The sequence below is a fragment of the Mastigoproctus giganteus genome, chromosome 6, assembly GCF_048544385.1.
Source record: "Mastigoproctus giganteus isolate SK-2022 chromosome 6, ASM4854438v1, whole genome shotgun sequence".
Lineage (NCBI taxonomy): Eukaryota > Metazoa > Arthropoda > Arachnida > Uropygi > Thelyphonidae > Mastigoproctus > Mastigoproctus giganteus.
The window spans coordinates 125,265,783-125,842,498 of NC_143580.1; the positions used below are offsets into that span (position 1 = coordinate 125,265,783).

Consider the following 576,716-nt stretch of genomic DNA (forward strand, 5'->3'; position numbering starts at 1 on the left):
TTCATCACGGAAGTCATGTTTAACTGATTCCGAGAACAGTGGCCATTTTATATGCTTATAAATCTTCTCAAGTCTTGAGGAGGTAACCTCCGATTTTGTAAATTTCTGGTTAGTTTAAATGAAATTGCACCATGGTCACTACATGTTAGATCCTCAATCACAGTCCAGTTTGATATTTGTTAGTGAAGTTTGCAGTTGTGAGAGTCAGGTCGATGTTAGACTCACTACTTATTGTGAAGAAGGTATTGGGCTGATTGGATTTATTTAGGATGTGCAGGTTATGTGCCAGTATGAAGTTCTCCAGTTGTCGTCCTCTGTGGTCAGTGGAGCTACAATGATTGGTGATGGGCATAGTTTTTCAATGACAGTATCTAGATAGTTCAGGGAAATTTGGATATCTTCAGATGGAGGACAGTAGAGTGATACCAAATAGAAAGTATGAGAAAGTGACGAGATTTGTATGCATGTAGCATTTGGTCTACACAGGGAAGGAATAGCTGTTATATCAAGTGAGGTATTAAACGCTACTATTGCAGATTTTGGATGTTCTGCATCAACATGTATGATCCGGACAGAGATTGGGAAACCCATTAATTTTGAGTTGTGTCCATGGAGACTTCTGGATAAATAGAGTTCTTGTAAGCAGAGCAAATCATAGGAATTCTCAGTAATAGCAACTCGGACTTCATCTGTGACATTCCTGGAGCGATGAGCATTCATTTGCAGTCTGGTAATTTATAACGTACGCAGAAGGCATCTGGTGTCCAAAAGCCATCACTGTTACTGGTAGAAGAATCCTCGACTCTCTGCAAAGGAACATCCTGCTCGCCACTACCCGTGCCTGCTGATCCGTCAGTACCCATGCTCTGCAAATCCTGGCAAGCGCCTGGCAATGCATTTGCCACTGGACCTGGAGGTGGTCCGCTGTGGACTATTCTTCTACCTCTCCAAAGCAAGTTCCAAGACCATCCTCGACTTCACAACAGACCCCGCAAAAGACAGAACAGCAGAAAAGAAGCGTCTCCTTACACATCTGCAGCAGGCGTGGCAAGCGAGATGGACTACTTCCAACAAAGGTGAAATCACTAGAAAGTCCTTCCCTTACATTAACAGGGTGTTCCTCAGGCCTCCCTCCTGGTTTTCACCTGCCCTTTATACTATACATCTGTTAACTGGCCATGGATCATTAAAAGGCAAACTGACGGCCCTGGGAATCATCGACGATCCCACTTGCACCTGTGGTAGGACTGAGAGTTGGTCGCACCTTATGTACGACTGCCCCCTGTATGAGGATCTCCGCTGCACCTTCATCACTTCCTTGACCTACATGCCCAAAGACCAAGAAACACACCTGCTTGATAGTAGGGAGGAATATACAGTTTTTACGCATTTCGCACAAGAGTTCTTTAGTCGAAGGAAATCCTTATCTGCAGTACCTGTAGCGGCACCACAACGGTCCCAAGAAAGACAACAGGCGGTTCGAGACCATGATGGACTTTCATCCAGACTAGACAGTCATGAACTTGACCGTCACACCATCAAACGGACAACTATCCGACGATGGGAGTTTAAAAGCTACCATTGGATCGACTTAACCACCTGGATTGGACACCACCCGGACTTGACAGAGGCGCTAAATGGCGATCCTATCTGTGCTCGCTTGCTCAGTTACTTTCGACCCCATTCTTACCCCTTTCTTCGCCTTCGCCTGATGGACCTGAGTGTCCTTTGACTGGTTGGGGATGCCTTCGCCTATATCTCCTTATCCTTACTTTCATTCCCCCTCTTCTACCGTACACCCTGTACTACCTCACTCTATTTAATTGCTTTTATTATTATTATTATTATTTATTTATTTTCTTATTTATTTTTTTCCCTTTTACTATTATTTTTTTATTTTTTTATTTATTTATTATTTTTTTAAAACTTGTTCTCCTCTCAGGAAGCTGAGGCGACCCTGACGGAGACTAGCCAGAGAATTGTGCGGGCAACGTGGGGTTCCACCAGGGGCCCTGCGCCAAATGCCAGGGCACACAACAGAACCCAACACAATACTGTACTGCACATTCAACACACAACACTTTTCTGGCATTCACAGTAGTACTGTATTTCTTTACAGTGTATATATGGCGCAGATGTGGGAAACCACAGGTGGCGTCTCACCCTAACGCTATGTGTGTATGTGGTACACATACACACGCACACACACACACAAGCAACAAATCCTTCATAAATAGGCATCTAAATCTAAACAATTTATCAAGGTTTAAGTGGTAATCCACTATACGTCAAACCGAATCTAGTTATTTTGCACAAAGTATCAGTTATAAACTAAAGGAGTTTACTGTGCTTTAGACATTTTTAAATTTAAAGTCATGGAATTTCACCGGTCGTTATATGAAACTACTTGTATTATTTTTAAGGAATTTCTTTGGTAGATTCCAATTTTTCTCAAGTGACGAAATAAACAGAATATTTCCTATTTGAAAAATTCTAACAGATTGAGATGAAGCAATGGAATGTTTCCTTTTTTTTTTTTTTTTTTATAATTTCGACGCTGAAGCTAAAAAAAAAACAAATTTGCTTTAGGCGCATAAGCAAGTCAGGTTGTATTGCGCAATATTAGCATTAGCAGTGGTAAATAATGCAAGAAAGAAAGCGTACACAGCATCAACCAATAAATAAAAAAAATATATATATATGACACCTGCCATTTCACCTATTCATTCCCTCTAAAGTTTGTCTTAGTTCTTCCTTGAATTTACTAGAACTAGACAAATGATAAATGCATTTATTTATCAACTTCCACTATATCAACAGATGGAAGTTTATTCCAGCAGTCAACCACCCTTTTATATTATGTTTATATACTGTATATTAGGTCTGTAAACTGCGTGTGTTTTGTGGTAGATTTTCCTGTTTTCTGGGCGGGAAAACCATGCTGCTCTCACCGGAGACCAACTAACTCAGCCATATTGTGAAAAAGACCCATAAAATTCCCCACGCCATACACGAAATTCACACTCAGGGCTTTTCCACTCGGGATTGGCTGAACGACGATTCTACTAACTATACTACCGCGAGGTTTAATTTAATTTTTTTTATGCGAGGGCATAAAAAACTAAAATTAAATTAAATTAAAGAAAATAAATACAGTATATAAAAATAAGTTATAAAGGTAACAGTATCAAATGGTTGATTCTTGCTTTTCAACTACCTATTAACTAATCTCTTTACGAAATTTAGAAAAATTCTTATTTGTTTAAATACACAAGATTCTAAACATTAACCAAGAGAATAATATAACTTAACTAGCATATCATGCATGGTAAAAATTATTGTCTACACCAGTGGTCTCCGACCATTTAGCATAACAGAGCCACATTGAAAAGCCAAATATATTAGAGGGCCACATATTACAATTATGAATGTTTAGAAATCAATATGGATTAATTTTAGTGAGCGGATTATTTTTTAATGTTATTAAAAGTAAAAATACAAGCAATAGAAAGATACAGACCTCAAGGAGATATTTGAGATTGAATCTTCTTGGCAAGCTTAACAATATCTACTTCCATATTAGTTACAGAAAGTCGCAAAATCTGAAATCTGATGCTCATCGGTATTGATCTAAGCTTGGATGTCACTAATTTCATTTTTGAAAATGTTTGCCCACAGATGTGTGTTGCTAAAAATTGAGAACATACCAGCAGCAATTTTTTTTTTTAAATTTACATATTCAGTAGGTAGACTTGCATAAAAAAGAAGTAATCGGGAAGACTTGCGTTCTAAAAAGAAATTTCCTTTAAACATCCTTTTCAACGTACCGTTCGCTTGAAAGTCAATTATTTCCACCTGATAAATTCCAGAAATTTCTTCTAGTGATACGTTGAAGGGTTTTGGTACAAATGGATTTCTGTTTGGTGGTTATGAAAATCCTTTACAAATTCCCTTCGCAAATTCCTTTGCGAATTCCTCCTGTAAAAGGTCGAAGGTTTCATTGCTTTTTTTTATTGAAGTTAATGAGACATTTTCTCCAGCTGATATTAATTCATTACAAGAGGAGAAATGCTGAAATGTTTAATAAAACTTTTCAGCTTAGCTTCAAACGCTTTTACATCATTATACATATCTGATATTAATTTTCCTTTCCCTTGCAATATCATATTCAAAGTATCCGAATGGTCTGTAATGTCTACCAAGAAAGCTAAACAAAAAATCCAAAAAATCCAATGATCTGAAAATACTTCTTGGCACTTTCCCTTTTCAGTTAGAAATATGTCAATTTCATGACGAAGTGCAAAATACCGTTTGAGGACTTTCCCACTTCTAAGCCACCTCAGAATGGTACAATGAATCGCCGGATTCTGCATCTAATTCAGGCAAAAAACTTAGAAACTGACGGAAAATCAAGCCATGATTCTTGATAAAATTTATAGCTAGTATGATAGATACTCAATTTATAGATAGTAGATAGATACTCATGACATCATCAAATTTAATAACATTTTACTGTTATTAAATTTGATGCTTGCTAGTGAATAATGCTGTGAAGCTTCAAAGAAACTGTTCCATTATTTTTAAATACATTGTGTGTAATTTTTTCAACTAATCCAGCATTATTTTCCATCATATTTCTTTCTCCATCGGTTGTTACACTTATCAGTTTATTCCAACTCAAGTTAAGGGGTTTTTCATCTTCACATACTTCTAGAAATAGATTTTCCGATGTTGTAGTAGCTTCCACAATTCGTAGTGCACAAAACTTTACCATAATCTTAAAGTTGTTATCAATACCTCTAATAAAAATTAAAAGTAATTTTTGGTGGCCAAAAAACTGGCCACGATGGTGCAGTGTGGGTTGGCAGATTGACCGTATTTAGCAGTGAGAGGCTCGAACCTCGGTCTAAAAGAACATGTGCTACTGCACTCCCGCTCCTGACCACTCAGCTATAGAGGCCTGTTACTGGGTATAAGTCATCAACTCCAGGAGCCTTTATGCTTGAAAGTTTTTCTAATAAGCAGTCACCCGTACTTTTGAAATCACTAATTTCATACGACTGCCTCACTCGCACAGACTCTTCTCAGCATGACGGCCTTTCTTCGGTAAAGACAGATGCAAAGTACTTGTCCAGTTCATCCACAAAATCAGCTGGCCTGTCTAAGACTTTCCCAAATTCAATGCACAAAGATCCGATTTGATTTGCTTTTTTCTAGATTGTATTCGCATAAATGAAACATTCCTTGTACCCATTAATTGCTCTCTTTGCCAGTGCTTTCTCATATGCAGCCTTGACCACTCTAATTTTATCTGTGGTACTGTTGCAAATCAACTTGTAGCTGTTGTTGGCTTCGGTACTTTTATTTCACTGTAACTGTTCCATGTTTCCTTTCTATGCTCTATTTGATCGACCAGCTCCGTATTCATCCATTTCGGCATCCTCCTCCTGCAATTAACCCCAGGGGCTCACATCTAGTGAGTAAGGGCTTGGCACACCCAGGGTCTTGAGCTGGATATAATCATTCATTTCTTCCTTGGTGATTCCCTTGTACTTCTGACATGCTCTCTCTCTCTCTCTCTCTCTCTCTCTCTCTCTCTCTCTCTCTCTCTCTCTCTCTCTCTCTCTCTCTCTCTCTCTCTCTGTCTCAGGGTAATTCATTCAATTTTTTTTTTGCTGGTGCAGCAAAAGCGTCAGGCTTCCTTGCACAATATGGCTAATGATGATGATGATGATGATGATTAATATTTACTTAATGGTGTGTATGAGTTCGTGGCTTCTGTGATTTTTGCTTTAAATATATTCCGTAATACAAGTGTATTCATCCTCACTCTGCAATCCGCTTAATTAAAAGATGACAGAAAGCACCTTAAACTGTCAAAGCCTCCTCTTCTGAAATTAAAACCTGTGCCTTTATCTTTAAGTAATGCAACGTCTTTCTTCCAACTGACGACTACGTGATCACTACTGCCAATGGTTCTTGTATATTTATCCCTGTGATGTCATTTAATACGTGAGTAATGATGAGGTTAAGAATATTCTCACTCCTAGTATTATCGCTGACATAATAAGAAGACACCCATAATAAGACATCCACGCTTACTTGCCCGTTCCATCTGCATGTAATAACTCTCGTCATATTCTTCACAATTTTCTGGTCTGTAGATTACTCCCACACTCATTATTCCTTTGCTTGCAACTAACTCACATCACACCGATTCTATGCTGGCAGTGGTAATTTCAGACTTAGCAAAAGCTCTTTATGCGTTTACTTTACTAATATATCAGCGGTGAACCCTAACCTAATGACTTGGGCATACATAAAAAAAAAAAAAAGAATGTCAAAAAAAAAAAATAATAATACAACCACATTCCCAGTTTCTTGGCTGTAGGAGCCAAATAATGCTCCGCTGACTGGCGCACAATTTTGCCACGTTAGGTGGCAACACTGTACCCATGAATATTATTTTTGTATTAATACCCATATGGTGCAAGGAAGCCTGAGGCTTATGCTGCACCAGGAAAAAAAAAATTCCCAAGTTACCCTGAGAGAGAGAGAGAGAGAGAGAGAGAGTCAAAAGTATCACCAAGAAGAGAAGAATGAGGATATCCAGCTCAGGATCCTGGGTGTGCCAAGCCCATACTCACCAGATGTGAGCCCTGGGGTTAATATGTCAGCGAGGTGAAGGGGCAGGCTTCTTCTCAGAGAACAGAATACGGATCTGAATAAAGTGATTTTTCATGTGGCGTATCCAGGTGTTATCCTAAGGGGAGGAATGGCGACCAGGTCCAGGTGTCATTGTAAGGGAGGACATGGTGACCAGGGTTTTGAGTTTTCTTTAGAACGCCTCCTGCTTTCTTTTTCTTTAATTTGAAATTTTTGGTTAAAGGGGATATGCTCCTTCAGCCCACCCCTAAATACGCCCCTGCTGTAATGTAACATGATTTAAGGAACAGTACATTTATAACCTTACTAATTAGTGATTAATAAATCTATGTAGACTCTCTTACACAGATTTATCACTTTGGAATTAGTGAATAAGTTTAAAGTAACTTACGTTTAAAGTAACTTAGATGGAGATTTTGTAGGTATTACTTAGTATCGGAAAGGGTATCAAATCCACATGTTTACCGATCGTAAATAGCCGCAATTGCTAAGCGAAAATTAATCAGTAAAATCTATTAATCTTGTCGAACTTCATTGGCAATTAAATTGTACTTTTAACTATACATGTAACCACTTAGGTTACGTAATATAAATAATTAGTACAAATAAATAATTAATACATAACTTGATACGGAAGTTATATAAAGGGATTTCGTAGATAACACTCGTTACTGAAACAAATATTTCGTAGAATAACACTCGTAGATTTCGTGGATAACACTCGTAGATTTCGTAGATAACACTCGTTACTGAAACATAAATATAGCGTTATAACTGTGTTGGGATACAAGTTTAGGATTTAATTTTGTACTGAAATTGAAATTTTTATTGAAAGCAAATCGAAATCATGACTCAAACCAGAGCAGCAAAGCAAAAGGCTCAAGCTAATGGGAATGCTGTGGCTCAGAGGAGAACTGAGGGGGGCAGTTGCCCTCTGAATCACAGCCTTTTAAGATGCACTATTTGCTTGATGTTTGCGGAGCAGTCAGGTATGGGACTTGATACTGCCATGGAGGATGTCTTTGTATGTGCGCGATGCAAGGAGTGTAAGGAAATTAGGCTTCAACTCAGCATTGTTATGGGCCTATATGAGAGCTTGAAGGACAGGGTGGATGCCCTCGAAGGATTACAAGTGAGGGGCCCATCAAGCTCTCAGCTGCCCACACCAATGCCAGAGCTTGCACTTGGTCTTCGTGCAACACAGCGGCAGCCCCCAAAGCAGAATGCGCTGGTCCCAAAGGAACTAGTAGTTGTTGGTGACTCTATTGTCAGGGAAACGGGAAACATGCTTTGTAAAAAGGATAGGTGGAACAGGACCATTGTATGTCTGCCAGGGGCAAAGGTTGATGACGTTGTAGAGCGGATATCATCTTTTAAGGGCAGAAAAGGTGATATAGTTGTACACGTTGGCACTAATGATATTAAGAGTAGGAGACCGGCGGAATTACTTAACAAGTACAGGTCACTGATGAAAAAAAGCCGTGAATTAGGGTTGAATTTGAAAGTGTCTGCAATTCTGCCCAGACAGGATAGAAGGGAGTATATGATGAGAGTCCTGTCGATCAATTCGGCCCTGGAAAGATTGTGCAGGGCTCAAGGGGTAAAATTTTTTTCGGCCTGGTCTGTACTTGTTAACAGGAGAGACTGCTTCTACAGGGATGGGATACACTTAAATATAAAGGGTGCAAGAATGTTTGCTGATGCTATCGAGGCAGTGTTAGGAGGGTCGCAAAACTGCTAGATTGGGGGGATACAAGGACTAATAGATTAACAGTAGCCACTGGCAGAGGAGAAAGTGATTCTTGCACTGCTTCTATTGGAATGAGCAGCAGCCTGGAAAATAAGATGCAGGATATTTCAGAGACTGCTGGGAATCATTGAGGTACAAGTAAACACATGGGTTGTGTTAGGGTGGCTAAGAGGAAGAGCAGGTGCATGTATACCTGCGTGTACACCAATGCTAGGAGTCCAGTAAAAAATTTGATGAATTTCAGGTATTGCTCAAAACATCAAAGGCAGATATTGTTGGGATTTCAGAGACGTGGTGTCACACAGATATAAGGAATGCAGAGCTGGAATTTGGGGAGTACAATGTCTACAGAAAGGATAGACAGGATAGGAAGGGAGGAGGGGTTATGCTATTAGTTAAGAAACACATAAAATCCAAGGAAGTGAAGCCAGTCGACATCGCTGGACAGTGCTGTGTCGAGTCAGTTTGGTGTGACATAAGCATTGGGAGATCAAAATTGAGAGTAGGAGTGTGCTATAGGCCTAATGACTCTGATGAGTATAATAAGAAACTGTACAGAGAAATAGTGGGCCAGTAAATCAGAGAGTCGTATTATGGGGGATTTTAATTTCCCAGATATTGACTGGAATTTGGGGGCTGGTCACTCACACACTAACAAGGCTTTTGTGGATTTATTGGATGATTGTTTTCTACATCAGCATGTTCGGGAGGCAACTAGAGGGAGTAACACTCTTGATTTGATTATCAGTAGTGATTCTTCATGCATTAAGAATCTGCAAATAAATGAACCACTAGGTGGCAGTGATCACAGTGTTCTGAAGTGGGATTTACTCAAAGAGGTAACTACCATTAGGGGTAAAGGGAAGGGGTATTGCTTTCGTAAAGGCGACTACGGTGGACTGAGACAGTATTTAAATTCTATACAGTGGGATCAACTGATGATTTTACCAACAGCAAATTCAAAATGGGAAGCATTCAAAGAACTTATCTTGTAAGCTACTAGGCTTTACATACCAACTAAGAAATATTGTTCAAGGTTTAGGCCTAAATGGATGTCAGATGAACTAATGAGGCATATGGCAGAGAAGAAAAATGCATGGGATACATACAAATTAACACGTGACACAGAAGCCTATGACAGATACAAGTTGATCTGTAACCAAGTTACAAAGGAGGTTAGGCAGGCGAAGGCAGATTAAGAGAAATCCTTGGCAAAGGATGCGAAGAAAAACAGCAAAGAGTTCTTTACTTATGTAAACTCTAGAAGGAAGGGGATGAATCAGATTTGTCCACTTGATATCGATGGGTCAACTGTTGATGATCCTGCTCAGGTAGCTAAAAAACTAAATGAATATTTTGCATCGACATTCACACATGAGAAGTTATTCAGCGAGGGGAATACCAGAGGTGTATTCAACTCTGGCAGTAAGCTAGAGAATCTTGTAATAACTGAGAGTAAAGTGGAGGAGAAATTGTTGAAGATAAACACAAGAAAGGCACCTGGGGTGGATGGAATCTATCCAGTTATATTAAAAGAGGCAGCAATGGAAGTAAGCAAACTCTTAGCCATAATTATGAGAGCTTCCTTGGACTCAGGGGAGGTACCCATGGACTGGAGATGTGCAAATGTGACCCCAATTCACAAAGGAGGATCAAAGGCTGACACAAGTAATTATAGACCTGTGAGTTTAACTTCTGTTCCAGGAAAATTAATGGAGGCACTGGTTAAAGAAGCACTGCACGATCATCTAGACAAGACTTCAGTTATAGCTCAGACACAGCTTGGTTTTGTTAAGGGGAAGTCATGCCTGACCAATTTGATTGGATACTATGATGCAGTCACAAAAGAACTGGATGCAGGGGAGAAATTTGATATTATATATTTGTATCTTAGAAAGGCTTTTGATACTGTTGCACATGGAACACTGCTGCACAAATTGGAGCAGTGTGGCATTGGAGGCAAATTGCTGCTATGGATAAAGGGGTGGTTGAGGTGGAGAAGACAGAGAGTGGTAATCAATGGACACTGCTCATGGTGGACTAATGTTATTAGTGGAGTCCCTCAGGGTTCAGTATTGGGTCCTTTATTGTTTTCTGTATTTATAAATGATATTGATGATGGTATATCAAGCTTAATGTCCAAGTTTGCAGACGATACGAAGGTTGGCAGGGTTGTCAAGGACACTACTGACACTATACTGCTGCAACAGGATCTGGAAAGGTTGAGCAGATGGGCTGAGAGGCGGCAAATGAAGTTTAACATTGACAACTGTAAAGTACTACATATGGGAAACAGCAACCCCAGAGCAATGTATCGACTCTGTGGTACTACATTGACAGTGGTAGAGAATGAAAGGGACCTGGGGGTGGTTGTGCAGGCAGGTATGAAGTTCTCTGAGCAGTGAAGACGGGCTGCAAGAGTAGCTCATGGTGTATTGTCAATGATATATAGGAATTTTTCTAGCAGGGATAAGGAGGTAATTATTCCCTTGTATAAGGCAATGGTCAGGCCACACCTAGAGTACTGTATACAGGCCTGGAGACCTCATTTCAAGAAGGATGTAGAGATGCTGGAACGAGTACAGAGAAGGGCAACAAGATTAATGAATGGAACAAAGGGGTGCTCTTACGAAGAAAGGCTTAAATTTTGCGAATTACAGTGTCTGGAGACTAGGCAGCAGCGAGGTGATCTGATAGAGGTGTACAAAGCCTTGAATGGTTTGAGCATGCTCAATGCTGATGGGATTCTTTCTCTTGCTCAGAATAATCACCTGAGAGGGCATAAATTCAAATTGAGGAAAGACAGATGTAGGATAGATGTGCTGAAATTTGCCTTTAGCCAGCGGGTGGTTGGTAGGTGGAACAGACTTCCATCCCTTTTCGTGGAAGTTGATAGCCTAAATAAGTTTAAGGCTCGGCTGGACAGGTATTTTGAACGAACAGAGGGGTGAAGTGGAAGTGGTTATTTTTTATTTATTTATTTTACTTTAATTTTTTTGGCTGATGCTGCATAAGCTTGCTTTCTTGCATCAAATGTCTCTACTAATGCTAATGCTAATGCTAATAAGGCCTTGAATGGGTTGAGCAAGCTGAATTCTGATGGGATCCTTCCACTTGTTCAGATCACGAACCTAAGGGGGCATAAATTCAAATTAAGAAAAGACAGATGTAGAACAGTGTGCGGAAATTTGCCTTTAGCCAGCGGGTGGTTAATTGCTGGAACAAACTTCCATCTGTCGTTGTGGAAGTTGATAGGTTGAATAAATTTAAGGAGGAACTGGACAGGCATTTGGAGGGAATGGTGTGATTTTTTTTATTTATTTTTTTTTTGGCTGATGCTGCATAAGCTCATACACATGCTTTCTTGCATCACATGCCGCCACTACTACTAACTACTACTACTACTACTAGTACTAACTACTACTACTACTAGTAGTACTAACTACTACTACTACTAACTACTACTACTACTAACTACTACTAGTGTCCTACATTAATAGTCAGTCCTGTAATTTCTGTTTTTATTAGAGTGCCTCCAGTTCAAGTGTTTAACATTAGTGTCTACTATTGTTAAACACTTGAAGCGCTGTTAAGCTGCTCACAGTAAAGAAATTACGCAACAAGTAAAGAGAAAAAAAAAACCATTTAGACATTCAGCATATTTGATTACTTTAGGCATAGTATATTAACAATAACTTAGAAAAATATTGAATTGAATAACAACTTGGCGAGGAAAAGATTTATAATACATTTGACTTGCATCGTATCCAGGTATCATCATAAGGGGTTGAGAGCATGACGACCATGTTTTTGGGTGTTTTTTTAGGTACATGAAGAAACACTTATACGCATGGTTAAGGGGCGTATTTCCCCTCTCCCCTGCATTTGACAAATCTGACCTTTTACAGTTCTACCGAACACACCTGAAACATACGCAATTTACAAATTTATTAATGTACACGTTTACTCTTGCATCATATGCCTCTACTAATGCTAAAGTTGTTGCTCTATTTTAGTATCTGATACATGTGCTGTTACCAGTGCCGGATTAAGGTACTATTATTATTATCAGCCATATGGTGCAATGCTTATGCTGCACCAGTCAAAAAAAAAAAAAAAAAATCCCGAGTTACCCTGAGAGAGAGAGAGAGAGAGAGAGAGAGGGGTAGAAGGGAATCATCAAGAAAGAGAAGAATGAAGATATCCAGCTCAGGACCCTGGGTGTGCCAAGTCCATACTCACCAGATGTGAGTCCCTGGGGTTAAACTGGAAAGGTACTGATTAAGGTGTTGCCCTATTTTAGTATCTGATACATGTGCTGTTACCAGTGCCGGATTAAGGTATGAGCTAGCATGCATGGCTCTTGCCAGGCCGCCAAAAACAGAAGAATAATGAGGGAGAAAAAAATATATATATCCTTAGTAAAGGGCTCTGAAAAATCTCTTTGCCCTGGATGGGGGGGGGAAATACCTTGGGCTGTCTGTTACGAAGGATTGTTTCGTATATTTCACTCATAGCAGTTCAGTATATTAGACAAGAAATTTTACTAGATGATAAAATGTAGAGGGAGCACGTCTCATATCATCTGCTTCACAGTAAGATACTCTACTCTATGATCTGCTTGTAGGCGATATCACTTAGTGGTGTACAGAAGTGATGTATGCATTGCTTGTTTTTATATTTAAGTTATCAGTATTGAATGCAAATGAGTTTGTGAAGTATGACTTAATTTGCAGACACTTTTCAGTGTTAACTTACCTCTCTTTTTGGAACTACACCTCTTATTTATCATGAAAAACAATGAGAAATCTTACCTTTTTCATTTACCTATCGAAGTGAATAGTTTTTAAAGAATATTTGAAATTATAAATTATACAATTACTAATGCTATTTTTGCCTTTTCAAAATTATGGGAAGTAGGTGGGGATCTAATTCTTACGCGTTTTTATGGTTTCCATGATTTAAATCGGCTGATTGAGTCATTTGAAAACTGGTTGCTGCAAACTTTCTGAAAATTTTTATTTTTGGTGTATTCAATAAATGCATTAACTTATTTTAACAGTTAGTAAAGAGAGCTGTATTAATTGAATTTCCATTCTGAGAACATTGCCTGTGTTGAGAAAATGAGGACTTCTTGGAATTCAGCTGCCTGGCCCTTCAGTTTAGATAACGTCTTTTGATTAACTGGCGTATTGTAAATGAAATTCAGTATAATTTTCTTTACGGTAGATCTGAGTTGAGAGGGTCAGTTCTACTGTTCCAAATTTGTATTTGGAAATTTATGTACCATGTCATCCTTCTCAGATTATGGCCCTGTTTAAAATGGTGCTGCAAATCATAGTGCATAATTTTCGGGTTGCATCAGCTGAAAAGGTTTGAAAACCACTGGCCTAATTAATACAATATGCACAACAAAACAAACTTTTCAAGACCATTCTCTGCTTCATATAAGATATCTGCCTACCCAAATATCAATCTTATATATTTATAAAGAGCAAATTATTTAGATAAAGCTGTTATATGAAGCTGTGACACCGATCAGTTTTAACAGAGACAGCAGTTATTTTATCTAAATTTCAGTTTCTAAGCAGAATAGCTTTGCTTTATTTATCAGTTCCCTTTGTTTTGCACTAATTTAAAACCTTTTTTTTTTTCATGAAACCCAAGCATGAGAGGTATTAGAACCTGTAGTACTTAGTACCAGGCAACATGGATTGAGAAGATGAAAGAAGGTACCTATTGACATTAGATTTGAATTTCTATAAATTGTAATTTTCAGGAAATACATATGAAGGGAGGTTATTTCCAGAAAATGGAAGTTGAAGGAATAAATGAGGAAGAAGAAACCCTTTTACAAGAAGCAAGTTTTATACTATTAGTCTGTTCAGAATTCAATTTAGACTGATTAATAACTGTGTTACAGTTATTGTGGGCTTTGGTGTAGGTAGAAAATTAAGAGAAATGGTATCCCGAAAAGATTAACTTTCCGTTAATTTAAGTGAGACCACTTGTTTTGGGACTTACTGGTTTCTCATTAAATAACAGATGGTTTCTTGTGACATTTGCCTGACAAAGCAGTGTAATGAAAAGTTGAATGAAAGCTGGCATTGATGTATGAACTTTGAAATTATAAGCTATTTTGTAATTTGATCTTCTAATTTTGTATACTATATGAGGAGATTAAAGAAGTATGTGGGAGTTAATTTTCACTGAATACATATAGTGCCCTGCAATGTTTGTGATACTGCAATAATTAAAGACAAGCACCAGCCAAGGAATAAAAAAACTTTTTTACTATAAAAATAATAAAATGATGTGATACACTATCGGAAGACTAAAATATTACAACAAATTACGAAAATGTTTGTGATTAATAACATAAAAGGCCAGTACATTGTCCACTCTGTACTCCCATTAAAAGTAAGTTTATCTACATCTAGTTTGCCAAGAATTTCCCCTTATATAATCTTTGATTCAAGGGTGAATAAGGGGAAATGGAATTATAATGAACATGATTATAATCTTGGATTTCAGGAAAGCTTTTGATACTGTTGCACATGGAAGACTGCTGTACAAATTGGAGTGGTATGGCATTAAGGGCAAGTTGCTGAAATGGATAAAGGAATGGTTGAGTGAGAGACTGCAGAGAGTGGTAATAAATGGACACTGCTCTATGGGGACTAATGTTATTAGCATTAGTAGAGGCATATGATGCAAGAAAGCAAGCATCAGCCAAAAAAAAAAAAAAAAAAAAAAAAACGCTCCCATTTCACCCCTCCATTCATTCCAAATATCTGTCCAGCTCAGCCTTAAATTTATTTAGGCTATCAACTTCCACAACAAAGGATGGAAGTCTGCTACACCAACCAACTACCCGCTGGCTAAAGGCAAACTTCCGCACATCTATCCTACATCTGTCTTTCCTCAATTTGAATTTATGCCCTCTCAGGTGATTATTCTGAGCAAGAGGAAGAATCCCATCAGCATTGAGCATGCTCAAACCATTCAAGGCTTTATATACCTCAGTCAGATCACCTCACAGGTGCCTAGTCTCCAGACACTGTAATTTGCAAAATTTAAGCCTTTCTTCATAAGAGCAACCCTTTGTTTCATTCACTAATCTTGTTGCCCTTCTCTGTACTCGTTCCAACAGCACTATATCCTTCTTAAAATGAGGCCTCCAGACCTGTATACAATACTCAAGGTGTGACCCGACCATTGCCTTATACAAGGGGATAATCACCTCCTTATCCCTGCTAGAAAAATTCCTGTATATCATTGACAAGACACTGAGCTACTCTTGCAGACCGTCTGCACTGCTCAGAAAACTTCATATCTGCCTGCACAATTACCCCCAGGTCCTTTTCATTCTCTACCACTGTTACTGTAGTACCACAGAGTTGATACGTTGCTCTGGGGTTACTGCTTCCCATATGTAGTACTTTACATTTGTCAATGTTAAACTTCATTTTATTAGTGTAGTCTCCCAGGGTTCGGTGTTGTGCCAATTGCTGTTTTGTATATTTATCAATGAAGGTATATCTTAATGTCCAAGTTTACAGAGGATACAAAGATTGGCAGAGTTGTTAATGACAATAAAGACGGTATGCTACTGCAACAGGATCTAGAAAAGTTAGGTGGATAGGCTGAGAAATGGCAACTGAAGTTTAACATTGACAAATGCAAGGTACTGCGTATGGGTAGCAGTACCCCAAGAGAAACATACCAACTGTGTTGTACTACAGTGAGGGAGGTGAAGAATGAAAAAGACTTGGGGGTAATTGTGCAGTCAGATATGAAGTTTTCTGAGCAGTGCAGACGGCCTGCCAGAGTAGGTCATGGAGTTTTGTCAATGATGTATAGGAATTTTGCTAGCAGAGACAAGGTGATTATCCCTTTGTATAAGCCAATGGGCAGGCCACACCTTGAGTATTACATACAGGTCTGGAGGCCTCATTTTAGGAAGGATGTAATGTTGCTAGAACAAGTACAAAGAAGGGCAACAAGATTAGTGAATGGAACAAAAAGTTGCTCTTTTATGAAGAAAAACTTAAGATTTGTAAATTACTGGCGACTAGGCACCTATGATGTGATCTGATTGAGGTGTATAAGGCCTGGATGGTTTGAGCAGGCTCAATGCTGATGGGATACTTCCACTTGCTCAGATTAAGAACCTGAAGGGGCATAGATTCAAATTGAGGAAAGACAGTTGTAAATAGATGTGCAGAAGTTTGCCTTTAGCCAGCGGGTAGTTGATTGCTGGAAGAGACTTCCATCTGTTGTTGTGAAAGCTGATAGATAAATAAATTTAAGGCTGAACTAGACAAACATTTGGAGTGAACGGATGGGTGAAATGGGATTTTTTTTTTTTTTTTTTTTTTTGGCTGATGTTGTATAAGCTTGCTTTCTTGCATCATATGCTTCAGGTAATGCTAATGTGGTTTCACTTGTATAATGTTTTGTTTTTACTCTGGTGTGACCAAAAAGGTCAGAGGAGTTTATATTTAATCATTTTGAAAATGGATGTAATTGATTTGATTTGATTGTCTAATATAAGAATAAAATTACTATAAAAAATCAAATCAATATTTTAAAAAATTACAAAAAAAAACTTTATTTTTTGAAACACTGATCTCTGCAGCTATTTTTTATTGCTTAATTCATTATCATTAACTTCTGATTAATGAACTTTGAATTCTGTATCTGAATTCAAAGTTCTTCAGTTTCAGCTTTTATTTTATACAGTCATACAAAATTGGCAGAAAAGTCTTTGTCCTCTGGTTTCCAACCCAACCTTCCTAACCTTACCCCCTTCTCTCTTTCTTCCTGTAGCCACCTTTATGGATTAGCACTTCCCCAGTCCAATTTGATATTTTATTGTTGAGTGATGAGACATCCAAAAAAATATATAAAGCATACTTCCATTTGTATATAGAGATAATGTTAAATATTAATTTAGAAACTTATTATTATTAGCCATATGGTACAAGGAAACCTTATGCTGCACCAGTCAAAAAAAAAAAAATATTCTGAGAGAGAGAGAGAGAAAGAAAGTAAAAAGAAATCACCAAGAAAAAGAAGAATGATGATATCCAGCTCAATACCTTGGGTGTGCCAAGCCCATACTAGGTGTGAGTCCCTTTGGTTACCTTTTAAATTTTCGTGTATTTTCGTGTAAATGAATTTTTGGTTAGGTCGTCCCACAAATCTTTTTTAAAGACAATGTAATATTTCATTGAAATCTGTCCACTGGGTGTCAAGTTGTTACATGCACATATAAACAGAGGTCTGAAATAGCTGAGTGGTCAAGAGTGAGAGTGCAATAGCACATGTTCTTTGAATGAATTGTTGTTGTTTATTGCTAAATATGATTAACAATTGTATTTGTGATCTATTGTAAACCATTCTGCAGGTGGTTGTGTCAGAATATAAACAAGAACATGGTGAAAAGAGTATGTTCATTTGTGAATGAGACTAAAACCCATCCTTGTTGTTGGCCACTGGGGCGCCTCCGTAGCCAGGTGGGAAGGAGCAGCAGTGCGTAGCACATGCTTCTTGATTAGACCGGGGTTCGAGCCCGTCACCACCAAATACGGAGTATGCGGAAAGGTCAAGGAATGACCACCGCATATCCCGGAGCAATATGGCCTTAGTTGCTAATGCTCCTAAAAACCAAATAACGAACGAACGTTGGCCACTGTTATTACACACACTGCCTAAGAATGTTGTATGTAAATGAAAAGTTTGCATGATTAAAAGAATATGAAGTTTATTGAACAAAATTATTCAAAACAATCCCTCATGGAAGAGTAACAGTTACTAACAAGCACTGGGATATGACTTCAGGGAAATAATCATTGCTAACCAAGATGTTGACAAAGTAAATTGACAAATTACTAATCTTATGAATTATATGAATATAATTAAATGAGTTACCAGAATCAGATGAATCAATTAAAGCTTTTCAATTATGCTTGTTAGTAGTTAGTAACTACTAGTCAAATTGAGTGTAATCAAATTGATCATATGAATTGTCATAATTGAATGATTTTCCACAATCCAATGATGTTAGTGTAATCAAATGAATTACCATAATCAAATGATTTGATTATGACATGATTTTAATGAAATTAATGGTAGTTAGTACTTCAGTACTCATGGTGATTTTGTAACTCCTTTTGTTCACGTAGTGGACTAATGGAGTTATGAAATCTGTCCTTTGCAGTTCTGCAATTTTTGTTCTTGCAGATTGTTTTTCCTTTGTAATCTCAATGGGTATTATTGATTATCTGTTCAGAGATATGATTATACAGTTTTCCTTGATGAAAAGTGCTATCATGAATAATTGAGTTATATTGTTGTTACATGTATTTGGTTTTTAGGAGCATTAGCAACTAAGGCCATATTGTTCCGGAGATATGCGGTGGTCATTCCCTGACCTTTCTGCATCCTCCGTATGTGGTGGTTACGGGCTCGAACCCCGATCTAATCAAGAAGCGTGCTACACACTGCTGCTCCTGCCCACCTGGCTACAGAGCCGCCATTGAGTTATATAATTAATGATCAACACTGACACAAGATACGTTGTATCAGGGTGCCTCTGTTCTACGCCTGATAAGCCTGATAGAACGTGATACGTTCTATCAGGGTCCCATCAACATCAAGAATGCTGATGGGACCTTCTGCGATCACCGTCCGAACGCCTGCGACGGTGGAGTGAATTCTTCAAAGAATTGTATAATCACGACCCACCTCAGGGACCGCCAGAAGCCGCACTAGCGATCGATCCCCCTGAAGTCTCCATGGTTGATGTCGAGCCTACGGTAGAAGAAGTGAAAGCAGCCATACAATCCCTAAAGAATGGCAGGGCACCAGGAGTGGACCAAGTCACCACAGAAGTGATCAAAGCTGGGGGAGATGTACTGCTTCGCCGACTACACTCACTCCTCAAAACCATCTGGTGCACTGAACAAATTCCGCTAACATGGAGGAAAGCCATTATCGTACCGATCCACGAGAAAGGTGATAACTGGGATTGCAAGAACTATCGTGGCATCAGCCTCCTTTCCATCATCAGAAAGGTCTTTATGAAGATCATCCAGTCAAGGCTGCAAACACATCGCGAGCAAACCAGTCGAGAAGAACAGGCTGGATTTAGACCCGGGCAAGGATGCTGTGATGAAATCTTTGCCATCCGTCAGCTGATGGAGGAGAGGATCCGGTGTGGACAGCGAACCGCCATTGTTTTTATTGACTTTAAGTCTGCTTTCGACTGTGTCCATCGGCCTGCCTTATGGAAACTACTAGAGGTCGAACATGTACCTCGAAAAGTCATCACACTCCTCCAAACTGCATACAACGGTTTAACCAGCCAGGTGCGCATCCAGAACGATTTATCTGAGGAATTTACCATCCAAACTGGAGTCCGCCAAGTGGATGTAGCCTCCCCATTGCTTTTCAACATCGTGGTCGACGCCATTATGAGGCAAGCATTCAGAAACAGACGGGGCATACAATATGACAAGGATCACTATGTGACTGACCTGATGTTTGCCGATGATAGGTGCTATCTTTGCTGGTAACGACTCTGAAGCCACGGACATCCTCTACGACATTGCCCGCATTGCCCGGCCATACGGTTTGAAGATCAATGCTGATAAGACAAAGGCCCTGACAACAGATGGGTCGCAAGCCACCATCTATCTCGAAGGCGTCCAGATCGAGCAAGTGCAAGACTTTAAATACCTTGGGTCGCTGGTCCAGGAGAAGAAAGTTGCATCCACCATGGAAATCCACAGCAGAATTGGACAGGCGGCCACTGCGTTCGCCTCGCTCAAATGGTGTCTGTGGAAGAGGACCAACATTTCCTCAAAGACTAAAATCCGACTCTTCCGGACTTTGATCCTGCCCATTTTCCTTTACGGATCAGAAACATGGATTTGTCTCAAGCTAGATTTAAACAAACTTGAGGTATTCCAAATGCGATGCCTGCGGCAGATTTTGGGCATCTCACTTCGTGACCGCATCACTAATGATACCATCCGCACCAGATGCCAACAGCAACCAACCATTGCCGACCAAATCCAGAAGCGAAGGCTTAGATGGTTTGGCCACGTATGTAGAATGGGCACGAACAGAATACCATCCACACTCCTTTGGAGACAACGACCCACCCAATGGAGCATCCAACGGACCGCGCCTAGGAAAACGTGGGCCAAGCAAGTGGAAAATGACTTGAAGAGCCGACGTCTCGACCTTAACCAGGCCAGGACTGACGCCATGGATCGTAAAGTATGGAAGAACATCACAGAGCAAGTCCGAAACCCTGCGGCACCTACAGCAGCATACTGGTTGCGTGGCCAACCGCCTCCCCCAGCTGCCAGCTAAGGACCAAGAAGAAGAAGTTGCTAATGCTCCTAAAAACCAAAAACTAACAAACGTATCAGCGTTGAGTATTAAATACTTAGATTGAACAAGAAATAAAGATTTTTGTTTCCAACATCTTTATTTCTAACAAATATGGCTATATATTTTGAAGAAATGTTTTACTTAAAGATATAACTAATTGTTTTTTTAGTGCCATTGTATGCAAGAAAAAGTGGAAAATAGTGAAAATCTAAGCACTTCAACCTGAGGGGAGAGAGAGAGAGAGAGAAGGGGGAGAGATGTGGCGTTGATTTCTTGAAGTTATACAGATATTTCAGATGTTTTGTGGTACTTCCTGTATCACTTATTCAGTGAATGAATTATATTTTATTACACTTTAATTTCACACATACTTTAATAAAGACAGCAAGTCAATCCCTGAAGAATTCATACAGTAAGTGATCCTACGAAATGTTTAAGAATTATCTGTATTCTTTCTAGAAATTAACGATAGTTTTCACTCTATGCAGGTTGCAGTGCTTAGATTTTCACTATTCTCTAGAATAATAAATACGTTGCATTTTATTACATTAAAAATGCAGAAACAGTATTTGTAAGTCAAGCAAGAAATTTAAAAGATGTTAATTTTTGTTGACGTGCTACCTTATAGAATATATTATTATTATTATTATTACAAATAATATTCAAGACAGTAAAGAATTATATACAGGATAATCCTTAAATTGAATTTTATTCATCATTGGGGATATAATGATTTTGATTCAGTTGTGATTGTTCAAACAATTTACATCATATCTTTGGCATGATTGGGAAAAATTTACTGAAAAACTTGTTCTAGTGTCATTTGGTTTTAGCACAATCATGGTCACTACATTTGATACTGGCAGCTTTTACTCTGGTGTCTCCCTCTCAAATTACATATTTAGCTCCAGGGATATCAAAAGCCAACATGGGCTGTAGGACAAACAGCCTGAAATTTCTCCTACAATTTCTTAGGACAAACAGCCTAAAGCTTTTATCCTACAATTTCTTATTTCTGTAACTCATGACAGTTGGACACCTTAGTGTTCATACCAAGGTAGCTAACTCATGGGCCATCTCATCTCTCTTCCCTTTAGTGCCCACAATTTAATTTATAATCTGTACGTTCAGGAGTAAGCTCTGATAGGTCTGTTTTCCATCAGTACTAAAATCACCTACACTAATTGTTTTATAATTTGACACAGCTGCATGTTGCATTATAAAAGAATTATTGCAGGCCAGAAGTTTCCAAACTGTGGGAATGCCTACCTTGTGGCCACATTTGGGTGGAGCATGTTGCTTGTGTGAAGCACTTTGTTAACGAAATGTAAAGACAAACTTTTTTTTTAAATTCTTTGCTTGATTGACATAGTTCAGTTAAATATATTGAAGTATACATGGATATTCATTTATAGAAGTATGTATGCTCAGCTAAATTTTGTCAGATGTGTTTATTTGCAAATGTTTTGGAAAGTCCCCTTTCCAAAAACATTTGCAAATAAAATTTGAGGGTACAAGGTATAAAAGTTTGTGACCCTCTGTGTAAGATTACATATGAATAAAATAATTGCCCGATTACACAACAAACAGGAATGTTGGACTCTAGACTTGAAGCTGATACAAAAATAATAACAAGATCAGAATAAAATAATTACATGATTACCTGGTGAGCATGAATGCCACTCTCTGGAAGGAAAACAGTGAATATGTTGTCCTCCAGATCAATTTTGGCTCAAATTAGTTATACTGTTGACCCACTGCAGATCTCAAATCTCATTTAAAATATGAATTAGCAGAGGTTATGAAAGTACAGAGACCTATGGCTCTGCAGGTTCAAGTATCAACTGGGGGCAACACTTTTAAATGTGCCAGACTGTGGTCCTCTATGCAGCAAGCAAATTGATCATTTGAATGATTTTACATAATCAAATGTATTGAAGAATTAGTAGTTAACAACTGCTAATCATTCAAATCATATGATTATAATTAAATTATTTACCATAATTGAAATAATCAGTTGTGACCTCTCAGTTGTGCCCATCACTAACATATACTGTGTGTGATGCACAGATTTGCTAATCTGTTGAATATTTTGTTTATTTATAGATTTGCTAGTTCATCTATATACAGTATGGATAGCTGCTTAGTATTGTTTGATCTCTTCAGTTTTTTTTGATACTTCCCTGTATATTTTCTGTCAACATTATATCATGGATTTTTTTTAAAGCTAAGTGATGGTTGATATCAGACGAGGAAGACCTAAAAAGTAAGTAGTTTGGTTTACTTCCTGCAATATATAATGGAGAAAATGACTAATGTAGCTATTATTGTCATGTTTAGAAGGCGAGGTAAAGAAAGGCAACATGAGAACTGCTGAAAACTCAGATTAAACTTAGAAACTAGAAACTTACTGGACAAACTAGTTTGCAGCTATTAGCATTAGTAGAGGCATATGATGCAAAAAAGCAACTTTATGCAGCATCAGCCAAAAAATGAAAAAAAAAAACTCCATTTCAGCCCTCCATTTGTTCCAAATACCTGTCCAGCTCAGCCTTAAATTTATTTAGGCTATCAACTTCCGCAACAAAGGATGGAAGTCTGTTCCACCAACCAACTACCCGCTGGCTAAAGGCAAACTTCCGCACATCTATCCTACATCTGTCTGTCTTTCCTCAATTTTAATTTATGCTTAATTTTAATTTAATTTAATTTAATTTTTAAGGGGATGGGATTCTTCCCCTTGCTCAGAATAATCACCCTCTCAGGTGATTATTCTGAGCAAGGGGAAGAATCCCATCAGCATTGAGCATGCTCAAACCATTCAAGGCTTTATACACCTCAATCAGATCACCTCACAGGTGCCTAGTCTCCAGACACTAATTTGCAAAATTTAAGCCTTCTTTGTAAGAGCAACCCTTGTTTCATTCACTAATCTTGTTGCCTTTCTCTGTACTCGTTCCAACAGCTCTACGTCCTTTTTAAAATGGCGCTTCCATAGCCAGGTAGCAGGAGCAGCACACGCTTCTTGATTAGACTGGGGTTCAAGCCCGTGACCACAAAATACGGAGGATGCGGAAAGGTCAGGGAATGATCACCGCATATCCCTGGAGCAATATGGCCTTGGTTGCTAATACTCCTAAAAACCAAATAACAACAGCCTTCTTAAAATGAGGATTCCAGACCTGTATACAGTACCCAAGGTGTGGCTTGACCATTGCCTTATACAAGGGGATAATCACCTCCTTATCCCTGCTAGAAAAATTCCTGTATATCACTGACAAGACACTATGAGCTACTCTTGCAGACCATCTGCACTGCTCAGAAAACTTCATATCTGCCTGCACAATTAGTCAGGTCCTTTTCGTTCTCTACCACTGTCAGTGTAGTACCACAGAGTTGATACGTCACTCTGGGATTACTGCTTCCCATATGTAGTACTTTATATTTGTCAATGTTAAACTTCATTTGCCACCTCTCAGCCTATCTGCTCAACTTTTCTAGATCCTGTTGCAGCAGTGTACGGTCATTAGTGTCCTTAACAACCCTGCCAACCTTTGTATCATCTGAAAACTTGGACATTAAGCTTGATATACCATCATCAATATCATTTATAAATACAGAAAACAACAATGGACCCAACACTGAACCCTGAGGGACTCCACTAATAACATTAGTCCACAATGAGCAGTGTCCATTGATTACCACTCTCTGTCTTCTCACCTTCAACCATCCCTTTATCCGTAGCAGCAATTTGCCTCCAATGCCACACTGCTCCAATTTGTGCAGTAGTCTTCCATGTGCAACAGTATGAAAAGCCTTTCTAAGATCCAAATATATGATATCAAAGTTATTCCCTGCATCCAGTTCCTTTGTGACCACATCATACTGTCGCAGTGTCTCCATCCATTCTTGGTAAACAGACGGTGCATGCTTTTCTAACCTAACCTTTAAGGTTAGGTTAGGAAATACGAGGAAACCTTTTTCTATTATTTCAGTACCTAACCTTTAAAGTTAGGTAAGGAAACCTTTTCCTATTATTTCCTAACCTAACATTTAAGGTCAGGTTATGAAATATAACAAAATATAAGAAACCTTTTCCTTTTTTCCTAACCTTTTTTCAGGTTAGGAAACCTAACCTTAAAAACGTACAAAGAAATCAGTAATATGGTTTTTTTAATAGCGAAAACACTCGTGAACTCCACTAATATGCTTTTAATAACGAGACAAAACTAATCATTACATCTTCTGTCATGCCTACATGTCAGTCAATATATCGTTCTTGACTTCTACTGCTGATACTGATGACATGTCTGCCAGGGGGCAAAAGTTGATGACGTTGTAGAGCAGATATAGTCTTTTAAGGGCACAAAAGGTGATATTGTTGTACACATTGGCACCAATGATATTAAGAGTTGGAGAACGGTGGAATTACTTAGCAAGTACAGGTCAATGTTGAAAAAAAATTTGAAGGTGTCTGCAATTCTGCCCACACATGTTTGTTTGTTATTTGGTTTTTAGGAGCATTAGCAACTAAGGCCATATTGCTCTGGGGGTATGCGTTGGTCATTCCCTGACCTTTCCGTATCCTCCGTATTTGGTGGTCACGGGCTCGAACCCCGGTCTAATCAAGATTCCCACACATGATAACAGGGAGTATATGAGAGCCTTGTCAATCAATTTGGCCCTGGAGAGATTGTGCAAGGCTCATGAGGTAGAATTTGTTTCAGCCTGGTCTGTGCTTGTTAACTGGAGAGACTGCTTCTACAGGGATGGGATACACTTAAATAGAAAGTGTGCAAGAATAGTTGCTGATGCTATCGAGGCAGTGTTAGGTGGGTCAGAAAACTGCTAGCTTGCAAGGATACATGGACTAATAGATTAACAGTAGCCTCTGGCAGAGGTGAAAGTGTTTCTTGCACTGCTTCTATTGGAATAAGCAAGCAGCCTGAAAACAAGGTGCCGGAGATTTCAGAGAATAGGGATTTCATTTGGGAGTCATTGCGGAAGAAGTAAATACATGGGATGCGTTAGGGTAGTTAAGAATAAGAAAAGGTGCATGTATCCTTGCGTGTACACCAATGCTAGAAGTATAGTTAATAAATTTTATGAGTTTGAAGTGCTGGTCAAGACATCAAAGGCAGTTTTTGTTGGGATATCAGAGATGTGGTGTCACAGAGATAAGGATTGCAGGATTGGATTTGGGGAGTACAATGTGTACAGGAAGGATAGACAGGATAGGGAGGGAGGGAGGATGGATCATGCTATTAGTTAAGAAACACATAAAATGTAAGGAAGTGCATCCATTTGATGTGGGTGGTCAGTGCAGTGTTGAGTCAGTTTCGTGTGACATAAGCACTGGGAAAGCTAAATTGAGAATAGGAGTGTGTTATAGGCCTAATGACTCTGATGAGTATAATAAACAACTGTACGGAGAAATAGTGGACCAGTAAATCAGAGTGTCTTATAATGGGGGATTTTAATTTCCCAGATATTGACTTGAATTTGTGGGTTGGTCATTCACACACTAGCAAGGCTTTTGTTGTTTTATTGGATGATTGTTTTCTACAGCAGCATGTTCGGGAGGCAACCAGAGGGAGTAATACAGCAATACCTCACTTAGCACGGTTTCAGACAGCATGGATTTCACTATAACATGGTTTCAATTAATTTTAAGTCAAATTTACTGTACATATTAAAACTCATTCAATTGCCTAGACACATACTCTACATACATGCTGTGTTGTTGTAGCCTAGGTACACATATATACAGGTCTCAAAAATACATGTCATAACTTCAGGAATGAGTTCCTCATATGTAGACAATAAAAATATTTTATATCAACATAGTTGATATAAAATATCAACTATGTTGTGTACCTAGCCTAGGTACACAAACATATATGCTGCATTGCCGTAGCCTAGGTACACAAACATATATGCTGCATTGCCGTAGCCTAGGTACATGTACATAATGCAGCATTGTCATAATATATGCATGCGTTGTCGTAGCCTAGGTATGCATACGTATATACTTCAGTGCCAACTCTATTGTCTCACATGCACATGTGCCAATAGCAACGTGAAACAGTGTTCAGTATTCTTAATTCCATCCTGGCGAGACGACGTGATAGCTTTTCAAACTTTCCATTTCACAATTTATTTTTTACTCCTTTAAACACGATTTAAAATATATTTTGCATCTTGGCTAGAAATTGCTGATAACAACATGCATTCTGTTTGGCAGCATGTTTTATCCCATTTGGCAAATGATTTCACTGATTTTGAATAGCAAATTCAGACAATTACCGAATACTTTGTGAAGATCAGGAAAGACGTGGGATTTGAAACTTTGGACACTTCCAGTGTATGTGAATGCATTGACTCACATGCAAATGACTTAGATGATGCAACTCTCCTTGAAATTGACAAGCAAACTGCATATGAATAAGAGGAAAACAATTCTGAAGTGGATAACCCTGATGTGGCACCGAAGAATTTAACAGAAGAATTGGAGAAGGTTTTTTTGGGGGGTGGGTTTGACATGGCTTGCAAGCCGATTATGAATGGAGATCCAATGGTGAATGTAGCATCAAGATACAGCAATTTTACAAGATGGGATTTGATGCTACAAAGACTTATACTCCGAGAAAAAGAAGAGACAACTTCACCAGACTTTATTATTGAAATACATAAATAAACAATAAAGCTGTTTTCTCATCTCTAATGTACCTTTTCATTAATAAAATTTTCAATATTTTTTTATTTCAAATCCTTTTAATGGGCTATCAAGCACAAATTGTTTATAGATTTATTATAATTTGTTTATAGATTGTTTCTCTGGAACGCCTTGAATTAAAACCCATTATAATTATACCTCAATCAGCACGGTTTCGCATAACACAACAGTTTCAGTACCAGTTATCAGTGCTATGCGGGGTATTGCTGTACTCTTGATTTGATTATCAGTAATGATTCTTGATGCATTAAGAATCTGCAGATAAAGGAGCCACTAGGTAGCAGTGATTACAGTGTGATGATGTCGGATTTACTCAAAGAGGTAACTACCCTCAGTGGTAAAGGGAAGGGTTTTTGCTTTCATAAAGGTGACTGCAGAGGTCTGAGACAGTTTTTAAAGTCTATACAGTGGGAACAACTGATGATGTTACCAACAGCGAATTCTAAATGGGAAGCATTCAAAGAATTATTCTTAGACGCTACTAGGCTTTTCATACTAACCAAGAAATATTGTTCAAAGTTTAGGGCTAAATGATGTCAGATGAACTAATGAGACATGTGGCAGAGAAGAAAAATGCATGGGATACACACAAATAAACAGGTGACACAGAAAACTGTGGAAGATATAAGCAGGTCTGTAATCAAGTCACAAAAGAGGTTAGGCAGGCAAAGGCAGATTACGAGAAATCTTTGTCAAAGGATGCAAAGAAAAGTGGAAAAGTTCTTTACTTATGTAAAGTCTAGAAGGAAGGGGATGAATCAGATTGGTCCACTTCATATCAATGGTTAAATCGTTGATGAGTGTGCTCTGGTAGCTAAAAAACTGAATAAGTATTTTGCATCTACATTTACACACGAGTTATTCAGGGAGGGGAATACCACATGTGTATTAAACTCTGGTAGTCAGTTAAATGATTTTTTAACAACTGAGAGCAAAGTGGAAGAGATATTGTTGAAGATGAACATAAAAAAGGCACCTGGGGTGGATGGGATCTATGCAGTTATATTAAAGGAGGTGGAAAAGGAAGTAAGGAAACCCTTAGCCATAATTATGAGGCTTCCTTAGACTTGTGGGAGAGGGGAACCCCTGGACTGGAGATGTGCAAATGTGACCCCATTTCACAAAGGAGGATAAAAGGGTGACACAAGTAATTATAGACCTGTTAGTTTAATTTCCAGAGCGGGAGTGCAGTAGCACACGCTCTTTGAGTAGACCGGGGTTCAAACCCCTGACTACTGAATACGATCGATCTGCCAACCCGCACTGGACCAGCATGGCAGATTATGGTCCATTTCCCTTAGCATGAATTGTTGAGGAGGCTTCCATCTTGCAGTGGGTTGATAATGGCTGCAATTTACTTTTTTTTTTTTAGTTTAATTTCTGTTCCAGGGAGCTCTGGTTAAAGCAGCACTGCAGAATCATCTAGATAACGCTTTGGTGATAGTTCGGACACAGCATGGGTTTGTTAAGAGTAAGTCATGTCCGACCAATTTGATTGGATACTATGATGTAGTCGCAAAGGAACTGGATGCAAAAAATAATTTTTATATCATATACTTGGATCTTTGGAAAGATTTTGATACTGTTGCACATGGAAGACTACCGTACAAATTGTAGCAGTATGGCATTAAGGGCAAGATGCTTCTGTGAATAAAGGGATGGTTGAATGGGAGAAGACAGAGTGGTAATCAAACACTGCTCTTCGTGAGTGAAGGTCCCCCAGGGTTTTGGTTATAGGTCTGTTGTTGTTGTCTGTATTTATTAATGATATTGATGAACGTATATCAGACTTAATGTCTAAGTTTGCGGATGACATGAAGATTGGCAGGGTTGTTAATGACGCTAATGGCAGTGTGCTACTGCTACAGGATCTGGAAAAGTTGAGCAGATGGGCTGAGCAGTGGTAACTAAGTTTAACATTGATAAATGTACTGCATATGGGAAGCAGTAACCCCAGAGTAACATATCAACTGTGTGGTACTACACTCAAGGTGGTAGAGAATGAAAAGGGCCTAGGGGTAATTGTGCAGTCAGATATGAAGTTTTCTGAGTGGTGCAGCCAGTATGCCAGAGTAGCTCATGGTATCTTGTCAATGATATACATAAATATTTCTAGTAGGAATAAGGAGGTGATTATCCTTTTGTATAAGGCAATGGTCAGGCCATACCTTGAGTACTGTGTACAGGTCTGGAGGCCTCAATTTAGTAAGAATGTATAGCTGCTGGAACGAGTATAGAGAAGGGCTACAAGATTAGTGAATGAAACAAAAGGTTGCTCTTTTACAAAGAAAGGCTTAAGATTTGCAAATTACTGTGTCTGGTGACTAGGCACCTGCGAGGTGATCTGATTGAGGTGTCTAAGGCCTGGAATGGTTTGAGCAAGCTCAATGCTGATGGGATTCTGTCTCTTGCCCAGATTAATCACTTGAGGGAACATAACTTCAAATTGAGAAAAGACTTGTAGAATAGATGTAAGTTTGCATTGACCAGTGTGTGGTTGATTGCTGGAACAACTTCCATTTCTTGTTGTAGAACAACAGATGGAAGTTGACAGCTTAAATAAATTCAAGGCAGAACTAGACAAACATTTGGAGCAAATGGATGGGCAAAATGAGAAGGGTGTTTTTTTTTTGGCTGATGCTGTATAAGCTTGCTTTCTTGCATCATATGCTTTTACTAATGCTAACGTGTGCTGTATGTTTACTGAGAATGCAGGGAGAAAGTGCAGTAGCGGCAACCAGTTTACCCTGATTAGTTTCCCAAAGTTTGCCGTGGTTCTTGTGTGGCTTTCTTTACATTAGTCATTTAAAAATTTTTTAAAATTAATCATCAGTGAAATACATTTAAATATGGCTATTTTAATTTATTGCCAAAACCTAGTGTTAAGGATATTTTTTGTATTTCAATATCTCTTGTGTTTCCAGGAATAATTTTCTTTGAAATATAATCTATTTAATGTTTGCATGGTAACTGTTTCTTATCTGTAACTTTAAAATTGCAATATGGTATCCCAATTGTGTTGAATAAGCAAAACAATTGGAATTCTACTACTGGGAGTCAACCATATCTGATTTATCACTGAGAGTTCCCCAGGCAAGTAAGTTCACTTTCCCTAGCAGTCAATTGATGGTTCTGAGTAAGTGTGGTGTTGGAGATCCAAGCAATGGATCTACGCCGCAGGCCGAAACAAGTCTGAAAAGAGAGAAAGGTGGGATACCAAAATTCCATTCCACATCGGTATGAGTTAGAGCTCAGCTGAGAATTGGTGAATGTTTCCCCAGCTACTAGCCAGGAAGAAATCAGTATATAATAATCATTAAAGGTAGGAGGAAACTTGGAGGGGGGAGGAATTGCCTAAACCACTAGGGAAAGGGAATTAGGGAGGAATTGTCGGGCCTTTTTAGAGGGGTTTCTGTGGCCATGGAGGACAGCTAGTGCAAGAAATGGGTATATACAACTGTGGACAGTGGAATATTAACTGACAGGTGACTTGGAGGGGGGCTGGATGAGGGTGTCATTAAAGATGTGTTGTAGCGGTTTGATATCTTGGATGATTTTTTTAAGAGCAGCAGTCATGTGTTCACTGGTAAAGCCCATTGTGTGGGAGTGGTGGGAGGGAGAAGGTGGGGTTTCTAGTGTGAGGTTGGTGGTATTTCCCCAAGTGTGGGGTAAGCTTATATGGCTAAGTAGTTAGCAGTTGTAGTAGAAGGGGGATTTCTGTCTTGGATGAGACTGTGTAAGTAGATGTTAAGTTGATGGGGAGTGTAACAGAATGATCAGCTGCCCAGAGGAGAAAAAGGAATGGGGTTTTCAGTGCAGTAAGCCATGATTGCAAGTGCATTGGCAGGACCATTACATTGAAACAGCAGTGATGATTTTTGTTGCTATTAAAAAACCATATTACTGATTTCTTTGTACGTTTTTAAGGTGGGGGTAGGAGGGGCATGGGCGTGTGTTGGTGTGCTGTGGAATCTGAGTGTGCCTATGAGGGTGAGGTGGTGGGTTTTCAGTTAGGTCTTGGAGGGGGGGGGGAATTTCTGGCTATATGCTTGTGTGAGTGGGGTAGGAGTGTATGTCATCTGTGGATGGTGCCATAGGATATCAGAAATGTATTCATATTTTATGCTTTGTGGCCCAATGTTGTGATCATTGCAGCATTGTAAAATTCCACTTCTAGTCTGTTGTAGCCACTGTGACTGTCAGTGTTTCTGTGTGGAATTTTTCTCTGTTGTGCTGACACACTATTGTACTGCTAGCTATTTATATTTCATGTTAACAATCTGAAAAGCTAAACTGGTGTTTATTTTTTTTTATTTTCAGTTATTAATGGCAGGCCAATTTTTTTTTTTTTTTTTTTTTGTTATTAGTTGGATGTTGTGGCTGTCATAACCATCAGCATTTCTGATCATGAAATTTGTTTTCCCACTGCTGGCTTAATTGTTGTTTTTCCTCCCACTGTGCTGGTGCAATTACTGTACTGCCATCCATTTATACTTCATATAAACAATTCAAAAAACTAGATTAACGTTAATTGATGTGTATATTCAATTGTTTGTCACAGTCACAATTGTTTGTTAAAAATGTTTTTACCGATGTTATTTGGAAAAAAGCATTAGGTTACCTAGAAATCGTCACGAAACCCGATGTGCATGCATCGTACTTGTTGCATGCAGTAGTGACGCAACAAGTACAATGCATGCACCCAAGAAAACTCAATTGTACACAAGTGCAGTGACGCAACAAGTTGCAGTGACACAGGTACAATTAAGCAGTGATACGCTACATTATACCATCATTAGCATTAGTAGAGGCATTTGATACAAGAAAGCAAGCTTATGCAGCATCAGCCAAAAAAATTAAAGTAAAATAAATAAATAAAAAATAACCACTTCCACTTCACCCCTCTGTTCGTTCAAAATACCTGTCCAGCCGAGCCTTAAACTTATTTAGGCTATCAACTTCCACGACAAGGGATGGAAGTCTGTTCCACCTACCAACCACCCGCTGGCTAAAGGCAAATTTCTGCACATCTATCCTACATCTGTCTTTCCTCAATTTGAATTTATGCCCTCTCAGGTGATTATTCTGAGCAAGAGAAAGAATCCCATCAGCATTGAGCATGCTCAAACCATTCAAGGCTTTGTACACCTCTATCAGATCACCTCGCTGGTGCCTAGTCTCCAGACACTGTAATTCGCAAAACTTAAGCCTTTCTTCGTAAGAGCACTCCTTTGTTCCATTCATTAATCTTGTTGCCCTTCTCTGTACTCGTTCCAGCATCTCTACATCCTTCTTGAAATGAGGTCTCCAGGCCTGTATACAGTACTCTAGGTGTGGCCTGACCATTGCCTTATACAAGGGAATAATCACCTCCTTATCCCTGCTAGAAAAATTCCTATATATCATTGACAATACACCATGAGCTACTCTTGCAGCACGTCTGCACTGCTCAGAGAACTTCATACCTGCCTGCACAACCACCCCCAGGTCCCTTTCATTCTCTACCACTGTCAGTGTAGTACCACAGAGTTGATACGTTGCTCTGGGGTTGCTGTTTCCCATATGTAGTACTTTACAGTTGTCAATGTTAAACTTCATTTGCCACCTCTCAGCCCATCTGCTCAACCTTTCTAGATCCTGTTGCAGCAGCATAGTGTCAGTAGTGTCCTTGACAACCCTGCCAACCTTCGTATCGTCTGCAAACTTGGACATTAAGCTTGATATACCATCATCAATATCATTTATAAATACAGAAAACAATAAAGGACCCAATACTGAACCCTGAGAGACTCCACTAATAACATTAGTCCACGATGAGCAGTGTCCATTGATTACCACTCTGTCTTCTCCCCCTCAACCACCCCTTTATCCATAGCAGCAATTTGCCTCCAATGCCACACTGCTCCAATTTGTGCAGCAGTGTTCCATGTGCAACAGTATCAAAAGCCTTTCTAAGATCCAAATATATAATATCAAATTTATTCCCTGCATCCAGTTCTTTTGTGACTGCATCATAGTATCCAATCAAATTGTTCAGGCAAGACTTCCCCTTAACAAAACCAAGCTGTGTCTGAGCTATAACTGAAGTCTTGTCTAGATGATCGTGCAGTGCTTCTTTAACCAGTGCCTCCATTAATTTTCCTGGAACAGAAGTTAAACTCACAGGTCTATAATTACTTGTGTCAGCCTTTGATCCTCCTTTGTGAATTGGGGTCACATTTGCACATCTCCAGTCCATGGGTACCTCCCCTGAGTCCAAGGAAGCTCTCATAATTATGGCTAAGAGTTTGCTTACTTCCATTGCTGCCTCCTTTAATATAACTGGATAGATTCCATCCACCCCAGGTGCCTTTCTTGTGTTTATCTTCAACAATTTCTCCTCCACTTTACTCTCAGTTATTACAAGATTCTCTAGCTTACTGCCAGAGTTGAATACACCTCTGGTATTCCCCTCGCTGAATAACTTCTCATGTGTGAATGTCGATGCAAAATATTAATTTAGTTTGTTAGCTACCTGAGCAGGATCATCAACAGTTGGCCCATCGATATCAAGTGGACAAATCTGATTCATCCCCTTCCTTCTAGAGTTTACATAAGTAAAGAACTCTTTGCTGTTTTTCTTCGCATCCTTTGCCAAGGATTTCTCGTAATCTGCCTTCGCCTGCCTAACCTCCTTTGTAACTTGGTTACAGATCAACTTGTATCTGTCATAGGCTTCTGTGTCACGTGTTAATTTGTATGTATCCCATGCATTTTTCTTCTCTGCCATATGCCTCATTAGTTCATCTGACATCCATTTAGGCCTAAACCTTGAACAATATTTCTTAGTTGGTATGTAAAGCCTAGTAGCTTCCAAGATAAGTTCTTTGAATGCTTCCCATTTTGAATTTGCTGTTGGTAACATCATCAGTTGATCCCACTGTATAGAATTTAAATACTGTCTCAGTCCACCGTAGTCGCCTTTACGAAAGCAATACCCCTTCCCTTTACCCCTAATGGTAGTTACCTCTTTGAGTAAATCCTATTTCAGAACACTGTGATCACTGCCACCTAGTGGTTCATTTATCTGCAGATTCTTAATGCATGAAGAATCACTACTGATAATCAAATCAAGAGTATTACTCCCTCTAGTTGCCTCCCGAACATGCTGATGTAGAAAACAATCATCCAATAAATCCAAAAAAGCCTTGCTAGTGTGTGAGTGACCAGCCCCCAAATTCCAGTCAATATCTGGGAAATTAAAATCCCCCATAATAAGACTCTCTGATTTACTGGCCCACTATTTCTCTGTACAGTTTCTTATTATACTCATCAGAGTCATTAGGCCTATAGCACACTCCTACTTTCAATTTTGATCTCCCAATGCTTATGTCACACCAAACTGACTTGACACTGCACTGTCCAGCGATGTCGACTGGCTTCACTTCCTTGGATTTTATGTGTTTCTTAACTAATAGCATAACCCCTCCTCCCTTCCTATCCTGTCTATCCTTTCTGTAGACATTGTACTCCCCAAATTCCAGTTCTGCATTCCTTATATCTGTGTGACACCACGTCTCTGAAATCCCAACAATATCTGCCTTTGATATTTTGAGCAATACCTGAAATTCATCAAATTTTTTACTAGACTCCTAGCATTGGTGTACACGCAAGTATACATGCACCTGCTCTTCCTCTTAGCCACCCTAACAGAACCCATGTGTTTACTTGTACCTCAATGATTCCCAGCAGTCTCTGAAATATCCTGCATCTTATTTTCCAGGCTGCTGCTCATTCCAATAGAAGCAGTGCAAGAATCACTTTCTCCTCTGCCAGTGGCTACTGTTAATCTATTAGTCCTTGTATCCCCCCAATCTAGCAGTTTTGCGACCCTCCTAACACTGCCTCGATAGCATCAGCAAACATTCTTGCACCCTTTCTATTTAAGTGTATCCCATCCCTGTAGAAGCAGTCTCTCCTGTTAACAAGTACAGACCAGGCCGAAAAAAATTTTACCCCTTGAGCCCTGCACAATCTTTCCGGGGCCGAATTGATCGACAGGACTCTCATCATATACTCCCTTCTATCGTGTCTGGGCAGAATTGCAGACACTTTCAAATTCAACCCTAATTCACGGCTTTTTTTCATCAGTGACCTGTACTTGTTAAGTAATTCCGCCGGTCTCCTACTCTTAATATCATTAGTGCCAACGTGTACAACTATATCACCTTTTCTGCCCTTAAAAGATGATATCCGCTCTACAACGTCATCAACCTTTGCCCCTGGCAGACATACAATGGTCCTGTTCCACCTATCCTTTTTACAAAGCATGTTTCCCGTTTCCCTGACAATAGAGTCACCAACAACTACTAGTTCCTTTGGGACCAGCGCATTCTGCTTTGGGGGCTGCCGCTGTGTTGCACGAAGACCAAGTGCAAGCTCTGGCATTGGTGTGGGCAGCTGAGAGCTTGATGGGCCCCTCACTTGTAATCCTTCGAGGGCATCCACCCTATCCTTCAAGCTCTCATATAGGCCCATAACAATGCTGAGTTGAAGCCTGATTTCCTTACACTCCTTGCATCGCGCACATACAAAGACATCCTCCATGGCAGTATCATGTCCCATACCTGACTGCTCCGCAAACATCAAGCAAATAGTGCATCTTAAAAGGCTGTGATTCAGAGGGCAACTGCCCCCCTCAGTTCTCCTCTGAGCCACAGCATTCCCATTAGCTTGAGCCTTTTGCTTTGCTGCTCTGGTTTGAGTCATGATTTCGATTTACTTTCAATAAAAATTTCAATTTCAGTACAAAATTAAATCCTAAACTTGTATCCCAACACAGTTATAACGCTATATTTATGTTTCAGTAACGAGTGTTATCTACGAAATCTACGAGTGTTATCCACGAAATCTACGAGTGTTATCTACGAAATATTTGTTTCAGTAACGAGTGTTATCTACGAAATATTTATGTTTCAGTAACGAGTGTTATCTACGAAATATTTATGTTTCAGTAACGAGTGTTATCTACAAAATCTATGAGTGTTATTCTACGAAATATTTGTTTCAGTAACGAGTGTTATCTACGAAATCCCTTTATGGAACTTCCGTATCAAGTTATTGTATTAATTATTTATTTTTACTAATTATTTATATTCTCCTCTGAGCCACAGCATTCCCATTAGCTTGAGCCTTTTGCTTTGCTGCTCTGGTTTGAGTCATGATTTCGATTTACTTTCAATAAAAATTTCAATTTCAGTACAAAATTAAATCCTAAACTTGTATCCCAACACTGTTATAACGCTATATTAATGTTTCAGTAACGAGGGTTATCTACGAAATCTATGAGTGTTATCCACGAAATCTACGAGTGTTATCTACGAAATATTTGTTTCAGTAACGAGTGTTATCTACGAAATATTTATGTTTCAGTAACGAGTGTTATCTACGAAATCTATGAGTGTTATTCTACGAAATATTTGTTTCAGTAACGAGTGTTATCTACGAAATCCCTTTATGGAACTTCCGTATCAAGTTATGTATTAATTATTTATTTTTACTAATTATTTATATTACGTAACCTAAGTGGTTATATGTATAGTTAAAAGTACAATTTAATTGCCAATGAAGTTCGACAAGATTTATAGATTTTACTGATTAATTTTCGCGTAGCAATGGCGGCTATTTACGATCGGTAAACACGTGGATTTGATACCCTTTCCGATACTAAGTAATACCTACAAAATCTCTATCTAAGTTACTTTAAACTTAAGTACCCTAAATAGGAATATAAAGCTACTCTAGAAAATAAGTTAATATGTCTATTTAAACTAATAAAGCAGAAAATAAATCAGAAAAAACTTCTCTGTTCCAAGACCGGCAGAAAGGCACGTCCGCACAGGCAACCCTCATCCTTATATCAGCATAATGATTAATACACAAGGGACTGTGCCAAAATGCACAGCCCAGCATTCGAAGGAATATCGTGAAAGAAAGAAAGGGAAGTTGGGCAGAAATGTGAATCCAGATGAAATTCAACAAGAATGTTTTGTTATGTGTGGGAGTTCTCAAACTGCACCCAGAAAAACTCGAGCTGAAATAATGAAGGAATATCATGAATGGAAGAAAAGTAAATTGGAAATTCAAACTGTTCTGAATCATAATGAAATTCAACCACAGAGTTCTGCTATGCCTGATGCCTGTCAACCACAGAGTTTTGCTATGCGTGATGCCTGTCAACCACAGAGTTTTGCTATGCTTGATACTTATCAGGAATCTAAAACTCCAGCAGAACGAATGAAGGAATACCATGTACGAAAAAAAGTGAAATTAGAAATGGCTAATAATGAGATTCCTGATTACATCCTTATAGCGTCTACACGAGCTGACAGTGAGTTTTAAAAACTAGTGTACAAAAACCCATTTGGATTTAGTTGTAATGTTTGTGATTGTTTATGGTTTCAATTAGATTTGAAACCATTTCCAACAACTTTATATGAATTACTTCAAAATGAACTTCCTTTACAAGAAGTGAAGTACTTTTATGACGTGTCATACTTCATTAAAAGAGGGATGGATACCAACTATGGCCTTTGTATAAATTCTACGTCATAAAAGTGAGTGACAGTTTCTTGGGGACAAATGATGATAGTGAACAGGAACATTCAGATGAAAATGTGGAACCTGTCAACAATGACGATGAACTATTGTTAATTCAACAACAAACATTATTTTTATGGTCTGAAGATAAATATTTATGTATAGCACTGGGTCAGAAATCATCTCCAAGTTTCATATTTGATATACATGCTTTATTTTCCAGCTATATATTTGAGACACGCACGAAAATTTAAAAATGGATTGACAATTACTCCCTTTATGTGATGGCATTGAGTGAAATTCATAGATCTGATCATCGTAGAGTAACTCCTCAACTTTTGCTATATATGGCAATGAAAATTATGCGAATGCATACTGCAGAAAATTTGCAAATTGTATTAAAATCAGCAGGAATAACAGTTAACATTACTCGTTCTATATTGGAATCGAAAGAATTTATAAACAAGTCATTAGAGTCTAACTTGGCATTTCTAAAATCAATTCCTAATTCAGCATATTATTGGAGTCAACATAAATGAGACGTGTTTGCCATGATTTGTCAATTGGGAAAACCTACAATGTTTTTTGACGTTGAGTGTGTGTGAACCAACATGGCCCATATTACTATGTATGTTATACAAATTCAGATATAAACGAGAAATTACAACTAATGAAGTTATGGATCTACCTTACATGGAAAGAGCTACATTAATAAATGAAGGCCCTGTAACATGTGCCATATACTTTAATAAAATTATTGAGAGTATACTCAAAATTTTAAAATCAAAAACCTATAGTCCTTTTGAGAAATATTATGTTGTGAATTTCTTTAAATACAATGAATTTCAACATTGAGGAAGTCCACATGCACATATTATTATGGATGAACAATGCATCCTCTGCACCCTTAGAAGAAAAAGGTGGGATGGAAAAGCAATCCAAATGATAGATGTATTATGTTCTATAGAGAAAACTTCGGATTATTCAAATTTACAGCAACACGAATGTCGATTTGAAGCACCTCTTTGGCCAATGTCGCAAACTCGTATATTGATACTTGATGGCCACAGATGACAATCGAAGATTAGCTTATCAAAAAATATCATAAAATGCACAACTCATTAGAACTGGATAATCGTGTTAATTTCGAAGAATTCCTTGAATCAAATAAATGCCAATCAGAAGAAGAATATCTAAATATTTTGAGGGCTGGTATCAAATGACCACATGTATTTCTTAAATACATGTGGTCATTTGATACCAGCCCTGAACAATTATAAAAAATTAATTCTTTATTTTTTTATAATTTTTCTTACAGTTAAACTTGCCAGTCCTAAATTATGGCACACATCCGCTTGTCGTTGACCGGAATCAATTCGCTTCAAAGCGTCTAATTTAAATTTCAAATTTAGTCTTTTTCTTACATTTATAGTCTTTGTACTGCTTCCAGATGTTGTTCCTTTTTAATTCTTATCCACCATTATTAACTCTTCGAAAATGTAAATGTGTTGGTTGCATTAATTACGATACAATGTTCAAGTAAACTGTCCTCAGTACAATATCTAATATTGTACTGAGTGATGACTAGACTTTGGATAAATGCATATAATGCAAATATTACAAGCAATATACTTGATCATTTTTTAAAATGTTGATCTCGGAACTACTAACAAGTCACTGTACTGCAATTAAATCAGCATGCGAGGAAATTTCACTGAGCTGGGAAAATTTCTCAAGTCTGCATGGGAAACGTTTTAATACTATTTTGCTATTCATTTTCAAGCTATTGACTCCATCAAATGAAATGATTTCGTCAAATATATGCCAAAAATGCAATCTGTAAAAGAGCGTAATAGTGACCTGTGACAGCGTTATAATCAGATACGGGTTATAATATAAGAACAGTGTTATAGCGAATCAGCATAAAGTGGATGCGTTATAACGGGGGCCTGCTGTTTATGATCAAGAAAAAGGTCAAAAATTACATTAACTTCTGAAAGATTTGCCTCATTTGCTGACTTTGCAGATGGCTTCTTCAAATGCAGGCAAAAAATCTTTACTACTGTAAACAGAACCTGGATGCAGACGGACACTCGCCATCAATGACAAAGACCAAAGCACGACGGCAAATCGAAGAATCTTGATTGGAACTGAAGGGTTCCATTGTCGTAACTCTAGTTTTCTCAGGGGATGCCTCTCTCTTCCATTCTCTGCTGTCTAAAACTTTACTCCTCCCCTCCTTGAAACCTGACTTCTCCCACTGACAATTTTCATTTCACTCACCTTTTTTAGGGGGATAGCCCAGGGGGTGGTCCCTCTGAGGAGCCGCTTCCTGGGCTACCCAGTCAAGTGCTCTGGTGGTAGAATGTGCCTCCACATAGTTATGCCTCATGTTCTATGCCTCATGGGTGCCAGGCACCGGCAAACAATGCTCAACAGAACACACACCCACACTCATCACACTGCCAGCATTGGCACACACCTAAACAGATACTGCAGCAACTAAAGGGGAGAACCCCAGAAACTGCCAAAAACATAAACACATCTGTCCTAACATGTGGTTGCAAAACATGGATATTAGATAGCCAAAACTTTACAAAGACTGAGGGTTGCACAAAGAAGTATGGAGTGCTGAATTTGTGACATAACCAAAAGAGATCGAAAAACATGCATTTATTTGCCAACAAAACCAAGGTCTGTGACATCATTGAAAGAAAAGCACTTAAAATGGAATTGGGCAGGTCACACATCAAGAAAAACAGACTCTAAATATCTAAGAAAAAGACTAAAGATGAGGTGGATTGATGAATTTATGAAATTTGCTGGTTTAAGGTTTCCCCCACTTTAACCCACCAACTTTTTGATTAACTGACCAACTACTGGTCCCAATCATGTTGGATAAGATAGCTTCGACTGTACAACCACTCTCTGGCTTACGGAAATTCGACTTTATGTGAAGTTTTTGCCGGCCGGTGCAAACTTAAAAAAATTGTGGAAGCATATTTTGCATCCCGTAAGAATAAATGGAGTTATCATGGAAATATCGTAATGTGATGTGAACCCAGTAACACATCGTTTTTTTTTGGTAATTCGTTCCAAGACCTTAGAAGTTGAAATTTTCGCTATATAACTTAGCTAGTTATCTCTCTAAAATGTCATTTTTATAATGGGAATTGCACTACACTTTTATCATATGTTCCGCTATAAGAATCAGTTTTGAATGCCTTTGTGATATTTTTATAAAACACTTTTCTGGAGGTCACTACCATAAAACATTAAAAACAATTTGCACTTTCCAGTTTATTGGGCTTTTCTATTAGTGCAATCTATTATAAATGGGTAGTAAACTCGATCTTATTGCATTTGCAATAATACCGATAACTAGAATTTTGTGGGTTTTTACGTTATTATGGTGAAATAAGTTCCCCTTCACTGAAATGTTCAATCATATAAAAAACATAAATAAGTTTTCAGAATCTTCTCTTCGTTCCTATTTACTTATTACAAAGGTGAAGGGAAAGGGACCAATGGAAAGTGCAAGTGCTGGCAGTGCTAGGAAACAAAACAAAATTGATTTAGAAATGAAGATGATTAAGAAGTACAAAGCAGGACAAAGTTTGTCATCTGTTGGACGGAATTAGTTCTTGCTGCTTCAACGGTGAATACTATTTTAAGGGACAGTGTGTGTATAAAAGAACACGTTAAAGATCAACGAAATTAAGATCAACAGTGATCACAAAACAGCGTTCAGGTGCTATATCGAAGATGGAAAAGCTATTAATAATATGGATGGAAAATCAAATTCAGAAGCAAGTGCCCCTGAGTCCAATGGTCATTCAAGGAAAAGCAACAAGTATTTATGAAGATATTAAGGATAAGTACGGCAAACCTCAAGCCAAGTTCGTGGAAAGCAACGGGTGGTTTAATAGGTTCAAGCATTGCGCTGGTTTCCAAAACATTAAAGTATGTGGTGAATTTACCAGTGCCGATTCTGCAGCTGCAGAGAAATTTGTTTTGTGTTTGAAAAAACCTCTTCTAAATCTGTACAGCCCTCAACTTCCACAGTGGCGTGCTTATCAGCTGGAGAGTTAATTCTGGCAACGATGCTTGAAAGGTAAAACTTGCTTTTTGTAATTTTATCATTTTGAAATTTTTGTAGTTTTGTACACTTCGTAATTTTTTCTGTACATGAGATAAAAAAAAAAATTGAATAAATAATTCTATTTACATGTTTGTCGAACATTTCTTTTTTGCTTCAATCAAATTTGCAAGTGCTGCATAAGCATTTAGTGAAATTTCGACTTATGTAGAGTTCCATGGAATGCAACCCTTAAGTAAGTCGGGGAGTGGCTGTACTCAAATTTTCACCAACCAAATTTATAAAATAGTCAATTGAACAATTAAAGTTCATTTAATGAATTTCATTTCTTCAAAGCTTAACATTTTTGCATTGAGAATTGTGCATATTTTGTTATTTAATTAATTACAGATTATGCTAATCTAAGAGGCAGTGAAGAAGTGCATGTGTGCACGCACGCGCGCGCACACAGACACACCAGCAATCAAGATCAATGTGACAAAATCATATATAATGTTAATTATGCAATTAATTTTTGCTCTGGATCGCTTAAGTCACATTTATAAATAACAGAAAATTTTATACTATTGCAAAGTATTATGCATCCCCCCCACCTGGCTACATCATAATGCCACCACGTTGGCAAAATTTTTGTGGGGAGAATGCTGCACACAGTCGAACGTCTCTTTAACAAATTTCCATATAGCGAATTTTTCTATGTACTGAACGTTTTTGATTTCCCCTTGATCATTACATTGAAAATAGTTTCCATATAATGAAGAAAATTTGCACGTAACAAACTGATTTCAAGAGACCTTGGTACGCATTGTTCGCACATCTGGCCTTCAGTAATACAGCTGATGCTGTAGAAAGCATGAATTACTTTCTAAAAGGATTAAGAATTAATCCCTTTAGCTTTTAAGAGCTAAAACATTTTACAATATAGTGGGGGCCCATAAAATCCTACAGGAGGAAACTGGCCAACCACAGTGCGGGATAGAAAAAGATAGTAGGTTTTGGGAGAGTCCTTTGCCCAGTAGTAGGTTAGCAGTGGCTAAAAATAAGTAAAACCTATACATCATATACACCATTGTACCGAAAAAATCTAGCTGGTCAAATGTTATCTATGTGTCCACAGCCATTGGCAAAGATTAAGGCATATTCCCGATGTGGACATTAGGTCTGCTCAACCTATTTTATACTATAAGCACCGTATTAGAGAATTAGAAGAGCGATTTTTCTTTATCCCAAAAATTCATCTGTAGTTTCGAAGAAATGAGTTGTCCACACTTACACTAAATTCACCTGCATCTGTTTACATGGTAGTTACAAGTGGCGCTTAAATCAGTTTTTTTTTTTAAGCTGTTTTAGCTGCTGTGAATATAACCTTACAAATTCCAAGAGGAAATCCATAAGTGTAGTGTGAAAAAGTGGAAGTGCTTAATAGTGTAGATCGGGATATTCAAAGAAAAAATAAAGAAATTGCTTTAAAATTTGGAATTCCTGCTGGTAGTGTGTTAACCATTCTGAAAAACTGTTTCGATTTTCAAACTGTTTGAGGAAACTGGACCCAGTTGGAGGTGGCCGAAAATATGCCTGTATGAAGATATAGATGAAGCAGTTTTTAAGTGGATCAATTCGATTTGAGACCAAAGCGTGCCGATATCAGAGCCATTAATAAAAGGCTATGGTGTATGCATCTTTTATGGGGCATACCCAAGACTATACCCATTGGAATAAAACAGTTTTGACAAAAAAATTTGAACAGTTCATTTTAAATTTTGATAGAAAGATGATGAAAGAACACAGAAAAATCGTGTTGATTGTCGACAACTGCCCTATCCACCTTCACTCAGTAATTTTGAAACTTGTAGTGTGAAGCTACTAAGTTTCGAAGTTTTCTTTCTACTAAGCTACTAAGTTTTCTTCCCTCCAAATACTTCTTCTGAACTGCAACCAATGGACTAAGGCATTATCAAGAATTTGAAAGTGCATTACCAAAGGTGCATACTGAACAAAACGATACTGAGAATAGAAATCAAACAACCAACCTATAGAACTGCAGATGTGCATATCAGAGTTGGCGAAAGTGTGGAGTCAAAATGTGACAAACAATAATTAAGAATTGTTTTACAAAAGCAGGTTTTGCTAAAACTCCAATTAACAGCCATGAGAGGGATGACCTACTACAAGACACGAGCAATCTTGGGAATAACTCCAAGCAAGAGGTTTGATCAGTGCAGAAATTGTTCTTTATGAATTTTTAGGAATCGATAATAGGAGTTGTCATAGTAGCTTGAATATCTGAGTGACTCCAACATTTTGGAGTGTATTTAAAGAACTAGTGACAATATTGACAATAAATTGGTGACAATATTGACAATAAAACAAATGAGAACATTTTTATGAATGGTGTACAGTAGAATCCTGTGTACAACAAAAAAATAACCAAATATTTTACGACATAATTCTTAAAAGTGTGCTAATATATTGTGCGTATCGTGTAAGTAGTCATTTCTTAATACAATAAACCCTCGCTAATCTGGAGTAATTGGGGGGGGGAGAGGTCATCCGGATTAAGTGATAATCCAGATTAGTGAAGCAAAAGATAGCCCTAAAAGACAAAAAAAACTTGGAGCACAAATAAATTTAAAATTTAATGATAGGTAGAGCTGATGAAAATAGATTTTAAAAAAATCACTGTAGAGCCTTTATTTAAAAACTATAAAAAGACTATACATTTATCTATGATATAGGGATAAATGTATTGTGTTTTTATACATTTATCAGGTGGCACTGATGTCGCACACCAATGCCACTTGATCATTCTGTGAACAAGAATACCACTTAAATACAGCTTATTCCAGCAACACTTCTTTTGGCTTTTTTAATGTCTGTCTGTTTAAGAGACTGCTTTTATCACTCCACACGTCGGATTTTAAAAGAAATGTCTTTATAGATTCTTTTTTATTTATTAATATCTGACACAGCCTGTTGGCCAATACCAAATTCTTCAGCAATGCTTTTTTCCCAGGAACACCATTTTCAAGTTCTATCACTTTGAGCTTCTTAAAGATAATTAAAGTAAAATGTTTTTTATTTCACTTTTTAATTCTTAAGAACTCATAATTATATAAAATATGTTAACTTATGTATATATGTATAAAGAATTATGCAATTGAAGCGATATAAGCAATAACATCCATCCGACTCAGTCAACAACGATTAGCATTAGTAGAGGCATATGATGCAAGAAAGCAAGCTTATGCAGCATCAGCCAAAAAAAAAAAAAAAAAAAACCGCTCCCATTTCACCTCTCTGTTCGTTCCAAATACCTGTCCAGCTCAGCTTAAATTTATTTAGGCTGTCAACTTCCACCACAAAAGATCTGAAAGTCTGTTCCACCAATCAACTACCTGCTGGCTAAAGGCAAACTTCCACACATCTATCCTACAACTGTCTTTCCTCAATTTGAATTTATGCCCTCTCAGGTGATAATTCTGAGCAAGAGGTAGAATCCCATCAGCGCTGAGCATGTTCAAACCATTCAAGGCTTTATAAACCTCGATCAGTTCACCTCGCAGGTGTCTAGTTTCCAGACACTGTAATCTGCAAAACTTAAGCCTTTCTTCATAAGAGCAACCCTTTGTTCCATTCACTAATCTTGTTGCCCTTCTCTGTAGTCATTCCAACAGCTCTACATCCTTCTTAAAATGAGGCCTCCAGACCTGTATACAGTACTCAAGATGTGGCCTGCCCATTGCCTTATACAAGGGGATAATCACCTCCTTATCCCTGCTAGAAATATTCCTGTATATCATTGACAAGACACCATGAGCTACTCTTGCAGACTGTTTGCCCTGCTCAGAAAACTTCATATCTGCCTGCACAATTACCCTCAGGTCCTTTTCATTCTCTACCAGTCAGTGTAATACCGACCCTTGGCACTGCGGTCGCGGCAGTATACGGACGCATCTGCACGAAGCTCCACCAGCAGAATTACTTAACAAGTACAGGTCACTGTTGAAAAAAGCCGTGAAGTAGGGTTGAATTTGAAAGTGTCTGCAGTTCTGCCCAGACACGATAGGAGGGAGTATATGATGAGAGCCTTGTCGATCAATTCGGCCCTGGAAAGATTGTGCAAGGCTCAAGGGGTAGAATTTTTTTCAGCCTGGACTGTACTTGTTAACAGGAGAGATTGCTTCTACAGGGATGGGATACACTTAAATAGAAAGAGTGCAAGAATATTTGCTGATGCTATCGAGGCAGTGTTAGGTGGGTCGGAAAACTGCTAGCTTGGGGGAGACAAAGACTAATAGATTAACAGTAGCCACTGGCAGAGGTGAAAGAGATTCTTGCACTGCTTCTATTGGAATGAGCAGAAGCCTGAAAAACAAGATGCAGGATATTTCAGAGACTGCTGGAAGTCATTGCGGTACAAGTAAACACATGGGTTGTGTTAGGGTAGCTAAGAATAGAAACAGGTGCATGTATACTTGCATGTACACCAATGCTAGGAGTTTAGTAAATAAATTTGATGAATTTGAGGTATTGCTCAAAACATCAAAGGCAGATATTGTTGGGATATCAGAGACGTGGTGTCACACAGATATAAGGAATGCAGAACTGGAATTTGGGGAGTACAACATCTACAGAAAGGATTGACAGGATAGGAAGGGAGGAGGGGTTATGCTATTAGTTAAGAAACATATAAAATCCAAGGAAGTGAAGCCAGTCGACATCGTTGGACAGGGCACTGTCGAGTCAGTTTGATGTAACATAAGCATAGGAAAATCAAAATTGTAGGCCTAATGACTCTGATGAGAATAATAAGATACTGTACGGGGAAATAGAATGGGCCAGTAAATCAGAGAGTCTTATAATGGGGGATTTTAATTTCCCAGATATTGACTGGAATTTGTGGGTTGGTCACTCACACACTAGCAAGGCTTTTGTGGATTTATTGGATGATTGTTTTCTACACCAGCATGTTCAGGAGGCAACTAGAGGGAGTAGTACTCTTGATCTGATTATCAGTAGTGATTCTTCATGCATTAAGAATCTGCAGATAAAGGAACCACTAGGTGGCAGTGATCACAGTGTGCTGAAGTGGGATTTACTCAAGGAGGTAACTACCATCAGAGGTAAAGGGAAGGGTTTTTGCTTTTGTAAAGGCGACTACGATGGTCTGAGACAGTATTTAAATTCTATACAGTGGGACCAACTGATGATGTTACCAACAGCAAATTCAAAATGGGAAGCATTCAAGGAACTAATCTTGGAAGCTACCAGGCTTTACATACCAACCAAGAAATATTGTTCAAGGTTCAGGCCTAAATGGTTGTCAGATGAACTAATGAGACATATGGCAGAGAAGAAAAATGCATGGGATACATACAAATTAATGGGTGACATGGAAGCCTATGATAGATATAAGTTGGTCTGTAACCAAGTCACAAAGGAGATTAGGCAGGCAAAGGCAGATTATGAGAAATCCTTGGCAAAGGATGTAAAGAAAAACAGAAAAGAGTTCTTTAACTATTTAAACTCAAGAAGGAAAGGGATGAATCAGATTGGTCCACTGGATGTTGATGGTTCAACAGTTGAGGATCCTGCTCAGGTGGCTAACAATCTAAACGAGTATTTTGCATCTACATTCACACATGAGGAGTTATTCAGGAAGGGGAATGTCGTAGGTGAAGTAAACATTGGCAGTGAGCTAGATGATATTCTAATAACTGAGAGGAAAGTGGAGGAGAAATTGTTGAGGATAAACATAAAAAAGGTGGATGGGATCTATCCAGTTATATTAAAGGAGGCAGCAAAGGAAGTAAGCAAAACCCTAGCCATAATTATGAGAGCTTCTTTGGACTCAGGGGAGGTACCTATGGACTGGAGATGTGCAAATGTAACCCCAATTCACAAAGGAGGATCAAAGGCTGACACAAGTAATTAACCCCAGGAGCTCACATCTGGTGAGTATGGGCTTGGCACACCCAGGGTCCTGAGCTGGATATCATCATTCTTCCCTTCTTGGTGATTCCTTTCTACTTCTCTCTCTCTGGGTAACTTTGGAAATTATTTTTAAGCTGGTGCAGCATAAGCCTCAGGCTTCCTTGCACTACATGGCTAGTAATAATAATAATAATAATAATAGACCTGTTAGTTTAACTTCGGTTCCAGGAAAATTAATGGAGGCACTGATTAAAGAAGCACTGCAGGATCATCTAGACAAGAATTCAGTTATATTCAGTTATAATCCAGGAAAATTAATGGAGGCACTGATTAAAGAAGCACCGCAGGATCATCTAGACAAGAATTCAGTTATAGCTCAGACACAGCATGGTTTTGTTAAGGGCAGGTCTTGTCTGACCAATTTGATTGGATACTATGATGTAGTCACAAAGGAACTGGATGCAGGGAATAACTTTGATATTATATATTTGGATCTTAGAAAGGCTTTTGATACTGTTGTGCATGGAAGACTGCTGCACAAATTGGAGCAGTGTGGCATTGGAGGCAAATTGCTGCTATGGATAAAGGGATGGTTGAGTGGCAGAAGACAGAGAGTGGTAATCGATGGACACTGCTCAACGTGGACTAATGTTATTAGTGGAGTTCATCAGGGTCCATTGTTGTTTTCTGTATTTATAAATGATATTGATGATGGTATATCAAGCTTAATGTCCAAGTTTGCAGACAATACAAAGGTTGGCAGGGTTGTTAAGGACACTACTGATGCTATGCTGCTGCAACAGGATCTGGAAAGGTTGAGCAGATGGGCTAAGAGATGGCAAATGAAGTTTAACATTGGCAAATGTAAAGTACTACATATGGGAAACAGTAACCCCAGATCAACGTATCAACTCTGTGGTACTATGCTGACAGTGGTAGAGAATGAAAAGGACCTGGGGGTAATTGTGCAGGCAGATATGAAGTTCTCTGAGCAGTGCAGGCGAGCTGCAAGAGTAGCTCATGGTGTCTTGTCAATGATATACAGGAATTTTTCTAGCAGGGATACGGATGTGATTATTCCCTTGTATAAGTCATTGGTCAGGCCACACCTTGAGTACTGTATACAGGTCTGGAGGCCTCATTTCAAGAAGGATGTAGAGCTGCTGGAACGAGTACAGAGAAGGGCAACAAGATTAGTGAATGGAACAAAGGGTTGCTCTTACGAAGAAAGTTCTAAGTTTTGCAAATTACGGTGTCTGGAGACTAGGCACTGGCGAGGTGATCTGATAGAGGTGTATAAGGCTTTGAATGGCTTGAGCATGCTCAAGCCGATGGGGTTCTTCCTCTTGCTCAGAATAATCACCTGTAAGGGCATAAATTCAAATTGGGGAAGGACGGATGTCGGATAGATGTGCGGGAAATTTGCCTTTAGCCAGGAGGCAGTTGGTTTGTGGAATAGACTTCCATCACTTGTTGAAGTTGATAGCCTAAACAAATTTAAGGATCAGCTGGACAGGTATTTCAAACGAACGGAGGGGTGAAATGGTTGTTTTTTTTTTTTTTTTTTTTTTTTTTTGGCTGATGCTGAATAAGCTTGCTTTCTTGCATCATATGCCTCTACTAATGCTAATGCTTGATGTAAATGGCGGACGATATTGCGCGATCTTCGATTTAGTCAAGTATTACAACATGGATTTTTTAGGCTTGAAGAGTATCACAGATGAAGGTAAGTAAATTAAGTCGAGCAAGAATAGTTTTTGATTGTATTTGCCTATTTTTGCTCTTTTGAGAGTGTTTTTGCTCAGCGCGATCGCTACAGCTTCAGTGGTAGCGAGCCCACTGTGATTTGAGTATATCTCAAAAGTCCAAAAATTTTGAATATATTATACTTCAAACTGGTTTTGTGATAAGGTTATTTTGTATGGAAAAATATAATACTACTGACAGAATTAACTTATACTTAGTTTATAAGATAGGTTTCTTTTGTCTACAGGCATTTCCCGCCAAAACTGGAAAATCGCAATTTCTGATTTCTAGTGGGCCTACACTGGAAATAAAGTACCTCAAACCACTACTTAAAACATCAGAAATTGACTTATTGCCACGAAAATGAATTTAATGCAGAAATTACGTCCTAAAAATCAAATAATGACAAAATTCTGGACAATGACTTAAGACTCCTCTGAAAATGAAGCTAGTGCTCAGGGAGAAAGCCCCTGTTAATGAGGAAAATGGTAATGAACTGGATAGCTGGCCTCCTCAGTATTAAGAAGGGTAGGAAAGGAAAAAATCAAGAAACTATAGAAATTCCAGAAATGCAACAAAAGACAGAAGAACTAAAACTAGACTATCTAACAAATTTGACTGACCCTATCATACAGGCAAAGGAAACCAGAATGTATCTAGAAGAATATATGCGCAAGCAAGCCAACATATTACTTCTGCAGTTAGGCTGCAAATAGTGAACTGTTGGTTACTGCTTGAGCAGTGCCTGATTGAATTAAACACAGAGAACCAAGTGTTAAAATCAAAATTAGAGATTACAACTGAGGAGAACAACTATAAAACAATGAACACATTAACCTATGCCCAATGTGCAAAGGTTAATGGCAAACAGGACATAACTAAAGCAAAACAAATAGCTACTAAGCAACCTAATATAAACAAGGAAAGCAACATTATTATTCTGAAAGCAAAAAGTGACTCTACCCATAAAACCAGTGAGGCAGTTAAGGACACAGTGGTAACAAAGTTGAGGCCTCATCTGAGAGAAACAAAGATAAACAACATGTGGAAAATCAGGAATAATGGAGTCCTGATCAAGGTAGCAAGCAAAGAAGATCTAAGAAAAATAGAAAACCATCCTGAGATGGAAAAACTGGGCTTGCTCCCTGAAAAACCAAAAGGGGAAAACTCTAATATTATAATCTTTGATGTACCTGTGTCAGTAATAGAAAAAGAATTTATGATGGATATCTACTTCAAAAACTTTAACAATGAAATGACAATAGATGAATTTGCTGCTGAAAAGAGAAACAAAAGGAATGGACAACTCAACATAATTGCAGAAATTACACCAAAAATTTGAAAGGTATTGCAGGGACAACAGAGAATCTATGCTGGCTGGACCTGTCACAGATTTAGGGAACACTTACCTATCCAAAGTTGCTTTAACTGCCATAAATATGGTCACATTGCCAGAGACTGCAGTCATAAAGAACCTGTTTGTGGCCACTGTGCAGTAATTGGCCATGATTACAAAAATTGCAAAAATAAGTCTCAGCAGCCAAAATGTGCTACCTGCAAGGCAGCATGGCTGACTGACTATACACATAGTATCAGGAATGATAAATGCCCCAGTTATAAAAAAATGGCAAAACTTATTCAATCTAGGACCAACTATGGGCCAGATTGAAAACGTAAATCTGACTAGGGCTCTAAATCTTGTCCAATTGAATGCTCAAAGAGCAAAAGCCATTGTAGATCAGATCAAACTCAAATTGGAAGAAAATAATGTGGATATCTTGGTACTCCAGGAACCCTACACACATATGGGTAGGGTTCAGGGATACCCAAGAGGCTATAAAATAATAAAATACACCTCGGGTGTCCTTTCTACTGCAATAATAGTTAAAAATACTGACCTTTCAGTCACAAAGGTGGGTCATCTCTGCTCCCCCAGTGGGAGTATGTGCCCATATCACCAGTGCTGTAGGACAGTTTTACATATTTCATTATATTCCAGACCAGGTGAAAATATAAATCCAACTATTGAATACCTGCAAGTAGTAACAAACTTGCTACCTACTGCAAATATCATATTGTGTGCTGATGTCAACTGCTGGTCAGCCTTATGGCAGACAGAGCAGGCACACACAACGGCCAGATACTTTCAGACTATATAGCCACCTCACCCTTTCAGATGCTAAACCAACCAAATAACCTCCCAACTTTTAGCAGTACCATGTGGGAGAGTGACATTGATGTTACTCTTGCCACCAATTTAATAGCTTATAAAATCACAGACTGGTGTGTCCAGCCAGCCTGGACCACATCAGATCACAGAACGATTTCCTTCAAACTAAACAGACAATTACAAACAACCTAAACTCCCTGTTGGATATCAAAATGTATAACCTTAAAAAGGCAAACTGGCAGATTTTTGCAGAACATACAGCAGCTGAGCTGCAAAAACAGGAAAATGAGTGGTCTAGATCAGGCAACTGTAGCCCAGACGAGCAAACACTGACCATGACAAACATTTTAACAAAAAAACAGCAACCCTGTCTATCCCACAGAAAAAACCGAGGAAACAGACTCCCTGGTGGTGCCCTGAACTGACTATACTCAGAAGTAGGGTACACCAGGCGAAGAGACATTTTCAAAGAGCCAGGACATCTTGGCCACAAAATGAGGTGGATGCCCTGAGAGATTCTTATAGAACTCTCAGGAATCAGTATACAGCCCTCATGAGACAAGAAAAAGGAATGCTGGAGGCACTTGGTGGGAACTACTGGAAACAATAACCCTTGGGGAGTTGTCTACAGAATAGTGACCAACAAGCTGCCAAGAGGAGATGTCTTAGAAACTACTGTCAAACCAGATGGAACCCCAACCCTGTTGGGGTTCCATCTGGTTTGACATCCTAAATAACATCCTAGACAGTATCATTCAGACTGAAACTGGGAATCATTCCCCCACCCAGCTAGACATTATAAAAGAAAACACTGAATATGACAATGCCAATATTGAACCTCTGTTCACTATACAAGACTAAGAAATAGCACTATCTAAAACCAAAAAAAAATGCCCAGGTTTTGACCTCTTAGAGGTTGAGATTATCAAAAAATTAGTGGAAACAGCACCAGATAAATTAATAGCACTATATAATAACTGTATGACAGAAGGTATATTCCCAAAAACATGGAAACAAGCTGTGTTAAGATTAATTCTCAAAAACCCTGATCCCAAATCATATAGACCAATAGCCCTACTCCCTGTACTAGGGAAAATATATGAAAGACTAATATATAGCAGATTAGCTCAATATTACACAGAATCAGGTTTGCATTCCAACAATCAGTACAGTTTTAAACAGGGCAATTCTACAGAGGATGCCATGCACCACCTACTGACAACAGTTAAAAACACAGATGAGAAATATATGCTAGCAATCTCCATTGACTTTGCCGGGGCATTTGACTCACTCTGGTGGCCTAGTGTCCTTAGGAGACTTTGCCAGGCAAATGCCCCACAAAACCTCTATAAGGTAATAAACAGCTACCTTACAGACAGAAGTGTCTCAGTACGCACAAGGTTCCAGGAATTGACACGCCCTGTGAATAAAGGCTGCCTGCAGGATTCAATCCTTTGCCCTTTCTTTTGGAACATTGTTCTGGACGAATTTCTGGCCTTGGATCTGGGCCCCGTGGAAAGCCTGGCCTTTGCAGATAACATGATTTTCCTTGTAAAACATAACTCACGAGTGGAGCAAAGATCAAATGCCGTCCTTTTGCAGCTGCAGGAGTGGGCACAAATGCACATGCTCAAAATATCACCTGAAAATACCAAACAAATACTTCTAAAAGGCAATTTGGACATAAGATGTCCACAAATCAAAATTAACACAACCACTATAAAAATGGTAACAGAACTAAAATATCTTGGAGTGGTCTTTGATTCAAAATTAACTTTTTACCCCCATTTGATCTACTTGGCGAAGAAAGTGAGAAATTATGCAAGTATGATTGCCAGGATCAGCCGAACAGACTGGGGACTCAAAAGAAAGACCCTGGCAATCATATACCGTGCAATGTTCCTACCTGTTATCACCTATGGAGCCGGTGCATGGTTCATCCACTCGGCCATAGTAAGAAATAGGAATAAATTAGAATCGATACAAAGGACAATACTACTCACTATTACCAGAGCATGTCGCACAGTAAGCACATCTGCACTACAGTTGCTGGCCAAAACTCTCCCACTTTACCTGGAAGTAGCCAAAAGAGGCTTATATTATAGATTTAAAAAGGGCATACCCACAGAATTTCTGGGGATAGCCCTTGATACAACCAACACCTTCAATGATGAAAGAAAAATAATAGCCACAAAGCTCCATGAGCTATGGCAAACAAAGTGGGAGCAGGAAACCAGAAGTCTGGTTACCAAGTGGTTTCTGCCACGGGTGTCAATGGTTAGCCTAAAGCCACCTAAAAAGTGCCCCTGGACTTTTTACAACATTTATATTGACAGGCCACGGCTCCCTAAAGGCGAAACTAACCTCCTTAGGCCTGACCAATGACCCAAACTGCACCTGTGGTGAAAGTGAAGACGGGGCACACATTCTATATGAATGTATAATTTATGACATCACCAGAACAGAGCTAATAGCATAAATTGATTCCCTTCCCAGGGGAGAAGAATATCTGTTCATCATAGAAGAGCAAAATTATAAAGCTTTTACATCTTTCACACAGAAAGTATTCAAAATGCACAGAGCAATCCAAAGAATGGCAATTCGGCCCCCCAGCAATTAAACAATAATTAATAATAAAATTGCCGAAGTTTCCCACCACACCCAGACGATGACTTAAAAACTGTTAGGATAGCGGTATTCTGACAGAAACCTGACATAAACTCTCCAGGACTACCCTGCCATGTGTAAGAACCTCACACCAAATAAGTAACCATGCAGAGGAAGGAGATGTACGGGCAGCCAGGGAAGCAGATTAGCTGAAAAATATCAGTAAGTTAGTAGCAAGGGGATGCAATGTAGGATGAAAGAAGAATGAAAGATAGAATGAATAGGCTGGGCACTGAGTGAACTAGGAATTATGGTAAAGGGGAATAAATGGCAGTTTTGGTGAAAGAAAGAGTGACCTAGCATGAGGGAAAGAAGAGAGTGAATGGGAATGAGTGGAAGAGCAAATGGGAATGAGTGGAAGAGCAAATGTAATTGGCCGAAAGAATACAAAGTTAAAAATAACTTACATTACTTTATATATACTTTACTAACAAACATTTACTAACCACATAAACACTATCACTGCATTCTCTCCTGGCCTGCAAAAAAAAAAAAAAAAAAAAACATGCAGCTGGGCCTGCACCACAACTGAAGAATAACAGTAAGTTGAGATGCCCAGAGAGTGCAGTGCAGAAAGTAAGAGTCGAATAAATGAGATGAGAGCTAGAAGAATGAATAAAAGTGTAAGCATGTGAGAAAAAGAACACAAAGCATAAATGCACACTTAACCCTAGTTTTAATTACGATATGCAACATTCTTCAAGAGAAGAATGTTGCATATCGTAATTGGCTTGTTTCTAATTCTTCAGTTTCATTTTCTGCCTACACCAAAGCTCGCAACAATTGTAAAGCAGTTATTAATCAGTCCAAACTAGAGTTTGAACAGGCTAAGAGTAGAAAACTTGCTTCTTGCCCTAATGGTAGCCGAGCATTCTGGTCTCTTGCCAAAGTTATTGGCCGCAACTTTTGCCCATCTCTGCTTCCACCTCTGTCCAAACCAGATGGTTCTGTTGTCACTTCAGCCAAGGATAAAGCTGACCTGCTAGCATCCCATTTTTCTTCCAGCTCATGTATTAATGAACTTGGTAAAACACCTCCCACCATTCCCAACACGGTCCATTCAATGCCTCCTGTGGTCTTCCGTCAAAAGGATATCAGAAGGATTTTGATGAATCTTGATGCTAAGAAAGCTCCAGGTCCTGATGGTATTTCTCCACTTGTTCTCAAAATCTGTGCTCCTGAACTTACTCCTATTCTTTGCCGCCTTTTTTCACTTTCTTATTCCAAAGGTGTTTTTCCTTCTGCTTGGAAATTTGCTCATATCCAGCCAGTTCCTAAAAAGGGTGACAAATCCCTCCCATCCAATTATCGTCCCATTGCAATTACTTCTACTCTTTCTAAAGTAATGGAGAAATCAATTAACCGCCAACTCTTAAACTACCTAGAAACCTTCCGTCTGATCAACGATCGCCAGTATGGATTCCGTCGGTGTCGATCCACTGGTGATATTCTGGCTTATGTTACCCATTTATGGACTACTTCAATGGAAAGGTTCGGTGAAACACAAGCAGTTGCTCTTGACATCTGAAAGGCTTTTGATCGTGTTTGGCATAAAGGTCTTCTAAACAAGCTTCCATCTTATGGTTTGCCAACTGTTTTTAGTAATTGGTTATCCAGTTTTCTCTCTGATCGCTCACTGAGGGTGATGGTAGATGGCTCTCTGTCTTCTAACTTCTCCACTAATGCCGGTGTCTCCCAAGGTTCAGTTCTTTCCCCCACTCTTTTCCTCTTGTATATCAATGACCTTCTTCCATTGACTGGAAATCCTATCCATAGTTTTGCCGATGATAGCACATTGCATTCAACTTTCCATTTTGAGAAACCTTGCCCTGCTCAATCAGCGTCAACTTCTCGAAAATCTGCTACCAATTCCTTAAATGCCGATCTTCAGGTAATTCTCCAGTGGGGCAAAGACAACTTAGTTGATTTCAACCCTTCTAAAACTCAGTCTTGTCTTATATCTCGCAAAAAGGATTCTTCTGCTCCTATGCTTATCTTTAGTGACACTCCAATTTCTAGGCAAAAGGATATATCTCTTTTGGGGATTACCCTGACTTCTAATCTCTCTTGGCACAAGCACATTACAAATATTGCTTCCTCTGCATCTAAAAAACTTGGTTTTCTCTTTCGCTCTCAGCGTTACTTTTCTTCCAAACAGCTGCTCACTCTGTATAAATCGCAAATCCGCCCTGCCATGGAATATTGTTCCCACATTTGGGGTGGTGCCCCCAAAACCTCTCTCAGGCTTCTTGATTCCATTCAGAAGAGGGCAGTTAGGTTAATTAATGATTCATCTCTAACGGAGTCTCTCCACTCGCTTTCTCATAGACGTACTGTTTCTGCTGCATGCCTCTTCTACAGATATTTCCATGGGCACTGTTCTTCTGAATTGGCTTCTATAATTCCCGCTCTCTCTTTCAAAACAGTCCGAACACGTGCCGCCACCAGCCATCATCCATTTACTGTCCAACTTCAAACCCACAGAACCAACTTTTCATCTTCCTCATTTATTCATTCAACTGCCGTTTTCTGGAACAACCTTCCTTCATACGTATTTCCTGAAAATTACAATCTACAGAAGTTCAAGTCCAATGTCAACAAATATCTTCTTTTGTCTTCTCAACCTCCAACCCAAGCACGGTACTAAGTACTATAGGTTCTAATACCTCTCGTGTTTGGGGTTCACATAAAAAAAAAAAAAAAAAAAAAAAAAATTAGTATTTAAATTTGCACTATACATCAATGTATCCCCTCCTGGTGTGTGAAAAAAAGATGAATGAGTTGAGTGAAAAAAATAAAAAAATATATATATATATAAAAAACTTGGAAAAAAATTAAAAATAAGAAAAAAGTATTAAAAAAATAAATTAATAAAAAAAATAATAATAAAAAAAAAAATGCAAGGAGAGTAAGAATGCAGATTATGAATGAAGTAAATGTCTCTCCCACCCCCTCGCCTGGTGGGTTCCCCACTGCCAGCTAACATATCCCACCCCTGGAGTGGGATGTGCAGCTTGACCTTCATACCGGATTCGTCACTGCTTGGACATGACACCGACGAAGACATTCTGCAGCTTTGCTGCCAACACGCCATTGACGATCTGAACCTGGTACTCTAACCTGGTTCCCTTTAAAACCCCATCCCCAGGCAGGGGAGGGAGACGGATCTCTGTCTCCTCTCCTTCCTGCCTCCCCCCCATACTTCGCCTTGTGGGGTCATCTCCACTGACCTCTTTGGAGATGCCTACTTTATCGTCCCTATTCTTCTGTTTCCCTCCCCAGTCTTCAGTCTCTCCCCCACTAAATCTACCACTTACACCCTTAACAATGCTGCCAAATTCTAATTAACGTCTAGATTATACCGGTTTCGTGTAAATCTTTAAGACAACAGACACTATTAACTTTTATTTAGCGTATAGCCTCACCTGTCTAAATTTAATTACATCAAAATTTTGCCCGACCTACTAGGCCTTTAACACATCTCTTTAGCATTAAACCCCAACCAGAAATTTCCTAACAGCAATCCCATTAAGCATTAATGTCAAATGCATAAATTTTTTTTTTTTAGGTCCTAGCCACTGAAATCCCAGGAAACTAGGTAGCAGGACCTGCCAGAGCAATTTGTTGTGATACTGGATACACCCGGCTAGCCTCCACGTGGTAAGGTATGGGCAACGTCGGGCCCCACTAGGGGCCTGGTGGCCAATAAGCCAGACAAACGATGGGCACAACATATCACACTGCACAGATACGTCCTACACACTTTCAAGTCTCTGGCTTGACAGCGTACTGTCCTCGATACAGCGAAACACACACGGAGATAGGAGAAATCCGAGGTGCCGTCTGACACGAACACACCTTGTCAGTGTAGTATCACAGAGTTAGCATTAGCATTAGTAGAGGCATTTGATGCAAGAAAGCAAGCTTATGCAGCATCAGCCAAAAAAAAAAAAAAAAAAAAAAAAAAGTAACATAAATAAATAAAAATAACCACTTCCACTTCACCCCTCTGTTCGTTCGAAATACCTGTCCAGCTGAGCCTTAAACTTATTTAGGCTATCAACTTCCACGACAAGGGATGGAAGTCTGTTCCACCCACCAACCACCCGCTGGCTAAAGGCAAATTTCCGCACATCTATCCTACATCTGTCTTTCCTCAATTTGAATTTATGCCCTCTCAGGTGATTTTTCTGAGCTAAAGGAAGAATCCCATCAGCATTGAGCATGCTCAAACCATTCAAGGCTTTGTACACCTCTATCAGATCACCCCGCTGGTGCCTAGTTTCCAGACACTGTAATTTGCAAAACTTAAGCCTTTCTTCGTAAGAGAACCCCTTTGTCCCATTCACCAATCTAGTTGCCCTTCTCTGTACTCGTTCCAGCAGCTCTACATCCTTCCTGAAATGAGGCCTCCAGGCCTGTATACAGTACTCTAGGTGTGGCCTGACCATTGCCTTATACAAGGGAATAATCACCTCCTTATCCCTGCTAGAAAAATTCCTATATATCATTGACAATACACCATGAGCTACTCTTGCAGCTCGTCTGCACTGCTCAGAGAACTTCATATCTGTCTGCACCACCACCCCCAGGTCCCTTTCATTCTCTACCACTGTCAGTGTAGTACCACAGAGTCGATACGTTGCTCTGGGGTTGCTGTTTCCCATATGTAGTACTTTACATTTGTCAATGTTAAACTTCATTTGCCACCTCGAAGCCCATCTGCTCAACCTTTCCAAATCCTGTTGCAGCAGCATAGTGTCAGTAGTGTCCTTGACAACCCTGCCAACCTTCGTATCGTCTGCAAACTTGGACATTAAGCCTGATATACCATCATCAATATCATTTATAAATACAGAAAACAATAAAGGCCCCAATACTGAACCCTGAGGGACTCCACTAATAACATTAGCCCACGATGAGCAGTGTCCATTGATTACCACTCTCTGTCTTCTCCCCCTCAACCACCCCTTTATCCATAGCAGCAACTTGCCTCCAATGCCACACTGCTCCAATTTGTGCAGCAGTCTTCCATGTGCAACAGTATCAAAAGCCTTTCTAAGATCCAAGTATATAATATCAAAGTTATTCCCTGCATCCAGTTCTTTTGTGACTGCATCATAGTATCCAATCAAATTGGTCAGGCAAGACTTCCCCTTAACAAAACCATGCTGTGTCCTAGCTATAACTGAAGTCTTGTCTAGATGATCCTGCAGTGCTTCTTTCACCAGTGCCTCCATTAATTTTCCGGGAACAGAAGTTCAACTCACAGGTCTATAATTACTTGTGTCAGCCTTTGATCCCCCTTTGTGAATTGGGGTCACATTTGCACATCTCCAGTCAATGGGTACCTCCCCTGAGTCCAAGGAAGCTCTCATAATTATCGCTAAGGGTTTGCTTACCTCCTTTGCTGCCTCCTTTAATATAACTGGATAGATCCCATCCACCCCAGGTGCCTTTCTTGTGTTTATCTTCAACAATTTCTCCTCCACTTTGCTCTCAGTTATTACAAGATTCTCTAGCTTACTGCTAGAGTTGAATACACCTCTGGCATTCCCCTCGCTGAATAACTCCTCATGTGTGAATGTCGATGCAAAATATTCATTTAGTTTGTTAGCTACCCGAGCAGGGTCATCAACAGTTGACCCATCGATCTCAAGTGGACCAATCTGATTCATCCCCTTCCTTCTAGAGTTTACATAAGTAAAGAACTCTTTGCTGTTTTTCTTCGCATCCCTTGCCAAGGATCTCTCGTAATCTGCCTTCGCCTGCCTAACCTCCTTTGTAACTTGGTTACAGATCAACTTGTATCTATCATAGGCGTCCGTGTCACATGTTAATTTGTATGTATCCCATGCATTTTTCTTCTCTGCCATATGCCTCATTAGTTCATCTGACAACCATTTAGGCCTAAACCTTGAACAATATTTCTTAGTTGGTATGTAAAGCCTAGTAGCTTCCACGATAAGTTCTTTGAATGCTTCCCATTTTGAATTTGCTGTTGGCAATATCATCAGTTGATCCCACTGTATAGAATTTAAATACTGTCTCAGTCCATTGTAGTCGCCTTTACGAAAGCAATACCCCTTCCCTTTACCCCTAATGGTAGTTACCTCTTTGAGTAACTCCCACTTCAGCACACTGTGTTCACTGCCACCAAGTGGTTCATTTATCTGCAGATTCTTAATGCATGAAGAATCACTACTGATAATCAAATCAAGAGTATTACTCCCTCTAGTTGCCTCCCGAACATGCTGATGTAGAAAACAATCATCCAATAAATCCACAAAAGCCTTGCTACTGTGTGAGTGACCAGCCCCCAAATTCCAGTCAATATCTGGGAAATTAAAATCCCCCATTATAAGACTCTCTGATTTACTGGCCCACTCTATTTCTCCGAACAGTTTCTTATTATACTCATCAGAGTCATTAGGCCTATAGCACACTCCTACTCTCAATTTTGATCTCCCAATGCTTATGTCACACCAAACTGACTCGACACTGCACTGTCCAGCGATGTCGACTGGCTTCACTTCCTTGGATTTTGTGTTTTTTAACTAATAGCATAACCCCTCCTCCCTTCCTATCCTGTCTATCCTTTCTGTAGACATTGTACTCCCCAAATTCCAGTTCTGCATTTCTTATATCTGTGTGACACCACGTCTCTGAAATCCCCACAATATCTGCCTTTGATGTTTTGAGCAATACCTCAAGTTCATCAAATTTATTTACTAAACTCCTAGCATTGGTGTACACACAAGTATACATGCACCTGTTCTTTTTCTTAGCTACCCTAACACAACCCATGTGTTTACTTGTACCCCAATGATTCCCAGCAGTCTCTGAAATATCCTGCATCTTATTTTCCAGACTGCGGCTCATTCCAATAGAAGCAGTGCAAGAATCACTTTCACCTCTGCCGATGGCTACTGTTAATCTATTAGTCCTTGTATCCCCCCAATCTAGCAGTTTTCCGACCCACCTAACATTGCCTCGATAGCATCAGCAAACATTCTTGCACCCTTTCTATTTAAGTGTATCCCATCCCTGTAGAAGCAGTCTCTCCTGTTAACAAGTACAGACCAGGCTGAAAAAAATTCTACCCCTTGAGCCCTGCACAATCTTTCCAGGGCCGAATTGATTGACAGGGCTCTCATCATATACTCCCTCCTATCTTGAGTTGATACGTTACTCTAGGATTACTGCTTCCCATACGTACTACTTTACATTTGTCAATGTTAAACTTCATTTACCACCTCTCACCCCATCTGCTCAACTTTTCTAGATCCTGTTGCAGCAGCGTACTGTCATTAGTGTCCTTTACAACCCTGCCAACCTTTGTATCATCTGCAAACTTGGACATTAAGCTTGGTATACCATCATCAATATCATTTATAAATACAGAAAACAACAATGGACCCAACACTGAACCCTTGGGGACTCCACTAATAACATTAGTCCACGAAGAGTAGTGTCCATTGATTACCTCCCACTCAACCATCCCTTTATCCCTAGCAGCAATTTGCCTCCAATGCCTCACTGCTTCAATTTGTGCAGCAGTCTTCCATGTGCAACAGTATCAAAAGCCTTTCTAAGATTCAAATATATGATATGAAAGTTATTCCCTGCATCTAGTTTCTTTGTGACCACATTATAGTATCCAATCAAATTGGTCAGACAAGACTTTCCCTTAACAAAACCATGCTGTGTCCGAGATATAACTGAAGTTTTGTCTAGATGGTCCTGCAGTGCTTCTTTAACCAGTGCCTCCATTAATTTCCCTGGAACAGAAGTTAAACTAAAAGAAAAAGTAAAGTGCAGCCATTATCAACCCACTGCAGGATGGAAGCCTCTTAAGCAATTAATGCTGAGGGGAAATAGACCATAATCTGCCGTGCTGGTCCAGTGCGGGTTGGCAAATCGACTGTATTCAGCAGTCAGGGGCTTGAAACCCGATCTACTCAAAGAGCGTGTGCTACTGCACTCCTGCTCCTGACCACTTGGCTACAGTCAAGCAACTAATAGATCTATAATTACTTGTCGCCATTTGATCCTCCTTTGTGAATTGGGGTCACATTTGCACATCTCCAGTCCATGTGTACCTGCCCTGAAATGATACTGAACAACATGCATGACAATGTAATGTATGTTCTCTCTCTCTCTCTGTGCAGTCAATCAGTGCGCAGTGAGAGTTACTCATCTGCCTTCCTAAATCCTGTGTGTATTTTAAAGTACTAAACTGTGAACAGAATTTTTCATATTTCTATCTGGATTATTTATAACTGGATTAGCAAGGGTTTACTCTATGTAAAATGTTAGGAAATTTATTCATTCCAACTAATTTCTATTTTCCTATATTTTACTATATTTCTGAATTTACAGTATTTTTTACTGTTGAAAAGGTCCTTTTTCTTTAACAAATTTCTGTTTAATGAATTTTTTCAAGGGAATGATTGATTTTATTATATAGAGGTCCGACTGTATATATAATATGTAAAGGCCTGACATAGATGAGTGGTCGGGTCCAAGAGTGTAGTAGCACATGCTCTTTGAGTGGGCCACATTTCAAGCTCTTCATCTTCTAGTCACATATTCCCATGAGGAGCTGTTGTGGCCATCAACAAAATCCTCCAACTGCATCGATCATATGCTATATGAGCGGCATCACAAAATGTCACGCCCAAAAGTTTACTGATCCCATCCTTCCACCTAGTTGCAGGGTAAATACGATTAACAATTGTATTCATGATTTACAGGATGATTATGAAGTCCTTGTGCAACTTGATAATAGCCACAAAGTGGATGTACACAAAACAGAGGCACACAGTAAATGCCATATAAAAGCTGAAATCTTAGTTTTAAAGCAATAAAGTTTGATTTTTTAATCTCCAGCATAACTGCCATCATTTGTGACACATTTTTCAAACCAATTTTCCAACTCATTGAAAACATTAATCAGTTTGCTGCTAATTCATGAAATGACTGATTTCATGAATTGCATTTGTGATCCTAACCTTAAATTCATCCAAAGAACATGGTTTTATTGAGTACACAGCAGTTTTAACATGACTCCATAAAAAATAGTCCAGTGGAGTCAGATCAGGTGAACAAGATGGCCAAGCAATTTGTCGAGCATTATTCATCCCACTTGTTTGGGAAGACATCATTCAAACACCATTGCATATTCGTAGCATAATGGCAGGATGTACTGTCTTGCTGAAAGAACGTGCTGCCTGAAAGATTTAACCATTGTAGTTTAGGGATGAGAAATTCTGGAGAATTTTAAGGTAACATTCACCATTAACTGTTTCTTCTTTAAAAGGGAATGGACCGATAATGCATGACTTCCTGTAGGGGCATCAGACATTTATTTTTTTTGGCAAATCTCATGTTGCCAGCCTTCTTGAGGTTCCTCTCTTCCCCAAATGCTGCAATTTTGGCAGTTGACTTTGCCACTAATGTGGAAAGTAGTCTCATCAGAAAATATCAGCTTTTCAAGAAAGTCATGTTAATTGTCCATTTTTGATTTCATCTGCTTTCAGAAATCCAGTCTTACTTGGTAGTCTTCTTCTTCTTTCTGTAACATTTGAACCACCTGAATCTTGCAAGCATGTCCGTGCAGTTTTGCTCTTAGAATTTTGCTCACTCTCAATTGCCAAATGTTTAGTTCAGCAGATGCACTCTGTACCGACTTGTATGGACTCCTTTCAGATGCATCCTGGATTATGGCTACATTGTCTTTGCTGATTCGGGGCTTCCCAGATTGTGGTTTATCATTCATTAACACAGTTTTTTTCTGAACTTTTTCATCCAACTGTTAATTGAGTTCCTACGTGGTGCATTGTACTTGTAATGATCAGTGAATCTTCTTCTCACACCTGTTATGGACTTCAATTCTGCAAGCCATAACACAGTTGACCTTGCTTCTACTGTCGGTATTTTCAATCAGCTGAAGGATCTGAAAAGAAATAAAAATTAATTAAACCAAAATTAACAACACTAATACATTAAAAACTTTAATACCTAAATACTGAATACAGGCTTGGAAGCCCTATTTTAGGAAGGATGTAAATTTGTTTGAATTGGTGCAGAAAAGTTCAACAAGATGAGGGACACCAAGGGTACTCCTACCAAGATAAACTTAATTAATACAAAAATAGTAATATGTGAAAACTAGGCATTGTGAGGAGACCATTGAAGTGTTCAATTCTTTAAATGGTTTGAATAACTAAATGTTTATGGCATCCTTTTTCTTACTGGGATGATACGTATGAGAACATAAATATCAGTTGGGAAAGGATGTGTGAAAGTTTGAAAAAAAAACAAGATATTACTCTCTGGCCTTCATCCAGAGAGTAATATTTTGTGTTTTATATATATATATATATATATATATGCAGTAAACCCCCGCTATTCGCGGGAATAGCGGGGGTTACATTTCCTGAGAAATGTCGCGAATACTGAGTTATGGCTCCCATAGTAATAACGGGGTTCCGTTCCAAAGTATGAAATATATAAGAAAAACTAGTCTAAAATTTTGTCTATATATGTATTACATGTACCTTCATAATATGACTATGTACATAGTGAAATGCAAGCATATGGCATCGAAATGAAAATAAGAAACAATTTAATATTAAATGTAATATTTATTAGAAATTTCAAACAAATCTTTCAAACCAGCACCTTTGCTAGCTAAAAAACTTATCCCGCCAGTGCTATCACCAGTTTCGCTAAAGTGTTGATAAAGGAGTTTTGCCTTTTCACGAATGATGAGTGAACTTAACGGAATTTTATTTTGAGTTCGGTCTCCTATTCACAGATTTAAAGCCTTTTCCATTTTTTCTAATTTAACATCCCGAGTCACAGAGCAAGTTTTTGAAGCAATTAGCGCTTTCACGGACACTATGGCGGATTTTTTCTTCCGATGTTTTGATTGATCGTACCGTTGACTCATTGATTTTATAATGTTTTGCCACTGAGGAGACACTTTCACCATAAGAAATTTTGTCTAATAACTCAATTTTATTTGCTAATGTCATCCCCTTTGATATTTTCGCATTTCTCTTGTTATTCGTAGCCATATTTTTGTACGGGTTAGAAAGAACTTGTCCACAATAAAGTCACTTTCGTCTGTTAACACACTCAAAAAGTCTGTTTTACACTGCAAAACGGTAGATTTATCACTTATGTAAGCATGTCAATTTATAAATTGATAAATTTATTCAATTTATAAGCATATAAATTAAAAGCAAACGATGAAAACTTCCATTACAAGCGCATAACACATACTGAACAAGGATTAGCGAAAAATATCCACGCTTGCGGTTTTGTCACCCCTATCCCCCCACCCACTGAGCACTGTTTTGACCGGGAAAGATAATTTTAGCCACACCCATGTTTTTTTATGGCGGATAATATTCACGGCGCTTTAAAAGTCACTTTTTTTTAGGTTTCATTTTATATTAAATCAGCGATCGCGAAACCGCAAATAGTGGGGTGTTTACTGTATACAGGTTTCACTATAACAGTTTTCAGTTATGTTTGTCTGTGAAAAGGCCTTTGGTATCAGGTTCCATAATAGTCAAAGTTTATTGCTTTATGAGTATAATGTTCCATCACCCCAAAGGCCCCTGTTTGTTTATATTTTTATATCTTAACTTATAATAAATGTATTAGTTTTCAGAGGAAGCAATAAACTTTGATTTGTCAACTTTAGTTGAAAATTTACAATAATAGCCTAGACACGTACTCTACATATGCTGCAATGCCAACTCTATTGGCTCACATGTACATATGCCATTAGCTCTCCTCAGGCAGTCGCGCAACAGTGTTCAGTGCTCCATCCTAACGAGACAAAGTGATAGCTTTTCATTTCACAATTTATTTTTTACCCCTTTAAATAAGAAATGATGAGTCAAAAAAGGAAAAGTAATGAAAGTGGGAGCTACTAAACATAAATGGCTTACATTAGAAAAAAAACTTGATATTATCAAGTGCCATGAAGATGGTGCATCGTATGCTAAAATTGCATGGGAAAATGTAATGAATGAAGCACCAGTGTGAACGATTATTCGAAAGAAGGATCAGTATAAAGAGCAGGGAATTTCTATGGCATCTTACCTGATGGAAGTGATAACTAAGCAAAGAAATTCGCTATTGATTAATATGGAACGTCTTTTATTAATGTGGATAGAAGATTGTAATCAAAAGAGAATTCCATTGAGTCAAAACATCATTCAAGCGAAAGCCATGAGTCTTTATAACACTGAAGGAAAAAGAAGTAAATGAAGAGGAGGAGACTAAAGAAATATTTACAGCCAGTTGTGGTTGGTTTTTCTGATTTAAAATTTGTGTTGAGCTTCACATGTTCATATCTCAGGTGAAAGCGCAAACCAAGACGCTGCTGCTGCAAGATTTCCCAGTGAACTGAAAGACATCATTGAGGAAGATGGCTACAAGGACGAACAAAGTTTCATCGTTGACGAAACTGGACTGTTCTGGAAAAAATTGCCCTCATGAACTTTAGCTGAAAATGAAAAGGCCCAACCTGGATATAAAGCATCAAAAGATCATTTAACACTTTTGTTGGGTGAAAACTCATCTGGGATTTTAAATTGAAGCCTCTTCTCGTGTTCATAGCAGAAAACCGAAGAGCTCTAAAGGGTTTCGTTAAAAGCACATTTCCCATAATTTGGCGATCCAATAAGAAAGCATGGATTACAAGAGAATTGAAGCCGACCAGGCTAGCCGGGTGGGTAAAGTGGCTTCCTGGCAACCCAATGGTCGTGGGTTTGAATCCTGCCTCGGGCTTGGATCAAAGTACAGTCAGTCCTCGTATAGCACAATAGTTGTGTTCCTAGAAACCCTCGTGCAATATGAACAACAGGCCCTATGGGAAATATAGGATTAGGTGCCGACCACCCAAGATTGAACACACATTTGTAACCAAAACATTACCAAACACCAATAAATAATCGTAATAAAATACTTATGTATTTTTTATTATGCTTTATATTTTATTATACTTACGTATAATAAAATACTTATGTATTTTATTACGATTATTACGTAATAAAATACATGTATTGCTAATGCTTTTGCTTCTATCGTAAGCAAACTTGTTTTTTATTTGATTTTCTATCCAAACAGATGACAGCCGTTCCATCTCTTCCAATTCTTTGTGTCTTAATCTAATGGATTTTAATTACACTTTGAGTTGTTCCTGCTATGTAATTTGTTTTTATTTTCTCTGCATTCTTTGTAATTCTCTGTAGCACGTGCAATATCACATGGTCTTTCATTTCGCTCAAAGCGTTTCACAATTTCATATTTTTTCTCTATCGACAGAGGCGGACTGGCCATAAGCCTTGCCGGGGAAACCCCAGTTGGCCGGAGGCCAGTGTGATTTTGGCCATAAACGCTAGTATGAGGCCACTATAAATTTTCCCGGGTAAGAATTTTTGATCCAGTCCGCCTCTGTTTATCGATATTGCTTTTCTTTGTCTCTCAGAATCTGTAGTGTCTTCACCAGGATGCTTCCTTTTCACACCTTTTAAGTATTTTACTCATTTTTAGGGAATAAAGCACAATTACAAAATGAGGAGGCATGCTCGATACACATAAAGCTGCGCGTGTGTAGCAACTGAATAAACAACACCGTAAAGGCAGAGATACACTATTAACACCTCACATTTTACTAAAGCACATTTCTAGGGGTTACTACCATAAAACAATAAAAACAATTTCTAGTTGCGTTTCTGCTAGTGGAATCTGTTATAAACTGGTAGTAAACTCGATCTAATTGCATTTGCGATTATACTGATAGCTGGAATTGTGTGGGTTTTTACGTTATTATGGTGAAATGTGTTTCCCCTTCACTGATATAAGAAACATAAATACATTTTCAGAATCTTCTCTTCATTCCTATCGTGTTGCATTTGGTTGGGGTGATTCTGTGTTCGACTGCTATTTCTTGTAAACACAAAGGCGAATCATGCATAAGCGAATTCGGTTCGTGTTATATAAGATATCGTTCCCCTATTTATAAATCGTGTATGATCGAATTCGTGTAATGTAAACACGTGTTATACGAGGACTGACTGTACTGCAAAAATCTTGAGAGGTGCATTATGGCCACAGAAGCCGATGCGCCAACAACTACCAAAAAAAAAAAAAAAAAAAAAAACAAGAGAATTGATGTTATGTTCAATATTTACGTTCAGTGGTTCACAAATTATTTTTGTCCGACGGTTGAAAGTTAATGCAAAGATGAAGGGGTGGAGTTCAAAATTTTGTTGCTTTTAGACAATGCACCAGGCCATCCACCTGAAATTTCTGATCCCAATGAAAATATAAAAATATGCTTTCTTCCACCTAACACAACGTCTCTCTTACAACCCATGGATCAAGGCGTATTATGTGGCAAACTTTTTCCCAAGCGATTGAAGTTTTAACAGGAGTAGGATCATCATCTTTACAAACCTTTTTGGAAAAATTATATCAGGAATGCGATCGAAAATATATCTGCATCTTGTCTAGAAATCACTGCCAATGACATGCGTTCTGTTTGGCAGCACGTTTTGCCCCATTTGGCAAATGATTTCACTGGTTTTGAATCGCAAGTTCGGACAATTGCTGAAGACATTGTGAGCCCCAGGGGGCTCACATGTGGTGAGTATGAGCTTGGCCCACCCAGGGTCCTGAACTGGATATCATGATTCTTCTTTTCCTTGGTGATTCCCTTTCACTTCTGACTCTCTCTTTCTCACTCAGGGTAACTCAAAAATTTTTTTTGGCTGGTGCAGCATAAGCCTCAGTGCAAGAAAGCCTATGTGGCTAATAATAAGATCGGAAAAGACTTTGGCAGTGTCCAAAGTTTCGAACCCCATGTACATGACTGCATTGATTCACATGCAGATGACTTAGATGATGCAACTATCATCGAAATTGATGAGCAAACTGTATATGAAGAAGAAGAAAATTCTGAAGTGGATAACAATGAAGTGGCATCAGAAGAATTTTAAACAGAAGAATTGGAGGAAGTTTTTCAGGAGGGTTGGCATGGCCTGCAAGGCGATTATGAATGGAGATCCAAATGATGACCGTCAAGATATGTAAAATTTTACAAGATGGGATTCGATGCTACAGAGACTTGTATGCCGAGAAAAAGAAGAGATGACTTCACCACACTTCATTATTGAAATACTAAAATAAACAAAGCTTTTTTTTCTCATGTTACCTTTTCATTAATAAAATTTTTGTGATATTTTTTATTTCAAATCCTTTTAATTGGCTATCAAATGCAAATTGTTCATAGATTTATTATAATTTGTTTATAGACTGTTTCTCTGGAATGCATTCAATTAAACCCATTATAATTATACCTCAATCAGCATGGTTTCACAGAACAATTTTGGTACCAATTATCAGTGCTATGCTGGGTATTGCTGTATATATATATATAGCTGATACTATATATGCTTGCTTCCTTGTATTATTTTGCCATTACTAATATTATTATTACAGTATAAAATTATAGTACATAAAAAATGATAGAGCACTAAATATATTTTTTATTCTATTTCAGCATGGCAACAGATGATGCATATTGGCATGAATCAGAACAGAAAGGATATAACTTTGATGATGATGAGCAGGTAAAACAAAGGCTATTTTACTTTAGGTGGCTCATGCTATTAAAATATTCTTTGCTTTTAATATTATTTTAATTTTCAAGATAGTGTGATTTCAAAGGCTTAAGTGCAGTTTAGTGTTTTTTTTTTTTTTTTTTGAAAACCTTAAACACGAGGTATTAGAACCTATAGTGATTATAGTACACAATGAGAGCCTTGTCAGTCAATTTGACTCTGGAGAGACTGTTCATCAGATAGGATTTTCATCAGTGTGGTCTGTGCTTGTTAACTTTTTGCAAGTATTTGACACTTAAATAGAAAGGATTCAAGAATATTTGCTGATGATATTGAGGCAGTGTTAGGTGGGTTGAAATACTGCTAACCTGGGTGGGGAGAAGGTATAGACATCCTAATAGATTAAAGCAGCTGGAAGTAGAGGTGAAAGTTATTTTTATACTGTTTCTGTTGGAATAAAAACAGCATCCTAAAAAGTGAGGTGTTGGAGATTACAAGGACTTCTGGGGAATAAGTCTTAGTGAAAAATTGCATGGATTGCATTAGGGTTAATAAAAGCCAAAACAGATGGATATATACGCTGGTGTTCAAAGAAAATGCATCACCTAGGAATTTCACATTTCTAACCCTTTTTTGCGATGGTATGTTACATTAATGACTAGCATCACAAATAGAAAATAAACAAAAGATATTTATTAGTAGTTCAGGCAAAGCTAAGTAATATTTGACAGCTGCTTACACAATATTCCAAAATGAGGATTTGCAACCTTTATACAACAGTTTTGGCAAACATGACAATTATGGCTGAAGTAGTAGTAGTAGTGGTGGTGGCATGTGATGCAAGAAAGCAAATGTATGAGCTTATGCAGCATCAGCCAAAAAAAAAAAAAAAATCACACAATTCCCTCCAAATGCCTGTCCAGTTCCTCCTTAAATTTATTCAACCCATCAACTTCCACAACGACAGATGGAAGTTTGTTCCAGCAATTAACCACCCGCTGGCTAAAGGCAAATTTCCGCACATCTATTCTACATCTGTCCATTTGTAATTTGAATTTATGCCCCCTTAGGTTCGTAATCTGAACAAGTGGAAGGATCCCATCAGAATTCAGCGTGCTTGAACCCATTCAAATGTTATCAGAAGCCCTCAATTTGCTTCAGTTTATCATTTTAAATGGAAAAAAAATGAAAAATTCACCAGGTGCAAACTAATATTTAGTTGAACAGCCTCTGGCCCTGATGAGCAGCACACCGAAGTATTGACAAGATCAATTTCTGAAGATAATCAACTGATAGTTCGTGGTTCCAAACATGAATTATGGCTTCTGAAGTTCACGAATGGTCTTTCTGGCAACTGCAGATTCCACACGAGGACAACAGTTCTCTATAGAATTCAGGTCCAGGGCTTTTTTTTTCTTGCCAGCTAAGAGTTGGAATAGACCCTTTTTCCGAGCAATTTTTCACCTGTAACAAATGTAAACACATTACTGTCAAACCTCTAATGCAGAAATGAAGTTAAAGTAACTACAGAAGTGCCTACTTGCACTTTTTGCCCAATGAGAAGGAGCACAGTCGTCCTGAAAGATACAGCTACTTGGCAGGTTGAAATGGTCTGTGATGTTAGCATTAGCAATAGTAGAGGCATATGATGCAGGAAAGCAAACTTATGCAGCATCAGCAAAAAAAAAAAACACACCCATTTCACCCCTCCATTTGTTCCAAATACCTGTCCAGCTCAGCATTAAATTTATTTAGGCTGTCAACTTCCACAACAAAGGATGGAAGTCTGTTCCACCAACCAACTACCCAATGGCTAAAGGCAAACTTCTGCACATCTATCCTGCATCTGTCTTTCCTCAATTTGAATTTATGCCCTCTCAGGTGATTATTCTGAGCAAGAGAAAGAATCCCATCAGCATTGAGCATGCTCAAACAATTCAAGGCTTTATACACATCAATCAGATAACCTCGCAGGTGCCTAGTCTAAAGACACTGTAATTTGTGAATTTTAAGCCTTTCTTCGTAAGAGCAACCCTTTGTTCCATTCACTAACCTTGTTGCCGTTCTCTGTACTTGTTCCATCAGTTCTACATCCTTCTTAAAATGAGGCCTACCTGTATACAGTACTAAAGGTGTGGCCTCACCATTGCCTTATAAAACGGGATAATCACCTCCTTATCCCTGCTTGAAAAATTCCTGTATATCTTTGACAAGACACTGAGCTACTCAAGCAGACTGTCTACACTTCTCAGAAAACTTCATATCTGCCTGCACAATTGCCCCCAGGTCCTTTTCATTCTCTACCACTGTCAGTGTAGTACCACAGTTGATATGTCACTCTGGGGTTACTGCTTCTCATATGTAGTACTTTCCATTTGTCAATATTAAACTTCATTTGCCACCTCTCAGCCTATCTGCTCAACTTTTCTAGATCCTGTTGCAGCAGCGTACTGTCGTTATTGTCCTTAACAACCCTGCCAACCTTCGTATCGTCTGCAAACTTGGACATTAAGCCTGATATACCATCATTAATAAATACAGAAAACAACAATGGACCAACACTGAACCCCGAGGGACTCCACTAATAACATTAGTCCACGAGCAGTGTCCATTTATTACCACTCTGTCTTCTCACATTCAGCTATCCCTTTATCCATAGCAGCAATTTGCCTCCAATGCCACACTGCCCCAATTTGTTCGGCAATCTTCCATGTGCAACAGTATCAAAAGCCTTTCTAAGATCCAAATATATAATATCAAAGTTATTCCTTTGTGACCACATCATAGTTATCCAATCAAATTGGTCAGGCAAGACTTTCTCTTAACAAAACCATGCTGTGTCCGAGCTATAACTGAAGTCTTGTCTAGATGATCCTGCAGTGCTTTAACTAGTGCCTCCATTAATTTCCCTGGAACAGAGGTTAAACTAAGAGGTCTATAATTACTTGTTGCCTTTTGATCCTCATTTGTGAATTGTGGCCACATTTGCACACCTCCAGTCCATGGGTATCTACCCTGAGTCCAAAGAAGCTCTCATAATTATGGCTAAGGGTTTGCTTACTTCCTTTGCTGCCTCCTTTAATATAATTTAATATCCCGTCCACCCCAGGTGCCTTTTTTATGTTTATCCTCAACAATTTCTCCTCCACTTTCCTCTCATTTATTACAAAATCATCTAGCTCACTGCCAGAGTTTACTTCACCTCTGGCATTCCCCTCCCTGAATAACTCCTCATGGGTGATTGTAGATGCAAAATATTCATATAGTTGTTAGCCACCTGAGCAGGATCATCAACAGTTTAACCATCAATATCCAGTAAACCAATCTGATTCATCCCTTTCCTTCTAGAGTTTACATAGGTAAAGAACTCTTTGTTTTTCTTTGCATCCTTTGTCAAGGATTTCTCATAATCTGCCTTTGCCTGCCTAATCTCCTATATCACTTGGTTACAGACCAGGTTATATCTATCATTACAGACCAGCGTATATCTTCCGTGTTACCCATTAATTTATATGTATCCCATGCATTTTTTTCCTCTGCCATATGTCTCATTAGTTCATCTGACATCCATTTGGCTTAAACCTTGAACAACCTTGTGGGTCTGCTGACGAGGCTACTAGTGACGGTCGTGTTCCAAGCCGCTAAGTGGATTTTTCTTATTTATTGATTTGAAATTATTGTTTTTCTAAAACTTTTGATTTAAATTTAGTAGTATAACATTATTTTGTGATTTTTTGATTAATTTGGTGTATTTATTCTTTACTCGGCCTTGTAAAAGTATCGGTAAGGGTTTCCACGTGTTCGTAACTACCGCTACCGTTATTAACTTTCCCGCCATTGTGATACCGTACTAGATATACCGTAGGTTATATACCGTACTAGATAGCGTTAGTTGAACTTCGTTAGCAGTTAAATTGTACGTTTAAATAAATACATATAACGACTTAGATTACAAACGTAATATAATTAATAACATAACATAATTAATTAATAAATTAATAGAATCATGACTCAGACCAGAGCAGCAAAGCAAAAGGCTCAAGCTAATGGAAGTGCTGTGGCTCAGAGCAGAACTGAGGGGGGCAGTTGTCCTCTGACTTACAGCCTTATAAAATGCACTGTTTGCTTGATGTTTGCAGAGCAATCGGGTACGGGACTTGATACTGCCAAGGGGGATGTCTTTGTGTGTGCGCGATGCAAGGAGTGTAACGATATCAGGCAACAACTCGGCGTTCTTTTGGGCCTATATGAGAGCTTGAAGGACAGGGTGGATGCCCTCGAAGAAACTAAATTGAGGGGCCCATCAAGCTCTCAGCTGCCCACATCAACGCCAGAGCTTGCACTTGGGCATCGCGTGACACAGAGACAACCCCCAAGGCAGAATGCGCTGGTCCCGAAGGAACTAGTAGTTGTTGGTGACTCTATTGTCAGGGAAACGGGGAACATGCTTTGTAAAAAAGATAGGTGGAACAGGACCAGGGTATGTCTGCCAGGGGCAAAGGTTGATGACGTTGTAGAGCGAATATCATCTTTTAAGGGCACAAAAGGTGATATAGTTGTACACGTTGGCACTAATAATATTAAGAGTAGGAGACCGGCAGAATTACTTAACAAGTACAGGTCACTGTTGAACAAAAGCCGAGAATTAGGGTTGAATTTGAAAGTGTCTGCAATTCTGCCCAGACACGATAGGAGGGAGTATATGATGAGAGCCTTGTCGATCAATTCGGCCCTGGAAAGATTGTGCAAGGCTCAAAGGGTAGAATTTTTTTCAGCCTGGACCGTACTTGTTAACAGGAGAGATTGCTTCTACAGGGATGGGATACACTTAAATAGAAAGGGTGCAAGAATATTTGCTGATGCTATCGAGGCAGTGTTAGGTGGGTCGGAAAACTGCTAGCTTGGGGGGAGACAAAGACCAATAGATTGACAGTAGCCACTGGCAGAGGTGAAAGAGATTCTTGCACTGCTTCTATTAGAATGAGCAGAAGCCTGAAAAACAAGATGCATGGTATTTCAGAGACTGCTGGGAGCCATTGTGGTACAAGTAAACACATGGGTTGTGTTAGGGTAGCTAAGAATAGAAACAGGTGCAGGTATACTTGCGTGTACACCAATGCTAGGAGTTTAGTAAATAAATTTGATGAATTTGAGGTATTGCTCAAAACATCGAAGGCAGATATTGTTGGGATATCAGAGACGTGGTGTCACACAGATATAAGGGATGCGGAACTGCAATTTGGGGAGTACAACGTCTACAGAAAGGATAGACAGGATAGGAAGGGGGGAGGTGTTATGCTATTAGTTAAGAAACACATAAAAACCAAGGAAGTGAAGCCAGTCGACATCGCTGGACAGTGCAGTGTGGAGTCAGTTTGGTGTGACATAAGCATTGGGAGATCAAAATTGAGAGTAGGAGTGTGCTATAGGCCTAATGACTCTGATGAGTATAATAAGGAACTGTACAGGGAAATAGAGTGGGCCAGTAAATCAGAGTGTCTTATAATGGGAGATTTTAATTTCCCAGATATTGACTGGAATTTGGGGGCTGGATACTCACACACTAGCAGGGCTTTTGTGGATTTATTGGATGATTGTTTTCTACATCAGCATGTTCGGGAGGCAACTAGAGGGAGTAATACTCTTGATTTGATTATCAGCAGTGATTCTTCATGCATTAAGAATCTGCAGATAAACGAACCACTAGGTGGCAGTGATCACAGTGTGCTGAAGTGGGATTTACTCAAAGAGATAACTACCATTAGGGGTAAAGGGAAGGGTTATTGCTTCCGTAAAGGCGACTACGATGGACTGAGACAGTATTTAAATTCTATACAGTGGGACCAACTGATGATGTTACCAACAGCAAATTCAAAATGGGAAGCATTCAAAGAACTTATCTTGGAAGCTACTAGGCTTTACATACCAACTAAGAAATATTGTTCAAGGTTTAGGCCAAAATGGATGTCAGATGAACTAATGAGGCATATGGCAGAGAAGAAAAATGCATGGGATACTTACAAATTAACACATGACACAGAAGCCTATGATAGATACAAGTTGATATGCAACCAAGTTACAAAGGAGGTTAGGCAGGCAAAGGCAGATTACGAGAAATCCTTGGCAAGGGATGCAAAGAAAAACAGCAAAGAGTTCTTTACTTATGTAAACTCTAGAAGGAAAGGGATGAATCAGATTGGTCCACTTGATATTGATGGGTCAAGTGTTGATGATCCTGCTCAGGTGGCTAACAAACTAAATGAATATTTTGCATCGACATTCACACATGAGGAGTTATTCAGCGAGGGGAATGCCAGAGGTGTATTCAACTCTAGCAGTAAGTTACAGAATCTTGAAATAACTGGGAGTAAAGTGGAGGAGAAACTGTTGAAGATAAACACAAGAAAGGCACCCGGGGTGGATGGGATCTATCCAGTTATATTAAAGGAGGCAGCAAAGGAAGTAAGCAAACCCTTAGCCATAATTATGAGAGCTTCCTTGGACTCAGGGGAGGTACCCATAGACTGGAAATGTGCAAATGTGACCCCAATTCACAAAGGAGGATCAAAGGCTGACACAAGTAATTATAGACCTGTGAGCTTGACTTCTGTTCCAGGAAAATTAATGGAGGCACTGGTTAAAGACGCACTGCAGGATCATTTAGACAAGACTTCAGTTATAGCTCAGACACAGCATGGTTTTGTTAAGGGGAAGTCTTGCCTGACCAACTTGATTGGATACTATGATGCAGTCACAAAAGAACTGGATGCAGGGAATAACTTTGATATTATATACTTGGATCTTAGAAAGGCTTTTGATACTGTTGCACATGGAAGACTGCTACACAAATTGGAGCAGTGTGACATTGGAGGCCAATTGCTGCTATGGATAAAGGGGTGGTTGAGGGGGAGAAGACAGAGAGTGGTAATCAATGGACACTGCTCATCGTGGACTGATGTTATTAGTGGAGTCCCTCAGGGCTCAGTGTTGGGTCCATTATTGTTTTCTGTATTTATAAATGATATTGATGATGGTATATCGGGATTAATGTCCAAGTTTGCAGACGATACAAAGGTTGGCAGGGTTGTCAAGGACACTACTGACACTATGCTTCTGCAACAGGATCTGGAAAGGTTGAGCAGATGGGCTGAGAGGTGGCAAATGAAGTTTAACATTGACAAATGTAAAGTACTACACATGGGAAACAGCAACCCCAGAGCAACGTATCAACTCTATGGTACAACACTGACAGTGGTAGAGAATGAAAGGGACTTGGGGGTGGTTGTGCAGGCAGATATGAAGTTCCCTGAGCAGTGCAGACGGGCTGCAAGAGTAGCTCATGGAGTATTGTCAATGATATACAGGAATTTTTCCAGCAGGGATAAGGAGGTGATTATTCCATTCTATAAGGCGATGGTCAGGCCACACCTAGAGTACTGTATACAGGTCTGGAGGCCTCATTTCAAGAAGGATGTAGAGCTGCTGGAACGAGTACAGAGAAGGGCAACAAGATTAGTGAATGGAACAAAGGGGTGCTCTTACGAAGAAAGGCTTAAGTTTTACAAATTACAGTGTCTGGAGACTAGGCACCAGCGAGGTGATCTGATAGAGGTGTATAAAGCCTTGAATGGTTTAAGCATGCTCAATGCTGATGGGATTCTTCCTCTAGCTCAGAATAATCACCTGAGAGGGCATAAATTCAAATTGAGGAAAGACAGATGTAGGATAGACGTGCGGAAATTTGCCTTTAGCCAGCGAGTGGTTGGTTGGTGGAACAGACTTCCATCCCTTGTGGTGGAGGTTGATAGCCTAAATAAGTTTAAGGCTCAGCTGGACAGGTATTTTGAACGAACAGAGGGGTGAAGTGGAAGTGGTTTTTTTTTTTTTTTTTTTTTGGCTGATGCTGCATAAGCTTGCTTTCTTGCATCAAATGCCTCTGCTAATGCTAATGCTAATACAATATTTCTTAGTTGGTATGTAAAGCCTAGTAGCTTCCAAGATAAATTCTTTGAAAGCTTCCCATTTGAATTTGTTGGTAACATCATCAGTTGGTCCCACCATATAGAATTTAAATACTGTCTCAGACCACCGTAGTCGCCTTTACGAAAGAAAAAATCCTTCCCTTTACCCCTGATGGTAGTTACTTCTTTGAGTAAATCCCACTTCGGCACACTGTGATCACTGTCACCTAGTGGTTCCTTCATCTGCAGATTCTTAATGCATGAAGAATCACTACTGATGATCAGATCAAGAGTATTACTCCCTCTAGTTGCCTCCTGAACATGCTGATGTAGAAAACAATCATCCAATAAATCCAGAAAAGCCTTGCTAGTGTGTGAGTGACCACCCCACAAATTCCAGTCAATATCTGGGAAATTAACATGCTCTGATTTATTGGCCTACTCTATTTCCCTGTACAGTTTTTTTATTATACTCATCAGAGTCATTAGGTCTATAACACACTCCTGCTCTCAATTTTTAATCTCCCAATGCTTATGTCACACCAAACTGACTCAACACTGCACTGTTCAGTGATCTCGACTGGCTTCACTTCCTTGGGTTTTGTGTTTCTTAACTAATAGCATAACCGCTCCTCCCTTCTTATCCTGTCTGTCCTTCCTGTACACATTGTACTCCCCAAATTCTAGTTCTGCATTCCTTATATCTGTGTGATTCCACGTCTCTGATATCCCAACAATATCTGCCTTTGATGTTTTGAGCAATACCTCAAATTCATCAAACTTCTTTACCAAACTCCTAACATTGGTGTACATTCAAGTATACATGCACCTGTTCCTATTCTTAGCTACTCTAACACAACCCATGTGTTTACTTGTACTGCAGACTCCCAGCAGTCTCTGAAATACCCTGCATCTTATTTTCCAGGCTGCGGCTCATTCCAGTAGAAGCAGTGCAAGAATCACTTTCACCTCTACCAGTGTCTACTGTTAATCTATTAGTCCTTGTATCCCCCCAATCTAGCAGTTTTCCGACCCACCTAACACTGCCTTGATAGCATCAGCAAACATTCTTGGCCCCGAGTGCCAAGCGAGTGACTATAGCGATTTCTAAGTGATATTAAAGCGATTTTCTCAAAGAGCGGCTGATAATTATAGTAGTATCCTTCGTTTCTCACAGTTATTTAATTCTGCTGTTCTAAAGTAAAGAATTTAGCGTACCTAACAGAAAGGAAAGACACCTTTCTTCTTGTACATAGGATTACTTATTAACACACTAACTACTAACCTTCCTTTATCGCTTGGTCACTGGTGGCACCGGTCCTGCCTCCACGTGGCGGGGCTGGAAATCTGGGAGAAGAAAGTCACCCTCCCAGGACAAAAAGGAGCAAACATGGACAAAATTAAACAGTCCACTTATGGATCTTTTGATCCAGACCTAGATAGACATGATCGAGATCATGATGACACAACATCTTATGCTAAACGGCAAAAAAAAGAAGGAACGGATAATACCGTACCTCTCTTTTTAATTCTAACTCCTCCACAGACCAACCATTGAGTAAGCTTTCCCCATTTTTGATACAAAAATGTCTTGAAAATGTGGCTGGCCCTCCAAAAATGGTTAGGCGACTGAGATCTGGAGATTTATTAATTGAAATGACCGAACGTAGACACGCTGAGAGACTGTTAAAAGTATCTACCTTTGGTGGAATTCCCACGAAGGTTACCCCACATGCCACCTTAAACTCCTCTAAAGGGGTAATATCAGAGTGGGATCTTTTACACGTATCAGAGGATGAGCTTGTCCAGGAACTACAAGATCAAAATGTGACACACGCAAAAAGAATCGTCATCAAAAAAGATGGAGAGTCTGTCCCTACTCGGACAGTGATACTCACATTTAAAACACCGAACCTGCCTACCACTATAAAAGCTGGCTACCTTAGGTGTCAGGTAAGACCTTACATCCCGAACCCAGTCCGGTGCTTTAAGTGCCAAAAATTTGGCCATTCACAAACTGTATGCAGGGGAGTTTTTGTCTGCCCAAATTGCGGGTCCTCAGATCACAATCAGAGTGAGTGTTCTGCTGCAAAAATGACGTGCGCGAACTGCAAAGGTGACCACCCGGCATATTCCAAAATTTGTGAAAAATGGAAAACTGAAAAAAAAATAGTACGATACAAGATCGAAAACAACGTCAGCTACCAAGAAGCAAGAAAACTAGTTTCACCTATTATAAACAAAAATAGTACCTATGCTAATGTAGTAAAAAAATTCCAAACAGTCTCCACTCAAACAGATGTCACAGTTCCCATTACAAAGTCAATTTCTGATTGGGCTAGAACTGTCCTCTCTGAGCAACAACCAATGTTGTGCATAAACAACAACCCAAACTCTCAGACCAGGCAAATAACACTCCACTGACAATACCAGCTGCATCTCCTCCTCAGATATGTGCTAATACATCCGATATTACAAACCCAAAATCAAAGAAAAATACCCAGGACTTAATCATGGATACAGATGGGACAACTATACACGAAGAACCAATTTTAGAAATCTACGCTGAAGAAGAAATGGATACTGGTCGACCAGTTTTCAAAAAAGACAAATCAAAATTGGAACGAAATAAGCCAGTCACCCTCAAAAGGCAGTCAGATACAGCTCCATCAACTAAACATAAATAATGGCCTGTGTTTTACAATGGAACTGCAGAGGTTTTCGTTGCAACACAGATGACATCAATGCTTTAATTAACCGGTATTCTCCAATTGCTCTTTGTCTTCAGGAAACTTACCTAACCTTACAAATTTCTCCTTCGATAAAGAATTATTGCCTTTATCGAAGAGATCGTAATAGAACAAATGCTGCCCATGGTGGTGTAGCAATCCTAATAAATTCAAATATCCCAACTAAACATATTCCACTTCAAACTGAAATAGAAGCTGTCGCTGTTCATATAACTCACTGTATTTCAATGACAATTGTCTCAATTTACCTACCACCAAACCATACTTACTCCTTAAAAGACCTTGAAGATCTCTTCATACAGATACCTCCACCCCTCTGTATATTAGGAGATTTTAACGGGCACCACCCCTTATGGGGCGATCCTAAACTAGATAGACGGGGTCGACTAATTGAAAGCTTTCTAGAGTCACAAAATCTTACCATACTCAATACTGGTGCACACACTCACATACAACTCCCAACTGGACACACCTCAGCAATAGATCTCTCAATTTGTTCTCCAGTCCTGGTCCCAAGCATAGAGTGGCATGTTTCAAATGATCCTATGGGCAGTGATCACTTTCCAATCATATGCAATTTTTTAATATCAAAGACTCCTTCAAACAAACCCCGCAGGAAATGGAAATTTGTTCGGGCAGACTGGGCAAAAGTTCGTATATCAATCTCTCTTGATGAGGAAAAAATCCAGCTCCAGAATATTGATAATGTGACAGACTACATCACGTCACATATTCTAAAAGTGGCCAAGGAGACAATACCATTATCAAATCCCCCTGGTCGCAAGCATTACAATTACTGGTGGAATGAGGAATGTACAAAAGCAAAGAAAGCAAAAATTAAAGCCTGGAATTTATTTCGGCGATGTCCAACCACAACCAATCTCATTAACTATAAGAAACTAAGAGCAAAAGCACGATTTGTACAAAGGCAAGCCAAGAAAGAATCCTGGACCCGTTTTGCATCGACCTTTAACAGAAACACTGATCAGAAAACTATATGGAAAAAAATTAGACAGTTATCTGGTAAGTTTCCTACTATACCTTCTCCAATTCTCTCCTGGAAAGGACAAGATCTATCCAGTCCCTTAGATATTGCCAATGCTTTGGGCAGTACGTTTGCTGAAATCTCAGCAGCATCAGCCTTTTCTACATCATTCAAACAAATTAAAAACACCAAAGAAAAGCATTCTATAAACTTTCACACTGCCCGCCTTCTTTCATATAACAAACCTCTGCAATACTCTGAACTTTTGCATGCTATTAGAACAGCCCACAATGGTGCTGCAGGGCCAGATGGGATTTATTATGTGATGCTACAACATCTTGATGACAAAGCTTTGCGCTTGCTGCTGGTTTTTTACAATCGTATATTTTCAGAAAATGTTTTTCCAGCTTCCTGGCATCACTCTACTGTTTTGGCACTTCTAAAGCCTGGGAAAGATCCAACCAACCCCCATAGCTATAGACCGATATCTCTCTCAAGCTGCCTCAGCAAAATCCTAGAAAAGATTGTCCACAGAAGACTCGTCTGGATCATTGAGTCAGAACATCTAATGAGCCATAGTCGATATGGCTTTCGTAAAAATAGGTCGTGCTTAGATCTTATGGTCAAGGCTGAATTCGCCATTCGAAATGCCTTCGTTAAACGTGAACATCATGTAATGGTTTCAATAGACATAGAGAAGGCTTTTGACACCACCTGGCGGCATGGCATACTTGGTGATCTATACGCCCTTGGTCTGAGGGGCAACCTTCCTATATTTATTCAAAACTTCCTATGTACTAGATCGTTTCAAGTTCAGTACCAACATGCTCTATCTACAACGTTCATGCAGGAAGAAGGTGTTCCACAAGGATCAGTACTGAGTGCCACTCTGTTTGCTCTTAGAATAGATTCTATTACAAGACAGCTTCCAAATTCAATCGAGACTTACCTTTATGCAGATGACCTCTCCATCTCCTGCCATTCCCAAAATATGAGATCTATTGAACGGCAGCTTCAGATATCACTAAATAAAATACAACAGTGGGCTAGCATCAATGGCTATCGGCTCTCGCAGCAGAAAACAGTTGCAATTCATTTTTGTAGGCAGCGCAAACTTCATCCAGATCCTGAACTTCAAATTTCTAATGTCTCCATCCCGGTCACTAATAATATCAGATTTCTAGGATTAATCCTTGACAACAAGTTAAATTTTATAGACCATATTAAAAATGTACGTACTTCCTGTCTAAAAAAGTTAAACATTCTCAAAGCTTTATCCGCCCAAACATGGGGTGCAGATCGTACTTCTCTGCTTCGGCTATACAGGTCATTAATCAGATCCCGCCTTGATTATGGAGCTCCCATCTATGATTCTGCCAGAATGAGCGCATTACGCTGGCTTGATCCCATTCAACACAGTGCTTTGAGGATTGCACTTGGTGCTTTTAGAACGTCGCCCAAACATAGTCTCTATATTGATGCTCATGAGCCCCCATTATCGTTACGTAGAAAAACACTGTTACTAAAGTATGCCGTTAAGATACAAAGCTGTGCACCCGATTCAGTCATACTTGTTCAATCCACCACTAGAAAACCTCTTCAGAAATAAACCTAGCATAGTAAAACCAGCTGGTCTTCGTCTCCTTGAACTGATGGAAGTTTGGAATCTTTCCGTTCATTCCGTACAACAGGTAGCAACCTGCTGCCAACCACCATGGGCTTCTCTTGCTCTGGTGACTTGTGACACTTATCTCTGCCAATGGGGAAAAGACATTTTACAAGCATCTAATATCATACAACTTCATGCAGTTCACACTCAAAGATATAGTGATTTTTCCCCAATTTATACAGATGGCTCTAAATCAAATTCAAACGTTGGAGCAGCTGCAGTGTTCCCGAATACCGTTATTTCAGTGTCCCTTCCATCTGAATTCAGTATCTTTTCAGCTGAAATATATGCAATTAAACTGGCCTTACAAAATCTCTGTGCTGATCGATCTTTAAAATCAGTTATTTACACCGATTCGCTTAGTTCAATCATGGCTTTATGTAATTTCTCAGATAAAGTTCACCCCGTTATAGAAGAAATACGAAACATATTACTAAAAATTGAAGAACGCCATCAACAGGTCATCTTCTGTTGGATTCCAGCACATTCTGGTATTTTGGGCAATGAACTGGCTGACAAAGCCGCAAAAAATCCAACTAGCTTAGACTTAACTAATATCCCTGTTCCGCCATCAGACTTTGCAGTAGCTATTCAAGCTGCATGCTTGTCAGAATGGACAACAATCTGGCACTCTCAAACAAATAATAAATTCTTTCAATTTAAACACGATCCAAAAAATTGGTGCTCCAGTATCCATACATCAAGACGAGAAGAAGTAGTCCTATCAAGGGCAAGAATAGGTCATACCCATCTAACCCATCTTTATTTACTTAGAGGAGACGATCCACCACAGTGTCCACATTGCTATATAAATCTGACTGTTAAACACATACTCATTGACTGCCCCTACTATAGACAAGACAGAGCATCAACCCTGCTATCACTGGTAAATCTTAATAAACCAATAACTTTAGAGAATCTCATTGGTGACAAGGCAAATATTTTCGAATTTTTCAACTTTCTGAAGCAGATTGGACTTTTTAATCTTTTCTGATTTTATAAAAATTTTTTGATTTCCCTATATAAAAATTGAATAGGCGCATTATAGCCATAGTAGCTTATGCGCCATTAAACGCCCATAACAACAACAACAACAAGCAAACATTCTTGCACCCTTTCTATTTAAGTGTATCCCATCCCTGTAGAAGCAGTCTCTCCTCTTAACAAGTACAGACCAGGCTGAAAAAAAATTCTACCCCTTGAGCCTTGCACAATCTTTCCAGGGCCGAATTGATCGACAGGGCGCTCATCATATACTCCCTCCTATCATGTCTGGGCAGAATTGCAGACACTTTCAAATTCAACCCTAATTCATGGCTTTTTTTCAACAGTGACCTGTACTTGTTAAGTAATTTTGCCGGTCTCCTACTTTTAATATCATTAGTTTTAATATAATTTAATATCATTTTAATATCATTGCAAACATGTACAACAATATCACCTTTTATGCCCTTAAAAGGAGATATCTGCTCTACGTCATCAACCTTTGTCCCTTGAAGACATACCCTGGTCCTGTTCCACCTATCCTTTTTGCATAGCATGATCCCCGTTTCCCTGACAATAGTCACCAACAACTGTTAGTTCCTGTGGAACCAGTGCATTCTGCCTTGGGGGTTGCCGCTGTGCTGCGTGATGATCAATTGCAAGCTCTGGCATTGATGTGGGCAGCTGAGAGCTTGATGGGCCTCTCAATTTAGATCCTTCGAGGGCATCCACCCTATCCTTCAAGCTCTCATATAGGCCCATAAAAACGCTGAGTTGTCGCCTCATTTCCTCACACTGCTTACATCACACGCACACACACACACACACACACACACAAAGACATCCCCCTTGGCAGTATCATGTCCCGTACCTGATTGCTCCAGAAACATCAAGCAAGCAGTGCATTTTAAAAGGCTGTGATTCAGAGGGCAACTGCCCCCTCTCAGTTCTTCCCTGAGCCACAGCACTCCATTTAACTTGAGCTTTTTGCTTTGCTGCTCTGGTCTGAGTCATGATTTCAATTTTAGTACAAAATTATAACCCTAAACTTGTATTCCAACGCAGTTGTAACACATATCTATATATATATTTTTTTTTTAGTATCAAGTATTATCTTCAAGTTTCTTTATATAACTTCCGTATCAACTTATGTATTAATTAATTATGTTACGTTTGTAAAAGTCGTTATATGTACAGTGAAACTTCTAATGGACACCTCTCTTTAACGGACATCTCTCTACAACGGACATTTTCAAATTCCCCAACTCTCCTCTATTGGTTTTAACGTGTTTTCAGCTTCTGTCTAGCAGACATTTTCTGTAACAGACACGGACAGGCAATCTGCACTGTTTTGTTTAGATTAGCACTTAATTTGATCTTCCCATAACAGACAGCGGGCGAGGTCACGGCCGTTTTTCTAGCAACATTTCTTCCACGTATTGCCTCAATCGTGTGTTTATTTTCTATTTCTGATTCTCTGAATTTTATCAAGGTTTACGTCGCGGTTTTGAACCCTTTTTCAAGAATTTTAAGGCACGTGTAAGACTTCTGATGAATTCAGTGTGTGCAGGGGGGGGAATTTTGTCGGCCTTTCGTCTTTTGAGTTTCAGTTTTCAGTTTTGTTCAGTGTCATGTGAAGTGCACAATGTTTTCTCGTAAACATTTAACTTTAAAAGATAAAGTCGAACTCATTAATGCATATGATCGGCAAAACAATAGTGTTTGCAATCTCGCTGCAAAATTCAAAATTGGGAAGACGCAGGTAAGCGACATCCTAAAGGAAAAAAATGAACTGCTCACACAATTTTGGCAACACGTAAATGATCAGGTTCAAAAATCATTCCCGAAAACTGTTGGACTTAAATTGACAATGTTACGTATGAGTGGTTTTGTTGCGCATGTGCTAAAAAAATTCCCATTAATGGGCCTATTATTAGGGAAAAGGCTTTGGAGGTTGTGAAATCTATGGGAGTAAGTGAGTTAAAAGCTTCTGTGGGATAGCTAGACAAGTTCAAAACTTGGCATAAAATTTCTTGGAAAACCTTAAGTGGTTGAAGGTGGATCTGTTGATACTGGGGTTGCAACAGAGTGGACCATCAAATTGGAAGATTTATGTCGTGATTTTGAAGTTTTAAAATTTTTAATGAATTTTTAAAGCTCTTCCTGAAAAAACAATGAGTCTAAAAAACGAAAAGTGCCAGGGCAGAAAAATTTCTAAGGAACGCTTGACTGTACTATTGTGTACAGATATGCTGGGAGACTTTGAACAACCTCTTGTTAGGGGAAAACCACAAAATCCTCGTTGTTTCAAGGGCATAAAGTTGAATCTTTTGAATGTTGACTGGAAGTCTAATAAAAAAGCGTGGATGACACGAGATATCATGAGCGAATGGATAAGTCACTTTAACCAAAACATGATTCGTCAAAACAGAAAAATTATTCTTTTCTTGGATAATGCTGCATCTCACCCGCACATTGAATTATCCAACATTCAAATCGTTTTTCTGCCACCAAACACATCGGCAGAGTGTCAGCCCTTGGATCAAGGGATAATAAACAATTTTAAACTTCACTACAGAAAACGTGTTTTAAGACATCTCATTGCAAACATGAACGATGTAACATGTGCGAGTGACTTTGGAAAGAAACTCAGCATCCTAGATGCGATTCAATGGATTTCCTCTTCAGTAAACGCAATTAGAAAACAAACTGTCGTGAACTGTTTTGTAAAGTCTGGCTTCTCAAATGCAAAAATTGAAGTTGTGAACAGCAATGTGGAGCACCAAGAAGAACAAGAACTTCAACATCTATTGATAATATACGATACTTCCACTACAAGTGACCCTGGCTACAAAGATATAGACTCGAACCTCACTACAGAAGATGGTGCTCTAGATATCAATGACATTATCATCGATATTTTTCAAGAAGTTCCTCATGAGGATGAAGAAATGGAAGGAGGTCATTTTGTCGAAGAACACTTTTAGCATTAGCATTAGTAGAGGCATATGATGCAAGAAAGCAAGCTTATTCAGCATCAGCCAAAAAAAAAAAAAAAAACACACCTCTCCCATTCCACCCCTCCGTTCGTTCGAAATACCTGTCCAGTTGAGCCTTAAATTTGTTTAGGCTATCAACTTCAACAACAAGTGACGGAAGTCGGTTCCACCAACCAACCACCCGCTGGCCAAAGGCAAATTTCCGCACATTTATCCGACATCCGTCCTTCCTCAATTTGAATTTATGCCCTCTGAGGTGATTATTTTGAGCAAGATGAAGAATCCCATTGGCATTGAGCATGCTCAAACCATTCAAAGCGTTATACACCTCTATCAGAGGTGTATAACGCTTTGAATGGTTGCCTAGTCTCCAGACTCTGTAATTTGCAAAACTTAAGCCTTTCTTCGTAAGAGCAACCCTTTGTTCCATTCACTAATCATGTTGCTCTTCTCTGTACCCATTCCAGCAGCTCTACATCCTTCTTGAAATGAGGCCTCCAGACCTGTATACAGTACTCAAAATGTGGCCTAACCATTGCCTTATACAAGGGAATAATCACCTCCTTATCCCTGCTAGAAAAATTCCTGTATATCATTGACAAGACATCATGAGCTACTCTTGCAGCTCGTCTGCACTGCTCAGAGAACTTCATATCTGTCTGCACAATTACCCCCAGGTCCTTTTCATTCTCCACCACTGTCAGTGTAGTACCACGGAGTTGATATGTTGCTCTGGGGTTACTGTTTCCCATATGTAGTACTTTACATTTGCCAATGTTAAACTTCATTTGCCACCTCTCAGCCCATCTGTTCAACCTTTCCAGATCCTGTTGCAGCAGCATAGCGTCAGTAGTGTCCTTAACAACCCTGCCAACCTTTGTATCATCTGCAAACTTGGACATTAAACTTGATATCCCATCATCAATATCATTCATAAACACCGAAAACAACAACGGACTCAACACTGAACCCTGAGGAACTCCACTATTAACATTAGTCCACATTGAGCAGTGTCCATTGATTACCACTCTCTGTCTTCTCCTCCTCAACCATCCCTTTATCCATAGCAGCAATTTGCCTCCAATGCCACACTGCTCCAATTTGTGCAGCAGTCTTCCATGTGCAACAGTATCAAAAGCCTTTCTAGGATCCAAATATATAATATCAAAGTTATTCCCTGCATCCAGTTCTTTTGTGACTACATCATAGTATCCAATCAAATTGGTCAGGCAAGACCTGCCCTTAACAAAACCATGCTGTGTCTGAGCTATAACTGAATTCTTATCTAGATGATCCTGCAGTGCTTCTTTAACCAGTGCCTCCATTAATTTTCCTGGAACCGAAGTTAAACTAACAGGTCTATAATTACTTGTGTCAGCCTTTGATCCTCCTTTGTGAATTGGGGTCACATTTGCACATCTCCAGTCTATGGGTACCTCCCCTGAGTCCAAAGAAGCTCTCATAATTATGGCTAGGGATTTGCTTACTTCCTTTGCTGCCTCCTTTAATATAACCGGATAGATCCCATCCACCCCAGGTGCCTTTTTTATGTTTATCCTCAACAATTTCTCCTCCACTTTCCTCTCAGTTATTAGAATATCATCTAGCTCACTGCCAATGTTTACTTCACCTACGACATTCCCTTTCCTGAATAACTCCTCATGTGTGAATGTAGATGCAAAATACTCGTTTAGATTGTTAGCCACCTGAGCAGGATCCTCAATCGTTGAACCATCAACATCCAGTGGACCAATCTGATTCATCCCTTTCCTTCTTGAGTTTAAATAGGTAAAGAACTCTTTTCTGTTTTTCTTCGCATCCTTTGCCAAGGATTTCTCATAATCTGCCTTTGCCTGCCTAATCTCCTTTGTGACTTGGTTACAGACCAACTTATATCTATCATAGGCTGCCATGTCACCCATTAATTTGTATGTATCTCATGCATTTTTCTTCTCTGCCATATGTCTCATTAGTTCATCTGACAACCATTTAGGCCTGAACCTTGAACAATATTTCTTGGTTGATATGTAAAGCCTGGTAGCTTCCAAGATTAGTTCCTTGAATGCTTCCCATTTTGAATTTGCTGTTGGTAACATCATCAGTTGGTCCCACTGTATAGAATTTAAATACTGTCTCAGACCATCATAGTTGCCTTTACGAAAGCAAAAACTCTTCCCTTTACCTCTGATGGTAGTTACCTCCTTGAGTAAATCACACTTCAGCACACTGTGATCATTGCCACCTAGTGGTTCCTTTATCTGCAGATTCTTAATGCATGAAGAATCACTACTGATAATCAGATCAAGAGTATTACTCCCTCTAGTTGCCTCCCGAACATGCTGGTGTAGAAAACAATCATCCAATAAATCCACAAAAGCCTTGCTAGTGTGTGAGTGACCAACCCACAAATTCCAGTCAATATCTGGGAAATTAAAATCCCCCATTATAAGACTCTCTGATTTACTGGCCCATTCTATTTCCCTGTACAGTATCTTATTATACTCATCAGAGTCAGCCGACCGGGCTAGCCGAGTGGGTAAAGTACCTGCCCGGCAACCCAAAGGTTGCGGGTTTGATTCCCGCCTCGGGCTTGGATCAAAGTACTGCAAAAACCTTGGGAGGTGCAATATGGCCACAGAAGCCGATGCGCCAACAACTACCAAATCAAAAAAAAAAAAAAAAAAAAAATCATCAGAGTCATTAGGTCTATAGCACACTCCTACTCTCAATTTTGATTTACCTATGCTTATGTCACACCAGACTGACTCGACATTGCCCTGTCCATCGATGTCGACTGGCTTCACTTCCTTGGATTTTATGTGTTTCTTAACTAATAGCATAACCCCTCCTCCCTTCCTATCCTGTCTATCCTGTCTGTAGACGTTATACTCCTCAAATTCCAGTTCTGCATTCCTTATATCTGTGTGACACCATGTCTCTAATATCCCAACAATATCTGCCTTTGATGTTTTGAGTAATACCTCAAATTCATCAAATTTATTTACTAAACTCCTAGCATTGGTGTACACGCAAGTATACATGCACCTGTTTCTATTCTTAGCTACCCTTACACATCCCATGTGGTTACTTGTACCGCAATGACTTCCAGCAGTCTCTGAAATATCCTGCATCTTATTTTTCAGGCTGCGGCTCATTCCAATAGAAGCAGTGCAAGAATCTCTTTCAGTGGCTACTGTTAATCTATTAGTCTTTGTCTCCCCCCAAGCTAGCAGTTTTCCGACCCACCTAACACTGCCTCGATAGCATCAGCAAATATTCTTGCGCCCTTTCTATTTAAGTGTATCCCATCCCTGTAGAAGCAATCTCTCCTGTTGACTTGATTGAATATAAAAGAGAGATGGTTACTCTTCATTTACCTTTTAAAAATGAAGAAGAGGAAATTGAAATGAAATTTCTGGCTTTGTATGATGAACATGAACAAGTTATTTTAGAACGGCGTAAAAATTATGAATCTGATTTAGATATTCACAAAGCTATGGAGATCTGTCATGAAATATACCATAGACATAGAAACCATTGCAGCCGTCGTCAGTGATATTCAAAACTTTGGAATGTTGATTCGTGAAGAAGCTGATCCATTTAAAGATTTTTACAAACTTCGACTAGCAACTTTAAATCAACTTTGTGCAATAGCAAAGAATTGAGAAAATTTAATACTAAATGATTAGTTTTGGGATTTAATGTGAAAGGCTAATTTAAACATATTAACGACGAACCACCGACGAAAATAGAATAAGTGCTCATACAAATCAATCATTTAAAAATGTTTTTTGCCGCTGAAGAAGATACTGAAGGACTTTCAATGGTTTCTTCACTCCAAACAAATGTTGAAAACAAAATTATCAGCCGGAAGAAGGTGCAGAAGAAAATAAGTGATTACTGTATGTATTTTTCTTAAGATAAAGTCATAATATGCATAGCACAATTGTATGTATATTATTTACATAAATATTGTGCAAAAGCTGTATATAATTTAATTTAATTTTACATTAAACGTTTAATGATTTTTCTTTATCTCTTGTGTATGTAATTGTATATTTACAAAAATATTGTTCAAAATCTGTATATATTTTAATTTAATTTTACATTAAACGTTTAACGATTTTTCTTTCTTTCTTTTTTTTTCTCCCTTAGACTTCTTGTTAGCGGACGCTTCTCTCTAGACAAATTTGAAAATTTGTCTAGAAAGACAAATTTACGTTCCCCATGGCTGTCCGTTAAAGGGAAGTTTCACTGTATTTAGTTAAAAAGTACAATTTAATTGACAATGAAGTTCAACAGGATTAATAAATTTTACTGATTAATTGATAATATTATATACTATATTAAACTAACGCTATCTATTCCAGGATATAATGTATCGTATAACAGTGGTGGCAAGTTACGAACGGTAAATCCATGGACACTTAAATATTAATTAACTTCCAAAATCTCGCTGTCTGAATTCAGAATAAACCAGGGATTTTGACTAGGTCTATAAGCTACTTATAAAAAATAATTTAATATAACAATTAGTCAATAAAGCGGCTAAATATAGCTAAAAAACTTACCGTTCGCCGGCTCTGCAAAATTTATAAAGCACATGGATTGGATACTCTAACCGATACTAAGTAATAACCTACAAAATCTCTATCAAGCTAAAATTTAAACTAAGTATCGTAACTAGGAATATAAAGCTACTCTAGAAAATAGGTTAATATGCCAATTTAAGTTAATAAAACAGAAAAAACTTCTATTTTCCTGAGCCATAAAAACTTTGTCTGCACAAGGCTACTCTCATTCCCACATATGTTTTTTTTTTTTTTTTTTCTTTATAAAACCCCAAACAAGAGAGGTATTAGAACCTATAGTACTTAGTACCATGCTTGGGTTGGAGGTTGAGAAGACGAAAGAAGATATTTGTTGATATTGGACTTGAACTTCTGTAGACTGTAATTTTCAGAAAATACGTATGAAGGAAGGTTGTTCCAGAAAACAGCAGTTGAATGAATAAACGAGCAAGATGAAAAGTTGATTCTGTGAGTTTGAAGTTGGGCAGTAAATGGATGTTGGCTGGTGGTAGCATGCATTTGGACTGTTTTGAAAGAAAGAGCAGGAATTATAGAAGACAATTCAGAAGAACAATGCTGTAGAAAAAGCATGCAGCAGAACCAGTACCTTCTGTGGGACAGAGAATGGAGAGAGGCTGTTAAGATGAGTCATAAATAACCTAACTGCCCTCTTGTGAATGGAATCTAGAAGCCTGAGAGGTTTTGGGTGCACAGCCCCAGATGTGGGAACAATATTCCATGGTGGGGCAGATTTGTAATTTGTACAGAGTGAACAGCTGTTTGGAAGAAAAGTAACGCCGAGAGCGAAAGAGAAAACCAAGTTTTTTAGATGCAGAGGAAGCAATATTTGTAATGTGCTTGTGCCAAGAGAGATTAGAAGTCAGGGTAATCCCCAAAAGAGATAAAATTTTGCCTAGAAATTGGAGTGTCACCAAAGAAAAGCATAGGAGCAGAAGAATCCTTTAAAAGTTCATGGTTAATTGATTTCTCCATTACTTTAGAAAGAGTAGAAGTAATTGCAATGGGACAATAATTGGATGGGAGGAATTTGTCACCCTTTTTAGGAACTAATTAAATAATTTTAATTTTGAACTAAAGAATAATTTTGATATCATATATTTGGATCTTAGAAAGGCTTTTGATACTGCTGCACAAATTGGAGAAGTGTGGCATTGGAGGCAAATTGCTGCTATGGATAAAGGGATGGTTGATTGAGAGAAGACAGTGATAATCAATGGACACTGCTCTTCATGGACTAATGCTATTAGTGGAGTCCCTCAGGGGTCAGTGTTGGGTCCATTGTTGTTTTCTGTATTTATTAATGATATTGATGATGGTATATCAGGCTTAATGTCTGTTTGCAGATGCTACGAAGGTTGGCAGGGTTGTTAATGACACTAATGACAGTACGCTGCTGCAACAGGATCTAGAAAAGTTGAGCAGATGGGCTGAGAGGTGGCAACTGAAGTTTAACCTTAACAAATGTAAAGTACTGCATATGGGAAGCAGTAACCCCAGAGTAAGGTATCAACTGTGTGGTACTACACTGACAGTGGTAGAGAATGAAAAGGACCTGGGGGTAATTGTGCAGGCAGATATGAAGTTTTCTGAGCAGTTCAAACGGTCTGCAAGAGTATCTCATGGTGTCTTGTCATTGATATACAGGAATTTTTCTAGCTAGGATAGAGGTGATTATCCCCTTGTTTAAGCCAATGGTCAGGCCACACCTTGAGTATTGTATACAGGACTGGAGGCCTCATTTTAAAAAGGATGTAGAGCTGCTGGAACAAGTACGGAGAAGGGCAACAAGATTAGTGAATGGAAGAAAGGGTTGCTCTTACGAAGAAAGGCTTAGGTTTTGCAAATTACAGTGTCTGGAGACTAGGCATCTGCTAGGTGATCTGATTGAGGTGTATAAAGTCTTGAATGGTTTGAGCATGCTCAGTGCTGATGGGATTCTTCCCTCTTGCTCAGAATAATCCCCTGGGATGGCATAAATTCAAATTGAGGAAAGACAGTTGTTGGATAGATGTGTAGAAGTTTTTCTTTAGCAAACAGGTGATTGATTGCTGGAAACAACTTCCATCTGTCGTTGTAGAAGTTGATAGCTTAAATAGATTAAAGGCAGAACTGGACAAACATTTGGAGTGAGTGGATGGGTGAAATGAGAAGGGTGTTTTTTTTTTTTTTTTTTGGCTGATGCTATGTAAGCTTGCTTTCTTCCATCATGTGCCTTTGCTAATGCTGATTTACAAGAAGCACTGACAAACTGAGATGGTATGAATGGGAGTGACTTGGATAGCTCAGAAATGTTTCAGAAAATAACAGTACTTTCTCCTTTAATAAAATCGGATTGGACACCATTAGATGTGATTTATTTTACCAAATGATTTTTCTTCCAATATGACAGTTGCATTGAGAATTATGTTAACTCTCCCATAAACTGTAGCATCTTATGAAAGAAGTTTCTCTTCTTCTTTATCTTTGCCTTCTTCCAATGTTTAAATGGGGTCAGCATTTCCATCCTTAATTCTTTTCCTCCATTCCTCCCTATCCTGGGCTTCCTCTCTCTTCCATCCTCTCTTTTAAATCCTCTGCCACCTTGTCCTTCCGTCTCAGCTTAGGTCTCCCCCTCTTCCCTATCACCTCCAACTTTTTGCACCTCTTCCCCACATACTCCTTACTTCTTCGTTCCACATGTCCAAGCCACCTCAACCTCGATTCCTGCATTTTTTTACTCAGAAGCCCCACCTTAACCATACCTTGGATGTAGTCATTTCTTATCCTGTCCTTCCTTGTCACACCACACTTCTCCCGGGCCTGTGTATTTCTGTACTTAATCCTCCATCCCTCTCAATGTTTAATCTAAGGTACTTAAATTTCAAAACTGATGTGAAAGAAGTTTCTCTAAATTGAAAATTATAAAAAAAATATTTGAGATCAACTGTCTCAAGAATGACTGACTGGACTGGCAACTATCTCCATAGAGCACATTGTTTTAAAAAATATTAGATTTGAAGACCTACTTCATGATTTTGCCTCTGTAAAAACTCAGAAACAGAAATTCTTGTAAACATTTGTGTGATTTTTTTTTTTTTCATTAAATTTAATGTAAATATTTTAATTTTTGCTAAACTTTTTATCATTTGTGACACACAATCTTATTATTCTTGTAATAGAAAATGGTTATATCAAGCCTTTTAATTATTACTTACATTTAAATTCAACACAAATTTGAAGGTTTACATCAATGAAAATGTATGAAAATTTATGTAAATTTCATATTAAATTTTCTGTAAATATATTCGCTCTTTTACTTTTGCATGTATTTTTAGTAAAATTATTATAAAATTATGTATAATAAGGTAAATAATCATTATTTAATCCACCCATCCACTACTAAGTTAAGGTTGAGGTTAAGTAAATGTTTTCCCCCTGTTAATCCAACCTCAAAACATTCACCTAACTTTAAAATACCTTAACTAACCGTAACATAATTCTGAATGCAACTAACCTATAAAGAAGACTGAATGCAACTAACCTATAAAGAAGACTGAATGCAACTAACCTATATAACCGCCTAACCGAAAACCTTCGGGATTGAGTCGTTCTCTCAATTCTATATTTATCTGATTATTTAAATATATTTTTCAAAATGGTATTATAGTACATTTTTTACTTTTTATAATTTCTCTAAAACATTTATCTCACCCCCCCATGTAAAAAAATCATTTATTCCATTTCTGTAAAACTTTATTTTTGGTGAATTAAATAAAAATGTCTCATCACCCATTTGGCATGGCTCGTGAGAAAATTTTACTGCCGAGGGTGCCCAAAAGGCTCTGCACTTGGGGTGCCAAAATATCTTCAGCTGGGCCTGCTTGTGTATATGTCCATTCTGATAATTCCTGTCAGAGACTTACTAATTTGGAATCTTCACTTTTTAATCTTCTCTGCTAAAAATTTCCACTTTTTAATTTTGGCTTAAAATTTCTCTCTAACACATTCTGTCAAATTCATCTGTTGCCTCTATTGTTCTCCCAATTTGATTAATCACTTGAAACTCTTTGGCTTCCTCTCTTTGAAATTTGACGTTCTCCAGTCCAACTTTCCTAACGGTGAGGTAATTTTCCTTGGTGATTTTAATGTTCACAACTCTAGCTCACTTCTCTTTTCTAGTAACGTGGACTCAGTTGGTTGAGATTCTGAGGCTTTACAATTACTAATGACTTTGCACGGATTGTTCATTTACCAACAAGAATACAAGACAGTCCTAACCACACATCCAACACATTTGATGTTTTTCTCATAAACAGCCCTTCTAAGTACATAGTAGAGGTGAATGGTCTTCTTGGCACCTCAGATTACAACTTGGTGATGGTCTATTCTCCAATGGAGTCTTTCTCTCATGGCCATACACAACCTTGTTTTGTTTGACAATACACAAATGCAAAACGAGATGATCTGCAAGATTTATTTTCTTCTTTTCCTTGGTTGGATTACTGTTTCAAATCTTCTGATGTCAGTGCATGGTCAGATCATGTCAGTGAAATTATTCTTGTAGGGATGAAATCCTTTATTCCATACTCTGCCTTAAAATCTCTTCCTTTATGTAAACCTTTGTTTTCCAATAAATATGCTAAGGCTATTCAATAGAAGATTGTTACATATAATTTGCTTGTATCCAAATCTCCAGGTTCATTTTCTTCCCACATCCAACACACCAAACTTACACCAAAGTTTGCAGGAGTTGTAAAACAGTTATTAAACAGTCTGAACTAGGTTTCAAACAAGCTAAAAAGTAGAAAACTTGCTTCTTATTCAAATGGTAGTTGAGCATTCTGGTAGTCTCTTTCCAAAGCTATTGGTCGCAACTTTTTCCAGGCGCCTCCATAGCCAGGTGGGAAGGAGCAGCAGTGCGTAGCACACACTTCTTGATTAGACCGGGTTCGAGCCCGTCACCACCAAATACGGAGGATGCGGAAAGGTCAGGGAATGACCACTGCATATCCCGGAGCAATATGGCCTTAGTTGCTAATGCTCCAAATAACAAACAAAACAAACAAACAACTTTTTCCCATCTCTATTCCCACTTATGTCAAAACTGGATGGTTCTATTGCTACTTCAGCCAAAGATAAAGCTGATTTGTTTGTTAGCATCATACTTTTCTTCTAACTCACGAAGTAGGATGCTTATAAACCATCTACCACACACATTACTCTCCATTCATTGCCTACTGTAGTTTGCTGTCAGAAGAATTTTGATCAATATTGATCCTAGAAAGCTCCAGGTCCTGATGATGTTTCTCCATTTGTTCTCAAAACCTGTGCTCCTGAACTTACTCCTCTTCTGTGTCACCTTTTTTTTCACTTTCTTATTCCACAGGTTTGTTCCCTTTTGCTTGGAAAATTTCTCATATCCAATTAGTTCCTAAAAATGGTAAAAAATCCCTCCCATCCAATTATTGACACATTGCACTTCTACTTTTTCTAAAGGAATAGAAAAATCAATTAGCTTCCAACTCTTAAACTAGCTAGAAACCTTCCATCTGATCAGTGATTGCCAGTATGGAATCTGTCAGTGTCGATCCACTGGTGATTTACTGGCTTATGTTACCCATCTATGGACAAATTTAATGGAAAAGTTGGAACTCAAGCAGTTGTTCCTGACATTTCATAGGCTTTTGATCATGTTTGGTATAAATGTCTCCTAAATAAGCTTTCATCTTATGGTGGGCCAACTGTTTTTTGTAATTAGGTATCCAGTTTTCTCTCTGACCGCTCACTGCATGCTCTTTGTGTTCTAACTTCTTCAGTAATATTGGTGTTCCCCAAGGTTGTTCTGTATTCTAATTTATTTTTATTTAAATGTCAGTTCTTTTCCTCCTGTATATTTATGACTTTCTTCCATTGACCGGAAATGCTATCCATACTTTTGCTGATGATAGATCTTAAAAATTGTCGAATATCCACTACCAATTTCTTAAATACTAATCTCCAGGTAATTCCTCCAGTGAGGCAAAGCTAACTGAGATTGTTTCGATCCTTCTAAAACCCATTTGTTCTTTTCCTTTGCAAAAAGGATTCTTCTGCTCCTGTGCTTATCTTCAATGACACTCAGATTTTTAGACAGGATCACATCTCTATTAGGGATTATCCTGACTTTTATCTCTCTTCGCATGTAGACGTGTATAGTATCTTATGTAGGATGGCACCTGAACATCAATTCATCTCCGCCTTTGTACATTGTGATGTTTACAGGAAGCACTGTAAAAGGCCAGAAATGTGTGTAACGTTATGTTCCTGCAGTGTGTGTGTTATGTTGTTTAGTTGTTTCTGGCCATTTTGTCACCAGGCAGGCGATCACCTGGAAAGCCTGCTCAGTGTCCGTTTACACCACGGGGAGGTAGGCCACAACTATGCATGTATCGCGACCTACCTGGTTTACCAGCTCTTACTGCCCTAATATCAGAGCAAAAAAATAAATAAATAATAATAATAATAAAAAAAAAATATATATATATATATATATATATATATATATATATGTACCTATCTAAGAAAATAATAAAAACTAGATAATAAAATCCTGTCCATCGGGCAGCCCAAACCCAGGGAACCAGCAAAAATGAATAAATAAATAAATACAAATTAAAAGTGCAAAAAAAAAAAAAAAAAACTCTCTTGGCATAAGCACATTACAAATATTTGCTTCCTCTGCATTTAAAATATTGGTTTTTCTCTTTCGCTCTTGGCATTACTTTTCTTCCAAACAGCTGTTCACTCTGCACAAACGTAAATCCACCCTATGATGGAATATTTTTCTTACATCTGGGGGCACCACCCCCAGAACCTCTCTCAGGCTTCTAAATTACATTCAAAGTGGGCCGTTAGGTTAATTAATGACTCATCTCTAATAGTTTCTCCACTTCCTGTCTCATAGACATTTTCTTTCTACTGCATGCCTTTTCTATTGATACTTCCATGAACACTGTTCTTCTGAATTGGCTTCTGTAATTCCCGCTCTCTCTCTTCCAAAGCAGCCCAAATATGTGCCACACCCAGTGAACATCCTTTTACTGTTGAACTTCAAACTCAGAGAGCCAACATTTCTTCTTCCTCAGTTATTCATTCAGCTTCCATTTTCTATAACATACATACTTCCTTCATACATACTATCTGACAATTACAATCTTCATTAGGTAAGTCTAATGTCAACAATTATCTTCTTTCATTTTCTCAACCATGGACGGTACTAAGTACTATAGGGTGTAATGCCTGTCATGTTTGGAGTTTTTGTTTAAAAAAAACAAAAACAGGAATGGAATTATACAGAATTCATAGTATGGGTTTATTAAGGTTGGGAGGTGATCCTGTGTGACCAATCTGATTAGCTACTGTGATGCAATAACAAAGGAACTGGATGCAAACAATTTTGACAATCATATACAGTAGAACCTGGATAAGAAGTTTTCCAAGGGACTGGAGGTTTAGGACTTCTTACGCTGGAAATCTTCTTAGAAGGGAAAATTACCTAAGGGTATGAAATGTTAACTGTACCAATAAAAATGAAAAGATACACGTACATAAGTGAAAGATGATTTTTAAGTACTATTTCAGAATTTATAAATATTTACTCTTCCTGTGGGAAACATTCTTAAACTGAGGATTTCTAATTGTTTAACATTTTGTTCATTAAACTCAAGTTGCAAGAATGAGCTCCTTTGCAGTTTCAACACACCTTAAAAGGTCACGATTACAATAACACAGAGCAACAATCCATTAAGTAATTCAGAACTGTTCACAACCATCAGAACTTAATGCTTAACATGGTCTGTATCCAATTATGAATATCAACAAAAACAATTGCAATATATCGCTTCCATTATATAAAAATGTTTATACTAAAAAGGATTTAGTGCTGAAAGCCTCAGACTACAGAACATTCACTAATCGAACAAGTTAGTGCCAAGCATCATTTTAGTTCGTAGTAAACCACCAAAGTAGTTGAAATGCATTGGTGGCTCGTGCTTGGATGTATGGGGGTGCTGCTTCTTAAACTTACATTAAATTGCCTTGGTTATAAGACACTAGACATAGATGGTAATAATAATGATAAGCAAGTTAAAAATACTACAAAACATTAACTGGACACTTACCATTAACATACTTGGGTAATCTTGAAATTTTATTTAAAAATAAATCCATTCTTCGGTTTTTATTTGTTGAAAATAGATTAACTTTTTCATTCAAGTTTGGTGCACTGTTCAAATCGGCACTGCTTGCTTCGCAGTTCCTTTGACTTGTTTTATCACCTCTAAAAAATGTGTATTGGCAACCTGCCAACTAGGTATTGACTCAGTGCTGGGGCCAAAATGTGGAACTGTGTAGCGCACAGTTCCACCTATGGTTAAACTTCAAAGTTGAAAATGAATTTGTGTTTTTATTCATTTATTATTGAAATGATTATTGGAAATAGAGGATGAGTATACTATACTATATGTGGGACCTGTTAATAAAAATATTCATTGTGTTGCATTGTTCTTCAAAAAATTCATGTAACTCTGTTGATTGTATATTTAGATTTAAAAAGCTGTGGGTGCTGCAGTTCCGCAGTGCCTACCAACTAGGCACTCCTGGTGAAATGTCATCGTTTCTGTTATATCTCATATTGATATCACCGTAAGTAATCTGCTCTACTCTTCTCCATTGCTAAGTGTTGCTTATTGGAGCTAGTGCAATGGCAAGGCAACTCGTCGTTAAGGCATTCAGAATACGAGATACATGTATTTATATCAAAAACGATGCCATTTTACCAACTTCAGTGGTTTACTATGAACTAAAGTGATGCTTGGCACTAACTTATTCGACTACCAAATGATTATATTATTTAATATATTTTAATATTAAAAATAATTTCTATTTTTAAAAAACGTATTAAGTGGGAAAATGTCATTATAATAATACACTGTGTATTCTTTATCACAAACTTTTTATGAGGGAAAACTTTTAATCCGGGAAACTTCTTATGTGGGAAAATAATACATTACAACACATTGAGTTGAAATTGGGACTTAAGAAACCAAACCCAGTACAGGGGAATTTCTTATCTGGGTTCTACTGTATTTATATTTCAAAAAGCTTTTGACACTGTTTCCAACAAAAAATGTACAGATTGGAGCAGTGTGGCATTAGAGTCAAGTTACTGCTATGTATAAAGGGAATATTGATTGGCAGAAGACAGAGGGTAGTTATAAATTGGCATTGCTCTTCTTGGACTAATGTTATTAGTGGAGTCCCTCAGGGTTTACTACAATGTTGATGCAGGCATATCAATCTTTGTGTCATATGCAAACTTAGACAAGAAGCATATGGCAGGAATCAAGGCATACTACTTCAATAACACCTAGAAAAAATTATGCAGATGGGCTTGAGAAGTGGCAGTCGAAGTTTAACATTGATGAATGTAACGTAGTACATATGGGCAGCAGTTATCCCAGAATAGCATGCCAGTTAGGTGGCAGCACACAGAAGGTGGTGGAGAAAGAAAGAGACCTAAGCATAATAATTGTACAGTCTGACATAACATTTCCTGAGCAGTACAGACAGGCTTTTAGAACGACTCATGGGATTCTGTAAGTAACTCTTCCCACCAGGAATGAGAAGGTGATTATCCCAGTGTATAAGGCAATGGTTAGGCCACATCTTGAGTAGTGCATACAGGTCTGGAAGCATCACTTTAAGAAATGTGGATCTCTTAGAAGTTCTGAGAAGAACAACCAGATTATAGGGGTACTCTTACTGCACTTGACTTCAGTTCTGCAAATTGCAGCATTTGGAAACTAGGCATTTGTGAGGAGACCTGGCACAATGGGATATAAATTGAAAAAGGATGGCTGCAGAGAGCAATATGTGACTATATTGATTGTTGGAATAAACTACCATCCGGTGTTGTGGAAGTGGGTAGTTTGAATAAATTTAAGGAAGAGTTTGACAAATTATTAGAGAGGATAGGCAGATGATGTGGGTAGTTTTTTTTTTTTTTTTTTTTGCTGATGTTTTATAACCTTGCTTACTTGAATCATTTAACACTGCTACTGTTACCAGGGCATTGTTCCAAGAGTAGTTGCACCATTATTTTGTCTTGCAGTAAAGATTTACCTTAGCAAGAACTTCACAGAGATAGATTTAAATCAGTGTTTCTCAACCTTTTTTTTTTAATTATCTACTTTATACTTACTCTTTTTATTCAATTGAATCCCTGAGCCTGATGCTTCTCAGCTAAAAGTTCATTGTTTGGTATGATGTTAGTAAGTTTTAAATTCTAATGTTTCCTCTTGAACATATTTTGATTCTGTTTCTTTCCTTTTGTGCCTCCGTAGCCAGGTGGGAAGGAGCAGCAGTGCGTAGCACACGCTTCTTGATTAGACCGGGGTTCAAGCCCGTCACCACCAAATACGGAAGATGTGGAAAGGTCAGGAAATGACCACCGGAGCAATATGGCCTTAGTTGCTAATGCTCCTAAAAACCAAATAACAAACAAACATTCTGTTTCTTTCCTTTGTTAATATTTTATTTACTGAACTAAAACCATTTCTGATATCCATGGCTTCACTTCAAAAGAAAATAAATCTGAAAATCTATTTTTCATTTCACCTTTTAAAGAACACAAATGATCTGAATAATTCTTAAGATCATTCTTGGTGGCACTAACTGTTGCATACCATGAAATTGTTTTCTCATTAAATTGCTTTCAAATATTTCTAGTTTTTCGGTGAAGGCTTTTAATACACATCTGCATTCTATCACCATAATTAATTTCCCTTGAGGTTGAAGTGATACTTCATTAAGTTTTAAAAAATTCCATGCCATATCGTATAAGATGTTTTTGTGTTTGCTGATCTCCTTTGCTAAATCTCTGTCTTCTCCGCTTTATGAAAAACTAATTATCGTATCAAAAAGGTTTGTAAATCTTGTTAGACAGTTTCCTTTAGAAAGCTATCTGACTTCTGTATGTAAAAGAAGCCTCACATACTGTTCTTCATTATCAACACAAAATTTTCTGAATATTTGCCGTGACTTTATTTTATTGATGGTTTTAATAACTATACTGAGAGATTGATAAAGAACTGAACTAATATTTTTTTGCAACCAGATGATGTCAATGCACAATGCAGTGTATTGCAAGAACTTCCTGTCATGGCATATTTCCTTTAGATGGACTATAAAACCTCTGTCTTCAAACCATGGAAGTAGTGCCATCAGTGGCACAGGATACCAAATTTTCCATTGGTACTTGTTTTTCATCAAACCATGTTTTTACAGCAGCAAAAATTGATGCTCCAGTATATAGCCAGTTTCAATGGATTTTACAAACATCTCCTCTTGCAATTTACAGTCATCATCGAAATAACAAACATATGCCATTAGAAGGGCCTTATTGTTAGTAACTGTGGATTCATCAAGCTGAATAGAAAATTTTCTTGTTTTTAGTTTGTCAATTAGCTGCTCTTCGTTTTTAACTGGTATGGTATCTCATCGATTCAGCTTCGAATTGAATCATTGCTCAATGGCAATGATTTTAAAATACCGAAAGGATTTTGATGCAACACTGTTGAAATTACAGTCTCTAATGCTGGTCGTATAACAGTCTCAGCAACTGTATGAGCACTACCAGTTTTTGCAGTGATTTCTGCAGTTTTATAAGACACAATCATTCTATTGTTATTTGTTTGTATGTTCTTAAATAAGGAAGTAATGGTGTTACGTTGCTCAAAATTGTTTTATATTTTTATAATATTCTATATGTTTATCAACTATATCAGGATGTTTCCTTTTTAAGTGATCTAAAAGGCTTAATGGTTTCATAGCCTCATTTGAAAAAGAACTATTACACATAAGACACATGGGCTGTCTGAGTCAAATAGGCTTTCAATAAAACTATAAGCTAGATGTTCATCCAGATACTGTTGACACTTTTTCTTTTCAGCGCTTGACATGATTGATGATGGGTTGAATAACTACAAAGAATTAAAGAATAAAATATAAATTATTTTTTATTTAACTCTCATAGCCCATGTTACTCACAAAAGCACAGTGGATGAAAAATAAACAACTTCCCCAAGGAAACAATAAATCAGTACTAATTGTTGCTTAGAAAGTAGAAACAATAGACTGAAACATTTCCTCATAATCCATATCTCATATATTGACCAAAGAAACAAAAGAATAAATAAATAAATAAACCACACCCACCATGCCACTGCCATGGTCGCAGCTGTCGGAAAGACGCAGACGGCAAGGATTTCAGAACCATTACCACTGAAAGCATGTAGATATTTAATGAAAAGCAAAGGTGGTTGAATTAAACCACACCCACTATCTTCCTTTTATCAAAATTTCTCACTCACTCCTGATATAATATACCTATATGTTAAAAATCAGTTGTCTCAGGGGAAAAGAAAACAATGAGAGAAATTAAATATTAAGGAATAAGATCTCATTGGGTAGGGTTGAACTTGAGGGCCACAAACCATTGTAGTACCCATAATTTTTGTTCCGCTCCCCAAAAACAATTTTTGCTCCCGTTGAGAATCACTGGTTTAAATTAATAGAACTATTTTTAAAAGTAATTTTTATTGATGTTTATTTATTCAAAAAATTTGTTTAGTGCTGATGTTTGACTTCTCCGGAATCATTTATCATCGCAATATGCAAGTCTAGTGCCCTATATCCATTGTTTTGTTATCTGTTACATTTTTAAGGAACCAGTTATCAACTGTTATCTAGATGCTTATACAGGCTGGCCTCGATTAATGCGATTAATTTGTCCCGCAAGCGCATCGTGCAAAACGGAAATGCATTAATCGAATATCATAATCAATAGGAAAAATTATAATTGGTCCTTAACCTTCTGGAATGTCCATAAAGAATTTTAAAAATACCTTTAAATAACTTTTTAACTGTATACAATGTAAAAGATAATGAAAATAATTATTATGGAATTAAATGTTTATTGCATAAAACAGCGGTTCCCAAACTGTGCACTGCGGAATATTTTAAATTTTCGAGGGAAACAGCGATATTCGACATCTGTCAGAAACTGCGCAAACTACTAACTCGAGGTGGTTCAGTTTCAACATTCTTATTAAGTTGTTTGGACCTAACCACTAAACGGAACTGTTAGGTATTTCTTTTGGTCTGGATGCGCCGTGAAAAAATTACTGAGACACTAAGGGTACCGTGAACCGAGGAAGTTTGAGAACCTCTGACATGAAATACACAATGAAGAAATGCTGTTGCAGAAATATTTGAACAGTGTTGACTTTTTCTTTTCATCAATCAATTTCCAATAGCTGACAACAATCTTCGCTGGGCCCTGGCGAAATAAATATCACAGAGACCCTCAAACCTTTTGTTTGAGGTTCTCTGCGATGCGAAAGATTTCATCTAGTTCTTTTACCTTTATCTCCTTCATGGTAACATTTTCATCCGGCTCGTTTAAAAATTTGGATTTTTTAAATGCAAGTCTGCATTAACTTTATTAGTGGGAGATAAACAAGTAACATGTCTTCTTCCGATGGTTGATGGAACACACCGAGATGGGTAGCAAGCAAATGTTTGTTTATTGCCCATCCGACACGCGGTAAGCTTAATGCGCAATTCAAATCTTTTTCAACTATAGCATAAAAAAAATCGTGTTAACTGGAAATTTGCATTGTGCAAAGTGAAAAGTGGTATAATTTTTTTCAAATAGCGGTAACTGAAAAATGCATTAATCGAACTCTCGTTATGCGAGGCCAGGCTGTGTATTATGAAATATAACTGTTTTTTTGTCATAACTACCACTTGCTAATTAAGATTTAGTGGTAGACCTTTTTTATTTGTTTTATAAAAAAAAAAACCAACCTAGGTCTAATAGACTCATATTTTGGATGGGGGGGGGGTCAGGGATTACTTATCAGTAACAAAGTCATTAAACTGTTGCCCTCCTATCAATGATATAAACAATACACAGTGTGCCAATTAAATAACGAGACTGATGCTACTACAAAAAAAAAGAATAACAGTAATGGCAAAGTAAGGTTATATATTTTCTCATTTTTACTTGAATGTCCAAAATTACAGTGAAATTACAGTGAAATTTGATTTTTGCCAGTGAAATTACTGGCAAAAATCAAATTAGAATTTAAAAATATATATTGTGGCAAAAAATGAACTTATTTTTTGTTTTTCAATGCAGTAGTACATATATTTTTGTACCATGTGATTCAGTTTCATCAACTTATAGGTCAAAATTCCAAATAATTTATTCAGTTTCAGCTTTTGTATGACATAACTGAATAACTTCCTCTGACAGGTACAAGTTTTTCTTCCCATTTTCAAAGCTGCTTTCTTACTGTAATTTATTATAAACTGTGTCTACAATTACTTTGGAAAAAACATAGGATATAGTGTAAAACAAACATGATAGTTTCATGGGTTTGGGTTTTTGGTTTTATTGGCACATTAGCTACTAAGGCTATAATGCGCCAAGACCAGGTCATTTGTAAAAAATTTTAAACTTTCAGTGACCTAATTAGTTAGGTCACTATGTCAAAAGGTATATCAAATATATAAAAGAAAAATGTAAAAATTTTATAAACGAGTAAAAATATTTATTGATTTTAAAAAGCTAAAAACAGCAGACACATTGTCATTGTCAGATAAAATCTGACTGAGTGTATATGGCTCAGTCAGATGGTTAAAAGCGGTTAAACGGATATTGCTAAAATCTGGACATTCAATTAAAATGTGATGAATAGATAAAATGGTGCCACAGTTCTCGCACATAGGACAGTCATCTGCCCTCAGCAGAAAAGAATGTGTAAGATGACTGTGTCCTATTCGGAGACGAGCTAGAACAACTTCCTCCTTACGATTCCTGCGCAGACTAGACTGCCACGGTTCAATTACAGGCTTTATATGATATAATTTATTCGCAGTCTGTCTATTCCACGAATCCTGCCATTGGGAATGTATCTTTTGATGTACTATTTGCCTGTAGTCTGTATAGGGGACTAACAGGCAGCGGTTATTATTGGGAATTGCTGATTTGGCTGCGCCGTAAGCCAAATCATTTCCCCTAATCCCAATGTGGCTGGGAATCCAGCAGAAGCGGATATCATATTCGCGTTCATAGAGAACGTGAATCTTCTGCTGAATGCTAGACAGAACTGGATGAGGATTATATCTCACAGATATTAAAGCCTGTAACATGCTAAGAGAGTCGGAATATAAAATGAACCGTTGGTATTGGCATTTACTAATGTGATCCAAGGCTAACTCTATAGCGTGCAGCTCTGCAGTAAATATGCTGCATTCAGAGGGAATCTGCTCTGATATAGTGCTGTCTGTAAAGACAGCAGCAGATCCCACATATGATTCTTACTTCGAACCGTCTGTGTAGACTGGCGCGAAGTCGGAATATTCAGTTCGGTGTGCTGAATGAAGCTGCAGGTAGACACATGATGGAGTGTCCGACTTTCCCCAGTTTCTGAGCAACAAGTCGCATGCCGGGACACGAGCATGCCAGGGTGGGAAGGGTTGCTTTGATGTTTGGGCAACCTTGTCTACCTTGATATTAAGTTCTTTGAGTAGCTCTTGGAAACGAATACCAAAAGGACGATTGGCAGTCTTGCGGGTATTGTATAAATTTTCCCATTGTGGCTCAAAAACGAATGGCCACGTAGGATGGTCTGGCAGGGATTTCAGTTTTAAAGCATACTTTAAAGACAACTGCTTACGTCGAAGCGATAACGGTGGTTCGTTTGCTTCAACGTATAAGCTCTGGACAGGAGATGTGCGATATGCTCCAGTAGCAATACGTAGGGCCTGATGATGGACGGGGTCCAGCCGTCGCAGGACAGACACTGTCTCTGGCTGAGGAATATACCTGGGACCCATAGTCTAGTTTGGATCGCACAAGTGCACGGTAAAGCCGAAGAAGGATACATCTGTCTGCTCCCCAAGATGTAGAGGAGAGCGAGCGGAGAATATTAAGCCCACGTGTGCACTTTGTGCGGAGTTGACGGATATGATCCAAAAAGTTCAGTTTTTTATAGAATATGAGTCCCAAGAATTTTATGTTCGCTGCTACTGGAATGGCATTTTGTCCGAGCCTTAAATCAGGTTCAGGATGAAGATTACGCTTGCGACAAAAGTGTACGCAAACAGTCTTCTCCGGCAAAAACCTGAAGCCATTAGCAAGTGCCAGGAATTCAGACTATCAATGGCTTTCTGCAGTTGTCTTTCAATAACCCTCATGTTGCACGACTGGCAAAAAATGCTAAAGTCATCAACATAGAGGGCACTGTTTACAGTTGGAGGAAGTTGTTCTGTGATGGAATTTATTTTGATGGCAAAAAGCGTGACACTTAATACTGATCCTTGTGGTACTCCCTCCTCTTGGCTAAAAGAGTGAGAGAGTGAGGATCCCACACGAACTTGGAACGATCGATTGGCTAAAAAGTTTTGAATAAAAAAGGGGAGATGCCCTCTTAGACCTAGGCTATGTAAATCTTTTAAAATGCCAAATCTCCAAGTTGTGTCATACGCTTTCTCCATGTCAAAGAACACCGACACCAAGTGTTCGTGTTTTAGGAAAGCATCCCGGATGGATGCTTCCAATCTAATAAGATGGTCCAAAGTGGACCGGTTCCTTCGGAAGCCGCACTGTATGCTGGAGAAAAGGTCATTTGATTCTAAATACCATATTAAACGAGAATTAACCATTCTTTCCAGGATTTTGCACAGACAGCTAGTCAGAGCAATAGGACGATAATTGGTGGTGACTTTTGGATCCTTTCCTGGCTTAGGAAAGGCAAGGCAAGAACGATTGCCTTTCGCCAGGAGTCCGGAAACTGCCCTTCAGTAAAGATTCTGTTATACAGAAGGAGCAGACAATCCATAGATTTTAGTGAAAGATGTTTAATCATTTCATAATGGATGCCATTTGGTCCAACAGCACTTGCTTTGGAAAGAGTGAGGGCTCTTTTCAGTTCCTCTATAGTGAACGCCTCGTTGTAGGGTTAGAGGCCCTTGGACTTAAAATTAAGTGCTTGTTTTTCCAGTTTATGTTTCGGGACCAGGAACTCTGGGGAATACGAGGATGTTGCGGAGATGTTAGAGAATGTTTCCCCAAGAGCATTGGCTATTGCAGTTGGATCTGCAATAGCGCATCCATTATAATCTAGGATTGCAGAAGGGTGGGATGTATATTTTCCCTTCATTTTCCGGATTTTATCCCAGACTACCTTAGAATTGGTAGCCTGGTTAATAGATGAGGTAAAACGGATCCACGATTCCTTTTGACTCTGACGACGGATATATCGTGCTTTGGCTCATGCACGTTTAAAGGCTATAAGGTTGGTCGTTGTAGGATATCGGCGGAATATCCCCCACGCTTTGTTTTAAGCCTTTTTTGCTGCTGTGCATTGTGAATTCCACCAAGGTTTGGGAAATGGTGGAAACCGGGCAGATGTTTTTGGAACAGCATTCGCAGCTGCTTGGACAATATTTTCTGTGATGTACTTAACTGCATCATTGATAGGCTCTTGACTGACTGTGCTAAGATCAAAATTTGCCTGATGTTGGAAGGCAGTCCAGTCAGCCTGATCAATCTTCCACCGTGGTAACCTGAAGGGAAGACATGGTCTCCCACTGTATAACGAGGTTATCACAGGGAAGTGATCACTTCCGTATGGATTCTCCTCCACTTCCCAAGTGAGTGAAGGGAGTAGAGAAGGGGAGCAGATAGAGAGATCAATGGCAGAAAAAGTACAGGTAGGCATGTGGAAGAAGGTGTTTGTTCCAGTATTTAGAAGGGAAAGGTCATTGTCGTTGAGCATACGCTCTATGACTCGTCCCCTTCTGTTGATGTTAGCACTACCCCACAGGGTGTTATGTCCATTAAAATCCCCGAGAAGTAAGAAAGGGGGAGGCAGCTGCGTTAGAAGATCATCAAGATCTGCCTGGGAGATGTCAGTCCCAGGTGGCAAATAAATGGAGCACACAGTTAATAAAAATCCCACTGAAAGGCGAATTGCAACAGCCTCTATGCTGGTTGTAATTAGGAAGGGCCTCACTGGGGTCTGGTTACCCACAAGGATAGCCACTCCCCCATGTACAGAGCCATCCGCAATTCTATCCTTTCGAAAAACTGTGATGTTGTGCATCGTGGGATCGTTATTTGCCTTTAGATATGTCTCCTGCGTAGCCGAGTGGGCAGGAGCGGGAGTGCAGTAGCACACGCTCTTTGAGTAGACCGGGGTTCAAGCCCCTGACTGCTGAATACGGTCGATCTGCCAACCCGCACTGGACCAGCGTGGCAGATTATAGTCCATTTCCCTCAGCATGAATTGTTGAGGAGGCTTCCACCCTGCAGTGGGTTGATAATGGCTGCACTTTACTTTTTTTACTTTTTTTATGTCTCCTGCAAGCAAAAGCAAACTGGCTCGTGCTTTTGCAGGAGGGCCTTGATGTCATCAATATTTTGCCGGAATCCACGACAATTCCATTGTAGGAATTTAGCCATTATTTTGGCTTGGTGGGTCCATCAGGCAGCTTCCAAGGTGCTGAGGGCTTACTTTTATCAGTCTTGGGTCTATCTTTTTTGGGGAAGAATGGACGCTGTCCCGTGTCCATTTCTTCCTCCGCAAAGAGTTCCAAGACTGAATCTTCGGGTACCTCCTTCTGCTCGACATCCATCTTTTCTTGGGTACTAGCGGGGGGGACTTCCCTTTTTTTATTCTTTTCTTTCATAGTTACCTTTGTTACTTGTGGAGCGTTAGGAGGTACCGATATAGGAGTGGCAGCTGATTGGTCCTTCTGCGCAGGTTTTTGAGAACTTAAAAGATAACGCGCGATGGGAGTGAAAGACTCCTTTGGAGGAATGGTCATGTCCGTCTGAGTTCCGACGGAACATCTCCCTGCTACCTTCTGGGTGTAGGTAGGTTTGTTGATATTCAGGGGTTTGACCGATTTCCTTGCCTCCTGGTATGATATATTTAGCTCTGCCTTCAGCCGTTGAATTTCTTTTTCTTCTTTCCACCTCTGGCATGCTCGTGAGTAGGCCGGGTGTTCGCCTTCACAGTTAATAGAGGTGAGTTTTGCGGCTGAACATGCTGTTGTTTCGTGGTCCTTTGCACCGCATCGAGCGCATGCAAGGACTCCACGGCAGGCCATTTGAGAATGTCCATACTTCTGGCATTTAAAACACCGTAAAGGGTTCGGAACGTATGGACGCACTGAACAGTTTGATGTATCCAGCTTTAATCTCGTCAGGAGGTTTAGGAGAGTTAAAAGTCAGGATAACGCTCCTGGTTTTAACAATTTTTCCATCCCTTTGCGCAGTGATTCTCTTGACGGCAATGACTCCCTGTGGTTTTAATTCGGAGCAGATTTCCTCCTCGGTTACGTCAAGAAGGTCCCACTCCGAAATGACACCTCTCGATGAATTGAGTGTTCTGTGTGGTGTCACTGTTATAGGGATATTGCCTGTCATTTTTAGTTTCAATTAAAAGGTCTCCAGAACGAAGCCTTTTAACTGATATTGCCTGTCATTTTTAGTTTCAATTAAAAGGTCTCCAGAACGAAGCCTTTTAACTGATTTGGGTGAACCTGCTAACCCATCTAACCCTTTTTGAATAAAAAAGGGCGATATTTTACCAATCGGTGTCTCATTGGTAGGATGCGTGATTAAGAACCTTGGGACTGGCCCTGATGGTATTTCGGTTCGCTGCCTCTTTTTAGCAATAATGCTATCTGCTTCTTTTTCAATGGTTTCAGATAGGGACCGGGTTGGGGCCCCTGAAGAAGTTAGTTTATCAGGATTCATAGAGTTTTTTATATGGTTCAGTGCCCGGGCTCCCCACCCACCACGGAGCCCAAAGGGACGCCCACTACCCGGCATGCAATAAATGCGCTCGGGAGTGGAACGCCAGGGCTACCCAGACACTATACCCGCACTGCCGCCAGCCTGAATCCTGTCCCTCGGACCATGAGGGTAGGGGCGTGGCATTGACACGGTTGACCCTCGCAGGCGAGCCTACTAGCCGATTGATCCTAGCCGGGCCTTCCAGGACCACCCGTCTTGTCGAAGCAGGGGCCAAAGTGGTGTATTGAAGCTGGGCCCCTCAACCACCAGGATCCCCCTTCCCGAATTTCCACGGGTTGCAGCGCACGGCAAACACGCCGGATTCCATTGATGTAAGCCTGGAACCTGGGCTGTGGGCGTTGGTCCCAGTGATGCTATTCTGGAAGTCCAGCAGCGTCACTGGGAGGTCCCCTCACCACGTACAGGTGCCCACGTCGAGGGGCGTTTCATGGGACTGTGCCAGTTTTCTTTCCTTAATTTTCATCAGAATTAATAAAAAGTTTCTGTATGCTTCTGCATCCATGCATAATATATAAGCAGAAATATATGCCCATGCACAAAATTGAAATTTGACACTTTTAACCACTGTCTATAGTTTATAGCTGTAAATTTTTTTTTTTTTTGGCCTTCAGTTGAATTTATATATATATATATATATTTTAAATTAAATAAAATAAAACATAAGCCAGTAGTATGGCAAAAACTGTAGAGCGAAAATTAACATAAAAATAACCAAATAAACAAACGAACAAAAAAGAATAAAAGTTAGACATAAATAATAGCCCAGCACTGGCTTATGTTTTATTTTATTTAATTTAAAATATATTTCGGCTTCATATGGAGGAATTGCGAGTCGCTGCCTCTAATGAATGCTCAATTATTTATTTTATTAAAATGTAACTTTTGTCAATATTTAATGGTAGTATATATATATATATATATATATATATGGTGTCTCAAAAATATTGGTACAAACGTTTAGGGGAGGTAGGTAACATCTAAAGGAATGTGAATCACATAGGAACCCATAACCGGAAACGTCACGGGAAAGTAGTAGCAGAGGCACAAGAAGCAGAAATGACACAACACTGTAATTAGTGGCAAACATTTATTTGACATAATATTAACAATGGAGTACAAGATGGATACATTTCATGATGTTACAACAGATGCTTGAAGGTTCCACCATGAGACGCGATGCATGCGTGACACTGATGCAGCATGGATTGGCGGACACGGTCGAACACACCTGAAGTTTCTTTGACACTAGCAGCAGCACAGACAAGTCTCGCTACGAGATCCATTTCTGTCTCCACAGGTGATTCATACACGATAGATTTGAGGGTCCCCACAGAAAGAAATCAAGGCTTGATAAATCAGGTGAGTGTGGGGACCAGGCAACAGGTCCACCACGGCCAATCCATCGATGCCCAAAATGCCTGTTCAATTGGTCACAAACGCACCTTCCATAATGGGCAGGTGCCCCGTCAAGTTGAAACGAAATGTTGCGTCTCACATTTGCTGAAACATCGTCAAGTAACTCTGGTAGAACTTGTTCAAGAAAGATCCGATATTTATACGGAGTTCATGCGGGATGGTAACAGGTATGGGCCGACTAAGCAGTCACCGACCATACCTGCCCACACATTTATTGCGAAATGATGTTGTGCCGCATGGGGGTGCACACTGTGCACAATGCTCATGTGTGTGAGCCCACACATGAGCATTGTGCTGATTGAATAAGCCTTCCTGAGTGAAATAAGCCTCACTCATGAACAAAACATAGGCTGGAAAGTTCAAGTCTTGAACACTTTCTTGGGGAAACCACTGTGCAAAAGCCACACGTGCAGGATGATCTTGGGGGAGCAGTAACTGAACCCTTTGGAGATGAAACGGGTGTAAGGAATCGTCGTACCTGGTACACTGCAACGAGACACTCCTGAGGCAATGGCACGTGTGCTGGTAGTAGGATTATTCTGGACGGCATTCAACACACTTTCTTCCATAGCAGGAATTTGCATCAAACGTGGTCTGACTGCACTATTCCTGTTATCTCTAAATAACCCATAATCGCACAAATTTTGATGCACACGCACAAACACACGCACAAATGAATGCTTCCCAAATATGTCTGTCTGGGAAGCATTCTCCATAAATTTGTTGAGTGGTTCGTCCATTGCCATCTGCTAATCCGTACACTAGGTGCATGTCTGCCAGCTCACAGTTTGTATATCGATGCATGCTCTTTGTGAGGTGACTACCGTGCCGTCTACTGATTTACAGTGACGTTTCCAGTTATGGGTTCCTATGCGATTCACATTCCTTTAGATGTTACCTACCTCTCCTAAACATTTGTACCAATATTTTTGAGACACCCTGTATATATATATATATTTTTTTTTTAAATAACTTGTAAAAAATAGTTTTAAATATTTAATTTTCTTATTATAAAATTAAAATTTAGATACAATAAAGTATGGAAATTAAGAAAGGATGATTTATTGGTATACTGCAGGCAGAATTCAAAAATTCCAGAAACTTTTCCATTAAAAAAAAAAAAAACAAAAAAAAACACAAGTTGATCACCTGACAAGGGTGATGAAACTCAAAACTGTTAATTGTTATTGACTCTGCTATTAACTCTAAACTATTAACTATTGCTCTAAACTTTCTAAGCAATTTTCCGTAAAAAAACATAGCCCCATCCTTGGGTGGAATATTTTAAATCTTTCCCAGAATAATTACCTGAAAACATGTGATTGAAAAAATATATGGACTGTGAGAAGGTTTCTTCTTTCGCCACAATCATTCTTGTAATTATTTTTGTGAAAGGTGCTTTGGTTGATCAATAAAGAATAAGTCCAGTTAGTTTTTTCTTTTTTTTTTTTTTCTTTCTTTCTTGAATATGTACATGATGCTTCCTTTTGTTTTTTTTTTTTTTTGATCTTTGTTGATGTATCACACAGATTCTTAGTTTGGTTTTTTAGGAAGATTATGTTACTTCAGCAGAAACTGAAGCCAAAACAATTAGTGGTGGGGGATGCTATAATGGATATGAAAACATTGAATATATACTTTTAATATCTGCCATTTGCCAGTACATATTGTCTATGTTCTTTCCATTTGCAAAACAGTCTACAATATGGCTATATGGGGGGGGCAGTCGGAGAGTGAAAATATGCAGTATTATGGCAAGTCTAAGACTGTTCATCTCTTTCTTTGGTTTTAAATATACTTTCTTGAGTGCATGATGTTTAGAGATTTATTTACAATATTCCTGTCACAACAGTATATGATGTATAGATATATTTGCAAAATCTTTGTCACAAAATTCATAAAACGTTTGTGAAGAACTTCTTGCAGCAGTGGCATGGTAGTGCCTACAGCGATGGGTTGAAGAAGAAACAGTTTAATTGGTTTGAGATGTTGGCTGAAAGCAAGTGTAACAATATTTATCATATTGGATGGTGCATGAAACTTTAAATCCCATGTTATGGAAATCAAAACAGCAACAAAGTTTAATAATTCATTAAAATATGGTTCTGAGCACACATAATGTGCATGGAAACACTGGCCACAATAATATATGTCATCTGCTTACATTTATTGACTATGTTCATTTTTTTTTTTTTTTTTTTTTTATGTAAACCCCAAATACGAGAGGTATTAGAACCTATAGTGCTTAGTACCATGCTTGGGTTGAAGGTTGAGAAGATGAAAGAAGATATTTGTTGACATTGGACTTGAACTTCTGTAGACTGTAATTTTCAGGAAATACGTATGAAGTAAGGTTGTTCCAGAAAACGGCAGTTGAATGAATAAACGAGGAAGATGAAAAGTTGGTTCTGTGAGTTTGAAGTTGGACAGTAAATGGATGTTGACTGGTGGCAGCATGTGTTCGGACTGTTTTGAAAGAGAGAGAGCGGGAATTATAGAAGCCAATTCAGAAGAACAGTGCCCATGGAAGTATCTGTAGAAGAGGCATGCAGCAGAATTTGCAAAACAGTTTTCAAAATCAATTGTGAAAATTAATTGCCTACAGTGATGGTTTCAATAAAAAAACTAATGTTTAATTAACAAGTAACAGTGAAATTTGATATTATAGAAGCTTGAATTTGACTATGATTATATTTGTTACATTTTCAAAATAATGAGACTGTGATTAACTTTTTTTATTTAAATTATTAAATAAACTAATCTCATGCAGTGAGCTGCTTAGCTTGGCTTATTTTTTTCATATCCTTACTTTTAAAATGATTAGAACTATACTTTCTTTTAAAATCATATAGAGTAATTACAGTATTGTGTTACTTCAGGCTTCCCTTTCCAGTATTTTTAAGTGAAAATTTCAGCATTATCTAGTTAAATTTTATTGTTCTGGAATGACAAATTCAAAAGGTGGCAGCCCTAACAGAAAGTTCAGAGCTTATCCTTTCCCAATAACAATATACAAGCTGTGAAAGTATTTCAGTATTAAAAATAAGTGTACTTAATTAGGGATTTTTTTATACTCTCAAGTTGAGATTGTGTTTGTTCTTTGTTATACCTTTTTATTCCTTCTTTATTCTCATTCATTCTTGCCTTACTTATTCAACAGGAAGAAGCAGCCAGATTAAAAAAAACAGTAAATTCTTCAGGCCTTGGTGATCCTATGCCACTTCACGTTGCTGACTTTCGTGAGTGTGCTGAAAAAGAAACACTTTCTCCAGTTACATCAGGCATGTTTATACTAATTTTTGTGTTGCAGATGTTCAAATTAACAAAATGTAAACATTTCAAAATATTTTAATGTCGTATAGTAACCTTTTTAGTAAATGTTGCCCATCTAGTTAATCACTGAATTTAGGATTTCTTGGCTAATTACAATAAAAATATTTATCACAGTATAACTGAAAGAATACATTGGGGAGTCACAATGACATTCAAGCTCATAAAAGAGGGAAAAAAATAGTATGCAGTGGAAGAAATTAAAAAGAAGTGGCATTTGTGCAAAAACTCATTCAGTTTTCAAGTTTTTATTAGAAAAACCAGATAATTTTTCCTCCGAACAGAGTGTCTTTAGAACAAAAAAGGGCTAAAAAAAAGCTGTACCCAATGTATTTAACCATATGAATTATAAGGTTAGAAAAACTATACATTTATGAATGTTATATTTGAAGATATGACTAATATAATTACTAACAGTTAGGCAACTGTAAACTGTTACCAAGATTTCTCAGTGATATATAGTTGAGTTGTATCCATGAAAATTGCATCATTCATATTTTTTGATATCTGGTGAAATCTGCATATGATCTTGATTGCTGTTGAAATTTGCTTCAAATATTGCATTATTCAGAGTTCTTGATTGGTGTTGAAATCTGCTTATGATCTTGATTGCTGCTGAAATCTGCTTCAAGTTACTTCTGTTTGTGAATCAATTGGAAGTTGCTCTTTCAATGTTTTTTTTTTTTTTTTTTTTTTAACCATGTGCTTGCAGGTTAGTTGTAGGAGTGTGGAGCTGTGTGAAGATAACTGGAAGGAGCAGGTTGCTGAAGAACTGTGGAGCTGTTTGCAGAAGGCTTGGAATTTGAAGGATGTTTGCATTGTGCTGAATTATGGATATTGTAGCAGATCAGCGGAATGTGGAATTGTGGAGAGTAGAGAAGGTTGTCTGGCTAGGGCCACATGGTTTTTTCCTTCTGGAAACTAAGGTTTTTCATTCTGCAACCAGACAAACACCAACGAATTCATGCAGTTAGTCTCTCCCCTTAGGGAAGATAGAGAGAAGTGTAGGAGGACAGTTATTGGAGCTGTTTGGAGACTATTATTAAAAGCATTCAGTTGCTAACAACAGAAGATAAAAGATGACATACTAGGATGACAGGGATTTCATCATCTTTTATTGGGGTTTACAATGCAAGAGTAAACAGTTCACTAAAATGAAATGATAAAACAGTTTCGAAAATTAGTTACAGTCCAATAAAAAACATTAAAATCTAAATTTATGTACTGACAGAGTATATAAGGCAGCAGTCAGTTTGTTGCCATTGTTACACATCTCTTTACCAATGATATGATCTAAACCTTTACACTCTTTAAAGAATGTGTCGTCTTCAGGGGCATTTGCCCCTGAAGACGACACAGTGTGCTGAAGTGGGATTTACTCAAAGAGGTAACTACCGTCAGGGGTAAAGGAAAGGGTTTTTGCTTCCGTAAAGGGGAGTACAGTGGTCTCAGACAGTTTTTAAGTTCTGTACAGTGGGATCAACTGACGATGTTACAAACAGTAAATTCTAAGTGGGAAGCATTCAAAGAATTAATCGTGGAAGCTACTAGACTTTATATACCGATTAAGAAATATCGTTCAAGGTTTAGGCCTAAATGGTTATCAAATGAACTAATGAGACTCGTGACAGAGAAGAAAAATGCATGGGATGCATATAAATTATCAGGTGACGCAGAAGCCTGTGGCAGATATAAGCTAGTCTGTAATCAGGTCACAAAGGAGGTTCGGCAGGCGAAGGCGGATTACGAGAAATCTTTGGCAAAAGATGCTAAGAAAAACAGCAAGGATTTCTTTACTTATATAAACTCTTAAAGGAAGGGGATGAATATGATTGGTCCACTTGACATCAATGGTTCGACTGTTGATGATCCTGCTCAGATAGCAAACAAACTGAATGAGTATTTTGCATCTACATTCACACGTGAGGAATTATTACAATTTGAAAATGGAAGAAGGTTATCAAATTGTAGCAGTGTGCTTAATGATTTTGTAATAACTGAGAGCAAAGTGGAGGAGAAATTGTTGAAGTTAAACACAAGAAAGGCACCTGGGGTGGATGGGATCTATCCAGTTATTTTAAAGGAGGCGGCAAAGCAACTAAGCAAACCCTTAGCCATAATTATGAGAGCATCCTTGGACTCAGGGGAGGTTCCCACGGACTGGAGATGTGCAAATGTGTCCCCAATTCACAAAGGTGGATCGAAGGGTGACACGAGTAATTACAGACCAGTTAGTTTAACTTCTGTTCCGGGTAAAATAATGGAGTCGCTGGTTAAAGATGCATTGCAGGATCATCTAGACAAGACTGCAGCAATAATTCAAACACAGCATGGGTTTGTTAAGGAAAGTCTTGTCTGACAAATTTGATTGGTTATTATGATGTGGTCACAAAGGAACTGGATGTAAAAAATAATTTTGATATCATATACTTGGATTTCAGGAAAGCTTTTGACACTGTTGCGCATGGAAGACTACTGTACAAATTGGAGCAGAATGGTATTAAGGGTAAGTTGCTACAATGGATAAAAGGATGGCTAAGTGGGAGAAGACAGAGGGTGGTAATCAATGGGTGCTGCTCTTCGTGGACTAATGTTATTAGTGGAGTCCCACAGGGTTCGGTGTTGGGTCCACTGTTGTTTTGTGTATTTATCAATGATATTGATGAAGGTATATCAGGCTTAATGTCGAAGTTTGCAGATGACACAAAGGTTGGCAGGGTTGTTAATGACAGTAATGGCAGTGTGCTACTGCAACAGGATCTAGAAAATTTGGGCAGATGGGCTAAGAAGTGGCAACTGAAGTTCAACCTTGACAAATGCAAAGTACTGCATATGGGTAGAAGTAACCCCAGAGAAACGTACCAACTGTGTGGTACTACACTTAAGGTGGTAGAAAATGAAAAAGACCTGGGAGTAATTGTGCAGTCAGATATGAAGTTTTCTGAGCAGTGCAGACAGGCTGCTAGGGCAGGTCATGGGGTTTTGTCAATGATATATAGGAATTTTGCTAGCAGGGAAAAGGAGGTGATTGTCCCTCTGTATAAGGCAATGGTCAGGCCACGCCTTGAGTACTGCATACAGGTCTGGAGGCCTCATTTTAGGAAGGATGTAGATTTGCTTGAGCGTGTACAGAGAAGAGCAACACGATTGGTGAGAGGAATGAAGGGATTCTCTTGCCAAGAGAGGCTTAAGTTCTGCAAATTGCAGTGGCTGGAGACTAGGCACCTGCGCGGTGATCTGATTGAGGTCTATAAGGCCTTGAATGGGTTGAGCACGCTGAATTCTGATGGGATCCTTCCACTTGTTCAGATTACCAACCTACGGGGACATAAGTTCAAATTAAGAAAGGACAGATGTAGAATAGATGTGCGGAAATTTGCCTTTAGCCAGCGGGTGGTTAATTGCTGGAACAAACTTCCATCTGTCGTTGTGGAAGTTGATAGGTTAAATAAATTTAAGGAGGAACTGGACAGGCATTTGGAGGGAATGGTGTGATTTTTTTTTTTTTTTTTTTATTTTGGCTGATGCTGCATAAGCTCCTACACTTGCTTTCTTGCATCATGTGCCACTACTACTACTACTACTATTTCTGATTCCACATTTTTTGAAAAATTTGAGATTTCTTTTATTGCTCTTTTTTTCTTGGGTATAAGGAAAAGTTCCAGTAATACATGCACAGGGACTCTCCGATATGCAGGGCAGCAACAATATATAGTCTGATCTAAAAAAAAAAAAAAAAAAAAAGTATGTATATCACTGCATGCAGTATACTTTCACTCCATAAGATATAGCAAATTTTAAGCAATTAAGATGCACTTTACTTGGTGTATGGACTTACAGAAAAAGTGCATTATGGACCAGAAAATGCAGTATTTCTTTTTCAAAATGACAAATTTGTTGTAGTGGAAGTTGAATATTTTTAGTCTCATTAGTTCAAGCTTGCTACAGGTGGCAATTTGAATGATCAATCAGCTGACCATATGAATATCTGGAATTTTATTTTCCAATAAAATTCCAGATATTCATATGGTCATCTGAGTCATCAAGGAATCAGTAAATTTAAATAATTGTTGCTATATCCAGCAATTTTGTGTAGGTTTTGGGTTATGACTTGTGGAGTCTTGATTTGATGCAATGAAGATGGTGTTAGAAGTAAAGAATTTTGACTTAAGTAAAAACTTTAGAAAATTTAATTAAAGCCATGTACACCTGTCATTAATTCAAGTTGTTATCACAGGCATACCTTTGTTGCCATTGCAGATTTATGCTTGTCAAACTTTATACATGGAATCACGTTGATTACTTGGTGTCTGAAAATTTGGTGTATGACAATTTAGAGTAAGAAAGTTTAGGAGATTACAACAATTTGTTGCATGCGTGACAGTATAGCAGTAAAGAAAATAAATGAAAAGGATGGATCTGTTTTATTCTATCGAAACTCTGCTCAAGCTTATTAGCACAAATGAAATGAGGATGGGAAATGAGGAAGTGAATGAAGATAAATATTGTTAATTACACAGTTTGACAGCTTGGAAGTCAGAGGAAACTTGTTGTCAACAAATAAGAAATTAAGAAACTCAGTGAAGGAAAAAACGTTTTTTATTTTTAGGAAAAATTATTGAACCAAATATTTATATTAGCATAGATTAGTTGAGGATTAGGAAGTGATAAAATGCTTGTTGAGGCACTCTAGGTATAAAGAAAATAATCCAAGAAGATTTTAGGCTGGTTTGCAAATACCTAAGCACCTGTTAACATATGTATGCCTATCTCTCTGGCCACCTGAAAGAATTTGACTCCCTATAGACAGATTTTGATGAAATTTTATATTTTGGTCTTTTAGAAAGATTTATCAAGCCATCCTAGCTTTCATTAAAATCAGACCAAATGGAATTTTTTTCATAAAATTTAAAGATACCTGTACATAATTGTACAATAAGATTCTCCTTCTTGCTTCCATGCTATTTCTAGGTGCTTTATGACTCATCAATCTGTATAATACCACCACTTTGCCTATTGGAGTCAAGTGGTAAAATCCATGTTTAGTATCCAGAGCAGGACTCTGGCAACCCACCATCTCTTTCATCATGCAGTATGGTTGATGTCTTTTGAGGTTATGATGGACATCATGGTGAGATCCAATCTTCATTGATTTTCAAAGAAATAACTTTAAAATAATGTTTGCAGCTGGCCAGTAGATAGTTCTATTGGACGAAACATACTGATAACACTCTAGGAGGCATCCAGGTCAGTTAGTGTATAATCTAGTGTACAGGTCAAGATTCTTGACTTATGCACTAATCGTGAAAAAAAGTTGCAAGTTAGGGTTAAATTTGAAAGTGTCTGCAATTCTGCCCAAATGTGATAGGAAGGAGTATGTGATGAGAGTCTTGTTAATCAATTCAGCCCTGAAGAGATTGTGCAAAGATCATGAGGTAGAATATTTCTCAGTGTGGTCTGTGCTTGTTAACAGAAGAGACCGCTTCCACATGAATGGGATGCACTTAATACAAAGGGTGCGAGAAAATTTGCTGTTGTTATCAGTGTTAGGAGGTCGGAAAACTGCTAGCTTGGTGGGGGGAATTCACAGACTAAAAGATTAACAGTAGCTGCAGGCAGAGGCAAAAGTGATTCTTGCATTGCTTCTATTGTAATGAGCAGCAGCCTAGAGAGCAAGTTGCTGGGGATTTCAAGACCTGCTGAAAGTCATCGTGGAACAAGTTAATACATGGGTTGTGTTAGGGTAAATAAGAGTAAGAACAGGTGTTTTTTTTTTTTTTTTTTTTTTAAGTTGTTGGCGCATCGGTTTCTGTGGCTATAATGCACCACCCAAGGTTTTTGCATTACTCTGATCCAAGTCTGAGGCAGGATTCGAACCCACGACCTTTGGGGGGGGATCTCCAACAATTGACAAGAGAGGCAAGTTAATAGAATCCCTTCTGGACTCTTATCAACTTACCCTTCTGAACACTGGTGAACCTACCTATATTCATTTTTTGACAGGATCCATGAGTGCAATAGACCTGTCAATCTGTTCTCCTTCCTTATATACTATTATGGAGTGGTCGGTTCTTGAAAATCCACTAAACAGTGATCACCTTCCGATTCTCTGCAAGCTGCAAACACGGGCAAACTCTCCTTCACTACGTCGCTCCACTTGGAAATTTCGTAGGGCATGCTGGTATGAATATGCAACCCACGTGCAGTTAGACAATAAAATAATTCAATCTCAACCCATAGACAATGTCACAGAACATGTAACTAAACAAATATTACAAGCTGCTACCTCCGCAATACCAAAATCTTTCCCAGGGAAACGGAAACATAGTAATTACTGGTGGAATCAAGATTGCACACAAGCCAAACAGTACAAAAATAGAGCTTGGAACTTATTTCGTAAATTTCCCACAACTACCAATCTAATTAACTTCAAAAGACTCAAAGCTCAGTTCCGCCAAATAAGACGAAAAGCAAAGAAAGATGCCTGGATTAGCTTTTCCTCGAACATAAACAAGGATACAGACAGTAGAATTATCTGGAGAAAAATACAAACACTAAATAGCAAATACATTCAGTCCCCAGCCACAATACTAAACTGTGAAGGGAAAGAGTTGTCATCCCCGGGAGAAATAGCAAATGCCTTAGCGGAATCATTCGCTAGCATATCAGCAATAGCCTCCTACAAACCAACCTTTCAGCGAATTAAAAAAACTGCAGAGCAGCATAAGATTAATTTTTCCACGAGAATTTCACATCCATATAACCAGCCATTCACATTAACAGAACTTTTTGGAGCGCTCAATAAAACATCAAATAGCGCTGCTGGTCCAGATGGGATCTACTATATAATGTTAAAACAACTGAACGACAGAGCAAAAAGATCATTGTTAAACTATTACAACCGAATATTCTTAGAAAATGCTTACCCAGTTTCCTGGTGTCACTCAATAGTTCTAGCCTTCCCAAAGCCCGGAAAGGATCGTTCCTTTCCACATAACTATAGGCCAATTTCACTGACCAATTGTTTAGGCAAAGTCCTGGAAAAAATGGTTCACAGGCGGTTAATCTGGTTCCTGGAAACTAACAACTTGCTAAATAGTAATCAGTACGGTTTTCGGAAAAACCGTTCCACCTTAGACATAATGATAAAAGCAGAGTCAAATATACGTAATGCCTTCATAAGGGGACAGCATCTGGTGATGATTAATCTAGATATTCAGAAAGCCTTTGATACCACCTGGCGGTATGGTGTTCTTAAAGATCTACACTCTTTTGGCTTGAGAGGTCATCTACCCCAATTTATACAAAGCTTCCTATGCCATAGAACTTTTCAGGTCAGATACATGAATAATTTATCCAAAACATTTGAACAAGGGGAAGGTGTACCACAGGGTTCCATTCTGAGTCCAACATTATTTGCAATAAGAATCACCAACATGACAAGGGATGTACCAAATACAGTACAATCGTACATGTTTGCCGATGACCTCATTATCTATACTCAATCCCAGACTATGAACACCATCGAAAGGCAACTTCAAATTGCTATAGCTAGAATAGAATCATGGGCATTGCGGAATGGTTATTTCCCTAGCAGAAAAGAAGTCCACTGCTATTCATTTCTGTAAAAAACGGAAACTACATCCGGATCCAGAAATATTTTTAAACAACAGCCTGATTCCAGTCACTAACAATTTCCGTCTGTTGGGGTTAAATCTAGATAATAAACTTAATTTTGCTTCCCATATGGTGTACCTCCGGAATACTTGTCTTAAAAAACTGAATATCCTAAGAGCTGTCTCCGCTATGTCCTGAGGTGCTGACAGAAGCTCTCTCCTACATCTTTATAGAGCTTTAATAAGATCGCGCTTGGACTATGGAGCACCTGGCTACGACTCTGCCAGGAAAAGTTCTCTATTACGTCTGAACACCATCCAGCATAGTGCCCTTAGAATAGCTGTTGGAGCCTTTAGAACATCTCCGGTTCACAGCCTGTATATTGAGGCAAACGAATCCCCTCTGCATCTCAGGAGAAAAATGTTATTGTTAAATTATGCATCAAAGATTGGAAGTACTCCAGCCCACCCCAGCTGGCAGTATCTGTTTAATCCTCAACACACCCTGCTATATCACAATAAACCTAATGAAAACCGCCCTGCAGGGATTCGACTGCAAGAACTCATGATCAGTTGGAAAATTAACTTTAAGAATATATTCCAAGACCTTGCTACTCCTGAACCTCCCTGGACTGAATTCATACCTCTCTGTGACAATTTCTTTTCAAGATGGGGAAAATCCTCCCTTGCAAATACCAACTTTCAACAGCTACATAAACTGCATTCCTTGGAAAACTCAGAGAAAGTTCATATCTATACCGACAGCTCCAAAACAGATACGGCTGTTGGTACAGCAGCAGTTTCCGCCACTTTCTTAACAGCTGCCTCTCTTCCCACTGAATGCAGTATCTATACTGCAGAATTATTTGCAATAAAACTGGCTCTAGATAACATAAACAAATATCATATTAAACAATCTCATATATACAGACTCTTTAAGTGCAATCAGTGCCTTTCGATCTACCTTTCCTCCCTCTCATCCCGTTCTTAAAGAGATCCGGTCTAAATTATTAGACCGGATCTCTTTAAGAACGTCCAACTACAAGGTTATCTTCTGCTGGATTCCTGGCCATGTCGGCATCCAAGGTAATGATCATGCGGATGAGGCTGCTAAACATCCCGACTCTGGATCTTACAGTCAACTGAAAGTTCCATACACAGACTACAAATCCATTATTAAAAAAACATGTTGGAAACAATGGTCTCACCTCTGGCAATCTCAAACCAATAGTAAACTGTTCCAAATAAAAAAAGAGCCTCAACTGTGGACATCTAGTTTTAGAAGAAACAGGCGACAAGAAGTGATCCTGGCAAGGCTTCGCATCGGTCATTCACATCCAACTCATCTGCATTTGCTTTTGGGAGAGACTCCTCCTCAGTGCTTTTTTTGCCATTTGCACCTAACAATAAAACATATTCTCATTGAATGTCCCCACCTTTCATCTGTCCGAAATTCCAGCTTCAGCTCCCTCTCCAATTTGCAGGAACCCTTAACCTTATCACATATTCTTGGTAAGGAAGCAAATTTCGAGGATCTGTTTAAGTATTTAAAATGCATAAACTTATATAACAGCATCTAATCATAACGTGAAATCAGTGATACCCAAACCATGAACAGGCGCAATATGGCCCAAGAGGCCCTTGTGCCAAAAAACCTCAAATACAACAACAACGACCTTTGGGTTGCCAGGCAGGCACTTTACCCACCCAGCTAGCCCTGTCGGCGTAAGAACATGACAGGATTCATTAACATCAGAGAACTTTGGGCTAAATTTCTTACTTCCTGTGGTATACAAGCAAGCTGGTATTTTGCCGACATCATTGAGCATGCAAATTTCTGACCTTACCTCAGCAGAATCTGGTAACACAAAGAATTTAGGTCCAATTCAGAAAAAAATACTAGCCTCTTCCACACATCAGCATTGTTGATGAGAAAATTGTTGATAGTGACCTTGTTTATAGCTCTTAGGTCCAATACAAACCTAGATCTTCATTTGGCTTTCCACATGGAATAGCCCTTTTATTTTTCCAAAGTAAAAGGACCGTTCCATTCTGATGCTGATGGTTCCCTTCTATAATCTCTTTATATGCAAGGGGTCCTTATTGTTTGATGAAAATGGACTTTTGAGTGGTTACTTGTACTGTACGGTACAGGTAGCATCTTTTAGTGCTAAGATTTTCTCAGTTAAATGTTTTGGGTGTTTGTTAAAATGATCTTTGCGAAACTCCTTATATCATGTTATCTAATTGCTGTGAAAGGTCAGTTTTCTGCACTAAAACAAAAAATTGTTCAACCTCAGCACTTCATGCATCTCTTCTGTTGACATGTTCCTTTGCTTTTCATGCACATATAATTATCTTGGATTTTGTATAATCTATTGAACATCCTTTCTTTTAGTCTCCCTAAAAAGTCTTGTCTTAGAAAAATGTTGTTTCTTGGGCACACTTAAAATCCACCACCAAAACACTTATTGGATTGTAAGCTCAAAGGCTGGTAAGGTGATCTGAAATCTGGCCATTTCCTTAGCTGCTCTTTTCTCTTCAAACATACTTCGGAAAAGATTGGATCTGATAGGAGTAAATTTGACCATTTACTCATCACACAGATTCTTCTTAGGCACCTCCATAGCCAGGTGGGCAGGAGCAGCACCTGATTCTTGATCAGACCAGGGTTCGAGCCCATGACCACCAAATACAGAGGATGCGGAAAGGTCAGGGAATGACCACCACATATCCCACGAGCAATATGGCCTTAGTTGCTAATGCTCCTAAAAACCAAATAACAAACAAACAAACACAGATTCTTAGAGTTCTCTTTTATCTATGACTGATCCCCGTACCCCAATATCACGTAGTAGCTCAGTGTTTTTATTGCCTGTGAGGACATCTCAAGTTATCTTGACTTTTTTTGACATATTATATCCTCAGATGCTGATGCATCAATAACACTCTTAAACACTTACTTACTCTCAAGTCATAAATGGAGATGTAGGCTGAAGAAGTAATGTCAAAATTGTGATTAAGGATCAATCTATCATTGATACTTATCACAATTTAGATATATGAGTACATGCATATCTATTTGGTCAGTTACTCACTCACTTTGTCAACATTACATACATTTAAGATGCCTGGACAACCACTCCCCAGACTGCAGTCTATTCGTGGGTAAACTATCTAGTATTATTCACTTGGTCAGTTTTTACTATGTCAGTCTGATACTGCCTGCTGTTTTTTTTTTTATAGGGCCATGAAGCTGAATGGCATTTGATCCATAAGTCTTCTCTTCGAACAGGGTCTTACCACTTCCCTCAGAATCAAAAGAGCAGTTTCTAGAGTAGTATTAGCATTAGTAGAGGCATACAATGCAAGAAAGCAAGCTTATATAGCATCAGCCAAAAAAAAAAAACCTTTCCCATTTCACCTATCCATTCACTATAGATGTTTGTTTAGTTCTGCCTTGAACTTATTTAAGTTGCTGACCTCCAATACAACAGATGGAAGTTTGTTCCAACTATCAAGCACCTGCTGGCTAAAGGTGAATTTTCGCGCATCTATTCTACAATTGTCTTTTCTCAATTTGAATATATGCCCCCTCAGGTGAGTAATCCGAGCAAGAGGAAGAATCCCATTAGCATTGAGCTTGTTCAATCAATTCAAGGCATTATACACCTCAATTAGATCGCCTCGCAGGTGCCTAGTCTCCAGAAGCTGCAATTTGCAGAACTTAAGCCTTTCTTGGTAACACCAACCCTTTGTTCCACTTACCAATCTCATTGCCCTTATCTGTACTCGTTCCAGCAGCTCTACATATTTCCTAAAATGAGGACTCCAGATCTGTATACAGTATTCAAGGTGTGACCTGACCATTGCCTTATACCAGGGGACAATCACGCCCTTATCCCTGCTAGCAAAATTCCCATATATCATTGACAAGGCTCTTGCAGACTGTCTGCACTGCTCAGAAAACTTCATATTTGACTGCACAATTATCCCCAGGTCCTGTTCATTCTCCACTTCCCTGAGTGTAGTACCACCCATTTGATACATTACTCTAGGGTTACTGCTACCCAGTGCTTTTTTTTGGGATGGTATGCAACAGTACAGCGTACCCGGCACCTTTATTAACAGTGACAGTTGGATGCAGTGCACTTCGAAATTTGTAATATTCCCTAAATTTTTTTCACATGTTTACCTACTATACAAATAAGTTTAAAATTATTTAACTGAATATGAATTTTTCACTGCCTATTGTTAAGATATTTTCTATATAAAACTATATAATCATTTTTATAATTCTAAATTACTCAGTCGAACCTCTGTTTAACAAAGTCCTTTTATATCGAATTATTTTGAATTCCCCCCGGAAGATACATTTAATTCTTTCCATTGAGCAAAGAAAATTTTCATGTAGCTAACGGATTAGGAGAGAATTAACTCTGTACGAATTGTTTGCATTTCTGGCCTTCAGGCAATTTAGGCAATTAGTGCTGCTGCACGAATTAAGAGAGCTAAAGGGATTACCATTCTACAACTTAGCGGTACCTGGTAAAACCTATCCGACCACCTGTCCCACATATGGTGAAGTCGCGCTGTTCAACAGTGAGCAGATCAAGGAGTATGGTCCACCTTCTACTGCAGTGGTGTCCAAACTTTTTCCGTACAGAGGCCAATTTTCCTTGGTGATTTTAATGTTCACAACTCCAGCTGGCTTCCGTTTTCTAGTCACACCGACCCAGCAGGTCAAGATGCTGAGGCTTTTGCAATTACTAATGACCTAGCACAGATTGTTCATTTACCCACAAGAATACCGGACAATCCTAATCATACAGCCAATACGCTTGATCTTTTTCTCACAAACAACCCTTCTAAGTACATGGTCGAAGTGAGAGGTCCTTTAGGCACTTCAGATCACAACTTGATGATTGTCACTTCTCCAATGGAACCTTTATCTCATGGCTATTCCCAACCTCGTGTTGTTTGGCATTACAAGAATGCAAAATGGGATGACCTGCGAGACTTCTTTTCTTCTTTTCCTTGGTCAGATTACTGTTTCAAAACTTCTGATGTCAACGTTTGCTCAGATCGTGTCAGTGAAATTATTCTTGCAGGAATGGAATCCTTTATCCCATACTCCACTTTAAAATCTCGTCCTTTATCTTAATCTTGGTTTTCCAATAAATGTGCTAAGGCTGTCCAAGAGAAGAATGTTGCATATCGTAATTGGCTTGTTTCTAATTCTTCAGTTTCATTTTCTGCCTACACCAAAGCTCGCAACAATTGTAAAGCAGTTATTAATCAGTCCAAACTAGAGTTTGAACAGGCTAAGAGTAGAAAACTTGCTTCTTGCCCTAATGGTAGCCGAGCAGTCTGGTCTCTTGCCAAAGCTATTGGCCGCAACTTTTGCCCATCTCTGCTCCCACCTCTGTCGAAACCAGATGGTTCTGTTGTCACTTCAGCCAAAGATAAAGCTGACCTGCTAGCATCCCATTTTTTTTCCAGCTCATGTATTAATGATCTTGGTAAAACACCTCCCACCATTCCCAACACGCTCGATTCAATGCCTCCTGTGGTCTTCCGTCAAAAGGATATCAGAAGGATTTTGATGAATCTTGATGCTAAGAAAGCACCAGGTCCTGATGGTATTTCTCTGCTTGTTCTCAAAACCTGTGCTCCCGAACTTACTCCTATTCTTTGCCGCCTTTTTTCACTGTCTTATTCCAAAGGTGTTTTTCCTTCTGCTTGGAAATTTGCTCATATCCAGCCAGTTCAAAAAGGGTGACAAATTCCTCCCATCCAATTATCGTCCCATTGCAATTACTTCTACTCTTTCTAAAGTAATGGAGAAATCAATTAACCGCCAACTCTTAAACTACCTAGAAACCTTCCGTCTGATCAACGATCACCAGTATGGATTCCGTCAGTGTCGATCCACTGGTGATATTCTGGGTTATGTTACCCATTTATGGACTAATTCAATGGAAAGGTTCGGTGAAACACAAGTAGTTGCTCTTGACATCTCAAAGGCTTTTGATCGTGTTTGGCATAAAGGTCTTCTAAACAAGCTTCCATCTTATGGTTTGCCAACTGTTTTTAGTAATTGGTTATCCAGTTTTCTCTCTAATCGCTCACTGAGGGTGATGGTAGATGGCTCTCTTTCTTCTAACTTCTCCACTAATGCTGGTGTCCTCCAAGGTTCAGTTCTTTCTCCCACTCTTTTCCTCTTGTCTATCAATGACCTTCTTACATTAACTGGAAATCCTATCCATAGTTTTGCCGATGATAGCACATTGCATTCAACTTTCCATTTTGAGAAACCTTGTCCTGCTCAATCAGCTTCAACTACTCGAAAATCTGCTACCAATTCCTTAAATGCTGATCTTCAGGTAATTCTCCAGTGGGGCAAAGACAACTTAGTTGATTTCAACCCTTCTAAAACTCAGTCTTGTCTTATATCTCGCAAAAAGGATTCTTCTGCTCCTATGCTTATCTTTAGTGACACTCCGATTTCTAGGCAAAAGGATATATCTCTTTTGGGGATTACCCTGACTTCTAATCTCTCTTGGCACAAACACATTACGAATATTGCTTCTTCTACATCTAAAAAACTTGGTTTTCTCTTTCGCTCTCGGCGTTACTTTTCTTCCAAACAGCTGCTCACTCTGTATAAATCGCAAATCCGCCCTGCCATGGAATATTGTTCCCACATCTGGGGTGGTGCTCCCAAAACCTCTCTCAGGCTTCTTGATTCCATTCAGAAGAGGGCAGTTAGGTTAATTAATGATTCATCTCTAACAGAGTCTCTCCACTCGCTGTCTCATAGACGCACTGTTTCTGCTGCATGCCTCTTCTACAGATACTTCCATGGGCACGGTTCTTCTGAATTGGCTTCTATAATTCCTGCTCTCTCTTTCAAAACAGTCCGAACACGTGCCACCATCAGCCAACATCAATTTACTGTCCAACTTCAAACACACAGAACCAACTTTTCATCTTCCTCATTTATTCATTCAACTACTGTTTTCTGGAACAACCTTCCTTCATACATATTTCCTGAAAATTACAATCTACAGAAGTTCAAGTCCAATGTCAACAAATATCTTCTTTCGTCTTCTCAACCTCCAACCCAAGCACAGTACTAAGTACTATAGGTTCTAATACCTCTCGTGCTTGGGGTTCACATAAAAAAAAAAAAAAAAAAAATATTAAAAAAAAATTCAAAGTTAGATTTTACTAGTGTGTTACATTTTCCATATCTTGTTGCTTGTAAAAGTAAAATTGAAAATATTCGAAAATTTTATTAAGTACATTACACAAGTAATTAAACAAAACATTTAATGAGTTTTTTTTGATAATTAACAAAATTTAAAATGCTGTTTTAGTTCACTTTCTGGGCATTCCATAGGTTGGACAACTATGTGAATCAACTGTAAGTGCCTCGTTCGAGAATTAGGAAGGAGTGATTTTCTTTTACCCCAGCAAATAATCATCTGTGTTTTGTGGAAGTGCGTTATCCACATTTTTCCGTAAATTTTTCCTTTCTCTGTTTACATGGTCCTGAATATCCGAATGACACTGACATTTTGGACAGTTTCAAAAAAAGAAAAGAAAAGAAAAATATCAAATTTAAGAACTAGTGACAATACCGATGACAAGAGAAGGAAAATGAGGACAACGAAGGTATTAATTAAACCTTTTAAACACGAATTGTTAGCATTTGGTGAAAATAAAGTTTTCACTAAATGAAAATTCAATTAGAAAATTACAGTTAAATGAAAAGATACAATTCGTGGATTTCAGGAATACCTAATTGACAAGATGGTTTCGGAAGAATTGAAGCATTTGATGGACACTCTGAGTACGATATCAATTTCATCGAGTGAATGTGAACAAGGATTTTCACAAATGAATCTGATCGCCAGCCCAATCAGAGCTTCATTGATGACAAAAACAGTTTCTTCACTACTGTTTCTTAAAATTGCAGGCCCATTGCTGACTTGCTTCGATCCAGCAAAATATGTCAATTCGTGACTGCTTTGGAAACGTCATTCAGCAAGAGACCCACAAAGAGGAAGAAAAGAAGTCGGCACAGGGTGTCGGATGAAAACTTAACAAAAATTTGGAATATTCTACAAAAACTTTATTATGAAATTATTTATTTTTACTTATTATTTTTAGGGTCCTTCGTTAGACTACAGACCCTTATAATGTCACTCAGTCTGTCTGTCTGTCAGTCCGTCTGTCACAGCATTGTATCTCTGGAACCACTCAACCCATTGACTTGAAATTTTGCATGGGTTTGTACATCATGTGGGCCGACATAATACCATATTGATCATTGTTCACAAAAATTTGTCTGAGAAATGGGGGTAAAATGTGGGAGAACATAAAATGTCGACAACCTATAGCTTATTATACACCGTTGGAAAGAGGTCAACTAGTAAGTTTAAAATATTTTTAAAATTAAAAATGGTGGTGCCAGATAAGAAAATTTGAGTAATTTTCGTGTCCCCCCCATCTATTTCTGTCGCTAATGGAGCTAAAAGTTTAAAAATCACATTAGCTATGCATTATTCAATGCTTATCAAGAGAAACTATTCCGATTGAAATATATCATTTAAATTTTGTGTTAAAATTAAAAAAACAATTTTTTATTGCACTTCGATTCTTTGTAGTAAGTAACTCTCCTTTTGGTGACAAAAAGGTTGCTAAATAGTTAATAATTCTATAAAGGTCATTTATTTAATTTCGCCATGAGAAGTATTTTTTTAACAATTTTCAAAGCTGGAGTTGTCCCAGCAAGGAGGTACTCAGAGAGCCAGTGTTGAGGCAGCAGTGATGGGGAGGTGCCTGCGCGGAGCCTTGCACGGCCCTCACCTGCCAGTCGCTTCTCCCTCAAGTCTTTAATCGCTTCTCCAGGAAGAAGTCGAAGTGGCTTCTCCCACACTTGTTATTCACAACAACCGGAAAGACACAAATAGACAACCTTTTTTTTAGTTCCTTAGTTTCAGACCAAGCCAGGGTACTAGAAACTTTTTCATTTACCATAAAGCTCTCTATTTGAGAGACTACACTAACGACCATTTGTGACTACGGACCCTTCATCCTGAGTGCCCGGCACTAACTAGTTGACCGATTTATTTACTTATTTTTTTATTTACTTGAATAATAAATTTATGCTTAATAAACTGTGTTAATATACTAAATTTGTTGTTCTTATTCCAAAAACATTACTACTAAAGTAACAATATCATGAAAAAAAATTTTATAAGTAATTTTCAATTTTTCCTGATAGCAAATAATGAGTACCGGCACCAATTTTTTTACAAAAAAAGCACTGCTGCTACCCATATGCAGTACTTTACATTTGTCAATGTTAAACTTCAGTTGCCACCCCTCAGCCCATCTATTCTTTCCACATCCTATTACAGTAACGTACTATCATTACTGTTATTAACAACCCTGCTAACCTTCGTATCATCTGAAAACTTGGATATTAATCCAGATATACCTTCATCAATATGATTGATAAATATCAAAAACAACAGTGGGCCCAACACCGAACCCTGGGGAACTACACTAATAACATTTGTCCATGAAGAGCAGTGTCGATTGATAACCACTCTGTCTTCTCCTACTCAACCATCCTCTTATCCATTGTAGCAACTTGTGTATAATGCCATACTGTTCCAATTTGTACAGTAGTCTTCCATGTGCCACAGTATCAAAAGCTTGATATCAAAATTATTCTTTGCATCCAATTCCTTTGTGACCACATCATATTATCATAGTCAAATTTGTCAGAACTATAACGTCTAGCTGATCCTGCATAGCTTCCTTAGTGAGTGATTCCATTATTTTCCCTGGAACCGAAGTTAGACTAACAGGTCTGTAATTACCCGTGCCACCCTTTGATCCCTCTTTGTGAATTGGGGACACATTTGCACATTTCCAGTCAACGGGGACTTCCCCGAATCCAACGTAGCTTTCATAATTATGGTTAAGGGTTTGCTTACTTTCTTTGCTGCCTCCTATAATATAACTGGATAGATCCCATCCACCCCGATTGCCTTCCTTATGTTTAACTTCAACAATTTCTCTTCCACTTTGCTCTCAGTTATTACAAAATCACTTAACTTTCTGTTAGAGTTTGATAAACTTCTGGCATTTTTCCTCCTTGAATAACTCCTCATGTATAAAGGTAGATGTAAAATACTCATTCAGTTTATCAGCTGCCTGAGCATGATCATCAATAGTCAAACCATCTATGTTAAGTGGACCAGTCTGATTCATCTCTTTCCTTCTAGAGTTTACATAAGTAAAGAACTCTTTGCTGTTTTTCTTTGCAACCTTTGCCAAAGATTTCTCGTAATCTGCCTAATCTCCTTTGTAACTTGATTATGCCATCGCCTGCCTAACCGCCTTTGTAAATTGATTATACCTTCGCCTGCCTAACCTCCTTTATAACTTATCTGCCATAGGCTTCTGTGTTGCCTGATAATTTATATGCATCCATGCAATTTTCTTCTCTGCTACGAGCCTCATTAGTTCATCTAACATCCATTTAGGACTAAACCTTGAACAGTGTTTCTTAGTTGGGACAAAAAGCCTAGTAACTTCCAAGTTAATTCCTTGAATGCTTCCCATTTGCAATTTCTTGTTGGTAATATCAGTTGGTCCCATTGCATAGAATTTAAAAACTCTCTGAGACTACTGTAGTCACCTTTACAAAAGGAAAAATCTTTTCCCTTACCCCTTAATTGTAGTTACATCTTTAAGTAAATCAGTACTTAAAGATGTAACCACAATTGACAGTGTACTACAATGTAACTACAGTTACATCAGTACACTGTCATCACTGCCACCTATTGGCTCCTTTATCTGCAGATTCTTAATGCATGAAGAATCACTGTTCATAATCACATCAAGAGTAATACTCCCTGTGGTTGCCTCTCTAATATGTTGCTCTAGAAAACAGTCATCCAATAAATCCACAAAAGTCTTGCTAGAGTGCTAGTCACCACCCCACAAGTTCTACTCAGTATCTGGGAAGTTAAAATCCCCCATTACAAGGCATTCTGATTTACTGGCCTACTCTATTTCTCTGCAGAATTGCTCATTATACTCATCAGATTCATTAGGCATATAACACACACCTATTTTCCCTTTCCCAGTGCTTATGTCACAACATTGCATTGCATTCAACATTGCATTGTCTACCAGTGTCAATTGGATGCACCTCCTTAAATTTTGTTTCTTAACTAACAGCATAACTCCTCCTCCCTTCTTGTCCTGTCTATCCTTTCTGTACACATTTTACTCCCCAAATTCCAATTCTGTGCTGCTTGTACCTGTGCGGCACCATGTATCTGATATCCCAACAATATATAGACTTTTAATGTCTTGACCAGCACTTCAAATTTAATTACTATACTCCTAGCACTGGTGTGCATGCAAGTATAGATACAGCTATTCTTACTTTTAGTTACCCTAACACAACCCATGTTTTTACTTGTTCCGTGATGAGTCCCAGTAGGCCTTAAAATCCCCAGTACCTCACTTTCCAGGCTGCTGATCATTCCAATACAAGAATCACTTTCACCTCTGCCTCTGGCTACCATTAATCTATTAGTCTGTGAATCCACCCAAACTAGCAGTTTTCCTACCCACTTAACTTTGCCTCGTTACCAGTACTGACTGATTTTGTTGTAGCAAACTGCTGACGACTAATCCAAACTAATGACTAATAACAGATTTCATGAGTAAGAAACTACTGTCCTCCGTTTAGGTTGTAAGGTAATACTATCTTTAACTATTTAATTAGAAGGTTGTGGGTCAAGATAGTGGTTCCTGATGGGTGTTAAGCTGCATCATTAAAAATGCCATCATCTGCTATTGCATTGACGGCATTAATGTCATTAATCTTTCATTCTGCTGCATGTGGTTGTGATGCTGTGAGTTTGCTTCACCTTGTGCCAAAACATTTTGTATCATGACACGATAAGCAGATTTGAATATATTCTAAGTCTTTTGCAATCTTTAATACCATATCTAAAGACTTTCCTTGGACCTTTAAGAATAGCCGCTTTAATTTCTGGTGTTGTTCCTAAACGAACAGGGGCTTTCCTAGGGTATGTGGTGCCAATTGAAATTTTGTGCCCCGTTGCTAATTGACATTTGGTGCCGACCTTTAAAATTTTCTTAATGTGTGTATGTAAGTTTCAGATTTTCAGACATCCCTTGAACGTTGACACACAGGTGCAGGCACCCTTGGGACAGCCTGCGTCTGATCAGATGCTTCAAAAAATTAGAGTCCATGTCAGTAATATTTGTATGTCTCTTCAAAATCTGCAATTTGTTTCCAAACAGAAGAGCCATCTCATCTGAAAAACAGCAGAGTACAATTTTGTTAATGCAAGAGAAAACAAGAGTTCTCAAAAAATTTCCTTTTTTGAAAACTCCTCTAAAATATGTGGTTTTACTTTCGTCATGAGATTCAGAATCAATGAATTTGGAAGAGGATCAGAATTGATCTGAACTTGTCCTGTATTCTGTTGTGAATAAGACCTATCAACTACATGTTTGGCCAACTACTTGAGGTTTGTAATTTCCCTAGATCTTTAAAAAATAGTCATTGAAAATTCAGGACTATTTTATGTGAAAACCTGCACTAATGAATCAAACTCAGATTCACCATAAAGAATTGGGAACTAAATAGAATAAAACTATCATTATGAAAAGACAACTTGCTTATCAAGAAACTTATTGTGATTACGTTAATGATTTGCTTACATCCTGAGACTCAGTGGTGCATTTTCACAACATATTTAAAAGAAATAACGATGATAAGTTCAAATTAGCATTAGCATTAGTAGAGGCATTTGATGCAAGAAAGCAAGCTTATGCAGCATCAACCAAAAAAAAAAAAAAAATAAATAAATAAAAAATAACCACTTCCACTTCACCCCTCTGTTCGTTCAAAATACCTGTCCAGCTGAGCCTTAAACTTATTTAGGCTATCAACCTCCACTACAAGGGATGGAAGTCTGTTCCACCAACCAACCACCCGCTGGCTAAAGGCAAATTTTCTCACGTCTGTTCTACATCCGTCTTTCCTCAGTTTGAATTTATGCCCTCTCAGGTGATTATTCTGAGCAAGAGGAAGAATCCCATCAGCACTGAGCATGCTCAAACCATTCAAGGCTTTATACACTTCTATCAGATCACCACGCTGGTGCCTAGTCTCCAGACACTAATTTGCAAAACTTAAGCCTTTCTTCGTAAGAGCCTTTGTTCCATTCACTAATCTTATTGCCCTTCTCTGTACTCCTTCCAGCATCTTTACAGCCTTCTTGAAATGAGGCCTCCAGACCTGTATACAGTACTCTAGGTGTGGCCTTACCATTGCCTTATACAAGGGAATAATCACCTCCTTATCCCTGCTAGAAAAATTCCTATATATCATCGACAATACACCATGAGCTACTCTTGCCGCCCGTCTGCACTGCTCAGAAAACTTCATATCTGCCTGCACAACCGCCCCCCAGGTCCCTTTCATTCTCTACCACTGTCAGTGTAGTACCACAGAGTTGATACGTTGCTCTGGGGTTGCTGTTTCCCATATGTAGTACTTTACAGTTGTCAATGTTAAACTTTATTTGCCACCTCTCAGCCCATCTGCTCAACCTTTCCAGATCCTGTTGCAGCAGCATAGTGTAGTAGTGTCCTTGACAACCCTGCCAACCTTCGTATCGTCTGCAAACTGGACATTAAGCTTGATATACCATCATCAATATCATTTATAAATACAGAAAACAATAAAGAACCCAATACTGAACTCTGAGGGACTCCACTAATAAAATTAGTCCACGATGAGCAGTGTCCATTGATTACCACTCTGTCTTCGCCCCCTCAACCACCCCTTTATCCATAGCAGCAATTTGCCTCAAATGCCACACTGCTCCAATTTGTGCAGCAGTCTTCCATGTGCAACAGTATCAAAAACCTTTCTAAGATCCAAGTATATAATATCAAAGTTATTCCCTGCATCCAGTTCTTTTGTGACTGCATCATAGTATCCAGTCAAATTGGTCAGGCAAGACTTCCCCTTAACAAAACCATGCTGTGTCCGAGCTATAACTGAAGTCTTGTCTAGATGATCCTGCAGTGCTTCTTTAACCAGTGCCTCCATTAATTTTCCGGGAACAGAAGTTAAACTAACAGGTCTATAATTACTTGTGTCGCCCTTTGCTCCTCCTTTGTGAATTGGGGTCACATTTGCACATCTCCAGTCCATGGGTACTTCCCCTGAGTCCAAGGAAGCTCTCATAATTATGGTTAAGGGTTTGCTTACTTCCTTTGCTGCCTCCTTTAATATAACTGGATAGATCCCATCCACCCCAGGTGCCTTTCTTGTATTTATCTTCAACAATTTCTCCTCCACTTTACTCTCAGTTATTACAAGATTCACTAGCTTACTGCCAGAGTTGAATACACCTCTGGCATTCCCCTCGCTGAATAACTCCTCATGTGTGAATGTCGATGCAAAATATTCATTTAGTTTGTTAGCTACCTGAGCAGGATCATCAACAGTTGACCCATCGATATCAAGTGGACCAATCTGATTCATCCCCTTCCTTCTAGAGTTTACATAAGTAAAGAACTCTTTGCTGTTTTTCTTTGCATCCCTTGCCAAAGATTTCTTGTAATCTGCCTTCGCCTGCCTAACCTCCTTTGTAACTTGGTTACAGATCAACTTGTATCTATCATAGGCTTCTGTGTCACGTGTTAATTAGTATGTATTCCATGCATTTTTGTTCTCTGCCATTTGTCTCATTAGTTCATCTGACATCCATTTAGGCCTAAACCTTGAACAATATTTCTTAGTTACTATGTAACTAAGAAATATTGTTCAAGGCTTCCAAAATAAATATTATTTTGGAAGCCTAGTAGCTTCCAAAATAAGTTCTTTGAATGCTTCCCATTTTGAATTTGCTGTTGGTAACATCATCAGTTGGTCCCACTGTATAGAATTTAAATACTGTCTCAGTCCATCGTAGTCGCCTTTACGAAAGCAATAACCCTTCCCTTTACCCCTAATGGTAGTTACCTCTTTGAGTAAATCCCACTTCAGCACACTGTGATCACTGTCACCTAGTGGTTCACTTATCTGCAGATTCTTAATGCATGAAGAATCACTACTGATAATCAAATCAAGAGTGTTACTCCCTCTAGTTGCCTCATGAACATGCTGATGTAAAAAACAATCATCCAATAAATCCACAAAAGCCTTGCTAGTATGTGAGTGACCAGCCCCCAAATTCCAGTCAATATCTGAGAAATTAAAATCCCCCATTATAAGACTCTGATTTACTGGCCCACTCTATTTCCCTGTACAGTTTCTTATTATACTCATCAGAGTCATTAGGCCTATAGCACACTCCTACTCTCAATTTTGATCTCCCAATGCTTATGTCACACCAAACTGACTCGACACTGCACTGTCCAGCAATGTATTTCTTAACTAATAGCATAACCCCTTCTCCCTTCCTATCCAGTCTATCCTTTCTGTAGACGTTGTACTCCCCAAATTCCAGTTCTGCATTCTTTATATCTGTGTGACACCACGTCTCTGAAATCCCCACAATATCTGCCTTTGATGTTTTGAGCAATACCTCAAATTCATCAAATTTATTTACTAAACTCCTGGCATTGGTGTACATGCACGTATACATGCACCTGTTCTTTTTCTTAGCTACCCTAACACAACCCATGTGTTTATTTGTACAACAATGATTCCCAGCAGTCTCTGAAATAGCCTGCATCTTATTTTCCAGGCTGCTGCTCATTCCAGTAGAAGCAGTGCAAGAATCACTTTCACCTCTGCCAGTGGCTACTGTTAATCTATTAGTCCTTGTATCCCCCCCCCCAAGCTAGCAGTTTTCCGACCCACCTAACACTGCCTCAATATCATCAGCAAACATCCTTGCACCCTTTCTATTTAAGTGTATCCCATCCCTGTAGAAGCAGTCTCTCCTGTTAACAAGTACAGTCCAGGCTGAAAAAAATTCTATCCCTTGAGCCTTGCACAACCTTTCCGGGGCCGAATTGATCGACAGGGCTCTCATCATATACTCCCACTTATCGTGTCTGGGCAGAATTGCAGACACTTTCAAATTCAACCCTAATTCATGGCTTTTTTTCATCAGTGACCTGTACTTGTTAAGTAATTCCTCCGGTCTCCTACTGTTAATATCATTAATGCCAACGTGTTCAACTATGTCACCTTTTGTGCCCTTAAAAGATGATATCCGCTCTACAACGTCATCAATCTTTGCCCCTGGCAGACATAACCTGGTCCTGTTCCGCCTATCCTTTTTACAAAGCATGTTTCCCGTTTCCCTGACAATAGAGTCACCAACAACTGCTAGTTCCTTTGGGACCAGCGCATTCTGCCTTGGGGGCTGCCGCTGTGTTGCGCGATGACCAAGTGCAAGCTCTGGCATTGGTGTGAGCAGCTGAGAGCTTGATGGGCCCTCACTTTTAATCCTTCGAGGGCATCCACCCTGTCCTTCAAGCTTTCATATAGGCCCATAACAATGCTGAGTTGTCACCTGATTTCCTTACACTCCTTGCATCGTGCACATACAAAGACATCCCCTATGGCAGTATCATGTCCCGTACCCGACTGCTCCACAAACATTAAGCAAGTAGTGCATTTTAATAGGCTGTGATTCAGAGGGCAACTGCCCCCCCCCCCTCAGTTCTCCCCTGAGCCACAGCACTCCCATTAGCTTGAGCCTTTTGCTTTGCTGCTCTGGTCTGTGTCATGATTTCGATTAAATTTCAATAAAATTTCAATTTCAGTACAAAATTAAAACCCTAAACTTATATCCCAACACAGTTATAATGCTATATTTATGTTTCAGTATCGAGTGTTATCTATGAATTCCCTTTATATAACTTCTGTATCAAGTTAAGTATTAATTATTTATTTTTTACTAATTATTTATGTTACGTAACCCAAGTCGTTATATGTATAGTTAAAAGTACAATTTAATTGACAATGAAGTTCGACAAGATTAATTATCTGATTAATTGACAATATTATGTACAGTACTATACTATATTAAGCTTATGCTATCTATTTTGAGATATTTTGTATCGCATAACAATGGCGGCAGTTACGAACGGTAAACACGTGGATTTGATACCCTTTCCGATACTAAGTAATACCTACAAAATCTCTATCTAAGGTACTTTAATCTAAGTATTGTAAACAGGAATATTAAGCTACTCTAGAAAATAAGTTAATATGCCAATTTAAGCTAATAAAACAGAAAATAAATCAGAAAAAACTTCTCTGTTCCAGGAGCGGCAAAAATGTACGTCCGCACAGGCTACACTCGTTCTCAAACTAAAAAAAAAAGTCAAATGTTCTCAAATGATAAATTATCTTTATGAGATTCCCAATTTTAACCTTACCTGGATCAATTAGTAATCATGATCATTTACAAATTTATAAAAGAAACTCTTAAACATTTTTATGTATATAAAATATATATATATATTTTATAATTAGCATTAGTGTTAGCATTAGTAAAGGTATACAATGCAAGAAAGCAAGCTTACTTATGCAGCGTCAGACAGAAAAAAAAAAAAAAACCTTCCCCTTTCACCCCTCCATTTGTTCCAAATGCCTGTCCAGCTCAGCCTTGAATTTATTTAGGCTGTCAACTTCCACAACAACAGATGGAAGTCTGTTCCACCAATCAACCACCCACTGGCTAAAGGCAAATTTCTGCACATCTATTCTACAACTGTCTTTCCTCATTTTGAATCTATCCCCCTCAGGTTCTTAATCTGAGCAAGCATTCAGCTTGCTCAATCCATTCAAGGCTTTATCCACCTCAATCAGATCACCTCGCAGGTGCCTACTCTCCAGGCACTGCAATTTGCAGAACTTAAGCCCCCTCACCCATCTTGTTGCCCTCCTTTGTACTCGTTCTAGCAAATCTACATCCTTCCTAAAATGAGATCTCCAGACCTGCACACAGTACTCTACGTGTGGCCTGACCATTGCCTTGTACAAAAGGGTAATCACCTCCCTGTCCCTGCTAGCAAAATTCCTATATATCATTGACAAGAATCCATGACCTGCCCATGCAGCTTGTCTGCACTTCTCAGCGAACTTCATATTTGACTGCACAATTACTCCCAGGATATTTTAACTTCCCACTTCCCTGAGTGTAGTACCACACAGTAAGTACGTTTCTCATGGGTTATTGCTACCCATATGCAGTATGGGTAGCAATGAATTTGGTAGCATTTGTCAAAGTTAAACTTCAGCTGCCACTTCTCAGCCCATTTGCCCAACTTATCTAGATCCAGTTGGAGTAGCATATTGTCTTATTGTCGTCAACAACCCTGCCAACCTTTGTATCATCTGCAAACTTGGTCATTAATCCTGATATACCTTCATTAATATCATTGATGAATACACAAAACAACAATGGGCCAAACACCGAACCCTGGGGAACTCCACTAATAACATTTCTCCATTGATTACCACTCTCTGTTGTCTCCCACTCAACTATCCCTTTATCCATTGTAGCAACTTACCCTTAATGCCATAGCTCTCCAATTTGTACAGCAGTCCTCCAGGTGCAACAGTATCAAAAGCTTTCCTGAAATTGAAGTATATGATATCAAAATTATTCTTTGCATTCAGGTCCTTTGTGACCACATCATAGTATCCAATCAAATTGGTCAGACAAGACCTCCCTTTAATAAACCCATGTTGTCTTAACTATTACTTCAGTCTTGTCTAGGTGATCCTGCAGTGCTTCTTTAACCAGTGACTCCATTATTTTCCCCGGAACACAAGTTAAACTAAAGGCGCCTCCGTATCCAGGTGGGAAGGAGCAGCAGTGCGTTGCACACGCTTCTTGATTAGACCGGGGTTCGAGCCCGTCACCACCAAATACGGAAGATGCGGAAAGGTCAGGGAATGACCACCGCATATCCCGGAGCAATATGGCCTTAGTTGCTAATGCTCCTAAAAACCAAATAACAACAAACAAACAAGTTAAACTAACAGGTTTATAGTTACTTGTGTCACCTTTTTAACCCCCTTTGTGAATTAGTGATACATTTGCAAACCTCCAGTCCATGGGGGACCTCCCCTGATTCTGAGGATGCACTCATAATTATGGCTAAGGGTTTGCTTACTTCCGTTGCTGCTTCCTTTAATATAACTGGATAAATCCCGTCCAACCAAGGTGCCTTCCTTATGTTTAACTTCAACAATTTCTCCTCCACTTTGCTCTCAGTTATTACAAAATTACTTAGCTTCCTGTTAGAGTTTGATAAAATTCTGGCATTCCCCTCATTGAATAACTTCTCATGTGTGAATGTAGATGCAAAATACTCATTCAGTTTATCAGCTACCTGAGCATAATCATCAATAGTCAACCCATGTTGAGTGGTCGAAACTGATTCATTCCTTTCCTTCTAGAGTTTACATAAGTAAAGAACTCTTTGCTGTTTTTCTTTGCATCTTTTGCCAAAGATTTCTCGTAATCTGCCCTTGCCTGCCTAACCTTCTTTATGACTTGATCACAGACAGGCTTATATCTGTCATAGGCTTCTGTGTCACCTGATGATTTATATGTGTCCCATACATTTTTCTTCTCTGCCACGAGCCTCATTAATTCATCTGATATCTATTTAGGCCTGAACCTTGAACAGTATTTCTTAGTTGGAATGAAAAGCCTAGTAGCCTGCAAGATTAAGTCCATGAAGGCTTCCCATTTAGAATTCGATGTTGGTAACATCATTTAATCCCACTGTACAGGATTTAAAAACTGTCTGAGACCCCTGTAGTCACCTTTAGAAAAGCAAAAGCCCTTCCCTTTAGCCTTGATGGTAATTACATCTTTCAGTAATTCCCATATCAGTACATTGTGATCATTGTCACTCAGTGGTTCCTTTATCTGCAAATTCTTAATGCATGAATTATCACTGCTGATAATCCGATCAAGAGTATTAGCATTTCTACAGCAACATGTTTGGGAGGCTCCCTCTGGTTGCCTCTCAAACATGCTGCTGTAGAAAACAGTCATCCAATAAATTCAAAAAAGTCTTGCTACTGTGTGAGTAACCAATCCACAAGTTCCAGTCAATATCTGGAAAGTTAAAATCACCCATTATAAGACATTCTGATTTACTGGCCCACTCTGTTTCTTTTGCACTTTTGCTCATTATACTCATCAGATTTATTAGGCCTATAACACACATCTACTCATTTTTCCTCTCCCAATGCTTATGTCACACCAAACAGACTTAACATTGCATTGTCCACCAACATCAACTGAATGCACTTCCTTAGATTTTATGTTTCTTAACTAACAGCATAACCTCTCCTCCCTTCTTGTCTTGTCTTTCTGTACACATTGTACTCCCCAAATTCCAATTGTGCACTACCTATATGTGTGTGACACCACGTCTCTGATATCCCAACAATATCTTCCTTTGATGTCTTGGCTAGCACTTCAAGCTCATCAAATTTATTAACTATACTCCTAGCAGTGGTGTACATGCAAGTATGCATGCACCTGTTTCTACTCTATAGTTACCCTAACACAACCCATGTATTTATTTATTCCACTATGACTCCCAACAGTCCTGGTAATCTCCATTACCTTGCTTTCCATGCTGCTGCTCATTCTAATAGAAGCAGTGCAAGAACCACTTTTGCCTCTCCCTGCAACCGCTGTTAATCTTTTAGTCTGTGTATTCCCCCCTTCCCAAGCTAGCAGTTTTCCGACTCACTTAACACTGCCTCGATAGCATCAAGAAATATTCTTGCACCCTATCTATTTAAGTGTATCTCATTCCTGTAGAAGCAGTCTCTCCTGTCAACAAGCACAGATCAGGCTGAAAAGAATTATATCCCTTGAGCCTTGCACAATATCTCCAGGGCTGAATTGATCGACAAGGCTTTCATCATCGTATACTCCCTCCTGTCTTGTCTGGACAGAATTACAGACACTTTCCCATTCAACCCTAACTCGCAAGTTTTTCAACATTGACCTGTACTTGTTGAGTAAATCTCCAGATCTCTTTCTCTTAATGTCATTAGTTCTAACATGTACAACAATATCATCTTTTGTGCCCTTAAAAAATGATATCTGCTCTACAGCATCATCGACTTTTGCCACTGGCAGACATAACCTGGTCCTATTCCACCTATCCTTCTTGCATAGTATATTTCCCATCTCCCTGACAATAGTGACCAACAGTAACTAGTTCCTGTCTTGCTCACTCATGTGTTGCCTGATGCACAGGGGTGAGCTCTGCCGTTGAGCTGGAGAACTGAGAGCTTGTTGGGCCCCTCATTAATTTCTTCAAAGGCAATTACTCTACACCTCAAGCTCTTATAGATGCCCATCGGAATGCTCAGTTGGAGCCTAATTTCTTGACACTCTAGGTATCTAGCACACACACAAAGACATCCTCCTTGGCTAGATCATGTCATGTTTTAGAAAGTTCAGCAAACATTTCACATTTCGCAAATTTTTTGAGACTGATGCATTGGAGAATCCCCCCTTCCTTTCTCCCCTGAGTCACAGCATTCTTGTTAGTCTGTAATCTTGGCTTCACAGCTCTAGTCCGGGTCATGATTTCCATTTAAATGCAGTTTAATTAACAATGAAATTTAATAAGATTAATAAATATTTTTGATTAATTGATAATACTATACTAAGCTAATAGATTCCTAATGCAGTGCTTCATATTACATTATCAGTTTGAGATATATATATATGTTACGCTATTTCTTATCAATTGCAACATGGCAGCTAGTTCAACAATATTGGCACCAAAGCCGGGAGTTGTAACGTCCAAAAAGCACTAGTTGAATTCAAAATAAGAAGCTAATGAATGCTACTAAACCTAATTAATATCTTTTTAAAACACAATGTAGTATGGTAATTAATGAAGAATTCGGTAAAACTATCAAAAACACTTATCCCTTTACAGCAGCCAAAAATCCACCAACTGTTCTCTTCTACAGCCTATTATTATTATTATTATTATTATTCTACAGCCTATTATTATTAATGTGACCAGAGTGCTCTGCACTCTGGTCGCATTAGTAATAATAATAGGCTGTAATGATAAAATGGAACGTCTATAAAAGAACGAAAATATAATAATAGTTTATGGATCCAGGACACTGCTAGTAATTGCAGAAATACCAACAACTGTAATGTCGTTGGTATTTGCTGGTAAAGTTGCTGGTAAAAAAATACCAGCAACTGTAATTAAATATATGCAGATAGATAATTCTGTGTAGGAATGCTGACCTGACAGATGTAGTTACAATGAAAAAAATTAAAGTACCTGAAAAATAAAAGCAGATTACTTAAAATTATATCAAAACACAGCAGCCAAAACACAGGAATCACAGTAATAAGAAAGGCTTCTGTTTCTGTTATGATGTCTACGTGGCGAGTAGAAAAAGCGAGCAGACATATACATCATAGCCGACCGGACAGAGACCAAAAATAAATAGAAAATAATACCAAATTAATAACAAAATAAATAACAAGTAAAATGCAAAATTATGCTAAAGCTAATACCAGTTGATTCCAGTTAAAGAAAATGTAAAATAATAAGAGGAGTTTACCTCAGTATAGTACGTAGAACTCTTCCGTATGATACTCTTCAGAAATTAAAACGAAAAAATCAAAAAACTTACATTGCGAAACAATTTTTTTCGTTAAATTCTTTTAATTAATTTTCTTATTTTTAATTGTGTTAAATTGAGTTTTATTGTGTTAAATTGATTTTTAATTATTTTTTAAACTTTATTACTCTAATGTAAGTTTTTATATTTTAATTTCTGAAGAGTAACATACCGAAGTGTTCTACGTACTATATTGAGGTAAACTCCTCTTATTATTTTACAAATATTGATATCAACATAGAACGTATTGAGCATTACAGCTCTGGTTCATACTATCTAGTTAAAGAAAAAATAATAATAATAATGAATAGCTGAATACCTGAAATTTAAACAAAGTAAGCGAAATATCAGGACAAAAGACTATTTCCGTACTATTTTCTTTCACCCTGATATTAAATTTCATGTATCATGTCTTCGAGCTATGTGTCCTGCCCAAGTCCATTTCATTTTTTTAGTGTTGATAAGAATGTCTTTTTTTTGTGTTTGCTACCTAATCCATGTGTTTCTCTTAAATAACTAACAGTCCAGTTCCTAATATAATTTGTTTCATTCTTCGCTGTGTAGTTTCAGCTTCTCTTCCATTCTTTTGGGCCCCCTAGTGCCAAGCGATATTAGTGACCACAGCGCCTTTCCAGAGTGATTATCTAGTACGCTTAACTGTAAATACGTTTCTCCTGAGTTTCGAAAGTCCGATAACTCCTGAATATTATAATTAAGTAGATATATTCAAATACTATAACCTAGAAAGGAAAGCCACCTTTCTTTAATCTCTCTTTTATTTTTAGTTAATACTAACCCTTTTCTTCGCTTGGGTCACTAGGTGGCACCGCTCTTGCCTCCACATGGCGGGGCTGGTAACCTGGGAGGAAAAGACAATCTCCCGGGGCCAAAATACCCAGATACCCAAAAAGAAAGAAAGACAGTTCCACAGCAGGAACTGCAAAGCGCCAAAAAACTGAGCCAGAGACCTATCCAATTCCAACCTATCTGATCATCCATTCAACTGGAGAGAATGCAGTTGGCAAACTTTCTCCATTTAGAGTTCAAAAGGAATTGGAAAGTAGAGCAGGATCTCCGAAATCTGTAAAAAGACTCAGATCAGGAGATATTCTCACTGAGACATCTAATGCCAAACATTCTGAACGTCTACTGAAAACTAATTTCTTTACAGGAATCCCAGTAACTGTAACGCCACACAGATCACTAAACACCTCTAAAGGAGTGATCTCCGACTGGGACTTACTAGATGTATCTGAAGAAGAAATGCTAGAAGAACTGAAAGAACAAGGAGTTATCCATGTCAAGAGAATCTCCACCAGAAAAGATGGCAATCTGATCCCTACCCGCAACCTGATCTTGACCTTTAATACACCGAATCGTCCATCATCCATTAAGGCCGGATATCTGCTATGTAATGTCAGACCATATGTCCCAAACCCGCTACGATGTTTCCGATGCCAGAAGTATGAGCATTCCCAAACAGCTTGCCGGGGAACCCCTACTTGCGCAAAGTGCGGTTCAATCGAACATGATTGCGAAAACTGTAATGCTCCTCAATCAGTATGTCCCAATTGCAAAAAAGATCATCCTGCTTATGCTAGAATATGTGAGTGCTGGAAAAGTGAGAAACTTATCCAGAAATATAAAACTGAGCATAATGTTTCTTACCAAGAAGCAAAAAGAATCATCTCACCACCAACTCATGTAAACAGACCTACGTATGCCCAAGCCACAAAAAAATTCCAATCAACCAGAATGCAAACTGAAATAACAGTACCTCCAAAAGAGTCTTTCTCGAGTTACGTAAAATCTTTGTACAGTGCAACTCAAACCCAAGCAGTCAATACTCCAATTACCATACCACAAGAAAACATACACACCCCGGATGAAGGATTTAAAGAAAAACATATACTAACTTCTAGTCACCAACAACAAATGGACACTAAAGAAAAATCAGCAGATGACCCTGTTCTTCAAATCTTTGTTGAAGAAGACATGGACACCGAAAGGCCTTCCTTCCCAAAAAAAGATAAAAACAAAAGTGAAAAACAGAAAACCTCAGCAACCCGAAAACGCTCAGAAAGTCTAATAAGAGATAAACAATGAACAGAATAATACAATGGAACTGTCATGGATTCCGCGCCAATATTGATGACCTATACGATCTTTCCTGTAAATACTCACCAATATGTATCTGCCTTCAAGAAACTTATTTAAAACCCCAAAATACACCAAAACTGTCTCATTATAACATTATTAGAAAAGACAGAACCAATCAGAATATCGCACATGGTGGTGTAGCTATTTTAACAAACCCACATATTCCTACCAAACAGGTCTCACTGAACTCTCCCCTCGAGGCAATAGCAGTCCGTATAGCTGCTGACATCCATATGACAATCTGCTCCTTATACATCCCACCAAGCTAAACCTTCCAACAAAATGATCTCAACAATCTTATAGCTCAACTCCCAACACCTTTCCTCATTCTGGGAGACTTAAATGGTCATCACACTCTATGGGGTAACAACAACATCAACCAAAGAGGAAAACTAATTGAACAGTGTCTAGACAATAACAACCTCCTTCTTCTAAATGACGGTTCACCTACATACGTTCACCTTCCTTCAGGAACAAGCACTGCAATAGATTTGTCTATCTGTTCAGCAACCTTATATCCTATTCTAAAGTGGACGGTAAACAACGATCCACTACATACCGATCATTTCCCCATAATAATTGAATTACTTAATAAGCCCCCTCATCATCCTACTAAAATTCCGCATTGGCTTACTGATAAAGCAGACTGGCAGTCCTATAAAAAATTAACCAAGCTTGATCCCGAAATAATCCAAAATTCCACAACTGACGAAGCAGTTGACTATGTCACCAAAATGATATTACATGCAGCAGAACAAACCGTACCGAAATCCTCATCAAAATTACCGATTCATCCAAAAACCTGGTGGAGTAATGAATGCCTTGTGGCTAAAAAAGTGCAAAGCAAAGCTTGGAATTCTTTTCGCCGGAGTCCAACTACAACCAATCTCATTCAATATAAGCGTGCTAGAGCAAGAGCGAGATATGTTAGACGCTGCAATAAAAAGGCTGCTTGGATCCGCTTCACTTCGACTATTAATCAAGCAACGCCTACACATAAAATTTGGAAAGCAATCAGAAAAATGAGTGGCAAATATAAACCACTACCCCTACCCATCATGGAATGGAGAGGGCAGAATGTAAATGATCCTGCTGGAATTGCCAATATACTAGGTGAAACCTTTGCAAAAACATCAGCAATAGAAAGTTATACACCGACCTTCAGAAGATTAAAAACAAGTTTAGAAAAACAAAAGTTAAACTTCTCTTCAAAAGGAGATGAACAATACAACTTACCTTTTACCATTCACGAATTACATAGCGCTTTGTCAACATCTAGACGCAGTGCTGTAGGACCAGATAACATTCACTATTCCATGATTCAGAAACTAAGTACCGAATCATTACAGTTACTACTTCATCTATTCAACAGACTCTTCCTGGAAGATAAATTCCCTAATCAATGGCATCACGCTACAGTCCTTGCCTTCCCTAAACCAGGTAAAGACCCTACAAATCCCACTCATTATAGACCAATCGCCTTGACCAGTTACATTTGCAAAATTCTTGAAAAGATGGTGAACCGTCCGACTGATCTGTACCTTGAAAATCTCAATCTGCTACATTCTGCACAATACGGTGTCCGACAAAACAGATCTACACTAGATATACTAGTCAGACTAGAGAATTCCATCCGTAATGCATTCCTCAGATCGGAACACCATGTCTTAGTCTGCTTTGATATCAGTAAGGCCTATGATTCCACGTGGAAGTATGGAGTACTCCGTGAATTACATCGCCATGGACTTCGGGGTCACCTCCCGATTTTCATACAGAATTTCCTATGCAAGAGTACATTCCAGGTTCGATTCAAAACCTCACTATCCCAAGTTTTTTCACAAGAGGAAGGAGTTCCTCAAGGCTCGGTACTCAGTGCTTCACTTTTTATAATTGCAATAAACACCATTGCCGGACAAATTCCAAACACTATTGATAAAGCACTGTTTGTAGACGACCTTAGTATTTGGTGTCATGCGAAAAACATGAATACTATTGAGAGACAGTTGCAAGGGGCAATAACTAAGATCTGTTCATGGGCTCAGACTAATGGTTTTCAACTTTGTCCGGAAAAAACCTTTTGCATCCATTTTTGCCGCCAACGCAAACTCCATCCAAATCCGGAGCTACAACTGAATCGCCAACCAATAGCAGGTCATCCCAGCATACGGTTCTTAGGAATCACTTTAGACAATAAACTCACTTTCATTGAGCATATCAAAAGACTAAGAACATCATGCCAACAAAAACTAAATATCATCCGGGTTCTCTCTGCAACTAATTGGGGAGCAGATCGCCTTAGTTTATTATGGTTATACAGAGCATTAATAAGATCGAAACTTGATTACGGAGCACCAGTGTATAGTTCAGCAAGACCTAGTGCCCTTCGCTGGCTTGACCCTATCCATCATAATGGAATACACATTGCATTAGGAGCATATCGCACGTCTCCAATACATAGCTTATATGCTGAAGCACACGAACCTCCTCTCTCGATCAGGTGACAACAACTGATACTACGATACGCCTATAAAATTAGGTCTATGCCAGAACATCCAAACTGGCAGATACTCTTCTCATAACAGCACACCAGGTTATACCAAAACCGCCCAAATGCTAATCGTCCTTTGGGTATGAGAATAAAACTCCTCTTAGAAGAACTAAATTTAACCTTAGACAATGTGGCACATAACCTCCCATCCTCTCTTGCTCCTTGGAATATCATTCCACCCTCATGTGACTTACATCTGCATGAATGGAATAAATCTACATTGCATAGAGAAAACTTCTTGCAACTATACCATGCAGTAATGGACCAGTTTCCTAGCTTTTCCATAGTACATACGGATGGATCAAAGAATGATGTCCACGTTGGAATCGCCGTAGTTTTTCAAAACATCACATTAGCTTATCAGTTATCACGTGATTTCAGTATATTTTCCGCCGAACTAATAGCAATTCAGGTTGCACTGAATCATATTGAGTCTTCTGATATTAGCAACAGCATAATTTTCACTGATTCTTTAAGTGCACTTCGAGCACTAAAAAATACCATGAACATCACCCACCCAGTTGTGAAAAGAATAGTCAGCTCTCTACATTCCTTATCAGAACTTGGGAAAAACATACACTTCTGCTGGGTCCCTGGACATATGGGAATTCCTGGTAATGAACTAGCGGACAGTGCTGCCAAATTAGCCCACCTACCACCCGTGAAAGAGTGGAAAGTGCCTCATCAAGACTATCGACCAATAATCCAGGAAAAATGCATGTGCCAATGGCAGTTATCATGGGAAAATCAACCTAACAATAAGCTTCGAAGTATCGAGCCAAACCTTGAGCGATGGCCTTCCAGTTTCAGTTCAATCCGACATCAGGAGGTAATTTTGGCTCGCCTGCGAATAGGACACACAAATATTACACATGGTTATCTTTTAAGAGGAGAGATACCCCCTCAATGTCATCACTGTAACACAATGCTCTCAGTGAAACACATTCTGGTCGAATGCACAAAATATACAAGAGAACGCCAGAAACTTTGCACTTCAGCCACAACAAAAGATCCTACACTTACCTCACTTTTAAACAATGAAACAAATGTCTCAAGCATTTATAACTTTCTCAAGATGATTAAAGTATATCACCTCCTTTAGAAAAAAAAAAATAATAATAATAATTACTTGTTCCTTTTTTCCATTTTCTCTATTTGAGAAGAAATGGCATGTATAATTACCATATGTATGGCGCACTATGGCCATAGTTGCCGATGCGCCCAATAAATCCCGAAACAAACAAACAAACCATTCTTTTGGTGAGTGCCCAAGTTTCATTTCCATAAGTCATGGTGGGGAGTATACATTGGTTCATTATTTTACATTACAGCTAATGACTTATCCCAGATAAGTATATGAATCCACCTTTTCAATTACTGCTCCTTTAATGATTATATCCCTTTCTGTTGCATACTTGTTCATCATTACTTTTGTTTTAACCATATTCATCTTTAGACTGAAATCCTTACTAACTCTGCATAACTGATTAAATTTTTCCTCTAATTATTTGGGATCATGGCTTATGATCACAAGGAGATATATTTGCAAATAGTAAATGGTTTAGATACTCTCCATTCATATTGGCTCCTTTCTACGACCAGTATAATATTCTGAAAGCTTCCTCAAGGTCAGCAGTAAACAACTTTGGGGATATTGTTTCTCCTTGTCAAATTCCTTTCTTAATTTTAAATTGGCTACTGTCTTTTTCTAGTCTAATAAAGGGGGTGGCGTTCTCATACGCTACCTCCTTCATGTACGGTGTATCTATGCCTTGTCTTTCCAGTGCCCGAAACATTGCCTTATGCTGTATGGAGTTAAATGTCTTTTTTTTAATCCACAAATGCCAGGCATAATGGTATTTTGTATTCATTTGTTTTTTTTCTATTAGCTGTGATATTACATGAAAGTGATCCATAATTGGGAATCCTGTCCTAAAGCCAGCTTGCTCTTTTGGTTGATTCTCATCAGGTATTCTTTTTAATCTGTTAGTAATGACCCTTGTGAACAATTTGTAGATGTAGGACAACAAGCTAATTGGTCTATAATTTCTGATTTATCTCCTTTCTTATGCAGCAAAATTATGATTGCATTATTCCACTCCTTAGGCGTCATGCCTTTCCTAATGTGTTTTGTGAAGAGTCTTGCCAGTTTCTGTATCATGTCTCTTCCTTCCAATTTTAACAACTCTACAGTAACTCCTTCACCTGGGGCTTTCTGATTCTTCATTTCCTTCAATGCATGTTCTACCTCTTTAGGAAGTATGTTGTATGTGTTGGCTTCCAGCCATTTATCGTTATTACAGCTAATCACTCATCCCAGATAAGTATATGAATCTACCTTTTCAGTTATTGCTGCTTCTGCTGAATCAATCTCAATGGTTAACAAAACTAAAGAAAACACCAACTTTGGTTGGTGTTTAACACACTAAGTATTACAATTCATTAAGAAAGGATAAGTAATGGTGTTAACCAAGCAGAATTAAAAAAAAAACCTAAAAACTTTTTCCTGAAATGAAAATGAAAATTAGCACCTGTCCTTTGCAACCTGCTTTACTACATTTCAGTTGGATGGCACCACTGCCAAGTTAAATAACCTATAAAATTAAAGGAACTTACAAAAATGAAAAGCTGAAATGATTACTTTATGTACAAATTACTGACACGAGCAACTTGAATGTGCATGACATAAAGGAGACAAGGTATTCTCAAAATTTCTGAAAAAAATTGTTTTTTTGAATCATCCATGGACTATATCAATATTTTAGCTTTTCTATTCCAGTATTGTGTACTTTTGTGATTCCAAAAATCATTTAAATTAAAATAAATTTTCTGTTTATACCCCGGGACAACCACATGGCCAGAGGAGTTCACAAGATAGAGAGAATACAAGAAACAGCATTGTATTTCGCAGTCACAGGCTTGAACCCCAGTCACTTCTAAGGTGGTAGATGACTTTCATCAACCGGTGAAATACCACCACTTTGCTTATTGGAGGCTTGAAGTGGTGAAACCCATGTTTAGTCTCTAGAGCAGTTTCCGGCATCTCCCCCCCCCCCAATACTTCTCCTTCAACCCATGCACGGTACTAAGTACTATAGGTTTTGATACCTTTTGTGTTTGGGGTTTTCATAAAAAAAAAAAAAAAAAAAACTCAAGGCACAAGCACTGCACAAGTTCATACACACCTTCAACTTCGAGTCCAAACATCTCTTTCATATAATAAATGATATTTGTAAATTCAATCTAAAAAACATAAGCTCTACAACATATGATAATGAATCAATCATTATCTTGAACTTCAACAACCATATTATGGACAACATAAATATCAATAAACTTATAAATCAGCATAATCATCTACTTCCAAATACTAGTCCTAGTTATATAAAAGTAAGATATAAATATAATAAACCCTTTGGATTATTAGCTTGTAACTACAAATCTATAGCTACCAGTTTAATATCACATATTGCAGACACCAACAACTGCATTTGTCAACAAAATAACATGCAGCAATATGTTGATCCAGACTATGGACACATCATTACAGAAAATCTAAACATAGTTACAGACCCAATGCTCAGATATGTACTATCACAAGGATTCAAATTCAGGCCACGTACCAGAATAAATGCAACTAACTTCAATAAGCAGCTATATCAAGACCTGTTAAACTACTGTTTCCAACTAGCCTACAAAAATAACACACCTATAGAAGCATACCATATGTGCTTCCATACATTCGCCTTAAGCATAAATATGCATTACACAGTTCAAATGTATATTATCAGGGCAAATACTACAACCTGACTAAATTAAAACATAAACTGCTAGAAATACATAAAGACTTCGTAATCACACCGGTAGATAAAGCAGCCAATAATTTTGCATTCATTTGCAAATATTTTTATACACGTACGTTAACTAAGGAACTTAACTCAAGCAATACTTACAAGCCGATATCCAGTACATGTAATAGCATTACAAAAAAACTAATAGCCTTCAATAAGAAGCTAAAGCTTAATTTAAGCAATTACAGCTTGCCTTATATTTGCTTCATTCCTAAATTTCATAAAAAACCAATAGGCTTCAGATTCATAACCTCATGCAAAAATAGTTATGTACACAAATCTGGAAGACACTTGAACAACTTCTGCAACCACTGATGCATAACATACATAACAGTAAAATCATAGGCAACAACCAACCTGTATTAAAATTTTTACAAAGTAATAAAGTCAATAATATTCAAACCTTTTGATTTCCATAGCCTATTTACCAGTATCAATCAAACCAATCTAAAATCTGTACTCAAAGATATCTATGATAAACATAAGGATTCTATTTCCTGCAACACCTACTACTGGAACAACATACTGAACTTATGTATCTCCAATAACTTCATATATGATGGTAATACAGTATATCAACAAACCAATGGAACACCTATGGGCAGCCCAGCCTCATGCATAATAGCCAACCTATATCTATACTGGTCAGAAACCTCATTTCCACAGGACCTTATCCTATTCAGATATATAGACGACCTCATGGTGATCAACTGCCGAATTTCATCCAGGATTATGGACATTTATACCCCAACGAACTTGTACTAGAAAGAACAAACAATTCTGATACAGCAGCCTATTTTTTGGATCTAGACATTAAGTTAAAAAATGGTATAACCTCCATCAATTTGTACAACAAACGTGAAGCATTCAACTTTAGCATAGTAAACTTTACACAATGGAATTCCAATATTTCCAAACAGGTACATGCTAATGTTATCCTAGCACAATGCATCAGAATAGCAACCATATGCAGCGACAAAACAACAGCTATTGATAACATCAGAATATTATACAGTAAACCAACTAAGAAATATTGTTCACGGTTTAGGCCAAAATGGATGTCAGATGAACTAATGAGGCATATGGCAGAGAAGAAAAATGCATGGGATACATACAAATTAACACATGACACAGAAGCCTATGATAGATACAAGTTGATATGCAACCAAGTTACAAAGGAGGTTAGGCAGGCGAAGGCAGATTACGAGAAATCCTTGGCAAGGGATGCAAAGAAAAACAGCAAAGAGTTCTTTACTTATGTAAACTCTAGAAGGAAGGGGATGAATCAGATTGGTCCACTTGATATTGATGGGTCAACTGTTGATGATCCTGCTCAGGTAGCTAACAAACTAAATGAATATTTTGCATCGACATTCACACATGAGGAGTTATTCAGCGAGGGGAATGCCAGAGGTGTATTCAACTCTAGCAGTAAGCTACAGAATCTTGAAATAACTGGGAGTAAAGTGGAGGAGAAACTGTTGAAGATAAACACAAGAAAGGCACCCGGGGTGGATGGGATCTATCCAGTTATATTAAAGGAGGCAGCAAAGGAAATAAGCAAACCCTTAGCCATAATTATGAGAGCTTCCTTGGACTCAGGGGAGGTACCCATAGACTGGAAATGTGCAAATGTGACCCCAATTCACAAAGGAGGATCAAAGGCTGACACAAGTAATTATAGACCTGTGAGCTTAACTTCTGTTCCAGGAAAAGTAATGGAGGCACTGGTTAAAGAAGCACTGCAGGATCATTTAGACAAGACTTCAGTTATAGCTCAGACACAGCATGGTTTTGTTAAGGGGAAGTCTTGCCTGACCAACTTGATTGGATACTATGATGCAGTCACAAAAGAACTGGATGCAGGGAATAACTTTGATATTATATACTTGGATCTTAGAAAGGCTTTTGATACTGTTGCACATGGAAGACTGCTACACAAATTGGAGCAGTGTGACATTGGAGGCAAATTGCTGCTATGGATAAAGGGGTGGTGAGGGGGAGAAGACAGAGAGTGGTAATCAATGGACACTGCTCATCGTGGACTGATGTTATTAGTGGAGTCCCTCAGGGCTGGGTCCATTATTGTTTTCTGTATTTATAAATGATATTGATGATGGTATATCGGGCTTAATGTCCAAGTTTGCAGACGATACAAAGGTTGGCAGGGTTGTCAAGGACACTACTGACACTATGCTGCTGCAACAGGATCTGGAAAGGTTGAGCAGATGGGCTGAGAGGTGGCAAATGAAGTTTAACATTGACAAATGTAAAGTACTACACATGGGAAACAGCAACCCCAGAGCAACGTATCAACTCTGTGGTACTACACTGACAGTGGTAGAGAATGAAAGGGACTTGGGGGTGGTTGTGCAGGCAGATATGAAGTTCTCTGAGCAGTGCAGACGGGCTGCAAGAGTAGCTCATGGAGTATTGTCAATGATATACAGGAATTTTTCCAGCAGGGATAAGGAGGTGATTATTCCATTGTATAAGGCAATGGTCAGGCCACACCTAGAGTACTGTATACAGGTCTGGAGGCCTCATTTCAAGAAGGATGTAGAGCTGCTGGAACGAGTACAGAGAAGGGCAACAAGATTAGTGAATGGAACAAAGGGGTGCTCTTACGAAGAAAGGCTTAAGTTTTGCAAATTACAGTGTCTGGAGACTAGGCATCGCCGAGGTGATCTGATAGAGGTGTATAAAGCCTTGAATGGTTTAAGCATGCTCAATGCTGATGGGATTCTTCCTCTAGCTCAGAAAAATCACCTGAGAGGGCATAAATTCAAATTGAGGAAAGACAGATGTAGGATAGACGTGCGGAAATTTGCCTTTAGCCAGCGGGTGGTTGGTTGGTGGAACAGACTTCCATCCCTTGTGGTGGAGGTTGATAGCCTAAATAAGTTTAAGGCTCAGCTGGACAGGTATTTTGAACGAACAGAGGGGTGAAGTGGAAGTGGGGGTTTTTTTTTTTTTTTTTGCTGATGCTGCATAAGCTTGCTTTCTTGCATCAAATGCCTCTACTAATGCTAATGCCAAACTGACCAAAAATCTTTTTCCTATTGCATATCTGCGCCATCATATCAACAAAGCCCTTAACATATTAAGGCATAAGAACCTAATAGATATTAATATAAACAGCATTATTGACTTATAATTATTCCCATACGCATCAAGTATGTATATAGTGTAAATACAATACACTAGGCCTCTTTGGTGTCTTACAGTCTGGAAAACTCATACCCACCGATTGGCCTAACACGGTGTATTTATCTTGTAATTATTTTTAAGTCTACCTTGATTTATTTATTTAATCGTTAAATGTGATTTGATTGTAACTTAAATGTACACAATTACACTTTTAACACAACTGATTTAAATACATGATGCACTAACTCTCAGACATTCATTCAGGGTCCTAACTATAGGAACAGGTTTGCAACGCCGAATTACCCTAGCCCAACTACATATTTCTAATTTAATCATCTTTTTACTTTACTAGATTCTACATTTTATGCTCTGTGCGCCATTAGTTTATCGAATGCTATACCAGAGTACTATTTTTCTTACTATACCCAATCTATTTTTTCACCTTAACAAAGTTTAGCTGCCTTCTACTGCTACTTTGTCAGCTATTATATTTCTTAGCTATCCTGGGTGTTTGAGCATCATGTACTTAATCTTAGCCTAGCGCAGCTCCACCGCCTACGTAAATTCATTACATAATATACAGACACCAAAATTCGTCAAACGCTAGGCGCCGCTAGCGTATCTACGCATATATACACGGGTTAGCCTCCGGCACAGTCTTTTCTGTCAACACCACCAGTAGCGGTAAGTCCTTGTCATTCGGTTACTCTTTTCCTTTGTCTTCGCCTATTTCACTTTCATAGCGGTCTACTTACTTCTGTAAGGTCATCCATGTTCTGTATGTAATACTTTAGTAACACATAATAGTTTTGTATAACCTGACTTTAATTATTTATTCAAAATTTGTATTCAAAATTCCTTTTAGATTTTACCACGTGGTTTCTTACATGTGCTCTTTGACATACAGAACATGTCAGAAATAGAAGTAAGAGTATTGCTGTTCTTTTTCATAATTTTGGTGGATGACCTCTGAAGAAGACACAAAAATTATGAAAGATACTGCAATGCTATTTCTACCTTGGTCGTTGTTTTTTCAAAATTTGCATTTTGGTTCTTTTCTTTTCATTTTATTTCGTTACACTTATTTTCTTTTCCTTTCTTCCACCCTTTGTTCAACACATGTATTGCTCCCAGGGTACACCGTATTTTCATTAGTAGCATTAGTTAAATTCGATACTTATATGTATACTTACTATATTCTACACATAAAAATAATTTTATATATACATTATGGTTTTAGGGTACCTTTTGCGCTTGCAGTGTCCCTGATCCATAATTCATATTATCGCAATTCTAATCCATCTAAATCTTAATTTTCTTCCCCCACAAATACCATACAGCTTCTCTATTTATTTTTATTTTTTATTATTCGTAATTTTATATATATATATATAGGTATTCTTGTTATTTTGATTACCATATCTTTCTTACCCCCATCCTCAACTTTAATATAATCACTAGGTTTGTTAGTTTTGTGAATTTTTCCTCCAACTTCTATTTTAGTAGGCAGCTTAGTAGAAGGCATTTTGGGTTTCCACCCAGAATTCCAGAGATTTGGAATTATTTTTCCCAGCACTGTATTCCTCATTCTTCTCAGTTAATCTTCATTAAGAACCTAGGAACCTCTTATCCAAATGCTTGGCTTTCTACTGATGGGTGTTAATTATCACTTTGTCGTGGACTAATGTTATTTGTGGAGTTGCTTTCATCAGTGATATTGATGAAGGTATATCAGGGTTAATGTCTAAGTTTGCAGATGATACAAAAGTTGGCAGGGTTGTTAATGACAGTAATGATAGTATGCTACTACAACAGGATCTGGAAAAGTTGAGCAGATGGGCTGAGAGTTGGCAACTGAAATTTAACATTGACAAACGTAAAGTACGGCTAGGGGTAGCAGTAGCCCCAGAGTAATGTATCAACTGGGCAGTACTACACTCAGGATAGTAGAGAATGAAAAGGACCTGGGGGTAATTGTGCAGTGAGATATGAAGTTTTCTGAGCAGTGCAGACAGGTTGCAAGAGTAGCTCATGATGTCTTGTCAATGATGTACAGGAATTTTGCTAGCATGGATAAGGGGGTGATTTTCCCCTTGTATAAGGCAATGGTCAGGCCACACCTTGAGTACTGCATACAGGTATGGATGCCTTATTTTAGGAAAGATGCAGAGCTGCTGGAATGAGTACAGAGAAGGGCAACGAGATTGGTCAGATTGGAACAAAGGGTTGGTGTAACCAATAAAGTCTTAAGTTCTGCAAATTGCATCTTCTGGAGACTAGGCACCTGCAAGGTGATCTAATTGAGGTATATAAGGCCTTGAATGGTTTGAACAAGGTCTGCTGATGGAATTACTCACCTGAGGAGAGTAATCACCCTTGCTCAGATTACTCACCTGAGGAGATATATTGAAATTGAGGAAAGGTAATTGTAGAAAAAAGAGGTGCAGAAATTTGCCTTTAGTCAGCAGGTGGTTGATAATTGGAACAAACTTCCATCTGTTATAGATGGAAGTTTGTTCCAACCATCAGCAGCTTAAATAAGTTCAAGGCAGAACTAGACAAGCATTTAGAGTGAATGGATGGGTAAAAAAAAAGGGAAAAAAAGAAGTAAACTGCAGCCATTATCAACCCACTGCAGGCTGGAACCCTCCTCAACAATTCATGCTTAGGAAAATGACCATAAAATGCCACGCTGGTCCAGTGCGGGTTGGCAGATCGACCGTATTTAGCAGTCAGGGGCTTGAACCCCGGTCTACTCAAAGAGCATGTGCTACTGCACTCCTGCTTTGACCACTCGGCTGGGAATTTTTTTTTTTTGGCTGATGATATATAAGCTTGCTTTCTACCTATGTACAGTACTTTGAATTTATCAATTTTAAAACTGAGTCCATCTGCTTAATTTTTCTAGGTCTTGTTGCAATAAAGATTCTCTCTTTAGTATGCCTTGATTCCTATCATTTGCCACCTTGCCAACCTTTGTATCATCTGCAAACTTAATTATTTTTTACTTCTTACTGCATTCCCACCATGATCTTGCATTACGTTTTTAATCGTACTTAAAATGATATTCTGATGAATGCTGTTGTTATTTCAGGGAGTAATTCACTGCCATCTCATGTAGTTCAGAAATCTCTGGTGCTATACAGCAATATTGAAAAGGATGTGACACTATTCCCTCTGGAATGTAAGGTTGGTATTTGTCTTGTAGTATTAATTTTCTAAAAAAAAAAAAAAAAAAAATCAAGAAAGATATCATTCGCAAAAAAGCACTGGTAACATATAATGTAACCTGTTTGTCACTTTAGATAATAAAACCTCCTTTGTGAAGGTGACAATGACCATTCTACTCTCAATTTGTTAGTAGGATATATTATCTCTTTATATGTCTGCATTAAACACATGTCCTATAACTACACTGGATTGAAGACACTTTTATAGAGCTCCCTTAATAAAATATAAGTATACCTTGATAAAAGTATACCTTTAATCTAATTTGGTTGAAGAAATAAATTTTATAGTGAAGGTTGTCTATTGGCAACTGTTGTTCTTAGCCAAAATTAACGTGTTATGAAAGCCATTCAAATTAAAATGCAAATTAAGACAATTTTCCAAGTTTGTTAAGTTATGTTTTACATTAAAAATGCAAAGATAAATTATTCAGCACTTCAGTGAAAAACAGGAGTTTATCCATGCATGTTAATAAGTGAATGTCTACTAGGAATAACAACAAGTGAAAGAGCTTTTCTTACTATAAAAACTATCCTAATGAGTGATTGACTTATCTTAAATTTGGACAAGTTGAGGGACTTTGTCAATATAGCAAATAGTAGCTTTTCACTGTTTATGATACTGATATTTATACTTCGTGACAGTATCACGAATCAATGTTAGCCTCTATAGAAAGAGGTGAAGTTTAGTTGCATCGCCACACAAAACAGTATAGTTAGAAGAGCTTTTGTATCTGCTGAAATGATTTGGAATAAACAGTGCCACATTCATAAATATTTGATCAGTTAAACGATATTTACCAAATCATACAAAAGGTTTTGCCTCATATATACAAATAACTGATGCGTAACAAGCTTCTGCACATTTTTAACATGCTGACTAGTTCTTTGCATCGCAACATGTTTATAGTTTTCACTAAAGGTGCCAAATTATCAAGCAAAGCAAATTAACAACAATGTTTAATTAAAATTTAGTGTCGATAATCTTACTGACTTTGTTCGTACACAATGTGATTTTAACCTTGACTGTTAAAATATACAGTATATTTATACGCATTTACACACACTACATATAATTAAATTTATGTAAATATGTAATCACTTGAGAACGAGAGTAGCCTTGTGCAGGCAAAGTTTTTTTACTACTCCTGGAATAGAGAAGTTTTTTCTGTTTTATTAGCTTAAACTGGCATATTAACTTATTTTCTAGAGTAGCTTTATATTCCTAGTTACGATACTTAGATTAAAGTTTAACTCAGATACAGATTTTGTAGGTATTACTTAGTATCGGTAAGGGCATCAAATTCATGTGTTACAAGTTGCAGCTCCGCTGAACTAGAAGTTTTTTAGCCATATTTAGCCGCTTTATTGCCTGATTGTTATATCAAATTATTTTCTATAAGTAGCTTATGGGTCAGGATCCTTAGTTTATTCTGAATTTAGACAGCGAGATATAGAAATTAGTTAATACTTAAGTGTCTGTAGCTTTACCGTTCATAACTTGCTGCCATTGTTATACGATACATTATATCCCGAACTAGATAGCGTAAGCTTAGTATAGTATATAATATGATATTGTCAATCAATCAGTAAAATCTATTTATCTTGTTAAACTTCATTGTCAATTAAATTGTACTTTTTAATTAATACCTATAACGACTTAGATTACAAATGTAACAAATTAATCATTACATAACTTGATACGGAAGTTATATAAACGGAATTCACAGATAATACTCAATACAGTAAAATATATATAGCGTTATAACTGTGTTGGGATACAAGTTTAGGTTTATAATTTTGTACTGAAATTAAAATTTTATTGAAATTAAATCAAAATCATGACTCAGACCAGAGCAGCAAAGAAAAAGGCTCGAGCTAATGGGACTGCTGTGGCTCAGGGGAGAACTGGGGGGGGGGGGGGGCAGTTGCCCTCTGAATCACAGCCTTTTAAAATGCACTGATTGCATGATGTTTGTGGAGCAATCGGATACGGGACATGATATTGCCATGGGGGATGTCTTTGTGTGTGTGCGATGTAAAGAGTGTAAGGAAATCAGGCGACAACTCTGCGTTGTTATAGGCCTAAATGAGAACTTGTAGGACAAGGTGGATGCCCTCGAAGGATCTAAATTGAGGGACCCATCGAGCTCTCACTGCCCACATCAATGCCAGAGCTTGCACTTGGTCATCATGCAACACAGCGGCAATGGTGCAAGAATATTTGCTGATGCTATCGAGGCAGTGTTATGTGGGTCGGAAAACTGCTAGCTTGGTGGGGGATACAAGGACTAAAAGATTAACAGTAGCCACTGGCAGAGGTGAAAGTGATTCTTTCACTGCTTCTATTGAAATGAGCAGTAGCCTGGAAAACAAGATGCAGGATATTTCAAAGACTGCTGGGAGTCATTGCAGTACAAGTAAACACATGGGTTGTGTTAAGGTAGCTAAGAATAGGAACAAGTGCATGTATACTTGCGTGTACACCAATGCTAGGAGTTTGGTAAATAAATTTGAGGTATTGCTCAAAACATCAAAGGCAGATATTTTTGGGATATCAGAGACGTGGTGTCACACAGATATAAGGAATGCAGAACTGGAATTTGGGGAGTACAGTGTGTACAGAAAGGATAGACAGGATAGGAATGGAGGAGGGGTTATGCTATTAAGAAACGTAATCCAGGGAAGTGAAGCCAGTCGACATCACTGGACAGTGCAGTGTCGAGTCAGTTTGGTGTGACATAAGCACTGGGAGATCAAAATTGAGAGTAGGAGTGTGCTATAGGCTTAATGACTCTGATGAGTATAATAAGAAACTGTACAGGGAAATAGAGCGGGCCAGTAAATCAGAGAGTCTTATAATGGGGGATTTTAATTTCCCAGATATTGACTGGAATTTGTGGGTTGGTCACTCACACACTAACAAGGCTTTTGTGAATTTATTGGATGATTGTTTTCTACAACAGCATGTTTGGGAGGCAACTAGAGGGAGTAATACTCTTGATCTGATTATCAGTAGTGATTCTTCATGCATCAAGAATCTGCAGATAAAGGAGATTTACTCAAAGAGATAACTGCCATCGGGTAAAGGGAAGGATTTTTGCTTTCGTAAAGGTGACTAAGATGGTCTGAGACAGTATTTAAATTCTACACAGTGGGACCAACTGATGATGTTACCAACAACAAATTCAAAATGGAAAGCATTCAAAGAACTTATGTTAGAAGCTACTAGGCTTTACATACCAACTGAGAAATATTGTTCAAGGTTTAGGCCTAAATGGATGTCATATGAACTAATGAGACATATGGCAGAGACGAAAAATGCATGGGATACATGTAAATTAATGGGTGACGTGGAGGTCTATGCTAGATATAAGCTTGTCTTTAACCCAGTGATAAAGGAGGTTAGGCAATCAAAAACAGATTACGAGAAATCCTTGACAAAGGATGCAAAGAAAAACAGAAAAGAGTTCTTTACCTATGTAAACTCTAGAAGGAAAGGGATGAATCAGATTGGTCCACTGGATCTTGATTGTTCAACAGTTGAGGATCCTGCTCAGGTGGCTAACAAACTAAACGAGTATTTTGCATTTACATTCACACATGAGGAGTTATTCAGGAAGGGGAATGCCAGAGGTGAAGTAAACTCTGGCAGTGAGCTAGATGATTTTGTAATAACTGAGAGGAAAGTGGAGGAGAAATTGTTGAGGATAAACATAAAAAAGGCACCTGGGGTGATGGGATCTATCCAGTTAAATTAAAGGAGGCAGCAAAGTAATCAATCAAACCTTTAGCCATAAGTTACCCATAGACTGGAGACGTGCAAATATGACCCCAATTCACAAAGGAGGATCTAAGGCTGACACAAGTAATTATAGACCTGGGAGTTTAACTTCTGTTCCAGGAAAATTAATGGAGGTACTGGTTAAAGAAGCACTGCAGGATCATCTAGACAAGACTTCAGTTATAGCTAGGACACAGTATGGTTTTTTTAAAGGGAAAGTCTTGCCTGACCAATTTGATTGGATACTATGATGCAGTCACAAAAGAACTGGATGCAGGGAATAACTTTGATATTATATACTTGGATCTTAGAAAGGCTTTTGATACTGTTGCACATGGAAGACTGCTGCACAAATTGGAGCAGTGTGGCATTGGAGGCAAATTGCTGTTATGGATAAAAGGATGGTTGAGTGGGAGAAGACAGAGTGGTAATCAATGGACACTGCTCATCGTGGACTAATGTTATTAGTGGAGTCCCCTCAGGGTTCAGTGTTGGTTCCATTATTGTTTTCTGTATTTATAAATGATATTGATGATGGTATATCAAGCTTAATGTCCAAGTTTGCAGACGATATGAAGGTTGGCAGGGTTGTTAAGGACACTACTGACGCTATGCTGCTGCAACAGGATCTGGAAAGGTTGAGCAGATGGACTGAGAGATGGCAAATGAAGTTTAACATTGACAAATATGAAGTACTACATAGGGGAAACAGCAACCCCAGAGCAACGTATCAACTCTGTGGTACTACACTAACAGTGGTAGAGAATGAAAAGGACCTGGGGGTAATTGTTCAAGCAGATATGAAGTTCTCTGAGCAGTGCAGATGGGCTGCAAGGGTAGCTCATGGTGTCTTCTCAGTGAAATACAGGAATTTTTCTAGCAGGGATAAGGAGGTGGTTATTCCCTTGTAGAAGGCAATGGTCATTCCACACCTTGAGTACTGTATACAGGTCTGGAGGCCTCATTTCAAGAAGGATGTAGAGTTGCTGGAACGAGTACAGAGAAGGGCAACAAGATTAGTGAATGGAACAAAGGGTTGCTCTTACAAAGAAAGTTCTAAGTTTTTCAAATTACAGTGTCTGGAGACTAGGCACTGGCGAGGTGATCTGATAGAGGTGTATAAAGCCTTGAATGGTTTGAGAATGCTCAATGCCGATGGGATTCTTCCTCTTGCTCAGAATAATCACCTGAGAGGGCATAAATTCAGATTGAGGAAAGACAGATGTAGGATAGATGTGTGAAAATTTGCCTTTAGCCAGCGGGTAGGTGGTTGGTGGAATAGACTTCCCTCCCTTGTTGTGGAAGTTGATAGCCTAAATAAATTTTAGGCTCAGCTGGACAGGTATTTCGAACGAATGGAGCGGTGAAATGGAAGGGTTTTTTTTTTTTTAATTTTTTATTTTGGCTGATGCTGCATAAGCTTGCTTTCTTGCATTATGTACCTCTACTAATGCTAATGTTAATATTTCCCTTTGAAAAATCTGATCAAACAGGTCTGAATGGTCTACCCTTTTCCATAAAAATAGTCTTCCATGTCCGTGCACATTAATACATTTGGAACTAGGTAAATAGACTCTATGGAGTCTATTTACTTAGTTATCATCCATAGATTTGATGTTGACTCACGATGCTGTGCAAAGTATAGTTTCCTAGTGGGCATGTCATAAAATGTTGTGCCATTAGCAATAGGTAGTACTGATGTAAGCTCACCACCATTCAGTTGGGGAAGAAAGCCAATAAAAGACTTAAAATTGTGCACTTCATAATTTTATTTATTCTGATACTATATTAAACAATAAGAAGAAATCGTCTCTTTAACTAAAAAAAAAAAAAAAAGTGCTGCCATCCTATCAGTATTTATGTTAAATTAACATAGAGTATTTTTAGTAAACTAGTATTGATATCCACAAAAAAATTAATTTCTGACTACTTCATTCTAATACGCAGTAATGCTTGAGTAAGTGAAATTGAAGGAAATTGAAGGTAAAAACCAAATCTCTGTGGAAATCAACATGTGCATTGCACACTTTGTATACAAACATAAAACCCTAAAGAATTGTTTACAGCTCTACTTCAATTAGAAAATAAAAAATCCAATTAAAAAGGTAATAGGCATTATCAACCCACTGCAGGATGGAAGCCTCTTCAACAATTCATGCTCAGCAAAAAATGCAATTATAAACCTTCTAATGCCATTTTTTCCCAATATTCTGTGAATGGTGGTGAGCATACACCCATATGACTTACTGTTAAAGGTGCAGCATTTTTGCAGATTTGAAACTTGGAAACCATACTAGATAAATAATAAATTAAGTTTATTTATTTATTATTTTTATTATTTTTTTTTTTGGCTGCACAAACTAGAGGTTTAAGAAGGGTAGCCCTGCTTGCAGTGATATAGATCAGCGTTGGCCAACGAGTCGATCGCGGCGAATTTTAAATATACAGTTATCCCTCGATTTGTGCAATGAAATTTTTGAGATGGTAGATCACGGCACATTTTGAAGGAAAAAAGTAGATCGCATCACAAATTAAGTTGGCCACTCCTGATATAGATTATACTTTTACTAGTATATCACTGTATTACCATAAAAGCCCAAATATCTTTGTGTATCATTCTTTGCCCCATGCCAGCTGGTTTCAATAATAGGAACTTGATGATGGCCTGTAATACTATAAATGAGACCATAAGTAAGTCTTAGCATACAAAATGCTCTTAGAACATTATATGCTTTGGCACTGTAACATGACCTGATGTTTACTGTATGACAGGGCAACATCAAGTTGTTGTTGTTTAAATACGGTAGGAACATCAATTGGTTCAAAAATTTCTGATATATATATATATATATATATATACATGGCACTTGTCATGCAAATGACACACTGATCTATAATTATTTGAAACTGTATATAAGTATATCAGCATTTGTCTGTCCATATTCAATGATTTTACAGCATATTTTTAGTGTGTTTATGAATTTTTTTCTGTTTTCAGTACAATTTATTTCAGAGCATCAGTTATTTGAAAGGTTTATTAAGGTGATTGGTGTTTTAAAATATTTATTTTGGAAGACATTGAGGAATCACAAGTAAATAAGACTGGAGATGGTATTGGTTGTAGCTTCAATTTCATAATGGTTAAGAACTTAAAATGCAGAACAAATGGCTACAGTAAGTGCAAATGAAATCCCCGTGAAACTTTTTGGATGAAATGAAACAATTCTTGAGGTGAAAAGTCAAGCCTGGTCTTATCAAGCTGTCAGTAGTAAACTTTCCAAAATATGGCACTATAGCTGAGACATAACCTGTTTCTCAGTCAGCTAAAACAAATACACAAAGGCCCCAGTTTTGAGGATTATAACATTTGAATGAAATTCTACCCTTGAAACCAATAATACTTTCATCTAATGCAGTATTTCTACTTAGAACAATATATGCCCATGAAATTTTTCATTTTTCATTCAGATAATCAACTTTTTTTTTTACTTTCGATTCCCTACTTTGAATAATTCTTTTTTCTTAATCTTTTGTTGGTGGGCAAAGTGCAACATCCAAAATATCTGCAGGAATCTTTTCCTACTAAATACATTCTCAAAAAATAGGATGCTATCTGCCCATTCTTTAGGACAGTATTCCTTTATATCAATTTTTTTAAAATTTAGTTGTATTGATAATAATACCAAAAAATCCTTTAGTTCATTTAGTGAAACGGAAACCCAGTTACCATATGAAACAATCGGGCATAATTATTTGTTTCTTTCACAATTTCTTCAAAAAAACTGTTCAGTTCATCAAAGAATTGTAAACATGGCTGAAAATATTCAAGTCAATTTTTGGAATACTTGATATACTCAAATGAAATCTATAGTTTAAAACAGTAATTGGAAAATTTTTCGATGAAACGTCGTCCCTTGACTGCTTTTTTTTTACCTCATACCTTTTTTTTAAGCAATTGAAAATGTAATATAACTCTCCTGTTTACTGCACTACCTTTAGTTGGCAGGTTGTCATCAATTTTTTTCATCACTGCTATTGTTAGGGTTGAATTTCAAAGTGTCTGCAATTCTGCCCAGACACGATAGGAGGGAGTATATGATGAGAGCCTTGTCGATCAATTCGGCCCTGGAAAGATTGTGCAAGGCTGAAGGTGTAGAATTTTTTTCAGCCTGGACTGTACTTGTTAACAGGAGAGATTGCTTCTGCAGGGATGGGATACACTTAAATAGAAAGGGTGCAAGAATATTTGCTGATGCTATCGAGGCAGTGTTAGGTGGGTCGGAAAACTGCTAGCTTGGGGGGAGACAAAGACTAATGGATTAACAGTAGCCACTGGCAGAGGTGAAAGAGATTCTTGCACTGCTTCTATTGGAATGAGCAGAAGCCTGAAAAACAAGATGCAGGATATTTCAGAGACTGCTGGAAGTCATTGCAGTACAAGTAAACACATGGGTTGTGTTAGGGTAGCTAAGAATAGAAACAGGTGCATGTATACTTGCGTGTACACCAATGCTAGGAGTTTAGTAAATAAATTTGATGAATTTGAGGTATTACTCAAAACATCAAAGGCAGATATTGTTGGGATATCAGAGACGTGGTGTCACACAGATATAAGGAATGCAGAACTGGAATTTGGGGAGTACAACGTCTACAGAAAGGATAGACAGGATAGGAAGGGAGGAGGGGTTATGCTATTAGTTAAAAAACACATAAAATCCAAGGAAGTGAAGCCAGTCGACATCGATGGACAGGGCAGTGTCGAGTCAGTTTGGTGTGACATAAGCATAGGTAAATCAAAATTGAGAGTATGAGTGTGCTATAGGCCTAATGACTCTGATGAGTATAATAAGATACTGTACAGGGAAATAGAATGGGCCAGTAAATCAGAGAGTCTTATAATGGGGGATTTTAATTTCCCAGATATTGACTGGAATTTGTGGGTTGGTCACTCACACACTAGCAAGGCTTTTGTGGATTTATTGGATGATTGTTTTCTACACCAGCATGTTCGGGAGGCAACTAGAGGGAGCAATACTCTTGATTATCAGTAGTGATTCTTCATGCATTAGGAATCTGCAGATAAATGAACCACTGGGTGGCAGTGATCACAGTGTGCTGAAGTGGGATTTACTCAAGGAGGTAACTACCATCAGAGGTAAAGGGAAGGGTTTTTGCTTTCGTAAAGGCGACTATAATGGTCTGAGACAGTATTTAAATTCTATACAATGGGACCAACTGATGATGTTACCAACAGCAAATTCAAAATGGGAAGCATTCAAGGAACTAATCTTGGAAGCTACCAGGCTTTACATACCAACCAAGAAATATTGTTCAAGGTTCAGGCCTAAATGGTTGTCAGATGAACTAATGAGACATATGTCAGGGAAGAAAAATGCATGGGATACATACAAATTAATGGGTGACGTGGAAGCCTATGATAGATATAAGTTGGTCTGTAACCAAGTCACAAAGGAGATTAGGCAGGCAAAGGCAGATTATGAGAAATCCTTGGCAAAGGATGCAAAGAAAAACAGAAAAGAGTTCTTTACCTATTTAAACTCAAGAAGGAAAGGGATGAATCAGATTGGTCCACTGGATGTTGATGGTTCAACAGTTGAGGATCCAGCTCAGGTGGCTAACAATCTAAACGAGTATTTTGCATCTACATTCACACATGAGGAGTTATTCAGGAAGGGGAATGTCGTAGGTGAAGTAAACATTGGCAGTGAGCTAGATGATTTTCTAATAACTGAGAGGAAAGTGGAGGAGAAATTGTTGAGGATAAACATAAAAAAGGCACCTGGGGTGATGGGATCTATCCAGTTATATTAAAGGAGGCAGCAAAGGAAGTAAGCAAACCCCTAGCCATAATTATGAGAGCTTCTTTGGACTCAGGGGAGGTACCCATGGACTGGAGATGTGCAAATGTAACCCCAATTCACAAAGGAGGATCAAAGGCTGACACAAGTAATTATAGACCTATTAGTTTAACTTCGGTTCCAGGAAAATTAATGAAGGCACTGGTTAAAGAAGCACTGCAGGATCATCTGGACAAGAATTCAGTTATAGCTCAGACACAGCATGGGTTTGTTAAGGGCAGGTCTTGTCTGACCAATTTGATTGGATACTATGATGTAGTCACAAAAGAACTGGATGCAGGGAATAACTTTGATATTATATATTTGGATCTTAGAAAGGCTTTTGATACTGTTGCGCATGGAAGACTGCTGCACAAATTGGAGAAGTGTGGCATTCGAGGCAAATTGCTGCTATGGATAAAGGGATGGTTGAGTGGCAGAAGACAGAGAGTGGTAATCAATGGACACTGCTCAACGTGGACTAATGTTATTAGTGGAGTTCCTCAGGGTTCAGTGTTGGGTCCATTGTTGTTTTCTGTATTTATAAATGATATTGATGATGGTGTATCAGGCTTAATGTCCAAGTTTGCAGACGATACAAAGGTTGGCAGGGTTGTTTAGGACACTACTGATACTATGCTGCTGCAACAGGATCTGGAAAGGTTGAGCAGATGGGCTGAGAGGTGGCAAATGAAGTTTAACATTGACAAATGTAAAGTACTACATATGGGAAACAGTAACCCCAGATCAACGTATCAACTCTGTGGTACTACGCTGACAGTGGTAGAGAATGAAAAGGACCTGGGTGTAATTGTGCAGGCAGATATGAAGTTCTCTGAGCAGTGCAGACGAGCTGCAAGAGTAGCTCATGGTGTCTTGTCAATGATATACAGGAATTTTTCTAGCAGGGACAGGGATGTGATTATTCCCTTGTATAAGGCATTGGTCAGGCCACACCTTGAGTACTGTATACAGGTCTGGAGGCCTCATTTCAAGAAGGATGTAGAGCTGCTGGAACGAGTACAGAGCAGGGCAACAAGATTAGTGAATGGAACAAAGGGTTGCTCTTACGAAGAAAGGCTTAAGTTTTGCAAATTACAGAGCCTGGAGACTAGGCATCGCCGAGGTGATCTGATAGAGGTGTATAAGGCTTTGAATGGCTTGAGCATGCTCAATGCCGATGGGATTCTTCCTCTTGCTCAGAATAATCACCTGAGAGGGCATAAATTCAAATTGAGGAAGGACGGATGTCGGATAGATGTGCGGAAATTTGCCTTTAGCCAGCAGGCAGTTGGTTTGTGGAATAGCCTTCCATCGCTTGTTGTTGAAGTTGATAGCCTAAACAAATTTAAGGCTCAGCTGGACAGGTATTTCGAACAAATTGAGGGGTGAAATGGGAGTGGTTGTTTTTTTTTTTTTTTTTTTTTTTTGGCTGATGCTGAATAAGCTTGCTTTCTTGCATCATATGCCTCTACTAATGCTAAATGTAACATTATCATTACCATCTGACAAAAGTAAATGAAATTCTGAATTGGCGAGTTCTAACAATTTTTCAATTTCTTCATTAGAAAGACAATTATGAGATGACAATGTCATCTCATAAAGAGAGTATAAGATAGTCTCTTTATGAAATGGCATCTTTCCTTCTAACAGAGTATAAGATACTCTTCACCAATAAAAATTGAGGAAAATACAAACACCTGCTGTTAACAATTGTATGTAAACATTCATTAAGCTCATCATCAAATTGTTTATATGAGGTATAAACTGAAGGCAGTACAGTAAGTACATCAGCAGATCTAGAAAACTAATTTCCTAATGTACAACACAGGAAGTCGCAGCTGCCACGATATTGGACAAGAAGTGGAATTTCGCAGAGCCATGTCAGACTGCAAATGATTAAGGCTTAGAGCAGAAAGTTCTTTGAGCTCAAGAGAACTCTGGGCTCGAAGAATAGGGTGAATGTCCTTAAATAAATAAAAAAAAAGGGGGTCCCATCAAGTACTCAGTTGCCCAGTACATTGCTGGAGTACAACCTACAACACAAAAAAATCTTCCTTGGGAAAACGTTGGAGGATTTTCCCATGAGGATCACATTTCCCTGACAACAGCTACTTCCCACTGGAAGTAGCTGTTGTCAAGGAAATAGGAAGTATATTTTATAAAAAGAATATGTAGAATAGGATCAGAATTTGTCTGCTGGAACAAAAGTTGATGACATTGTAGAGTTAACTTTTAAGTGCACAAAAGGTGCATTGATATTAAGAGTACTATATCTGAGGATTTACTTAACAAGTGCAGAGCAAGTGGAGAAAATTCACGAGTTAGAAGTAAATTCTGTCCAGCAATGATAGGAGGAAGTATGTGATGTGATGAGAGCCTTGTCAATCATTTCAGCCCTTGTGAGACTGCATGGCTTATGCAGTAGAATTTTTTCAGCATGGCCTGTGCTTGTTAACGGGAGAGACTTTTACAGGAATTAGATACACTTAAATAAAAAGAACATTTGTTGATACTATCAAGGTTGTTAGGTTGGTCAGGTTGGGAGGGGTCAGGGAATACAAGACTAACAGATTAACTTAACTGCAGCTTTAAGCAGAGTTAAGAGTGATTATGGTACTGTTTTTACTGGGCTAAGCAGTGGTCTGGAAAGCAGGATGTCAGGGATTATAAGATCTTTTGAGGGTTCTCATGGGACAAGCAAATACATGGGCTGCACTAGGGCAATAGCATAAAAAGGTGTACTTGAGAATATAGGGTATACTTCATATACACTGTGTTCTCAGCTTAGTGTATACTTGCATGTACACTTAGGCTGGGAGTATAGTAAAAAATTTTGATGGATTTGAAGTACTAGTTAAGTCATCTGATGCAGACGTAGAGTTATCGGAGATATGGTGCTCTAATATGTACAGAAAAGACATTGTATAGTGTTTACTGTCTTGTGGCACTAGGTCACCCAACTCTGTGTGGTATACTGTGTCGCAGTATAAATGGTGTAAAGGCCAGAGATAGTGTGTGAGTTGTGTGGTCTGCGTAGTGTAGTGTGGAATTATGTTGGTCCTCTGGCCACTTATCTGTGGGGTCCCCCCCATTACCTGTCCAACACCATGAGGAGGTGGGTTAGTTCAAAGAGTGTCAAGTTCTCTGGTTGGGGTGAATCCTGATATCGCCAAAGCTTGCCAAGGACATCCCCCTAAAAAAAAAAACATTTTTGTTGGAAAGGAGAGCTGGGAAAACAGTTTAAGTAGGGGAGTACGATGAAGATAAAGAAGGTGGATGGTAGGGAGACTTACACCTGGAAACAGAAATTAAAGGGATAGAGGGGCACCCTTGCGAGAGCCCAACTTCTACAGGAGGAACTGTTTAGAACAAAGAAAGATTTGTAGTAGTAGGGTCCACCAGGCAAAATATTTGGATGGGAGGTGGGAAGAAAGTGGGTTTTGGAAGGGGAGTAACATCATAGGATCAGAGTGCCCTATGGAGGGCGGTGAGTTGCACTATGGGTACACAGTGCAATGTGATAAGAAATTTCACACTGGCTAGACCATCTGCCGCCAGTGTCAGCAGATCCCATGCTGACACTAGCTGCAGTGTCAGCATGGGATCCATTCATCCATCTTTAAAGCGAGGAGGCATAATGTCAGAACATACATAGTGGTACATTTTTTTTTTATACCTAAGAAATATTTGAGAGTAAACAAACTAATTGCTCATGGCATAATTTTCTGTCACTCATTTACCACTTAAATATAGACAGCATATACTTAGGCATACGCACTTTTTTTTTAACTGGTCACAGGCATTCACTCAGCCATTGCACAGTTTATATAGATGACTTAGCATTCATACACATTTTAACAACTTAACTTGCAAGCTTAAGTATTTTATATATATTTTATAAAATAAAATATACTAGTAAAGTATATTTTATATACTTTACTAGTATTGTAGTTATATAATAAAATTACTATATAACTGCAATTTTCAGTATATAGTAATTTTTATTTTATATTCTGCAAATTGCAGTCAAGGTATTTAAAGATTTGAGTGGATTGAGTAAACCCAAATGGCGATGCCATCCATTCTCTTACTGAGACAATGCACATAAGGGAGCATAAATTTAAATTGAGTAAGGTTTGTTGAAGAATACATGTATGGAAGTTTGCTTTCAAGCACAGGGTAGTTGATTTTGTTCTTTACAAATCTGGTACTAAAATTTTTTTTCAGGAATGGTCATTCACAAAATGCCAGTATTCATGAACAAAAAGTGGATAGTGTGTTCTCTTATTTTTGCTTCACTTAGTTTCAGTTAATTTGATTTTTGATTAGTACAGAATTTATTATTTGTTATAAACACAGGAATTATGAGAACTAATTTGTTTTGAAAGTGATTTCTGCTGCTCGGTATCTCTTTTACATCACCATCTGTAATTCCTGTTTCAAGCTCTAGTATTATACACCTATATGCATATATAGCATTATTGGATGCCTATTATCAGAGAGAGAGAGAGAGAGAGAGAGAGAGAGACTGTAGGTCACCCAATGAAGAATTTAAGGCAGTGAGGTGATCTTCCATTGCACCACCAGAATTTGGTAGACTTGTGGGAGCTTGGATAGCTTAGGCATGGAACTATTTCACACATTGTCTTTAAAGCCTTCCGTTTTTTTAATGCACTTTTTGAGGTTTGGTGACATCCAAAGAAAGGAACTGGACCAAATGGCATCCATCACAATATTTTTGAATTATATTTCATGACGTAGCCAGTGGTTTTTCCCTCCTCTTCCTGTAGAGAGCCCATTTTTCTTGGTACAAACAACACCATCTCTAGATTCACAATAACTGCACAATCCTACACCAGCAGTTATTAAAAATAAATAATTAGTGTTGTTGTTATTATATTAAAATAATAATGATGTAAATAAATGAAATAAATTAGCATTAGTAGAGGCATATGATGCAAGAAAGCAAGCTTATGCAGCATCAGCCAAAAAAAATACAAAAAAAAAAAAAAAAAAACCACTCCCATTTCACTCCTCCGTTTGTTCGAAATACCTATCCAGCTGAGCATTAAATTTATTTAGGCTATCAATTTCCACAACAAAGGATGGAAGTCTGTTCCACCAACCAACTACCCACTGGGTAGTTGGTTGATATAATTAGAATGATAGAATGATATAATTCCACTGGATAAAACTGATAAAAAGGTAACTGTCTGTACAATATAATATGAAATTTTAAACTGCAATGAATAAATTACAATAAAACAATTTAGATAAAACACAGGATAATAAAAGTGCTAAAACACAGTAGTTTTCGGAGGCATCCTGCTCCTTTTTCAACAGTGAGGTTTATCGTACGGCACATCCTTAAATATCAGCAGGCTCACAGTTTTCAGCACGTGTTTCTACAGGAGCATGGGCAGAATTCTCCCCATGTGCACTGGAACTGGAAATTGCTCGGGAGCATGCCAGGCGTAACCGCTCATCCCATCCAAGAACCACCACCTCAAAGAGGGGATCAATGTCTCTATTAATGGTATTGCTCTCAGAGGAGCAAATCCACAAACTCTCGAGCCATTTGTGGTCCCAAAATCTGTGCCCGGTTGATGATAACAGCTTCTGGGGAGATTCGATGGTTATCATCCCAAAAATGTTCTGCCACAGCAGACTTCCCACAATCTGCGGTCTTTATTGTGTTCATATGCTCCCCCAGACAATCTTTAAACCGACATTTCGTTTCACCAACATAACATTCTCCACAATCTGAGTACCTGATCTCATACATGACCCCACTTGTACATTCCCTTAGTATGGGGTCCTTGACCTCTGACACAACTGTGTGCAACCTGTGCCCTGGCAGCTGCACACAGCGTGTCTGGCAATCACATAATACCCGGCTTATATGCTCAGTTAGGCCCTGATAGTAGGGAATGTATGCGGTGGCAACTGGTGTAAATGGTTCTCTTCGTCCGTGCTCTGCTTCTTGGATATAGCTATCTATGATCCTCTGAGGGTAGCCACATTTTTTGAGATCCTCTGTGACATGTTTAATTTCATCTTTTCTATCCTCGGAGGTGCTGCAATGAGACACAGACCTATCCAACAATGCCGTGATAACACTGTTCTTATGGTGGTTGGTTTGTGCCATATTGTAATGTGTATATTGACCCCGGCACTGGGTTTCCTATATACACTAGTTTTCACCCTAGGGTCTTCCCTATGTACCAACACATCAAGGAAAGGGAGAGTATCCTCTACTTCCATCTCCAAAGTAAACTGAATAAACGGGGGAGAAGCTATTAAGGAAACCAAGCACCTCATTCTCTCTCCCCCTCCGAATAATTGTAAACGTATCGTCGACGTATCGTTTCCATGCTCACATGGGGAGAATCAACCCATCGAAAATCCTGGCTTCGAGCTCCTCCATAACTAAATTTTCTATGATATCACTAATGGGGGGGGGGACCCATTGCTGCGCCGTGAACCTGCTTGTACATTGTGGTTTGAAACACCATGGTGGTACTAGAGACATAGCTCCACCCAACTACAAATATCCTCCACGCTTAACAGCGTCCTATTGCTTAGGGTGTCATCCTTCTCCAATGCCATACTTGCACATTGCACCCCATGGTCAATAGGAATGCACATGAACAAGGATATCACATCAAATGATACCATGGCCTCGCCCTCTTCTATAGCCTGATCTCTTATGAATCACATGGTCTCCACTATCCCTGATGGTAAAATTGTAACAATGGGAGAAATCAGTCTGGCTAGGAACCTGGACAAAGCATGTGTAGGACTGCCTATATTTCAATTCAGTGTTCTCTCCAAGTCCTATCGAATGGGTGCACCACCCAGTGAATTTAACTGACCGCCTGGCTAAAATTTAAGTGATTCTCGCGGTACTGTATGGTACTGCTCACTGATCTCGATCAATATTAATTCAAACATACTATGTGATCGAGGTCAATGTAACAGGAGCACATAATGTTAAATTATGCAATTAATTTTTTCTCTGGATTGCTTAAGTCACATTTATAAATAATAGAAAATTTTATAATATTGCAAAGTATTACACTTCCCCACCCGGCTGGCAAAATTTTCTGGGGAGAACACTAATTGATAGAATTCCACCACACAAAATAATTATATTTACATAGTAATCAACTAGTAAAATTAGGATTTAACTCATAAAAAACCTAGATGACCTGGCTGCCGCTAACACACCAAATTGTTAGTCAGCACCATTAGTTAGGCTTTAATGCCTGAAATGCATCCATCCAAGTTATAAATACACCAGAAAAACAGATCCAGAAATGATTAGGATGTGCTCTAAATAAAACATGCATATAGTGTTTAATTGTTAACTATTGCGATAGCATTAATGCCACATATCAGTAGCACCAATTTAAAATTAATAGTTTATTTCTTTATAGCAGCAAAAACAAAATAAGAAATAGTGTGCGCGCGCGCGTGTGTGTGTGTCAGTGTCCTCACTTTATATATATTCAAAAAGCAATAGTATCAAAGAAATAAAACTAAAGATGTATAGTATGAGGATGGAAGTGTAGAGGCCATGAAAATTTATTAAATTTTGAAAACCAAAAGAACAAGCAATAACCAAGAATAACTTAGAGTCAAATAATAAAGATACTGAAGAGACTGTCTTAAAATACAGTGTGAAATATCACATTTCAAAGTAAATGCTAATGGAAGCCTAATAAGTAAAATTAAATGGATTAACAGATCAAAATAAAAATAATATTGCCCAATCTGCCTAAAATAAAAATAACTAATTAAAAATTTTTTTTTCATTTTCTTCTTTCTTTTTCTGTTTTTTATATATATAAAATATATATTTTATATATATACAGTCAGTTCTCGCTTTACAAGTTCCCGGGTTTACGAGTTTTTTTTTTTTTTTCAAGTATCAACAAAATCGAAAAAATGAACGTTAAACATTCGTAAATACCACATTCCAAACCATGTGCATAGCTATACAATACAGTGTACCCCGCTTTACGATATTAATCAGTTCCAGAGACACCATTGTATCGTTAAAATATCGTAATGTGAACCCAATAACACATTGTTTTTTGGTAATTCGTTTCAAGATCTCGGAAGTTGAAATTTTCACTGTATAACTAAGCTATTTATCTCTCTAAAATGTCATTTTTAAGGTCACGTGTGTGACCTTAAGGCCATATAAAAGATCGTGAGCATGGTTTGTAAATTGTATTAGTTACTAATTCAAATCATTAAAATGCACTACACTTTCATCGTTATCATATGTTCTGTTATAAGAATCAATTTTAAATGCCTTTGTGATATTTTTCTAAAGCATATTTCTGGAGGTCACAATCATAAAACAAAAACAATTTGCGCTTTTCGGTTTATTGGGATTTTCTGTTACTGCAAGCAATTATAAACAGGTAGTAAACTTGATGTTATTGCATTTGCGAAAATACCGATAGCTGGAATTTTGTGGGTTTTTATACTATTATGGTGAAATGTGTTTCCCCTTCACTAAAATCTTCAATCATATAAAAAACATAAATTTTCAGAATCGTCTCTTCATTCCTTTTTTTTCCCTCTAAGCTTCGTAAACTTGTAACTCCACGCGAATCAAGTTAGTTGCAATTTGTGTGTGCCGTTAAAAAATGCTTATGCATGCAATCGTGAAATTTATAATTAAAAGAGAAGATTATCTTGGAAACAAACGCCTCTTGAAACATTTCTGAAGAAGACGACACTTTGTGCAACAAACTGAGTGCCGAGCCAATAATGAGTGATCAACGAGTCGATGATGATGAAGAATAAACATTCTTTAACATTTGTAAGTTATAAATAATATCTTTATTATTATAAATGCTTGATTTTGTAGGCTATGTTTTCATTTCTTTGGATAAATCAATCATTGTTTAAACATAAACTAATTAGCTAACTAATTTCATTGTTGATAATGTAACCCCTATTTTTAACATTGTCTATTGGAAATAGACATAACAAGTTTTCGCTTTACGAGCGCTCGCTAGGAATGAATTAACTTGTAAAGTCAAGAACTATCTGTATATATATTTCAGTTTATATCTCGGCTTACTCAGATGGTTCTGTGGTCTCCCTATATCTCAGTAGCTGGCAAAATTTTTAATTAATTTTATTTTAGCCACATTGAACAATATTATTTTTCTTTTGTTCTGTTAATCAATTTAATTTTTTTGCCATTTCTGTTTTTACTTATTAGAATTCGTGAAGCATTTAGCATGTAGTTCTCCACTGAAATGTGGTATTTTACACTGTAGTTTCTTCAGTACCTTTCTGATATGATTCTACATTGCCTGTTCTTTTGGTTTTCAAAATTTAATTAAATTTCGTGGTCTCTGCACTTCCATTTCCTTACTATATATCTTTACAGTTTTATTTCTTTGGTACTAATGCTTTTTAAATATTATTATTAGCCATATGGTGCAGCACTAGCCAAAAAAATTGAGTTACTCTGAGAGAGAGAGAGAGAGAGAGAGAGAGAGAAAAAAAGAAAGAAAAGTAGAAGGGAATCACCAAGAAAGAGAAGAATGGTATTATCCAGCTGAGGGCCTTGGGTGTGCCAAGCCCATACTCACCAGATGTGAGCTCCTGGGGTTAATATATTCCAATGGGATCATTGTCTGCAGCTTGGTGCATGCTATTTCGTGTTCTATATATATATATATATATATACACACACAGTGGATTCCGTTTATTTGACCGGTTAATCGGGGCAGTCGTTTATTTGTGGCAAATCTTAAAAAACAGAAACCAATCGAGAAAATAGCCAAGGTTTACTTCGCTTAATTGGGACAGCATACCGTTTGATTGGGGCAGAAGACCGCAGCACTGGAGATCACCCTACGATTGTCTCCGACGGTACCATGTGGTTCGGTCGAAATTCTGGAAATCACAACCATAAAACAAAAACAATTAGCAGTCATCTGTTTATTGGGCTTTCTGTTAGTGAAATCTATCATAAACAGACAATAAACTCGATCTTACTGAATTTGCGATAATACTGACAGCTGGAATTCTGTGAGTTATGGTGAAATGTGTTTACACTTCCATGGAATCTTCAGTCATATAAAAAAATTAATTTTCAGATCTTCTCTTCATTCCTATTTTTAAAGCTTTGTAACTTGTTACTCAGTTCTCACTTGCGCATATTGTGTTACTTGCAATTTGTGTGTGCCGTGTTCTTTATTATTGATTGCTTATCTTTTTACTGTTTTAAATTTTAACCCCCCCCCCCACAAATGTCAGTGAACAGAAATATCAACTAGTTCGTATGTACATATTACAGTATGTATTAATTATTCTGATTATCATGTATATTCTTCCGATTTTCACATATCATTTATTTTTTAATTGGTAAGGTTATAAAGGGTAAATTTGTGCTTAATATATCTTTACTTTTATAGCCTGTGGATAATATTCCTCCTATTTTTGCTAATTAGAATTGCTGTTTAATAGAATTAAAATTCAATTCACAAACGTGATCACAATGACCTGCACTTACTGCACATCGTATAGTGAACGGTACTTTACTATGGTGAGTTCGTTGTAATGTGATTTGATTGTGCAGTGAACCAATTGTAAAGGGGGGGTACATTGTATTTTTAACTATTTGTGTGAAACTTTGGATAATTGGGGTAGCTGCTTAATCAGGCCAAAATGCACTAGTCCCAATGTGTCCCAAATAACCGGAGTGGACTGTATATAAATATTTTTTTTACACTCAGTTCTCATACATTATGTATGCTACTCTTTTGTATATATACAGGGTGTCTCAAAAATATTGGTACAAACGTTTAGGTGAGGTAGTTAACATCTAAAGGAATGTGAATCGCATAGGAACCCATTACTAGAAACGTAACAGGAAAGTAGTAGTAGAGGCACAAGAAGCAGAAATGACACAAGACAATAATTAGTGGCAAACATTTATTTGACATAATATTAACAATGGAGTATGAGATGGATGCATTTCATGATGTTACAACAGATGCTCAAAGGTTCCACCATGAGACGCGATACTTGCGTGACACTGACGCATCATGAATTGGTGGACACGGTGAAACACACCTGGAGTTACTTTGACACTAGCAGCAGCGCAGATGAGTCGCGCCACGAGATCCATTTCCGTCTCCACAGATGATTCATACACGATAGATTTGAGGGCCCCCTCCCCCACAGAAAGAAATCAAGGCTCGATAAATCAGGTGAGCATGGGGGCCAGGCAACGGGTCCACCACAGCCAATCCATCGACGGCCAAAATGCCTGTTCAAATGGTCACAAACACACCTTCCATAATGGGCAGGTGCCCCATCATGTTGAAACCAAATGTTGCATCTCACATTTGCTGGAACATTGTCAAGTAACCCTGGTAGAACTTGTTCAAGAAAGATCCAATATTTAGCGGAGTTCATGCGGGATGGTAACAGGTATGGGCCGACTAAGCAGTAACCGACCATACCTGCCCACAAATTTATTGCGAAGCGATGTTGTGCGCATGGGGTGCACACCATGTGGGCCCTCTGCTAATCCATTCACTAGGTGCATGTCTGCCATCTCACAATTCATATATCGATGCATGCTCTTCGTGCGCCGACTACTGCTTGAATGAGTAAACCAGAAATTTTCCCTCTCGCGAACTGATGAACAGCGCCATGTACCGACTTACGGTGACGTTTCCGGTTATGGGTTCCTATGCGATTCACATTCCTTAAGATGTTACCTACCTCCCCTAAACGTTTGTATCAATATTTTTGAGACATCCTGTATGTATGTGTGTGTGTGTATATATATATATATATATATAGTTGGGCTTTGTTCTGTTTACTCTATTAGATTATATTAATTGGTTAATAATAACGTTATGAGCTATTATACTACAAATAATAATAAGGTAATACGTCGGTCGTGTAGTATAAATTGTATCACGGATTCCACTGAGGCTGTAGTTCTCAGAAAGACTCTAAAAAGGGACACACACACAAATACAGATAATTTTGAGATAGGTCACATTACAGATATTAAGGGTAATTCAAATTCAGAAATCACATGGGGGCTGTGTCCAGCAAGTAGACCATTGCTTCTAGCAACTGAGCAAAAGCAGCAGATAAATTACAATTTTCTAAAATTTAATTCATGTGGTAATCAGCTTTGTCAAACGTGTCCAGTCATGCACCCCATGCATAAAACATTGAATGTAGATTATCCAGTTTTTTGTCACGCTAGTGGGGTAGTTTACCTAATCAAATGTAATGAACGTGAAACTAAATATATAGGGCAAACTGGTGGACAGCTACACATAAGAATAAACGTGCATAGATCACATATAAAAACTTTCAACAATAAAAAAGATATAGAATTGCAACATTTTCAAATTCACAGTTTCAAAAATATATCTGTTACTATTTTATCTATGGAAAATAATACTGTTAAAAGATTGGGTTTAGAAAACCTCACCATTCTAAAATATAAATCACTATCCATATGGCCCCGGATGCCAAGCATTTTTCGAGGCCAAGTGACATTACTGTGACTTAGAGTGCTCTTGATAAGTGAATAACGTTATTTTTAAGTTCCTGTCTTTCTCTCAATGGTTTCATTTAAAAACAGTTCCATACTTAAACTACAAGTCAGAACGCAGAAAGGAAACTCGCCTTTCTTTTCCTTTTCATATATTTTTAGTAGCACTAACCAACTAACACTAACCGCTTGGCCTTCTAGCGGCACTGTTCCTGCCTCCCCTTGGTGGAAAAGTCCTCCAGCCAAGGGCCAAAAGAAGCAAACATGGCAAGCACAGACAGTGTTTCTGGTACTCAAACTAGCAGAAAACTAGATCAAATGGATTCGTGTACAGCTAAGAGACAAAGAACAGAGGATCTCCCTCTAGTTGCACCACTGTTTCTAGTTATTCATTCTAAGAATGAACAACCGATTGGAAGTTTGTCACCTTTCAGAATTCAAAAAAACTCTTGAAAGCATAGCTAGTTCCCCTAAAACAGTCAGAAGACTAAAATCAGGTTATCTGCTAGTAGAGATGACAAACCAAAAACAAGCTGAACATCTAATGAAAGCAAAAACTTTTGGAGATATTCCAATAACAGTTATTTCCCATTCCACTCTGAATACTTCGAGAGGAGTAATTACTGAATGGGACCTCCTCAGCATCCCAGAAGATGAAATCAAAGAAGAGCTGAAAGATCAAGGGGTTATTTCAAGTCAAAAGAATAACAATTAAAAGAGACAGAGAAATTATCCCAACTAGGAATATAATTCTGACCTTCAACACTCCAAAAACTGTAAAAGCTGGATATCTAAACTGCCCACTGAGACCGTACATTCCAAATCCTGTCCAATGTTTTAAGTGTCAGAAGTACGGACACTCTCAAGCAATATGAACAAGTTTCGCTATCTGTGCAAAATGCGGGTCACGGAACATACCCAACAAGACTGTACAGCACAAAATTCAAGATATCCCAACTGCAGAGGAGAACATAATGCCTACTCAAAAGAATGTGAAGAGTGGAAGAGAGAGAAGAGAATACAGAAATATAGTGGAAAACAATGTAACATATCAAGAAGCTAAAAGAACAATACAGCCACAACGAACAAATAGACCATCTTATGCACAAGTAACACAAATTTATAAAACAATAGAAACACAGACAGAAGTAACGGTCCCACCAAAAAAGTCCATTTCAGATTGGGCACGCTCACTGCTCACTGAATCAGAAAACTATCATATAACAATCGCCTCCATGTACCTGCCACCAAACCAAGATATAATCTATACAGATCTAGAAGACCTGGTAGGCCAACTACCACCTTCTTTATTTATCATGGGAGATATGAATGGCCATCATCCTCTGGGGAAATGAAAACATAGATAAAAGAGGTCAAATTATAGAAAAACTACTAGATAAACTCAATCTTATACTCTTAAATGATGAGACTCCGACGTATGTACGTCTATCCACAGGAACTAGTATAGCAGTAGACTAGCTATATAGACTAGCTAGTATGGTAATGCTGTCCTTCCACTGTAAAGCCCTTAAACAACAACGCTAGGTAGCAATCATTTTCCAGTAAAGATTACTTCAAACAAACCGACCTCTTGTCAACCAGAACGAACCCAAAGTGCAGATTAGATAAAGCGAATTGGGCAAGATATAAGCAGCTGGCCATATTAGAAGAACAACAAATACAACAGGTTTCAATTGACTCTGCAGTGAAATATGTAACTGATAAAACTCCTCCATGCAGCAGAACAAACAATACCAAAAACCTCTTCAAAGTTTCCCACACATCTAAAGCCATGGTGGAACGATGAATGTACTTTAGCAAAATGAGAGAAAATCAAGGCATGGAATAATTTCCGAAGATTACCCTACCACAACTAACCTGATACATTTCAAAAAAGCAAGGGCAAATGTCAGACGCATTACTAAGATCAGTAAAGAAGAATCTCTGATTCGTTTTGCATCTTCAATTACTAGAAAAACAGACAGCAGGAAGGTTTGCGACAAAATAAACAACAAATACCAAAGAATTTCTCCTCCTTTTATAAAATGGAATGGAAAAGATATATCAAAGCCTGAAGACATAGCCAATGCTCTTGGGAACATTTGGAAAAATATCAAGCAGTAGCTTCTATGAACCAGCTTTCCAAAAACATAAAGCAAATACAGAAACATATAAATTAAATTTTTCCAGTAAAAGTAGAGAAGCCTATAACCAACCTTTCATTCTCAGAGAACTTCATAAAGCCACTTCAGAGACGAGGCAAAGTGCAGCGGGTCCAGATGAAATAGTATACATGATGGTACGGGCGCCTCCGTAGCTAGGTGGGAAGGAGCAGCAGTGCATAGCACACGCTTCTTGATTAGACCGGGGTTCGAGCCCGTCACCACCAAATACGGAGAATGCGGAAAGGTCAGGGAATGACCACCGCATATCTCGGAGCAATATGGCCTTAGTTGCTAATGCTCCTAAAAACCAAATAACAAACAAACAACATGATGGTACAACAATTAGATGAGAAATCATTAATATTGTTACTCTTGTTGTATAACAGGATATACCTAGAAAATTCCTTTCCAAATCAGTGGCATCATGCAATAGTCTTAGCCTTTCCAAAACCAAATAAAGATCCCACAAATCCGAACCGCTATTGTCCAATAGCCTTAACTAGTTGCCTTGGAAAAATACTTGAAAAAACGGTAAATGCCCGATTAATGTAGTTTTTAGAAACCCATAACTTACTAAACACAGCTCAATGTGGTTTCAGAAAGAACAGGTGCACTCTAGACTTAATGATAAAAGCAGAAAACAACATAAAAAATGCCTTCATAAGAAAGCAACATCTAGTAATGATATTTTTTGATATAGAAAAGGCATGCCACACAGCATGTCGATATGGAATACTTATACATTTATAATTTTGGGATGAGAGGACATCTCCCAATACATATCCATAATTTTTTGCAGCAACGGACTTTCCAAGTTAGGATATTAACCGTATTATCACAGGTTTTTATACAAGCAGTACCACAGGGATTAGTACTCAGTGCTACCCTTCTTGGCATAAAAATCAACTCAATAGCTGAACAAATACCAAGTATCATAGATACAGGACTTTATGTTGAGGATTTCAGCATTTCTTGTCACTCGCAAAATATGGGAACAATAGAGCGCCAACTGCAAACAACAGTCAATAAAGTAATAGCATGGACCCAAAACAATGGTTTACGACTCTCTAAACAAAAGACAGTTGGAATACACTTTTGTCGGAAAAGAAACTTACACCCAGACCCAGAACTAAAGTTTGGAGAACTACTAATCCCAGTAACATCCAGCACAATTTTCCTTGGACTAACTCTTGATAACAAACTGACCTTTTTAGATCACATAAAATGTCTTAGGACAAACTGTCTAAAGAAATTGAATATTCTGAATGTTATATCTGCAACAATGTGGGGAGGAGACAGGTACACTTTGTTACATCTTTATAGAACCTTGATAAGATCCAGACTGGATTACAGGGCACCAGTATATTGCTCTGCAAGACCCAGTGCCTTAAGATGGTTAGATCCTATGCACCATAATGCACTACGTATAGCCCTAGGAGCATTTCATACTTCTCCAGTTCAAAGTCTCTGTGCTGAAGCCTATGAACTTCCACTCCACCTCAGAAGACAAGAACTTCTATCTTATGCAGCTAAAATAAAGTGTACACTTTGTCAGGTACACTTTGTTACGTCTTTATAGAACCTTGATAAGATCCAGACTCGATTACAGGGCACCAGTATATTGCTCTGCAAGACCCAGTGCCTTAAGATGGTTAGATCCTATACACCATAATGCACTACGTATAGCCCTAGGAGTGTTTCATACTTCTCCGGTTCAAAGTCTCTGTACTGAAGCCTATGAACCTCCACTCCACCTCAGAAGACAAGAACTTCTATCTTATGCAGCTAAAATAAAGTGTATTCCAAATCATCCTGTGTACAAAACATTATATGCACCAATATGGGAACATTTGTACAGAGTACAAATGTTCCCATATTGCTGTTGGAAGTACAAATGTACTAACAGCAAATAAACCATCAAACGTACGCATCGAGCTGCTTCCAATTTGGTCTCTTGATTTCAACAAACTAGCTGCCATACAGAACGTACTAAGAGACCTCCTTGGGATACAATATTACCATTCTGTGATACTTACTTCCTTAATTGGGGAAGAAATTCCTTACCAGGAAACAGCTTTCAACTACTACATGCTGCCTATCTAGAAAAATATCCACACTATACACAAATATATACCGACAAATCGAAAACCGATATAAAAGTAGGTGCAGCAGCAGTTTTCTGTGATACTACTATAACCAAAGTTCTCCCAACAGAATGGTAGCATCTTTACAGCTGAGCTACAGGCAGTGAAGGTAGCAATAGACCGAATATGGCACCAAAAGTTACCCCATAGTCTGATCTTCACAGACTCCCTCAGTGTAATTCAAACAATACAGTGCAACAGAAAGAATCTCCATCCAACTCCATCAAGGATCTACTTCCAATTTGGTCTCTTGATTTCAACAAACTAGCTGCCATACGAAACATACTAAGACCTCCTTGGGATGCAATATTACCATTCTGTGATACCTACTTCCTTAACTGGCGAAGAAATCCCCTACCAGGAAACAGCTTTCAACTACCACATGCTGCCTATCTAGAAAAAATATCACTATACACAAATATATACCTAAGACAAATTCAAGCAATTCTGAACAAGCTCCTTAAAAGAAAACAAAACAATCTTTTGTTGGATCCCTGGACATACAGGAATTAAAGGGAACGAAGAAGTTGACCATGCAGCAAAACGGCAACAGGCACCCTTTCTTCAACCAATGTACCATATACAGACTACAGGCATAACATCAAAATGAACAGTAAGGAACAATGGCAAAAAATATGGAGTGAGCAAACTTATAATAAACTCTTATCAAATTAAACCAGATATAAAGAAGTGGAAGTCCAGCAAAAGAGATATACGAAAAGAAGTAATCCTAGCCAGGTTAAAGATAGGACATGTCTTACTCATTCCTATCTACTTAGAGCCGAAGAACTGCCTCAATGTAATCAGTGTCATGTGCAACAAACAGTTAGTCATTTGTTAGACTGTCCAGTCTATACAAATGAAAGAAAAACAGCCTTTAAATCCGTAACTAAAATTCAAGATGCTCCTATTCTGAAAAACATTTTAAGTGAAGAAAATAATATACAAGAGGTTTTCCACTATCTAAAATTAATAGGCTTTTATAATCAGATTTATAAAGCAAAAAGTCACTGTAAATTGATGTATACAATCAGACTCCCTCTCTCCATTAAATACTTTGTGAATAATTTGTAATCAGGCATTTATTCTTGCGGCAATCGCAAGAGATCAGAGCAGAAAATGCAAAACTTTGGGAGGTGCATTACGGCCATAGAAGCCGATGTGCCAACAACTAACAAACAACAACAACTCTATCCGTATGGGCTCAACAACATATTCAGTGGACAATGTTTTACCACCAACAGGCAAGACCAATGTGTTTATAAAATTTTCCAAATGGTAAGATACACGTGTCAGGAATACCATTAATAATATGGACAAAAAAACACATACAGCCAGCAAATTAAGTAAATTTTCAGAACTTTTAAAATCATGGGATAGTTCAGTTATAAATATTAAGCATATACCGACATTGCTTTTGGTGTAAAGAATAGTTTGCTAAGAGCATTTTTAAAAATAAGTAGCACATATAGCTATAATAATCATTTAAATCATTTATCGAAAGATATTTAAATTCAAATTGAGTAATATAACATTAAGCACCAAAGAATATCTCAACTTCAGATTTCTAAACTTAGTTATGGACAATATTCATACTGAACAGATTATCAAACAATTTAACTTTGCTCTGCCTATTTCAAGTCCTAATATCAGTATACGTTTTAGTTACACTAAGCCAATAGGATTAACCGTCTGCAATTACAAGCAAGCGGTTAATAATCTAATCAAAAGTAATAGTAGTAGTGGCATGTGATGCAAGAAAGCAAGTGTATGAGCTTATGCAGCATCAGCCAAAAAAAAAAAAAAAAAAAAATCACACCATTTCCTCCAAATGCCTGTCCAGTTTTTCCTTAAATTTATTTAACCTATCAACTTCCACAACGACAGATGGAAGTTTGTTCCAGCAATCAACCACCCTCTGGCTAAAGGCAAATTTCCACACATCTATTCTACATCTGTCTTTTCTTAACCGTATCCCTGTATGCTGGGGTACGTACCAGCCCCAACTGGGTTCAGCAAGTTAATTCTATAATTTTTACTCTAATTACAGAGCTGAAACTCGCTATAGTTGGAGCCAGAACTGTTTTCTTGTTTCCCACTTAAATTTTCAAAACCTTCTATTGAATTTCACGCAAATGACAAAAATGTGATATCAAGTATGCAATTTTTAGGCCTTTTCAATTAATTTTTTTACCCCCGCCCTAACCAGCCTAGAGCTTATGAAACCCGACACTTGATTCGTTTCTTGGTGTAAAGCGCGCGAATTTCTTTTTACGGAGAGGAGCAGTTCTGATAAACAACTCCGCGTGAATACGAGCGAAGCGTGGGAGGTATATATATCACCTCACCAGTATAGCTACATTGAGACGGTAAGGGAGAAGTGTAAATAAACAAAAGACGAACAGGAGCTACTGTTTTTGACATAAGAAGCAATAAAGCCATACAGTACCAATAACAGTTTATGGAAGGGGAACAGATCGTATATCCTATCTTTAACGTGTATTGTGCTCCTATGAACAGAAGATCAAGGAAATTCATCTGTTGGTAACGGGAAAAACTGGTGTAAAACTGATAACACTGCAATGCGCATTTGATTAAAAAAAAAAAAAAAAAAGGTTTGCTTTATTGTAATTGTTTTTAGTAAACAATATCAGAACAGTAGTTTCCTGGGTTTGATCTAACCAAATTTCGAGAAAATATTTCTATTTATAGCTGCGTTATAAACTTCGAAACTGGTGCATCAAAAGAAAGAAAAAAAAATCATCCGCTATGAATTTCTTTCTTTCTTGAAATGTGTATTGTTCACATAACTGCAATATTTGTAACAATACAAAGCTAACAGATTACAACTAACGGCTGCTCAAAAAGTATCGTTAGAAGATATTTGCTTGTTACGCTTTGATGTCATCGCAAAGGGAGAAATTCTGTTTTAGCTCAGAAGATGAATAAATTCACTATCCACGGTAATAATGCTGTTCTGAACTGCAATAAACAGATAAACTCCACTGACAAATAGACTTACTCCCCATCACTTTTATTGTTTTACTGTGGTTTTTGGCAGATGAGTCGGTGACTGCTAAATGCAGTGCGGTTTCTTGTATCTCCCTCTCTCTCTCTCTCTCTCTCTCTCTCTCTCTCTCTCTCTCTCTCTCTCTCTCTATTTCGGGATCTCTGACTTTGTGGTCATCACGTAATATAAACAGAAAATTTCTTTGTCGGAATGCTGTCCATCAATTATCAACTCTTTTACCGACCTTCTAATGTATGTTGTGTTCAAATAATCCACTTTGCGAAATTTGAAAGTGCTACATCAATTAGGAACAAAAACGGTTTCCCCCAACATAATGAATTACTTTATAGGTATAATAATGATTTTACTGACTGGAAGAAAGTGTCCACAATAAAACAATTGTACAAGGTGAAAACATGCGGTCACTCAAAGGATAAGCAATACAGCGATGTTTGAAATTTATAATGCAGTTCACTAGCTAATATTTCCAGAGGAATTATTCTGGATTTTTTTATCAAATGGTAATTCCGCATCCTAGGATGAACTGACTAATTAGAACTCCAGCATCTGTGATGAAACGTCATGCACACCGATATCGTTTGCTACAGCAATAATGTAAAGAAATGAAGCAAAATATTGTACCAGAGCTATAATGCAAAATAATGTTAGAAAGTAAAAATGCAAAATATTGTTCTCTAAAACAATTGCAGTTTCGGCATCCTAGGATGAAGCTGACTTAGAGCTGCAATGCTGTTTTTTTTTTTTTATTATTATTATTATTTATTTTCTTTATTTATTTTTTGTTTTTGTATGGGCGGCTCCTAGAACAAAAGTTCATCTCAGCCTCGTTGCTCTCTTCAGTTTTTACGCATTGTCAGGGTAAGGCCAGTGTGTGTCGTGAAAAAAAAAAAAAAATCATCCCGCTTAGGAATATCCCATGTTGGATGAAGACCGATGAAAAGGAAGGCAAGAGAGAGAGAAAAAAATTTTTCATCCCGCACGGGAGAAAGTGACAGGAAAGAAAAACTGTTTGTGAGCTTATGTGTGTGTGTTCTGTATTGTGATGTTGTATTTGGGCATTCTGGCTACCTGGAAGCAGCGATCACCTGGATGACTGCCTCCAGGTAGTCGTCCCTAGCAGGAGGGCAAGATCTCCCCTACTAACTGCACGCCCTCCTCCCTGGGGAACTACTACTAGTAGTAGTGGCATGTGATGCAAGAAAGCAAGTGTATGAGCTTATGCAGCATCAGCCAAAAAAAAAGTTTCCCAGGGAGGAAAGAAAAACTTGTATAAGATGAAGAGAGGGAAGGAGAAAAGAGGAGAAGCACTATCCCGGCCCAGGGAAGCCCCAATCCACGATGGATTGCTAGAACAACACAAGAAAAAAAATAAAATAAAATAATAATATAATAAAATAAATAAATAATAATAAATAAAATAAATGAAAGTTAGCGCTCTGGACGTTTGACAATCTTTTGGCCTTCTCCCCACCAAAAGGGTATTTTTTATTTCTCTCTCTCTCTCTCTCTCTCTCTCTCTCTCTCTCTCTCCCTCTCTCCAGGGTCAGACTAGAAATTCCCTAGAAAGAAGGGAATTGGAAATTTCATGAAAATGAACCCTGTTTTTCTTCATTCGGTGAATGGCAACTCTGTCAGCGCAAGAGAAGTGAAATTACATTTGCAGCTCAGAATGAAATTCAAACATTGAAACACATGACATTTTATGGTGAATTTTTCGGGCATTGTGTGATAATGAAAATTCAATTTTTCTCTGGAAATTTTTTGATGATATCAAATGCATATCAAGGAAATATTGAAGTATTCAATAACAATTACTTACAATTTCCCAATCCTCACTACGAGTAATGGATTGTTCTCACAATCTGTTACTAGCTGCGCATTTATTTTTTTTTTTCGTTTGTACACCAGGTGAGATGCATGTGAAGTTCCTTTGATATCAGTTTTCGAAGTTTATAACGCAGCTATGAATAGAAATATTTTCTTGAAATTTCGTAAGAAGATCAAATATACATCCATGAAACTGCTGTTCCGATTTAGTCCTCTAGAAACAATTACAATAAAGCGAACTTTTTTTTTTATGAAATGCGCATTGTAGTGATCAGTTTTACGACAGTTTTATTTCTTTCCGTTTCCAGTATAGCTTCCAGTAGATGAATTTCCTTGATTTTTTTTTTAGTAGATAATACATATTGAAGAAAGGAAATGCAATATTTTAGTTTTTCAAAACCAATTCATTGCAGTTCTTTCGTACAACAATTACGAAAAGCAATAAAGCTACTGTTGTGAGTGAGCCATGCAAATTAGTGTTCGCAAGTAATGATGCGCAACTGTTTGTTTTCCACGAAAGTTGTTTACAGTTTCATTTTCTCCTTGGATCACCTTGGTAACGTTAATGACGTAAGCTTGACCAGTCAATTATCTCTCTGCGTGCGTTGATTCGTTTTAGCCAGAGGCGCCGAGCTGACGCGTGAATTTTTGAACTAATGAAGTAACGCGTTTTATTTTCAAAGCCTGGATCTTGTTTTGCCGACATCAAAATTTAATAAGTTGAAATGTGATCGTACATTTTTGCTGTTTTAGAGTGAATTAATAGTTTTTGCTGAGCGCTAAAGGTAGGAAATCAAAGAATATACTTCTGTTTATGTATATTGAGAGTTTCAATTTGGAAAATTGAGTAGAAATTACGAAAATTATTAGTTTTCTTCGGGGGGAGCAACTTTCGAGTTAGGGTTAAAAATTAGACAAAAACAGGGTGGACCAGGGTCGGGTTAATTTGAATTTATGATCCCTTAGGTTTGTAATCTGAACAAGTGGAAGGATCCCATCAGAATTCAGCGTGCTCAACCCATTCAAGGCCTTATACACCTCAATCACATCACCATGCAGGTGCCTAGTCTCCAGCCACTGCAATTTGCAGAACTTAAGTCTCTCTTGGTAAGAGGATCCCTTCATTCCCCTCACCAATCTTGTTGCCCTTCTCTGTACACGCTCAAGCAAATCGACATCCTTCCTAAAATGAGGCCTCCAGACCTGTACGCAGTACTCAAAGCATGGCCTGACCATTGCCTTATACAGAGGGACAATCACCTCCTTTTCCCTGCTAGCAAAATTCCTATATATCATTGACAAAACCCCATGACCTGCTCTGGCAGCCTGTCTGCATTGCTCAGAAAACTTCATACCTGACTGCACAATTATTCCCAGGTCTTTTTCATTTTCTACCACCTTAAGTGTAGTACCACACAGTTGGTACTTTTCTCTCGGGTTACTTCTACCCATATGCAGTACTTTGCATTTGTCAAGGTTAAACTTCAGTTGCCACTTCTTAGCCCATCTGCCCAAATTATCTAGATCCTGTTGCAGTAGCACACTGCCATTACTGTCATTAACAACCCTGCCAACTTTTGTATCATCTGCAAACTTCTATACTAAGCCTGATATACCTTCATCAATATCATTGATAAATATACAAAACAACAGTGGACCCAACACCGAACCCTGTGGAACTCCACTAATAATTAGTCCACGAAGAGCAACGTCCATTGATTACTACCCTCTGTCTTCTCCCACGCAACCACCCTTCTATTCATTGTAGCAACTTACCCTTAATACCATTCTGCTCCAATTTGTACAATAGTCTTCCATGCCCAACAGTGTCAAAAGCTTTCCTGAAATCCAAATATATGATATAAAAATTATTTTTTGCATCCAGTTCCTTTGTAACCACATCATAATAAGCAGTATGCTTATGTTATATCCCCAAATATCAAGCATTTTTAGATGAGAACACCATAAGCATATTATAATTGGAGATCTAGCAATAGGTCCTCACGTGGAATTAAGAGAAATGTTATCCTATGGATTCAAATTTAGACCATGTACAAAAAATAGTTTAAATCTAATTAAAAAGCAAATGAGAACAGACTTGATACAGTTTTGTTTAAAACTGGCATACAACTATAATACACCATTGGACGCCTTCCAAATGTGGATTGCACTTACTTACAAAGCTTTAGAAAAGAAAATATGTCATATGTACAAAAGTATTAAATCAGCCAGGATATTTGATTTAAGATTAATCAAGCAACAGCGTCTAGACTTACAATCTAAATTTATAATTACCACCATTGATAAAGCAGCCAATAATTATAGTATAATATGCAGAAAATTCTACACCTCCACCTTATTAAATGAACTTAACAATCGTACCACATATAATATTGAGACATCTAATAGCAGTATTATCATTAAGAAAATAATGGCCATGAGCAAAAATTAAAATTAAATAACCCAAATACTAAATTTCCTTATGTACACTGGATACCAAAATTCCACAAAGCACCCATAGGTTTTAGATTCATTACATCATGCAGAAATAGTTATGCAAAGTTACCACACAAAAAACTGGAATCTCTGCTCAATATCATCAATAGAAACATAGGAGAATCAAAAATTATTATGAACAATGCACCAGTAATAGATTATTTAAATGATAACACCGAAAACATCAAACATATAAGCGCATTTGACTTTAAAAACCTATTTACAAATATATCTCATAAAAATTCGAAATATATCTTTAACTGCTATTATAGTGAATATCATAATATATTACATTGTGACTAGAATTATTGGGACGGCATCATAAACTGCTACATCTTTAACGGTAACAATATATATAAACAGCATATAGGAATAGCTATGGGGACATGCAGTTCTTGCATAGTAGCAAATCTTTACCTACACTATTATGAAAGGAATATAAATAAAAGTCTAATACTATATTAGACTAATACTATATAGAGCCAAACTGATTGAATTCCCAGAAAAGTTCATAGAAAAATATCTTAACAGGGCTATAAAATTATAGCAATTAATAAATGGCATAAATATATAAACCCAAAATTAGTTATAGCTGAATTACATAAAAAAATATAATTAATTCTCGCTAAGGTTATTCTGAGAGCTTGTATGTATGTAAATATGAGGCATTCCCTTGGAGCATATTACATATAGCTTACACTGTAGAAAGGTTGTACCTGTATTTGTTCTAGGGGCAATAATTAATTTTTGAATTATTTAGCATTATTCACTCATATTAGGGTACCAACTGATTTCTTTTAAGGTGAGTGAAAATATAACAGCCTTTTTCAGTTGTTTTCTGTAATGGATACAATTCTGCATTCCACATCCATTATAAACGTTTGCATGTTATTTTCTGCTATTAATTTTCCAACATCTTTTTTTTACCAGCTCCGGCATTTTTCTGTCATTATCTTCCATGGAAATAATTGTTTATTTAATTGGTATTTAAGTAACCAGTAATAAGAGGGTGCTACTATTTTTCTTTGTCTAAGCTTACTGCATAATCATGCCACATTTTCTTGTTCTAATACTTATTTAGGTTTTCAGATTTTAATTTATAATTCTACTATTTTCTGCCTTTTTCTAACATCGTAGGAAGTTCAATTAAGTTACAAACCCACATGATTGGAAATATTCCTAACCTAGCTAAACTCTGTACCTTTCTGAAGCAAACACATATATGAATTCCTCTGATGCCAAAATGGAACAAATTATATTACTTTAGGATAATAATATAGGACCTGGCACATTTTGGCCTCAGCTGCCCTTGTGCCCTTAAATACCAATACGAGTCTCATTAGGTCCTCTGAAATTCATTTAGGCCTAACCCTTGAACAGTATTTCTTAGTTGGTATGAAAAGCCTGAGAATACTTGATCAAGAGTATTACTCCCTCTGGTTGCCTCTCGAACATCCTGCTGTAGAAAACAATCATCCAATAAATCCACAAAAGTCTTGCTAGTGTGAGTGACCAACCCACAAGTTCCAGTCTATATATCTGGGAAGTTAAAATCTCCCATTATAAGACAATCTGATTTACTGGCCCACTCTATTTGCCTGTATGTTCATCAGAGTCATTAGGCCTATAACACACTCCTACCCCCAACTTGGTTTTCCCAGAGCTTATGTCACACCAAACTAACTCAACACTGCACTGTCCACCCATGTCAACTGGATGCACTTCCTTAGTTGTTGTTGTTGATGCCAATACTCAATATACAGAATGGAAATTAAGTATTTTTTATCGGTTCTATTAATTGGTGTGATATTTTGTGACATGTCTTTTGCTTGTAGTTTGATTTGGTTAATAAGATGAACTAATGAGACTCATGGCAGAGAAGAAAAATGCATGGGATAGATATAAATTATCATGACTCACAGATGCGTGTGGTAGATATAATAGTCTGTAATGAAGTCCCAAAGGACATTAGGCAAGCAAAGACAGATTGTGAAATATCTTGGCAAAGAATGTAAAGAAAAACAGTAAAGACTTCTTTACTTATATAAAGCTCTAGAAAGAAATTGTGAATCAGATTAGTCCACTTGATATCTATAGTTTGATTGTTGAGGATTCTGCTCAGATAGCTGAAAAACTGAATGAGTATTTTGCATCTACAGTCATACATGAGAAATTCTGTAGGGAAGTGGAAACCAGAAGCTTATCAAACTCGAACAGGAAGTTAAATGATTTTGTAATAACAGAGTAAAGTGGAGGAGAAATTGTTGAAGTTAAACATAAAAAAAAAAGAAAAAAAAGGCACCTGGGGCAGTGGGATCTATCCAGTTATTAAAGGAGGCAGCAAAGGAACTAGGCATATCCTTAGCCATGCTTATCAAGGTATTCTTGGACTCAAGAGGGAGATCCCTATGGACTGGAGAAGTTCAAATGTATCCTTAATTCACAATGGGGGAATGAAAAGTGACATGAGTCGCTTTACAGACCTGATAGTTTAACTTTTGTTCCAAGGAAAATAAAAGAGTCACTGGTTAAAGAAGCATTGCAGGATCATCTAGACAAGACTGCAGTTGTAGTTCAGACACAGCATGGATTTGTTAAGGGAAAAACATGTCTGACCAATTTGATTGGATACTATGATTTGGTCACAAAGGAACTGGACAAAAATAATTTTGATATCATATACATGAATTTTACTGAAGCTTTTGATACTGTTGCACATGGAAGACGACTGTACAAATTGGAGCAGTATGGCATTAAGGGTAAGTTGCTGCTATGAATAAAGGAACGGTTGAGTGGGAAAAGACAGGGTGGTAATCAATGGATACTGATTGTGGACTAATGTTATTAATGGAGTCCATCATGGGTGGGTATTGGGCCTATTTTTGTTTTCTGTATTTATCAATGATATTAAGGAACTATAGTTGTCCTGCTCAATAATAAAGAAATATTCTATTCAGAAAATTAATTACCTCCACATGGGTGGAGGTAATGAGCCTCGCTCTAAGGTGCTCATAGAATGGGCAGTTGTATAGGATGTGGGTCCAGTCCTCTGGGGGGACACAGGAGCAGTTTGGATCATCAGTGATCTCGAGGCTAGCATAGTTGATAAAGATGCTGGTTGATTTTCCTCTTCTCTTGCTCGAAGTCATTTGCTGGATCAAGGGTGTAGTTGAGAGCAGTCGTAGGGATAGGTTTCCGGTGGCTGTAGTTGAGGCCAATACAAACAACCTTGAAGTCCAGTGGTTGGGTGCCCCTCCAGAACCTGGAGTGCTGGGATGCTAGCCCTGTGATATACATGTGCTGGATGGAGTGAAGCTTCTGGATGTTTCTAGCGAGCAAATCCCTGGCACATTAGGCACCTGCACCATATGTAACAATGGAAAAAAAAAAATTCCCTGCAAAGACACATGAACTCACATGCATCTCTACAAATTTCAGTTCTATAACCAACACCTAGAGATTCAATCCCTAGAGTAACATTCCCAACTCATATCATTTTATTTCAGCATATGTGGTTATTTTTCTGTACGGTTTAGTAATTAGTGGTTTTTAGTGTTAATGTTAATGGTTTTTTCTGTGTAAAAAAGAAAACTTCAAGGTAAGATTTTACTATTCTTTTGACAACTTAATTTTAAGCAAAACAACCTTAGCTTGTTTACAATGTTTGATTTCCATTACCATACTAAGCTATTTCCTATATTTGTTTTTGAAAAATTTATCTTACCTGTTTTTACTTCATTCAATTTATAATTACCAGTTATCTTTCATTACTGATATCACTAACTGTACAATAAACCATGAACCATTTTTATTAATCACAATCCTTAAGTTCATTAATTTTAAATCTTTTACAATAATTAACCAAATATCTATTGTAATTTTCTATATAGCAGTTATTTTTTTTGCTGTTTATTTTCATGTTAAACCCTCTTTTCACCTGATCCTGAGAATTCAGAAACATAACCACCATAATTTAATAATTGAGAGTTTTTAGGACAAGAATGGAAATTTTTGTTCTGTCTGACCAATAAACTAATTTCATTTTCATTATGTTGGGAAGTGTTTCCTCTAGCTTATCAGAATTGTTTTCTTTTTATTTCATAACAACATGAAATAGATTTTTTTTTTTTCCCACCCCAGAAACAGCAAGTGAAAGATACAGAAAAGAGTCCAGAAGGAACCATAAGGCATCTAATTCGAGGAGAGGTAATAATGTTGCTTTATTCTCTTCTAAAAATAAGTAAATCTTTATTGTTTGCTCTACACCAAAATATAGCAGAACAATTAAACCCATCAGAGCCAATAAAGCTAGAAATTTTACAAGTCTGGTAATGGAATGAAATATATAAAACTGATCGAGTAATATAATGGAGGACAATAAGATAAGTTTTAAAGTTAAGAAATAATTCTTTTAATATCTAACAAATTAAAATTGTAGTAAAGGAAGGTTAACCATCCACATAGTCTTATTTGTACAACTGTACTTGAATTACTGAAAAATTGCAAAAGGTTAAAATTGTCTTTTAAACAGGATAAAGCCAAAATATTGTATTAGAACAGCAGTTCCCAACCTTTTTTGATTCGCAAACCTCTTTCAACATATTGTTATCGCAAACCACTAAGCCTATATTCTCTAAAATCGTATTATAGTCCTGAATCTTTATTATAAAATATTTCCAGTACAGTCAGTCCTCGTATAACACGTGTTTACACTACACGAATTCGATCATACATGATTTATAAATAGGGGAACGATATCTTATATAACACGAACCGAATTCGCTTATGCACGATTCGCCTTTGTCCTTTGTGTTTACAAGAAATGGCAGTTGAACGCAGAATCACCCCAACCGAATGCAACACGATAGGAATGAAGAGAAGATTCTGAAAATGCATTTATGTTTCTTATGTTAGTGAAGGGGAAACACATTTCATCATAATAATGTAAAAACCCACACAATTCCAGCTATCAGTATTATCGCAAATGCAATTAGATCGAGTTTACTACCAGTTTATAACAGATTCCACTAGCAGAAACGCAACTGGAAATTGTTTTATGGTAGTAACCCCTCGAAATGTGCTTTAGTAAAATGTTGAGTGTTAATAGTGTATCTCAGCCTTTACGGTGTTGTTTATTCAGTTGCTACACACGCGCAGCTTTGTTTATGCGTATCAAGTGTGCCTCCTCATTTTGTAATTGTGCTTTATTCCCTAAAAATGAGTAAAATACTTAAAAGGTGAAGAAAAGGAGGCGTCCTGGTGACGATACTGCAGATTCAGAGAGAAAAAGAAAAGCAATATCGATAAACAGAGGCGGACTGGGTCAAAAATTCTTACCCGGGAAAATTTATAGTGGCATCATACTATGGTTTATGGCCAAAATCACATCAGCCTCCGGCCCACCGGGGTTTCCCCAGTAAGGCTTATGGCCAGTCCGCCTCTGTCGATAGAGAAAAAATATGAAATTGTGAAACGCTTTGAGCGAAATGAAAGACCATGTGATATTGCACGTGCTACAGACCTAAATGAGGCAACGCCGAGAATTAGAAAGAATGCAGAGAAAATAAAAACAACTTTCATAGCAGGAACAACTCAAAGTGTAATTAAAATCCATTAGATTAAGACACAAAGAATTGGAAGAGATGGAATGCCTGTCATCTGTTTGGATAGAAAATCAAACAAAAAACAAGTTTGCTTATGATAGAAGTAAAAGCATTAGCAATATTTTATTACGTAATAGTCGTAATAAAATGCGTATTTTATTACGATTATTTATTGTGTTTGTTAATGTTTTGGTTACAAATGTGTGTTCAGTTTTGCGTGGTCAGCACCTAACCCCATTTTTCCCATAGGGCCTGTTGTTTATATTGCACAATTTTGCATTGCACGATGGTTTCTAGGAACGTAACTATCGTGCTATATGAGGACTGACTGTACTACGTTTTTATAAGCAATATTGTGTAATAATATAAAATTAAGTACTGTACCTATACATAACAATGGTCTTTAAGAATGAAAAAAAAAAAAAAAAAAGTATGGAAAACATTTATTTAACATGATATACTGTAAGATAGTAAACTAATTATAAGGAATTGTGGGAGATATGGTTTCTTTTGTTGGCAGTTCTTTACTTTATATTTAATTTTATTTTGGCGTACATATTGGCTCATTCGCACCCAATCCTCATTGAACCAAACCACATAAATTAATATTAAACTATTTTGTAGTTTACAAAAATATACCTATGTAAATCTAAGCCGACTTCATTACAGAATTTTTAGTGCGAAACCCCAGAACACTTTTGCAAACCACCAGTTAGGAACCACTGTATTAGAAGGCATTTAATTACACACAGTTTAGACTTGTATCACAGAGCACAGATTTATACTGTAACTTGGAGATAGTAAATTGAAGCATCATATATTGCAGTTTACATTACTTGGACAGATTTTGTCAAAGTAATGTATCAAGCTCACTGATAGATTCTGTCAGTGTGTTTTATTCTGGTTAACACTTAAGCAGTTTCTCCCCCTACCTTTTGCAAGGAATTGTATGTATGAAAATTACTTAATTTTTTTTTTTTTAACTTATGGTTAACAATGCCATCTAGTTTGCAAAACTAAAATCTTTTATAAGTGCAGTAGTTTTTTTTTTTTTTTTTTTTATTATTTTTTTTTATAAATTGCAGTTTATTAAGTTCATTTTTGATATTATACCAATTTGGAGGTTTATAAAACATCTTCCAATAGAAAATTTTCCCTGAAATTTTGTTAAGTCAAATATTAAAAATAGCAATAGCTTCTCAAAATATATTTTGAGAAGCTATATTTTCTCAAAATATATATCAAAGAAATATTTAGTAACAATACAATTTTTAAAAAGCAATCCATTGTGTGGATGCATTTTTTCTTTTGTGCATAAGGTAAGATGGATGTGAAAGTTCCAGTTGGACACCAGAGTTTGGATGAGGTCGCCAATAGCGATTTTTTTTTTTTTTTTTTTTAATTTTGTTACAAGATTACGCAACCAGGGAGGGTGCTATAGAACTATTGTTTTCAAAAAACAATGCTATATAAGTGATGCAAACTTTTTTTTTTTTTTTTTATCAAGTGTACAAGGTATGTTTTCTGTTTGATACCAATTTTGGCAATGTATAATGCAACTTCCAGCAGATGAATTTCCTTAATTTGTTTTTTTCCAAAAAAACAATCCATTTTGAGAAAGGTACACTTGCTTCTTTGTGTGCAAAGTTAACAGTTAGGCAGTGGCGGATTTAGCACTTGAGAGGCCCCAGGCGCAATTCAGTTTTGAGGCCTCCCCTCTAAATATTTTCGGTACCACTACAGTGTGCATTCTACATGCACATTTTTACTATAGCACGTGCTCTAGATTTAGTGTTGCGGTTTTAATCATTCTGGTTGTGCAATTCTTTCATACATATTTTATTAATTGGGAATTTAAAAATTAATTCCCAATTATCACTTGCTATAAATGTCATGCCTCATCAAACAATTCAATTTTGATAAATACATAAACAATACATAAGATATTACAGATATTTACTTGATAACAAAACAAAATACTCCAACGCTAAACCACCAACCACACCAAACTATAGTAATTTGTAACAGATTTGTCAGTGATGTGTTAGTTCCGAAAGCTATTAAAAAAGACGATACTCTGTTACATGTGAGCCAGCACAGTAGTGATTTCAGAGGCTTTAAAAGACTACTGCACTTGCTTATTGGTTCCCAATTAGTTGCAAATAGTTTTGAACTGCCTCCGCGAACAAATCTAATATCGTTTCTTGAGCAATATCGTCACAGGGTTCTTCACTCATGGAATTACCTACACTAGGAAAAAACTGAAAGTGTTTAATTTAAGCATTAATGATATGTATTCTACTTCAGATTCACTTAGTTCACATAGATATTTCATATAATATGTAGGGATATTCACATAAGAGTTTACTGACTTCTCATCTTAAATTATAGTTTTATTCAGTAACGGTAATAAAGATGAGTGTAAAAATTTAAAATGAAACTTTTTTTTTTTTTTTTTTTTTGAGACCTGAAATTTGAGGTCCCCTCGATTTAAGAGGCCCCCGGCACACGCCTCATGTGCCTGTGCAGAAATCCGCCACTGCAGTTAGGCTTAGTAGCATTTTGTACTTAATTCTCCATTTTCCCATTTGCGTGGTAATTAACAGGTTTTGGAATTTTCAGTAGTGAAATCAAAGGAAACAACACATTTTTTGAAAGGGTTTGGGAGTTTCAGCTGTGTGCACAGAATAGATGAAGAAAATGCTGAAATTCAAGCTGGGCTTCGAAGACCTCGTCATTTTACTCAGGCTAATCTTGGCTGCCCTATTGGAACAGAATGGGATGAGTGTCTCATTCATGAAGAATGCACAAATTAGTATTGTTCAGAGAAGATATGATCATTGATTGTAGTGGAGCATTTAATTTTGCAGCTATCTGTTTCATCTGAATTTTTGTGGACTAAGCTGATGCTTGTGAATCACCCACTTAAGCAACCAGTACTAAGATGCATAAAGTAGCGATAGTCACCCTTGGAGGTTAGGGGCTTGATAGATTGCTACCAAATTTTTCAGGGGGTTATGTTAAAAGAAGGAATTATTAAGGTAGAAGTCATGTAGACGGCTAAAATTGCTGATACATTAGGAAGAGAAACTTATACTTAAAAGCAAATCACTGTTTATTGTTTCAGTGAGGAGATTGAAGTTTTTGATGGTTCCCTGTAGTCTTGAAATAATCTTCCTTCTTATGTGAGACAGCATTTCATTTGTAATCTAAACGATATCAGCATGATCTCTGTCCTCCCCACCAATCCCTTTTGTAAATTGAATAATAGTTGAGTCCAGTTTTTGCCATTTGAAAACAAATTTCAAAATTGGAAGATGAACTACAGATAGCAGCTAATGAATTGAATAAAATAGGCAAAAAGTATGAGATGAAGATCTTCACCTCAAAAAACAAAATCAGTGGGATTATTGGAAAAAACATACAAAGAATCAAAATTATTATTGATAATAGAACAAATATCTAATTTTATCTATTTTGGAAATTTAATATCAAATGGAGGGAAAGACATCCACACTAAACCACAAAAATATAATGAAATGAATGGAACGATTATTAAATGCCAATTCGGAAAACAAATGACAACTGAAACAAAATTATGACTGCAGAACATCACTTCAAAATCATCTCTCTTCTACAGCTGTGAGACTTGGATAATAAATAAGAAAGATGCACAAAAACTAGAAGCAGCACAAATGAGAGAATTTTAAGACCATTATTAGGCTTTACAAGACTAAATCATCAAAGAAATTAAAAGTAGATAACATAATAAATGACATAAAACAGTATAAAAAAAAATGGATCAGCCACATGAAATAATGAACCCGGACCAGATCCCAAAATTAGACTTTAACTACAAACCTACAGGCAAGAAAGATGTGGGTCAACCAAGACAACAATGGTGAAATCAGGACCACCTCCAAGAGCTACAATGGAACAGGTCTTAAAAGACCTAAACCAAGTTCATGATTGATGATGATAATAGTTGAGTATCTCCAGTCAGAATAGAGAAACTCAAACTCGCAAATTTCAGAACTGAAGAGTGGTTCTGACACAAATGCATAGAAAAATCATGCTGTAGAGTGGTAAAAATTGGCTGACATTGTTATTGAGTTGTATTTGAAGATTAAATGCACAAGGCATAATATGATATGGGTTTAAATTAACTATATAATATCGGTGTAGATACACCATAGTTTATCCATAAATTAAACTACTTATGTAGTGTGAAAGGCATTGTTTTTAATTGTATCTCATATTGTGGCTACCTTCATAATGAGATACCAGGTATTGCACTACTTCAAATAAGTAATGCTTCTCTAGTAGAGAAGACTGTTATTTATTCTCAGTGGATACCACCACCCAGACAGCACTATTTCAAAGCTGTTGGCCTATCTCAGTACAGTGATGCCTCGCAATTCGACTGTAATCCGTCGCCGAATTAGTCAAATTGCGAATTTGTCGAATTGTAGGTCAATATTTTCCATATAAGTTTATGGAAAATTGATTAATTTGTTGTTGGAGAGAAATACACTATATTATTGACTTTATTATATTCTACCATATAACAAACGAAATTACAAAATACATAATGAGTACATACATTTCATTGAGCCTTAGATGTTGGAAGGATGTTTTATTTATCTTGTTCTACCCCTTCTCTTCTCTTGGCTTGAATGGGGATGAGGAAGTGATCAAGGGTGGACTGTCTCCCTCTTTTTCAAGATAGCCTTGAAGTGATGCATAGTAGTGTTGTTAAACAAGTCTGTCATTCTAGTTAAAACAGCAGTGTTGGGGTGCCATTTTAAACAAGCAGACTGCACCTTCTCCCAATGGAATAAAATTTCTTTAATGACAGCTGTTGGCATCGGCCCTTTTTCCCTGTCTTCTTCTTCACGTGAAATTTCCTTTTCTCTCTCTTTTGCTTCCTGTTCGCTGAGTGTTTTGAGTTCTTCCACAGTTGGTTTGTCATCGTGATCCTCCACAAGCTCTTCCACATCAGCCTCATCAACTTCTCCTATGTTGAGGTTCTCCGTCATCGAAATGGTTTCTTGCATGGCCGCAGCTGCTTCTGATTCTTCAGCGGCTTGGACTGCACTGTTGTCATCCTGAAAAAAGGAAGGAACGAGTTTCTTCCATGATGCACGAAGGGTCCTCTGTGTCACTCCCTTCCAGGCAGTTTTAATAAAGGAAATGGCGTGAAGAATATTGAACTCAGTCTTCCAGAACTCCTTCAATGTCTTATCAGAAGAATGAATCATGTCGAAAAGCTGTGAAAACAAAGCCTTGGTGTAAAGTTTTTTTAAAACAGGCAATTACTTCTTGATCCATATGTTGGATCAGTGATCAGAGTCAATTTCAAGAATGTTCGCCAAGTCTTCGGGGTGGGCACTAGCATTGTCGAGAATCAGCAGTACTTTCAAAGGTAAATTGTCAATGAGGAATTTTTTTTATGCTCAGGGCAAACTCCTCAAAAATCCAATCTTTGAAGACTTTCTGGTCTACCCAGGCTTTTGCATTGCATCTCCACATCACTGGCAGTTTGGAATTGATGATTTTCTTTCCAAAGCACCGAGGATTTTTAGAGTGGTAAACGATAAGTGGCTTTACTTTAAAGTCTCCGCTTGCATTTGCTGCCAATAACAAGGTAAGCCTATCTTTCATAGGCTTATGTCTTGGGAGCGTCACTTCTTCTTGTGTGATGTATTTTCGATTTGGTAAGCGCTTCCAAAATAACCCAGTTTCATCCCCGTTAAAAATTTGCTGCAGCAAGTAGCCTTCCTTCATGATTAAATCTTCAAATTTTTGCACAAACTCTTCTGCAGCCTTTTTATCTGCATTAGCTGCTTTCCCAGGTCTGAGAACACTATGGATACCTGTTCTACCTTTGAATCTGTGAAACCACCCACGACTTGCTTTGAATTCATCAGTTTGATCTGAGATACGTCCTGGAATTTTCTTCTGCAATTCTTCAAAAATTAACCTAGCCTTCTCATACTACGGTTTATGGCCAAAATCACACCGGCCTCCGGCCCACCGGGATTTCCCGGATCCAGGTAAGAAGCAGCTTTTCCATTTCTTCACTGATTAAAGATCTGTTTCTGTCAGAAATTTTCATTGCTCCAGCAAACACCCTAGCACCTACAAGCTTGTCTCTTTGTTGCCAAAAAGTTGCCAGGTTGACCTAGGGATGCCATACTCTTGAGCTACATCTGTAATTGTTCTACTTTTCTACACTTTATCTATGATTTCTTTCTTCTTTCTATCTATGCTCAACCAATCTGAATTAAACTGCCAAAGCACAAAATTTTTTACTTTATGAGAAATGCAGAATTATAAATTAGCACAAACAACTCGAGCAAACATGAACTCAGACTACAATTATTAACGAGATAATGTTGTCTCATAACTGAGGAAGAACTGACAGCATACCTGCAGCTATCTTTGAAGGCGGCTAACATAGCTGAACGATTGTAGGATCTATTCCCGCTTTATCTATCATTGGTTAAATGTTACTCCTGCTCTTTAATGCCATTGGTTAAAATGTATGAAGCAACCGTCACTATTTAGTAACATTAAATGCAGCTACTTAGTCCAGCAAAGAATTCTATCGTGCAATATCATGTAGCGTTTGCACTGGCCTGCGAAATCCGACTGTCGAATTGCAGTACGTCGAATTGTGAGGCACCACTGTATCCACTGAGAAAAAATAATATTAGCCTTCTCTACTAGAGAAGCATTACTTATTCAAAGTTCCAATACCTGGTATCTCATTATTGAAGGTAGCCACAATATGAGATACAATTAAAAACGATTTCACACTACATAAGTAGTTTAATTTGTGGGTAAACTATGGTGTATCTACACCGATATTATCTAGTTATTGAGTTGTGTAATGCCATCTCTCAAAATATATATTTTGAATTGTTTACCCTTAAATGGTTCAAAAACCAAGCAAGATTGAGTAATGGTAGCAAGAAGTTAATAGTAAAAGTAAACATGATGCACTCATAACTATGACTTATTATGATCATTTTGGTGTCAACATTTCATTGCTTATTTATATCTATTATATAAATAAGCAGGGATAAAATTTGCTGAAGTTCTGTTCAGACAGTAACCCTAACAAAGAAGTTTTGCAGTGTGACACAATGCATAAAGTTAGATCTGTAAACTTAGTTATATTTATCACTGAATGCTTTAAAGAATGCCAACTGATATAATGAATGCAGCCAGGCTGGCGTGGTTCTGTGGTAATATATACAGACAGTGGTATATGTGTTGCGACACTTATACACTGCCACAAAAACCGCACAACCCAATGGAACAGCAATGCTGTTCCATTTTATTGAAGTGCAATAACAGTACTATCAGCTGCAGTGAAATGGATATAGTTATGTTGTAAATTCCTCTGGCTTGTCATATAGAACATTTTGCACATGCACATTATGCAAATGATGTGTATTTGTGTTTTGCTGTTCAAGAGTACCCACATACTAATTGAAGAATTTTGAGCTCATGAGACTGATTAAGTTTTCAAAAAATGTTGCTGTTTTATTGACCTAATTAGCATATTAATTAAATAAATATAAAAATAAATTAAGTAAATACATATAACGACTTAGATCTTACGAATGTAACATAATTAATTAATACATAACTTGATATGGAACTTATATAAAGAAACTTGAAGATAATACTTGACACTTAAAAAATATATATAGATATATAGTGTTACAGCTGCATTGGGATACAAGTTTAGGGTTATAATTTTGTACTGAAATTGAAATTTTATTGAAATTGAATTGGTATCATGACTCAGACCAGAGCAGCAAAGCAAAAGGCTCAAGCTAAATGGAGTGCTGTGGCTCAGGGGAGAAGTTGCCCTCTGAATCACAGCCTTTTAAAATGCACTGCTTGCTTGATGTTTGTGGAGCAATCAGGTACAGGACATGATATTGCCAAGGGGGATGTCTTTGTGTGCGCATGATGTAAGGAGTGTGAGGAAAATGAGGCAACAACTCAGCGTTGTTATGGCCAATATGAGAGCTTGAAGGACAGGGTGGATGCCCTCGAAGGATCTAAATTGAGGGGCCCATCAAGCTCTCAGCTGCCCACATCAACGCCAGAGCTTGCACTTGATCATCAGGCAACACAGCAGCAACCCCCAAGGCAAAATGCGCTGGTCCCACAGGAACCAGAAGATGTTGGTGACTCTATTCTCAGGGAAATGGGGAACATGCTATGTAAAAAGAATAGGTGGAACAGGACCAGGGTACATATGCCAGGGCAAAGGTTGATGATGTTTTAGAGCAGATATCATCTTTTAAAGGCACAAGGGGTGATATTTTTGTACACGTTGGCACTAATGATATTAAGAATAGGAGGCCAACAGAATTACTTAACAAGTTCAGGTCACTGTTGGAAAAAAGCCATGAATTAGGATTGAATTTGAAAGTGTCTGCAATTCTGCCGAGACACGATAGGAGAGTATATATGATGAGAGCCTTGACGATCAATTCAGCCTTGGAAAGATTGTGCAAGGCTCAAGGGGTAGAATTTTTTTTTCAACTTGGTCTGTACTTGTTAACAGGTAAGACTGCTTCTACAGGGATGGGATACACTTAAATAGAAAGGGTGCAAGGATATTTCCTGATGCTATTGAGGCAGTGTTAGATGGGTCGGAAAACTGCTAGCTTGGGGGGGAAACAAGGACTAATAGATTAACAGTAGCCACTGGCAGAGGTGAAAGTGATTCTTGCACTGCTTCTATTGGAATGAGCAGCAGCCTGGAAAAGAAGATTCAGGGTATTTCGGAGACTGCTAGGAGTCATTGCGGTACAAGTAAACACATGGATTGTGTTAGGGTAGCTAAGAATAGGAACAGGTGCGTGTATATTTGCATGTACACCAATGGTAGGAATTTGGTAAATAAATTTGATGAATTTGAGGTATTGCTCAGAACATCAAAGGCAGATATTTTTGGGATATCAGAGACGTGTTGTCACACAGATATAAGGAATGCAGAACTGGAATTTGGGGAGTACAATGTGTACAGAAAGGATAGACAGGATAGTAAAGGAGGAGGGGTTATATTATTAGTTAAGAAACACATAAAATCCAAGGAATTGAAGCCAGTCAACATTGCTGGACACTGCAGTGTCGAGTCAGTTTGGTGTGACATAAGCATTGGGAGATCAAAATTGAGAGTAGAAGTGTGTTATAGGCCTAATAACTCTGATAAGTATAAAAAGGAACTGTACAGGGAAATAGAGTGGGCCAGTAAATCAGAGTCTTATAATGGGGGATTTTAATTTCCCGGATATTGACTGGAATTTGTGGGTTGGTCATTCACACACTAGCAAGGCTTTTGTGGATTTATTGGATGATTGTTTTCGACATCAGCATATTTGGGAGGCAACTAGAGGGAGTAATACTCTTTATCTGATTATCAGTAGTGAATCTTCATGCATTAAGAATAAAGGAACCACTAGGTGGCAGTGGTCACATTGTGCTGAAGTGGGATTTACTCAAAGAGGTTACTACCATCGGAGGTAAAGGGAAGGGTTTTCGTAAAGGTGACTACTGTGGTCTGAGACAGTATTTAAATTCTATACAGTGGGACCAACTGATGATGTTACGAACAGCAAATTCAAAATGGGAAGCATTCAAAGAATTTATTTGGAAGCTACTAGGCTTTACATACGAACTAAGCAATATTGTTCAAGGTTTAGGCCTAAATGGATGACAGATGAACTAATGAAACATGTGGTAGAGAAGAAAAATGTATGGGATACATATAAATTAATGGGTGACGTGGAAGTCTATGCTAGATATAAGCTTGTCTTTAACCAATTGATAAAGGAGGTTAGGCAATCAAAAACAGATTACGAGAAATCCTTGACAAAGGATGCAAAGAAAAACAACAAAGAGTTCTTTACCTATGTAAACTCTAGAAGAAACGGGATGAATCAGATTGGTCCACTGGATATTGAAGATCCTACTCAAGTGGCTAACAAACTAAATGAGTACAGTCGGTCCTCGTATAACACGTGTTTACATTACACGAATTCGATCATACACGATTTATAAATAGGAGAACGTTATCTTATATAACACGAACCGAATTCGCTTATGCACGATTCGCCTTTGTGTTTACAAGAAATGGCAGTCGAACGCGGAATCACCCCAACTGAACGCAACATGATAGGAATGAAGAAGATTCTGTAAATGTATTTATGTGTTTTATATCGGTGAAGGCGAAACACATTTCACATAACACACAAATAACATAAAAACCCACACAATTCCGGCTATCGATAATTTGCAATTGCAATTAGATCGAGTTTACGACCAGTTTATAACAGATTCCACTAGCAGAAACGCAACTGGAAATTGTTTTATGGTAGTAACCCCCAGAAATGTGCTTTAGTAAAATGTGAGGTGTTAATAGTGTATCTCGGCCTTTACGGTGTTGTTTATTCAGTTGCTACACGCGCACGACTTTGTTTATGTTTATCAAGCGTGCCTCCTCGTTTTGTAATTGTGTTTTAAAAATGAGTAAAATACTTAAAAGGTGTGAAAAGGAAGCGTCCTGGCGAAGACACTGCAGATTCAGAGAGAAAAAAAAAGAAGCAATACCGATAAACAGAGGCGGACTGAGTCAAAAATTCTTACACGGGAAAATTCATAGTGGCCTCATACTACGGTTTATGGCCAAAATCACACCGGCCTCCGGCCCACCGGGATTTCCCGGATAAGGCTTATGGCCAGACCCCCTCTGTCGATAGAGAAAAAATATGAAATTGTGAAACGCTTTGAGCGAAATGAAAGACCATGTGATATTGCATGTGCTACAGACCTAAATGAGGCAACGCCGAGAATTACAAAGAATGCAGAGAAAATAATAACAACTTTCATAGCGGGAAGAACTCAAAGTGTAATTAAAATCCATTAGATTAAGACACAAGGATTGGAAGAGATGGAACGTCTGTCTTTTCTATCTGTTTTTCGATTTTCTATCTGTTTGGATAGAAAATCAAACAAAAAACAAGTTTGCTTACGATAGAAGCAAAAGCATTAGCAATATTTTATTACGTAATAGTCGTAATAAAATACGTAAGCATTTTATTACGACTTACGTATTATAATTTATACTTACGTATTATAAAATACGTAAGTATTTTATTACGACTATTTTATTTAATATAATAATTTTTTTACGAATAAAATATGTATTTTATTCGTAAAAAATACTTTTTAGTATTAAAAAATACTAAAAATACTTTATTATAATATAATAAATAATAAAAAAATAAATATTTTTTATTTATTATATTATAATAAAAAAAATATTATATTATTTTTTATTACGTATTTTAATCGTTATAAAATACGTAAGTATTTTTTAACGATTAAAATTACCCGATTATTTATTGTGTTTGGTAATGTTTTGGTTCCAAATGTGTGTTCAATCTTGGGTGGTCGGCACCTAACCCCACTTTTCCCATAGGGCCTCTTGTTTATATTGCACGATTTTGCATTGCAAGAGGGTTTCTAGGAACACAGCTATCGTGCTATAAAAGGACAGACTATATTTTCTATCTACATTCACCCATGAGGAGTTATTCAGGGAGGGGAATGCCAGAGGTGAATTAAACTCTGGCAGTGAGCTGGATGATTTTGTAATAACTGAGAGCAAAGTGGAGCAGAAATTGTTGAAGATAAACATAAAAAAGGCACCCGGGGTGGGCAGGATCTATCCAGTTATATTAAAGGAGGCAGCAAAGGAAAGTAAGGAAACGCTTAGCCATAATTATGAGAGCTTCTTTGGACTCAGGAGATGTACCCATGGACTGGAGATGTGCAAGTGTGACCCCAATTCACAAAGTAAGATCAAAGGGCAACACATCTAATTATAGACTTGTTGTTTCACTTTTGTTCCAGGAAAATTAGTGGAGGCACTGGTTAAAGAAGCACTGCAGGATCATCTAGACAAGACTTCCGTTATAGCTCGGACACAGCATATTTTTGTTAAGGGAAAGTCTTGCCTGACCAATTTGATTGGATACTATGATGTGATCACAAAGGAACTGGATGCAGGGAATAACTTTGATATCATATATTTGGATCTTAGAAAGGCTTTTGATACTATTGCACACGGAAGACTGCTGCACAAATTGAAGCAGTGTGGCATTGGAGGCAAATTGCTGCAATGGATAAAGGGATGGTTGATTGGGAGAAGACAGAGAGTGGTAATCAATGGACATTGCTCATCGTGGACTAATTTTATTAGTGGAGTCCCCCAGGGTTCAGTATTGGGCCCAACATTGTTTTCTGTATTTATAAATGATATTGGTGATGGTATATCAAGCTCAACGTCCAAGTTTGCAGATGATACGAAGGTTGGCAGGGTTGATAAGGATGCTAATCACAGTATGCTGCTGCAACAGGATCTAGAAAAGTTGAATAGATGGGCTGTGAGGTGGCAAATGAAGTTTAACATTGACAAATTTAAATTACTACATATGGGAAGTAGCAACCCCAAAGTGACGTATCAACTCTGTGGTACTACACTGACACCGGTAGAGAACGAAAAGGACCTGGGGGTAATTGTGCTGGCAGATATAAAGTTTTCTGAGCAGTGCAGATGGTCTGCAAGAGTAGCTCATAATGTCTTATCAATGATATACAGGAATTTTTCTAGCAGGGATAAAGAGGTGATTATCCCCTGATATAAGGGAATGGTCAGGCCACACCTTGAGTACTGTGTACAGGTCTGGAGGCCTCATTTTAAGAAGGATGTAGAGCTGTTGGAACGAGTACAGAGAAGGGCCCAAGATTAGTGAATGGAACAAAGGGTTGCTCTTACAAAGAATGGCTTAAAATTTTCAAATTTCAGTGTCTGGAGTCTAGGCACCTGCAAGGTGATCTGAATGAGGTGTATAAATTGTTGAATGGTTTGAGCATGCTCAGTGTTGACGGAAATTTTCCTCTTGCTCAGAATAATCATTTGAAATGGCATAAATTCAAATTGAGGAAAGACAGATGTAGGATAGATGTGTGCAGAAGTTTGCCTTTAGCCAGCAGGTGGTAGGTTTTGTGGAACAGACTTCAATCGTTTGTTGTGGAAGTTGATAGCCTAAATAAATTTAAGGCTGAGCTGGACAGGTACTTGGAACGTACAGAGGGGTGAAATGGGTGTAATTTTTTTTTGGCTGATGCTGCATAAGCTTGCTTTTGTGCATCATTTGCCTCTACTAATGCTAACGCTAATATTAAATTGTATTCTGTATAGCTATAGGGGGTCTTTGTCATATTAATTGGTTTATTTTTAAATTTAACTATAGATTTTGCAAGTTATTGCTTAATATATTTAACCTTTGTATCAGTGATTTGGTACGAAAATCATATCTTGTAACTCAGTTCTACAGTTGTGCTAGGGGGTGTCTTAAATGTGGTAAATAGGCATATTGAAAGTTCGAATCACATAAGTTGGCATTAATATATAATTTTATTAGCATTAGTAGAGGCATATGATGCAAGAAAGCAAGCTTATGCAGCATCAGCCAAAAAAAAAAAAAAAAAAAAAAAAAAAAAACCACTCCCATTTCAACCCTACGTGTGTTTCAAATTTCTGTCCTGCTCAGCCTTAAATTTATTTAGGCTATGAACTTCCACGACAGAAGATGGAAGTCTGTTCCACCAATCAACTACCCGCTGGCTAAAGGCAAACTGCCGCACATATATCCTACAACTCACTGTCCTCAGGTTGAATTTATTCCCTCTCAGGTGATTATTCTGAGCAAGAGGAAGAATCCCATCAGCTTTGAGCATGCTCAAACCATTCAAGGCTTTATACACCTCAATCAGATCACCTCGCAGGTGCCTAGGCTCCAGACAATCTAATCTGCAAAACTTAAGCCTTCCTTTGTAAGAGCAACCTTCCTTCCAACAGTTCTGCGTCTTTCTTAAAATGGGGCCTCCAGACCTGTATACAAGATGTGGCCTGACCATTGCGTTATATTATTATTATTATTATTAATACCCATATGGTGCAAGGAAGCCTGAGGCTTATGCTGCACCAAGAAAAAAAAAAAATTCCCAAGTTATCCTAAGAGAGAGACAGAGAGAGAGAGAAAGAGAGAGAGTCAAAAGTAGAAGGGAATCACCAAGAAAGAGAAGAATGATGATATCCAGCTCAGGATCCTGGATGTGCCAAGCCCTAATGACCTCCTTATCCGTGCTAGAAAAATTCCTGTATATCATTGACAAGACACCATGACCTTCTCTTGCAGACTGTCTGCACTGCTCAGAAAACTTCATATCTGCCTGCACAATTACCCCCAGGTCCTTTTCATTACCTACCACTGTAAGTCTAGTACCACAGAGTTGGTACATTACTCTGGGGTTACTGCTTCCCATATCTAGTACTTTACATTTATCAATGTTAAACTTCGTTTGCCACCTCTGAGCCCATCTTCTCAACTTTTCTAGCTCCTGTTGCAGTAGCATACTGTCATTAGTGTCCTTAACAACCCTGCCAACCTTCGTATCATCTGCAAATTTGGACATTACGCCTGATATACCATCATCAATATCATTTATAAATACAGAAAACAACGTTGGGCCCAATACTGAACCTTGAGGGACTCCACTAGTAACATTAGTCCACGATGAGGAGTGTCCATTGATTACCACTCTGTCTTCTCCCACTCAACCATCCCTTTATCCATAGCAGCAATTTGTCTCCAGTGCTACACTGCTTCAATTTGTGCAGCAGTCTTCAATGTGCAACAGTATCAAAAGACTTTCTAAGATCCAAACATATGATATCAAAGTTATTACCTCCATCCAGTTCCTTTGTGACCACATCATAGTATCCATTCAAATTGGTCAGACAAGACTTTCCCATAACAAAACCATGCTGTGTCCGATCTATAACTGAAGTCTTCTCTAGATAATCCTGCAGTGCTTCTTTAACCAGTGCCTCCATTAATTTCCCTGGAACAGAAGTTCAACCAACAGGTCTATAATTACTTGTGTCGCCCTTTGACCCTCCTTTGTGAATTGGGGCCACATTTTCACATCTCCAGTTGAAGCAAGCTCTCATAATTATGGCTAAAGATTTGCTTACTTCCATTGCTACCTCATATAATGAAACTGGATAGATTCCATCCACCCCAGGTGCCTTTTTTATGTTTAACTTCAAAAATTTCTCCTCTACTTTCCTCTCAGTTACTACAAAATCATCTAGCTCACTGCCAGAGTTTAATTCACCTCTGCATTCCCCTCTCTGATTAACTCCTCGTGTGTGAATATAGATGCAAAATGCTCATTTAATTTGTTAGCCACCTGAGAGGATCATCAACAGTTGACCATCAATATCCAGTGGACCAATCTGATACATCCCTTTCCCTCTAGAGTTTACATTGGTAAAGAACTGTTTGCATCATTTGCCAAAGATTTCTCATAATCTGCCTTTGCCTGCCTAACCCCCTTTGTGACTTGGTTACAGACCAGCTTATTCTATCATAGGCTTCCATGTCATCTATTAATTTATATGTATCCCATGCATTTTTTTTCTCTGCCACATGTCTCATTAGTTCGTCTCACATCCATTTAGGCCTAAACCTTGAACAATATTTCTTAGTCGGTATGTAAAGTCTACTAGCTTCCAAGATGAATTCTTTGAATGCCTCCCATTTTGAATTTGCTGTTGGTAACATCATCAATTTGTCCCACCATATAGAATTTAAATACTGCCTCAGACCACCGTAGTTACCGTTACGAAGGCAAAAGCCTTTCCCTTTACCACCGATGGTAGTTACCTCTTTGAGTGAATCCCACTTCAGCACAATAGGATCACTCCCACATAGTGGTTCCTTTATCTGCAGATTCTTAATGCATGAAGAATAACTACTGATAATCAGATCAAGAGTATTACTCCCTCTACTTGTCTTCTGAACATGGTGCTTTAGAAAACAATCATCCAATAAATCCACAATGGCCTTGCTAGTGTGCAAGTGACCAAGGGGTAGACTTTTTTCAGCCTGGACTGTATTTGTTAACAGGAGAGACTGCTTCTACAGGGATGGGATACACTTAAATAGAAAGGGTGCAAGAATATTTGCTAATGCTATAGAGGCAGAGTTAGGCAGGTCAGAAAACTGCTAGTTTGGTGGGAGAAAAAGACTAATAGATTAACAGTAGCCACTGGCAGAGGTGAAAGAGATTCTTCCACTGCTTCTATTGGAATGAGCAGAAGCCTGAAAAACAAGATGCAGGATATTTCAGAGACTGCTGGGAGTCATTGCGGTACAAGTAAACACATGGGTTGTGTTAGGGTAGCTAAGACTAGCATTAGCATTAGTAGAGGCATTTGATGCAAGAAAGCAAGCTTATGCAGCATCAGCCAAAAAAAAAAAAAAAAAAAAAAAAAATCCACTTCCACTTCACCCCTCTGTTCGTTCAAAATACCTGTCCAGCTGAGCCTTAAACTTATTTAGGCTATCAACCTCCACCACAAGGGATGGAAGTCTGTTCCACCAACCAACCACCCGCTGGCTAAAGGCAAATTTCCGCACGTCTATCCTACATCTGTCTTTCCTCAATTTGAATTTATGCCTTCTCAGGTGATTTTTCTGAGCTAGAGGAAGAATCCCATCAGCATTGAGCATGCTTAAACCATTCAAGGCTTTATACACCTCTATCAGATCACCTCGCTGGTGCCTAGTCTCCAGACATTGTAATTTGCAAAACTTAAGCCTTTCTTCGTAAGAGCACCCTTTGTTCCATTCACTAATCTTGTTGCCCTTCTCTGTACTCGTTCCAGCAGCTCTACATCCTTCTTGAAATGAGGCCTCCAGACCTGTATACAGTACTCTAGGTGTGGCCTGACCATCGCCTTATACAATGGAATAATCACCTCCTTATCCCTGCTGGAAAAATTCCTGTATATCATTGACAATACTCCATGAGCTACTCTTGCAGCCCGTCTGCACTGCTCAGAGAACTTCATATCTGCCTGCACAACCACCCCCAAGTCCCTTTCATTCTCTACCACTGTCAGTGTAGTACCACAGAGTTGATACGTTGCTCTGGGGTTGCTGTTTCCCATGTGTAGTACTTTACATTTGTCAATGTTAAACTTCATTTGCCACCTCTCAGCCCATCTGCTCAACCTTTCCAGATCCTGTTGCAGCAGCATAGTGTCAGTAGTGTCCTTGACAACCCTGCCAACCTTTGTATCATCTGGAAACTTGGACATTAAGCTTGATATACCATCATCAATATCATTTATAAATACAGAAAACAATAGTGGACCCAACACTGAGCCCTGAGGGACTCCACTAATAACATTAGTCCACGATGAGCAGTGTCCATTGATTACCACTCTCTGTCTTCTCCCCCTCAACCACCCCTTTATCCATAGCAGCAATTTGCCTCCAATGTCACACTGCTCCAATTTGTGTAGCAGTCTTCCATGTGCAACAGTATCAAAAGCCTTTCTAAGATCCAAGTATATAATATCAAAGTTATTCCCTGCATCCAGTTCTTTTGTGACTGCATCATAGTATCCAATCAAGTTGGTCAGGCAAGACTTCCCCTTAACAAAACCATGCTGTGTCTGAGCTATAACTGAAGTCTTGTCTAAATGATCCTGCAGTGCTTCTTTAACCAGTGCCTCCATTAATTTTCCTGGAACAGAAGTTAAGCTCACAGGTCTATAATTACTTGTGTCAGCCTTTGATCCTCCTTTGTGAATTGGGGTCACATTTGCACATTTCCAGTCTATGGGTACCTCCCCTGAGTCCAAGGAAGCTCTCATAATTATGGCTAAGGGTTTGCTTACTTCCTTTGCTGCCTCCTTTAATATAACTGGATAGATCCCATCCACCCCGGGTGCCTTTCTTGTGTTTATCTTCAACAGTTTCTCCTCCACTTTACTCCCAGTTATTTCAAGATTCTGTAGCTTACTGCTAGAGTTGAATACACCTCTGGCATTCCCCTTGCTGAATAACTCCTCATGTGTGAATGTCGATGCAAAATATTCATTTAGTTTGTTAGCTACCTGAGCAGGATCATCAACACTTGACCCATCAATATCAAGTGGACCAATCTGATTCATCCCCTTCCTTCTAGAGTTTACATAAGTAAAGAACTCTTTGCTGTTTTTCTTTGCATCCCTTGCCAAGGATTTCTCGTAATCTGCCTTCGCCTGCCTAACCTCCTTTGTAACTTGGTTGCATATCAACTTGTATCTATCATAGGCTTCTGTGTCATGTGTTAATTTGTATGTATCCCATGCATTTTTCTTCTCTGCCATATGCCTCATTAGTTCATCTGACATCCATTTTGGCCTAAACCTTGAACAATATTTCTTAGTTGGTATGTAAAGCCTAGTAGCTTCCAAGATAAGTTCTTTGAATGCTTCCCATTTTGAATTTGCTGTTGGTAACATCATCAGTTGGTCCCACTGTATAGAATTTAAATACTGTCTCAGTCCATCGTAGTCGCCTTTACGGAAGCAATAACCCTTCCCTTTACCCCTAATGGTAGTTACCTCTTTGAGTAAATCCCACTTCAGCACACTGTGATCACTGCCACCTAGTGGTTCATTTATCTGCAGATTCTTAATGCATGAAGAATCACTGCTGATAATCAAATCAAGAGTATTGCTCCCTCTAGTTGCCTCCCGAACATGCTGATGTAGAAAACAATCATCCAATAAATCCACAAAAGTCCTGCTAGTGTGTGAGTAACCAGCCCCCAAATTCCAGTCAATATCTGGGAAATTAAAATCTCCCATTATAAGACACTCTGATTTACTGGCCCACTCTATTTCCCTGTACAGTTCCTTATTATACTCATCAGAGTCATTACGCCTATAGCACACTCCTACTCTCAATTTTGATCTCCCAATGTTTATGTCACACCAAACTGACATACACTGCACTGTCCAGCGATGTCGACTGGCTTCACTTCCTTGGTTTTTATGTGTTTCTTAACTAATAGCATAACCCCTCCTCCCTTGCTATCCTGTCTATCCTTTCTGTAGACGTTGTACTCCCCAAATTGCAGTTCTGCATCCCTTATATCTGTGTGACACCACGTCTCTGATATCCCAACAATATCTGCCTTCGATGTTTTGAGCAATACCTCAAATTCATCAAATTTATTTACTAAACTCCTAGCATTGGTGTACACGCAAGTATACCTGCACCTGTTTCTATTCTTAGCTACCCTAACACAACCCATGTGTTTACTTGTACCGCAATGGCTCCCAGCAGTCTCTGAAATACCATGCATCTTGTTTTTCAGGCTTCTGCTCATTCTAATAGAAGCAGTGCAAGAATCTCTTTCACTTCTGCCAGTGGCTACTGTCAATCTATTGGTCTTTGTCTCCCCCCAAGCTAGCAGTTTTCCGACCCACCTAACACTGCCTCGATAGCATCAGCAAATATTCTTGCACCCTTTCTATTTAAGTGTATCCCATCCCTGTAGAAGCAATCTCTCCTGTTAACAAGTACAGTCCAGGCTGAAAAAAATTCTACCCCTTGAGCCTTGCACAATCTTTCCAGGGCCGAATTGATCGACAAGGCTCTCATCATATACTCCCTCCTATCGTGTCTGGGCAGAATTGCAGACACTTTCAAATTCAACCCTAATTCTCGGCTTTTGTTCAACAGTGACCTGTACTTGTTAAGTAATTCTGCCGGTCTCCTACTCTTAATATTATTAGTGCCAACGTGTACAATTATATCACCTTTTGTGCCCTTAAAAGATGATATTCGCTCTACAACGTCATCAACCTTTGCCCCTGGCAGACATACATGGCAACATGGTGCTTTAGAAAACAATCATCCAATAAATCCACAATGGCCTTGCTACTGTGCAAGTGACCAAGGGGTAGACTTTTTTTCAGCCTGGACTGTATTTGTTAACAGGAGAGACTGCTTCTACAGGGATGGGATACACTTAAATAGAAAGGGTGCAAGAATATTTGCTAATGCTATAGAGGCAGAGTTAGGCAGGTCAGAAATCTGCTAGTTTGGTGAGAGAAAAAGACTAATAGATTAACAGTAGCCACTGGCAGAGGTGAAAGAGATTCTTCCACTGCTTCTATTGGAATGAGCAGAAGCCTGAAAAACAAGATGCAGGATATTTCAGAGACTGCTGGGAGTCATTGCGGTACAAGTAAACACATGGGTTGTGTTAGGGTAGCTAAGACTAGAAACAGGTGCATGTATACTTGCATGTACACCAATGCTAGGAGTTTAGTAAATAAATTTGATGAATTTGAGGTATTGCTCAAAACATCAAAGGCAGATATTGTTGGGATTTCAGAGACGTGGTGTCACGCAGATATAAGGAATGCAGAACTGGAATTTGGGGAGTGCAACTTCTACAGAAAGGATAGGAAGGGAGGAGGGGTTATGCTATTAGTTAAGAAACACAAAATCCAAGGAAGTGAAGCCAGTCGACATCGCTGGAAAGTGCAGTGTCGAGTCAGTGTCGAAGCATTGCGAGATCAAAATTGAAAGTAGGAGTGTGCTATATGCCTAATGACTCTGATGAGTATAATAAGAAACTGTACAGGGAATTAGAGTGGGCCAGTAAATCAGAGAGTCTTATAATGGGAGATTTTAATTTCCCGGATATTGACTGGAATTTGGGGGCTGGTTACTCACACACTAGCAGGGCTTTTGTGGATTTATTGGATGATTGTTTTCTACATCAGCATGTTCGGGAGGCAACTAGAGGGAGTAATACTCTTGATTTGATTATCAGCAGTGATTCTTCATGCATTAAGAATCTGCAGATAAACGAACCACTAGGTGGCAGTGATCACAGTGTGCAGAAGTGGGATTTACTCAAAGAGGTAACTACCATCAGGGGTAAAGGGAAGGGTTATTGCTTCCGTAAAGGCGACTACGATGGACTGAGACAGTATTTAAATTCTATACAGTGGGACCAACTGATGATGTTACCAACAGCAAATTCAAAATGGGAAGCATTCAAAGAACTTATCTTGGAAGCTACTAGGCTTTACATACCAACTAAGAAATATTGTTAATAGGTGGCAGTGATCACAGTGTGCTGAAGTGGGATTTACTCAAAGAGGTAACTACCATTAGGGGTAAAGGGAAGGGTTATTGCTTCCGTAAAGGCGACTACGATGGACTGAGACAGTATTTAAATTCTATACAGTGGGACCAACTGATGATGTTACCAACAGCAAATTCAAAATGGGAAGCATTCAAAGAACTTATCTTGGAAGCTACTAGGCTTTACATACCAACTAAGAAATATTGTTCGAGGTTTAGGCCAAAATGGATGTCAGATGAACTAATGAGGCATATGGCAGAGAAGAAAAATGCATGGGATACTTACAAATTAACACATGACACAGAATCCTATGATAGATACAAGTTGATATGCAACCAAGTTACAGAGGAGGTTAGGCAGGCAAAGGCAGATTACGAGAAATCCTTGGCAAGGGATGCAAAGAAAAACAGCAAAGAGTTCTTTACTTATGTTAACTCTAGAAGGAAGGGGATGAATCAGATTGGTCCACTTGATATTGATGGGTCAACTGTTGATGATCCTGCTCAGGTAGCTAACAAACTAAATGAATATTTTGCATCGACATTCACACATGAGGAGTTATTCAGGAAGGGGAATGCCAGAGGTATATTCAACTCTAGCAGTAATACAGAATCTTGAAATAACTGGGAGTAAAGTGGAGGAGAAACTGTTGAAGATAAACACAAGAAAGGCACCCGGGGTGGATGGGATCTATCCAGTTATATTAAAGGAGGCAGCAAAGGAAGTAAGCAAACCCTTAGCCATAATTATGAGAGCTTCCTTGGACTCAGGGGAGGTACCCATAGACTGGAAATGTGCAAATGTGACCCCAATTCACAAAGGAGGATCAAAGGCTGACACAAGTAATTATAGACCTGTGAGCTTAACTTCTGTTCCAGGAAAATTAATGGAGGCACTGGTTAAAGAAGCACTGCAGGATCATTTAGACAAGACTTCAGTTATAGCTCAGACACAGCATGGTTTTGTTAAGGGGAAGTCTTGCCTGACCAACTTGATTGGATATTATGATGCAGTCACAAAAGAACTGGATGCAGGGAATAACTTTGATATTATATACTTGGATCTTAGAAAGGCTTTTGATACTGTTGCACATGGAAGACTGCTACGCAAATTGGAGCAGTGTGACATTGGAGGCAAATTGCTGCTATGGATAAAGGGGTGGTTGAGGGGGAGAAGACAGAGAGTGGTAATCAATGGACACTGCTCATCGTGGACTAATGTTATTAGTGGAGTCCCTCAGGGCTCAGTGTTGGGTCCATTATTGTTTTCTGTATTTATAAATGATATTGATGATGGTATATCAAGCTTAATGTCCAAGTTTCCAGATGATACAAAGGTTGGCAGGGTTGTCAAGGACACTACTGACACTATGCTGCTGCAACAGGATCTGGAAAGGTTGAGCAGATGGGCTGAGAGGTGGCAAATGAAGTTTAACATTGACAAATGTAAAGTACTACACATGGGAAACAGCAACCCCAGAGCAACGTATCAACTCTGTGGTACTACACTGACAGTGGTAGAGAATGAAAGGGACTTGGGGGTGGTTGTGCAGGCAGATATGAAGTTCTCTGAGCAGTGCAGACGGGCTGCAAGAGTAGCTCATGGAGTATTGTCAATGATATACAGGAATTTTTCCAGCAGGGATAAGGAGGTGATTATTCCATTGTATAAGGCAATGGTCAGGCCACACCTAGAGTACTGTTTACAGGTCTGGAGGCCTCATTTCAATAAGTATGTAGAGCTGCTGGAACGAGTACAGAGAAGGGCAACAAGATTAGTGAATGAAACAGAGGGGTGCTCTTACGAAGAAAGGCTTAAGTTTTGCAAATTACAGTGTCTGGAGACTAGGCACCAGCGAGGTGATCTGATTGAGGTGTATAAAGCCTTGAATGGTTTAAGCATGCTCAATGCTGATGGGATTCTTCCTCTAGCTCAGAAAAATCACCTGAGAGGGCATAAATTCAAATTGAGGAAAGACAGATGTAGGATAGACGTGAGGAAATTTGCCTTTAGCCAGCGGGTGGTTGGTTGGTGGAACAGACTTCCATCCCTTGTGGTGGAGGTTGATAGCCTAAATAAGTTTAAGGCTCAGCTGGACAGGTATTTGGAACGAACAGAGGGGTTTTTTTTTTTTTTTTTTTTGGCTGATGCTGCATAAGCTTGCTTTCTTGCATCAAATGCCTCTACTAATGCTAAATGCTAATGCTAATGCTAACCTGGCATGCACAAAGACATCCTCCTTGGCTAGATGATGTTCTGTTCCAGAGAGTGCGGCAAACATTTCACAAGTTGCACATTTTTTTAGCCTGTGATGCATCGGAGAATCGCCCCCCCCCTCAGTTCTCTTCCAAGTCACAGCACTCCTGCCACTTTGTGCCCGTTGCTTTGCTGCTCTAGTATGGGGTATGATATTTTAAATTAATAAGATTAATAAATTTAATCAATTAATTGTCAATACTACACTATCTAATAGAATCCTAAATGCAGTGATACGTATTACGCTATATAATTTTACATTAGAACTACCTAGTTACTAGAATTAAAAATTTGAATTTCCTACCACTCTCTACCTACCACAAAAAAATTTCCTACCACAAAAACAATGCTGCAAGATTTGAACGAAACAACGGTTTTACATATATTAAGTAGTAATGTACAAAAACTAAATAAAAATAACTATAAGGCTACTTATAAAGTACAATATAAAATAACAATTAGGTAAATAAAATGGAAAACATTTATCACTTTTTCTGAGCCTGTAATTCACAGCTGTAATTTTTAAAGAGTCAGCGCCCTCCACATCAATCTAATGTCATCTTCTCAACCTCCATCCCATGCATGGTAATAAGTGCTATAGGTTCTAATACCTCTCATGTTTGGGGTTTTCATAAAAAAAAAAAAAAAATGATAGTTCACTTTTTTAAAACAACAGAAGGATTAGACAAATTATTAGTAGGGATGGACAAACAAAAGGGTAATTTTTTTTGCTTGTGTCACTTTGTCACCATAATATTAGTAATCCTATGAAAATGGTACAATTGGATGAATGAGTGAAAATTCTCCCAGTGCCCATGGTCTTGCATAGAATATTATTATTAAATATTCTAAAGAATATAGCTGCTTTGTAATTTTTTTTTATATATATGAAGTGTATTTTTATGGTGTAGGATAGAAATTTGCCCTGAAACGGAAATGTAATATTAATCACATAAGACAGTAAGTCATTCTTAGGAAGAGCCTCAAGTTTGCTCTAACCCTTTGTAAATTAATCAGTTGGACATCAGGTTAATCTTTCATTTCAAGCTTATTTCAAGCTTTTAATTTTTTGCACCACATAAGATGTATGATATCTTTTTTTTTCCCTCTCATTAGGATTATTATTTGGAACAGTATAAAGCCAAGAATGATAAAATAGCCCTTCTTCATGAAGCTATTAAATCGTGTGATGGAAATGCAATTACAGCTGTAAGTATTTTATTTTATTTATTTATTTATTTACTCTTGTTTTCAAATATGTCTGCCTGTAAAAATGTATTACTTTATTCAGCTAGAGCACTTTTAAAATTGAGACAAGTCATTTTTAAAGTATTGCATAAATGATATTGCATCATGAGATATTGAATGATTAAATTAAAAGTAATATGTATATTGTTAACGTCTCCTATAGTGCTTTCAAAGGAACTAGCCCTAAAGAGCACTATAAGTGGGAAAGCATTATGCTTTTTACCTCAACCCCATTTTTGCTTAAAAAGAATGAAAAATTTTTAAAAGATTTTATTAAATTAAACTGAACATATGATGATAAATCTAGTATTAATATAATAATAATGCTTTTATTAATGAAATTTATTGATGCCAAACTGAGGAGAGTATGGGAATCCATTGACCAATAGCTAGACTCTGAGATGTAAAGTGGAACCCCTCTACTTTCAAAGGTTCAAATTAAATACAAAATAAATTTCACCTACACCGGGAATGATTTCTAAGAAGTAAATGAAACTGCACAATTAACAGTTCCTAGTATTCTCTCTATCATTCCTTTCTCAAAGCTAAAAATCAAGAGAAAGGAGAGTTAAATCTGAATTTATTTCTTGCTGGGACTTTAAAAAAAATAATTAGTAGGAAAATATTTAAATGTAGTATTACAGCCATTAAAAAGTGTATGGCACTTCCATAGACATAGCTGCAAAATCTTTGGATTTATGATGCAGGATCAGTCTCTTTTACCTGATTTGACAACTCGGCTGTCTCATCATAATATAGTTGGTGACAACAGTGTTTGTTGTTTTACACAAAAATAGCAGAACTATATTAAAATTGGAATTTCTTTAGAAGAAAAAAATAATAAATTGAGAATTGTTGCTTATTTTTAATTACAAATTGGCCATCACTTATTCTGGTGGACATTTACTACTATCTAAAACAGGTTCCCAAACTTGTGCACCTTGTGCCCTCTTTAAACTATTTCACAAATTTCCTCACCCCCTTCCAGAAAATGTTCAAATAAACAGATATGAATAAATTCACTATGAGTATACACTGCCTGGTGAAAACATTGATCATCCACTTGTTTTAGCAATTGGCCATTCCTCCCCATCTTGTGGCACACATGTCGCAGTAAGAATAGCACATATGATGCTGCAGGTTTATGGCATGAAATCCCATATGAAGTACTTGATTGACATGGATTAGGGATGTAGTAGTAGTGGCATGTGATGCAAGAAAGCAAGTGTATGAGCTTATACAGCATCAGCCAAAAAAAAAAAAAAAAAAAATCACACCATAACCTCCAAATGCCTGTCCAGTTCCTCCTTAAATTTATTTAACCTGTCAACTTCCACAAGGACAGATGGAAGTTTGTTCCAGCAATTAACCACCCGCTGGCTAAAGGCAAATTTCCGCACATCGATTCTACATCTGTCTTTTTTTAATTTGAATTTATGCCCCCTTAGGTTCATAATCTGAACAAGTGGAAGGATCCCATCAGAATTCAGCATGCTCAACCCATTCAAGACCTTATATACCTCAGTCAGATCAACGCGCAGGTGCCTAGTCTCCAGCCACTGCAATTTGCAGAACTTAAGCCTCTCTTGGTAAGAGCATCCCTTCATTCCCCTCACCAATCTTGTTGCCCTTCTCTGTACACGCTTGAGTAAATCTACATCCTTCCTAAAATGATGCCTCCAGACCTGTACGCAATACTCAAGGTGTGGCCTGACCATTGCCTTATACAGAGGGACAATCACCTCCTCCCTGCTAGCAAAATTCCTATATATCATTGACAAAACCCCATTACCTGCCCTGGCAGCCTGTCTGCATTGCTCAGAAAACTTCATATCTGACTGCACAATTACTCCCAAGTCTTTTTCATTTTCTACCACCTTAAGTGTTGTACCACACAGTTGGTACATTTTTCTGGGGTTACTTCTACTCATATGCAGTACTTTGCATTTGTCAAGGTTAAACTTCAGTTGCCACTTCTTAGCCCATCTGCCCAAATTATCTAGATCCTGTTGCAGTAGCACACTTCCATTACTGTCATTAACAACCCTGCCAACCTTTGTATCATCTGCAAACTTTGACATTAAGCTTGATATACCTTCATCAATATCATTGATAAATATACAAAACAACAGTGGACCTAACACCGAACCCTGTGGGACTCCACTAATAACATTAGTCCACGAAGAGCAGCACCCATTGATTACCACCCTCTGTCTTCTCCCACTTAACCATCCTTTTATCCATTGTAGCAACTTACCCTTAATACCATTCTGCTCCAATTTGTACAATAATCTTCCATGCGCAACAGTGTCAAAAGCTTTACTGAAATCCAAATATATGATATAAAAATTATTTTTTGTATCCAGTTCCTTTGTAACCACATCATGATATCCTATCAAATTTGTCAGACAAGACTTTCCCTTAACAAACCCATGCTGTGTCTGAATTATTGCTGCAGTCTTGTCTAGATAATCCTGCAATGCATCTGTAACCAGTGACTCCATTATTTTACCCGGAACAGAAGTTAAACTAACTGGTCTGTAATTACTCGTGTCACCTTTCGATTCCCCCTTTGTGAATTGGGGATACATTTGCACATCTTAGTCCGTGGGGACCTCCCCTGAATCCAAGGATGTTCTCATAATTATGGCTAAGGGTTTGCTTAGTTGCTTTGCCACCTCCTTCAATATAACTGGATAGATCCCATCCACCCCAGGTGCTTTTCTTATGTTTAACTTCAACAATTTCTCCTCCACTTTGCTTTCAGTTATTACAAAATCATTAAGTATCCTGCTACAATTTGATAATCTTCTGCCATTTTCAAACCTTAATAATTCCTCACGTGTGAATGTAGATGCAAAATACTCATTCAGTTTGTTTGCTATCTGAGCAGGATCATCAACAGTCGAACCATCGATGTCAAGTGGACCAATCAGATTCATCCCCTTCCTTTTAGAGTTTATATAAGTAAAGAAATCCTTGCTATTTTTCTTAGCACCTTTTGCCAAGTATTTCCCCTAATCTGCCTTCGCCTGCCTAACCTCTTTTGTGACCTGATTACAGACTAGCTTATATCTGCCATAGGCTTCTGAGTCGCTAGATAATTTATATGCATCCCATGCATTTTTCTTCTCTGTTACGAGTCTCATTAGTTCATTAGATAACCATTTAGGCCTAAACCTTGAACAATATTTCTTAATAGGTATGAAACTTTTAGTAGCATCCATGATTAATTCCTTGAATGCTTGCCACTTAGAATTTACTGTTGGTAACGTCGTCAGTTGATCCCACTGTACAGGATTTAAAAACTGTCGGAGACCACTGTACTCACCTTTACGGAAGCAAAAACCCTTTCCTTTACCCCTGATGGTAATTAAATCTTTAAGTAAATCCCACATCAGTGCTCTGTGATCACTGCCACCTTGTGGTTCCTTTATCTGCAAATTCTTAATACAAGAATGATCACTGCTGATAACCAGATAAAGAGTATTAGATTCTCTGGTAGCCTCTCGAACATGCTGCTGCAGAAAACAATCATCCAATAAATCCACAAAAGTCTGACTAGTGTGTGAGTGACCAACCCACAAGTTCCAGTCAGTATCTGGAAGTTAAAATCCCCCATTATAAGACATTCCGATTTACTAGCCCACTCTATTTCTCTGTACAATTGTTCATTGTACTCATTCGAGTCATTAGGCCTATAACACGCTCCTACTCTTATTTTTGCTTTTGCAGTGCTTATGTCACACCAAACTGACTCAACAGTGCACTGTTCATCTATATCAACTGGATGCACTTCTTTTGATTTTATGTTTTTCTTTGTTAACAGCATAACACCTCCTCCCTTTCTATCTGTCTATCCTTTCTCTACACATTATACTCCCCAAATTCCAGTTCAGCATTCCTTATATCTGTTGTACACAACGTTTCTGCTATCCCAACAATATCCGCCTTTGATGTCTTGACCAACACTTCAAATTCATCAAATTTATTTACTATACTTCTAGCATTGGTATACATGCAAGCATACAAGCTCCTACTCCTATTCCTAGTTACCCTAACACATCCCATATACCCACCTATTTCAGGATGACTGCCATCTTTCCCTGAAACCCCCAACACCCCACACTCCAAGTCGCTACTTATTCTAATAGAAGTTGTGCAAGAATCACCTTCACCTCTGCCTACAGCTACTGTTAAACTATTAGTCCTTGTATGCCCCCAAGCTATCAGTTTTCCGACCCACCTAACACTGCCTCGATAGCATCAGCAAATATTCTTGCACCCTTTCTATTTAAGTGTATCCCATCCCTATAGAAGCAGTCTCTCCTGTTAACAAGTACGGTCCAGGTTGAAAAAAAATTCTACCCCTTGAGCCTTGCACATTCTTTCCAGGGCCGAATTGATCGACAAGGCTCTTATCATATATTCCCTTCTATTGTGTCTGGGCAGAATTGCAGACACTTTCAAATTCAACCCTAATTCTCGGCTTTTGTTCAACAGTGACCTGTACTTGTTAACTAATTCTGCTGGTCTCCTACTCTTAATATCATTAGTGCCAACGTGTACAACTATATCACCTTTTGTGCTCTTAAAAGATGATATCCGCTCTACAACATCATTAACCTTTGCCCCTGGCAGACATACCCTGGTCCTGTTCCACCTATCCTTTTTACAAAGCATGTTTCCCGTTTCCCTGACAATAGAGTCACCAACAACTACAAGTTCTTGTGGGACCAGCGCGCATTCTGCTTTGGGGTTTGCCGCTGTGTTGCGCGATGACCAAGTGCAAGCTCTGGCGTTGATGTGGGCAGCTGAGAGCTTGATGGGCCCCTCAATTTAGATCTTTTGAGGGCATCCACCCTGTCCTTCAAACTCTCATATAGGCCCATAACAATGCTGAGTTGTCGCTTCACTGTTTCTATTAAATAGCGTAGAAACATTGACATTTAATTAATTTAATTTATTGATTTTATTAATTTAAAATATCATGCCCCAAACTTGAGCAGCAAAGCAACGGGCACAAAGTGGCAAGAGTGCTGTGACTCGGGGGGAGAATTGAGGGGGGGCGATTCTCCAACACATCACAGCCTAAAAAAAAGTTAGGGATGTGATGTGATGGATTTTGAAAAGGAATGATTGTTGGCTATAGATTGAAGGATGGCAGTATCACAGAAACTGCAAGTTTTGTGGGCTGTTTGTGAAGTGCTGTGGTTAAAGTGGTCGAAGAGTGGATGGACAGTGAACAGAGTAGCAGTTGTGGCGCCACTGGTGGGCATCCATGCCTCATTGATGGTTATGATCGAACATAGCTGGCTCATCTTGTGTGAGCCAGTAGACAGAAAATGGTGGAATGGCTGACTGTGGACTTTAACCAGCAGTGTTTCCAAGACCATAATCCAGTGAACTCTCCTCTGTATGAGCCACTGAAGTAGGTACCTAGCCACGATATCTGTGCTTATAGCTACCCATCGCCAACAATGCCTCAAGTTTGCATCTGAATAGCCTCATTCGACTAGTGATGACTGGGGAAAAAGTTTTCTTTTCCGATTAATCACATTTCTTGCTATACCACATGGATGGTAGATGTAGGGTATGTCAACAAACTGCAAAGATGAATTAATACTGATGTCCTGGTCCAATAAAAACAGACAGTGGTGACAATGAGAGATGTTTTCTTAGAAATCTTTTGGGGCCCCTATATGCCCAGACTGAATGCTAAAAACTACCTGTTTGTTGCTGATTAGGTATACTCCTTCATTATGACTGGCTTCCACGACACAATTGTGTTCAAGCAGGATAATGCACCCTGCCACATTCCTGGTGTTGTTTGTGAGTGCCTCAGGGCAAAGCATTTATTGATTGTGATTCTTGAGAACTATAAAAAGTGCTACACTGAGTGAATATAGAGATTTATTTTGTATATATATATATATATATATATATTTAGAAGAGTGCACATAGTACTTGAGCATAAGAAGCAATCTGAACAGTTGCCAAGACTCCTGCCTCCACATGGCCAGGGGTGAGCAGCCCGGAGATCTGGCTGGCACAGTGGAGTCAGACTCAGATTGTGGACAGTGGTGATTGTGTTAGTGGAAATAGCTACTGTGGAAAAGATACTATGAAATTGTCCAGATTGTAGAATTTGTGAGAAAAACAGTGTTCTCATAGAAATTAAGGTGGTGTTTATATTTTTTGTGTTATAATTTCTTGGCACAGCTATTTAAATTGCAGCTGAGCTTAAATATTCAGTAATCAGTGTTCGCTTTTGGAGTTTAGAACATTTCCGGACCCTTTAACAGATACAGCAATTTAAGTGTTTAGGTTGATAGGACTGTATAGAGTTATAGTTAGTGTTAAGATAGCACGTAGAAGGATCGAGGAGTCTTCATCCGATTCGGAGGATATACTGGCTATGGATGATGAAGAATTAGAGGAAATGAAATTTCAGGAACAGCCGAAGACAGCTATGGTGAGATTGGAGAGAATTGAAGAGGAGGGAAGAAAGGATAATGGTGATATTGGAAAGGATAGAAGGGCACAGAAGAGAAAATGGATAGTGTGGCTCAGATCAAATTTAGATAAAGAATTATGGGATGAATTTTTGGAAATAAGGAAGAAATAGACAAGTCTCCAAAAATTTCTTTTTTGCGATTCAAATAAGGCAAGGGCTGCTAGAAATGATATACTTTCTATGTGGGATCAATTAGAGGATAAAGCAATAAGATAGTATGTAGAAAATAGAGTTATGAATACTAGAGTGAGAGATTGTAGAAGTTAGCCGAAGAACAAAAACCTCAATGTGAAACTTATGCCTCTGTGTTGGAAAGAAAAGGATAGTGAGACTGTAGTGGCCTTAATTAAGGCAAATAAAGAAGATATAGTGACAAGTGAAGGATGTGGTTAATAAAGAGATAAGGTTAATAAAGAGACTGTATATAAAGAATGTGAAAGTGAAAATAATAAGAAAAATAAGGGACTGAAAATTATTAGTAGAAGTAGATTCTGAAAAGGATTTAGAGGAATTGCAGAATAATGAGATTGATGCAGACTGGTCTTAGAATAGAAATACCACGAAAGCCATGAGTGAAAATCATTGTAAATGATGTGATAAAAGAGTTTCAAAAAGATGATTTCGTGCAAAAAGTATGGGAGAATTATTTGAAAGAGCATGGATATAAATTGGAAGAGGTTAAAAGAGATATGGTAGTGAGATCAATTTCCTCTGGGAAAAGAAGAAAATAATTGGATATTTGGAGTGCCCAAAAGTTGGAGAAAGGTATTGGTAGATAAAGGATGAGTATATTGCTAGTGGACCTAGTTTTGAGTGAAAGACAATTTACTCATTCCTAAATGTTTCAAGTGTTTGTCATATGGGCATGTTGCCTATCAGTGCAAGTGGAAGACCACATGTGGACATTGTGATTGTGGTGGAGAAGGACATGTATGTAAAGATTGCAAAAAGAAAAGTGAAGATCCTATTTGCATAAATTGTAAATGGAAGAATAAGGATTACTGCCATTCAATAAGAAGCCGAGATTGTAGTGAGTATAAGACGTTTATGATCAATATAAAAGTAGAATTGATTATGGATGGCTTAAGGTAATGCAAGTGAATGGGCAGAGAGCATAGTGTTGTTGCTCTACAATTAAGTAAAAAAAAATGTATGAAAAGAATTATGTCCTTATGCTTCAGGAGCCATATATGGCTGGGAACCTTGTAAAGGGTTATAAAGTAGATGATAAAGTTATACAGTTGAAAGGGAACAGCCAGACTGCTATTATAGTAAGAAATAAGAATCTTGTGATAACACAGGTAGAGGAGTTATGTTATACTCATGGTATATGTGTTGAAATTGTTAGTGAGATAGAAAGTTCGTATCTTGTATATATATATTGCCAGTTTCGGGATGAACTGCGACCATACCTGAATTATATAGAATAAATAATGAATGTGTTGAGTGGGAAAAGAATTGTGGTAGGCATTAACTCTAATGTGAACTCAGTAACATGGGTGGTATGGAGTCAAATGCTAGAGGGAAGAATTTGGAGGAAGTTTTAATAACTATAAGATTGAATATAGTAAATGAGTTAGACCAGCCTTCAAGGGGAGTCAAACTGATTTGACAGTAGTATCTAATGCATTATTGGGAAGAATTAGGAATAGGAGGGTTAAAGAGGGTTGGTCTACAAGTGATCATAGATGTATTTGCTATGAAATTCAAAGATCTTAATAGAAAGAAGGGATGAATTCGAGGACTGGTTTGCGGTGAATTCCGTATGCTGGCAAAAATTTGAGAATATTGTAAATAGGAGGTTATGTGAAGAAAGGAATGAATTAGATTACAGCCTGGCTGAAAGAAATTGTGAGATTGAGTAAAATAATTTATGAAGGTTGCTGCGGGTCTATGAGGAAGAGAGTTAGGTTACGTAGGGTATGAGGAGGAGAGGAATATTAGAGGAGGAAGAAGTTTTGAAAAGACAATACTTGCAATATAGAAGGGAGTATACTGTTAAAATACAATATGAAAAAAGAGAAACATTGGAAAAGATATGTTAAGGAGGAAATGAACAAGGATGTATAGGAGTGCCATACAAAATATTGTTTGAAAAATTGAAGGTTTCCTACTTGCATAATATGGAATACTATGCAAGTAGGAAATCAGTATACTATTGATTGGGAGTCCTCTGTGAAGCATTTGCTCTCCTCTGTTTCCAAGGGACTGTTTAAGTATTGAGAATAGGGAACAAAGAAGGATTAGGAGTTTGAATATTGGTTATGGAGAACAGGAAGAGGAAAGAGAGTTTGAGCAGGAAGAATTGCAAAAATCTTTGGAGAAGATGAAATTAAAGAAAGCTCCTGGAAATTATGGTATATTATCTGAGGTGTAGTTTGGCAAGAAATGCGATATTACAACGTGAACAGGTTCCGCAAAGTTTAGGTGACCGATAATCCTTGTGTGATATGCAACGGACATCATCTTCAACAGAGCATTAAATGAAAGAAATGAAGGAATATCTGTCAATGGTATTAATTAACAACCTTCACTATGCAGATGACACTGTACTTTGTACAACTAATATGCAGGACTTATAGATACTCCTCAAGAGAAGAAAGTGAAAGAATGGGCTTTGGGATTAATATCAACATGACTAAGCTTATGGTCCTTAATGGGGCAATGCCAACACCACCCCCTCATGTTAAACAGAATGCTGATAGAGAGTTGGCAAAATCAGATATCTAGTCTGTTGGATCAATGACAAAAATGAACCGGATATGGAAATAAAAGCAGGGATTGAAATGGCCAAGCAGTATTTTCTTAAAATGAGACCTGCATTGTCCAATGAAAACCTGGATCTCCACCTTAGAATTCAGATGATAAGATGTTATGTTTGATCAGTTTTGTTGTATGGTGCCGAGGCATGGACACTGAAAACTAACACCTCGAAAAAACTAGAAGCGTTTGAAATGTGGAAGTACAGAAGAATGTTAGAGATACCATGGACAAAAAGACGACCAATGAGTGTCCTGTGGAGAATTAAAAAAAAATCATGAATTGCTGAAGGACATAAAAAAAGAAAATTGGCATGTCTTGGACACCTGATGAGGAACAACAAATACCCAATTCCACGACTAATTATTAAGGAGAGAATGGAAGGAAGAAGAAAGCCTGGGAGAAGACGTGCATCCTGGATTCATAACCTTAAGAATTGGACAGGATTGAATACAGAGCAACTGTTCAGAGCTACCAGAGACAGAGAGACATTTGCCATGGTAGTCACTGCATTAGGAGATGGCACACAGAGAAGAAGAAGATATACATATTGATTTATTATTTTTTTAAATATTAGTGTTTTTTTATATGCATTAGATGTTGTGTGATGTAATATAAGATGACACATGCATCCTGTATTGCACTAGAGAATAACAAGGACAAAATTACATATTGATTGGGTCAACAGAAGTCTAATTATAATACAGTTTTTCTCCTTTCGCTAGTACCAATTAGGTATACCTAGTCCACATGTTGAAAATTGGCCAAAGTAAACCTGAAATGCTTCTTATAACATTTAATAAAATTTGAATGCAAATATTACCTGACCATGCACCTGAATGTTATCTATACTACTCAGTCCGACCAGAGTCCGATTTTGATTTATGCTACCAAGCCCAAATCCGGGCTGGGTCTGGGATCATGCAGGCCTCCAGGAGGAGCAACATGGTCCTCTGGCAATATAGACAGAAATATGGAAGTTTGATGGTTATTTCGCAAACACATAAACAGTTGATCAATTAGTATCTGATGATTCCTTACCTGTTCTTTATACACTGATTCCTTTGCACAAAAAAGATAGTTTGATAAACTGCTAGTTCATCAGATTATCTGTTTTGTTCCAAGTGGAAGTCAGATTCAAGTAAAAGTAAGTTAATCCTGAGGTCAATTGGTTAAGAAATAACCTGGATGTAGGTGAAAGTTTGCTGTTTATCTTGATTAGTTCTAGTAAATTTCCTTATGAGCTGTTTTATTAGCTTGACCCACACCCATGCCTCAGAGTTTGTCTAAACCACTGCAAATATTATAATATATATAGAGAGAGATATTCAAATAATGCATATCATTTGCCATTTAGTGTTGCATGGTGCTATAATGGCTTGGCCTTTCTTCTGTGTAGGTGGTGCAACTTGACTGGTCACACTTGGAAGATACAAACAAGGTTACTAATTAACCAGCATAAATATATAAGAAAATTGCCATAGAATAATTATATTTCAAAAATTTCACACATGTGTGCACACATATTCTTAGCAGTTATCATTTTAAACTACCAAGTTAAGGCTCTTGTTGTCATTATGATCAGTGAAATTCTCTTTGGGTCACTTTTTCTGGAAGAATGATCAGGACCCTTCCTCATCACTCCTATACTACTGGAAGTTGTCTTTACTTAAGTCATTAATTTTTATAGTTAAATAAGACATTTTCATTTATTTCTATGTGAAATGATATTTTAGAAGAGGGAAAAAAATATATTTCACATTTGTATGTACAGGATGTTTCATAATGTGTAGGCTGTAGTTTCACATTCAATTTAAGACCTGAAAACAATTTAAAACAGTTTTTTTTTCTGGGTTACAGCCCTTTGTGTTCTAAAAATTAACTGTTAAAAAACTTTTCTCTTTCTGTGTGGTTTTCTGATGAGATTTTTTTCACAAGAAATGGTATGAGCAATTTCCACTTCATTAATTAATGAAGTAAATAGAGTGAATAAAGAAATTAGAATTTAAAAAAATTAATTTAATCTGCTGTGCAAATGATTCAGGACTAATGGCAGAAAATAAAAATAATTTAATAAAAAAAAAAGCAAAATAGTGTAATGTTGAAATATCCATAGGGAAAACAAAGAGCCTAACAATAGCAAAAGAACCACTCAGATGTAAATTAGAATTAGAAGAAAAATTATAGAACAAGTATTGAAATTTAACTATCTAGGAGGCTGCCTCCGTAGCCAGGTGGGTAGGAGCAGCAGTGTGTAGCACACGCTTCTTGATTAGACCGGGGTATCGAGCCCATGTCTACCAAATGCGGAGGATGCGGAAAGGTCAGGGAATGACCACCGCATATCCCCGGAGCAATATGGCCTTAGTTGCTAATGCTCCTAAAAACCAAATAAACAAACTATCTAGGAATACAGATAAATATTTCAGGAATAATTCAAGAAGTAAAAGAACATGCATTAAAAGTGAGTAGAATATCAGGGGATTTAAATAATATAATTTGGAATAATCAAAACATTAATCAGGATGCTAAAGCCGACCGGGCTAGCCAGGTGGGTAAAGTGCCTGCCTGGCAACCCAAAGGTCGCGGGTTTGAATCCCACCTCGGGCTTGGATCAGAGTAAAATGCAAAAACTTTGGGAGGTGCATTATGGTCACAGAAGCCAATGTGCCCACAACTAAAAAAAAAAAAAAAAAAAAAAAAATGCTAAAATTAAAATACTGTATATAAAAAACTATAGTAAGAAATTTAATAACATATGCAGCTGACAAGAGATACAACAGCCAAATAAAACAAATAAATAACTACAAAACATTACGATATAAAGTTAAAAGTGAGGAAATCAGAAAGAACATAAAATGCAACTTATTAATGAATGGATATATTAATAGAAAAAAAAAAGATGGGAAAAACATATAAATAAGATGGATAATGACAGGTTGGGAAAAAATATTAAACAACTGGAGACCCATCGATAAATGAAGTATGAGGAGGCCCCCCCTCCCCCCATTCCATGGCCTGATTGCTTCCAGGACCTGACTCTACTTGATTTTTACCTATGGGATTGTCTGAAATCGATTGCTTATGCAACACTCATTAACAACATTGAAATTCTCATCCAGCATGTAGAAGAAAGATGCCAGCAAATCCATACAGTACCTGGATTTTGGAATGTTGGGCAGCCCATGAAACATATTCAAGCATATATTCCAAGTGCAAAATGGCCATTTTGAGAGTTTCATTTAAAGGTAAGGTGGATAATTGTTGGAACAAAAATAGGTAGTAACTCCGAAACAGTGATTTCAGGAATATCTTTATATAAGCTCTTTGCTGATTTCAGGGTCTGAATAGATCCTAAAAGTATGGCCCATGTATTGTGAAACATTCTTTATAAACAGCAGCTTCTAATATTTCTAATTAATAATTGCATCATGTTATTTAGGTAGTAGTGTTTCTGAAGAAAACCTTGAAACCCTCTATATTTAACCATGAGTTACTTCAAAGGTCAGAAGCAGTCAATCACTATATCACATATCTTCAACAACACAGAGACAATGCAGAATTATTTAATGTTCTTCTGTAAGTGTTAATTGCATGTTTTAGTTTCATTTATTTAGCAGTTAATCTTTTCTCAAAGCTGTATACATTATTTTGTAAATATACTTGAAGATCAATGTTATATAAATAACTATAATAATAGATAAATAAATATAGCTGTAATGAAATGACATATACTATGCAATTTTTGAAAAGAATAACTATAATAAGTGATTTCTGGACTTAAATATGAAAATAGAATCAGGTCTTAAACTCTGTTATTAATTTTTTTTTTAAAATTCCCTGCTACCACCATTGCTCAATTTTAGAATTTTTATTTTTCATACCTGGCCCTGCCTGAAATGGATATGCTGCTATTATACATTATCAGCCAAAAAAAAGGCCCATATCACCTGTCCATCCTTCTAATAGGCTTGTCTAGTTCTCTGAATTTATTCAAACTATCTACCTCCACAACAACAGATGGGAGTTTGTTCCAGCAGTCAACCACCTACTGCTGAAGGCTAACTTCCACCCTCAATTTGAATTTATATCCTCTCATATATGCACGTGGTCTGAATAAGGGAAAGAATGCCATCAGCATTGAGCTTGCCCAGTGCTGATGGCATTCATTACATTCTCAATCTATTCAAAACCTTAAACAGTGCAATCAGATCACCTTACAAGTGCTTGATCTCTAGGTGCTGCAATTTTCAGAACTGAAGCCTTTCTTAGTAAGAGCACCCCTTGTTCCCGTCACCATTCTTGTTGCTCTTCTCTGCACCAATTCCAGCAGATCAACTTCCTTCCAAAAATGAGGCCTCCAGGCCTGTATGCAGTACTCAAGATGTGGACTGACCATTGCCTTATACAATGAGATAATCACCTTAACCCTACTAAGCAAAATTCCTGTATATCATGGACAGAACTGCTGTTAGCCTGTCTGTACTGTTGAGAGAACATCATATCTGACTGCACAATATCCACCCACCCACCCAGTTCTTTATCATTTTCTACTACCCTGAGAGTGTAATATCACACAGTCGGTATGTTAATCTGGATTATTGCTGCCCGTATGCAGTATCTTGTATTTGTTAGTGTTAAACTTCATTTGCCATTTCTCAGCCTGTCTGCCTAATTTTACTAGATCTTGTTGCAGTAGCATACTTTGATTATTATTATTAACTGCCCTGCCAACCTTTCTATCATCTGCAAACTTAGACATTAAGCCTGATATTCATCAGTATCATTAATAAATACAGAATACACCAGTGGGCCCAGCACCAAATCCTGTAGAACTACACTAATAACATTGGTCCATGAACCAGTGTCCCTTCATAAACAGTGTCTGTCAACCATGCCTTTATCCATAGCATTAAATTGCACTTAATCCCACCCTGCTCCAATTTGTACATTAGTGTTATGTGCAATATCGAAAGCTTTTGTATTACACATAATGACATCAAAATTAGTTTTGATATCATATATCAGAATTAATTTTTGCATCCAGTTCTTTTGTTACTGCATCATAGTTTCGAGTCAAATTGGTCAGACAAGATTGCACCTTAAGAAATACATGCTGTGACTGAAATATACTTGCAATCCTGTCAAGGTTGCCCTACATTATTTCTATAACCAGTGACTCCATTATTTTCCCTGGAACAGAAGTTAACCTGATAGGTCTGTAATACTCATGTTACACTGATAAGTCTGTAATACCAGTAATTACTCATGTCACCCTTTGATTCCCTTTGCGAATTGGGATACCTTTTCTATCTCCAATCCACAGGGAACCTCTCCTGAATCCAAAAATGATCTCATAATTATGGCTAAGAGTTTGCTTACCTCCTTTTCTGCTTCCCTTAATATAATTATATAGATCCCATCCACCCCAAGTGCTTTTTTGTGTGTTTAACCTCAACAATTTTTTTCTTTTTCCTTTCAGTTTTCTCAAAATCATTTACATCCCTGTTAAAGTTCGATAAACTTCTGACACCCCTTCCCTAAAGGATTCCTCTTATATGAATGTAGCTGTAAAATACGAGGACTAGTATGAAAGTAATACCTCCTAAGTTTTTGCTTTCAAATGTGGCACGGTAGATCATTTCGCCTGTCACTCAGTGGTCACTAGGGGTCTCTAGTTTCACCATACTGAGAGGTGCTGTGATACATCTAGTAAGTGCAGCACATGGATAGTTCAAAATGGTGGATGTTACAGATTATGTATCAAGCAAAGAGTGGCAATTGAATTTCTTACCAAGGAAGAAGTGATGCCTATCGAAATCCATACGCATCTCAAAAATGTTTGTGACAATACTGCAGATGTGAGTACAGTTAAATGTTGGGTAAGATGCTGTAAGGGTGGGGAAAGCGACATTTTTGACAAGCCCCGAAGTGGTCTGCCAGTAAAGTCAGTGACAACAAGAGCCGGATCAACGTGCTGATCAAGGAGGGCCACCTCATCATAAAATATTTGTGTGATGCAGTAGCTATAGGGAAACCTGCTGTGATAACCATCATATATGAACTAGGCTACAACATGGTTTGCTCTTGTGTCAGCATTTTTGGTACCAGTGGGTCCTGAAAATGCTGACACATGAGCACAAAGAAGCCCCAAGCGTGACGCACATAGTCATAAGTGACGAATCCTGGCTCTACCATTATTACTATGATTCGATGGAGTGGCACCATCAAAATTTAATGCACAAGAAGGCATTCAAATGACAGCCTCCTGTAAAGTCATAGTGACAGTGGTTTAGCACAAAGATGGGGTCTTGCTTGTAGACTTCTTGGAGTGTGGCACCACAATCAACTCTGATCGATATGTGGAAACGCTGAAAAAGTTGAAAGCCCGTATCCATATAATTCAGACAAAAGCCTTAATTAGCTTCTTCATTCTCCATGACAATGCTTGACCCCCACCAGCCTGCTCACGATGGAGGCCATTGCAAAACTGGGATGCACCATTCTTTCTCACCTCTCTCATAGACCAGATCTTGCACCTTCTGACTATCACTTCTTCTGCCTGCTGAGGGGTACACTCCATGGAACCCATTTTGCAGATGATGTCCAACTAAAGCACAATGTTCACAAAGCCTTCCAGAGTAAGGACTTTTACAGGACTGGAATAAGGCATCTGGCTCCAGAGATGATGGAAGTGCATAGAAAATAGTGACTTTTTGAAAAAATAAGTGTTTATTAATGATTTGAGGATTAATTGATGTAAAAGGCATAGTTGTAGGAATTAAATTTTCAGAGGAAAAAAATAGGAGGCATTACTTTCGTACCACTTCTCATACCTGATTCATTTCTCAGAACCTGAGCAGGAACATCAACAGTTAAACCCTCAATATGAAGTGAAATAATGTATTTAATCACCTTCTTCCTAGTATTTACACATAAATAGTCTTTGCTGTTTTCCTTTGCATTCTTTGCTAAAGACTTCTTGTAATCTGATCTAGATTGTTTAATCTCCTTTGTAACTTGATTGTACACTAGATTATGCCTGATAATTTATTTGTATTCCATGCATTTTTCTTCTGTTCCAAAAATCGCATTAGTTCATCTGACTTCTATTTAGATCTAAGCCTTGAAGTATTTCTTAGTTGGTATGAAAAGCCTAGTAGTAGCTTTGAATATTTCCCTGAATGCTTTTCCATTTAGAATTTACTGTTGGTAACATCATCAGTTTGTCCCACTGAATAGAATTTAAAAACTATCTGAGTCCACTACAGTCACCCTTTTGAAAGCAAAAGTCCTTTCCTTTACCCATGACAGTAGTTAGGTCTTTAAATAAATCCTACATTAGTACACTATAATCACTGCTACCCTTTTATCTGCAGATCCTTAATGCATGAAGAATTGCTACTGATAATTAGATCAAGAGATCTTCCTCTTGTTACCTCTAATATGCTGCTACTCAGGGCTGTGCAGAAACCCCCTTCCCCCAAGTGCATCTGCACAGCCCTGCTACTCAGGGCTGTGCAGATGCACTTGGGGGAAGGGGGTTTCCAGATGCAAAAGGAGTTAAGAGGCCTCATTTATTTGCATTGAGACTTTGATGGCTCCCTAGATCAGAGGCCCCTTGGTGCAGTGTATCCAGTGCACCCCCCCCCCCCCATTTGCACAGCCCTGCTGCTACTGCTGTAGAAAACAATCATCCAATAAATCGACAAAAGTCTTGATAGTGTGTGTGTGAGTGACCAACCCATAAATTCTGTTTGATATCTGTAAATTTAAAAATTTTAAATCTGCCCTAATAAGACATTCTGATCTACTACTTCTATTACTACTACTCTATTTGTCTGTATAGTTGTTCTTTATTCTCTTCACAAGGTCAGTGTGTTTTAGTTTTAATTTCAGTCTCCAGGTTCCCCGTATATGCTGCTGTAGCATCTGAAAAGGCATAAGGCCAAGGCCAGCAAGTGTATGTACGTTGGTGTGTAACTATGTGTGTTGTTGTGTTTAGTGCCGGCACCGGGCGACTTCACAGCCAGGGACTGCTTTCTAACTGCAACCCTTCCTGGGCTATCAGGCAAGCCTGGGAGCCCCAAGGTTCCCAGGCTTGCCTGATAAAATTTTTAAATTTACAGATTAGGGAAAAGAAATGAAGATAAGAATTATTATTATTAGCTATATGGTGCAAGTAAGCCAGAGGCTTATGTTGCACCAGCCAAAAAAAAACATTCTGAATTACCCTGAGAGAGAGAGAGAGAGAGAGAGAGAGAGAGAGAGAGAGAGAGAGAGAGAAAGAAAGAAAGAACAAGAGTCAGAAGTAGAAAGGGAATCACCAAGAAAGAGAAGAATGATGATATCTAGCTCAGTACCCTGGGTGTGCCAAGCCCATAACTCACCAGATATGAGCCCCTGGGGTGGTTGAGAAAGTATGGGAGCAGGGGAAAGGGGAAATAGAAAGTAAGGGAAAAAGGAAAAGGGCATCCCCCTAGAAGAATGCCTAACAGAGTAAGAAAGTATAACAGATTTAAGAAAGACTAGTGAACAGATACTTAATCTAAACTTAAGACCAAATTAGCATTAGCATTAGCATTAGTAGAGGCATTTGATGCAAGAAAGAAAGCTTATGCAGCATCAGCCAAAAAAAAAAAAAAAAAAAAACCCTTCCACTTCACCCCTCCGTTCGTTCAAAATACCTGTCCAGCTGAGCCTTAAACTTATTTAGGCTATCAACCTCCACCACAAGGGATGGCAGTCTGTTCCACCAACCAACCACCCGCTGGCTAAAGGCAAATTTCTGCACGTCTATCCTACATCTGTCTTTCCTCAATTTGAATTTATGCCCTCTCAGGTGATTTTTCTGAGCTAGAGGAAGAATCCCATCAGCATTGAGCATGCTTAAACCATTCAAGGCTTTATACACCTCTATCAGATCACCTCGCTGGTGCCTAGTCTCCAGACACTGTAATTTGGAAAACTTAAGCCTTTCTTCGTAAGAGCACCCCTTTGTTCCATTCACTAATCTTGTTGCCCTTCTCTGTACTCGTTCCAGCAGCTCTACATCCTTCTTGAAATGAGGCCTCCAGACCTGTATACAGGTCTGGAGGCCTCAAATATCAGTCAACCTTAATAAGAACAATATGTATTTTGATTTTAGCTTTAAACCATCCCACAACACAAGTTGGGAGACATTAGCTATCCAATTCCATTTCCTAACATTAGGAAAACAGGAAACAAAAAAAAAATTCTATCTAGACAAAAACTAAGTCAAATCTTAAGCCCATTACATTCAATACTTGCATAGAGTTCGCAACGCCCACCCACAAGTACAGGGAGAAACTGTCGGTGCATTATAGCCTTAGTTGCTAATATGCCAATAAAACCGGGCACCTCCGTAGCCAGGTGAGTAGGAGCAGCAGTGTGTAGCACATGCTTTTTGATTAGACCGGGGTTCGAGCCCGTGACCACCAAATACGGAGAATGTGGAAAGGTCAGGAAATGACCACCACATATTCCAAGAGCAATATGGCCTTAGTTGCTAATGCTCCTAAAAACCAAATAACAAACAAGCCAATAAAACCCGACAACCAACCAACCAACAGTGAGAAACAGTAAAACAAAATTAGAATAAGTTTCCGCAACCAAAATCATTCCAGTCTCTCCGCTCTAAGCAAGTGAATATAGGATAATTTCCAAAAGGACATCTGCCATTTATATAACACACTGACCCAAACAATTGGTAAGGGGCAGAAAATCAGTTAATTACAGTTATTTATAAATAAACATCCAGAAAACAATTTAATAACCTTAATAGCACAACTACAAATCACTATAACAATTAAACAATGATATATCACTATGTAGCCAACCTATTAACTCCACAATGTCTATCCTCTAAATTCAGAGGAGACCACAATAACTTCCAGAATATATATATACATTTTACAGCCAGTCAAGGGCCAGTCAATCACCAACTCTACATTTCAGGAGATTATCCTTCCAAGCAATAACAACATAAGTATTAGGCCAACAAACCAGAGGCTCAAAACACTGGGAAGTTCAATCCTCAACAGTCAAAACTACCAATATTCAGACAAGATGCAAGTGAGTCCACACATGTCCACAATCCAAAGTAGGCTCAGTTCAATACATTAGTTTGTTAGACAACTAATAATTAATAATCTTTTAGGAGAAACACGCAACTCCAGCTCTTGCCAGTAAATAATTCAACAAGTCATAGAGACAGTAATTGTATCACCAATACCTGGATAACAACCAGGACTATGAAAAAACACAAGATCAGACACAGGTTCACCATTGTGAACTGCATTTGGACGTTAAAACACAAGATCAGACACAAGTTCACCATTGTGAACTGCATTTGGATGTTCAGACCATTAGCAGAGTAATGTTTGAAATCTAGGACAAGTTTTTCAAGAGCTATGCCCAATACAATCGGGCAAAGCTCTTGAAGCAATGAGCTTGTAAGAACTGGGATTGCTAGACTGTTTTCCATGGTTTTCTAACAATAGCTTTAGGTTTGCTATCTTCCACTCCTGAAATCTACCTTCTTTAAGATCATCAAGTTAGAAATGATCTGGGGGACACACTTTCCAAACACATTTAAGGACAGCAACCTGAATCAAGTCCAAACCTGGACATTTCCTGTCTCTCGTAGAAAGGATTGCTTGATTAATTTCTTCATTCAAAAACAGTTATTTAAAAACCCCTCCTTCATATATTAGTTGTTTCATTCTGAGGTCTGTCTGCTCAGTGCCCTCAGGTACTGTGACATCCTGATGTATTAAGCTATCTAATATAGCATTTATTAACTCACTCCAGGAAATAGTCTCCACATCTCCAGATGTAATAGACAAGGACACCTCACTCGGATGAAACTTGTCCATAACTAACTTGTAGGGGAAAGTAAACATCCCCAAGGATCATTATTGATGGTAGTATTTACAAGGTGGTCCCAAGGTGGTTCCTTTTCATGATATATAGTATCAAAATGCTTCACCTGACAGCCTTATAGATATGCTCCAGACTTTCTGACCTGTGGGCCTATTACCTCTCTTTGCCCTTGGAAAATAGCTTTGTTGATTCTTTACATTTCTCCTGAGATCATTCATTCCCACTAACCACCACAGAACAAAGTTTTTCTTGCATTTCTTTTTTCAAAGAGAAGCAACGCAAACTATCACAATTAACTTTTAGACCTCAATAGCCTGTGAATCTGCATCCAAAATTTTAAGTTCTGTCTTTTGTGAGTAGTAATAATAAGTTTATTGTCAAAAAGCAGCCAGTCTGCTTCCTGAGTCCTATATCTAGGAAAGTCATGAGAGTCGTGCAACCCTCGAGAAGCTGGACCAAAATCCAAAATGAAAGAAATAGCATTGTGGTCACTGCCAGGCCATGAAGTATGTACTTTCCAATCCCTGATGAGGGAACCAAAGGTAGAATTATACATAGTGATATCTATTAGTAAAAATAATAAGAGGAGTTTACCTCAATATAGTGCGTAGAACACTTCCGTATGATACCCTCCAGAAATTAAAACGGAAAAAACGAAAAAATCGACAACTTACCGGTACATTAGAGTAAAATATAAATAATTAAATAATCAATTTAACACAATTCAAATCAATTTAAAACAATTAAAAATCAAATTAACGCAATTCAAAGAATCTAACGAAAATATTCAAAACGATTTTCCTTCCTGAAGCTGACAACGCTTTTTGACCCTATGTCGTGATCACAGGAATGAAAATTACCGAATCGGGTTAAACCTGAACTTAAATAGAGATTATTTGTCTTCGCGCATGCGCGTAAAGGTCCACGCATCGGAGATCAAATATGGCCGCCGAACATTAACAGAATTTTCGTGTAATTTAATTTCAACAGTTTCTGCAATTAATAGTCGCGTATAATTACGTTGAACGTTAAGTATTTTGGCTTTGTTAAATAAAAAAGTATGTTTTTCGTTAATGGCATGAAAGGCTAATTCCGACGCTGCTGAACGAGAAGCACGAACTGAGGCTTCATCTTGATTTACACAAATATTAAAAGAGAAAATCGGGTCGAACCCTGATAAGACGAGTCGCAAGCACCGCAAGAAATGTTGTATACCAGATCGTTAATTTGTGTTGCGAACGCTGAAAGAACTGAGCGATTGTTCAGTATAGTGTGTAACTTCCGTATTGGCCTAGCTACAATTTTAAATTCGGTATCTTTAAAGAATCTGTTAAGCTGTTTGTGCCACTGTTCAACATATGGGACCGAAATAAAGTATTTTTTGATATTACTATTGTTGATTGGTGTAGTATTTTGTATCCTGTCCTTAGCTTGTACCCTAATTCGGTTTATTGTGGTAATGGAATAACCCCTGTTTAAGAATCTGCTAGTTAATATTTGTATTTCTGAGTCCAAAGCAGATTCCGTCGTTGAATATTTATAGGCATTAAGATATCTTATATAGTGATAAAGATATATAAGATACTGTCTTATAAAGATAGTGATATCTATATATAACTGGCCCCTAGAGGCCACAAAAGTATGAGAATGATTGGAATCGTTCCAGACAGTCAAATTCTTAGTCCTAATGAACTCTTTGTGTAACTTCCCCTTTGGGTCTGAGATAGGACTATTCCAAAGGGAGGAGAACGTGTTAGTATCAATCATGAAAATAACTTTTCTACCTGCCAGTGTATGTAAAACATTTTCAGTATAATTTAGATAAAGATTAATATCCTGGTTAGGCTGACTTCACTAGAAATAATTGGAAACTGCAAAAATCTGGCCAAAACTACCCGCCAAGCAATCACAGGCAGCATGAGAAGAACAAACACCAGCTATTTTGGTTACTGTGATTTCAGCAGCAGCAACAACTAGAGCTGCCCAGACTCTAGCAACAGCATTGCTAGAGTCTGTTTTAGTATTTTGTTTAAATTCCTCCTTTGAGATGCCCAACTCAAGAAGGTTTTTACCAAAGAGGAAAATCCTCATCAGTTACATCCTTGCCAACGTCATAAACTATCAAAGTTGGAGACAGCTTTTTAGGAAGATCAACTGAGAGCTTCAGCTCTTTAAATTTTTTGCAATTTTTAAGTTTTTCTAAATCTGAGTTCATAGCCATCTCTGTCAAAATTCCTTTTTCTCTTACCTTTCTTACATATTTAATTTTTACCTTTTAAATTCTCTAAGGTGCCTCTTAGACACCTCAGATTTCACTTCTTTACTAGTTTTGTACATGATGTCTTTGTCTGCAAGCAATAATTGTTTGGGCAGTGGCCCTTTCACATACAATTTCTGTGAATTTTGTGTACCCACATTTAAGGCAGCCACGCCCACATAGCTTGGCACCATAAGAACAGCAGGAAAATTTTTTTTCTTAGTCTTTAATTTCTCGTTTTCTATAGACAGGTCTAGCAACAACCTCTCCATGAAGTTAGATTTTATTGGCTTCTATATCCATTTTTGTAGTTACTCTATTCCCATCTTTTAAAACTTCTAATAAATTATTTTTTAATGAGAAAACAAAGTCCAATGTAGCAGGAATGGAAGCACCCCTGGTGAAACTCCCCAGATAAAGAAGATGGAATGAGAAGTAATACAATAATTAAAAAATAATGGAGTGTTCTTTTCCTCAGAATTCAATCATTAATTAATGTCATTCTTAACCCATCCGGAACACCATGATTATTTACATTGTTGGTAGAGTCATTCAACTCAACTCGAGTTAAATGCAAAGGTGGAAACTGCTGTTCCAAAATTTCTGACACCTTTTGTTTAAAGGTTCCTGAAAATTGTCAAACATTCCAAACCCATTTCTGGGCCTGTGGTCAAGTCATTTTGTGTAGATGAGGAAGAAGAATACACATTAGACATACTTCATCATCATCATCATCAGCCATTTTCAATCCACTGCAGGATGAAGGCCTCTCCAGCAACTTTCCAGTTCCTTCTGTTTTGAGCACTGGCCATCCATTTACTACTCAAAAACTCATGAATTTCATCTATCCATCTCCGCCTTTGTCTTCCAGGTTTTCTTCTAGCTCCTCTTGGGTACCATTCTGTTATTTTCTTAGTCCATCTGTCATCATGTCTTCTAGCTATGTGTCCTGCCCAAGACCATTTTAGTTCTTTAGTTTTGATAAGAATGTCCTTTACTTGAGTTTGTTGCCTAATCCATGTGTTTCTCTTCTTATCTAACAGTCTGATTCCCAATATAATTCGTTCCATTCTTCGCTGTGTAGTTCTTAGCTTCTCTTCCATTCTTTTGGTGAGTGCCAAAGTTTCACTTCCATAAGTCATGGTGGGGAGTATACATTGATTCATTATTTTACGTTTCAGACAAACTGGGATATTGCTCTTCAGTATGTGACTATATTTCCTGAATGCTATCCATCCAAAATTTTTTCTTCTCTTGACTTCCAGCCATTTATCATTATTACAGCTAATAACTTGTCCCAGATAAGTATATGACTCCACCTTTTCAATTACTGCTCCTTCAATCATTATTTCCCTTTCCGTGGCATACCTGTTCATCATTACTTTTGTTTTAGCCATATTCATCTTTAGTCCAAAATCCTTACTAACTGTGCATAACTGATTAAGATTTTCCTCTAATTCTTTGGGATCGTGGCTTATGACCACAATGTCATCTGCAAATCGTAAATGGTTTAGGTACTCTCCGTTCACATTGACTCCTTTCTGCGACCAGTCTAATCTTCTGAAAGCTTCCTCAAGGGCAGCAGTAAACAGCTTCGGAGATATTGTGTCTCCTTGTCGAACTCCTTTCTCGATTTTAAATTTGCTACTGTCTTTGTCTAGTCTAATAAAGGATGTAGCACTCTCATATATTTTCTTCAAAATCATAATATATGGAGTATCTATGCCTTGTCTTTCCAGTGCCCCAAACATTGCCTTATGCTGTATGGAGTCAAATGCCTTTTCATAATCCACAAATGCCAGGCATAATGGTGTTTTATATTCATTTGCTTTCTCCATTAGCTGTGATATTACGTGAAGGTGATCCATAGTTGAGAATCCTGTCCTAAAGCCAGCTTGCTCTTTTGGTTGATTCTCATCAAGTATTCTTTCTAATCTGTTAGTAATGACCCTTGTGAACAACTTGTAGATATGGGATAACAAGCTAATTGGCCTATAATTTCCAATTTCTGATTTATCTCCTTTCTTATGCAGCAAAACTATGATTGCATTATTCCACTGCTTAGGCATCACACCTTTTCTAATGCACTTTGTGAAGAGCCTTGCCAGTTTTTGTGTTATGTCTCTTCCTCCCAATTTTAACAACTCTACAGTAACTTCATCTTCCCCCGGGGCTTTCTGATTCTTCATTTTCTTCAATGCATGTTCTACCTCATCAGGAAGAATATCGGGTATGTCGTATGTGTTGCTACTTTGCAATCCATCTTCCCCACTGCTGGTATCATTCCCTCGCTCCTTGTATAATTCTCTATAGTAGTCTTCTGCTATTTGAATTATGCCTTCTCTGCTGTTTATAAGTACACCATCCCTATTCTTCAGTTTCAGTATCATTTGTCTTTCTGTATTACTGCTCATGGCTGCTGATTTCAATCCTTTGTTTTCCCTTAATGCTTGTTCTACTTTTCTTGTGTTAAATCTTCTTATGTCCTCTCTGAGTCTCTTTCTAATGGCTTTGCATAACTCAGTATACTCAATTTTCTCCCTGTCAGTGTTTTTCTTGCTCTTCATTTGTCGTCTTTGGTTCATCATGACAAGTGTTTCTTGACTAATTTTTTCTTCTTTGGATTTCTGTTTCCCTATAGGTTTCTTGGGCTTTATCACTTTCAGAAAGTTGTAATATTCCTCATCGATATCTTGGTCCTGAGCAGTCTGCAGAAGCTCAAACTTGTTCTTAAGTTCCAGTACATACTGCTTTTTCTCCTCCTCTGTTATCTCAAAGACCTTTGTATTATTTACTCGAGTCAGTTTTTTCCTTTCCTTTCCTACATCTATATCAAGTGTACATCTTACCATTCTATGATCACTTCCAACATTTACCTTATTCAGGACGGTAACATCATTCACAATATATCTTCTGTTAGTGAGGATGAAGTCGATTTCATTAGTTGTTAATCCATTTGGACTCTTCCATGTCCACTTTCTGTTCACCCTTTTCTTGAAAAAAGTGTTCATTACTGACATTCCTTGAGATTCTGCAAATTCCACAAGTCTTTCACCTCTTTTATTTCTTTCACCAATTCCAAAATTTCCTATAGTTCCTCTTTCTGCGCTGTTTTGCCTTTTTCCAACCTTAGCATTGAAGTCCCCCATAATAATAGTGTAGTGGGTTTTCTGCTCCTCTAGAAGACTCTCAATTTCAGTGTACATTTCTTCAACCTCTTCATCATCATGGCTCGATGTTGGTGCATAAATCATTATAATCTTTAGCTTGTACCTCTTAGAAATCTTGAGTATTAGTCTTGACACCCTTGGTGATGTACTTTTGAATTCCAAAATGTTGTTTTTAAAATCTTTATGGACCAGAAACCCAACTCCACCTTCACTCCTTTCACTGTTTCCATTACTTACCAGTGTTCAAACAAACAATATATATTTACAACCAGTATATTTAATTACAATTTAAAACAAAGTAATTCAAACTGAGTGATAATAAAATAAAAACACCAAAATGTGGATGAAAGTCCAGGTCTAAAAATATTTACTAGTTCAACTGTGGTCACAGTTCCAATTTAACAGTTCACCCAAAAACTGGATGTAAAAACTTAAGATGAATAAATAAGTTCCAAAGTCCTTGGCTGACAAACAGTTCCTCCCTGATAAATCAGTTCTAAACAGAGCAGTGACAGTGCTCCATAACAGTTCTGTAATGTTTAATTAAATATCTGTTGCCAATAGCTAAGATACTAAATTTGAAAACAAATCAATTTTAAAAATCCCACAACTTCATTATTTATCACTAGGGGTGCTCAAAAAATTTTCAAAATTAAGTAAATGCCTGATGTTCCTGTACACCAGTTGGCTCACATGTGGTGAGTATGGGCTTGACACGCCTAGGATCCTGAGCTGGATATCATCTTTTTTCTCTTCCTTTCTACTTCTCTCTCTCTCTCTCTCTCTCTCTCTCTCTCAGGGTAACTTGGGAATTTTTTTTTTTTTTTTTGGCTAGTGCAGCATAAGCCTAAGGCTTCCTTGCAACTTATGGCTAATAATAATAATAAACTATGGTCTCAATCTGTCAAGTAGGAACAGAGATTATGGTGACTAAAATAGCCCAATTAAGTCCAATTGACACTTGAATAGGACTTGTATATGGCTAACCAGTAGTTGGATTTTGCATCTAAAAATCAATAATTATTGACATAAAAGGGTCCTAGAGTTCCTTACCCATGTCAGTATGGGAAAGGAACTCTAACACTATATAAACACATATAACACATTTTATTTCCAATATTTAAGTTTTTTATTCAATAAACCAGTTTCTCTGTTACCTAGTGTACTTATGCCACTAGAACATACTAGACAAGGTGGCGGCCTCCATGTGCATGTTCTCACCAAAATTTTTAGCATTAGCATTAGTAGAGGCACATGATGCAAGAAAGCAAGCTTATACAGCATCAGCCAAAAAAAAAAAAAAAAAAAAAAAACCCTTCCCATTTCACTAATCCATTCATTCCAAATGTTTGTCTAGTTCTGCCTTGAATTTATTTAAGCTATCAACTTCCACAGCTGGAACAAACTTCAACAATGGAAGTTTGTTCCAGCAAACTTCCATTGTTGTAGTTTGCTGGAACAAACTTCAACAATGAAAGGGTGACAAGTAATTATGATGTATATATCCATCATATATCCAATTAGATTGGATATATGATGTGACCACATCATATATCCAATCTAATTGGTCAAACAAGACTTCCCCTTAACAAACCCATGCTGTGTCTGAATTATTGCTGCAGTCTTGTCTAAATGATCCTACAATGCTTCTTTAACCAGTGACTCCATTATTTTCCCTGGAACAGAAGACAAACAAACAGGTCTGTAATTACTTGTCACCCTTTGATCCCCCTTTGTGAATTGGAGATACATTTGCACATCTCCAGTCCGTGGGAACCTCCCCAGAGTCAAAGGATGCTCTCATAATTACAACTAAGGGTTTGCTTACTTACGTAAAGAAATCTTTGCTGTGTCCTTTAATATAACTGGATAGATCCCATCCACCCCAGGTGCTTTTCTTATGTTTAACTTCAACAATTTCTCCTCCACTTTGCTATTAGTTATTACAAAGTCATTTAACTCCCTGTTAGAGTTTGATAAATATCTGGCCCTCTCCTCCTTGAATAACTCCTCGTGTGTGAATGTAGATACAAAATACTCATTTAGTTCGGCAGTTATGAGAATACTGGTTCACCTTACTGGATAATGGTTTGGCTGTAGATGATCCAGTAAGATCATCTACAGTCAAACCATTGATACAAGTGGACCAATATGATTCATCCCCTTCCTTTTTGAGTTAATATAAGTAAAGACGTCTTTTCTGTTTTTCTTTGCATCCTTTGCTAAAGATTTTTCATAATCTGCCTTTGCTTGCCTAACCTCATTTGTGACTTGATTACAGACTAGCTTTCCCAATGCTTATGTCACACCAGACTAACTCAACATTGCACTGTCCATCTATGTCAACTGGATGCACTTCCTTAGATTTTGTTTGTTAACTAACAGCATAACCCCTCCTCCCTTCCTGTCCTGTCTATCCTTTCGGTACACATTGTACTCCCCAAATTAAAATTCTGCATCCCTTATATCTGAGTGGCACCAAGTCTCTGATATCCCAACAATATCTACCTTGGATGTCTTAACCTGCACTTCAAATTCAACAAATTTGTTTACTATACTCCTAGCATTGGTGTACATGCAAGTATACATGCACCTATTCTTACTTTTAGTTACTCTAACACAGCCCTTATGTTTACTTGTTTCATGACCCCCAGCAACTGGCTTTCTGGGCTGCTGCTCATTCCAATAGAAGCAGTGCAAGAATCATTTTCACCTCTGCCTGCGGCTTCTGTTAACCTATTAGTCTGTGAATCCCCCCCCCAAGCTAGCAGTTATCCGAACTTTTGTATGCCTTTGCAACCAAGACAGTATACAGGGTGTTTCAGTTAAACGTTTCAGAACTTCTAAGAGGGGTAGGGTACATCCTGACAACTCGAAATCATATACCAATGGGCAGAATCGAAAATTCCGAGCTTTAGTGCAGGGAATCTTAATTTTGCACAAGAACGCCAAGTTAGTAGGATGGATGATTACACAAACGCAGAGTTAGCCGATATGCATTTGGCGTACGGGGCTGCAAATTGTAGTGGGCCAGCCGCACAGCGTTTGTACGCGGAATGATATCCGACGAGGCGTATTCCCAGTCATAATTTCTTTGCAAGACTGCACCAGAGGTTAGCTGAGAGAGGTTCATTTGAAAGAGCTGACAGGGACAGGGTAAGAACAGCACGGACTCCAGCCGTCGAACAGAATGTGCTGCAGCATGTACAGGGGAATCCAAGAACGAGTACACGAAGTCTAGCAAATGCAGTCGGGGTTTCCCATTGCAGCGTCTGGAGGATTCTCCGAGAACAAGACATGCATCCGTTTCACGTGCAGCGTGTCCATACACAGCAACCGGAGGATTATGCACCTCGTATTGCTTTCGCACAGTGGTACCTTGGAAAATGTGCTACAAATCCCCTTTTTCCTGCTGAAGTGTTGTTTTCCGATGAGGCATCCTTCACAAGGGAAGGAATTTTCAACACGCATAACGACCATATCTGGGCGGTCAAGAACCCGCATGCAATACGACGTCGTGCAGCACAGATTCGATTTTCGGTCAATGTATGGGCCGGTATTATGGGAGATCACCTCATCGGACCTTACCTGTTACTGTGTCGTCTAACCGGACCTATCTACTTGATCTTTCTGCAGCAAGTATTGCCACAACTTTTGAGAGATGAACAGATTTCTGCATCGACGCAACAGACAATGTGGTTCCAACACGATGGAGCCCCTGCCCATTATAGCGGAGATGTTCGTAACTACCTGGATGTCACATTTGGTCAACAGTGGATCGGACGTGGTGGTCCCGTGCGTTGGCCTGCTCAGTCACCCAACCTATCATGTCTTGATTTTTATTTCTGGGGTCATATGAAATCGCTAGTTTATGACACCCCTGTTGACAATGCTGAGGAGCTGGTTGCAAGAATCGCAGTAGCTGCCGGAGAAATTCGAAATCGCCTGGAGTATTCCAGAATGTTCGGATGTCCATGCGTCGGAGATGTGAGGCGTGCATTGTAGCCCGTGGAAGAAACTTCGAACACTTACTTTAATCCATGTACCTTTTGCTTCTTTTCATGTATTATTAAAACGATTTCTCACTTACGGTCTCTTTTCTTTATGGTGCTTCTGTGTACAACACCGCTTCAGGAAAGCATTTCCGACCCCACATTGCTATATGATTTCGAGTTGTCAGGATGTACCCTACCCCTCTTAGAAGTTCTGAAACGTTTAATTGAAACACCCTGTATAAATAAACAGTATATATACACCATAAACACCTATTATTCTGGTAACACTGTACTTACTCTGTACTTACTTACTTACCATTAAGTAAGCTTAACAACATCACAATTCAAAAGGGCCGCACCCTATATGGACTTTCCCTCCAATTTTTCCTTATACATCACCATTTTGGAAGGAAATACTAGAGGAAGATATTAAACATAATACTTGTATTGCAAAAGCCAACATTTCTTAAAAAAAAAAGCCAGGCTAGCAGAGGTGGTAAAGCCAAAAGTGTCCCCAGACCACCACCAGCCTCCCTGCAGTCCAAAAAATATTTGAATCTAATTGTTCTGCTCAAAATTTGGGGAGAACAGCTCAACAAACTAGAAGAGGCCGAACTGTCATTTAGAGTAAGTTTTTGCTTAGCATCCATATTAAGCAAGTATACAGCTGAAAATAAGGAGTTTTTTAAGATGGACTCAGAATAGGCCAAAACCCCAAATGTCAGCCATAAAAACTATATCATTTGCCTTACCAAACATTCATAGTCTTCTGGGTATAGTGTACTAAAAAGGTGGTTGCCAAAAATCACAATATTGAAATGATAATCCAAGAGCTAACTAACCAAGCTAATTCACATCACTAAGGTGTCAGTGTCGTTCACCTATTTTCTTCAGTCATTAGGCCTGTAAGACACTTCTATTCTCATATTTTGTTTTCCCCTGTGCTTTTGTCACACAAAATAGACTTAACAATCACTGGCCACCCATGGCATCTGTGGATGCACAATCTTAGATTTTATTCTTAACTAAGAGCATAACCACTACTCTATCCCTCCTGTTGCGTCTGTCCTTTTTGAAAATCTGTTTTTTTTTTTTTTTTTTTCCAAAAAAAATTTGTATACATTTTACTTCCCATATTCAAATTCTACTTCCCTTATATCTGTGTGACACCATGTCTCTAATATCCTCATAATGTCTGCATTTGATGACTTGACCAGCACTTCAAATTTATCAGATTTATTTATTATGCTCCTTGCATACTCCTTGTATACATGCAAGTATACATGCACCTGTTCTTACTCTTAGTTACCCTAACACAGCCATATATTTGCTTGTTCCATGAGGATCCCCAGCAAGCCTTTAAATCCCCAGTACCTTGTTTTCTGGGCTGCTGCATGTTCCAATAGATGCAGCACAAGAATCATTTCACATCTGCACGTGGCTATTGTTAATCTATTAGTCTTTATATCCCTTGAAGCTAGCAGTTTTCCAACCCGCCTAACAACACCTTGATAGCATCAGCAGATATTCTTGCACCCTTTCTATTTAAGTATCTCCCATTTTTATAGAAGCAATCCCTCCTGTTGACACACACAGACCATGCTGAGAAAAATTCTATCCCGTGAGCCCATCTCTCTCCTGGGCTGAATTGATGAACAAGCGTCTCGTCATGTACTCCCTCCCTCCTATCATGTCAAGATTTAAATTTTTTAAAATTTAAACATGATATTCAACCTTTTTCAACATTGCACTGTACAGCAATACCCCGCACAGCACTGATAATTGTTACCGAAACTATTCCGTGTTATGTGAAACCGTGCTGATTGAGGTATAATTATAATGGGTTTTAATTGGATACCAGAGAAACAGTCTATAAACAAAATATAATAAATCTATAAACAATTTGCACTTGATAGCCCATTAAAAGGATTTGAAATTTAAAAAAAAATTGCATAAATTTTATTAATGAAAAGGTAACATCATGAGAGATGAGAAAAAAGCAGTTGTTTATTTTGATGTTTCAATAATGAAGTCTGGTAAAGCCATCTTTTTTTTTCTCGGCGTACAAGTCTCTGTAGCATTGAATCCCATCTTGTAAAATTTGCTGTATCTTGATGCTACTTTCATCATTCGGATCTCCATTCGTAATCGCCTTGTAGGCCATGTCAACCCCCCAAAAAACTTTCTCCAGTTCTGTTGAAAATTGTTTTGGTGGCACTTCAGTGTTATCCACTTCAGAATTGTTTTCCTCTTCTGCATATTCAGTTTGCTCGTCAATTTCAAGGAGAGTTGCATCATATAAGTCACATGTGAGTCAGTGTAGTCACGTACAATGTTAGTGTACAAAGTTTCAAATCCCAAGTCTTTTCTGACCTTCACAATGTCTTCGGAAATTATCTGATTCAAAACCAGTGAAATCATTTACCAAAACATTCTGCCAAACAGAACATGCGTTCTGTTTGGCAGAATGTTTTGTCCAGAAAGGGGTAAAAAATAAATTTTGAAATGAAAAGTTTGGAAAAAAACTATCATGTCGTCTCCTCAGGATGGAATTAAGAATACTGAACACTGTTTCACGTTGCAGCTGACTGCCTGAAAGGAGCTATTTCACATGTGCATGATAGACAATAAAGTTGGCACCGCAGCATATATGTATAGTACCTGTCTAGGCTATTGAATGAGTTTTAATATGTACAGTAAATTTTTGGCTTAAACTTAATTGAAAATCGTGTTATAGTGAAACCCGTGCTAAGCGGGGTATTGCTGTACTTCTTAAGTAAGTCCTCAGGTCACGTAATGCTAATGTCATTAGTGCCAGTGTGTAAAACACAGTTACACTTAAAAGATGATCTACTCTACAACATCATCATCTTTGTCCCTGGCAGACACATACCTTGGTCCTATTCCTCCTATCTTTTTTCACAATATATTTCCTGTTTCCCTGACATTAGGGTCACCCACAGTAGCTACTTCCTGTGGGACCAGCACATTCTGTCCTGGTGATTGCTACTGTCTTGCTTGATGCATGAGTACAAGCGCTGGCATTGAGGAGGACAGCTGAGAGATTGAATAGCCGCCACCAACTTCATTGCTCTGTTCCTCAAGCTCTCATAAATAGCCATCAGAATGCTGAGTTGATGCCTAATATCCCTTGGCTGTATTATGTCCTATTCCAGTTAGATCTGCAAAATTCAAACATTTCTTGAGGCTGCGATTCAGAGGACAAATTCCTTGCTTTCTTAGTCTCACCTTCCTTAGTCTGACTAGCACCATTTGATTACAAACTAGTTTGTATTTACTTTAGTTGTCTGTGTCCCTTGATAATTTATAGAATTTGCAGTTTTCGACATCATCACTTTGTTCCACTGAAAGGAATTATAAACTATCTGAGACTACTGTAGTCACATTTACGAAGGCAAAATCTTTGCCATTTAACCTCAGTGGTAGTTATATCTTTAAGTAGATTTTACATCAATATATTATGATCACTGCTGTCTAGTGGTTCTTCAACATTTGTCCAGTTCTTTAAATTTATTTAAACTGTCCAGACTCAATGACACTATAGAGTTTATTCCAACAGTCAGATACCCTATGACTAAAAGTCAATTTCTGCACATCGGTTCTTCACCATTTTTTTTTTTTTTTTTCTATTTTTCAGATCATATTTATACTCCTTTGTTTTGCCACTTGAGAAAGAGTGAAAATGCTGTCATCATTTAGCTTACATGATCCTTTTAAAGCTTTAAACACTTCATATTGTAGTTTTAAGTGTTTTTCACCAACCTTATGTAGAAATAAAACACACAAAGAAAACGAAAACTGGAATCTTGATAACTATGTATTTATAATAAATAATATTTGCCTGTATAAATTATTTGCAATAAATTATATTTAACTTTACAACTAAAATATATGAAATATACATATAAAATATACATTAAAATATACTGGGTTAAGAACAATAAAATACATTAAAATATACTAAATTAAAAGCGATAAAACCATAGCTTTCAAAGGCTCCTGCCTTCTTCTTCAGCGGTATTTTCTTTGTTCTTTGTTGAAGAATTTAAACACTTCAGTTAGGTTTCTGGACAAATGCTTAGTTTCCAGATGTAATTCACAAAACTTGAATCTTTCTTGGTACGGATATACTTTTATGCTCAAAAACTGATCTTGTTGCTCTTCTCTGCATCCTTTCCAGTAATTCTATGTTGTTTCTTAAGTTGTTTCCAGACATGCATTTTTAAGACCAGTAAGGTAGATAAGCTCCAAAAAATGGGTTCATAAAAAGTATAAATTATTGAAATCTGTTTGTTAAGAAAAGTTCATAATCATATGCTGAAATATGTGCTTTGTAAAGCTTACTTGATTCCAATAATGCTAATTTATTTCAATAACTAATAACCAATGAAAATTTTGTTAACTATGCATTTTTGATAGTTTTATTGATGTACCAATTAGTAAAGTGTCAGTATGTAGGAGTATTGAAATCTATGTGACAGTGTATATAAGAAGAAGCTTGTGAGCTGTTTATTAATCTGAAATGCAGCATCCCTGTGGTTTGACTTAGAAGTTACATCACATAGGTGCTGCTTCATTAATCTTTGAGGATTACCATAAAGAGTGATGAACTAGTAGCATTATGGCTAAATATCAATGCACCACTAACTCCTTAACTATGATAGTGCAAAAAAAAAAAAAATGGAAAGTGGAGTTTGTTCAAAGGCCAGACCTCGATTATTCTTGCTCGCATACTTAAATGCTAATGCTGTTAATGTATAATATGGTGGTGGCACTGTATACACTGTTCTGTTGCATCAGGGATGAATCAGATTGGTCCACTGGATATCGATGATGGTTCAACTGTTGATGATCCTGCTCAGGTGGCTAACAAACTAAATGAGTATTTTGCATCTACATTCACCCATGAGGAGTTATTCAGGGAGGGGAATGTCAGAGGTGAGTTAAACTCTGGCAGTGAGCTGGATGATTTTGTAATAACTGAGAGGAAAGTGGAGGAGAAATTGTTGAAGATAAATATAAAAAAAAAAAAAGGGTTACCCTTTTTTTAAATTTGCAAAATTTAAGGTTACCCTTAAATTTTGCAAATTACAGTGTCTGGAGACTAGGCACTTGCGAGGTGATCTGATTGAGGTGTATAAAGCCTTGAATGGTTTTAGCATGCTCAATGCTGATGGAATTTTTCCTCTTGCTCAGAATAATCATTTGAGAGTGCATAAATTCAAATTGAGAAAAGACAGATGTAGGATCATCATCATCATCATCATCATCAGCCATTTTCAATCCACTGCAGGATGAAGGCCTCTCCAGCAACTTTCCAGTTCCTTCTGTTTTGAGCACTGGACATCCATTTACTACCCACAAACTCATGAATTTCATCTATCCATCTCCGCCTTTGTCTTCCAGGTTTTCTTCTAGCTCCTCTTGGATACCATTCTGTTATTTTCTTAGTCCATCTGTCATCATGTCTTCGAGCTATGTGTCCTGCCCAAGACCATTTTAGTTCTTTAGTTTTGATAAGAATGTCCTTTACTTGAGTTTGTTGCCTAATCCATGTGTTTCTCTTCTTATCTAACAGTCTTATTCCCAATATGATTCGTTCCATTCTTCGCTGTGTAGTTCTCAGCTTCTCTTCCATTCTTTTGGTGAGTGCCCAAGTTTCACTTCCATAAGTCATGATGGGGAGTATACATTGGTCCATTATTTTACGTTTCAGACAAACTGGGATATTGCTCTTCAGTATGTGACTATATTTCCTGAATGCTATCCATCCAAAATTTATTCTTCTCTTGACTTCCAGCCATTTATCATTATTACAGCTAATAACTTGTCCCAGATAAGTATATGACTCCACCTTTTCAATTACTGCTCCTTCAATCATTATTTCCCTTTCTGTGGCATACTTGTTCATCATTACTTTTGTTTTAGCCATATTCATCTTTAGTCCAAAATCCTTACTAGCTGTGCATAACTGATTAAGATTTTCCTCTAATTCTTTGGGATCATGGCTTATGACCACAATGTCATCTGCAAATCGTAAATGGTTTAGGTACTCTCCATTCACATTGACTCCTTTCTGCGACCAGTCTAATCTTCTGAAAGCTACCTCAAGGGCAGCAGTAAACAGCTTCGGAGATATTGTGTCTCCTTGTCGAACTCCTTTCTCAATTTTAAATTTCCTACTGTCTTTGTCTAGTCTAATAAAGGAGGTAGCACTCTCGTATATTTTCTTCAAAATCATAATATATGGGGTATCAATGCCTTGTCTTTCCAGTGCCCGAAACATTGCCTTATGCTGTATGGAGTCAAATGCCTTTTCATAATCCACAAATGCCAGGCATAATGGTGTTTTATATTCATTTGCTTTCTCCATTAGCTGTGATATTACATGAAGGTGATCCATAGTTGAGAATCCTGTCCTAAAGCCAGCTTGCTCTTTCGGTTGATTCTCATCCAGTATTCTTTCTAATCTGTTAGTAATGACCCTTGTGAACAACTTGTAGATGTGGGATAACAAGCTAATTGGTCTATAATTTCCAATTTCTGATTTATCTCCTTTCTTATGCAGCAAAACTATGATTGCATTATTCCACTGCTTAGGCGTCACACCTTTTCTAATGCACTTTGTGAAGAGCCTTGCCAGTTTCTGTGTTATGTCTCTTCCTCCCAATTTCAACAACTCTACAGTAACTTCGTCTTCCCCCGGGGCTTTCTGATTCTTCATTTTCTTCAATGCATGTTCTACCTCATCAGGAAGAATATTGGGTATGTCGTATGTGTTGCTACTTTGCAATCCATCTTCCCCACTGCTGGCATCATTCCCGTGCTCCTTGTATAATTCTCTATAGTAGTCTTCTGCTATTTGAATTATGCCTTCTCTGCTGTTTATAAGTACACCATCCCTATTCTTCAGTTTCAGTATCATTTGTCTTTCTGTATTACTGCTCATGGCTGCTGATTTAAATCCTTTGTTTTCCCTTAATGCTTGTTCTACTTTCCTTGTGTTAAATCTTCTTATGTCCTCTCTGAGTCTCTTTCTAATGGCTTTGCATAACTCAGTATACTCAATTTTCTCCCTGTTAGTGTTTTTCTTGCTTTTCATTTGTCGTCTTTGGTTCATCATGACAAGTGTTTCTTGACTAATTTTTTCTTCTTTGGATTTCTTTTTCCCTATAGGTTTCTTGGGCTTTATCACTTTCAAAAAGTTGTAATATTCCTCGTCGATATCTTGGTCCTCAGCAGTCTGCAGAAGCTCAAACTTGTTCTTAAGTTCCAGTACATACTGCTTTTTCTCCTCCTCTGTTATTTCAAAGACCTTTGTATTATTTACTCGAGTCAGTTTTTTCCTTTCCTTTCCTACATCTATATCAAGTGTACATCTTACCATTCTGTGATCACTTCCAACATTTACCTTATTCAGGACGGTAACATCATTCACAATATATCTTCTGTTAGTGAGGATGAAGTCGATTTCATTAGTAGTTAATCCATTTGGACTCTTCCATGTCCACTTTCTGTTCACCCTTTTCTTGAAAAAAGTGTTCATTACTGACAGTCCTTGAGATTCTGCAAATTCCACAAGTCTTTCACCTCTTTCATTTCTTTCACCAATTCCAAAATTTCCTATAGTTCCCCTTTCTGTGCTGTTTTGTCTTTTTCCAACCTTAGCATTGAAGTCTCCCATAATAATAGTGTAGTGGGTTTTCTGCTCATCTAGAAGACTCTCAATTTCAGTGTACATTTCTTCAACCTCTTCATCATCATGGCTCGATGTTGGTGCATAAATCATTATAATCTTTAGCTTGTATCTCTTAGAAATCTTGAGTATTAGTCTTGACACTCTTGGTGATGTACTTTTGAATTCCAAAATGTTGTTTTTAAAATCTTTATGGACCAGAAACCCAATTCCACCTTCACTCCTTTCACTGTTTCCATTGGTGTACAGCAGATTTCCACTTGATAAACTTATAAGTGATTCATTTCTTCTTCTTGTTTCAGCCAAACCGATGATATTCCAATTCACATTTTCTAATTCCTTTTCCAGCTCTAATATCCTGTCTTCACCGATGAGTGTTCTTACGTTATAACAGGCCAAGTTCAGTTTCCGTGCATGGCAGCCTGGTCGTACCCAGAGATTCTTAGCACCCTCTGCTTCCACTCTAATCCTCTCGCTGCCGTAAGAGGGAGAGTGAAAGCTGCTGGGGACTGAGGGCCATTTGTTTCGTCGTGCTTTGATATTGCTGGAGGGGTTGGTCTTTTCCTCTTCATGCTGACCAGGCATCTTGAAGAGAACCACTCTACACGTTCGTTGCCACCTAAGTGACGTAACAGGGCTTACCATCGAGAAGGTGTGCATGAGTGGATTTTAGGGAGGCAGGCCAACCGGACTTCTCCTAAATCTTCTGTAATAGAGAGATATTGGATCCATCAGTGTTTTAGGCTGAGTGTCTGATAACACACAGGATACTGTGCGAAAGTTTGCCTTTAGCCAGCGTGTGGTTGGTTGGTGGAACAGACTTCCATCCTTTGTTGTGGAAGTTGATAGCCTAAATAAATTTAAGGCTGAGCTGGACAGGTACTTAGAACAAACAGAGGAGTGAAATGGAAGTGTTTTTTTTTTTTTTTTTTTTTTTTGGCTGATGCTGCATAAGCTTGCTTTCTTGCATCATATGCCTCTACTAATGCTAATCACCACTGATATCCAAATTTCATTCATGTTATGAACAATCTTGTTGCAGGTTAAATGCTTGTGTTCTACTTAACTATGAATGCAGTAAACTTAAATTGCACTTTTGCAATTGAATTCTTACATTATCATAATTTCAGAGTTGGGTTGCTAACTTCTGAAATGTGCAGCCATGGGCACTGATGTGTAGCTTATCAAATAGTTCACAGGCCTTTCCTTTATACACTTACAGAAGTACCTCGCATAGCGTGGTTAATTCGTGCCAAAAAAATACCGCGCTGATCAAGGTATTATTAGTAGTATGTATTTTAATGTAATGCGTTCCGACAATTTAATTATATGGATTGATTTGCAAAAATATATAGGTGTTTGTTTACTGTAAATTGATGCACACAAAATTCTTGAAAAAAAAAGAAACTAAAATGATAAAAATGAAAAATACTAGTAAGTACAGTACAAATGATTTTTATTGCAGTATGTACATACCAAAAGAATATAAGTGAAGTATGTATTGTATTTTTATTTTGAAAAATAACTGATCAGCTTAGTTTACACAGTTTTTTTTCCTCTTTTTATCTGCATTTTATCTGCATACATCTCTTTATAACATCGAATGTCATTTTGCAACGCCTACCTTATTTTCATACCTCGTTCGATGTTTGGATCTAGAAGAACACTCAGCGCCATTACATTTCTTCTTTCCACTCATATTTGCGTATAAAGGTGTAATGTTTTTAAAAAATGGTCTTTAATAAAAATACACAACAAAAAATATTTGTACAGCTTATGCACAATCAACGACCTCACTGCTCGGAACCTAGTGTTTGCTAATGTGTGAATGCTAGCAGAGTCAGTATATAATGGGAGTTTCGACAATGGTCGGAATGGCCTTTAATCCATAATGCATTAGCCTATGTGATGGCATTATAATACATACATATCAAATGTATTGGTGCGTAATGCAATTATTATTATTTTTATTTTTTTTATTTTTTTCAATTTGTAAACCGCACTATAGCGAAACTGCGCTGTTCGCAACTGCTCTATGTGAGGTATTCCTGTATTATTACTGCACCTCTAGCATTGTAGACCGATTCCTTCCCCCATCTCCCACATATGGACTTATCCATACATCCTTTATTGTATAGCAGTTTCAAAAAAATAATAATAAAAATATACTAAAACTGGCAATGGATTTAAATACATTAATAAATATAAATCAGGAAATATTAAAAAATAACTTTGCGAGCTATTCTAATAATATTGAAATTGTATTGTTATATCAGAGAAGTAATTAAGATTGTTGATTTCATTCCATTTTATGCCACAATGAAGAATGCTTGGGCGGACAGAAGAAGCAGCAGTAAGTACAAACTTTACAAATATAAAGATTATATAAAATGTATCATGAACTACATATATATATAAAAGAGGTGAAATGTCTATGTGCTGCATCTGCTTTTGCAAGCACCTCAAGCTGATATCAGTTAGAAAACTTCTTGACCAGACACCACTTCTGCTCTATACAGAAATAAGGTTAACTACTTGTAATGGTTTTTCTTTTTATTTGAAAAAATATTGTTGCAGCTGTTTTCTTTTATAACATTTACATCTTGAAGTGACAGTTTTATAAAATATATTGGACTTTACTACATGTATAACTGTAGGTGTGCTATGTGCACAGTTCAGTGAGTGATTACAGTAAACAGCATGATACAGTTCCTGTACTACCATATTGTTACATGGATTTTTTGTAATGATTTCTATAAAAGAAATAGAAAACTGTTTTTATTTACACAATATAATTAATATATTTTTTAATATATTTAAATTATTTCAAATGGCCACTCCTATCTATATATAGTCCTTCAAATGCCAACCTTATTAGGAGCTGAATTCTGCTGACAGGTCTATTAGAACATGGTTTGTGTAAGAGGCTTTTGTAATGTTCTCTAATGTCTACTTCTACTTTTGCAGAAGCATTAACTCCTTTTTCATAGAACACAGGTCTGGGACACAACCTCCACTGAACCATCATGTGCTTTGTTCAATGGCCTCTTTTCCATCTCATGTATAATTCCAGCTGTCGTTTTGAAGTTGTGAGCATAAACTTGTCTTTTTTTTTTTTTAAATTTCAGTAATGAGTTTCTCAGTTGCGGAGATAATTGTCCCATGGCTATTTTTGACATAATGCTGTAGTTATTTAATTAACTTTGACATAGAGACTTCAATATTCAGTTAAAAGTGGAGGTATCAGGCCATCCCCTTCCCATAAGTTATTCTGGGTTCTTGCACCCATGTAACATTAGCATTAGTAGAGGCATTTGTTCCCAGTCCCCAGCAGCTTTCGCTCTCCCTCTTACGGCAGTGAGAGGATCAGAGTGGAAGCATAGGCTGCTAAGAATCTCTGGGTACGACCAGGCTGTCATGCACGGAAACTGAACTTGGCCTGTTATAACGTATGATCACTCATCGGTGAAGACAGGATATTAGAGCTGGAAAAGGAATTAGAAAATGTGAATTGGAATATCATCGGTTTGGCTGAAACAAGAAGAAGAAATGAATCACTTATAAGTTTATCAAGTGGAAATCTGCTGTACGCCAATGGAAACAGTGAAAGGAGGGAAGGTGGAGTTGGGTTTCTGGTCCATAAAGATTTAAAAAACAACATTTTGAAATTCAAAAGTATATCACCAAGGGTGTCAAGATTAATACTCAAGATTTCTAAGAGGTACAAGCTAAAGATTATAATGATTTATGCACCAACATCGAGCCATGATGATGAGAGACTTCTAGATGAGCAGAAAACCCACTACACTATTATTATGGAGGACTTCAATGCTAAGGTTGGAAAAAGTCAAAACAGCGCAGAAAGAGGAACTATAGGAAATTTTGGAATTGGTGAAAGAAATAAGAGGTGAAAGAATTGTGGAATTTGCAGAATCTCAAGGACTGTCAGTAATGAACACTTTTTTCAAGAAAAGGGTGAACAGAAAGTGGACATGGAAGAGTCCAAATGGATTAACAACTAATGAAATCGACGTCATCCTCACTAACAGAAGATATATTGTGAATGATGTTACCGTCCTGAATAAGGTAAATGTTGGAAGTGATCACAGAATGGTAAGATGTACACTTGATATAGATGTAGGAAAGCAAAAAACTGACTTGAGTAAATAATACAAAGGTCTTTGAGATAACAGAGGAGGAGAAAAAGCAGTATGTATTAGCATTAGTATTAGTAGAGGCATATGATGCAAGAAAGCAAGCTTATTCAGCATCAGCCAAAAAAAAAAAAAAAAAAAAACACACCACTCCCATTTCACCCCTCACTTCATTCGAAATACCTGTCCAGTTGAGCCTTAAATTTGTTTAGGCTATAAACTTCAACAACAAGTGATGGAAGTCGGTTCCACCAACCAACCACCCACTGGCCAAGCTAGTGGACGAACCCAACACTTGGCAGGTATAGAGAGGGTGCTGACTTTCTTTAAAAATTACAGGCTCTGAAAGAGCGTTTGCCGTTTTATTTACCTAATTGTTATTTTATATTGTACTTTATAAGTAGCCTTATAGTTCTAGTTACGCTGTTTATTTTTATTTTAATTTAGATAAGAGTTTTTGTAGTACTTCTGTTTTGTCCATATTCGGAAATAATGGAACCAATTTGGAACAATTCCCGACTGTTCGGTAACCTGAACAGTCATGAATTGCCCAACCACTCATTGTGTAGTTTCATCCTGTACATTGTCATGTGTGTCTCTAGCTTTGTTACCTCATAGTATGCTCGCATGAAGTACATATTAATTTTGATTCTCACTTCATTAGTCATTTCCATTTTCAAGTTTATTTGAAATTTTGTGCAAAATTATGCAGCAAATTTGCAATAAACTCTGCAAAACCTGTATGACTCTTTTAAGTAGTCGAAAAGATAAAAATCCTGGAGATCTTGTATGCTCAATTATGAATATTTGCTATGCTTGGAAAAGTGGCATGTTGCCTTCGTTGTGAACAAAATGCTTCTAGTAAGTGGCTGAAAGTTGTAGGACATCTGAATGTGCCCAGCACTGCTACAGTAGCATTTAGAACCAAATTTCATCAAGTTAATAATGATGAATTAACACTTAATTTGGGTTGCACAAATTTTGAATCAACCTTTAAAATTATGTGAGTGTAATCGACATGGCACATCACCAACAAAAATTAAGTGCTAATTATTTTGTGTACAGCAAACTCAGCTAATGAGCAGTCCAGTAGGGTTTGTGCAGAATGATCTTCACTTTTTTAAACACTTATTATTTTATGCCTGTATTTTCTTTATAGCACTAAGTACACAGTGGCTTCGTGATCATTACATATACCCTCCTGCTTTTATAGCTGTACTGTTTGAAATATCTTCTGAAAAATAAAACACTTTTAAAACATACTCTTCAATGCAAATTATAAAGTTTGTCAACGATTTTGAATTGGCTATTGCTTATTTGTGTTTGTAACTTGTTTTTGCAATCTAATAGCTTTAAATAAAATAAATATATAAGTAATAACTTCACAGCATCCTAACGTTCTAAATATGCTGTGCATCCTTGTTTGAGTGACCGGAGCCCATTTTTGCTGTTTTTGTACTTCCATACCCAGCATGCTATTTAAAGGAATTTATTATTTGTGTATGGAACATAGACTTTATTACCATGGTGAAGGGGAGGAGAGCACAATATAAATTAAAATGTGAAGATTTTTGACAATTTTTTTACGAGTAACTGATTTATGTGCATGTTTTGGAAAATTTGTCTTCTCTATTAAAAGCTGAATCATGGATCACCTTTTATAGAAACATAGGGAATAGTCAAGGGAGCATAGAGTAATGAGCTTTAGTCAGTGATATCTGAGATTTTGCACACTTTCTTTTTTTTTTTTGGTACCATTCTATTTTTGCCTTTCTTACTTGCAGCAGGTGTTTTGTTTTGCTGTTTTGTTGTAATGTATTAATATATTTTTCCCCCAATTATCTGTTGTGTGTGTGTGTGTGTGTGTGTGTGTGTGTGTGTGTGTGTGTGTGTGTGTGTGTGTGTGTGTGTGTGTGTGGTATGCACGTGCATCCATGCTCACTCTGGAAGAGATTATACGACGCTTAAATTGTCTTGATCTTCCAGGTAGGTGCTGTCGCCTGTTATCTATGTTTCTAAGTAATTTTAGACACAGTTTATAATAGATGGTAGCATGAAATAGATTTTAAAATTGGAGAAAGAGATTGTGTTTGTTAGCCATTGTCGGATTTTGGCTTGCAAAGTAGAATTAATGAAATTAAATCAAGTGATTCAAAAATATGTGGACAATAGTACTTGTATAACATCAAAAAAGAAGTAACAACAATATTTTCAAAATTTTTAAAATTTTTTTTATGAATTTTTGGGATTTTTTAAAATAATTTCACTCTAATATTGGGCAACCAAGTCAAAATATGAACAAAAATTAACAAGTAAAAGTAAATACTTTTAATTGTTAATTTATATACAAAGGGTTTTTTTTTTTTTTTTATGTCAAAAATTTCATGAAACTCGCACCACAGAGCTGGTTGTTAGCAGTAAAATTATTGCTTAGAGTCCTAGTCTGTCCAGGCTTAAAAATTTGCACATCACCAGTTGAGAGACCCTAGCCTAAACAGTGGTGAACTTCTTTCAGATTATCCAGGATTATTTGGGAATAAGCTGCTGGAAGGATGAAACAGTCTACACTAATGGCTTAATTGATATTTAACTTCTCAGGTGAATGCACTCCATTTTATTGTGTGTGTGTGTGTGTGTGTGTGTGTGTGTGTGTGTGTGTGTGTGTGTGTGTGTGTGTGTGTGTGTGTGTGTGTGTGTGTGTGTGTAAATGTTTGCACACGTGAAAAAGGTTTGTTCAATAGTTTTTTTTTTCTTGATGAAGTTGCATTCATTTTCATTCTGGCCATGTTTTGGAAATGAAAATATTATATATATATATGTGTGTGTGTGTGTGTGTGTATATATATGTTACCGGCAAAGTGTAGAATCCAGGCATTGTATAGAATGCCTAGTCAATGTATAGAATGCTTGGCAAAGTATGAAGTAAACTTTTATTTATGGTCCTGTACCATTATTAAGTGAATCACACCTGTCATAAATACTAATAAATATAACATAACATGTTATTATATTATATTTATTAGTATTTATGACAGATGTATATTCATTTGAACAGCGAGATATGACGAGCAGTATTTCCCCGCAGTATGGCTTTGTATAAAAGTCTAAACTGTGATTCACTTAATAATGGTATAGGACCATAAATAAAAGTTTATAATATAGAGCACCCATAATATGAGATACAATGCCTGGATTCTACACTTTGCTGGTAAAATATATATATATTTCTTTTTTCTTTTTTTAAAAACACCATTAAATCTTGATCAATTTTTTTAATAGATACTGAGATATAAAGCTGCTCTTCATGTAGGGAATGTTGAAAGCAGGATTAGGAATCTTGAAAACTGCTATATGTAAGAAATATTTAGTTTAACAATAATTTTTACTGCAGTTATAAATTTAATTATAGCAAGTATAACAAGATTGAGTTATAATTGACTGATCTTTTGCAAGTTACTAGGACAGAATACAGAATGGTATAAAGTAATTTCATCTATAAATTTTTAAATAGGGGGGGGGGGGGGAAGCTGCATGTATACCCTGTATGCAAGAAAACTGTTTTATTTTATGTGAAAACATCTTTAACTAAAATCAAAACCATTAAAATTTTTAAAATCGAACAGCTAGAACCGAATTTATGAACAATGTAACGTTTTATGCTCACACCCACTACTCACTCTACTGAATCAACGTGACTGAGTTAGCATCATTTAGGAAGTGACGTCATTTCCATCTCACATTTTCATTACCAATCAGTTTTACTTCAGTCCAAAATATTTAGTATGAACTATGATGCTCACGTCCACTACTTACTCTACTGAATTAGTGATTTAGTGACTGAGTTAGCATCATTTAGGAAGTGACTTTGTGTCATTTCCCTCTCGCATTTTCATTAACAGTAAATTTTACTTCAGTCCGAAAATGATTAAGAAGTACGAAGCAGGACAAAGTTTGTCATCTATTGCAAGGAAATTGTCTCACTGCTTCAATAGTGAATGCTATTTCAAAGAACAGTGCGTGTATAAAAGAACATAAAAGTAAACAACAACTCGGCGTTCTTGTGGGCCTATATGAGAGCTTGAAGGACAGGGTGGATGCCCTCGAAGAAACTAAATTGAGGGGCCCATCAAGCTCTCAGCTGCCCACATCAACGCCAGAGCTTGCACTTGGGCATCGCGTGACACAGAGACAACCCCCAAGGCAGAATGCGCTGGTCCCGAAGGAACTAGTAGTTGTTGGTGACTCTATTGTCAGGGAAACGGGGAACATGCTTTGTAAAAAAGATAGGTGGTACAGGACCAGGGTATGTCTGCCAGGGGCAAAGGTTGATGACGTTGTAGAGCGAATATCATCTTTTAAGGGCACAAAAGGTGATATAGTTGTACACGTTGGCACTAACGATATTAAGAGTAGGAGACCGGCAGAATTACTTAACAAGTACAGGTCACTGTTGAACAAAAGCCGAGAATTAGGGTTGAATTTGAAAGTGTCTGCAATTCTGCCCAGACACGATAGGAGGGAGTATATGATGAGAGCCTTGTCGATCAATTCGGCCCTGGAAAGATTGTGCAAGGCTCAAGGGGTAGAATTTTTTTCAGCCTGGACTGTACTTGTTAACAGGAAAGATTGCTTCTACAGGGATGGGATACACTTAAATAGAAAGGGTGCAAGAATATTTGCTGATGCTATCGAGGCAGTGTTAGGTGGGTCGGAAAACTGCTAGCTTGGGGGGAGACAAAGACCAATAGATTGACAGTAGCCACTGGCAGAGGTGAAAGAGATTCTTGCACTGCTTCTATTAGAATGAGCAGAAGCCTGAAAAACAAGATGCATGGTATTTCAGAGACTGCTGGGAGCCATTGCGGTACAAGTAAACACATGGGTTGTGTTAGGGTAGCTAAGAATGGAAACAGGTGCAGGTATACTTGCGTGTACACCAATGCTAGGAGTTTAGTAAATAAATTTGATGAATTTGAGGTATTGCTCAAAACATCCAAGGCAGATATTGTTGGGATATCAGAGACGTGGTGTCACACAGATATAAGGGATGCAGAAATGCAATTTGGAGAGTACAACGTCTACAGAAAGGATAGACAGGATAGGAAGGGGGGAGGGATTATGCTATTAGTTAAGAAACACATAAAAACCAAGGAAGTGAAGCCAGTCGACATCGCTGGACAGTGCAGTGTTGAGTCAGTTTGGTGTGACATAAGCATTGGGAGATCAAAATTGAGAGTAGGAGTGTGCTATAGGCCTAATGACTCTGATGAGTATAATAAGGAACTGTACAGGGAAATAGAGTGGGCCAGTAAATCAGAGAGTCTTATAATGGGAGATTTTAATTTCCCAGATATTGACTGGAATTTGGGGGTTGGTTACTCACACACTAGCAGGGCTTTTGTGGATTTATTGGATGATTGTTTTCTACATCAGCATGTTCGGGAGGCAACTAGAGGGAGTAATACTCTTGATTTGATTATCAGCAGTGATTCTTCATGCATTAAGAATCTGCAGATAAATGAACCACTAGGTGGCAGTGATCACAGTGTGCTGAAGTGGGATTTACTGAAGAGGTAACTACCATTAGGGGTAAAGGGAAGGGTTATTGCTTCCGTAAAGGCGACTACGATGGACTGAGACAGTATTTAAATTCTATACAGTGGGACCAACTGATGATGTTACCAACAGCAAATTCAAAATGGGAAGCATTCAAAGAACTTATCTTGGAAGCTACTAGGCTTTACATACCAACTAAGAAATATTGTTCAAGGTTTAGGCCAAAATGGATGTCAGATGAACTAATGAGGCATATGGCAGAGAAGAAAAATGCATGGGATACTTACAAATTAACACATGACACAGAAGCCTATGATAGATACAAGTTGATATGCAACCAAGTTACAAAGGAGGTTAGGCGGGCGAAGGCAGATTACGAGAAATCCTTGGCAAGGGATGCAAAGAAAAACAGCAAAGAGTTCTTTACTTATGTAAACTCTAGAAGGAAGGGGATGAATCAGATTGGTCCACTTGATATTGATGGGTCAAGTGTTGATGATCCTGCTCAGGTAGCTAACAAACTAAATGAATATTTTGCATCGACATTCACACATGAGGAGTTATTCAGCAAGGGGAATGCCAGAGGTGTATTCAACTCTAGCAGTAAGCTACAGAATCTTGAAATAACTGGGAGTAAAGTGGAGGAGAAACTGTTGAAGATAAACACAAGAAAGGCACCCGGGGTGGATGGGATCTATCCAGTTATATTAAAGGAGGCAGCAAAGGAAGTAAGCAAACCCTTAGCCATAATTATGAGAGCTTCCTTGGACTCAGGGGAGGTACCCATAGACTGGAAATGTGCAAATGTGACCCCAATTCACAAAGGAGGATCCAAGGCTGACACAAGTAATTATAGACCTGTGAGCTTAACTTCTGTTCCAGGAAAATTAATGGAGGCACTGGTTAAAGAAGCACTGCAGGATCATTTAGACAAGACTTCAGTTATAGCTCAGACACAGCATGATTTTGTTAAGGGGAAGTCTTGCCTGACCAACTTGATTGGATACTATGATGCAGTCACAAAAGAACTGGATGCAGGGAATAACTTTGATATTATATACTTGGATCTTAGAAAGGCTTTTGATACTGTTGCACATGGAAGACTGCTACACAAATTGGAGCAGTGTGACATTGGAGGCAAATTGCTGCTATGGATAAAGGGGTGGTTGAGGGGGAGAAGACAGAGAGTGGTAATCAATGGACACTGCTCATCGTGGACTAATGTTATTAGTGGAGTCCCTCAGGGCTCAGTGTTGGGTCCATTATTGTTTTCTGTATTTATAAATGATATTGATGATGGTATATCAAGCTTAATGTCCAAGTTTGCAGATGATACAAAGGTTGGCAGGGTTGTCAAGGACACTACTGACACTATGCTGCTGCAACAGGATCTGGAAAGGTTGAGCAGATGGGCTGAGAGGTGGCAAATGAAGTTTAACATTGACAAATGTAAAGTACTACACATGGGAAACAGCAACCCCAGAGCAATGTATCAACTCTGTTGTACCACACTGACAGTGGTAGAGAATGAAAGGGACTTGGGGGTGGTTGTGCAGGCAGATATGAAGTTCTCTGAGCAGTGCAGACGGGCTGCAAGAGTAGCTCATGGAGTATTGTCAATGATATACAGGAATTTTTCCAGCAGGGATAAGGAGGTGATTATTCCATTGTATAAGGCGATGGTCAGGCCACACCTAGAGTACTGTATACAGGTCTGGAGGCCTCATTTCAAGAAGGATGTAGAGCTGCTGGAACGAGTACAGAGAAGGGCAACAAGATTAGTGAATGGAACAAAGGGGTGCTCTTACGAAGAAAGGCTTAAGTTTTGCAAATTACAGTGTCTGGAGACTAGGCACCAGCGAGGTGATCTGATAGTGGTGTATAAAGCCTTGAATGGTTTAAGCATGCTCAGTTCTGATGGGATTCTTCCTCTAGCTCAGAAAAATCACCTGAGAGGGCATAAATTCAAATTGAGGAAAGACAGTTGTAGGATAGACGTGCGGAAATTTGCCTTTGGCCAGCGGGTGGTTGGTTGGTGGAACAGACTGCCATCCCTTGTGGTGGAGGTTGATAGCCTAAATAAGTTTAAGGCTCAGCTGGACAGATATTTTGAACGAACAGAGGGGTGAAGTGGAAGTGGGTTTTTTTTTTTTTTTTTTTGGCTGATGCTGCATAAGCTTGCTTTCTTGCATCAAATGCCTCTACTAATGCTAAACATGTTAGCAGATCAATGCATTTAAGATTTACGATCACCAATAATCACAAAACAGTGTTCAGGTGCTATATAGAAGATGGAAAAGCTATTAATAATATGAATGGAAAATCAGATTCAGAAGTGAGTTCCCCTGAGTCTAATGGCCATTCAAGCAAAAGCAAGAAGTATTTATGAATATATTAAGGATAAGTACAGTGAACCCCAAGCCAAGTTTGTGGCAAGCAACAGGTGGTTTAATAGGTTCAATATTTATGCTGGTTTCCACAACTTTAAAGTATGCAGTGAAGTAGCCAGGGCTGATTCTGCAGAAAAATTTTGTGATGTGTTCGAAAAATCCCCTTCTAAATTTCCACAGTCCTCAACCTCTGCAGCAGCGTAATTATCAGCCGGAATGCTGATTCTGGTAACGATGCTCGAAAGGTAAAACTTGCTGATGTTATGCCTGTCACCTCCCTTTTTTAATAATTTTCTAATTTTGAAATTTTTGTAATTTTACACTTTGGATATCAGTCAATTCTGGCAAACAGAAAAGATAGCCAAGGAGGTGGAGTGTTACTCTGCCAAAAGCAGAACTTCCCTGTTGTCAAATCTTCGGCATAACCTGGTAGCAACTTTGAGGCCTTTCTTGGCTACTACCTAGTCGGTGGACTCCAGTTGCTAGCAGGACCTTTGTGGATTTGTTGTATGATTGGTTTCTGCAGCGGCACATTATAGAGGTGGCCAGGGAGAGTAATACTCTTGATCTGGTTATCTGCAGTGATTATTCGTATGTTAAGAATTTGTTTTATTAGATGATGAAATGCACAAGGCATAATTTCTTATGGGTTTAAGTTATTAACTATATATAAAATTATTCCTTGTGCATTTCATCGTCTAATACATTATTATTTATACACCATTTGGCATCTCTCATATTGTGGAAATAACTTTGCAACTGTGATGGCATGTTGCATTACCAGGGTACTTGCCCACTCACTGATGAAGAAGCCAAAAAGCTTTGAAACGAAACGATCATCTGAGTGGTGGTATCCCCTGAAAATAAATAACACTAGCCTTCTCTACTAGAGAAGAGAAGTGTTATTTATTTGAAGTAGTGCAATACCAGCTATCTTGTTGTAAAGGCACCCATAATGAGATACAATTAAAATGATGGCATATCTACACTGATATTATATAGTTATTAAGAATTTGTAGATAAAGGAACCACTGTGTGGCAGTGATCACAGTGTACTGATGTGGGATTTACAAAAAGATATTACTTCCATCAGGGGTAAAGGGAAGGGTTTTTGCTTCCGTAAAGGTGAATACAGTGATGATGTTATAAGCAGCAAATTCTAAATGGGTAGCATTCAAGGAAGTAATTGTGGAAGCTACTAGGCTTTTCATACTGATTATGAAATACTGTTCAAGGTTTAGGCCTAAATGGTTATCTAATGAACTAATGAGACTTGTGGCAGAGAAGAAAAATGCATGGGAAGCATATAAATTATCAGGCGACACATAAGCCTGTGATAGATATAAGCTAGTCTGTAATCAAGTCACAAAGGAAGTTAGGCAAGCAAAGGCAGATTACAAGAAATCTTTGGCAAAGGATGCTAAGAAAATCAGCATGAACTTCTTTACTTATATAAACCCTAGAAGGAAGGGGATAAATCAGATTGGTCCTCTTGATATTGATGGTTCGACTGTTGATGATCCTGCTCATATAGCTGAATGAGTATTTTGCATTTACACACGAAGAGTTGTTAAGGAAGGAAAATGCCAGACGTTTATCAGACTTTAACAGGGTTCTTGATGATTTTGTAATAACTGAGAACAAAGTGGAGGAGAAATTGTTGAAGTTAAATAAGAAAGGCACATGGGATGGATGGGATCTATCCAGTTATACAAAGGAGGTGGCAAAGGAAGTAAGCAAACCCTTAGCCATAATTATGAGACCATCCTTATACTTGGGAAGTCCCCACTGACTGGAGATGTGCAAATCTAACCCCAATTCACAAAGGGGGTATCTAAGGATGACATGAGTAATTACAGATCAGTTAGTTTAACTTCTGTTCCAGGTAAATTAATGGAATCACAGGCTAAAGATGCATTGCAGGATCATCTAGACAAGACTGTAGTAGTAATTCAGACACAGCATGGGTTTGTTAAGGGAAAGTCTTGTCTGACAAATTTGATTGGATACTATGATGTAGTCACAAAGGAACTGGATGCAAAAAATAATTTTGATATCATGTACTTGGATTTCAGGAAAGCTTTTGACACTGTTGTGCATGGAAGACTACTGTACAAATTGGAGCAGTGTGGTATTAAGGTTAAGTTGCTAGAATGGATAAAAGGGTGGTTGAGTGAGAGAAGACAGAGTGGTAATTAATGGACGCTGCTCTTTGTGGACTAATGTTATTAGTGGTGTCCCTCAAGGTTCAGTGTTGGGCCCACTGTTGTTTTGTATAATGTGATATTGATGAAAGTATATGAGTCTTGATTTCTAAGTTTGCAGATGATACGAAGGTTGGCAGGGTTGTTCATGACAATATGGTATTGCAACTGGATATGGAAAAGCTTGGCAGTTTGACTGAGAAGTGACAACTGAAGTTTAACATTGTCAAATGCAAAGTACTGTATATGGGTAGAAGTAACCCCAGAGAAACATACCAACTGTGTGGTCCTACATTGATTTTGATCTGTGGTCCAGAAAATTGACCTACAGAGGAGAGAAGTGCAAATCCATATTCACATACCATCAGCATTCCTGCAACTTTCATTAGAACTAATACTAACTCCCAGTGGAAGATGTCTGGCTGTCTGATTCTGTTCTAGCATGTTATACCTAAAGCAGTGGTGTCGAACCTTTTTCCGTATAGGGACTGTATTCAAAGTTAGATTTGTTTCGCGGGCCGCAGAGAGTGATTCAAGGAAAAATTGTCATATTTTCCATATCTTGTTACTTGTAAAAGGAAGTTTCTATTTTCATGTTACTGTTTTTTATTTTCAAGCTATATATTTAAAAAATGCAAATTCCCAGCGCTTTTATGTGCAACAAATCTATATCAGTGATTTATTTTTTAGATTTTATTAAAATTATAAAATTATTACTTACTTTTTTTCCTTTTTTTTTAATACTTTACTTTTGTTTATGTTTGAAATACTTCATTTTTGTTTTAAAAAAAACTTTACTTTTGCCTTTAAATGCTCATTTTAGAAAATTTACAATCTGAAAAGGATCACTGCTTTTCAATATTAAGGTGAATAAATAAATATAATGATAAACCTAAAATTGAAAAATTTGAAAATTTTATTAAGTACAATACACAATAACATTTACTGGACAAAATTAAACATTGAGGCTGGATATGTTTAAATAATTGGGATGATTGAGGCTGGATATTTTTAAATAATTGTTCAAAATTTGGTTGCAAATTTGTGACACCAATCTCAATACATAATGAAGATTGTCCTGATGGTATTTCTCAATGGAGATCCAGGTCCTGATGGTATTCTCAATAGAGCTCCAGGTCCTGATGGTATTTCTCAATGGACTCCAGGTCCTGATGGTATTTTTCCACTTGTTTTCAAAAGCTGTACTCCTGAACTTACTGCTGTTCTATGCCACCTTTATTTTCCTTCTGCTTGGAAATTTGCTCATATTCAGCCAATTCCTAAAAAGGATAACAAATCCCTCCCATCCAATTACTTCTACTCTTTTTAAAGTAATAGAGAAATCACTTAACTGTCAACTCTTAAACTATCTAGAAACCTTCCGTCTGATCAACGATCACCAGTATGGATTCCGTCAGTGTCAATCCACAGGTGATATTCTGGCCTGTGTTAACAATTTATGGACATCTTCAATGGAAAATTTCGGTGAAACACAAGCAATTGCTCTTGACATCTCAAGGGCTTTCGATCGTGTGTGGCATAAAGATCTTCTAAACAAGCTTCCATCTTATGGTTTGCCAACTGTTCTTTGTAATTGGTTATCCAGTTTTCTTTCTGACCACTCACGGAGGGTGATGGTAGATGGTGCTTTGTCTTCTAACTTCACTACTAATGCTAGTGTCCCCCAAGGTTCAGTTCTTTCCCCCCCATTCTTTTCCGTCTGTATATTAATGACCTTCTTTCATTGATCGGAAACCCTATCCATAGTTTTGCTGATGATAGCACATTGCATTCCACTTTCCAGTTTGAGAAACTTGCCCTGCTCAATCAGCTTCAACTTCTCGAATATCCGCAATTAATTCCTTAAATGCTGACTTCCAGGTAATTTTCCAGTGGAACAAAGACAACTTAGTTGATTTCAGTGCTTCCAAAACTCAGTCCAATCTTGTATCTCGCAAAAGGATTCTTCTGCTCCTATGCTTATCTTTGGTAACACTCCGATTTCTAGGCAAGACGATATATCTCTTTTGGGGATTACCCTGGCTTCTAATCTCTCTTGGCACAAGCACATTACAACTATTGCTTCCTCTGCATCTGAAAAACTTGGTTTTCTCTTTCGCTCTGGTGTTACTTTTCTTCCAAACAGCTGTTCACTCTGTACAAATCGCAAATCCGCCCTACCATGAAATATTGTTCCCACATCTGGGGCGGTGCTCCCAAAACCTCTCTCAGGCTTCTAGATTCCATTCAGAAGTGTGGAAGTTAGGTTAATTAATGACTCATCTCTAACAGAGTCTTTCCACTCTCTGTCTCATAGACAGTTTCTGCTGCATGCCTTTTCTACAGATACTTCCATGGGTACTGTTCTTCTGAATTTGCTTCTATAATTTCTGCTCTGTCAAATCAGTCCGAACACTTGCTGCCACCAACCAACATCCATTTACTGTCCAACTTTAAACTCAGAGAACCAACTTTTCATCTTCCTCTTTTATTCATTCAACTGCCTTTTTCTGGAACAACCTTCCTTCATACGTGTTTCCTGAAAATTACAGTGTATTGTACAGAAGTTCAAGTCTAATGTCAGCAAATATCTTTTTTCGTCTTCTCAACCTCCAACCCATCCACAGTACTAAGTGCTATAGGTTCTAATACCTCTCGTGTTTGGGGTTTCCATTAAAAAAAAAAAAAAAAATGCTCATCTGTTATTCTGTTTTTTTTTAAATATTTATTTGATTTTATGAGTGAAAAAAAAATTTGCTTGCAAACATATGTTCGGATTTCATGGCATTTTCTTTTATCATCAGAAAATCTTCAGATGGGAAAGCCGTGTAGAAGTCATGTAGTTTATTTTTCAGTCTGTATACTTATTTTTGAATCATATTTTGGCTTGAAGATCAATAATTTCAAGTTGCAGTCTGGATTGTAGTTTTCAGCCATAGAAGTGAATGGGTTCTCAAACAAAATCTTGTTTTTTTTGGGATTTGATATCAGAAAATCAACTTTCAAACTTGACAAAAAGTTATTGTAATAACGAAAGGCAACGATTATTTGGAAATGTGTTTCTCCTTTAGCTCAGCACAACATTCAAAGTGAACTTAAATTGTCTTGCTCAACTGGAATTTAAATAATAACAACTTATTCTGAAATGATTTGATGTCACCAAATAAATCAGACCAATTTTCCTTTCCCTTATACAGTCCATTCCGGTTATTTGGGACACATCGGGGCTAGTGCATTTTGGCCCGATTAAGCGGCTGCCCCAATTATCCGAAGTTTCACGTAAATAGTTAAAATAGTTAAAAATACAATGTAACACCCCCCCCTTTTTTTACAATTGGTTCACTGTACAATCAAATCACGTTACCACGAACTCAACATAGTAAAGTACCATTCACTATACGATGTGCAGTAAGCGCCGGTCATTGTGATCACGTTTGTGAATTGAATTTTAATTCTATTAAACAGCGATTCTAATTAGTGAAAATAAGAGGAATATTATCCACAGGCTATAAAAGCAAAGATATGTTAAGCACAAATTTACCCTTTATTACCTTACCAATTAAAAAATTAAATGATACGTGAAAATCGGAATAATTAATATGTACTGTACGTACATACAAACTAGTTGACATTTCTGTTCACTGACATTTGTGGGCGGGGAGAGGTTAAAATTTAAAACAGTAAAAAGATAAGCAATCAATAACAAAGAACACAGCACACACAAATTGCAAGTAACACAATATGTGCAAGTGAGAACCGAGTAACAAGTTCCAAAGCTTTAAAAATAGGAATGAAGAGAAGATCTGAAAATTAATTTTTTTATATGATTTAAGATTTCATGGAAGTGTAAACACATTTCACCATAATAACCCACAGAATTCCAGCTGTCGGTATTATCGCAAATTCAGTAAGATCAAGTTTACTGTACGTTTATGATAGATTTCACTAACAGAAAAGCCCAATAAACAGGTGACTGCTAATTGTTTTTATTGTTTTATGGTTATGACCTCCAGAATTTCGACCGAACCATGTGGTACCGTCGGAGACAATCGTAGAGTAATCTCCAGTGCTGCGGTCTCCTGCCCCGATTAAACGGCATGCTGTCCCAATTAAGCGAAGTAAACCCTGGCTATTTTCTCGATCGGTTTCTGTTTTTTTAAGATTTGCCCCAAATAAACGGCTGCCCCGATTAACCGGTGGCCCAAATAACCGGAATCCACTGTACTTTTAAATTAAGAGAATTTAAATGACTAGAAATGTATGTATGAGTTATTATTATTATTAGTTATATGGTGCAAGGAAGCCTGAGGCTTATGCTGCACCAGGCAAAAAAAAATTTCTGAGTTACCCTGAGAGAGAGAGAGAGAGATAGTTGATATGATAGTTTGATAGTTGTTTTATTGGTTTCCCTTTTTCTGTGTTGAAACATTCGGTGATGTTTCAACAGCCACATTAAGGCCAGGCAATCTTGTAAAATTTACAGTTGAAATAACCACATTCATAACGTGTTGGAGATCAAATATTTTCCCATAGAGAGCTTCTTGATGCACAATGCAGTGAATTCCAATCAGAGGTTCAGCTCCGATATTTATTATTTTCTTGGTTATTCTACCCATGAGCCCAATGTTTTTTTATCAATCATGTTTTTTGCACCGCCAGTTGTGACTCCTGCCAGGTTTTTAATATTTAATCCTAACTTTTTGATAGATTGGCAAAAACTTTCAAAAAGATTTTCACCTGTAGTTGTTCTGCGCATACTCTGTAGATCAGCTAAATCTTCAACTGGTACAAAATTATCATTAATTCCATGTATGAAGATGAGGAGTTGGGCTGTGTCATTTACATCAGCATTGTCATCCAGTGGCACACCAAAATGTTTTATTTGTTTTATGTTTTCCAAAAGTTGTTCAAACAAATTCTTTCCAATATCTTCTACTCTTCACATAATTGTTTGTCGAGACAAACTAATGTCTTGTATCGTTGTTTGTTTCTCTGGGCAGATTTCTTCCACAACACTTGACAAATTCACCATCATTGAACGATTTACTTTCAAAAGAGATCAAATGTGCAATTTAATAACTGGTACGTACAGTAGATAAATTTCTTGACTGATACGTTTTCAGTATGCTTTGTTGTTTTCTTAATTCGTTTTGTAACTTTGAACACTTCTTTTCGCAGCACTCCTTTATGTTGGTCATAAGATTTATGATTGGAATCAGTGTTGTTTTAAATTATATTCTTTAAAAACTCACACAATCTCCTGCACACCAAACAAACTGCTTTTCATGGTAATCAATGAAGAAATAGACTTCAATTCACCTTGGATCAAAAACACAACACTCCAAATCGATTTTCCCCTTTTGGAACATATTGAAGAATGATTTTTTTAAATTCAATACAAATTAGTAATTAATTCAATGCAATGAACAAGCTATATCAAAATACATTACAGTATTTAGCGTACATATGACTGCACTGAACCGCATGTACATGTTTGATACAGTCGAGTTGGATGCTTGCATGCCTGTACATGTAGTGGCGATCGATGCTGTTTTAGTTCATTTTCCGGGGACGTTCAGGAGCTTGACTAGTCTCATTCCAGGGAGCTAGCAACTGAAGATTTTCAGGGTATTGCCCCTTTCATCAAACATGATGGTGGAGAGGAGGAGGAGAAGGATGTTCAAAATTAAGTCAACTTTGTGTAAATCACTGAATTTTTAACCCAATTGGAAGCTGTAAAAGAAGGCTGCTGGAAGTCAACCTTTCATTGAGCAGACTTTTGAGTTTGATGACAATGTTGTGTCTTATATTACAGGAAAATGCTGGTAGAATAGAGGAAGGCAGTCCAACAGAAACTCTATGGGCATTCATTGGAGGAGCACTTAACTTGCCAGCCCTGAACTTCCCAAGATTCTCCTTACAGAAATTAAATTTCTTCAGACTGAAATTCTCCAATCAAACTGTGAAATCTCCTGAAACCAAGTTAGAATTTATTTCTATAATATTATTTTATTATTTTTATTAAATATTAAAATAATAATAATTATTTATTATTATTATTTTAATTATCCCTTTATTTGCTATGTTTGTAGCTTTTTATGCTGTACTATGAATAGAATAGCAATAGAGCATAAATAGACCATTGGACTTTCCCTAATAAATAAATGACTGAGACTAGTAAACTAATCCATATGAGCCATACAAGTTAGTTGTTCTTGTCATGGTAAGTAAAGCTGAGCTGACTGATTTCAAAAGGGATGTTACTGTCCTGTCAGATGTAAACATTGCTAACTTGTCAATTTCTGCAATTTCTGACAGCCTATATCTTCCAAATTTAACCTTCCTGAATTAATTTTGTGTAACAAGAGTTTACTCAGGAGGGTAGTTCAAAAATCTCATCAGACATTCTTGGAAAACATCAACCAGGAGTTTATACAAAAACAGGGTTTAAGACTGTGAATTCCACCAATGCATTTCCAATTTATTTTGAGTTTAGCAGGCAATTATAATTAGGGGACAAGCTTTCCTCAGTATAGTTCATTAAATCATTGTTTGTCTGTACCTAGACAAATAAATGTCATATGCCTTCTCCCCCCCCACAATAATTTAATTTGTATCAGTTAATTACATAGACTTGTTTGTTTACATAATATTTTCACATTCAGTAATTCATTTAAATTCTTCACACTAGCCACTGCTACTATGCTGAATGAAGACTTGTTTTGAAGGGACTCAATAACTTGGGTCACTTTTCTGTAATGACATGACTGAGTTGAATCAGCTAAATAACTCATTTTGCCTATTGTTATTACAAAGTTCAGCATGGATACACAAAGAGCTTTATAAGTTAAGAAAATATGAAACTGACTGGAACACATGAAATAGTTTTGAAAATAATTCATTTATTGTGTTATTATATATTTACAAAAAATAATACAATTGTTTTGGGTATCCTTAATTCTCTTTCAGAACTCATTTTTCGGGGGATTCCACATTATTATTTCCAGGTGCTTTAGTTAAAGAACATGTTTCGTTACTTCAGAGACAGCTTCCAATAGAGGTAATTTTTTTTCAAAAGAAATTCTTAAAATATACAATTTAAAATTAACATAATATCATGATTACTGCTGAAGCTGCATCATCTCTCATCCTTATCACTGTAAATTATCACATCAGTAAGAGGATTAATTATTAATGAAAAGAGGGAATGGAATGATATAAATAGAAATATATATAGTCAAGCATCTAAAGTGTTTAGGGCATAAGCCTCAAGCTATGGGAGAGTCTAGACTATGTATAAATATATGTATATATAAGTATTTCTGATGCGCTTGCACTATATTTATACATAGTCAATCATCTAAAAGTTTTTTTTATTGTCATATGTATTTATTTAAGCTATAAACTTCCACAACAACAGATGGAAGTTTGTTCCAGCAATTAATCACACACACTGGCTAAAGTTAAATTTCTAAACATTATTCTACCACTATCTTTCCTCAATTTGAATTTATGCCCACTTAGGTTCATAATCTGAGCAATTGGAAGAATCAGCATTCAGTGTGCTCAACCCATTCAAGGCCTTATACACCTCAATCAGATCACCTCACAGGTGCCTAGTCTCTAGCTGCTGCAGTTTGTAGAACTTAATACTCTCTTGGTAAGAGGATCCCTTCATTCTCCTCACCAATCTTGTTGCCCTTCTCAGTACACGCTCAGGCAAATCTACATCCTTTCTAAAATGAGGCCTCCAGACCTGTACGCATTACTCAAGGTGTAGCCTGACCATTGCCTTATACAAAGGGATAATCAGCTCCTTTTCCTTGCTTGCAAAATTCCTGTATTTCATTGACAAAACTCCACCTGTTCTTGCGGCCTGTCTTCATTGCTCAGAAAACATCGTATCTGACTGGACAATTACTCCCAGGTCTTTTTCATTTTCTACCACCCTAAGTGTAGTACCACACAGTTGGTATGTTCCTCTGAGGTTACTTCTACCCATATGCAGTCAATGTTAAGCTTCAGTTGCCACTTCCAAATAATTATACAAACAACAGTGGGCCCAACATCGAACCCTGTGGAACTCCACTAATAACATTAGTCCACGAAGAGCAGTGCCTGTTGATTACCACCCTCTGTCTTCTCCCACTCCACCACCCTTTTATCCATTGTAGCAACTTATCCTTAATACAATTGTGCTCCAATTTGTACAGTAGTCTTCCATGTGCAACAGTGTCTAAAGCTTTCCTGAAGTCTGAACTATATGATATCAAAATTATTTTTTGCATCCAGTTCCAGTGTAACCACATCATAGTATCCAATCAAATTTGTCAGACAAGACTTTCCCTTAACAAACCCATGGTGTGTCTGAATTATTGCTGCAGTCTTGTCTAGATGATTCTGCAGTGCATCTTTAACTAGTGACTTGGTTATTTTATCCGGAACAGAAGTTAAACTAACTGGTCTGTAATTACTTGTGTCACCCTTCGATCCCCTTTGGGTTTTGACTGGGTTTGAAACATTAGCTGCACCTTAAAAGTGGGGAAACTCAGGTTTTTTTGCCTGTATCTTCCTGTATTTTAGAGCATCTTCAGCTACAGAAATGAACTTATTTTTGTATGTGATTGTACTATTTACTGACAATGTGGTGTCGCTATCTTGAATCTTTCTCTATTAAGAATTTTTGCTGGCTGATTACTCAGGATTTACTGAAAACCCAAAATTATGAGAAAGGTATCAAATTAAGGCAATTGATGAGGGGTCTCTTGTTTTAAATGTTTGTCTTTTTACTCTCATTTTTTTTCTGAATATGGCTGCAGAGGCATTTCTCTACAGCTTTGCACTGGACTTCATCCATCGTTTATAACTTCCAAATAACTGTATCTGAGATAGCCATATTGAAGATAGCCATATTGAAGAGCAGCTTAAATTATCCTCACGACAAAACTTTCATTATGTTCCTACTTGCTGTCGCAGAGTTATTAACACCTGAAATTTTCTCCCTCCTCCATGCAGTAACTCTGTGAGAAAATAGTGCAAGCTATCTGCACTTAACTTTTTATAAAAAAAAAAAAACATTTATAGTGTCATCGTCACTCCTCTTGGTAACCCAAGAGGAGTGACGATCTCCACACTTGTAAAATTAGCAGAATTTTACATGTTAAATTGATGAAAGTCCCTCCCATAATAACTCTATGGGAAATTAGTGCATGCTGTGGATAGTGATATGTCATCATTGTGTTTGCCACCCTTCTGGAAATAGTCCACAACTTCATCATCTTCAACCATTGTCAATCCACTGCAGGATGAAGGCCTCCTCAACAAGTTTCCAGAAATTGAGATTTTGCACTTTCTGTATTTTTTTAAGTGCTTTGCTCTATCAGTGATGTTACAGACCTTGGTTTGTTGGCAAATCCATGCACATATTTTCAGTGTCATTTGGTTATGTTCAAAATTGGGCACTCCATACTTCAGTGACCCTCAGTCTTTGTAAAGCTTTGGCATTCAATGTCCATGTTTCACAATCATATGTTAGGATATTTTTCATTTCTTATTAACATATATATATATATAAATATACAAACATTTTTCTTATACAATCATCCAGTTTTGCAGGGAAACTCCTTTTGATTATGGACCATCTCATACAAATCCATAAATAATGATAAAACACTCAAAGACTTTAAAGAAGATTGTATATACATGTAACTGTTAAGTATAGCAGTGGCACCTGAAACTGAGGTCAACTCCGCCAGTTATCATATTGTTTAAAGAATGCTGTAGTTTAGCCAACTGTAAATCACATGTGGTATGTATATGCCGCCTTAACCAGGCAGCAGTAAAGCGGTACCCGTCCTCAGCTTGAGGAGGTGGGCTTGTATTAATTTAATTGCCCAAAAAAGGGGCAGATCCTGCACCCACTGAAGGCAGTGCTAAATTGGTGGGTGCAAACAGATTTCTCTAGTTGCCGAAACTAAAGGAGAAAAAAAAAGAAAGAAAGAAGTTACTGAAGGCTTTGTGAATTTCAATACTACTAAGGATAATCCTGAAAGACAAGCAGGATGCGAGAAGAAAGCATCCATTCATAATGATGCATTGTTGCAACTCGTCGTGGAAGTTGTCAGTAACTGCCTTCTTCTGTTGAAAATGGTTGAACCTGGGGACAGTTTCAATCAACACATTGCATTTTCAAGCAAGAACTGCGGAACTTTTTTCAGTAGGGAATTTCTAAAGTCACAATAATAAGAGCATTGGAAGACAATGTGTGTGTCCAGTCTTCTTGCTGCTGACAAAGGCAAGTGTCATTATTTTCCAAACCCAACCGAACAAGATTCGATTTGATGGAACTATGCCCAGGGATGAGAAAAGGCGTGTAGATATTTGTAGAGAACCAAGATGAAATTTTCCAACTGGAAGCAAACAATACATTATTGATAAACTTGTATGTGATTCTACCCTTGACTAATGTGGTACAACGATCTTGCCAGATGGTGATAAGTTGATGGTGATTGGTCCTTGAGGTTGTCACAGACATTCTCTCAGATATGCCAGACAAGCTGTTCTTGCTACCTGGGAGTCTAAAACGCTGATGGAACTGATATTCGGGTGACATTCAAGTCAAAGTGGACCCAATTTCGGCGAAGTCCGGACGGTCTATGACAGCCAAATGCTCTGCTTGCACCTTCACGATGGTGGGACTGTTAGTAATCCTGGGTATAACCTTCATGCACAAGTACATGGTGGGTGACCACCCAGGTGTGAACCAACGTAAGCAGGGGTCGAGGTGTGGCGCCCACACCACATGGAGGAACGCCGCCCCTCTATGTTACCAGGCAGTACTAGGTGGTAGATGACTCTCATCAACCGGTGAAATACCACCACTTTGCTTATTGGAGGCTTGAAGTGGAGGAACCCATGTTTAGTCTCTGGAGCTAAGTTCTGGCCAACCCTTCCCTATCTCTTCCATCATGCAGTATGATTGATGATTTTTGAGGTTATGATGAATGTCGTGGCGAGATCCAATATTCCTTACATTTCGAGGGTACAGCTCTACAACGGTGTTCGCAGGCCGGCCGCTAGTTAGTACACCGGACTGAACCTATTGGTAACTCTCTAGGAAGCTTCCGGATCAGCTAGTGTACAATCTTGCTACCTCTACTCTGCCAGATAGTGACTGGAGGGAGTCCGAGTAGTATGTATGTGGGGAGCATTGTCGAGGCCACGTTATGTCAAGGATCTGGGTATATTCTTACCACATGTACGCCATATCCAAAAATTTCATTACTTCATACAGCATGTCCCACCCACTTTTTCTTACTATTGAATACACCATGAATTGTCAAAATAATAGAGCAAGCTTATCTGCGAAAAGATCTAAACCTCCCAAGGACTTCCTAATTCAGTTCACAAATATACGTGGTCTCAATTCTAATCTCAACGATGTCCATTTTCACTTGCAGTCTTCCAAAACCCATGTACTTTTTCTGACTGAATCTCAGTTATCAGTTGATTCAACTACTGCTCATATCAGATGTCCAAATTATTTGCTGTATGATTCCTTTCGCCTCAAAGGTGGTACTTGTGCATATGTCCGTTCTGATATTCCCTGTCAGAGACTTGGCAATTTGGAATCTCCTCTCTTTGATCTTCTCTGGCTTAAAATCTCTCTACCTCATTGTGTAAAATTCATCTGTTGTCTCTACCGTTCTCCCAACTCCACTAATCACTTGGAGCTCTTTGACTTCCTCTCTTTGCAACTTGACTTTCTCCAGTCCAACTTTCCTAACAGTGAGGTAATTTTCCTTGGTGATTTTAACGTTCACAACTCCAGCTGGCTTCCATTTTCTAGTCACACCGACCCAGCAGATCGAGATGCTGAGGCTTTTGCAATTACTAATGACCTAGCACAGATTGTTCATTTACCTACAAGAATACCGGACAATCCTAATCATACAGCCAATATGCTTGATCTTTTTCTCACAAACAACCCTTCTAAGTACAAGGTTGAAGTGAGAGGTCCTTTAGGCACTTCAGATCACAACTTGGTGATTGTCTCTTCTCCAATGGAACCTTTATCTCATGGCTATTCCCAACCTCGTATTGTTTGGCATTACAAGAATGCAAAATGGGATGACCTGCGAGACTTCTTTTCTTCTTTTCCTTGGTCTGATTACTGTTTCAAAACTTCTGATGTCAACGTTTGCTCAGATCGTGTCAGTGAAATTATTCTTGCAGGAATGGAATCCTTTATCCCACACTCCACTTTAAAATCTCGTCCTTTATCTAAACCTTGGTTTTCCAATAAATGTGCTAAGGCTGTCCAAGAGAAGAACGTTGCATATCGTAATTGGCTTGTTTCTAATTCTTCAGTTTCATTTTCTGCCTACACCAAAGCTCGCAACAATTGTAAAGCAGTTATTAATCAGTCCAAACTAGAGTTTGAACAGGCTAAGAGTAGAAAACTTGCTTCTTGCCCTAATGGTAGCCGAGCATTCTGGTCTCTTGCCAAAGCTATTGGCCGCAACTTTTGCCCATCTCTGCTCCCACCTCTGTCCAAACCAGATGGTTCTGTTGTCACTTCGGCCAAGGATAAAGCTGACCTGCTAGCATCCCATTTTTCTTCGAGCTCATGTATTAATGATCGTGGTAAAACACCTCCCACCATTCCCAACACGCTCGATTCAATGCCTCCTGTGGTCTTCCGTCAAAAAGATATCAGAAGGATTTTGATGAATCTTGATGCTAAGAAAGCACCAGGTCCTGATGGTATTTCTCCACTTGTTCTCAAAACCTGTGCTCCTGAACTTACTCCTATTCTTTGCCGCCTTTTTTTCACTTTCTTATTCCAAAGGTGTTTTTCCTTCTGCTTGGAAATTTGCTCATATCCAGCCAGTTCCTAAAAAGGGTGACAAATCCTTCCCATCCAATTATCGTCCCATTGCAATTGCTTCTACTCTTTCTAAAGTAATGGAGAAATCAATTAACCGCCAACTCTTAAACTACCTAGAAACCTTCCGTCTGATCAACGATCGCCAGTATGGATTCCGTCAGTGTCGATCCACTGGTGATATTCTGGGTTGTGTTACCCATTTATGGACTAATTCAATGGAAAGGTTCGGTGAAACACAAGTAGTTGCTCTTGACATCTCAAAGGCTTTTGATCGTGTTTGGCATAAAGGTCTTCTAAACAAGCTTCCATCTTATGGTTTGCCAACTGTTTTTAGTAATTGGTTATCCAGTTTTCTCTCTGATCGCTCACTGAGGGTGATGGTAGATGGCTCTCTGTCTTGTAACTTCTCCACTAATGCTGGTGTCCCCCAAGGTTCAGTTCTTTCCCCCACTCTTTTCCTCTTGTATATCAATGACCTTCTTCCATTGACTGGAAATCCTATCCATAGTTTTGCCGATGATAGCACATTGCATTCTACTTTCCATTTTGAGAAACCTTGTCCAGCTCAATCAGCTTCAAGTTCTCGAAAATCTGCTGCCAATTCCTTAAATGCCGATCTTCAGGTAATTCTCCAATGGAGCAAAGACAACTTAGTTGATTTCAACCCTTCTAAAACTCAATCTTGTCTTATATCTCGCAAAAAGGATTCTTCTGCTCCTATGCTTATCTTTAGCATAGGAGCAGAAGAATCCGATTTCTAGGCAAAATGATATATCTCTTTTGGGGATTACCCTGACTTCTAATCTCTCTTGGCACAAGCACATTACAAATATTGCTTCCTCTGCATCTAAAAAACTTGGTTTTCTCTTTCGCTCTCGGCGTTACTTTTCTCCCAAACAGCTGCTCACTCTGTATAAATCGCAAATCCGCCCTGCCATGGAATATTGTTCCCACATCTGGGGTGGTGCCCCCAAAACCTCTCTCAGGCTTCTTGATTCCATTCAGAAGAGGGCAGTTAGGTTAATTAATGATTCATCTCTAACAGAGTCTCTCCACTTGCTTTCTCATAGACGCACTGTTTCTGCTGCATGCCTCTTCTACAGATACTTCCATGGGCACTGTTCTTCTGAATTGGCTTCTATAATTCCCGCTCTCTCTTTCAAAACAGTCCGAACACGTGCCGCCACCAGCCAACATCCATTTACTGTCCAACTTCAAACCCACAGAACCAACTTTTCATCTTCCTCATTTATTCATTCAACTGCCGTTTTCTGGAACAACCTTCCTTCATACGTATTTCCTGAAAATTACAATCTACAGAAGTTCAAGTCCAATATCAACAAATATCTTCTTTCGTCTTCTCAACCTCCAACCCAAGCACGGTACTAAGTACTATAGGTTATAATACCTCTCGTGTTTGTGGTTCTCATAAAAAAAAAAAAAAAAAAAGTTCCCACCAGATACAATGTTTTTCATGCTGTATGTCTAAAGAGTTCACAGTAATACCAGCAAATTCCATTGGCAATGCGTGCATAAGATAGCAGGACAATCTAAATATAAGATGAAGATCTAACGGCAATGTCCCACCTATTACTTATAGGACATCCGTAGAATCTGTCCTGCAGGCAAGTAGCATACAAAGCAGCATTGTGCTGAAGAGTTACTGTTTAAGTCGAAACTTTACAGTTCTAACAAGCTCAAACCCTGTGTTTCTTATAATTGTCACCATAAGTGACAATTATAAGAAACACAGCTTTGTAATAGAGCAAGGGCATCTTCCTGCAAAGACCCCAGTCAGATTTCGAAATTCTCACTATAGCCATAGTAAATTTGTTGATCTTTTTGGGAAGATTGTTGATGTGTAGAGTGAAGTCTAGTCAGTTATCTAGCACGACACCAAGGTATTTCAAGTTACAGACATAGGGTATTTGTTTGCCCTCAATCTTAATACTAGCAGGGTGGTCCAGATTAATGACATCATCTTGGTTTTTGCCTGAGATATAGTAAGGTTGTTTTGTTTAGTTCAGGCAATTAGGTCCACAAGGACTATAGACATCCTGGTTTCAAGCCGAGCTCTTGAACATCCAGAAACAATAAGAACCAAGTCGTCTGCATAGACAGTTAGGACGGTAAACTCATTGTCTAATAAGCCATCTATTTAAAATAATGTTCTAAAACAGAGGTGCCAGGACAGATCCTTAAGGACATCCATGCGAGAGAGACTTACTAATTGTCTGATTTTTGGATGATACTTTGATAAACCTGTCTTTGAAGTAATTCCAGATGACCTGATAAAGCTGTACCAAACACTTAACAGCATGCAGAGCTTCGAATACACTTTCCCACCACATGGAATTGAATGCACCTTCAAAATCAATGAAGACATTTAATGGTAATTCGAGTCCAAGTTCTTAACGTTTCTTTAATTTTAATAAAGCATCCATGCACCATTTTCCCTTGATAAATCTGAATTGCAGATGTGAAAATGATTTCTGTTCATGAAATAAATCTAATTTTTTGACAAAGCATTCGCTCAGATGGCTTGCCTAAGTTTGGAAGAAAGGAAATAGGATGGAAAGATTTTGGATGTGCAGGCGGCTTGCCTGGCTTTTTGATGAATTTCATCAATGCCATTTTCCACAAATGTGAGAAGACACCATTTAGCAGACATTTGTTAAACAAATTTAACAGAATATTAGGGAACAGTTCACCAAACTTCTTTATTACATTTTCAATCAAATCCAGTCCAGGGCACTTAGATAATTTTAGATAATAAACTTAAATATTTTTTTGTTCAAGGTTTAGGCCTAAATGGATATCAGATGAACTAATGAGACATGTGGCAGAGAAGAAAAATGCATGGGATATGGAAAAATGCATAAATTAACAGATGACACAGAAGCATGTAGTAGATACACCGATGAGCCAAAACATGACTGCCTACCTAATATTGATGTTGGTCCTCCATGTGCAGCCAAAACAACTCGCGCCTGGCGAGGCATGGATGCTACAAATTTCTAAATGTGTCTTGTAGTATCCGGTAGCAATACGTAACCAGCAGATCCTTTTAACTTCTGTAACGTCCATGATTGAAATGCTGCAGATTGAAATTACTGTTCCAACACAAACCGCAGATGCTCGATGGGATTTGTTGTCTAGGGAATTTGGAGGCGAGAGCAATACCTGAAATTCTTCCTCATGTTTGCGAACCAGTCTCGAACAATCCGGGTGGTGTGGCATGATGCATTATCCTACTGAAAGACGGCACTGTCAGAGGGGAAGACAGTTGCCACGAAAGGGTGTACCTGGTCAGCAATGATGTTTAGGTAGATGGTAGACATCAGAGTGCCCGGCACATGGATGGCTGGACCTGGGAGAACATCGCCCGAAGCATGACACCGCTGCCACTGGCTTGTCTTCGTCCCATGGTTCATCCACACTTCCTCAGGTAAATGATGCACATGTACCCAGCGGTCCACATGCTTAGGATGTGCAGGAATCATGATCCTTTGTAAGTGATGTTGCCAGTGAACCGTGGTTGGCATGGGCACTTAGAGTGGGCACCCAGCCCCATTTTCAGCAAGGTTTGATGTACTATGTGTTGTGACACATACTGCCATCACCAGCATTCCAATTACAGGAACTCCCTGACTTATGTAAGGGTTGCGTTCCGCAGAATGCTACGTAAATTGTAGGAGTTTCCCACATGCTTGTGCAGCACTCGCAACTGTGCTCGCTGAATTGATTGAATCAAAAAAAAATTTTCAACGAACATTTAAATAGAATTATTTATTGTATTTATTCAATTTTTTATCTCATGCACAGGAAAAATTACAGAAGCATGCAATTTAAAAAAATTTTAAAATTATAAAATTACTAAAAAAAAAAAAAAAAAAAAAAGAGGAGAAAGCATAACATCAGTAAGTTTTACCTCTCGAGCATCATTGCGAGAATCAAAGTCTTCAGCTGATAAGTATGTCGCTGCTGAGGTTGAAGGCTGTGGAGATTTAGAAGGGGTCGGCCGTTGAACTATATGAATGAAAATATTAATGGATGACTGGGTGGTGGCTCTTTTGTTTCCATTGTAGATTTCTTTGTAGCAATCAAGCAAGCTGTCAGGATCCATCTTCTCAAACCTCGCCATTGCCAATGCAATTTCATGAAATGCCATTGCCATTTCGGGTGATAAAGTGCCTCAGCTCCTCACTTAGTTCATCTTGAGCTTTGTCAGCATTTTCTTCTTTCACTATCACTGCCTGCAAGTCAGTAAGTTCTTCATTAGATAATTCCTTCTCTTCTTCCTCTATTAACTCCTCCATGTCTTTGGCATCAACCTCCAGCTGAAGTAGCTCTGCAACTTGTACAATCTTATCTGTAACCTCTTCATATGATTCGTCTTTTTCAAATCCTTCGAAGCCTTTTACATGCTGTGGACATATTTTCTTCCATGCACCATTTAAACAACTTTTAGTAATTTCTGCTCAGGCCTTATTAATGTTTAAGATGGTGTGGTAAATATTGTAAGATTTCCAAAAGTCTCTTAATGTAAAATTTTCTCCTCATCTACTGCAGACAATGCCTGAGCAAATGTTGTGCTTAAATAGTATGCTTTTAAATTCAAAATAACACCCTGATCCATAGGTTGAATGAGTGAAGTCAGGTTTGGCAGTAGAAATATGAATCTCGTGTTCGAATTGAAATCTAGATGCTTAGGATGTCCAGGAGCATTATCTAATAAAGCAAAATATTGAATGGAAAGTCATTGTCTTTACAATATTTTTCAACCTTGGGAATTGAAGTAGCATTTAAACCAATCCTCAAAGAGAGATATTGTTATCAATGCTCTCTGGTTCAATCGGAAATGCACGGGTAGGGCAGCTTTACTGATGACATTCATTGCATGAGGATTTCCAGAATGGTACACAAGGAGTGATATTAATCTGTAATCTCCCACTGCATTAGCCCCAAGCAATAGCATGGGTCTATCTTTTGAAGCCTTTAAACCTGGCATTGTCTTTTCCTCTTTGGTAATGTATGTTTGATCTGGCATTTTTTACCAGTACAGAGCAGTCTTGTCAACGTTAAAAATTTGCTGTGTTGAATAGCCACTTTCAATAATTTTTTCCACCACATCACGAAATTTCTCTGCAGCTGCAGAATCGGCACTGGCGACTTCACCGCATACTTTAACGTGCAAACCAGCGCGATGCTTGAACCTATTAAACCACCCGTTGCTTTCCACGAACTTGGGTTGGGGTATGCCATATTTATCCTTAATATCTTTATAAATACTTGTTGCTTTTGCTTGAATGATCATCAGAGTCAGGGGTACTCGCTTCTGAATCTGATTTTCCATCCATATTAACAGTTCCATCTTCGATATAGCACTTGAACGCTGTTTTGTGATCACTGTTGATCTTAAATACGTTGATCCTTCAACATGTTCTTTTATACGCACACAGTCCTTTAAAATAGTATTCACTGTTGAAGCAGCGAGACCTAATTTCCTTGCAATAGATGACAAACTTTGTCCTGCTTCATACTTCTTAATCATTTTCATCTTCATTTCTAAATCAATTTTGTTTCATGTCCTGGCACTACCACCACTTGCACTTTTCGTTGGTCGCTTTCCCTTCACCATTGTAACAAATAAAAAGGAATGAAGAGAAGTTTCTGAAAATTTGTTTTTTATATGATTATAGATTTCAGTAAAGAGGAACACATTTCACCATAATAGTGTAAAAACCCATACAATTGCAGTTATCGGTATAATCGCAAATGAAATAAGATCAGGTTTACTACCCATTTATAATTAGATGCACTAGCAGAAAAGCCCAATAAACTGTAAAGTGCAAATTGTTTTTATTGTTTTTTGTCATGACCTACAAAACGTGCTTTAGAAAAATATCACAATGGCGTTCAAAATTCATTCATATAACGGAAACATATGATAACGATGGTAGTGTAATTTCCATTATAAATATAACCTTTTAGAGAGATAATTAAATTATAATATAGCGAAATTTTCAAATTCTAAGGACTTGGAACCAATTGCAAAAAAAAAAAAAAAAACCAATGCTTTATTGGGTTCACATTACAATATTTTCACGATACCTCCATTTATTCCTACGGGATGCAAAATATGTTTCCATGATATTTTTAAGTTTGCACTGGACGGCAAAACCTTACGTAAAGTAGAAAATCCGTAAGTTGAGTATTACTTAAGTCGGGGAGTTCCTGTACCAGCAAGTTGCCCCACAGTCACCCTTCTGTTGCCACGTACCATCCGGGAGAGCCTTCGCTCACCTCAAGCATCAATGAGCCGTGGTCATCCCACTCACCTTGCTGGCGGTTTGTGGGTTTCCCCTCCTCAGACCACTTTCAGTGGGTACTAATCACAGCTGACCATGAGCACCCCACCAGCCATGCCGTTTCAGATATGCTCTGACCCAGTCGTCTGGCAATTACAATTTGGCCTTTGTCAAATTCTCTTAAGTCCGCTGCCTTTCCCATCTGAAGAACAAGAGTAACACTGTTTAACAGAGCTCAGTATCAGGTGTTTTTTATACCATGTCCCAATCTTTGCACGTGCCGTAGTTCAGCTGCAGTTGCTTCGATTTGCATAACGACTCATTGGTCATAATGTTTTGGCTTATCAGTGTATAAGCTGGTCTGTAATTAAGTCACAAAGGAGGTTATAAAGGCAGAGGCAGATTACAAGAAATCTTTGGCAAAGAAAAACAAAGAAATGTTTACTTATGTAAACTCGAGAAGTAAGGTTATGAATCAGATTGGTCCAATTGATATTGGTGGTTCAACTGTTGGTGATCCTGCTCAGGTAGCTAACAAACTAAATGAATATTTTGCATCGACATTCACACACGAGGAGTTATTCAATGAGGGGGAATGCCAGAAGTTTATCAAATTCTATCAGGGAGCTAAGTGATTTTGTAATAACTGAGAGCAAAGTGGAGGAGAAATTGTTGAAGATAAACATGAGAAAGGCACCTGGGGTGGATGGGATCTATCCAGTTATTTTAAAGGAGGCAGCAAAGGAAGTAAGCAAACACTTAGCCATAATTATGAGAGCTTCTTTGGACTCAGGGGAAGTACCCATGGACTGGAGATGTGCAAATGTGACCCCAATGCACAAAGGAGGATCAAAGGGCGACAAGTAATTATTAGACCTGTTAGTTTAACTTCTGTTCCAGGAACATTAATGGAGGCACTGGTTAAAGAAGCACTGCAGGATCATCTAGACAACACTTCAGTTATAGCTCAGACACAGCATGGTTTTGTTAAGGGGAAGTCTTGCCTGACCAATTTGATTGGATACTATGATGCAGTCACAAAAGAACTGGATGCAGGAAATAGCTTTGATATTATATACTTGGATCTTAGAAAGGCTTTTGATACTGTTGCACATGGAAGACTGCTGCACAAATTGGAGCAGTGTGGCATTGGAGGCAAATTGCTTCTATGGATAAAGGGGTGGTTGAGGGAGAGAAGACAGAGAGTGGTAATCAATGGACACTGCTCATCGTGGACTAATGTTGTTAGTGGAGTCCCTCAGGGTTCAGTATTGGGTCCATTATTGTTTTCTGTATTTATAAATGATATTGATGATGGTATATCAAGCTTAATGTTCAAGTTTGCAGATGATATGAAGGTTGGCAGGATTGTCAAGGACACTACTGACACTATGCTACTGCAACAGGAATTGGAAAGGTTAAGCAGATGGGCTGAGAGGGGCCAAATGAAGTTTAACATTGACAAATGTAAAGTACTACATATGGGAAACAGTAACCCCAGAGCAAAGTATCAACTCTGTGGTACTACACTGAGAGTGGTAGAGAATGAAAGGGACCTGGGGGCGGTTGTGCAGGCAGATATGAAGGTTTCTGAGCAGTGCAGGTGGGCTGCAAGAGTAGCTCATGGTGTATTGTCGATGATATATAGGAATTTTTCTAGCAGGGATAAGGAGGTTATTATTCCCTTGTATAAGGCAATGGTCAGGCCACCCCTAGAGTACTGTTTACAGGTCTGGAGGCCTCATTTCAAGAAGGATGTAGAGATGCTGGAACGAGTACAGAGAAGGGCAACAAGATTAGTGAATGGAACAAAGGAGTGCTCTTACCAAGAAAGGCTTAAGTTTTGCAAATTTACAGTGTGTGGAGACTAGGCACCAGCGAGGTGATCTGATAGAGGTGTATAAAGCCTTGAATGGTTTGAGCATGCTCAATGCTGATGGGATTCTTCCTCTTGCTCAGAAGAATCACCTGAGAGGGCACAAATTCAAATTGAGGAAAGACAGATGTAGGATAGACGTGAGAAAATTTGCCTTTAGCCAGCGGGTGGTGGGTTGGTGGACTTCCATCCGTTCTCGTGGAAGTTGATAGCCCAAATAAGTTTAAGGCTCAGCTGGACAGGTATTTCGAACGAACAGAGGGGTGAAGTGGAAGTGGTTATTTTTTATTTATTATTATTATTATTTTTTTTTTTTGGCTGATGCTGCATAAGCTTGCTTTCTTGCATCAAATGCCTATGCTTAATACTAATGGTATGTAAAAAGGATAGGTGGAACAGGACCGGGGTATGCCTGCAATGGGCAAAGGTTGATGATGTTGTAGAGCAGATATCATCTTTTAAAGGCACAAAAGGTGATATTGTTGTACACATTGGCACTAATGATATTAAGACTAGGAGACCAGCGAAATTACTTAACAAGTACAGGTCACTGTTAAAAAAAAGCCGTGAATTAGGGTTGAATTTGAAAGTGTCTGCAATTCTGCCCAGACACAATAGGAGGGAGTATATGATGAGAGCCTTGTCAATCAATTCGGCCCTGGAAAGATTGTACAAGGCTCAAAGGGGTGAATTTTTTTTCAGCTTGGTTTGTACTTGTTAACAGGATAGACTGCTTCTACAGGGATTGGATACATTTAAATAGAAAGGGTGCAAGAATATTTGCTGATGCTATCGAGCAGTATTAGGTGGGAAAACTGCTAGCTTGGGGGATTCAAGGACTAATAGATTAACAGTAGCTGCTGGCAGAGGTGAAAGTGATTCTTGCCCTGCTTCTATTGGAATGAGCAGCAGCCTGGAAGACAAGATGTACGGTATTTCAGAGACTGCTGGGAGTCATTGTGGTACAAGTAAACACATGGGTTGTGTTAAGGTTTGAGTATGCTCAATGCTGATGGGATTCTTCCTCTTGCTCAGAATAATCACCTGAGAGGGCATAAATTCAAATTGAGGAAAGACAGATGTAGGATAGAGGTGTGGGAATTTGCCTTTAGCCAGCGGGTAGTTGGTTGGTGGAACAGACTTCCATCCCTTGTTGTGGAAGTTGATAGCCTAAATAAATTTAAGGCTCAGCTGGACAGGTATTTTGAACCAACGGAGGGGTGAAGTGGAAGTCTTTTTTTTTTTTTTTGCTGATGCTGCATAAGCTTGCTTTCTTGCATCATATACCTCTACTAATGGTAATGCTAAAGGTAGCTAGGAACAGGTGCATGTATACTTGGGAATACACCAATGCTAGGAGTTTGGTAAATAAATTTGATGAATTTGAGGTGTTGGTCAAAACATCAAAGGCAGATATTGTTGGGATATCAGAGACTTGGTGTCACGCAGATATAAGGAACGCAGAACTGGAATTTGGGGAGTAAAATGTGTACAGGAAGGGATAGGAAGGGGGGGGGGTTATGCTGTTAGTTAAGAAACACACAAAATCCAAGGAAGTGCAGCCAGTTGACATCGCCGGACAGTGCAGTGTCGAGTCATTTCGGTGTGACATAAACACTGGGAGATCAAAATTGAGAGTAGAAGTGTATTATAGGCCTAATGACTCTGATGAGTATAATAAGAAACTGTACAGGAAAATAGTGGGCCAGTAAATCAGAGAGTCTTATTATAATGGGGGATTTTAATTTCCCGGATATTGACTGGAATTTGTGAGTTGGTCACTCATACATTAGCACGCTTTTGTGGATTTATTGGATGATTGTTTTCTACATCAGCATGTTGGAGCTGATGTAGAAGATCAAGAGCTGATAATCAGCTCTTGATCTGATTATCAGAGCGATTCTTTGTGCATTAAGAATATGCAGATAACTGAACCACTAGGTGGCAGTGATCACAGTGTGCCGAAGTGAGATTTACTCAAAAAGTTAACTACCATCAGAGATAAAGGGAAAGGTTTTTGCTTTTGTAAAGGCGACGACTGTGGTGGTCTGAGACAGTATTTCAATTTTATACGGTGGGTCCAACCGACTATGGTACCAACAACCAATTCAAAATGGGAGGCATTCAAAGAATTAATCTTGTAAGCTACTAGACTTTACATACCAACTAAGAAATATTGTTCTAGGTTTAGGCCTAAATGGATGTCAGATGAACCTATGAGACGTGTCGCAGAGAAGAAAAATTTATGGGATACCTATAAATTAATGGGTGACATGGAAGCGTATGATAGATATAAGCTGGTCTGTAACCAAGTCACAAAAGAGATTAGGCAGATGAGAAATCTTAGTCAAAGGATGCAAAGAAAAATAGCAAAGAGTTTCCTTCTAGAGTTTACCTATGGAAACTCTAGAAGGAAAGGGATGAATCAGATTGGTCCACTGGATATTGATGGTTCAACTGTTAATGATTCTGAATAAAACAATATTCACTGACTGCTTTTTTTTTTTTTTTGAGCAGTCAGTGACTTGAACAATTTTAATGTTGGAAGCAACTATTGGTTACTGAGAACAAAAAAATCAAAAGTGATGTGCAAGACAGAATGAAAGAAATTGGTCAATTGAGCTAAAGTGAAGAAGATTGACACTAACAAACTATTGAAAAATCCTCAACTTTTAACCTAGACTAGTATGCATGCACTATCCCTTAAAGTAGTATTCACTATTGAAGCAGCGAGACCTAATTCCCTTGCAATATGCAATAAATGGCAAACTTTGTCCTGCTTCATACTTCTTAATCATTTTCATTTCTAAATCAATTTTGTTTCGTGTCCTGGCACTACCATCACGTGCACTTTTCGTTGGTCGCTTTCCCTTCATCATTGTAATAAGTAAATAGTAAGAGAAACTCAAGTAAAGGACATTATCAAAACTAAAGAACTAAAATGGTCTTGGGCAGGACACATAGGTTGAAGATATGGTGACAGATGGACTCAGAAAATAACAGAATGGTACCCAAGAGGAGCTATAATAAAACCTGGAAGACAACGGCGGAGATGGATAGATGAAATTCATGAGTTTGTGGGTAATAAATGGATGGCCATCATTGCACAAAACAGAAGGAACTGGAAAGTTGCTGGAGAGGCCTACATCCTGCAGTGGATTGAAAATAGCCGATGATGATGAATGAAGAGAAGTTTCTGAAAATTTGTTTTTATATGATTGAAGATTTCAGTAAATGGGAACACATTTCACCATAATAGCGTAAAAACCCACACAATTGCAGTTATCGGTATAATCACAAAAGAAATAACATCAGGTTTACTACCTGTTTATAATTAGATGCACTAGCTGAAAAGCCCAATAAACTGTAAAGTGCAAATTGTTTTTATTGTTTTTTTGTTGTGATCTCCAAAACATGCTTTAGAAAAATATCACAAAGGCATTCAAAATTCATTCATATAATGGAAACATATGATAACAATGGTAGTGTAATTTCCATTACAAATAGGACCTTTAGAGTTCCTTCTGTTTTGTGCAATGGCCATCAAAATAAATTAATATAGCAAAATTTTCAAATTCTAACGACTTGGAACCAATTGCAAAAAAAAAAAAAAAAAACCAATGCATTACTGGATTCACATTACGATATTTTGACAGTATCTCCATTTATTAATGGAGGACTGCTAGATTGGGGGGATACAAGGACTAATAGATTAACAGTAGCCACTGGCAGAGGTGAAAGTGATTCTTGCACTGCTTCTATTGGAATGAGCCGCAGCCTGGAAAATAAGATGCAGGATATTTCAGAGACTGCTGGGAATCATTGGGGTACAAGTAAACACATGGGTTGTGTTAGGGTAGCTAAGAAAAAGAACAGGTGCATGTATACTTGTGTGTACACCAATGCTAGGAGTTTAGTAAATAAATTTGATGAATTTGAGGTATTGCTCAAAACATCAAAGGCAGATATTGTGGGGATTTCAGAGACGTGGTGTCACACAGATATAAGAAATGCAGAACTGGAATTTGGGGAGTACAATGTCTACAGAAAGGATAGACAGGATAGGAAGGGAGGAGGGGTTATGCTATTAGTTAAAAAACACATAAAATCCAAGGAAGTGAAGCCAGTCGACATCGCTGGACAGTGCAGTGTCGAGTCAGTTTGGTGTGACATAAGCATTGGGAGATCAAAATTGAGAGTAGGAGTGTGCTATAGGCCTAATGACTCTGATGAGTATAATAAGAAACTGTTCGGAGAAATAGAGTGGGCCAGTAAATCAGAGAGTCTTATAATGGGGGATTTTAATTTCCCAGATATTGACTGGAATTTGGGGGCTGGTCACTCACACAGTAGCAAGGCTTTTGTGGATTTATTGGATGATTGTTTTCTACATCAGCATGTTCGGGAGGCAACTAGAGGGAGTAATACTCTTGATTTGATTATCAGTAGTGATTCTTCATGCATTAAGAATCTGCAGATAAATGAACCACTTGGTGGCAGTGATCACAGTGTGCTGAAGTGGGAGTTACTCAAAGAGGTAACTACCATTAGGGGTAAAGGGAAGGGGTATTGCTTTCGTAAAGGCGACTACAATGGACTGAGACAGTATTTAAATTCTATACAGTGGGATCAACTGATGATATTGCCAACAGCAAATTCAAAATGGGAAGCATTCAAAGAACTTATCGTGGAAGCTACTAGGCTTTACATACCAACTAAGAAATATTGTTCAAGGTTTAGGCCTAAATGGTTGTCAGATGAACTAATGAGGCATATGGCAGAGAAGAAAAATGCATGGGATACATACAAATTAACACGTGACACGGACGCCTATGATAGATACAAGTTGATCTGTAACCAAGTTACAAAGGAGGTTAGGCAGGCGAAGGCAGATTACGAGAGATCCTTGGCAAGGGATGCGAAGAAAAACAGCAAAGAGTTCTTTACTTATGTAAACTCTAGAAGGAAGGGGATGAATCAGATTGGTCCACTTGAGATCGATGGGTCAACTGTTGATGACCCTGCTCGGGTAGCTAACAAACTAAATGAATATTTTGCATCGACATTCACACATGAGGAGTTATTCAGCGAGGGGAATGCCAGAGGTGTATTCAACTCTAGCAGTAAGCTAGAGAATCTTGTAATAACTGAGAGCAAAGTGGAGGAGAAATTGTTGAAGATAAACACAAGAAAGGCACCTGGGGTGGATGGGATCTATCCAGTTATATTAAAGGAGGCAGCAAAGGAGGTAAGCAAACCCTTAGCCATAATTATGAGAGCTTCCTTGGACTCAGGGGAGGTGCCCATTGACTGGAGATGTGCAAATGTGACCCCAATTCACAAAGGGGGATCAAAGGCTGACACAAGTAATTATAGACCTGTGAGTTTAACTTCTGTTCCCGGAAATTTAATGGAGGCACTGGTGAAAGAAGCACTGCAGGATCATCTAGACAAGACTTCAGTTATAGCTAGGACACAGCATGGTTTTGTTAAGGGGAAGTCTTGCCTGACCAATTTGATTGGATACTATGATGCAGTCACAAAAGAACTGGATGCAGGGAATAACTTTGATATTATATACTTGGATCTTAGAAAGGCTTTTGATACTGTTGCACATGGAAGACTGCTGCACAAATTGGAGCAGTGTGGCATTGGAGGCAAGTTGCTGCTATGGATAAAGGGGTGGTTGAGGGGGAGAAGACAGAGAGTGGTAATCAATGGACACTGCTCATCGTGGACTAATGTTATTAGTGGAGTCCCTCAGGGTTCAGTATTGGGGCCTTTATTGTTTTCTGTATTTATAAATGATATTGATGATGGTATATCAGGCTTAATGTCCAAGTTTGCAGACGATACGAAGGTTGGCAGGGTTGTCAAGGACACTACTGACACTATGCTGCTGCAACAGGATTTGGAAAGGTTGAGCAGATGGGCTTCGAGGTGGCAAATGAAGTTTAACATTGACAAATGTAAAGTACTACATATGGGAAACAGCAACCCCAGAGCAACGTATCAACTCTGTGGTACTACACTGACAGTGGTAGAGAATGAAAGGGACCTGGGGGTGGTGGTGCAGGCAGATATGAAGTTCTCTGAGCAGTGCAGACGAGCTGCAAGAGTAGCTCATGGTGTATTGTCAATGATATATAGGAATTTTTCTAGCAGGGATAAGGAGGTGATTATTCCCTTGTATAAGGCAATGGTCAGGCCACACCTAGAGTACTGTATACAGGCCTGGAGGCCTCATTTCAGGAAGGATGTAGAGCTGCTGGAACGAGTACAGAGAAGGGCAACTAGATTGGTGAATGGGACAAAGGGGTTCTCTTACGAAGAAAGGCTTAAGTTTTGCAAATTACAGTGTCTGGAAACTAGGCACCAGCGGGGTGATCTGATAGAGGTGTACAAAGCCTTGAATGGTTTGAGCATGCTCAATGCTGATGGGATTCTTCCTCTAGCTCAGAAAAATCACCTGAGAGGGCATAAATTCAAATTGAGGAAAGACAGATGTAGGATAGATGTGCGGAAATTTGCCTTTAGCCAGCGGGTGGTTGGTGGGTGGAACAGACTTCCATCCCTTGTCGTGGAAGTTGATAGCCTAAATAAGTTTAAGGCTCAGCTGGACAGGTATTTCGAACGAACAGAGGGGTGAAGTGGAAGTGGTTATTTTTATTATTTATGTTACTTTTTTTTTTTTTTTTTTTTGGCTGATGCTGCATAAGCTTGCTTTCTTACATCAAATGCCTCTACTAATGCTAATGCTAATGCTAATTTCTACGGGATGCAAAATACATTTCCACGATATTTTTAAGTTTGCGCTGGCCGGCAAAAGCTTATGTAAAGTAGAAAATCTGCAAGTCGAGTATTACGTAAGTCGGGGAGTTCCTGTATATAATATAAGCAATTTATAATTATTGATAAAAAATAAAGAAAGAAAGTTAAAACGACAATAACTGTAACTAATATGTAAATAATATTTATGAGTCAATGCAGTTGCAAGCAATCATGCAATACACCACACCCATAATGTCTATAATATTAAGGATAATATAGAAAAAGAAATATAATAAAAAAAGCAATCTTAGGTAGTGTATACTTAACCCAAGCAAAGCTTTTGTATATATTTATAATTATTGATAAAAATTTTTTATCAATAATTATAAATATATACAAAAGCTTTGCTTGGGTTAAGTATACACTACCTAAGATTGCTTTTTCTATTATATTTCTTTTTCTATATTATCCTTAATATTATAATATAAGCAATACCTATACAATTACAAAAATAAACATATGATGCAAAATTAACTGCAAAAATAATATTTTATACGATGAATTATAGATACAAAAGTTAATATTTTTAAAAACATTGCATAAATACTTAAACAAGTTGTACAAAGTATATTGCAGTATTACTTTTCTAAAAATGCATCACAAAACCAGATTTCAGTATCAGGAGAGTACAATGCAACTGCCGAAGCTACCCTAGCTATTCCACCGAACAGTAGTAAACCTTTATTGCACAGAAAGTCATCCATTACAGTGTGGGTAGTGGAGAATGTTTTCTGCTTCAAATGGATGGAAAGTACTTGTCAAAATTCCATCTGGAAATGATATCAAGTGGTATGAAGACAGTAACAATAGGTGTTTTATTCTGAAAAGTCTCTTGTGGTAAAATCAAGCAGGAAGTTTTCCTTTACGTTACCGAAAATTGGGCCTGGCTGTAGGGGTATTTAGGTGGGGCACTTGCCACAGGTGTCACCTAAAATAGGTGCCACGCCATTAATAAAATGTTTTACATTTAACATTCAATATCAAATTTCTACTTTCTCTCTCTCCCTCCCAAATACAAAATATCTTTTCTTATTTATTGTATTGTTAGGTTTTCACTATCCACAATTATACCACAGCAATTAGGTAGTCAGCGCTTTTTTTTTTTTTTTGGGACGGTACGGTTTATGGGCACTTTTATTAACAGTGATGTGTGACATTTTGATGCAGTACATTTCAAAATTTGTAATATTCAGTATATTTTTTTCACATGTTTACCAGATCTAGAATTCAGAAACTAGGACAAAATAGGAAAAGGCTAGGACAGTTTTAGTTTTAAAAATGAGGACATTTTAAAAATTATATTTATTACTAAACAATTACAATACATATTTATCATTGCTGCCAATCATTTTCAGTAAGTTTTTTTCATTTTCAGTAAGTTAAAAGTAAGTAATTATAAAATATTTTACAATCCATTTTTAAATTATAAGTAACCAAGAAAATACTATTCACAGTGTTATATTTGTTTCCATTTTATTTCTAATGTTGTTCCATTTATTGCTAATTAATGAAAATACACGCTCTACGTTCCCGTTATGGGAAAAAATAGAAAATGTATATTGAGCAATTTTTAGAAGCTCGGGAACTCTTGCATTGATTAAAATATTCACCCCACTTTCTATAGGCTGATAAGTTTTCCCAATTATCATCTTTCTTTTTCTCAGAAACAAATTCCACAAAATTCATAAATTGGTCAAATAATCTACTATCATCAATTTTCAAATAGACAAATGATAATGATACAGTCCACCTGTGTAATTTTGTAATAATACTACTTAATGCAACCAGCGCATTGTTTTTATTTATTCTGTTGTATTGACTAAAGGGTGCAATGTACAGAATATTTAATGAAAATTCATTTTATGATCAGATGATTTTTTAAATTACAATAAAACTAGGATGCAAGTAAAAACCCGCAAGAATGCTCTTTAAATTAGGACATGTCCTCGGAAACGCGGATGTCTGGCAACCCTATTTAAGTAAATTTGCATTTTTTACTATTGTTATTTGCATCTATTGTTATAAGATACTTGCTATATAAAACTTTGCAACCATTTTTAGAATTTTAACTTAATAAATCGGACTTCTGTTTAACAAACTCCTTTATAGCTAATTTTTCTATTTAGTGGATTATTTTGAATTCCCAATGGTAATTACATTTAAAATAGTTTCTGTTGAGTGAACAAAATTTTCATGTAATGAATAGATTAGGAGAGACTTAAGGGTTTGCACTTCTAGCCTTCAGGCAATTAGTGCTGCGGCTGCTGCTAAGCACGAATTAAGACAGCTAAAGTGATTGCCATTTTACAACTTTATAGTACTCATAAAACTTATCTGGCCACTTATCACACATACCGAGAAGTCGCTCTGGTGAACAGTGAGCAGATTTCCAAAATGATTTTCTTTTACCCCAACAAATAATCTCTGTTGTTTTGAAGAAGTGTATCATCTACACTTAAATTTTCCCTATCTGTTTACATGGTCACAGTACCTGAATATCCAAATGATCTGACATTCTGGACAGTTTCAAGAAAGAAAGAAAAAAAAAAATTCAGATTTAAGAACTAGTTTAAAGAACTAGTCACAATATTGATGACGAGAGAAGGAAAATGAGGACAATGAAGGTATTAAAACTGATAAACATGAAATGTTGGCACCTTTTGAAACTTTGTTGAGGCCTGCAATGTGAAGAAAATGTTCCTGAAAATACAAAGTTATAAAATTGTAGCAGGGTGCTTAATGATTTTGTAATAACTGAGAGCAAAGTGGAGGAGAAATTGTTGAAGTTAAACATAAGAAAGGCACCTGGGGTGGGTGGGATCTATCCAGTTATATTAAGGGAGGCGGCAAAGGAACTAAGCAAACCCTTAGCCTTAATTATGAGAGCATCCTTGGACTCAGGGCAGGTCTCCATGGGCTGGAGATGTGCAAATGTATCCCCAATTCACAAAGGGGGATCGAAGGGTGACATGAGTAATTACATACCAGTTAGTTTAACTTCTGTTCTGGGTAAAATAATGGAGGCACTGGTTAAAGATGCATTGCAGGATCATCTAGACAAGACTGCAATAATAATTCAGGCACAGCATGGGTTTGCTAAGGGAAAGTCTTGTCTAACAAGTTTGATTGGATACTGTGACTATACCTTTGTAACCACATATACTATGTTGTTACAAAGGAACTGGATGCAAAAAATAATTTTGATATCATATACTTAGATTTCAGGAAAGCTTTAGACGCTGTTGCACATGGAAGACTACTGTACAAATTGGAGCAGAATGGTATTAAGGGTAAGTTGCTACAATGAATAGAAGGGTGGTTGAGTGGGAGAAGACAGAGGGTAGTAATCAATGGACGCTGCTCTTCGTGGACTAATTATTAGTGGAGTTCCACAGTATTTGGCATTGGGCCCACTGTTGTTTTGTATATTTATCAATGATATTGATGAAGGTATATCAGGTATAGTGTCGAAGTTTGCAGATGATACAAAGGTTCGCAGGGTTATTAATGACAGTAATGGCAGTGTGCTACTGCAACAGGATCTAGAAAATTTGGGCAGATGGGCTGAGAAGTGGCAACTGAAGTTTAACATTGACTGCATATGGGTAGAAATAACCCCAGTGGAACATACCAACTGTGTGGAACTACACATAGGGTGCTAGAAAATGAAAAAGACCTGGGGTGCAGTCAGATATGAAGTTTTCTGAGCAATGCAGAGAGGCTGCAAGAGCAGGTCATGAGGTTTTGTCAGTGATATATAGGAATTTTGTTAGCAGGGAAAAGGAGGTGATTATCCGTTTGTATAAGGCAATGGTCAGGCCACGCCTTGAGTACTGCATGCAGGTCTGGAGGCCTCCTTTTTGGGAAGGATGTAGATTTGCTTGAGCATGTACAGAGAAGGGCAACAAGATTAGTGAGAGGAACAAAGGGGTGCTCTTACCAAGAAAATCTTAAGTTATGCAAATTGCAGCAGCTTGAGACTAGGCACCTGCGAGGTGATCTGATTGAGATGTATAAGGCCTTGAATGGGTTGAGCATGCTGAAGTCTGATGGGATTCTTCCACTTACTCAGTTTACGAATGTAACAGGGCATAAATTTAAATTGTGGAAAGACAATTATAGAATAGATGTGTGGGAATTTGCCTTTAGCCAGCAATTAACCATACACTGGCTAAAGGCAAATTCCCACACATCTATTCCCACACATATAAAGTATTAAAACTTCTAAACATGAAATGTTGGTAGCTTTTGAAACTTGCTTGAGGCCTGCAATGTGAAGAAAATGTTCCTGAAAATACAAAGTATGTTAAAACAAATGTGAATATTTTTTTAACGATCGAAGTACACTAAAATCGAGTGCACAACAAAAGATAACCAAATATTTTTCAAAATAATTCTTTATATTGCGCGCATGATGTACATATGAAAACAAAATCATATCTTAATATGTTATGAATTAATAAATTGTTTTGAAAAGTTAGAAAATTTATTTCTTCCCACTTGTTTCTGATTTAGTATCATTTGTTTATATTTAGTTTATATTTCTTTATAATGAAATTATACCATTTTCTAAGGGCTCGTACTGGTTCTCTACTAGTTTTTCTGTGACGTTTCGTACAATGTAAAAGCTTGTTTAATAACTTTGTATTTGTGTATTTTCAACTTAGACGCAACAGTTTTATACTGCCCTTGCGATAGTGGTAATGATATTGCAAGTGAATTAGTATTTAAATTAAAAAAAAAAACTGTCTTAAACTGTAAAGTAAAAAATGAAAAGAATTACTAGTTTCTTTTAATCTTCCACAGTTAAGAAATCGAAAACAAGTGAGAATGTGAGTGAAGACTTAATGACAGACTGTGTCAAAGGCTGTTTTTGTTCCTGATGGTATCCGTGTCCAAAACTGACATAAATGCCTGACCAAGGTTACTGCTGGACTGTTGATCAAAAAAAAAAAAAAAAAAACTAGAATTATCAAAATAAGACTTGACTGTGCATTATATAAAAATTGGAACTATTGGAGTGGAAAATATGATTGGGCATGAAGATTTCTGAGGATTTCTAAACAATGAAGTTACTGATTTTGGTGAAAGCAGACAGCAACAGCTACTGTCTTTAAGAAAAAAAAAAGTTTACGCCCCTGGTAGAGAAAACACGCATGGAGTCCAGGAAAGGCGAGTCACATGACTGATCACATCCCATGCCCTCATCCGCACAAAGGATCCTGGGAGAGTGCCGTCTCCCCTCCAGCTGTAATTAAAACCAGCTTTCTTTTACAGAGCTGGTTGTTAAAAATTTACCAGCACACCCCTGCCTATGCTAAACCTCCTCCCTGGTTCATGCTAGATCTACACGTCTCATTCCTCTTGACAATATGGTTTCCAAAAATCCAAGCTTGCCAGCCTCGGCAAAGACCCCCTCTGTACATGTGGGGGGATGGAGGATTGGGAGCATATCCTCTGTTCCTGTGCCAACTATGAAGACTTTAGAGCTAAGCTCATTACCACTGTCCATGTCATTCCTGGGTCAGAATATGAATTCATCCATAAATATGTATGCTATAACACCCTGTCTTGCTTTGCCCATGATGCCTTCGCCCATCACAACAACCTTCCAAGGATTTCAGCCAGTGTGGCTAACGGTATTACACAGGGATAGAGTCCTTGGCTGTCTTCCCAGGCTCTGCCTTTAGTTGCTTGCCCTAACTTTGCTGGACTTAGCTTTTATTTATTTTTTTTTTTAAGGACCGCCATGGGACCTGCCAGAGTACCATTGCCTCCCTCAGTTGCCTGACTTACCTCCACATTGCCCATCATTTTGGGCCAGAAGAATACCACATCCTTACATCACATTGACACAAACCACACTTTACGTACATTCTGGCCTCTACAGAATTCTGTACTCTTCACAGAGAAACAAATGCGGAGTTGTGGGTAACCACCAGTGCCGCCTGGTGTTTACTAACCACCAGGTCAAACAACAGTGTCACTATATACAGTAGAAACCCTCTTAACTGACCTCCACTTAGCCAACTTGCTTGATTAACTGATGCTTCTGCCATTTATCTTTAAAACATACTGTCTGATGCCTGGGCCATATGGCTGTTCTGAGTTCAGTATGCTGACATCTGGTTGGCTAGTTTAGTACATAGCATCCATTTGTTGGGTTGTGTGTATTTCCCCAAAGGACAAGTTGTGTGTTTGTTTCAACTGTGTTTGCACCAGTAAAATTATTTATTGATGCATGATATTTGGTTTATTTGAATAGTATTAATAGCGGCAAGTGATGCAAAACGCAGACTTATACAGCATCGGTCAAAAAAAAAAAACACACTACCTAACTCATCTGTCAATTCCCTGTAATGATTTGTCTGATGCTTCCTTAAATTTATTCAAACTACTCACTTCTACAATACCAGATTGAAGCTTGTTCCAACAGCCAGTTACTTCCTGATTAAGAGCAACTTTCTGCACAACTATCCTGCAGCCATCCTTTTTTAATTTATGTCCCCTAATGTGTGTGTGTGTGTTGTCTGAGAAAGAGTAAGAATGCCACAGCATATTTTTATATGGAATCTCTATCTTCTTTTTTTTATCTTTATAACTTCAATCAAAGAGGTAGGATCCGCCCTTTTCTTTATATGCATTTAACAATTTCTGAACTCCCTCTTTGTATGCAGGAGACATTGGGTTACCCAGAAAGTTTACACAAAGCGCCATTTGAAAGCCTGCCACACTTTTAGCTCTAATAATTAAAACATCTTTCAAAAGTTTCATCCTGCAGAAGCTTTCTGATTTGAAGCCACACAAAAGAATTCCCCCTTATGCTTTCATGACAGTGATCTTTGGAAATTTCTCACTTAAATAATGAAATCCACTCATTCGTTTTATCCATCACCACAAAACTCTTCATTAGGCCAAGTTTAATGTGGAGAGGTGGAAGGAAAATCTTTATTGGATAGACTGACAGAATGAGTTCGTAGGTACCTAAAAAAAAAAAAAAAAAAAAAAAAAGCTTGTTCCGTAGCTCATAGGTGCCTGAAAAAAAGGCAATATGAACTCATTCCTGGCTCTTATGCGTCTTAAGTCAGTCATGTTTGACATAATGGTCTTGGTAGAACAGGTGTTCCCTAGGTATTTTAAACAACATTTTGTGAACCCCCTTGCATGCCCATTAACAAGTGCACAGTACAATCAGATGTAACATGTACTTGTGTAATGAGACACTTTAATGTTCTTAACCAAGTGTATATGCTGTAGTCTTGCAGTGAGAAGTTTGGCTTTATTTTTGGAGTAGGTTATATCTCTAATGAGGTCATTCAACTCAATAGCATTAGTAGAGGAATGTGATGCAAGAAAACAAGCTTATAGAGCATCAGCCAAAAAAAAAAAAAAAAGCCTTCCCATTTCATCAATCCATTCATTCCAAATGTTTGTCTAATTCTGCCTTGAATTTATTTAAGCTCTCAACTTCCACAACAACAGATGGAAGTTTGGCCAGCAATCAACTTGCTGGCTAAAGGCAAAATTTTGGATAAACCCAACAAAAGAAACATTGGAGCACTAGCCCTGATGTCACTTTGTCCTGTGTGTACTCAGGATCAGCAGAAGATCTCAGATCTCCACCAGTTGCACCTTAATGGCATTCAGTTTCATCTAAACAATCTAGCCATACTGTGTCAGTACCAGAATTGCATGCTGTCGCCATGTGGGGGTTGATATTCATGTCACCCCACATGGTGACAAATAATATTATCACCAAATTCAGGTTCAGATAAACAGTCTCTTGCTTATTATTCGCTGAAAATACAGTTACATTTGCATTGCAGAAGTAACAATCACCATCATGCATAAGTAAGACAAACAGCATTGACTTTTTTAAATTCTGTTCAACCAGTCATATAATCCATTTGAACAAGTAGTAAAAGAACATGGTGCAAATGCATTATTCTGGTCATCGAGGGGACAGCCAAAGTATATCCATTGTGATTGTATGCTACTGTGATATAGTTAGGAAAGAGCTGCACACATAACAGAATATATATATTTTTTTGAGTGATTCACTGGTGAATTTAACTGAAACAATTTATAATCAAATAATTAAATTATGAAATAATAAAAATATATACATGAAAACAATTACATAAAACATAATTACAATGAAAACAATTACATAATATAAATGTATAAAAATAATATTAAATAAATAATAATTATATTCATGTAGGATGGCTGAATAGATATGTGAATGATACAATCAGTCTCCTTACAAAAACTAGAGATGTTAAGGGAAAACAGATTTAGAATCGGCATCGAAGGATCTTACCTAGTCCGTGTTTTTTTTTTTTTTTTTTTTTTTTTTAATTATAGATGGAGTGTATTTTAAGTCAGTTACTTCCTGACTGGATGCAAATTTCTACACATCTGTTCTGCAACCATCTTTTTATTTTCCATTTAAATTTATTTATGCTCCCTGGTGTATAATATCTGAGAAAGAGTGAAGGTGCCATCACCATTTAGTTTACTTAACCCTTTAAAGCCTCATACACTTCAACAACCACACAAGTGCCTAGTTTCCAGAGATTGAAATTTACAGAAATCTTTCTTGGTAAGAAATCCTTTCATGCTCTCAACTAATTTTGTTATTCTTCCCTAGACCCTTTCCAATAGTGCTGTACCATGTCAGTGCTGTACCATGATTATTATTCCATGATTAATGGAATAATAATCCATGATTAATGTGGTATTTTACATTTATTTTTTCCCCCCGTTATAACTCTTAACCCTGAACTCAATTAGCAATCCAAAATAATATAAACTGATAAGCCAAAATCTAAGTATATGGAAACTAAAATATGAAATATCTTGTGAACTGAGAGTGCTAAATAAAAATGGGCTGGACATTCAAAATCAGCATTAGAATATACACTTCCACCATATTTCTGTTGAAAAAATTATTTGTTGTTTTGTGTTAATTAGCAATCAGCTGAACTGGAGCAAAGTTGAATTTCTGCTGGGCCATCCATTCCTAAATTGTAAATTAATTTTATTGCATGGGAAGACTGTATGGAACTCTGTTATTGGCTTTCATCTTCTTGAAAGGATAGTTTGTTTGTATGTATGTATGTTTGCTTTCAGTATTTGCAGAAATTCTCCCAACATTGTTGTCTTTCATCTAATATGGGCAGTTTGATTCTCTGTTAATAATCTACAGCTGAACTGAGCATGGAAACTCGCCCAACTGTTTCATTCAACCAACATGGTCTTTAAAACTATTCCAACCCAACCATCGGGCAATATGTCTCTCTCTCTCTCTGATTCAATACTAATTTGATATGCAGTAGCACTATGGTAGTTTCATCATTGTTTTGCTGCATATTGAATTAGTAGTATTCCCCATGTTCGTGACTTTAATTTGCCTTTCACTTTGCACATTAATTGCCCTTTTTTTTTTTTATCAGCACAAGTTTTTGAACACAATATCATCATGGTATTTTTTCCATTGTATATTTGATCAAGTAAAACATTTTCTAATAAATAAATATATTGGCAACTATGCTATAACTTTTTATTTTATGAGTCTGTCAGATCCTCGTGCCAACAATAAATTTGTGAAATTTAAAAATTTGGAAAAACTAACAGATTGGCTTTTGAAAACAAACTTTTATCAAAATCTCTGTTTTGAAACAAAACACCTTTGGCCATAAATATTATATTATGAGGATGGCTCCCTATAGATTGGAGATATGCAAATGTCTCTCTCTCTCTCTCTCTCTCTCTCTCTCTCTGTTATTCATCAAAGGGAGAGATCAGGGAGTGAAGTAATTACTGTCCTAGTAATTACTTCTGAAAGTAATTACTAGGACAGTATTTTTCCAAGAACAGAAGTCAGTTACTTCTGTTCTTGGAAAAATAATGGAGTCAGTGGTTAAAATATTGCATAATCATATTGAATAATATAGGTATACAGAAATTATAGCCTGAATTTCTTAAAGCGAAGATATTAAAATTTTTGTTGTGTGTGCATGTACACACTTTTGATTCCTTATGCTTTGTATTGTAAATTTTTGTTTTCTCTTTTATTTTTAATAAAGTATCTTTTTTATTTAATAGGCAGAAGATGCAAGACAAGAGAAAGAAGGAACAAATGTTTTTTTCCAAAAGATTCCTCGTTCTGCTTCACTTTTGAATATGCCTGTTATCACAACTCTTTACTACTGTTGTTTATATCATTATAATCTTTCAGAAGTATGTGTTTTCAGAAGAATTTTTCTTAGTAAAGAAACATTCTAGAAATTACACTAAAAATAGCACTGATTCTCTGTATACTTTTGCATGTGATTTTTATATGTACATAGTGTTAGGGAAAAGGTGCCTCTGGTGGTTTCCCACATCTGTGCCATATAAACTTTGTGGAGACAAACAGTATCACTGTGAAAGCCAGAAAGTGTTGTGTTGTAAATGAAGTATTGTGTTGAGTTCTGTTGGATGTCCTGGCTTTTGGCCACAGGGCCCCTTCAGGGACCCTATATTGCCTGCACACACCACTAGGAGGTAGCCAGGCTGCCCATAATTCTCTGACTAGTCTCCTCCAGTTGCCTGAGCTTCCTGAAAAAAGACCAAGTAAAAAAAAAAAAAAAAAAAAAAAATAGCATACAGGGAGTACAGGATGTACTGGAGAGAGTAAAGGAAAGGAGGTATAGATAGAGCGAAGGAAGATGTAAGGGAAGGCATCTTCCACAGGTTGGGTGGGATTTCACTCACCTAAGCGGAAAGTGGAAGAAGAGGGCTCTTTAGAGGGTGGAAAGCCAGTCACATATCAAGAGAGACACAGATGAAACAATTCAAGTGATCTGAGTGTCAAGCCAGTAAGTAGAAGTGGTCACAATCTAGGCCAGGGATTCCCAAACTTTTTGGTCAGAGACCCCCTAAGTAAAAACAATGTGCCCCCCAAGAACAGTAAGCTTCAAGTTAATATATTTTATAAACAATTTTTTTTGAAAATGTATCCAATTATGATTTGCAATGCATATTAAAATAATTTTAATAATAAACTATTAAAACAAAATGAATAATCCACTCCCAAATACTGCAGAACGAAAATATCCACTGACATTAGAAATAGCACTGAAGTTTGACAACAGCAATGCCGATAAAACGAAAACTGAGCACGACCACTAGAACGAAAATCTGCTTGGACACTAAATAAAACTATTTATGTTTTCAAGGGCACACAGTGATTGTCACCTCATGTCGTGTCACTCAAAGAAGGGAGAACCCCCCCTCTCCGGTGCCATTTGATCGTAAACACACTGTTCATTGTTTGTTTGTTTGTTGTTTGGTTTTTAGGAGCATTAGCAACTGAGGCTATATTGATCCGGGGATATGCGGTGGTCATTCCCTGACCTTTCCGCATCCTCCGTATTTGGTGGTCATGGGCTTGAACTCCGGTCTAATCAAGAAGCGTGTGCTACGCACTGCTGCTCCTGCCCACCTGGCTATGGAGGCACCCTGTTCAGTGTAAACTGCGAAGTCAGTCGTAAGAGACACATTACCACCACGCTACATTATATGTGTGTTTTTCTCTTTGGGGAAAGATGAAGCGAAATGAATTGCCACACTTCATCCTCTTCTTCAGATTTTGAAGGAGATTTAGAAAATAATTTTCTTATAGCCGAGAACAGAGATGGATTAAGGATGAAATAGGCCCCCAGCCATATTTAATTTTGGGGCCCCTTTAATATATACCTTTAATTTTTTATCATTACTTCAGAAAATATTCACACTGAAAATGAGGCTCCTCTTTGGGTGAGACCCCGGCCCTGGCTGAGAAAACAAAAGGGAGTAAGCAATGGATACACAACATAAACTGGAAGAGAACAGAAAAGGGCAAATTTCATCATTTACTGCAGGACTTAGAAAAAGATAAATTGTTTTAAGATGTTCTTGTGGATTAATAAAATAGAATTTGATTTCCAGTATGATCTAATTAAGGATGACATACAAGGGCAAAATACGCAATTTCAAAATTCAGTCAGTGGTTTGGAAAAATTAGTTGTATGTTTAAGGAAAGTTGAAATACTGTAAGTTTAATTTGGAATAAGGATTTATTCGCTTACAATACAAAACAAATTTTTAAAAATTAAATTTAATAACAGAAACAACTTCACAACCCTAAAAATCGAACTTGTTAGAAATTGTTATGAGTTGTACAAACTGAAATGATCGACTTGGTCCTCTAAATTTGTAAATTGTAATACTGCTGGTCTGTTTTCCTCCTTTGGCCATCTTTGAGTGCCTGTGTGACTGGACATGTTTCTATTATCATTTCCTCTATTTTCTTGTGCTTGCATGAGCACAGATAGGACATACACACCTGACTCATCTTCATCAACTTACAGGAGAGGAACCTCCTCAATGTCCACACTGTTCCTCACATTTAACAGTCAAACACATTCTCATTGACTGCCCTCACTATCATCAGGACAGAACATCCATCCTCCTTTCCCTAACAAATCTTCGAAAACCAAAGGCATTAAAACATATTATTGGTGATGATGCAAACATCAGAAAAAAATTGTAATCTATTATAAATTTTAAAAGATCTCTCTAATAAAAAAATTCCTATGAATAGGTGCACTATAGCCTCAGCAGCTCGTGCGCCATTAAACCCCCCATAACACACACAGTCTATTTTCTTCTTCTGTCGGCGTGACAGAAAACTCACGGCGTAAGAAATTTTCTGCTCGAACAGAAAACTGCAAATCATGAGCATGTGCATCGACCTTGAAGACCAAGGCACGTTATCTTGCGACTACAGCCGTTAACAACAGTTTGTCTCCAACCAATAATCAAAATGGGAAATATAGCTCGCTCTCTCTCTCTCTCTCTCTCTCTCTCTCTCTCTCTCTCTCTCTCTCTCTCTCTCTCTCTCTCCCCCCATACATTTGATGTCTACCTTAAGCCACTTTGCTGACTGCCTGAGTTAACGACTTATTTCATTAACAACTTGTTCCTATATTAATTCTAGATTTCTAGAATTACCTTTGTGAGAAAATAGTTTCTTTAAAAACCCCTAAAATAATCTTACAGACCCCCAGTAGCTTTGTTAGGAACTAAAGACCCCCCCCCCCCAAACTTGCCCAAATACCCCTGGGGGCACTACCAACCACTTTGGGAATCCCTGTTCTAGGTGAAGATGTTCACAGTCGGGTTGAGACAGCCAAATCTGGATGAATCTGAGGTGGAGATGTTCAGTATATGAGAAAAGAGTGTCGATCAGTGTGCATTGGTTCCAAGCTGCTGTACCAGTGATATTCTGGTGAGGAGATCATGGGCGAAGGCAGAGAAAGCGTCGTACTGGTCTACTTCATTGATCAGAAGATGTTCATTTCCTCAAGGCAAGGCTCTATCTTTGTTATGAGCAACGTTCGTAGGTCCTCATAGAGTGGGCAAACATAAAATAGATGATCCCAGTCTTAGTTTTCACCACAAAGACAGCGAGGATGATCCACGATGTTCATAGAAGCAAGTTTGTGGTATATAAACCTGGGCTGTACCATGCTGGAGCTTTAGGGTAGATCTAGGCCATTTGAGGTGAAAATTTTCTAGTGATCGAGCCTTTGGGAGTGGTATTCCATTTGTTTTGCTAGGTGTTAAGAAGGTGGACTGCAAGGCACTTTTTTTCTCCTTTTATGGTGTTTGCAGGGTTGTAGTGAAATCCAGGATGGTGGTAGGGAGTCTCTTTGAGAACTGGTAGTGCACACGCCTTTGCGAATTACCTGCAGGTCCAGAGGGAAAACTCCCGCCAGGACTTGGAGTGCTGGGTTGCTTACCGTGCAGCAGGCACGGGTGATAGTGAGAAGAATATTACACTGAATGGAGGTGAACTTCCTTTGGTTATGAACAATGAGTGCATGATAATACCAGATACCTGCTAGGTTATAGTGGGAATAAATACAGCTTTGTATATCATCAGCAGTGAGTGGCGATTGAGGCCCCAGTCAGACCTGCTGATCTTTGCTACTATTGCAGTGTAGTTCCTGAGTTTGCAATGAAGGTAGTCTAGGTGTGAGTAAAATGTGAGCTTGGAGTCAAGAATTACCCTAAGGTACTTCATCTCAGTTGCCAGTTTGATGGTTCTACCAGCAGTTTTAATCTGTGGGTTCCTCTGAGTAGAAGTGAAATAGTTTTCTCAGGGGGTTTATGGAGGATGGCCCATTCTTGTAGTTTTGTTTGGGCTTCATTGGCTGTTGTTTCCATGGAAGCCCTGGAGTTTCCAGTGACTGTCAGAATCAGGTCGTCTGCGAAGGCTTGGGTGGAAACATGGCCCAGGTCTTGGTTCAGAAACTCATCCATGACCACATTCCATAGAAACAGGCCAAGGACAGATCCCTGGGGGCAGCCTCTGGAGACTTGTCGATAGGCATTTCTGACTGTAACACTTCTGTTGTGCAGATAGTCCTGTATGCGGCTGTAAAGATTCGCTGGAATGCTAGCTTCTCTGAGTCTTGTAGTATACTTGGCCACCAGAGCAAGTCAAAGGCCCTGGCAAAATCCACTGATATTACTAAGAAGTATTTGGTGACTGAATTTTTGTTGACTTGGCGCATTATGGCCTTAGCTGCCAATGCGCCATAAAAAACTAAACCAAACCAAACTGAATTTTTGACGGAGTCCATGAGCTGTTGAAGGGCATCTGCCGAACAGCCTGCCTGAAAGCTGAACTGGTTTGGGGACTGGAGGTTTACACTATCATAGTGTTTTTCCAATCTGGATAAGAGAAGAAGTTCAAATATTTTGCTTAAAATGGGAAGGAGTGCTATGGGTCTGTTATGACCTTGGCTTACTTGGGTTCTTCAAAATGAGACGTAGATTGGCCTCTTTCCAGTCATCTGTGAAAAGTCCAACTTCCAGGCAATGGTTGTGCAGGCTGAGGAGGAGATTTAATTGCGTTTCTGTGAGCTTCTTAATTACTTCTGCTTCAATGAAGTCTAACCCTGGACTTTTTTTGTTTAGCCAATGGCAAGTTTTAATTCATCTAAGTCAGTGGTGGCCAACCTTTTACATGCCATGTGCCAATTTTTTCACATAAGAGTTCAGATGTGCCATACAACTCAAGCACCTTTTCTACCTTCTTACGTTCATGGTTGGGGTTGGAAAATAGGGATGGGGTAGGATCTGCTTCGCTTAGGGGAGGAAAAAAGAATAACTCAAACACGCAACTAAATTAAATAATGTACGCCAGTTCAAAAGACACATGTTTATTGGAGCACCAATCTACAATAGTGAGAGATGATCTCTTGGATGAGAGGGCGACCGCTGTCGTGGAACCTGCTGATGGTGCTACAGCTGCCGGAGAGTCTCATTTGGTGAAGATAGCTCAGTACCACAGTTGTTGGATGTGATGAGAGAGAGAGCTCTGAGCGAGATGGAGCACCGAGAGCGAGATCAGGTTGGAACTTGGAGTCGTCTGTTCTCTCTGCTCGCTAGGAGTCCAGGCATATCCTTAATAACCTTTTTAATAAAAGTATGTTTATGAACACAATTAACATTTTTAAATGATTTAATTATTGTATGTAAAGCAATTTCTATTACAGCACATAAACATTACTTACCATTAATGAGACTTTTGAGCCTGTTTGGATTTCGCCAGTCTTTCAATGTTTGGTGTTAAATTTGTTACTGAGAGCAACAGAGAATTCTTCAAATTTGAATCAGTCACTCGCGACTTCGTTTTTCTTTTGATCAATTTCATGGATGAAAATGCTTGTTCATATCTGTATGTCGTTACGAAACGACATATATAATTTTTTGCAAATTTTCTTGGTTCTGGGAAATGTTCACAGGGTAATGAACGCCAGAAATTAATCATGTCAGAAGCATTTTGATCTGAAAAAAAAAAAAAAGCTCATCAAATTTCATTTTTAATAATGAATTTTTTTTTTAAATCAAATAAGTTCCATTTGTATATTAATAGGCATGTCAATTATGTTTTGTTCACTAAGTAAAAATGGGTTTATAAATGCGAGCATGTAGTTTTCTTCTTTAGCCAAATCACAACTTTCAAATGACACTTGCAGTAACTTGATTTTTTCAAGATATTTGGTCCAATTGCTATCATCCACAGCACATTCATTCTGCTCTTTCAAGTGTGGAAATTGACTTAATTCCTGATTTTCTAACTGAGAGATGAACAGTTTTAATTTCATTTTAAATGAATTGATGCTATTTACTAAGCTAGGAAATAATTTATTCATTCCTTCTAGTTTCAAATTTAGATCATTGAGATGACTAGTAACGTCAACTAAAAATGCTAAATCAAATAGCCAGTTGTTATCTAATAATAAGGTTCTTTCATCATGTAGTTCATTTTCCTGTTCTAAAATATTATAAACGGCATTTTTCAATTTCCAAAATCTACCCAGAACCTGTCCTCCAGAAAGCCAGCGCACCTCACAATGAAGGACAAGTTCACCCTATTCCAAATCTGACAACTCACAATATTCTCTGAATTCTCGTCTGTTTAATGCTCTTGCTCTAATTTTATTCACAAATTTCACAACCGGTAACATAACATGCTGCATATTTAAAGTTTTTCCATGCAGTGCCTCTTGGTGTATAATGCAGTGATATTTTAGTACAGGAATTTTTAAAAAATTTTCAAAGTTGTAGTGCCATTAGCTCCCCCCTACTATTTCTTGAGTTGGCAAAATGCGATTTGGAAATGCAATTGATGGAAATTTCTTGTAGATGAAAATACCTCAAATTTATCATTTCATTGTTTCCTTTTAACTTGAAAGACTTCCAACAAAGGATCTATTTGTATATTCTCAGTCCCTTGAAAAAGTCACGTATTGCATTTATTTTTCCACTTGTGCATAGTCAGACGCCGGAGGCAACGGCCATACAAAAGAATGGAAGACTAGGTGCTCGATATATTTTCATAGCCATAGATCACTTATGGTCAAAATTCAGAAATGCATTTTTTTGGAGGCTATTTAATTTATTTCTTTTGCTAAATTGAGGGAATTGACATGTTTATGTGCGTGTAAGTGGAAAGAAGGTGGTGAGTGTCTTAAGCCATATGCGGAAGGACCTGAAATGAAAGGAAATAGAACCAAAGCATCGGCAATATATGGGCTTTGGGTACTTGAGAAATTTTATGATGAAATGCGCCACTTGTAATCTTCCAAAGCGCCACGTCTGGCGCATGCACCATAGGTTGGCCACCCCTGAGCTAGCCTATTTTACCTTTGCCTTTGTATAGTCAACAACACTTGCAGAAATATTCAAAAGGTGCTAGATTTTTAAGGTTCTGATCTATTTATGAAATCCCCTGCAATTCAGCATACAGCAAGCCCTCGTTATAACGTGGTTTGCTTTATGCTGATTCTTATAATGCGTTCTTATATTATAACCCGTATCTGACTATAACGCCGTCACAAATCACTATAACACTCTTTTATAGATTGCATTTTTGGCATATTTAACGAAATCGTTTCATTTGATGGAGTCGATAGCTTGAAAATGAATAGCAAAACAGCATTAAAATGATTCCCATGCTCAGTGAAATTTTTTCGCACGCTAATTTAATTGCAGTACAGTGACTTAAGTAGTTCCCGAGATCAACATTTTAAAAAATTATCAAATATATTGCTTGTAATATTTGCATTATATGCATTTATCCGAAATCTAGTCATCACTCACACAGTATTAGACATTATGCATAACGGACAGTTTACTCGAACATTGTATCATAATTAATGCAACCAACGCAGTTATATTTTTGAAGAGTTAATAATGGCAGATAAGAATGAAAAAGCAATGTCTGGATGCAGTACGAAGACTACAAATGTAAGAAAAAGACTGAATTTGAAAATTAAATTAGATGTTTTGAAGCAAATCGATTCCAGTCAACGACAAGTGGATGTGTGCTGTAATTTAGGACTGGCAAGTTTAACTGTAAGAACAATTATAAAAAATAAAGAATTAATTTTTGCATCGGGAAAGACAGCTGTTCCACTGCAAGCAACTAGGGCTAGGCCAGCTATTAGGATTGAAATGGAGAGACTTTTAACTAATTTTATTGAAGATAATATAATCTGAAGAAAACTCACCTAAAAGAAAAAAAAAATGTGGAACCATTTAAAACTAGTAAGGGCTGGTTGAATAGATTTAAAATCCAGGGAGAAGCTGCAAGTGCAGATCAAGGAGACAAAACTTTCAAAAATGAACTTGTTAAAATTATTGAAGAGGGGTATTTTCTCAACAAGTTTTTAATGATGAAGCAGGGCTTTTTTTGGAAACGAATGCGTAAAAGAAGTTTCATATTGACAGAAGAAAAAAAAACATGCCAGGTTTCAAAGCGGCAAAGGATCGGTTGACTTTATTGTTGGGTGGTAACATTGTGGGGGATTTAAAATTAAAACCGCTTTTAGTTTACCAGGAAGAGGGCCAAGGTACAATCCAAAATTGACATGTTTTATGATTAAATTCCTCAGTTAAATTAAATCAATTTAGATCAATTAAATTCATGATTTTAAGTTTAATTTTGATATGTAAGTAGTTACCACATAATTATATATGTATGTAATGCAGAATATTTTATATGTACCCATATTAAATATTTTGATGGACATTTGTGCATCTTTTCACTACCGTTTACTGGGTGCCTCCGTAGCCAGTTGGGAAGGAGCAGTAGTGCATATCACATGCTTCTTGATTAGACCGGGGTTCAAGCCTGTCACCACCAAATACGGAAGATGCGGAAAGGTCAGGGAATGATCACCACATATCCCGGAGCAATATGGCCTTAGTTGCTAATGCTCCTAAAAACCAGAACAACTACCGTTTATTATTGATTAGGAAATATCCTATGGCACCGACAACAACTCAAAAATACGTATGTTACCATATGGGAATGTGGTGCTCGCTTAACGTGGATTCACTTAGCACTCTGTTTTTCCGGAACGAATTATCAGCGCTAAGTGGGTGTTTAGCTTTCTGGGTAAATTAAATCTTTTGATTTAATTTGACCCCTTATGGACTTGTCTTTTATGTGTATAAAACAAAATACATTCACAAGAGTCCCATAAAAAGTCAGTAGGTTAATTTCAGTGATAAAGCAGGACAAAAGCTATTTTTATTTTATTGTGAAAACCCTAAACATAACAGGTATTAGAACCTATACTACTAAGTACCATGCTGGGTTGAGAAGATGAAATGGATACTTGCAGACATTACACTTTAATTTCTGTAGGTTTTTTTAGAAACGTTTGTAATTTTTCAGGAAATAGTGTGGAAGAAGGTTGTTTGAGAAAAATGGAAGTTAAATGAGGAAGAACAGTTGGTTCTGCGAGTTTGAAGTTGGACAGTAAAATGATATTGACTGGTTGTGACACATGTTTGGATTGGTTTGGAATAGAGAGGGGAAGGAATTACAGCAGCCAATCCAGAAAAACAGTGCCCATGGAAGTATCTACAGAAAAGGCATGCAACAAAATCAGAATGTCTATGAGACAGAAGGAAGAGACTTTTTAAAAGATGAGTCATTAATTAATCTAAATGCCCTCTTTTGAATGAAGTTCAGAAGCCCAAGATATGGGGGCACTGCCCCAGATTTCGGAACAATGTTCCATTTTTGGGTAGATTTGAGATTTGTACAGAGTGAGTAGCTGTTTAGAAGAAAAATAATGCTGAGGTTAAAAGGGAAAAAACCCACTGTTTTAGATACAGAGGGCATACAATATTTTGTGATGTGCTTATGCCAAGAGAGATTATAAGTCAGGATAGTCACTAATAGAGATATATGATCTTGTCTAGAAATCTGGGTGTCACTGAAGATAAGCGTAGGAGCAGAAGACTCCTTTTTACAAGATAGATGACAGGACTGAGTTTTAGAAGAATTGAAATTAACTAAGTTCTTTACAACATTGGAGAATTACTTGGAGAATATTCACTACCAGTGAATATTCTTTGGATATTTCAGTTTCTTTTGAATTTGAATATTCTTTGGATATTTCAGTTTCTTTTGAATTTGAATATTCTTTGGATATTTCAGAAGTTGAAGCTTTTTGTGCAGGGTGAGGTTTTTCAAACTGGAAGGTGGAGTGCAGTGTGCTGTCATCAGCAAAACTGTGGTTAGGATTTCCAGTCAGAGGAAGAAGGTCATTAATATACAAGAGGAAAAGAGCAAACACCAGCATTAATGAAGAAGTTAGAAGACAGAGCATCCCACCGTGACAGAGAGAGAGACCCACTGAGCAGTCAGAGAGAAAATTGCCGACTATTTTTTGTAACTGGATACCCAGTTAGCTTATTTAGAAGACTTTTATGCCAAGCATGATCAAAAGCCTTTGAAATGTCAAGAGCAACTGCTTGATTTTCCCCAAACTTTTCCATTGAATTTGCCCTTAGATTGGTAACATTATCACAAGTGGATTGACACTACTAGAATTAATAATGGCGATCATTGATCACATGAAGGTTCCAAGATAGTTTAAGAGTTGGAAGTTAATGGAGTTCTCCATTATTTTAGAAAGAGTAGAAGTAAGTACATTGGGACAATAATTGGATGGAAAAGATTTTTCACCAGTTTTTATTAACTGGCTGGATTTGACCAAATTTCTGGGCAGAAGAAATAGCATATGTGGAATAAGATAATGTTAAAACATGAACAGGAATAAGCATGGGTTTTGAGATCAAATAGAGAAATACCATCGGGAGACTTGGAGCTTTCTTGCATGAAAATTCTTCTGACATCCTTTTGATCCCTGACACGGTTGAGTTAAGTTGTCCTCTGACCACCTCAGGTCACAACTTGATGATGGTCTCTTCTCCAGTGGAGCCTTCCTCTCCTGGACATTTTCAGCCTCATGATAATTGGCATTATAGGAATGCAAAATGGGATGATGTGCAAGATTTCTATTCTTCTTTTCGTTGGTTCAGTTATTGTTTTAAATCTTATGATGTCAGTGTTTGCTGAGATCATTTCAGAGAAATTATTCTTGTAGGGAAGAAATCCTTTATTCCACACTCCACCTCAAAATGTCAAACTTTATCTAATCTTGGCTTTCCAGTAAATGTGCTAAGGTTGTTCAATATAACTGTGACATATAACATTGTATGTCACAGTTGGCTTGCATCGAAATTTCCAGAATTATTTTCTATCTACACTAAAGCTTGCAACAATTGTAATGCAGTTATGTTATTAATCATTCCAAAGTAGGTTTTGGAATGATTAATAACTAGAAAAAGTAGAAACTTGCTTCTTGTCAAAACAGTAAATGAATATTCTGGTCTTTTCCCAAACTCTTGGTTGCAACTTTTTCCCACCATTGCCCCCCCCCCCTTTAAAGCCTGTTGTCCTCTCAGCTAAAGATGAAGCCAACTTACTAGCATCCTGCTATAATGGGATTTACGATATGTATGCTTACTCTCATTTACAATATGTATTCAACGTGTCCACCCTGACTCTCCACACATTTTCTCAGTCGGTGTACCATGCTTGCCTGGATTCTTTTCGCACATTTTGAGTCGTTGATCAGGATCATCCTCGGTCAGATGATGCAGGATTTGAAATTTGTACGGATAAAACTTTTCTTTTTTCAGAATGTTATGGGTCCATCCCTGACGACCACTAAGGAGGATTATCTCCAACATTTCATCCAGTGTTAATGCCATTTTTCACCTGTAAAGAAAACATATTTTTACCATTGTTACAGACTTTTCAGAAACCCTGTAGAAAAGATCACATCTCTCTTTCTCTCTCTCTCTTTCTTAGGGATTACCACTTCTGATATCTCTTTTCATAAGCACATCACAAGTATTGCTTCCTGTACATTTAAAACTGCGTTTCCTTTTTCACACTCTGCGTTACTTTTATTTTAAACTCACTCTGTACAAACATCAAATCCACCCTACCATGAAATATTTTTCCCAAATCTGAGGTGAAACCTCTCTCAGGCTTCTAGACTACATTCAAAAGAGGACAGTCAGGTTAATTAAATTAAATTACCTTTCTTCTGAATTGGCAGCTCTAATTCCCCCCTCTTAAACCTGTCAAAACACATGCCACAACTAGTCAGCATCCATTCACTGTACAACTTCAACTCACAGAATCAACTTTTCTCATTTATCCCTTCAACTTCTGTTTTCTGGAACAACTGTCCTTAACGTGTATTTCCTGAAAATTGTGGCCAACAGAAATTCGAGTCTAATGTTAACTAGTATCTTCCGTCTTCTCAAACTTTAACCCACGCATAGGTTCCATATACCTTTTGTATATGGGGGCTTTTATTAAAAAAGAAAAAGAAATAGGTGATGATAACAGTTGTTAACTACACTATGACCTAAGCCAAAAGGCCAAAAATTGATTAACAGTTTTTAACTGTATGATTGATAGTTATGAATTCAGTAATTCTATAGAAAATTACTGAAATAATATGAATCATTCATAAAATTTATCCACCATTGATAAAAAGCAAAACTCTGTCCCAGGAAACTCAGGTGAAGACCAGCCAGAGATGCAATCTCCACTGCCTGGCTCACCTCCTAGTGGTGTGTAAGGGCAAAGTGAGGTTCCATGTCACCAGGGGCCGCCCTGCAGCCAAGTATCCAGAAGAATGACAGAACATGACATAAATCTACATAAACTACACTTCTGGCATTGACAGAGTACTGTTTTCCTCACAAGAGTACTAAAAGTGCAGTTTGTGGAGAACCACCGGTGGCACCTCGCCCCTAACACTGTGTGTGAAGAGGTAAAATACCTTTAAAAAATTCTCCACTTTTTTTTTCCATACATAGTTATAATTGCCTATATAGTTAATGTTAAGAGCTGCACTTTTAAGCTATTTTTAAAAGATTTAGTCTATAATCTGTTTGATTTACTTTTGCTATAGTAGGAGAAATGCAACTCACTGTATATATATTATCTAACAAATTAGTATCTATGCAGTGAATTACTTTTCAGGTTTGCATGTTCAATTTCTTTCTTAAATTAATTGAGTTTTCTTTTCTTTTTCTGTGATTTAATAGAAGATAAATATAATTATGTCTTTGTCATCTTCTGTTAGTCACCTTCTTATCAATTAATCACTAAGATTATCATTTATAGATGACTCTTCTCCCCAGTACTTTTTAAGTCTCCCCCCCCTCAAATAATAACTGTCAAATTTCTATTCGTCTGATTTTAATGAAGTTTGGATTGGCTCAACAAATCTAACAGAACTAAATATAAAATTTCATGAAAATCCATTCACTAGGAGTAGAGTTGTTACATGTGGACAGACAGACATGGTAAAGACAATAGGTGCTGATACACATTTATATATATATATATATATATATATGTAAATAGATAGGTAAGTGTATGTGTAGGAGTGCTAACTGACAGATGTTGCCACAGTGGAAAAAATTAAAAGTGCCTGAAAAATAAGAGCAGATTACCTATAAAATTATATAAATAAAATTAAATTAAAATATATAAATGGTACTTAATGGTATAGTTCCTAAGATTTTAACTATGTTATCAAGAGACGGCAGCCAAAACCAAAGGAAACACAGCAATAAGCAAAGCCTCTGTTTCTGTTATGGTGTATAGGTGGCAAACGTGTACATCATAGCCAACCCAACAGAGACCAAAAATAAAAAACCAAAATAATGAAATGCAAAAATAAAGCTAAATTTAAAACCAATTGATTCCAGTTAAAGAAAAAATTGATTCAAGAAAAAGAAAAAAAATTAACAAAAAGCAAACAGCCCTACGTGGATATTAACAAAGAAAGTGAAATATCAGGATGAAAGAGAATAGTCAGGATATCATAACTTACTGTTGAGTGAAGTGACCATAACAGGGCTGTAACAGAGACCACAGAAGTACACTGAAAGTTCGCAGCATATTTATAACAGCTAAAGTTATCCCGAGTTTAGGGAGGGAAGGTGGTGTGAATTGATCAAAGTGAACCGTACCAGTGTGACTGTGGAGTATGCAATTAAACAAATGAGGCAAATGAGCTAGAAAAGGAGAGCGAAAGCTAGAAAAGTAGTGTATAAAGCCTCTAAAATTTGTAGTAGAAAGAAAAAAAGAAGTGATGGCAGAAAAATAGTATCTCAAATATTGCTTTCAGCCAGCCTAATTGCACACGAGATATAAGATATAGTGTATAAGAACAGTAAAAAGTAATTTGAAGAAGGAGAATGCAGTGGTGCTCGGGCAGTCCGGGATTGTGTAACCCGTACCTAAAGTAGGTCCCTGGACATATATGTTTATGCCTCATGTGTTTGAGTCAGTAATGATATTGTTTTTACAAATATGCGACAGAAAAATGTCTACAAAGAACAATAAAAATAAAAATGACAAAACAGTTAGCAAGACAAACAAAACATAATACCCCCATAGTTAGCCAATCCGTGGGCACAGGCTTTCTGCACCGTGAGACATGACAGAGGCTAGGGGTTATATTGACTATACATTTTATATATATAATGTATAGACTATACATTATATACAGGCCTGAATGCAAAAAAGAAGAAATAAACTAGTAATTATGTTGTTAATATCAATATTGTTATCAATAAGCTTTTTAAAATTTCATGACATTCAGTGCTTTCTTGATCTTGGTCTCAGATGGTCCAGAAGAAGATGAAACTAGATAACAGCTGCTGTCTTTTCTCAAAAACCTCTCTGGCAAAAGTTTGAAATGCCTGAAAAATTTCAGCATTCTGGATAAGCAAAGATTCCTGGCCAGTCTGTAGAAGACGATAATTTGTGAGAGTTCTTCTCTGATCCTCGTAGTTAGTACATGAATATAGTACATGATCCCAACTCTCTGTCTCACCACAAAGACAAATCTGTGATAGCCAAATTGAATCTGAAGAGTCGCTGATTTAATGGTCCATTTGCTGTGATCAAGTAAGAAGCGTATAGATTGACGGAAAGCCATAACTGTACTTTTTTATTGGGAAGAAAAGTCACTTCTGGGAAGAAGTGTCTTGTCACCAACCCTAAAGAGGTTGTGTCCCAGCGGGTCTGCCACTCATTCAACAATTCATTCCAGATTCTCATTTTTTCATGCTTGATATCCTGCTGACAGTCAGTAGTGATTAGCATAAACTCTGTTGGGATTTGCTGCTTTAACCTGTAAGATAATCCTTTAAAGATCAAATATAGGTCTAAGAGCAAAACTCCAGCTAAGACTTATAAGGCAGGGGTTGGCACTGTACGACATGCTCTCACTATGGATAATAAAATTGTTCTCTGCAAGGAATATAACTTGTTTCTAATTCTAACAAATAATGCCCTGTGAAACCAAACATCGACAGCATAGGTGGCCATTGGGATAAATTCTGCATTATAATAAATTTTTTAAAGTTTTATTTATTTTTTAATTGGTCCAGATTCTTGCAGCTATCGCACAAATAAGAACCAAGAAATTCCCCAGCTTAGATCTGATAAGCCAGAAATTGTTTAAAAGGTAGACTAGTATGCACCAACGCTGCTGCTGGACTTGTTCAATTGATGCATGGAAACTGGGAAATACCCAACAGAGTGGAAGATAGCAAATATCAAACTAATTCTGAAGAACCCAACCAAACAGCCAGAAAATCCAGACTACTGCTCACCTAGCTACGCCTCCGTAGCTAGGTGGGCAGGAACAGCCTTGCATAGCACACGCTTCTTGATTAGACCGGGGTTCGAGCCCGTGACCACCAAATACAGAGGATGCAGAAAGGTCAGGGAATGACCACCACATATCCCCGGAGCAATATGGCCTTAGTTGCTAATGCTCCTAAAAACCAAATAACAAACAACAAACAAACATGACAGGTACTGTGACAAACCAACAGAGTACACAATGCGGAGATAGAGGAACCACTGGGGCCTTTAGACAATGAACACTTTATCCTAAAGTGTCTTATTCAACGTCTAACTGTACTCACGTCTAAAATTTAATTTTAATTGTAATTATTTTTTGTTAGTAGGCCAAAAAATAATGAATATCCAGCAAATCGAGCATCATTCAGTAATCAAATTTTTGACCAAAGAGGGCAGAAATGCTAAAGAAATCTATGAAAGAATGATTAGAGGTTTCGTAGCCGAGTGGTCATGAGTGGGATTGCAGTAGCACACGCTCTTTGAGTAGACCGGGGTTCAAGCCCCTGACTGCTGAATACGTCGATCTGCCAACCCGCACTGGACCAGCGTGGCAGATTTTGGTCCATTTCCCTCAGCATGAATTGTTGAGGAGGCTTCCATCCTGCAGTGGGTTGATAATGGCTGCACTTTACCTTTTTTTTTTTTTTTTATCACCCAGTTACACTACTGTTGCAAGATGGTCTGCAGACTTTAAAAGAGGATGTAATTCAATTGAAGATGATCGGTCTGGTCAGCCATCTGAAGCAATCAATTCTGGAACAATTTGGCATTATTGAAATAAAAATTTTAGGAAACAGAAGAATTACAGTATCTGAACTTGCAAAAGTACTTAATATTTCGAATGGAAAAATTTTAACAATAATCAACATTTGGAAATGTCTAAATATTTGTACAAGATGCCTTCTCAAAAACTTTCTATTCATGACAAACATGAAAGGGTTTAGTGTTTAGAATTTAATCCTTACTAATCCAGGTAGATTTGTATCCCATTTGATAACTAGTGATGAAATTTTGAAATATTATTATGATCCTCAATCCAAATTAGAAAGCGTGCAGTGGAAGTAAAAGGAATCTCCAGCCCTGGAATGTTTGAACCCAGCCATCAGCTGGAAAAGTTGTTGGCCTCATTTTCTGTGACACAAAAGGATTGTTATTAGTTGATTACCTTGCACCTAAAACCACAATAACAGGAGAATATAATGCCAGCCTTGTCCCAAAGTTAAAAGCTGCAATTCAAGGAAAAAGACAAGGAGAGTTAAGTTGTTGGAGATTCACTTTTCCACAACAATGTGCTCTTGCACAAACCCTGGGTTGCATAGGCTGAAACTCATGATTGTGGATTTGAACAATTAAACCATCCCTGTACAGTTTGTATCTACCCCCAAGTGACTATTATTTGTTCAGAAATATTCACTCTCATTTTCACGGAATTTATTTTAATGATGGTTAAGAGCTAAAAGTAACAGTGGAATCCTGAGTTGATAACCAACCCAAAGAATTTTTTTTGAAGGATTAAACAAATAAAATAAAATAAACAGAATTTTTTACCTATCTCTTGTATATTCTGTTCTCAAAACTGTTTTACCACCACCTCATATCCTAAAATTATTATAAAATACAGTAAAATAGATAATGTGTGCTTTTACTAGGGCTGTTCAATAAAGAATGATCATAATTTTTTTTCACAGCATACCTTTATTAATTATCCATATTTTGGTGGTCCTATTGAAAGTAGTCTGCATTGAATGAAATGCACTTACTCCAGTGTTTCTGCCATTCTTCAAAAACATGGTGGAAGCCATTTTTTGACATGAATTTGAGAATTTCCTCTGATATCTTTACAACTTATTCTGATGACTGGAAACATTTTCCTTGCAGCTCCATCTTTAACTTTGGAAATAAAATAAAGATGCAGGGTTTAAGGTCAAGGATGTAGAGCATATGGGGAATACATTTAATATTAATAAATTGATTCTGTCATCAAGTACTGGCTAAGTACTTGATGACAGTATGAGCAGTGTGAGGTCTTGCATTTTCTTGATGCAGCAGCCACCCACCTGCTTGCAGTTGCAATCATTTGTGTTGAATGCGATCCCTTAAAGTGTGCAGTACAGTTCTATAGTAAGGTCCTGTAACAGTCATGTGATGTGGCAGAACATGCTGGTAAACTATTCCTTGAATGGCAAAAAAAGAGATATCCATAACCTTTCCTGCAGGAGCCATAACTTTTGCTTTTTTCTGTATTTGTGACAATGCAGACTTCTAAACAGAGCTTTCTTGCTTATTTTCTAGTTTGAAATGATGAAACTAAGTCTCATCTACTATTATCTTGTGCAGAACCTCATCATCTTCAGTAACCATCCGGCCCCAAGTTTCAAGCGATTTTGTGATCAAGTGTCTCTGCTAGTCAATTAGTGCTCTTTCTTGGTGAAATAAAATCGTTTTCTTATTTTCAGCATTACATTAACACTCAATTCATTCAGTAAAGAAAGCATTTTACTAGATCATAAGGGAAAGTAATCTTTTCTTTCTTTCTTTTCTTTTATTACTAATCCACTACCACTTGGTCACAAAGGTGGCTCTGCTCCTGCCCCCACATGGCAGGGCCGGTAAACTGGAGGGTAAAAGCCCTTCCTTCCAGGGCGAAATGGAGCAAACAGTTCCTAAGACCCAGAAATCCACTGGGTGCATGGATGAGACCTTTACAGGGCAAAAACAGTCAGAGCCTGATTTTGTTGCAGCTAAATGTCAAAAGACTGACAGCCAAAATCAGAACTCCAACCTTTCTTATCATTCACTCAACCGAAGAACAACCTATTGGCAAACTCTTGCCATTTCTAGTGCAAAAATGCCTAGAAAGCATAATAGGTACCCCCAAGACAGTTCATTGCATAAAAGTGGGAGACTTACTGGTTGAAGTTGCTACTGCTGAACAGTCTGAGCAACATTAAAGCTAAAAACCTTTGGTGAAACTTCCATTACCATTATTTCACCACACATTTCCCTGAACATGTCAAGAGGTGTTATCACCGAATGGGACCTCATGAACATGTCAGATGAAGAGTTAAAACAGGAATTACAAGATCGAGGAGTGATCAGTGTAAGAAGAATAATGACAAAGAAAGATGGCATACTGTTCCCACTTGGAACATAATACTCACTTTTGATAACCCTAAACCACCAATAGCAATCAAAGCAGGTTATCTTAATTGCCATGTTAGAGCATACATTTCAAACCCCCTTATGCTGCTACAAGTGCCAGAAGTTTGGGCACTCAGAGCCAGTCTGCAGAGGAGGCAGCTACCTGTACTGCATGTGGATCCACTGCACACACACGAACACTGAATGCACACTTAGTTGTCCAAACTGCAGAGAAGCACGTCAAGCATTTTCTAAGGAGTGTCCCCTACAGAAACATGAAAAACACATACAACGATACAAAATTGAACACAATATCACCTATCAAGAGGCCAAAAAATCTTTACCAGCTCTGAATAATAATAAACCAACCTATGCTCAAGCATCCAAAAGACATATCAATTGCAACCCAAATGGTAGTAACCATACCACCAGGTGAATCGCTATCTTGGTGAGCAAGGTCAGTATTGGCCACCGTACCAGTAAGCCAAATGACAAGCAAACAAAGTAAAGCCATAAATTACTTTAGCCAGATGCCTCCCCCACAGCAAAACACCAAAGTAACTATCTGTCCTGGTGCAAACCAAACAGATTGCATGGACTTAGAAGATAATTCACAGCAAGATGAGCACGTACTAGAACTATTTACTGATGAGGATATGGACACAGGAAAACCATACTTCCCAAAGAAGGGGAAAGGGAAACCTGAGCAAAACAAATCGAGGGGTCTACTAAACCCAAATAATTCTTACATTTCTGCAGAGGATATCGCAGTAATTTGAGTGACATCCAAGATCTCCCCGCACAATATGATCCTATCGCTTTTTGCCTTCAGGAAACCAACCTGACCCCACATATAACTGTTTCTCTCTGGAGCTATATAATTCATCGGCAAGATCATGTTGTACACAACCCTAACAATCAGATGCATGGAGGTGTGGCATTAATAATCAATGCTCAAATACCCTCCAAACCACTCCCATTAAAAACAAACCTTGGAGCAGTTGCAGTGCAAGTCAACATTAATTTTGACTTGACTATCATCTTGCTATACTTGCCACCTAATCAAAATATAAGCTACACTGACCTTGAAGAACTAGTGGTACAACTTCCTCAACCCTGCTTCATCCTAGGGGACCTCAGTAGTCACCATCCATTATGGGGAAATCAAAATATGGACAAACGAGGACAAATTATAGAAAAGTTACTTGACCAGCACAATTTGATTACTTTCAATAATGGCGCATACACCTATATGCATTTACCTACAGGATCTACTTCAACTGTTGATGTCTCACTATGCTCAGCATCCATATATCCTCTATTTGGATGGACTATTCATAGCAACCCACTGGGTAGTGACTATTACCCAGTGATATGCCTGATTGATACAAACATTCCACACTTTTCTAAGTTCCATTTGACAGTTCAAATATAAGAACTGTCAAATGGAACTTTTTCAAAGCGAAATGGAATATGTACAAACAACTAGCAATACTAGAAGAAAAGCAGGTCCAGCAAGCATCCATAAACTTAGCACTCACAGAATATATATCTAACCAATTACTACAGGCAGCAGACCAAGCAATTCCAAAGCAATCCAAGAAAATATCAGCACGCTCAAAATTTTGGTGGAGTAATGAATGCAGTGGCTAAAAAAGAAGAAAAAGAACAAAGCATGGAACATCTTCAGGAAGTTTCCAACAACTGCAAATCTCATCCACTTTAAACAGGTTCAGGCAAAAGCAAAATGTATTTGACAGACTAGAAAAAGGAAAGCATGGAGATGTTTCGCCTCCACAATTACAAGAACTACAAAAACACAAACTATATGGACCAAAATATGACATATGTACTCTAAACATCCACGCATCAACCTTCCCCATACTAATTATAAAAGGATGTGATGTTACAACGCCAGTGGAGATTGCAAATGCATTAGGTGAATTGTTCATGAAAATCTCAGCCACGACATCTTACACACCTCAATTTCAGGAACACAAAGCACGGCCTGAGAAATATTTCAACTTCGAATCATCACTAGTGCCGCATACAATCTCCCCTTCACAATGACACAATGCAGCAGGACCAGTAAACAGCTTACTGAACCAGCCCTTAAGATATTGTTACTTTTTTATAACAGAATTTTCAAACAGGAATACCTTCCCAGACGTGCGGCATCACACTTATGTTTTGGCATTTCCAAAACCACCGACCTATTGCACTCACCAGCTATATGATCAAGATCCTGGAAAAAATGATCAATGTCTGCTTATCCTGGTTTCTAGTCCAAAACCACCTTCTTAACCTAGTACAGTGCAGTTTCCGTGAAGGAAGATTCACTCTTGATCAGGGCAGAAATAAACACCCATGATGCTTTTGTAAAATAAAGAAGACCATGTCATGGTTCTCTTTGACATCCCATCTCTCTCTTTGATTTCCCTGGTTTCTAGTCCAAAACCACCTTCTTAACCTAGTACAGTGCAGTTTCCGTGAAGGAAGATTCACTCTTGATCAGGGCAGAAATAAACACCCATGATGCTTTTGTAAAATAAAGAAGACCATGTCATGGTTCTCTTTGACATCCCATCTCTCTTTGATTTCCCTGGTTTCTAGTCCAAAACCACCTTCTTAACCCAGCACAGTGTGGTTTCAGTGAAGGAAGATCCACTATTGACCTACTGATCAGGGCAGAAATAAACATCCGTGATGCTTTTGTGCAAAAATTTTGTACCTTTTCTATGTCAAAGAGAACCATGCCGTGGTTCTCTTTGACATAGAAAAAAGTGTTTGACACAGATTGGAGGTATGGTGTAATGCGAAACCTATATGATCTAGGACTACACGGACACCTGCCAGAGTTTATCAGAAACTTCCTCTATCATCGCTCATTTCAAGTTAGAGTCAACAACCAGTTATCTTCCAATTTTATCCAGGAAGAAGGGGTCCCACAAGGTTCAGTACTAAGTGCCACCCTATTTAACATAATAATGAACTCCATAACACAGGATCTACCACAGTGTCCACTACCCTGTATGCCGATGATTTCAGTATCTCCTGCCAAATATCTTTCTACCATTTGCATATTAGGTGAATGGTAGAAAGAGTTGCAAGATGCTATTAAGAAAGTTGTAAAATGGTCCCAAAACAATAGTTTCTGCCTCTTGCCACAAAAGACTGTCAGGATACACTTCTGTAGGAAGCGTAACCTACATCCAGACCCAGAACTTCACCTAGAAAATCAGATCATCCCAGTGGTTCGTAGTGTCCGCTTTCTTGGTGTGGTTCTAGACTTACCTTCCTCAAACATATAAAAGAGCTCCAGATTACTTGCCTTAAGAAGCTAAAGATAGTAGCTTAAGTTGTGCCAGATAGTAGCTTAAGAAGCTACTATCTAGCACAACATGGGGAGCCAACTGTTACATGCTATTGAATTTGTATCGTGCATTAATACGGTCACGACTTGACTACGGGTCTGTGGTCTACAGCTCTGCTAGACCAAGTGCCTTACGTTGGCTTGATTCCATACACCACAGTTCTCATCGACTTGCACTAGGGGCATTCCGTACATCATCAGTTCACCTTATATGCTAAAGCAACTGAAACCTCTTTAGATCTACGCATAACAAATGCTTCTGTTAAACTATGCAATAAAAGTCAAAGGGCAACTAGACAACCCTACATGGAATGGACTTTTCTCACCCAAATGGGAGAACCTTTACCGAGCCAATCCATCTAAAAACCCATCAACAGGGATACACCTGCATTCCCTGCTCAGTGACTGCCAAATTGACCTTAGCCTGATACAGCCTACTACTCGTACAGCTCTACCTTGGATGTATCACATACCGTTGTGTGATCTTTCACTCACATCATTGGAGAAACACACCTTACCCCAACAGAACATACTGCAAATTCATGCCATATTGAGAACCCAGCACTCAGAGTACACGCCAATCTATACGGACTGATCTAAAACTGATGCCCATGTTGGTGCAGCAGCAGTTTTTTTTTCCCAAACTTACCATAGCCAAGAAACTTCCCACTGAATGCAGCAACAACACTACAGAACCTTGTGCTATCTTCATAGCATTAAATTTCACCTTATCAACAAATATATTGAACAGTGTTATCTATACCTACTCCATTAGTGCTATCCAAACTATACAGCAGAATAAAAATCATGACAACTTATTCATTTAGATTTGGAATACCATGACTAAGTTAAATAGGAAGAAACAAGAAGTCATCTTTTGTTGGATCCCTTGTCAGGTTGGAATTTCTGGAAATGAATGTGCTGATCTAGCTGCGAAAACTGCTACAGAATTTATAGATGAACTGTTTAGTATACTGATCACAGACTAGAACTGTTTAGTATACTGATCACAGACTACAAGTCAATTATTAAGAAATAGTGTCTTGAAAAATGGCAACATATCTGGCAAAGTCAAGTTGGGAACCAACTACTCTGTATAAAGAAACATCTCCAAACTTGGAAATCCAGTATATGCAAAAACAGTCACGAAGAAATCGTATTAATCGGACTACGAATAGGCTATACATATCTTTATCTTCTTGCAGGCACTGATCTGATCAACCACTGTGTACAAATTGCAACACTCAGCTCACTGTCCAACACGTACTCATTGATTGCCCCAAATACAATAGTGACTGACAAGCTATGTTTACCTCTTTTTGCAGGACGAACATTCCTTTCAGTATTGCTGACCTCCTGGCAGAAACCCCACACGTGGCCAAAATTTTTTCATTCCTTAGACGGATACAACTGTACAATGCAGTGTGAACTTCAACAACATTTATATACATAAACTGTGTATTTAACATCACCATAGTTAGGCACATTATGGGCCTTGCACCATAAAACCTATAAACAAACAGTAACCATCCATTGCAGCTCCTGACAAACTTCCATGCAAATTTGCTGTTGCTCAAGTGTGAGTAGTCTTGGAACCCAGCATGAACTAACACGTCATGTGAAAATAGTCATGGAGAATAGGTGCAGGTTTTGTACTGATATTTTCAACATTGTTTATAGTTTCTGTTATCACAGAAACTATAAACACTGATAATAGCGGTGGTTCAAACTCTAGAACCACCGCTGTTTTGATTAAATCACGTCCATCTTTAAACATTCTAAACCATTTGTGTGCTGTGCTATATGGAAGCATATCATCATTCTTCTCTTCTTGGTGATTCCCTTCTACTTCTCTCTCTGTGTGTAACTTGGAAATTTTTTTTTTAGCTGGTGCAGCATAAGCCTCAGGCTTCCTTGCACTATATGGCTAGTAATAATAATAATAATAATAATAATAATAGATTCACTTTGTCTTTTAACGTTTCATATGCTTCAGCCGATGTTTTCTTGAGATGGAAACAAATTTTGAGAGCAGTATACTGTTCCTTGCATATCATATCCATTGTTCCATAGGTGAAACTTCTCGGTCAAGTTTATACTGAATGGGCATAAACTTGACCAACCACACAGTTCATGTTTGCAAGTCAACCTCACATTGCAATATGGTGCAGCTTGGTTTGGTCTTAAATTCCTCATCTCAGCTGGAAATAGCAAGCAGTATGGTTGTTTATAAAAAAACTATAATCATTCTTTATTGACATTAGAAAGGAGGATAGATAAGAGTTGAGCCATGACTATTGATCTCTATTCTCTAATTTGAGACCAAATGTAAAGAAATTCTTTAGAATTTGGATCTAGAATTTAAGAAAAATTTTAATCAGATGATTATAATCAAATGAATGAGGATATTATAGCCACAAAAAAAAAGTAACAAGATTTTGTTTACTAATATGGTTTTTATTAAATTGCGGTTGGATTTTTGACTTTAATTGCATCCTTATGTTGGACAGTTCAGTCAATGTAAGAATGTAATTCAGCTTTTCATTTTTATAAAACTTCAAAATTCCATGAAGGATGTTTTTTTTTCTCTAAAAGACTGTTTTTCATTATTTTAGCTGTGCTGAAAAGCTTGTTTTAATTTACAGTGTTTAAAAATCTTAATTTAAATTACAGTGTAATAAAAATCTTAATTTACAGTGTTCCAAGTTTTTCTGTTTTGATCATGAAGTGTATTTTCTATTTATAGTGTATATTTTTTTTAATTGATAATTTTCAGTGCTAGAGTAAAGAGATGATAATACTATTTTTTTTCCTTCACAACTACTGACTCTTAATTGGTAATCGTAATATTAATACATTCATCAAAAACTTCAGTTTTCTTCATGAAATAATGATATTGATAGCACTCCTATTTTCAGAATTACTTGGCCAGTCCACAAGCCATAAGGAAAGCATACCAGGTGAAATATTTATATTTTGTTATTTAATTATTAAGAATGTGTTAGCCATTCAGAGTTTTGTATTAACTTGTCAGGTATTTTATTCATATCTTGCATAATTATATATACAAGATAATTAGCTGAAATGGTAATTTCAGTTGTCAGAACTGTACTAATCTAGAAGAGAAGACCAAGTGCTAATAATATAATAAGCTATCTGCTTTGACTATAAATATAATCTTGATATATGAAAAACTGTATTTTTATTGTACTCTCATGAATGTCTCTACCAGGATGAGAGTGCACACTGTGAAATTGAAGAATTTTGTGCTCCTGGGAACAGATAATTTTTTTGAAAAAAATGTTGCTGTTTTATTGACCTAATTAACATATTAAATTGTATTCAATACATAGTCTTATAGTCCTAGTAACATTCATTTGTTTATTTTTAAATTTAGCTAGGGATTTTCTCTGTTCCTACTTACTATACATAGAACCTTTGTATCAATGATTTGGCACGAATATTGAACAATCCTGGGGCTTACAGTTGATCCGGCAGAGATCAAATAGAATAAATATAGTGAAAATAATGAACTCACTGTTTGCAAAGTCATCGGAGTTGGGAGAGATCCCCAGTGCAGCAACCCAATATGTTGTATTGTTTGATATTAGTTGACATATTAATTTGTGTTCTACAAATAGATTAAATAGGCTTAGTAGTGTTCGTTAGCAAAGTTTTTAAAATTAGCTAGTGACTTTGTAAGTTACAACTTGCTACCCTTCCCGCTATCATATTGGTGTTTTGGCTGGAATATCATAGCATAATCAGTAGCATAGAAGATTAGTAGGGTTTTAATTATAATAAATAAGTATTTTGAAGGTTTTAATCACTTTTTGGGCATATCTTTTGTATTTAGCTAAGGAGATAACTAATTTAGCATTGTGATCGTTACAGTATAACGTAATTTGATAACATATATCCCGAATTTGATTGCTAAGGTATAATGTACAACTATATAGCGGAATACATATTACCCCATTAGCTTAGTATAGTATTGTATAGTAAATTAATCAATTCAATTTATTAACCTTAATAATTTTCATTGTAATTAATTAAATCGTATTTAAACGGCAATCATTCCCCAGACTAGAGCAGCAAAGCAACGTGTACAAAGTTATGTGTGCTGTGGCTAGGGGGCGATTCTCCAACATATCACAGCCTAAAGAAACATGCAACTTGTGAAATGTCTGCAGACCTTTCTGGGATGGGACATGATGTTGCCAAGGGGGATGTCTTTGTGTGTGCTCGATGTAAGCAGTGTGAAGAAGTTAGGTGCCAACTCAGCATTGTCGCCTAAGGGCCTTAATGAAAGCTTGGAGAGGGTAGATGCCCTCAAAGGACTTAAATTGGGGAACCTTCAAGCTCTTAGCTGCCCACATCAATCCCACAGCTTGCACTTGATCATCAGGCAAAACAATAGCAACCTTCATGTCAGAATGCGCTGGTCACACAGGAGCTAGTTATTGTCGGAGAAACTATTGTCAGGGAGACGAGAAATATATTGTGCAAAAAGGATAGGTGGAATAGGACCAGAGTATTTCTGCCAGGGGCAAAAGTTGAAATTGTAGAGCAGATACCATCTTTTAAGGGCACAAAGGGTGATATTGCTGTACACTTTGCACTAATGACATTAAAAGTAGATCTGCTGACTTACTTAACAAGTACAGGCCAACTTGAAAAAAAAGTTGCGAGTTAGGGTTAAATTTGAAAGTGTCTGCAATTCTGCCCAGATACGATAGGAGGGAGTATATGATGAGAACCTTGTCAATCAATTCAGCCCTGGAGAAATTGTGCAAAGCTCATGGGGTAGAATTTTTCTCAGCATGGTTGTTGTGTTGTTTGTTATTTGGGTTTTAAGAGCATTAGCCACTAAGGCCATATTGCTCCAGGAATATGCGGTGGTCATTCCCTGACCTTTCCGCATCCTCCGTATCTGGTGTTTCTGGTCATGGGCTCGAACCATGGTCTAATCAAGAAGCATGTGCTACGCACTGCTGCTCCTGCCCACCTGGCTATGGGGGCACCGTCAGCATGGTCTGTGCTTGTTAAAAGGAGAGATTGTTTCTACAGGATGGGATACACTTAAATAGAAAGGGTGCAAGAATATTTGCTGATGCTATCGAGGCAGTGTTAGGCGTGTCAGAAAACTGCTAGCTTGTGCGGGAGGTTCACAGACTAATAGATTAATGGTAAGTCACAGACAGATCTAAAAGTGATTCTTGCACTGCTTCCATTAGAATGAGCAGCACCCTACAAAACAAGGTACTGGTGATTTCAGTGGCTGCTGGTAGTCATCATGGAACAAGTAAATACATGGGTTGTATTAGGGTAACTAAGAGTAAGAATAGACGTATGTATACTTGCATGTACGCCAATGCTAGGAGTATAGTAAATAAATTTGATAAATATGGAGTGCTGGTCAAAACATCAATGCGGATTATGTTGAGATATCAGAGACATGGTGTTCACGGATATAAGTAGTGCAGAATTGGAATTTAGGGAGTTCATGTGTACAGAAATTATAGACATTACAGGAAGGAGGAGGGGATTATGCTGTTAAAAAGAAACTCATAAAATCTAAGGAAGTGCATGCAGTTGATATTGGTGGACAATGCAGTGTTGAGTCAGTGTGGTGTGACATAAGCACTGGGAAAGTGAGAGTAGGTGGGTGTTATAGGCCTAATGAATCTGATGAGTATAATAAGCAATTGTGCAGAGAAATAGGGTATGCCAGTAAGTCAGAATGCCTTGTAATGGGGGATTTTAACTAACCTCCCAGATATTGACTTGAACTTGTGGGTTGGTGACTAGCACACTAGCAAGACTTTTGTGGATTTATTGGATGATTGTTTTCTGCAGCAGCATGTTCGAGAGGCAACCAGAGAGGGTAATACTCTTGATCTGGTTATCAGCAGTGATTCTTCGTGCATTAGGAATCTGCAGATAAAGGAGCCAATAGGTGGCAGTGATCACAGTGTACTGCTGTGGGAATTACTTTAAGATATAACTACCATCAAGGCTAAAGGGAAAGGCTTTTTCTTTCATAAAGGTGACTATGGTGGTTGGTCTCAGAGAGTTTTTAAATTCTATACAGTGGGAAGAACTGATGATGTTACTAACAGTGAATTCTAAATGGGAAGCCTTTGGGCACTTAATCTTGGAAGGTACTAGGATTTTCTTACCAACTAAGAAATACTGTTCAAGGTTTAGGCCTAAATGGATATGAGATGAATTAATGTGCCTAGTGGCAGAGAAGAAAAATGTATGGGATGCATATAAATTATCAGATAAGCCTATGGCAGATAAGAAACAGATAAGCCTATGCCAGATATAATCTAGTCTGTAATAAAGTCACAAAGGAGGTTAGGCATGCGAAGGCAGATTACAAGAAAACTTTGGCAAAGGATACAAAGAAAAACAGAAAAGACTTCTTTATTTATGTAAACTCTAAAAGGAAGGGAATGAATCAGATTGGTCCGTTTGATATCAGTGGTTTTACTGTGAATCATCATTCTCAGGTAGCTGCCAAACTAAATGAGTATTTTGCATCTACATTCACACATGAGGAGTTATTAAGGGAGGAGAATACCAGAAGTTTATCTAACTGTAACAGCATGCTTAATAATTTTGTAATAAATGTAATGATTCTGTAATGTACATCTAAAAACACAAAGTGGAGGAGAACTTGTTCAAGTTAATTATAAAAAAGGCAACTGGGGTGATTGGGATCTTTCGAGTTATTATATTAAAGGAGCCAGCAAATGAAGTAAGCAAACCCTTAGCCATAATTATGAAAGCTTCCTTGGACTCAGGATAGATCCCCATGGACTGGAGATGTGCAAATGTGTTCCCAATTCACAAATAAGGATCAAAGGGCGACTTGGGTAATTACAGACCTGTTAGTCTAACTTCTGTTCCAGGGGAAAATAATGGAGTCTCTTTCTGGTCAAGGAAGCAATTCAGGATTATCTAGACAAGACTGCAGTTATAGTTCAGATGCAGCATGGGTTTGTTAAGGGTAAGTCTTGTCCGACAAATTTGATTGCGTACTATGATGTGGTCACAAAGGAATTGGATGCAAAGAATAATTTTGATATCATATACTTGGATTTTAGGAAATCTTTTGATACTGTGGCACATGAAAGACTACTGTACAAATTGGAGCAGTATGGCATTAAGGACAAGTTGGTACAATGGATAAAGGGATGGTTGAGTGGGAGAAGACAGAGATTGGTTATCTGTGGACACTGCTCCTCACGGACTAATGTAATTATGGAGTCCCCCAAGGTTCTGTGTTGGGCCCATTGTTGTTCTCGGTATTTATCAACAATATTGATGAAAGTATATCAGGGTTAGTGTCTACGTTTGCAGACAATACGAAGGTGGGCAGGGCTGTTAATGACAATACGCTACTGTAACAAGATCTGGAAAAGTTCTGCAGATGGGCTAAGAGGTGGCAACTGAAGTTTAACATTGACAAATATAAATTACTGCATATGGGTAGCAGTAACCCCAGAGTAACGCATCACTTGGGTGGTACTACACTCGTAGTGGAGAATGAAAAGGACCAGGTGGGGGGGTAATTGTACAGTGCAGTCAGATATGAAGTTTTCTGAGTAGTGCAAAAAGGCTGCAAGTGAGCTCATGGTGTGTTGTCAGTGATATACACATGAAATTTTCTAGCAGGGATGAGGTGGGGTGATTGTCCCCTTGTATAAGGCAATGGCCAGACCACACCTTTACTGTATACAGGTCTGGAGGTCTCATTTTAGGAAAGATGTAGAGCTGCCGGAACAAGTACAGGGCAACAAGATTGGTGAGTGGAACAGATTGTTGATGTTACCAAGAAAGGCTTAAGTTCTGCAAATTGCAGAACTTAAAGAATTGGAGACTAGGCACCTGCAAGGTGATCTGATTGAGGTGTATAAGGCCTTGAATGGATTGAGCAAGCTCAGTACTAATGGGATTCAGCATCTTGCTCAGATTACTCAACTGAGGAGTGCATATAGTCAAATTGAGGAAAGACAATTATAGAGTAGATGTGTGGAAATTCGCCTTTAGCCTGCGAGTGGTTGATAGTTGTAACAAACTGCCATCTGTTGTAGTGGAGGTCAGCAATTTTAAATAAGTTCAAGGCAGAACTAGACTAACATTTAGAGTGAATGAATGGGTGGAATGGGAAGGGGTTTTTTTTGACTGATGCTATATAAGCTTGCTTTCTTGCATTTTATACCCTGTTAATGCTATGTTTCCAAATTCAAATGTACATCTAAAAACACAGAAATTATTAGTGCCTAAACTGAGAAGAACCGCAAACAGAGAAAATAGGAGGAATTATCAAATTCTTGAAGGAAACAGAAATAAGTGCCTGTTGTTAATGGTTAATCGAATTCATGATAGATGCAGCCCAGCATATAAAAGGAAATGAAGAGCAAACAAAGCAAAATAAAGGATATACCAAATTTTGTGAAGAGAGAAAGTTACTTAGATGAGAGGGTCTCTATGATTGTTCATTATTATGTTAATGATTTGATAGACACTACACTGTTATATCACATGGTAGATTAAGTAATTTATTAGAACATTGTTTGAGGAGTGGTCTTACAAATTTTCAATTTGATAATGATCTTTGATTATTTACAATAGAAAATATTCTAATTGTGATTTAGTCCTTTATATGTACAATTGTTTTATAATTATTACACTTTTGCTTAATTTAATTAACTCGTGAATTAATAAATAAAGATAGTTTACGGAAAAGCCCTCGATTTACTGTCAAAATTAGTTGAAAGGACTTGCCTGTAAACACAGTCCGACCATGGAGTCTCTTGTTCTGGTTGGGGAAGGTGGAAAGAGTGGGTTGACTCTTTAATAACCTCAATCTATATATCCATATAGGTTGAGGTTATTTGTGGCAAACCTGGTGGATTTTGTGGAGAGAGAGAGTAGGATGGTTACGAGTTTGGGAGGGGTTAAGGATTGGTTTTTGAGAATATATCCCTGGATATTTCTAAGCTTTTTAATCTCTTATGGTTTTTTAGGTCGACATATGAAGTAGTTAATAATTGAGTGCTTTGCACTACTATAAATATTAAATTAAATTACAATGTCTTACACTAATGATGATAATGATTATTATTTGTTGCTAATTGCTTATTAATTTAAGATAAAGCCATAATGTTAAACTCCTAGCATTGTCGCTGTTGTGAGTATTATTGAATCAGGCAATCATGTAACCAATCACTGCCTGCAATAAAGATATTTATAAAATTGATTGTTAAACCTTGACTGGGACTCCCTGGATTTTCTTTTCCTGATGAAGAGGTTTGGGATCTATTTTCTGACAACTTCTTCAGGATATCTATATGGAATAGGTTGTAATAAGCATCTTGGAAGTTAACTCCTTGCTTCTTGTTGAATGCAGAGCTCCTGAAACATTTTATGAAGTAGGTTTCTTTGAAAATTCTTCTGGAGTAGAATAGATAGATCTGTTAGAACTATGGTGTTGGAGAAATCCCATGTGCCTCTGCAGGAAAGGGTGTAAGCAATTGCCTCACACTTTTTGATTCTGCCATGTTGAGTGCCTTGCTTGTATTCTCGTATCCTTTTGTTATGTCTTCTATATATTTGTCCATCATAGATTTAGTTGCATGAGCATGGATAAGGTGCAGAGAGCCTCTAGGGTTAAATGGTTGATGTTGGTTCCTGGCTATTTTTTTTTTTTTTTCCATTTCAGTGATTGAGTTACTGTACAGAATATGGGGATTCTGTGGGTTTTTGCTGCTTTTACTATAGTAGTGCTCCTCACTCCTGGGATATATGGAATGGAATAACACAACAAAATCACACGAGCACAAAGTTACATCAGCAACAAATTTAACTTAATAAAAAACAAAAAGAATCGCCACCCTTAATGAAAAATGGTGGTAGAATTGCATGCATCTCTTATGCAATTCCACCACCAGCGACCCGCCCACATTACTGCCAACTCTGCCTCTCTCTCTCTCTCTCTCTCTCTCTCTCAAACCCCACAGAAGACAACAAAACACTTTTCCAACAACCAGCACTACATTCAAACCTTCAGTTATTAATTTAAGCAACAGAACCTTTTCAACCTCTGAACAAAACGTCTTGGGAAAAGGCCTCAATTTTAGACCAATCCCCACCTCAAATCCAACTTTAAACTTTTTAGCATTCCTCATGACAGCTTCAAGATTATAGCTATCCAGGAAATCAGAGATCATATCAACACCTTCGAGCAATTCAAATACCAGAAGATCTAGAGGCGATCCAACATCGCAAGACTGGAAGTAGCAGCTGTCAAGACTCAAATTGATAACTACAATGCTGTAGTTATCCCAAACCTGGAGGACTACCACCACCAGAAAATTTGCAAACACCTCTCAGACCAAGAACCCCACAAGACATTGGAAACAAAGATAAAGAAGAAGCTCCTGGAACAAAAGAAGATAGACCAAGTTCTCTTTGACAGACTCAACTCCACCAACTCAGAAGTTCCCTCATTCTCTTCAAATATCAGAGTTCACAAACCAGGATTCTCCATCAGACCCTACCATCCCATTGCAAGATAACATCATCAGTCATATATATCTAATCAACCTTTCAGAAGGATAATCCTACTTCACCTATGATGGATCCTTCTACATCCAGATCTCAGACCTCAGTACGGGCAACTCCCTCCAGGTGCCTCCGTAGCCAGGCGGGCAGGAGCAGCAGTGCGTTGCATACGCTTCTTGATTAGATCGGGGTTCGAGCCCCTGACCACCAAATACGGAGGATGCAGAAAGGTCAGGTAATGACCACTGCATATCCCTGGAGCAATATGGCCTTAGTTGCTAATACTTAAAACAAATAACAAATAAAATAGCAACTCCCTCCAACAGAAATGTTTCAAGGCCACGTGGAAGAAAATTTTCTAAATCAACTCATAAAACCGAAACTCTGGGTCAGATAAGCAGACGACATCCTCTTCATTCAGAATCAAGGAAAAAAAAAACCAACTCAACTTGCACCACAAAATCAAATTTAAGGTAGAAACAGAATAAAATGAACAACTTCCATTCCTGCACTTCCTCATCTCAAGAAACCCTAACAACCTACAGATGACAGTATATAGGAAACTGTGCACACAGGATGCTTCCTGAACTACAAGTCCTCAAATCATTTCTCCACCAAAGTAGCCATCATCAGAGCATACGTCAACAAGTTTGTAGCCAACCAGAATTACTGGAACAGGAAATCTAAACCATAAAGGCAATAGCTTTAAAGAACCAATAACCTCCAACATTAACAGATAGCATCATCAATAAAACTCTAAAGAATAGTTCCAGACCTCCACAGAAGAAAGAACACAAACCTAAGATCAACCTCATTATTAGCATAAGTTGAGGCATATGATGCAAGAAAGCGAGCTTATAAAAACTCCTCCTCATTTCACCCATCTGGTCACTCCAAATGTTTGTCTAGTTCAGCCTTAAATTTATTTAAGCTATTAGCTTCCACAACAACAGATGGAAGTCTGTTGGCTTAGACACTCTTCATTCACATTGACTCCTTTCTGCGACCAGTCTAATCTTCTGAAAACTTCCTCAAGGGTGGCAGTAAACAATTTTGGAGATATTGTGCCTCCTTGTTTGAACTCCTTTCTCAATTTTAAATTTGCTACTGTCTTTGTCTAGTCTAATAAAGGAGGGAGCGTTCTCCTGTATTTTCTTCAAAATCATAATATATGGGCTATCTATGCCTTGTCTTTCCAGTGCCCAAAACATTGCTTTATGCTGTATAGAGTCAAATGCCTTTTCATAATCCACAAATGCCAGGCATAATGGTGTTTTATATTCATTTGCTTTCTCCATCAGCTGTGATATTACATGAAGGTGATCCATAGTTGAGAATCCTGTCCTAAAACCAGCTTGCTCTTTCAGTTCATTCTCATCAAGTATTCTTTCTAATCTATTAGTAATGACCCTTGTGAACAACTTTTAGATGTGGGATAACAAGCAAATTGGTCTATAATTTGCAATTTCTGATTTATCTCTTTTCTTATACAGCAAAACTATGATTGCATTATTCCACTCCTTTTAGGCATCCATTACGCCTTTTCTAATGCATTTTGTGAAGAGCCTTGATAGTTTGTGTCATATCTCTTCCTCCCAATTTTAACAACTGTACAGTAACTTCATCTTCCCCCGGGGCTTTCTGATTCTTCATTTTCTTCAACACATGTTCTACCTCATCATCAAGATTCATCACAAAATGCATTAGAAAAGGTGTGATGACTAAGGAGTGGAATAATGCAATCATAGTTTTGCTGCATAAGAAAGGAGATAAATCAGAAATTGTAAATTATAGACCAATTAGCTTGTTATCCCACATCTACAAGTTGTTCACAAGGGTCATTACTAACAGATTAGAAAGAATAATTGATGAGAATCAACTGAATGAGCAAGCTGGTTTTAGGACAGGATTCTCAACTATGGATCACCTAATGGAGAAAGCAAATGAATATAAAACACCATTATGCCTGGAATTTGTGGATTATGAAAAGGCATTTGACTCTATACAGCATAAAGCAATGTTTTGGGCACTGGATAGACAAGGCATAGATATCCCATATATTATGATTTTGAAGAAAATATATGAGAAAGCTACCTTGTTTTTTAGACTAGACAAAGCAAATTTAAAATTGAAAAAGGAGTTCAACACGGAGACAATATCTCTGAAGTTGTTTACTGCTGCTGCCCTTGAGGAAGCTTTCAGAAGATTAGACTGGTATCAGAAAGGAATCAATGTGAATGGAGAGTACCTAAACCATTTATAACTTGCAGATGAAATTGTGATCATAAGCCACGATCCCAAAAGAATTAGAGCAAAATCTTAATCAGTTAAGCAGAGTTAGTAAGGATTTTGGACTAAAGATGAATATGGCTAACACAAAAGTAATGATGAACAAGTATGCCACAGAAAGGGATATAATGATTGAAGGAGCAGTAATTGAAAAGGTGGATTCATATACTTCTCTGGGACAGACTATCACGATATTATTAGCAATTTTGTGTACAGAGGAAAAGTTGGCTGTGCATGTTGTAAATATGATATTGAATTGTAAAACGCTGACAAGGTGCTACCTATGTTTGTACATAGATAGCACCTTGCCATTTTCCCTCTGAGTTTAATGCGGAAATCTGGTGGTGTCGGATCAGATAATCATAGCATCAGGAAAAAAAAAATACAGAAAAGGAGAAAAAAATACGAGAAAATACAAAAAGAAAAAAAATTGAGACAAAGTGGTTGAGTCCTGAACAATGACTGGACAAGTGTGTCTGGTTGCTGTGGCCTATTAGTAATACAGTGAAACTTCCCTTTAACGGACAGCCGTGGGGAACGAGAATGTGTCCGTTAGAGAGAAGTGTCCGCTAACAAGAAGTCTGAGGGAGAAAAAAAAAAAAGAAAGAAAAAAAATCGTTAAAACATTTAATGTAAAATTAAATTAAAATATATACAGAATTTGAACAATATTTTTGTAAATAATATACAATTACATACACAAGAGATAAAGAAAAATCATTTAATGTAAAATGAAATTATATACAGATTTTGCACAATATTTTTGTAAATAATATACATACAATTGTGCTATGCATATTATGACTTTATCCTAAGAAAAATACATACAGTAATCACTTATTTTCTTCTGCACCTTCTTCTGGCTGATAATTTTGTTTTCAACATTTGTTTGGAGTGAAGAAACCATCGAAAGTCCTTCAGTATCTTCTTCAGCGGCGAAAAACATTTTTAAACGATTGATTTGTATGAGCGCTTCTTCTGTTTTCTTTGGTGGTTCGTCGTTAATATGTTCTTCGACAGAATGACCTCCTTCCATTTCTTCATACTCATGAGGAACTTCTTGAAAAATATCGATGATAATGTCGTTGATATCTAGAGAACCATCTTCTGTAGTGAGGTTCGAGTCTATATCTTTGTAGCCAGGGTCACTTGTAGGGGAAGTATCGTACATTATCAATAGATGTTGAAGTTCTTGTTCTTCTTGGTGCTCCACATTGCTGTTCACAACTTCAATTTTTGCATTTGAGAAGCCAGACTTTACAAAACAGTTCATGACAGTTTGTTTTCTAATTGCATTTACTGAAGAGGAAATCCATTGAATCAGGCGCCTCCGTAGCCAGGTGGGAAGGAGCAGCAGTGCATAGCACACGCTTCTTGATTAGACCGGGGTTCGAGCCCATCACCACCAAATACGGAGGATGCGGAAAGGTCAAGAAATGACCACCGCATATCCCCAGAGCAATATGGCCTTAGCTGCTAATGCTCCTAAAAAAAAACAAATAAATAATCCATTGAATCGCATCTAGGATGCTGAGTTTCTTTGCAAGGTCACTCGCACATGTTACATCATTCATGTTTGCAATGAGATGTCTTAAAACACGTTTTCTATAGTGAAGTTTAAAATTTTTTATTATCCCTTGATCCAAGGGCTGACACTCTGCCGATGTGTTTGGTGGCAGAAAAACAATTTGAATGTTGGATAATTCAATGTGCGGGTGAGATGCAGGATTATCCACGAAAAGAATAATTTTTCTGTTTTGACGAATCATGTTTTGGTTAAAGTGACTTATCCATTCGCTCATGATATCTCGTGTCATCCACGCTTTTTTTATTAGACTTCCAGTCAACATTCAAAAGATTCAACTTTATGCCCTTGAAACAACGAGGATTTTGTGGTTTTCCCATAACAAGAGGTTGTTCAAAGTCTCCCAGCATATTTGTACACAATAGTACAGTCAAGCGTTTCTTAGAAATTTTTCCGCCCTGGCACTTTTCGTTTTTTAGACTCATTGTTTTTTCAGGAAGAGCTTTAAAAAACAACCCTGTTTCGTCACAGTTGTAAATATCCTTAGCTTCAAAATCACGACATAAATCTTCCAATTTGACGGTCCATTCTGTTACAACCGCAGTATCAACAGATCCACCTTCACCACTTACGGTTTTCCAAGAAATTTTATGCCGAGTTTTGAACTTGTCTAGCCATCGCACAGAAGCTTTGAACTCATTTACTCCCATAGATTTCGCAACCTCCAAAGCCTTTTCCCTAATAATAGGCCCATTAATGAGAATTTTTTTAGCAAATGCGCGACAAAACCACTCATACGTAACATTGTCAATTTGAAGTCCAACAGTTTTTGGGAATAATTTTTGAACCTGATCATTTACGTGTTGCCAAAATTGTTTGAGCAGTTCATTTTTTTCCTTTAGGATGTCGCTTACCTGCGTCTTCCCGATTTTGAATTTTGCGGCGAGATTGCGAACACTTTTTTTGCCGATCATACACATTAATGAGTTCGACTTTATCTTTTAAAGGTAAATGTTTACGAGAAGACATTGTGCATTTCACACGACACTGAACAAAACTGAAACTCAAAAGACGAAAGGCCGACAAAATCCCCCCCCCCATGCACACACCAAATTCGTCAGAAGTTTTATACGTGCCTTAAAATTCTTGATAAAGGGTTTAGAGCTGCGACGTAAACCTTGATAAAATTCAGAGAATCGGAAATAAAAAATAAACACACGATTGAGGCAACATGTGGAAGAAACATTCCTAGAAAAAGGGCCGTGAGCTCGCCCGCTGTCCGTTATGGGGAGATCAAATTAAGTGCTAATCTAAATGGAACAATGCAGATTGCCTGTCCGCATCCGTTACAGAGAATGTCCGCTAGACAGAAGCTGAAAACACGTTAAAACCAATAGAGGAGAGTTGGGGAATTTGAAAATGTCCATTGTAGAGAGATGTTCATTAAAGAGAGGTGTCCGTTAGGAGAAGTTTCACTGTACTTTTGAAATGGTGTTAATTAATGTAATGAAGTGGTATTTATAGTTTTGGTTTTCTGATTAAGTCCCCAAGGAGTGGTAATCATACTCACTTAGCTAATAGTAAACATTGTATATAGGTACTTTTTTTTTATTTATTTATTTTTTTTTGTTGTATTTTATTTTATTTTATTATTTATTTATTTTTTTTTGTTGTATTTTATTTTATTATTTTTTATTTATTTATTTTTTTTTGTTGTATTTTATTTTATTATTTTATTTTATTATTTTTTATTTATTTATTTATTTTTTATATATTTTTTATTATATATATATAATATATTATATTATATAGAGGGGCTTAGAGGGGGAACAGGTGTTCTGTGTGTTATCAGACACTCAGTCTAAAACACTGATGGATCCGATATCTTTCTATTACAGAAGATTTAGGAGAAGTCCGGTTGGCCTGTCTCCCTAAAATCCACTCATGCACACCTTCTTGATGGTAAGCCCTGTTACGTCACTTAGGTGGCAGTGAACGTGTAGAGTAGTTCTCTTGAAGATGCCTGATTAGCATGAAGAGAAAAAGACCAAACCCTCCAGCATATGACAGCACGACGAAACAAATGGCCCTCAGTCCCCAGCAGCTTTCACTCCCCCTCTTACAGCAACAAGAGGATCAGAGTGGAAGCAGAGGATGCTAAGAATCTCTGGGTACGACCAGGCTGCCATGCAAGAAAACTGAACTTGGTCTGTTACAACGTAAGATCGCTCATTGGTGAAGACAGGATATTAGAGCTGGAAAAGGAAGTAGAAAATGTAAATTGGAATATCGGTTTGGCTGGAACAAGAAGAAATGAATCACTTATAAGTTTATCAAGTGGAAATCTGCTGTACACCAATGGAAACAGTGAAAGGAGTGAAGGTGAAGTTGGGTTTCTGGTCCATAAAGATTTAAAAAACAACATTTTGAAATTCAAAAGTATATCACCAAGCAAGGGTATCAAGACTAATACTCAAGATTTCTAAGAGGTACAATCTAAAGGTTATAATGATTTATGCACCAACATCGAGCCATGATGATGAAGAGGTTGAAGAAATGTACACCGAAATTGAGAGTCTTCTAGATTTGCAGAAAACCCACTACACTATTATTATGGGGGACTTCAGTGCTAAGATTGGAAAAAGACAAAACAGTGCAGAAAGGGGAACTATAGGAAATTTTGGAATTGGTGAAAGAAGTGAAAGAGGTGAAAGACTTGTGGAATTTGCAGAATCTCAAGGATTGTCAGTAATGAACACTTTTTTGAAGAAAAGGGTGAACAGAAAGTGGACACGGAAGAGTCCAAACGGATTAACAACTAATGAAATCGACTTCATTCTCACTAACAGAAGGAATATCGTGAATAATGTTACTATCCTGAACAAGGTAAATGTTGGAAGTGATCACAGAATGGTAAGATGCACACTTGATATAGATGTAAGAAAAGAAAGGAAAAAACCGACTCGAGTAAATAATACAAAGGTCTTTGAGATAACAGAAGAGGAGAAAAAGCAGTATGTACTGGAACTTAAGAACAAGTTTGAGCTTCTGCAGACAGTTCAGGACCAAGATATCGACGAGGAATATTACAACTTTCTGAAAGTGATAAAGCCCAAGAAACCTATAGGGAAAAAGAAATACAAAGAAGAAAAAATTAGTCAAGAAACACTTGTTATGATGAACCAAAGGTAACAAATGAATAGCAAGATAAAGACAAGGAGAAAATTGAATATACTGAGTTATGCAAAGCCATTAGAAAGAGACTCGGAGAGGACATAAGAAGATTTAACACAAGAAAAGAAAACAAGCATTAAGGGAAAACAAAGGATTTAAATCAGCAGCTATGAGCAATGATACAGAAAGGAAAATAATACTGAAACTGAAGAATAGCGATAGTGTACTTATAAATAGCAGAGAAGGCATAATTCAAATAGCAGAAGACTACTATAGAGAATTATACAAGGAGCGAGGGAATGATGCCAGCAGTGGGGAAGATGGATCGCATATTAGCAACACATACGACATCCCTGATATTCTTCCTGATGAGGTAGAACATGATTGAAGAAAAAGAAGAATCAGAAAGCCCAGAGGAAAGATGATGTTACTGTAGAGTTGTTAAAATTGGGAGGAAGAAACATAACACAAAAACTGGCAAGGCTTTTCACAAAGTGCATTAGAAAAAGTGTGACGCCTAAGCAGTGGAATAATGCAATCATAGTTTTGCTGCATAAGAAAGGAGATAAATCAGAAATTGGAAATTACAGACCAATTAGCTTGTTATCCCACATCTATAAGTTGTTCACAAGGGACATTACTAACAGATTAGAAAGAATACTTGATGAGAATCAACCGAAAGAGCAAGCTGGCTTTAGGACAGCATTCTCAACTATGGATCACCTTCACATAATGTCACAGCTAATGGAGAAAACAAATGAATATAAAACACCATTATGCCTGGCATTTGTGGATTACGAAAAGGCATTTGACTCCATACAGCATAAGGCAATGTTTCGGGCACTGGAAAGACAAGGCATAGATACCCCATATATTATGATTTTGAAGAAAATATATGAGAAAGCTAATTCCTTTATTAGACTAGACAAAGACTTTACTTTACTAGACTTTACTAGACAAAGACATTAGCAAATTTTAAATCGAGAAAGGAGTCCAACAAGGGGAGACAATATCACCGAAGCGGTTTACTGCTGCCCTTGAAGCTTTCAGAAGATTAGACTGGTCACAGAAAGGAGTCAATGTGAATGGAGAGTACCTAAACCATTTACGATTTGCAGATGACATTGTGATCATAAGCCATGATCCCAAAGAATTAGAGGAAAATTTTAATCAGTTATGCACAGTTAGTAAGGATTTTGGACTAAAGATGAATATGGCTAAAACAAAAGTAATGATGAACAAGTTATGCCACAGAAAGGAACATAATGATTGAAGGAGCAGTAATTGAAAAGGTGGAGTCATATACTTATCTGAGACAAGTTATTAGCTGTAATAATGAAAAATGACTGGAAGTCAAGAGAAGAATAAATTTTGGATGGATCGCATTCAGGAAATATAGCCACATACTGAGGAGCAATATCCCAATTTGTCTGAAACATAAAATAATGAGCCAATGTAGACTCCCTACCATGACTTATGGAAGTAAAACTTGGGCATTCACCAAAAGAATGGAAGAGAAGCTGAGAACTACACAGCGAAGAATGGAACAAATTATATTAGGAATCAGACTGTTAGACAAGAAGAGAAACATATGGATTAGGCAGCAAACTCAAGTAAAGGACTTTCTTATCTAAGAGGTCTTGGGCAGGACACAACTCGAAGACATGATGACAGATGGACTAAGAAAATAAAAGAATGGTACCCAAGAGGATCTAGAAGAAAACCTGAAAGACTGACGGAGATGGACAGATGAAATTCATGAGTTTGTGGGTAGCAAATGGATGGCCTTTGCACAAAACAGAAGAAACTGGAAAGTTGCTGGAGAGGCCTTCATCCTGCAGTGGATTGAAAATGGCTGATGATGATAATGTTATTCATTAACGCTGTTCATTTACCATTAGATTTATACTTAATATACTGATGAATAAAAAATTATTAACAGAAATGTCTGCCTTTAGAATCTGATGGTATTTTAATATCAAATTCCACTATATTGAATTTAAATGGCAGTCTCAATGGGAAATGAATTCTGCAGGTTCTGTAGATAAAGTCCACTTCCTTGCATAATTTTGTCTATATGCCAAATGTGTACTTCTAAGTACATGTAACAATTGATTGTAATTCATATATATATATATAAAATTTTCATGTTTTTATATATTGGGATTTGAAATTGTGAGCACAATACATCTTTCAGATACTCATTTAGTACTTGAAAGATGCTCCTGAAAGGAGTACTTGAAAAAAAAAATAGTCACTTTATATAGAAATTGACTGTTTTTTCTGATTATAAATACCTTTTTCCCCCAAATTGTTGTTTTGTACTTATCACCTGTTAATATTTACTCATAGCTGTTGTTTCCTTGTTTATTGTGGATTATATTTTTTTATTCTCAGCTTTCTCAAAAACAGTTTGTGTGGGTTGCTCTAGCTGCACTAGCAAGACGTGAAGACTGGAAAGAAATTGACAATCTTTTCGAAAGTAAGGTATGTTTTGTATTTGTCTTATATGGGGTTTTGAAGTTTGTAGTGAACCAGTTTGCACATAGGTATATTGCCTGGTTTTTTTTTTTTTTGGTTTTTTTTTATAGCATGATTCTTTTTCCTTTCTTTTTATATCAATACCTGATATAAAAGACTATTACACTTCAAAGGCTCAAACATAAATTGAAAATAGTTTTTTTTTTTTAATAATTATGTTATGCTTGGTGTTATTTTTATATGTATTTATTGGTTCTTTTTTTTTTTTTTTTTTTTTTCCAACCTTCAATTTCCAATAGAAATTTTCAGTGGGTATATATGGATTCTTCCATCTTCCCAATGAATAAAAGTTTGATCTGTGGTATTTCTATAGTTTCTCAACTTGAATTTCATTATTGTATTTATGAAATCAATTCACATTTATAATAAGAAATTAGCAGCTTTGATAATTTTATTGCTGCCATTAGATTTATTATGAAATTACACTGTAGACAAGTTTTTGAAGTCAATGTTACATTATCCTACTTCAGTTTCTTCTTGTCAAACAAAAAAAAGAAAGAAAGAAAAAATAAAATGAAAGAAAATTGAAAAAATGTACTTCCTTGCTTATAATGCAACTGCAAAGAGATGTACTTTTGTAGCTCATTTTAAGCTCCTAAAATTCATGTGCAAAAATTACTCCATGCATTCATTTAGATTATATATATATATATATTTTATTATTTTAAGAAAACAACAAGCACGAGAGGTAATTGAACCTGTTGTACTTAGTATATTCCATGGGTTGAAGGTTTAGAATATGAAAGAAGACATTAGACTTGAATTTCTACCTATTGTAATTTTCAGGAAATATGTATGAAGCGAGGTTGTTCCAGAAAATGGAAGTTGAATGAATAAATGAGGAAGAAGAAAATTTGGTTCTGTGAGTTTGAAGTTGGGCAGTAACAGGATGTTGACTAGCTGTGGCTTCAGACTGGTTTAGAAGAGAGAGCTGAAATTATAGAAGCCAATTCGGCACCTCCGTAGCCGGGTGGGCAGGAGCAGCAGTGCATAACACACGCTTCTTGATTAGACTGGGGTTCGAGCCCGTGACCACCAAATATGGAGGATGCGGAAAGGTCAAGGAATGACCACCGCATATCCTGGAGCAATATGGCCTTAGTTGCCAATGCTCCTAAAATCCAAATAACAATAACAAGAAGCCAATTCAGAAGAACTGTGCCCATAGAAGTATCAACAGAAAGGGCATGCAGCAGAAACAGAATATCTACGAGACAGATTGGAGAGACTTTGTTAGAGATGAGTCATTAATTAACCTAACTGCCCTCTTTTGAATGGAATCTAGAAGCTTGAAAGAGGGTTTTGGGGGGTGACATCACCCCAGATATGGGAATAATGGCCCCGGGTGCCAAGCGAATTCGAGGTCAAGCATTCAAAGTGCGAATATATAGCGATCTTTCCCAGCAATAAAAGTTCATTTTAAGTTATATCGTTTTTTACTAGAAGTTCATTTATAATTCAGTTCTATACTTGAAAAATCACAAGTAAGAACAAGAAAGGAAACTTACCTTTCTTTTTCATTACATATATTACTTTATTTTACTAGCCAACTAACTTATCTAACCGCTTGGCCTCCTTGTGGCACTGCTCCTGCCTCCCCTTGGCGGGGCTGAAACTTGGAAGGGAAAGTCAACTTCCCAGGGCAAAAAAGGAGCCTAACCTGGACTACGACAACTACCCAGAGCTTGAGCAGCCTAGGCGCTCATCCAGTACCGTCAACAATGCTGACCATTAAATTTCTCATGATGTAACAAAGTCTAAACGACTGCGTACAGACACAGACCAACAGGAATGCCCATCATTCCTTATCTTACAGTCTGTCGGACAAATCTATGAGCACTCTCTTACCATTTCTTATACAGAAATGTTTGGAAAATGTGGCAGGCTCTTCCAAAATGGTGAGAAGACTCAGACCTGGAGACCTCCTGGTAGAAACAGTGAGTCGTGCTCATTCTGAGAGACTGTTGAAACTAACAGTATTTGGCGGACTACCCATTCAAGCCACCCCTCATGCAACTTTAAATACTTCCAAGGGAATAATTGCAGAGCGGGATCTGATAAATGTAACAGAAGATGAACTGGCCCAAGAACTCAAACATCAGAAAGTGGTACAAGCGAAACGTATCATGATCAAAGATGGAGAACTTGTTCCCACCCGCAACATCATCCTGACATTCGAGACACCTATCTTATCTATCCAGTGTCAAAGCCGGCTATCTCAACTGCCGAGTACGACCCTTTATCCCGAATCCTATAAGATGCTAGGTGCCAAAAATTTGTGTCATGCGCAAATGGCTTGTCGAGGAGATCCAGTCTGTCCAAACTGTGGGTCAAAAGAACATCCGCAAGCAGACTGTGACACCAAAACACCGCACTGTCTGAATTGCAAAGGCGCGCATCCAGCCTACTCCAAATCATGCGACCTCTGGAAAACTGAAAAAAAAATCCAGAAGTACAGGGTAGAACGAAAAGTTGCATACCAAGAGGCAAGAAAGCAAATTATGCTTAACGCACCTAAGAACACATATGTAGCAGCAGCAGCAATGTAAAAATATCAAACAACAGCAACACAAACTGAAGTATCAGTTCCCCCAACCATATCGATTGCAGATTGGGCCCGATCTATACTGTCACCATCGACGAAACAGACTCCAAAAGAGCAAAAGGTAGTAGAGAGAGCCAACAACACCCTGTCACAGTCCCACCAGCTACCCCACATAGACCATCAGATATTTCAAAATCAAAAACTGACTCAGTTCCAAATAGGAAGACAGACAATATCACTTCAATAAATATGGACACTGATAACAATACTGACCCAAATGAGCCTATCCTAGACCTTCATGTAGAAGATGTCATGGATACTGGACGCCCAACCTTTCCAAGAAGAGAGAAAATGAAACTTGATCGCCACAAACAGCCTAGAAATAAAAAAGACTCAATCTTCCTCAAGTAACAAAACCAAGTAATGCACCAAATCATACAGTGGAACTGTAGAGGAATTCACAGTAATATTGATGATCTCCATGAGTTAATCGATCGTTACCATCCCATAGGCATCTGCCTGCAAGAGACAAATTTAACACGGCATGTGTCACTCTCAGTTAAGAATTATGCACTCTTTAGAAAAAACAGAACTGCTACAAATAATGCTCACTGAAGGGTAGCCATACTCATAGACTCATTAGTACCTTGCAGATTCATTCCTTTACAAACCTCCATTGAAGCTGTTGCAACACGTATTGTGATTGGTATTACTTTGACAATTGTCTCTATCTACCTATTGCCCAATCACTCCTATACCATCCATGAACTGGAAGATCTTATTCAGCAGTTGCCAACCCCTATCTGTTTATTGGGTGACTTCAATGGACACCATCCATTGTGGGGTTCTCCCAATGCAGATGGATGAGGACAACTTATCGAACAGCTTGCTGACAGACAAAATCTGACTATACTAAATACTGGCTTGCCAATTTAAAATCCATCTCTCTATGGGTAGAACTTCTGCAATAGACCTTTCCATATGCTCTCCGATCCTCTTCCCTAGTATTGAGTGGATGGCCCTCGACAACCCACTAAATAGTGATCACTTTCTGCTAATATGTAAGATTCAAACAGGACATTCCATAATTTCCCAAAACTTCCTGAGTGTCCTTTGATGACCAGATCATCAAAACCTGACCTATAGACACAGCTACCGATCACATCATGAGACAAATACTGGCTGCTGCATTCACTTTGATTCCACAATCACAGTCAATAACCCATAGAACCATAAACTATTGGTGGAACGAAGAGTGCAAAGGTGCAAAAAAAAGAAAAAAACCAAGCATGAAATCTGTTTCGAAAACACCCCACCACTGCCGATCTTATAAACTACAAATGACTCAGAGCCAAGGCCCATCACATTAGGAAGAAAGCTAAAAGTGAATCTTGGATTCGATTTGCGAGCTCGATTAATAAAAATACTGATTCAAGAATAATATGGTGGAAAATAAAACAACTAAATGGCAAAGTTCCCCTATTATCCTACCCACTTCTCAACTGGAATGGGCAGGATCTTTCTTCTCCTATAGATATAGCGAATGCCCTAGGGACTGTTTTTCACAGTTATATGCCTCAACAGCATATGATCTGTCATTCCAGAAGATCAAAGTATTAGCTAAAAAGTCCAAACTGAACCTCAGACCTACGAGTAAATGTTCTTTACCCTATAATCAGCCGCTTAGAATGCTTGAACTTCAAGAAGCCATATCTACCTCAAAACACAGTGCTGCAGGCCCCGACGGAATATACTACATAATGCTCCAACACTTAGATAAAGAATCGGTCTCTTCACTGCTCACATTTTTCAATCGCATCTTTCTTGAACATTGTTTCCCCAGTTCCTGCCATCACTCCTATATAATAGCAATTCCCAAACCAGGAAAAGATCATTCCATTCCTGAAAACTATAGACCTATTTCTCTCACCAGCTGCTTAAGTAAAACCCTGGAAAAAATAATTCATCATCGACTTACTTGGTTTCTTAACTCTAAAAATATAATTTCTGACAATCAATTTGGTTTCAGGAAAAATCTATCAGCCCTGGATCTCGTGGTCAAAGCGGAAACAAACATCAGGAATGCATTCATCCGAAATGAGCATCTCGTCATGGTATGCCTTGATGTAGAAAAAGCCTTCGACACCACATGGCGTTTTGGTATCCTGAGAGATCTGCATTCCCTTGACCTGAGAGGCCACTTACCATATTTCATATTGAATTTCCTTCAGCACAGATCCTTTCAAGTCCGATACCAATAAGTTCTCTCCCAAACATATATTTGTACAAGAAGAAAGGGTCCCACAAGGCTCTGTGCTCAGTGCCACCTTATTCGCAATAAGAATAAATCAATGACTAAAAATATGCCCAGCACTGTGAATTCATACCTCTGTGTCGATGATCTCACTTTTTCTTGCAGTTCTCAAAACGACCTTCATTGAGCAGCAGCTCCAAATTTCAATTAATACTATTCAGTTATGGATGGCACAGAATGGGTATCGACTCTTCTTGGTCAAAATCTAAAGTAGTTCACTTTTGTAACAAACGGAAGATGCATCCAGATCCAGAGGTACACTTAACAAACCAGCCTATCTCAGTTGTGAACAGCATTCGTCTGCTTGGTCTGACTTTTGATAGTAAGTTGAACTTCATAGAGCACGTTAAACATCTAAAGACATCTTGCCAGAAAAAAATGAACATACTCAGAGTCATTTCTTCTACATCATGGGGTGAAGATCGGTACACGTTACTTCATTTGGATAGAGCCCTAATCAGATCTCGCCTTGACTATGGTGCCCCGGTGTATGATTCTGCTAGGGAGAGAGTGCTAGCGTGACTTGCACCAATTCAACGCTCTGCCCTGAGGATTTCTATAGGCGCTTACAGAACTTCACCAGTTCAAAGTCTTTATATTGATGCTCATGAACTTCCTCTACGCCTCAGGAGAAAGATGTTACTTCTTAACTATACAACTAAAATCCAAAGTCTACCTACCCATCCCATTAGGCCCGATAATTAATGACCCACAGTTCACAACATTGTATAGAAATAAACCTAGGGCAATTCAGCCTTTTGCTCTCAGAGCTCAAGCATTATCGCAAACTTGGAATATACATCCTAATAAAGTTTTTCAAGATTTAAGTAGTACGGATCCCCCCATGTACGTCTGTTAAACCACCCTGTGACAGTTATTTTCTAAACTGGGGAAAACTCTCTCACAAATGTTAATATACAACAACTCCATATTGCCCACACAAAATTATCTGCATTTTTCAAAAATATACACTGACGGATCAAAATCTGAGAGTGGAGGGGTGCATCAGCTGTTTTCCCTCATAAAACCTTCTCCGTATCACTTCCCAATGAATGCAGCAGCTATACAGCTGAATTATACGCCATCAAACTTGCAGTATAAAATATCCTCCATCTATCCATCCATAAAAGCATGATATATATGGACTCCCAGAGTGCGATTATAGCTTTACAGAACAATTCTTCTCAAACACATCCTTTAATAAAGCTTATAAAATCCAAACTGATGCATCTTCAAGAACTCCAATGTGTGGCCATTTTCTGCTGGATCCCAGGCCATGCTGGGATACCAGGAAACGAATGTGCGGACTATGCCACTAAACATACATCCAACAGAGAATTATCACAGTATTACGTTCCATATCGTGACTACAAAGGTAACATTCGAAGAATGTGTAAAGAACAATGGAGAATTCAATGGCAACCCCAAACGCACAATAAACTCTGCCAAATAAAACCTGAACCGCAACCGTGGACCTCCAGTTTCTGTATAAACAGTAGGGAGGGAGTAATCTTAACCAAAGCGCAAATTGGCCACAGTCATCTTACCCACCTTTATCTCCTCACAGGTAATGATCCTCCACAATGCACACAGTGCAACTGTCCACTCACAATGAAGCATATTCTTATTGAGTGTACTTTATACACCACTGCCCGCCAAGTCTCTTTTAGCTTTCTGCCAAACCTTAAAGAACCCTTGACACTCTGCCACATCATAGGTAACGATGCTGATCTGCTGGAGTTCTTTCACTTTAGGAAAAAGATCGAATCATATGATCGTTTTTGAGTAGTGCCATCACAATCACCATGCATATGTAACATTCATAACGGTAATAGGTGCAATATGGCCTAAGTAGCCCTTGCACCAAAAAACAACAACAACATGGGAACAATATTCTGCAGTAGGGCAGATTTGCAATTTGTACACAGCTGTTTGGAAGAAAAGTAACACCGAGAGCAAAAGAGAAAACCCGGTTTTTTGAATGCAGAGGAAGCAATATTTGTGATGTGTTTATGCCAAGAGAGAGAGATTAGAAGTCAGAAATATGAGTGCAGAAATTTGAGTGTCGTTGAAGATGGCATAGGATTAGAATAATTCTTTTTGTGAGTTATAAAACAGAACTGAGTTTTAGAAGGATTAAAATAAACTGAGTTATCTTTGCACACTGGAGAATTACATGGAAATCAGCATTTAAGGAATTGGAAGTGGATATTCAAGAAGTTGAAGCTGTTTGAACTGGGCAAGGTTTCTCAAACTGGAAGGTGGAATGCAATGTGCTATCATCAGCAAAACTATGGATAGGATTTCTGGTCAATGGAGGAAAGTCATTAATATACAAGAGGAAAAGAGTGGGAGAAAGAACTGAATCTTGGGGAACACCAGCATTAGTGGAGAAGTTAGAACACAAAAAGCCATCTACCAGCACCTGCAATGAGCGGTCAGAGAGAAAATGTTTTCAATGAATAAGTTTGAGTTTTACCAAACTTTTCCATTGAACTTCTCTATAGATGGATAACATAAGTCAGTATATCACCAGTGGATAGACACAGGCAGAATTCATTCTGGCGATCATTGATCAAATGGAAGGTTTCCTAGATACAGTCAGTCCTCGTATAGCACGATAGTTGTGTTCCTAGAAACCCTCGTGCAATATAAACAACAGGCCCTATGGGAAAAATAGGGTTAGGTGCCGATAACCCAAGATTGAACACACATTTGTACCAAAACATTACCAAACACGATAAATTATCGTAATAAAATACGTATTTTATTACAACTATTACGTAATAAAATATTGCTAATGCTTTTGCTTCTATCATAAGCAAACTTGTTTTTTGTTTGATTTTCTATCCAAACAGATGACAGCCATTCCATCTCTTCCAATTCTTTGTGTCTTAATCTAATGGATTTTTAATTACAATTTGAGTCGTTCCTGCTATGAAAGTTGTTTTTATTTTCTCTGCATTCTTTGTAATTCTCAGCATTGCCTCATTTAGGCCTGTAGCACGTGCAATATCACATGGTCTTTTTCATTTTGCTCAAAGCATTTCACAATTTCATATTTTTTCTCTATCGACAGAGACAGAGTCCATAAGCCTTACCGGGAAAGCCTCAGTGGGCCAGAGACCAGTATGATTTTGGCTATAAACGCTAGTATGAGGCCACTACAAATTTTCCCGGGTAAGAATTTTTGACTCAGTCCGCCTCTGTTTATCGATATTGCTTTTATTTTTCTCTCTGAATCTGTAGTGTCTTTATCAGAACGCTTCCTTTTCACACCTTTTAAGTATTTTGCTCATTTTTTAGGGAATAAAGCACAATTACAAAATGAGGAGGCACGCTTGATACACATAAAGCTGCACGCGTGTAGCAACTGAATAAACAACATCGTAAAGGCAAAGACACACTAACACCTCACTAGCTCACGTTTTACTAAAGCACATTTCTGGGGGTTACTACGATAAAACAATAAAAACAATTTCCAGCTGCGTTTCTGCTAGTGGAATCTGTTATAAACTGGTATTAAACTCGATCTAATTGCATTTGCGATAATACCGATAGCTGGAATTGTGTGGGTTTTTACGTTATTATCGCGAAAAGTGTTTCCCCTTCACTGATATAAAAAAACAAATAGATTTTCAGAATCTTCTCTTTATTCCTATCGTGTTGCGTTCAGTTGGGGTGATTCCGCGTTCGACTGCCATTTCTTGTAAACACAAAGGCGAATCATGCATAAGCGAATTCAGTTCATGTTATATATGATATCGTTCCCCTATTTATAAATCGTGTATGATCGAATTCGTGTAGTGTAAACACATGTTATACGAGGACTGACTGTAGATAGTTTCTATTCTTTTTCTAGATGGTTTCCAAGGCAGTTTAGCAGGATAATGGATTTCTCACCCTTTTTAGGAACTTGCCAGATATGAGCAAATTTCCAACCATCAGGGAAAACGCTGGTGGAATAAGAAAGTGTGAAAAGGTGACACAAAACAGGAGTAAGAACAGGAGCACAAGTTTTGAGATGAAGTGGAGAAATACCATCAGAATCTGGCATTTTCCTGGTATCAAGCCTGCAAAAAATTCTTCTGACATCCTTTTCACGGAAGACTACAGGAGGCACTGAAATGAATGTACTGGAAATGGTAGAAGGTAGTTTAACAAGATCATAAGTACATGAGTTAGAAGAAAAGGAGGATTCTAGCAGGCGTTATCTTTAGCTGAGGTGGCAATAGAATCATTTGATTTTGAGAGGTGGGAATGGAGATGGGCAAGAGTTGCACCCAATAGCTTTCGAAAGAGATCAGAATGCTCAACTACTGTTTGGACAAGAAGTAAGTTTTCTAAACTTAGCTGCTCAAAATCTTGTTTGGACTGATTAATAACTGCTTTACAGTTGTTGTGAGCTTTGGTGTAGACAAAAATTGAACCTGGATATTTGGATGCAAGCCGACTGCGATATGAAACATTCTTATCTTGAACAGCCTTAGCACATTTATTGGAAAATCAAGATTTTAAGGTGGTGTGTGGAAAAATCCCTACAAAAATAATTTTACAGACACAATCTGAGTAAACATTGACATCAGAAGACTTAAAACAGCAATCCAGCCAAGAAAAAGAAGGATAGAAATCACACGGATCATCCCATGGCAGCTGTTTACACAGCCAGCATGGGATGATCTGTGTGATTTCTTTCCTGGCTGCCTATTTCTTTCTATGTGTATGATTTCTTTTATCTGTATTTCCTGGCTGCTTTGGTTACACAGGTAACCAGGAAAGCCCATGGTGTTCTATTAATGATTTATCAAACATTATCCTGTAGAGATGTGGAGGTATAGTCCCACTGTATATTGTGAAACTACATTCAGAGTACTGTGTTCAAGTATGGAAACCTCACCTGAGAAAAGACAGTGAGCTTCTTGAAAGAGTCCAAAGACAGGCACCTCAAATGGTGAGATTGGCAAATTGGCGACCATATGAAGGAAGACTCCAAACATGTGGACTATAGATCTTGGCAACCAGGCACCTCAGAGGTGATCTGACCAAAGGTTGCCTTCACGGGTAGTTGAGGCTGACAGTTTGATTAAATTCTAAGCTCAACTGGATAGTTACCTATGAAGAGGAAGGAAAATAATTTGTATTTTCTTATCTACTCATGCGGGGCATTTTTTTTTTTTTTTTTTTTTTTTGCCCGTTTCCCATATGGCTATTACTACATTACTCTTACTATAACCAGTTAGAAAAATTAACCACCTCAAAGTTAAAGGCACCTCACTTATTATAAAGATTAACAGTAACAGGTCCATTATCAGTACAGGTCTAAGTAATTGGCATTTTGGTTGTTAAGATTGTTTTTTCCAAAATAAGTTGTTACTGAGAATATTATTATTATTATAATTAGCCTTATTGTGCACCAGCCAAAAAAATAAAAAATAAAAAATTGAGTTACCCCTGAGAGAGAGAGAGAGAGAGAGAGAGAGTCAGAAATAGAAAGGAATCACCAAGAAAGAGAAGAATGATGATATCCAGCTCAGGACCCTGGGTGTGCCAAGCCCATACTCACAAGATGAGCCCCTGGGGCCATAGATGGATCGCCAGAATCCTCAAAAATTGCTGGTAACCTGAATTGCCATCAAAACAAAGTTATTGAAAATACAAAGATTAACCAGATTATTCCAATATGTGGCATTACATTTAATTTCATGCTTATACTTCTGATATAATTCCTGCAGAACTGATTTTAAATTAAACGGATTAATACTGGTGAAAATGTTATGAAAATCAAAAGTTTGAATTTGAGTATAATTCTGTTATTAGGCAGACTACTCATGATAGGTTTAAGCAGTTGTTCAGTGTTTTAGTATTAGTATTAATAGTGCAAATGATGCAAGAAAGCAAGCTATCCGTGCCCTCCAGTAATTTGTCTAGTTCTTCCTGAATTTATTCAAACTATTTACTTCCACAATAATGGATGGAAGCTTCTTCCAACAATCAGCCACCAATTGGCCGAAAACCTTTTTTCAGGTATCTGGGCATAACTATTTTTGCAAGAGCTAATGGACCTGAAACTAACAGGTGTTTTATGAAATTTGGAAATAAAATATACATGGGGAAATTTATAATTGTTTATATTCAGTTTCAACTTTTTATTTTTTGGCAGTAAATTTTTGGTAATATGTTTGAGAGAGGAAAAAAATAGGAGTTTGTAAGTATCACTGGATTGAAGCTCTTTTTTTTTAGGATATCTGCACACATATGAAGGCAAAATTATTGGAAGCTTTTGTCAACAAATGTAATAATGAAATTTTGTTGCAGATTTTGTAATTGAACTTTAATTTTTGACCAAATTGTAGTGTTGACTAATTTTTAATGGAGAGATTTTGTGAAAGCTTTAAATCGATTAACAGTAAGATCAGAGTAAACAAATGTTGAACGAACGAGTATTTTGAACGAACAGAAGGGTGAAGTGGAAGTGGGTTTTTTTTTTTTTTTTTTTTTGGCTGATGCTGCATAAGCTTGCTTTCTTGCATCAAATGCCTCTGCTAATGCTAATGCTAAAAAAATGGGTTTTTTCTGATAACAGTGTCCCTAATCCTTGAACTTTTTACTTATTTTTCTTATTTGCTTATTCCTTTTCTTTTTATAGTATGAACCAGAGCTATAATGCTCAATACGTTCTACGTTGATATCAGTATTTGTAAAAGAATAAGAGAAGTTTTCCTCAATATGATACGTAGAATGCTTCTATATGATACTTTCCAGAAATTAAAACGAAAACAATTAAAAAATTGAAAATCTTACATTACAATAAGAAATAATTAACAATAATTAAAAATCAAATGAACATAATTAAAAATCAATTTAACGCAATTAAAAATTAATTTAACGAAAAAAAATTGCAAAACGATTTTCCTTCCTGACGCTGACAGTGCTTTTTGACCATATATTGTGATCACAGGAATGAAAATTACCGAATAGGGGTGAGCATGGAACTTAAATAGGGATTATTTGTCTTCACGCGTGCATGTAAAGGACCACAAGTCATAGATTAGATATGGCAGGCAAACATTAACAGAATTCTCATGTAATTTAATTTTGACACTTTCTGCAATTAATAGTCTCATATAATTATGTTGGACACCAAGTATTTTGGCCTTGCTAAATAAAAAAGTGTTTTTCATTAAAGGCATGAAAGGCTAATTCTGATGCTGCTGAATGAGGAGCACAAACTGAGGCCACGTGTTGATTAACACAAAAATTCAGAGGAACGAAGAATGGAAAAATTAACTTGTCTTGTGAAGTATACCTGGCACTATTTACCAATTTGGTCAAGTAATACAATAAAATGTTAACCACGTATCGAAAAAAAGACTACATTACTATTGCTCAGTTAAAGGAATTGAAGGCCAGAACATAAATATTCCTGCACTCTTCGGTCAAGTAAAATTAGATGAGACCAGATTTCCTATTCAGCCTATTGTTTCCTACAGAAACTCGGCATTTGCATCCTTGGCCACACATGTATATAGCATTATAAAACCCTTTAGACAGGCGATACAATTTTGGATTAAGAACTACGATACGCTATTTAATAATCTTAAGGACTATAGACTTGGCAGTAATAATAATTTATTCTCACTAGATATTACCTCGTTATATATAAATGTAAAATGCTGAATACACATTGGATATTCTTTGGGATATATTAAATAATAACTCGATACTGATTATTATACGAAGCTTCCTATTAAGGAAATTTTTCACTTAATTAAACTCTTAGTTGAAGCCAACTATATCACCTTTCGACGAGACAAACTATACAAAAAAATTTTTGGTTTGCCAGTGGGATTAAGCCTGAGCGGCCTAATATCGGAGATCTATCTCTCAACGATTGAATATACATTTGATGCCTTTTCTACCCCGTATCACATACAATGGGAGGTATTTAGACGATGTTCTAGTCATTACCGATAGTAGCACTATCCAAGACATTTTACATTCGTTTAATAATATTCATTCTAGACTCAAATTTACATAGGAGAGGGAGAATACGGGACGCAAATAAAATCCAATTTAACATCTATCGTAAATCTACAAACACCGGTATGCTTCTGCATTATAACAGCTATCTCCCATTCACCTACAAAAGATTGATTATCTTTAATCAATTTCTCAATGCTTATCAACAACGGAATCTACTTTTTGCTCAGAAATACAAATATTAATCAGTAGATCCTTAAACAGTGGTTACCCACTTGCCTAAAAAAAAAAAAAAATAATCAGAATTAGGGTACAAGCTAAGGATAGAATACAAAAAATACACCAACCAACAATAGTAATATCAAAAAATACTTTATTTCTGTCCCATATGTTGAATAGTGGCACAAACAACTTAACAGATTCTTTCAAGATACCGAATTTAAGATTGTAGTCAGGCCAATATGGAAATTACACACTATACTGAACAAATCCTAAAAATTTTTAAAATTTAAGGAAATCCTAATGGATTTCCTTAAATTTAAAATTTAATTTTTAGTATTATTAATAAGGCCAAATGATACAAGAAATTAACTTTTTTTTTCTGTAACAGAAAAAAAAAATATTATATTTATTTTATTGTAGTGTTTGACAACCTACTGCCCTTGGATGAACTTCATTAGATTGTGGCTTCTGTTATTCCCTGTAACAGAAGACAGGATCAGCTCTCTCCTTGGATTTCTACCTGACAAACTTTCATTTCCACACTTTTTTAAGCAATGCATTCTTTATATGTGCATAGATTTGCACTTATCACCAATCTGGTCACCCTTTTTTGCACTTATTACTAATTTGGTCCCACTCTAGAAGTTATACATATTTTTTTAGATGCAGTCTCCAAACCCGAATAGAGTATTCCAAATGTGATCTAACCATCCTCTTGTATAGCAGAATGACATCTTCCTTACTAGCAAAGGTCCTGTAAATCATGGGTAGGACACCACATGCCTTTCTAGCTGCCTCTTTACATTGCATAGAAAAAATTTCATGTCAAATTGAATCAGGATACATGTCTTTTTCATCTTTAACCATTTTTGGCTCCTCTCCATAGCTTATATCTAGAATTTCTGTTCCCCAAATGTGTAACCTTACATTTAGAAGCATTAATTAACCCTCCACTGCTGAAGTAGCATCTGGCAGACACCTGATGTGATTTGATTTATAAATAGAATTGCTTCTGCCCATATAACTTTCCCCACCAGTATACTCAAAGTAATTATACAGTATTTACTGTTTTCATTTCGGTATACAATTATGAGAAATCTATTTTTTGTTTGGTGTTTAACAAATGCTACACAAACAAAAGCTTTATCTTTCTTATACATGTCCCATACTCACAGGGCAATCGTGGGATGCCATCAAGAGCTGTCTAAATGAAACGTGAACAGCTGGAAAAAATACAGATGTTCACATTGCGTCTGCCAGACACCATATGAGTGTGTGTTTCAATTTGGGGGATGAGTTACCTTAAATTCAGGGAATGGGAATTATAATTAAAACAAAAGCATGGCATTTGTGAAACACTATGCAAGAAAATGTTTCATTTAAGGGTTGTAGTAACTGATGATTAAACTTTGTCCTTTTTTGGATCATATCGGCCAGTGGTGTCCAACCTGCGGGCCGGATCCGGCCTGTGGATAATTTTTATACGGCCCACCTGAAAAGTGAACTAAAACAGCATTTTAGAGAGTCACGCCACTGCCTGTACAGGCATTCAAGCGACGAGCTCGACTGTATCAAACGTGTACATGTAGTCCAGTGCAGTCATGTGTACACTAAATACAGTTATGTACGCTTCAATTTTTTCTTATTGTGAAATTCTACTGTTTTAATTTTAATTATTATTAATTTGCATCGAATTTGTTCTGAAAGACGAACATCGATTTCAATTGTTGTGTTTTTAATCAAAGATGGACTGAGACTATTTCTTCATTGACTATGACGAGATGAAAAAGCAGTATGTTTGTTGGTAAGGATACTGCATCGCTTTTTAAAGAATATACCGTAGTTTGTCTCGCCAAACAATAATGCAAAGAGAAGAAGATATTGGAATTAAAAAAATAACAAAATGCATTGAAACTGAATCAGTCAAGAAATTTATCTGCTGTAAGTGCCAGTTATCAAGTTGCACATTTGATCACTTTTGAAAGTAAACCACTCAGTTGATGGTGAATTTGTTAAACGTTTTTAAAAGCTATGGACGAAATTTGTCTGGAGAAATGAGCAATGTGAAAATAAACTATTTGAATTCAAGAAGGGTCTCTCATCTGAAGGTTTTCCACTAATAAAAGAAAATGCCATGAAAATGGCTGCTTTGTTCAGATCAATATATGTTTTCGAGCAAATTGTTTCACGCATGAAATCAAATAAATATTTAAAAAGAAACTGAATAACAGATGAGCATCTTCATTCCGTATTGAGAATTGGCATCAAATTTTCAAACAAATTTTGAATAGCTATCTAAAAACATTTAGCCTCAATCATCTCATTAAACGTTGTGTATGCTACGTAATAAAATTTTTGAATATTTTCCATTTTAGGGGTATCATTATATTTATTTATTCACATGAGATAGTATGAACCAGAGCTGTAATGCTCCTGTAATGCACCTTAATATTGAAAAGCAGTGATCCTTTTCAGGCTGTAAATTTTCTCAAGTGAACATTTAAAAGCAAAAGTATAAAAAAAAAAGAAAAGAAAGAAAAAATATATATTTAAAAAACAAAAGTAAGTCATATTTTTTTAATTTTAATAACATCTAAAAAATAAATCACTGACATGTGTTTAAGTGTTTGGAATTTGCATTTTACATGTAGCAAGATATGGAAAATGTAACACACTAATTTTTCTCAAATCACTGAGTGCAGCCAGCAAAACAAATCTAGCTTTTAATATGACCCTTGTACTGGAAAAGTCGGACACCACTGATATAGGCAATCAATCTGTATATTCCATAAACAACAGGCCTTGGCTGGAATTAGCAACTATTCTTCTCACTTCAAATCATCAGCAAACTTTGACAGTTTCCTTGGATGCCCTCATCAATATCATTTATGAAAATTCAACACTCCACTTTTTACAATAGTCTACCATGAAGACTGATAATTTAACTTTTAGCCAATGTACGATCTTACCAATAATCCCATGTGATTTATACAGCAGAATCATGAGGGATGGTTCCAAAAGCCTTACTGAAGTCTAGGTGTGTAATATCAAAATTGTTTCTTGCTTCCACTGTTTAATGACTTCATCGTAGTAATTTTCCAACCATTCTGAACTCATTAAAAATGTCTCCTTTATGAAAATTGCACTTGCTATTATATACAGACGTCCTCTTAACAAGCCCACTCGTGCTAGTATATATAGTGAGAATACCATTCTCACTATATATGCCAGCACTATATATTCTCACTAAAAAACCAAAAATTAATATTCTCACCAAAAAACTAAAACTATATATTCACACTCATATATAGCACCATATATTCTCACTAAAAAACTAAAACACCAAAAATTAATGAAAGAAACTACTTGATGAAATGTTTGCCGAACTCTCTGGAACTGAACATGATATTGCCATGGGGGATGTCTTTGTGTGTGCGCGCGATGTAAGGAGTGTAAGGAAATCAGGCGACAACTCAGCGTTGTTATGGGCTTATATGAGAGTTTGAGGAACAGGGTGGATGCCCTCGAAAGATCTAAATTGAGGGGCCCATCAGGCTCTCAGCTGCCCACCTCAACGCCAGAGCTCACTCCTGGGCATCGGGCAACACGGCGGCAATCTCCAAAGCAGAATGCGCTGGTCCCAAAGGAACTAGTTATTGTTGGTGACTCTATTGTCAGGGAGACGGGGAATATATTTTGTAAAAAGGATAGGTGGAACAGGACCAGGGTATGTCTGCCAGGGGCAAAGGTTGATGACGTTGTAGAGCGGATATCATCTTTCAAGGGCACAAAAGGTGATATAGTTGTACACGTTGGTACTAATGATATTAAGAGTAGGAGACCGGCGGAATTACTCAACAAGTACAGGTCACTGTTGAAAAAAAGCCGTGAAATAGGGTTGAATTTGAAAGTGTCTGCAATTCTGCCCAGACACGATAGGAGGGAGTACATGATGAGAGCCTTGTCGATCAATTCGGCCCTGGAAAGATTGTGCAAGGCTCAAGGGGTAGAATTTTTTTCAGCCTGGACTGTACTTGTTAACAGGAGAGATTGCTTCTACAGGGATGGGATACACTTAAATAGAAAGGGTGCAAGAATATTTGCTGATGCTATCGAGGCAGTGTTAGGTGGGTCGGAAAACTGCTAGTTTGGGGGGATACAAAGACTAATAGTTTAACAGTAACCGCAGGCAGAGGTGAAGGTGATTCTTGCACAACTTCTATTAGAATAAGAAGCGACCTGGAGCGAGGGGTGTTGGGGGTTTCAGGGACGGATGGCAGTCATCATGGAATAGTTGGGTATATGGGATGTGTTAGGGTAACAGGGAATAGGCATAGGAGCATGTATGCTTGCATGTATACCAATGCTAGAAGTATAGTAAATAAATTTGATGAATTTGAAGTGTTGGTCAAGACATCAAAGGCGGATATTGTTGGGATAGCAGAGACGTGGTGTCACAAAGATATAAGGAATGCAGAACTGGAATTTGGGGAGTACAATGTGTACAGAAAGGATAGACAGGACAGAAAGGGAGGGGGTGTTATGCTGTTAATTAAGAAAAACATAAAATCAAAGGAAGTGCACCCAGTTAATATAGATGAACAGTGCTCTGTTGAGTCAGTTTGGTGTGAGATAAGCACTGCGAAAGGAAAAATAAGAGTAGGAGTGTGTTATAGGCCTAATGACTTGAATGAGTACAATGAACAATTGTACAGAGAAATAGAGTGGGCCAGTAAATCAGAATGTCTTATAATGGGGGATTTTAACTTCCCAGATATTGACTGGAACTTGTGGGTTGGGCACTCACACACTAGTCAGACTTTTGTGGAGTTATTGGATGATTGTTTTCTGCAGCAGCATGTTCGAGAGGCAACCAGAGAAAGTAACACTCTTGATCTGGTTATCAGCAGTGATCATTCGTGTATTAAGAATTTGCAGATAAAGGAACCACTAGGTGGCAGTGATCACAGTGTGCTGAAGTGGGATTTACTCAAAGAAGTAACTACCGTCAGGGGTAAAGGAAAGGGTTTTTGCTTCCGTAAAGGGGAGTACAGTGGTCTCAGACAGTTTTTAAATTCTGTACAGTGGGATCAACTGACGATGTTACAAACAGTAAATTCTAAGTGGGAAGCATTCAAAGAATTAATCGTGGAAGCTACTAGACTTTATATACTGATTAAGAAATATCGTTCAAGGTTTAGGCCTAAATGGTTATCAAATGAACTAATGAGACTTGTGACAGAGAAGAAAAATGCATGGGATGCATATAAATTATCAGGCGACGCAGAAGCCTGTAGCAGATATAAGCTAGTCTGTAATCAGGTCACAAAGGAGGTTCGGCAGGCAAAGGCGGATTACGAGAAATCTTTGGCAAAAGATGCTAAGAAAAACAGCAAGGATTTCTTTACTTATATAAACTCTAAAAGGAAGGGGATGAATATGATTGGACCACTTGACATCGATGGTTCGACTGTTGATGATCCTGCTCAGATAGCAAACAAACTGAATGAGTATTTTGCATCTACATTCACACGTGAGGAATTATTACAATTTGAAAATGGAAGAAGGTTATCAAATTGTAGCAGTGTGCTTAATGATTTTGTAATAACTGAGAGCAAAGTGGAGGAGAAATTGTTGAAGTTAAACATAAGAAAGGCACCTGGGGTGGATGGGATCTATCCAGTTATTTTAAAGGAGGCGGCAAAGCAACTAAGCAAACCCTTAGCCATAATTATGAGAGCATCCTTGGACTCAGGGGAGGTTCCCACGGACTGGAGATGTGCAAATGTGTCCCCAATTCACAAAGGTGGATCGAAGGGTGACACGAGTTATTACAGACCAGTTAGTTTAACTTCTGTTCCGGGTAAAATAATGGAGTCGCTGGTTAAAGATGCATTGCAGGATCATCTAGACAAGACTGCAGCGATAACTCAAACACAGCATGGGTTTGTTAAGGGAAAGTCTTGTCTGACAAATTTGATTGGTTATTATGATGTGGTCACAAAGGAACTGGATGCAAAAAATAATTTTGATATCATATACTTGGATTTCAGGAAAGCTTTTGACACTGTTGCGCATGGAAGACTACTGTACAAATTGGAGCAGAATGGTATTAAGGGTAAGTTGCTACAATGGATAAAAGGATGGTTAAGTGGGAGAAGACAGAGGGTGGTAATCAATGGGTGCTGCTCTTCGTGGACTAATGTTATTAGTGGAGTCCCACAGGGTTCGGTGTTGGGTCCACTGTTGTTTTGTGTATTTATCAATGATATTGATGAAGGTATATCAGGCTTAATGTTGAAGTTTGCAGATGACACAAAGGTTGGCAGGGTTGTTAATGACAGTAATGGCAGTGTGCTACTGCAACAGGATCTAGATAATTTGGGCAGATGGGCTAAGAAGTGGCAACTGAAGTTCAACCTTGACAAATGCAAAGTACTGCATATGGGTAGAAATAACCCCAGAGAAACGTACCAACTGTGTGGTACTACACTTAAGGTGGTAGAAAATGAAAAAGACCTGGGAGTAATTGTGCAGTCAGATATGAAGTTTTCTGAGCAGTGCAGACAGGCTGCTAGGGCGGGTCATGGGGTTTTGTCAATGATATATAGGAATTTTGCTAGCAGGGAAAAGGAGGTGATTGTCCCTCTGTATAAGGCAATGGTCAGGCCACGCCTTGAGTACTGCGTACAGGTCTGGAGGCCTCATTTTAGGAAGGATGTAGATTTGCTTGAGCGTGTACAGAGAAGAGCAACACGATTGGTGAGGGGAATGAAGGGATTCTCTTACCAAGAGAGGCTTAAGTTCTGCAAATTGCAGTGGCTGGAGACTAGGCACCTGCGCGGTGATCTGATTGAGGTCTATAAGGCCTTGAATGGGTTGAGCACGCTGAATTCTGATGGGATCCTTCCACTTGTTCAGATTACCAACCTACGGGGACATAAGTTCAAATTAAGAAAGGACAGATGTAGAATAGATGTGCGTAAATTTGCCTTTAGCCAGCGGGTGGTTAATTGCTGGAACAAACTTCCATCTGTCGTTGTAGAAGTTGATAGGTTAAATAAATTTAAGGAGGAACTGGACAGGCATTTGGAGGGAATGGTGTGATTTTTTTTTTTTTTTTTTTGGCTGATGCTGCATAAGCTCCTACACTTGCTTTCTTGCATCATGTGCCACTACTACTACTACTACTACTATTTACTCTTTTTTGTATTCAAAATGAGAACTCCCTATCCCTGTTCATAGGTCTTATTGTTAATACTTTGTTGAATCAGTTTTTGTCCATCTTGCCCACTGCTTTCGTTGTTTTGTTCCATATGCTGCTATGGATAAAGGGATGGTTAAGTGGGAGAAGACAGAGTGGTAATCAATGCACACTGCTCTTCGTGGACTAATGTTATTAGTGGAGTCCCCTGGGATTCAGTGTTGGGTCCATTGTTTTCTGTATTCATTAATGATATTGATGATGGTATATCAGGCTTAATGTCCAAGTTTGCAGACGATATGAAGGTCGGCAGGGTTGTTAATGACACTAACAACAGTACACTGCTGCAACTGGATCTAGAAAAATTGAGCAGATGGGCTGAGAGGTGGCAACTGAAGTTTAACATTGACAAATGTAAAGTACTGCATATTGGAAGCAGTAATCCCAGAGTAATGTATCAACTGTGTGGTACTACGCTGACATCATCAACATCACTGTCCTAACGCTTGTACCTGCGCTTCCTGAGCAATAAGCTCATCCGTGCTTTATTCCTCTATCCTATCAATTTTAGTCTTTTGATCCTTAATCATATCCTCCATATGATAAATCAAATATTGAGGATATGTTACCGCCCCTGCCCCAAAGAGGCAAATATTGACTATCTAGAGTTCAATTAAACTTTAAACTTCATAGGCAAACTTCTATAAATTGTGATTCTTGTTCCAGTCAAATTAAAACTCTAAACATTTAAAATTCATTAATATATATATTTTTGTATTTTATACTTTTTTTTTTTTTTCAACATTTCCTTTTTATACAACTTTAAATTATAAGATCAATAAATTCCAATTCCAACTAAATCTCAACTCCATAAAAACAATATTTACATATATACAAACTTACAATTATCTAATCCTGTTTACATCTCTAGCGAACTCAGCAAAAGCTTCATTCCATTCTCTATTCTTAAACAAGTCACTCCCGGTGTATGAGTTGGAGCCAATCTGCCTAATTAACATATTCCTTGGTACATCATATCTTACACGCTGCCGTAAAATATGCTCTGTATCCTCTACCATCCCACAAATACACATTAGATTTTCTTCTACACCAAGCTCTACCAGTCTTTTCTTTAACCCATGTCCAGTTATTAACATTGTTTGGAACATTCCTAAACCATACCAAGATGAAATCTCTTTCATAGTTTTCACCCCAGGCAGAAAGGCAAAGGTAACATGCCCCTGAGCAGAACCATTCCATCCTTCCATATACAATCTATATCTTGCTGCAACCTTTTCTTTTCTACTTTCAAATTGTGTCTTCCATACTCTTCCCTACAAGATTTTATTTCCATAAGTTCTATTCTCTTATTATTCTTAATTGCATATTCCATTGTCCTTTTAAGTATAATCAGATCCACTGGTTCCTTTCTTGCAGTAACTTGCAGAGCATCATTTGAAACGGTTCTTCACCGCCAGAAGGGTAGATCTTTGTGCTGAAATAAGACTTCTTTTAACGTGGCTATTAGTCACTCTATGACCCCAACTACACTGACACTGGTACTACACTGACAGTGATAGAGAGTGAAAAGGACCTGGGTGTAATTGTGCAGGCAGATATGAAGTTTTCTGATCAGTGCAGACAATCTGCAAGAGTAGCTCATGGTGTCTTGTCAATGATATACAGGAATTTTTCTAGCAGGGATAAGGAGGTGATTATCCCCTTGTATAAGGTAATGGTCAGGCCACACCTTGAGTACTGTATACAGGTCTGGAGGCCTCATTTTAAGAAAAATGTAGAGCTGTTGGAATGTGTACAGAGAAAGGCAACCAGATTAGTGAATGGAACAAAAGGGTGCTCTTATGAAGAAAGGCTTACGTTTTGCAAATTACAGTGTCTAGAGACTAGGCACCTGCGAGGTAATCTAATTGAGGTGTATAAGGCCTTGAATGGTTTGAGCATGCTCAGTGCTGATGGGATTCTTCCTCTTGCTCAGAATAATCACCTGAGAGGCATAAATTCAAATTGAGGAAAGACAGTTGTAGGATAGATGTGTGCAGTTTGCCTTTAGCCAGCCGGTAGTTGATTGCTGGAAGAGACTTCCATCTGTTGTTGTGAAAGTTGATAGATAAATAAATTTAAGGCTGAACTAGACAAGAAAGTTGATAGATAAATAAATTTAAGGCTGAACTAGACAAACATTTGGAGTGAATGGATAGGTGAAATGGGAAGTTTTTTTTTTTTTTTTGGCTGATGCTATATAAGCTTGCTTTCATGCATCATGTGCCCTTGCTAATGCTAATATTCTCTCATAATTCTTGTACAGATTGAAATTATGCAATACATTAATCTTCCAGGTTAAGAACACTGAGAAGCAGTTCAAAATTCAGGAGGAATTTTCCCATTGATATATTTGGAGGATGAGTTCCAAAAATAATTTCTCTTGAGTTTTCATTACAGTGTAGTTAGTGAATTACGTTGGATTTTAGGTAGCCAGTCAGCTCCGAGACGGTGTCTTCTGAGTGGTGGCATCCACTGAGAATAAGTAACAATAGTGAAGAGTTACTTATTACTTATTCTATGGTGAAGAGTTACTTATTCGAGCGAGTGCAATATCATAGTGACTCATTGTGAAAGTATTCACAATATGAGATATACATAATGATACCAATCATAACTATTTAGTAGTTAGCTGCAAGCAGATATTATGCATTTGCACTAATTGTAAATGTAGTTAGTGTTAAAATTATTGAATGATTCAAGGAACTTTTGATTGATGCATTCTTGATTTAATGTGCACATTTCACTTTATTTTCTACACCGTACGGAATTACATCACAGCTGAAATGTGAAGTGCATTATATTGATATATTGCACAATGATATTATGTGTTAATGATGTTTCCTCCTAACAGGGCCGTGCAAATGGGGGGAGAGCATTGGATGTGTTTCACCAGGGTCCTGATTTAGGGGCCCCAAGTGAGGATGCTATCAAAGTCTTAACATAAATAAATGAGGCCCTTGAATCCCTTTTGCATCCAGGGCCTCGCATTGCCCTGCCTCCCAAGATCCAAAAAATGGCTTGATCCCAAGGTTGTTTGATTTGAAGGTTTATACTGTATTTATTTATTTTAAAATTATTTTATTTCTTTAATCAAAGGCATGTTGTAATAATGATTTATTGTATACCACACAATAAATTCTCATTCTACTGGCTCCATCTAGCATAGTAAAGCATTTGCTATGTTAGATGGAGCTAGCAGAACAAACAATTCTTGCTCCTGAACATTGCGCTATAGTGAATGTGTGTATATTAATAAATAATACTGAGTAAATACTTACATAATCGTTATTATTTGTGACCACATGAGTTTTTCATACCCCTATCTCACAAAATTTAAAATGGCTCTGATACTGGATTAGCAAGAAAATGAAGAAAATATTACTGCAGGCTGTAACTGTTCCACCCCCATGCTTGTTTCTTTTTGTCAGTTGAACTTTTAACCTCATGATTCATTCGGCATCTTATGTTAACTGAACTTCACCACCTTAATGAATATGTTTATGACTTCCAAGATAAATTCCTTGAATATTTCCCATGGCATATTTGTATCTGACAATACTGTAGTCTCCCCAGTTAATTTAGCTCAAGCAATATTTCGTTCTTGTCTTTACTTTTGATTACATAGGTTTCTTTATATGCAATTTTATTTTATGGTATTGTGATCACTACACACTGTTGGTTCCCCACTGTCAAGTTTTTAGTACAGTTAGACTCCTTAATGAGAACTTTACCTAGAATATTAGAGCCCTTTTGAAATCTTTCTTACAAGATGAAATAGGTAGCAATCAATCATCAAAAAGCTATTACAGTATAGTTACGAGCAATGGTGAGCTGTAGCGGGCTCGCGAGAGCCCCTTGTTATTTTTTTTTCTTCAAAAATTTACGAGCCCATTGTTGAGACCATCATTTATTTTACAAATAAAATCCTGAATACAATTATTGAGTATCCAGAGTGAGCCGAAACTACGGTGGGGCAAGGGGCAAGCCCCATTCCCAGCATTTTAATGGTGCAATTGATCGGTTATGTATTTTAAAATTGCTTCATTTTTGATTTAATTACAGTCCAACCTCTGTTTAATGAACTTCTTTATAGCGAATTTTTTTGATTCCCTTGGTAATTACATTTAAAATAGTTTTCGTTGAACAAAGAAAATTTCCATGTAATGAACAGATTAGGAGAGACAACTGTGTATGCATTGTTCTCACCTCTAGCCTTTAGGCAATTTAGGTAATTAGAAAGTGCGAATTAAGGGTGAAAGGGATTACCGTTTCACAGTGTTAGTGGTGTCCATAAAACCTAAGCAGTCGCATACTGAGAAGTCATGCTAGTCAATATGCTTTCCATAGCCAGTCGGTGGATTAAGAAGATTCTCGACACAGATTATAGCCTCTGGTCAACCTGTGTTGTGGTTCCCCCTTACTCTGACAAACGGGCATGTGTTTTTTGGAGAAGTGAGTGATCCACGCCTTCCAGTAAATTTCTCCATCTATGTTTACCTGGTCACAGTAGCTGAATATCTGTGTGATTCCAATATTTTGCATAGTATTCAAAGAACTAGTGACAGTAGCAACGTAGAGGGGGGGGGGATTGAGGCAACTAAGATATTATATAAATTTTACGAAGATGAAATATTGGCAATTTTTGAAACTTGGTCGGACCTTTCACTGTGTAGAAAATGCTCTAAAATATAATGGCATACAGGCAATAATTTAAAAAAAAAAAAAAACTATCACCAATCTCCAAAAATTAGTGCAAATTAAGGATGGTTGCTAAAGAGCTTCATGTGGAAACTATAAAGATCAGTTGTGTGTTCAGGCCACGATGAGCAGCTTATAGCTTGCGGACGCCAAATGTGGGTTGGAGGAATTATCCCACTTTGTGCAAACATTTTGAACCAGAAGCTAAATATTCTGGATTATTAAATTGACTTTTAAATTTGGAATTTCTTAACCATTTAGCACTAATGATCAACATCCTGCAGGAGCTCTCTTAGCTTTCAGAAGCTTTACAGAATCACAATGGTTCCAGTCACATAGTTCCCTGAGGAGCTGTTGTGGCCACCAACAAAATCCTCCATCTGCATCGATCATATGCTATACGAGCGACGTCGCAAAATGTCACGCCCAAAAGTTCACTGATCCCATCCTTCCACCTAGTTGCAGGTCTTCCTTTAACAGCAGTTTTTGGAGTTGGTTTTGTTATGGCCTCTGTGGCATCAGATAATGTGGTGGTATGCCTTTGCCTACCACATAGCCGATTTTGAAAGGGGCCGGCTTTAATCATAGGAAGAGTCATCATGCATCCCACGAGATGCTCTTGAAGAGGAAAGGTGACTACAGCAAAGCCCTACTTAGTGCAGAAGGCTGATTACAACTGTGTTTCATCTAGTTTCCAGAGGTCGTCTATGTATATAAACAGATATATATTATTCATTAGATTCGCACCAGTAGTTATTATATCTACAGTCAATGAATTTATTCATAAGGTTACACTATTATCCCTCTGCTTCCTTCTTCGATGTCCGATATTTCCAATTAATTATGTCAAATATATTTTAAAATAATTTTCTCCCAAACCATAAAGAATGTAACGTTTCCTTACCATTAATGTATTTACATGTTTACATGCTGATTTGCAGTCTTAACCCCCAATGAATATATTTCTTATGTTTTAAAATCACAATGGTAAAAGCATATAAATTAATTATTTGAACTATCAATGATATTGCTAATTTGAAAAATTCTGAAGGAAATTATGAAGCTAAAATTGAGAGCATGTTGAAGTGGAAAGAATTTGCAGGAATCAAAATTGAAAGTAAAAAAATTACTTTGTGACAAGTTATTAAATGCATTGTTTTATCCTTAAAGGGTTAGTTATTAATGAAACAGGGTGATTTTAAATTAAATAAAGAAAATAACGATACCATTGAAAGAAATTTTAAACACACGCTACCTGAAATCATAGATTATGAAATAACCTTCTTCTCTGTGGCAAGACAGTGAAAAACGAATCAGAAATTTAAATTTTATAATAAAATGTAAAACAAAAATTAATGATTTTAGAGATTTTGTCGAAGACAGTTTATCTTTAAAATCGAGTGAAATTACTTTTTCAATTAAGAAAGCCAGAAAATATCTTTGAAACCATTGCGATTAGCAGTGGTGAAGCTAAGTGAGCTTTCAGCGTAATGAATAATATTGTGACAGTTAATTAAACACATTGCAGATTATGATGACCATACATCTAAATGGAAAACCATTGCTTCAATTTGATCCAGATCGTTACTTCAAATCATTCCTCTGTAATCATCACTCAGCTATTAAGCAAAGCAGAAGATCGGCAACAAATATTAATAAAGAAGTAAATTGTATATGGCATTTTAGAATAAATTTTTCTTGAGTATTTATGTAATAATTTTTTTTCCCATGTAATCTGTGATTTTTGTGTACCTTTTCTATTATAGTTTGTTTTTCGTGTAATATTTGTTTTTATATTGTGGAATGTTTTGTGATAGTTTTTATGATCTCTGTAAAATAGCACCGATTGATGTACCGATTTTGTAGTTGAAGCGACATACGCAGCTGTTAGGGGCACCTAACAATGGAATGTAACGAAAATGCAAGATGAAAAAAGAAATTGTTGACAAATATTTGTATTGTTGCAATCATACTTACTGCAGTAGTAACTGTGATGTCATACTATTCAAAAATTCTAAAAAGTTAGAACCCCAAACACTGTCACATCTAGTTATCATCGTAAGGCGAGGCATGACGACCAGGTTTTTTGGGTTTTTTAGATAGACCTAGGAACGTTTTACACATTCACTTATACGCATGGTTAAGGGAGTAATAAGTCGCATCTGTCCACCCCGACTCGAGATATCATATCAGTCACGAAAAATGCATCACGCATTCTAATCACTACTAATAGTGCGAGTGTGGGAAGCACCTCTAGTGGAAGCTGTGGATGACATTACTTCCGTGACCGATCAGATTTACTCGGTAGAAAGTCGGAAAAACTGCGAGCCAATTGTTAAAATATTCACAGCTCACCACTGGTTATGAGGGTGGTTCAATAAAGAATTGTCCTCACCTACTTCCATATATCGCAGAGTCATGATATTTTGTGTGTAGCATCATACATATCTCTGTACTAAAGGTGTAAAATTTCAGTCCATGTGTCTTAATTTGTTTTCCTCTTACAGACCTGAACGTGTGACAAAGTAGCATCATGGACAAAGTTGAAACCAGAGCTGTAATCCGGTATCTGTTCTCGAAGGGGAAATCTCCTACAGAAATTCACAAGGAGATGACTGCTGCATATAAGGATGAAGCCCTGTCCTATGGCATTGTGAAGCACTGACATAGACAGTTTAGGTGTGTGGTCAGACATCGGTAGAATCTGAGCTCATTCCAGGTCGTCCCCATTCAGCCATTGATGACAGCATGATCAGAAAAGTGGAGTCATTAATCATGGAAGATCGCCGGATATTGTGCATGAATTGTCCCAGGAGGTGAAGATAAGTGTGGGCTCTCTGTTGAAACAGTCCTCCATGACTAACTCCATTTACCGAAATTGAGTGCAAGATGGATTCCCCGATTATTCACTGGTTTCCAGAAGGCTGATCGACAACAGAAATCACAAGAGTGCAAGATTATGTTATCTTATATTATCAAAAAAATGAGGAAGACTTTTTCTCTCATCTAATCACTCAAGATGAAAGTTGGATACACTATTTCAACCCTGGAAGTAAAAAGCAATCCATGGAATGGCAACATCATGGTTCCCCACCCCACAAGAAGGCAAGGGTGCAAGCATCAGCAGGAAAGGTTAAACTTGCTGACATTGTTTTGGGATGAGAAGGGCGTAATAATGACTGATTATCTGCCAAAAGGTAGAGCAATTACAGGTGCCTATTATGCCAATTTACTCACAAAATTAAGGGAGAAAATCAAAACATAGGCATGGCATACTGTCCAAAGGTGTGAGAATGCTTCAAGACAGTGCCCCAGTTCACACTTCTGAAATTGCAACAACACAAGCAGCCACTTGTGGATATGAAATACTGCCCCATCCAGCCTACTCACCCAATCTTGCACCAATGGACTTCTTGTTTCCTTCCCTCAAATCATTTCTTTGGGAACCCACTTCTCTGACGCCGAAACACTCATTTCTACAACAGAGTCATGGTTCAAAGACTAACCTCACCATTCTACAAAAACGGTATTCGTAACCTCATCCATCGATGGGAAAAATTTGGAAATCAGCACAGTAGCTACGTAGAGAAAGACTAAAACCTGTGCCAAGACTCAACAGGCTAGCCCCTCTTCAGCGAGGTCAGGGTGATTCTTTATTGAACCAGCCTCGTAATTTTCAGCTCACATATTCCAGTCAATGAGAGGCAGGTTGAAGTTACTCATGATGAGACAATTGTATTTACTAGCCCAATCAGTATACTTCAAGAAATTTTTGTCATACTCTTGAGAGTCATTTGGCCTGTAGTCTTTCCATACTACAAGTCATTTCGCATCACATAGACTCAACATTTACATTTCTTTGATCTGAGTGAGGGAAAATTCTTGTCACTTTCAGAGGTTTTAATTACAAACGTCACCTCTCTTCCATTCCTCTCCCCTGAGTACATGGTATTCACCAATGTAAAACTTACATCTTATATTATCATGTCTCAGTAAGCTCATATGCATCAGAATTAGTTGATTAACAGCTCAAAGTCATTTAATTTGTTTACAATATTCCTAACATTACTGTATAGATAAATTTTGTACTTTATTACTTTTACATCCTTGATTTCCTCTTATAATTATTTAAAAGTATTTTCCATACTGTTTTCGATTGCCAGTTCCCCCCCCCCTCCATCTGTTAGCTTCCCTTTCATTGTTTAGGGTAATTGATAGTAATTACACACAATAGGGATAGGGTACAAGTGTAATTTTGTCCTATGCCACTTACCTGAGTCTATCATTTGCCAACTTTCCTACCCACCTCTAAACTGTCAGTTTCCCTGAACCTTTAATGTCTCCTCAATAGCATTAGCAATGAACCATCTTTACAAAATAAATTCCATCTGCCACCTAAGGCTAGTCATATTTAGTCATACTTAAACTTCCCATCATTAGTTTTGCATTCTCTCTCAAGCCTAGAGTTAATCCAGATGGCTTTCATTGTAAAATTCTTCCTGTCATATCTGGGCAGAATTATAGATGCAAGAACATTTTGTCTTATCTCCCTATGTTTTTTTCAATGTGACTTTTTAAAGTTTGTTTATGCTTTGCATCTTAGCTCCCCCACTTGATTGCTGTGTACCTACTGCCTTTACCAATGTGTTAATTGTTAATTTTTGCACAGTTAGGCACATTTTGGTTCTGTGCTTTCTGTTTTTCTTCCAGAAATTATAATTTTCCCTTACCACTATCAAATTCAACTCTCTACTCTTACCACTATCATATTGATGTTTTGGCTGGAATATTATCATTATTATTATTAGCCATAAGGTGCAAGGAAGCCTGAGGCTTATACTGCACCAGCCAAAAAAAAAAAAAAAAAAAAAAATTTTATTTACCCTGTGACCCAGAGAAAGAGAGATAGAGATAAAAGGAAATCACCAAGAAAGAGAAGAATGATGATATCCAACTCAGGACCCTGAGTGTGCCAAGCCCATACTCACCAGATGTGAGCCCCCAGGATATTGTAGCATAATCAGTAGCCTAGAAGAATAGTAGGGTTTTAATAATAAATATTTTGAAGATTTTAATCACTTTTTGGGCATATATCTTTGTATTTAGCTAAGGATATAACTAATTTAGCATTGTGATCGTTACAGTATAGCGTAACTTGATGACATATATCTCAAAAAAAATTTGATAGCTAAGGTATAATGTAAAACTATATAGCAGAATACGTATTACTGTATTAGCTTAGTATAGTATAGTAAATTAATCAATTAAATTTATTAACCTTATTAATTTTCATTGTTAATTAATTAAATTGTATTTAAAAGGAAATCATGCCCCAGACTAGAGCAGCAAAGCAATGTGCACAAAGCAGCTGGAGTGCTGTGGCTAGAGGAGAACCAAAGGGGGTGATTCTCCAACATATCACAGCCTAAAGAAATGTGCAACTTGTAAAATGTTTGCAGATCTTTCTAGGATGGGACATGATGTTGCCAAGGGGGGGGGTGGCTTTGTGTGTGTGTGTGTGTGTGTGTGTGTTCAGTGTAAGCAGTGTGAAGAAGTTAGGCACCAACTCAGCATTGTTATGGGCCTTTATGAGAGCTTGAAGGACAAGGTAGATGCCCTCAAAGGACTTAAATTGGGGGAATCCATCAAGCTCTCAGCTGCCCCCATCAAAGCCAAAGCTTGCACTTGATCATCAGGCAACAGTGGCCACCTTCAGGGCAGAATGTGCTGGTCCCACAGGAGCTAGTTATTGTCGTTGACTCTATTGTCAGGGAGATGGGAAATACACTACACCCCTAATAAAGTGATGTACTTTATTAGGTACACACCTAATAAAGTGGCCTTTATAAAGTTTGCGCAAGAGGTGTTTTCTAGGCAGAGGACACTTATTGCTATTCATCACAACTAAAGCCAGTAACTGAATGAAACAACTCTACCTAATTGAACAGAAACATTCAAATAGAAAGACTGAACTAACCACACTAAGGACCTTTTGCACCAGGACCGCACACGGAACTGATGCAGTCCACTGCTCACCTGTCTAAAGATCCCTCTGCAGTGGAAGACACCAGTGATTACCAAGTCAGACTTGACTCTACACATCTCCTGAAACTGACACCAGCGGCTGTTACCTCTGAGACAAACTCACCGGACATGACTATTGCTGCAGCCTGCTACCAAGGCCATTGGCCTCCCTTACTTGCACTCTTGCACAGTACTTTCTCCCTACTTCCTGGGTAGGTGGAGAGGAGAAGTCTGCTGTCACCTCGCCACCCCATTTTCTTCCATCTGATGGGGCATGGGCATGCCTCACTGACCATCTGGCGTCGCCTTCTCTATTGACCTCACCTGTCTTACCCCCCAGTCTTCACTCTCCCCACCCGCTCTCTAACTTTGCGACCCTGTCTAATGAAACCAAAATTGTTCCAAACCCACACTCAAAAACTTAAGTCAACCATGCAACAACCCTATTACCATTCGGTATAGCCCCTTTCAGCATAAATTATAGTAACTTTTTTCTTTTTTTTTAGGTCCTAGCAACTGAAATCTCAGGAAATTAGGTGGTAGGACCTGCAAGAGAAAATATAACTACACTGAGTGTACCTGGTCTGCCTCCATGGGACCAAGTGTGGGCAATGGTGGGTCCATTAGGAGCCCAACAGCTAAAAGGCTAGATAAACAACAGTACAAAACATTACACATCACAATATATATGCACTTTTAAATCTGTGGTCTTTACAGTGTACTGTATCACATGACAATATATACTACGTGAAGATGAGGGAACCCCCTGGTGCCGTTTGACCCCGAAAACACTTTACACTGTACTATGCTTCATTGTATCTCAGAGGGCTGATACGAATTTTATGGAATATGAACCCTGATCACACAAGATTAGCCAGTTTTATTCCTTGCACAGCCTTTCTCTTTAAACAGCTGGTTTAAACAAAGTATCACATTTCTTGTAGGTACTCAAAGAGTTCAAAAAAAAAACTGAATCTTTTCTCACAGAAATTGCACTTTTAGTTGTGAGGCTTGGCTTCTCTTCTCTGTGATTTTGCTTTACTGATGGGAGCATGTGGGATTTACAACCATTAAAGTACTGTGACTTATTACTGCTCTCTAGCAAATTTTCCAGGAAGTACTGCAAATTATTTCCAACTTTAAATTAAATTCAGCTAATAGTTCAGTTTTAATTGATGATACAAATGTGTCAACACTCCATGCACCATCCTCTGTACACACAGAGGATGGTGCATGGAGTGTTGACACCTTGAACACATACACCTTGAATTGTGATTATGAAGCTGGAGATTCTTTTGTTTTCAATAAACTGATTGGATATTTGATTATGAAGTGCTGGAGATTCTTTTGTTTTCAATAAACTGATTGGAGAAATGAATCAGCAATATGGTAGAGTGCAAGAAATATATGCAGTGCTTGAAAGAATTCTCATTTCAAGCACTGCATATATTAGAGTGGATGCTTTTAAATGAGTTTGGTTTTTGTTATTAATTTATTAAATATATAAATAATGAACTATTTAACTTTTATTTTATTAATCATAGAAGAGTCATAAAATATGGTTTGTATTTCAATTTTTATTAAACTTCAAAAGTGCAGTACATAAAAATAATTACATTGACACATTATTAGTTAATTAATTATATTTCACTTATGTTAACCATAGAAAATGTAAAAATTAGGAAAAAAATATGGATTCATCTTTAATTTCAGAATGTATGTCTTATCACTAGTCAGTCACATAAACTACTGTCAAGGATACTATCCAATATATATCAAACAGCGACACTTAGTTATCCTCTAACAGAAAGCCAATATTTAGATACTATCTTGGCTTTCGGAGCTTTGGCTATATCCTAAAATTGTTCCAAATTTTTTTCCATTTTAGTCTTTCCTGGGAGGAACCAGAAAAAAGTGCTGCATTGGTTTTGATAAAGCTGTTGAAATTCTCTACCGATTACACTCGCCTGTAGAGGTCAGTTGTCTTTTTAATACATTAGTTGATATGTAATTGTTAATATTTGCATTTCTGCTACCCAGAAGTAAATTAAATATATAAATACATTAGAATATTATAAATATTCTAATGTATTTACTAATGTATTAATATATTCTAATATATAAATACTAATGTATTATAAATAAATATATAATACATTAGTTGATATGTAATTGTTAATGTTTGCATTTCTGCTACCCAGAAGTAAATTAAATATATAAATAAATAAAATTAATAAATAAAATATACAATATATGAAATATGTATTAAATGGGTGGTGTGCTTTGATACATATACAGCAAACTCTCAATTTACCGGGATTAGATTAATCAGGACACTTCAAGACTCTAAAAATAAAATAAATAAATAAATCAACCAGAAATCATAAAATTCAAGTAATAACTAGAATAGGTATAAACAGATGTTTTGCAAGTCAAGCGACAAGAAGCGGCACGTGCCTCTCTCAAAAAAAAAGAGAGAGAGAGAGAGAGAACAAATATTTAGTTTGTTTTAGCGCATTTTAGGAATCTCAAAAATGATGGATAAACGCAAAAGAGTTGTGCTTTCAATTAAACAAAAACTTGAAATTATTCAAAAGTTTGAGAACAGTGCATCTGTTAAATCTCGAACCATGATAATGTTGGTGACCAAACCATATGTGACATCGTTAAAAATAAAGGGAAGCATCGTATTGGACATACAAGTAATGCATGGTAAGTTTTTTGTTTTTTATCTATTGACATACTTTTTACGTAGGTTGCTGAATATTTATTGATACGGTAAGTCCCCGACTTATGTAACTTTGGACTTCCATTAATTTTTTTTTCACTCAAATTTTTTTTTTCTTTTTTAGAATTGTAATATTTAAAACAGTAAAAAAAAATAATGAAAAATAAGCAATCAATAACGACAATCACGGCATGCACAAATTGCACAAGTGAGATACAGAGTAACAAGCAGGAATGAAGAGAAGACGTTTTTTAATATGACTGAAGATTTTGGCGAAGGGGACACATTTCACCATAATAACGTAAAAACCCACAGAATTCCAGCTATCAGTATATGCTATCAGTATTGCACTAACAGAAAAGTCCAATAACCCGGAAAGTGCAAATTGTTTTTATTGTTTTAAGGTAGTGACCTCCAGAAATGTGCTTTAGTAAAATGTGAGCTTGTGTGGGTGATTAATAGTGAGTTTTCGCCTTAACCATGGTATCACCACAAAAGGTGATATCATTGTACATGTTGGCACTAATGACATTAAGCGTAGGAGATCTGCAGATTTACTACGCAAGTACAGGTCAGTGCTAAAAAAAAGTCGCGAGTTAGGGTTAAATTTGAAAGTGACTGCAATCCTGCCCCCAGATATGACAGGAGGGAGTGTGTGAAGAGAGCCTTGTCAATCAATTTGGCCCTGGAGAGATTGTGCAGGGTTCATGGGGTAGAATTTTTTTCAGTGTGGTCTGTGCTTGTTAAAAGGAGATATTGCTTCTACAGGGATGGGATACACTTAAATAGAAGGGGTGCAAGAATATTTGCTGATGCTATCGAGGAAACGTTAGGTGGGTCGGAAAACTGCTAGTTTGGGGAAATTCACTAATAGACTAACAGTAGCCGCCGGAAGAGATGGAAATGATTCTTGTACTGTTTCTATTGGAATGAGCAGCAGCCTGGAAAGCCATTTGCTGGGGGTCATGAAACCAGTAAATACATAGGCTAGGTTAGAGTAACTAAGAGTAAGAACATGTGCATGTACAGCAATGCTAGGAGTATAGTAAATGAATTTGAAGTGCTGGTTAAGACATCCAAGGCAGATATTGTTGGGATACCAGAGATATGGTGCCACTCAGATATAAGGGATGCAAAATTGGAATTTGGGGAGTACAATGTGTACGGAAGGGAGTAGGGGTTATGCTAATAATTAAGAATGACAAAATCTATGGAAGTGCATCCAGTTGACATAGATGGACAGTGCAGCATTGGGTCAGTTTGGTGTTGACATAAGCATTGGGAAAGGAAAAATGAGGGGAGAAGTTTGTTATAGACTAAATGACTCTGATGAGTACAATGAACAATTATACAGAGAAATAGTGGGGGCCAGTAAATCAGAATAAATAAATCTTTATTTGTCGTACCAAATTTAAATATAGATTTACATTGGTAAGTGACAAATTCCCTTCACGGCAGAAAATGCCAGGGGATTACCATAAAATGTGAATAAAAGAATGTCTAAAATATACAAGAAAGGGCAACAAATATACAATAAATATACATGAAAAGATGACATATAAATTGCATTACTCTTCACTACATTTCTGTCTAGAGTCCTGGCAATTGTAATACAAAAGTTCATCTTGACATCGCATCCACTGATCAACTTGTGAGAGATATACATTGTTCAATTGCACACACACAGTTCTTGACAGAAATTCACACAACTGCTAGGCAACAATAGCCTCAGCGAACCACACTGCGGTTTGTTTTCTATATTTTAGATCTTCTGTGAGCCTTAGTAGGTCAATTCCTATACGTGTTAGGCACTGAATTGATTCTAACGCACTAGCAGGTATAAACCTGTCGGCCATCTTCAGTCTGTTGGTCTTCATTCTCAAGGATTTTGTACCTCTTAATGCAGATGGCGGGATGTGCCACTCACAAAGCTGCCAGAAGCATGGTGATGATATCATGCCAGTCATCATTTTGATTGCGGTTATTAATCGTTTCCAGGCAATGATGTCTGGTAAACGCTGCAGTTTAAGCTGTTCAGAGAGCTGCGTGGTCCTTAACTGTTGAGGGAGATGGTGCTTATGGTTTGCCCACTTCAGCAGCCAGAATTCACTTGCATATATTCTCCTAATGTCGGTAGGGGTGGCTGACGCCCACAATTCTGCGCCATACAAAATGACCGAATACACTGTAGTTCTTAAATATCGTGCGGTTGTTGCAGTCTGTTTCACGTGCAAGAGGTGCTGTTTTGTTGCCCAACGTAAGTAGTTCATTTTCTTTATAATCAGGTCAATATGAGACTTGAACGTAAGTTTCGTATCAAATGTTACTCCCAGATCTCTATGCGTCTCAACAACTGGGATAGGTTTGCCATTAAGTTTCGGGTGTACGAGCGTAGGGGATTTTTTGAGCGAGTACACCATAATTACAGTCTTCTGCGGATTTAGGGCCAAGCCAAATTTGTCTAAGTACACGAATAAGTTCAGAAGCTTATAATTAATCTGTTCACACAATTCACTATTGGTCATGGACGGTTGGATGGGTGTTAGGATCTTAATATCGTCTGCATAAGTGCATACATCATCCCTACCCTTGCAGAACGGGATCATCATGGCGGTAAAGAGGAGTCCAGATAAAACTCCACCCTGTGGAACTCCTGCATGGAGTTGGCGTTGGAGGATCTGACTATCTGTGCGGTAATAAATTGACCGACAAGTAAGTAGGGTCTGTAGGAACTTCAGCAAATTTCCTTTTATTTGGAAGGCGTGTTGGAGCAGATGAAGTAAGGCATGTACATCCAGGCTATCGAAGGCTGCTTTTATATCGGCATAAATTATTGCAATTTCCTTTCTGGCTTGGAAAACATTTAGTATCGCGGCTTGAACTGTGAGGAGGTTAGTAATTGTTGATCTTGCAGTTACTGAATAATGAATTTGTTGAGGCTGCCCAGCCAGTATCTGATTCGACAACTTTGGCAAAAGAGCTTTCTCTAGTACTTTTAACAGGGTAGATGCAGTAGATATTGGCCTGTAGTGCTCCACAAGGTTAGGCTTTGTAATTTTCGGCATTGGAATTACAGCGTAGTTATTCCAGTTCTCAGGGAAAACTCGGCAAGCAAGGATAGAGCTATAAATTGCTTGGAGTGGTTCAATTAGATAAGGGCTGAGACACTTTACCATGAAGTGGGGGACTCCATCAACTCCAGCTGTCTTAGTTGCCCTGAGGGAGTTAATACTCTGTATTAGTGCTTCTTTAGTGATAATAACAGACTCCATCTCATTGTCAACTAATTGATCCCACTCAAAATCCCTGACTTGAGACTCATGATATATGCTGGAGAATCTGCTGATGTGATCCATCCACGCTTCTTTGTCCAGCCCCTTATTTGTGCCACTTTTATGTGTGCAACGAGGTAGCTTTCCCCTGTCAAGTGTGTCTTTGATGTAGCGGTTGATTGCTCTAGATTTTTCCCTATTAAATATTGCTCTGGCCCTCGAGTAGTCAATTCTATTTTGTGGGTCATTAGACAGTTTCCATTTTCTGTGCAGACTTTGCTTTAGTTTAAACAATGCAGTTAAGCTAGAGTTCCACCAGGTTTTAGATTTTGATGACCTCCTTACTACTTTGGAAGCCGCAAATTCTGTAATAGAGTTGATCCAACTGGTTAAGAGAGTTGTTGCAAATAAGGCATCACATTTGAGTAGACATTCCCACGGGATACAGCTGGCAGCAAATAAGCATTTATTTGGGTCCAGAAAGGCTGGCGAAGTGACAAGCTGGCTCTTAATTTTTTCCTTGACATTGAAGTCCACATACGGTAGCATTATGAGCATTGCAATTGGGCTATGATCGGATGGAAAGAACGTTTCAGGGGGTACATCAATTATACATTTACCAGAAGACAGAATTAGGTCAAGTCTATTTTCACCTCTTGTAGGTTGATCATTGATAAGAGAGATGGAGCATGGCTGTAGTTTATTTAACATGGTGTCCAGTAGGTTATTGAGCTGTGGTGGAAGGTTGAAATCTCCACATACTATATGGGTGGCTGACACATGTAATTTGGTGAGAAGCCAGTCTACTACATTATTTATCATTTCTAGACTAGGGACAGGTGGAATGTAAACGACTGCTATATGTAAGAGTGCTGTGTGGACTTTTAAAGTGACAAGTAATGCCTCATAAAGCTCTGAATCCGAGTAGGCGACCGAGATTATTTGAAGTGCTCTGTCACGTACTAATAGGGCTACTCCTCCACCCCTCGCTACAGATCTGGATTTGAAGTAGGCATTGTATCCAGCAGCGTCAGCAGCAACTAGAGACTCTTGATGTGGCTGGAGCCAGGTCTAGCAAGACAGATAACATCAGCAGACCGTGACAAGAGCATTTGTTCCAATGTATCCAACTTGTTTCGTATGCTCCTAACATTCTGATCCCAAGAATGTCTTATAATGGGGGATTTTAACTTCCCAGATATAGTCTGGAACTTGTGGATTAGTCACTTGCACATTAGCAAGCATTTTGTGAATTTATTGGATGATTGTTTTCTACAGCAGCATGTTAAAGAGGCAACAAGAGGGAGTAACACTCTTTATTTGATTATCAGCAGTGATTATTTATGCATTAAGAATTTACAGATAAAGGAACCACTAGATGGCAGTGATCGTGGTGTACTGATTTGGGATCTACTTAAAGATGTAAATACCATCAGGTAAAGTGAAGGGTTTTTGCTTTTATAAAGGCAAGTACAATGATCTCAAAATTTTTTTAGGTTCTATACAGTGGGACCAACTGATGTTACCAGTGTTGCCAACAGCAAATTCTAAATGGGAAGCATTCGAGGAAATAATTTTGGCAGCTACTAGGCTTTTTGTTCTAACTAAGATGGCTGCTCAAGGTTTAGACCCAGATGAATGTCATATGAGACTCGTGGCATCTTTGGAAAAGGATGCAAAGAAAAACATCAAAGACTTCTTTACTTATATAAACTCTAAAAGGAAGGAGATTAATCAGATTGGTCCACTTGATATCAGATGATCATTCTCAGATAGCTGCTGAACTAAATGAGTATTTTTCATCTACATTCACTCATGAGGAGTTATTCAAGGAGGGGAATGCCAAAGGTTTATCAAACTCTGCCATAGAGATAAATGATTTTGTAATAACTGAGAGCAAAGAGGAGGAGGAGTTATTGAAGTTAAACATAAGAAAGGCACCTGGGGGTAGATGGGATCTATCCAGTTATATTAAAGGAGGTGGCAAAGGAAGTAAGCAAACCCTTAGCCATAAGTATGAGAGCATCCTCGGACTCTTGGGATTCCCCACAGACTGGAGATGTGCAAATGTATCTCCAATTCAGAAAGGGGATCTAAGGGTGACATGAGTAATTACTGACTAACATCTGTTCCAGGGAAAATAATGGAGTCACTAGTTAAAGAAGCATTCCAGGATCATCTAGACAAGACAGCAGTAATAATTCAGACACAGCATGGGTTTGTCAAGGGGAAGTCTTGTCTGACCAATTTGATTGGATACTATGATGTGGTCACAAAGGAACTAGATGCAAAAAATAATTTTTATATCATATACTTGGATACAGTAATGAACACTTTTTTTCAAGAAAAGGGTGAACAGAAAGTGGACATGGAAGAGCCCAAACGGATTAACAACTAATGAAATCGACTTCATTCTCGCTAACAGAAGGTATATCGTAAATGATGTTACTATCCTGAACAAGGTAAATGTTGGAAGTGATCACAGAATGGTAAGATGCACACTTGATATAGATGTAAGAAAGGAAAGAAAAAAACTGACTCGAGTAAATAATACAAAGGTCTTTGAGATAACAGAAGAGGAGAAAAAGCAGTATGTACTGGAACTTAAGAACAAGTTTGAGCTTCTGCAGACTGATAAGGACCAAGATATCGACGAGGAATATTACAACTTTCTAAAATTGATAAAGCCCAAGAAAGCTATAGCTAAAAAGAAATCCAAAGAAGAAAAAATTACTCAAACACTTGTCATGATGAACCAAAGACGACAAGAAAAATGCTGACAAGGAGAAAATTGAGGAAATCCGAAGCCATTAGAAAGAGACTCAGAGAGAACTCTGCCATAGAGATAAATGATTTTGTAATAACTGAGAGCAAAGAGGAGGAGGAGTTATTGAAGTTAAACATAAGAAAGGCACCTGGGGGTAGATGGGATCTATCCAGTTATATTAAAGGAGGTGGCAAAGGAAGTAAGCAAACCCTTAGCCATAAGTATGAGAGCATCCTCGGACTCTTGGGATTCCCCACAGACTGGAGATGTGCAAATGTATCTCCAATTCAGAAAGGGGATCTAAGGGTGACATGAGTAATTACTGACTAACATCTGTTCCAGGGAAAATAATGGAGTCACTAGTTAAAGAAGCATTCCAGGATCATCTAGACAAGACAGCAGTAATAATTCAGACACAGCATGGGTTTGTCAAGGGGAAGTCTTGTCTGACCAATTTGATTGGATACTATGATGTGGTCACAAAGGAACTAGATGCAAAAAATAATTTTTATATCATATACTTGGATACAGTAATGAACACTTTTTTTCAAGAAAAGGGTGAACAGAAAGTGGACATGGAAGAGCCCAAACGGATTAACAACTAATGAAATCGACTTCATTCTCGCTAACAGAAGGTATATCGTAAATGATGTTACTATCCTGAACAAGGTAAATGTTGGAAGTGATCACAGAATGGTAAGATGCACACTTGATATAGATGTAAGAAAGGAAAGAAAAAAACTGACTCGAGTAAATAATACAAAGGTCTTTGAGATAACAGAAGAGGAGAAAAAGCAGTATGTACTGGAACTTAAGAACAAGTTTGAGCTTCTGCAGACTGATAAGGACCAAGATATCGACGAGGAATATTACAACTTTCTAAAATTGATAAAGCCCAAGAAAGCTATAGCTAAAAAGAAATCCAAAGAAGAAAAAATTACTCAAACACTTGTCATGATGAACCAAAGACGACAAGAAAAATGCTGACAAGGAGAAAATTGAGTATACTGAGTTATGTAAAGCCATTAGAAAGAGACTCAGAGAGAATATAAAAAAATTTAACACAAGAAGTAGAACAAGCATTTAGGAAAAACAAAGGATTTAAATCAGCAGTAATACAGAAAGACAAATGATACTGAAACTGAAAAATAGTGATGGTGTACTTATAAATAGCAGAAGACTACTATAAAGAGTTATACAAGAAGCGAGGAAATGATGCCAGCAGTGGGGAAGATGGATTGCAAATTAGAACACATACAACATACCTGATATCCTGCCTGATGAGTTAGAACATGCATTGAAGAATCAGAAAGCCACAGGGGAAGATGAAATTACTGTAGAGTTGTTAAAATTGGGAGGAAGAGACATGACACAAAAACTGGCAAGACTCTTCACAAAATGCATTAGTGAAAAGTGAAAAGCATTAGAAAGTGGAATAATGCAATCATAGTTTTGCTGCATAAGAAAGGAGATAAATCAGAAATTGGAAATTATAGACCAATTAGCTTGTTATCCCACATCTACAAGTTGTTCACAGGGGTCATTACTAAAAGATTAGAAAGAATACTTGATGAGAATCAACCGAAAGAGCAAGCTGGCTTTAGGACAGGATTCTCAACTATGGATCACCTTCACATAATGTCACAGCTAATGGAGAAAACAAATGAATATAAAACACCATTATGCCTGGCATTTGTGGATTACGAAAAGGCATTTGACTCCATACAGCATAAGGCAATGTTTCAGGCACTGGAAAGACAAGGCATAGACACCCCATATATTATGATTTTGAAGAAAAAAATATGAGAATATTACCTCCTTTATTAGACTACAAAGTAGTAGTAGTAGTACTGGCATGTGATACAAGAAAGCAAGTGTATGAGCTTGTGCAGCATCAGCCAAAAAAAAAAAAAAAAAAAAATTACAAAACAATCCCTTCTAGTTATTTGTCCAGTTCCTCCTTAAATTTATTTAACCTATCAACTTCCGCAACGACAGATGGAAGTTTGTTCCAGCAATTAACCACCCGCTGGCTAAAGGCAAATTTCCGCACATATATTCTATATCTGTCATTCCTTAATTAAAATTTATGCCCCCTTAGGTTCGTAATCTGGACAAGTAGAAGAATCCCATAAGAATTCAGCGTGCTCAACCCATTCAAGGCCTTATACACCTCAATCAGATCACCTCACAGGTGCCTAGTCTCCAGCTGCTGCAATTTGCAGTACTTGAGCATCTTGTGGTAAGAGGGTCCCTTCATTCCCATCACCAATCTTGTTGCCCTTCTCTGTACACGTTCAAGCAAATCTACATCCTTCCTAAAATGAGGCGTCCAGACGTGCATGCAGCACTCAAGGCGTGGCCTGACGATTGCCTTATACAGTGGGAAAATTGCCTCCTTTTCCCTGCTAGCAAAATTCCTGTATATCATTGACAACACGCCATGACCTGCCCTGGCAGCCTGTCTCCATTGCTCAGAAAACTTCATATCTCACTGCACAATTACTCCCAGGTCTTTTTCATTTTCTACCACCTTAAGTGTAGTACCACACAGTTTGTACATTTCTCTGGGATTACTTCTACCCATATGCAGTACTTTGCATTTTTCAATGTTAAATATCAGTTGCCGCTTCTCAGCCCATCTGCCCAAATTTTCTAGATGCTGTTGCAGTAACATACTGCCAATACTGTCATTAACAACCCTGCCAACCTTTGTATCATCTGCAAACTTTGATACTAAGCCTGATATACCTTCATCAGTATCATTGATAAATATACCAAAGAGCAGTGGACCCAACACCGAACCCTGTGGGACTCCACTAATAACATTAGTCCACAAAGAGCAGCACCCATTGATTACCACCCTCTGTCTTCTCCCACTTAACCATCCTTTTATCCATTGTAGTAACTTTTCCCTTAATACCATTCTGCTCCAATTTGTACAGTAGTCTTCCATGCGCAACAATGTCAAAAGCTTTCCTGAAATCCAAGTATATGATATCAATATTATTTTTTGCATCCAGTTCCTTTGTAACCACATCATAATAACCAATGAAATTTGTCAGACAAGACTTTCCTTTAACAAACCCATGCTGTGTCTGAATTATTGCTGCAGTCTTGTCTAGATGATCCTGCAATGCATCTTTAATCGCTGACTCCATTATTTTACCCGGAACAGAAGTTAAACTAACTGGTCTGTAATTATTTGTGTCACCTTTCGATCCCAATTTGTGAATTGGGGACACATTTGCACATCTCCAGTCTGTGGGGACCTCCCCTGATTCCAAGGATGCTCTCATAATTATGGCTAAGGGTTTGCTTACTTCCTTTGCCGCCTCCTTTAATATAACTGGATAGATCCCATCCACCCCAGGTGCCTTTCTTATGTTTAACTTCAACAATTTCTCCTCCACTTTGTTCTCAGTTATTACAAAATCATTACGCACCCTGTTACAATTTGATAACCTTGTGGCATTTTCAAACCTTAACTCCTCACGTGTGAATGTAGATGCAAAATATTCATTCAGTTTGTTTGCTATCTCAGCAGGATCATCAATAGTCGAATCATCGATATCAAATGAACCAATCAGATTTATCCCCTTCCTTTTAGAGTTTATATAAGTAAAGAAATTCTTGCTGTTTTTCTTAGCATCCTTTGCCAAAGATTTCTCGTAATCTGCCTTCGCCTGCCTAACCTCCTTTTGTGAATCAATTACTGACTACCTTATATATATCGTAGGCTTTGTGTCGCCTGATAATTTATATGCATCCCAATTAGAATTCCTTGAATGCTTCCCAATTAGAATTTGCTGCTGGTAACATCATCAGTTGGTCCCACTGTACAGAATTTAAAAACTGTCTGAGACCACTGTAGTCACTTTTACTGAAGCAAAAACCCCTTCCTTTACCCCTGATGGTAATTATATCTTTAAGTACTTTATCTGCAAATTCTTAATACAAGAATGATCACTGCTGATGACCAGATCAAGAGTATTACCCTTTCTGGTTGCCTCTCGAACATGCTGCTGCAGAAAACAATCATCCAATAAATCCAAAAAGTCTTAGTAGTTTGAGAGTGACCAACCCATAAGTTCCAGTCTGGGAAGTTAAAATCCCCCATTATAAGACATTGTGATTTACTAGCCCACTATTTCTCTATTTCTAAAGACAGTAGTAAATTTAAAATTGAGAAAGAAGTTCGACAAGGAGACACAGTATCTCCTGAGTTGTTTACTGCTGCCCTTGAGGAAGCTTTCAGAAGATTAGAAAGGGTCTGCCAAACTTTTCAGAAAAGTTTGGCAGAAAGGGTCAATGTGAATGGAGAGTAACTAAACCATTTACGATTTGCAGATGACATTGTGGTCATAAGCGACGATCCTAAAGAATTAGAGGAAAATCTTAATCAGTTAGTTAGTAAGGATTTTGGACTAAAGATGAATATGGCTAAAACAAAAGTAATGATGAACAAGTTATGCCACAGAAAGGAACATAATGATTGAAGGAGCAGTAATTGAAAAGGTGGAGTCATATACTTATCTGAGACAAGTTATTAGCTGTAATAATGAAAAATGACTGGAAGTCAAGAGAAGAATAAATTTTAGATGGATGGCATTCAGGAAATATAGTCACATACTGAGGAGCAATATCCCAATTTGTCTGAAACATAAAATAATGAGCCAATGTATACTCCCTACCATGACTTATGGAAGTGAAACTTGGACACTCACCAAAAGAATGGAAGAGAAGCTAAGAACTACACAGTGAAGAATGGAAAGAATTATACTGGGAATCAGACTGTTAGATAAGAAGAGAAACACATGGATTAGGCAGCAAACTCAGGTAAAAGACATTGTTATCAAAACTAAAGAACTAAAATGGTCTTGCGCAGGACACACAGCTCGAAGACATGATGACAGATGGACTAAGAAAATAACGGAATGGTACCCAAGAGGAGCTAGATGAAAACCTGGAAGACTACAACTGAGATGGACAGATGAAATTCATGAGTTTGTGGGTAGTAAATGGAGGCATTGCACAAAACAGATGGAACTGGAAAGTTGCTGGAGAAGCCTTCATCCTGCAGTGATTGAAAATGGTGATGATGACTTGGATTTCAGGAAAGCTTTTAATACTGTTGCACATGGAAGACTAAAGCACAAATTGTAGCGTGTGGCATTAAGGGCAAGTTGCTGCAATGGATAAAAGGATGGTTCAGTGGGAGAAGACAGAGCGGTAATCAATGGGTACTGCTCTGCATGGACTAATGTTATTAGTGGTGTCCCTCAGGGTTCGGTGTTGGACCCATTGTTGTTTTGTATATTTATCAATGATATTGATGAAGGTATATCAAGCTTAATGTCAAAGTTATCAGATGATACAAAAGTGGCAGGGTTGTTAATGACAGTATGCTCTTGCAACAGGAACTGGAAAAGTTTGATAGATGGGCTGAGACGTGGCAACTGCAGTTTTTTTCACATTGACAAATGCAAAGTACTGCGTATGGGTAGCAGTAACCCCCAGAGAAATGTACTAGCTATGTGGTGTTACACTCAGGGTAGTGGAGAATGAAAGAGACCTGAGGGTAATTGTGCTGTCGGATATGAAGTTTTCTCAGCAGTGCAGATAGGCTGCCAGAGTTGGTCATGGGGTTTTGTCAATGATATACAGGAATTTTGTGGGCAGAGATAAGGAGGTGATTATCCCCTTGTATAAGGCAATGGTCAGGTCACACTTTGAGTACTGCATACAGGTCTGGAAGCTTCATTTTAAGAAAGATGTAGCGTTGCTAGAACAAGTACGGAGAAGGGCAACAAGGCTGGTGAAGAGAACAAAGGGTGCCCTTTTGAAGAAAGGCTTAAGTTCTGCAAATTGCAGCTTCTGGAGACTAGACACTTGTGAGGTGATCTGATTGAGATGTATAAGGCCTTGAATGGATTGAGCAGGCTCAGTGCTGATGGGATTCTTTCTCTTGTAAGATAGATATGTGGAGGTTTGCCTTTAGCCAGCGAGTAGTTGATTGCTGGAACAAACTTCCATCTGTTGTTGTTGTGGAAGTTGATAGCTTAAATAAATTCAAAGCAGAACTAGACAAACATTTGGAAAGAATGGATCAGTGAAATGGGAAGGGTTTTTTTTTATTATTATTTTTTTTTTTTTTGGTTGCTGCTATATAAGCTTGCTTTCTTGCAGCCTCTGTTCTACTAATGCTAATGTTCAATTTACATGTTCCACAATCATATGTTAGGGCAAGGTCAAGATGTATTTGTCTAATTGCGGTATCCAGGGTTTCCTCTACATACTGCTGTAGCATCTGAAAAAGGCAAAAGGCCAAGGCTGGCAAGTGTGTGTGTGTAGGTGTGAAAGTATGTCTGTTGCTATGTTGAGTGCCGGCACCTGGTGACTTCGCAGCCAGGGGACACCAGGTCCCCTGCTCACTGACTCCCAACCTTGGCCATGAGGAGGTATGCCAGGGTCCACTTTCTATCTGAGACACTTAATGGGGCTATCAGGCCAGCCTGGCATCCCCGAATTTTTAACTGAAAGAAGATAGGAAATAGAAAGTTTAGTAGGGCTATCAGGCAAGCCTGGGATCCTCGAATTTTGAACTGAAAAAAGATACGAAATAGAAGGTTTTAGTTAGGGAGATGGGAGGGAAGGGAATGCAGATAGAAGAGGAAGAAGAAGACATCACCGAAAATGAAGAAGTTAGACAAGAAAGTTTAAAGTACAAGACAGAAAACTATCAAAATAATTATTTACATAGGCATTATTGCACACTTAAGTTTTTGTAAAAACAAAATGATACCACTAATCCATCAGGGCCCAACCAAATTACCAATACACAGCAATTTAGTCCTAATAATTAAAATAAAAACAGTACATACCAAATACATAACACAATTTACATTTATACAAGCATGATTAATACTCAGCGGAATGAAAATCACAAACCTGCAGAACAGAAAGTTATACACCAAAACAGTACACAAAGCTGCAATAGGCACAGAGTGAAAAACAAAATGTAAAAAAAACAAAAAAAACTGTACATATCAAATACATAAAACTATTTACATTTATACAAGCATAATTAACACTCAGTGGAGTGAAAATCACTCCACTGAGTGTTAATCATGCAGGGTATTTGATCCACTGGTGATATTCTGGCTTATGTTACCCATTTATGGACTAATTCAATGGAAAGGTTCGGTGAAACACAAGTAGTTGCTCTTGACACCTCAAAGGCTTTCGATCGTGTTTGGCATAAAGGTCTTCTAAACAAACTTCCATCTTATGGTTTGCCATATCTGCAATAAGGCCTCTAAGGTTGGGATTATTCATACCACAAATTTAAACAGATACACCAACCGTTTAGAACTGATTTAATAGTAAAATAAAATAAAATGAACCTGGTATTTAAGGATGTGTTGCTTAAGTTTCATTATTGCTGAGGAAGGAGGCAGACACCTCCGAAAGCTTCAATAGTGTTTTTATCGATTTTAAATTTATATTTTAATGCATTTTAACTTATTTATTTATTTTATTTTTGTTGTAAACTAGTTTTTTGTAAATAATCAAATTTTTGTAAATATTATTTTACAGTCTTTTGTTTTATTTTATTTTACTATTAAATCAGTTCTAAACGGTTGGTGTATCTGTTTAAATTTGTGTTATGGTTTGCAACGGTTTTTTGTAATTGGTTATCCAGTTTTCTCTCTGATCTCTCACTGAGGGCGATGGTAGATGGCTCCGTCTTCTAACTTCTCCACTAATGCACCAAGGGTGTCCCACAAGGTTCAGCTCTTTCCCCCACTCTTTTCCTCTTGTATATTAATGACCTTCTTCCATTGACTGGAAATCCTACCATAGTTTTGCCGATGATAGCACATTGCATTTCACTTTCCATTTTGAGAAACCTTGCCCTGCTCAATCAGCTTCAACTTCTCGAAAATCTACTACCAATTCCTTAAATGCTGATCTTCAGGTAATTCTCCAGTGGATTGTATTACCCTTTTTCGTCTTTACTGAGCACTGTCCGTTCCAAACTCGATTATGGGTCTCAGGTTTATGGTCCTGCTAGAGATAGTGTACTTCGGTGGTTAGATCCAATCCACCATCAGGCCTTCCAGACAGCCACTGGAGCATTTCGCACATCTCCTGTCCAAAGCCTTTACGTTGAAGCAAATGAACCATCTCTAGCTCATCGACATAAGCAGTTGTCCTTACAGTATGCCTTCAAATGGAAATCCCTGCCCAATCATCCCACGTGGGCATCCTTTTTTGAGCCATGCTGGGAAAATCTCTGCAACACCCATGGGACTGCCAACAAACCTTTTGGTATTCGAATTCAAGGGCTGTTTAATGAACTAGACATGAGGGTAGACAATGTTGCCCAGTCACCAAGGCAATTCCTTCCACCCTGGCATGACTATTTTCCAACTCGTGACTTCTCTCTTAAGATCTGGGAGACGGCTACTACACTGCCATCTGTCTGCCAGCAACTCTTTGCATCACATGGAGAGCAGTATTCTGACTTTCTGCCAGTCTATACAGATGGCTCAAAGTTAAAATGTTATGTGAGATCTGCTGTTCTGTTTCCTTACAAAATGTTATCCAATAAGATCCCACAAGAAACTAGCATTTATACCGCAGAGTTGCGTGCAATAGAAACAGCCCTATGTCAAATTAAAAATAGCGACTACCAAAGGTATATGATTTATTGTGATTCATTGCGCAGGTTGCAGGCTATAATATCGGTGAGGTATAACCGTTGTCCGATCCTGTCCCAGATCTGGCAGATCCGGGACAGGACATCTTTTTATAGAAGCACGACTTGTGTTTTACTGCTTTTTATAATCTGACTAAACCATTTACACTCAGTCAGATTATAGGTGACAGAGACAACATGTCTGACATTTTTAACTTTTTGCAGTCTATTAATTTATATATGAAGATCTAAGTTTTACACTTTATATGTTTTTACTTTACTTTATACTTTTTTTTTTTACATAATGGTTAATTTCTTGATGTAGTAGCGTACTACCAAAATGTTTAATATCCTGTTAAATTTGACTTGGTGCATTATGGCCTTAGCTGCCAATGCGCCATCAAAAACCAAATCAACCAACGAAACCTAGTCTCCAGATGTTGCAGTTTGCAGAACTGAAGCCTTTCTTAATAAGAGCACTGCTTTGTTCCCCTCACCAATCTCATTGCCCTTCTCTGTACTCTTTCCAACAGCCATATCTGATCGGGGGTAATTAATGAATTGGAAGCCTGATTTTCTGCTCAAAGTGAGTTCTGTTCAAGATTACTAAAAGAGCTTATCCACAGATAGAAAAAATGTGTCACTTTAGAATGTAGCTGCATAGAAAAAGATGAAATTGAATTGTTTCAAATCACTAACTCAAATATTTCAAGGTGAGGGTAAATACTTATTGTTTGCCCCTGATATAACAAAAGATTTACCTTGCATTTGTTAGAATATGAAGTTATGAATGATGCAGAAACAGATGGATCTAAATAAGAAGAAATTGGATAAAAAAAAAAATTTTCTTCTTTTTTCATGCAACAGCCAAAAAACTGGAAGAAGTGTGCTGTTCAAACATTGTATTTCATAATTTAAACAGTTGAAAATTACTGATTATGTATATGAAGGTTTTAATGAAAATATATAAATTTGATGAATTTGAAGTACTCATCAAGACATCAAAAGCAGATATTGTTGGGATATCAGAGACGTGCCACATGGATATAACCAGTGCAGAATTGGAATTTGGGGAGAACAATGTGTACAGGAAGGGGAGGAGAGGTGAATGCTGTTAGTTAAGAAACACACAAAATCTAAGGAAGTGCATCCAGTTGACATAGATAGTCAGTGCAATGTTGAGTCAGTTTGGTGTTGGTATAAGCACTGGGAAAACCAAGTTGAGAGTAGGTGTTATAGGCCTAATGACTCTGATGAGTACAATGAACACTGTACAGAGAAGTACTGTGCCAGTAAATCAGATTGTCTTATAATTGTGGATTTTAACTGTCCAGATATAGACTGGAACTTGTGGGTTTGTCACTCACACACCAACAAGACTTTTGTGAATTTATTGGATGATTGTTTTCTACAGCAGCATGTTCAAGAGAACCAGAGGGAGTAATACTCTTGAACTGATTATTGGTAGTGATTCTTCATGCATTAAGAATCTGCAGAAAAAGGAACCACTGGGTGGCAGTGATCACAGTGTACTGATGTGGGATTTACTTTAGCATTAGCATTAGTAGAGGCATTTAATGCCTCTACTAATGCTAATGAATTCAAGCTTGCAAGAAAGCAAGCTTATGCAGCATCAGCCAAAAAAATTAAAGTAAAATAAATAAATAAAAAATAACCACTTCCACTTCACCCCTCTGTTTGTTCGAAATACCTGTCCAGCCGAGCCTTAAACTTATTTAGGCTATCAACTTCCACGACAAGGGATGGAAGTCTGTTCCACCTACCAACCACCCGCTGGCTAAAGGCAAATTTCCGCACATCTATCCTACATCTGTCTTTCCTCAATTTGAATTTATGCCCTCTCAGGTGATTATTCTGAGCAAGAGGAAGAATCCCATCAGCATTGAGCATGCTCAAACCATTCAAGGCTTTGTACACCTCTGTCAGATCACCTCGCTGCTGCCTAGTCTCCAGACACTGTAATTCGCAAAACTTGAGCCTTTCTTCGTAAGAGCACCCCTTTGTTCTATTCACTAATCTTGTTGCCCTTCTCTGTACTCGTTCCAGCAGCTCTACATCCTTCTTGAAATGAGGTCTCCAGGCCTGTATACAGTACTCTAGGTGTGGCCTGACCATTGCCTTATACAAGGGAATAATCACCTCCTTATCCCTGCTAGAAAAATTCCTATATATCATTGACAATACACCATGAGCTACTCTTGCAGCCCGTCTGCACTGCTCAGAGAACTTCATATCTGCCTGCACAACCACCCCCAGGTCCCTTTCATTCTCTACCACTGTCAGTGTAGTACCACAGAGTTGATAAGTTGCTCTGGGGTTGCTGTTTCCCATATGTAGTACTTTACATTTGTCAATGTTAAACTTCATTTGCCACCTCTCAGCCCATCTGCTCAACCTTTCCAGATCCTGTTGCAGCAGCATAGTGTCAGTAGTGTCCTTGACAACCCTGCCAACCTTCGTATTGTCTGCAAACTTGGTCTGCAGACATTAAGCTTGATATACCATCATCAATATCATTTATAAATACAGAAAACAATAAAGGACCCAATACTGAACCCTGAGGAACTCCACTAATAACATTAGTCCACGATGAGCAGTGTCTATTGATTACCACTCTCTGTCTTCTCCCCCTCAACCACCCCTTTATCCATAGCAGCAATTTGCCTCCAATGCCACACTGCTCCAATTTGTGCAGCAGTCTTCCATGTGCAACAGTATCAAAAGCCTTTCTAAGATCCAAGTATATAATATCAAAGTTATTCCCTGCATCCAGTTCTTTTGTGACTGCATCATAGTATCCAATCAAATTGGTCAGGCAAGACTTCCCCTTAACAAAACCATGCTGTGTCTGAGCTATAACTGAAGTCTTGTCTAGATGATCCTGCAGTGCTTCTTTAACCAGTGCCTCCATTAATTTTCCAGGAACAGAAGTTAAACTCACAGGTCTATAATTATTTGTGTCAACCTTTGTGAATTGGGGTCACATTTGCACATCTCCAGTCCATGGGTATCTCCCCTGAGTCCAAGGAAGCTCTCATAATTATGGCTAAGGGTTTGCTTACTTCCATTGCTGCCTCCTTTAATATAACTGGATAGATTCCATCCACCCCAGGTGCCTTTCTTGTGTTTATCTTCAACAATTTCTCCTCCACTTTACTTCCAGTTATTTCAAGATTCTGTAGCTTACTGCTAGAGTTGAATACACCTCTGGCATTCCCCTCGCTGAATAACTCCTCATGTGTGAATGTCGATGCAAAATATTCATTTAGTTTGTTAGCTACCTGAGCAGGATCATCAACAGTTGACCCATCGATATCAAGTGGACCAATCTGATTCATCTCCTTCCTTCTAGGGTTTACATAAGTAAAGAACTCTTTGCTGTTTTTCTTCGCATCCTTTGCCAAGAATTTCTCGTAATCTGCATTCGCCTGCCTAACCTCCTTTGTAACTTGGTTACAGATCAACTTGTATCTATCATAGGCTTCTGTGTCACGTGTTAATTTGTATGTATCCCATGCATTTTTCTTCTCTACCATATGCCTCATTAGTTCATCTGACATCCATTTAGGCCTAAACCTTGAACAATATTTCTTAGTTGGTATGTAAAGCCTAGTAGCTTCCAAGATAAGTTCCTTGAATGCTTCCCATTTTGAATTTGCTGTTGGTAGCATCATCAGTTGGTCCCACTGTATAGAATTTAAATACTGTCTCAGTCCATTGTAGTCGCCTTTACGAAAGCAATACCCCTTCCCTTTACCCCTAATGGTAGTTACCTCTGAGTAAATCCCACTTCAGAACACTGTGATCACTGCCACCTAGTGGTTCATTTATCTGCAGATTCTTAATGCATGAAGAATCACTACTGATAATCAAATCAAGAGTATTGATTTGAACATGCTGATGTTGAAAACAATCATCCAATAAATCCACAAAAGCCTTGCTAGTGTGTGAGTGACCAGCCCCCAAATTCCAGTCAATATCTGGGAAATTAAAATCTCCCATAATAAGACTCTCTGATTTACTGGCCCACTCTATTTCTCTGTACAGTTTCTTATTATACTCATCAGAGTCATTAGGCCTATAGCACACTCCTACTCTCAATTTTGATCTCCCAATGCTTATGTCACACCAAACTGACTCGACACTGCACTGTCGAGTCCAGCGATGTCGACCGGCTTCACTTCCTTGGATTTCATGTGTTTCTTAACTAATAGCATAACCCCTCCTCCCTTCCTATCCTGTCTATCCTTTCTGTAGACATTGTACTCCCCAAATTGCAGTTCTGCATTCCTTATATCTGTGTGACACCATGTCTCTGAAATCCCAACAATATCTGCCTTTGGTGTTTTGAGCAATACCTCAAATTCATCAAATTTATTTACTAGACTCCTAGCATTGGTGTACACGCAAGTATACATGCACCTGCTTTCCTCTTAGCCACCCTAACACAACCCATGTGTTTACTTGTACCCCAATGATTCCCAGCAGTCTCTGAAATATCCTGCATCTTATTTTCCAGGCTGCTGCTCATTCCAATAGAAGCAGTGCAAGAATCAATTTCTCCTCTGCCAGTGGCTACTGTTAATCTATTAGTCCTTGTATCCCCCCAGTTTAGCAGTTTTCCGACCCACCTAACACTGCCTCGATAGCATCAGCAAACATTCTTGCATCCTTTCTATTTAAGTGCATCCCATCCCTGTAGAAGCAGTCTCTCCTGTTAACAAGTACAGACCAGGCTGAAAAAAATTCTACCCCTTGAGCCCTGCACAATCTTTCCAGGGCCAAATTGATCGACAGGGCTCTCATCATATACTCCCTCCTTTCGTGTCTGGGCAGATATAACTACCACCAAGAGCAAGCGGAAGGGTTTTTGCTTTCGTAAATGTGACTGCAGTGGTCTCAGGCAGTTTTAAATTTTATACAGTGGGAATCATTCAAGGAGTTATAAATTACTGGAATAAGTTGCCTTCATGGGTGGTAGAGGCCGACAGTTTGGGGAAATTCAAAGGTCATCTGGATAGTACTTTTGGGTAAGGGAAGCGTATAGGATGATAGGTTTAATTTTTTTTTTATTAATTATTATTATTTAGTTATTTATTTAGTTTTTTTTATTTTTTTTTTGTTTTTATCATTGTTTTGTTCGGATTTTTTTTTTTTTTTTGGCTGGTGCAGCATAAGCCATAGGCTTTCTTGCGCCATGTGGCCGTTACTAATACTAATTAATCTTGGATGCTAATAGGCTTTTCATACCAACTAAGAAATACTGTTCAAGGTTTAGGCCTAAATGCATGTCACATGACCTAATGAGACTCCTGGAAGGGAAGAAAATGCATGGGACGCATATAAATTATCACGAGACACAGATGCCTATGTTAGATATAAGATAGTATGTAAGAAAAACAGTAAAGACTGCTTTACTTATGTAAACTCTAGAAGGAAGGAGACGAATCAGATTGGCCTACTTGACTGCTGAGGTAGCTGACAAACTGAATGAGTATTTTGAACCTACATTCAAACATGAGGAGGTCTGTAGGAAAGTGGAGGCCAGAAGCTGATCAAACTCTGGCAGGGAGTTAAATGATTTTGTTACAATTAAAAGCAAAGTGGAGGAGAAATTTTTGAAATTGAACATAAGAAAGGCACCTGGGGTGGATGGGATCTATCCAGTTATGTTAAAGGAAAGCAGCAAACGAAGTAAGCAAACCCTTAACCATGTATAATTATTAAAGCTTCCTTGGACTCAGGGGAGGTCCTCATAGACTGGAGTTGTGCGAATGTGTGCCCAATTCACAAAGGGGATCAAAGAGTGACGTGGGTAATTACAGACCTGTTAGTCTAACTTCTGTTCCAGTGAAAATAATGGAGTCACTGGTTAAGGAAGCAATGCAGGATCATCTAGACAAGACTGCAGTTATAGGTCAGACACAGCATGGGTTTGTTAAGAGGAAGTCTTGACTGACAGTTTTGATTGGATACTATGATGTGGTCACAAAGGAACTGGATGCAAAGAATAATTTTGATATCATATACTTGGATTTTAGGAAAGCTTTTGATACTCTCGTATATGGATGACCGCTGCACAAATTGGAGCAGTATGTCATTAAGAGCAAGTTACTACAATGGGTAACAGGATGGTTGATAGAAGACAGAGTGGTTATCAATGGACACTGCTCTTCATGGGCTAATGTTATTAGTGAGGTCCCTCGTGGTTCGTCGTTGAGCCTATTGTTGTTTTCTGTATTTATCAATGATATTGATGAAAGTATATCTGGGTTAATATCTAAGTATATCTAAGTTTTCAGAAGATACAAAGGTTGGCAGGGTTTGTTAATGACTGTAATGATAGTATGCTACTGCATCAGGATCTGAAAAACTTTTAGCAGATGGGCTGAGAGGCAGCAAATGAAGTTTAACATTGACAAAGTAAAGTACTGCATATGGGTAGCAGTAACCCCGGACTAACGTATCAACTGTTTGGTAACACACAAGCAGCAAGACCTAATTCCATGCATAGATGTCAAACTTTGTCCTGCTTCATACTTCATCTTCATTTCTAAATCAATTTTGTTTTGTTTCCTAGCACTTGCACTTTCCGTTGGTCCCTTTCCCTTCACCATTGTAATAAGTAAATAGGAATGAAAAGAAGATTCTAAAATTTTATTTGTGTTTTTTATATGATTGAAGATTTCAGTAAAGAGGAACTCATTTAACAATAATACCATAACCTAAAAACTCACAGAATTCCAGTTATCAGTATTATCGCAAATGCAATAAGATTGAGTTTACTACCCATTTTTAATAGATTGTGCTAAGAGAAAAGTCCAATAAAACGGAAATTGCAAATTCTTTTTATTGTTTTATGGTAGTGACCTCCAGAAATATGTTTTAGAAAAGTATCACAAAGGCGTTCAAAATTGAAATTATAATGAAACATGTGATAACGATGGTGCAATTTCTATTATAAAAATGACCTTTTAGAGAGATAAATAGCTTAGTTATATAGTGAAAATGTCAACTTCCAAGGCCTTGGAATGAATTACCAAAAAAAGCAATGTGTTATTGGGTTCACATTACAATATTTTCACGATACCTCCATTTATTCCTACGGGATGCAAAATACGTTTCCACGATTTTTTTAAGTATGCACTAACCGGCACAAAGTTACATAAAGTCGAATATTACATAAGCCGGGGAGTTGCTGTACTTAGTATCATGTGTGGGTTAGATGTTGACAAGATGAAAGAAGATATTAGTTTACATTAGACTTGAACTTCTGTAGACTATAATTTTCAGCAAATACGTATGAAGGAAGGTTGTTTCAGAAAACGGCAGGTGAATGAATAAACTAGGAAGATGAAAAGTTGGTTCTGTGAGTTTGAAGTTGGACAGTAAATGGATGTTGGCTGATGGCAGCACATGGTCGGACTGTTTTGAAAGAGAGAGCAGGAATTATACAAGCCGATTCAGAAGAACAGTGCCCATTGAAGTATCTGTAGAAAAGGCATGCAGCAGAAACAGTCTCTCCACTCACTGTCTGTGAGACAGTGAGTGGAGAGACTCTGTTAGAGATGAATCATTAATTAGCCTAATTGCCCTCTTCTGAATGGAATCAAGAAGCCTGAGAGCGGTTTTGGGGGCACCACCCCAGATGTGGGAACAATATTCCATGGCAGGGCGGATTTGCGATTTATACAAAGTGAACAGCTGTTTGGAAGAAAAGTAACGGTGAGAGTGAAAGAGAAAATCAAGTTTTTTAGATGCAGAGGAAGAAATATTTGTAATGTTCTTGTGCCAAGTGAGATTAAAAGTCAGGGTAATCCCCAAAAGAGATATATCATCTTGCCTAGGAATCGGAGTGTCACTAAAGATAAGCATAGGAGCTGTTGTTGTTGTTGTTATTTGGTTTTTAGGAGCATTAGCAACTAAGGCCATATTGCTCCGGGATATGCGGTGGTCATTCCCTGACCTTTCCGCATCCTCCGTATTTGGTGGTGAAGGGCTCGAACCCCGGTCTAATCAAGAAGCGTGTGCTACGCACTGCTGCTCCTTCCCACCTGGCTACGGAGGCGCCAAGCATAGGAGCAGAAGAATACTTTTTGCAAGATGTAAGACAGGACTGAGTTTTAGAAGGATTGAAATCAACTAAGTTGTCTTTGCCCCACTGGAGAATTACCTGGACATCGGCATTTAAGGATTTGATAGCAGATATTCGAGAAGTTGAAGATGATTAAGCAGGGCAAAGTTTCTGAAACTGGAAAGTGGAATGCAATGTGCTATCATCGGCAAAACTATGGATAGGATTTCCAGTCAATGTAAAAAAAGGTCATTAATATACAAGAGGAAAAGAGTGGGGGAAAGAACTGAACCTTGGGGGACACCAGCATTACTGGAAAAGTTAGAAGACAGAGAGCTGTCTATCATTATCATCAGTGAGCGGTCAGAAAGAAAACTGTATAACCAATTACAAAAAACAGTTGGCAAACCATAAGATGGAAGCTTGTTTAGAAGGCCTTTATGCCAAACACGATCGAAAGCCTTTGAGATTTCAAGAGCAACTCCTTGTGTTTCACCGAACTCTTCCATTGAATTTGTCCATAAATTGGTAACATAAGCCAGGATATCACTAGTGGATCGACACTGATGGAATCCATACTGGTGATCGTTGATCACACGGAAGGTTTCTAGGTAGTTTGAGTTGGTGGTTAATTGATTTCTCCATTTTATTTTATTTTGATTTCTCCATTACATTTGAAAGAGTAGAAGTAATTGGATGGGAGTTATTTCTCATAATTTTTAGGAACTGGCTGGATGTGTGCAAATTTCAAAGCAGAAGGAAAAACACCTTTCGAATAAGAAAGTGAAAAAAGACAGCAAAGAACAGGAGTAACTTCAGGAGCACAGGTTTTGAGAACAATTCAAGAAATATTATCAGCACCTGGAGCTTTTTTAGCATCACGATTCGTCAAAATCCTTCTGACATCCTTTTATTATTATTATTATTATTATTATTATTATTATTAGCCATAGAGTGCAAGGAAGCCTGAGGCTTATGCTGCACCAGCCAAAAAAAAAAAAAAAAAATTTGAATTACCCAGAGAGAGAGAGAGAGAAGGGAATCACCAAGAAAAAGAAGAATGATGATATCCAGCTCAGGACCCTGGGTGTGCCAAGCCCATACTCAGGGTCCTGAGCTGGATATTTTTGACGGAAGATCACAGGAGGCATTGAATGGAGAGTATTCGGAATGGTGGGAGGTGTTTTACCAAGATCATTAATACATGAGTTGGAAGAAAAATAGGATGCTAGCAGGTTAGCTTTATCCATGGCTCAAGTGACAACAGAACCATCTGGTTTTGACAGAGGTAGTAACAGAGATGGGCAAAAGATGCGGCCAATAGATTTGGGAAGAGACCAGAATGCTCTGCTACCATTAGGGCAAGAAGCAAGTTTTCTACTCTTAGCCTGTTCAAAATCTAGTTTGGGCTGATTAATAACTGCTTTCCAATTGTTGCCAAGCTTTGGTGTAGGCAGAAAATGAAACTGAAGAGTTGGAAACAAGCAAATTATGATATGCAACATTCTTCTGTTGAGTAGCCTTACCACATTTGTTAGAAAACCAAGGTTTAGATAAAGGATGAGATTTTAAAGTGGAGTGTTGAATAAACAATTCCATTCCTACAAGAATAATTTTGCTGATACGATCTGAGCAAACTTTGATATCAGGAGTTTTGAAACAGTAATCCAACCAAGGAAAAGAAGAAATCTTGCCGATCTCCCCATTTTGCATTCTTATAATGCCAAACAACACAAGGTTGGGAATAGCCATGAGATAAAGCCTCCATTAAAAAAGAGACAGTCATCAAGTTGTGATCTGAGGTACACTCACTTCGACTGTGTACTTAGAAGGGTTGTTTGTGAGAAAAATATCAAGCATGTTGGCTGTATGGTCAGGATTCTCCATTATTCTGGTAGATAAATGAACAATCTGTTCAAGGTTATTAGTAATTCCAAAGCCTCAGCATCTCAACTATCTGGGTCGGTGTGACTAGAAAGGATGAGATTTTAAAGTGGAGTGTTGAATAAACAATTCCATTCCTACAAGAATAATTTTGCTGATACGATCTGAGCAAACTTTGATATCAGGAGTTTTGAAACAGTAATTAATACAGAAACCAGCTGGAGTTGTGAACATTAAAATCACCAAGGAAAATTACCTCACTGTTAGGAAAATTGGACTGGTGAAAGTCAAGTTGCAAAGAGAGGAAGTCAAAGAGTTCTGGGTTGATTAGTAGAGTTGGGAGAACGGCAGAGACAACAAATGAATCTGACTGAATGAGGCAGAGAGATTTTAAACCAGAGAAGATTGAAAAGAACAGGAGATTCCAAATTACCAAGTCTCTGACAGGGAATATTGGAACAGACATATGCATAAGTATCACCTTTGAGGTGAAAGGAATCATACAGCAAATTATTTGGGCAACTGAGATGAGCAGTGGTTAGATCAACCGATAACTGAGATTCTCTCAGAAAAAGTACATGGGGTTTGGCAGAATGTAAGTGTAAATGGTCATCATTCAGATTAGAGCTGAGACCATTTATATTTGTTTGAGAGGCTTAGATCTTTTCGTAGATATGTTTGCTCTATTAGTTTGACAATTAATGGTGTATTCAATAGTAATAAAAAGTGGGAGGGGAGACTTCATACAGCATGAAGTCTCATGCTGTATGAAATTTCATTACATCATACAGCATGTATGAAGTAATGAAATTTTTGGTTATGGTGTACGCGTGGTAAGAATAACCCAGATCCGTGACATAACATGGCCTTGACAATGCCCCCTGCATACACACTACTTGAACTCCTTCCATTTGCTATCTGGCAGATTAGAGGTAACAAGATTATATACTAGCCGATACACAGAGAACCCTCCTAGAGAGTTACCAATAGGTTCAGTCCAGTGTAGTAACTAGGGGGCCAGCCTGCGAACACCATTTTAGAGATGTACCCTCGAAATGTAACAAAGTTTGGATCTTCCTGTGGTGATCATCATAACCTCAAAAGACATTAATCATACTGCATGTTGGAAGAGATGGGGAAGGGTTGACTAGACCTTAGCTCTGGAGACTAAACATGGGTTCCACCACTTCAAGCCTTCATTAAGCAATATTTGTAGCAGAGTAAGCTGGAAGATCAGCAAAACGTATAAAATTTTTCATAAGTTTGCAAAGACAGGTTTTGAGACTTACAGTCATTTGTAAGCAGTGCTTGAGGGACAATCACTCTTTCATTGACTGCAGTGCTTGAGGGACAATCACTCTTTCATTTCATGTTTACTTCTAGTAGATGGCAGCACAAGCACTTGTCTCATAACATCAGTCTCATTTTCCAATTGCCCTACCTCATAAATAGGCTCATAAATAGTTCAAAGGTCCTAATCTCATAATAAGTTTGTTTACATTGTGTGATGAATAATTGCTGTATTCAAAGTTATAAAGTTATGATAAATAAGCAGTGATTTAAATTTTCTTATTGCAAAATAAATTTTTTTATTTTATTTTATAATTTATTAAAATCCAAAAAGTTGCATTTTAGGTAATTGCAAAATATTTAAACTTGGTGGACAATTTGGAACAAAGGTTACTTCTGGCAAAAAAATACAAATTTCATCAAGTTGTCATTGATGTGAGTATTATGTTTTTGATGCTTGTTTTTTTATTATGTATTATAGAAAATATATTATATAAATGTGTTACAGAAAATTCAACTAAACCCATAGCAAAAACCTTATGTTATGAGAGCTATGGAACATTATTGTACACTAATGGTGATTTATAGTTAAATAGTGGATGACATATCATAGTTAAAATTATTTTGACTGATCTTCAACTTCATTTATTGCCTTTTGTGCATGATGTAAAAAGAAAGAAAATTGTAATTAATATGCATTGTTAATTTTTGTCAAGAAAGAAGCAAAACTGGACCTTGCTACACTTTGTTTAATACAAAAATAATAATAGTAATAATAAATATGAGTATAACACACATCTTCAGTAATAACTATGGTTATCCACATGAACTCATATTGAAAGCAATAAAAAACAATAGAAAAATACTTCAACAATATACCCAATGATATTCATGGCAAGGAGAAACAATTCATCACTATCCCCTGTGCACCACATATCAGTGAAGAAATAGCTGATATAGCTAAAAAAAAAAAACATAAGTTTCATCAGGTATACTAAAAGCACAACAATAAAAAAGACATTGAAAACTTCACCTTGCCCCCACCCCATCTCCAAGACCCTCATCGCTAAAAATCCTAAATACTGACTACATTGCAGAGATTGTCCTAAAGCCTACATAGGACAAAGCAAGGGAAAACCCATAGACAGAGTAAAAAAAAAAAACACAAGAAGGATATGGAAAAAGGTAGAGTAACAAATATAGCCCCAGCTTTACCATAAATGGGCATTTTCAGAATCATCAGTACTGTCCAGAGACAGATAACTGTAGACTTTACAGAGAAGCCTTTTTAATAGGAGCCACAAATAGCATTAACTGAAACAAAGGAATTCAGATCAAAAACTGCCACATACACATCTTTAAGAATAGTCATAACCCAAATTAAAAATAGTTTAAACTTCCTAACCACAACTAGCTCTCCAACCAAATAACTTCACCTTCCCCCAACTAAGAAGTATACTATAACCTAGATCTATTCCTACCAGCCACCATAGAAACAGATCTTAATTGGTAAAGTTTTCCAACAATATTATTTAGATTATATAATTTAATTCATTTATTTAATTTTGTCTTATTCTGTTCTATTTTAGTTTAAACAATTTTTATTTATTTCTATTCATTTAATTTTTATCACATATCCTTAAATGTGTAATGATACCCTCAGTAATTTCACCCATAATCAAATCAAGTTTTTGTGAGTGAAGTGATCGTTTGTGATGGCGATATTGCAAAGACGCCTGCAGAGATTATATAAAAATCAGCCTTACAACAAAATTCTTTGAATTAGCTCTAAGTTTGATTTACTAAAAGTTTTAACTCTACTGTTTAATTCAACCAAAAAATTAAGAATTCCATAATGATAACCCTTAGTTACTGTCTTTGGAGTCACTGAAGAAATGGTAAGAAAATACCATGAAATGTTTGATCCCATTATGTACATATTTCCAATTCAGAAATGAACATAATAATACCAATGTAGGCTTTGTGTGCTTTATTATTTTCATACAACACAGTTTACCTACGCACTATGACGTCCAAAGAATACGAAAGGTGAGTATAATTGTAATAACATGATGTATTGTTAATGTTAATGTGTAATTGTCTTCTGACAAACACTTCTAATGAATTGAAAAACTCAAATGAAACAATTTTTAAAAAAGTGCACTATTAAAACAGTGAGAAAGAAGCAGTGTTGTTCATATATTATGGATCACTTAGGTAAAAAAATACTTCCCTGATTGATTGAAAATAAGATATTCGTGTAATATAATTAAACTTTTGTAAATGCTCTTCCAGCATAAGTAATGCATGCTTAAGCTAGTCTCATAAACAGTACTGGATGTGTGAAAATTCATAAAAGAGAGAGAGAGAGAGAGAGAGAGAGAGAGAGAGAGAGAGAGAGAGAGAGAGAGATAAATAAATAGTAACAGCTGAGAGTGCATGTCACATTCTTAACATGATATGCATCACATGGTATAAAACATTTTTAATGGGAATTTCTGTTGAATTTGCTTATTAAAATAGAATAAAGTTGATAAACTGTAAAGGACAGCTGCATTCTTATGATTACAGCAACTGCTGTTAGTGTTTATGCTCTGAGAATTCCTGGGATAAATTTTTATAATTTTTTTTTCTGGACAATCCATAAAAAAATTGGGTATTTTCCAGAAAAATAAATACAATTTTTATTAAAGAAATATAAATAAATTAAGATTTTATCGTGGGATATTTTCAAAAAATTGCATTGTTTCTTTCACTTATACAGAAAAACATTTGTTTTTTTTATATTTTTGGTAACAGATTACAAACTTTTTATAAGTAATAAAGAAATAATGTAAAATCTAAAATAATAATATATTTAAAATAAATTAATGGGCAGGTTTTTTTATTTTAAATTTTACTGGACAAATTTGTTTATAGTGAATTGGACATTTTCAGTTTAATTTGAAATGTCAAACTGAAAAATCTAGACAAGAACTCATTTTGAAAACATTTGTTACAGTTATCATTTAAATTTCATCATAAGTATTTATCTGGTTAAGCATAAATGGTAAAAATTATAATTCTTATGAAATTGTAATTTATGTAGAAACTGCAAGATGTACACATATTACAGGAATAAGTTCAGACAAAAGAAAAATTACGCCAGCAGCAAACCAATCTCCAACCTGATAATATTTTATAAAATCAGAAACAGAACCCCAATTATATGAATTGCAAAAAATGCAACAAGAAAATTCATCTGAATGGAACTAGTGGAATTTTGAGACATTTAACATTGCATGGAATTAGTTTTGCATCTGATGGCTTGGTGATAAGTAGTGAGAAAACATCAGAGGAAGGAAACACAGAACCGTCAACATAGATTTCGAAATCATCTAGAATTCAAAGAATTCCGTCAATGTTTACGTATCTTAAGCGACACTCGCTCGCTGAAATGGTTGCTAGGCTCACTGCACTGGATTGGATGGATTATCCATATGACAGATAACAAGGTTGCAATTTATTTGACAGTCTATCAAAAACAAAGGCTGCAAATTTCCAAAAAAACGAAGCAGCAGTAATGAAGCTGATTATGTACTTCTATCACCTCATAAGTGACAAAGAAGGCTGATGAACTTGAACAGCAGGTTAAAGCAATTGAAAAAATTAGCTTAATATTGGATGAGTGAACTAACCAGACTAATCATCGTTATGAGTGTTGATGTCACAACAGCAATGGGAATTATAATAATTTGGGACTGATATGCATTTAGAGATCTAGAACAGGTCACTAATCCGCCATTGTATGGACCTATGGGGTGCCGGGTTAGTGAGTTTACCGGATCACCTGTGGTTAGATTAGCACATTCAGTTTACCCAACAGCTAACCACCTCATCCTACCTTTAGAATACTCTGTAAATCAGTACAAGTTGGTTAATAAAGGAAAAAGAAACATTAAATGAAAAGCAAGTGAAATTTTAATGAAGAACAGGTAAATGTCAAGATTCAGTATCGGGTACCCCTTCCAGACTTCTAGCGATTGGGCCATGATTGACGGGTGCTGGCTCCGCCCAGTGTCATGTGATCTCCTGAACATACAGAAATATCTGGCATGTGTGCCATGCAGTGCGTTGTCACCCATGCCATGTTCCTCCAGGCTAAGCCGGAACCACGTGGTGGATTATGAACTTCGCTGTTCAAAATGTCATGTGGTGTTAATATTTGATTAGCTGATTATTTAATTTTTTGCTGAATTAAAAACAAAAAAAGAAAAGTTGTTTGGTTTTGGGAAAGGCTGCGTAATACCAAGGGTGTGGGGGCAGGAGCCCCTACAGAAGTGGGGGACTGGGGGCAGCCCCGAGAAAAAAAAATCCCCCCCCATTTGCGTATTCGATTGCTTGTGATTTACTTTTAGGTTTCCCTTGGTTGAGTGCGAGTGTCTGTTGTATTGGATGATTTATTCCTGCGAAATATTAGTGTGAAAATGTTGGATCGTTTAGAAAACATTCGATTGATGAGGTGAGTGGTTTCTGTCTTTTTAGCAACTCTGTTGATGTGTATCGGAAATTTTCAACGTTCATGCACGTGAAATCATTTGGTAACCAGTGGTTGCATGTGATGTTAATTTTTGTTACAAATCTTGTTGTTTAATGTTAAGACATTTCCCCATTTGCATATTCAATTGCTTGTGATTTACTTTGTGGTTTGCCTTGATTTTACGAGTGATTTATTCCTGCGAAATATTAGTGCGAAAATGTTGGGTCGTTTAGAAAACATAACTCAATTAATGAGGTGAGTGGTTTTTCTGTCCTTTTAGCATTTATGTTGACGGGCATTGGCAATTTTCAGTGTTAATGCTCGTGAAATCGTCTGTTTGCAAGTGGTGTTAATTTTTTTACAAATCGTGTGGTAATTACTGTACTTGTTTTTTAATGTTCTGGCAAAAAAGCAGGGACTAGGGTTCGGCAGCCCCTGTCCCCCATCTAGTAATGTACAGGCGAGAAGAATCAGTGGGTTGCACGTGGTTTGAAATTTTTCCTTGTTTTTAAAAAAATTGCTTATTGAATTTTCTTTTTCTTCATTTCAGCTCCAATTTTGTGGAAAAAAAACATCAGGGGTTAGCATTAGCATTAGTAGAGGCATATGATGCAAGAAAGCAAGCTTATTCAGCATCAGCCAAAAAAAAAAAAAAAAAAACCCTCTCCCATTTCACCCCTCCGTTCGTTCGAAATACCTGTCCAGTTGAGCTTTAAATTTGTTTAGGCTATCAACTTCAACAACAAGTGATGGAAGTCGGTTCCACCAACCAACCACCCGCTGGCCAAAGGCAAATTTCCGCACATCTATCCGACATCCGTCCTTCCTCAATTTGAATTTATGCCCTCTGAGGTGATTATTCTGAGAAAGATGAAGAATCCCATTGGCATTGAGCATGCTCAAACCATTCAAAGCCTTATACACCTCTATCAGATCACCTCGCCGGTGCCTAGTCTCCAGACTCTGTAATTTGCAAAACTTAAGCCTTTCTTCGTAAGAGCAACCCTTTGTTCCATTTACTAATCTTGTTGCCCTTCTCTGTACCCGTTCCAGCAGCTCTACATCCTTCTTGAAATGAGGCCTCCAGACCTGTATACAGTACTCAAGATGTGGCCTAACCATTGCCTTATACAAGGGAATAATCACCTCCTTATCCCTGCTAGAAAAATTCCTGTATATCATTGACAAGACACCATGAGCTACTCTTGCAGCTCGTCTGCACTGCTCAGAGAACTTCATATCTGCCTGCACAATTACCCCCAGGTCCTTTTCATTCTCCACCACTGTCAGTGTAGTACCGCAGAGTTGATACATTGCTCTGGGGTTACTGTTACCCATATGTAGTACTTTACATTTGTCAATGTTAAACTTCATTTGCCACCTCTCAGCCCATCTGTTCAACCTTTCCAGATCCTGTTGCAGCAGCAGCATAGCGTCAGTAGTGTCCTTAACAACCCTGCCAACCTTTGTATCATCTGCAAACTTAGACATTAAACTTGATATCCCATCATCAATATCATTCATAAACACCGAAAACAACAATGGACCCAACACTGAACCTTGAGGAACTCCACTAATAACATTAGTCCACGTTGAGCAGTGTCCATTGATTACCACTCTCTGTCTTCTGCCACTCAACCATCCCCTTATCCATAGCAGCAATTTGCCTCCAATGCCACACTGCTCCAATTTGTGCAGCAGTCTTCTATGTGCAACAGTATCAAAAGCCTTTCTAAGATCCAAATATATAATATCAAAGTTATTCCCTGCATCCAGTTCTTTTGTGACTACATCATAGTATCCAATCAAATTGGTCAGGCAAGACCTGCCCTTAACAAAACCATGCTGCATCTGAGCTATAACTGAATTCTTGTCTAGATGATACTGCAGTGCTTCTTTAACCAGTGCCTCCATTAATTTACCTGGAACAGAAGTTAAACTAACAGGTCTATAATTACTTGTGGCAGCCTTTGATCCTCCTTTGTGAATTGGGGTTACATTTGCACATCTCCAGTCTATGGGTACCTCCCCTGAGTCCAAAGAAGCTCTCATAATTATGGCTAGGGGTTTGCATACTTCCTTTGCTGCCTCCTATAATATAACTGGATAGATCCCATCCACCCCAGGTGCCTTTTTTATGTTTATCCTCAACAATCTCTCCTCCACTTTCCTCTCAGTTATTACAAAATCATCCAGCTCACTGCCAATGTTTACTTTACCTACATCATTCTCCTTCCTGAATAACTCCTCATGCATGAATGTAGATGCAAAATACTCGTTTAGATTGTTAGCCACCTGAGCAGGATCCTCAACTGTTGAACCATCAATATCCAGTGGACCAATCTGATTCATCCCTTTCCTTCTCGAGTTCAAGTATGTAAAGAACTCCTTTCTGTTTTTCTTTGCATCCTTTGCCAAGGATTTTTCGTAGTCTGCCTTTGCCTGCCTAATCTCCTTTGTGACTTGGTTACAGACCAACTTATATCTATCATAGGCTTCCATGTCACCCATTAATTTGTATGTATCCCATGCATTTTTCTTCTCTGCCACATGTCTCATTAGTCCATCTGACAACCATTTAGGCCTAAACCTTGAACAATATTTCTTAGTTGGTATGTAAAGCCTGGTAGCCACCAAGATTAGTTCCTTGAATGCTTCCCATTTTGAGTTTGCTGTTGGTAACATCATCAGTTGGTCCCACTGTATAGAATTTAAATACTGTCTCAGACCATCATAGTCGCCTTTACGAAAACAAAAACCCTTCCCTTTACCTCTGATGGTAGTTACCTCCTTGAGTAAATCCCACTTCAACACACTGTGATCACTGCCACCTAGTGGTTCATTTATCTGCAGGTTCTTAATGCATGAAGAATCACTACTGATAATCAGATCAAGAGTATTGCTCCCTCTTGTTGCCTCACGAACATGCTGATGTAGAAAACAATCATCCAATAAATCCACAAAAGCCTTGCTAGTGTGCGAGTGACCAACCCACAAATTCCAGTCAATATCTGGGAAATTAAAATCCCCCATTATAAGACTGTCTGATTTACTGGCCCACTCTATTTCCCTGTACAATATATTATTATACTCATCAGAGTCATTAGGCCTATAGCACACTCCTACTCTCAATTTTGATTTCCCTATGCTTATGTCACACCAAACTGACTCGACACTGCCCTGTCCATCGATGTCAACTGGCTTCACTTCCTTTGACTTTGTGTTTCTTAATTAATAGCATAACCCCGCCTCCCCTCCTGTCCTGTCCTGTCTATCCTTTCTATATACATTGTATTCCCCAAATTCCAGTTCCGCATTACTTATATCTGTGTGACACCATGCCTCTGATATCCCAACAATATCTGCCTTTGATGTTTTGAACAATACCTCAAATTCATCAAATTTATTTACCAAACTCCTAGCATTGGTGTACACGCAGGTATACATGCACCTGTTTCTATTCTTAGCTACCCTAACACAACCCATGTGTTTACTTGTAACGCAATGACTACCAGCAGTCTCTGAAATATCCTGCATCTTGTTTTTCAGACTTCTGCTCATTTGAATAGAAGCAGTGCAAGAATCTCTTCCACCTCTGCCAGTGGCTACTGTTAATCTATTAGTCCTTGTATCCCCCCCCCCAACTAGCAGTTTTCCGACCCACCTAACACTGCCTCGACAGCATCAGCAAAAATTCTTGCACCCTTTCTATTTAAGTGTATCCCATCCCTGTAGAAGCAATCTCTCCTGTTAACAAGTACAGTCCAGGCTGAAAAAAATTCTACCCCTTGAGCCTTGCACAATCCCTCCAGGGTCGAATTGATCGACAAGGCTCTCATCATATACTCCCTCCTATCGTGTCTGGGCAGAATTGCAGACATTTTCAAGTTCAACCCTAATTCACGGCTTTTTTTCAACAGTGACCTGTACTTGCTAAGTAATTCCGCCGGTCTCCTACTCTTAATATCATTAGTGCCAACGTGTACAACTATATCACCTTTTGTGCCCTTAAAAGATGATATCCGCTCTACGTCATCAACCTTTGCCCCTGGCAGACATACCCTGGTCCTATTCCACCTATCCTTTTTACAAAGCATGTTCCCCGTTTCCCTGACAATAGATTGCAAGTGGTGTTAATTTTTTTACAAATCGTGTGGTAATTACTGTACTTGTTTTTTAATGTTCTGGCAGAAAAACAGGGACTAGGGTTCGACAGCCCCTGTCCCCCATCTAGTAATGTACAGGCGAGAAGAATCAGTGGGTTGCACGTGGTTTGAATTTTTTCCTTGTTTTTAAAAAAATTGCTTATTGAATTTTCTTTTTCTTCATTTCAGCTCCAATTTTGTGGAAAAAAAACATCAGGGGTTAAGGGGTGGCAGCCCCCACAAATAATAAAACAAAACAAGAATTTGTGTTCACTTGCCACCGAGACGAAAGATCTTTCATATTCCACGATTTACGGTAGCATATGTTTAAAATTTCTTTCAATGGTATGATTATTTTCTTAATTTAATTTAAAATCACTCTGTTTTATCCTTAAAGGATAAAACAATGTATTTAATAACTTGCCATGAAGTAATTTTCTAAATGTGTTCTTAAGATTCCTTCAAATTCTTTCCACTTCAATATGCTCTCAATTTTAGCTTCATAATTTCCTTCAGAATTTTTCAAATTATCAATAGCATTAATAGTTTGAATAATTAATTTATCTGCTTTTACCATAGTGAATCTGTAAAGCTTCTGAAAGGAAAGAGAGCTCCTGCAGGGTGTTGATCATTAGTGCTAAATAGTTAAATTCTAGATTTAAAAGTCAATTTAATAATCAGGAATATTTAAATTCTGATTCAAAATGTTTGCACAATGTTACTAGGTGCACAATGTTGTTAGGTGCACCGAACAGCTGCGTGTGTCGTTTCAACTAAGGTCGAGTATCTCAATTGATGCTGTTTTCAGAGACATTTAGGTACGTTGCAGTAGAAAGTATATTTCTCTTACTTTAGTTATCATAAATCCATTGTATATTGTCTTCCAGAAATTATGGAAATTTATTGAAAAATGATCAATAAAATATTTACAGTACAAAAGCTCCTATTTTGTAATCAATATATGTACAAATCAAAATATCTAAAAGAAACGAAAAAGTTGTTTCACATAAACCATCTACCGCACATGCTCAGCAGACATGCAACTTTTTTATTCTGTTTTTTTTTACAACTAGGAAAATATAATGGATACATTTTTTCATGATAAATTTTTAATATTGCAAATAAAAAATAACATGAAATATTTCCCATATAAAAATATTACATAAAAAACAAACATCACAGATTACATGAAAAAAAATTATTACATAAATATTCAAGAATATTTTATTCTAAAAATTGCTATATACAATTTACTTCTTTATTAATATTTGTTGTCAAGCTTTGCTCAATAGCTGAGCGATGATTACAGAGGAATGATTTGATATAACGATCCGGATCAAATTGGAGCAGCAATGGTTTTCCGTTTAGATGTATGGTCATCACAATCTGCAACGTGTTTAATTATCAACATTATTCATTCATTCACACAATATTATTCATTGTGCTGAAAGCTCGCTCGGCTTCAGCACTGCTAATCGCAATGGTGTCAAAGATATTTCTGGCTTTCTTATTTGTAAAGGGAATTTCACTTGATTTTAAAGATTGACAAATGTAAAGTACTACACATGGGAAACAGCAACCCCAGAGCAACGTATCAATTCTGTGGTACTACACTGACAGTGGTAGAGAATGAAAGGGACTTGGGGGTGATTGTGCAGGCAGATATGAAGTTCTCTGAGCAGTGCAGACGGGCTGCAAGAGTAGCTCATGGAGTATTGTCAATGATATACAGGAATTTTTCCAGCAGGGATAAGGAGGTGATTATTCCATTGTATAAGGCAATGGTCAGGCCACACCTAGAGTACTGTATACAGGTCTGGAGGCCTCATTTCAAGAAGGATGTAGAGCTGCTGGAACGAGTACAGAGAAGGGCAACAAGATTAGTGAATGGAACAAAGGAGTGCTCTTACGAAGAAAGGCTTAAGTTTTGCAAATTAGTGTCTGGAGACTAGGCACCAGCGAGGTGATCTGATAGAGGTGTATAAAGCCTTGAATGGTTTAAGCATGCTCAATGCTGATGGGATTCTTCCTCTAGCTCAGAAAAATCACCTGAGAGGGCATAAATTCAAATTGAGGAAAGACAGATGTAGGATAAACGTGCGGAAATTTGCCTTTAGCCAGCGGGTGGTTGGTTGGTGGAACAGACTGCCATCCCTTGTGGTGGAGGTTGATAGCCTAAATAAGTTTAAGGCTCAGCTGGACAGGTATTTTGAACGAACAGAGGGGTGAAGTGGAAGTGGGTTTTTTTTTTTTTTTTTGGCTGATGCTGCATAAGCTTGCTTTCTTGCATCAAATGCCTCTACTAATGCTAATGCTAAGATAAACTGTTTTCGACAAAATCTCTAAAATCATCCGTTTTTATTTCATATTTTATCAGAAAACAAATTTCTTATTTGGTCTTGCCACCGAGACGAAAGATCTTTCATATTCCACGATTTACGGTAGCATATGTTTAAAATTTCTTTCAATGGTATGATTATTTTCTTAATTTAATTTAAAATCACTCTGTTTTATCCTTAATGGATAAAACAATGTATTTAATAACTTGCCATGAAGTAATTTTCTAAATGTGTTCTTAAGATTTCTTCAAATTCTATCCACTTCAATATGCTCTCAATTTTAGCTTCATAATTTCCTTCAGAATTTTTCAAATTATCAATAGCATTAATAGTTTGAATAATTAATTTATCTGCTTTTACCATAGTGAATCTGTAAAGCTTCTGAAAGGAAAGAGAGCTCCTGCAGGGTGTTGATCATTAGTGCTAAATAGTTAAATTCTATATTTAAAAGTCAATTTAATAATCAGGAATATTTAAATTCTGATTCAAAATGTTTGCACAATGCAGGATAATTCCCTTAAACTGCAATTGCCATCCACAAGCTGCTCATCGTAGCCAGAACACACGATCGATCTTTATAGTTTCCACATCAAGTTCTTTAGCAATCATTCTTAATTCGCACTGGTTTTTTGGAGATTGGTGATATAATACATAGTTTTTTTTTTGTTTTAATTATTGCCTGCATGCCATTATACTTTAGAACAATTTCTACACTGTGAAAGCCTCGACGAAATTTCAAAATCTGTCAAAATTTCTCATCTTTGTAAAGTTTATATAATATCTTAGTTACCTCAATCCCCCACACCCTCTACATTGCTACTGTCACTAGTTCTTTGAATATTGTGCAAAATGTTGGAATCACACGGATATTCAGCTATTGTGACCACGTAAAAGACAGTAGAAATTTAATGGAAGGCGTGGATCACTCACTTCTCCGAAAAACATATGACAGGTTGAACAGAGGCTATTATCTGTGTCGGGAATCTTCTTAATCCTCTGACATATTGACTAGTGTGACTTCTTGGTATATGACTGCACAGATTTTAAGGAAACCACTAACATTGTGAAAAGGTAATCCCTTTCACCCTTAATTCACATGGCACCTCCGTAGCCAGGTGGGAAGGAGCAGCAGTGCGTAGCACATGCTTCTTGATTAGACCGGGGTTCGAGCCCGTCACCACCAAATACGGAGGATGCGGACAGGTCAGCAAATGACCACCACATATCCCCGGAGCAATATAGCCTTAGTTGCTAATGTTCCTAAAAACCAAATAACAACGATAACAACAACAATAACCCTTAATTCATGCTTTCTAATTGCCTAAACTCCAGAGGTGGAAACAATGCATACAAAGTTGTCTCTCGTAATCCATCGTTATATGGAAATTTTCTTCGTTCAACGGAAACTATTTAAATGTAATTACCAGGAGGAATTTTAAAAAATTTGCTATAAAGAAGTTGGTTAAACAGATTCGACTGTAATTAAATCAAAAATGAAGCAATTTTAAAATACATAACTGATTGATTGCGCCACTAAAATGCTGGGGATGGGGTCCCACTCAACGCACTGCAGTTTCAGCTCTGGATACTCAATAATTGCATTCAGGATTTCATTTGTAAAATAAATGATTGTCTGAACAATGGGCTCGCAAATTTTCAAAAAAAATAACAATGGGCTCTCGCAAGCCCACTATAGCTCACCACTGCCTCCAGTCCATGGGGAACTTTCCTGAGTCCAAGGAAGCTCTCATAATTATGGCTAAGGGTTTGCTTACTTCCTTTGCTGCCTCCTTTAATATAACTGGATAGATCCCGTCCACCCCAGGTGCCTTTTCTATGTTTAACTTCAACAATTTCTCCTCCACTTTGCTCTCAATTATCACAAAATCACTCAGCTCCCTGTTAGTTTGATAAACTTCTGGCACTCCCCTCATTGAATAACTCCTCATGTGTGAATGTAGATGCAAAATACTCATTCAGTCTATCAGCTACCTGAGCATGATCATCAATAGTCAACCCATCTACGTTAAGTGGTCCAATCTGATTCATCCCTTTCCTTCTAGAGTTTATATAAGTAAAGAACTCCTTGCATCTTTTGCAAAAGATTTCTCGTAATCTGCCTTTGCCTGCCTAACATCCTTTGTGACTTGATTACAGACTAGTTTATATCTGCCATAGGCTTCTGTGTCACCTGATACTTTATATGCATCGCATACATTTTTCTTCTCTGCCACAAGCCTCATTAATTCATCTGACATCCATTTAGGCTTAAACTTTGAAAAGTTCTGCTTTATATAACCTTGAAAAGTATTTCTTAGTTGGAATTAAAAGCATAGTAGCCTCCAAAATTAAGTCCCTGAAGGCTTCCCATTTAGAATTCAACATTGGTAACATCAGTTAATCCCACTGTACAGAATTTAAAATGTCTGAGACCCTTGTTGTTCACCTTTACGAATGCATAAGCTCTTCCCTTTAGCCTTGATGGTAGTTACATCTTTTAAGTAATTCCCACATCAGTACATTGTGATCACTGTCACCCAGTGGTCTCTTTATTTGCAAATTATTAATGCATGAATAATCACTGCTGATAATCAGATAAAGGGTATTACTCCCTTTGGTTGCCTCTCAAACATTTTGCTGTAGAAAACAAAGTAAAAAAGTTCATCGCAGCTGCTTCCAAAGTGAAGAGCTGGAATTTACAGCTAAGCAGAGTTACATATCAGGAAGTGGTAGGCTGTCAGGATCACCATCTTCATCTTGAAAGGTGACTGAAACATGAAGAAACAGGAACTGGTGGTGAAACTGGCACTGGATTTTCAAATGTTGACTCCTCTGTTGCACGATTTTTACCTTTTCTTTTTTTAACATATCTTACAAGATAAGCAGTTTCATATATTTTGTTCTTTCTTTGATTAGTTTATTATTATTAGCTATATGACGCAAGGAAGCCCGAGGCTTGTGCTGCACCAGCCAAAAAAAAATTTTCGAGTTACCCCAAGAGAGAGAGAGAGAGAGAGAGAGAGACAAAAGTAAAAGGGGAATCACCAAGAAAGAGAAGAATGAGGATATCCAGCTCATGACCCTTGGTGTGCCAAACCCATACTCACCAGATGTGAGCCCCTGGGGTGGAGCATGTAAACAGTCATTATTTCTTGTGTTCAGTTATAAAACTGTGTTGCTCTAGGCCGTTTAGCACTTCACCTGTCAACTGAATTAACCTATCAATAGAGATCCTTTCTGCTACATCTTCCTCATTTTTATCACTGCTTTCTTTTCCACTATCTTCTTTCTCCAGACTTACAATCTGCATGGTTTCTTAGTCAGTATAATGAACAGTAGCTACAGCGTCATCTACATTCATCCATTCCTCAACATTATCATCATACATCCTCAATGCAAGATCCTTGGCAGCAGGATTAGTTAGATCAAGAGTGAAAGAAAGCAGTTCATGTATAATCTGCTTTTCCTTTGAAACCCTAAATCCTGTAAAGTCATTTGCAGTGTCTTCACCAGATGCAGACTCAAACATTAAATCTGGCCACAATTTATGCCATCCATTTTTCAGTGTGGATGCCTCTAGACAAGACAAGCAACCATGCAAACACAAAATCATACTTCGTTTACTGATCATGTGATTGAAATCCCAAGATCCAGCAGGAGAATAACCAAGGATTCTCAGGTTGTCACCCAGCAAAACCCTTGCAACAAACAGGAAATTAAAATTGGGACATGGAATGTACGAACCCTACTGAGATTAGAGAAGCTGGAAGAGGTGAAAATGATGATGCATGATAGGGAAATGACATCTTGGGCTTGAGTGAAACCTGATGGCAAGGTAATGGTGATTTTTTCAGTGATGAGTACAGAATGATCTACAGTGGATGTACAGAAACTGGACGAAATCGTGTTGGTATCCTAATCCAGAAAAACTGGGCAAAGAATATTATGAATACCTACCATGTAGATGACAGACTACTGATGGAGAAAATGAAAACATCACCGAGAAACCTAGTAATTATCCAGATGTACTTCCCGACATCTAACAGTGAGGACCAGGAAATAGAAGAGATGTATGAGAAAATCGAAGATGTCTTGAAATTGACAAAGGATGGTGAACCAAAACATTGTAATCATGTGAGACTTCAATGCTGTGGTCGGATTGCAATATGATAGAGTAGGAGTTGGGAAGTTTGGACTGGGAAACAGGAATAGCAGAGGCGACAGGCTGCTCGATTTCTGTGAACAGTATGATATGGTGACAATCAATACCTTATTTGAAGTACCACAGAGAAGGACACCTGGAGAGCACCAGGTGATATACAATACTATCAAATTGATTACATACTAGTCAAGACAAGATACTGCAACCAAATTAAGTCGAGCCACAGTTATCCTGGAGCAGAAGTTGACAGTGACCACCGGCTCGTGATGGAAAAGTGCAATCTTAGATTTAAGAAATTCAAACGAATAGGAAGGACAAGCTGGGATTTGGATAAATTGCAATATGAACATGCTAAGAGGAATTACGAAGAGAAAACAAATGAAATCAGCTAACATAACAGGAGAAATCAACTGGGATTTGATAAAGCAAGCTATATTAAAAGTAACTCAGGAGACATTAGGAAGGAGGAGCTTTGGTCCAAGGAAACCATGGATCATGGAAGAAATACTAGAACTCATACAAGACGTAACAAATACAGTAAACCCCCGCTATTCGTGGGGGTTATGTTCTTGAGAAATGTCACGAATACCGAAAACGAATACTTGAGTTATTGCTCCCATAGTAATAAAGGGGTTCCGTTCCAAAGTATGAAATATATAAGAAAAATTAGTCTAAAATTTTGTCTATGTATGTATTATATGTACCTTCATACATAGACAGTACATAGTGAAATGCAAGCATATGGCATCGAAATGAAAATAAGAAACAATTTAATATTAAATGTAATACTTATTAGAAATTTCAAACCAGTGCCTTTGCTAGCTAAAAAACCTTATCCCACCAGTGCTATCACCAGTTTCGCTAAAGTGTTGATAAAGGAGTTTTGCATTTTCACAAATGATGAGTGAACTTAACGGAATTTTATTATGAGTTCCGTCTTCTATCCACAGATTTAAAGCCTTTTCCATTTTTTTCTAATTTAACATCACGAGTTACAGAGCAGATTTTTGAAGCAATTAGTGCATTTTCACTGACACTACGGCGGATTTTTTCTTCCGATTTCTTGATTGATCGTACCGTTGACTCATTGATTTTATAATGTTTTGCCACTGAGGAGACACTTTCACCATTAGAAATCTAATAACTCAATTTTATTCGCTAATGTCATTACCTTCTTTGATCTTTTCACATTTCCCTTGTTATTCATAGCCATATTTTTGTATGGGTTAGAAGGAACTTGTCCATGATAAAGTCACTTTCTTCCATTAACACACTCGAGAAAGTCTGTTTTTCACTGCAAAAACGGTAGATTTATCACTTTTGTAAGCATATCAATTTATAAATTGATAAGTTTATTCAATTTATAAGCATATAAATTAAAAGCAAATGACGAAACCTTCCATGACAAGCGCATAACACATACTGAACAAGGATTAGCGAGAAATATCCATGCTCGCGATTTTGTTACCCCCCACCCACTGAGTGCTGTTTTGACCGGGAAAGATAATTTTAGCCACACCCATGTTTTTTTATGGTGGAAAATGTTCACGGCTCTTTAAAATTCACATTTTTTCAGGTTTCATTTTATATTAAATTAGCGATTGTGAATACGCGAAACCGCGAATAGCGGGGGTTTACTGTATAGGAAAACACCCACAGAGGAAGGTCAGGAGAACTATAGATACACAAAGAACCTAATTACAACCAAATGTGGGAAGCAAAACAAGACTGGATGAATAAAATGGCAGAAGACATTGACGAGGACTTGACAAAGGGAAGAACAGACAAAGGGTATAGAAAGATTAAGTCATTACAATACAATCCCAAAACGAGGAGCACGATGATTAAAGACAAACAAGGGAACCTACTGATGGACCTAGAGGAAATTGGTGAGCATTGGAAGGAATATCTAGAAGAACTCTACTGTGGAGAAGAAACAATTGATGAGAACGACTATTTTGAAACAGAAGACAAGGTGGAAGAAGACACTAAAGGCCCAACAATTACAAGGAGTGAATTTGAGTTAGCATTAAGTCAATTAAGGAACAAGAAAGTAGCAGGACCAGACAATGTCCAGGCAGAGCAACTCAAGAATATAGGAGGAGACATGAAAGATAGGCTTTATCAAGTGATACAAAAAATCTATGAAAGTGGTGAAATCCCAGATGACTTTAATAAAAGCAGAACAATCACTCTTCCAAAGAAAGGAAATGCTAATGACTGTGCCAGTTACAGGACTATAAACCTACTGTCCCATGCATCCAAAATCATCTTGAATGTAGTGAAGAACAGGATCAAGAAAAGAATACAAAAGGTCATCGTTCAAGATCAGTTTGGCTTCAGTACTGGATGTGGGACAAAGGAGGTGCTTCTAGCAATGAGAACAATTCTTGAAAGAAGAATGGAAATTAATAGGAGAACATATACATTGCTTTTGTTGATAAACAAAAAGCCTTTGATAACATAAATTGGAAGAAGTTGTTCAGAGTCATGAAAAACTTTGGCCTGGACTGGAGAGACAGAAGGTATCCTGCATCTGTACAAGACACAGCGTACTGAAATAGATATTAATGGTACCATAAAGGTACCATTACAGGAGAGGTGTGAGGCAGGGTTGCTCTTTATCCCCATACCTTTTCAACATGTTCATCGAGGAATCCATAACAAAAATGAAGCAGGAAGCAAAGGGTATCAAGATTAATGGACAACAGATTCACTGCATCAGATTAGCTGACTCAGAGCAGGAGCTGTCTAAGATGTTGGAAAGACTATCATTAAGGCTACAAGATTCACATCTAAAGATAAATGCACAAAGACATCAAACTCTAAAGACTAGAATACAAACTCTAGATACTTGTGGTCGCCAAGAATGATGAACAACCTCAAACAAACATAAAAATGGGGAACAATAAAGTGGAACAAGTGAAACAGTTTTGTTAATTGGGGAAATTTCGTTACCCAGGACAACTGGTGCGCTACAGAGATCAGAAGAAAAATCACCCTTGCCAAGCAAACTTTCACTAACAAGCAAAATATTCTAACCAGCAGACACATCGACAGGGAGACCAGGAAAAAGTTTGCTAAGTCATTTGTTTGGAGTGTGCTGCTGTATGGAAGTGAAACCTGGACATTATGGAAGCAAGATATCAAGAGACTGGAGGCATTGGAGATGTGGGTCTGGAGGAGGATGTTGAGGATTAGCTGGACCGAGTGACGATCCAATGAATCTGTTTTGAACGAGATGCAAGAAAAGCGGCAGCTACTCACAGCGGTGGCAAAATGACAATCTAAATTTTTAGGACACACCCTAAAACAAATTTTTAGTGAATATCTCAGAAGGAAAAATATTGGGAAAGAAAGGAAGGGGACGACTAAGGAAGAACATTTTGGAAAACCTAATGAGGAAAATGAACTTTAGGGGATATGAGGAAATGAAACGTTCAGCAGTAGACAGAGATGTATGGTTGCAGTGACAAGGCAAAGTCTTTAGAGTTTGATGATGATGCCTCTACAGCCTTCCAAGCATTGGCAACGCAGCAAACCATATCTCTCACATTAAAGTCCTTAAGAAACTTCTGTACTGGTCTGCCAGAGTTAACTGCACTAAGTAGACACCTCATAAACAGGGACAATACTTAGACTTAAAGAGAACGTAATATTCCATTGTCCAGGGGTTGAATTAATGATGTACAGTTAGGTGGGAGGTAGAGTAGATACTGAAAACATTATTTTTTACCAGAAGTTCTGGTTTTGGATGTGCGGAGCAGTTGTCTAAAATAAGCCATTACCTTACAGTTGTGGTCCCAGCCAACAGAGTCACAGTGAGCTCTTGCTTCAGGAACAAAATATTTTTCAAACCATTCCAATATAATGTTAGTTATAATCCATCCCTTCTTTGTTGGCACGGTAAATCACTGGAAACTGTGTCATATCTTCGAAGGATCTGGGACATAAACATTTGCTGATGACCAGCAACTTACACCTGTGGGTTCTAGCAGCATTAGAGCAGCTCGGCACAGTGACATGATCTTTTGATGCTTTATAACCTGTTGGTGATTCTGCATCCTCAGTTGTCAGTGTTCTTCTTGGAGTACATCTCCAATACAAGGCAGTCTCATCGGCATTGTTGACCTGCTGAGAACTTTGATTTTTCATCAGAAACTAACATGGCAAACTCGTCAAAAATGCAGCAGCTGCTTCCTTGTCAACTGAACGTTTTTCACCGCACTGCATGAAACTTTAAGCCATGTTGCTGCTTGAAACGCTGAAGCCAACCTTCACTATAATCACACTCGTAATCTAGTCCTAGTTCTTTATGAAAAATTTTAGCTTCTTCTTTCAGCAATCCCCCAGACAGCTCAACACCTTCACTTATGCAGAGCTTAAACCACATTATCAGCACTTTATCCAGTTCTGAACTCTTTCCATCGTTTTCCTTATGCCCATCTGTTTCTTTGATCTGCTGTTAACAAAGAACTGGAAAAATTTTTCTTTCTGTTTCTTTATGTCATACACTGCCGAAGAGCCAATGTTGTATAATTCACACAAGCTTATCACAGCCACAACAGCTGTCGAGTTTTTTCAGAAGTTCAACTTTATTTGTTATGTACAGTGAATGGTGTTTGCACCTTACACCACAAGAAGCACTTCCTTTATGCATTGGAACCATGGCTGGGGCTAAATGTGAGCAGGTTATAATAATAAATGCAGAAAAACAAGTAGGAATGGTTGCTGGTGTTTACAAATTCACGCCAACAGCTGATGCTGCAACCAACACCACCAAAACAGTAGCGGCTGTTCGGTGTGCTGACCCAGGAAATTTGAAATTACATTCACGGAAATTATGTCCAAATTGGCAGTGGAACTGGATTATGGTTGGCCGGATTAGTGATTGTCGACCTGTAGTAGTAATAGCAAATGATGCAAGAAAGCAGTTTTATATAGCATCAACCAAAAAAAAGAAAAACACTTCACCTGTCTGTATCCCCCAAGAATTTGTCTAGTCCACCTGTGTATTTATTCAACCCATCCACAACAACAGATGGAAGCCTGTTCCAACAATCAACCACCCACTGGCTGAAGGCAATCTTCCACACATCCTGGAAACCATCCTTCCTCAACTGAAATTTATGCCCCCTCATTGTTTGTAGTCTTAGCAAGTGAAAGAATACCATTTATATTCAGCTTACTCAATCCAGTCAAGGCTTTAAGCACCTCAATCAGATCCCTGCAGGTGCCTAGTCACAAGACACTGCAATCTGCAGAACTGAAGCCATTCTAGGTAAGAGCACCATTTTGTTCCCTTCACCAATCTGGTTGCCCTTATCTGCACCCGTTCCAGCAAATCTACATCTTTCCTAAAGTAAGGCCACCAGACCTGTATACAGTACTCACTGTCTAACCATGGCCTTATAGAAAGGGATAATCACCTCCTTATTCCTGCTAGAAAAGGTTCTGTATATCATTGACAAAACCCTATGAGCAGCATGTCTGCACTGCTCAAAGCATTTCATGTCTGACTGCACAATTACCCCCCCAGATCTTTTTAATTCTCCACTACCCTGACTGTCGTACCACATAGTCGATAAGTTACTCTGGGGTTACTGCTACCCATGTGCAGTACCTTGTATTTGTCAATGTTAAACTTCAACTACCATTTCTTAGCCTATTGACCCAATTTTCCAAGACCTTGTTGTAGTAGTAGTTCACCTTGATGAGTTTTGTTAACCACCCTGCCAACCTTTATATTATCAGCAAACTTAGACATTAAGTCTGATATTCCTTCATCAGTGTTATTGATAAATATTTAAAACAACAATGGACCTAGCATTGAACCTTGGGGAACTCCACTAATAACATTAGTCCAAGAAGAGCAGTGTCCATTGATAACCACTCTGTCTTCTTCCACTTAACCATACCTTTATCCATAGCAGTAACTTGGCCTTAATGCAACATTGCTCCCATTTGTACAGCAATCTTTTATGTGTAACAGCATCAGAGGTTTTCCTGAAATCTAAGTATATGATGTCAAAATTATTTTTTGCATCCAGTTCCTTGGTCACTGCATCATAGTAATCTATCAGATTGGCTAGACAAGACTGCCCCTTGACAAATCCATGCTGTGATTGTAATATAATTGCATTCCTGTCTAAATGGTCCAAATAACATAAACCTATACTTCACCCACACAGCTGGTGTTGGCTTTATTCCAAGTAGAGAAACTACAGCAGGGAATGTGGGAAACCCTAGTGATTGCAAACAAGAATACATGATACATTTTTTTTTGTCCCTTCTGTACACATCATACTCCCCATATTCAAATTCCGAATTTCTTTTATTTCAGTTACACCATTTCTCTGATATCCCCGTCTGCATTTGATGATTTAATCAACACTTCAAATTCATCAAATTTTTTTTACTATGCTATTAGCATTTGTGCACATACAAATATGCCTGCAACTTTTTTAACTCTTAGTAACCCTAACATTATGTGTAAAAGGGGCAACATGGAAAGAGGATAGGTGGAATAGGACTAGGACTAGGATATGTCAGCCAGGGGCAAAGGTTGATGACATTGTACAGCAGATATCTTTTAAGGGCACAAAATGTAATATTGTTGTACACATTGGCACTAATGATATTAAGAGTGGGAGACTGGCGGAATTACTTAACAAGTACAGATCACTGTTGAAAAAAAGCCATGAATTAGGGTTGAATTTGAAAGTGTCTGCAATTCTGCCCAGACACGATAGGAGGGAGTATACGATGACAGCCTTCTTGATCAATTCGGCCCTGGAAAGATTGTGCAAGGCTCAATGGGTAGAATTTTTTTCAGCCTGGTCAGTACTTGATAACAAGAGAGACTGCTTCTACAGGAATGAGATACACTTAAATAGAAAGGGTGCAAGAATATTTGCTTATGCTATCAAGGCAGTGTTATGTGGGTCAGAAAACTGCTAGCTTGGGGGGATACAAGGACTAATAAATTAACAGTAACCACTGGCAGAGGCGAAAGTGATTCTTGCACTGCTTCTATTGGAATGAGCAGCAGCCTGGAAAACAAGATGCAGGGTATTTCAGAGACTGCTGGGAGTCATTGCGGTAAAAGTAAATACATGTGTAGTGGTAGGGTAGCTAAGAATAGGAACAGGTGCATGTATATTTGTATATACACCAATGCTAGGAGTTTGGTAAATAAATTTGATGAATTTGAGGTGTTGGTCAAAACATCAAAGGCAAATATTGTTGGGATATCAGATGTGGTGTCCACAGATATAAGGAATACAGAACTGGAATTTGGAGAGTACAATGTGTACAGGAAGGATAAACAGGATAGGAAGGGAGGATGAACTATGCTATTAGTTAAGAAACACATAAAATCAAAGGAAGTGCAGCCAGTCGACATCACTGTACAGTGCAGTGTCGAGTCAGTTTGGTATGACATAAGCACTGGGAGATCAAAATTGAGAGTAGAAGTGTGTTATAGGCCTAATGACTCTAATGGGTATAATAAAGAACTATACAGGGAAATAGTGAGCCAGTAAATCAGATTGTCTTATAATGGAGGATTTTAATTTAGCATTTCCATTAGCTAAATTAAAATCTTTCCTGCATCATATGCCTCTGCATTAGTAGAGGTATATGATGCAAGACAGCAAGCTTATGCAGCATCAGCCAAAAAAAAAAATAAATAAATAAATAAAAACCACTTCCATTTCACCCCTCTGTTCGTTTGAAATTCCTGTCCAGCTGAGCCTTAAATTTATTTAGGCTATCAACTTCCACAACAAGAGACGGAAGTCTGTTCCACCAACCAACTACCCACTGGCTAAAGGCAAATTTCCACACATCTATCCTACCTCTGCCCTCTCGGGTGATTATTCTGAGCAAGAGGAAGAATCCCATTGGCATTGAGCATGCTCAAACCATTCAAGGCTGTATACACCTCTATCAGATCAGCTCGCCGGTGCCTAGTCTCCAGACACTGTAATTTACAAAACTTAAGCCTTTCTTCGTAAGAGCAACCCTTTGTTCCATTCACAAATCTTGTTGCCTTTATCTGTATTCGTTCCAGCAGCTCTACATCCTTCTTGAAATGAGGCCTGCAGACCTGTATACAGTACTCAAGGTGTGGCCTGACCATTGCCTTATACAAGGGAATAATCACCTCCTTATCCCTGCTAGAAAAATTCCTCTATATCATTGACAAGACACCATGAGCTACTCTTGCATCCCCTCTTGCTGCACAACTGGGGGTAATTGTGCAGGAAGAACTTCATATCTTCCTGCACAATTACCCCCAGGTCCTTTTCATTCTCTACCACTGTCAGTGTAGTACCACACAGTTGATACGTTGCTCTGAGGTTGCTGTTTTCCATATGTAGTATTTTACATTTGTCAATGTTAAACTTCATTTGCCACCTCTCAGCCCATTTGCTCAACCTTTCCAGATGCTGTTGCAGCAGCATAGCATCAGTAGTGTCCTTAACAACCCTGCCAACCTTTGTATCATCTGCAAACTTGGACATTAAGCTTGATATACCATCATCAATATCATTTATAAATGCAGAAAACAATAATGGACCCAACACTGAACCCTGAGGGACTCCACTAATAACATTAGTCCACTATGTGTAGTGTCCGTTGATTACCACTCTGTCTTCTCCCCCTCAACCATCCCTTTATCCATAGCAGCAATTTGCCTCCAATATCACACTGCTCCAATTTGTGCAGCACTCTTCCATGTGCAACAATATCAAAAGCCATTCTAAGATCCAAATATATAATATCAAAGTTATTCCCTGCATCCAGTTCCTTTGTGACTGCATCATAGTATCCAATCAGATTGATCAGGCAAGACTTTCCCTTAACAAAACCATGCTGTGTCTGAGCTATAACCGAAGTCTTGTCTAGATGATCCTTCAGTGCTTCTTTAACCAGTGCCTCCATTAATTTTCCTGGAACAAAGTTAAACTCACAGGTCTATAATTACTTGTGTCAGCCTTTGATCATCCTTTTTGAATTGGCATCACATTTCACATCTCCAGTGTATGGATAGCATTAGCATTAGTAGAGGCATTTGATGCAAGAAAGCAAGCTTATGCAGCATCAGCCAAAAAAAAAAAAAAAAAAAAAACCCCACTTCCACTTCAACCCTCTGTTCGTTCCAAATACCTGTCCAGCTGAGCCTTAAACTTATTTAGGCTATCAACCTCCACCACAAGGGATGGAAGTCTGTTCCACCAACCAACCACCCGCTGGCTAAAGGCAAATTTCCTCACATCCATCCTACATCTGTCCTTCCTCAATTTGAATTTATTCCCTCTCAGGTGATTTTTCTGAGCTAGAGGAAGAATCCCATCAGCATTGAGCATGCTTAAACCATTCAAGGCTTTATACACCTCCATCAGATCACCTCGCTGGTGCCCAGTCTCCAGACACTGCAATTTGCAAAACTTAAGCCTTTCTTCGTAAGAGCACCCCTTTGTTCCATTCACTAATCCTGTTGCCCTTCTCTGCACTCGTTCCAGCAGCCCTACATCCTTCTTGAATACCTCACCTGAATCCAAAGAAGCTTTCATAATTATTTCTATGAGTTTGCTTACTTCCTTTGCTGCCTCCTTTAATATAACTGGATAGATCCCATCCACCCCGGGTGCCTTTTTTTTTTGTTCATCTTCAACAATTTCTTCTCCAGTTTCCTCTCAGTTATTACAAAATCATCTAGCTCACTGCCAGAGTTTACTTCACCTCTGGCATTCCCCTTCCTGAATAACTCCTCGTGTGTGAATGTAGATGCAAAATATTCATTTAGTTTGTTAGCCACCTGAGCAGGATCCTCAACTGTCGGACCATCAATATCCAGTGGAACAATCTGATTCATCCGTTTCCTTCTAGAGTTTATATAGGTAAAGAACTCTTTTCTGTTTTTCTTTGCATTCTTTGCCAAGGATTTCTCATAATCTGCCTTTGTCTCCTTTGTGACTTTGTTACAGACCAGTTTATATCTATCATAGGCTTCCATGTCACCCATTAATTTATATGTATCCCGTGCATTTTTCTTCTCTGCCATATGTCTCATTAGTTCATCTGACATCCATTTAGCCCTAAACCTTGAACAATATTTCTGTATATTCCCACTGTATAGAATTTAATCAGACCATCGTAGTTGCCTTTACGAAAGCAAAAACCCTTCCCTTTACCCCTGATGGTAGTTACCTCTTTGAGTAAATCCCACTTCAGCACATTGTGATCACTGCCACCTGTGGTTTCTTTATCTGCACATTCTTAATGCATGAAAAATCACTACTGATAACCAGATCAAGAGTATTACTCCCTCTAGTTGCCTCCCGAACATGCTGATGTAGAAAACAATCATCCAATAAATCCACAAAAGCCTTGCTAGTGTGTGAGTGACCAACCACAAATTCCAGTCAATATCTGGGAAATTAAAATCACCCATTATAAGACTCTCTGATTTACTGGCCCACTCTATTTCCCTGTACAGTTTCTTATTATACTCATCAGAGTCATTAGGCCTATAGCACACTCCTACACTCAATTTTGATCTCCCAATGCTTACATCACACCAAACTGACTTGACGCTGCACTGTCCAGCGATATCGACTGGCTTTACTTCCTTTGAATTTTATGTGTTTCTTAACTAATAGCATAACCCCTCCTCCCTTGCTATCCTTGTGACTGGGGAGTACACATTGTACTCCCCAAATTCCAGTTCTGCATCCCTTATATCTGTGTGTCACTACGTCTCTGATATCCCAACAATATCTGCCTTTGATGTTTTGAGCAATACCTCAAATTCATCAAATTTGTTTACCAAACTCCTAGCATTGTTCTACACGCAAGTATACATGCACTTGTTCCTATTCTTAGCTACCCTAACACAACACATGTGTTTACTTGTACGCCAATGACTCCCAGCAGTCTCTGAAATATCCTGTGTCTTGTTTTCCAGGCTGCTGCTCATTCCAATAGAAGCAGTGCAAAATCACTTTCACCTCTGCCAGTGGCTACTGTTACTCTATTAGTCCTTGTATCCTTCCAAGCTAGCAGTTTTCCAACCCACTTAACACTGCCTCAATAGCATCAGCAAATATTCTTGCACCCTTTCTATTTAAGTATATCCCATCCCTGTAGAAGCAGTCTCTCCTGTTAACAAGTATAGACCAGGCTGAAAAAAATTCTATCCGTTGAGCCTTGCACAATCTTTCCAGGGCGGAATTGATTGACAAGGCTCTCATCATATACTCCCTGTTATCGTGTCGGGGCAGAATTGCAGACACTTTCAAATTCAACCCTAATTCACAGCTTTTTTTCAACAATGACCTGTACTTGTAAAGTAATTCTGCCGGTCTCCTACTCTTAATATCATTAGTGCCAATGTGTACGTCATCAACCTTTGCCCGGCAGACATACCCTGGTACTGTTCCACCTATCCTTTTTACAAAGCATGTTCCCCATTTCCCTGACAATAGGATCACCAATAACTACTAGTTCCTGTGGGACTAGCGCATTCTACCTTGGGGGTTGCCACTTTGTTGCGTGATGACCAAGTGCAAGCTCTGACGTTGATATGGGCAGCTGAGAGCTTGATGGGCCCCTCAATTTAGATCCTTCGAGGACATCCACCCTGTCCTTCAAGCTCTCATATAGGCCCATTACAACGCTGAGTTTTAGCATGTTTTCCTTACACCACGCACACACACAAAGACATCCCCCATGGCAATATCATGTCCCGTACCCGATTGCTCCACAAACATCATGCAAGTATGCATGATGTTTGCACTACTTGCATGATGTTTGCTCCACAAACATCATGCAAGTAGTGCATTTTAAAGGGCTGTGATTCAGAGGGCAACTGCCCACCTCAGTTCTCCCCTGAGCCACAGCACTCCCATTAGCTTGAGCCTTTTGCTTTGATGCTCTGGTCTGAGTCATGATTTCGATTTAATTTCAATAAAATTTCCTAGATATTGACTTGGATTTGTGGGTTGGTCACTCACATGTTCAAGAGGCAACCAGAGAGGGTAATACTCTTGATCTGGTTATCAGCAGTGATCATTCGTGTATTAAGAATTTGCAGATAAACGAACCACTAGGTGTCAGTGATCACAGTGTACTGATGTAGGATTTACTTAAAGATATAATTACCATCAGGGTTAAAGGAAAGGGATTTTGCTTCCGTAAAGGTGAGTACAGTGGTCTCAGACAGTTTTTAAATTCTCTACAGTGTGATCAACTGACGATGTTACCAACAGTAAATTCTAAGTGTGAAGCATTCAAAGAATTAATCATGGAAGCTACTAAAAGTTTTATACCTATTAAGAAATATTGTTCAAGGTTTAGGCCTAAATGGTTATCAAATGAACTAATGAGACTCGTGACAGAGAAGAAAAATGCATGGGATGCATATAAATTATCAAGCGACTCAGAAGCCTATGGTTAGATATAAGCTATTTGTAATCAGGTCACAAAGGAGGTTAGGCAAGCGAAGGCAGATTACGAGAAATCTTTGTCAAAGGATTCTAAGAAAAACAGCAAGGATTTCTTTACTTATATAAACTCTAAAAGGAAGGGGATGAATCTGATTGGTCCACTTGATATCGATGGTTCGACTGTTGATGATCCTGTTCAGATAGCAAACAAACTGAATGAGTATTTTGCATCTACATTCACACGAGGAGTTATTAAGGTTTGAAAATGGCAGAAGGTTATCAAATTGTAGCAGGGAACTTAATGATTTTGTAATAACTGAGAGAAAATGGAGGAGAAATTGTTGAAGTTAAACATAAGAAAGGCAACTGGGGTGGATGGGATATATCCAGTTATATTAAAGGAGGTAGCAAAGCAACTAAGCAAACCTTTAGCCATAATTATGAGAGCATCCTTGGACTCAAGGGAGGTCCCCCACAGACTGGAGATGTGCAAATGTATCCCAAATTCACAAAGAGTGACACGGGCAATTACACACCTGTTAGTCTAACTTCTGTTCCAGGGAAAATAATGGTGTCACTGGTTAAGGAAGTGATGCAGGATCATCTAGATAAGACTGCAGTTATAGTTTAGACACAGCATGGGTTTGTTAAGGGGAAGTCTTGTCTGACAATTTTGATTGGATACTGTGATGTAGTCACAAAGGAACTGGGTGCAAAGAATAATTTTGATATCATATACTTTAATTTTATGAAAACATTTGATACTGTGGCACATGGATGAATACTGTACAGTTGGAGCAGTATGGCGTTAAGTGCAAGTTACTACAATGGGTAAAAGTATGGTGGAGTGGGAGAAGACAGAGTGGTTATCAATGGACAATGATAACCACTCTGTTATTAATGGATTAATGTTATTAGCGGGGTCTCCCATGGTTCGATGTTGGGCCCATGGTCATTTTCAGTATTTATTAATAATATTGATGAAGGTATACGGGGTTAATGTCGAAGTTTGCAGGCAATACGAAGCTTGGCAGGGTTATTAATGACAGTAATGCTAGAATCTTACAACAATAGGATCAAGAAAAGTTGAGCAGATTGGCTGAGAGGTGGCAGCTGAAGTTTAAAATTGACAAATTTAAAGTACTGCATATGGGAAGCTATAACCCCATAGTAACGTATCAACTATGTGGTACTACACTGACAGTGGCAGAGAACGAAAAGGACCTGGAGTAATTGTGCAGGCAAATATGAAGTTTTCTGAGCAGTGCTGATGGTCTGCAAGAGTAGCTCATGATGCCTTTTCAATGATATACAGGAATTTTTCTAGCAGGGATAAAGGAGGTGATTATCCCATTATATAAGACAATGGTCAGGCCACACCTTGAGTACTGTATACAGGTCTGGAGGCCACATTTTAAGAATGATGTACAGCTTCTGAAACAAGTACAGAGAAGGGCAACAAGATTAGTCAATGGAACAAATGGTTGCTCTTATGAAGAAAGGCTTAAGTTTTGCAAATTACAGTGTCTGTAGACTAGGCACCTGCGAGGCAATATGATTGAGGTGTATAAGGCCTTGAATGGTTTGAGCATGCTCAATGCTGATGTAATTCTTCCTCTTGCTCAGAATAATCACCTGAGGCATAAATTCAAATTGAGGAAAGGCGGTTGTAGGATAGATGTGTGAAAGTTTGTCTTTAGCCAGCAGGTGATTGATTGCTGGAAGAAACTTCCATCTTATGTTGCAGAAGTTGATAGGTTAAATAGATTCAAGGCAGAACTAGACAAACATTTGGACCAAGGGGAATGGATGAAATGAGAAGGGGGGTAGGTTTCACCCCCCCCGGCTGATACTGTATAAGCTTGCTTTCTTGCATTATATGCCTTTTCTAATCCTGATGCTAACCATCCTTTATTATATTAAAATAACTCTTCAATTACACTAACTCCAGGGGCTCACATCTGGTGAGTGGGCTTGGCAAACCCAGTGTCCTGAGCTAGATAACATCATTTTTTCTCTTTCTTGGTGATTCCTTTATTCCTTTCTACCTCTCTCTCTCTCTCTCTCTCTCTCTATAATAATTGCCTTTTTTCTTTCCTGGAATTAGTGGTAGATAAAAAGCTAAACCACGGCCAATCCATCAACGCCCAAAACGCCTGTTCAAATGGTCACAAACACACCTTCCATAATGGGCAGGCACCCCGTCATGTTGAAACCAAATGTTGTGTCTCAAATTTGCTGGAACATCATCAAGCAACCCTGGTAGAACTTGTTCAAGATCCGATATTTAGCAGAGTTCACGTGGGATGTTAACAGGTATGGGCCGACTAAGCAGTTACCGACCATACCTGCCCACACATTTATTGCGAAGCGATGTTGTTGCCGTATGGGGGTGCACACTGTGTGGGCCCTCTGCTAATCCATACACTAGGTGCATGTCTGCCAGCTCACAGTTCGTATATCGATGCATGCTCTTCGTGTGGCGACTACTGCTTGAATGAGTAAACCAGAAATTTTCCCTCTCCCGAACTGATGAACAGCGCTGTGTACCGACTTACGGTGACGTTTCCGGTTATGGGTTCGTATGCGATTCACATTCCTTTAGATGTTACCTACCTCCCCTAAACATTTGTACCAATATTTTTGAGACACCCTGTATATATATCAACTCTCATAATTCATTCAAGATCTCATAAGATCTTGAACGAATTACGGTGCTGTAATGTACAACGCAGAAAAGCGATCCACATTTTGATGATTGGTCCTGTGCATCATAATGCTTTTTCAATAGCCATAGGAAGTTTTTGCATCACCTGTATATAGCCTGTATGCTAGGCACCTGCATCTCCACTACACATATAGGGGAAATTCTTACTGTATCAGTATGCAGCAAAAGTACAAAATATCCCAACTCACCTGATTTGGAATATAATATTTAATCTTGACTTGACTATAAAATTTGATCAAAAATCTAATGAAAATAGACTGATTAGGATAAGAAACCTCCTGGAAAAATGAGAAATAGAGCCAGATTGTTGCTGCCATTGCTACAAACGAAAAACCACTATGGAATATCTTCCACTCTGTATGTGAATGTCTTTTGCTCCTCCCTTCCAGACACTAATTCCTTCTTTTAACATTGACAAAATCATTAATCTTATGCTGTGCTCATGCTTACAGAATATGTAAAATACATCACATGTGTTACTAGTTATATGTGTGCAGCTTGGTAATTGTAGTAACACAGCATTGAAGCCGACCTGGCTAGCCGGGTGGGTAAAGTGCCTGCCTGGCAACCCAAAGGTCGCGTGTTCGAATCCCGCCCTCTGGCTTGGATCAAAGTACTGCAAAAAAAAAAAAAAACCTTGGGAGGTGCATTATGGCCACAGAAGCCGATGCGCCAACAACTACCAAAAAAAAAAAAAAAAAAACAGCATTAAATGAAAAACCTAGAAAGAAGCAAATAAATTATTCAAAAAAGCAAGGTAATAACTTTATTAATTTAAAAGTCCTGATTTGTCATTTTTGTCTAAAAAAAATCACTTTAAATATGTTTTTAATGGACATTATTATCTGTTTTATAATGAAATATTTAGGGCTGTAATTCTCAAACCATAGAAAAATTGTACTGACACACGATGCAAAGTCAGTGCTTTGCATCGTTTTTTATATACAAAGCAAAGTCTGAATAAGGGTATCATTATGCAATGTTTCATATTGCAAAATCCTTCACAACAAGTTGCCTTTCTCTTTGTTTCTTTTACTTCAAATAATTAACACTTCCAAATAGAAAAGTCTGTTGTTACTTATTCTCAGTTGGAACCACCAACATTGAGACAGCCAGTTTTGAACCAGTTGAGCCCTCATCAGTTGGCTGGTAGGTATCTCAAGGCATAAGCGATGACAACTGAATTTCACCTCTCATACCAATACCAATATTTTCATGTAGGTATAGCACTCAATCCATAGAAGTTAGTAACATTGGGACTACACAACAAGCATCCTGATCTTGTTGTGTAGTCCCAAAGGATGATTTTTTAATTTTTGTTCCTGTAGCATCACTTTTTCCTTTGCAATTTAATTTATGTTTTCATTATGTTCATTCAATAGGCTCTTATTGCTATGAAAGATCGCCAGGGATTAGAAATATACAGAAAAAGACTATTGCCACATACACATGAATACATTTATGTTCAGGAGGCACTTCAGGCATCAGTAAGTTTAGTATAGTTTTAATCATTACTATTCATGATGTTAAGAAAAACCAAATGAAAAATCTTTCATAATGATTTGACAACTGTCTTGATTTAAATTTGATTTAAATATGCACTTCCCACTGTGGCCTGACCAAGGGGTGGTGCTCGATGATGGATGCCCAGAGCAATCGTCATCATCAGCCAACATTCGACCGTTTTTAAAATGGTTAAACCAGTAGTCGGTCTCCATTTGACCTAAAGCAGTGTCACCAAAAGCTTGTTTCAACTTCTTATGGGTTTCTGCTGCTGTATCATTAAGAAGGAAACAAAACTTGATGCAAGCACGTTGCTCTCTCCATCAGCCATCTCAAAAATCACAAACTACGTGAAACACACTGCCAAAAATTGCACATAAATATTCAATGACTATCCAGCCAGATGCTACATGGCATACTGATTTACAAAGAATGCACACAGTGTTACCTAGTGCCACAAGTCCGTACAAGACGTAGTTCCCACACAACATTCAAATTTCGTGAACATTTTGGTAGCACTTCAGATATCATTCTTTTGCGAATATCAGTTCCTGTGTCTCCCTGAACTTCTGATGGATAGGATCTGTGCACCACTCGTCTCAGAACTTTCTGGCCTCTTCCTACAAATTTCTGTGGTCTATTCATGTAGTAACACGATAACGTTTCCATTTTGTGATTATGTCAACCATGGATCTATGTTTTTGGAATTTTGTTGCAGTGGCAAACAAATTGGTTGCTAATATGGCATTCTATAATGATTCTTGCTGGAAGTGGCTAAGCTCAACTTCTCACTTAATCTACTGTATTTCATTGATCAGCTTACTTTTAGCATGACAGTTATTTCTTTTACATTTGTTCTTGATCTGTGGATGCAGGTATGGTTCATTTTTCCCAACTCCCAAGGGTGTCAATACTTTTTGGCAAGATAATGTATACCATTATCCGCCCTTTCTTATGAAAATATTCAATGATTGCATGATCCTGAATTTTTTTTCATTTGCACCACTTTGGGCACCTGTAAAAATATATGTTATTATCAATACTTGATATATATTTATATTTGATATTATTATTGATATTATACTATTATAATAAGTATAGTCGAAAACTGTATAATAGTATAACAGTGGAAGCTCTTTATAGTTACCTTTCTCCAAGGAATGAGAAAAAATTGTTGTTATATCAATAGTTCATAAAATCAGCAAAAGAACGAAGAAAAGTTTGAAAATGTAATGTAATCCTATTAGCACAATATGGTATAATATAATTCGAAATATTTCATGCCTATAAAAACACTAGTTGTGACTTCACGTCATTCTGATTTTTTGGCTTGATCAGTGGAATAGCCATATCTCCAGTCTCAGGATGATAAGTCATCATTGTTGAAATGATTCTTTGAGATGGCAGGCATTGGAGGGAATGGTGTGATTTTTTTTTTTTTTTTTATATATATATGTTTATATATGTAGGTTTTTTTTTTTGTTTTTTTTTTTTTGGCTGATGCTGCATAAGCTCCTACACTTGCTTTCTTGCATCACATGCCACTACTACTACTATTAGATGACTTGAAGCCATGTAGTTGCAGACAGAGGTGGCACATTGGCTTAATGTGTCATCTTGCCTCTGTGGAAGTAGTTTCAGCAGACAGAAGCCATTACAAGAAGAGCTGCCCAAGGGCTACATCAACCAGAACAGACTGCTCTGACAGCGAGATGGAACCCAACAATTTCACACCATCAACTGTCTCTTGAGGTGGCCACAGCCTTGGTTAAAAACATTTCCAACCGGACTGTGTTAAGAAGGCTCAATTCAAGTGGACTCTATACAAGGAAGACAGTGGTTTGTAACCCATTAACCCCAAACCCACCACAGAGGTAATCAAAACTTGTGCAATTAACATGCAACTTGAAGCCTTGACAAATGGGATACAGTTCTGTTCTCTGATGTATCCTGCTTTAGCCTACAAACAGATTCTAGATGTTGTTTCATTTGGAGACGAGGAATGCGGCCAACATCAGAGAAAGGGACACCTTTAGCAGTCAGTGTTCTCATGTGGGGTGGAATAATGATCAACAGCCACACACTTCATGTTTTTGATAGGGGTACTGTAACTGCACAGAGGTACTGATAACAAATTTTCAAACCCCATATTTGACTTTTTGGGGGTGCAGTTGGCCCAGATTTTCTTTTTGGGCACAACAACACACTGCACATAGAGCTCAAGTGATGGAGGAATATATTGAAACTGAAGATATCAAACGACTGCCATAGCCAGCACAATCACCAGACTTAAATCTGACTGAACATGTGTCGCCCTTAGGCATTACATTGCATGCCAACAGCCAACTCCTTGGTCACTTGGTTAGCTAAGGTCTGAAGAATGGTAGAAGAATGAAACAAGTCTGGTCAACTGTTAGAAAAATGGGATTTTTTTCCACAGAATCTTATAGACACCCTTATATCAAACATGGTTCACTACTTTCAAGCCTGTTTAGCTGTTGGAGGGGATTGTACAGAATACTGATGTCATGTGACCATATTTTCAAGCATCTTGTGCCAACTTCTGTAATGTGACCTTTTTGTTAATTCTTATACAACTCCTATAAATGTCCCTTATACTGTCCGAAGTTTCTCACTGTCTCCTCATTTCATCGCTATTCTAACACCACCACCATACCAAATTTTGCCTCACTTCATCACAAGCTGGCGCCTCTGTAGCCAAGTGGGAAGGAGCACCAGTGCGTAGCATACGCTTCTTGATTAAACCGGGGTTCGAGCCCGTCACCACCAAATACGGAGGATGTGGAAAGGTCAGAGAATAACCACCGCGTGTTCCGGAGCAATATGGCCTTAGTTGGTAATGCTCCTAAAAACCAAATAACCAGTAATCAACCAATCATCACAAGCTGCACAAGTTACACCACATTGTCTACATATTTTGTTAATTTTTCAAGCAGTGTACTTTTGTGATATCATTCTTGTTATTTAATGCCCATAATTCCTTTTATTAAATACATAAGTGAATGATGCTCCATCACATTCTACATTAAAGAGGTGGGTTTCTGAATTCTGTCATGGCAGAGATAGACTTTAAATATGAAGCAAGTTCCAGGAGACTTTCAGTGTCACCACAGTCAGATCCATGACATGATAATAGAATTCAGAAAACTGATTACCCATTATATAACCAGTACTCTTATGTTATCATAGGAAGAAGTGCAACACATTCTAAATAGAATCCTAAGAATGTGGAAATTTTCTGTGAGGTGATTTTTGATCAAATGCTAAAGATCAGATTTGATCAGAAGCCTACTTGATGGAAAGTCTTCAGCATTTTGAGGAAAATTTAAGATTAAATATATGATAATCTATGAAACTGGAAATCACGACTTCTATTTGGAATGAAAGTGGTTGTGGTTTCAATGTCTACAGAGAAAACTAACAAAAATAGTCATCAGAATAAAATGTCACCAGAATAACATGGCCACATAACAGTTCAACCTTTAGTTGAAAAATTCTTTTTTACACATTATGTACAGAAATCAAAACTAAATGATCAAAACAACAACAGACTGTATATATATATAAATATTCTGGAATAACTCAAAAAGAAAGAGTACAGTCTGGGTTAACATTACTAATACATAATTACTAAAGAACATTATAGCTAATTATATATTTTAAAATGACAATCAAGCAAGCCACTTCAACATGATTATATTAAATATTAAACAATATTAAATAATGAATAAAGAAGGAAGGAGGTTAAAAATAGTGCAAATATTAATACAATATCTCTAAGAATTGCTTAATTATTGGCATTAGTAGTGGCATATGATGCAAGGAAGCAAGCTTACACAGCATCACAAAAAAAAAAAAAAAAAAAAAACTTCAAACATGGTTCACTGCTTTCAAGCCTGTATAGCTGTTGGAGGGGATCGTACAGAATACTGATGTCATGAATACTAAGTGCATAATCTGAGTAAGAGAAAGAATCTCATCAGCACTGAGCTTGCGCAACCCATTCAAGTCCTTATACACCTCAATCAGATCACCTCATCTAGAGACAAGGTACCTTGTCTCTAGACACTGCAATTTGCAGAACTTAAGCCTTTCTTGGTGAGCACCCCTTTGTTCCCCTCACCAATCTCATTGCCCTTCTCTCTACTCATTCCAGCAGCTCTACATCCTTCCTAAAATGAGGCCTCCAGACCTGTATGCAGGACTCAAAGTGTGACCTGACTTTTGCCTTTGTATACCATTAAGACCCAATGAGCTGCTCTGGCAGCCTGTCTCTACTGCTTTGAAAAATTCATATCTGACTGCAAAATTACCCCCAGGTCTATTTCTGTAATTACTCTTATTAACCTTTAATTCCCCTTTGTGAATTGGGGATACATTTGCACATCTGCACATCCAGTCCGTGAGACCTCCCCCATATCCAAGGATGCTCTCATAATTAGGGCTAAGGGTTTGCTTACTTCCTTTGCTGTCTCCCTTAATATAACTGGATAGATCCCATCCACCCCAGATGCCTTTCTTATGCTTAACTTCAACAATTTCTTCTCCACTTTCCCCCAGTTATTATAAAATAATTTAGCTCCCTGTTAGAGTTTGATAAACTTCTGGCCTCCACTTCCCTATAGAATTCCTCACGTGTGAATGTAGATGCAAAATACTCATTAAATTTGTCAGCTTACTTTAGCAGCATCATCAACAGTAGAACCATCGATATCAAGTGGACCAATCTGATTCATCCCCTTTCTTCTAGAGTTTACATAAATAAAGAAGTCTTTGCTGTATTTCTTTGAATCCTTTGCCAAATATTTCTCATCTGCTGTTGCTTGCCTTAATCTCCTTTGTGCCTTGATTACAGACTAGCTTATATCTGCCATTGGCTTCTGTGTTGCCTGATAATTTATATGCTTCCCATGCATTTTTCTTCTCTGTCACAAGTCTCTTTAATTCATCTGACATCCATTTTGGCCTAAACTTTGAACAGTATTTCTTGGTTGGTATGAAAAGCCTGGTAGCTACCATGATTAGTTCTTCCTTGAATGCTTTCCATTTAGAATTTGCTGTTGGTAACTGCAAATTCTAAATGGAAATGATTGGTCCAGCTGTATAGAATTTAAAAACTATCTGAGACCACCATAGTCACCATTATAAAAACAAAAACCCTTCCATTTACCTCTGACGGTAGTTACATTAGCATTAGTAGAGGCATATGATGCATGAAAGCAAGCTTATACAGCATCAGCCAACAAAAAAAAAAAAAAATAAACTTCCCTTTTGGCCCACCCATTAACTCCAAAAGTTTAACATCTTTAAGTAAATGCCACAACAGTATACTCCGATCACTGGCACCTAGGTTGTTGTTAGGTTTGTTGATGCTTCAGCATCTGTGACTATAATGCACTGGCACCTAGGGGATCCTTTATTGCATATTCTTAATACATCAATAATCAGATAATCAGATCAAGAGTATTACTCCCTCCGGTTGCCTCTCGAGCATGCTGCTGTAGAAAACAGTCATCCAATAAATGCACAAAATTCTTGTTAATATGCAAGTGGCCAACTCACAAATTCCAGTCAATATCTGGAAAGTTAAATTCCCCCAATATAAGACATTCTGATTTACTGTCCCACTCTATTTCTCTGTACAGTTGTTCATTATACTCATCAGAGTCATTAGGCCAGTAACACACTCCTACTCTCATATTTGCTTTCCCATTGCTTATGTCACATCAAACTGACTCAACGTTGCACTGGCCACCAATGTCAACTAGATACACTGCCTTAGATTTTTTGTTTAATACCTAACAGAATAACTCCTCCTCCCTTCCTACTGGTCTGTTTCTCCACAAATTCAAATTCTGGATTCTTTATATCAGTGTGACATCTGATATCCCAACAATATCTACATTTGATGTCTTGACCAGCACTTCAATTTCATTGAATTTATTTGTAATACTCATAGCATTGGTGTACATGCAAGTATACATACACCTATTCTTACTCTTAGTTACCCAAACACAGCCCATGTATTTACTTGTTCCATGATGACTTCCAGCAACTTGCTTTCTAGGCTGTTGCTCATTCCAATAGAAGTAGTGCAAGAATCACTTTCGCCTCTGCCTGCAAGTATTGTTAATCTATTAGTCTGTGTATCCCCCAAGCTAGCAGTTTTCTGACTCCACCTAATACTGCCTCAATAGCATCAGCAAATATTCTTGCATCCTTTCTGTTTAAGTGTATGCCGTCCTTGTAGAAGCAGTCTCTCCTGTTAACAAGCACAGACCACACTGAGAAAAATTCTACCTCATGAGCCTTGCACAATCTCTCCAAGGCCAAATTGATTGACAAGGCTATCATCACATATGCCCTCCTATCGTGTCAGAGCAGAATTGCAGACACTTTCAAATTTAACCCTTATTCGCAACTTTTTTTTCAATATTCACCTGTACTTGTTAAGTAAGTCCATGGATCTCCAATTCTTAATAGCATTTGTGTGTCAACATGTACAACAATATCACCTTTCTTGCATGTAAAAGATGATATCTGTTCTATGTCATCAAATTTTGACTCTGCAGGACGTACCCTGATCCTTATTTTCAAAGTTTCACTCGTCTTAAATGATAATAATTGTACTCATACTATCATATGTATGAAGAATTAGAATTGCTAAATGGCTTCATGAATAATAAAGTATCAGGGCAATATGGCATTAACTTAGACAAATTTAAATAATTTAAGGATTGCAGAATTGTAAACGCTTTCAAATTCAATCATAACTTGTTACTTTTTCAAACAAATTTGCAAAACAACAGTTGGAGCTGTCTTCAAATGACTGTGAGACTTACAACTAGCCTTTTACACATTTGAAAACTGTGTAAAAGGCTAGTTATAAGTCTCACAGCTAGTTGTAACTTGAAGTGGCACTTTCTTGCTATTCAAGAGAAGTGTCATAAGGCCAACCAGCAACCATTATGAAATGATTAACCATCTTTCATCAGAATCTATGGCCTCTCTTTCTCCATATCTGCAACAGAATATTTCTAAAAGATCAGATTCTGGACTCCTTGCACAATGCAAACTTACTTACCATTCCCAAAGTAGTAAAGGATCCAAAAATACCAATTAAGTATCATCCTGTATATCTCTGACCAGCTGCTTTTGCAAGATCCTGGAAAGAATGGTTGATGATGATTTATCTAGTATTTAGAAGCTAACAACCTCCTTTTCAGAACACATTGTGACTTATATAGAAATAGGTCCTCAACCCTTTAATCCAACTGGAAACATCTATTCGTGATGCTTTCCTGAAATGCTAGCATCGGGTGCCAGTTTTCTTTATATGGAAAAAGTGTATGACACAGCTTGGAGATTCCAAATTTTAAAATATATTTACAACTTTGGTCTTAGGGGATACATTGCCATTTTTATTAAAAACTTCCTCTCACATCAGTCATTCCAAGTTCATGTAGTATTCGCTCTCTCTCTCTCTTGTCCATTTTGCAGAGAAGACCGAGTTCCTCAGGGATCAGTCCTAAATGTTAATGCCTTTTGCTTTAGAAATGTCTAAAGCAAAATTTCTAAACAAATGCTTAAAGGCATTTGTTTAGAAATGCCTTTAGGAATTTCTAAACAAATTCCTCCAACCGTCAACAGTGCCTGCCCTCTTTGTTGATGACTATAGCATCTTTTTGCAGTCATGCAATAATGAGAGCCATCATATTATAACAACCTATTGATAGGCTAAACTCTTGGGCAGTGGCTAAAGGACTTAGCTTCTCGTCGCAAAAAACTGTTTGTATGAAGTTAACATTTCTAAAGCACATCCATCAGCTTTGTATAAAGTGTACATATTTCAGGCCGTATCCTCCAATGAGTGAGGTGCAGATTACTTCAACTCTATCATGCACTTGTGTGCCCTAAAGTAGATCGAGTCCCAGGTGTACACCTGGGACTCAATCTACTAAATACAGTGTACTGCAGTGACTTGACCCAGTTCGCCATCAAGCCATTTGTATTGCTACTGAAGCATTCCAAACATCTGTCCAGAACCTATACATAGAAGAAATTATGTATGTAGGGGCCTTTCGAGGAAAACTCTAAGTCTTTATTACTCGGCAACATTCATCCCTATCGTAACCTCAGTGGCGGAGCCTGGTTCCACAGGTTACAGAATGAAAAATTTCAAAAAAAAATTAATTTCTATACAAAAGCACATACTACTTGCCTTGGTGTGTGCCTGCCATACAGTCTTATCAGCTTCTGTTGAAGTTCTTGCAGGATCTATTCCACTAGGTCTTCACTTATCTTACAGAGGGTTATGCTATAAACTGAAAAAAGGAATTCCAACTGACTTCTTTGATATTAGAATCAACTTGAATAATCATAACATCAAGGGCTAGAAGAAATATGTCTGAAATGAACTTGTCAACATATGGCAGACACAAGGGGACACATCACTGACCGGGCAGGTTATTGGAAAGTTTTCCCCAGAGGTTACTTCCCTAATGGACAAAGGAAGAAGAAAATGGTTCTCCATATCCATGCAGACATCATATCTCATCACTGGACACAGATAACTAAACAATAAATTGTACACATTTGGACTTCATCATACTTAACCTCTGTTCTTGTGGACAATGTGAAGACTGGCAGCATGTTTTATTTGACTGAAATATCACCTTGTGGAAAACAAAGAAATTTACTCCACCTTCCAGAACTTTGCTTCTCTTGTTTTTGAAAGATGCTGATCTATTGGGCAAACGCCAACTGCTTCCATCTGATTTTTTTCTTCACCTCTACACTGTTTGTATTATATGCTGAGTGTAAATACAGTAAACCCCCGCTATTCGCGGTATCTGTATTCGCGGTCGCTGATTTAATATAAAATGAAACCTAAAAAAATGTGAATTTTAAAGCGCCGTGAATATTACCGCCATAAAAAACATGGGCCTGGCTAAAATTATCTTGCCCGGTCAAAACAGCGCTCAGTGGGTGGGGAGAGAGGGGTGACAAAATCGCGAGCGTGGATGTGTTTCACTAATCCTTGTTCAGTATGTGTTTATGCGCTTGTAATGGAAGTTTTCGTCGTTCGTTTTTAATTTATATGCTTATAAATTGATATGCTTACAAAAGTGATAAAACTACCGTTTTGCAGTGTAAAACAGACTTTTTCGAGAATGTTAACGGACGAAAGTGACTTTATTGTGGACAAGTTCTTTCTAACCAGTACAAAAATATGGCTACAAATAACAAGGGAAATGTGAAAATATCAAAGGTGATGACATTAGCGAATAAAATTGAGTTATTAAACAAAATTTCTAATGGTGAAAGTGTCTCCTCAGTGGCAAAACATTATAAAATCAATGAGTCAACGGTACGACCAATCAAGAAATCGGAAGAAAAATCCGCCGTAGTGTCCGTGAAAACGCGATAATTGCTTCAAAAATTTGGTCTGTAACTCGTGACGTTAAATTAGAAAAAATGGAAAACGCTTTAAATCTGTGGATAGAAGACCGAACTCAAAATAAAATCCCGTTAAGTTCACTCATCATTCATGAAAAGGCAAAACTCCTTTATCAACACTTTAGCGAAACTGGTGATAGCACTGGCGGGATAAGTTTTTTTTGCTAGCAAAGGCGCTGGTTTGAAAGATTTGTTTGAAATTTCTAATAAACATTACATTTAATATTAAATTGTTTCTTATTTTCATTTCGATGCCACATGCTTGCATTTCACTATGTACTGTCTATGTGCGTAGTCATATTATAAAGGTACATATAATACATACATAGACAAAATTTTAGACTAGTTTTTCTTATATATTTCATGCTTTGGAACGGAACCCCTTTATTACTATGGGAGCCATAACTCAGTATTCGCGTTTTCGGCATTCGCGACATTTCTCGGGAACGTAACCCCCGCGAATAGCGGGGGTTTACTGTATTTCTGTTTATTGATGTAATCGTGTTAGGTAGTCTTCTAAATTACAAATTCACAGTGTCCTGTATGAAAGCTACAGATTTAAACAGCACAGTTGAGCAAATGTTCCTAGTGCTGCCAGACTTACATACATAGAAGCAAGCAACTAGACCTTGCTTGTTTCTTCGACAAAAGCAATTGTATACCCTTAAATTAAAATCCCTCCCAGACCACCCCACGTGGACTTCCATCTTTGAACCACTCTGGGAAAACCTCTATAACAGCCGTTCAACTGCCAACCTCCCTTTGTTATTCATCTCCAAGAGATTCTAAGAGAATCGGACACCACAGTAGACAAAGTTGTTGAGTCACCGAAACAACTGCTTCTAACTTAATAAAGGAAAACTCAGTAAATCAACTTGTACAAAATTATAAAGATGATGATAGAGAGAGAGAGAGAGAGAGATAATATGCAGAGAATGGACAGTCAAGAAATCTCAAAGCAGATACTATACAGTAATACCCCGACTTACGCGAACTCGGAGTTACGCGGTTCTTGATTTTTTCGTTTGGCAACGCTGCCGCCCACTATCTTCAAGGTCGTTTTTCATATGTTATCGATATACGGTGCGACAGCGGAGAATGAGAGCGAAAGATGAACAAAATTCAACTTTGCTGCTTTTATGTTTTTTATATCAGTGAAGGGGAAACACATTTCACCATAATAACGTAAAAACCAACACAATTCCAGCTATCGGTATAATCGCAAATGCAATTAGATCGAGTTTACTACCAGTTTATAACAGATTTCACTAGCAGAAACGCAACTGGATTTTTATTGTTTTATGGTAGTAACTCCTAGAAATGTGAGGTGTTAATAGTGTATCTCTGCCTTTATGGTGTTGTTTATTCAGTTGCTACATGCGCGCAGCTTTGTTTATGCGTATCAAGCGTGCCTCCTCGTTTTGTAATTGTGCTTTATTCCCTAAAAATGAGTAAAATACTTAAAAGGTGTGAAAAGGAAGCGTCCTGGTGAAGACACTGCAGATTCAGAGAGAAAAAGAAAAGCAATTATCGATAAACAGAGGCGGACTGGATCAAAAATTCTTACCCGGGAAAATTTATAGTGGCCTCATACTATGGTTTATGGCCAAAATCACACCGGCCCACCGGGGTTTCCCCGGCAAGGCTTATGGCCAGTCCGCCTCTGTCGATAGAGAAAAAATATGAAATTGTGAAACGCTTTGAGCGAAATGAAAGACCATGTGATATTGCACGTGCTACAGGCCTAAATGAAGCAACGGCGAAAAGCACATGACAATTGCAAACTTGACAGGTTGAAAATTGAAAAGGGCTCAATTGTAAAGGGCTTAAAAATTTTAGAAAACATAGACTCCAACGAAGAACGCGTTATAGCTACAAAGCAAGGAATAAAAAAATTATTAGCTTGCTACGACGAAATTCTGCGTGAAAAAAAGAAGGCGCTGTGTCGTCAGACGAATTTGTTAGATTTTATGAAGCCATCGACATCGAAATAACTTTATTACGTAAGTCATTTGTTTTTTTAATACATATTTTGTATTAATATGTATAAAGAACTGCAATTTTATTAATATTTTTCTTCTAAAGTAGTGTTTTTGTTAGTCCTTGGTCCCAATTAAGCAAAATTTATATGTATTTATATGCAAAGTTGTACCCCGACTTACGCGATTTTCGTCGGACCCACCTATCGCGTAACTTCGGGGTATTACTGTATTATAAACTGGCTGGAAAGAGATCTGTTAAGAGACAACCTCAGCAGAGATAGCATGAGACAGTAACAACCCCAAGGCCTAATATATAGTCTGCCCCTGACATATGTAAGAGATATGTTCCAGGACTTCTTATGTAAGTCGAATTTTACGTAACTCGGGAATGGCTAATAAAATATTGCTACTATATCCCTGATATGCCAAAATTACAAAAACCACATAATATCCTCAGAAGAATGAAGAAAAATAGTTATGTACCATAACAATTAAAAACCTTATCTGGTTTTTAACTGGCACAAACCTTATCTGGCAGCAGTGAAGTAGTACCGCTTTCACTTATTCTCTTAAGCGGCACCATGATAACGGTCAAAATGAAATTTTCTGTAAAGAACTTCACATGGTCAAGTTCCTAGAGATGCTGCCACAGCTTACGACATGCAAATGATGCACGCACTACACAATGACGATAATAGTTTGATGCGAAGTCGTCGAAAATGATTGGACAACATGAATTTCAACTTCACAATAACTTGGTGTGTAACTAATATTACATACAAAATGCAAACAAAAGCTCTCTAACAAAACTGAACTAACTCTACAATGCAGAAGGAAAGGATATAGAAACAAAGGGCTAGAGTGTAATTTTCTGAAGCAATAGCCGATGGAACGCAGACTGCGTGGCTTGAGCATTGTGGGGGTTTCTCTGAAGTGCTTTGACACAGTTCACCTTTCTCAACCACGTCAAATATTTCATCAGAATTTTTAAAGCAGAAAATTAAATGTTAACCCTAGTTTTTTACCTAGATTCTAGTTACAGCGCGTTATTATTATCCAACATAGTTTGTATGGAAGTGAAAATAAAAACTTATACTTATTGTCCTTTTATTCAACTTCACTCTTAAAAATTATACTCAAAATATCTTTACTATTTTACCAAAAAAATTTACGTAACTCGGGTTTACATAAGTCAGGGACTAACTGTATAAGGAATTTGTACAGAAATATTGCTGCATTATTCATATATTTAAATATTTATAACTACTCTTTCCCACATTAGAGATAAAGCCATTCTCACAAGATGTGTGACATCACACATATATCCCGCCCTTCTTTATGGAACTGAAGTCGGCATCAGCAGCCCCACTAAACATAAAAGCTCTCTACATTGCAGAATCCTGGTATCTGAAATGGGCCAACCATAAACTTCACCTCCTCTCAGCCATCCAAACCACCGATATGGCAGCCACACTCATGATTTGACATTCAGGACCAGCATTTTTAAAGCAGAAAATTACATTTCCTTTGTGCTGCAGATGGCAATGGGTCAGATTTCACATCCTAACATTTGGGATACATAAGTCTGGAGGATTCCTCCACCAAGCCTGTGCTCATGAACTCACCTCCTTACAACCACATAGCCTTGGGAAATAGATTCCTTCTTAGAGAGTTACTGCCCATTGAAAATGCAATAGTTGATTACCCCTTGAACAAGATGAGGAGCAATCAGCTGTTGAGATACCTGACTGCCCAATCTGATTGGTAGACCTCAGCTTATTGCAAACTGTAAGCTTACTATTCTTAATATAATTTATACCTATTTGTATTTATAATTGTATATAAGTTGCAAAACATATGAATGCTGTTTAGTCTAGAGCTTTTTCCATTTTCTGCCTAACTTTTAAGCTTTCTGTTCAGTAGTTTTTCATATGATCCAAGATAAAATTTAAAAAAAAAAACTTTAATAACTAGGGACTATCTGGTGGATGGAAAAACAAAATTTTTGTTGAATCAAGCAATTAGTGGCTGTACTGAAGAACAGTTGATAAAATATGATATCTCATGTTACTGTTTTTCATCACTGAAAAAATAGAATACACTATCTCTGGTAAAGAAATAAATTCAGCTTGATACACATCACTAAACTTGAGTTTTATGATTAATTAACAGTTGACTAAAACCTAAATCATGCTGTATAAACTCCAAGATTAGATCATATATAAGAAATGAGTTTGTAATTTTTATTTTTAACTCTGACCAGATGAAAGTAATTACTTGAAACATGATTGTTTTTTTTTTTTTAGGAGCATTAGCAACTAAGGCCATATTGCTCCGGGAATATGCGGTGGTCATTCCCTGCCCTTTCTGCATTTGATGGTCATGGGCTTGAACCCCGGTCTAATCAAGAAGCATGTGCTATGCACTGCTGCTCCTGCCCACCTGCCTACGGAGGCACCTGAAACAAATGAAGTCATTGTAATGTACAATCTACAGTAGTGAAGAATATTCTGACTCTTGCTCTCTCTCTCTCTCTCTAGGGTTAACTTGGGAAGTTTTGTTGGGTGGTGCAGCATATAAGCCTCAGGCTTCCTTGTACCATATGCCTAATAATAATATCTCTGGAGAGATGTTTTCAAATGTTTTCTATTAACCAGACATAAAATGCATTCAATTTTCACCTTCCTGTATTTTATATTATCTCATGGCAGATTATGGAATGTCTTTTTCCATCGATCCACTTATAACTAATTTCTGCAAAATCTGAATAACAATGCCTGTCTCAATATAACAATGTTCTAATCTCTCTCTCTATACATTAAAAAAGTTTTCCTCCTACTGATATTTATTCAAGCCAATGGGAGCAGAGGATGGGGGAAATTGTCACTCATTTGAGCCAATGGGAGATGAGGGCAGGAAAATTACATCACTTATTCGAGCCAATGGGAGAAGAAAGCAGGGCGATTACATCACTACAAACGTGCAGGTAAATAATTACATTGTTGTCTTCCACTGTCTAATACATGACTACGCCTGGCATCATTTTGTGTTCCATTGTAATGTCAGCTTTTTTTTTTATTTTTTATTAACACAACTGTATATACATTCTCTAATATACATTAATCAATTTATATACAATATTTATATACAAATTTTATATACAAATTTTATATACATACTCTTATATATACTGAAGTCTTTCTGTACATTTGATTGTGTGTGTCCTGATAAGAAGGGTGGCTCCTAGACATAAGCCCATCTCCACCTTTTACTCCTGTAAAATCTCAGAATGTCTGCAAAACAGGCCTGAAAAAGAGTGTTATTTCAGGCCATTTCGCCACCAGGGATTAACCAACACCTGGATCAACCATTCTCGGAGTGTGCTGTAATGCACAAATCCCCCACCTACCGGAAGTAGTGCTATACTGGTAGGTGCCAACAATTCTGCCCCCAAGGCTGCCCAAACTTGGAGGCCAGCGAAAAAAAAAAAAAGAGAGAAAGTTTCCGAGATCTTGGAAGATTGCTCTGCTTAAGATCCTGCATAAGCCTGGTAAGCCTAAGGGGGATCCTCGATCATACAGACCTATTTCTCTTTTGGCTAATCTTGGCAAGTTGTTTGAAAGGTTGCTGGCTCCTCAAATTGTTGATATGCTGAATGAAGGTCATGTTATCTCGGATTGTCAATTTGGTTTTAAACGGGGTCACTCAACTGAGGAAGCTATTTTGATATTAATCAATTACATAAAATCCTCTCCTGAGAAGTATGTCTTGGTTGTGTTTGTGGACTTTGAGGGTGCTTTTGATTCTGTGTGGTGGGAGAGTGTGTTAACATCCTTAAGAATGTCTCGATGTGACAGATACATATATGGAGTAATTCGTTCTTACTTCTGTGATAGGCAGGTGAGGGTCTATGCAAAACATCTGATGTTTGGAAAATATATCAGTCAAGGGTGCCCGCAGGGATCTGTTTTGGGTCCTATATTTTGGAACACAGTTTTGGATCAGTGGCTGAATAGGCCTAGTGCCTCAAGATGCCTGCAGGTGGCGTACGCGGATGACCTGGTTGTTGGAGTTCCTGGTGGGTCTAGATTGATGCTGGAGCAGAGAATACGAGATGTTCTGGAGGACCTTTCTGAGTGAGCCTCCTTAAACAAATTAAAAATTTCATCTAAGAAAACTAACTTCATGGTGTTTAAAAAACATTTTGATTATAACCGTCCGCCCAGAGTATTGTTAAATGGAAGACAAATTCCTTTTGTGTCTAGCACTAAATACCTAGGAGTTATTTTGGATGACAGGTTGGGATTCCATTTGCACGTATCACACCTCAATGATAAAATCAAGAAATTCACGTCTTCGGTGATTAGAATCTCCAAAAAAGAATGGGGACTTAACAAACGAACGATGTCACTGTATTACAAAACTATCTTCCTGCCAATTGTTGCTAATGCGGCTGGTGTGTGGTTGGGATCAGTGATTAAAGTAAAAATAAAAAACAAACTCATGTCATTACAAAGATCTATGTTGTTGGCCCTATTGCATGCCCCGAGGACGGTATCTACGGCTGCGCTACAGGTAATTGCTGGATCTATTCCTCTTGATACATTGCATATTGTGGAATGTTATATGCTATGAGAAAGGAAATCCCTGCTAATTATTTGGACATTTCCATCAACCTGGATGCCAGTGTTAAGGAGGAGAAACTTAGAATCTGGAATGAACTAATAGAGATTTGGAGGAATCGATGGATGTCGTCGGAGGTGGGAGTAATAACTAGGAATATTATTCCTGCTGCGGACTTTGCTACTTCTAAAACAGTTTCGTCATGGTTTTGTCCTTCAATGTTCACCAACTATGTGCTGACAGGACATGGGTCCTTTCGAGACAAATTATGTTCATGGGGTCTGGAGCCAGATCCGTGGTGTTCTTGTGGCGAGGCAGAAACTTGGCTGCATACACTGTTTCATTGTCCATTTTATAATGTTGAGAGGCGTCGTCTTTCGAAATGATTCCTGATCTAGCTGAAAACAACGTGCAGGAGTTTGTGAACGGACTGTCTAATTTTCGGGCATTGCAGGTTTTTGCTGCTGCAGTGTTCTCTAAGAGATCAATTATAAGGAACCTATCAGAAAATGAACTGGCAGTGTATGTTGGGAGTTTTGCTTGATTGCATCTGGGCTTGGGAGCCTCAGACCTGGAAGCTTTATGTCAATAGTATTGCACTTTTTCTTTTGGGTGTAGAAACAGGTTAATGTTTCTAAGTGTTATTGTTAAGTTAATGTCTTCTAAGTGTATGTATTTGCTATTTACATGTAAATATTTGTATAATGTTGCTTTTGTTTCAACAAGTATACATTGTTCTTAGTTGTAATGTCAGCTGACGAAGGGACCCGATATAGTTCAGTATTTTTTAAATATTTTAACTAACGTATAGGTTTGTGCTATAGCATCATGTTTATACGTAGCCAACTAAGTTGGCATCATTTAAGTATATCTCATATTGTGAATGCCTTCACAAGTTGCCATGATATTGCACTACATCGAATAAATAACGCTTCTCTAATAGAGAAGACTACTGTTACTTATTCTCGGTGGATACCACCACCACCCAGATGGCACCATTTCAGAACTTACTGGCTCTTCATCTCTGGGTGGGCAGGTACCCTGGTGTTGCAATGATGCAACACCAGGGTACCTACAACCTATACGCTAGTTAACTTCTTTGTAGCCTGAGGCTATTGCCCTAAATAAATTATGTAATTTTCAGTTACTGTACACCATCAGGCATCTCTCATATTGTGGAGTTATACTTCACAACTGGGTTGTCATCATTGCAACACCAGTGTACTTGCCCACCCACCGATGAAGAGCCAATAAGCTCTGAAATAGTTCCATCTGGGTGGTGGTGGTGGTATCCACCGAGTATAAGTAACTGTAGTCTTCTCTATTACAGTAGCATTGCTTATTTGAGGTAGTGCAATACCATGGCAACTTGTTGTGAAGGCATTCACAATATGAGATATACTTAAATTATGCCAATTTTGTAACTACTTAGTAGTTGCTACATATTAACATGATGATATAGCACAAAATTAGTTAACTTATTCGTAACCTGAGGCTATTGCCCTAAACAAATTATGTAAATATTTTAGTCCTGCTCTTTCGGATGCAACAATATTCCTCATGCATTATGGAAGCCAAAACAAAAGGCCTTTTCCTAAGTGACCTATGTAAACGCAGGTAAATAATTACATAGTGATATTTATTCGACCTTGAGAATGCCATGGGGTGGGGTAGCCAATGGGAGAAGAGGGATGCAGGTTACGTGGTACAAGTGGATGGGGCAATTATGCCACTACAAATGCACAGGTAAATAATTACATAGGCTATTTCCTGATTAGATATCAATCAGTGCATTTCAACGGCCATATCTTTTATGTAGAAAATATTTGACTTACTCTGTCATACCTCTACATGTTATGTAGAAAAGCATGCGTTGGGGTTGGCAAGCAAAGTGAGCAGGGGGTAAAGCCCCCTAGTTACTTATTACTTTAGAAACTTTAGAATGTGTTTGTTATAATTATGTTCATTAGGTGGAAAATTATTTGTTTTCAATAGAAATACAGATCCTTTCCAAAAAGATGCTTCAATTTAAATTGAATATATTTATCAAAATACACGACGGAGACCCATTATTTCTTGTAGTGTCAGCAGTATCATAATAACAAGTCATATGAAAAAATTGTAAATATATGCACTATCCACATCCAAAATGTACCTTGTTGCCTTTGTAAAATCTATAATCATTCTTCACAGCTATTAAAATTTCTTGCTTCATTTCTTGAATTATATGTGGATTGTTTCTGTAATCAGTTTAACTTTAAGAAGATCCCCCCATAACAAGAAGTCACACAGGTTTACCTGGGAATACTAAAAACATACAGGAAATGGTTAAACAAAACCCACTCATGAAAATGCTCTGACGATGTTTTCAACTGTAAACATTTGACTTGACCACAAAAAGCATTTTGTTTTATGCAGCCAAGCTCCATCCTGAAAAAAATTAGTTCAGTGAAATTTAAACCTGTTCTTGAAGGGATAAATTGTTCTTCAAGAAGAAGATTCAGATAATATTCAAAAGTCTTGATGTCATTGAAAACATGGCCCAATGATATTACAAATGAAAACATTGTACCACTGTGCATTTCTGTTAGTGAAGTTGAGCCTCCATTATTTTATATATGTTTTCATTCGTACATACATGTTCTGCTTATTAACTTAGCCATCCATGCCCTCTGTAAAAGTATAGTGGTTTTGCAACTTGTTACTTGTTTTGAGAAGTCTGGGCCTGATTCTCATTAACAACTGGAGGAATTTCTAAAATCCTCTTGAATCGAGGCTGTAGTTAGTCAAATTTTGTATATGTAAAACAGTTTCACATCTTTTCAAACAATCCTGAATGTTGATGATTCTTTCAATTCAAGTTGTTGATTACATTAATTGACTTTTCAGTACTCTGAAACAGTTCTGACTACCCTCTTTTTTGCCAAAAATATTCTCATTATTGACAACAGGTCCAGTTATTTCAAAATGTCTTAACCATCTACTTACTGCAACTCTGAATGGAGCTTTTCCTCAATCAAATTCACATCAAACTTGAAAACAATAAGTTTTGCAAACTTATCCTCTAAGAACACAGATTATCCCGTTCTATATGACATCTTATTCAGTATTGCTATCACAAAGTTAACAGAGAAAAACATTCTCAAGAGCCCTGTGTTTGCTGTCAGTGTACTCGTTTATTTATTTATTTATTTCAGTAAATTATATACAATTAAAACTGGGGTATATTTTTGGAAGATCCCGTATGAAGAGAGAGAAACTGTATTTTTTTAAAATAAATTGTTTTATCTTTTAGACTGTGAAATGGAAAAACTGACACCACTGGATTCTGAACATTTATTTACCTGTGGTTATAAAGATGAAGATGTATATTATGCAGTGAATGACAAGAATCATTCATAGTGTGTGCAAATGTATATAATGGAATATATATTTTGTTGTGTTACAATTATAGTTTACTAGAAATTGGAAATAATTGTTGGCAGTAATTTTTTTGTGAAAGCAGAGTCATGTAAATTAATTTGTATGTAATAAATAAGGTTTCCTTAATTGTGCTAAAAAAATTGAGTAATATCCCTTTGATATTATTTACCAATACAGTATGTTCAACAGTGTTTTGACATATACATATTTCAATAGATAATTAAAATTATAACATAAACACAAAATATAACAAATATGTGTACAATAAAATGTATCGTAACATAAATATATTATAACATGTAAACCCTATATACTGGTGGTACTACTGAAGTAAAAATACCTAAACTGTTTAAATAAAATAAATAAATTACTATTGTGGCTATGTCCTTGTGTAAATCAAGGACTTGCTGTACTATAATTTAACAACATTATCATATGTTCTCTTCCACCTAGTCCCCCTCTTCAGGCCACAATACTCATCACCTTCTATCGTATCATTCAGAATTCCAATTTGCCTTTTTTCTCTTGGTCTCTTGCCCATCACCATCCCTTCAATTAATTACATCATATAACAAACTGTTCACCCCCCCCCATGAATATGTCCATTCTAGTTTATTTTCCAAGTAGTCTTTAATATACTTCTATTTTCTCATATCCTCCTCAATACTTCCTCATCCATAACTCACTATACATTCCCTCTTTAAATACCTGTTCTCTTCTCAAATCTGACCCATTTTCTGGTTCTGATTTACAAACTACTATTCCATCATTTGTTAGCAGATTGTCAAGATATGTATGTGCATGTATTTATCCACTTTAATATCTTTTTATCATCCATTTTAATTGTTTTTTTTTTTTTTTTCTTTCAACTCTTTCCACCATCGTAACCTCTTATCAGAATTTATTTTCATTTCCTTAAGTTTCCTTAAATCTGTAACCCCATTCAGGGGTGGGCAGAGGGGGCATATGCCCCACCCTTAACCAAAAATTTGAAATTAAAGAAAAAGAACACAGGAGGATTTTAAAAAAAAATCTAAAAAGCTTGGGCACCATGCTCCCCTTACGATAATACCTGGATACGCCACTGACCCCATCTCTATTAGCTTCTGTATTTACATTCTCCTTCACAATCCCTCTCCTTCCACCATCACTCTCACAATCTTCTTTCCATCACTTTTAATACTATTACAGTATTCTACATATACACTTTATTACGACGATGATAATTTGAACCGTGGGCAACAATTTATGCAAAAATATGTAAATTTAAGATGTTGCAATATGTGAAAGAAACTATAAATCCGTGTGCTCTGACTAGTGTCCAAATCATTTCACTAGCAATGAGAAACAGGCAGGATCTTGTGAACTCGTAAAGAGGTATGATTTTCAGTGTGCATTTAACAGGTGCTACAGTAAGGAGAAGGATTGCATTGTTGAGTGTTCAAAGATTAGTGTCATTTGAGTAATTAATAAATGAAAAAATTGTGACTGGATATATACGGTGAGAGAGCAGTGCTTGGCATATGGAGCAGATTATCAAGTTTAATAATCAAAAAAAATTATGGAAAAATTAACCTCTACATTTAATGTGGGGAGATCATGAGGTGCCAGTCTCCACACCTTGTATAAACCCTGCAGAAAATACACTATATGCAGATCTTCAAAAGCAACAGACCTCAGAAACCATCTGTAAATATGGCTACACTGGTACCAGGAATTGTAAGGGGTGAATGCAGGAGAACTGGAGATAAGTTATGTTGTTTGATGACTCTTGATTTATGCTTTTCAGCACTGATGCTGAAAAGCTGAGTGCACATATGCAGCAAACCACACAATGCACTAGAATCAACTCCTTCCCCTTCCCCACCCTCAATCCCACTGGAATGCACCTTGAACACCACAGCATATCTGAACATCATTGAAGATCAGGTACACCCAACAATGTTTCATGTTTACTCCTGTGTACAGGGATACTTTCAAGATGACAGTGCAATCATACACTGCACCAAGTGTGCAAAAATTTAATATTTGGGTGCCCAGTATCTCACTCTTGATTCCATTCTGCATCTTTGGAATAAACTGAAATGGAAATTTCATCACTACAACAGGAACAGAGAACAGTTTTGTTACATGAATGGTTCTTTATGTCTCCTGTTACTTTTTCATACCTTGACTCCATGATAAACATAACGCAAGTGGCAAATTCTTTTGTTTCTGAGGTAAGGAGGGTACCTATCTCAAATTAAAACTTCATGCATTGCTAGAAGAATTTTAGTTAGTGAAGAAATTGTTGGTTACCCTAGAAAAAAATAAACTGGGAGCTTGTCAGGGTCTTAAATGTCTGATAATCTGCCAGGTGATACCCCAATTCAGGACCCAGAATAGCGAAGTGCATACTGCTCCAGTTAAAAAGGATTTAGTAGGAGGCTCCGTTGTCAGAGAAATAGGTAAAAATTTTTGAGGATAGATGGACTAGGAATAGGATGTATCCACCAGGAGCAACAAATAATGATGTCACCAATAGATTGTCAGATTTTAAGAGGACTAAAGAGAGGATTATTATTCGTGTGAAGATTAATAATATTAAACACGTGCAAACTGATAATTTGTTGGATGAATATATGACCATGCTAAAAAAATTCACAGATTAGGTCAGAATGTTTGTCTGCAATTCTGCAGAGCCATAATAGGAGGAATTATAGGCAGAAATCTTTCTGAATTAATTCAAAATTTTAGGAAATATGCAAGGTTTTTGGGAGAAAATTTTGGAAGAAAACATAGCCCAGACCTTAGATAGAAAAAAAATCTTTTGTAAAGACAGAACAAAGATGCATTTTTGAAACAAAGGTGGTAAAAAAGTATTTTGCTAATACCACAATTGAGGATAACTTAAGGCAGTGTTTCTCAACTTTTTCGTTGTTGCGCCACACTACAATCGCTATTTTACTCATATATATATATATATATATAAACATAAATATTATAAATAAAAACAAATCATAATATGTATATATCATTTCTGTTCGGTATATTTAATAATACACATTTGTTTTAAATACTTTTAATATCTCTTTTTTGAACATACATGAAATTTAAAAGAAAATATATAAAAAAATTAACATAATTATATAAAAATAAAAAAATTCTGTAATTGTAAAATTTTAATCAGTGAGACGGTTGGGTTTGATGGGAGGCGCAGTTTTTTTAATATGAGAATTATTGTGGATAGGCTTTCTCTCAGCTCCTCTTCTACCGACTTTAGTCTCTCTTTTTTTGTTTAATTTCATTTAAAGCGGAAAACCTTGTTTCGCACAAGTAGGAAGTGGAAAACGGCAATAAAATTCTAATTGCCTTTTCCAAAATTCGTGGAAATTCGTTTTGAATTTTGATCCAAAATTTGCTAATATTACAGATCTCAGCCAATTCTTCTTCCTCTTGCAAATTAAGTTCTAATGCTGGAAGGTTTCTTGTTGCAAATGGGTCACAAAGACCCACAAATATTTTTTGGTATCAAGGGAAGGGAAGTAATGCTAAATTTTGGTCTTTAACAGCTCTAATGTTTTGCTTATTACATTAATTATTTTACTATAATGTATTTTGGCAGTCGAGGAAAACTTTTCTAAATTTTTTTTCATTTACATATTTTTTCCATATACTCAACTTTTCTTTAAACGAAAACAACTTGTCAGTAGAAGTGAATAAGTTGGCATTGCATACTAATATTTAATTTATTAAGTTTTGCAAATAAATCTGCTAGTAAAGCTAATTTACAGCACCAAATTTAATCACTTAAATAATCACAAAATTCTGATTGCTCCAATGAAAAAAATTAGCATTTCCTCACGCAAAAATGTACACATACACATGAGTACATGCCCTTTCGATAGCCACTGAACCTCAGTATGCATTATTAAAGAAAAATGATCAGACTCCACTTTTTTCATCATTTTTCCAGAAATACACATTTTTTGTGGTCTAGTTTTGATATAATTGGCCATTTTAACCGGTTGATCAAGTTTTAAATCAGGTACGACTGTTTTTGTTACTACAACTGTGTATAAAACAGTGTGTTGTAATCATACAGTATTTGAATTGTGTCATTTTATTAAGTTTACAAATCATTTTAGTGCTCATGTCATCGCAGGAGCACCATTGGTATAAATGCCAACACATGACTTCCATAATATACCACACTTTTGAAAATAATTATTCATTACTTCGAAAATATTTTGGCCGGTTGGTCTTTCATTAAGTTCTTTACAGCAACAATAAAAAATATATATATATATTAATAATTGTGTAATTTTCGATAAACCGGGCAAATACTATTAATTGTGCTTTCCTGCTAATACTTGTAGAATTATCTACTTGCAATGCAAATAGTCGCCCAAAATTATCAATATGCTGAACAACTTGTTCTTCAATATTAGAATTAGTAGAGGTGCATATGATGCAAGAAAGCAAGCTTATGCAGCACCAGCAAAAAAAAAAAAAAAAGGTTCCCATTTCACCCCTCCGTCCGTTCTTTCCAAATACCTGTCCAGCTCAGCCTTAAATTTATTTAGGATATCAACTTCCACAACAAGGGGAAGTCTGTTCCACCAACCAACTTACCTGCTGGCTAAAGGCAAACTGCCGCACATCTCTCCTACATCTGTCTTTCCTCAATTTGAATTTATGCCCTCTCAGGTGATTATTCTGAGCAAGAGGAAGAATCCCATCAGCATTGAGCATGCTGAAACCATTCAAGGTCTTATACACCTCAATCAGATCACCTCACAAGTGCTTAGTCTCTTGACACTGTAATTTGCAAAATTTAAGCCTTTCTTCGTAAGAGCAACCCTTTGTTCCATTCACTAATCTTGTTGCCCTTCTCTGTACTCGTTCCAACAGCTCTACATCCTTCCTAAAATGAGGCCTCCAGACCTGTATACAGTACTCAAGGTGTCCAGTATTGACCATTACCTTATCCCTGCTAGAAAAATTCCTGTATATCATTGACACAACACCATGAGTTACTCTTGCAGACAGTCTCAACTACTCAGAAAACTTCATATCTGCCTACAAGATTACCCCCAGGTCCTTTTTGTTCTCTACCACTGTCAGTGTAGTACCACAGAGTTGAAACATTACTCTGGGGTTACTGCTTCCCATATGTAGTACTTTACATTTTTCAATGTTAAACTTCATCTGCCACCTCTGAGCCCATCTGCTGAACTTTTCTAGATCCTGTTGTGGCAGTGTACTGTCATTAGTGTCCTTAACAACCCTGCCAACCTCCAGTCCATGGGTACCTCTCCTGAGTGCAAAGAAGCTCTCATAATTATGGCTAAGGGTTTGCTTACTTTCCTTTGCTGCCTCCTTTAATATAACTGGATAGATCCCATCCACCCGGGTGCCTTTTTTATGTTGATATTCAACAATTTCTCCTCCACTTTCCTCTTAGTTATTACAAAATTATCTAGCTCACTGCCAGAGTTTAACTCACCTCTGGCATTCCCCTCCCTAAATAACTCCTCATGTGTGTGAATGTTGATGCAAAATACTCATTTAGTTTGTTAGTCACCTGAACTGGATCATCAACAGTTGAACCATCAATATCCAGTGGAACCAATCTGATTCATCCCTTTCCTTCTAGAATTTACATAGGTAAAGAACTCTTTGCTGTTTTTCTTTGCATCCTTTGCCAAAGATTTCTCATAATCTGCCTTTGCCTGCCTAATCTCTTTTGTGACTTGGTTACAGACCAGCTTATATCTATCATAGGCTTCCATGTCACCCATTAATTTATATGTATCCCATGCATTTTTCTTCTCTGCCACATATCTCATTAGTTCATCTGACATGCACTTAGGCCTAAACCTTGAACAATATTTCTTAGTTGGTATGTAAAGCCTAGTAGCTTCCAAGATGAATTCTTTGAATACTTCCCATTTTGAATTTGCTGTTGGTAACATCATCAGTTGACCCCACCATATAGAATTTAAATACTGTCTCAGACCACCGTAGTTGCCTTTGCCAAAGCAAAAACTCTTCCCTGTACCCCTGATGGTAGTTACCTCTTTGAGTAAATTCCACTTCAGCACACTGTGATCACTGCCAACTAGTGGTTCCTTTATCTGCACATTCTTAATGCATGAAGAATCACTACTGATAATCAGATCAAGAGTATTACTCCCTCTAGTTGCCTCCTGAACATGCTGATGTAGAAAACAATCATCCAATAAATCCACAAAGGCATTACTAGTGTGTGAGTGACCAACCCACAAATTCCAGTCAATATCTGGGAAATTAAAATACCCCATTATAAGACTCTCTGATTTACTGGCCCACTCTATTTCCCTGTACAGTTTCTTATATTTCCCTGTACAGTTTCTTATTATACTCATGAGAGTCATTAGGCCTATAACACACTCCTACTCTCAATTTTGACCTCCCAACAGAATTGCAGACACTTTCAAATTCAACCCTAATTCACAGCTTTTTTTTTCAACAGTGACCTGTACTTGTTAAGTAAATCCACTGGTCTCCTACTCTTTGTCGGACACTTCTTTTATATGCTTGCTAAATGTGCTGCCGAAAGTGGTACGGTCATTATTATTATTATTTTTTTTTTTTCAGCTTTCTCTCCCAGAATGCTTTTCGCGATTACCCAACATGCTGATAAAATCAGACTTTCTGCAATCGGGTGAGGTTTTTTTTTTTTTTGCCACCAGTTCAACTATTAAATGCTGGCTTCTTGCAGTTTATCTGATATTTTAGTCATATTATAAAATTCTATACCTTGCTTTCTAGTAGTGGCCTGCATTCTTTTAAAATATTCCATAATTTTGGACGATTAATTCTCATGTTTCGTGGAAAAATGACACTGCAATTCACTTGGCACCATTGATCCATTTGACAATTTTAAACCACATACTGCACATAAAGGTTGAGGACAATTTTGGGTACCAATATATGAAAATCCCATTACCAAATAATCATATTTACCCTGGGGGCTCACATCTGGTGAGTATGGGCTTGGCAAACCCAGGGCCCTGAGCTGGATATCATCATTCTCCTCTTTGTTGGCGATTCCTTTCTACTTCTCTCTCTCTCTCTCTCTCTCTCTCTCTCTCTCTCTCTCTCTCTCTCTCTCTCTCTCTCTCTCTCTCTCTCTCAGGGGGTAACTCGGGAATTTTTTTTTTTTCACTGGTGCAGCATAAGCCTCAGGCTTCCTTGTACCATATGGCTAATAATAATATTTAAGACAACATGTTTTCTTCTTCTTTTTTTTTTTTTTTTTTCTTTATTACTCCAAAACAGCCGAAGCTTTACAGAGGAGGAATTTGACAGTAGCAATACAGTAATCATTCTATTTACAATCTGTACACAATGTCAGGTATCAATATACAATTTCAAATGTACAAGGTCAATTTACAACATATACAATGCATAGCATACGTTACAAGCGATTTGCATTTGAGCAAAGCTGTGGTAACAGAGAAATTTGTATTTCTAAGCATTTTGTTGTTTTCTTTTCTTGATAGTTCACATTAAGTAGTTGCATTGATTGATTTGTGTTATTATTCTTATTGTTATCCCTATTTTTTTTTTTTCTCCTAATTGTTATTTCTTATCTTTGTTCACTGAAAAAAAAAATTTTTTTTTTTTGTTAAAGCTAAGTATACCTATCTTTATATTATTATTATTGTTATTATTATTAAATTAGTCATTTATTTTCATTCTCTAGTAGTTTGATTGTAAAACCTTTGTAGCTCTTTTTTGATATTAATGTTTTCATTTATGATATCAATGTTGGATTCATTCAGCAATTTTATAGTTCTGTTGAAGTAATGGAATCTGAGTTGATCAGTTCTGAATGGCTCTTGTGCCAGCATATTTTGTCTTCTCGAGGCTCTTGGAGGACAGCTGAAGTTGATGAGGTAGAGCAGCTCGGGGGCATCCAACTTTCCAGCCATGAGATGCATTAGGAATTTGCAATCTACCGCAGCTCTTCTTTAGTAGAGTGGTACAATCCCAAAGTGAATGCACCATTCAACGTAGGATTTTGTGTTCAATTCCAACCTAGATTTGTACACCAGGAATCTGGCTATGGATTTCTGAATACGTTCCAGTTGTTTTATAAGAATTTTGGTGTGAGGATTCCAGATTTGTGAGGCATATTCTAGAATTGGGTTGATTATCATTATGCAAGCTGTTTTTATGAGCTGTACGTTGGTGAAATCGAAGCTGATTCTTTTAAGCAGTCCAAGGGATTTGGAGGCCTTAGCTGTAGTTTAATTTACATGTGTGTTGAAGTTTCCCTTCTCAGAAAACCATACTCCCAAATCTGAAACCTCATGTATTCTCAATAGCTCATGATTATTAGCTTTATAGGGATAATTAATCTTGTGTTTTTTGTGATAGTCTGCGACAGACATGGTGCAGCATTTATTTAAGTTTAGTGTTAGACCATTGTTTGTGATCCATCGGGTGATGATGTCTAGTCCATTTTCCAGTGATTCACAGTCTTGTGTTGTTTTGATGGTTTTGTATATTTTCAAGTCATCTGCATATGAGAGCACTTTGATGTCAACATGTTGCATACAATCTTGTATGTTGTTAATATATACAGCAAAGAGTAGTGGCCCCAGAAGAGAACCCTGTGGGACTCCCCTTTGTATATGGAAAGTGGATGAGTATCTTCCTTCAAAATGAACTCTGCTTTTCCTGTTGTCAAGGAAGTTAGACATAAGTGATAATGCATTACTTGATAAACCTATGTGCTTTAATTTGAGGCAAAGCAACTTGTGTGGTACTGAGTCAAAGGCTTTCTGTAGGTCCAGGTATATAATGTCTATTTGGTTGTTATTATCAAGGCTAAGTTTTATGTCATGTTCTATGGAGAGTAGGTTAGTCACTTGATCTACCCATTAAGAAGCCATGATGAATGTGGCTGAATTTATTTTTCATGAAGGAGCAGAGTTGAGAGTAAAGGAGGTTCTCAATGATCTTGCTTAGGGGATTAGATTTGTGTATGGGTCAAAATGAGGAAGGTGTGTCTTTAGCCCCCTTTTTAAAAAGAGGGGTGATAGTGGTTTCCTTTAATATTCCGGGGAGTGATCCCTTATTGAAAATGGCTTTGATCAGATGTATAAGTTGTTGTTGCAAGACAACAAAGCAGTGTTTCCAGAGTGCCATGGGGAAACTGCTGGTGTTTGTGTCATAACTTAATTTAAATTTGTTGAGGGTATTCAATAAAGTCTCCGCATTGACTTCAAATTGTGTCAGGGCATCACTGAAATATGAGGAGGGAGAGGTGTTATCAAGCTTACTGCTGTGATCAGCTTTTTCAGTATATAGTTCACTGTAGAAATTTGCAAATTCATCTGATTGAATGGTCTCCATTTTGTTCATGTTTTTGTGTTTTTTATAACCCATTTTCCAATGCTTCCAGAATGGACCCATACATGCCTGTTTAGCATTGCATTCTGTAGGTTAGCTAAGTGATTTTGGTAGGTCAAATTGATATTGTTTTTTATCTGCCTTCTTAGATTGGAGAACTGAATGTAAATGTCATGTCTCTGTGTGTTTTTGAAATTGATGAACATTTGTTGTTTTTTCTTGAGTAATTGAATAATTTCTTTTGTGAACCACATAGGAAATTTATTAGTGTTTGCCTTTGCATGGCTCTTGGGTGTGTAGTTTTTGATAATTAGGTCTAAGTTGTACAGCATATCCAAAATTATATCTGGGTCTCGACTCCTAAATAATGGTTGCCAGTTGACATTTAAGATTTCATTTCTTATTTTGTCCCAGGGGGCTCTCCTAAAATTGAAGGAGCATTCCCTGACTTCATTGCTGATATATTTGGTCTTGATATCAAAGTCAAGCAATAAGGCTAGATGATCCAAGTGGAAATAATTGGGAGTATAGTTAATATTTATGTCAAAATTTGTGAAGACCAGGTCAAGAAGTTTCTCTTTTCTGGTGGGGAGTTTGCATTTTTGCTTCAGGTTGAGTCTGAGAAACATATCCTTCAGAAACTGCAATAGGTGGCTATTTTTATTGTAATGGTCTTCCTTGCTCAGTCCATGCTCAAAGTGAGTGTTGAAGTCACCTACATGACATCACTCCTGGAGGAGATAAGAATGGGTTCAAGTACCTTCTCAAGTTTTTTTAAGGTGTTCATTTTAATAGGTGGTGGTAGGTAGATTCCTACCAATTGCACCGTTATGTTGCCAACTTTGGCTTTGATGTAAATTCCCTCAATATCTTCTAGGGAGATGATGTCAGAGATGACAATTTTATGGTGCAGTAAAATCATTACTCCTCCCCCTTTCTTGTTTTCCCTATCTCTTCTGATAATTTGAAAGTTTGAGGGACAAATTTCTGAGTCTAAGATATCAGGGGTTAGCCAGGTTTCTGTGAGAACCCAGATATCAGACTCAGCTTGGCTAACCTCTATTTTAAATTTGTTAAGCTTCTCAGTGATGCTTCTACAATTTTGATAGTATATTCTTTTTTGATGTTTGCTCATTTTTGTGTTTGTCATTTTCTCCAAGCTCAAGTTATCAAGTTGTTTCTTCTGATTTTCTTTCACTAAATATTTATCCATCGCTAATAATTTCTAAAAAAAAAATTAGTTACTTATAGAAACTAATACAGTTAATTGAAAATTCCTATTCTATACGAATTAACTGAATTTGACATTTTAGAGATAAAAACACAAAAATTACTTTTAAAACAAAAAGGAAATTTCTTACTATGCTAATTACAAGTTGCCCTTAATTTTTTAAGTTTTCTTATCCCGTGCTTTGTGCACATATATACAACTGCAAAATGCACTGCTGGAAGAGACTCAAGTGATAACAATGGCCAAATAAAAGTGAACAATTCCAATACTAGCAATCAAAAGGCGAATAAAGATGAGCATATAATTTCTAGTACTAGAAATTAAGCGTGGTGTCACATTGACTGCCCAAAGGAACTCGGGTCGGCACAGCATAATTAAACAGATTTTTTATTTGAATTAGTTTTTATTATAAAACTTGGATTTATTAAATTTTTTTTTTTATTTATTTGTATTTTCTGTGGCACGCTTGAAGCATACTCGCGGCACACAGGTTGAGAAAAGCTGCCTGCCTTAAGGGTTCAAGGAAACTACTAGTTGGGGGTGAGGGAAATAGGGATAATATAGATACACATTTATTTGATGATATTGGTCAAAGTAATGCTTGCACACATCTCAGAAGTTTTTGTTTTGTTGTTGAAACAACCAATTGCAAGATGTGGTTTAGGGTAAGGTGGAGACTTATGGGCACAAGGCTGCTATGTTCAAATTGCACCTGATGAGTGATTTAAGGACAGGCATTTGGAACAAATGGAGGGGTGAAATGGGAGGGGTTTTTTTTTTTTTTTTTTTTGTTTTTTTTTTTGGCTGATACTGCATAAGCTTGCTTTCTTGCATCATATGACTCTACTAATGCTAAAGGGATATGTTGTTAAATGCATATGGCCAGTTTGTGCTCTGACAAGCACAACCTCTTCATGTCTATTTAAGTGGAAGCTGCATCTCTGGCTGTAAATTCTGTTTTATTTGAAGAAGCAGATGGAAAGTTTCAGATTTATTCTGTAGAGCCACTATATGTTGTTATTACCTGCAAGCTTAAAAGACTGAGAAGGAACAAAGCCATCTCAATTGTGGGTTCAGTTGTAAGCACACTCTGTTCAAGCAGTAACAAGAATAAAGACAATGGATTTAGAAAAGACTACTACATCTCCCCAGGTGTAAGTTTTTTTTTCAGTCAGGTGTATATCTGAAGAGCTTGTGGATTGGCCAAAGTGTGAGCTGCATGTAACTGCCTAAAATTTTGGCTTGTGAGGGAATGTTTTCCCCACTGATGAAAGTACAGTAAACCCCCCACTATTTATGGGGGTTACGTTCCTGAGAAAACGCGAATACTGGGTTATGGCTCCCATTGTAATAAAGGAGTTCCGTTCCAAAGTATGAAATATATAAGAAAAATTAGTCTAAAATTTTGTCTGTGTATGTATTATATGTACCTTCATAATATGACTATGCAAGCATATGGCATCGAAATGAAAATAAGAAACAATTTAATATTAAATGTAATATTTATTAGAAATTTCAAACAAATCTTTCAAACCAGTGCCTTTGCTAGCTAAAAAACTTATCCCACCAGTGCCTATCACCAGTTTCGCTAGTGTTGATAAAGGGGTTTTGTCTTTTCACGAATGATGAGTGAACTTAACGGAATTTTATTTTGAGTTCGGTCTTCTATCCACAGATTTAAAGCTTTTTCCATTTTTTCTAATTTAACATCACGAGTTACAGAGCAAATTTTTGAAGCAATTAGTGCATTTTCATGGACACTACGGCGGATTTTTTCTTCTGATTTTTGGATTGATCGTACCATTGACTCAGTGATTTTATAATGTTTTGCCACTGAGGAGACACTTTCACCATTAGAAATTTTGTCTAATAACTCAATTTTATTCGCTAATGTCTTTGATTTTTTCACATTTCCCTTGTTATTCGTAGCCATATTTTTGTATGGGTTAGAAAGAACTTGTCCACAATAAAGTCACTTTCTTCGGAAAATATTCACGGCGCTTTAAAATTCACATTTTTTTTAAGTTTCATTTTATATTAAATCAGCGATCGCGAAACCGCGAATACAGATACCGCGAATAGCGGGGGTTTACTGTATATAATCATTTGTGTTTATATGCTTCTGGAAGGCATAATACTAAATCTGAAATAAACTGAAAATATTATTGCTAAGTGATACTGGTTGGACTCAGAATCTGAATGGAGTTGATTCCTTACTTGCAAAAGTGGATGACTCTAATTTTTGATGATAGCCATTATGGAATGGTTTTATTTGTTGCAAGATGAAATTAGCATTAGTTAGTAGAGGCATATGATACAAGAAAGCAACTTATACAGCATCAGCCAAAAAAAAAAAAAACCCTATTTCACCTATCCATTTGCTCTAAAACTGTCTAGTTCTGCCTTGAATTTATTTAAGTCATCAACTTTCACAATGACAGATGGAAGTTTGTTCCAGCATCAACTACCTGCAGGCTAAAGGCAAATTTCTACACATCTATTCTACAACTTTCACCAGGGTTTAAAAAAAAAATTGATGGAACACATATTCTTTGAGTGGCAATATATCGTGAAATCATCTGCATATAGTTTGGTGTCAAATGTAGCTGAATATTTTCTGTTAGACTGATTACTACAAAGAGCATAGCAATAAAAACATTCGTATTATGCATCCTCTTTGTGGCCAATTGATTGTGATAGAGCATTGTAATAACAAGTTCTTATTTTTCTTGTTTATACTCTAGCATGGTCAGAGGTGTTTACATTTAATCATGAATACAGTGGTGGTCAAAAAAACTGCATCATCTTTAAAAAAATAATGATATTTGTAGTGAAACGTGTAAGATATTGTTTGATTACAGTCATTTTGTTTGTTGCAAAGCAAAGGTATTGCATCATATAACACTTCTATTGCATCAGACAGTAATTGCAAGGTATTGCATCAACCGTTTCGATAAATACGATGTTGGAAGGGTATACATGCTCATTAGTATCCTGTTTTGCGGAGGTGTAAGCATGGCTCCATATGTTCTGTTTACACCAAGAAATAAAAGTAGCTGTTGCTCTGTCCGAGGAAGGGCTTTCTACGCTTGCTATCACTGATAAAATAGGCTGTCAACAGTATCCCGGGTGCTGAAATTAAAGCATGAAACTGGTGATGTGAAGAGAAGACCTGGATCAGGCCGTAAGAGAGTGACTATACACGCCTTCCCAAGATCGATATTTTGAAACAGCTACGCCTTCGTAATCACCATGCTAGTGCCCCTGATCTAAAACTGGACTTTGAAATGGCCTCTGGTGTTGAAACAAGTGAACGAACTATCCAAAGATGGCTTTCAGAATGTGGTCTGCATGCCTGTCGGCCCAAGAAGAGCTTTTGTTGACCCAACAAATGAGGAAGAAGCGACTTGCTTGGGGCTAAAACGCATGTTTCATGGACAAAAGAACAATGGGACACCATCTTTTCTGAGGTGTGGATGGGAAGCAATATGTCAGAAGATGAAAATCAGAGGTATGCCATCCTGACTGCATAACAAGCAAAGGGGTGGGGTGAATTAAGTTTATTAACGGAATGGTGAATGCAGAAACCTACACTGCTATCTTGGAGGAATGCCTGAAGCCCGTTATGAGGGATCACCACACAGACATCCAAAACTGAATTTTCAACAGGACTCGGCACCTTGCCACACAGCAAAACTGGTAAGTTTTATACTGTTTAGATTTAATGATGAGTTTGTCTTCTTTTCTCACAAGGCTTAAACCAATGTTTTTCTCCCTTAAGGTGCATCATACCGCAGAAATGCTGGCATTACAGTGTTGGACTGGCCCGGTAACAGTGAAGATTTGAACTCTATTGAAAATTGCTGGTACATAATGTCATCTAAAATTGCTCAGAAGAAGCCAAGTAAAATTCAGCTGCAGGAGAGCATTGCAAGGGTGTAGTACCATGAAATTGGGCAACCGTATATCCAGAAGTTGATTAACTCCATGCCAGATTGTTGCAAGGCTGTAATTACAGCTCGAGGAGGAACAACAAAATATTGAGGACTTATTTTGCTGATTTACAGTACATAATTCAATTACGTTAAAGTTGTGATTTCAGTTTGTACACGTAAATGCAATAAAATGTATGTTTGTTTGTGATGATTTCCATTTGCATGATTACTCATATTTCCATTAATTACACATTTTACCCTTTGGGAAGATATTTATGGCAATTTATGCTATTATTATATCAGGTAGAGTCTTCGTATTGGATTTCATTCATAGAGATATATATCCCATCTAACAAATGCATTTTGAACATGTCTGCAATGCACAATGCAACGCAAAACATTACAGTAGACTCTCGATTTTCCAGGATGGATGATAAAAAGAAATTCTCGGTTAATCCAAAAATACAGTAAGCCCCTGACATATGTAAGAGATATGTTTCAGGACTTCTTACGTAAGTTGAATTTTACGTAACTCTGGAATGATTAATAAAATATTGTTGCTATATCCCTAATATGCCAAAATTACAAAAACCACATAATGTCCTCAGAAGAATGAAGAAAAATAGCTATATATTTTTAATTAGTTCAATTTAAAAACTATCTGGGGACAGCTGTGAAGTAGCCGGAGTGGCACATAAGAAAAGAAAACATAAAGAAAACAAAAAAAGGGGAAAAAAAACGCATGTTACTGTACTGTAAAAACTGATATGTATTTTGTTGCCTTGGTTGTTATAGTTGACCTTCATTGGTGCCGATCGCTTCACCGCTTCTCATATTCTGTCTTTCTCCTTTATTGTGTTCACCGTTGCCACTGACAAATCTGAATTCCACACAATACTTGTTAATGTTTGACCATTTTCATACATTTTTATTAGTTTAATTTTCTGATCCAAATTGATTGCTTTCCTTTCGTTGGTAAACATACTAGTACCTCTGTCACTTATTCTCTTAGTCGGCACCATGATAACGATCAAAATTAAATTTATCTGAAAAGAACTTCACAAGGTAATCACCCCACGCAAGCTCACATTTTACTAAAGCACATTTCTGGAGGTCACTGCCAAAAAACAATAAAAACAATTTGTACTTTCCGGGTTATTCGGCTTGTCTGTATAACCAATTATAAACGGATAGTAAACTCGATCTTATTGTATTTGCTATAGCACAGATAGCCGGAATTCTGTGGGCTTTTACGATATTATGGTGAAATGTGTATCCCCTTCACTGAAATCTTCAGCCATATAAGTCCAAATCTACATAAGCTGGGGACTTACTGTATCGAAAAATGTTTGGCAACCTACGTAAAAATGTATGGCAATAGATAAAAAAGCGAAAAAATTTATCATGCACTACTAGCGTATTGGACACGCATTTATGTTTTACGTCAAAATTTTGAATAATTTCAAGTTTTTGTTTAATTGAAAGCACGCGTTTGCCCATTTACACGATTTTCTAAACAAAAAAAAAAAAAAAAAAGTTACTATAAAAAAAAATTCCGACATCTCTGACATAAATAAACAAAATTTGTCCTTTTGCGGTGAGATGGAACACAACAATCGACGCGATGCACTAAATCAAACTAAACATCTGGTCTTTTTTTTTTTTTTTTAGTGGCAGGTGTGAAGACAGCGGGGATTGCAAGATAATAGGTACACTAATCTCCTAATGATGACTTATAACGCTGCTTCTTGTCACTTATTTACGACTTGCAAAATATTTGTTTATACATATTCTAATTATTACTTGAATTTTATGATTTCTGGTTGATTTTTTTTTTTTTTTTTTTTTTTTTGGAGTCTTGAAGTGTCCCCGTAAATTGAGATTCTGCTGTATTTGCAAAATTCACAAGGATGCAGTTTTTTTGTCTGCCACTATAGTTCCTAAAATGTTGCGATATGATAAAAGTACAGGTAGTTCTTGAGTTTACGAGTTAATTCATTAATGCACTTGTAAAGCGGGAATTTATTTCCTATAGACATAATGTTAAAAATAGGGGTTATGTTATCAACAATGAAATTAGTTAGCTAATTAGTTTGTTTAAACAACGACTGATTTATCTAAAGAAATGAAAATGTAGCCTGTAAAATCAAGCAATTTATAATAATATAAAAATTATTTATGACTTACAAAATGCTAAAGAATGTTTATTCTTCATCATTATCGACTAAATGCACTCGTTCATTCATTATTGGCTCGGCGTTTGTTGGTTTGTTGCACAAGGAGTCTTCTTCATAAATACTTCAAGAGGTGTTTATTTCCAAGATAATCTCTTCTCTTTGTAAATTTCAATAGCATGCTTATGCATTTTTTAACGGAATGCACAAATTGCAACTAACACGATTTGCGTGGAATAAATTTACGAAGCTTAAAAAAAAAAAAGGAATGAAGAGAAGATTCTGAAAATTTATTTTTTTTTTATACGATGAAGATTTATGTAAAGGGCAAACACATTTCACCCTAATAACATAAAAACCCACATAATTCCAGCTATCTGTATTTTCACAAATGCAATAATGTCGAGTTTACTACCTGTTTATAATTGCTTGCAGTAACAGAAAAGCCCAATAAACCGGAAAGTGCAAATTGTTTTTATTGTTTTATGGTCGTGACATCCAGAAATATGTTTCAGAAAAATATCACAAAGCCATTCAAAATTGGTTCTTATAACAGAACATATGATAACAATGAGAGTGTGGTGCGTTTAATGATTTGAATTGGTAAATAATACAATTTACACTATAAAAATGACTTTTAGGGAGTTATAGCGAAAATTTGAACTTCCAAGGTCGTGGAATGAATTACCAACAAACAATGTGTTATTGGGTTCACATTACGATATTCTCGCGATACGATGGTAACGGATTAATATCGTATTGTATCAGGGTATACTGTATTGTATAGCTACATGCATGGTTTGAAATGTGGTATTTATGAATGTTTAACATTCATTTTTTGCAATTAATATTTTCGATTTTGTTGATACTTGGAAAAAAAAAAAAACTCGTAAAGCGAGAACTGCCTGTATTATGTTTGTGTTTGATTCCTTTTTAAAGTTCCTTAATTGGCAACCCATCGTCACCCCCACTTGAGGATTGTGCTGCCTAGATTGCTTAATCAGTTATCAGTTTGAAACTTATCCAAAAGAATATACTGTGGTTTAAAGCAGTTAGATATATAAATTGTCATTTCATATAATGCAAGGCATGTATGTGAAAAGGATGGAAATGTCTGAACTATGACCATTATATATTTTTTCTTGAGATAAAATCTCCCATCTTTTTAACCATTTACACATATCCACAAGGATATGTATAAGGGTTAAAAAGATGGGAACATAACCCTAACAAGGATTACATTTTCAACAGTGAAATTTGACCATAGGATAATGTAGGTAAAGGTCAACAAAACAGTAGTTTATGCTTAAACAATGATTTATTTATCCAAAGTAATGAAAACATCGCCTTTAAAATTAAGCAAATTATAATAAATTATTTATGTCATACAAATCGTAAAGTATATTTATTCTTCACCATCATCGACTAAATGCACACTCGATGGTTCTTCACTCATTGTCAGCTCAGCACTCATTGGTTCTTCTTTGGAAATGCTTCTAGGGTCATTTGTTTCCAAGACAGTCTTTTCTTTTCTTCATAAATTTCACGATAGCATCTATAAGCATTTTTTAAATCTGTAGCAACTTTTCTAGTGCACTCAAAAATTGAATCTTATGACTGGAAAATCTCAATTGCTTTTCTGTGTTGAAAAGCTTTGTCAAGCCCCTTGAGAGTGACAGAACGAACAGGAGTTTCAGCTGTTAAACCTTCTTTCTCAGCTTCACATTTTGGTATTTCAATGAGGTCTCCATTGTGTACTTGAAGCAGATCAGTGACGTCAGTTGTAGAAACCTCAAGCAGCAATTGGTTAGAAACATTTATGGTTGCTTGTTTCCTTTTGCTGGTTCTTGAAATCCTTGCTTCAATCACTGCTGGTTCTTGAAATCCTTCAAAGTTATCAATAAACTGATGATAGAGTTTATTCCAAACACACTTCATGTTCTCTGTAATTTTGTCCCACTCCCAATTTATTTTGATTGCATCTAAAATATGAAATTCTTTGAGTTGGACCTCCCTCCCTCCTTATCTCTGCCTGAACAAACTAATATAATACACCGATGAGCCAAAACATTACGACCAGCGAGTTGTTATGCAAATCGAATCAACTGCAGGTGAACTACAGTGCAGGTTGGGACATGGTATAAAAAACACCTGATACTGAGCTCCATTAATCTGTTACTCTTGTTCTTCAGATGGGAAAGGCAGCGGACTTAAGCAACTTTGGCAAAGGCCAAATTGCAATGGCCAGACAACTGGGTCAGAGCATATCCAAAATGGCATGGCTGGTGGGGTGGTCATGGGCAGCCATGGTTTAGTACCTACCGAAAGTGGTACGAGGAGGGAAAAACCCACGAACTGCCAGCAAGGTGTTGGACAACCATGGCTCATCGAAGCTCAAGGTGAGAGAAGGCTCTCCCGGATGATGCGTGGCAACAGAAGGGCGACTGTCACGACTCACCGGTAATTGGAATGCTGGTGATGGGAGTAATGTGTCACAACACCAGTACATCGAACCCTGCTGAAAATGGGGCTGTGTAGCCACTCCGAGTACCCATGCTAACCTCGGTTCACCGGTGACAGCGCCTACAATGGGCATGCGAGCATCAAAACTGGACCTTGAATGATTGGAAGAAGGCCATCTGGTCTGATGAATCACATTTCCTGTTGCACTGTGGATGGCTGGGTAAATGTGCGTTGTTTACCTCGGGAAGTGATGGCACCTGGATGCACCGTGGGACGAAAACAAGCCAGTGGCAGCGGTGTCGTGCTTTGGGCAAGGTCTTAGTTGGTGATGCCCCTAAAAACCCTAGTACAACAATAACTTAGTACCACTTATGGGTTAAAGGTTGAGAAGATGCAAAAAGATACTTGTTGACATTAGACTTGAACTTGTACAGATTAATTTTCTGGAAATGTGAAGGAAGGTTGTTCCAAAAAACAAGTTGAATGAATAAATGAGGAACAAGAAAAGTTGGTTCTGTGAGTTTGAAGTTGAATAGTGTAAAGTGTGTTTGGTGTCAAGCGGCACCAGGGGTTCCCCACATCTCCACAGGATTTGATGTTGAATAGTAAAAGAATGTAGACTGGTAGCAGCATGTGTTTGGAATTCTTTGAAAGAGAGAGAGAGAGAATTATAGAAGCCAATTCAGAAGAAAAGTGCCCCTGGAAGTATTTATAGAAAAGGCATGCAACAGAAACTCTGAGACAGTGCAGAAACTTTGTTAGATATGAGTCATTAATTAACCAACCTTCCCTCTTCTGAATGGAATGTAGAAGCCTGGGAGAGGTTTTAGGGATGCCACCCCAGATTTGGAAACAATATTCCATGACAGGGCAGATCTGTGATTATTACAGAATGAACAGTGGACTGGAAGAAAAGTAACACCAAGGGAGAAAGAGAAAACCCAATTTTTATAAATGCAGAGGAAGCAATATTTGTAATGTGCTTATGCCAAGAGAGAGATTAGAAGTCAGGGTAATACCCTAATGGGAATATAAGATCTTGCTTAGAAATCATAGTGTCATCGAAAATAAGCATAAGAACAGAAGAATCGTTTTTGCGAGATATAAGGCGGCTGAGTTTTAGAAGGATTGAAATTGAATAAGTTATTGTTACCCCATTAGAGAATTACATGGAGATCAGAATTTAAGGAATTGGTAGTGGATATTCATGAAGTTGAAGCAGTTTGTGCAGGGCAAGGTTTCTTAAACTGGAGGGTGGAATGCAATGTGCTATCATGAGAAATATTATGAATTTATACAAGAGGAAAAGAGTGGAAGAAAGAATTGGATGTAGGAACAGCAGCATTAGTGGAGAAGTTAGAAGACAGAGAGCCATCACCGCAGTGAGTGTCAGAGAGAAAATTCAATAACCACTTGCAAAATACATTTGGCAGACCTTAAGATGGAAGCATATTTAGAAGACCTTTACGCCAAACATGATCAAAAGCCTAATTTCAAGAGCAACTGCTTGAGTTTTACCTAACTTCTATTGAATTTCTCGCAGACCGGGCTAGCCAGGTGGGTAAAGTGCCTGCCTGGCAACCCAAAGGTTGTGGGTTCGAATCCCACCTCGGGCTTGAATCAGAGTAAATGCAAAAACTTTGGGAGATGCATTATGGCCACAGAAGCCGATGCGCCAACAACTAACAAAAAAAAAAAAATTAATTTCTCCATAGGTAGGTAACATAAGCGATTATAACACCAGTGGATCTCCATTGACGATAGTTTAATACTTATCACTGCATTTAGGAATCTGTTACCTTAGTGTAGTGTTGTCAGTTCACCAATTAAATTAATTAATCTTATTAATTGTGGGGGGAAGAAGTTGGAGAATTCTCCAACACATCACAGTCTACAAAAATGTGCATCTTATGAAATGTATGCTGGCCTAGGTTGTGTCCTGTTCCTTTCCGAAACAGGACACGACCTAGGAAAGGAGAGTGTCTTTGTATGTATTGGATGCAGGGAGTGTGAAGAAATTAGGTGAAAACTCAGCATTCTGATGGGCATCTATGAGTGTGAGGAGTAGAGTAGAGGTCCTACTCTATTAAAAATGGGAAACTATTAAAACGGTAAATAGTAAATCAATTTTATAAATTTGAAGTACTGGTCAAGAGATCAAATGGAGGATATATTAAAAATGGGAATTAAAAAGGATAGGTTGAGTAAGATCAGGGTATATCTGAGGCAAAAGTTCATGACATTGTAAAGCAGATATCATCTCTTCACACCACAAAAGGTGATGTACAATTTGCCATTAATGCAATTAAGAGTAGTAGATCTGTGGACTTGCTCAACAAGTATAGGTCAATGTTGAAAAAAAAGTTGCATGTTAGGGTTAAATTAAGGTGTCTGCAATTCTGCTCAGATATGATAGGAGGGAGTATATGATGAGAGCCTTGTCAATCAATTCGATCCTAGAAAGATTGTGGAAGGCTCATGGAGTAGAACTTTTTGCAGCATGATCTGTGCTTGTTAGGAGAGACTACTTCAACAGGGATGGGATACATTTAAATAGAAAGAGTGCAGGAATATTTGCTGATGCTATCAAGGCAGTCTTAGGTGAGTGGTAAAACTGCTAGCTTTGGAGGGACTCAGACTGATATATTAACAGAAGCCACAGCCAGAGGTGGAAGTGATTCTTGCACTGCTCCTATTGGAATGAGCAGCAGCCCGGAAAGCAAGTTGCTGGGAGTCATCATGAAACAAGTAAATACGTGGGCTGTGTTAACTTAACTAAGGGTACAAACAGGTGCAAACCAATGAGCCAAAACATTATAACCACCTACCTAATAAGATGTTGCAGATCTGAGTTGCTGTACCAAAACAAACCACAGATGTTCAATGGGATTGATGTCTGGGTATTTGTAGGCCAGGGCAATACCTGCAAGTCTTCCTTGTGTCCCTCAAACCAGTCTCGAACAATCCGGGTGGTGTGGCATGGTGCATTATCCTGCTGAAAGAAGGCACCACCAAAGGGTGTACCTGGTTGGGAGAGCCCGGCACATTGATGACTGGATCCAGATGTGCCTCCGTAGCCAGGTGGGCAGGAGCAGTAGTGTGTAGCACATTCTTCTTGATTAGACCGGGGTTCGAGACCGTGACCACCAAATACGGAGGATGCGGAAAGGTCAGGGAATGACCACTGCGTATCCCCGGAGCAATATGGCCTTAGTTGCTAATGCTCCTAAAAACCAAAAAAACAAACAAAACAACTGGATCCAGGGTATCCAGCAGAACATCACCCAAAGCATGACACTGCCGTCACTGGCTTGTTTTCATTCTATGGTGCATCCAGGTGCCATTACTTCCCCAGGTTAATGACACAGACGTACCTGGCCATCCACATGGTGCAACAGGAAATGTGATTCATCGGCCCAGATGACCTTCTTCCAATCGCTCAAGGTCCAATTTCGATGTTTGCGTGTCCATTGTAGGCGCTGTCGCCGATGAACCATGGTTAGCGTGGGCACTCGGAGCGGCTTGTGGCTACGCAGCCCCCATTTTCAGCAGGGGTTCGATGTACTGTGTTGTAACACATTATTCCCGTCACCAGCATTCAAATTACTGGTGAGTTGCGCCACATTTGCCGTTCTGTTGCCACGTACCATTCGGGAGAGCCTTTGCTCACCTCGAGCATCAATGGGCTGTGGACTTCCAACACTTTGCCAATGGTTCGTGGGTTTTTCCTCCACGGACTACTTTCAGTAGGTACTAGTCACTGCTGACCATGAGCAACTCATCAGCCATGCCGTTTCAGATATGCTATGAGCTTAGTAGCATACTCTGGTACTTGCTCTGAAGGTTGGACTGTCGATTGTTATACTGGGATTACTGAATTCACATTTATAGCCGATTGTTGCGGGTAGAGTTTTATTGTTTCTTGTGTTCCTGTATTACTTATTAACCAGTTAAATTAATTTAATAGTGTTCAATTACTAATTTAAGGTTTCTGTTAATAGCTGTTAGCAGGGATGATCATATTGGAACCTACTGTACTGTTGTCCTTTAATATTGAGGCCTAAGAAGATAATTAAGCTTCTACTGAGCTTTGTTTAATAAATTTTGTGGTGGAATTAGAAGATTGTGTTTTATTGATTGGTGGTCTAAATACCGGATTATTGAATTATAGAGTAAAGTATCGTTGGAAATAGTATACTGATTGTTACAGTGGGAAGATAACAGTAAGTTTAGTTTTGGTTGTTTCTTATGGTTTATTTGTTGTGCTCTCTCAGATTATGAGAGAGCATAGGAAATGGAAAGTAAGCTTACTCAGAAGACATTGAGGGGAGGAAAGAAAAGGAAGAGGAGACTGGTGCTTTCCCTCACTTCCTTCTAGGGTTCCAAAATTACATACAGATCAAAATAAGAAGTTAATGGATGAAAAGTATTTAAAAGCAAAAAATCCTAAATTAGCTAATACAGGTGGATCAAGTGGTGAAGCTTCTGCAGGTGCAGGAGCAATTGGGAGTAGTGGATCTAATCTAAATTCAGGTCTTAGTCAGCCTGTTGAAAAGCAGGCAGAGTATTGTGATCAGGGTGTGCAAATAGAGGAAATTAGGGAGGGGATTGAAGATCTCCAAATATTCTCAGAACCTAAGTCATTGGATGAGGCAGATTTTCAACAGCGGGATTTGGAAGTTGATATAGATAGCTTTTACAGTGATATTAGTAGGTGAAGCACAGGAACCAATGTAAGAGAGAGTGATATCATTGTCATAACATTCATGAGCAAAAATATAGGCTGGGAGATGTAAATTCAATATATGAGTTAATTACTAAGCTTAAAAAACTATTAGTGGATTATACAAGTGAGAGTAACAAGGTAACAAAAGCAGTTTCAAATTTTGTGTTGGATAAGACTTAGAAGTAATCACCACAGCATTACTAATAGATAATGAAAGACAAAGCAAGGGTAGAGGAATTGCAAACAAGAGCGGCTTTATTTGATGATTTAATTATAGCTCAATAATTTCTGCATGGGATCCTGGAGAATCAACAGCAACATCATCAAACTTATGTAGATATGGTGAAACATCAAGGTTCACAGGTTTTTACCAAACATGAGGGTAATACTAAGGTATTAAAAGACTCTCAAATTGAAGAAAGGGGTTTGAAAAGCAAGAAACCACATCAAAATAACATTGTTATATTGAGAGCTCAGGATGATACTAAATTTGCAACAAGTCAGGATTACAACTATGATTACAACTCTAAAACAGGATTTAAAGTAAGTAAAGATAAGGAATTTAAGAACAATTAGGAATTTCAATCAATAAAGGATTATTGACTGAAACAGACAACAGGGAGGATTTAAGTAAGATTATTGAGTCAGAAGCACTGACTGAAAAAGGGATTAAACAAGATAGAATTAAATCGACTAATCCGAGTTTATTAATTTATGATGTACTTACCGAAGGAGATGACACAAGAAGAAATTGTAAATGACTTGTATTGTAAGAACCTGAGAGATTATGAGAGGACATACTGAGGAGGAAGTGAAGGAGGAAATATCATTTAGGTTTAAAACTAGTAATATAAAAGCAAGTTGGTAAATTGGGTAATTGGGGTTGATCCTCAGATGTATAAGAGTATTTTTCAGGAGGATAGGTGATTTATTGGTTATTCATCACATAAATTTAGAAAATTCACAGTAATAGCTAAATGTTTCAGATGTTTAGGTTTTGGACACTCTGCAAACTATTGTTCCCGTAAAACTGTTTCATGTGGACATTGTTTGCTGACTGTATTAATAAAGATAAGAATCCTATGTGTGTCAATTTTAAAAGGAAAGGTAAAAGTTGTGATCATTCAGTTCGGGACAATAATCATCCAGAGTATATTAGAGCTTTGGAAATGGCAAGTATGAAGGTTAATAATGGATAATGAGTTTTTATTTGAACAATATGGAGTCTTTAAATATCATAATGAAGATGATTATATAAATATTATGCAATTAAATGCACAAAGGAGTAGGTCGGTAATGAATGAGGCAAGGATTATGGCCTATGAGATGAATTTAGATATTGTGTGTTTCCAAGAGCCATATACTGGTTGCTTTGGAGGGATATACAAGGTGACTGGTCTTCCTATTACAGCAAGGGCAGTGCATATAGATAATGATAAACCTAAATCAGCAATTGTTATCTTTAATAAGAGCATTAATGTCACTGTTATTTCTAATATGTGCACACAGAATGTTATCTTTGTGCACATATCAACTCCAGTGATATCATTCTATCTAGCTTCAATTTACTGTCCCCCCCCCTCTCATGATATTGAGAATATCATTGCAGTGTCTGGAATCAATTATGGAAATTGTGGGTAGTGGAAACCTTTTGGTTGCTGCTGATGCAAATGCCAAGTCAAAACTGTGGCACAGTTCCATAGTTGACTACAGAGGTAGGATGCTGGAAGAATTTATTCTAAACCATAATTTAAGTGTTCTCAATGTGGAAGGGAAACCCTCCACTTTTGATAACTTACATGGAAGTTCCAATATTGATGTTACCATTGCAAGTCAGCAACCTAGCAGGAGAGTTTGTCATTGGGATGTGGTGCTTGGTGGCATCAACAGTGACCACAGGGCCATATTGTTGGCCGCCGTAGCCTAGTGGTCAGGCGTGCGGGTGCATTACACGTGCCTTGAGTGACCGGGGTTCAAGCCCATGACTGCTGAATACAGTGCTGTTTCTTGTATTCTGTGTATCTTGTAAACTTCTCTGACCGTTTGGTCGTCCCGGAGTATAAACAGAAAATTTATTTATTTATTTATTGCTGACTGATCTCCATTTAGATAGTAATTTGGCATTTGATCATGTAAGATTTGGTTATAAAAGAATTAATTGGAATAAATTTAAGTATTCTCTAGAAATATCTTTTGATGATAATATTTTGAGTCAATTAAACAGTTTGAATGCTGTTGAATATGCATTTTATGTGCAAAATGCTCTGAATAGAGCTTTACTGTTAGCTGCTAAAAGGAAAAGATAAAATAAGAGATGTGTGCCTTGGTGGTCCAATAGTTTGATCGTTTTACGAAAGGAAGTGTTTATCCTTAGGAAGAAATATCAAAGATGTAGAAGTAGAGATTCTGCTGATGCATTAGTATTTAAAGTTTAGTATAAAAATAAACTGTACAGAATTAAAAGGAAACAATATCACAAAGAAATATATGAACATAAGTTAGCTGCATGGAGGGATTTTGTACTAACAACAGAAAATACAGATCCCTGGGGACGTTTGTTTAAATTGTCAAGAGACAAACTGCATATTAATAATGTTATTAATATGGTTAACTCAAATAATATAGAAACTTGTGATTGACTTTCAACCATTAAAACTATTACAGGTTTATTACTTCAACCATTAAAATTATTACTATTACACAGATGACCTGTTTGTGTATGATACTGAGGAACAAAGGAAAATTAGGGTTGATAATTTTAGTTATGTAGGAAATAATGACATACAATTGTTCACTACTCAGGAGTTATTAATGATATGTTCTAAATTAAATGAAATAAAACTTCAGGCATGGATATGATAGAAAATAATTGTATAACTAAGATGAATGAATATTATCCTGAGATATTGGTAGTTATGTATAATGTGTTTGTTGAAGGGTAGTTTTCCAGGGTTCTGGAAAATTGCCTTTCTAAAGTTTATACATAAACCTGGTAAACCTATTAGCTATCCTAGAGGATATAGACCTATTTTGCTGCAAATTTGGGAAAAAAATTTTTGAGAAGTTGTTACTTTTAAGATTAGAACATGTGTTTATTAAGTCTAAAATAGTTTATAGGTCAATTTGAATTTAGAAAAGGTCTTTCAACCGAAGATGCTATAAATACATTAGTGAGTTATAGTTCACAATCAACAAGTAAATATGTTTTGGCATTATTTGTAGATTTTGAAGGTGCATTTGACAAGGTGTGGTACGAGAGCATTTTATGCTCATTAAGAAAAATAAATTGTCCTCAAATATTTTATCAAACATTAAGAAGTTATTTAAGTGGTAGGAGAGTTCAAGTATATTCACAACTTTTGAAATTTGGTAGGTCTATTAATAGAGGCTATCTGCAAGGATTGGTGCTCGATCCGGTGTTTTGGAATTTGTTGTTAAATCAGTAGCTGGAGAAAGAAATTCTGCATTGTAAGTTTGTTCCGTATGCAGATGATTTAGTAATATGTACTGAGGATAAATTCAGGTTAGTATTAGAGCAGACAATGGGAGTTGTAGTAAAAGATCTGAGTATGTGGGCAGGTGTAAATAAACTTAAGATCTCAGATAGTAAGACAGTTGTTTGTTTGTTATTTTGTTTTTTAGGAGCATTAGCAACTAAGGCCATATTGCTCTGGGGATATGCGGTGGTCATTCCCTGACCTTTCCGCATCCCCCGTATTTGGTGGTCACAGGCTCCGAACCCTGGTCTAATCAAGAAGCATGTGCTACGCACTGCTGCTCCTGCCCACCTGGCTACTGAGGCACCAGTAAGACAGTAATGATGTTGCTGAAAGGCAAGTTAGATTGTGGAAGGCCACCAAAATTAATAATTAATGGAAAGCAAATACCTTTGAGATCTCAAGTTAAATACTTAGGAATTTTATTAGATGAAAAATTGTCATTTTTCCCGCATCTTGATTGTATAAGTAATAAGATCAAAAAATTTACATCAGCAATTATTAGAGTAATAAAAACTGATTGGGGACTTGGGAAAGGGGTCTTGAGTTTATATTATAAGGTGGTATTTCTCCCAATCATTAGTATACGCTGTCTCTGTGGTTTAAGTGTGTAAATATTGTTAAGTTTAGACAAAAGTTATTATCCCTACAGAGATTAATAATGTTAGCTTTTATAAGAGCATGCAAAACCGTTTCAACAAATGCTTTACAGGTACTTGGAGGGGTATTGACTTTAGATTTATATGCTATTTATAGAGCGTTTTGTTATTTCTTGAGAAAAAGGGTAAGAACAAGCTTTTTGGGGATAAATGTTACTTGTATGGATGATGTTAAAAAAGAAAAGGAAGTGATTAGAAGTAGATTAGTAGAGATATTTTTGGGAGCAGAGCTTAACGGGAGAAGTTACCAGATTATTTATTCCCAATGTGTGGTTTAATCACAATGTCAAAAATAAGAAATGGTTTTATCCAAATATAGAAACATCATATTTAATTACAGGGCATGGGTCTTTGAACCAAAAGTTGTTTTATTTTGGGTTAGAAACTCATCCTAATTGTACATGCACACTGCCAAAATCGTGGGATCATATTTTATTTGATTTCCCCATATATGAGAACTACAGGAGGGATTTAACGCTTGTTGTGCTACACCTTGTCAGAGGACAAGAGTACATATGTTTAAATAATAGTCTCTCAGGCCTTACAAAATTTTGCAAGATTAGTTTTTAAGAAGAGGAGAACTCTCTTTTCTGTTGCTTACAGTTCATAAATGCTTATACTGTTTTTTTTTTTTTTTTCCTCCCTGGCTTGATTTGGCCTTGTTGGGGAAGGATTTTTATTTATTTATTTTTTTTTTTTTTTTTTTTTTTTGCTGGCAACCTAGTGAGTTACTAGAATGTGGGATGCTGGCACCAGAATAATTAGTATTGACTACTTGGTGTAGGATTGCAATGTGTTTTTCCATAAATGGAAATGGCAGGTTGTTTGTGTTTTTTTTTTTTTTTTTTCCCTGGCTTACTTTGGCTATATGGAGAGAAATTTAATTATTTTTATATTTTTTTTTTGTGTTTGTTTGTTTAATTATTATTTTTTTCTTTATTTAAATTTGCTAATTTTATTTCTTATTTTATTTTTATTTATTTTTTTATTGTTGTTTTTTATTTATTTATTGTATTTTATTTTATTATATTTATTTATTTTATTTTATTTTTTTTTTTTTTTGCTGGCACTCGGGATTGGGCAGCCTGGGTGCAGGGTGTTGGCACCCACCAGTATAGCGCTAATTCAGGTGGGTGCAGGATTGGTGCCAAATCGCACAATGAGAGCTATAGTAGACCCAGGTTGGAAAACATGCCTGAGATGGGTGCCAGGAAGCAGCTGCCCAGGTGTGAATATAATAAATATTACAGGTGGCCTGAATATAATGTTCAGGCCACCTGTAATATTCAGAGATTACATGTTTAACTATAATTCTAGGTGGATTTGGACGAGAGTCGTGGGGCCATCATAGAACAGAAACAAAGATGATGATGAAGATATGCTCTGACCCAGTCGTCTGGCCGTTACAATTTGGCCTTTGTCAAACCCACTTAAGTCCGCTGCCTTTCCCATATGAAGAACAAGAATAATACTGATTAACAGAGCTCAGTATCAGGTGTTTTTTTTATACCATGTCCCGATGTTCACCATAGTTCACCTGCAGTTGCTTCGATGTGCATATCAACTCACTGGTCATAATGTTTTGGCTCATCGGTGTATACTTGCATGTATGCCAATGCTAGGAGTGTAGTAAATAAATTTGATAAATTTCAAGTGCAGTCAAAAGCAGATATTGTGGGGACTTCAGTGACATGGCCTGACATATATAAATAAAGCAGAATTGGAATTTGAAGAGTACAATGTGTACAGAAAGGATAGGATAAGAAGGGAGGATTGGATTATGCTGTTAGTCAGGAAACAGACAAAATCTAAGTCAGTGCTTCCAGTTGATATTGGTGGATAGTACAATGTTGAGTCACTGGAAAGCAAAAATGGGGATAGGAGTGTGTTATAGGCCTAACAAGTCTAATGAGTACAATGGCTAACTATACAGAGAAATAGAGTGGTCCATGACATCACAATGTCATATAATGTGGAATTTTAACTTCCAGATATTGATTGGAACTTGTGGGTTGTTCACTTGCACACTAGCAAGACATATGGGAATTTATTGGATGATTGATTTCTACGGCAGCATGTTCTACAGGCAAACAAGGGAGTAATACTCTTGATCTGATTATAATCAGATCATAAATGCACTGCTGATACTTATCACCAGTGATTACTCACATATGAAGAACTTGCAGATAAAAGAACCATTAGGTGGTGGTAATCACTGATATGGGATTTACTTACACATGTAACTAACATCGGGGGGTTAAAGGGAAGGTTGTTTGCTTTTGGAAAGGTGACTACAGTTATCTACACAGTTTTTAAATTCTATACAATGGGATTATCTGATAATGTTACCCACAGCGAATTCTAAGTGGGAATCATTCAAGGAATTAATCCCGGAAGCTACCACGCTATTCATACAAACCAAGAAATACTGTTCAAGATTTAGGACTAGATGGATGTCATGAACTAAAGAGGCTTGTGGTGCAGTAGAAAAATGCATGGGATGCATATAAATTATCAGGTAACACAGAAGTCTAGAATAGATATAAACTAGTCTGTAATCAAGTCATAAAGGAGATTAGACAAGCGAAGGCAGATTATGTTACGAGAAATCTTTGGCAAAGCAAGCAAATAAAAATAACTTCTATACTTATATAAACTAGAATGAAGGGATGAATCATATTGGTCCACTGATATCAATGGTTTGACCGTTGATAATGATGCAGCTCTGCCATCTGACAAACTGAATGAGAATTTTGCATCTACAATCGCACGTGAGAAATTCTATAGAGAAGTGGAAGATTGAAGCTTATTAAACTCTAGCAGGAAGCTAAATGATTTTGTCATAACTGAGAGCAAAGTGGAAAAGAAATTGTTGAAGTTAAACATAAGAAAAGTACCTTAGGTGGATGGGATCTATCTAGTTGTATTAAAGGAGTTGGCAAAGGAAATAAACCTTTAGCCATAATTATGAGAGCATCACTGGAATCAGGGCAGGTCCCCACTCACAAGGGGAGAGATCAGAGGGTGACTAAATAATTACAGATCTGTTAGTTTAATGTCTGTTCCTGGGGAATTAATGGAGTGACTGGTTAAAGAAGCAATTCAGGATCATCTAGACTAGACTGCAGTAATACTTCAGACACAACATGGGTTTATTAAGGGAAAGTCTTGTCTGATCAATTTAATTGGATACTATGATGTGATCAGAAAGAAACTGTAAGCAAAAAATAATTTTGTTATTATATATACTTGAATTTCAGGTAAGCTTTTGATACTATTGCACATGGAAGACTGCTGTACAAATTAGGGCAGCATGTTATTAAGGCAAGTTGCTACAATGGATAAAAGGATAGTTGAGTGGGAGAAGACAGAGAGTAGTAATCAGTGGACACTGGTCTTTGTGAACTAATGTTATCAGTGGAGTCCCTCAAGGTTTGGTATTGGGCTCGCCATTGTTGTTTTATATATTTATCAATTATATTGATGACAGTATATTAAGCTTAATGTCCAAGTTTGCAGATGATACAAAGGTTGGCAGGGTTGTTAATGACAGTATGCAATGGCAACAGCATCTAGTAAAGTTGGACAGATGGGCTCAGAAATGGCAACTGAAGTTTAACATTTAAAAATGCAAAGTACTGCATATGGGTAGCAGTAACCCCAGAGAAACGTATCAACTGTGTGCAACTACACTCAGAGTAGTTGAGAATGAAAAACATTTGGAGGTAGTTATGCAGTCAGATATAAAGTTTTCTGAGCAGTTCAGACTGGATGTCAGAGCAGGTCATGGGGTAGTTGATTGCTGATACAAACCTCCATCTCTCGTCGTGGAATTTGATTGCCTGATTAAATTAAAGGAAGAACTGGTCAAACTTTTGGAATGAATGGGAAAGTGGGGGTTTTTTTTTTTTTTTTTTGGCCGATGCTGTATAAGATTGCTTTATTGCGTCATATGCCTCTACTAACTAATGCAACCATTGGAAGAATTTTTTTTATTAATAACATGAAAATTTTAAAAAAAAAGACCTCAGCATTTTGCTACGTTCTCTGGCGAATCAGATGTTGATATCACTTTTGCAAATTCCTCTTGTCATCTAGCTATCAGCAATTTTTTTTTTTTATGTAAACCCAAACACGAGAGGTATTAGAACCTATAGTACTTAGTACCGTGCTTGGGTTGGAGGTTGAGAAGACGAAAGAAGATATTTGTAATTTTCAGGAAATACGTATGAAGGAATGTTGTTCCAGAAAATGGCAGTTGAATGAATAAACGAGGAAGATGGACAGTAAATGGATGTTGCCTGGTGGCAGCACGTGTTTGGACAGTTTTGAAAAAGAGAGCAGGAATTATAGAAGCCAATTCAGAAGAACAGTGCCCATGGAAATATCTGTAGAAGAGGCATGCAGCAGAAACAGTACGTCTATGAGACAGCGAGTGGAGAGACTCTGTTAGAGATGAATCATAAATTAACCTAACTACCCTCTTCTGAATGGAATCTAGAAGCCTGAGAGAGGTTTTGGGGGCACCACCCCAGATGTGGGAACAATATTCCACGGTAGGGCGGATTTGCAATTTGTAAAGAGTGAACAGCTGTTTGGAAGAAAAGTAACGCCGAGAGCGAAAGAGAAAACAAGGTTTTTTAGATGCAGAGGAAGCAATATTTGTAATGTCAAGAGAGATTAGAAGTCAGGGTAATTCCCAAAAGAGATATATCATTTTGCCTAAAAATCGGAGTGTCACCAAAGATAAGCATAGGAGAAGAAGAATCCTTTTTTGCAAGTTGTAAGACAGGACTGAGTTTTAGAAGGATTGAAATCAACTAAGTTCTCTTTGCCCCACTGGAGAATTACCTGGAGACTGGCATTTAAGGATTTGATAGCAGATATTCGAGAAGTTGAAGATGATTAAGCAGGGCAAGTTTCTCAAAATGGAAAGTGGAATGCAATGTGCTATCATCGGCAAAACTATGGATAGGATTTCCAGTCAATGGAAGAAGGTCATTAATATACAACAGGAAAAGAGTGGGGGAAAGAACTGAACCTTGGGGAACACCGTCATTAGTGGAGAAGTTACAAGACAGAGAGCCATCTACCATCACCCTCAGTGAGCGATCAGAGAGAAAACTGGATAACCAATTACAAAAAACAGTTGGCAAACCATAAGATGGAATCTTGTTTAGAAGACCTTTATGCCAAACACAATCGAAAGCCTTTGAGATGTCAAGAGCAACTGCTTGTGTTTTACCAAACTTTTCCATTGAATTAGTCCATAAATGGGTAACATATGCCAGAATATCACCAGTGGATCGACACTGATGGAATTCATACTAGTAATCATTGATCAGACGGAAAGTTTCTAGGTAGTTTAAGAGTTGGCGGTTAATTGATTTCTTCATTACTTTAGAAAGAGTAGAAGTAATTGCAGTGGGACGATAATTGGATGGGTGGGACTTGTCACCCTTTTTAGGAACTGGCTATCATCGGCTATGGCTGGATATGAGCAAATTTCCAAGCAGAAGGAAAAACACCTCTGGAATAAGAAAGTGAAAAAAGGGGGCAAAGAACAAGAGTAGGTTCAGGAGTACAGGTTTTGGGAACAAATGGATAAATACCATCAGGACTTGGAGCTTTCTTAGCATCAGAATTCATCTCACTTCGACCATGTACTTAGAAGGGTGGTTTGTGAGAAAAAGATCAAGCGCGTTGGCTGTATGGTTAGGATTGTCTGGTATTCTTGTAGGTAAATGAACAGTCTGTGCAAGGTGATTAGTAGTTGGAAAAGCCTCAGCATCTCTACCAGCTGGGTCGGTGTGACTAGAAAACAGAAGCCAACTGGAGTTGTGAACATTAAAATCACCAAAGAAAATTACCTTACTGTTAGGAAAGTTGGGCTGCAGAAAGTCGAGTTGCTAAGAGAGGAAGTTAAAGAGCTCCAAGTGATTAGTGGAGTAGAGACAACAGATGAATTTGACACACGATGAGGTAGAGAGATTTTAAGCCAGAGAAGATCGAAAAGAGTAGATTCCAAATTACCAAGTCTCTGACATATGCACAAGTACCACCTTTAAGGCAAAAGGAGTCATACCACGAATAATTTGGGCAATTCAGATGAGCAGTAGTTGAATCAACCAATAACTGAGATTCTGTCAGAAAAAGTACATGGGGTTTGGCAGACTGCAAGTAGAAATGGACATCATTGAGATTAGAATTGAGACTACGTATATTTGTGAAATGAATTAGGAAGTGATTGGGAGGTTTACATCTTTTTGCAGATAATAAGCTTACTCTATTAGTTTGACAATTCATGGTGTATTCAATAGTAAGTAAAAGTGGGTAGGACATGCTGTATAAATTAATGAAATTTTTGGATAGACGTATACATGGTAAGAATATAACCAGATCCTTGACAAAGTGTGGCCTCGACAGTGCCCCCCGCATACACACTACTCGGACTCCCTCCAGTCACTATCTGGCAGAGTAGAGGTAAATACATTATACACTAGGTGATCTAGATGCCTCCTAGAGAGTTACCAATATGTTTGGTCCGGTGTACTAACTAGCGGATGGCCTGTGAAAACCGTTTTAGAGCTGCACCCTTGAAATGTAAGGAAGATTGGATCTCTCCCCAATATTCGTCATAACCTCAAAAATCATCAATCATACTGCATGATGGAAGAGATGGAGAATTGGAATGTACGGGCCAATTCAACAACTAGTGATCATTGAGCAATTTCTTTCTCTGCAACTTCTCCCTCAGTTTCGAATATCTGTGGGCTTTATTTCATTCACTTCTCAATTAATAATATTAATTGGGATATAATTGAATATTCTGTAAAGTCTGATTTCACCAAATTGACTAACTTTCGTTTTGACAGTATATGTTACTGAAGGCATGTTACATATTCAAAAATTCTCTTGAATGCATCATAAAAATCAAGGACAAACCATCTTAATTTCAGAAAACTTCACTTCAGAAACAGATACACCATCCTTGATGCACATATCAGAGTAATCGTCACTTATCTCAGGCTGACATTTGTCCTTTTTATAATTGTTCCTTTGGTTTCAAGATATGGTATGTGAAGGTGATTGCTACCAGAAAGAAGGAACCATGAATAGAGTTTATGCACAACCCTGGTAATGCACATCCGTAAGGACTTTTATATAAAATTGTAAGAAATAAATTATTTTCACAAGATGTCTATGGGCATATTGTTTACAACAGTTTGGAGACCATTAACTGGATGGATTCTGTAAAATTATTCCAGGTAATCTTTTTCTATAGGACAATGTGGGGTCTGATTTTCACACTAAGATTCTTTCTGCCAGTTCCCTGTATGTTTCTTCAATTAGCATTAGTAGAGGCATATGATGCAAGAAAGCAAGCTTATGCAGCATCAACCAAAAAAAAAAAAAAACTGCTCCCATTTCATCCTTCTCTTCATTCCAAATATCTGTCCAGCTCAACCTTACATTTATTTATGCTATCAACTTCCACAAGGGATGGAAGTCTGTTCCACCAACCAACTACGTGCTGGCTAAAGGCAAACTTCTGTATGTCTATCCTACAACTGTCTTTCCTCAATTTGAATTTATGCCCTCTCAGGTGATTATTCTGAGCAGGAGGAAGAATCCCATCAGTATTGAGCATGCTCAAACCATTCAAGGCTTTATACACCTCAATCAGATCACCTTGCAGGTGCCTAATCTCCAGACACTGTAATCTGCAAAATTTAAGCCTTTCTTCATGAGAGCAACCCTTCGTTCCATTCACTAATCTTGTTGCCCTTCTCTGCACTTGTTCCAACAGATCTACATCTCTCTTAAAATGAGGCCTCCAGACCTGTATACTAGACCTGTATACCTGACCATTGCTTTGTAAGGGGATAATTACCTCCTTATCCATGCTAGAAAAATTCCTGTATGTCATTGACAAGACACCATGAACTACCCTTGCAGACCTTCTGCACTGTCAGACAACTTCAAATCTGCCTGCACAATTACCCCCAGGATGTTTTCATTCTCTACCACTGTCAGTGTTTACCACAGAGTTGATATGTTACTCTAGGATTACTGCTTCCCATATGTAGTACTTTACATTTGTCAATGTTAAACTTCATTTGCCACCTCTCAGCCCATCTGCTAAACTTTTCTAGATCCGGTTGCAGCAGCGTACTGTCATTAGTGTCCTTAACAACCCTGCCAACCTTCGTATCGCCTGCAAACTTGGACATTAAACCTGATATACCATCATCAAGGGAGTAATACTCTTGATCTGATTACCAGTAGTGATTCTTCATGCATTAAGAATCTGCAGATAAAGGAACCACTAGTTGGCAGTGATCACAGTGTGCTGAAGTGGGATTTACTCAAAGAGGTAACTACCATCACGGGTAAAGGGAAGGGATTTTGCTTTCGTAGAGGCGACTATGATGGTCTGAGACAGTATTTAAATTCTATACAGTGGGACCAACTGATGATGTTACCAACAGCAAATTCAAAATGGGAAGCATTCAAAGAACTTATCTTGGAAGCTACTAGTCTTTACATCCCAACTAAGAAATATTGTTCAATGTTCAGGCCTAAATGGATGTCAGATGAACTAATAAGACATATAGCAGGGAAGAAAAATGCATGGGATACATATAAATTGGGTGATATTGAAGCCTATGATAGATATAAGCTGGTCTGTAACCAAGTCACAAAGGAGATTAGGCAGGCAAAGGCAGATTATGAGAAATCGTTGGCAAAGGATGCAAATAAAAACAGAAAAGAGTTCTTTACATATGTAAACTCTAGAAGGAAAGCGATGAATCAGATTGGTCCACTAGATATTGATGGTCCGACAGTTGAGGATCCTGCTCAGGTAGCAAACAAACTAAATGAATATTTTGCATCTACATTCACACATGAGGAGTTATTCAGGAAGGGGAATGCCAGAGGTGAAGTAAACTCTGGCAGTGAGCTAGATGATTTTGTAATAAATGAGAGGAAAGTGGAGGAGAAATTGTTGAGGATTAACATAAAAAAGGCACCCGGGGTGGATAGGATCTATCCAGTTATATTAAAGGAGGCAGCAAAGGAAGTAAGCAAACCCATAGCCATAATTATGAGAGCTTCTGTGGACTCAGGGGAGAGGTACCCATACACTGAAGATGTGCAAATGTGACCCCAATTCACAAAGAGGATCAAAGGCTGACACAAGTAATTATAGACTTGTGATGTTAACTTCTGTTACAGGAAAATTAATGGATGCAGTGGTTAAAGAAGCACTGCAGGATCATCTAAACAAGACTTCAGTTATAGCTCAGACACAGCATAGTTTTGTTAAGGGAAAGTCTTGCCTGACCAATTTGATTGGATACTACAATGTGGTCACAAAGAAACTGGATGCAGGGAATAACTTTGATATCATATATTTGGATCTTAGAAGGGCTTTTGATACTGTTGCACATAGAAGACTGCTGAACAACTTGGAGCAGTGTGGCATTGGAGGCAAATTGCTGCTATGGGTAGTAATCAATGGACACTGCTCATCGTGGATTAATGTTATCAGTTGAGTCCCTCAGGGTTCAGTGTTGGATCCATTGTTGTTTTCTGTATTTATAAATGATATTAATGATGGTATATCAAGCTTAATGTCCAAGTTTGCAGACAATACGAAGGTTGTCAGGTTGTTAAGGACACTAATGACAGTACACTGGTGCAACAGGATCTAGAAAAGTTGAGCAGATGGGCCTCAGCATTGGCAAATTAAGTTTAACATTGACAAATGTAAAGTACTACATATGGGAAGCAGTAACCCCAGAGTGACGTATCAACTCTGTGGTACTACACTGACAGTGCTAGAGAACGAAAAGGACCTGGGGGTAATTGCGCAGGCAAATATGAAGTTTTCTGAGCAGTGCAGACGTTATGCAAGAGTAGCTCATAGTGTCTTGTCAGTGATATACAGGAATTTTTCTAGCAGGGATATGGAGGTGATTATCCACTTGTATAAGGCAATGGTCAATACTCCACACCTTGAGTACTGTATACAGGTGTGGAGGCCTCATTTTAAGAAAGATGTAGAGCTGTTGGAACAAGTACAGAGAAGGGCAGCAAGATTTTTTTATTTTATTATTATTATTATTAGCTATATGGTGGAAGGAAGCCTGAGGTTTATGCTGCACCAGCCAAAAATAATTCCCCAATTACCCTGAGAGAGAGAGAGAGAGATTGTGTCAAAAGTAGAAAGGGTATCACCAGGAAAGAGAAGAATGATGATATCCAACTCAGGACCCTGGGTGTGCCAAGCCCATACTCACCAGATGGGGTTAGTGAATGGAACAAAGGGTTGCTCTTATGAAGAAAGGCTTAAATTTTGCAAATTGCAGTGTCTGGAGACTAAGCACCTGCGAGGTGATCTGACTGAGGTGTATAAGATCTTGAATGGTTTCAGCATGCTCAGTGCTGATGAGATTCTTCCTCTTGCTCAGAATAATCACCTGAGAGGTCATAAATTCAAACTGAGGAAAGACAGATGTAGGATAAATGTGCGGAAGTTTGCCTTTAGCCAGTGGGTATTTGGTAGGTGGAACAGACTTCCATCCTTTGTTGTGGAAGTTGATAGCCTAAATAAATTTAAGGCTGAGCTGGACAGGTATTTCCAACGAACGGAGGGGTGAAATGGGAGTTGGTTTTTTTTTTTTTTTTTTTTTTTTTTGGCTGATGCTGCATAACTTGCTTTCTTGCATCATATGCCTCTACTAATGCTAATCAATATCATCGATAAATACAGAAAACAACAATGGACCCAACACTGAACCCTGAAGGACCCCACTAATAACATTAGTGTACTGATGTGGGATTTACTTAAAGATATAATTACCATAAGGGGTAAAGGAAAGGGTTTTTGCTTCCGTACAGTGGTCTCAGACAGTTTTTAAATTCTGTACAGTGGGATCAACTGACGATGTTACCAATAGTAAATTCTAAGTGGGAGGCATTCAAGGAATTAATCGTGGATGCTACTAAAAGTTTCATACCTATTAAGAAATATTGTTCAAAGTTTAGGCCTAAATGGTTATCCTCGTAACAGAGAAGAAAAATGCATGGGATGCATATAAATTATCAAGCGACTCAGAAGCCTATGGCAGATATAAGCTAGTCTGTAATCAGGTCACAAAGGAGGTTAATCAGGCGAAGGCAGATTATGAGAAATCTTTGGCAAAATATTCTAAGAAAAACAGTAAGGATTTCTTTATTTATATAAACTCTAAAAGGAAGGGGATCAATCTAATTGGTCCACTTGATATCGATGGTTCAACTGTTTATACTGTTCAGATAGCAAATAAACTGAATGAGTATTTTGCATCTACATTCACACAAGGAGTTATTAAGGTTTGAAAATGGCAGAAGGTTAACAAATTATAGTAGGGTGCTTAATGATTTTTTAATAACTGAGAGCAAAGTGGAGGAGAAATTGTTGAAGTTAAACATAAGAAAGGCACCTGGGGTGGATGGGATCTATCCAGTTATATTAAAGGAGGTGGCAAAGCAACTAAGCAAACCCTTAGCCATAATTATGAGAGCATCCTTGGACCCAGGGGATGTTCCCATGGACTGGAGATGTGCAAATGTATCCTCATTCACAAAGGGGGATCGAAGGGTGACACGAGTAATTACAGACCAGTCAGTTTAACTTCTATTCCGGGTAAAATAATGGAGTCACTGGTTAAAGATGCATTGCAGGATCATCTAGACAAGACTGCAGCAATAATTCAGACACAGCATGGGTTTTTTTAAGGGAAAGTCTTGTCTGACAAATTTGATAGGATATTATGATGTGGTTACACAAGGGAACTGGATGCAAAAAATAATTCTAATATCATATATTTGGATTTCAGGAAAGCCTTCTGTTGCGCATGGAAGACTATTGTACAAATTGGAGCAGAATGGTATTAAGGGTAAGTTGCTACAATGGATAAAAGGATGGTTATGTGGGAGAAGACAGAGGGTGGTAATCATTGGGTTCTGCTCTTCGTGGATTAATGTTATTAGTGGAGTCCCACAGGGTTCGGTGTTGGGTCCTCCGTTGTTTTGTATATTTATCAATGACAGTGATGAAGGTAAATCAGGCTTAGTGTCGAAGTTTGCAGATGATACAAAGGTTGGCAGAGTTGTTAATGACAGTAATGGCAGTGTTCTACTGCAACAGGATAGATAATTTGGGCAGATGGGCTAAGAAGAGGCAACTGAAGTTTAACCCTGACAAATGCAAAGTACTGCATATGGGTAGAAGTAACCCCAGAGAAGCATACCAACTGTGTGGTACTACACTTAAGGTGGTAGAAAATGAAAAAGACCTGGGAGTAATTGTGCAGTCAGATATGAAGTTTTCTGAGCAATACAGGGCAGTTCATGGGGTTTTGTCAATGATGTATAGGAATTTTGCTAGCAGGGAAAAGGAGGTGATTGTCCCTCTGTATAAGGCAATGGTCAAGTCATGCCTTGAGTACTGCATACAGGTCTTGAGGCCTCATTTTAGGAAGGATGTCAATTTGCTTGAGCGTGTACAGAGAAGGGCAACAAGATTGGTGAGGGGAATGAAGGGATTCTTTTACCAAGAGAGGCTTAAGTTCTGCAAATTGCAGTGGCTGGAGGCTAGGCACCTGCGTGGTGATCTGATTGGGGGGTATAAGGCGTTAAATGGGTTGAGCACGCTGAATTCTGATAGGATCCTTCCAATTGTTCAGATTACGAACCTAAGGGGGCACAAATTCAAATTAAGAAAAGACAGATGTAGAATAGATGTGCGGAAATTTGCCTTTAGCCAGCAGGTGGTTAATTGCTGGAACAAACTTCCATCTGTTGTTGTGGAAGTTGATAGGTTAAATAAATTTAAGGAGGAACTGGACAGGCATTTGGAGGAGTGGTGTGATTTTTTTTTTTTTTTTTGGCTGATGCTGCATAAGTTCATTCACTTGCTTTCTTGCATCACATGCCACTACTACTACTACTACCTTGACTCACATCATAAATTAAAAGTTTGGGGCTTGAACCTCTTAGGTTTTTCAAGTTTCAAACCTAAACTGTACATAATCCTCAAAATTTGTTAAGTACTGCTCAGAATTAGTTTCGATAATTAATGTTTTGTCCTTTTACTCCTATGCAGTACGCTGCATTTATCAGTGTTCAACTGCCATTTCTCAGCCCATCTGCATAATTTACCTAGATTTTGTTGCAATAGCATATCCTGATTACGGTGATTAATCACCCTGCCAACCTTGGTATCACTGCAAACTTAGACATCAACTATTAACCTCGGGGGCATATCTGGCTAGGCACATCTAGGGTCTTGATCTGGATATCATCATTCTTCTCACTCTCTCCGGGTAACTCAGGATTTTTTTTTTGGCTGGTGCAGCAAAAGCATCAAGCTTCCTTGAACCATATAGCTAATAATAATAATGATTAACTATTAAACACTGCCAAGTACCCTATACAGTCTATGAAGAACAATGGCCGCAAACCAGGCAGGCTCAGGGAAGTAATAAGCTATCGCAATTTAAACAGGAACGCGTTGTGGACTACAAGAATGAGATTGAACAGTGTGGAGGGTGCATATTGGAAACTAGCCTGTACGTATTAGGCACATCATGTGGCCCATATTCATCTGCTCACGGGGGGAGCATCCACCTCTATACAGTATACTATCACTCTTTGCTTACAATAAAATACACTCTGCTAAACTGTAGACAGTGTCGCAAAGATCAACACACAATTTTAAAATCCCTAGCAAGGAACCTTTATCATTATCACACCTGAAAAACGACAATGCAAATCTAACCGAATTTTATATACCTAAACTAGACACAATTGTTTAATAGATTTTAATGTATAACATTTTATTTATTTTAGAATTTCTCCATAATTGCATAGAAATAGCCACAAAATAGCCTTAACAAACTTAACTTAAGTGGAGCAACCTGATTCATCTCCTTCCTTCTGCAGCTTATATACAGTAAGTAAGAAATCTTTCCTGTTTTTCTTTGCATCCTTTGACAAAGATTTCTCGTAATCTGCTTTTGCCTGCCTAACCTCCTTTGTGACTTGATTACAGATTAGCTTATATCTAAAAGGAAGGGGATGAATCTGATTGGTCCACTTGACATCGATGGTTCGACTGTTGATGATCCTGCTCAAATAGCAAACAAACTGAATGAGTATTTTGCATCTACATTCACACATGAGGAATTATTAAGGTTTGAAAATGGCAGAAGGTTATCAAATTGTAGCAGGATACTTAATGATTTTGTAATAACTGAAAGCAAAGTGGAGGAGAAATTGTTGAAGTTAAACATAAGAAAAGCACCTGGGGTGGATGGGTTCTATCCAGTTATATTAAAGGAGGCGGCAAGGCAACTAAGCAAACTCTTAGCCATAATTATGAGAGCATCCTTGGATTCAGGGGAGGTCCCCACGGACTGGAGATGTGCAAATGTATCCCCAATTCACAAAGGGGGATCGAAGGGTGACACGAGTTATTACAGACCAGTTACTTTAACTTCTGTTCCGGTAAAATAATGGAGTCACTGGTTAAAGATGCATTGCAGGATCATCTAGACAAGACTGCAGCAATAATTCAGACACAGCATGGGTTTGTTAAGGGAAAGTCTTGTCTGACAAATTTGATAGGATATTATGATGTGGTTACACAAGGGAACTGGATGCAAAAAATAATTCTGATATCATATATTTGGATTTTAGGAAAGCTTTTGACACTGTTGCGCATGGAAGACTATTGTACAAATTGGAGCAGAATGGTATTAAGGGTAAGTTGCTACAATGGATAAAAGGATGATTAAGTGGGAGAAGACAGAGGGTGGTAATCAATGGGTTCTGCTCTTCGTGGACTAATGTTATTAGTGGAGTCCCACAGGGTTCGGTGTTAGGTCCACTGTTGTTTTGTATATTTATCAATGATATTGATGAAGGTATATCAGGCTTAATGTCGAAGTTTGCAGATGATACAAAGGTTGGCAGGGTTGTTAATGACAGTGTGCTACTGCAACAGGATCTAGATAATTTGGGCATATGGGCTAAGAAGTGTCAACTGAAGTTTAACCTTGACAAATCCAAAGTACTGCATATGGGTAGAAGTAACCCCAGAGAAACGTACCAACTGTGTGGTACTACACTTAAGGTGGTAGAAAATGAAAAAGACCTGGGAGTAATTGTGCAGTGAGATACGAAGTTTTCTGAGCAATGCAGACAGGCTGCCAGGGCAGGTCATAGGGTTTTGTCAATGATATATAGGAATTTTGCTAGCAGGGAGAAGGAAGTGATTGTGTCTCTGTATAAGGCAATGGTCAGGCCAAGCCTTGAGTATTGCGTACAGGTCTGGAGGCCTCATTTTAGGAAGGATGTAGATTTACTTGAGCGTGTACAGAGAAGGGCAATGAGATTGGGTTGAGCATGCTGAATTCTGATGGGATCCTTCCACTTGTTCAGATTACGAACCTAAGGAGACATAAATTCAAATGAAGAAAAGACAGATGTAGAATAGATGTGCGGAAATTTGTCTTTAGCCAGCGGGTGTTAATTGCTGGAACAAACTTCCATCTGTCGTTGTGGAAGTTGACAGGTTAGATAAATTTAAGGAGGAACTGGACAGGCATTTGGAGGGAATGGTGTGATTTTTTTTTTTTTTTTGGCTGATGCTGCATAAGCATATACACTTGCTTTCTTGCATCACATGCCACTACTACTATATCTACATAGGCTTCCTGTCGCCTGATAATTTACCGTATTTGTCGTCTTATAAAACGCACTTTTTTTTTCCTTATAAATACCTTAAAAAATCACCTTGCATCTTCGAAGCCGAAAGTGGCAATAGAGCACATGGTCAAAACTGAGAGTTAATGTATAGTACTTTACAGATAGTTAACTACTATACGTTAGTACACTTTTCAGTAATTACTAGACTGTTGTTGGAGTAACAAGTGAATCCCAGTTATACATTTAAGCCCTAATCAATGGCAGGTGCATCAAGATGGCAAAATTATACTATTGGATTTAAGCTAAAAGTAGTACAATGTGCCAAAGAACACCAAAACAGAATTTTGGACCACCGCCTACTGAGAAGATGATTCGCCAATGAAGGAAGCTGGAAATGTTATAACAAGAAGATGATAAAACAAGCACAACCTTTGTAAAATACCACATAGAGGGCCAAATTTGGAAGAAAACTTGTGTAGTTGGATAATTGAACTTAGAGTCATGGGTATTGCTACGAGTACTAAAATGATAATACTGTAGTAGAAGCACAGAAACGAGCAGCTGATACTGGTAAATATGACTTTAAAGGAACTGAATGTTATTGAGTTCCTTGAACTGAGTGTTATTGCTTCATGTATGGTTTAAGTTTTTTCACAAGAACTAGAATAGCCCAGAGAATGACTGCTGAGTACGAACAGAAAATATTAGATTTCCATAAATTTGTCATTTTAATGCTAGAAAACAAAGCAACTGCAAACTTGGCCAAATTGGGAATTTGGATGAAATTCCATTGACTTTTGATGGGACATCCAATAAAGCCGTAAACCTGAGAGGGCAAAAATCTATAACTATTAAAACCACTGGACATGAAAAGACATAACTACACCGCAGTTTCAACTTGTTGTGCTGATGGCACCAAACTTCCGCCAATGTTAATTTTTAAAAGAAATCTTTAATGAAAGATAAACTGCCAATTCAAAAGTGTTCTGTGACTAAAAGAGTTTGGGAAACGCTTGGCTATTGTAATTTATTTGAAAAAATAATAATAATAAAATAAAATAAGAAATACTGTAATAATAATTGCTGTATTTCCATTAGTCTGATTTTAATGAAATTTAGGAAGGTTAAATAAATCGTTCCAAGCATAAAATTTTATGAAAATCCATCCACTGAAAGTCAAAAATTTTAATGACAAATCTTTTAAAAAGGTCTAAATTTAAAATTTTTTTAAAATTCGTGCACTGGGAGTCGAGTTGTTAATGCAAGCGGACAGAAAGACATGTTGAAAACAACTGGCACATTACACACAGTATGGAAAAGTGACAACTCAAAAATTGTCGAATTTGAGTTAATACAACCTTTAGCATTCTGTTAAAAAGATTTATTGCACTTTATCAAGCTGTAAATGTTTATCTTATCTATTATTAACGCCCTCGATTGGGATGAAACCTTAATTTTTTTTTTTTTTTTTTTTTCTGACAAACTGCATTTTTTAATTGTGTCACATTTCCATGTCATTATTATTATTATTAGCAGCAATATGGTGCAAGGAAGCCTGAGGCTTATGCTGCACCAGCCGAAAAAAAAAAATTCCCGAGTTACCCTGAGAGAGAGAGAGAGAGAGAAGAATGATAATATCCAGAATGCAACGAGTTTAGCCTGCAAAGAAGCGTTTCTTTTGATGAGTGGGCGCATGTATCTGCAACTGCTTGTTTTGTTTAAGATCATTTGTTGTTATTAATTAAGGAGTTATATAACGCATTAGCATTCTTAGGACATATTGCGCTCTACATATTATGTCTGTATAAGTGTATTTATTTACGGGCTGATTTGTATGTTAGCTCGCACAACATCCAAATCCGCTGAAATAGAATCGTTCCTGTCGTGTCAAAGATTACAGTATCACATGATTATGTGAATTACTACAGTTCAACTAACTGTAAGTTTACATATGTAGCAATGTCTCAGTTTTGCAATTTCCACCAGCATGAGGAAATGCAGTACGAAGCTTTTGACCTCTCCGTTGCATCTGTTCGGAGGTTTCTACGAATGCTGGCAGCGTAGTACTATATGACACGAAGGGCTTGCAAATATATTTCCACATACTGGAGAGTGATTAAATAAGCTAATAAACTTAGTAAATAACGAGAATTAAAAAATATATATTTATGCGTTTTCGCTTTTTAAAATTTAATTTTTAATTAAATTATTAAAATGTTTAATTAGTAATAAAGGATCATCACTGTATATAATCAAAATTGTATCTCAAATTATTAGTACAGTAATATTCTTAAACTTTTTGTGTGTGTTGGGATGATGTGAAAGAACTAGAGCAAGGTTACTGCCATTATTATTATTAGCTATATGGTGCAAGGAAGTCTCGGGAAAATTCCCGAGAAGGGAATCAACAAGAAAGAGAAGAATGATGATATGATACGTTAAAACGGATTCTCAAGAGTGGATTGGTCAATTAACGCCAAGGCCATAATGTTCGTCAGTCAGGGTCGTTTTTAGGTATTCGTAAACAATAGGAACTCTTCATTCCGTCGGCGCCTCCGTAGCCAGGTGGGAAGGAGCAGCAGTGCGTAGCACACGCTTCTTGATTAGACCGGGGTTCGAGCCCGTCACCACCAAATACGGAGGATGCGGAAAGGTTAAGGAATGACCACCGCATATCCTGGAGCAATATGGCCTTAGTTGCTAATGCTCCTAAAAACCAAACAACAACAACAACAACAACTCTTCATTCCGTCGGCTCACGATAGCACGTAAAATATATTAAAAAAGCCCTGCATTAAATCTAAGTTTTTAAAAAATTCGAAAGCGTTTCTATAATTTAGTAAGAAGTTATTCACACAACACTTATTCCGCTAACTTACTCGCAAAACGAACTTTGATGACGATGTTCATGAGTTTGCTAACAGAAAAAGTTGAAGAGAATTACTTAGAAATGAGTTGTAAAATTTTATTGTGGGAATAAAATCGTTGCATTCTATCTGAATTATATATTTTTTTGGCCTCTGTTTATTGTATGTTGTAGGCACAGTGCCTAATGGAAATGACAGCCCTCTCCCAAAACCGACTAACTTAGTCATGTTGTAAAAAAAAAAAAAAAAAAGACACAGAAGTAGTTACTTCGCAATGGGATCTGTGTACAGGATGTCTAAACCTGACACGGCCAGATTTAGACATTATTGTTATTAGCTATATGGTGCAAGGCAGCCTGAGGTTTATGCTGCACCAGTCAAAAAAAAAAAAAAAAAATCCCGAGTTACCCAGAGAGAGAGAGAGAAGTAGAAGGGAATTACCAAGAAAGAGAAGAATGATGATATCCAGCTCAGGGCCTGGGTGTGCCAAGCCCATACTCACCAGAAGTGAGCCCCCCGGGACATCCTGATACCCTAAACAAAAGCATGTTAAGAGGTGGTTTATGTTTAATTAAATTCAGCCTTGCAACCTGAGGACTTCGACGAGTATCCAAGGGAATTGTAATACAAAGAAAAGCTCCTTTCCGAGGAAGATCTGAAAAGAGGCTCAGTAAGTCTCTAGTCCTCCCCCCCCCCAAACAAAGATTTTTTGGGACCTTACAATAGTCCAACCTGAAGCCATCTGAGCAGGGTCGCTGCGACCCTATGTGCCGCCAATAAGCGAAATCAAATTTGCCGCCCCAAAATATTTGGACTAAAAAATGAAAAACGGCGTAAATAATTAATTTTTTTAATTTATTGAAAAAAGAAAATTACATATCTCACATGTAACAAATAAAAAAAATTAAATTCTAAATCACAGTTAATCGTATCCATAATAATAAAATAATTATAAGGAAATTTATAATGCTAAAAAATCATACAAATTTATGTTTCCTTGCATCAAGATGTGCGAATTTATTAATTATTTCATTTATCTTTATTTGTTCCAAAAGATCATTTTCTATTGAAATTATTGCCAAATTAGAGATTCGTTGTGCAGACATCGTCGATCGTAAATAATTTTTGATTAATTTTAATTTTTAAAAACTCCGTTTACCTGTAAGAACTGGTAAAGTTCGAAAAATTCTTAATGCATCTGCTACATGTGAAAAGGTACCTGTAAAATGTTATTAGCCGAATCGAGAATTGTTTGGCCTGCTTTCTCTATTCTGTTTTCTTTAAAATATTACGTGATATTCTGTATACTGTACATTTAAGAGCTTCATATATATCAGAATCTTTTTTTTTTTTTTTTTTTTTTTTTTTTGGGCATTTGACTTACCGGATTAATTTTGTTTAAAGTATCATACCAAATTATAATTGAACAAAGAAACTTATAAGATGTTATTTTTAAGGCTATTGATTTAGAACTATTCCTTGTATCCATATCTTTATTTTCGTCTTCAGTGATTATAATACAATCATAGCAAAACAGGCCTCCTTAGCCGAGTGGTCAGGGGCGGGAGTGCAGTAGCACACGCTCCTTGAGTAGACCGGGGTTCAAGCCCCTCACTGCTAAATACGGTTGGGTTGATCTGCCAACCCGCACTGGACCAGCGTGGCAGATTATAGTCCATTTCCCTCAACATAAATTTCTGAGGAGGCTTCCATCATGCAGTGGTTGATAATAGCTGCAGTTTACCATAGCAAAATATTTAAGGCGCCTCCGTAGCCAGGAGCAGCAGTGCGTAGCACACGCTCCTTGATTACACCGGGGTTCGAGCCCGTGACCACCAAATACGGAAACGTCAGGCAATGACCACCGCATATCCCCGGAGCAATATGACCTTCCAAACAAACAAAGGCCGCCGTAGCCTAGTGGTCATAAGTACACGTGCCTTGAGTGACCGGGGGTTCAAGCCCGTGACTGCTGAATACGGTGCTGTTTCTTGTATTCTGTGTATCTTGTAAACTCCTCTGACAGTTTGGTCGTCCCGGAGTATAAACAGAAAATTTATTTATTTAAACAAAGCAAAATATTTAGCTTCTCTAGTCATTTCTAGTATTTTATCTGTAATATTTTGTGTAATTATTTCACTAATTTCATTTTGCATTTGATCCCCCCCAAATAATGCACGATATTTTTCTGTGCAGATTTCTGAATACAGCGAATATGTCTGCCATAACTGAATCAAATTTAGCAATTGTTTCAATACCATTTTCATATAATTCTTTTGAAGATCCTCTGAATGCTGTACATTGCCTTGCTAAAAATAGTGTCATGCACATACCTTATTCTGGCTGAATTACAGATCATGGTATATCCTTTGCGGGCCTAGCCGAAGAATGGAATGATTTGTCGGTCGAGTTCTGCGATTGGCTTATTACTGGGAATGCATAATTTACTTCATTTTGTGTTTCTGATTGCTTGATTGGATGCAAATTCGTTTTTGATTTTAGCGTCAAATGCAAAATTATCGTGCTGTTGTTTAGACGTCGTCGTGCTGCTCCGCTACTTCGGTTATTGCTTGTTATTCCGTTTGCATATGGATGGATGTAAGGGTGCAATTGAATGGTGTGTGAGTGTGAATCTGTTTTGTTTGTTATTTGGTTTTTAGGAGCATTAGCAGCTAAGGCATATTGCTCAGGGGATATGCGGTCGTCATTCACTGACATTTCTGCATCCTCCGTATTTGGTGGTTCAGGGGCTCGAATCCCGGTCTAATCAAGAAGCGTGTGCTACGCACTGCTGCTCCTGGCTACGAAGGCGCCAGTGTGAATCTAATAGCTTCGGAATACAAGTATTTTCAGTGTGGATGTTTGATGAGGTGTACCAGCCGGCATGCGAGGGCTGATGAGGTTAGACTGTCTTTTTTTTTTTTTTTTTCCCAAGTTGTTTCTTAACGATATGATGTTTTTTGCAGTAATTGTATGAGTTGTTAGTATCATGTTCTCATTATATTAGCAGGGTGTGGTGACAGCAGCCTCCCCCACAAAACAAAAGGAGCATTTCTGTTAACGTGCATGAGCAATTCTCGTTGTTAATGCAAATGAAATCGACTAGCAATGTATGGAGGAGAAGAATCAGCGGTTGTATGTGGTGCTAATCTTTGTCAGCCGTTTAAAGAAATGCTGCTTTCCCGTTTCTTTTTCTTCATCTCTTCTAACTTGCTTTGCAGCACGAATTAAGAAGCAAACTAATTGCCTGGAGACCAGAGATGCGAACAATGCCTTCCCAGTTAAGTCTCGTAATCTCTTCGTTTTATGGAAATTTTCTTCGTTCTACGGAAACTATTTTAAATGTAATTACCAAAGGGAATTCAAAAAATATCATAAAATAGAAAATTTCGCTATAAAGAAGTTCGTTAAACAGAGGTCCGACTTGTATATGTCAAAATAAAATTTGGCGTCCTCCTGAACTGCCGCCCATAAGCGACGCTTACCTCGCCTACCCCCTTGCGGCGGTCCTACTTCTAGCATTAGTGTTCTTACTCATAGTTACCCTATGAGTAAGAATGAGAGTTACCGTAAATAAATACATGGGCTGTGTTACCCTAACACAGCCCATGTATTTATTTGTCTCATGATGACTCCCAGCAGCTCTAGAAGTCGCCAGCAACTTGCTTTCTAGGCTGCTGCTCATTACAATAGAAGCAGTGCAAGAATCACCTTTTGCCTCTGCTGCAGCTACCGTTAAACTTTTAGTCTGTCTATCCCCCGAATATTGCAGTTTTCCTACACACCTAACTCTGCCTTGATAGCATCAGTAAATATTCTTGCACCCTTTCTATTTAAGTGTATCCCATCACTGTAGAAGCAGTCTCTCCCGTTTGCAAGCATAGGCCACGCTGAAAAAAATACTACCCCGTGAACCTTGTACATTCTCTCCAGGGCCGAATTGATTGACAAAGCTCTGGTGTCTGGGCAGAATTGCAGACACTTTCAAATTTAACCCTAAGTCGCGACTTTTTTCCATCATTGACCTGTACTTGTTAAATAATTCCACCGGTCTCCTACTGTTAATATCATTAGTGCCGACGTGTACAACAATATCAACTTTCGTGCCCTTAAAAGACATCTGCCCTACAATGTCATCAACTTTTGCACCTGGCAGACATACTCTGGTTCTTAACTAACAGCCTAACCCCACCTCTCTTTCTGCCTGTCTGTCCAAAAGGATACCCAACTTTTTGCATATATTCCGTATCGATAACAATGGCGGCGAGTTACGAACGTAAAATCTATGTACAAGTATTAAATTTAAGTATTAACTCAAAATGGCTATCTAAATTCAAAAATTAAAACCACAGAGCTTGGCCAGAACTATAAAGCTACTTATCGAAAATAAATTAGTATAATAATTAAGTCAATAAAATGACTAAATATAAATGAAAACAGCGTTTTCCGGAGCTGCAAAATTCTTGGTTTATGTGGTAATAACCTCGCACCCACCGATCTACCCACGCATCAGCCATTAAGAAAAACGGCTCGTCATTCTCAGATGGATAGCAGTTTTAGTCGAAATCACTGTTGAAAAAATTGAATGACATGTGAAGTAATGAATCAAGTTTACATTTTTTTTTAATCTATCAAGTTTTTAAAAGTCAACTGGGGATGTGACTAGTTGCAGACACGAATTTTGGCGTAGTCACTTTTTCACTGTATGGTATGGGCCATCAGTATTGGTTGACTCAGCGGCGGAGCCAAATTTTCTACAGGAGGAGGATAAGCGATTAAGCAGGGCGGGTGGTGAAACAGTGTTCAGAGGAATCATAAAGATTTAATTATTTCTGTTTAAAAAATGCAGATTTTGATTACAAGTGGGGGATTGGTCCCCTTTATTCCATACCTGGTATGAAATTAACGGATGAATGGCACAAATGTATGAAATCTTCATAGAATAACAGTCTACAGAAAGTGGAAGTTCATCTACAAGACAAGTCTTTTATTGTGCTATGATAATCGACACTTGATTCATGAAGAATGAAATATCACTTATGATGTAAATCTGCCAATGTCAGCGCAGGTTCCCCTACTTTAATCCCAATGAGTCACTCTATCTTGAAAACTTTCTAAAGGATGCAGATCAACAGGTCGAAATTTACTTTTAAAACCGTAAACAATGTCTCAAGGATCTGTGGTAACAGTGTACATTATACAATTGCTATGAAAATCAGACTAACACGTTATTATAAATGTGATTCTTTAAAGAATGAAATAAGTAATCTGGGCCTTTGTGACTGAGTGAATTTGTAACACACATCTGCCGTTTGGAAAAAGTTCCTTTGAATTCTGTCGGTGAAGAGACTTTATTGAAGTCTTTTTCCCTGGCTGAGTTAACCTTCACAGAAAGAGGTGCCCCTTCCCCCCTAAATTAGATAAATGGGCTTTAGAATACATGTAATTTTCGGAATTACACATGCATGAGTTTCTTTGACACTAGCTAGTTAATCTAATATAACATAACTCCATAAATAATTCTGTAATTATGCTTCACTGCCATTAACACCTTTGGCGATATGTATCAATAAGACTGTCATTTTTATTAAGATTAGTACAATTATCAATAATTGGACTAATCTTAATAAAAGTAAAAATTACATAATCTATTTACAAGTTTGCATTATTTGTTACATTACTTGCTAGTTTCTAACGATTTCTCAATAGCAAATTAGACTGCAAAAAAAAAAAAAAAATGATAAAACCATTCATCCGATGTTTCAGAATTTTCAGATGAAAGTATGAATATATTTTTGAATGGCAAGCTGCATCATGAAATTTTCAATATATTAACCGTGGATATCATTTTTCTTCAAGAAATACAAAAAAAATGAAAAGGATTTTCAAATGCTGCCCTGTATTTCTTTATAAATATCAAAGTTAAGAGAGTTTACATTAAAATGCATTGTATCAAAGGGTGTCACCCTCTTGCAATACATTAGACACGTCAAAATGCCACATTTCTGACATATTGTCATGGCATCCCATTTCATAAGATAATTCTTTGATTGACTCGAGGGTGAGCCACTGGCATGACAGCTGGGTGTCTCTAATGAACTCCAACAATTTCTTAGAATATGGTTTTTCTTGGGAGTTACTTTGCTTCACTTTATTGGATAATAACCCATCATATGACGACATGATTAATTTTTGAAGGACGCAGCCAAGGTTCCAAACTGCAAGTGCTTCTGTATGTAGATCATCTGTTCTTCGGATCTGAGTCTCATTTTCAGAGTTTAGATTCTCATCTTCACATGTAGTTAATGGTAGCGTGCGTCCTGTTTCCAAATGGTTCTTTCGTATGAGTTCATTCTCCAGAACCAGCCTGTGTTCTACAAGAAGGATATTGTCTAGTCCAAAAGGTCCATAGCGCAATCCCGAAGATAACACAAACATTAAAGAAGAGCTGAGCTGGTAAACGAGCTGCCATAATTGACGCTCTGAAAGAAATATACTGTAGCCAAATATAACCATTTCTACGTGTTTTAAAGTGGCTTGCGGCACGTCCATGAGGTAGAAAACATTTCCGGTAGTTTCATCAATTACCATGGCATAAATACCCATGAGATGTGGATGCGAAACGGCAATCCACCGCTTCCTGTAATCGTCATCAGCTACTTCTTGGAAGGCAAAACGATCAGCACCGTAAGCAGCCAAATATTCACTCCGATCCAAACGACAATGAACGCGATAAGTGAGGGCACGATAATAAAAATTCAAATTGAACATATCAGTGAAAGGAGCACATTCTAATTCATCAAAATAACTAGTAGATAGCTGAGTCAGATATTTTAATAATAGCGAGGGAAGCGGTAATGGCTTACTTGCATGTTTCAGTCGACGCAAAGTAGTGCAACTCAGAATTAAGTTCTTGCACATTTCTTGGAGAGTCAGTACTCGCAGCAAATTTGCCTCGCCGTTCTTAAAGGGATGATAGCTAAACACGCCAGGACCAAGAGCTTGTATAAGACTTTCCATGCTTACTATCAAATTAAAAACAAATGCACATAAACAAATTGAAACAAGTAATAAGGCCAATACTTTATCTCCCTAAGTTGCAATGAACATGTTCCATCTACATATCACAATGGAAAGAACAATACAGGTTTTATATGATATTTTAGAAACATGCTTCTTAAATGTGCTCATGACAAGCAACTCGTGGTTGCAGCATCACATGGAAAGAGAGTGGCGACAGCAAAGAACGTTCGTGTGACGTGCTTGAGTGAAGTAAAAATAAACTCTAATTCTGCGTAGTTGGCAATAGCGTTGGATAAAAAGAAAAAAATAGTATGTTACGAATTTTTGTTTCACTCTGGCTATGCTTTATAATTTCATAGAAGTTGTGGTACTGAATAAATAGACAATGCACTATCTGCATAAAGGTATTCACCCCTAACTGTTCCCGCTAATTCGATCTAAATGGATGGTAGTAACAAGAATGAGACTTGGTAGTAACAAGACATATACATGCATACAATATAATAAATTGTCTTGAATAATAGAAATACAAGTATGAAGTAACTATATATACACACATATAAAAATACATATTTAGTCGTTTAAAACGGATGAGTTGCATTTAAGTTTAGAACAGTAACGTAGCTACCTTTTTTCGGGCTCGGAGGCAAATAACATGTTCTGGCTCCTACTTAATTAATGAAAATTGCAAAAAGAGGAGACAGCCAAAGACGCCGGACCCCTAAAGGGCTCGGAGAAAATTGCCTTGCCTGCCTACATGGTAGCTACGCCACTGGTTTAGAATGAACACTAGTGGAAAGCAAGAGTTCCGTAAATTGAACGTATTCTAGGACCAGTTTCTGTTTTACCGGGAAGAAAAACCTCACAACATATGTCCGAGACTAACTCAGCTGCAATGTGAGAATAATAATATAAGAAACAATTTTAAAAAAATAAATAATATCCCCCCCCCCCCGAACGATCAAATAAGGTCAGAGGAGTTCACAAGATCATTACCGTGTTCTGCAGTTACGCGATCTTACTCCATGGTCCGTGCACTTCTATATCCTCCCGTTTACCACTTGGCAGTTGCTCTCATCTTCGTGGGAATCGAATCAAAGACAAGTACTGTCTTTGACACTGCATGTGTAAGACAGATTTGCATATCACATAACCCTAAGATTAGAAAAAAAAAAACAAAACTACCTGCTTTTGCATGATAAGGTGCGAGGGAGACCAGCTGCGATGCGGGACGCCGAAAATTTACTTCAATATTCAGGCAAGAATTATTTATACTAAAAAAAAAAAAAAAAAAGAAGAGGAAAATCTGATAAAAACACACAAAATAAAACTTGCTCGCTTATACTGTATACACTATTTGTGTTTACCTACTGCATGATAAATCCTAAAAAACCTAGGGCAACAACATTATGTCCAGCCCCAGAAGGGTTCTTGCCTTGGCAATTCTTAAGCGAGGCCACAAGATATTTTCATAAATAATACAAAAGGATGAGAAGAGAAATTAAGTGCAGGAAGAGTGATGCCAAAATGCCAACCATCTGTATTATTATTATTATTAGCCATATGGTGCAAGGAAGCCTGAGGCTTATGCTGCATCAGCCAAAAAAAAAAAAAAAAAAATCTGAATTATCCCAAGAGAGAGACAAAAATAGAAGGGAATCACTAAGAAAAGGAAGAATAATGATATCCGGCTAACTGATGCAAGAAATCAAGCTTATACAGAATCAGCAAAAAAAAAAAAAAAACTTTTTTACATCATCTGCCCATCCCCTCCAATAGCTGGCTAATTTTTTCTTGAATTTATTAAACCTATCCACTTCCATAACAACAGATTAGCATTAGCATTAGCATTAGTAGAGGCATATGATGCAAGAAAGCAAGCTTATTCAGCATCAGCCAAAAAAAAAAAAAAAAAACCCTCTCCCATTTCACCCCTCCGTTCGTTCGAAATACCTGTCCAGTTGAGCTTTAAATTTGTTTAGGCTATCAACTTCAACAACAAGTGATGGAAGTCGGTTCCACCAACCAACCACCCGCTGGCCAAAGGCAAATTTCCGCACATCTATCCGACATCCGTCCTTCCTCAATTTGAATTTATGCCCTCTGAGGTGATTATTCTGAGAAAGATGAAGAATCCCATTGGCATTGAGCATGCTCAAACCATTCAAAGCCTTATACACCTCTATCAGATCACCTCGCCGGTGCCTAGTCTCCAGACTCTGTAATTTGCAAAACTTAAGCCTTTCTTCGTAAGAGCAACCCTTTGTTCCATTTACTAATCTTGTTGCCCTTCTCTGTACCCGTTCCAGCAGCTCTACATCCTTCTTGAAATGAGGCCTCCAGACCTGTATACAGTACTCAAGATGTGGCCTAACCATTGCCTTATACAAGGGAATAATCACCTCCTTATCCCTGCTAGAAAAATTCCTGTATATCATTGACAAGACACCATGAGCTACTCTTGCAGCTCGTCTGCACTGCTCAGAGAACTTCATATCTGCCTGCACAATTACCCCCAGGTCCTTTTCATTCTCCACCACTGTCAGTGTAGTACCGCAGAGTTGATACATTGCTCTGGGGTTACTGTTACCCATATGTAGTACTTTACATTTGTCAATGTTAAACTTCATTTGCCACCTCTCAGCCCATCTGTTCAACCTTTCCAGATCCTGTTGCAGCAGCATAGCGTCAGTAGTGTCCTTAACGACCCTGCCAACCTTTGTATCATCTGCAAACTTAGACATTAAACTTGATATCCCATCATCAATATCATTCATAAACACCGAAAACAACAATGGACCCAACACTGAACCTTGAGGAACTCCACTAATAACATTAGTCCACGTTGAGCAGTGTCCATTGATTACCACTCTCTGTCTTCTGCCACTCAACCATCCGCTTATCCATAGCAGCAATTTGCCTCCAATGCCACACTGCTCCAATTTGTGCAGCAGTCTTCCATGTGCAACAGTATCAAAAGCCTTTCTAAGATCCAAATATATAATATCAAAGTTATTCCCTGCATCCAGTTCTTTTGTGACTACATCATAGTATCCAATCAAATTGGTCAGGCAAGACCTGCCCTTAACAAAACCATGCTGCGTCTGAGCTATAACTGAATTCTTGTCTAGATGATCCTGCAGTGCTTCTTTAACCAGTGCCTCCATTAATTTACCTGGAACAGAAGTTAAACTAACAGGTCTATAATTACTTGTGTCAGCCTTTGATCCTCCTTTGTGAATTGGGGTTACATTTGCACATCTCCAGTCTATGGGTACCTCCCCTGAGTCCAAAGAAGTTCTCATAATTATGGCTAGGGGTTTGCATACTTCCTTTGCTGCCTCCTTTAATATAACTGGATAGATCCCATCCAGCCCAGGTGCCTTTTTTATGTTTATCCTCAACAATCTCTCCTCCACTTTCCTCTCGGTTATTACAAAATCATCCAGCTCACTGCCAATGTTTACTTTACCTACATCATTCTCCTTCCTGAATAACTCCTCATGCGTGAATGTAGATGCAAAATACTCGTTTAGATTGTTAGCCACCTGAGCAGGATCCTCAACTGTTGAACCATCAATATCCAGTGGACCAATCTGATTCATCCCTTTCCTTCTCGAGTTCAAGTATGTAAAGAACTCCTTTCTGTTTTTCTTTGCATCCTTTGCCAAGGATTTTTCGTAGTCTGCCTTTGCCTGCCTAATCTCCTTTGTGACTTGGTTACAGACCAACTTATATCTATCATAGGCTTCCATGTCACCCATTAATTTGTATGTATCCCATGCATTTTTCTTCTCTGCCACATGTCTCATTAGTCCATCTGACAACCATTTAGGCCTAAACCTTGAACAATATTTCTTAGTTGGTATGTAAAGCCTGGTAGCCACCAAGATTAGTTCCTTGAATGCTTCCCATTTTGAGTTTGCTGTTGGTAACATCATCAGTTGGTCCCACTGTATAGAATTTAAATACTGTCTCAGACCATCATAGTCGCCTTTACGAAAACAAAAGCCCTTCCCTTTACCTCTGATGGTAGTTACCTCCTTGAGTAAATCCCACTTCAACACACTGTGATCACTGCCACCTAGTGGTTCATTTATCTGCAGGTTCTTAATGCATGAAGAATCACTACTGATAATCAGATCACTGATAATCAGTAGATCACTGATAATCAGATACTGATAATGCTATGGAAGTGTTCCAATGATCAACTACTCTCTGGCAAAAGACAAACTTCCACACAACATTTAAGGCTTTGAATGGCTTGAACACCTCAATCTGATCACTTTACAGATGCCTAATCTTGAGATATTGCAATTTGCAGAATTGATGCCTTTTTTGGTAAGAGGAAACCTTTTGTTTCTCTCACCAATTTCATTGCTTTTCTCTGCACCCATTCCAGCAGATTCATCTCCTTCCTAAAATGAGGCCTCTAGACCTGTATGCAGCATTCAAGGTGAGGCCTAACCACTGCCATATACAGTGTGTTGTCTGATGGCACCAGGGGTTCCCCCATCTCCACCCACTGCCACATACAATGGAATAATCATCTTATCCCTGCTACTAAAATTCCTGAATATCATTGACAAAATCTGGCATTACTACCACCCATATGCAGAACCTCACATTTGTTAAACTTCAATTGCCATTTTTCAGCCCATCTGTCTAATTTTTCTAGATCTTATTGCTGTAGCATACTTTGATTACTATCATTAACCACTTTGCTAACCTTTGTATCATCTGCAAACTTAGACATTAAGCATGATATATGTTCATTAATGTCATTCTGAAATACAGAAAACAACAACAGGCCCAGCACTGAATCCTGGAGGATTCCTTTAATAACATTATTCAATGAAGAACAGTGTCCACTGAAAACCACTCTGCCACTCAACTATCCCTTTATCCATAGCAGTAACTTGCCCTTAATACCACATTGCTCCAATTTGTACAGCAGTCTTTTATTTGCAATAGTATCAAAAGCTTTCCTGAAATCCAAGTACTGTATATGATATCAAAATTCTTTTTTTGCATCCAGTTTCTTTGTTTCTACATCCTAATATCCAATCAAATCAAAATTGCCTCTTAACAAATCAATGCTGTGGCATGGATTTGTTAAGAGGGTACAGTGTAATTGCAATGCTGTCTAGATGGTTTTATATTACCACTTTAACAGTAACATCATTATAAGTTTACATAGAAAGGTTTCACCAAATACTGTTGTTTTCTGTTTGTGGGACAGTCATGCACCATTATACTGTGCAGCAGTGGGAAAAGAGGGATGAATTTTTACCAGGAATATAGAATATATTCCACTGGATTAACCAAAAAAAGGTTCTACTTCCACCTTTGCATATACAAGATGTGGCAATGAAGTTCCTGGACCGATGCTGTTGTGGTCACGTTTGATGAGTTTGAAAATAAATTGAAGTGGTATGTTGTAGTTGAAACTTCGTCCAACAGATGGTAAGTATAGAGATTTTCCAGTAGGCTGACAGGTTGCGAGTAACAACCAGTTTTGTCAGTAGCATTAATGTTTTGTGTCATGATTTTGCAATGGTGCAATAAACAAGTATCAAATTTTGCTTTAAACTAGGAAAATCTGCAACAGAAATGTATGAAATGCTAAAAGCTGTTTATGGTGAAACATTAAAATATACCAGTATGTAAAAATGGTATAAGTAATTCAAAAAGAGATGTGAGATGTTTGCGATGTCCCAAGAAGTGTCAACCTCTCAAAATGAGGACAGAGTTGGAAAAGTTCAGGAAATTGTGGCAAGAGATAGTTGTTTGACCCTCAGAATGATGGCTGAAATATCAACGGAAAGATATGGAGTGCTTAAAATTGTCTTTGAAAATTCACTTTCTTCACTCTTGTCTCAGTTCCTCTTCCTCAAAGGGAGATATATAACTGATGAGCAAGGGGAATGCTTTCATCAGAACACATCCACAACAGAAAAGTGATACCAAGGTCACTGGGATACTGCCATGATGGGAAATTACTGCTGGTTTCTTATGAAGGAAAGTAAAATGGACTAAAAAAAAAAAAAGTTCTTGTTTATACTTAGGCATGACTACCAGGTCAGTGGAGTTTACAATAACTCATAAATACAAACATTAATTGTATTTATGGGATTGAACCCTAGTCCACTCAAACAGAATGTACTATTACACTCTTGCTCCTGACCACTCAGCTATGTAATGGACTACAAGAAGAACTCCCTGAATAGCAAACATTTCTAAGGAAGTAAAATATATGTAGTACATTACATGTCTAATTAAAGTAATTTAAAATGATCAAGACTCATTTTTATGATAGCATATGTATTATTATATATCTGGTCATTAAGTTACTAAAATTTCAGTTTTTCTTCCAATGGAGATGTAATAGGTGATGGTTAGACACAATTTTGGAATTAGTGGATTAATTCTTTTAGAAAATGCAACTTTTCTCTGGAGATACAAAACATTTTTGTTTATTTATTTTTTTATGTTGGCCAGTGTAATTTGAGCCAGATTGAAGAGACTGAGATCATTTAAAAATTTGACAAACTGACTGGAGAATCACTCTGTACTTGAGCAAAAGAGGAACTCAGACTTCTGAAAATATTGCCGATCAAGACTACAATGACATTGATGCAATAATACCTTGTAATTTTAAGAGCATAACTTAGAAATTGTTCTGCCACAAGACTAGAACAGTTAGGTAACTGATTTATTGTTTCAATCAGTTCTTGCTTAGGGATAGTGATCTTGCTAAGGCATGGCATATTAATAAGTGTTTTCTGTGATGGTGGATCCATCACTGCTTCATGCAAAGGGAAAAATTTAATGATATAGTCAAACCATTCCACTGACTGCAGTGTCCTTAGGACACTGGGTTTGCTGTAAGGAGCAGCTGAAAAGATTCTTTTTCCTTGCTTAGTATTTATTTATTAGTTTATTTTTATAGAAATTAATCAGAAATTTTTTTTTTTTTTGGAGATTTACTAAGAAATAATTCTAATTGGAATAGATCATCATTACCAGCCATATGGTGCAAGGAAGCTTGAGACTTTTGCTGCACCAGGCAAAAAAGAAAAAACAACTTCTGAGTTACCCTGAAAGAGAGAGAGAGAGAGAGAGAGAGAAGGAAATCACCAAGAAAAAGAAGAATGATGATATCCAGCTCAGGACCCTGGGTGTGCCAAGCCTCACCAGATAGTATTCATTTGGAAGATACTCCATACTATTTGTTTGCAGCATTGATTGGTATAACAAAGATGTAAAACCAATGCTCCAGTCTGTGCTCTCTTTCTGCCCAATTTTTTCCTTTTCGAGTTTTTTTTTTTTTGAATCTTTAATATTTTGAGGGTGTTAAAGGATACTGAGTAAAGTCTGAATTCTCCTTTGATAGGGAATAGATAGTCTTTATCATATGAAATCATTGTATAGGTGGAAAAGTTATATGTGGAGTGTTTTCAGCTTTGTTAATAATGATAACTACTGTTGTCTTGCAGTATACTAATTATAAATGCAAGCTGACTGAGATAGGCTCAGCTTATGATGTTAACAAGTTACATGTTAGACACACACACACATTTGCTAATGCAAGCTTCAGGGAGTACTGTACTTTTAGGAGGTACCAAACCTGACTCACTGAAAAATTAATATCAATGAACATACATTAAACTGAGAGCTCCAACCACATCAATAAGCAACTGGCACTCAGCAGTCTCCTGTTACCTGAACCATTGGATGTTCTCTTATTATTCATATATACCTGAATGTGGCTTGTGTATGCAGGGCCAGACCAAGGTCTTTCCTTGTTCTGGGCAGAAAGATTTTTTTCTTGCCACATTGCTCTCCTGTTTTTTAGCATTAGTATTAGCATTAGCATTAGTAGAGGCATTTGATGCAAGAAAGCAAGCTTATGCAGCATCAGCCAAAAAAAAAAAAAAAAGAAAGTAACATAAATAAAAATAACCACTTCCACTTCACCCCTCTGTTCGTTCAAAATACCTGTCCAGCTGAGCCTTAAACTTATTTAGGCTATCAACTTCCACGACAAGGGATGGAAGTCTGTACCACCTACCAACCACCCTCTGGCTAAAGGCAAATTTCCGCACATCTATCCTACATCTGTCTTTCCTCAGTTTGAATTTATGCTCTCTCAGGTGATTATTCTGAGCAAGAGGAAGAATCCCATCAGCATTGAGCATGCTCAAACCAATCAAGGCTTTGTACACCTCTATCAGATCACCTCGCTGGTGCCTAGTTTCCAGACACTGTAATTCGCAAAACTTAAGCCTTTCTTCGTAAGAGCACCCCTTTGTCCCATTCACCAATCTAGTTGCCCTTCTCTGTACTCGTTCCAGCAGCTCTACATCCTTCTTGAAATGAGGCCTCCAGGCCTGTATACAGTACTCTAGGTGTGGCCTGACCATTGCTTTATACAAGGGAATAATCACCTCCTTATCCCTGCTAGAAAAATTCCTATATATCATTGACAATACACCATGAGCTACTCTTGCAGCCCGTCTGCACTGCTCAGAGAACTTCATATCTGCCTGCACAACCACCCCCAGGTCCCTTTCATTCTCTACCACTGTCAGTGTAGTACCACAGAGTTGATACGTTGCTCTGGGGTTGCTGTTTCCCATATGTAGTACTTTACATTTGTCAATGTTAAACTTCATTTGCCACCTCGAAGCCCATCTGCTCAACCTTTCCAAATCCTATTGCAGTAGCATAGTGTCAGTAGTGTCCTTGACAACCCTGCCAACCTTCGTATCGTCTGCAAACTTGGACATTAAGCCTGATATACCATCATCAATATCATTTATAAATACAGAAAACAATAAAGGACCCAATACTGAACCCTGAGGGACTCCACTAATAACATTAGTCCACGATGAGCAGTATCCATTGATTACCACTCTCTGTCTTCTCCCCCTCAACCACCCCTTTATCCATAGCAGCAATTTGCCTCCAATGCCACACTGCTCCAATTTGTGCAGCAGTCTTCCATGTGCAACAGTATCAAAAGCCTTTCTAAGATCCAAGTATATAATATCAAAGTTATTCCCTGCATCCAGTTCTTTTGTGAGTGCATCATAGTATCCAATCAAATTGGTCAGGCAAGACTTACCCTTAACAAAACCATGCTGTGTCCTAGCTATAACTGAAGTCTTGTCTAGATGATCCTGCAGTGCTTCTTTAACCAGTGCCTCCATTAATTTTCCGGGAACAGAAGTTAAACTCACAGGTCTATAATTACTTGTGTCAGTCTTTGATCCCCCTTTGTGAATTGGGGTCACATTTGCACATCTCCAGTCCGTGGGTACCTCCCCTGAGTCCAAGGAAGCTCTCATAATTATGGCTAAGGGTTTGCTTACTTCCTTTGCTGCCTCCTTTAATATAACTGGATAGATCCCATCCACCCCAGGTGCCTTTCTTGTGTTTATCTTCAACAATTTCTCCTCCACTTTGCTCTCAGTTATTACAAGATTCTCGAGCTTACTGCTAGAGTTGAATACACCTCTGTCATTCCCCTCGCTGAATAACTCCTCATGTGTGAATGTCGATGCAAAATATTCATTTAGTTTGTTAGCTACCTGAGCAGGGTCATCAACAGTTGACCCATCGATCTCAAGTGGACCAATCTGATTCATCCCCTTCCTTCTAGAGTTTACATAAGTAAAGAACTCTTTGCTGTTTTTCTTCGCATCCCTTGCCAAGGATCTCTCGTAATCTGCCTTCGCCTGCCTAATCTCCTTTGTATCTTGGTTACAGATCAAGTTGTATCTATCATAGGCATCTGTGTCACGTGTTAATTTGTATGTATCCCATGCATTTTTCTTCTCTGCCATATGTCTCATTAGTTCATCTGACATCCATTTAGGCCTAAACCTTGAACAATATTTCTTAGTTGGTATGTAAAGCCTAGTAGCTTCCAAGATAAGTTCTTTGAATGCTTCCCATTTTGAATTTGCTGTTGGCAATATCATCAGTTGATCCCACTGTATAGAATTTAAATACTGTCTCAGTCCATTGTAGTCGCCTTTACGAAAGCAATACCCCTTCCCTTTACCCCTAATGGTAGTTACCTCTTTAGTAACTCCCACTTCAGCACACTGTGATCACTGCCACCTAGTGGTTCATTTATCTGCAGATTCTTAATGCATGAAGAATCACTACTGATAATCAAATCAAGAGTATTACTCCCTCTAGTTGCCACCCAAACATGCTGATGTAGAAAACAATCATCCAATAAATCCACAAAAGCCCTGCTAGTGTATGAGTGACCAGCCCCCAAATTCCAGTCAATATCTGGGAAATTAAAATCTCCCATTATAAGACTCTCTGATTTACTGGCCCACTCTATTTCACCGAACAGTTTCTTATTATACTCATCAGAGTCATTAGGCCTATAGCACACTCCTACTCTCAATTTTGATCTCCCAATGCTTATGTCACACCAAACTGACTCGACACTGCACTGTCCAGCGATGTCGACTGGCTTCACTTCCTTGGATTTTGTGTTTTTTAACTAATAGCATAACCCCTCCTCCCTTTCTATCCTGTCTATCCTTTCTGTAGACATTGTACTCCCCAAATTCCAGTTCTGCATTCCTTATATCTGTGTGACACCACGTCTCTGAAATCCCCACAATATCTGCCTTTGATGTTTTGAGCAATACCTCAAATTCATCAAATTTATTTACTAAACTCCTAGCATTGGTGTACATGCAAGTATACATGCACCTGTTCTTTTTCTTAGCTACCCTAACACAACCCATGTGTTTACTTGTACCGCAATGACTAACAGCAGTCTCTGAAATATCCTGCATCTTGTTTTTCAGACTTCTGCTCATTTCAATAGAAGCAGTGCAAGAATCACTTTCACCTCTGCCAGTGGCTACTGTTAATCTATTAGTCCTTGTATCCCCCCAATCTAGCAGTTTTCCGACCCGCCTAACACTGCCTCAATAACATCAGCAAACATTCTTGCACCTTTCTATTTAAGTGTATCCCATCCCTGTAGAAGCAGTCTCTCCTGTTAACAAGTACAGACCAGGCTGAAAAAAATTTTACCCCTTGAGCCCTGCACCATCTTTCCAGGGCCGAATTGATTGACAGGGCTCTCATCATATACTCCCTCCTATCGTGTATGGGCAGAATTGCAGACACTTTCGATTTCAACCCTAATTCACGGCTTTTTTTCATCAGTGACCTGTACTTGTCAAGTAATTCCGCCGGTCTCCTACTCTTAATATCATTAGTGCCAACGTGTACAACTATATCACCTTTTGTGCCCTTAAAAGATGATATCCGCTCTACAACGTCATCAACTTTTGCCCCTGGCAGACATACCCTGGTCCTGTTCCACCTATCCTTTTTACAAGGCATGTTTCCCGTTTCCCTGACAATAGAGTCACCAACAACTACTAGTTCCTTTGGGACCAGCGCATTCTGCCTTGGGGGTTGCCGCTGTGTTGCGCGATGACCAAGTGCAAGCTCTGGCATTGGTGTGGGCAGCTGAGAGCTTGATGGGCCCCTCACTTGTAATCCTTCGAGGGCATCCACCCTGTCCTTCAAGCTCTCATATAGGCCCATAACAACGCTGAGTTGTCGCCTGATCTCCTTACATCGCACACATACAAAGACATCCCCCATGGCAGTATCATGTCCCATACTTGACTGCTCCGCAAACATCAAGCAAATAGTGCATCTTAAAAGGCTGTGATTCAGAGGACAACTGCCCCCCCTCAGTTCTCCCCCGGGCCACAGCATTCCCATTAGCTTGAGCCTTTTGCTTTGCTGCTCTGGTTTGAGTCATGATTTAGATTTACTTTCAATAAAATTTCAATTTCTGTACAAAATTAAATCCTAAACTTGTATCCAAACACAGTTATAACGCTATATTTATGTTTCAGTAACGAGTGTTATCTACGGAATATTTACGTTTCAGTAACGAGTGTTATCTACGAAATCCCTTTATATAACTTCCGTATCAAGTTATGTATTAATTATTTATTTTTACTAATTATTTATGTTACGTAACCTAAGTGGTTATATGTATAGTTAAAAGTACAATTTAATTGCCAATGAAGTTCGACAAGATTAATAGATTTTACTGATTAATTTTCCCGTAACAATGGCGGATAATTACGAACGGTAAACACGTGTATTTGATACCCTTTCCGATACTAAGTAATACCTAAAAAATCTCTATCTAAGTTACTTTAAACTTAAGTACCGTAATAGGAATATAAAGGTACTCTAGAAAATAAGTTAATATGTCAATTTAAACTAATAAAGCAGAAAATAAATCAGAAAAAACTTCTCTGTTCAAGAGCAGCAGAAAGGCACGTCCGCACCGGCAACCTTCTTGGCACACCTTAGAGAATGGTGCCCCGGGCAAGGACCCTACTAGTCTGTACCTTAATCCAGCACTGCGTGTATGTACTGCATTGTTAGTTAGCAGATGTGTACATGGCTGGCATATTCACAACTTTTGAACTTAGTGCTTTCTAGTCTGGAGCCACCGAAAGAACACTGCATGTGCTGCTGCCACAAGATCGGACTGTCGATTTTCCGGGATAGATGGTAAAAAAAAAAAGTTCCCGGATAATCCAAAAATACAGGCAAGTCCCCGACATATGTAAGAGATGCGTTCCAGGACTTTTTCGTAACTAACTTGGAAATGACTAATAACATATTGCTACTATATCCTTGATATGCCAAAATCTTTTGTCTTTTCTGGCAAAGAAAGGAAAAACGCATATTATTGTACTGTAAAAACTGATTTGTATTTCGTAGCCTTGGTTATTACAGTTAATTTCATTGGTGCCGATCGCATCACCGCTTCTCGTATTGTCTTTCTGCTTTATTATTGAGTTCATCGTTGCCACTGACAAATCTGAATTCCGCGCGATACTTGTTAATGTTTGGCCATTTTCATACATTCTTATGATTTTAATTTTCTAATCCAAAACGATCGCTTTCCTTTTCTTGGTAGATTTACTATTAGCGCTGTCACTTATTCTCTTAGTCGGCATCATGATAACATCAAAATTAAATTTTCTGAAAAGAACTACACAGGTTTAAGGCGAAAACTCACTATTATCACCAAACGCGAGCTCACATTTTACTAAAACACATTTCTGGTGGTCACTGCCATAAAACAATAAAAACAATTTCCACTTTCCGGGTTACTGGGCTTTTCTGTTAGTGCAGTCTATTATAAACGGGTAGTAAACTCAATTTTATTGCATTTCCGATAGCTGGAATTCTGTGGGTTTTTACGTTATTATCGTGAAATGTGTGTCCCCCTTCACTGAAATCATCTTCAGTCATATAAAAAAAAAAAAAATGGCGAAGGTAAAGAAAGCCAACACGAGAACGACAAGAAATATCGGATAACTTACGCGGAAAATTAGTTTCCCGATATGGCACTCTAGCGCTGCTCGCTCGGGAAACAGACGGTAGGTGTTATTGGTCAGGAGCAAAGTCGAGAAGGATATATTAATTGACAGGTAGGCGTGGCAAACGCGCACCAATGTGCTGATTGGTGCGCGAACACAACACACGATTACATCGGGTTAGTATCATTTTAGTAGCACTAATGGTAACCTGTCCTAATGAACGCTTTCATAATGGAGGAAAAAAGGTCATGTTACGTCCACTTGAACCCCTCCCGAAGTGGAGGGGCTAACATAACCTTTTCAATTTAGAATCTCAGTCATATTTAGAAATACATTCATAAAAAAATAAATTTTTTATGTGTATTTTTACTGTCTTGTTCAATATGTCCTAATGATGAAAAAAGGACAGGTTACCTCCACTTGAATCCAATGGGAGCTTGAAACCCTCCCGAAATGGAAGGGTAACATAACCTTTTTTTCTTTAGAATCATGTGAAACTAGCGCATAAATCGTTTATTAACAAAATATTATTTTTTGATTACTGTACTTTTATTTTTAAAGACACTCGTGGGGATACACGTATCATAACGTCAATCAACACCTATTCACTATATATATATATATAGAATATTTCTTTCTTTTCTTATATTATTTCCAAACCTACCATTTAAGGTCAGGTTATGAAATAAAGAAACCTTTTCCTTTTTTCGTAACGAAACCTAAATCAACAGTATAGTAAAAATACTCATGAACTCCAAAAATCTGCCTTTAATAAATGAGAAAAAAACATAATGAAAAACATAAAAATGAACAGAACGAAACTTTTATTAATTTAGTTTTCATCAAAAAATCAACCAACGTTTTATTTTCTTTACAAATTTCTTCCATCTTTAAAAGATTCATTGCTACTATTACCTGTTTACCGTTCATTATGCACCGTTCTTTACTCAAATATACATTATAATGCCAACCAATGACTACACAGTAGCGTATTCTCTGTCGCGCCCATCACCAATCATTTCATCGTTTGCCACGCCTTTACAGAGCAAGCAGCGCTTGGGTCCGGTGTCGGGAAACTAATTTTCCGAGTAAGTTATCCGACGTTCTCGTGTTGGCTTTCTTTCGTGTTGGCCAAAACGAAAAAACTTACCATAGTAGTGCGTATTGGACACGCATTTATTTTTTTCGATGTCGATTTTAAATCTAATAGCTTCCCTCTATTTTTTACAATGTCGCGTATGGTTTTGTCACCAACATTATAATGGTTCATTAGAGATTTAACGGATGCGCCGTTTTCAAACTTTTGAATAATTTAAAGTTTTTGTTTAATTGAAAGCGCAACTCTTGCGTTTGCCCATCATTTTGCGATTTCAAAACAACAAAAACAAAAAAAAAAAATCTGACATAAATAACGAAACAAAATTTGTATAGTTGTGGGACGGAATACAACAATCGACGCGCTAAAAGAAACTTAACACTTGGTCTTTTTTTTTTTTTTTTTTTTTGAGCTGTGGAGGTTGCAACAGAGGCGGATTTAACGGCGGGCGGGCGCGCGCCCTGAGCCCCGACTTCTGAAGGGCCCACGCAAAACCCCAACAAATTAGTTGAACATATTAGTTCAACTATAATAATATGTTCAACTATTATTTCAAAACTTTGTGATTATTATTATACTATTATTAATTATATTATACATATATTATATTCAAATTTTATTGGAAATAAAACATTAATAGTACATAATATTTTTTATTTATTTAAAAAATGATGGACATGTATTTTTATTTTCCCTGTCTCTCTTTTTTTTAAGGGGACCCAATATTTTCTTCTGCGCTTGGGGCCTCAACCGACCTTAATTCGCTCCTGGGTTGCAAGACAATAATAATGTACCAATGACGACATATAACGCCGCGCTTATTTACGATTTGCAAAACATTTGTTTATACCTATTCTAGTTATTACTTGAATTTTATGATTTCTAGTTGATTTTTTGTTTTTTTTTATTTGGAGTCGAAGTGTCCCGGTTAATCCGCTTCCCGGTAAAACGAGAGACTGCTGTACTGTGGTTGACCTGTGACAATAAATGTAGGATGTGGCAAAATAACTTCAGGACACTAAGAGAACTGAAGCAGATGCAGACCTCTCTTATTGTTGTTATTGGAGGCAGCTAAAGCTAGTATGCGCCAAACAATGGTAGGAGTTAACAGGCCAGGCCTCTCTTCTGCAATGTGTTTATGTATGTGAGCATATAAATACTATAACGAAGCCAAAAAATATGAATAAAAATAACAACAGTTAACCACTTTCCTTGTCTTCCATAACTTATTACAAAATGAATATTGCAGTAGTGTAGCCTAAGAAGGACATAATTGATAATAACAAATGTTGATTAAAAGTTTTATTATTTGTCTTCTAAATTCCCCCATCCATAATGAAATTGTACTATTCAAACTGCTCAAGAACTGCATTAAATCCATTCAAGTCAAAAACACCAACTGGATTTTATGATAATGACAATGTTTTGGTTAAAAATGATTATTTTTAATAGCTATTTTATGAAAGTTGTCACTACACATTTAATCAAATACAGTAAAAGTTCATTAATACAAACTTCAAGGGACCTAATTTTTTTCACTCTAATAATCTCATTCATAATCTCACTTTGGCAGAATGTGTGGGATGCATACAAATTATCAGGTGACACAGAAGCCTATTCTAGATATAAACTAGTCTGTAATCAATTTGTTGTAAAAAAAAAACAGCAAAGACTTCTTTACTTAAGTAAACACTAGAAGGAAGGGGATGAATAAAATTGGTTTACTTGGCTTGATTGCTGATGATGCTGCTGCTGCTGAGGTTGTTGACAAACTGAATGAGTATTTTGCCTCTATATTCACACATGAGGAATTCTTTAGGGAAGTGGATGGCTGATGTTAATCAAACTCTAACAGGGAGATAAATGATTTTGTAATGAACTGATAGGAAAGTGGAAGAGAAGCTGTTGAAGTTAAACAAAGGTAAGGCACATGGGTGGATGGGATCTATCCAGTTATATTAAAGGAGGTGGCAAAGGAAGTAAGCAAACCCTTAGCCATAATTATGAGGGTGCCCTTGGACTCAGAGTAAGGGCCCACAAACTGGAAATGGGCAAATGTATTCCCAATTTACAAAGGAAGGGATCAAAGCATGACAACTAATTATAGACCTGTTAGTTTAACTTCTGTTCCGGGGAAAATAATGGAGTCACTGGTTAAAGAAGTAATGCAGGATATCTAGACAAGGCTGCAGTTATACTTCAGATATAACATTGGTTTGTTAAGGGGAAATCTTGTCTGACCAATTTTAGTGAATACTATTATGTGGTCATAAAAAGGAACTGGATGCAAAAAATAATTATGATATCATGTACTTCAATTTCAGGAAAGGTTTTAATACTATTGCACATAAAAGACTGCTGTACAAATTGGGGCAGTGTGGCATTAAGGGCAAATTGCTATTATGGATAAAGGAATGGGTGAGTGAAAGAAGACTGTGTTGTAATCAACAGACACTGCTTTTTGTGGACTAATGTTATTAGTGAAGGCCCCCCCCACAGGGTTTGGTATTGTTGGACCCATTGCTGTTTCCTATATTTATCAATGATACTGATTAAAGCATATCAGGCTTAATATCCAAGTTTACAGATGGTTGGCAGGGTGGTTTCTCTGCCTAACTTTTTTTATGTTCTGTTGCTACTGCAACAGAATGTAGAAAAGTTCGGCAGATTGGCAACTGAAGTTTAACATTGACGAATGCAAAGTGCTGCATATGGATTGCAGTAACCCAGAGTAATGTACCAACTGGGAGGTACTACACTCAGGGTAGTGAAAAATAAAAAAAGACCTGGGGATAATTGTGCAGTCAGATATGAAGTTTTCTGAGCAGTGCAGACAGGCTGCCAGGATAGTTCATGGCGTTTTTTCAATGATATACAGCAATTTTTTTAGCAGGGATAAGGAGGTGATTATCCCATTGTATAATGCAATGGTCATGCCTCATTTTGAGTACTGCATTCAGGTGTAGAGGCCTCATTCTTGGAAGGATGTAAAACTACTAGAATGAGTACCGAGAAGGGCAATGGGATTCAGTTCTGCCATTTGCAGTGTCTGGAGACTGCAAAATGATCTGATTGAGGTGTTTAAGGCTTTGAATTGGTTGAGCAAGCTTAATGATTCGATTCTTCTTTTTCTTGCTTTAGACTGCATAAATTCAAATTGAGGAAGGACAATTGCAGAATATATGTGCAGAAGTTTGCCTTTAGCTAGCAGTTGGTCAATTTCTGGAACAAACTTTCCTGTGTTGTTGTGGAAGTTGATAGCTTAAATAAATTCAAGGAAGAACTAGACAAACTAATGGAGGGAATGAATAGGTGAAATGGGTGTTTTTTTTTGAATAGGTGTTTTTTTTTGGCTGATGCTATATAAGCTTGTTTTCTTGGATCGTAAAAGGTAAAGTGCAGCCATTATCAACCCACTGCAGAATGGAAGCCTCATCAACAATTCATGTTGAGGGAAATGTACCATAATCTGCCGTGCTGGTCCAGTGCGGGTTGGCAGATCGACCGTATTCAGCAGTCAAGGGCTTGAACCGGGTCTACTCAAAGAGCGTGTGCTACTGCACTCCCGCTCCTGACCACTCGGCTACGGAGGCACTGCTTGGATCATATGCCACTACTAATGCTAATGAGGTTTGTAATAACAAAGTATGTGAAATGAGTATGTCAAAATCAGCCTTCTAATTTCGATTCACAATTTTTTCCAGTAAAACTTTAATTTGCCATTTTACACACATTTTTACTAAAAATTTATATGTTCATAAAAATAAAAAAAAACAACTTGATTTTGAAAGAACGAAAATCAGTGGAATCCACAAGAACTACGTCAATGGAAATTTTAAATATAATTGTTAGTTAAATAAAAACAAAGTTTTCAACAACAATATTATGTGCCTTCTATTTTATAATGGTGTTGATAACATTGGCAGAAGAATGGTAAATCGTTTTGCAATTTCTGTTTTAGCATTAGCATTAGTAGAGGCATATGATGCAAGAAAGCAAGCTTATTCAGCATCAGCCAAAAAAAAAAAAAAAAAAAAAAAACCCACTCCCATTTCACCCCTCCGTTCGTTCGAAATACCTGTCCAGTTGAGCTTTAAATTTGTTTAGGCTATCAACTTCAACAACAAGTGATGGAAGTCGGTTCCACCAACCAACCACCCACTGGCCAAAGGCAAATTTCCGCACATCTATCCGACATCCGTCCTTCCTCAATTTGAATTTATGCCCTCTGAGGTGATTATTCTGAGCAAGATGAAGAATCTCATTGGCATTGAGCATGCTCAAACCATTCAAAGCCTTATACACCTCTATCAGATCACCTCGCCGGTGCCTAGTCTCCAGACTCTGCAATTTGCAAAACTTAAGCCTTTCTTCGTAAGAGCAACCCTTTGTTCCATTTACTAATCTTGTTGCCCTTCTCTGTACCCGTTCCAGCAGCTCTACATCCTTCTTGAAATGAGGCCTCCAGACCTGTATACAGTACTCAAGATGTGGCCTAACCATTGCCTTATACAAGGGAATAATCACCTCCTTATCCCTGCTAGAAAAATTCCTGTATATCATTGACAAGACACCATGAGCTACTCTTGCAGCTCGTCTGCACTGCTCAGAGAACTTCATATCTGCCTGCACAATTACCCCCAGGTCCTTTTCATTCTCCACCACTGTCAGTGTAGTACCGCAGAGTTGATACGTTGCTCTGGGGTTACTGTTTCCCATATGTAGTACTTTACATTTGTCAATGTTAAACTTCATTTGCCACCTCTCAGCCCATCTGTTCAACCTTTCCAGATCCTGTTGCAGCAGCATAGCGTCAGTAGTGTCCTTAACGACCCTGCCAACCTTTGTATCATCTGCAAACTTGGACATTAAACTTGATATCCCATCATCAATATCATTCATAAACACCGAAAACAACAATGGACCCAACACTGAACCTTGAGGAACTCCACTAATAACATTAGGCCACGTTGAGCAGTGTCCATTGATTACCACTCTCTGTCTTCTGCCACTCAACCATCCCAGTTTTGGCTTCCACTTCTTCAGTGAATTGGAGTTTAGTATCCAAGTGTAAAACATTTTATTTTTGCATTGTATCCATGTTGAACATTTTCATTTTTGACACAAACCAAATGTCTATTTCACTAAAAACTACAAGTGGTTCAAAACGTGAAAATCTCACATTCACAGAATAAATTGATGTTTGAAGTATACACTGTTGAGTGACTGTGGTTCATACATGCATGACTACAAAAATAAGTGCAGTAAAGTTCTGTTTTGTGGGGACTTCTCTGATCCTTCGTGGCCATCCTATAATAATAAACGGAAAATTTATTTACTTTATTTAATTTTATTATGCCAATGCCCCATAGCTGTAGCATGAATTATGCACCAGTCAAGTTTTAGATCCCGTCATATTTCACATTCAACTGATTTATCTGGCTGCCCCTTTTACAAGGGAGGGTTGCTGGTGCCGCTTGACAACCAACAATACTATTCTACCCCTCTCCCGGAATGACAAAGTGACTTTGACAGTTAGGTATTGTGGTGCAATCAGCATACTTTGTACTAACTGTACTGAAATATATAGTTTACTATCCATGGTGTAAATGTTAACTTTGTGATACATATTAACTGTATTTTGTATAAAAGAAATTTTTTAACATGAGAATGCATATTCCTTTTGAAGGGGAACAACGTTTACTTCGTATAAATGAAAACTTTATATAAACAGATATCGTATTAACAAGTTTCTCTGGTATTCTTATTTAATTAACATTAAAATATTGAAAGGCATGGTTCCTCCAGTTAATTGGTAGGAAATATTTAAAATTTGCATTTAATATGATAATTTTTTTTTGAAATACAAATATTTTTAATATGCTACATTGTATCTTATAGTTTTGTTCAACTTTTACTGAACACACTGGCTACACAAAACTCTTCAATTAATTGCCTTCTTCGTTGTTACTGTTTTTTCAAATATCCAAGAAGAATATATGAGGCAAGGCACATTTAACCACTTAAACCTGCAATAGAATAAATTGTGTATCAACCCTCATAAATAGTTTTTTTTTTCCATGATGACCCCAAGCATTGGCATTAGTAGAGTCACATGATGCAAGAAAGCAAGCTTATAGAGATCAGCCAAGAAAAAAAAAAAATCCCTTCCCATTTCACTGATCCGTTCATTCCAAATGTTTGTCTAGCTCTACCTTGAATTTATTTAATCTATCAACTTCCACAACAACAGATGGAAGTTTGTTCCAGCAATCAACAACCTGCTGGCTAAAGGTAAATTTCTGAACATCTATTCTACAATTATTTATTTTTATTTATTTATTTTTAACATATAATATACACAACAGGCATTCGCCCAGTTAAAGTGTATAACAGAGTAAAGGTTGTACAAACATAAAAATAAATGGTAGACTAACATACTTTGTACAATGGAAACGGGAAAAGTTCAATTCACAAAAATAAAAAGATATTCATGACGTCAAGTCCAGCGCTATGTAAACTCGCAGAAAGCAGTTTGCTGCAGGAGACATCATCACACACACACGAATTAATAAGGACATCTTTAGCCCAGAACTCATCCGTCAATCGGTCAACTTACTCCAAATAGTTCTGTGAAATTGTTTTTTGTTCACAGCCATATCCAAGTCAAACTTGTTCATGAGTGCCAATGTTCTTTTGAAGAAGGAGTTCCTGGATATCTCTAATCTGGAGTTTCCGATGTGGAAAGTAGTCTTCTGTCTAGTAACCACCGCTGGAGCGTGAAGGTCAATATGGCATAGAAGATCCGGCAGGTAAGTTGATCCAGCGAAGATGTGGTACAACAGTTTTAAATCAAGAATAGTTCGCCGAGTTTCCAGAGATTGAAGCTTGAAGTAGGAACAGAGATTCCGGTAGAAGATTCTGTGGTAAAACATGGGGTTACGTCTGGAAAGATAGTGGATAAATTTCATCTGGAGCGATTCTATTTGCTGTATCAAGTATGCATAGTGTGGGTTCCATACAGGAGAAGCAAACTCCACTATAGGGAGTATAGTTGTCTTAAATAGGAGCACAGAGAACTGAGGATCTTGAAATCTGTACGTCTGCCGTTTAATGAAGCCAATTTGTTTTTTCGCTTGGTTTAATATATTCCTAACGTGTTTTTCAAACCCACATGTAGCGGTAAAAGTAACTCCCAGATCTTTAACTTCGTCAACTCTGGAAATCGGCATCTCCTTGATGTAATATTCATTAACTAAAGTCTTAGTTTTCCTCGTAGCAGCAAAGGAAATAGAGCTGCACTTCATAGTATTAACCTCCAAACCGTTCAAAGCAACCCAATCAGCAAAAGAGTTGAGAGCAGTCTGAAGGTTAACTGCATAATCTTGACTGCAGATAGGTGAATATAGTTTCACATCATCGGCAAACATTAGTATCTTGATACCACCTCTCTCAACAAATTGCGGTAGATCGTTGATAAAGATGGTGAATAAAAGAGGCCCAAGAGATGATCCCTGTGGTACTCCTCTCGATGGAAAAAATTCCCTTGAGACTTCCTGTCCGATGATCACTGTATGTTTTCGATATGAGATATAACTCATCAACCAGGATAATAAAGGGTCAAGTATTCCATAGTGGCTTAGTTTTTGAGCAAGTTGATTATGCGGGACACTGTCGAAAGCCTTAGTAAGGTCTGTGTAGATCACATCAACCTGTCCCCCGCGATCGACTGTGTCTAGAACCTGTTGCCAGATGGTGAGAAGATTAGTGGTAGCTGATCGGCCCCTGGTGAAGCCATGTTGGCAGTCGCTGATGAAGTGATTAAAATATTCCATTAATCGGTGGTGAATGACAGTGTCCAGAATTTTTGCCAGCGAGTTCATAAGGCAGATGGGACGGTAATTCTCTAGTGAGTGGTTTGCACTTCTCTTTGGGATAGGAATAACATTAACAGTCTTGAAGTGAGTGGGGTAGATACCAGACTTAACGGAAAGATTGAATATATGCAATATTATATATTTAAGTTGTGGAAAGCATTTCTTCCACAAGATAAGTGGAATCTTATCTGGGCCTGCAGAAAAATCTTTTGTTAGTTTCCGAAGCGCTTGAATGATATCGTCTGTGTCCACCGAGAGATTATTCAGTGTATCATCCTTAATGACTTGAAATTGATAAGCTGAAGCAGCAGTAGCTGCTGTTTTCTCTGAAAAGGAGGAGAAAAAGGTTGCAAAAAGATCTGCTTTCGTTTTGTCACAGGTTATAGGCTTGCCATCGGAATCAATGATCTTTGTTCCTGTTGAGCAGTTATTAGAATTCTTTAGCATGTTCCAGAACGGCTTTAGGTCTCCATTTACTGTGAAACTGTGTTGAATTGATTGCATATAACGAGCGTACTGATTTCTGATCATCTTTTTAACGTTACTTCTGTGTTCCTTGAACAGTGCCATATATGATTCATCATGTGTCGTCCTAAAGAGTTTTCTGCACTGTTCTTTGGCTCGTATAATCGCAATTATGTCTGTCGTCATCCAATGAGGGAATCTATTCCTGTAATTTTTACTGAGAGGTATGAACTCTTGAATGATAGAGGAGATTGTGCTAATAAGATGATCGGTGACTGCGTCAAGGTCATTTATCCGTGGGAATGAGAACCAATCAATGCAATCGAGCTCACGCCCTAATAGTTGCCAGTCTGCTCTCCTAAAGTTCAGCTTGGCTGGAACAGGAGTTGTGCATCTATTTTTCTGTGATATGTTTATTTGACATCTTAAAGCCTTGTGATCAGACGGCAGAAATGAAACTGCTTCTAAAATACGGATCTGTTTGGATGCAAAAATGAGATCCAGCATCGCCTTGCCTCTAGTACAAGTATTGTTATACTGCTTGAGGCCCAGTTCTGACGTGATGTCATATAGCAGCTTAGTTGTAGCGGTTGACTTCTCGATGCCTAGTGGAGAGTGTTGAGTATTGAAGTCTCCAAACAAGTACACCTCATCCGACTGGTGAAAAAACGTTTCAAACTCACAGAGTGCTTGCGACAGCCTCTCCATAAGAAGAAGATCGACCGGAGGTGGAAGGTAGATAGCTGCAATGAGAACAGTTTTATTATGAACCTTCAGCTGACAAAAGATTCCTTCAATGTTTTGGATAGTCCTGTGCATCGTAACTGCAAATTGGTTTGAGATAATAATCGCGACACCACCTCCCCTAGATCCCCTGTCTCTTCTTAGGACAGTATAGCCCACTGCTGCCACTTCCGAATCCAGAATCCCTTCGTGTAGCCACGTTTCTGTGAAGATATATATATCAAACTCCAGAGAGCAGAGCGAGATTCTAAATTTGTCAATTTTATTCACTAAGCTCCTACAGTTCTGATAATATATGTGAAGAGATTGCTGACAGGCAACATCAGCTCTCCCTATATATACAGGATCAGTAGAGGCCTGGAAAAGAAAAGAACAAGAGTTGTTTGTGCACCGTGATTGCTAACTATCATTCTTCTCCAAATTATTTGTACTCTTGTTGTAGATTTTGAACGGCCTGATTATTAATCCGGGAGGCCAATACAGGGAATCCAGTAGTTTTCTTTCATCCAATGCGTTGCAGGTCACCAGGAAAGAAGCGTAGGATGGATGTTTAGTTTTAAGTGCACGAACTTCAGCAACCATTCCGATTTCGTTTCTGATGAATTCATGTAAAACTTCTACTTTTGTGTGTGGACTGAGCCGGGAAATAAATAACTTAGATTTGCGTGGTACTACAGTGAGATTGTATTTGCCTTTGAGTAGGCGATCCTCACATTGAGAAGGTGCGTGTGCCGAAGAGAGATAATTGGCTGCACGATAATGAGCTGAAGAGGTGTTGCTATCAATTGGTTCCTTATCATTCTCGTAAGTTCTTCCACCAGTTTCTTTGTTATCATTCCCGTGAGTTCTTCTACTGGATTTTTTGTTATTATTCTCGTTAATATTTCTACCGGTTTCGATGTTTCTGTCCTCTAATCTGCCTACGTCGAAATCCACCTGCAGTGCCTTATCCTTCCTCAGTTTTAATCTATGCCCTCTCAGGTTTGTAATCTGAGCAATAGGAAGACTCCCTTCAGCATTAAGCCTGCTCAATCCATTTAAGGCCTTATACACCTCAATCAACATGAAAGGTATGAAGATAACCAATGAACCTATAGTATTTTTAGCATGCATGGGTAAAAGTACTGTATAGCATTAGTATTAGTAGAAGTATATGATGAAAGAAAGCAAGCTTATACAGAATCAGCCAAAAAAAAAAAAAAAAAATCCTTCCCATTTCACCCATCCATTCGTTCCAAATGTTTGTCTAGTTCTGCCCTGAATTTATTTAAGCTATCAACTTCCACAACAACAAATGGTTGTTTGTTCCAGCAATCAACTGCTGACTAAAATAAAATTTCCGCACATCTATTCGACAATTCTCTCTCAATTTCAGTTTATGCCCCGCTTCAAGTTTGTAATCTGATCAAGAGGAAGAATCCCATCAGCATTGAGCCTGCTCAATCCATTCACGGCCTTATACACCTCAATCAGATTGCCTCACAGGTGCCTAATCTCCAGATGCTGCAATTTGAAGAACTTAAGCCTTTCTTTGTAAGAGCACCCCTTTGTTTCTCTTATCAGTCTTGTTGCCCTTCTCTGTACTCGTTCTTGCAACTCTACATCCTTCCTAAAACGAGGCCTCCAGAGCTGCAATCAGTATTCAAGGTGTGGCCTGACCATTGCCTTATACAAGGGGATAACACCTCCTTATCCCTGCTTGTAAAATTTCTGTATAAAATTGAATAGACCACATGTGCAGTACTTTGCATTTGTCAATATTAAACTTCAGTTGCTACTTCTCAGCCCATCTGCCCAACTTTTGCCAGATCCTGTTGCAGCAGCATACTGTCATTACTGTTATTAACAACCCTCCCAAACTTTGTATCATCTGCAAACTTTGACATTAAGCTTGATATATCTTCATCAATATCATTGATAAATATACAAAACAATGAGTCCAACACTGAATCCTTGGGGGACACCATAATTGGAGATACATTTACACATCTCTATTCCTTGGGGACTTCCCCTGAGTCCAAGGATGCTCTCATAATTATGGCTAATGGTTTGCTTACTTCCTTTGCCACCTCCTTTAATATAGGTGGATAGATCCCATCCACCCCAGGTACCTTTCTTATGTTTAACTTCAACAATTTCTCCTCCACTCTGCTCTCAGTTATTACATTAGTCCACGAAGAGCACTATCCATTGATTAGCACTCTCTGTCTTCTCCCAGTCAACCATCCTTTTATCCGTTGTGACAACTTGCCATTAATGCCATACTGCTTCAGTTTGTACAGTAGTCTTCCATATGCAACAGTATCAAAAGCTTTCCTGAAATCCAAGTATATGATATCAAAATTATTTTTTGCATCCAGTTCCTTTGTGACCATGTCATAGCATCCAATCAAATTGGTCAGATAAGACTTCTCCTTAACAAACCCATGCTGTGTCTGAATTATTACAGCTGTCTTCTCTAGATGATCCTGCAATGCTTTTTTAACCCGGAACAGAAGTCAAACTAACAGGTATGTAATTACTCATATCACTCTTTGATTCCTCTTTGTGAATTGGAGATACATTTACACATCTCTATTCCTTGGGGACTTCCCCTGAGTCCAAGGATGCTCTCATAATTATGGCTAATGGTTTGCTTACTTCCTTTGCCACCTCCTTTAATATAAGTGGATAGATCCCATCCACCCCAGGTGCCTTTCTTATGTCTAACTTCAACAATTTCTCCTCCACTCTGCTCTCAGTTATTACAAAATCATTTGACTCTCTGTTAGAGTTTGATAAACATCGGCCCTCTTCTCCTTTAATAACTCCTCATGTGTGAATGTAGAAGCAAAATACTCATTTAGTTTAGCAGCAATCTCAGAATTATCATCTACAGTCAAACCACTGATATCAAGTGGACCAATCTGATTCATCTCCTTCCTTTTAGAGTTTATATAAGTAAAGAAGTCCTTGCTGTTGTTCTTGGCATTCAATGCCAAAGATTTCTCATAATCTGCCTTCGCTTGCTTAACCTCCTTTGTGATTTTATTACAGACTAGCTTATATATACTACAGGCTTCTGTGTCGCCTGATAATTTATATGCATCCCATTCATTTTTATTCTCTGCCACCATTTGGGCCTAAACCTAGAGCAGTATGTTTGTTCTAAGTTTAGGCCCAAACCCAAATAAATCACTGGTTTTAGTTGGAACAAAAAGCTTAGTAGCTTCCAAGATTACTTCCTTGAATGCTTCCCATTTAGAATTTGCTGTTGGTAACATCATCAGCTGGTCTCATTTTATAGAACTTAAAAAATCTCTGAGATCAGAGATTGTTTTAGATTTAATATTGGACAATATATCGATGTTGGATTTAAACAGTGAATGGGTGTTAACCACGTGAGGCAGTTGTTTGGATAAAAGAGATGGAATTAAAAATGCCAAATAAGAAGAATAGTGCCCATATTTATAGAAAAAGCATGCAGCCAAAACTGAGCATTTGTGTGATAGAGAGGTGAGTTTGTAACAGATGGGTGATTAATTAACCTGACTGCCCTCTTTTTGATATAATCTAGGAGGCTGAGAGAGATTTTTGGGAAACCATCCTAGAAAAGTGAAGCAAACCTAAGTACAACATGTAGAAAATTAACAGAACAGATATTTAAAGGAAAAATGAAATGCCCAGAGGCAGATCAAGAAGAAGGTGGATATCAACGCGGTTACAACCCCGCCACAGGGAGGCAGGAGCAGTGCTGCTAGAGCGACCAAGAGGTATAAAAGTTAGGGTTAGTCTAGAGGAAAAAGAAAGAAAGGTGGTTTTCCTTTTTAAACTTGCTTACAATTCATAAGACTTAAGTTTTTTACTGATTAGCGAGAACATAAAAAAAAAAAAACTTTTCAAACTGAAGAACTGTGGCTTTGAGTAAATGCTCTATGAATCACTTGGAAATCTTTTGATCACTATAACGCTTGGCACCCGGGAATCATGTCAAATGTATAAAAACAAAAACACGTATATATACATAGAAGGTGTGACTATTAAATAACAAGACTGCACACAGCCCAGTGCCACCTGTGAAATAAAGGCACAGCAGTTGACCTTGAACTTTTCCAGGTTTCATTACCTTGTGTTTTTGCAGTTTGCTAGAAAAATGACAGACAAAAGAATCAAACAACCAATCAACCACAAATTTTAACAGCAAGTTTATGAGGAAGATGCTGTTGTCAAGAGCATCTTCCTCATTTAAGTTACTGACTTACTCACATTTGAATGGCATAAAAGATTTTTAGAAGGAATGTAAAAGGTGATTAAAAACCAGGATTCATGTTGTTGTTTGTTAGTTGTTGCTGCATCGGCTTCTGTGGCCATAATGTGCCTCTCATAGTTTTGCTTTTTGAATAGTCTAGTTTCTTACAATTTTATATCAAACTAATGCTTGCCTTTATGAAGAGATGGAGTTCAGTTGTATTGACTGATTTGTGATGTCTTTTTTTTTTTTTTTTTTTTTTTTAAATCTGATAATATAAGTCTTTTAGGTAGTGAAAGACTTCTTCTGTATTATTTTGTTCACTTAAAATGTTTTTCAAAGCTAGAGCATTTTGAATTTTAGTTACTGACTTAAAAGCTATTTTTCTTTCATTTATAAAGCTTGGGCAACCTAGTAGTAAATGTTTTACTGTTTGTTGTACATGGCATTTGGGGCGCCTCCGTAGCCAGATGGGCAGGAGCAGCAGTGCGTAGCACATACTTCTTGATTAGACTGGGGTTCGAGCCTGTGCCCACCAAATATGGAGGATGCGGAAAGGTCAGGGAATGACCACCGCATATCCCCGGAGCAATATGGTCTTAGTTGCTAATGCTCCTAAAAACCAAAAAAAAACATGGCATTTACTACACTGAGGCAGTTCTTCGGCTTTAAGTAGATAGGAATGGGTAAGATATGTATGTCCTGTCTTCAACCTGGCAAGGATTACTTCTTCTTTTGCTGGATTTACACTTCTTTAGATCTAGCTTAATTTGAAAGAATTTATTATAAGTTTGTTAATGCCATATTTTTTGCCACTGTTTCTTACTGTTCACTTCGATGTTATGTCTGTAGCCTGTATATGGTACTTTGGTGACTGAAGACATAAAGCCTGTTGCTGTTTTTGTTGCATGGTCAGTTTATTCATTTCCTTTAATTCCTATATGTCCAGGAATCCAACAAAAGGTAACGTTTTTTGTTTTCTTTTAAAGAGCTTGCTCAGAGTTACTTGAATTTGTCTTAGAGTTGGATTGAAATTTTTGTGTTGTACTGTATTGCTTGCATTACACTGAGGGATTTTGTGAAGATTAGACTATGGGGTAGCTTTTGTTGCCATATTTGGTCTATTGCTAACTTCACTGTATGTAGTTCAGCCTGTGGAGTAGTTCAGTTCACTGTATGTAGTTCAGCTGTTCAGATACACTCTGTTGGGAGCACTTGTGTAATGGTGGTATTGCAGAAAACTGCTGCCACGCCCACTTTTGTATTGGTTTTTGATCCATCTATATATATATTTGTATTTAAAGACTAAATGCACAAGGCATAATATGATATGGCTTTAAATTAACTATATATTATCGGTGTAGATACACCATAATTTACCCATAAATTTAACTACATACATAGTGTAAAGGCATCATTTAATTTTATCTCATATTGTGGTTACCTTCACAACAAGATACCAGGTAGTGCACTACTTCAAATAAATAATGCTTCTCTAGTAGAGGAGACTACTGTTATTTATTCTCAGTTGGCACCGCCACCCAGATGGCACCGTTTTGAAGCTTGTTGGTTTACTCATCAGTGGGTGGGCAGGTACCCTGATAATGCAAACATGCCATCGCAGTTGCAAAGTTAATTCCACAATATGAGAGATGCCAAATGGAACGATACTGTATTTTAAGGCTAAATGCACAAGACATAATATGATATGGGTTTAAATTAACTATATAATATTGGTGTAGATACACTGATATTATATAGCAGTGTATCTACACCAATATTATATAGGTGTAGATACACTGATATTATTTAGTTAACTGCCCGCCCACTAATGAGTAAGCCAACGAGCTTCAGAATGGTACAGTCTGGGTGGCGATGCCCACTGAGAATAAATAACAGTAGTCTTCTCTACTAGAGAAGCGTTATTTATACGAAGTAGTGCAATACCTGGTATCTCGTGAAGGTAACCACAATATGAGATAAAATTAAATGATGCCTTTACACTACATATGTAGTTAAATTTATGGGTAAACTATGGTGTATCTACACCGATATAGTTAATTTAAACCCATATCATATTATGCCTTATGCATTTAGTCTTTAAATACAGTATCATTTTGTTCACTATTTGGCATCTCTCATATTGTGGAATTAACTTTGCAACTGTGATGGCATGTTTGCATTATCAGGGTACGTGCCTGCCCACCGATGAGTAAGCCAACTAGCTTCAAATCGTTGCCATCGTATTATTAATATATACTTTATATATTAAGCAGCTCTGTGCATTACTAGCAGCATGTCCTTCGGCAGTTGTTTGATGTAATAGTTTTCCAGGGACGATTTTTCCCCCCATTGTTGGAAATAGGTGTCACAGTAAGATAGGTTTGAGGACCAAGGCGGATCAAGTATTTTGGTCTCTTTCAGCATGTTTAAAAAATGAACATGCCAGCAGTGCATCAACTGTTGTTGTCTAATACCAGTTGGTCTATTTTCAGTGAATTTATTGTTATAGAATATTATCCTTTCAGGATTGAAAAGTAATGGTCGATTCGGATGATCTGGAAGGCTTTTAAGTCTAGCTGTATAGGTGAGGAGTATCATTTTCCTTCTGAGGTGGAGTGGTGGTTCGTTTGCTTCTGTATAGAGACTTTGGACCAGGGATGTTTGGAAAGCCCCAAGAACAGTGTGAAGAGCACTGTGCTGTATGGTATTCAGTCTTGTAAGTACAGTTTTCCTAGCTGAGTCATAGACTATTGCACCATAATTTAGATGTGACCTGATCAGCAAACAATGCAAATGCAGAAGAATGTATCTATCTGCACCCCATGCCATGGCAGGGATGGCTCTGAGTATATTGAGTTTTTTTCAAGCAGAGAGTTCTGAGATAAGTTATGTGCATGGCAAAATTGAGTTTAGTATCTAATATTAAACCTAAAAAGCAGATATTGCCGGCAAGAGGGATTGATCAGTTTTGTAATTTAAGTTCAGGCTCTGGATGTAATCTGCGCTTGTTACAGAAATGAATTGCAATTGTCTTTTGTACAGTCCAGTGCACTAACTTATTTATGGAAAGTCGTAACTGTCTCTCTATGCTGTAAATGTTTGGTGAATGGCATGATATAGCAAGATCGTCGGCATACATATATATTTATACAGTTTTTGGGATATTCTGCGTCATGGTGTTTAGCCTAATTGCAAGGATGGTAGGACTAAGTGTGGACCCTTGAGGCACCCTTCTTCTTGAATAAAATATTGTGAAAGTACATTCTGGTGATGAATTCAAAAGGTTCTGCACTTAAGAAAGTTCTGGATGAATTGAGGTATGTGTCCTCTCAACCCTAGAGAATGCACTCTTGAAGAATGCCATACATCTATGTGGTATCGAATGCCTTTTCAATATCTAGACTCACCAAATGTAAAGGTTTTGGACCTGAAAACTCCTACAACTGTCCTCAGAGCACCGTGCTGTATGATGTTCAGCTGTTCTAATGCTCTGCTTGTTTTTGATTTGTCATCTCAACTAGTAGATCCCCTGATTTTAGTCCTCTGGCTGTTTTAGGGGAACTAGCTATGCTTTATAGAGATTTTTTGAATTTGGAAAGGTGACAAACTTCCGATAGGTTGTTCATTCTTAGAAGGAATAACTAAGAGCATTGGTGAGACTAGAGGGAGTTCCTCTGTCTTTTGTCACTTAGCTGTATGTGAATTAATTTCATCTAGTTTGAGTAGTAGAAACATGGCCTGTGTTTGCCGTTTTGCTTCTTTTAGTCCTTGGTAAGAGGACTTTTCTGCCAAGGTTTCCGGCCCCACCATGGGGAGGCAGGAGCAGTGCCGCTAGGAGGCCAAGCAGCTGAAGGGTTAGTTGGTTAGTGGAACTAGAAATATATAACAAAGGTAAGGAAAGGTGAGTTCCCTTTGTGCATTCTAACTTGTAGTTTTTCAAGTATAGAATTGTTTTAAATAAGACTTTGAGAAAACGACAGGAACTTAAAAATAACTTTAATCACTTGTCAAGAGCACTTTATAAGTCACAGGAATATCATTTGGCCTCAAAAAACGCTTGGCACCCAGGGCTGAAAGGAACGTAAAAGAATCGCTTTTAGGAAATCGGAGATTCTGTGAGTTCAGAATGTAAGTGAGCCTTGTGCAAACCATCCTTTCGAAAATTTTTCCTATGCAGCTTGTGAGAGATATTGGCCTATAATTTTGAACCTGGAAAGGATCTTTCCTGGCTTTGGTATGGCAATAACGAACAAATGGTGCCAGGAAGAAGGATAGGCATTTTCAGAGAAGATCCGATTGTAGAAAATCAACAGGGTACACAAGTCCTCTTCACGGTAAATGCTTCAGAGCCTACAGCACTGTTGGAAGATCTATTTAATGATTCTTGCAGTTCTATTAATGTAAAGGGTTGGGTGTACGGGAAGGAGCGGTGTGTGAAGAAGTTAATTTTATACCATTCTGTACCATCTTTAATGCTCTGGAAGGAGGATGCATAGGAGGCAGAAGCAGAGCTTTTGTGGCAAAAGATTCTGCTAGCACATTAGCAACTTCTTCAGGAGTAGACATGTCTTTCCCTTTCCAGTGAATTATTGGAGAGGGCAGCCAAATAAATTTGCCATATAGTGCCTGTGTCCTTCTCCAGATGATCCATGTGTCAGTGTCTTATGTGATGGTCGATGCAAAAGCAATCCATGAATTGCATTTTGCTTTTAGCCTTTTATAAGCAATTAAGTTACTGGTGTTAGGAAACTTCCGGAAATTATTCCATGCACGGTTTATCTCTTGTTTGGCATTAAAGCACTGTATTCCACCAGTGATTTTGGTGAGTGTGATATGTCTTGGATTTTGGAATGAAAGCATTTGCCACAGTCAGAATTTGATTGGCGATGTAAGTAGTTACATCATCAGTAGGTTTCTGCTGAACATACATTCTATCTAAAAGCATTTCGGCAGAATAGCCATCCCAGTTCACCTTATTAAATTTCCAATTGGATCGTTGATCAGGATTTTGAGTTACTGCTGTTTGTATTGAGCAAATAATTGGAAAGTGGTCGCTGTTAAAGGGATTGGATAATACTGACCATGTCATGATTTGAAAGATGGATGGAGAGCAAATTGACAAGTCAGTTGAAGAAGTAGGCCTTGTAGGTAGGAGATCCAGAGTTTAGTAAATTAAGATCATTATTATTGATAAATTCCTCAATCAGTTTGTCTCTTCTGTCCATTGTAGCAGACCCTCACAGTGGATGGTGTCCATTAAAGTCACCGAAAAGACAAATTGGAGTTGCAAGTTGTGTAATGAGGTAGAGTTCTAAATGGGGAAGATGTAGAGATGGTGGAATGTAAACGGAAACAAGGATGACTGATATACCAACTGCAATATGAGCATCCACAGCTTCATTGGCTAGTAACTGGATCGGCCTGGATGGCACCTTAGAATGGCTACTCCTCCACATGCAGGAGACTCTGAGTTCCTCTCTTGTCTGTACACCCTATAATTGAAGAATTTTGGCAAAACTTGGAGTGCAAAGAATGTTTCCTGTAGGCATACACCTATGGGATTGAATTGAGCTAGTGAATCGCTTAATCATCAGAATGGCTGTTTAGTCCTCATTGTATGATGTTATACATTATTTAAGTTTGGCAGAGGATGATTCATCTGACTACCTTTTGTTTGCAGGGCATTTTTTCCATTCTTTTTTTTGGGAAGGTGAGGTGTCTAGTACCCATAGCATCATTTGTATGAAGTTCTAATATGGATTCCTCATAATCTGAGTGTAGATCTACGTCCATACTATTGGTGATTCCGTTTTCTTGCTGTTTTTAATGTTTCTAATCTTTCTCTGTCATGTGAGACTCTTCGAGTATCAGTTGGGATACTAATTGGAGTGTTAGTTGCTTCACTGGTTTTAGTTTTAGGAGTACCTTTTCTGGAGGTTGATAAGGTCGCTTTAACCCATTTCACTAGAGAGGTGTTTGGCTGTATTGACACATCTGTTTGAACTTTAAACTAACAGGTCTATAGTTACTTGTGTCACCTTTTGAACACCCTTTGTGAATTGGTGATACATTTGTACACCTCCAGTGTACAAATGTATCACCAATAATTATGGCTCTCATAATTATGGCTAAGCGATTGCTTACTTCCTTTGCTACCTCTTTTAATGTAACTGGATAGATCCCATCCACCTAAGGTGCCTTTTTTTTTGTTTAAATTCAACATTTTCCCTCAACTTTGCTTTCAGTTATTACAAAATCATTTAGCTCCCTGTTAGAGTTTGATAAACTTCAGGCAATCCCCTCATTGAATAACTCCTAATGCGTGAATGTAGATGCAAAATACTCATTCAGTTTATCAGCTACATGAGCATGATCATCAATAGTCAATCCATCTATGTTAAGTGGTCCAATCTGATTCATCCCTTTCCTTCTAGAGTTTATATTAGTAAAGAACTCTTTGCATCCTTTGCCACAGTTTTCTCATAATCTGCATTTGCCTGCCTAACTTCCTTTGTGACTTGATTACAGACTAGTTTATATCTGCCATAGGCTTCTGTGTCACCTGAAACTTTATATGCATCCCATACATTTTTCTTCTCTGCCATGAGCCTCATTAGTTCATCTGACATCAAGGCCTTATACACATCCATTTAACCTTGAACAGTATTTTTTAATTGGAATGAAAATCCTAGTAGCCTCCAAAATTAAGTCCCTGAAGGCTTATGTCATTTAGAATTCAACATTGGTAATATTGTCAGTTGATCCCACTGTACAGAATTTAAAAACTGTCTTAAACTCTTTTGTAGTCACCTTTACGAAAGCAATAGTACTTATCTGCTTGTTAGAGTTTGATAAACTTCTAGCACTCCCCTCTTTGAATAACATCTGGTGAGTATGGGCTTGGCACACCCAGGGTCCTGAGCTGGATATCATCATTCTTCTCTTTCTTGGTGATTCCCTTCTACTTTTGACACTCTTCTCTCTTAGGGTAACTCTGGAATTTTTTTTTGGCTGGTGCAGTATAAGTCTCAGGCTTCCTTGCACCATATAGCTAATAATAATAAAAAAATAATAATAATAACTCCTCATGTGTGAATGTAGATGCAAAATACTCATTCAGTTTATCAGATAACTGAGCATGATCATCAAAAATCAACCTATCTGTTAAATGGTCCAATCTGATTCATCCCTTTACTTCTAGAGTTTACATAAGTAAAGAACTCTTTGCTGTTTTTCTTTGTATCCTTTGCCATGGTTTTCTCGTAATCTGCCTTCGCCTGCCTAACCTACTGTATACTTGATTACAGACTAGTTTATATCTTCCATAGGTGTCTGTCTCACCTTATACTTTATATGCATCCCAAAAAATTTTCTTCTCTGCCACGAGCCTCATTAATTCATCTGATATTTAGGCCTAAACCTTGAACAGGATTTCTTAGTTGGAATGAAAATCCTAATGGCCTCCAAAATTAAGTTCCTGAACGCTTCCCATTTAGAATTCAACATTGGTAACATCGTCAGTTGATCCCAGTTGTACAAAATTTAAAAACTGTCTGAGACCCCTGTTCACCTTTACGAAAGCAAATGCCCTTCCCTTTAGCCTTGATGGTAGTTACATCTTTAAGTAATTCTCACATCAGTACATTGTCGTCACTGTCCCCCAGTGGTTCCTTTATCTGCAAATTCTTAATGCATGAATAATCACTGCTGATAATGAGATCAAGAGTATTACTCACTCTGGTTGCCTCTCGAACATGTTGCCATAGAAAACAGTCATTCATACATAAATACACAAAAGTCTTGCTAGTGTGCGAGTGACCAACCACAAGTTCCAGTCAATATTTCTGGAAAGTTAAAATCCTCCATTATAAGACATTCTGCTTTACTGGTCCACTCTATTCTCTGCACAATTGCTCATTATACTCATCAGATTCGTTAGGCCTAAAACACACACCTACTTTCATTTTTCCTTTCCCAGCACTTTGTCAAACTAAAGAGACTCAACATTGCATTGCCCATCAACATCAATTGGATGCACTTCCTTAGATTTTATGTTTCTTAACTAACAGCATAACCCCCTTCTCCTTTCCTGTCTTGTCTATCCTTTCTTTATGCATTGTACTCCCCAAATTCTAATTTTGCACTGCTTGTCTGTGTGACACCACATCTCTGATATCCCAACAATCTTTGCCTTTGATGTCTTGACTATCACTTCAAGCTCATCAAATTTATTAACTATACTCTTAGCATTGGTGTACATGCAAATAAACATACACCTGTTTCTACTCTTAGTTACCCTAACATAGCTCATGTATTTATTTGTTCCTCTATCATTTTTGATTTAGAACCGTTTGCTATTCGGCAATTCTGCCAAGTGTGTAACCACTGTTGTTTACATGCTTCTTTTATGGCAGATTTGTAGTCGAAATAAGTGACCTAGTAGGATGAGGTATCTACGTTTGTTGGGCTTCTTGCCATGTGATCACCACTTTCATTGTCAGGGATGCTCATATATCCTGGAATCCAAAAAAATAAACAAGCACACTGCTTTTTCTCTGAATTCTGTCAATTGGATTTGAATTTCTTGTAGGAATGGGTGGATAAGACTGCATTCAGAGTATCTGAGAATTCATAAGATTTCTGAAAACAATTTCTGAAAGAGAAATTGTCTATATGATTCACAGACAATTTCTCTTTCCAAATAGTTGTTTTTTAAAGATTTATTTATTGTCATTTTCACAGCATAAAGACAATAACACAAAACTTGATTTCCGAAAGCCTTCTCCTGCCCACGTTAGCCAGGAGAAACAGTGCGTAACACCTGCTTCTTGATTAGACTGGAGTTCAAGCCCGTGACCACCAAATACGGAGGATGCGGAAAGGTCAGGGAATGACCACTGTATATCCCTGGAGCAATATGGCCTTAGTTGCTAATGCTCCTAAAAGAACAAATAATAGCAACAACAACAAAACTTGATATACTTTAAAAATGGAATTTTTTACTCTGTGAGAAGCAATATACATTACATCCAGTTTCATACCCTACATTTGAAATAAGCCTGAAAAATGGAAGTAACTCAGAGTATCCCATATACATATGTCTTTTTTTAAATTTGATTGAAAATTTTTTAATAATATTTATATATATAATAAAGCAGAAATATATGTGCATGCATATTTTAAAATTTATATGCACTTGATGGTCTTTTAAATTTGAAAGTGGAATGTTTGTTTGTTTGGGGATTTATTACATGCATCTGCAGCTATGGCCATAGTGCACCATACATACGGTAAGTATTTATACTATTTCCTGATATTATTGTTTTCACAGAATAAAGACAATAACACAAAACCCAGTATTCTTTAAAAATGGTCACTACTCTGTGAGAAGCGACATTTTTTTTTTTTTTATGTAAACCCCAAACACGAGAGGTGTTAGAACCTATAGTACTTAGTACTGTGCTTGGGTTGGAGGTTGAGAAGATGAAAGAAGATATTTGTTGACAATGGACTTGAACTTCTGTAGACTGTTATTTTCAGTAAATATGTATGAAGGAAGGTTGTTCCAAAAAACAGCAGTTGAATGAATAAACGAGGAAGATGAAAAGTTGGTTCTGTGAGTTTGAAGTTGGACAGTAAATGGATTTTGACTGGTGGCGGCACGTGTTCGGACTGTTTTGAAAGAGAGAGCGGGAATTATAGAAGCCAATTCAGAAGAACAGTGCCCATGGAAGTATCTGTAGAAGAGGCATGCAGCAGAAAAAGTACGTCTATGACTCTGTTAGAGATGAGTCATTAATTAACCTAACTGCCCTATTCTGAATGGAATCAAGAAGCCTGAGAGAGGTTTTGGGAGCACCACCCCAGATGTGGGAACAATATTCCACGGCAGGGCAGATTTCCGATTTATACAGAGTAAGCAGCTGTTTGGAAGAAAGGTAACGCCGAGAGCGAAAGAGAAAACCAAGTTTTTTAGATGCAGAGCAAGCAATATTTGTAATGTTCTTGTGCCAAGAGAGATTAGAAGTCAGGGTAATCCCCAAAAGAGATATATCGATTTACCTAGAAATCAGAGTGTCACTAAAGATGAGCATAGGAGCAGAAGAATCCTTTTTGCGAGATATAAGACAAGACTGAGTTTCAGAAGGGTTGAAATTAACTAAGCTGTCTTTGTCCCACTGGAGAATTACCTAAAGATTGGCATTTAAGGAATTGGTAGCAGATTTTCGGGAAGTTGAAGCTGATTGAGCAGACAAGGTTTCTCAAAATGGAAAGTGGAATGCAATGTGCTATCATCTGCAAAACTGTGGATAGGATTTCCAGTCAATGGAAGAAGGTCATTAATATACAAGAGGAAAAGAGTGGGTGGAAAGAACTGAACCTTAGGGGGACACCGGCATTAGTGGAGAAGTTAGAAGATAGAGAGCCATGTATCATCACCCTCAGTGAACGATCAGAGAGAAAACTGGATAACCAGTTACTAAAAACAGTTGGCAAACCATAAGATGGAAGCTTGGTTAGAAGACCTTTATGCCAAACATGATCGAAAGCCTTTCAGATGTCAAGAGCAACTACTTGTGTTTCACCGAACCTTTCCATTGAATTTGTCCATAAATAGGTAACATAAGCCAGAATATCACCAGTGGATCAACACTGATGGAATCCATACTGGCGATCGTTGATTAAACAGAAGGTTTCTAGGTAGTTTAAGAGATGGCGGTTAATTGATTTCTCCATTACTTTAGAAAGAGTAGAAGTAATTGCAATATGATGATAATTGGATGGGAGGGATTTGTCACCCTCTTTTAGGAATTGGCTGGATATGAGTAAATTTCCAAGCAGAAGGGAAAAAAACCTTTGGAATAAGAAAGTGAAAAAAGGCGGCAAAGAATAGGAGTAAGTTCGGGAGCACAGGTTTTGAAAACAAGTGGAGAAATACCATTGGGACCTGGAGCTTTCTTAGCATCAAGATTCATCAAAATCCTTCTGACATCCTTTTCACAGAAGACCATAGGAGGCATTGAATGGAGAATGGTGGGAGGTGTTTTACCATGATACATGAGTTGGAAGAAAAATGGGATGCTAGTCAGCTTTATCCTTGGCTGAAGCGGCAACAGAACCATCTGGTTTGGATAGAGGTGGGAGCAGAGATGGGCAAAAGTTGCAGCCAATAGCTTTGGCAAGCTATTGTTCAAACTGTAGTCCAAACTCTAGTTTGGACTAGAGTTTGAACAGGACTTTACAATTGTTCCGAGCTTTGGTGTAGGCAGAAAATGAAACTGAAGAATTAGAAACAAGCCAATTACGATATGCAACATTCTTCTCTTGAACCTCCTTAGCACATTTATTGGAAAACCAAGGTTTAGATAAAGGACGAGATCTTAAAGTGGAGTGTGGGATAAAGGATTCCATTCCTGCAAGAATAATTTCACTGACATGATCTGAGCAAACGTTGACATCAGACGTTTTGAAACAGTAATCCGACCAAGGAAAAGAAGAAAAGAAGTCTCGCAGGTCATCCCATTTTGCATTCTTGTAATGCCACACAACACGAGGTTGGGAATAGCCATGAGATAAAGGTTCCATTGGAGAAGAGACAATCACCAAGTTGTTATCTGAAGTGCCTAAAGGACCTCTCACTTCGACCTTGTACTTAGAAGGGTTGTTTGTGAGAAAAAGATCAAGCATATTGGTTGTATGATTAGGATTGTCCGGTATTCTGTGCAAGGTCATTAGTAATTGCAAAAGCCTCAGCATCTCGACCAGCTGGGTTGGTGTGACTAGAAAATGGAAGCCAGCTGGAGTTGTGAACATTAAAATCACCAAGGAAAATTGCCTCACTGTTAGGAAAGTTGGACTGGAGAAAGTCAAGTTGCAAAGAGAGGAAGTCAAAGAGCTCCAAGTGATTAGTGGAGTTGGAAGAACAATAGAGACAACAGATGAATTTGATACAATGAGGTAGAGAGATTTTAAGCCAGAGAAGATCAAAGAGAGGAGGTTCCAAATTGCTAAGTCTCTGACAGGGAATATCAGAACGGACATATGCACAAGTACCACCTTTGAGGCGAAAGGAATCGTACAGCGAATAATTTGGGCATCTGAGATGAGCAGTAGTTGAATCAACCGATAACTGAGATTCTGTCAGAAAAAGTACATGGAGTTTGGCAGATTGCAAGTGGAAATGGACATCGTTGAGATTAGAGTTGAGACCATGTATATTTGTGAAATGAATTAGGAAGTGCTTGGGGGTTTAGATCTTTTCGTAGATAAGCTTGCTCTATTAGTTTGACAATTCATGGTGTATTCAATAGTAAGAAAAAGTGGGTGGGACATGCTGTATGAAGTAATGAAATTTTTGGATATGGCATACACATGGTAAGAATATACTCAGATCCTTGACATAACGTGGCCTCGACAATGCTCCCCGCATACACACTACTCGGACTCCCTCCAGTCACTACAAATTGGAGCAGAATGGTATTATGGGTAAGTTGCTACAATGGATAAAAGGATGGTTAAGTGAGAGAAGACAGAGGGTGGTAATCAATGGGTGCTGCTCTTCGTGGACAAATGTTATTAGTGGAGTCCCACAGGGTTCAGTGTTGGGTCCACTGTTGTTTTGTATATTTATCAATGATATTGATGAAGGTATATCATCGAAGTTTGCAGATGATAAAAAGGTTGGCAGGGTTGTTAATGACAGTAATGGCAATGTGCTACTGCAACAGGATCTAGATAATTTCGGCAGATGGGCTAAGAAGTTGCAAATGAAGTTTAACCTTGACAAATGCAAAGTACTGCATATGGGCAGAACTAACCCAAGAGAAACGTACCAACTGTGTGGTACTACACTAAAGGTGGTAGAAAATGAAAAATACCTGGGAGTAATTGTGCAGTCAGATATGAAGTTTTCTGAGCAATGCAGACAGGCTGCCAGGGCAGTTCATGGGGTTTTGTCAATGATGTATAGGAATTTTGCTAGCAGGGAAAAGGAAGTGATTGTCCCTCTGTATAAGGCAATGGTCAGGCCACGCCTTGAGTACTGCGTACAGGTCTGGAGGCTTCATTTTAGGAAGGATGTAGATTTAATTGAGCGTGTACAGAGAAGGGCAACAAGATTGGTGAGGGGAATGAAGGGATCCTCTTACCAAGAGAGGCTTAAGTTCTGCAAATTGCAGTGGCTGGACACTAGGCACCTGCATGGTGATCTGATTGAAGTGTATAAGGCCTTGAATGGGTTGAGCATGCTGAATTCTGATGGGATCCTTCGACTTGTTCAGATTACGAACCTAAGGGGGCATAAATTCAAATTAAGAAAGGACAGATGTAGAATAGATGTGCGGAAATTTGCCCTTAGTCAGCGGGTGGTTAATTGCTGGAACAAATTTCAATCTGTCGTTGTGGAAGTTGATATGTTGAATTAATTTAACTAGGAACTGGACAGGCATTTGGGGAATGGTGTGTTTTTTTTTTTTTTTTTGGCTAATGCTGCATAAGCTCATTCACTTGCTTTCTTGCCTCACATGCCACTACTACTACTATTGCTATCTGGCAGAGTAGAGGTAGCAAGATTATTCACCAATTGATCCGGAAGCCTCCTAGAGAGTTCCAATAGGTTCAGTCCGGTGTACTAACTAGCGGCCGGCCTGCGAACACCGTTTTAGAGCTGTACCCTTGAAATGTAAGGAATATTGGATCTCGCCACGATGTTCATCATAACTTCAAAAGTCATCAATCATACTGCATGATGGAAGAGGTGGGGAAGGGTTGACTGGAACTTAGCTCTAGAGACTAAACATGGGTTCCACCACTTCACATACATTACATCCAATTTCATACCCCACATTTGAAATGAGCCTGAAAAATGGAAGTAACTAAGAGTATCCCATATACATATGTTTTTTTTTTAAATATAATTTAAAATTTTTTTATAATATTTATGTACATAATAAAGTAGAAATATATGTGCATGCATAGTTTGAAATTTATATGCACCTAATGGTCTTTTAAATTTGAAAGTGGAATGTCTGGAGTGAAGAGATTCTGGCATTCTCTTGCATATTTTAGGTATTCAACAAGGATATTTTACTGAAAGCACCGTTTTGCAGTGATTACACTCAGGGGGAATCTCCCCTCTTAAAGGATAACTATGAGTGATATTTGTGTGACCTATTTGTAGATATGCCAATATTACCTCCTGTTGTCGAATTGAACTAAAGCTCGAAAGCCATCACTCAGGATTTGGCTTGATACTTCGAAGCGTATTGTTAGGTTGATTTTTCAATGATAATTGCCACTGGTACATGCATTTTTCCTGGACTATTGACTTATAGTCTTGATATGAGACTTTCCAATTGTCATCGGGTGATAAGACAGCTGATTTTGCTGCATTGTCAGCTAATTCATTTCCTGGAATTTCCATGTGTCCCGGGACCAAGCAGAGGTGTATGCTTTTTTCCAAGTTCGGATAAAGTATGCGAAGAGGTGGTTATTTCCTTTAAGACTGGGTGGGTGATATTCATGGCGTTTTTTAGGGCATGAAGTGCACTTAAAGAATCTGTAAATATTATACTATTTTCAATATCGGAGGACTTGATATGCTTCAGTGCAATCTGAATTGCCATTATTTTGGCAGAAAATACACTGAACTCATATGGCAATTTATGGGCCAATGTGATGTTTGGAAAAACTGTGGCAATTCCAACGTGGGTCTTATTCTTTGATCCATCTGTATGCACAACGAAGTTGAAGAACTGATCCACTACTGCAGTTGCAAGAAAATTTCTTTATGTAATGCAGATTTATTTCATTGATGGAGGGATAAATCGCATGAAAGTGGAGTTATGTCCCAAGGAGCACAGAAAATTGGAAGGGTATTTGCAACATTATTAAAAGACATTAAATTCACCTAGGTTGCACTGTTCCTTGTTCTTCTGAAAGGCGTTTTATTTGCATATCTAATGGTCAGTTAGCAGAAGGGCAGTTTTGGTATAACATGCTGTGCTGGTGGGTGAAAAGTTGTTGTTATGGGGGTTTAATTGAACATAAGCTACTATGACTATAATGCACCTATTCATTTATAATATATAAGGAAATGAGAAATTTTTGTAAAATCAGAAATGATTAAAAAGTTCAGTTTGCTTGAGGTAGCTGAAAATTTCTGAAATATTTGCCTTTCCAACAATAAGATTCTCTAAAGTTATTGGTTTATCAAGATTTACCAGTGATAGCAGTGTTGAAGTTCTTACTTGTTTATAGTATGAGCAGTCAATGACGATGTGTTTAACACTTAGATTTATATAACAATGTAGACATTGTGGTGGATCGTCTCCTGTAAGTAAATAAAGATGGGTCTAGATGTGCGGACACTGGAGCTCCAAATTTTTGGATCATGTTTAAATTGAAAGAGTTTATTATTAGATTGAGAGTGCTACATTGGTGGCCATTCTGACAAACATTCAGCTTGAATAATTAATGCATAGTCTAATGGCAGAATAGGGATATTAGTTAAGTCTAAGGTAGTTAGTTTTTTGCAGCAGCATCAGCCAGTTCAATGTTTAAAATACCAGAATGTGCTGGAATCCAACAGAAGGTGACTTGTTGATGATGTTCTACAATTTTTGGTAATATGCTTCGTATTTCGTCTATAACAGGGTGAACTTTATGTGAATAATTACATAAAGCCATGATTGACTGAGCGAATCGGTGTAAATGACAGATTTTAAAGAGCAGTCAGAACAGAGATTTTGAAAGGCCAGTTTAATTGCATATAATTCATCTGAGAAGATACTGAATTCAGATGGAAGGGATACTGAAATAATGGTATTCGGAAACACTGCAGCTGTTCCAATGTTTGAATTAGATTTAGAGCCATCTGTATAAATTGGAGAAAAATCAGTATATCTTTTAGTGTGAACTACATGAAGTTGTTTGATATTTTATGCTTGTAAAATGCTCTTTCGCCATTGGCAGAGGTAAGTGTCACAAGTCACTAGAGGAAGAGAAGCTCATGATAGTCGACAGCAAGTTGCTATTCTGTTGTATGGAATGAATAGAAACATTCCAAACTTCCATCAGTTCAAGAAGGCAAAGACCAGCTGGCTTTACTATGCTAGGTTTATTGCTAAGAGGTTTTCTAATGGTGGATTGAACAGGTATGACCGAATGGGATGTGAGGCACAATTTTGTATCTTGACAGAATACTTCAATAACAGTGTTTTCCTATGTAAATTAGTGGGGGCTCATGGGGTATCAAGGTAGAGACCATGTGCTGGTGATGTTCTGAAAGCACCAAGTGCAAACCTCAAAGCACTGTTGAATGGGATCAAGCCAGCACAATGTACTCATTCTGGCTGAATCATATATGTGAGCTCCGTAATCAAGACTGGATCTGATTAATGCCCTGTATAAACGAAGCAGGGAGAGACAATCTGCTCCCCATGTTTGGGCCAATAAAGCTTTGAGTATGTTTAGCTTTTTCAGACAGGAAGTATGTACATTTTTAATATGATCTAAGAGGTTTAACTTCATTTCAAGGATTAATCCCAGGAATCTGATGTTATTAGTGACTGGGATGGAGACATTGGAAATTTGAAGTTCAGGATCTGGATGAAATTTGCATTGTCTACAGAAATGGATAGCAATTGTTTTCTGCTGTGAGAGTCAATAGCCATTGAGGCTGGCTAATTGTTGTATTTTATTAAGTGATATCTGAAGCTGCCTTTCAATAGATCTCATGTTTTGGGAATGACAGGAGATGGATAGGTCATCTACATAAAGGCAAGTCTCAACTTTATTTGGTGTTTAGTGATGGAATCTGTTTAGTGATGGAATCTATTCTAAGAGCAAAAAGAGTGGCACTCAGTACTGATCCCTGTGGAACACCTTCCTGAATGGATGTTGCAGAAAGGGCATGCTGGTATCGAACTTGGAATGATCTAGTATGTAGAAAATTCTTCACAAATATAGGAAGGTTATCCCGTAGACCAAGGGAGTAAAGATCTTTAAGTATTCCATGTCTCCAGGTATTGCCAAAAGCCTTCTCTATATCTATTGAAACCATTACTAGATGTTCTTGTTTAACAAAGGCATTACGGATGACAAATTCAGTCTTCACCATGAGATTCAAGCATGACCTGTTTTGACGAAAGCCATGTTGACTATGGCTCGTTAGCTGTTCTGCCTCGATGATCCAGACGAGTCTACTGTGGACAATTTTTTTTCAAGGATTTTGCTGAGACAGCTTGAGAGATATATTGGTCTATAGCAGTGGGGGTTGGTTGGATCTTTTCCAGGTTTTAGGAAAGCCAAAACAGTAGAATGATGCCAAGAAGCTGGATAAACATTTCTCTAAAAAAATATGGTTGTAAAAGATCAGGAGAAGCTGCAAAGCTTTGTCATGAAGATGTTGTAACAGGACATAATAGATCCCATCTGGTCCAGCAGCATAATTTTGGGCTGCTCTAACGGCATGCAAGAGTTCAGAAAATTGCAGAGGTTCATTATATTATTATTATCATCATTAGCCATATGGTGCAGGGAAGCCTGAGGCTTATGCTGCATGAGCCAAAAAAAAAAAAATTTCTGAATTACTCTGAGAGAGAGAGAGAGAGAGAGAGAAAACAAAAGTCAGAAGTAGAAGGGAATCATCAAGAAAGAGAAGAATGATGATATCCAGCTCAGGACCCTGGGTGTGCCAATTCTATACTCACCTGATGTGAGCCCCTGGGGTAAAATGGTAGTACGAGGGCAGTTTGAAATTAATAGAGTGCAGTTCTAGAGTGTTTTTAATTCACTGAAAAGGTGTACTATAAGCTGATGCTGCAGAGATTTCAGCAAAAGTTTTGCTCAAAACATTAGCTATATCTAAAGGACTAGACAGATCTTGCCCATTCCAGGAGAGGATTGGAGAAGGTACATTAGGAAACTTACCAGAAAGCTGTCTAATTTTATTCTATATTATTTTGGTGTCAGTGGTTTTGTTAATGCAAAATGGGTCCAGGAAACTTTCTTGGCTTGTCTTTGTATGAAAGGCGATTTTACCCCTAGCTTTTTATAATTAATGAGATTGGTATTGGTGTTTAAGGGTACAAGGGCAGCTGAGGCCAAAATGTGCCAGGCTCTATCCTATATTATTATCCTAAAGTAATATAATTTGTTCCATTTTGGCATCAGAGGAATTCATATATATGAATTTGCTTCAGAAAGGAATCGAGTTTAGCTAGGTTAGCACTATTTCCAATCATGTGGGTAAGCAATAATGGTTCTTGCAGTTGTGATTGAGAGTGGAAAGTACTTCTTCTGAAATGGAAATATTGAGGACAATCTAAAAGTATATGCTTGAATGTAAGTGGTAGTGAACAATGCGTTCATCGAGGTGGGTCATCCCCCCGTGAGTAGAAACATATGGGTTAGGTGCATATGTCCTATTCTTAGTCTTGCTAGTATAACTTCTTCCTGTCTATTTTGTCTGAAGCTGGAAATCCATAATGCTGGTTCTTTGATTTGGAGCAATTTTTTATTACTTTGTGACTTCCATATTTCTGTCCACTGAAATGTGCAGACTTTTTTTATATACTTCAAATAATCTCTATACGGTACTTGACAGTTTGCTGGTGTTGTACTGTTTGGTTTTTTGGCTGCCTGATCTGCTCTCTCATGCCTAAAATACCAGAATGCCCTGGAATCCAGCAGAATTTCTCTGAATGATTCCTACTTCGTAGAGGGTTTAAACAGCAAATGACTTGTTTTTTGATTGATTGTGATATTGAAAATTGATTGCCCAAAGTAGACACTGCACTCAATGAATCAGTGTATATTCCACTGCTAGCATTTGTGGAAAGCATTAATATTCTGTAAGGCTAGTTTGATTGCATATAATTCTGCAGTATAACTGCTACATTCAACCGGTAGTGATATGGAGGCTGTAAAAGAAGGAAAGACAGCTGCAGCACAAATGGCAGTACCTGTTTTTGAGCCATCTGTATATATTTGGCAGCTTTGTATTATTGTTGAGGGCATATTCTTTATGTAGTTGTTTGATATTTTCATCTGCTAAGGATTTATTTCCCCATTGCCGAAAGTGGGTATCACAGTGAGGGAGATTTACAGACCAGGATGGTCAGGAACATCACTCTCTTGAAGTATGTTATCAAAATCAATATTCCAGGTGTGAAGAAAATCTTTTAGTCTAATGCCAGTTGGTCTATTTTCAGTAAGTAAACTCTTATAGAATGCTGTCCATTCAGGGTTGGAAAGCAACGGTCGAACAGGATGGATTGTGGAAGGCTATGAATTTGAATTTTAGCTGCATAATTTAGGAGCAGCATTTTCCTTCTAAGGTGAAGTGGAGGTTCGTGTGCCTCTACATACAGACTCTGAACAGGGGATGTTCTAAATGTACCCAGAGCAGTACGAAGGGCACTGTGTTGGATGGTATTAAGTCTGATTAATTCACTTTTCCTAGCTGAATCATATGCAATAGCACCATAGTCTAAACGAGACCTGATAATAGCAAGATACAAATATAATAGAGTGTATCTATCAGCTCCCCACGTCATAGCAGAAATGGACTTAAGTATATTAAGTTTCTTTAGACAAACAGTTTGGAGGTATGTGATATGTGAAACAAAGTTAAGTTTGGTGTCCAATATTAAACCTAGGAAACAAAGATTACTGGTGAGAGGGATCAAATGGTTTTTTAATCTGAGTTCCGGTTCTGGGTGTAGTTTTTTGTTCTTTGTTTTTTGTTCTGATAAACAAGATCCATTCTGCAATGCCCATGTCTCCAACTTATTTATGGAAAGTTGCAGCTGTCTTTCAATGGTATGAATATTTTGTGAATGTCAATATATAGTAAGATCATCAGCATACATATATAGTTCTACAGTATCAGGGATGTTGTGTGTTATGGTGTTCAGTCTAAGTGAAAAAAGGGTAGAGCTCAGAACTGATCCATGTGGGACACCTTCTTCTTGAGCGTACGACTGAGAAAATATAGATTGATAGCGGGCCTGAAAGGTTCTGTGTTGAAGAAAATTTCTAATGAATTCTGGTAAGTGCCCTTGCAATCCTATGGAATGAATTTCTCTCAGTATGCCATACTTCCATGAGGTATTGTTGAAAGCCTTTTCTATATTGAGACTTACCATTACAAGATGTTCATTTTTGATGTAAGCATTACGAATGTTAGTCTTAGTGGATGTTAGATCCAAAGTGGATCTGTTTTGTTGGAATCCAAGCTGATTGTTGTTCATCAGTGCTTTAGTTTCAAGAACCCAGGTAAGCCGTCTGTGTATCATTCTTTCTAGGATTTTACTTAGGCAGCTGGTTAGAGAAATAGGTTGGTAATTTTTTGGAAGTGAATGAACTTTTCCTGGTTTAGGAAAGACTAAAATGATGGAGTTGATGCCAGGAAGATGGATTGTACCTTCAAGAAAAATTCGATTATAGAACATTAATAGTAAATTCAAGGCTATACTGTTTATATGTTTCAGCATTACATAATATATTCCATCAGGTGCAGCTGCACTGTTTGGTGATCTATTTAATGCTGTTTGCAATTCAAATAGGTTAAATTGTTGATTATAGGCAATATATTGGGTGGTATGGAATTTTATTTTGTACCTTTCAGCTGGAGCTTTGATTTTTAGAAAGGAGTTGCCATATGCTGAAGTGGCAGATGTTTGGAAGAAAGTCTCTGCAAGGGCATTAGCTATTTCTTCGGAAGAAGATATTTCCTGTCTATTTTTGATGAAGATGGGAGAAGGAAGAGGTGGATATTTCCCACTTAATTGCCGAATCTTTTTCCAGACGAGACGACTGCTAGTATCCTTTGTAATAATAGATGCCTCCACAGCCAGGTGGGCAGGAGCAGCAGTGCGTAACACCTGCTTCTTGATTAGACCGGAGTTCGAGCCTGTGACTGCCAAATACGGAGGATGCGAAAAGGTCAGGGAGTGACCACCGCATATCCCTGGAGCAATATGGCCTTAGTTGCTAATGCTCCTAAAAACCAAATAACAACAACATAACTAACAACAACCTTTGTAATAGTGGAAGCAAACTGTATCCATGATTCCTTTTTTTGGCTTTTCTTCTGATTTGTCTAGCTTTTGACTTGAGCCTTTTATATTGAATTAGGTTGTTGGTAGTTGGGAACTTCCGGAACAGGTTCCAAGCTTTATTTTTTTCATTTTTGGCATTGGTACAAGCTTTGTTCCACCAGTGTCTAAGGTTTTCGTGTTTCCATGTGGAGGCTTGAGGTATTGCTTCTGAGGCTGTGGTCGGTATTTGCCTGGTAATATGCTCTCTGACATCATCAATGTGTTTTAGCATTAGCATTAGTACAGGCATTTGATGCAAGAAAGCAAGCTTATGCAGCATCAGCCAAAAAAAATAAATAAAAAATAACCACTTCCACTTCACCCCTCTGTTCCTTCGAAATACCTGTCCAGCTGAGCCTTAAACTTATTTACGCTATCAACTTCCACGACAAGGGATGGAAGTTTGTTCCACCAACCAACCACCCGCTGGCTAAAGGCAAATTTCCACACGTCTATCCTACATCTGTCTTTCCTCAATTTGAATTTATGCCCTCTCAGGTGAGTATTCTGAGCAAGAGGAAGAATCCCATCAGCATTGAGCGTGCCCAAACCATTCAAGGTTTTATACAACTCTATCAGATCACCTCGCTGGTGCCTAGTCTCCAGACACTGTAATTTGCAAAACTTAAGCCTTTCTTCGTAAGAGCAACCGTTTGTTCCATTCACTAATCTTGTTGCCCCTTCTCTGTACTCGTTCCAGCAGCTCTACATCCTTCTGGAAATGAGGCCTCCAGGCCTGTATACAGTACTCTAGGTGTGGCCTGACCATTGCCTTATACAAGGGAATAATCACCTCCTTATCCCTTCTAGAAAAATTCCTATATATCATCGACAATACACCATGAGTTACTCTTGCAGCCCGTCTGCACTGCTCAGAAAACTTCGTATCTGCCTGCACAACCCCCCCCCAGGTCCCTTTCATTCTCTACCACTGTCAGTGTAATACCACAGAGTTGATACGTTGCTCTGGGTTTGCAGTTTCCCATATGTAGTACTTTACATTTGTCAATGTTAAACTTCATTTACCACCTCTCAGCCATTCTGCTCAACCTTTCCAGATCCTGTTCCTTGACAACCCTGCCAACCTTCGTATCGTCTGCAAACTTGGACATTAAGCTTGATATACCATCATCAATATCATTTATAAATACAGAAAACAATAATGGACCCAATACTGAACCCTGAGGGACTCCACTAATAACATTAGTCCACGATGAGCAGTGTCCATTGATTACCACTCTCTGTCTTCTCCCCCTCAACCACCCCTTTATCCATAGCAGCAATTTGCCTCCAATGCCACACTGCTCCAATTTGTGCAGCAGTCTTCCATGTGCAACAGTATCAAAAGCCTTTCTAAGATCCAAGTATATAATATCAAAGTTATTCCCTGCATCCAGTTCTTTTGTGACTGCATCATAGTATCCATTCAAATTGGTCAGGCAAGACTTCCCCTTAACAAAACCATGCTGTGTCCGAGCTATAACTGAAGTCTTGTCTAGATGATCCTTCAGTGCTTCTTTAACCATTGCCTCCATTAATTTTCCTGGAACAAAAGTTAAACTCACAGGTCTATAATTACTTGTGTCAGCCTTTGATCCTCCTTTGTGAATTGGGGTCACATTTACACATCTCCAGTCCACGGGAAGCTCTCATAATTATGGCTAAGGGTTTGTTTACCTCCTTTGCTGCCTCCTGTAATATAACTGGATAGATGCCATCCACCCCAGGTGCCTTTCTTGTGTTTATCTTCAACAATTTCTCCTCCACTTTACTCTCAGTTATTACAAGATTCTCTAGCTTACTGCCAGAGTTGAATACACCTCTGGCATTCCCCTCGCTGAATAACTCCTCATGTGTGAATGTCGATGCAAAATATTTATTTAGTTTGTTAGCTACCTTAGCAGGATCATCAACAGTTGACCCATCGATATCAAGTGGACCAATCTGATTCATCCCCTTCCTTCTAGAGTTTACATAAGTAAAGAACTCTTTGCTGTTTTTTTTTGCATCCCTTGCCAAAGATTTCTCGTAATCTGCCTTCGCCTGCCTAACGTCCTTTATCAACTTGTATCCATCATAGGCTTCTGTGTCACGTGTTAATTTGTATGTATCCCATGCATTTTTCTTCTCTGCCATATGTCTCATTAGTTCATTTGACATCCATTTAGGCCTGAACCTTGAACAATATTTCTTAGTTGGTATGTAAAGCCTAGTAGCTTCCAAGATAAGTTCTTTGAATGCTTCCCATTTTGAATTTGCTGTTGGTAACATCATCAGTTGGTCCCACTGTATAGAATTTAAATACTGTCTCAGTCCATCGTAGTTGCTTTACGAAAGCAATAACCCTTCCCTTTACCCCTAATGGTAGTTACCTCTTTGAGTAAATCCCACTTCAGCGCACTGTGATCACTGCCAAATAGTGGTTCATTTATCTGCAGATTCTTAATGCATGAAGAATCGCTACTGATAATCAAATCGAGATTTGATTATCACTCCCTGTAGTATTACTCCCACTAGTTGCCTCCCGAACATGCTGATATAGAAAACAATCATTCAATAAATCCACAAAAGCCTTGCTAGCCTGATCAATTGCCTATCAAAAGAAAGGCAGGTTAAAACTTTTCCCAATCTTCTTTGGAGAATTTCCATTTTACCTGATGATCAGGGCTTGGGGTTTGTAGCGTTTTGGATTCTGCATATGATGGGGAAGTGATCACTATTGTGTGGGTTGTTAAAACTGTCCATTCTATACTGGGATACAATATGGGGGAACAGAGAGTTAAATCAATTGCTGACGTAGATCCAGAGGAAGGTGAGTATAAGTATTTTCCCTACTGTTCAATAATGTTAGATTAAATTGGTTTAGTATCGTCTCTATTGTGTCCTCTATTGTCCATGTGGTCTGATCCCCACAATGGATGATGCGCAGTGAAGTCACCAAGGATACCAAAAGGTGGTGGTGGTGGTATTTGTGTTATGACATTTAGAGCTTGAAGACTAATGCCAGATGGTTTGTTGAGACGTAATTTAGTTCGATAGAGGTTTTCCCATTTTGGTCTGAAGAGATATCGCCATATCGGGTGATGTGGAAAGCTGCTGATTTTAGCGGCATAATTTAGGAGAAGAATTTGTCGCCGAAGGTCTAGCGGCGGTTCATTGGTTTCCATATATAGACTTAAAATGGGAGATGTACGAAAGGCACCCAGTGCTATTCGAAGTGCACTATGATGAATGGGATCAAGCCATTTCAGTACACTTGGCCTGGCTGAGGCATATGCAGGAGATGCATAGTCTAAGCAGGATCTAATTAATGAGCGGTATAAATGTAGTGTGGGGGTGGGGATTTTGGAAAAGCTTATTTATTTAATTATATTTTATATTTGTATATCTTTTTCTATATATATTTTTATCTATCCCCTTGTGATTGGATCCCCTTTAGAATAACTCTCCACTTGCACATCTGACTATTAACTTCACAGAAAATTCTAGGTTCAAGGGGAAAGGCTCTTAGGTGTATTTATTTCCCTTTGGATAGGCTTGTGCTCAGAACAACAAAAAAAAACACAATGCTGTATATAAAATTCGGTTTATTATACATATTTACATGAGTGTATTAAAACCAAAATAATTAACTCATACATAAGACAACATGATTTAGTCTCACCTACATGTATATATATATCATAATCACACATCAGTTAAAATCATTACTAGCTGATATCAATCCCTTCCTTTCTAGGTGTATTTAATCCTGCATCATTTAAATACCATTAGTAAGAAATATCAATTCCATTCTATCCCTTTCTACATATGTTTAATACTGCATAATCTAAATACATTAATAAGAAACATCAATTCCACCCTACATATATTTAATACCGCGTCAATTGTGAATACCATTAACAAGAAATATCAATTCCATTCTATTCCTTTCTACATATGTTTAATCCTAGTATATTAAAACCAAAATAACAAATAACGATCCTTTACTATTCCCTTCCAAAATATGATATATATATATATATATATAATAAATTTCCCCTTTTGTTAATGTCTTTCCTTCCTGATTCTTCTAAACTATCTTTACAATTAGGTATTTCTAGTACATATCTCACAGTATTTTTTTTAAAAGTCCTGCTAATCAAATTTCAGGGTTCCTACAGGTTTTAGTAGTAGTACCTTCACACACACCTTTGTGTGTGTGAAGGTACTACTATGATCTAGCCACTTACTTGTAGAACTCTGCGGGGCGTCACCTTTCGGCTTTCAGGTTAGGTACTGCTTACCTTCGCTGTCTGGGGCGGTGTCTTACTATCTTCGAAGAATTTGGCACGGGTAGTAGGGCTGCCAGGTAGATTTCGGCTTCATTTATTCAGCCCACTTGATGCACTTCTTCTGTTCCAGAATGGCTACTCTCATGTTGGTCGGTGTTCCGATTCCATCTGGTTCAGCACTTTGCCTTCCAAGATGTCAGGAATCTTGATCTTTAACGGCAGATTTGAGTTACCTTTTTCTTGTGAGAGACTCGTTTTGTCTTTCACCCTTTCACTATTTCTTCCCAACTCCTAGACTTTCCAAAGAGCTAACATTGACTATGTTCCCCTTTCTCCTCGTCCACTTGTCACAGGCACTTGCTATCGACACTTCCTTTCCCCTTCATTTTTTTCTTACTACTCGATTCCCAGTACACTACACTACGCTACAGTACTACA

The 576,716-nt window shown here is 37.8% G+C and overlaps 1 protein-coding gene across 7 annotated transcripts; it reads left to right on the forward strand.

The window, feature by feature from the left end:
• Window positions 1–12,891: 12,891 nt before the first annotated feature.
• On the forward strand, window positions 12,892–469,421 carry Vps16B (Vacuolar protein sorting 16B). 7 transcript variants are annotated; one of them, XM_090375320.1, is made up of 18 exons: window positions 13,010–13,074; window positions 22,931–23,090; window positions 70,344–70,413; window positions 116,836–116,960; window positions 162,179–162,269; window positions 200,318–200,383; window positions 226,264–226,356; window positions 239,115–239,251; window positions 266,042–266,069; window positions 271,150–271,223; window positions 284,990–285,080; window positions 316,038–316,172; window positions 341,002–341,058; window positions 358,062–358,151; window positions 391,144–391,230; window positions 418,341–418,430; window positions 449,726–449,830; window positions 469,227–469,421. In XM_090375320.1, exons 2-18 carry the CDS (start codon window positions 23,059–23,061, stop codon window positions 469,245–469,247), a joined length of 1,392 nt encoding a protein of 463 aa, XP_090231446.1. In that variant the 5' UTR covers window positions 13,010–13,074; window positions 22,931–23,058; the 3' UTR covers window positions 469,248–469,421. The 7 variants fall into 7 exon arrangements, with proteins under 7 accessions (XP_090231450.1, XP_090231451.1, XP_090231449.1 ...); XM_090375321.1 differs by having other exon boundaries at window positions 341,017–341,058; XM_090375324.1 differs by lacking the exon at window positions 22,931–23,090 and having other exon boundaries at window positions 12,892–13,074.
• The last annotated feature ends 107,295 nt before the right edge of the window (window positions 469,422–576,716 follow it).

Bases quoted from the DNA above. Each gene is read 5' to 3' on its own strand.
- Vps16B (XM_090375320.1), top strand. From the start codon at position 23,059: ATGGTTGATATCAGACGAGGAAGACCTAAAAA. The intron at 341,059-358,061 runs GTGAAATATTTA...TTTTATTCTCAG, and splicing joins CCATAAGGAAAGCATACCAG to CTTTCTCAAAAACAGTTTGT. The intron at 449,831-469,226 runs GTAAGTTTAGTA...TTTATCTTTTAG, and splicing joins AGGAGGCACTTCAGGCATCA to ACTGTGAAATGGAAAAACTG.